Source organism: Monodon monoceros, unplaced genomic scaffold, assembly GCF_005190385.1.
Source record: "Monodon monoceros isolate NGI ecotype Baffin Bay Population unplaced genomic scaffold, NGI_Narwhal_1 Super_Scaffold_12, whole genome shotgun sequence".
Lineage (NCBI taxonomy): Eukaryota > Metazoa > Chordata > Mammalia > Artiodactyla > Monodontidae > Monodon > Monodon monoceros.
The window spans coordinates 36,934,701-37,511,416 of NW_021703768.1; the positions used below are offsets into that span (position 1 = coordinate 36,934,701).

Here is a 576,716-nt window from a genome sequence, read left to right on the forward strand (position 1 = left end):
CCTCTAAGAGTTTGATAGTTTCTGGCCTTACATTTAGGTCTTTAATCCATTTTGAGCTTATTTTTGTGTATGGTGTTAGGGAGTGATCTCATCTCATACTTTTACATGTAGCTGTCCAGTTTTCCCAGCACCACTTATTGAAGAGGCTGTCCTTTCCCCACTGTACATTCCTGCCACCTTTATCAAAGATAAGGTGTCCATATGTGTGTGGGTTTATCTCTGGGCTTTCTATCCTGTTCCATTGATCTATCTTTCTGTTTTTGTGCCAGTACCATACTGTCTTGATTACTGTAGCTTTGTAGTATAGTCCGAAGTCAGGGAGCCTGATTCCTCCAGCTCCTTTTTTCGTTCTCAAGGTCTCTTTGATTAACTGAGATGGCCTCTGTCACAGTATCTCATGCAGTGCTTGGGTTCAAGGAACCCTTAATTTGTATAATAATGGCCCCAAAGCACAAGAGTAGTGATGCTGGCAATTCAGATACACCAAAGAGAAGCCATAGAGTGCTTTATTTAAGTGAAAAGGTGAAAGTTCTCTACTTCATAAGAAGAAAAATTGTGTGCTGATGTTGCTAAGATCTATGGTAAGAATGAATCTTCAATCCCTGAAAGTGCGTAAAAGGAAAAAAGAAATTCGTGCTAGTCTTGCTGTCTCACCTCAAACTGCAAAAGTTATGGCTACAGTGGGTGATAAGTGCTTTTGTTCAGATGCAAAAGGCATTACATCTTTAAAATAAGATATTTTTATTTTGTGTTGAAGTATAGTTGATCTACAATATTGTATTAGTTTCAGGTATCAGCTGTATCAGCAAAGTGATTCAGTTATACACATATAAATATTTTTTCCTGATTCTTCTTTGTTATAGGTTATTATAAGATATTGAATATAGTTCCCTATGCTATAGTGTAAATCTTTGTTGTTTATTTTATATATAGTGCTGTGTATCTGTTAATCCCATACTCCTAGTTCATTCCTCCCCCACTTTCCCCTTTGGTAACCATAAGTTTGTTTTCTATGTCTATGAGTCTGTTTCTGTTTTGTAAATAAGTTCATTTATATTTTCTAGATTCCACATGTAACTGATATCATATTATAGTCGTCTTTCTGGTGGACTTACTTCACTTAGTATGATAATTTCTAGGTTCATCCATGTTGCTGCAAATGGCAATATTTCATTCTTTTTATGGCTGAGTAATATTCTGTGGTATATATATACCACATATTTTTCCTTTCATCTGTTGATGGACACTTAGGTTGCTTCCGTGTCTTGGCTAACACAATAATATATTTTGAGAGAGAGGCAGATTACATTCACATAACTTTTCTTACAGTGATTTGTTATAATTGTTCTATTATATTATCATTAATCTCTTGCTGTGCTTCATCTATAAATTTAAACTTTATCATAGGTATGTTTGTATAGGAAAAAACACAGTATATACAGGGTATAGATCAAATAGGAAAGAACTGAAATAATTAGTGATATTCAGTCTTCCAAACCACAAGCACAATATATCTGTTTATTTAGGCCTTCTTTAGTTTATCTTGGCAATGTTTTGTGGTTTTTACTGTACAGATTTTGTACATTAAATACTTTGTTAAAATGCATCCCTAAATATGTCATATTTTTAATGCTATTGGCAAAATTTTAAAATTTCAGTTGTTTGCTGCTAATATGTAAAAATAAAATTGACTTTTGGTAGATTGATCTTTTTATACTGTGACCTTGCTAAATTCACGTATTAACTTTAGAATCTTTTCTGTAGGTTCCTTCGGATTTTCTGTTTTAGACGTTGGCAAACTGTAGCCTACAGGTCAAATTCAACCTACTGTCTAATTTTGTTAAGTAAAGTTTTATTGGAACACAGCCATGCCCATTCATTTACATATTGTCTAGAATGTTAGAGTTCTGACTACAATAATGGAATAGAATAGTCACAAAAGAAATCTATGACCTATGGACATACTCATAGGGAATCTATGGATGAGGGTATGTATTCTTAGGGGCTTACTTTTAGAATTTGGTTACCATAGATAGGATTGTGTTTAAATCTACTGTCTTGCTAGTTGCTTTTATTTGTGCCATCTTTGTGTGTGCGTGTCCATGTGTGCACATGCACACTTGTGTGTTTAACAGACTTTATATTTTATAGTAGTTTAAGGTTCACAGAAAAATTGAGCTGAAGGTACAGAGATTTCTCCTTTATCTCCTGCACCCACACATGCATAGTCTCCCCATTATCAACATCCCTTACCAGAGTGGTAGATTCTTATAATTCACGAAGCTCCACTAATACTAATTAGTTACACTAATAATCTGGATAATTATCATCCAGAGTTCATAGTTTTACAGTAGGGTTCATTCTCGGTTTGTTAGGGTTCACTCTGGGTGCTTACTCAAGAATTTGCAGTATGTGACTTTAACTTATCACAGCCTACCTTCAAATAGTATGCTTTATGCAGAACATGAGAACCTAAGAACAGTACATGTCCCGTGAATTTTATGTTAGGTGCTGGATTTCTTTGTATTTCTCTGATATTTTCAGGCTTTGTTGTGGGATGTTACTGGGTTGGTTGGAATCCCTTTTACCTTTTCAAGGCTTATTTTTATTATTTTCCAAAACATATTTGTCTAGAACAGACATTAGTTGAAGTTTAATTTGGTTCCATCCTAAGTCTGGAATTTCTTTTTGTGTGGTTTCTTTTTCTTTTTGCACTTTCATTGAGATATTTTTCTATTGATTTGTCTTCAAATTCACTAATAAAGTTTTCTGTTGTTTCTAGTTTGGTGTTAAGACTATATAATGCTTTCTTAAGTTCAGATAATATATTTTGTAATTCCAGAATGTCCATTTTACTTTTTTATAGATTTAAATCCACTATTGAAAATCTGTATTCTCTTATCCGTTTTGTCCATCTCTCAAATACATTAATCATAGTTATTTTACGTTCTTCATCTGTTAACTACTTTCTGATTCTGATTCTATTTTATCTGTCAATTATTAGACTTAAAAAATTCTTAACATTTAGTAATTTTTGATTGTATAACTAACATTGTGTGTATGTTCAAGATGCTCAGAGTTATGTTCTAAAAAATGTTACATTTTGTTGTAGCAGGGAGTAAAATTGCTTGTGGATCACCTTTATTTTGCCAAGGTAGTTTTCAGCTTTGCAAGGGCAAGTCTGTTTCAGTTTTGCTCATGGCCCTTGTACCTAGGGGGAGATTTTTACTCCACATCCTAGAAGGTGGCATATCTGGAATCTCAGTTGAATGCTCCAGTCTCTAACTCTTGTACCTGAGCTCCATGGCCTTGGAAATCTTTGCTCTGATTGCCAGCATCCCAGTGACTATCTTGCTTGGGTTTCCAAAGCTTTTCCATCCATAAGTGCATCTTAGAGGGTAACTAAGGGCCAGAGGGGAAATTTTACACACATTATTAGGGCTCCTTCTCTTTAGTTTTTTCTCTCCAGAACTCAGCCACTCCATTCCAGTTTTCTTGGCTGCCCTGAACTCTGTTTCTTCTGTCCAACAAGACTGTTGTCTTTACTTAGGCTCTATTTCCCTCAGCTGTGGTTTGGAAAATGCCCCAAGGAAGAAATCTGGGGTTTATGTAACGTTTATTTTGTTTGCCTCTTTTCTCTCAAGGACCATAGCCCTGCAGTGGCTGCTGTCCAGTGCCTGCAAACAGTTGTTATATATGTTTTGTCTAGATTTTATACTTGTTTATAGCAAGAAGTTAAGTCCAATAATAGCTACTCCATTATGGATGAAACTAGATCATGACCATGTTATTTCTTTTTATTTCTCTTTGTACCATCTCTTGCTTTTAAGATACCTTTGTTCTACCATTTCAATGATCAAGACCTAATCAGGCCTTTATTTTCCCTTCAGTCATTCTTTGACTAGCTGCAAATGCTTTCTCCAAGTTTAGCTTCTGAGGCTACACTTTTTGTATGTAAGAAGTGTAAAAGGGATCACCTAACAAAGAACCTCTGTTTCATGGAAAAAGCTTGTGTTCTAGACTTGTGAGAATAGCCAGCTTTGATTTTTACTATTTCCTGCTACTTCTCCTTGTTAATCTACTGGCTTCTATTGGCTATGTTGAAGTCACTGGCTTCCTGGTTCCTACTTGAATTCCTAGCTTGCCAGATCTTATGTTATTAAACAGCAACTGAATCTTGTACAGAAACTGCCTCATCTTAGACTCCCACCTCTTCTGTCACCCTGTAGTGACCTCTGCTCTAATGTTAAGCAGAAAATGAATACAGTTGGCGCTCCATATCTCTGGGTTCTGCATCTGCAGATTCACCAACTGAGAATCGAAAATGTTTTAAAAAATTTCTAGAAAATTCCAAAAAGTAAAACTTGAAATTGCTACACACCAACAACTATTTACATAGCATTTACATTGTAGTAGGTATTATAAGTAATCTGGAGATGATTTGAAGCATGTATGGAAGGAAATGTGTAGCTTATATGCAAATACTACACCCTGTCATATAAGCGACTTGAGCATCCTCAGATTTTGGTATATAAGGGCCATCCTGGAACTAATAACCTGTGGATACCAAGGGACAACCGTATTAGGTTGGAATTCATGTTGTAAATTGTACTCTTATCAGGTTATATATTTTTAAAAACAATATTTGCTTAGGCAATTTGGGCTATTAGAACAAAAATACCATAGATTGGGTGGCTTAAACAACAAACATTTATTGTCTCATAGTTCTAGTGGCTGGGAAGTCCAAGATCCATACCGGCAGATTCAGTGTCTGGTGAGAGCTCTCTGGCTGTTTTGCAGACAACCATCTGTCATGTGTTTGCAGACAACCATCTGTCATGTGTCCTTACATGACAGATGTTTTTTCACTTGTGTCCCTTCTTACAAGGGCACTAATCCTCTTCATGAAGGCTCCATCCTCATGACCGAATCACTTCCTGAAGGCCCCACCCCCAAATACCATCACATTAGGGATTAGGGCTTCAACAACTGAATTTTGAACCTTCAGTTCAGAGCTATATTTAAAAGATATAAAAAAGTAATCTTTTTTTGCCTTGGTCATGGGTCTAGAATTCTACTTTTCTATTAACAAAGTGTGGGGTGGGAGTGAGATCCAAGAGGGAGGAGATATGGGGATATATGTATACATATAGCTGATTCACTTTGTTATACAGCAGAAGCTAACACACCTTTGTAAAGCAATTATACTTCAATAAAGATGTTAAAAAAAACCCAAAAAACCCCAAAAGAACAGCAAAAAACCAACAAAAAACCCCAAATTGTGTAGATGAGTATTGAAAAATCATCTAAACTACTTGATGCTATGTAATTGCTAATATTTAGAAGAATATATGAAGATATAAATAGGAAAATAAATTTTTGTCTAATAGTGGATAGATGAGGGAAAATTATGGCTATTTACTATGTCATAGGAGAAATAAAACTAACAGGATGCATTCTAATTCAGCTACAACTATCTTAAAGGACAGATTATTTAGTCATAAAGCCTGTGTCTATGTAATTTTTCTATTTCATTAAATCACCCTAAATAAATATAAATATGGGAAAATATGGGAAAGTTTCCAAATACAAAGGATGACAAGATTTGGGGGAAAGAGGAGCCATTCAAGAATGATGGTTCAAGGATATTTTTGGAATGTTTGATTCAAAACAACTTTCAACTTGTTTATTTTGTCTTTAGGTATTTTTCCACTAGTGCATTATAGAAAATGATTCAAACAAAATTTAGATTGTGGTTCTTCTATCAACTTAAACAAATGTTTTTGAGTCACTTAACTTCTGTCACTTTGTTGGACACTTTTGACAAAGTTACAGAGAGAAATTTTGATTTCTCAAAACCCTTCTGAAATACAATATGGCTAAATTTTTACACTAAGTAAGAACAGTATTTTTCCTCACTTTTTTTGATTTTGGACATACATAATTAGAGTTTAGGTGTATGTTTAAAGACCCTGCCCTAACCAGAATTGAATGCTATTTTCTCTCCTCTCTGTTGTAATTTTTTTGTATACTATGAAACAATAATTACATTTGTGAACTACAGTTCCAAATGTCCCAGTAGTGTGTTCCTTGCATTTTGTTTTACATTAGAATAAAAAATAAATCCCTTTAATTTGGAATATACATTCTTAGCATAATTAGATTGAGGTTCAGTTGAGCAGTTGTCTCTTTTTGTAAAAGCATTAAAAATTGTTAATTAAAATTTCTCCCACTTAGAATTTTGCCTACCACCATATTCCTTCTATGTATGATTTATCAAATTTTAAAGAAGGACTAGAAATATTTGGTTTCAGAAGATGTAATAATTTGCTATAGCAAAGTACCACAAACTTGGTGGCTTAAAAAGAGAAATTTTATTAGTTCTGTGGGCGGGAAGTCTGAGATCAAGGTGTCAGCAGAGTTGGTTCCTTTTGAGGGCTGTCAGAGGATATGTTTCATGCTTCTTTCCTAGTTTCTGGTGGTTTTCTGGCAATCGTTGGCATTCCTTGGCATTTAGAAGCATCCCCCAATATATGACATCTGTCACATTGGTTCACAGTCACTTTAATAACCTCATTTTAACTTGATTACCTCAGTAAAGACCCTACTTCCCAGTAACCTCACATTTTGAGGTACTGAGGTTTAGGGCTGTTGTATACAAATTTTTGTGGAACATAATTCAACCCATACCAGAAGGAATTTTAGAATATAGTTAATAACAGTATAGGCTTTGCTGAACAGTTTTCATTTTTTTCTTGTTCAGATATCAGGATACCATTTTGTGAATAGAGAGAACTCTGTAATGCTCTGTTCTTGAAAGACATATTGCTTCATCTAAAAGTTTAAGTACGTGAGGGCAGGGATGACACCTGTTTTCTTCTGTGCTCTATTTCTAAGACCTGACAAAGTCATAGTAAGTGCTTAATAAAAATTTGCTTAGTAACTAATTTTTTAAATACACGAAGAGGTATAGGGATGGAGGAACTGTTATAAAATGTGAACTACCACAGAATGATTTAAAAAATGGATTGTTCTGTGGCATAATTAAAATTACCTTACTCCAGAAATTCTATCGACCAATTTTCATTGTCCAAAGTTTGACTTTTTAATTTTTTAAAGAGAGAAATTATAACTATTCAGTAAAGCACTAAGTACATTGTGGAATATTTGTATGTAGACTTCAATGAGAAAAAAAAGATAAAGGAAACTGCCCTACAAATACTCATACAGGCATGTATACACAGAACTAGCCTACTCTCCCTCCCTCTCTCTTCTCTGTCTTCCTCCCTCTCTCTCCCTCCTCCCCCTCTCCCTCCCTCCCTTTCTCTCTCTCTCTGTCTCTCTCTCAGGTTGCCAGAAATCTTACTCACTGAATCTGTTTTGGTGTATGGACCAATTCAAATGTCCTGTGCTCCTCTAGTTGGAATACTCTTTTCAGAAGGCTGTCCATCTACCACCAGTCTGCTCTGCACTTTGATCTTCTTGTCTGTGCTTCTAGCTTGGGAGAAGGGAAGGATTTATGAGGGATCTCCTATCTGGCTCTCTGTCATTGCAGCCACCATGGTTTAAGTAGTAGCAGTGACCAGAGGAAGCTATGCCAGAGTTAGGAGTCTGACAAGCACACAGAGGTCTAAATTAATAGGCACATGTGCCATGAGGCAGGGCTAGGAGGCCTGAACCCTAATTTGACATATGGCAGCTGTTGCACTTGCTTGCACATGTGTACATACACACTGCCTCTGTGTAAAGCCTAGACTGTGTCTGCAAACTGGACTTTTAAAAATTAACAGCAACCTCATATCTATCTATGAGAGAAATGAGTCTTTAGTTTTGGTTTGTTTTAAGGAAAAAAACCCTGACTTCAGTGAACCATTGGCAGAGAAAGATGATGCCATGAATGTGTGAATGAAGATAGGATGGTCTTCAATTGACATGCTGTTAAAGATGCATCAGCCTTGACCTATTGGGCTGTTTGTGAACAATCTAGAAATTTCTGGGTTGTAACTATGTTTAACTCTGTGATTCATGGGAAAGCCAGATGGGAATCTAGTAACTCTTGAAGACAATGGGTAGTTCTTCTGTTTCATTTTATAGTAGTGGGCTCTATAGTAACCTACAAGTTGTTTTGTCTGTGAGATCCAAGCAACATAGAGCAAAAAGATGGATACAGATACTCAAAAGCTTAATACTAAACAATGCTTACGGTCCTAATGTTTATGGGAAGCTCAAAAGGAAGGAAAGAAAATCTTAAATTTTTTTTAAAGATTGGCATCCAGGGTATAGGGGTATGAGTAGAGAAGTCTTTTTAAAGGACAGCACAGTTTTAGACTCTGTGCTTAAATTTTCATGGCAGACTGGTTGAAAATGTAGCACTGCTCTTCATTTAACTATGGATATTTGACATTTTAAAGGACTGGGTGACAGAAGATTATTTTTTATGTAAAAATTGCCTCATTAAATGTGAACACTTTGCTAAGTGGCTTATCATGAAATTTGCCAAATCTCTGAAAAAGCAACAGTTCAAAATGAGGTTGAGAGAGACTAATTCTGACCAGGATGTCCTATTTTGTTGGTTCGGCTGCTTTGATTAAAACCTTCTGTGAGGCGATGGCCCTTGCGTGATAGGCCCAGATGCAAATTAAGACGAAGACAGTTTGTTGACCTAATAAACAAAAAGCACAACAGCTCGGTAACTATAAACAGATATGGTTACTTCACTGCTTAGTTGAAACTGCACACACACACCCCTGCCCCCACCACCAACCAAGGAAAAAAAAAACCTATTTCAGCAGTGGTTTCTTTTGGGCATATGTGAATCCCTTCATGGAAAGTTACAAAACCCCAGGCAATCCCACCTGTGAATGATTGTAGTATTTAACCCTGAGGTTAGTTCCTATAATGCTCATTTCATGAAAAGCCTCCCCCACCCCCATTTTTAGTGGTTAGTTTGCATAAAGCAAGCTCAAGACTGTAAGCCTGAAAAACCACAATTTTCCCAAACAGGCAGGATTTCCAGTGAAATAGTGTGAAAGCGACAGGGTTAACAGGTTAAACTCATTATTCAGACAAGCTGAAAGTCTCTGAGTATGATGGTATAGGCCACGATAACCTTGGAGTCCTCTGAATGAGTTTTTGCACGTGACACATAATTGTATATGTGATTAGCATAGTCATTAATCTTTTTCTGGTATGCATATTCTACATTTATGTTTTAAAGCCCCCAATACCACCTTTGTCTCTGCATGAGACAATTTAAGTGAATTGCTGGTATGAGGACACTGTGGCATTCTCGGGGTCACAAGCTTGGCAATTTACTCAAGAAAAGTTGAACACAGTGTTTTTTTCATTACCCTGTTTTTTTAAAACCATAGTTTTATACAAAACTGTTTAATCTGTCTTCTGGCGGTATAATATTTACACCAGAAAGGTTGTAACGTTAAATGATTGACTTTTCTAGCAACTTAAACACCTGGTTAGCATAAACCTTTTAATAGTGATGCCACTCCCTTAACTCCTTTGTTACCAGAACTTCTGAAAATCCCTTTGCTAAAGAGTTGGAGAGTGACTGGCCATATAAACCCCAAATATTGCATAGCCATGAGAATTAAGCAATACTGTTCATATTAGTACGTGAGACTTTATAAGGAAGAAAATCAAGTTGTTTCTGGGCTTCAGGTTATTAATCTCATTGTCAAATAGTATGTTTAGCTTATGACTTCGTTTTCCTGTTTCTGAATCCCATATCCTAGTGCATTAATGATTTACATTCTTGGATGGAAGAAAATAGCTTTTCCTATTATCAAAAAAAAAAAGAAAATCCAAAATAGTAAATATGGAAATGCAAGGAACAGGTAACACATTGAAAAATCTTGCCTAGGGAAATAGTTACTCACATTTTTACCTTGTGTGTAATGAATGCAAATGTATAAAGAGTAGGTTGGAGTATGAATGTATTTTTTGTGTAGTCTGTATATAATGTTAATAAAATGCAATCAGTAGCTGTTTTAGTATCTTAATGATGCTTATGTGCTCTATTGTAGAAATCACTTTTGGTTATAAAAGTTAAAAGGAATGAATGTTAATTGCATTCTGATAAAGGAGTTTAATGTTATGATTTTAAGCAGAATTACACTATGCAAGTGTATATAAAATATATATTGGCATAAATACTATCCAAGTATATATAAAACTGATAGACTATGCTATCATAGCATCCATAGTTTGATACATTTGTTCATCCATTCATTCATCTATTATACAAACGTTTAATGAGTATCTGTTTTGTTTCCAGCACAGTCTGGGTTCTAGAGATGCCAGATACCTATCAAAGAGAGGTGGTCCAATATACAACACAGAGAGCCTATTTGAAACTATGTAAGCCAACAACCCCAATCAAATGACCAAGAGAATCACCTCTTTTTGATTGATTCCCAATGCATATCTTAACGCTGACATAATTCCTAAGCGAAAACTTTCTCACACTTTTAGTTGCTGTATGTATTTTGTAAAAGATTTTAGTTGATTTAAAACAACATATATTCAGAGCTTTCTCTATGCCAAGTATCATGGTGAGTGTTACAATTCTTGGCCACAGGCTAAATTGAATATATCTTGTTAAAATCAACTTTCTTGGTCAGAAATATGCTGTTCTTTAAGTTTGCAGTTCTTGAAATAATTTGCTTGGTTAGACATTTGCAGTGTAATGAGGGCCATGAACATGTAAACAAATAGTTACAGTGTGATGTGAAAAGAGCTGTGACTGCTCTGTGAGCTTATGCCTGAAGGATATGGTAACCAGCTCTGTCTGAGGCTATTAAGGAAGACTTTAAACAGAAGGTGATTTTTGACCTGGGCTTTGAAAGCTGAGTGGAGGGCATGCGAGGCCAGAAGGGTTGGCAAGTACCAAGGCCCAAAGGCATGAAAGTAAGCAGCCAGTTTGGGCAGTTGTGGGTAGTTTGGTGTGATCTTGGTGGAGGTGATATCCAAGAGAAGCGGGTGGGCAGCTATACTATTTCCCCCTGATAGTTAAGGGGCTGTCTCCTCAACCCACACTGTAATTCAGTTTTTCCGAGTGCACCCAGTGCTATAAAGGGCCAGTAATGGTTAGATGGTACTCTCAGCTTCTAAATCAATGGAACTTTTGTCATGCTCCCTGTTCCCTGTTGGAAGTACTATTCTTTAAAGTATCAACACTTTTTTTCATACTTGTAACTCTTTAAAGAGATGAAAAAACATAAAAAATTACAAATTTGTCATCTGATTGTTGAGAAGCATCACTCTCACTTCTATCTCTTGGTTTCCAGAGTCAAACAAGCTTGTTATGAGAGAATAATATTGGTGATTGGTCCAGATCATCTGTCTTATCCTACAGGGCCATATTCCAGCCTTGCAAGGCCTTGTTTTCAGGCTGAAACCATAACCGAATCTTGTCCACCTGATTATTAAGAACTTTCTCTTCAAGGATTTTTTTTGGTGGGGGGGGGATATTCACCTAGCACACATTTTTATGCTTATTCTAAGAAATCCACCCACATAACACTTTCTCAAACCTTCTTGTCAATAGTCTTCCAATGTTGTTTCTTTCATATCCTTGACTATTTTTTTAAACCTTTAGCTCCCAGCCAGAAATCCATGTAGACATGCTCTTCAAATTGTGTTGCTCTAAGTTCTGCCTTTCTTGGAGCCAGTTTTCAGTGGCACTGTATCTCCACAGCAAGCCACTTTCAGCATCACAGATGCCTGGAAACTAGGTTTGAGAGTGTCCTCAGTTGATTGGTTATATGGGTCACCCTTTGAGGCTTTAAATGTGAGCTGAATAATTGTGTTGCAGCGTTGGGCATATGGAGGGTATCAATGACCTGCTCCTAAAACCTACATCTAGCTGATTTAGTACATCTATTTGATGAAAGAATGTTCTTGTACGTACCTGATTTTATGCTTAGGTTGTTCAGAAAAGACTGCTAGTTGTCTTCCCAGATTCATTCTCTCCCTTTTCCGTATTATCAGTGTGTATCTGGGCACAAGGCTCCTTTTAAGTAGTGAATATATTTCTTAGTTTCCTTTGCCACTAATACAGCTGTGTGTCTAGGTTCTTGCTAATGGAATGTGAGTGAAAGTAATGTTTTATTTCACTTGCTTAAAAAGAAGTTGTTTGTCTTGGACTTTCTTTGCCACTTTTCATAGGCTGGCATGTGGGTATGTTGTTGAGCCAATTTTTGATGTAAATATGAGTATTTATACTTTGAGATAATAGAGAAACAAGATAGAACCTTCTAGAACAGAGCTACCTCTTGGATGTGGATCACTTCTAGGTGCCTCTGGACACCACTGGATAATTAAATGTAAGAGAAAATAAGCCACTTAATGTTAGGTTTCTTTGTTATAGCAGCTTGTACTGTACTGCACTGGATACATCCAACTTATTTTTGGCAGCTCTAATCCCCTGATCACTTAGTGTCTCATAGTAAGGCATTTGTATCCATCAGGGCCGAATGGTAAGTCAGAAGATGTTCTCAAAGGGAGACTACACAGTTGCTGAAATAATCACATTCTGAAGATGGCATGACTTTGCTCTAAAACCTTTAGAGACGTTGCTTCAGCTCAGGGTTTGCCACAGGCAGCAGTCACATCTGATCTTCATCACACTGTAAGCACCGTTGGATAAGGCATCTGGGTTCTTTGTTGCAAGCCAGAAAAACTAGCACTGGCTAAGTTAAGTAGAAAATGAATGTATTTGAAAGATACTGGGTGAATCATGCAGAATTAAAGGGAAAATAAGGCTTGGAAAATGGGTAGGTGAGGCAGCAGATATCAAAACTGATATAGCTGTAGGAACACACTGGTTACAATGCCACTGTTTTCACTTCTGTTGCTGGACACTATTGGACATTTGATACTGTCACTGGCACTGAAGGCCACCACAGTGAGTCATCTTAAAAACTGTCCCAGCATCTTGGGTATCTGCCCATATCCTTTATTTCCTGGGTTTGCTCAGATTGACCTCTGCCTGCTGGTATCTGCATCTTTTTGCCTAAGAGCTTTCTTTGAATCTACAAAGGTTGTTCAATTTGCAAGTGGCAGGCTGAAAGCACTAGTGAGTTAATATCCCTCAGCCCTCAAGCAAAGACTGATGAGAACCGGTGTACACACAAGCTTCCTCTCTTTTCAGGTTGAATTACTCTAATGTTTATTTTATACCACTTGCCCAAGGAAATTGGCTCTGGTCACCATACAGTGGTAGCTGGCTTGATAATGCCCCATCACTGACTGCCTCTCCTTCCTTTGTTTCACCTCCCCTCTCTCCTACTGGTGTTCTTAAATTTTCCAAACAAACTATTGGCTCTTGAATCCTTGTCTCAGAGCCTGCTTCTGGTGGAACCCAACCTAAGATAGCACCACTCACTCAAAATTCAAATCCAAGGTAAGAATTTTTTACTAGCTGAACTCAAGCCAGATTTGGGAGGTGGGGCAGAATCAGATATGTATCAGATATAGGAGTTTCTGATACTTTTTGGCTTCCATAGAATAAGGTGGGTCCTTGTCTTATCCTATGACTCATAAAATGGAGAAATCTTCAAAATTTGGAAGGGACATTTGATATTGGGGATCAGAACCACTAGCTGTTTCAAACCTTACTACTTCTGGAATATTGCGGTATGCTTCTAATTTGTTTACCTTTTTTCTTAAAGTAGAAGGAAGAGAGAAAGGGAAGGTTGAATTATGGAGAAAGGAGCCCCCAAATTAGATAACTAGCCACAACACCCAGTGCCAGCCCTTTGGCCAAACAACACCTTACCACACAATTATTTCAATTCAGTCACCTTAACTGAGAACAAGAAAGCCATTCCTTTGATCAGTTAATTTCCAAATATTGGACTACTAACATTTTTGTAATCTGATCAGAACAGCAAATTTCACAGATTGAGACAAATATGGCAAGTTTTTGAGAAAGTTGCTTAGAATTTTATGTGCCAAACAAGTCTTAGGAAATGCAGCATTGGAATAAACACGGTTGACCCTTGAACAACAGGAATTTGAACTGCACAGGTCCACTTATACATGTATTTTTTTCAATAGTGAATACCATAGTACTATACAATCTGAGGTTGGTTGGGCCAGCAGATGTGGAAGGCCCGCGGATTTTCAACTGTATGAAGGATTGGCCCCCCCAACCCCTGAATTGTTCAAGGGTAAACTGTAGGTAAAATCTCCTCAAATTAATTTTAATGTTAGAACAAGCCTAATATTTCTCGTACATTTATCTATTTTTTTCTTCCATCATTTTTATTTGATTTAAGGCAATATCTACATGGTATGAGTGTGTACAACTCTACTGCCAGGGAAGGGCAGGGGAAAGGCAACTGCCAGGGAAGGGTGACACCTTCTGACTGCCACATTATTTCCTCATCATGGTCATAACAAATGTTCTATTCTCAATTCATGCCTTTCTTTGTCTTCTTTGTGGGGCAGTGGTAGGAAAGCTGCTCTAGCAAACTCCTTAAGCTAAATCTAGATTAAGATGGATGACTAGTTGGTATTACAGGAAGCAGTCTTCACCAATCCTTGTTATTTGGAATCTGCCCTAAGAAAATTGTTTGTGGGAGGTCTCAATGTGTGGGAGCTTCTAGCACCTCAAAAAATCACTTCCAGAACTTTATTTAGGCACCATCTTTCACCTGGTATTTATCTAAAACTGTTCCCTTCAGGAAAAGCAAGTCATTAAGAAGAAGATGGGAGTGGGAGGCACATACAGAGAACCATATGTGGGATGCATGTGTTTGGCATTCCTTTTGAACAAGGAGGAGCCAGAAACTCTAGCAAGCCTTACTTGTTTTTGATAGTTCTGTGTCTAAAAAGTCATTAATTTATTCATTCATTCACTTTTATTTATTATAGAATGCCTGCCATGGCTTAGTCACTGTGTTAATTACTAAAAATACAAATAACAACAATAATCATCAGGTCATCCAGTTTTTCTCACATGAAACATCCACAGTGAGAGACAATAGTTCTTAAAGGTAATGTTATTATGTTTACATAATACTATGTAAATGTTATTCTTAACATTCACATAATAGAATGATCTTATTTTACATTTTTCAAACACTATTTCAACACTTTCCATGTTGACTAATAAATCATATAAATTTGAGGTGAGGAAAAAGAAATTAGAATTCTTTTCTCTCATTCTTCCACAACCTCCATCAACCCTAAAACCAATATCTTCTAATCTTTGTTTGCTTCACAATAGTAAGAAGAGAAACAAAGGCAGGCAAGATGAAAGGGGAAGCAGAAGAGTCTTCCAAGAGGAATTTTCACGTGATGAGAGCAAGAACAAAAATACATTTGCCAAAGAAGATTAGCAATAGCACTCTCATTTCTATTTGGCCTCCAGTGAAGGAAGGCCATACTTAACATTACATAATTTTGGTAAATCTTTTGTGTTAGCTTAATAGGATTCAGTCTTTAATGAATGCTGCTCAAAATCTTGTAGAGATCTCTTTTCCCTCTGGCTTTCCTAAATATTGAACCCATTGCAAATGCCAGAGTTAATGCATGATTGCTGTTAGAGATTGAGGAACACATCCAAGTCTTCTCCAGTTGATTGAAAGAAGTAGATGGCTTCCACCTATGTGTTTTGAGGATAACTATACTCTTTGGTTAGTGATAATTCCTCTTCCTACTTGTTTTAATTTCTCATTTTGAAATAGTGAACCTCAGGTTGGCCTTGTAGAACTCATAGTGGAACAGAGTACACATAAATATTTACTTTTGTGCTATGCTATGGGCTCAGTGTTGGTGAGATTTTGGCAAGGTAGCTCTTGCTTATGAAGCCAATGAAAGACTTATGGAACATGTGCAAGAGCAAAGTCACGGGCTGAGTTCACTTTTGTCTTTCATATGAAATTTCCCTTTGGACTCTGAGAAGCTCAGGAAACTTGGGTTTATGGAGTTGGGTTACTGTGTGGAACTCAATTCCTCCTTGGAGTTTGTAGAAAAATTAAAAATTTGCCTCTGTGTAGAGAAAGCCATGTACCAAAATAAATCCATTTGGAAGCTTGATGCTACGTAGTTCCCTTTGGTTGCAAAAGATTTAAATCTGTGGCACCCTATTGTTTGTTCTCCTGTTTGGCATATCTTTTCCCTATTATGCCTGGTTTCTTAGATACATAATAACATGAGATAAAAATGATCCCTCCCAATCTGATTTTAATGAATAGAAAGGCACCTGCTTTGCATGTGTTTGTGTGGTGGTAAGGGGTGGGTATAAATTCTTTACTATGACTGTGGTCTCCAGTTACATCACATTTAACAAATAAAAACAATCTGCATCCTTGGCTCCTCCTGTTGGTTGGCTGAGCAGATTCAATGGTGTTACACATTCAAAATTAACTGATCACAGTAAGTTGTTATAAATTTTTAAAATTGAGTGATGGGGAGAAGTTTTGGAAAAGAGTTTTGAACTTGAACTAAGGCTTGATTATTCTTGAAAGTTTTTACTTCCTACTCCAGACAGTTGTATATTTTGATAAGATTTGAAAATGACCTTGATTTCTTTGGGTAAAATACAATATAATTTTAACATCATTTTCTATTTTGCAATTGTTCTGTGAATTTTTGTGAATTCTTTTGTCTTTATTTTGAAAAAAGTTGAAGTGAAAGGGTAAACCTCTGGTTAAAGGATACATGATTAATACCAACTCAGATGTTCTAAGATAACAAATCTTGATTCTTTCCCCTACAAGTTACTTTGAATCACTTAATTTATTGATGTTGATGGTATATATTTTATATTTTTAAAGGGAAGGTTGAAAATGCTCTATTTATAAATATGTCTCCAAGTGAACCAAGTCTGGGGAAATTTACTTTTAAAATCTTGGACATGTGTATCTGACCTAAACTCAGCTAATTTCTATTTCTTATTGAATGTTATATTTAGGGTTGTTAGTGGTATTTGTTTGAATTTATAATCTAATAAAGGATCGGTTTTACCTTCCCTAAGTAATTCAACTTATCTCTGTCTTTATGTGCTTCATGTCACCAGCAGCTGAGTTTTCACAAACGCAGATAGATATTTTAAATCGTGTGATTTACCAATTTTGAAAAAAAGGAAAATATTTCTCATAAATCCTATAATAGTCATGAACTCAGATCTAAATGATGAGTTAATCATTTATGTATTACTGTTTATCAATATCATTCATTTTATAAATAAATATATTTGATAGAAATTCATGTAGGGCTAAGTTTTGTGGATTACACAAACACAGGTCTATATTTAAGAGTCCAGGCAGGAATATAATTGGGTGGATCTGAAACAGGATAATTGTGTGTCTACTTCCTTTTACTTGTTTTAAAATTAGCTTATATTAAGTTGTATAAAAGCCTACCATCTAAGTTGGAAAATAGGATGTATGATATAAAAATAGTTGTGGTTTGTTTTTCCAAACATATAGCATGATGATGAAATTTTAGTTTAATATGAATATGATTTTTTTTTTTTAGATAGATTTCTAGAGTTAACTTCTTTGGTTTAAAGGAAAGTATATTATCAGGGAAATATGTGGAAATGACTGTAGATTCAGCTGCATATATTAAGATATGTGCTAGGATCAGAGCAAATTGCTTTTCATAGTATTTGTCTTACTGTCTCAATAACCTAGTGAAGATGATAGCCCTGTTCTACAAATAATAAAACTGAGGCATGGTGAGGTCAGATCTCTCAAATGTTTTCCACTTCTCCATAGAAGCAAGTAGAGTGGTTGGAGGTAGGAAAAGCCAAGTAGTGTTAAAAGGACCAGTACTTGATCAAAAAGATAAACACTAAGAGGTAATAGAAAGCTGATAACCCTCCATTAGGGTTTCAATTAGTCTCAGTGAGAACTACCCATTCTCACTTCTGGTTGATTTTGGGACTCTTTGAAGAATCAGTAACTGTTTTGGATTCTCTTGATCCAGAGAAGCCTTCCAGAGTTCCTGGCCATAATCCCTGAAGTCCTTTTCTTGTTCTGGCCTAGAACACTGGACTAGGGATCTGCATCCCAGAGTGGGGAGGTCAAAGTCGTATTTCAAGTAGTGTTTGTGGATATATGACCTGCTGAGTGGGGACGTGTGAACCCAGATATCCAGGGCAGGTATCTAAATGGCTTGGAAACTTTTATGTGCTTTTTTGACACAGCTTTTCCTCCCCATGCATGTGCGTACAGTGTCAGGCCCTTGCTTGCTTCTCTATCCTTCCAATTTACTGTTTGTTGGTTTCTCTTTGGGAAGTTGAATTTACTTGAATTCTAAGGAAAACCAACAATAATTTCCTGGCTGCTGTTGCCTGATAAATACTGTCGTTTTTGAGCTTTCACTTCACTGCATATTTCTGGGACAGTCTGCAAAAAGGACTCCTTTCTATGTTGCCATATATATATCTTTTAAATTAATTTTTGGCTGCGTTGGGTCTTCATTGCTGCTCGCGGGCTTTCTCTAGTTGCAGTGAGCAGGGGCTACTCTTTGTTGCAGTGTGTGGGCTTCTCACTGTGGTGGCTTCTCTTGTTGTGGAGCATGGGCTCTGGGCGGGCGGGCTCAGTAGTTGTGGCTCGCGGGCTCCAGAGCACAGGCTCAGTAGTTGTGGTGCACGGGTTTAGATGCTCTGCGGCATATGGGATCTTCCTGGACCAGGGCTAGAACCCGTGTCCCCTGCATTGGCAGGTGGATTCTTAACCACTGTGCCACCAGGGAAGTCCTAAGTTGCCATATTAAGAGAACTGCCTACATTCTGTTGCCATAAGGAAAGAATCACCAGAATGGGTTAGGCGAAACTTCCTTCAAAATAAACGCAATGTTGATACTTTAAAAGATCCAATGGGGCTTCAACAATATACATAGCTTCAGTGAATTTTATACAAGGCAACGATTTCTGACTTTTATTATTGGTTCCTCTTTGCTGTGTCGTCACTGTGCCAGATAAGAGGAGATGTGAACTCATCACACAAAATTCAACCAGAATTCCTGACAGTGTAATGTGTATTTTTGTTTTTAACATATATGGCTTTTATGTGTAATCTGTATTACATGATCACTGAGAGGGAAAGCCCCATATATGGGGAAAAAAAGTGCCATGTTTATCCTAGAAAAGGGAAGATAAGAAACTGTAATTCACTGAAATACTTATTAGGAAGCTGAGTACTGTGTGAAATGCTTACACAGATTTTTCTCTTTAAATCTTTATTTAAAAACCATAAACACATATTTACTATCTCCATTTTATAGATTAAAAAAATAAAACCTACAGAGGTTAAATATCTTTTCAAATCCCAATTTACATAGTGAATGAATAAATGTACCAGAAAATGAACCTAATTCTCTTTGTGGAAAAATTCATGATTTTCCCACTAAATTATACTACTGCTTTCTTATATCATTTATTCAAGAATACATATTCACTCTATGCCAGACACTATGCGGAATTGTAAGGATAGAGAAATGTTCAGTATATATTTTTGAATGATAGATGACAATTAAAAATTAATATAAACTATTATGACTGAAGGGAGGAGAGATCTTTTCTCATATAATAATACTCTGTCCAAATATAAGAATTTTACTATGCATTAAAACTTAATTGATAGTAATGATTTGTGATGGATCGCAAACGCTTCTCGCTGCACTCTTGTGGGCTAAGAGTATTTGATGTAGACTGCAATATAAGTAAGGATCTAGTTCATGTTAGAGATATTCATTTTCCAGACTATAATTATTTAAAATTAGAACTTCTGGGAGAGTTATATTCAAACTTGCTGCAAACAGGTTTGCATTCTGGTTAGGCAGAGAAACCCCATTCTTAATGGAGAGAGGGGGTGGGAAGTAGAACTCTAGGTGCTAGCTCCACACCAGTGGTTCTCATCTTTGAGCATGTCTCAGAATCTTACAGAGGGGTTGTTAAGACACAGATTTCTGGGCCCAACTCCTGAGATTTCTGATTCAATAAGTCTAGAGTGGGGCCTGAGAATTTACATTTCTAACAAGCTCCTGGGTGATACTGATGCCACTGCCCTGAGGACATACTTTGAGAACTACTGCTGTACATGAAAATATTTTCTTATTTTTTTCATACACAATGGGCCAAAAAAAAAAAAAGGAATATTTGATATATTCCATGGGTCAGCTTATTCTGGAAACCATCAATTATTGCCTTGGCCTCACCTAAGAGAGCTGGTGATCTGTCAGCATAGGAATGAGGAGCTAGAGGACGCACAAGATGAATATCGATTATCTGTACAAAATTATTTTTAACTTAATTAGTTGAATTTTTAAATTTAATTTAGAGTTTGTTCATTTATGTGTTGACTAAAATAAAAGTAAACTGTAGAGGTCCTTGTTACATGAGAAAATGTAGAGAGTTAAATAAAAGTTATCCCTGTATTTTTTCATCACTTCTGAGTGATAGCTGATTGCATTAAAAATACTTTGAAGAAAGCAGGTGTCTTTGGGGTGATTTGGCGTGCATCTGTTGTGCAAAGGACATCTCATTTATCTTAAACAAAAGTGAACTCCAGAAAGAGAGAGACCTCTTCGTGTTGTAGAGGAGCAAATTGTGTTTTCTTGTACCTGGCATTTAATCCAACCATCAAGCCCAATGGGCGTGGGTTTCTCTAACTTGAGTGAAGTGATAACTAAACATTTCATCTTCAGACTTGAGTGTTTTGGTGTAACATAAAATGCACTCAGCCGAGACTCTAATCTATAGCATTCTGTTTTTTTTCCCCTTGATTTATGTTTAGTACTTCGTTAGAAGGTTCCCTTTTCATCTGATTCCACATGGATGCAATGTTTCCTGTCTCACAGCCAAAGTCAACCTTTTAAGGCCTACAGGGGTGTTGCAGGCATATAAATTAACAAAGCGGAGAGAAGGCTGGAATCCAGGACCACCTGGATTGCCAGCAGCAGCTCTAGAACCACACAGGTTGGTCAGGGCCCAGAAGGTCAAATGAGGAGTACAAGGAGAAGAGCCTACAAAACCCGAGAGCAGCAAAGCTTGTGGAAGTAGCATTCCTTTAATGAAAGGCAAAAGGAGACTCAGAGTAATCAGTGTAGGTTAAACAGACCTGGAATATATTAGTCATGGATCTTTAAAAACAAAAAAATAAAAAAACGGGGTGATTACACTACTTGGAAAAGATATTTCTGCAACTTCTAAAGCTTGGCGGCCTTAGGAGGTAAAGGGGCTAGTTCTTAAGACCAGAAATTTTATGCAAGTTTTTCTAAAAATTGTTACCTGTGCTAAGTGAGACTGGGATATTAAAACAGTGTTACGGGAGAGAGAGCCATGTATGAATCGGATTCAATCAAGTGGCCCTCTGGGTTTCTGTAATCATTTTCCTCTTATCGTTATGAAAGTTTATTGATAAAAAGCTAAATTATAAAAACCCTTCTGGCTTTTTGATTATGCTTATTAGATCTTTCCAACATATCCAAAATTTCCAATGTGTGCTATGTATACTAGTTTGTAAACAAAGTCTGTTATTGTTGATATAGAATGAGACGGCAGATGCGTTCGATAAACAATTTTAACACTTTTGAGAAAAGAACTTTCTGCAACAATAAAAATTACAGCAACCAAAGCACAAAATTTTTGGATTCAATGGAAGTTGTGTGTAATTCATAAATTGTTTTGAGTCTACGTAATTTCCCCTAAAGAGTCACTTAATATTAAAAGAGAGATAATGCCTTCTCCTAATTTGTGTCACCACCCCTTCCCTACCCCAATCAAGAATCTTGGGATCAAAAAAGGAAAAAAAGAAAACTGGAATGTTTACTAAAATACAGCCCAAGAATTTGTAGGGTTTTACCAAAGGCAATGAAACTGTCAGCATGGTTCCTTATAAGTTTATTATGTATCTATGCACTGGCATGTGTTGTACCTTTGTTGGAAAAAGTTCTCTAATATTCACTTTCAGGGTTCATTTGCTGTAAACAAATGACCAAATGAAAAGTCAAAGTTTCATTAGCTGAACTGGACTTCTTGTTGGTCATCAGGTGTCAAGACTTTGCTCTTGACACCTTTAAGACTTTGCTCCCTCAACTGGTCATACAATTAGTGTTTTAAAAATTTCCAGACCATATGTATTTGTTTTTTCATTTCCTCAAAGTCTCAAACTCCTTTTTAAGATGTCAGAATTTATGCTTAAGAATAAAGGATGTAACAGAATATAAGTGATTTTATTTTTTGAGCACTGCCAGGCTTAATCTACATTCCCTGCTCTGAGTTTCACTTTCTCTACCAGTCCAGTAGTCACTGAGGGAGTTGATATTTTCCCCAGAGATAACAGTTATAATGACAGTGGTCTTTAAACTCTGAATATTTATTAGTTTAAATATATCTTACTCTAGGCAAAAGTGGCAAGTAGGGGCTGTTCTTCCAGCAATCTTTTCTCCCCTCAGATATATTTATACTACTTTATCACCAACTATTCCTTTTTTGTCTTCTAGGCTCATTACCTGGGTTTGATCTCCCTGGCCTAATACACTTAATAGACCAGGTCTTAGTTTTCATTTGGCCAAGTCTGTTGGCTTCATGCTGTTCTCTTCCCCTGTGTTGTTCCTTCTTGGCCTAGCCCTTCTCCTGGAACATGTGGGTGTCTAGGGTGCCATTCTCTTTTATTAATGTGCTACAGAGAGAAGGCTGGAGGATAGACACACTCTTAGTGTGTTCTTTGTAAAATATAAACTCTAGGAGAATAGGCTCCATAATATTAAAAAAAATCACTTTCAGTGGAGAGAGAGCAAAGTATAACATGTTGTAGTTGTCCAAAAATATTAAATAAAATATCCTACTTGCTTGAGATAATGCAACTTACCTTTATATCTAATTCAGATGGCTGTTTCAGTCTATTCAGACAGGATGGGGAGTGCCATGGAAGTGGCTTTCAGGTGGGATGAGGAGTATATCAGACCGCCTAGCATCTTTTCCAAAGTATTTTAACTGTAGCCTGCTGATGATACCTAGAAATTATGCTGAGTTAGTGACTTTTTTTGGATTAAGGCACCCAATTCCTGTTCTTAGGAAGTCAAAAACTATGCTATGTTAACAAACACTAGAATCAAAGCAAAAGAGAACATATGAGATGCTGTAGGTACGGGTAGTAGAGGGATCTCATCTAAGGGTCACGAAGGCCTCCTGGTGAAGACATGTCCAGACTGAGACCTGAAACATGAGCAGAAATTAACCAAGGGACTCAAAGAAACCCCATACTGGTGAATCATAGAGGTCAAGGGGGCATGCAGTTTGAGATGAAGCTGAAGAGTCCAAGAGACACCAGGCAACATGGGATCTTAAAAGCCTTGTGCAGGAGTCTATTTATCCTAAGGGAAATGGGGGAACAATTAAACTTCCAGCAGGGCTGTGGCATGATTAGACTTGCCTTTTTAAAAGCTATAGAATAGAGACAAGCAATACATTGGTGCTGGCAGTCCTAAACACTTTAATGCCAGTTAACAATTCTCTTCTATTAATATATACGTTGAATTACTAAGAGGTAGCAACTACTGGGCATTGAGTGAAACTTACCTGAATGGTTGACTATGGGCTGACAGGGAACATCACAAGATATAAGATACATGGAAAGGAGAAGACATAGAGTGATGTATTTGGAAGGAAAGAAAGAAGACCAAAGAAGATGCTTTCACATGCATGTGAAAATTTATTTCTCACATTCCATTTTGCAAAAAAGAAAACTGAAATTCAGAGCAGTTGAGAGGTTAATTTGCCCAAGAGCATACAGCAAGTGGCAGAGTTGGAATTTTATTTTTTATTATTTTTTTAACATCTTTGTTGGAGTATAATTGCTTTACAATGGTGTGTTAGTTTCTGCTTTATAACAAAGTGAATCAGTTATACATATATATATATCCCCATATCTCTTGCGTCTCCCACCCTCCCTATCCTACCCCTCCAGGTGGTCACAAAGTACCGAGCTGATCTCCCTGTGCTATGCGGCTGCTTCCCACTAGCTATCTGTTTTACATTTGGTAGTGTGTATATGTCCATGCTATAGAGTTGGAATTTTAACTCAGATTCCCCTATTGTATGTTCAACTCTCTTTCCAATAGAAAAAAATCTTCTAACAGAGCATCTTGTTCTTAAGGAAGGAAATATGTTAAAGTGAGTGGAGGTATACTTTAGTACGTCCTAAAGTATGATAGATGATAGAATTTACTTTTTATCATAATTCTGCCAATGACTAATCCTCGGGGAATGACAGGTATCCAAAATCAAATGCCTCCATCCTAATGGGAAATCATGATATTCTCCAGTGGTTAGATGTTTGTATGATTTTCAAGCTAGGAAATACTTAACATTTCAGTGTTTTCCCCTTCCAGGGATCTTCCTATATAATACTAATGTACACTGTCAGTTGCTGAAACACATCCAAATTTTCTTTCTGTATTCAGCAAGGCTTTGTTTCTGAATTTATTTAAAAACTTGATTAGTCATTCATTATTTTGTTACTCATTTCACAAATATTTATTGAGTCTAATAAGTTCCAGGCACTGTTCAAAGTGCTGGAAAGTAGGAGTGAACAAAAAGAAAATTTTCTTTGCTCTCATTTGTCTAGTGAATATATATGTGATATATATATATATGTGTGTGTGTGTGTGTTTCTAACACGTCTTTGCCAAACAATAGCAACTTTCAAATTGATTCAGACTTTCCACTTTTAAATTTCAAGGGTCTGCGTCCACCCTCCATTATTTGTCTCCAACTCCAGTTCTAGAATGTTGAGATTGGTAAACGAGTATATGCTATCAATGCATTTGGAATTGTAAATATTTTGATTCTTCCTTCATAGACTTTATTATTCCAAAGAGAAAAGTGAAGCGCTTTTTATTGATCAAGCACGCTATGGCCCTCTACACATATTTACCCTCTTGCTCTTCTTTGTGCAGTATTGTTCCCATACCCTTATTCTTTTTAAGCAACATTGGAGATATTTTCCTGTCCTATTTTGTCTTTTTTATATGTGTTACTGACTCTGCATTTGTGGCATCGGTGATAAGGAATTCAAGCCAAATCTTGGAATTTGATGAAACATCTACTTTCTATACCTCCTGAGTTCATTTTCAGGGAGCTAATATAATAATCTCAAATACCTGTGATTTAGATCAGAGGTTAATTATTCTTAAAGTATACTTATTATAACCAAGATACTTTTAGTTAACCAAGATTGTGCTAGCTTGTAATGGTTTCAACCATTCTCTCACACCTAATTATCCACAGTGTGACATTTACCTCATTGTTATCAATTAGTCCATCAAACACCTATATTACATCCAGAAAAGAATGTTCAGATGTTGAGATAATGTTGAATTGACATATTTTATAGTACCTGACTCCAGCTACCTGAACAATTTATTTTGGGGGGATCGGATTATGGTTTTTTATAGAAATAGGAGGCAACAAACAGAAATGATCCCTTGCCTTGCATTCATCGGTCAGTCACGTTTGTGATACAGTGGTTTCTTCAAGTGCTAGTAAGCAAGGAGGGGATCACACAGATAACTAATGACTAGATTTCAGGCTGTAGGGAAAGTTCTAGATTGCTTGCTCCCATCGCTTCCATTGGTTGCCGATTGCTGCATTGATTGACATAACAAATGGGCAGGGAAGTCAGAAAGATTACCAGAGAATATTTTGGAAGAATGATACTTCCTTGCTTTCTACTTTTGCAGAAAAATTGTGCTAATATTTTGTTGGACTGGGAATTGAGGACATATTCCTGATTACAGATTAAGAAAGGAAGTATCATCCAAGGCATTTAGAATGGCACCTATGTGGAAAGCAGAGCTTACAGACCCCTATATGGTGACCTGAGTTGCATATGATAATCTTGGCGAGTCTGCATCACGGTTTTATATAAGGGTAAGAAAACGTGTTTTATTTTTTTTTCTTATTTCATTTCCCAAATGGAGCATTATCAACATTTTTATTTTTGATTTGCCTGTAGCAACACATTGGCCAGGTATCCCTGAGGAATGCATGTCCTTGTACCAAGGTCTTTTTCCTGATATTAGAGAGTTCAATACATTTTACATGGAGTTGAGATTTTTTATTCCAGGGACACATTGTTTTAAATATATAGTTACAGAAGTTTATCTGCTTGTTTTCTAAAGATTTATGAAGTTTCCTAAAATTAATTTACAGAGTTCCCCTTCTATATACCGGGGGAAGGAGGAAGGGAAAGAATGAACATAACATTTTAAGAATGGAAACTTTCAGAGATGATCAAGGTTTATTCCCATGAAGACTGACAATTGAACCTTTCATTAAGACTTGAGAGAGGGAGTGGTGGCATTTAAAGCAAATTCAGCTTCCATGCCACTCTCTGGTAGCAAAATCCATAAGATCTCATGTAGAATACTGTGGCTGAATTGATGCCACAGGGTGGGTGGCAGGGTGGGTCCTTTCTACTTCCACCACTGTTAATGAGCCTGGATCTCAGAGACAACGCTGCTAGGAAGGGCAGAGCACTTTTGTGGTCTAGCACCTGTTCAGAGATGGGAAAGATCCTATGGCCGAGGCAGCTGTCCCAGAAGTAGGATCCCCAGGAAAACTTCTAGGGGACTACATCTAACTGATAAGCTTGGATTGTCTACATTTACTAGTATGGTCAATGGCCAGTGAAAAGGTTGCCGAGGGGACTGAAGCTTGGTCAATGAAAGTCTCTTTGAGGAGATTACTTAGGGTTTGTTTTCATAGAAGTGGGCAGTAAAAATTCGCTAAAACCCTGTTGACATAGTAAGGATATTTGTGTGATTCTTTACCTAGTGTTTACATATTTAAACTATCCTCTTCAGTTTTGGAATTAGCTGAGGTCAGTGCTCTTAGGTTTTTTTTTGTTTTTTTTTTTTAATATTTTAAGTAGGGAAATCTAGCAAATCTTATTACTGTCACATTGTATATACCTCTGTTCATTAAAATTTTCATGAATATTTCCATGTAGTTATATTTATGGAATGTTGCCAGTTGCATATTCCCCTTTTTTGGCACTCACAGAAACATTTGAATTAGGGGACAAGGGTTCAAGGCAAAACAACTCCGCTGAGAATTGAATTATCATAAAAGCTATAGTATACTTATGTTAAACCTAAGTGCGACACTGCAGAAATACTGAGACTTCCTGGGTAAGGACAGACTGAAAAACAATTCATCCCCTGGCAATTGCTGATCCTGTATATCTTTTTCCACATAGACAGGAGAATCCTGGAGTTTCCCTTGTTTCTATATTTAGCTTGTTAGTTTACCCAGGACTCAGGAACAGGTGGTGAGTCTTGGAAAAGGTCAAGAAATCTCTCAGTCTCATCTTGGTTGAGTTGGTCTCTCTCCTTTATGCCACTGTTGTTCCTCCTTTTCTTGTAGCTAGATCTGGCTTATCTCTTGGAAACCATACATAGTTCATACAGTGGCCATGGCTTGATTAGCCTACTCTTAATAGGCTAATTTTGAAGCACAAAATCCTCTTCTATGGGATAGGAATTTTAATTACTAGAATGTCATTGTGGTCTTTATTATTATTGTTTTATTTTGTGTATGTAACCTAAAATAAGTGAAGTAATCATTCTGATATGGTTGCCTCAAACTCCAAGAAAGTTGTATTTTCTTTAAGAGGGATGGGCAAACTGGAGTGGGCACAGAGGATACCAGCGAAGATGGGCAGAGAACATGGCATCTTCTTTTGAGAACAGTTGAGGGAACAGGATGCAACTAGATGTTCACTTGCATTTATAAATGGTTTTCATGGAGAGATGCAACAAAAAGGTGACAAAGTGTGATTTGAATGCACATACAGAAGATATTTCTATTGGTTTGAATTGTTGAAGAATGGAAAAGATTGTCTTGAGAGAATGGCCTTAAATGAGTGGACACCTTCATTCATGCACATGCTGGGAAGCTGGCTGACCACTTGGCCAGATGCTACCAGTGAAATCGGTACATCCATTTGAGGTGGGGGGGGGGACTAGATAACATCAAAGGTCCTTTGCAACTCTGAGATTGTATGGGATGATGATTCTGATGCTAGTAACTGAAACAAGGTATTAAGGGACCTGAAATATTTATTTTGTGAATGCTTAAAAGGTGCTCAGATGAACAGAACATCTAAGGCATTCATGAGTACCTGTCTGGAGCAAAATATTAGACAAACGGATCTTAAGGTTTCCTTGAAGAATATGATTGTGTCCTCTACTTAAAGGTGATTCTTTGGGTCAATATTTGTAAAATAAAAAGTTAGTCTTCAGACAGTACTTTTCACTCATGGTCATGAACAGCTTTCTTTTTGTCTAATGATGCTAGCTCATTCCTGTAGAGTTATGAGTCTTGCATTGCAGTCAACAGGATCACGAAATAAGCTCTTCCATATTTAGAAACTTCACACTACAGATTCACCTGTTCCTTCTTACCTAAACTACAGTAGTCCTATGGCTTGCAGTTGTGGTCTCTATTGCTAATTCATTCCTAAGAGAGATTGGTTGCCCATATATGTTTAATAGCCCTCATGATCATTCTGTACTCTATGTTGACTTCTAAGAATTATACAGTTCTCTCCAATTAAAAAAAATTTTTTTTCTGGTAGCCATTCAAGCTAACTGTATTTTCTTAATTTCCAGATAAATTAAATATAATAAGTTCTTTTCATTTTTTGTAGGCATCTATATATTTTTAGGTAATTGGTATCTCCTTGCATTCTTTGTGAAACAAGATGCATTCTCCTTATGGTGTCCCAATGGAAAAATTAAAGCCAAATATTTAGGCAGTTAAAATACTCCCTCTAGTTTAGTTGTGACATTAAAAAATGCACATATATGAAAAAAATAAAAGTGCCTTGTAGTAAAATGAATTCTCCATCTCTGTGCAAACGGCACTAGAGGAAACAACCCGACACAATCTATTTTCTTTGCTTACTGGTTTGTGAGCAGTCACAGTACCTTTGGAGAATTTCTTTTTTCTCTTTTCTCTTGATGTTTTACACTGTAACCATTTTTAATTTGCTAGATGTAGATCACATTTTGCATGGTTTTCAGTGGTCTTTTCAACCATTGGGAAGACTTCCTCAGTGATTATACATTTTATTCAATTGTTTGCTTGATTATGTCTTCCTCTCCATTCTTCACGGGGAATTCCTATTAAATGGATGATGTTTAGACTTAGAGATCGCTGTAATCTCTCTCATATTTTCTATCTCTTGCTCTTTTAATGATATATTCTGGGAAAATCTATGTATGTGTAATAAGTTCATATATGTGTATTAATGCTTAGAAATGAGAGAGGGAATCACAGCAATATGTTAGCAATAATTTGGAGTTAATGGGAATGAAGAGGGACTTCAAATTTTACTCTATATTATTTTATTTGAAATTGAAAAATAATGCATTTATGAATTGTCTGTAACAAAAATTAGAAATATTTTAAAATATATACAAAAGAAACTAAGGAAAAAAGTCAAACCTACTGATTTTGTTGTTAAGATTATTTCTGATCTTATGTTTTTTTACTTAATATGACCATTTGTGAAAAAGGTGCCTTAAAGTCTAATACAATGTATCTCTAATGTACTTGCTTTAAATAATTTAATGATATTTTGTTTGGATATATGTTTATAACGTATTTTCTTGGTATATTACATGCCCAGTGCTTAAAATGGTGTCTAGTATATATTAGGTGTCAATATATTTTTTACTGAATGTATGAGTAAATGGGTGAGATATCCAGAAATTTTCTATTTCTAAATCTTAAAATACATTGGGTTTCTTTTGTATTCTCTTTTATTTGGAGATTTGTTTAGAAGATTTTGACCTGAGGTAAAAATATGGGCCTAGGTACTCTGAAGGGTGTGGGTTCAACTGTTCCATAGTCCCTTCGTTAACAACTTTGCCAGCTCAAAACTTTGTAGCCTAATCTTACTCCTAGTTCTCATTGCCACTGATCTTGGCATCTTGGTCTGCTCATATGAGAATACTCATATTTGCCTGTCTTCAGCTTTTCCATCAATCTTGTTTCATCTGCTTTATATTTTCCAAAAATTTCTCCATATTCTTGACTGTTGGTGGCATCCTTCTTGAGTGAACTCTATCAGTTGACTTGAATCAGAAATCCTGTTGAATCCTTTTGATCTGTACATTTAGGTTTTCCTTCACGTTAGGTGATGCTTTTTTCTATTATCTTTGAATATTTTCTTCTATATGTTCTATTCAAGAAGAAAACTATCTGCATATTTCAACTCCACTGAGTATTTTCCATATAGATTATTTATTCTCACTTTATTTTTTTGCTCTTTTCTCTGCAATTTGAGTTTTTTCTCAAGTCTTTGGCACTGAATCTGACACCCATTCACTTTTCTCTTGTATTTTTTCTGCTATTTTGTAAAGGTTTAAAATTTTGCTCTTGCTTTACTCTTTCACTTAAATCTTTAATTATTACATTTTAGTTTGTATTATGTTATTTCTCACCTCTTATCTAGTTTTAAGAGTACAGTGCTGTTGTGATCTAAAATTTTCTTCTCTTTCTGGGGGCAAAGATACTTCAATGTATGACCAGATCTAACTTTTGCATGCTATCTGCCTTTCTTTGTTTGATTGTAGATTTTTGTTTTTGCATGTCCTATAGTTTTTTGGGGGTTTTTTCTGCTTTGTTATGAGGAAAGCCTTTATGGGCTTGCTACTTTCCCCAGAATCATGTACTGACTTTTCATTGGCTCCCTAGACTATTCCTGTGGGTTAGGGCCAACTTTGTGGATATATGACCAGTGCCATAGTCTCATGTTCAGGAGAGTCTAAGATTTAATTCTCTACAGTTGTCATTTTGAAATTCTTAATAATTTTATGTTTAATTTTGTGTTTTGTATGTGAGTAATGAACACAGTGGAAAATGAAGCATGCATGAAACTTCAGCTCAGAGGTCTGGGCCTCCCAATGTTGGTCACCTGCTCCTTCACTCCTTGGCACTCATTCTCCACTTTCCTCACTTTTTCTTCACCTTTGTTCAGTAAACACTGCTGCCTGTTGCCTTTAGTGGGTGCCTGGGCAAGAGCATGAGGGAGGTGAGGGTCAGGCTATGGTCAGGTGGTATACAACATGTGGTCTCTGGGCATGGAAGTGCCTGACCCTTCTCAGTATGGCAGTCCCACATTTGGGGAGCCACTGAGCAGGGGTCCTCTTGACCAACTCCAATCTAGATAACTAGTACATCCTCACGTGGAGGTTGCAGTTCCTCAAGATTACTACCATGTGATGGGTTAGGTTGGTAGGCCTTTGTGATGTGGAGATTGACTTGTCCACAATAGCCTGGGGCACAGCATGTTGGTTGGAAAGCTGGCAGAGGGAGAAATTCAGCAGTAAATTCATGAGGAGTCATGGGTCTGTGTCCCCTCTGGTGCTGTGAGAGTCTGAGCTAGCTAAGATACGATCCTTGTACTCCAGGAAGCATGATATTAAATAGCAAATAAAAAAACCATGATACAGTTTGAGAGAACACAAAAGAAGAAATATTTTACATTTTAGTACCTTTAACGGAGCTTTCTTTCTGGATTTTTGAACACAGCCCCCATTTTTATTTTGTACTGGGCTTTGCAATTTATGTACCTAGCTCTTCAGATCCCTTCTTTTAGAACCTATACCCTAGAGGGCTGGTGGTATAGGTTAAATTTATCATTGTGGTCATTCATCTGCCTAATTTGTGCGGATAACAGGAGTAACTCCAGGGATCTTTGTTTCTGTACAACTGATTCTTTTTGACTGTTGAAGCCACAGTAGTGTGGACAAACTCCACTTCGTAAATTCACGGAATTTTACTAAGCAATGACTTAAGGAGACAGCGATGCCTTCATTAAAGATTTGTGATTGCTCTTTTTTGGTGTGAGTTTGTCATGATAATATAAACTCCAGTTAGGAAAAGCCCACCACTATCCTGTTTTGAGTGGTGAGAAAAAGTACTTTTTTTCTTGAAGCTACTTTTGATACTGTTAGTATCAAACGTGTCCATAGGTCTAAGTAGACAGTTTTCTGCCCCATCCATCTTTTCACTGCCCTCCAGACCACACATTTTCAGATTAGGGGTAGCTTTTCTGTCCTGTAGGAGGAGCCAAAACAGCTCATCAGAAGTTGGGTCAAAGAAATTCAGGGAATTTTGACTCCTAGCTTTCTCTTCCAAATATGCTTTGTGGTTCTGCTGTTATTCACCCAGTCTCTCATCCTTTCTTTCTCTTCTAATTGAGGGAAGTTAATGAACTTTGATACATTTCCCTTCACATATTTTCAATAGCACATTACTCTTGAGAACGTAAATTTGATCAACGTTGAGCCTAGATATGGAAAAAAAAATCACTCCAAGGTTAAAATATGTGGGTGTCATAATTCATTATCCCTTGTGATGTAGTTTTTACTTTTTCTTTCTCAAAATTTTGTTTTGGATTTTCAGTTTCTGTTAGGCAGGTGTTATAAGCCTTAGTTTGTTGCTGTCTTTCCTAGTAGGTTCTAGCTTTCTCAAGTTATGTAACTTTATAAACATTAAGCTAAATGGCTGTGTAACATTCCGATATACCTTAGTATATTTAAGTAATTTATAGTTAGACAATAGTTTGTGGATAATTTGCCATTCCAATTAATGTTGTAATAAACATCTTTGAAAAAAATATATATGTTTATTGCATTCCAGATTATTTTTCAGAATTGGTCCCCAAATAGGAAATATGCTCATTTATGAAGCCCTTGGTATGTATTTCAAATTGGCTTACTAGAACGGTTAATACCAATTTAGATTTCTATACGCAATCTAAAGTTTGCCTGTCCGATTAGCTTTGGATATTATCACTTAATTGATGAAAAATGGTATCCTGTTTTGATTTGTGTTTCTTTGACTACTAGTGAGATAGGAAGTTTGTTCAAACACTTCTCAGCCCTCTGTATTTCCTTTTTCAGGCTCTTATTTGAAATGAAAAAAAATATCTTCAGAGTATAATTGATTTTAGAAAACAGATTGTTAGTGATTTCCATTACAAGTCTTTTATTTGGGTTAAGTTGCACAAACGGAACAAAAGTATCTTAATAAGGATGTCTTTCATGGTTGTCTGCAACAGTTACAGCTTACTAATTCTGTTGGGGGCAAATGGCTGAGACTAGCCAGCTGCCTAAGAGAGAGATTTAACCAAAGATAGACAAGAGAGTGTGTGCAGCTTCATTTGTAACTTCATCCACTCCTGCTACTGTCCTAGAGGTTTTCAGAAATTGTTTAAGGGTTTATATTTCCCTGGAGGGGAGGAATTTACTTTTCATCAAAGGTTCATTTAGTAATTCATATTTCCTTTATGATCTACATACAATGTCAGAGCTTTTACTCAGTGTATCCTTTTTAAGATGGAAATTTAATTAGGTGTGCATTTGTGATTAGATGTTTAAATGACTTAGGAATGGGTATTACCACATGCACCTGATATTTAATCAAAAGTATAAAAGAAGTAGAATTTAGAAACAGTAGTCTTAGTGCTAGCTAAGACTGAACATTACTTATTTTCAGTTGAGCAAAGAAAATTATACTACTTATACTATGCTGTTATTTGCCCTGGTGATTTAATCCTAAAAATATTTTACAAAAAAATATAAATAGAAGCATATGTTAAGTGTGGGCAATTGGAACCATGTCACATCCTCTAAATAACCATGCATTGATGAATAATAAATCTTTTATGTTTATAATCTCTAAAAATGTAATTATATTTTGCTTAAACCAAGAAACAACTCTTTTGGCAATAAAATTTCTCTTTATTGAATCAAATGAGTTCATGTGCATAAAAGTGTGTTAAAAGCTATAAATTGCTAGACAAATGTTAGTTGTCACCATTACAAATGTTTAATAAGAATTTCCAAAGAGGGAATGAGTGTGACTCAGCAAAACAATTCCTGGGAGGAGTAGATTCAGAAGCTGGAGGGATCCTCTTGATATAGGATTTTAAGTACCATACTAGATTAGGGAAAAGAGAGTTTTTCATGGTGAATAATTACAAAACCTTGTTAAAAGGTTGAGCTAATAAATGACAAAAACTTTATGCAAACAAAAAAATCATTTTATGGGCTTCCCTGGTGGCGCAGTGGTTGAGAGTCCGCCTGCCGATGCAGGGGACACGGGTTCGTGCCCCGGTCCGGGAAGATCCCACATGCCGCGGAGCGGCTGGGCCCGTGAGCCATGGCCGCTGAGCCTGCGCGTCTGGAGCCTGTGCTCAGCAACGGGAGAGGCCACAACAGTGAGAGGCCCGCGTACTGCAAAAAAAAAAAAAAAAAAAAAATCATTTTATGCTTGTGTGCTCCTTTATTAAACAAATAATTATTGAGCCTTTCTGTGTTGGACACTGTCCTAGGTAATAAGAAGAAAGATTTCTGCCATTGTTGTACTTGCATTCTGGTGAGGACAGAACATGAACAATAAACATGATTAATAAGTCAGTTGTAATGCAAATTAGAAAGTAAATGCTATGGACAGAATTGAAATTAGAAAAGCTAGAGAGGATTCCGAGCCTATGTGGGGGAAGGGGAGACATTTTCAGTATTAAATAGGCCTTGTTGAGAAGGTAAGTTTTGAGCAAAGACTCAAGAGGTGAGTTAGTAAGAGTCATCTGAGTCAAGAATATTGTAAGCAGAAGGAATAGCTAGAGAGAAGCCTACTGTGGGAGCACGTTAGAAACAGCCTATAATGAAGTGATCAGAGAACAGTGGAGAAGCAGGTAATTCAGAGAGCCAATGGAGAAGGGGAACAAATCACATAGGGTCTTATCAGCTACCACAACGACTTTGGATTTTATTCTGAGTGAGATTGGGTACCAGTGCAGAGTTTTGAGCAGAGGTGTGACTTGAGCTGAGTTGCATTCTAGCTTCTGTGTTGAGATTACACTGTAGGGGATAAGGTTGAAAATCCAGGCAATAAATGATAGAGGCTTGGATCGTGGTGAATGTGGTAAATAGTGGCCAGATTCTGAATATGTTCTGTAGAACCAACAAGACTTGCCAGCTTGTAGCATAGGATGGGTGAGGAGTGTTTTCAGGTTGCTAGACAGTTCTTTGGAACCTATGCTGCTAATTTGTTCTTGGTGTTGAGGCCTCCTGGCATCCTCTTCGGTTTGATGAGTCTTTGTGCCTGGTCATCCTCAGTTTCAAAGACTCATTACTTGTCTGCTTGGTACCGATGCACCTTCCTTCCGTACTGCTTTCCAGATTTCGGATGTCCAGATCCATTATTTGAATCCTTACATAGATCCAGCCCTCCATCATGCCCGTTATTTGCCCTGATTCCTGTTCATCTTTCAGCCATTTTGGCCCGAGATCCTTATCCTGGAATCTGTTATTAGCTGCTACCTATGGTACAAGTGCTAACTATAGTTGCAATTATTACTAATTTATCAATTAAGCCACAATGAAGGGTTATTCAGGCTTTTTAAAAAAAGGGAATTTAGATTTTATGAATCCCTAGCCAAACAAGAACCTATGTTGGCATCGCTTTAAACTGAATAAATCGTCCTTGCAGAATATATATATTCAAGAAGGTTTTCAATATTTATGACATCTTTTCTCTGATACAGGACTAAAATGTCCGCTTGGCTATGGAAATGATAATGAGTTAAAAACCTTAAATCAAAAGCATTTTGAAATTCAATTGTTGTAACTTAGTGGATAATTGAGATATATAACAGTTACAAGTGAAATAAAATTAATAAGCTATTTATGAAAAATAGCTTTTGTGTAACAATGTCTTGTTACCATGAGGCAGAAGTTTTGGGTTTGCTCCATTCACACAGTTTACTGGTACAGTCTCATCTGAACTCCATTTGACCTCATCTTACTTGAAATGGACTGTATAGGAAAGAAGCAAAATACTTGCAAATAAACATCTCCTAAAATGCATTTTAACCTTGGATCTGGAAATCTATAAAAGAATACTTTTTTTCAGTACATTGATAACATGGAGAGAATTCCTTACAGCTGAAAATTATGGTATTTAAAGGTTTCAAGATGTCTTTCCAGGTTTTGAGTTGGCAGTGAGCCAGTGACTGTATGGCTATATTTTAAAAGCCCATCTTGCCTCCATTTCTCTGGGTTTTCTAATTTTTCACAGCTTCCTCCCAGAAAATATTTAATACTTTCTTTAAAGTTGGTTCACTTTTCTATTTCTCTAGATTTAAACTTTCCCTCAAAAAAAAATCTTCAAGAAATACATAAAAGGTATAACAAAATCCCTGCAAATCCTAGAGAACCTGACCATCCTTAAATGTATAAGCACAGTGTTTCGGCTTACTTCCTTATAAAACTTAAATAAATGTTTACGTAAGAATCTTAGTGTGGTATCATTATTTTCAGATCAACTTCTAAACTGGTTTGTAACAAATATATTTTTTTTGTGTGTGTGGCTTGCTAAGCAATCTTAGTGGTTTAAAGCGTCTGAGTTACATGTAATTTAAATACTTTTGAATTCTCCTTCCATAAACCATTGATTGACCACATAATGGGGGACTTCCAAACCCCATTCTTTTGGCCAGTGCTCCATATCCTATCGTATGAACTGAAATGTGGCATATCCTCTCCAGTAGAGGATTTCACTGGGTAACCACAGGAAAGACTCAATGTAAAACTTTGAGAATTTTATCAAGGATTTGTAACATTTCACAAAATTGCTCTTTTCATTGTTTGAATAATGCTCTTCCAGAATCGCTGATTTTTTTAAATTTTACTGTCAGCCCTTGGAAAAGAAAAAAAAAATACTTGATTTTTTGTTTCTTAGACTGCCCACGAATTTTAATGACTGTGGAAGAACTTGCCTCCTATGATCATTGGCAAATGAAATCTGTTTTAGAGGATATGTGTATGAACCTACCTGCGGACCATTTATATGAAAGTTAATAAAGTCTATTAACTGGCCTTATGGCCTTAAACAAACAGAATCAAAAGCTACTGAAGAAGATTTAAAAATGAGGAGAAGTGGAATAGTAAGAAGCACCAATACTATCAGGTGCTTTGGAAATAGAGATCATCCTAATATACAGGAAAATTTAGATACAAAATAAAGAGAACGTAAATCCAAGAAACCTAGTACTTGTGTGTTGTGTTGGATTTAGTTTATATTTACAGATAGTTATCACACTCCTATCACACTCATTATGTTAACGACCTAAGGGCTGGACTTGATGTCTTCTTGTTGTCACATGATTTCTTCCTTTGCTTATGAAAGCCCTCTCTCCTCATATATGCTAATTCATGCCCTCTTTTAATTTCGGCTTAAGTTTTTCATTTTGACAAAATCTCCGCAGGCTATTAACTTCTGTAACAGCACATGCTTTTTTAATGTGGCATAGCTCTGCATTTGTTGACCTATCCTCTTTAGTTATTGCATGTTTGTATAATTTAGCTGGTAGATCAAGTTCACTGGGGGCAGAAAGTATTTTTTTCTATTCCTTTTATATAACCCAGTTAAATAACCTCCCCATAGTAGGAATATTCACCTGTGGTGTTTTGTTAGATAATTCAACCAGGCATATTATTTCTCAGTGGAATACTGTTGGCACTTTGGATATGATAGATCTTTGTTTTGTGGGACTTTGACCCCTGTACTGCTATACTGCAAGATTTGTAACATCCTTGGCTTTAATACTCAATGCCAGTAATCCCTGAAGTCATTTGACAACGCATGATGCCACCTAGGGAGTTGTTACTGCCCCAGTAGAGATTCAGTTCCTTCTAATATATTTAGAACAGTTTGGAATTGTTTATTGATTGCTTTATTTGTCCATGTGCCACGCTAAAATGAAAATTCAAGAGCACCAGTACTGGTTCTTTCTCGGTCATCCATTGTATCCCCAGTGTTTAGCGCACTGCCTGGCACATTGTAAGGTGCTCAATAATTTATAGAATAAATGTGTGCCCAAGCCATGCCATACCTATGAATCTTTGTAAACTATTTTTTTTGGCAGCAGATAATTGTAGCAACAATTTAATAAATAGTCTGTTGATAGGCTAAGTTAAAACAGCATCCCCTAGTTCCGAATAGAGATTAGTTTACGTATTGACAGAATGTGGCTTTCATTAAATTTTACCACTAAACTTACTAGGAAAACTTGGAAAAGTCAGGTTCTTTTTATACCTGGTTTCCCTTCCTATGTAATAAGATAATTAGTAACACTTGCCTTTTACTTGTGATAGTGACTCTTAGGCCAACAGTAATAACTTTTGTCAAGACACCAGAAAGGGAAGCATTGTGTATGTAATAAAGAAAATCTTAGATAGTCAGTACCATTTAACAATGTTCAGTTTTGCCATCTTTTGCTTTTGGAACAATGGAGACATCCATGTCATCTTCAATGGTTCAACCGAGTTGAGTTCCCAGCTAGTTAAGGCCGGAGCTTACAGAGGAAAGATTATAAGCAGAATGTCTTAGGATCACCAACCAAGTATAGTTGATGGTTATCAATCTTGCACATGTTATAGTTGGCCCTGATTTTTTTCTTTGTAATCAGTTTCTCCAATACCTAGAATCTATGCTGAGGAGTTAAATCAACATTATCCTTTGTCTTTACCACTTCTGTCACTTTGAAGCATAAGAAAGTTTTGTCCTATGGGTACTTTTCAAAGATTTATTCAAATATAAATCTTTCTTTTGATATTTTTCTGAAGCAGGACTCAAAAACTTGCCCAAGGTCAGAATTCATTCAAGATGCTTTGGTCTCTTTTCAAGCATTAGTTTAATTTCCACCAGTTGTGCAGATTCTAGGAGTAGTAGCTGTTTGAGTTTCCTGGTGGCTTGGCAGTGTTATTTTCAGTGTTTTATTGGGCATACTATTTTGCTGAAGGCTTAACAGGCTCATTTTCAGATTCTTAATCAAGAACAAGTTTAATGATTGAAGGTAAATATCTCCCAGATTAGAGGGCTTTAAAAAATTTATCAACATTCCAAAATTTAACAAAAGGCTCTCTGATAATCTAATTAAAATCCTACTTTTTTTTTTTTCTAACATCTTTGTTGGAGTATAATTGCTTTAAATGGTGTGTTAGTTTCTGCTGGATAACAAAGTGAATCAGCTATACATATACATATATCCCCATAGCCCCTGCCTCTTGCGTCTCCCTCCCACCCTCCCTATCCCACCTTTCTAGGTGGTCACAAAGCACCGAGCTAATCTCCCTGTGCTATGCGGCTACTTCCCACTAGCTAGCTATTTTACAATTGGTAGTGTATATATGTCCATGCCACTCTCTCATTTCATCCCAGCTTACCCTTCCCCCTCCCCGTGTCCTCAGGTCCATTCTCTATGTCTGTATCTTTATTCCTATCCTGCCCATAGGTTCTTCAGAACCTTTTTTTTTTTTTTAGATTCCATATATATGTGTTAGCATACGGTATTTGTTTTCCTCTTTCTGATTTACTTCACTCTGTATGACAGACTCTAGGTCCATCCACCTCACTACAAATAACTCAGTTTTGTTTCTTTTTACGGCTGAATAATATTCCATTGTATATATGTGCCACATCTTCTTTATCCATTCATCTGTCGATGGACACTTAGGTTGCTTCCATGTCCTGGCTATTGTAAGTAGAGCTGCAATGAACATTGTGGTACATGCCTCTTTTTGAATTATGGTTTTCTCAGGGTATATGCCCAGTAGTGGGATTACTGGGTCATATGGTAGTTCTATTTTTAGTTTTTTAAGGAACCTTCATACTGTTCTCCACAGTGGCTGTATCAATTTACATTCCCACCAACAGTGCAAGAGGGTTCCCTTTTCTCCACACCCTCTCCAGCATTTATTGTTTGTAGATTTTTTTGATGGCCATTCAGACTGGTGTGAGGTGATATACCTCCTTGTAGTTTTGATTTGCATTTCTCTAGTGATTAGTGATGTTGAGCAGCCTTTCATGTGTTTGTTGGCAGTCTGTATATCTTCTTTGGAGAAGTGTCTATTTAGATCTTCTGCCCATTTTTGGATTGGGTTGTTTGTTTTTTTGATATTGAGCTGCATGATAAAATCCTACTTTTGATGCCAGACTATTTCAAGCCAGATACTTGTTCAGCCTCTTGTATCAAACCATTATCCATTTAAGCTGTTTCTGACACTTCAGAAACAGAAGTTGGCCTGTGTTAATAATATTCATGTTGTTCCCTGGAGGAGGATGATCTACAATGATCAGGTCTGCCTTCTTATTGACATTTTTTTTTAACATCTTTATTGGAGTATAATTGCTTTACAACGGTGTGTCAGTTTCTGCTTTATAACAAAGTGAATCAGCTATACATATACATATATCCCCATATCTCCTTGCTCTTGCGTCTTCTTCCCACCCTCCCTATTCCACCCCTCTAGGTGTTCACAAAGCACCGAGCTGATCTCCCTGTGCTATGTGGCTGCTTCCCACTAGCTATCTATTTTATATTTGGTAGTGTCTATATATCCATGCCACTCTCTCACTTCATCCCAGCTTACCCTTCCCCCTCTCCCTCCCCGTGTCCTCAAGTCCATTCTTTATGTCTGTGTCTTTATTCCTATCCTGCCCCTAGGTTCTTCAAAACAATTTTTTTTTTACATTCCATATATATGTGTTAGCATATGGTATTTGTTTTTCTCTTTCTAACTTACTTCACTCTGTATGACAGACTCTAGGTCCATCCACCTCACTACAAATAACTCAATTTCATTTCTTTTTATGGCTGAGTAATATTCCATTGTATGTATGTGCCACATCTTCTTTATCCATTCATCTGTTGATGGACACTTAAGTTGCTTGCATGTCCTGACTATTGTAAATAGAGCTGCAATGAACATTGTGGTACATGACTCTTTTTGAATTATGGTTTTCTCAGGGTATATGCCCAGTAGTGGGATTGCTGGGTCCTATGGTAGTTCTATTTTTAGTTTTTTAAGGAACCTTCATACTGTTCTCCATAGTGGCTGTATCCATTTACGTTCCCAACAGTGCAAGAAGGTTCCCTTTTCTCCACTCCCTCTCCCGCATTTATTGTTTGTAGTTTTTTTGATGATGGCCATTCTGACCTGTGTGAGGTGATACCTCATTGTAGTTTTGATTTGCATTTCTCTAATGATTAGTGATGTTGAGCATTCTTTCAGATGTTTGTTGGCAATCTGTATATCTTCTTTGGAGAAATGTCTGTTTAGGTCTTCTGCCTATTTTTTGATTGGATTGTTTGTTTTTTTGATATTGAGTTGCATGAGCTGCTTATAAATTTTGGAAGGTAATCCTTTGTCAGTTGTTTCATTTGCGAATATTTTCTCCCATTCTGAGGGTTGTCTTTTCATCTTGTTATTGGTTTCCTTTGCTGTGCAAAACCTTTAAGTTGCATTAGGTCCCATTTGTTTATTTTTGTTCTTATTTCCATTTCTCTAGGCGGTGGGTCAAGAAGGACCTTGCTGTGATTTATGTCATAGAGTGTTCTACCTATGTTTTTCTCTAAGAGTTTTATAGTGTCTGGCCTTAAATTTAGCTCTTTAATCCATTTTGAGTTTATTCTTGTGTATGAAGTTAAGAAGTGTTCTAATTTCATTCTTTTACATGTAGCTGTCCAGTTTTCCCAGCACCACTTATTGAAGAGGCTGTCTTTTCTCCATTGTATATTCTTGCCTCCTTTATCAAAAATAAGGTGACCACAGGTGTGTGGGTTTATCTCTGGGCTTTCTATCCTGTTCCATTGATCTATATTTCTGTTTTTGTGCCAGTGCCATACTGTCTTGATTACTGTAGCTTTGTAGTATAGTCTGAAGTCTGGGAAGCCTGGGAAGCCTGATTCCTCCAGCTCCTTTTTTCTTTCTCAAGATTGTTTTGGCTATTCGGGGTCTTTTGTGTTTCCATACAAATTGTGAATTTTTTTATTCTAGTTCTGTGAAAAATGCCATTGGTAGTTTGATAGTGATTGCATTGAATATGTAGATTGTTTTGGGTAGTAGAGTCATTTTCACAATGTTGATTCTTCTAATCCAAGAACATCATATATACCTCTCTATCTGTTTGTATCATCTTTAATTTCTTTCATCAGTGTCTTATAGTTTTCTGCATATAGGTCTTTTGTCTCCTTAGGTAGGTTTATTCCTAGGTATTTTATTCTTTTTGTTGCAGTCGTTAATGGGAGTGTTTCCTTGATATTCACATTTTTCATCATTAGTGTATAGGAATGCAAGAGATTTCTGTGCATTAATTTGTTATCCTGCTACTTTACCAAATTCATTGATTAGCTCTAGTAGTTTGCTGGTAGCATCTTTAGGATTCTGTATGTATAGTATCATGTCATCTGCAAACAGTGACAGGTTCACTTCTTCTTTTCTGATTTGGATTGCTTTTGTTTCTTTTTTTTCTCTGATTGCTGTGGCTAAAACTTCCAAAACTGTGTTGAATAAAAGTGGTGAGCGTAGACAACCTTGTCTTGTTCCTGATCTTAGAGGAAATGGTTTCAGTTTTTAATCATTGAGAATGATGTTGGCTGTGGGTTTGTCATATATGGCCTTTATTATGTTAAGGTAAGTTCCCTCTATTCTTATTGATTTTTAAAGGGAGATTATATTAGTTTTTTCTAGTCATTAAGGGGCTATTTCTGTCATTCTGAAGTAGAGAGTCCATTGGTTGTGTAATATACCTCTGTGTGCAGAAGAGACAAAATCGTTTTCATCAGCAAATCAGAATCAGCTACTTTACATCATAGTAAAAGGCCTTTCAGTTTCTGTTAGATTTGCACCTAAAATGATAATTAAGTTTAGGAACCCATATTGTAAAGGAATTTGGTTTAGCTTAGAACTATGGAATTTTAATGGATAATTAAACACATACAAAAAACCACATACTGTTCATGGGAGTTTTTATATAAGCTGGGGGGCAAAATCATTTTTTCTTAGTTCTGAAAATAATTTGGACTTCTTAAATGAGCCTTGTTTACCCAAATGTGTACCTTAACCTGTTAGTAACTAACTGTTGTTTCACAACTGACCTAAATATTGAATTCTAACAATGAGATTTTTATGACATCAACCAACCAGACAGATCTCAGTGATGGTTAAATGCAGACTCCAGAAGTACAATTTGTTAGGCAATCCATGTTATTTATTTTCATTTCTATTGCTCCCCAGAAAGTTTTGTTAGTGTTTTCTTGCCCTTCATACTTTTCCAGGGAACTTGGTGGCAGCATTGAAAGTGAGTTAGGATGTGAGACAGGCAGCATAAGTCGTGGCAGGAGTTTTGGACCTTGTCTGTGTAGATTTATGTGCTTCCAATTATCAATGTGTGGGAGTTTTGTCAAAAAACCTGGGCTTGTGGTTCCTTTTGTTCTTCAGTGTCTGTTGTGGTTTAACTTTTAAATGGGATGCAAATGCGACTTATAGTGCATGGCATGATGCAATTAGAGAAGATTGGACTTTACAAGGCAATGCAGACTTGAGCAGGGAAGGACTGCGCGTGAGTAACATGTTCTTGTGGGTGACGAAGGAACAATCCAGCACGGCTTATGGTGAGACTGGAGAGTAAACACGTGAAAGTTTGCTCTGTATAAAGAAGGTGGCATCCTTCCCTGTGGTCTGGGGGAGCAGAACTAATGCCATCTCTTAAACATTTTAAAAGAGCTGTTAAGTAGCATATCCATGCTGTTAAGAAAAAACATATCCAATAACAATTTTTCCCATTGGGCAGAACCGTATGCCCTGAGTCTTATCAGAGACCTAAAGAAGTTCATTTATCAACATTCCAGATAGCCACATGATTGCAGTATTTGTGCTAGCACTTTTTGATGTCATGTTCCCAAGGACTTTTAAAGTTCTGAGCAAAAGTCCATGTTGTATGATTAACAAATTTTGCAGGCGGAGCATCCTTAAAGAACAGATTCCAATAAATTCAAGTTTGCCAATTCAGAGTTCCTACGGTTACTTAATGACATGAAATCAAATTATTGAAGTATAATTCATTCAGTCATCCATCAAAACTATCTTGAACACTTTCCATAATCCAGAAAATAAGTACACATCAATGGCAAAAAATGAAAACAATTAGCATATTTTTAATTTATAAAGTGGCATGGACCTGAAAAGAACTGGGTTTTAGTCTTTGCTCTTACACTCTTGTAAGCCTTGTTTTGACAATGCAGATATGTTGTAACTTCCAGTATTTGAACACACATTCAGCACATTTTAAATAGCTGTTTATTTGAACAGTTTTTAAAGATATGTTTAGGGTAGCAATTTTTAAACTGTAAAGTGAGGAAATTGGATTAGTATTGGCTATTGGGGAAATAGTTGGGTTTCACATCCCACTACTGCCACTTAATCTTTGTGGGAGTCTTGAAAATTTTCTCTAATTTTCTTTGCCCATCTTCAAAGTAGCACTACTTTGCAGGGCTGTTGTACTGATGTTAATGCATGGGAACTGCTTAGAAAAGTGACTGCCACAAAGATGAACCTTACGCCGTTGCTCCTCCCCACTGCTAAGTTAGTCTGGTACTGGATCCCCAGTGACTAAATGCTGCAGTTCCCAACATTCGAAGTCTGGATCTGGAGATTCTAAGAATATTCAAACTGAGAGAGGGCCTTGATCATTTCTCAGGAATGAGAAGGGAGCATTTAATTTTTGGTTCATTGTTAGTCTAAGGACATGGGTCCTGCTCCATTGGATTCAGCATGCAGCAAGCCAGCACCTATCTGGAGGCTTTCTGTCATTTGGAAACAGCTGGAGCAGACCTAAGGGAAGAGAGAACAAGAATAAGGGAATTGAGGAACAGCAGGGGAAAAACAATTTTCAGAAAAGCACAAAATCTAACATAGGCAAATCATTTTTGTAGGCACCAAGCACTAAAGGGTCAAGATATCTGACAGTTGTCCAGGGAGAAGTGAGGCGAGACTGGAACAAATCACTCTGCCATAGTGGCAGGGATGGAGACCATGAGAGTGTGGTGGAGAGGGCATGTCCCTGAGTGAGGAAGAGGAAGTGCCAAAAGAAAACTTCACCTATTTTCACACTTTGTCTCTGGTCCAATCCTTCCTAGAGATTTTTCTCAGTTCTGTTGTTTTTTTCCTTTCCCTTGTTTGGAGAAATGAGGCAGGGGAGGGACAGCTTTAGTGAGCCGATTCTCTGAGGCAAAGAAGGGGCCAGGTTGGGGACTCGGCTGGGTTTTAGGTTACCTGTGCTAGCACCTGTGCTTAGTTCATTGGGCACCCCAGAGATGGATTGGCAGGCAGAGGAGTTGAATGCAAGTGTTACCTGTCCATCTGGCTTCTGCCTCTGAGTCTGCTACTTTACCTTGGTGCAAAAGGCAGCCATTTATCCAACTTCATTAAAATTCTCTCATACCAAGTCCTGGTTGGTTTCAGGAGACTTTCACTAAAGTTTCATATTTGAGGGTAGGAGTGTGGGGTGCATTGTTGAGGTGAGCAGTGTGCATATTTGGGGGGTAGTTCACAAGAAGATATCACAGAGAATTACATGTGATCTCATTGTGTTAGTGAGGGCTCTCCAGGGAAAAGAACCAAGAGGATGTAGATACATGTATAAAAGGAGATTTAGGATGAGGAATTGGTTCATGCAGTTACGGAGGCTGAGAAGTATTATGATCAGCCCTCTGGAAACTGGAAAGCTGGTGGGATACTTCAGTCTGAGTCTGAAGGTCTGAGAACCAGGGGAGTCAATGATGTAAATCCTAATCCAAGGACAAGTGAAATGAGGTGAGATGTCCTAGCTCAATCCATGATGCAGGGAAAGGAACAAATTATTCCTTCCTCTACCTTTCATTCTATTCTGGCCCTCAATGGATTGGATGATGCCCAACCACACTGGGGAGGGCAGTCAACCAAGAGCACTGTTCCAAATGCTAATTTCATCCAGAAACACCTAGAGACAATGTTTAATCTGGGCACATGTGGCTCACTTAAGTTGATGTATAAAATGAATCATACTCATCTTAATTGGTTTTTTTTCATGTATTTTTCTCCTCTCTCACTTAGAATGTACATTAAACTCCTAGTATTATTGCACAGTCATTTACCCACCATCTTTTGATATTTTATTGAATTATATCTACCAAGTAAATACTGAATTTATTGGTTAGTTATTGAATTGTTTCTACCATATAAATATTTAGTTCTTGAAAAAGTATTTTTTTAATATCTTTATTGGAGTATAATTGCTTTTACAATGTTGTGTTAGTTTCTGCTGTACAACAAAGTGAATCAGCTATACGTATACATATATCCCCATATCCCCTCCCTCTTAAGCCTCCCTTCCATACTCTTTGTCCCACCCCTTTAGGTCTTCACAAAGCATCGAGCTGAACTTGTGCTGTACAGCAGCTTCCCACTAGCCATCGATTTTACATTTGGGAGTGTATCTATGTCAGTGCTACTCTCTCATTTCATCCCAGCTTCCCCTTCCCACCCTGCCGCCTCCATGTCCTCAAGTCCATTCTCTACATATGCATCTTTATTCCTGCCTTGCCTCTAGGTTCATCAGTACCGTTCTTTTAGATTCCATATATGTGTGTTAGCATACAGTATTTGTTTTTCTCTTTCTGACTTACTTCACGCTGTATGACAGACTCTAGGTCCATCCACCTCACTACAAATAACTCAATTTCATTTCTTTTTATGGCTGAGTAATATTCCATTGTATATATGTGCCACATCTTCTTTATCCATTCATCTGTCGATGGACACTTAGGTTGCTTCCTTATCCTGGCAATTGTAAATAGTGCTGCAGTGAACATTGTGGTACATGACTCTTTTTGAATTATGGTTTTCTCCGGGTATATGCCCAGTAGTGGGATTGCTGGGTGGCAGGGTAGTTCTATTTTTAGGTTTTTAAGGAACCTCCATTCTGTTCTCCACAGTGGCTGTATCAATTTACATTCCCACCAACAGTGCAGAAGGGTTCCTTTTTTTTTTTCCACACCCTCTCCAGCATTTATTGTTAGTAGATTTTTTTTTTTTTAGATGTTGGGGGTAGGAGTTTATTAATTTATTTTATTTATTTTTGCTGTGTTGGTTCTTCGTTTCTGTGCGAGGGCTTTCTCTAGTTGTGGCAAGCAGGGGCCACTCTTCATCGCGGTGCGCGGGCCTCTCACTGTCACGGCCTCTCTTCTTGCGGAGCACAGGCTCCAGACGCGCAGGCTCAGTAGTTGTGGCTCACAGGCCTAGTGGCTCCGCGGCATGTGGGATCCTCCCAGACCAGGGCTCGAACCCGTGTCCCCTGCATTAGCAGGCAGATTCTCAACCACTGCGCCACCAGGGAAGCCCTGTAGATTTTTTGATGATGGCCATTCTCACAGGTGTGAGGTGATACCTCATTGTGGATTTGATTTGCATTTCTCTAATGATTAGTGATACTGAGCACCTTTTCATGTGTTTCTTGGCCATCTGTATGTCTTCTTTGGAGAAATGTCTATTTAGGTCCTCTACCCACTTTCGGATTGGGTTGTTTGTGGGGTTTTTTGATATTGAGCTGCATGAGCTGCTTGTATATTTTGGAGATTAATCCTTTGTTAGTTGTTTCGTTTGCAAATATTTTCTCCCATTCTGAGGGTTATCTTTTCGTCTTGTTTATGGTTTCCTTTGCTGGCTAAAGTTCTTTTAAGTAAAAAATTTTCTAGCCACTTACCTTTGCAAAAAGATGGTATATCTTTTAACATACATATCACACAGAACATATTTCAGATTAGTGACTCTTTGGCCGTAATCATAAGTTAAGTTCAACTCCTATAAAATCTACGCTGAGTATAGGATGAATGATAAAAATGATGTAATAGTTGATTTCCTGTTGGTGTTTTCTTAAATATTCTGTAATTAAATGCTAGTATAAAATGATAGAAATGTTAGTTTGTTTAAAAAGAAGATAATAAGTTAGTCTTTTACTGGCTATTACAATAAGATTTTATTTATTGGGGTAACATCGGTTTATAACTTTATACAAGTTTCGTGTGTACAACATCATAATTTGACTTCTGTATATACTACTAAAAGTCTAGTTTCCATTTGTTACCATACAGTTGACCTCTTTTACCCATTTTGCCTTCCCCCTTCCTTCCCTCCTTCCCCTCTGATAACCATTGATGTTTTCTGTATCTGTGTGTTTTTGCTCGTTTCTTCATTTACTTCTTTTATATTCCACATGTGTGTGAAATCATACGATATTTGTTTTTCTCTGTCTGACTTGTTTCGCTTAGCATAGTACCCTTAAAATCCATCCATGTTGTAGCAAATGGCAATATTTCATCTTATGGCTGAGTAATATTCCATTGTTTGTGTGTATATGTGTATACTACGTCTTTATCCATTCATCCATCAGTGGCCACTGAGGTTATTTCCATATCTTGGCTATTGTAAATAATGCTGTAATCAATATGGGGATGCTTTTCGAATTAGTGTTGTGTTCTTTGGATACCCAGAGGTGGAATAGCTGGATCATTTGAAAGTTCCATTCTTAATTTCTTGAGGCGTCTTCACATTGTTTTCCATAGTGGCTCCACTAATTTACATTCCCACCAAGCATGTACAGGTGTTCCCTTTTCTCCACATCCTCTTTCACAATTGTTATTTCTTATCTTTTTTGATAAGAGCAATTCTAACAGGTGTGAGGTGATAGCTCATCATGGTTTTGATTTGTATTTCCACGATGATTAGTGATGTTGAGCACCTTTTCATGTACCTGTTAGTCATCTGTAAGTCTTTGGAAAATTATCTATTCAGCTCCTCTGACCATTTTTAATCAGGTTTTTTTGTTGTTGTATGAATTCTTTATATATTTTGGATATTAACCCCTTATTGGATATGATTTGCAAATATCTTCTCCCATCCAGTAGGTTGTCTTTTTGTTTTGAGTTTCATTTGATGTGCAGAAGAGTTTTAGTTTGACATAGTTCCAATTTGTTTATTTTGTATGTGGCTATCCAGTTTTCCCAATGCCATTTACCGAAGGGACTTTTCATTCTGCATTATATTGTTCTTGGCTTTTTTGTTGTAAATTAGTTTTCCATATATGTGTGGGTTTACTTCTGGACTCTCAATTCTGTTCTACTGCTATATGTATGTTTTCTGCCAATACCATGCTATTTTCGTTACTACAGCTGTGTACTGTAATTCAAAATCAGAGATTGTGATACCTCCAGCTTTGTTTTTCTCAGGATTGTTTTGGCTATTTGGCGTCTTTTGTGGTTCCATATAAATTTTAGCATTTTTGTTCTATTTCTGTGAAAAATATTGTTGGGACTTTGGTACAAGATTGCAATGAATCTGTAGATTGCTTTAGGTAATGTGGATATTTTAAAAATATTAATTCTTCCAATCCATGAACACAGAATATCTTTCCATTTCTTTGTTTCTTTAATTTCTTTCAACAGTGTCTTACAGTTTTTAGTGTACATGTTTTTCACTTCCTTTGTTAGATTTATTTCCAGGTATTCTTTTTGTTGCAGTTGTAAATGGGATCATTTTTCTTAGTTTCTCTTTCTGATAGGTCATTGTTAGTGTATAGAAACACAACAGATTTTTGCATATTTATTTTGTACCCTGCAACTTTACTGTATATATTAGTTCCAGTAGTTTTTTGGTGGAGTCTTTAGAGTTCTTTCTATTTAAAATCATGTTATCTGCAAGAATGGACAGTTTTTCTTCCTTTTCAATTTGAATGCTTTTTCTTTTTCTTACCTAATTTCTCTGGCTAGGACTTCAATGCTATGTTTAATAAGAGTGGTGAGAGTGCGCATCCTTATTTTGTTCCTCATCTTAGAGGGATAGCTTTCAGTTTTTCACCATTGAGTATGATGTTAGCTGAGGGTTTTTTCATATATGGTCTCTTTTTATGTTCAAGTATGTCCCTTCTGTACCCATTTTTTTGAGAGTTCTTATCATAAATGGACGTTGAATACTGTCAAATGCTTTGTCCGCATTTATTGAGATGGTCATATAATTTTTATCCTTTGTTAATGCGGTATATCACGTTGATTTATGGTTGTTGAACCATCTTTGCATCCTTGGAATGAATCTCGGTTGATCATGGTGTATAATCCTTTTAAAGTATTGTTGAATTCAGTTTGCTGATATTTTGTTGAGGATTTTTGCATTTATGTTCATCAGAGATACTGGCCTATAATTCCTTTTTTTGTTGTTGTTGTTTTGTCCTTGCCTGGTTTTGGTATTAGGATAAATGATGGCATTATAAAATGAGTTCAGAAGAGTTCCCTTATCTTCATTTTTTAGGAAGAATTTGAGAATAGGTATTAATTCTTCTTTGAATATTTGGTAGAACTTACCAGTGAAGCTGTCTGATCCTGGACTGTTGTTTTTTTGACAGGTTTCCATTAATGTTTCAATCTTCTTACTAGTGATCAGTCTATTCAGATTTTCTGTCTTGGAAGGTTGTATGATTCTAAGAATTTATCCATTTCTTCTAGATTGTCCAATTTGTTGGTGTATAGCTATTAATAGTCTCTTATAGTCCTTTGCATTTCTGTTATATCTTACTTCTCCTCTTTCTTTTTTTTTTTTTTTTTTTTTTTTTTGTGGTACGCGGGCCTCTCACTGCTGTGGCCTCTCCCGCTGCGGAGCACAGGCTCTGGATGTGCAGGCCCAGCGGCCATGGCTTACGGGCCCAGTCGCTCTGTGGCATGTGGGATCTTCCCGGACCAGGGCAAGAACCCGCGTCCCCTGCATCGGCAGGTGGACTGTCAACCACTGCGCCACCAGGGAAGCCCACCTCTTTCATTTTTGATTGTTTTATTTGAGTCTTCTCTCTCTTTTTCTTAGTCTAGGTAAAGGCTTGTCAATTTTGTTAAAATTTTCAAAGAACCAGTTCTTAGTTTTACTTATCTTTTCTATTGTCTTTTTAGGCTCTTTCATTTATTTCTGCTCTGATTTTTATTATTTCCTTCCTTCCTTCTGACTTTGGGTTTTATTCTTCTTTTTCTTGTTCCTTTAGTTGGAAAGTTAGATTGAGGTTTTTCTTGTTTCTTGAGTAGGCCTGTGGAGCTATAAACTTCACTCTTGGTACTGCTTTTGCTGCATTCCGTAGGTTTTAGTATGTCATATTTTCATTTTCTTTTGTCTTCAGGTATTTTTGGAGTTCTCCTTTGATTGCTTTTTACCCAGTAGTTGTTCAGTAGCATGTTATTTAGTCTTCACATGTCTGTAATTTTTCCAGCTTTCTTGTAGTTGGTTTCTAGTTTTATACCCTTGTGGTTAGAAAAGATGCTTGATATGATTTCAGTCTTAAATTTGAGACTTGTTTTGTGTCCCAAAATATGGTCTATCCTTGAGAATGTTCCACGTACACTTGAGGAATATGTATTCTACTGCTTTTGGATGGAATGTTCTGTAGATATCTATTGAGACTATCTGATCTAATGTTTCATTTAAGGCTCATTTTTGTTGTTGACTTTCTGTCTGATCTATCCATTGATATAAGTGGGGTGTTAAAATCCTCTGCTATTATTGTCTTGCTGATGATTTCTCACTTTAGGTCTGTTAAAAAGTCCTTTATATATTTTGGTGTTCCCATGTTAGGTGCATATATATTAATAAATGCTATGTTGTCTTATTGATGGATTGTTCCCCTTATCATTAAATAATGCCCATCTTTGTCTCTTGTTACCTTTTTGGGGGGTTGAAATCTGTTTTGTCTAATAAGTATGGCTACACCCAATTTCTTTTGCTGCCATTTGCCTGGAGTATCATCTTACATCCCTTCACTTTGAGCCTGTGTTTTCTTTAGAGCTGAGATGAATCTCCTGGTGACAGCGTATAGTTGGGTCTTGTTTTTAATCCATCAAGCCACTCTGTCTTTTGACTGGTGAAATCAATACACTTACATTTAGGGTGACTATTGATGTTTGAAGACTTAGTGCTGCCATTTTATATTTTGTTTTCTGGTCGCTATATCATTTCTTTTTCCTCGTGTTTCTCTCTACCATTTTAGTTTTGTGGTTTTCTATGATTTTTTTTTCTCAGTTTCCTCTTTTGTGTTGCTTTAGATTTTTGTTTTGTTATCATTATGGGCTTTGTATGAAATGTCTCATAGATAAAATAGTCCTTTTTCTGCTGATAGCATCTTTTCTTCATTTGCTTTACAGGTTCTCTTCTTTTCCCCTTCCTCCCTCTATGTTTTTTTTGTCACCTTGTCTGTTTTTATGTTGTGAGTTTGTTACCGAATTAAAGTAGCTATAGTTATTCATAATGCTCCCCCCCATTTAAGTTATAATTGTTTGACAATCTATTCTGATATGGAGTTGGAATTTTCTGATTCTGTGTACTTATCGCCCTAGTCAAAGTTTTGTGTACTTTTGTTTTTTCATTTCAGGTAGAAGGGCTCCTTTGAACATTTCTTGTAAGGCAGGTCTAGTTGTGGTAATCTCCTTCAGCTTTGGTTTTCTGAGAAAGCCTTTACTTCTCCTTTATATCTAATGGATAACTTTGCTGGGTATGCTTGGCTGACAGTTTTTATCTTTCAATATTATGAGTATGTCATTCACTCTCTCCTGGCCTATCAAGTTGATGCTGAGAAATCTGCTGATAGCCTAGTGGGGGTACCTTTGTAGGTTACTCTCTTTTTTCCCTAGCTGCCTTTAAAATTCTTTATCACTAAGTTTTGACAGTTTTAAAATAATGGGTCTTGGAGAAGGGTATTTTGCTTTGGGAGTTTTTCCTTTCCTGTAGATTCTTTCTTCTTTTTCACTTCAAGAAGCTCCTTTAACATTTCTTTTAGGGTAGGTTTATTATTGATGAACTCCTTCAGTTTTTGCTTGTCTGAGAAGTGCTTTTATCTCCTTCAATTCTAAGTGAATATCTTGCTGTGTAGAGCATCCTAGGTTTCAGGTTTTTTCCTTTCAACACTTTAAATATATCATGCGACTCTCTTCTGGCCTGCAAAGTTTCTAAAGAAAAGATAGCTTTTGGGGGTTCCCTTTTTTCTTTTGTTTTTGTTTTTTGTTTTTTTTGTTTTTGCAGTACGCGGGCCTCTCACTGCCGCAGCCCCCCGCCCCACCCTGCCGCGGAGCAGACGCACAGGGCCAGCGGCCATGGCCCACAGGCCCAGCCGCTCCGCGGCATGTGGGATCCTCCCGGACCGGGGCACGAACCCGCGTCCCCCGCACCCGCAGGTGGACTCCCAACCACTGCGCCACCAGGGAAGCCCTAGGGGGTTCCCTTTTATATGACTTTTTCTCTGGTTGCCTTTAGAATTCTCTTTATTTTTTTAACATTTGCTATTTTAATTAAATGCCTTGGGTTCATCTTGTTTGGGACCATCTGGGCTTCCTGTAGCCGGATATCTGTTTCCTACTTCAGACTTGGAGAGTTTTCAGCCACAATTTAATAAAATACATTTTTGATGCTCTTCTTTCTCTTCTCCTTCTCGGACCCTATCTGACGTAAATGTTGATATGCTTAATGTTATTCCAGATATGTCTAAAAGAAGAACTCACTTTGGATTAGAACAAATCTCAAATACTGAAGTCAAAAACCATTCTTGTAAACAAGGACAATTTAATTAAATTGAGATCCAATTATATGCTATCTACAGGAGAAACCCTTTAGATTCAAAGATACAAACAGATTAAAAGTAAAAGGAAGGGAAAAAGATTTATGCAAACTGCAACCATAAGAAGAGTGCACTGGCTACCTTAATATCAGACAAAATAGGCTTTAGTGTTAAAAATGTTCTAAAGTTGTGGTGGCAGTTCTACACATCTTGAATATACTAAAAAACATTGTACAGTTTACAAATGTATGGATTGTATTTTTACTAGTCGCATATGATCCCTTTAAATGCATTAGGATTATATTGAAAATATTCACCCAAAGCAAAATAATTTAAATATCACCATGAGGCTATAAAAATGGCAACTGTCATCCACAGTCTAACATTTTTATATTCATCAAAACAACCCTATTATTTTACTCTTCTTTCTTCAGGTGAAGAAACTAAGTGATTTTCCGGAGATCAGTTGATAATGAGAGACTTAGGACTAGCATCTTAGAATTTGGACTTGGTTTATTTATATACTTAATTTTGACTTGACTGTCTACTATATGTAAAAAAACTCTGCTTGGAATTGAGGATTCAGTGGAAAATAAAAACAGAAATGGATCCTGTCTTCTTGCGTATTACAGTCCAGTGGGAATAAGGACAGTATTCTAATAACCACAACTGTGGTGAGTGTTATAAAGAGTGGACTGGCAGGGCTATGATAGAGCGAAAGTAATTTGACAGCAGAGGGAAGTCATAGAAGGCTTTCTTGTGACAATGGCAAGTGAGCTGAGTTCTGATGGAAGACCAGGCACAGGTAGGGAGGGGTGGAGAGAGTATCTCATGGAGTAGCAGAGCAGCAGGTCTGTGGTTGGAGAGAGCAGAGTACACTTGACAAATAAAAAAGAGGCTTGTTTTGCTGGCCCATTGAGCTACCCAATAACTCAGAATGTAAGATTGTTTTTAAAATGCAAAATTTGGTTTCCTTGGATATGAACTTGTTATTATAATTTGTTATTCCTTTGTAAGTATTGCTTTTGGGTTTAAAGCTTTTGAAATAAATAATACTTGAATGATATCATATCTTCTTTGAAATCCCACAGATTTAGTGTGGAATAGTTTTTATGAAAATCTTAGACAACATTTCCATTTGTTATGGGAGATTACTATATTATATAAAAAGCATCAATGCAAAATCAGATATCCCAATTGTGAGAAAATTCTAGAGTTAGGCATTTTTATACTGCAAAATGGAGCAACCCAAATTTTCATTCAATCTTTGATGTTCTTACCAGCATCTTATTTTAATATACATTTTCTTTATCTTTAGCTAGCAAATGTAAAGCAGCTAAAGTATGTTAAAGACTCAGTGGTGCATATCTGATTGAATAACCAATAAACAAAATACAGTGTTTCATTTTCCCTGAAACTGCAGGCCTTATTTTTTGCAAAGACAGATCATGAAGGCAAAAAATAGGTCTATCCTGAGAATTTGATAGTTTAATTTCTTTTTCCTGAATTTCTCTACTATGCTGTATGTTCCTGTCACTTTCTCTACCAAAAGTAGGGTGAGTCTAATGAACAAATTGTGAAAGGACCTCTTCTGCGTATTCTATCAATATGGAACTGATTTGAAATGAGGGAAAATATAGAAAGTTTGTAAATGGATTACCTTATGTAGTCCATAAGCAGAAGAAACTAGACCTTTGTCTTTTGACATCTAACATGTAGACCAAGGTAGAAATATCCATGGCAGCATTGATCTATAGACCTATTTGTTGAGTCCATGACATGATTTGGAATTTTTAAAATTAGTTTGTCAACATTTCAAACTTAGGTGTTACTTATATAAAAGGTTTGTCTTCTCATAAAAATATCAGACAATTGGGTAGCACTGGGTCCACAATAATAAATTGGAATGGCAATTGTGCCTTTTAAAAAGCAGTGAACTCTCTAGTTTGTCACCATCTCCATCTGGCCTTCTTCATTTATTTACATCACTTGCTAAGCACCTTTAGGCATTTGATTATTTTAGCACCTGTATTACTGTTCTTTGTGTGCAAGAAAGTAGAACTGAACATGTTAGGAACTCTTAAGAGGATGATATTTTTACTCAACTTGCAAGCTAGCAAATTAGGCTTGCTGCAGTTTTACAAATGCTGGCAGAAGACATGAGACTCTTGGGTCAAAGACAAAGGACTTTATTAATAGCAGTAGCTAGAGTATCAGCATTTTCTTTTACCAATTCTGTGAACCCAAATTCCTACAGGGTGATTTGTGTATGATATTGAATAAAATCTGACCTACATACAGATTCTGTTTTCATGCATTCCAGATCAGGAACAAATCTTCATGGCTGAAAGAAATTTTAGAATTTTGAGTGGTTAGAATGTTGAGGACTAATTGAATGTAGATTTGTTATTAGATTAGTATTTTATTAGGTATATATATCTATGTGAAATTTATATGTATATTTTTATCAAATTAAGGTGATTTTAAATTTTGAGATAATTTTAGATTAATGGAAGAATTTCAAAAGTAATAGAGTTTCTGAAACTTTTCACCCAGCTTCCCCTTATGTTAACATCTTATATAATCACAAGACTCTATCAAAGATAAGAAATTAACCATGGTATGATATTATTAGATAAACTACAAAATTTATTCAGATTTCACCAGATATTTCATTTATTTTTGTTTTTCTGGTTCAGGATCCAGCCCAGTATCTCATATTGCAAATAGTTATCATGTTTCCCTAGTCTCCTCCAATGTATAAGAGTTTCTCAGTCTTTCTTTGTATTTTATGGTCTTGACCCTTGTGAAGAGGATTGGTCACTATATTATAGAACATCTTTTCTTTTTTTCCTCCCCCCCCCTCCCTCCCTTTCTTCCTTCTCTTTTTCTGCTTTTGGTATCAGGGTGATACTGGCCTTGTAGAATAAGTTTGGACTTATTTGGATTTCTTCCTCTGCAGTTTTTTGGAATAGTTTGAGAAAAAGTATTTAAATAAGTCATCACATAAATATAAATGAGAGGAAGAAACCCCTTGTGATCCAATGACAGATGCTGAAAATGCATTTAATAATCTTTAAGTTAACTAAATTCATTTAATTCCTGATTAAAACTCTTATTAACCTGGAAATAAACTGTTGATGAAACCCTAGATTCTCAACATTACATATTTTACTCAATAGTTACTTGCAGATGAATTAATGTTAGTTACAAGTTATTAAATATAAAAATTTAAATCACAAAAGTACCAGAAATATGTAGTGAGATATTTGTATAATTTGGGAAACATGATGTCAAAAGTAGTAACAAAAAAGTTTAAATGATTTTGACTATATGACAATTTAATTCTTTACCACCAAATATAAAGAAACAAAATACAGGTATTATCAAAGTAAGTTAACCACTGCACTGAAAAAAAATGCTTGCAACATATATGGTAAGAATATCCATTAACAAAAAATGATTTCTTACAAACTAATGAACAAAAGATGAATTCAACAGCTGACTAGTAGAAATTTGTGAAAACACATTTAACAGGAATGTAAAAGTGTCCAAATAAGTATGGAAATATGTTCAAATTAATAGAATTAATCTTCAAATTAGAGCCACATTTTTGTCCATCAGGGCATATGAGAAAACATTCATTTCAATGTGTAGATTTAGTAACAGTGTAGGGAAGCCACTTTCACGCACTGAAGTGGGAATGTTATTTTGTCTGACATTGAGTATATTTTGACAACTATCAAAACCTCTGAAACAACCTAACAAGTTCATTTCTAATTTTCCCCCCAAGCAAACAATTGTACAAGTTTACCAAATTATATAAACAAATACCTTTATTGTAATGTCTTATTTATAATAACAAAAAGGGTGTGTGTATTGCTCTGTGAAACCACTTAAATACATATAGTATGAAGATTAGTAAAATAAACTATGTAAAATACCAGGTAACCATTAAACTATTTATTGATAGAAAGATACACAAGAAGTTAAGTGAAAATATCAGCTTATATCACTATATGCATATGTATGTGTGTATATATATATATGTATATATATATATAAACTCTTCTCTAAATTTAAACGTCAAAATGTTGGCAGTAGTTTTCTCTGATGGTAGCATTATGAAAACTTTTGCATTTATTTTGTTGTTTTAAAGTTATTTAAAACAATAGTTTATTTTTTAAAGTTAATTTTCTTAAATTTTAGTGGTATGGTTGATTTACAATGTTGTGTTAGTTTCAGGTGTGCAGTAAAGTGAACGTTATACATATGCAAATATCCACCCTTTTTTTTTTTAAGATTCTTTTCCCATGTAGGCCATTACAGAGTATTGAGTAGAGTTCCTTGTGCTATACAGCAGGTTATTATTAGTTATTTATTTATATATAGTAGTGTGTATATGTCAGTCCCAGTCTCCCAATTTATCCCTCCCTCCCCCCAATCCCCTCATAACCGTAAGTTTGTTTTCTACATCCATCACTCTACTTCTGTTTTGTAAATAAGTTCATTTGTATCCCCTCCTTTTTTAGATTCCACATATAAGTGATATCATGTGATATTTGTCTTTCTGTGTCTAACTTACTTCACTCAGGATGACAATCTCTAGGTCCATCCATGTTGCTGCAAATGGCATTATTTTGTTCTTTTTTATGGCTGGGTAATATTCCATTGTATATATGTACTACATCTTCTTTGTCTAGTTCTCTGTTGATGGACATTTAGGTTGTTTCCATGAACTGGCTATTGTAAATAGTGCTGCAATGAACGTTGGGGTGCATGTATCTTTTTTTGAATTGTGGTTTTCTCTGGATATATGCCCAGGGGTGGGATTTCTGGGTCATATGGTAGTTCTACTTTTAGTTTTTTAAGGAACCTCCATACTGTTCTCCATAGTGGCCATACCAGTTTACACTCCCACCAACAGTGTAGGAAGGTTCCCTTTTCTCCACAGCCTCTCCAGCATTTATTGTTTGTAGATTTTTGGTGGTGGCCATTCTGACCAGTGTGAGGTGATACCTTATTGTAGTTTTGATTTGCATTTCTCTAATAATTAATGATGTTGAGAATCTTTTCATGTGCTTTTTGGCCATCTGTGTGTCTTCTTTGGAGAAATGTCTATTTAGATCTCTCCCCAAGTTTTGATTGGGTTGTTTTTTTTGTTTTTGTTTTTTGATATTAAACTGCATGAGTGTTTGTATATTCTAGAGATTAATCCCTTGTTGGTTGCTTCATTTGCAAATATTTTCTTCCATTCTGAGGGTTGTCTTTTTGTTTTGCTTATGGTTTCCTTTGCTGTACAAAAGCTTTTATTTATTTATTTATTTGCAGTATGCAGGCCTCTCACTGTTGTGGCCTCTCCCGTTGCGGAGCACAGGCTCTGGACACACAGGCTCAGCAGCCATGGCTCACGGGCCCAGCTGCTCCGCAGCATGTGGGATCTTCCCAGACCGGGGCACGAACCTGTGTCCCCTGCATCGGCAGGCGGACTCTCAACCACTGTGCCACCAGGGAAGCCCTACAAAAGCTTTTAAGTTTAATTAGTTACCATTTGGTTTTTTTTTTTGTTTTTATTTTCATTACTCTAGGAGGTGGATAAAAAAGCTCTTGCTGCGATTTATGTCAAAGAGTGTTCTGCCTATGTTTTTCTCTAAGAGTTTTATAGTGTCTGGCCTTACATTTATGTCTTTAATCCACTTTGAGTTTATTTTTGTGTATGGTGTTAGGGAATGTTCTAATTTCATTCTTTTACATGTAGCTGTCCAGTTTTCCCAGCACCACTTACTGACGAGACTGTCTCTTTTCTGTTGTATATTCTTGCCTACTTTGTCATAGATTAGGTTACCATAGGTGTGTGGGTTTATCTCTGGACTTTCTATCCTGTACCCGTGATCTATATTTCTGTTTTTGTGCCAGTGCCATACTGTCTTGATTACTTTAGCTTTGTAGTATAGTCTGAAGTCAGGGAGCATGATTCCTCCAGGTCCATTCTTCTTTCTCAAGATTGGTTTGGCTATTCAGGGTCTTTTGTGCTTCCATACAAATTGTAAAATTTTTTTTTTCTAATTCTGTGAAAAATGCTATTGGTAATTTGATAGGGATTACATTGATTCTGTAGATTGCTTTGGGTAGTATAGTCATTTTCACAATGTTGATTCTTCCAATCTAAGAACATGGTATATCTCTCCATCTGTTTGTGTCATCTTTGATTTCTTTCATCAGTATCTTATAGTTTTCTGGGTACAGGTGTGTTGCCTCCTTACGTAGGTTTATTCCTAGGTATTTTATTCTTTTTGTTGTGATGGTAAATGGGATTGTTTCCTTAATTTCTCTTTCTGATCTTTTGTTGTTTGTCTCCATTTTAAATAATTTTTACTATAGGCATAATTTTATCATACAATAAAATAACAATATTTAAAAATAATTTTAGTTTCTATCAGCAGTTGACTAAGCCTTCTAGCATGAGAACAATTTTTACACTATTGTTATTTTTATTGTAATGGATATGTTTACAGTTGATCTCATTATTTGCTGTGGTCACATTTTATAAAAAGTGTTTGCAAACACTGAATGAATACTCAATCATTGCTCCTAGGAGAAATATGGGAGTAAGTTCTTGTGAGCTTCTGCTCGCAACATTTTCATCAAATAATCAATACATATCATTGTTTTATGTATGTTTCTATATAAAAATACTAATTTTTTAAAAAACATCTTTATTGGAGTATAATTGCTTTACAATGGTATGTTAGTTTCTGCTTTATAACAAAGTGAGTCAGCTATACGTATACATATATCTCCATATCTCCTCCCTCTTGCGTCTACCTCCCACCCTCCCTATCCCAACTTTGTACTAGGTGGTCACAAAGTACAAAGCTGATCTCCCTGTGCTATGTGGTTGCTTCCCATTAGCTATCTATTTTACATTTGGTAGTGTATATATGTCCATGCCACTCTCTCACTTCACCCCAGCTTACCTTTCCCCCTCCCCGTGTCCTCAAGTCCATTCTCTACATCTGCGTCTTTATTCCTGTCCTGTCCCTAATTTAATATATATTGTTGTTTCATTAACATTGAACTCCCTGGCTATAGGACTATAACTCATGTCTTTATGAAGGTTATTTAACACACTTATTTTCTCTGTAAGGCATATAAGAGCCTTCTTGTGCTTAGGAGCACCAGACGACACTTCAGCACATGCTTGGAAGGCATTTTAAGAAGCAGTATCAGGGTGTTTTGAGCAATGCTGCAGCTGGGAGACCTGACGCTGACACCAAGACGCTTGAATTAGCTTTAGCAGAAGATAAATGGAGGAACCACAGAACATTAAGGATGATTCGGGAAGACCCAAGACCATGGAGAACTTGCCTTCTCCCTACACTATTTTCCAAGGAGAGTTGCTATGGTGACAGACTATGGAGACTTTATCAAAATCCCAGGCTGTCGGGAGCAAGGTCTGGTCCATGGAGCTCACATGTCATCCTGTCACGTGGATAAGCCCTCTGAGAGAGTAGACGTTGGAGACAAAGTGTGGGTGAAGCTTATTGGCTGAGAGATGAAAAATGATAGCATAAACGTATTCCTCTCCATGAAAGTTGTCAACCAAGGGACTGGGAAGGACCTTGACCCCAACAGTGTTATCACTGAGCAAGAAGAGAGGTGGCCTTCCAGGATTACACTGGGCAGAAGATCACCCTTGAGGCTGTCCTGAACACTACCTGCAAGAAGTGTGGCTGTAAAGGCCACTTTGCAAAGGATTATTTCATGCAACCAGGTGGGACCAAGTACTCTCTGATACCTGAGGAGGAAGAGGAGAAGGAAGAGGCAAAGTTAGCACAGTTTGAAAAGCCTGACCCCATGAGAAATTCTTCTAGAAAAAGAAAGAAAAGCAAAAAAAGAAACATATAGACAGAAAGTTATCTGACTGACAGCTCAGACTCTGAGAATGATACAGGCAAGAAGGCAAGGCATGCGTCAAAAGACAGCAAGGCAGCAAAGAAGAAGAAAAAGAAGAAGTACAGTGAGGGAGAGTGGAAAGAGTAGAGGGGTTGGTTGAGAGAAGGAACCAGGAGCCTTGTGCCTTGAAGCCCTGGCTCCTGGAAAGACTCAGTCGTGAGAATATGGCCTCCCACCCCATTGACTTCTCTCCCATGAGAGATGGCTTCCCTTCGTGCCACAGGCAGGTTTCAGAGATAGATATCAAAAGCATCTGCCTGAACGAGTTGTTTCCTTATCACTCCTCATCCCTTTGCAGGTGACCCCTGCAGCTCACCCTTTCGTTCATCCAACTTCCTTCATTCAGCAGGAGTCCTATTACCCTCTCTAGCTGCCACTGCCAGAGCCAGATTCCAATACAGGAGTCCAAGCTAGAGCCACAGGTACTGTTTTGGAGGTGAATCTGGCTGTAGTTGCAGAACAGAGTGATTAGCCCTTCCCTGTTGGCCTGCCCAGATGTTAGGGCTGATTGGTGGGTGATCTCTGCTACATCCAACACAGGGGCAGAGGGAGACCGGCAGTAGGAGGGAGAGCATGGGAAGAAGTGGTGCTCACTTTTTCCATTCCCCCTAACATGATTCTACTATGTTAGAAGTGACAGCCAGAAAACATTGATTGCAGTGACTGAGCTTGTGTGTGACGTTCCTCCAGACCACTGAACCAGACAGCTCAAGCCAAGATCATTGCTTTGTTTTCTTTTTACTATAGTGTTAGTCAGTTGGTTCCATTTTAGGTCTCTGCTTAAATTTCTGGCACCAAAAAAAAAAAAAAAAAAAAAAAAAAAAAAGTAATATCACCAACAAAAAGGACAAAAATGCAAAGAAGTTGTACTAAATAGACAATGAAAGAGATATTTGTTTACATTGCACCTAAAACGAGAAGGCAGAGTATTGTCTTGTTGACCTCAGCTGAGAATGTGATGTAGGATGCCTCAAATTTTTCACAGCTCTGTGTATGTCTACAAAGTACTACAAAAGCATCACAGATATTGTTGTTGGGGTTTATAAGTACATTTTAGTGAGTAGGTGAATGTACAGATATGGGATCCCCAAATAATGAGAATAAACTATACTATGAAAACTCCATGATACATCCTGTTATTCAGATTTTTCTGGGGGCCTCAACAGCTAAGCAAATTATAATCAGTGCAGTTGTTATCATATTAGTCTTACTTGTTCTAAGAGTCATAATAAGCTATCTTGTTTTTGGTATCCTTCTACTGCCCCAGTTACTTTCCTAGTATTCATCGTCTCTATCCTGTTACTATCATCAGCTCTATAGAGAATCTTATAATTTCTGGAAAAAAAATTCAAGTCTTTGCGATTGAAGCCTGGAAATTATACTAAGCTACACATGCGTACAATTGGAAGACAGTGTTAAGAATGCTTTTGAACCTCGTTTAAATTCTGAAGTAACACAGATTTTCCTTCCGCTGCCCACAGCCTTCAGGATGGGGAAAAGACAAAACAGTCCTTAAAGAAATTTGCTTTGAATGAGTTCCTGCTTTAGTAAGGTTTTTAGACATGTTTTTTGAATAAAGCAATGTATATTTGCAAAAGCCTCTAAAGTTAGTTATCCAAGAAAAGTTCCACGTAACACAAAGGGAATAGAACTAGGATGTACTTAAAACAGTTCATCTTCCTAAGGTGGCTCTCAGTTATAATTCCATATTGTGATATATGAAATGGAAATATTTTATTTGGTGAGAATCCATTCTTCTTTGAGGTTAATTATGAGAAGACCCCCAAATATCTTCTTTTCAAAATAATTTTTATTGTTCAATGACTGCACTTAAGTGTAAATTAATTTGAAATACATCCTGCTTCAAGAACCATCAGATTTACTTGGCACATTTTGATCTAGTTTTGTGCCTCTCCATCATTTCTGCATCACAGCATTGAAATATGATCAGGTGTTTGTCTTGAGTTTTTCCATTCTCCTATTCTTTCTCATACATTTGGAGTCATTTTTAGATGTTAGGGTATACTCCAGAAAATGAAAGCTATTTTTACTACAAAATAGATGAATAGACAAACAAACAGCCCTTGCAGAAAATGATATATGTATTATTTATTACACTTAGAATGCCTCCAGGATGAATGTATGTGATTAGCAGAAAAATGTGAAATCCAGTCTTTGCCCTTTATGAAATCACTTTTGGATTTGCTTTAAAAATGTTCTTTATTCTTTAGTCATTAACCATGAATGCCTTAGGAATGAGAAGGTCCTGTTATTCCTTGGACTGAAAGGGCTCTGGGAGATGAGTGATAAATTATGTAGACTACCCAGGACAGTCAATTTTTGAAATGTACTAAAAAATGCCCTTGAGGAATGAATAAATTTGTGTCTTGTCTTCAGAACTCGGTGTACTTTTGTATTGGTTTCATATAGCTTTGGGAGGTGGGCAAGCTATCCCTTTTCCAATCTGTAGAAGACATTAGTATCTGATAAATGAGAAGAATAATCAGCATCTTATATAGTCATTCAGGACACTCAAACCTATTATTACTATTGGAAATTAAACGGCTAACCTAAAAAAAAGGAGTTTTATTTAATGGTATTGTAACTTTTTTAAGCCTACAGGAATGCTTTTATTTAGAACATTGGTTGTTTGTTCCTTCTTGAGTGCTTGCTCAGATGAGTTGAAAAGGTTTTCCAAAGGACTGGGAACAGATCTTAATATCAGCTTCCAAGTCTTTTCTCGAATCTCTTAACAGGGTTACATACAAAGAATTAGGTATCCCTGGATCTCATTCATAGCCTTGCTTTACCAGCATTTGGGACGGGATCATATGAGATGCTGTCAACACTAGCATGACCAATATATCATTGTGTAATAGGCTTATGACCTTGGTAAGCTTTTCTTGGCAGCCCAACATTTTGAAATATCTGCCAGATTTCAGGTCTGCTGATGCTGCCAAATGTTTTCATTAGGTCACCGTAGAACTCTGGTGCTGTTCTTTGTATTAAGAAGCAGAACTCACATTTGGAGTTATATACAGAAAGTTAGAGCTGGAAGTAGCCTTAGAAATTACCTAGTCTGGTCCTCATATTACTGATGAGGAAGCAGAGGTCCAGAGGAAGTGACTTGCCCAAGATCACAAAACATGTTAGTGGCAAAGCCAGCACTTAATAATCTGTTCCCTTGGGCTTCAGTTCCCTCTTATTAATGTCTGTTCCGCTGTGTAAATGTTGTTCAAGTTTGCCGAATAGATGGAAGCAAAAGTGGTGAGCAGGTGGAAATAGGCCAAGTAGTGAGGTGTAACTATTCATTATTCTCATTTAGATCATGGATTTAAAATCTTTTTTTTTGTTTTAGTATTTTTTTTTTACAAGCCCAGGTTTACTTAAATTTCACTCTTCAGTAGTTTTTTCTGATTTTGTTGTTGGTGAGGGACAATGTAAATACAAAAATGCACAGATCTTAAGTATATATCTGAAATTTGTATAAATATATACATCCATGCATTCGTCAGCCAAATCAAGATATGAAACATACCCATCACCACAGAAGGTTTCCTGTGGCTCTTTGCAGTCGATCCACATCCTTTACCCCCACCAGAGGCCATCACTATTCTGAGAGAAATCATTGCTTGTTTCTAGAATTCACATAAATGAACTCATACAGTATGTACTCTTTTGTTGCTGTTTTTGCTTGACAAAATACTTGGAAATTCTTCAAGTAGCAGTTGTATCAGTAGTTTTTTCCTTTTATTTTCTCCATAATATCCTTTTGTGTAAATTATACCACCATTTGTTTATCCATTCTCCTGCTGATAAACATCTGTGTTGTTTTCATTTTGGGCTTATTATGAATAAAGTTGCTGTGAATATTTTTGTATAAGGCTTATTACTGACATATACATTTTGGTCTTGGGAATATACCTAGGAGTGGAATTGCTGAGTCATAAAATAGGTGATGCTTAACTTCCTTAGACACTGCCACACAGTTTTCCAAAGTGGTTGTACCTTTTTAAACTCCCACCAACAATATATGAATGCTTCCATTGCTCCACATTTTTGCCCCAACTTGATATTGTTAGTCTTAATTTTGGACCTTCTGGTTGGTATGTAGTGAGATCTCACTGTGGTTTTGATTTGCATTTCCCTCATGACTAATGATGTTGGGTACCTTTTTATATGCTGATTGACCATTTATTCATTTAGGTTTTTCTGTGAATGTCTATTCAAGGTTTTGCCCATTTTGAAAAATTGGGTTTGCCTTTTTTTTTTTTCCCTACTTACAGAAGGGTGAGATTTACTGAGTGTGGGTTTGTCTTTTTGTTATTAATTTATAAGAGCTCTTTGACAAGTGTATCCATTATAAATATTTTCATCAGTGTCTAGCTTACCATTTCATTTTATTAATGATAATTTTTGATGAATAGTTTTAAGCTTGGATAAAATGAAATGTATCCTTTTTTCTTTTATGGTTACTATTACTTGTGTTCTAATGTATTTTTCTCTAAGATTTTTTATCTCCTATGTTTTTGAAATAAATTTTACAATACTAGCTCTTACATTAAATGCTTGACTCACTATCTGAATAGAATTCAATATTGCCACTTTCTTCTGAGCCCATGACCAGCAGAGAGAACAAAATGAAAAATTTCAGGTACAACTTCATGAATGTATAATGCATTGTAATATATTTGTTCTCTGATATATTGTATATATATCTATGCAGAAAGTCCTCTTTTCCTTACACTTCTTTCAAGTAACTAAGTAACCAGTGAGAAAGGCCTATTATCCTCAGAGGTATGATTTGCTCCTCCCCATATCATATAATGAAAGTGGCAGTCCTTATTCCTGAAGTTCTTAGAGGTCTATAATTTGATATTAAAGCTCATGTGGCCTTTCCCCTGTTCATTTCAAACTTATATTTGAATATGCTACTCTAGCTCATTTATGAAGTCTAATGGCTAGTATTTATTTTTGATAGCCGTACGTGATGTTTCTCATTCCACATTTGCAAATGTGAATTTAATCTATTATAATTAGGCAAATTTTCCCACTCTGTATTCAGGAGGGCACAGCAGCAAGAATGGCCTTGTGCTACTGCACAGTTTATCATCACTTCCATCTCTTTTCTGATGTCATCTAACACCTTTCTATTGACTTTATAAAGTGCAAATCAAATTGCACTATTATTTTCTGTGTTCATAATCGAACAACCAAATCTATTCCACTTGGATTACTCTCAAGTCTATGTATGAACTCACTGTGCCCAGACTACATTCTTAGACCTGCCGTCTAAGCACAATAAGTATCCCATGATGCATTCTTCCAAACAAGAAGCAAGCAAACCAATTACTCTTCCTTCTTACATTCCAGAGCCTCTCAACAGGGTGATCTTATTGTAACATCTATAACACATCTTTCTCGACTGACATATGCCTTTAGATATGCCTTAGATTTCATTGAAGTCTTTTAAAAGAAGACATGTATGGCTCCAGTCAACCTTTCCCTTTAATTTCTACTCAGCTCACTGTATATTGACAGTCATTAATAACATAATTTTCAAATGATGAAAATAAATGCCCATTATATACAACTTAGAATATAAAAAAGGAAATTTAAAATAAACATAATCCCACCCACCATTTGGAGACACCCACTTTGACTGTTTGATTGCAATTTCTTTAAATCTTTATTCTATAGGGTATTTACATTTACCTGAGAAAATTAGGAATTGGGTAAAATGAGAAAGAATTCCAGAATGAGGAAATAGAATAAAGCATACAAGAAGAAAAACTTAGGATGTAAATAAAACAATGCCTTTTCAAATTTACTTGGAAATTAGAATGTATAAATGAAAGCAGTAGGTGAGAAATTTTGCCATGTTGTTTGAGGACAGACTAAAGAGGGGTTTGAACAGCAAACAAGTCACTTCAGCCTCTACATGTTAGGGTTTAGGGAACAAAGCCAGTGGAGGGGATCAGCTGGAAGAAGATGAGATAGTCATAGAATGGATTGAAGACGTGCAGAGACTAGGGTCAACGAGACAGGAAACAGAACAATTTCAGTTTCCAAGCATAGACGTAATAAGGATTTTTGGAATGGGAGAATGATGGAGGAGGAAAGATACAAGAGTTATTTCAGTTTACTGTTAGGGGAAGGAAATGACGCCAAGTATTTGAATGTGGTTGTCCAGGTAGCAGAAAAAGGAAGTTAGGGAAAAAGAACGTTTAGGGGGAGAATATTTAGTTTAGAAATGTGCTAGAGGAAGTGTTTGGGCTTGGTAGATGTGGCTGCAGTTCCAGTTCATCACTTAAGAGCTGTATGACATCGAGTGCATTGTATAAGCTCACCAAGTCTTTCTAAATTCACTAATCATATGTTAGAATGATGTTAATAGTACTTGTCTCAAAGAATTGTTCTGAGGATTATGATTTAGAATATATAAAAGTACTTAGTACTTTTGGGTATGAGGTGCAGTGGAATATTAGATAGTTGAGTAGATAGTTTTCTCTGTATTATTGGCATTTTACAAGAGGTCAGAACTGGGGTACAGGCAGTTCAATGAGCTGTTATTGTCCTATGCTTACATTATTTCACTCTGTTGGGCATTGAATTTTTCCCAGCTTTAGCTATTGCAGATAAATTAAAGTGAATATCTTTGTATACATAGTATCTTCCTTCTCTTAATTTAACTTCTCATTTTCCTCAGTACTTACTAGAGGGGAAAAAACCCAAATGGCAGAGTATCTGGTCAAATTTATGGGGTTTCATTTCCTGAAAAAATAACATTTGATTTTCTTACACATTCCAGAATTGTGCGTAGGCTCTCACTATACTAGTTAGATGAAAAACTGAAATCCTAAATGTTCATCTTCCAACTTTTTCCAGCCTGTGGTTTGTCTTTGGATCAGCAGTAATTGCTGGGACAGCTATAATGGCTTCATTAATTTTTGTTTGTGTTCTGTGTTCTTTATGCAGTGATGGAAGAAATGCATCTCCTGTGTCAAAATCTAAATGTGCTTGTCTGAACTGAACAACTGCATTTGATATAAACATTCCTGATCGAAAAAGCAAAATGCACTAATGCATTTCTGCATAATCATCAGGGCAACAAAACTGACATTTAGCTGCAACCATTATACCGGTTTCAAAATCAGGAATATTTAAATTTATTTTTTAAGCTGCATTGTCAACAATTTTTGTATTATCAGATGCCAAAAATTTGCATTTTTCAATACTACATACATATTCACAACTGACAGCTAATCCAAAGAAACAGTTAATTGTGCTTTATTAAATTGTAATTTCTAAAGGATAGTTAACATCTTAGAGATACTTTTTGAAGAATTTGTTCAGTCACTGTTGTATATGTATTTCACATTACCTCTGCTTTCAATCTTATGTCCCATATTCTGGCTTTAAGACAAAATTTCTAGTTTATGTCTTCGCAGTTAAATCTGTCAGTGTTCTGACATATATAAAATGCTTCATGAAGGTTGGTGGCATCTTTAGGCTAGGCCATGCCAGTCTACTCTATATTGTTCCACTTTAATAAATGTGCTGCCAAAGCCTGCTGAGTTGATTTTTAAAACATTTCGATGGCATGAGCCAAATTTCCTCCTTCTAACTTTCTGTATCTTGTGCTCTGCATGGAGTGGGTTTCAGTTGAGGATGATAATGATGATAGTGGTGAATAATGTTACATTTATTAAAGTAGTATTTTATAAAGCACTCTATGAAAGTACTTTATTAACCTTATCTCCATAAGAACCTTATGAGGTTAGTACTATCATCTCTGCATTAGAGTTGAGAAAACAGAATTAAAGGAGTTAAAGAGCTTCCTCAACATCACCTATTCAGTAAGTGGTAGAGCTCAGACTAGAGCAAGCTCTCTGGTTCCAAACCCCTCTGAATAAACAACTCACTTTATTGTTTATCATAATATACTATATTCTACATATACTCAATTAACTGAATAGACCATAAATATTCATGTATCATAAACATAAACATCATAAATATACATACTATATGTATCATAAATATATTAACAGAAAACTAAGTTGTCCTCCAACAATCTACAAAAGATTAAAGCTTCCTATAGAGTTCTGTTGCTTCTAGCAAACATTTTCATGCTCAAAGGCTAAGCGATAACATAACTTTGAGGACTTTTATAACATTCATTGTCAATTTCTCAGTCCATTATAATTGCTTTATATTTGAACAGTGGGTTAATTAAACACACACATATACGTATACATGCCTCACAATGTCTTTTAACCTTGTCTTTGTAAAATTGAGTACATTTTAATTTGAAATTACAATTAACCCTTGAACAACATGGGTTTGAATTGCATGGGTTCACATATACATGGATTTTTTCAGTAAGTACCTACTACTGTGCTACACAGTCTGCACTTGGTTGAATCCACGGATGCACAGTCATGAATATGGAGGGCTGACTGTAAAGTTATTGGCAGATTTTCAGCTGTTGGGTGGATGGGCACACCTAATCCCTGCATTATTCAAGGATCAACTGTACATATTGTCCAGAATTTTATTAAAATATACAATAGTTACCAAAAATGTGATATTGTTAAAAAATGAGTATTTGGTGTTATTTTCTCAGTGTTTATCTATTGTTTATTTTCAGACCTTACAGTAAAACTCTGTTCAAAATATATCCCTTGGGAACCTTCTAATTGCCTTATTATGTACTCCTTAAACTTAGAGCTTTCCTCTAGGTCTGTTAATATTTTCATTATTCACAGCCTTACAAAATTTTAACTAGGACGTAACTGCTTTGCATATGGCCTAATCATTACAGTGTTCCCACCATAGACTATGGGAATTTAGGATCTGTTAAAGAGTTATTGAAAGAGCCCCTCCTGTTAGAGTATTTACGACCCCAGCAGGTTAAACTATGTCCCATTTCTGAGACATCGAAGAAGATTATAGAAATTAATTTTGTTGTAAATCTATGATAGTTTGCAGATGTACTCTTCAATATCTATTTTCTGAATTGAAAGACATGTTACTTAGTTATTTTTAAAGATTAACCTTAAGATTAGCAATTAGATATCAAAATTATTCCATAAGTGTACTTAAAACATATCATACCTATACATCAGGATTTGACTGTACTCACTTTTAAAGTCAACAAACACTGCCTCTTGGACATATATACACTACCAAATGTAAAATAGGTAGCTAGTGGGAAGCAGCCGCATAGCACAGGGAGATCAGCTTGGTGCTTTGTGACCACCTAGAGGGGTGGGATAGGGAGGGTGGGAGGGAGGGAGACACAAGAGGGAAGAGATATGGGGACATATGTATATGTATAACTGATTCACTTTGTTATAAAGCAGAAACTAACACACCGTTGTAAAGCAATTATATTCCAATAAAGATGTTAAAAAACAAAAAACAAAAAACACTGCCTCAATAGACTAACCCAATTTATATCAGTTTGGGTAAAAATTATGTATTTACATTTGGCAAATTTCTCTAAAATTATTCTGCTGCATAAGTCATATGTTTATATGGATTTCAGCAGATTTTTATTTAAAGTATTTAATATTCCCCAACTCAAAGAGAAAACCCCAAGCCCATTAATATTTTTCAATGTAACTTTTGGGTCTTTTGTTTGATCTCTTTTTTGTATCATTGGAATGAATTGTATCAAGTGTTTCTCTCCAGTCATCTTAGATTTATATAAAAAGGTGCTAGAAGACTTAAATTACAAATTGCAAATCTTTTCATGAACAATTCTTAGTTTTGTGGAGGTGGGTATATAATGGTAGTCTGAAAATTTTGGAGTAAGTTTTAGCTACTTCCCTACCACTCCCTCCCTGGTTTAATTAAAGTAAGTTTTAGGCAAAAATCTGCAACATATACAGAAATTTATTAAGCTCACAGTTATTAGTAAGCAAGCAAAAAATAGTTTATACACCTTATTCCACAAGCTTGATGAAATCCTTGATTTCTGTCCTTTTTGGAGCTCTGCCTACCATCTTGCATGACAGATTATTTGAGGGAGACACAACTGAGTTCTGGCACTGAGAGCAAAAGTGCCCTGATACTGGGATGCTGAGAATAAAAGTTTAAAGGTGATGGCTTTATCTATAAATAATGCACTAACCATATTTCACATTGGAACAAAGATTAACAAAATTTCATTTTTGTAAAAATATAATCAAATTTAAAACTTCATGTAGAATTTGGAGAAAGGAATTTTGAACACATAACCCCAGTAATTTTCTTTAATTCCTCCTAATCCAAGCTTTTGTGATGTCTGTAAATTACACGTAAATGTCTCACCATAGTGTGGTGATATATATATATATATATATATGAGTCTATACATAAATATATATTAAATACTATATATAAACTAGTTTAAACTTTAAGCATGAGGCTAAACTTAGAAGAGAGAGGTCAGTGCTATATCACGTGGTATAGTGAGGCCTTGTGAGCAGGAAAAGCAAATCTATGGTAATAGGTGTTTATTCCATGATCATGAACCACCAAATGTCATCAAGTGGTAGGACACTTCTAGGAATAGTGCCATACCAAGGGTTCACATTGGTCTCTGTTGCTGGCAAGTTAGATCAACCTTGGTAAGTGGGAGTCATAGTCACTGGGCACATGCATAGCCTTCATCTCTACCACTGAAGAGCTGGTTCATGTGCTCATTGTATTGGCGCTGGGTGGTTGTAGACAAAGGTTGACCAACGTCAAATGGTCAAGACATTTTGTCTACTAGTATGCAGAGTGTATAGTGCCTCTTCCATGGTGAGTAGTTTCTGGTTGGCATTAATGTATAATACAAAGATCTTTTCACTTTGTGCCCATTTTTCAGATGTCGGTCCACATGCCTCTACGCCAGACCTTCTTACCTCTAATCTTCCAGGCTTTTTGCTTCTAGGTTCCTGACTTGCTGGCCAGGTCACTTGCTGCTGCCCACATGCTTATGTTTATTCTAACCCTACACAGTCTGATAGGGTAGCCACTAGTCCATATATCTAATTGCTATTGAGCTCTTGAAATGTGACTGTCCAAATTGAGATGTACTGTAAAAACAGAATACAGACCAGATGGAGAAAAGTTATTATGAAAATAAAGCATCTCACTAATTTAAAAATATTGATTATATGTTAAACGATAACATTTTAGATACATTGGGTTAAAGAAATATTTTTTACATGTGGGTATAGAAAATTGAAAACTACATTTGTGGCTCACATTAAATTTTTATTGGACAGCACTGTTTTATGCATTTAAAGGAGATGACCCAAATCTCTGCATATTAGGATTTTTCCCTAGCCACTGTCTTTCTTTCCCTGGTGGTGCATTGGTTAAGAATCTGCCTGCCAATGCAGAGGACACGGGTTTGAGCTCTCTTCTGGAAAGATCCCACATGCCGCGAAGCAACTAAGCCCGTGCGCCACAACTACTGATCCTGCACTCTAGAGCCTGCGAGTCACAACTACTGAGCCCGCATGCCACAACTGCTGAAGCCCACATGCCTAGAGCCCGTGCTCTGCTACAAGAGAAGCCACCGCAATGAGAAGCCTACGCACCGCAACAAAGAGTGGCCCCCACTCACCGCAACTAGAGAAAGCCCACGCACAGCCATGAAGACCCAACACAGCCAAAAATAAATAAATAAAAATTAAAAAACAAAAAAACCCACTCCCGAGTGGGACTGTGATGCAGATTCTAATAATTTCTGGTCTTCACCTACTTATCAGACATATCCACCCATAATCCAAGTTCAGTTTTCCTCATGCTCCTTAGGGTGATTTCATAGTAGTCCCCCTTAATCTATCACTGTGAACTGAGACAAAGGCGTTGATGCAACTGAGATGGGTGACATGGGGTCTGGACTACCCTACTCTTGCAGGGTCCTGCTCATGCTTGGTCCTGGATGTACCATTTCTGTATTATGATGGAATATTCTTGGCCTGCCTGACTTTATGACTTGGTCCATAGGACAGTTCCAGGTGCATGGTCACTTCTGTCCAAGTGTTCTAGCATTCCATCATTACCAGCATCCAGTAGCATGCCAGAGGCTATTTCTCTAATAGTGTGTAACTCTCCACTGCAGATGTCACGGACCTCCTCCAAAACCCCAGGAGCTTGCTTTGTCATTCTCTCACTGGGGCTTGCCATAAAATCCACACTAAATTTTTTTTCCATCACTGCTGCCTCCAGCACCACAGTGTCTGCTGGATAGTATTGGTCCAAGTGGCAGTGCTGCTTTCATTGTAGTCAGACTTTGTGCAGAGCTCTTTCCTGCTACAGACCCCACTCAAAGCTAGTGGTCCTCTATGACACCCATATATGGGCTAGAGCAATATTTCTAAGTGTGGATGGTGCTGCCTCCAGGTCTTGTGCTTCCTTCTTCATGGTAGGGAATGGAAGATGAAGCAATTTTTTCTTTTACTTTGGAGGGGATATCATGGCATCCTTAAACAGTGGAGCCCTAAAATATATTGAAATTACAGAGGCCTAAATCTCCACAAAATTTGTCCCTACTATCTGGAATATGTGTATCTCATTAAGGCCTCCGACATGCTAACAACCTCACTGATATAATGGATCAGTATAATCTGTGGGATTGACATGCTGATGGATATCTGTCTATAGGCTCCATATCTCCTTGGATAAAATTATGACAGAGGACAATATAGGCCAAACTGTAAATAAATAGTCTTGTTAATTACCTACATATGGAAACGATTTCTAATCCCCTTTCTTGATTTAGACAGAAAGAATGCATTCCTGATATCAGTGGCCACATACCATGTGCTGGGACCATATTAATTTGCCCTAGCAACAATATCATGTCTGCTTGGCAGCTGCAATCAGAACTAACTTCTACTTGGTTGAGCTTGCAGTAGCACAAAATCATTCTCCAGGACCTATCTTGTTTCTGCAGGGTCCAGACTGGTGAATTAAACGTGAATATTAAATGACTATTACTCTGCATCCTTTAGATGTTTAAAGGTGGCATAAATCTTCACCATCTTCCCAGGTTGTGATACTGCTTTTGATTTACTCTTTAAGCTCAAGTATGTACATGGGCACTTTCAAAAACTTCTACTTGGCCGTATGCATAGCAATGACTCTCATCCCATAAGCTCAGGACCCAGTGCATTTTTTTTTTTTAAGAAGATGTTGGGGGTATGAGTTTATTAATTAATTTATTTTTGCTGTGTTGGGTCTTCATTTCTGGGTGAGGGCTTTCTCTAGTTGTGGCAAATGGGGGCCACTCTTCATCGCAGTGCACGGGCCTTTCACTATCGCGGCCTCTCTTGTTGCGGAGCACAGGCTCCAGACGCGCAGGCTCAGTAGTTGTGGCTCACGGGCCTAGTGGCTCCGCGGCATGTGGGATCCTCCCAGACCAGGGCTCGAACCCGTGTCCCCTGCATTAGCAGGCAGATTCTCAACCACTGCGCCACCAGGGAAGCCCCCCAGTGCATTCTTGTACATCAATCTCAACTATGTATTTGGGGTTTGGAGAAATACCCCTGGGTGGGTCTGTGAACCCCTGTAGACCCACTGAATATCAGACTTTGGCCAGGATCCTATGTATTTCCTAGCTCTCCAAAGCCCCCACTCTACCAAATGCAAAATAGTGATATTTTGGGTCTCAAGATATCAATGTCACCTTGGACCCTGTGCCAAATGTCTTTAAATGTCAGGGTATTACCTTTTCCAGTGTACAATCGCACAAATAAATGGCTCTAGGTCCCCTTGAAGAACTGGAAAAATCCATTAGTGTTTACTTGCCATGGTGTTCTATGACCCTTTCCCTTGGGGACCTGGGGATTGGATCTTTTATCAACGAATCCTGGGTTTGAAAACTAAGGCCCAGAAATGGGGTAAGGAATTAAGAACTTTTATTGGGGCAACTGCTCATTGGCTCTTGGGTTCTTTGGATTATATATACTTAGTTCCTTTAATTATCCATCTAGTTAATTATCCATCTAGTTTGCCCCTAGAATGCTGTATTCTATTAACTCTATTATTCTCCACAGGTGAGGCCCTCTTGGCTGCCACTCAGAGTTGTTTGTCCTTACCATAATTACAACACACTGGCGGCTGGTAGTTAAGCCACTTTACTTGACTGCTGTTGCTTTGGGGTGCTGGTTGCTTCATGGCTATCAGTGATCCCAGTTCTGTGAAAGCCTTCCCTACCATTAGCCCTGGCCTACAGAGAAGAGCCATCACTCAGTTTCTTAGTGATACTGGTGCCTTTCTCACCAGTGCATTCATGTGGCCTTGGTGAATGGTGTGACCTCAGATTTATGGTTCCTCCTGTGGAATGTAATTCTCTGGTGAGTCTTTGGCTTAAGAAACATGTCCACTCTAGCATGCTAACGTCCTTGATTCTTTTAAACCTGTCTACTGCCTGCCACAGTAATTCTAGCATTTCAACTTTTTCAGCATGGGCCATTGCTTTTTTCAGACTAGGAGACATCCTAGCAGAACATTTGTACCATCCCCTGAGGTTCTTACTTATGGTGTTAAATCTTAATTGAGGAAACTACCACCATACCAATAAAATGTTCCTTATATGGTCTAATGTTCTGGCCCCCTTAATTTGGCAGGTCACGAAAAACAATTCTCTGGCTTTCATAGTTAATTCTCAATTGTCTGTTTATTCCTCTCAGCTTTTCAAGATCAAGCCTTTAACTTAGTAACAATCATCTTAGTATTCTTGGATTTATCATTTCTTCCATGTATTTCTAACTCCTTCATTTCAGCAACTTGCCACTGAATTCCCCTCCATAGGCAGGTCAACAACAATTGGATGCATGCAAGGGGTCGACAGCATAATTTACTCTTGGGGCTGGAGTTCTCATTATTAAGCAGATACTGAGTGAACTAGTCCGCAAATTCCATTTTACCACCTGCTTTTCTGGATTACCTCTGGTGCGAACTGTCGCAGTTCTGAGTTCTCCTGGAAGCAGACTCTGAGATGGAGTTAGAAATGGAAAAAGTTCCATTAAAATGCAAACTTAAATGATATTTAAAAATAACTTTGGCCAGTTTTGGTTGTTTTACTAGGGAGAGGGTCAAAAGAGCTCCTCACACCATCATTATCAAAGTGGATCTTCCCTAGAATTTATTTGCTGTAATCCCTTTACAAGTACAGCTTATATTTTCCATCTTTCATTGTTCATATATGGTTTATAGTTTTAAAAAAAAGTGAGAATGAGAAAAAATATTTATCTTTGAACTCAAAAGTTAATGTTCTATATTGACTAAATATCATAACTTAGTATTTGCTGTATGGTACAAATAATTTATCACTTTTAAAATGTGAAAATGTTGAAAGTATTGCATGACTTGGTCCAAAACTTTTCCTTTTAGTATAGTGGACATGCCTTTGGTGTTGAAAGGCATCAGACAAATAATTGTTTTTCTAGATATTTTCTAAGTTGAGTAAGACTAGTTCTGACCTATATTTCAAAATAAACATTATTTTGCTTTTGACAAAATCCAATTACCACCTTATTTTCTGAAGAGTTATTCCATGAATTATTAAATATGGTAATAAATATGGTAAAGCTTTCAGATATCTAAGAGAATTTTGTTATTTAATATTTTTCTTGCATAATTCATTTTTAATTTTTACCGGAAACAGAAAGTTTTGGAAAATAGCAGTAAGAAAATGCCAGTTTTCCTGAAACCGACCCTAGCCCTAAGCATTTACATACATAAAAGTGCCACAGTTTATGAAAATAGAAAATTCAGTCAATTTGCTTGGATTTCATCAAAACACTTTCTCCCCATTGAAGCATTTGAATGTTAAAGACACTAATTTTCACTTAAAATGTATTCAATGTACTTTGACTGCAGCTCACTGGAAAGCCAAAATTTAAACCATATGTTAATGAATAGGAATACAGATCACAGAAAGGATATTGCTCGTAAACCAAAATTCAGTGGCTGTTCTTACTCCTCCTTTGTTTGCTAAATAGGTCTCCTGACTCCAAATATGTTGTAATTACTTAATATATTTTGCCAGATGAAATGATCCAAATGAAAAATATTATGTTTTGAAGATGAAGTGATGATGGTAGTCCTGTAATCCTCGTTTCAGAGTTGCTTTGATTGTGTCTTGTCGGCAAATCTTATTTCTTTTAAAAGTAAGAACTACAGAATTACATAATTCTAATTAGCAATGTGAACTGATCAGTTACTGGTCATACAACTTCGAACAAGTTACTTAAATTCTCTGAGCTTCAGTTTCCTCATCTATAAAATTGTGAAAATTCTATGTATTTGGCACAATTAAATGTAAGAAACTATATGAAACCTGGCACAATATCTGGCAATTTGTATGAACTCAAAGTTCATGTCTTCTCTCCTTCCAGTTAAGCATGGCAAAATAATCTTGTTTAAAATATAATTCGTTTTTTTCACATTAAAACTTCAATAGTTTAGCAGTTGAATTAATTTTGGCAGATGCAGTTATTTGTGTATGTGTGTGTTTCTGATTTAATAGCATAATGTGTTATGTTTTTCTAGAGGGTTATGACAGGTAAGTGAACAAGAAAATCATATGAATGTGTACATTCTGTAAATAAAGGAAGAGTTAGAAAAATATTTGGAGCAGTTGGCATCACTGGCATCTGTTGAGATGGAGACTTTCCTTCAGTTTTAATTTCTTCAACAGATATTAATTGCATACCTAGTGCATAATAAGTCAAAGACCCAGTGGTGAAGAAACCAAACATGGTCCTTGCTCTAATGGAATTTACTGTAATAGTGAGAGAGATATTAACCAAATACTCAAGAAATTAAATATAAAATTGCAATTGTGAGAAGCACCATTAATGACAGATGACTGGTGCCTTGAGTGCATACAATAGAAGGTTTTGACATAGGAAGGTGAGGAAAGCGAGGAGCTGATAAATGACAACTCAATAGGACCTATTTACATAAATAGAGGTGGAAATGGAATCCTAATAGAACAACACGCATCAAGTCCTCAATGTGAGAGTCCATGCAACACATACATGAGACCTAAAATATACTAGTGTGGCCAAAGTATAGAGAGGAAGGAAAAGATGATGAAACTTTAGAAATAGTCATCCTCCTAGACTATGCTAAGAATGTTTATCCTTATTATAAGTGCAATAGGAAACAATTAAAATAATTGAAGCAAGGGAGCGGGTCAAGCATAAAGTAGATGACAATCAAATTACCATATTCTACAGATCACTCTGGATTGGTAAGAGTAGATTTATGTAAACCACTCAGCTGTCTCTCAGCAGAGCAGGAGTGGAGGTGTCAGGGAAGATGAACTAGGTAGATGGCAATGGAGGGAGTGGATGGAATAGAGAAAGTGATGGCAAGGAGAGAGATTTAGAAGATAAAATCATCAGGCCTTTGGGATACGTAGGGTGAGAAAAAGGAATCAAGGATCACTTTAGGTTTTTGAATGGGATAACATTTCATTTAATGTAGAATTTGTCATCTTTAAGGCTAATATGATATCTTGAATCATGACTTACTCTGTGGAGAAATTAATCATTGTTAGATCATGAGATTTCTGTATTAGTGACACATTTGATTTTTTTTTGGATAAGTATATTAGTATATTTTTCATTCTAAATTACTCATTTCTAGTTCAGTCAGTATTAACCTGTTTAAATTTGGTAGTATTAGATAATTACTAAAGCTATTTTCTTATATTCTGTGAAATTACGGCTGTTTGGAAATGTGCTCAGCAAAACGGAAAGTTGTTTACCTGCACTATGTTCATTAAAAAATTAAACATAATTTAAAAAGCAAAATTGTCATTGATGGCATCTCCTTCTCTGCCTTAATCCTAGAAAATTCACCTTTCTAAAAAAAGGTGCATCTATTGCAAAGAAGTTCATATTTCTATGTATGGTGGTAATTTTATGATTTTGAGAGATTTTTCAGAACCCAGTCCAAGAGCATTTGCAATGGTCTCTGTTAAGTCGGTACTATTAGAAGAAAACCTAGAAGGTGGTCTGGTAATGGAATTAAGCAGCAGCATATGCTCCTCTGGAAAGAAAACACTGATAGGAAGAGTTAAAACTTTAATGCAAAGATCTGATTATTGCAAATTCAGCTAATCAGAATGGCTAAGGAATTGGATATCTTGATACTGGCATTTTTTGATTAATTGAGGAAAAAATGTTTTTTTAACTGTTTGATGCTGTACATTTTAATAAGATATAAAAATCTGTTTTTTGTCTTAACAGAGCACAATGACCTTGGATTGAAATTTCCTTGATCCTACAGGATCCAGGGTCATTTCTATAAACTTCAGTTATCATTGCATATTTTGATATTATTGTGGATGTCATAAAGACTTGATTCAAACCTACATTGACTTCAGGATATACACTGAAAGTTATGTTAAAAAAAATAAAAAACACAGACATAAGCTTGTTTTCTTGTCTCTCTGATTTAAATGGGGAAAGCAAAAAATGTGGCTAATTGAAGATTCTGTTAAGTGAGATTTTTTCTTATTTTCCCAGCTTTATTGAGATATAATGGACATATAACATTGTGTAAGTTTAAGGTGTACAACGTGATGATTTGATACATGTAGATGTGCTGTATGCCTAATATTGGAAATAAGAACTCTCAATACAGAGCTCCAGAAATTCCAATAACTAAAACATTTCTAATCATGTACGAGTGATTATTCGTTATGTGAATAGCATCAGAAATGTTGATTCCATACTTTCATTCTTAGATTGGGATTGATCTATATGGTATAGTAATAATTTATTCAGTGAGCACAAGTTCAGGGCCCGCTTCTAAGAACAGTGAAAATTTGTGTTTTTTTTTTAAATTGACGCTACACCCAGCTTAGCTACTTCAAATCTAGTCAAATCACATTTTAAAAAAAAAGAAAAAAGATTTCTATTTTGAATGTCTGTTCCCACAGTCCTTTAAAATTAAAAGGAATCTCCCATGTCTGCTGTAACATATGGGTAGTCCTTCCATATTGTTTTAACAATGGCTCACAGGCAGTAATAGTTTTATCTTTTAGATATCTTCAGATAGCTATTTGACATCAAAGGCTTACTTTTTCATAGATATGAATGAATTTGAAATTTCTTAGCTGCATATTCAACAAATATTTATTGGATGCCTGTTATATACCAAACATTGTTCTAGGTTAGTTGTGATCTATCATGATTAAATATATTCTAATGTTAAATATTTATTTAGTATAATATGTTATTGATATATATATTTAGTAAATAATATAATATTTAATATCTGGTATTTCTTTATATTTATACATATCCAGTATAAATAATATGTTAAATATATATAAATGAAATGTAGATTTAAATCTATATATATGGTACATAGATACATTTCTGTAGCAGTAGGAAATTGGACTTTTGGCTGTTCAACTCAGGACTCATGAATTCCCTTGGCATTGTAAACTATTTTGTTCTTATCCTCTCAAATAAAATCATGTCAACATTTGAGGTACAGACTGAAGAATTTGGGAGGTGGGGGATAGTAAAGAGAAGGAGAAGATTATAAGAATTAGGGCTATAAATTCTGGGGAAAACTATTTCTGTTTCAGGGGATTTTTAGCCTCAAGGTTCAATGTATGAAATAACTCAAGGCAAGTTTCCTTTACATAGTACATGGGGGTTTAAAGGTAATTATGGATAATTCTATCAAATATGAACCAAGTATTTCAGTACTTGGACATACTGCCGCTCTTGCAATATGCTACAGGATTAATAGGGCTAAATTCTAAGTGAATTTAGAACACCTGCCTGTAAAACATTAGTAGTTGCTCTAGAATTAATTACAAATTAGCCTATGAATTTTTCACATATTATTACATTTTGTTTCCCTTGTACCAGCAATACATCTCATATTCAATTATTCTAAAAGAGTAAGTAGTTTTCTTTAACTAAAATACTATTGGTAGCCCATTTATACTATTTCATTCTTTAAGGAAATCTGATTTTTTCACAGGCAATTTATGTTCAGAAAATAGATAAACAATAAGAAAACAGAAAACTTGTATTGCTGGAGGCCAATGTTTTGTTTGCAGAAGTTCCTTTAATGTATGTAAGTGTTGGAATCATTTAAAATATTGTGTCACATGTATATACTATTTAATAACTTATTGAACATTTACTTCATTATTCTTTAAGATTAAATATATTAACTTCCTTTAACATTAACATGAAATTTTCTAAATTCACAATTTCTTCTAGAGTTTTAAAAGATATTAGCCTTCAAAATTCACAGAATTTTAAAATACATTCTACCCATATGCAACTAAGAAATTGCCAAACCAATATGTATATTTTTAACCATGTGGTGAGAAAGCGTTGCCTTTGGCTGAAACTATTCTTGCCAGTTTTGAGGCCACAGAGTAAAGCTTTATGCTTACTAGCTGATAAAAATCAATTGAATTCAGGAGACTTAACAGGCCCTAAGCAATCCCTGGTGTTCCAGATCCACACCATAAAGATTATGAGGGCTACTACTTCTCCATGGTTTTACCATGTGTCATCTTAAGCAAGATGAAGAATTTGGTTCTTGTTTTCTTGTGGTTGTAAGAAACTATATGATGAGTTTCTTCCAACATAGTTAATATTTGGGTGCTGTGATGGCTCCCCAAGGTGAATGATTATAGGTAGCCTTGCCTGAGTCTCTTATACTGTCCTAGCCTGTGTGTTTTTCTCTCCCATCCCATGTGGCTATTCATCATGAATAGAATAAAGTCAGCACTAATTGTTTTGTTTGTGATGGTGAATTCTACCAAACCTTCGTTCTTTCTCTTCTGCCACATCTTTCTCACCATTGCACAAACTATACACACTATGTTTATCCATTCAGACAGGCTATATAGATTACTCTGTAATAACAAACACCCATATCTCACAGCTTTAAACAATAAAAGTTATTCTTGCTCATGTTATGTGTCCATCATGGATTGACTGGAGATGCTAATCCGTGTTATTCTCACTCGGATCCTAGACCGAGAGAGTAAATCTCTGGAAACTGGCCAGTTGGTGTGACACAGCAAAGCAAGAGCATGGTGAATCATGTACTAGTTCATATATACACCCGGACTGCCATTTGTCACATTTCATTTGCTGAGGTAAATCATATGGCCACACACAACTGTAAGGAAGCAGATAATTGCAATCCTCCATGTTTCTGGAAGGAGAGACATAAGTATTTGGTGAACAGCACTAAAGACTACCTCAGTCCCCCTTCACCCTCCCAACACCCTGCATGAAGGGATATAAATGTATGAAAGATTTGAAACTTAAAAATATCCTATGGTTTTACTCTATATGATAAGAAAGACAAAGAATAATACACTGAAATAGCCATTTGTCTTTTTAATCAATAAAATAGCAATATCAGTTTCTCAAGTCATTCCAAGTATTCCATTATTTGGATGATATTCTGGAAGCTTTTGGAACTAAAAGGTAGATTATATTTACAATTAATTTGAGGGATTAGCATACAATAACTTTTGGAGAGAAAATATGTGATATTTGGACCTGGATGACCCTCAGCATGGAATGGGATAAACTGGTCTTGAAGCTGTGTCTTAATGTACTCCCTTCATGGAGCTTTCCTTCAATAGTGTAACCTGTGGTTCTGTTGCTCTGGAGAAAGGCTTCCATCTCTGAAGAATCAGTAATAGCTACACAAATAACCTTGACTCTGAGAAGGAAATTTTCCTGAATACTATGTGAAACGGATAATTACAAGTACTTTTAGCATTTCTTTTGCTTAATGCTTTCTAATCAGCCCCATGGGAAGTAGATTTTGTTATGAGCTTTCCATTTGGTCCTTATTACGATAGACCACTCTGCATCATTTAACACTCTTGGCCACTCCCACTGTCTTGAATCGTTGTCCCCTCATGGGTTCCATGATATTGTTCTTTCCTGTCTTGCTAGACACTCTTAATCAAATTCTTTCATTTGCTTGTCTTCCTGTCCCCGCCCCATCGGTGTTAACATTTCACCCACTTTCCGTTGCTTCCCTTTACTTCCAAAATCTCCAAATCTTTCCCCCCCCTTCAACTGCCCCATGGCAGTGGCTTTACTTCAGACATTCACGTTGCTCCCTGAGACTATAACTCACTTGCCTCCTAAGTTTCTCTGCTTTGAATCTCTGTCCATCTTGCTGTCACTTTCCAGGGAGATCTTGTATAGGACAAGTGCAAACTACTAGTGTAATTATGAAAGTTGTTCTAAAAGTGACCCACTTTTACCTCCTAGTTTAACTTTCTGCTGTACTCATCAAAGCCAAGTCTGCAATTATATAAATGTGTATCAGGTTCTTTCAAGGCTCCAAAGAATCAGCACGGAGCAGTGGAAAGGCACAGATCTTGGGGATCAGGTACATTTAGATTCAAATCCTGTATTTGACAATTATGAGCTACTTGACCTTGAACAAGCTACCTAAACTCTCTGAACATCTGTTTTATCCTCTATTCAATGAGAATGGTAGTCATGGTTCACATAATTATTTTGAGTATTAGGCTGGATATATGTAAAGTACTTATCACAGTAATTGGAGCATAGTAGAGTTTTCATAAGTGGTAGTTATCATCATTGTCATTGTATTTCATATCCATATAAACAATGTTGCTTAGACATGACATTTCTAACCTTATTTACCAGGCAAATTCATATTCATACTTTAGAATTACACAGTTCTCAATGCCTACTCTCTTCAACTTGCCCTTCTTGAAAAATTACCTTGTTCCTTAGTACTTTACTCACTGACACAATATGAATGGCTCTTGTATAGGTTATACTATTGACTGGATCAAGGGTGGGCTAAAATACAAACCAATCCATCTTCAGATTGGCTAGTGATTATGAAGTGGACTTGTGTGAAGGGTTCTGTCCAGTACTCTGGTGGCTTCTAGGATCTGGACTAGAAAATATGGATAGGATTGACTGTCAGTAGTAAGTGGTCAATCTATAGTAAAAGAACTGAGAGTATGGAGATGGCCATGAAGCAGAAATACAAAGCAAAGTCCTCAGGCTACGAATCCCTTGGAAAAGGACAGAGAAGGTAGTTGGCACATGGGCCTTTTTTGGTTCCAGGTGACTTTCTAGTTATCTTTGTAGTTAATGTGCTCTGTACCAAAAAAAAAAAAAAAAAAAATCAGGCTCAAAACAATACTGAACCTCTGCTCCTTGCAAACAACTTGAAGATATGCCTCCTATGTTACCTTTCAGAGTGTTCTTCTGACTCTTCCTAGGAGTAGCTTCTTTGGGGTCCCAGAATACTTTGCATGTATATCCCTTATAGAACATATTCTAATAATCTCTGTTATTCGTCCCAACATAATGAGAATTTCCGTCTTTCTTCATAGTTCTAGCACATGGTCTATTCTCTGACATACAGCAGATGATGAACGAGTACTGATTTATGAGGAATGAATGAATGAATGGATGAATGCTTGCGTTTCCTATGGAACTCAGAAAAGCACTGTCACAAGTTAAGTGACTTAAAAATAGTGCACCTATCTTTTTAAATTGAATACTTCTGTTCAGAATAAATGGCATTAGTTCACCTTGTTCAGGTTAAGAGAGAGAGCAGAAAAGTACATCCACAAAGCTTTTCTTTACCTTCCTTTCTAACCTGAAATCAACATGGGCATTATGTAATGCACTCCTGCTACATTCTGTAAAAGTGGAGAATTGTGAACTGCGCTGAAGCAAGAGCAAGACTTTGGTTAAGTGAATTATATAATTAAATTCTGCATCCTAACACTCCATGAATTTATAGGGTCTATTGTGTAATTAGTTTACAAAAGAAAGAGCATTGGAGTTATTTATGACAGATGTTCACCTAACTTAAAACAGGAAGAGTATATTTACTTCTATGTAGTTATTACAATATAATTAAAACCATAAAACCACCTTATCTGAATTTCAGAGCCCAAGCATATTTTTTCTTTTTTTGGTCTTATTGACGACATTACTCTTTACTGATCATGCAAAGATCATAGGAGAGGACCACAGGTTGGCCACTGTCGGCTTGCCAGATATTTTAGTAAGGTTTTATTTTTTCTTTTGCTCCACTTTTCAGTGGATGATGAGATAGATCTCTGAAAAGTTGTATGTATGTTGGCAGAAACACATGTAGAATATGGCTGATGACAAAAATCATTTTTGTGCCTATGTTCTGGGAGTGGTTGAGAAGGAGAAAGCACATGTTCAATCAGCATGTGCTAAAAGAAGACCTGAGTTTTATGTATGGGTAGTTAGTGTGTAAACCACTGCTATCATCTTCCAGACAGTGAAGAAGCAGGCATATAACTGTCGTCTGATCTTCAGATTGCCTGTATATGATTTTATACACACTTTAAAAATGTGGATGTGGGAGAATTCACAGTGTGACTTTACCTTGTACCCTGCTGGATAGAGATGGTCTTAGGCTGCCCACACTCCATGGTAAATCTGCTGGAGGGAAAGTTCTTGCAGGAAATAGTAGTTGGATTTTCAAAAAAAACATGAACTATCTCTTTATTCAAGGCCTGGGGAAATATGCCCAGATGTCAAATGTCTACTTCAATCAATTCAGCTCATTCCACCCATAATCATTTGCTTGTTATAGGAGATTTCCCACTCCTCCATAATGGCTCACTTGGATCAGGGCAGTATTATTCAGGGATTTGACAACATGTGCAAACTCTTTTTGAATTAATTTTCAAAGTCTTTTGTGACTGGTGTCAATTTGGCAACAGTGTTCTTTCATATTCATAGGCTCAAGGTCTAGGGTTTGGGGGTGGTTAATTTTAAGAATTTCCTCTTCAACAACTCCCTTTTGCCTTCCAGAAGACAGACGTACTGCGAGCATCAGAATATTAGAGTTAAAATAAGGAGGGAGACATAGAGTTCGAGGTTATAAGGTTGACTTTTTGACTCTGAAAAGAATTTTTAATAGTAACATAGTTTGAGAGTAAGGCTGAAGCTTAGAATCTGCCTCATTCAAGGTCTCCAAATGGTCACAGAAAGAAACTTTTCACCTGTAAGTGTGGCACTTATTATAGAATGTATCATTTATACTCCAAAAATCACTTTACAACTGTATTATACAAAAAAGATAAATTAGTTTAAATGGAAACAATATTGGCTAAGGTTTTAAAATTTCTTCTAAAAATAATTTATGTATAAAAACTGAACTACAGAAGACAAAAAACATTTCACAACCTAATTTTGCTCACTGTTGCCCTGAACACATCATGAAACATCCTCAAGTCTGCAGCACTGGTTGGGCACATATATAAGAAAGCTAAAGAAAACAACCCTTTCTAAAAAGACTGTGGTTGTAACTAGTGGCCTTGTGAAACTGTGTCACCCAGTGTCCCTACGAGTCTTGCCTTTTTTAGTGGAGCCTATAACTAACTTTAAAACTTGTCAGAATAGAAAGAATGGCCAGCAAGATGGTACATCAGGTAGTGTATCTTTTCCACATTGGCATTTCATTTTATTGACCAGTTCATTTCAGGTACTTTCAGAGAGATCACTTATTTTATGTTGTGATCAGTAAATAACTCTTAAGACCTTCTCCTGTTTTTAAAAAAATGTAATATTTAGGATGAAAAGACTTACACATTTTGTTATGTACCGTATCAAACTAGTATCCAGACATATTTGTGGGCATTTGCGATCCAAGTTTGGGCTCTAAAATTTCACTTCTGTTCTAAATGCATCTTTAACAAACTGATTCATTTAGTACAATTTGTAATTTTCTGTGTTAACAATTATTAAATCCTATCAATTTCACAGTGAAAGGAAGTTATTTCTCAGGTTCCTATTATCAAAGGAAAAAGTAACCATTTTCAATGACAGTTAACCTTATTTGCAGCATTATTATAAATTCCTTTACTCTCAGGTTTTTGTAACGTATTTTGGCTAACTGCTTTGTGTTTTCCAAGGCAAATGAGAATTTGGTTAGAAGAACTTCCATTAGCATATGATAGTTCTTTAATTTAAAAGACAGACTTTAAAAAATTTAATTGGGGTAATAGCCATAGGGATACCATTTTGCTATTATGTTGGTGTTGCCTAAGCAAACATGCACAGTTGTTTGCTGGCAAAATGTTGTCTGTAATCATGTAGATTTTACTGTAATGTCTTATTAGTTTTTCACTTTCTTTGATGTAATAAGATTCAGGGCCAAACATAGCTCTATAAAATTAAGTTTTATTGTCTTCATGTTTGTTAGGTCAAAATTCCTTTCCTGGGAGGGAGGGAGATGCAAGAGGGAGGAGATATGGGGATATGAGTATATGTATAACTGATTCACTTTGTTATAAAGCAGAAACTAATACACCATTGTAAAGCAATTATACTCCAATAAAGATGTTAAAAAAAAGTGGATGTATATATATGTATAAATGATTCACTTTGCTGTACACCTGAAACGAACACAACACTAAATCAATTATACTCCAATAAAAATTTAAAAATTCCTTAACATTGCTTAAATACAATTAGGTTTTTGAGGTTTAAATTCCTTTCTTTAATAGGAATGGTAATGGAGTTTATGTTTTTCCAAATAAAAGATATAGCAGTGGTGATGATCCACACTTAAAACCATCCAAATTAATTACAGATTTTGCTAATAACTCCTAATTTCTTTAACAGTAAACCTATATTTTAATTGAAACTCTGAAGTTTACAGATAAAATATTTGTCATATGAAATACATGTGAAGGGCTCTGGTTTCTAAACATTGATATTGCTAGACTGGTTATAGATGAAAAGCCTAGTTTCTATTTCTGATCTTTCTTACTGGTTTGGTTTCCCTGATTTCTCACTGTCATCATATTTCTATAGGATATTTAATCTATAGTGAACATACTGAAGACAGATTTGGGTCAGTGGCAATCTTGATTTCTAGGAAAGGCTTGTTTGTATTAAGAAATGGTGTGCTTACATGCTAAGGTCACACAGCTTAAAAAAATATTTTAAAAAGTATTTACTTAATTAAATGTTTTTTATGCTCTTACAATGGGCTAGGCACTGCCTAGGTGATAGGGATACATGGATAAATTTTTTAAAGTTTTCTGACTTTAAGGAAGGCACAGTGTGACACAGACATGTAAAACACAAATTGCAATACCCAAGCATGAAGGGATGCAATAGATACATAAATTTGCCTTTTTTTGTGGTAAAACTGATTGGATATTGATAATATTATGTGAGCCAGCCAAATACAAAATAATGAAACAACACAGAAGAAGGCGAGAGAAAGTAGCATGAGGAAATTGATGAAGTTTCAGAGAGAATGTATTATTATTATGATTATTTTTTAACATCTTTATTGGAGTATAATTGCTTTACAATGGTGTGTTAGTTTCTGCTTTATAACAAAGTGAATCAGCTATATATATACATATATCCCCATATCTCCTCCCTCTTGCGTCTCCTTCCCATCCTCCCTATCCCACCCCTCTAGGTGATCACAAAGCACCGAGCTGATATCCCTGTGCTATGCGGCTGCTTCCCACTAGCTATCTATTTTACATTTGGTAGTATATATAAGTCCATGCCACTCTCTCAGTTCGTCCCAGCTTACCCTTCCCCCTCCCCATGTCCTCAAGTCCATTCTCTACGTCTGTGTCTTTATTCCTGTCCTGTTCCTAGGTTCTTCAGAACCTTTTTTTTTTTTTAGATTCCATATATATGTGTTAGCATATGGTATTTGTTTTTCTCTTTCTGACTTACTTCACTCTGTATGACAGACTCTAGGTCCACCCACCTCACTACAAATAACTCAGTTTCGTTTCCTTTTATGGCTGAGTAATATTCCGTTGTATATATGTGCCACATCTTTATCCATTCATCTGCTGATGGACACTTAGGTGGCTTCCATGTCCTGGCTATTGTAAATAGAGCTGCAATGAACATTTTGGTACATGACTCTTTTTGAATTATGGTTTTCTTGGGGTATATGCCCAGTAGTGCGATTGCTGGGTCGTATGGTAGTTCTATTTTTAGTTTTCTAAGGAACCTTCATACTGTTCTCCATAGTGGCTGTACCAATTTACGTTCCCACCAACAGTGCAAGAGGGGTCCCTTTTCTCCACACCCGCTTCGGCATTTATTGTTTGTAGATTTTTTGATGATGGCCATTCTGACTGGTGTGAGGTGATACCTCATTGTAGTTTTGATTTGCATTCTTCTAATGATTAGTAACGTTGAGCATCCTTTCATGTGTTTGTTGGCAATCTGTATATCTCCTTTGGAGAAATGCCTCTTTAGGTCTTCTGCCCACTTTTGGATTGGGCTGTTTGGTTTTTTAATATTGAGCTGCAAGAGCTGCTTGGGAATTTTGGAGATTAATCCTTTGTCAGTTGCTTCATTTGCAAATATTTTCTCCCATTCTGAGGGTTGTCTTTTGGTCTTGTTTATGTTTTCCTTTGCTGTGCAAAAGCTTTTAAGTTTCATTAGGTCCCATTTGTTTATTTTTGTTTTTATTTCCATTTCTCTAGGAGGTGGGTCAAAAAGGGTCTTGCTGTGATTTATGTCATAGAATGTTCTGCCTATGTTTTCCTCTTACAGTTCGATAGTGTCTGGCCTTACATTTAGGTCTTTAATCCATTTTGAGTTTATTTTTGTGTATGGTGTTAGGGAGTGTTCTAATTTCATGCTTTTACATGTAGCTGTCCAGTTTTCCCAGCACCACTTACTGAAGAGGCTGTCTTTTCTCCATTGTATATTCTTGCCTCCTTTATCAAAAATAAGGTGACCATATGTGCATGCGTTTATCTCTGGCCTTTCTATCCTGTTCCATTGATCTATATTTCTGTTTTTGTGCCAGTACCATATTATCTTGATTACTGTAGCTTTGTAGTGTAGTCTGAAGTCCAGGAGCCTGATTCCTCCAGCTCCGTTTTTCTTCCTCAAGATTGCTTTGGCTATTCGGGGTCTTTTGTGTTTCCATACAAATTGTGAAATTTTTTGTTCTAGTTTTGTGAAAAATGCCATTAGTAGTTTGATAGGGATTGCATTGAATCTGTAGATTGCTTTGGGTAGTAGAGTCATTTTCACACTGTTTATTCTTCCAATCCAAGATCATGGTATATCTTTCCATCTGTTTGCATCTTCTTTAATTTCTTTCATCAGTGTCTTATAGTTTTCTGCATACAGGTCTTTTGTCTCCTTAGGCAGGTTTATACCTAGGTATTTTATTCTTTTTGTTGCAGTGGTAAATGGGAGTGTTTCCTTGATTTCTCTTTCAGATTTTTCATCATTAGTGTATAGGAATGCAAGAGATTTCTGTGCATTAATTTTGTATCCTGGTACTTTACCAAATTCATTGATTAGCTCTAGTAGTTTTCTGGTAGCATCTTTGGGATTCTCTGTGTATAGTATCATGTCATCTGCAAACAGTGACAGCTTTACTTGTTTTCTGATTTGGATTCCTTTTATTTCTTTTTCTTCTCTGATTGATCTGGCTGAAACTTCCAAAACTATGTTGAATAATAGTGGTAAGAGTGGACATCCTTGTCTTGTTCCTGAGAGAATGTATTATTCAAGCAGTTATCTGTGTGACACTTTTTCCGCTGTTCTCAACTAAGATTAGTCTGTTCTTATAGAGGTACCACTTTACTCTATTTATGTTTTAAACCTGCTAAAGAAAATTCATCAAATCTCTTTTTAAAATAAGAGATTCATGGTTAGTCTTGTTTAATATTCTTTCAGAAGAATTTTAGAGTTATTTTGTCAAGTTCAGCCTCTTCCCATTCCCTGAATATTGAGATTTTGTTTAGAATAGACTGTTATAATTTTGTTTATTTAAAGAAGTCACCTCTTTTATTCAGTGCTCCATTTAGGAACACTGCATATTTCCCTTCTTAAAAGTTTTGTAGAATTTTTTTGTTTCTCTCACTAAGTAGGCCTATTTCTAACTTTTATACACTTGGTTTCCCATAGCCCGTTTGGTCCTGTTCAAAACGTCTATAAGACATTTGGTCCAAAAGACATGTGGTCCACACCAAAAGGTCCTTGAAATTTGGTTCTTTCTAAGATGTCCATGAGCATATTTTGTCCATGCCAAATGGTTTTAGACAGGACCAAATATCAAGGACCTTATGGTGTGGGCCAAATGTCTTCATGGATGTTCTGGGCAGGACCAAATGGTCCTGCAAATATCAAGGACCTTTTGGTGTGGACGAATTGTCTTAGGGACCAAATTTCTTATGGTTGTTTTGTATAGGACCAAATATCAAGGACCTTTTGGTATGGACCAAATGTATGCTAACCGTTTTGTTTAAAGTATAAAATGAGTCCTTTCCCATATATTATCTGTTGTCATTGCTGATAAATATACTTGCATTTTTTTCAAGGTATTTATGTTACATTCAGCCATTTTGTTGAGTTTCTTACTGATTGTAATAGATTTTGAGCAGATTTTCCTTGCCTTTCTAGGATACAAATACATTAATTTCAGATAATGATAAACATTTATCCTTTATTTTAATATTTACACCTCATGTGTGTCTAGTGTTTTATTACATTGGCCATATATCCCAGACCAATAGTAAATAAATTATTTCTTAAAAATTTTTTCAAGGATCTGGCATTAGGGAGTTTGTTATGTTATCTGGAAAGGGTCTAGAATACAGATATTCTGTTTCTAATTAAATATGATTTGATTAAACTGAAACTGAGGATACGTTCTTTCCATATCTCATGTGAATATGTGATTATTTCTTATTTATTAGGCTATGAGCTGAGGGAGTACCAACAGATGAGGGCCAATAATTTTTTTATATAAAAACGTTGACTTAACTTAAGAATTTTTTTAAAATAAAAGATTTACTTATATGACTCAGTATGGATAATAAAAACATTTTGCATCTACACATCTTTTCCAAATTTAAAGGAGCTTTCCTACACACAGCCTTACTTAATTGCCAGAACAATTCTGACGAATAGGAAGAATGTTATGTTTATTACATAGATGAAAACTCAAGTTCAGGGAGGTTAGCGATGGAAAAAGACTGTATAACTTATTTGGACATTTCAGTTCCAATTTAATTATTCCATCACGTGGCTGAAGTCATGTGGCCACAGGTGATAGCCCTTGGAAAAATTGCAGTCTTTCTTTTATCAATCCTTTATCAATTTTCCTTCTATACATTTTGTTAAGTAAACTTAATGTTTGAAATAGGTTACAGATCTTTAAGGCATACGTATATGAAGTATATTTAGTTGTCAAACGCTTATCGAGCCCTTAAATTTTGCCATGTCCTAGAGGCATAGAGAAGCCTTAGACTTCTAATGGCCTTAGAACTCATAGTCTAATGAAGAAGTCAAACATGTAAAGAAATGATTATAGTAAAATTAGGTAAGTGGAAAAAGGAATTTGGGAAAGACTATACCTAGAGACTCAGAAAGACTTCAGAGAGGAGTTGATCTTTAACACAGTCTTGAAGGAGCAATAAGAAGTTTCCATATGGAGAAAAAAGGGAGAGGCACATTATTGAAATGTGAAATAGAATGTGAGTCAGTGTGGAGAAATGGCTATAGACCAGGGAGAGCTATTGTCAATTATGGAAGGATTCAAATTCTTCAGGCCTTTTATATATAGTTAATAAGCTTGAATTTTATCCTGATACTGATAGCAAGTCAAGAAAGTTTTTGAATAAGGAAAACACAGGATCTCTTTTGCGTGTATGAAAGATAACCATGGTATGAGTTACATATTGGGTGGGTGAGAGTGATGTGGAGAGAAGACAGAGCTCTTAGGAGATTGCTGCAATAAACCCTAAGCAGAGACAATGAGATTTTGAACATATAGTAGGGAAAGCATATTTAGACTACATTTGTAATGTAAAATTGTGATTTATGGATACAGAAGAGAATGAAGGTTATGCTGATGTTTCCAGCCATTGGGTAGGTGGTTTTGTCCTTAACTGAACTACGAAAAAGGTGAATTCTTGGTGTTAGCAGAGCCAGGAAATAAACAAAGAGTAAGTGATTTGTAGCAAAAAAATAAGGTCTTCATTCTGTGACAGAGTTTGAAGAGAAGCTTAATAGAGAGTTGGAAATATGTTTAGAATTCAGTAAACCTGGGCTGGGGATACAGAAACTATAATAATGGTGAGCAAATACATGGAAAGCGAACCAAGCGTGGAATCCTTGCTAACACAGATAGCAAAAAGGAAAATGAAGAATGAAGAGCAAAAACAAGGTACTGAGAAAGAATGGATTAAGAAATAGGAAGGAAAAAGGAGAGTGTGGAGTCATTGTAACCACAGGAGGAGAGAGTTTCAAGAAGGGAGACATTTGGTATAATTCAACATTTATTTCTGGTAAAAAATGTCTTAGCAAACTTGGAAGTAAAGATTAGAATGAAGCTTTTGTAACGTAATAATGATATCTGTATCAAACCAAGAGTGACCAAAATTCATGCTCAAGAAAATATTTGAGTTAATCCTCTAAATCATTAATCATAGGAAGGTGCCTCATGTGCTGAATTATCTAAAAACAACTTGGCAGCTACCCCAACTCCCTTCTGAGGTCGCTTTTGCACATTGTCAAGTCAGGAACTACAAATCCCTGAACACCTTTTCCACATGGGTCTGCATTAGAAAATGCAAATGGGAAGCACTCAGGTGAGATTTGGAGGGTAGAAAGTAAGGAAAGACTATTTTTCCCTGGAGGAAATTGCAATCACAGACATATAAAAAGAAAAAAAAGTCAATAAATGTTTTTGGATGAAAAGACAATATCATAAAGACATAAAATCTTCAGAATAGAACTTATGTAAAAAAATTTCTTAGGTATATTTGGGGGTGAGGGAAAGATAATTTTATAAAGTGAAGCTAATGTGGAAAAATAAATTGGTAAAAGTAGTCAACAAAGAATAAGAAAAATGAGAGAAAACTCGCTGTATGAGATGACAAAGAATACTTAGAGAATTACTTATTGTTTTACAACAGGGTAGTATTTATCAAAAAATGGAATATAATAAAGTGCTCTCAAACAGACTCAGATATACTTAATGGATTATAATGTTAAAATGGTGGAATTCCAAATTAGTGGAGAAGGGATAATTATCCTCTAGATAGTGTTGGGGTAGTTTGGACACTAAATAAAATTAGGTGAAATCTTTCCTTCAGAGCATATACCAAAATAATTGGACATGAATTTAAGACTGAATATAAAACACAAAACAATAAAATGATGGGAAGATAATCTAAATTCTTAAAAATATTGGAGGTAGAAGGCCCTTCTAGGCATAAAAGCAAAAAATAACAGCTATTGTTTATTTAGCAATTTTTTTGTTCCAAACATTGTGTCAAGTTATCCACACGTAAAACTTATTTAATCCTCACAAGAATCCTACAGAATAATAGTAGTAGTTGTAATATTAGTACTGTAAACAAAATGAAACTTTACATGACAACCACTGGATAATTTGTAATATATGTGGAAAATGGATAATATCTTTAATAAATAAACAGCACTTTCAAGTTAGTGAGAAGTAAATGAACTCATCATTAGGAAAATGGGCAAAGAATATAAACCGACAATTCTAAAAAGTAGAAATTCAAGTGACCAGTGATCACACAGAAACCTGTTCAATTGCACATGGTAGAACCTGTTTTGGTTGTCTTCATTCCTTTCATTGAACTCTCCTAAGAGTTCCCTCCCAAATGCCCTTGCAGCAGTGTTTGAACAATGTATAGTCAACTGGACTAGTGATGGGTGGGTATCTATCTAAACTGATCAAGGTCCTTCATCCACTAATTTACATTTAGGATATTTAGAAGTGCTTACCTAAAACTTTCAAAATAGTTTCAGAATAGAGCTTAAATAAATAATCAGTGTTATACATTAGAATATGTTTAAAATGGAAGTAATGGAAAATTACCTTAAATGTTTAAAAATAGGTCATTTGTTAAAAAAATTATGGTATATGATTATGATATAATAGAATTCTATGGAGTCTTTAAAACCCCTATTTTGGAATAGGGACCAAAACTCCAATGCCTCTGTGGATCAGGCAGGATATATATATGAATGGAATAATTTTAGTACAAGCATATATGCATATATTCAGTGAGCTGTGGAGACCATGGTCAGCTAGAATGTTCATGTCCTTATCTAGAGGGCAAGTGACTATTCAGTTCCAGCTGTTTTTGCCTACCAAGGATGCAGACTGACTATTGCCTGATCTTTTGGTTTTCCAAGAAATGAAAATTTCTTAATTTTAAATGTGAAAATTTCTAAATTTAAATTATTAGCTCAATTTAAAAATAAGAGATTTTTGGCAAACAAATCCAAATGGTATGCTAAATTCATCAGAGGTCAATAGTTTGCAATTTCTGTTTAGAAAAATGTTCACTTCCCTAGTTGTGTGTTCATTATGCTTACTATTTGTTCTTAAGTTTGAGAAATCTGGTTAAAATAGGTATCATGAGGGAGTTCTCCTAAAATCAGAAATAAGGCCAGCATGTCTGTTCACTCTACTGTTCTGAAGATTCTAGAAAAGTAATATCCAAAACTAAAGCAATAAGTAAAGAGAAACATAAATAAGCAATAAATATTGAGAGTATTCTTAGTTTTTACAGATGTTGTAACCCAGCAATTCCAGTTTTAAGAGTTATTCTTGAGGATATAGTGGGTAATTTGCAAAAAAGTGTGTTAATTCAGCTATATTTAACTAGAAAAAGTAGAAACAATCTAAGTATATAACCATGATTCGTGGGTTGAACAAATTTGGCACGTTCCTACATGAGATTTGCTACATTAAAATATAGATGTGTGTGCATATATTTCAAAAGGAATAAATATAACATTTTAAAGTAAAATTCTTTAAAAATAGAATACACATTGAGCTTTTAAATTGCTTTTCTCTAGTGGTGGGATTTGATTTTTCTGATTTATTTCTTACAGTGAGCACATATTCTCCGTATAGTCAAACACTAACACTTTACATTTTATTTTTAAATCACAAGTTTTATTAATTTAATAGAATATAGATTTAACGAAATAGATTTGATTTTACTGAAGAATGAGTCTCCCACCTATTTAGTAAGCCAAAATAAATCAAACCACTAAGAAATTTTTTGAGGAAAGGGGTGCTCAATAGTGTCAAATAACCCAGAGAAGTCAGGAAAGATAACTACTGAGGAGTGTTTGTAGGATTTGGTCATTAGCAGGTCATTCATTATGACCCTTACAACTCTGCATTAAAAAGGGGGGATTTGTTTCGTTTATAAAATCAAAGAGATGTCATTTTGCCCTTGTCCAAAGAAACTTGTTCAGTTTTCATGTTGCTTGACAACGTGAAGAAAAGGTGCTGGGAATTGTTTATGTCGGTTAGCCTAAATTATATGTAAGAAGCATCTAATCAAACTTTGAAAGCATTTATTATATACAGTCATTTTATGGGAAATATTGTCCGTAAATTAGTAATAATGATCACAAAGCATGTTAAAATTAAATATCTTAAAATGCTAATGCATTCCTTCATGTATTCATTCAACAAATATTAAATAGCTGCTATGTTCCAGGTGTTGTGGATATTATGTACTCCTGCAGCCTATATTCTAGTAGGGGAAAGACAGACAATAAACAAAAGGGTAAAACATATAGTCAGGCTAATGGTGATAGTGCTCTCAGGAAAAATAAATCCTAGGAGGGCAAGCTGTTCAGGGATGGGGCTGGGGTTGAACTGTTAAACAGGGCAGTCCTGGTCTATCACACTGAAAAGGGGCCTTTGTACAAAGCCTTCACAGAAGTAAGGGAATGAGTTATTCCGAATCTGCAGGAAGAGCGATACTGGAGAACAGCAAGGGCCGACCTTTGTGAAGATTCTAGTTTTCCTCTTGATGCCACAGGAAGTCACTGGAGGATTTTAAGCAGAATAGTAGTTGACACCTCTGACTAAGGTTTGAAAAGGCTCACTCATACTGCCCTGTTAAGAACAGAGTTTACAGAAGCATGCAGGTCACCTTTCCTTGCCCCTCCATATCCATTCTCTGCCCTTCTCTGCCCTGTGTCCCTAGGGCTGCCTTGTCTTCTGCTTCCAAATGTATGTGTGCAGAGGGAGGTGTTTGCAGTAGATCTGTGAGAGGGTGAGAGAGGTTTGGGTATTTTTCTCTTCGGCTGCCCTCCCTGCCAAGTAATGGTTTTTGGTAGTATCTATTTTAGCCACTGCTCATGTGATTTAAAATATTAAGTAGCTATCATAGGTTTGTAAAGATTTAATGATTTTAGTGTTCGGTTATATGTAGGTCCAGTATCTCTTGGTATTATTTGTAATCAAAATTTTAAGTGCACTTTTTAAAAGCTGCCCCTCAATCCATTTCTTCTTTTATAAAGCTGCGTGCCAGTGGCCATGGGACAGGTTCTACTTCTGCTGAAGTTTCTTTGGTTAGATACCTTCTTGATCATACCCTTAATGGTAGCAGAGGAAAGCCAGTCCGCTGCCCTTGCCATTTTGGGAGGTCTGCACAGCAGTACGCCGTGGCGCTCCACCCACGTTTTTACCCATAAGAAAAATATACACAAATAATAAGAAACAGCTGCTGCTTTCCTACACTGGGGCAGTGACAAATTTAACCCATAACTCCTGCTCATGGACCTCGTGTTCCACACTAAAACTCGGGAAAAAACTGTGTTGGTGGGTCCAGTTGAGTATGTTCATTTCCCTTTTTACTATAGGGGAAAAGCAGTATTTTCCCTCTTTGGGCAAATTTCTCTTGCGGCTTGAATTTACTGGTGGCCTTTAAAAAAGACCAGTTCCACAGTTAACATTTCTTCTCCCCATCTGGGCTCAGTTATCATCCAGGTTCATTTTTTTTTTTTTTTTTTTTTTCAAATTGGTTTTCTCATTCTTGGTCTGCGGCTGACTTCCCTTTGGGAGGCTGGCGATACCGCCCAGTAACTGGAATGAGTGCCTGATTAAAGATTGCAGCTAATGACGTTTGGGATGGACATGATGTTGTTATGCTTTCATGTCTCTTTTTTTTCTTCTAATAGTTTCTTATTAGTTAAAACCTTAACTAATGCATGTGAGTTTCTTGGAAATGTTAAAACATTTCTTTTTATCTACTATACTTTAATGCCAGATTGTGTGTAGCCTAGTGACCCAGAAAAGCCATTTACTGATATATTGTGTGTAATTTAGCCAAACTGGTTTGATTACATTGCTGGGTATGATTTAGGCCCATGGAAGAGTCAACCAGCAATCTGATTGAAGCCACACTCTGCCTTGTCATCCAAAGATCAGAACAGAAGCCTTAATTAGCCTGGTTGATTAAGCAAAAGTCTAGTTTTTTTTTTGGTTATCTGGAAGACTGTATATCACAGGAGTCAATATGGACTTGAACATTGTTTTTTTTTAAAAAAAGAATAACAATCACAGGGACATAGCTACATCTTCTTTTCTATTTTTTAAATTAGCTTTATAATGACACAGCATACATTTTTGACCCAGTGGTAGAGACTGCTCCTAAATTATTTTGGAGGTCAAAATGAATCTTAATTCCTTTGAGTCATGTTCTATTCACTCCTAGCTACTTTAGGCACCCATTTTGGAAGAGGGTTTCTAATTTTTATCCTTGGCTGGGGCATTGGAAGGCATCTTTCAGAGATTAAAAAGGGGACTTGAATAAATTGGAGTTCATGTTATTGATATCTTTGGGAGAAAATCTTTTCTACTAACATCTATTTGCCAAAGAGTTGAAATGATAGTCTAGATTATGAAAATGTCTTTTAACAAAATAATTAGAGAAATGCTATTCATTTTACAGTTGGAAGACATGGAATAGAGAAACTTTCAGAGGAATTACTCTACTGTATACCACTTCTTCCTCCTACGCTTACTGGATTGGCTTTATCTCCTTGGGCTCCTTAGGAGTAACCTCTGCCAGCTCAGTACTAACAACTCTTTTTAAACTTTCCTGTTCATATCTTTATTGGAGACATTGCTGAAGTGTGATCTTTTTCTTCACTGCTTATTAAGAAAATAACCAGATTATTTTTCACACAATGTGGAATAGGAGAAATTGTACTGTTACCTTTTAGTTGGTCCTTTATGCTGATGTCTTAATTCTAACTAAAGTCTTTATTTTTGTTAAAAGAAGAATCTTTTCTATTTGCAGGGACTTACTGAGCTTCTTTACTTGGACTTTTTGTTTGATTTGGTTTGTTTTTTGATTAGAAGAGAGAATAAGAAGAGGGGAAATATGATCATCTCTGTGTTAACTTTTTCCTGACAATGTCCATGTTTTGATAGATGAACCCCAGAATACTCTAAAAGATAACATATCTGGTTTGTGCTCTCACAGAAAGGAAAAAAAAAGAAGGAAATGTCAGATGTGTTAGAATATATTCTACAAATTTTGTGGGTATTATCTTTAATGTCATGTTATTAAATTATTAGGATGTATTGGGATGTAGTACAAATAGCCCTGGACTTGAAATCCAGAAGACCTGTGTTGTGGTCCTAGTTTTGCTACGCATAACCTAGGCTAATCATCTTGCCTCTTTGCAAATTAAAATGACAGCAGAAAAGATGAGTTACTCTCCCAAAGAGATTACTAAAATCTACCCTGGTTTATTGCAGACTTGAACTTGACTGAATCTAGCAACTCTTACCTTATTTAATCCGGGAACCACACCAAATAACATCCTATAGAACAAGAGCTCTTCACAAAGCTATTTAGAAAATACTACAATAGATGGTCACTCTGTTTATCTTTAACATTTATTATTCCATGATTTTCTATAACAGCTAAAGTCAGAAACTATATTGTTTCAGCTTAGGTGTCTTCACTGATTATAGATCTTTTCTAAATGGATGTAGGAAAAGGGATTTTAGGAATGGAACTTTGGCTAGCAAAGATGGGAAGAGTTGGTATCCTTCCATTTATCTAGCTCTGTGTCCTGAATCTTAAAGATGTTAAATAATATTACTGCCCATTAGAGAATTGCTTTCAAATGAGAGGAATTAAAACTTACCATTACCTGGTTTAAACAACCACTGGTTGGTCTTCTTATGGAAGAAGAGAACAAAGAAGTTTTAACTTATCTTAGAAGTCTTCTTGAATGTTATTCTAGCACATTTTTTATATTTAACTAAACCCCAAAACTACCAAAATGTTTTAGGGGTCTCTGTGCTTCTTTCTTAGCATTTGCTTACTCTGGGAACATAGATTTTATAGGATGGCTTTTCTTTTTGATCCATGTTAAAGCAATCATGAAAAGTGAGCCATCATAAAAACTGTTTTTTCAAAGCAGATAATGTGACTGGTCTCATAAAGGTGAGTGGGTGGAGGAAGGAGCTAAATAATACTGACCATAATTCAGTTAGCTTTGTAATCAAGACTAAATGGAGATCAAAAAGGAGGAAATGGGGATTTAGTCTTCACACAAATAAAATGTTTCAAAAGCAAGAGACAACTGAATGAAATTGAATAGGCTACAGAGAAAGTGTAAGGAAATGATAGGAGTGGAGACAGATGGAAGAAGGAATAATTCTAAGAAATAAATTACTTAGGGGGATGTACTTGCTGTTTAAGTGGAACTTTAGAAAAATTCAAGTATTAATGCGTGTAGTAGCACCCAAGAAGTTTAGTAAGAGAATAAAAAGGTTAAAAAAAGAAAACAACTGAGAACTTGTGAATGTCCTTTTTCTCTACTTTTTACCCCTTCTCCTATAGTCCCTATCCCTAACTATTGAACAATTCTAAGTTCAGTTTGTAGTACTTGCATTTCATTGGGTCTAAATGAATAATTAGACAGCTTAGTCAACTATGATTTTCTGAATATAATTTTCAGTACTATTCAATTTCACAGATAAATTAGTTATGTAAATATGTCAATGCTTCACCATCAGTTTTAAATTTTCTTTTTATTTTTTTGCCTCTGGCAAAAATTTCAAACAATTCTTAAGGAAGTATAATGAAAGAGTCTCCCCCAACAGTACTGTAGCCCCCATTGTATTTTTGTTTCTCCCAACAGTAGAATTGAAAGAATTTTACATTGAACACTTATGTACTTAAAACATAGTCTACAATTAACATTTTACTATACTTTTTTTTTTGTGGTACGCGGGCCTCTCACTGTTGCGGCCTCTCCCGTTGCGGATTACAGGCTCCGGACGCGCAGGCCCAGCGGCCATGGCTCACGGGCCCAGCCGCTCCGCAGCATGTGGGATCCTTCCGGACTGGGGCACGAACCCGTGTCCCTTGAATCAGCAGGCGGACTCCCAACCACTGTGCCACCAGGGAAGCCCTCCTTTTTTTTTTTTAAGCATCTTTATTGGAGTATAATTGCTTTACAATGGTGTGTTAGTTTCTGCTTTATAACAAAGTGAATCAGCCCTGCGTATACATACATCCCCATATCTCCTCCCTCTTGCGTCTCCCTTCCATCCTCCCTATCCCACCCCTCTAGGTGGACACAAAGCACCGAGCTGATATCCCTGTGCTATGCGGCTGCTTCCCACTAGCTAGCTATTTTACATTTGGTAGTGTATATATGTCCATGCCACTCTCTCACTTCGTCCCAGCTTACCCTTTCCCCTCCCCGTGTCCTCAAGTCCATTCTCTATGTCTGCATGTTTATTCCTGTCCTGCCCCTAGGTTCTTCATGACCATTATTTTTCTTTTTAGATTCCATATATATGGGTCAGCGTACAATATTTGCTTTTCTCTTTCTGACTTACTCTGTATGGCTGACTCTAGGTCCATCCACCTCACTACAAATAACTCAATTTCATTTCTTTTTATGGCTGAGTAATATTCCATTGTATATATGTGCCACATCTTTTTTTTTAACATCTTTATTGGAGTATAATTGCTTTACAATGGTGTGTTAGTTTCTGTTTTATAACAAAGTGAATCAGCTATACATATACATATATCCCTATATCTCTTCCCTCTTGCATTTCCCTCCCACCCTCTCTATCCCACTCCTCTAGGTGGTCACAAAGCACTGAGCTGATATCCCTGTGCTATGAGGCTGTTTCCCCCTAGCTATCTATTTTACATTTTGTAGCATATTTAAGTCCATGCCACTCTCTCAGTTCGTCCCAGCTTACCCTTCCCCCTTCCCGTGTCCTCAAGTCCATTCTCTACGTCTGCGTCTTTATTCCTGTCCTGCCCCTAGGTTCTTCAGAACCTTTTATTTTTTTTTAAGATTCCATATATATGTGTTAGCATATGGTATTTGTTTTTCTCTTTCTAACTTACTTCACTCTGTATGACAGACCCTAGGTCCATGCACCTCACTACAAATAGCTCAATTTCGTTTCTTTTTATGGCTGAGTAATATTCCATTGTATATATGTGCCACATCTTCTTTATCCATTCATCTGTTGACAGACACTTAGGTTGCTTCCATGTCCTGGCTATTGTAAATAGAGCTGCAATGAACATTGTGGTACAATGACTCTTTTTGAATTATGGTTTTCTCAGGGTATATGCCCAGTAGTGGGATTGCTGGGTCGTATGGTAGTTCTATTTTTAGGTTTTTAAGGAACCTCCATACTGTTCTCCATTTTACTATACTTTCTGAAGCACTTATATATCCATCTCTCCTATTAATCTAACTTAATTTGGATGCATTTCAAAGTAAATTTCAGATATATTTCCTCTTAAATATTTCAGCATACTTAACTAATTTTGATACTCACTAGTATCAGATTATTAGCATTGTACTTGACTACTTTTTACCTTTGATGAATAATTTATATACAGTGAAATACAGTTATTAATGTATATGTGCTGGATTTTGACAAATGCATGTACATATGTAATACAAATTCATTTCCAGCTGCAGAACATTATCATCAGCCAGAAAGTGTCTTCATGATGCTTTCCAGTCTTACTTGCTTCATAGAGGCAAACGCTGACCCTCCTTTTGTCATTATAGTTTTGTCATTCTAGAATTTCATGTAAATGGAATCACACAGAATGTTGTCATTTATGTTTGGCTTTTCTTTTCCTTCTGTCAGCATAATATATTTAATTTGAGCCATGTCTGGTACATCACTTGTTTCCTTTTACTGATCTGAGTGCTTGGTATATTACAGTTCATTTATCCATTTACTTACTGGTGAACACTTAGCATTTTCATGTTTTTAGTCATCATCAATAAAGCTTCTATATTTTAATATTTTGGGGGACTTACGTTTTCACTTCTCTTGGATAAATACCTAGGACTGTTATTGTTAGGTCATAGAGTGTCTATATGTTTAGTTTTGTAAGAAATTGTCATAGCTTTTCCAAAATGGTTGTACATTTTACAGTGGCACCAAAAATATACATGAGAATTCCAGGTGCTCTGATGACAACATCTGATGTTACATCCTTTAGCTTTAGTCTTTCTGGTAAGTGTATAGTGGTATTTTGATTTTAATTGACATTTTCCTAATAACTAATGATTTTGAGCAGTTTTTCATGGACTTCTTTGCCACTCTTTCATGTTATTTTGGGTTATTTATTATTGAGTTGGAAGAGTTATTTATGCTGTATATCAGTGTTTTGTCAGATATATGTTTTGCAAGTATGTTCTCCCACTCCATGGCTTACCCATTTATTTCCTTAACAGTATCTTTTGATGAGTAGTGATTTTTGAACATGATAAAATCAAATTTCTTGTTTTTTAAAATGATTATTATTTTCTGTGACCTGTCTAGGAAACTTGTGGACCAAGCCCTTCTCACAAAGAGAGTCTCTTATGTTTCTTTCTAAAAGCTTTATGGTTTTAGCTTTTATGTTTAGGTCTAGGATCCACATTAAATTAATCTTTGCGTGGGGTGAGGTGGGGCACCCATTATATTTAACATGTTCCTATTGACTTAGGCTCATAATTTATTATCTTATACTCTATTGTGTGGTAAAATTCTCGTTGTCTACTGTTTCTTCCTCAGTGCTATAATGTGTTTTCTCCAACAGTAAATATCTCCTTTCAATTTATGGGTTGTGACCTCCTGTGATTTGGGAGATCAGATGGTCATGCTTGGGATAATTATTTATTCATCCCACAAACATTTATTGAGTATACACACTGCAATGTATTGTGACAATTGCTATAAATAGGAAAAGGAATAAGACCCTGTGCTTGCCTCGAGAGGAAAATGTTTAGTGAGGACACATATAAGTAAATAGGCAATTGTAATAGAGCAATCTCTATTTAAAGATGATAAGGCATGCAAAGAACTGAGGGCACAGACAAAGAACACCTAATGCAGAGTTTAGAATCAGGAGATTTCCTATAATAGGTGATTTCAGTGCTTTGACAAGAAGAATAAGTAAGAAGATTTAAGTGGGCAACAAGGGGTTATCAAGACTCCTGCCCTCAAAACCTTATTGATGAGTAAGCAAAATGAGATAAATGTACATATCTACAGTAGAGACAAAGATATAAACTTTTGAGAATTTGAGATTTCAGGATGGAAAAAAATATCTCCCACAGTACACAGGTGTGTATATGGAGGACTTTATGGGGGAGGTAGCATTTGAGCTGGGTCATGGTGTTGTTTTAGAGATTAAATGAATTAATAAATACACAGTGCTTAGGATGGAACCTGACATGTTGTAAGTGTTGGTAATAATCATGTGTTATTATTATTGAAATATATATGTAGGACTTGAATATTTACACTGAGGAAAAACATTTTAAATGTTTTCCCATGACAAATATTTTAAACTGTTCATAAGGTTTATGGAGTGAACACTGAGCTTGGAATTCAAGAAATATTTAGGAATTGGAAAATAATTCATTTTGACTAGAAGAGACTAGGTTTCAGTAATGTTAGAAAGGTAGAATGGGTACAACAAACGGAGAGCTTTGGAAAGCAGGGTGAGCATTTGGATTTTACTTTAGTCATGATGGGAGCCATTGTGGATTACTTGTCTTTTTTTTTTTTTTTTTGGTTCACAGAGGGAAGAGCAAAAAACTACATACATCCTTGTGTAGAATTTAGACTTAGGGAATGGTAGGAGCCAGAGAAACAGAGATATAAGAAGATACAAGAAGAACCAGGATGATTACTGTCCAGAAGGGATTGTTGGCCAACAATCCTGATACCACTGAGTGATTGAGAAAGATGAAAACTAAAAAAAAAAAAAAAAAAAAATTAGATTAGCAGTTTGCCTATATTTTAATGACTGCTGAAAGAGCAGTTTAAGCAGAGTGATGGAGGTTGGGATCAGATTTCAAGGGATTAACAGTGGTTTAGGAGTGGAAACTAAACACTGCAAGTATAGTTTATTTGGAAAAAGTTAGATGGTAAAAATAAAAGTAAAGAGGGAGATGTGATAATAGCTTGAAAGAGTAGCAGAACTGAGCTTAGAATGTTAAGGCATGACAGTATTTGTAGATTGAGTCAGGAGAGAGAGAAGAGAGAAAGAGTGAGTGCCCATGAGTGAGATTGTATTGAAAATAGAGGAAGGACTTTTTTTTCTGGGAAAAATGTCCAGAGGAGAAAGGAAGAAAAGAGAACAGAGGCATAAGTGTAAGCATTGCCATTGGAGAGACATTTTATTCTCTGACAGGAAGAAGGAAGAAAACACAGTAAATGAAGACAAGATAATGATTAAAAAAAATGTGAAAGGGAAGAGATTTGAAGATATTCATATAGACAGCTTATCAGAAAGTGGGAGGCAAGTCCATCCAGAGGGCAAAAATATACACATAGAATTTAGAGCTGAGGAGATGGAAATTGCTTTGAAATGAATCCTGTGGTAAATGTTTTAGGGAAGTTTATTAGTTTTCTATTGCTGTGTAACAGTTACCACAAATGAGGAAGAGGGCTCTCAGCAGAAACCAGATCAGCCTGTACTTTGACCTTGGATTTCCCAGCCTTCAGAACTGAGAAAATAGGTTTCTGTTGTTTAAGCCACCTAGTCTTTGTTTTGGTAACCCAAACAGACTAATAGAATGGGAGTCTGATTTCTCACTATGGGAGAAGTGGGTCATAAATATGAAAAGGAAAAAAAAACCTGGAATTAATCCTATGTTGTTAGACTGGGAATTGGAAATATTGGTATGAACTCATGTTTTTACTGTATCTATATATCTATATCTATATAATAGGTGAAGAGAAACAGATGTAAATTTATATGGACATTTTTACATATATCCCTTAGTTATGTCTACTGAGAAGTGAAATCCCAACAGTAATGTGCATACCTAGCACACAGATCTTAGTTTCTAAATATAATTCTCAACTATAAGGAACTAGGGCTTCTTGGAGAGCACCTGGTTTCAGGGCTGGAGCAAGCAAAGTACAAGATGAGCATAGAAAATCTTATTGGGTTGGCCAAAAGTTTTTTTTTTTCTTACATCTTTATTGGAGTATAATTGCTTTACAATGGTCTGTTAGTTTCTGCTTTATAACAAAGTGAATCAGTTATACATATACATATGTTCCCATATCTCTTCCCTCTTGCGTCTCCCTCCCTCCCAGCCCTCCTTATCCCACCCCTCTAAGTGGTCACAAAGCACCGAGCTGATCTCCCTGTGCTGTGCAGCTGCTTCCCACTAGCTATCTACCTTACATTTGGTAGTGTATATATGTCCATGCCTCTCTCTCGCTTTGTCAATGCTCATGCTTCCGCCTCCCCATATCCTCAAGTCCGTTCTCTAGTAGGTCTGTGTCTTTATTCCTGTCTTACCCCTAGGTTCTTCATGACATTTTTTTTTCTTAAATTCCATATATATGTGTTAGCATACGGTATTTGTTTTTCTCTTTCTGACTTACTTCACTCTGTATGACAGACTCTAGGTCTATCCACCTCATTACAAATAGCTCAATTTCGTTTCCTTTTATGCCTGAGTAATAATCCATTGTATATATGTGCCACATCTTCTTTATCCATTCATCTGATGATGGGCACTTAGGTTGTTTCCATCTCCGAGCTATTGTAAATACAGCTGCAATGAACATTTTGGTACATGACTCTTTTTGAATTTTGGTTTTCTCAGGGTATATGCCCAGTAGTGGGATTGCTGGGTCATATGGTAGTTCTATTTGTAGTTTTTTAAGGAACCTCCATACTCTTCTCCATAGTGGCTGTACCAATTCATATTCCCACCAGCAGTGCAAGAGTGTTCCCTTTTCTCCACACCCTCTCCAGCATTTATTGTTTGTAGATTTTTTGATGATGGCCATTCTGACTGGTGTGAGATGATATCTCATTGTAGTTTTGATTTGCATTTCTCTAATTATTAATGATTTTGAGCATTCTTTCATGTGTTTGTTGGCAGTCTGTATATCTTCTTTGGAGAAATGTCTATTTAGGTCTTCTGCCCATTTTTGGATTGGGTTGTTTGTTTTTTTGATGTTGAGCTGCATGAGCTGCTTGTAAATTTTGGAGATTAATCCTTTGTCAGTTGCTTCATTTGCAAATATTTTCTCCCATTCTGAGGGTTGTCTTTTGGTCTTGTTTATGGTTTCCTTTGCTGTGCAAAAGCTTTTAAGTTTCATTAGGTCCCATTTGTTTATTTTTGTTTTTATTTCCATTTCTCTAGGAGGTGGGTCAAAAAGGATCTTGCTGTGATTTATGTCATAGAGTGTTCTACCTATATTTTCCTCTAAGAGTTTGATAGTTTCTGGACTTACATTTAGGTCTTTAATCCATTTTGAGCTTATTTTTGTGTATGGTGTTAGGGAGTGATCTAATCTCATACTTTTACATGCACCTGTCCAGTTTTCCCAGCACCACTTATTGAAGAGGCTGTCCTTTCTCCACTGTACATTCCTGCCTCCTTTATCAAAGACAAGGTGACCATATGTGCGTGGGTTTATCTCTGGGCTTTCTATCCTGTTCCATTGATCTATCTTTCTGTTTTTGTGCCAATACCATACTGTCTTGATTACTGTAGCTTTGTAGTATAATCTGAAGTCAGGAAGCCTGATTCCTCCAGCTCTGTTTTTCGTTCTCAAGATTGCTTTGGCTCTTCGGGATCTTTTGTGTTTCCATACAAATTGTGAAATTTTTTGTTCTAGTTCTGTGAAAAATGCCAGTGATAGTTTAATAGGGATTGCATTGAATCTGTAGATTGCTTTGGGTAGTAGAGTCATTTTCACAATGTTGATTCTTCCAATCCAAGAACATGGTATATCTCTCCATTCCTTCAGTTTTTAAAGTAAAAATAAAAGACACGTTTTTCATTTTCACCAAGAACTTTATTGAAGAATGTATTCAACATTTTGTTCCCCTACTTTCTACCATTTTTTAGGCAGCTTCATAGTTCCATCTTCCCAAAATTTTTTATCTTTTTGAGCAAAGAACTGTTGTAGGTGCCTTTTACAGTCTTCCAGGGAATTGAAATTTTTTTCCATTAAGAGAATTTTGTAAAGGTCAAAATAAATGGAAATCTGAAGGTGCAATGTCTGGCAAATACAGCTGATGAATCAGAACTTCCCAGCCAAGATGTAATAGTTTTTGCCTGGTCATCAAAGAAACATGAAGTCTTGCATTATCCTGATGGAAGATTATGCATTTTCTGTTGACTAATTCCAGACGCTTTTCTTCAAGTGCTGCTTGCAGTTGATCTAAATGGGAGCAGTACTTGTTGGAATTAATCATTTGGTTTTCCGGAAAAAGCTCATAATAGGGGACTCCCTTCCAGTCCCACCATATACACAACATCATCTACTTTGGATGAAGACTGGCTTTTGGTGCCGTTGGTGGCGGTTCATTTCGCTCGTGCCATATCTCTTCCATTCTATATTATTGTACAGTATCCACTTTTCATCGCCTGTTACAATTTGTTTTAAAAACATAAGGTTTTCGTTACGTTTAACTAGAGAATCACATGCGGAAATACGGTCAAGAGGGTTTTTTTTGCTTAACTTATGTGGAACCCAAACACCAAAGTGATTAACATAACCAAGCTGGTGCAAATGATTTTCAGTGCTTGATTTGGATATTTTGAGCATGTCGGCTGTCTCCCACGTGGTATAATGTTGATTGTTTTCAATTAATGTCTCGATTTGATCACTGTCAACTTCACCTGGTCTACCCAACCCTGGCACCATCCAGCGAGAAATCTCCAGCACGAAACTTTGCAAACCACTTTTGACACGTTTGATCAGTCACAGCACCTTCTCCATACACTGTACACATCTTTTTGTGTGTTTCAATTGCGTTTTTACCTTTCCTGAAATAATAAAGCATACTATGCCGATAATGTTGCTTTTTTCTTCCATCTTCAATATCAAAATGGCTACACAAAAATTCACCAGCTTTGATGTGTTTTTTTTTAAATGCATGCTGATATGACAACTATCACAATACAATCTAACAAAATTGTTTCTAATGAAGTTAAAGACAACTAAGTGCTACTGGAGCCATCTTACAGAAAAAAACAAAAGAACTTTTTGTCCAACCCAGTATTATTCTAGAAAATGAGGAAGTGCTCAGAAATTGATATAGACAGAAGCAGCTTGAAGAGGCCCCATTAGCCAAATATTGGAATGATTTGAGCATCAAAATAATGAAAGTAATGGATTATGATCCATTGAATAAAATAGAAAGCCATTTGTTCATATGGATATAAGCAAATGCATAACTAAATGGAGAGAAGAGGAAGCTGTTTGTTACAGTCGAATGCAAACTAATATATGTAGATGGAATGATAGAATTACAAATCTTTTGGTAACCATCATACTAATAATTCAGTCACAAAACATCAATGGATGCTAAAACTAGTGAGTGAAAAGTTGAAGAGGAATGTAATATTGACCTAGTCTCAAAGATTTGTTAATTACAGAGGGGAAAAAAAATTTTAGAGTGGAGAAACTTGGAACTTTATCCAGTGATAAAAGTTAACACCACAAGTAATAGGACAAATTGAAATTGTGTACCATATGGTAGAATATAAGAATACAGTGCCACTTCTGTGATTTTCCTGCCCAAAATGTGTAACCTGAATCTAATTAGTAGGAAACATCAAACACCTAACTTTAGGGACATTCTACAAAATAATTGGTTTTAATTTTTGAAAGTATCAAGTTCATGAGTGTTTAAGAGAGTCTGAGGAACTATTTCAGATTAAAAGAGAAAGACATTGCAAATGTAATTGTGGCCCTGGGTTGTATAATTTTGCTACAAAGAACATTACTGGGATAGCTGCTAAGATCTTAATGGGGTATGTGGATTGTATAATAGCAATGTATCAATGCTAATTTCCTGATTTTAATGGTTGTATTGTGTTCATATAGGCAAATGCTCTGTTTGTAGGAATTGCACAGAAAGTATTCTGGGGTTGTGCAGAATGATGTCTCCAACTGATGCTCAAATCATTCAGAAAAAAAATTAATCCACTGTAGCTACAAATTTTCTGTTAAAATTTTTAAATATTTCAAAAAATAAAAAACCCACTCCAGGCATATGCTGTTTACAGGAGACATGCTTAAAACGTAATGAATGAATGCATGTAGTGGGATAGAGAAAATTTTACAGGGAAACTGCTAATAAAAAATCTGATATAGTTATATTTGTTATATAAAATAGACTTGGGGGAAAATCTTATTAGGGATAATGTAGACCATAATGTAGTGGTAAAAAGCAACATTCACAAGGAATGCATAATAATTCTGAAGGTATAGATGCCTAACAACATAACTATCAAGTACAAGTTAATTGTATTACAATGAGAAACTTATACTTCCCCACTTATAGTGAATTTTTTAACACACACTTCTCAGTGCTTGATAGATAAAAAGACAATTAGTAAAGATATAGAAGATTTGAACTACACAATTAGCTAATTTTAAATAATAGATATTTACAGAAGTCTGAACTTTCAAATTAGAGGATATACATTATTTCATGGAAACTTTACAAAAATTGACCCTTTTAGGCTGCAAAATGGGCTCAAACACAAAAATATTATAAAAAGTCATGTTTTCTACCAATGCTATATATAAAATGGAATCAGTAACCGGACCAATAATATATAATATCCAGTAAGCACAGTTGTAAACAGTTCATCTTTCAGTGGATACTTAGAAGGGAACAATATCAAAACTTACAGGATGCAAGTAAAAGTGCTTACAGAGTGATTCATAGCCTCAAAAAGCACTTGTTAAGAAGAAAACATTTCAAAATTTAATAGCTGTTCTTGAATTTAAGAACTAAGAGAAAAATCTGAGTCAGCCCAAATATATCAAAATAAGAAAACTATAGACAGTTTTAGTGAAATGAAAAGTACCAAAATAATAGAATAATCAAGAGATAGTGCTTTACATATATTGATAAATTATACTTGCTATAGCAAGAATGATGAAGGAAAAAAAAAACCCTAAATAAGCATTGTTAAGAGTGAAAAGGGGAAACTTCCACAGACACAGAGAGACTGAACAAATAATAAGTGAATTCTGTTGAAAACCTTAGTGAAAATTTTACTAAAATGGAAAATTTTCTAGACAAGTATAATTTAACAAATACAATTTACCTATAAGACCATTAGAGTGATCAAAGCAGTAGTTTTAAAATCTGTCATCAAAAAATATCACACCCAGGGAGTTTTAACACAAAGTGATTTAGACATATACAGGTCAGATGGTTCCCAACTCCATTCTGGAAACTGGAAAAGCAGGGGATGCTCCCTACCTCATTTTATGTGGCTATATTGGAAGCTTCCTCAGGAGACACTCCTCCATATCTCTCTTTCTGAGTATCTCTTTCGCCCTCCTTCTCCACCTTTCTGTTAATTTCTAATCCATCTCATATGACCATGAATTCCCATTTTAAAATGACCTTGCAATTTACATTTCAATTCAGCAATATTTTTGAGTAACTTACTATGTCCCAGGCCCTGTTAGAGTGTTTCCCTTATTTAAAAAAATCCTTTATAAAATATGTTAGTTTAAGAAAAGATTTGCTTTGAGCATTTTTGAAAGATAATGAACAATTATTATGTTCCTTTTTTATTCTCATATGCATTATAATGATCCATCTTCCCACCTGCATAAGACCAGGAGTTCCTTTAGTGAAGATCCTATGTCTTATTTATTTTTATATCTCCAGGATTCAGAATAATTCCTGGCACATAAAATAATAAAACCAGTGTGTTGTTGTGAAGCACTTTAATACGGAATATTTTTTGTGAGCAAGCTTCCTTCAGTACACTACAAAGTAATGAATGCTTATAAGTTGACTTCCAAAATGTACCTGATTTACTTATAGGACTTTTGGCTCTAGGAAGATCACTTATTTTCAAAAGTGAATCTCCTATTCTAGGAAAGGAGATTTGATATAAAATGAGAAAAACTACCATCGTTTACCTTGTTTTGAGAAATAGGTGAGAACAGAATAAAGGCCAAGGAAAAAGAAATATATTGGACATTCACTTTAATATCTAGAAAGAATGGAATGTTTATAGAATGAGTCTGGCAATACCCCTAGGAAAGTATGAAGTAGTAGAAAGAGGGCAAAAGCAGTTCATATGACATGAATTAAACCCTCGGGCCTCATGTGAAGCTGGGTGTAATTCTCATCAGTAACATAGGAATGAAATGGCTGCCCATCCTGCAAAGAGGCTTGGATGAGAAAAACTATATGAGACCATTTTGTAAAGTACATAATGGTATCAAATATAAGATTTAAGACCATTGCAGTAAAAGATAATCCACTTTGTGGAGCCTCTCTGAACACCCATCAGGAGCACAGCATCACTGGGTTAGAGTTTCTCATTATGTGTTGCTTACATCTCTCCCTGCTACAGTGTTAATTCTCCAAGCATAGGGCCATGCCTTATAACTTTGTATCTCCAGTGCCCAGTGTAATATCTGGGATATAGCAATTGTTCCATATATATTTGCTGATTGCTTTATCAAAAGGTTGTTGGTAACCCGTGTTCTTTACTGTGAGGTGATTGAAGAACATTCATGATAAGTCATTTTTATAGATAGACTTGGGCATACTTTTAGTATTGGGACATGCTTTTGATATTTGGTATTATTACAGACATTTTGACTGTTTTAATAAATTAACAACATTTCAGAGAACTGTAAGAGGAGGAAGAGAAATAACAGTTACAGGTTAGTGACATTTGTGAAAGAACCATAAAGTTATTGCAAAGAATCCCTACATTTTTCTACCTTCAGAACCTGATTTTTTATTTTAACTTTGACTTTATTCCTCCTAAAAATGATGTGGAGCATTCTTCTTTTTAATTAAACTTTTTATTTGGGGAAAATTTTATATTTACAGAAAAGTTGCAAAGATAATACAGAGGGCTTTCATGTATCTTTCACTCTATATCACACTTCCCTTAATGTTACCATGTGACATAACCCATTTATTTTTTATCTTTCTTTTTTTAAAACTTTTATTGGAGTATAGATGATTTGCAATGCTGTGTTAGTTTCAGGTGTACGGCTAAGTGAATCAGTTATACGTATATATATATCCACTTTTTTTTAGATTCTTTTCCCATATAGGCCATTACAGGGTAATGAATAGAGTCCCCTGTGCTACCATGACCATTTATTTTTCATTTAAAATGGAGTAGAATGTAATTTGAGCAACTGTTTGGTGGGACTGTCTGAAGAATTATGTGATACTCATTGGAGATTATAGGAGAGAACATTTTAGTTGCAGTGCCAGAATTAGGAATCACTGAGTCAGTCACAGATAATTACAGTCATGTAGAAACAACTGAACTTAGAACTTTGGCTCTGTAGAAAAATAACATAAGTCTGAACGTTACCTCTGTAGATACGTTAATTGATTTGAAGTATTCTTATAAAAATGGACACAAAAGACATTACTCTCTGGAAAAAATGAATTTGCATAATTCTATTCATTGTAGATTAGGAAAGGGTTGAAACAATTCTATATACATAAAATTAAAGAAGATCATGATTAAAATAAAAATGTTGAAATATATGGCCATATTATAGGAAACTCTATAAGTTCACATAGTGGCAAATTGTAAGAGTATTCACTTTATTTCAGCTGAGTATATGTAAATTTATACTTACATTATGGCAAAGTTAATTTCCTTGAAATATAATTGTTTGGATTTATTGTAAACTTAACTATTACTTGGGGTTCTTTGCAATGAGTAATGGAAAAACAATAAATTATCCAAGCAAGAATTAGTACTTATAAGTAGTCTTTCATAGTATGTAAAGACAGTAAAATATGTTTGATATGGAATAAATACATAAGGCTATGTAAACAGGTTTTTGCTGGGTTTTTTTTAACCTTTTAATATATGCCATATATATATATTTCCCTTTGCTACATTCTTGCTGTATTATACAAGGCATAGTATTACCTGTGAACCTAATACTCAAATATTTTAGGTTAGGCTGCTTCTGGAGTCAAGACATAATTTAATGAAGAAGACTTGGTGAACACATTCAAGTTCCATGACACTTTTCTCTTCCTTCTGGTACACTTAAAAAATATAAAGATGTCAATTAATTCACTCATTGAACTAAAGTTATCAAGTGAATGTGAGTATGTCACAGGCCTGAGTGCAGCATCAGTGGAGTTTTGTGCCAAGATATCCATCTTCTACTCTAGGGAGTGCCGCTGCTTGCCCTGGATTCACTGTATGATCTTGAGCAAGTCACCTCATATTTTTGAACCTCAGTCAACCCATTTGGAGAATTAGGTAAAAGCTGAGCCTTAGTGAGAAACAGATGCTACATCTGAGATGAGTTTTCTTATGTAAACAAGTAATTCCAAAGTTTAATTCCAAAGAAAGTCGCTGTGTGGATGACCATGATACATCTGAGGTAGACAATTAGGCTAAGGCTTGTGGAATAAATATGTTTTTGGATAGAAATGATAGCATTGTAATATTACATCTGGGTTCTTAAAATTATTTTTATCTAATTTTTATTCCATCCTACTCTGTTTTTAGACATATACTGTTGTGATTTTTCATAAAAGTTATTTAATGCTTTTGGAGCTTTTCTTATATAGTAAATTATACTTCGAACAGGTCAATTAAGTTGTCAAGGTAGGGGGAAATATAACTCAAAATAGTCCAGTTATTACCTAGTGAAAGTCAATGAAAGTTAAGACCTCTTCTTTTGGGATAAAACTTAACAATCAAGGGATTTAAAGACATGTGGTTTTAAAGACAACAGTTTGCATTTTGGTTTAGTTCCCAGTAGATTACTTGTCACTTTGGTAAATTCTTACATTCTAAAACACTTTGCTGAAAAAGAGATAGATAATTTAATAAATTGAAAAGAATTCCTCAAAGGAAAGAAAAACTCTCTTGAGAAATGCCAGTCTAAATTTCTCTCCTCTACAACTGCTATTTCTGCTGATTGAAATAGCTACGAACATCAAAGTAAGATCTGTGGTTCCAAAAACTCTCCAAGCTTGCCATAACTCTAAACTTATATTTCCTGTGTTGACTTCAGGTATTGCTATCATCGGTGCACATTTCAAAGCTTCAGGTTAAATGTGTTGTGGTTTCCCGTTGCATAACTTTTTGTATTTTGAAGTGGGAATAAGTAACGTGTGAATCAGCAAGCTCATGGACACTGTTGGAACTCCGTCGGCTAGTTTATGATTCTCTGGTTTGTTTTTTGGCAGGTGGTGTTCTTGCCTTTGACATTAGCTAGGGGAGCAGTAGCTTGGCCTTTAAGTGGAAAACAATCCAGGAATTTCAGAAGAGGGGAGCTAAGCAACAAGAGGCCTGGAGCTATTATCTTCTGAAGAGACATGAAAAGCACTCCTGCCCCTGTGATTTTCTCTGTTGCCTGCACAGAACTGTTTTGACTTCAGTGTGAGAAGAACATATCTGTGGTAGAATTTGACACTGGGTTTCTTTAGTAACTAAGTTAAGTCCAATTGAATGAGATGCAAAATAATTGTTGGCTAGAATATAATCACCCATGGAAGACCAAGAATGTGATGGGCATAAATCTAAAAAAATGGGGGGGCAGATGGGGAAAACCTAAGTTTAGATTTAATATCTAGAGAAAATATCTAGCAGAAACATCCAGTTCACTAAATATCTTGGGAAGAAGGCTAGATGACAGTAGCAAAAAGTCTATTATTATTATTATTTATTTATTTTTTTTGGCGGTACGCGGGCCTCTCACTGTTGGGTCCTCCCGTTGCGGAGCACAGGCTCCAGACGCGCAGGCTCAGCTGCCATGGTTCACAGGCCCAGCTGCTCCGCGGCATGTAGGATCTTCCCGGACTGGGGCACGAACCCCTGTCCCCTGCATTGGCAGGCGGACTCTCAACCACTGTGCCACCAGGGAAGCCCCAGGTCTATTATTTTGATATTAAAATGTTTTGAATGAGCTCTTATCATGAATAATCTTATTACTGGTCTCCTTTGGAAAAGTTGAATTACAAATATTTTCCATTCTAAACTTCTTATATGAGTGGTGTGACATCTAGATTCAAAAAGTAATAATTCTTTATCCATCATGTTCTTCATATTTGTAATATAGTATATTCTTCATATATAATATGTATATATTCATACATGTAATTCTTCACATATATGTTTATATATAATACCTGCAAATGCATATCTTTCCAAGCATTTGCCAAAGAATATTATTTTGATGTGTACAAAAGAAGAGTAGCTTTTGTTCCATAAAAGACAAATTTCTTTTTCTAGGAATTGGAACTCTGACTTCCTCACATTCTGGAGCTGGAAGTGAGATTGATGAACATAAAGTAGGACACACATGTGGGAGCTCTTATGAACTGGAGCTATATGGGAATAATTAGTTCTATTATTCATCTGGCACAAATTTCAGATTCTACCACTGTTTTGTGTCTTGTAGCATGTTTAAAGAATAAGGGTGTTATAACAGTAAGAAAAGTTGGGGAGCATGAATTGATGTGCTAGCCTTGGATCTGAAAGTTGATAAGAGGTGAATCAATGGTATTGAATATCCATTATTCAATCTCAGTGAATAAAATTGCTCTTCTGAAGCCACCTTCAGTGGGATTGATTTTTATAATTGATCAGGACGAAAGGTCCAAAGGGTCCAAAATGTTTGCTGAAGGTATGATTCACAAAGATTGATCATGCATAAAGTTTTACAGAAAATAAACCTTCAGACAATGTTTTTTCAGCTGCCTCCTACTTTAAGATACTCTGAAAAGAACAAAACAACAATCTAAATTTCTACCAGAATCTTTGGCAGACTCTTAAGATAGTTTCATATAAGATTTTGAAACATTCTGCCTCAGTTACATATCCATTTTTGAGGAAAATTTTTCTGCCTACACACAGCTCTGAAGCCAGTATTTGGTATGTATGTTATTTATGCTCTGATGTTCAGAGTGTATACAAAACTGAGTTATAAACTAGAATACATTTTAATTTGAGAAAATGCCAGTCACAAAGTTGTTGTTGATTTTAAAATCATCAATGAGTTTAATCTGTTAAATGTGACTGAAAAATTCTTTTTCTTTTTGTTGTGGTGTACAATTCCCAAAAAGCTTTGTATTTTCAAGTTTTAATATTTTTAACATTGATTTTTCATATTTAGAGATTTTTCTCTGAAGAAAAGAGATCTTTGATTAGCATCTAATTCAACAATTTGTAAGGCAGGGAATTTCAAGAGAAAACATATGGAATAATCTCTAGGTCAGATTATTCTAGACAGAGAAAGACAAATATCATATGATATTGCTTACATGTGGAATCTAAAAACAGGGTACAAATGAACTTAGCTACAAAACAGAAATAGAGTTACAGATGTAGAAGACAAACTTATGGTTACCAGGGGGTAAAGGGGGGTGGAGGGATAAATTGGGAGATTAGGATTGACATATACACACTACTATATATAAAATAGATAACTAATAAGGACCTACTGTATAGCACAGGGAACTCTACTCAGTACTCCATAATGGCCTATATGAGAAAAGAATCTAAAAAAAAAGTGGATATATGTATATGTATAGCTGATTCACTTTGCTGTACACCTGAAACTAACTCAACATTGTAAATAAACTATACTCCAATAAAAATAAAAATAAAAAAAAATACAGGAGGAGAAGCCAAGTGAATTCTCCTTTAAGAAAAATGGAATCTTTTTTTTTTAAACATCTTTATTGGAGTATAATTGCTTTACAATGGTGTGTTAGTTTCCACTTTATAACAAAGTGAATCAGCTATACATATACGAATATCCCCATATCTCTTCCCTCTTGCATCTCCCTCCCTCCCACCCTCCCTATCCCACTCCTCTAGGTGGTCACAAAGCACCAAGCTGATCTCCCTGTGCTATGCGGCTGCTTCCCACTAGCTATCTATTTGACATTTCGTAGTGTATATATGTCCATGCCACTCTCTCACTTCATCCCAGCTTACCCTTCCCCCTCTCCGTGTCCTCAAGTCCATTCTCTAGTAAGTCTGCGTCTTTATTCCCGTCCTGCCCCTAGGTTCTTCAGAACCACTTTTTTTTTTTTAGATTCCATATATATGTGTTAGCATACGATATTTGTTAGAAAAATGGAATCTTTTAAAATCAATGCCTTACTCTCACTTTTCTTCTTTCCCAATATTAATAGTGATCATCTCTGTGCTTTCTGGAGATAAAAAAAAGTAGGAAAAGTGTTTTCTTTGATTAATAACTGTTCCACCTTGGGGCTTCCCTGGTGGTGCAGTGGTTGAGGGTCCGCTTGCCAATGCAGGGGACACAGGTTCGATCCCTGGTCTGGGAGGATCCCACATGCCGCAGAGCAACTAAGCCCATGCGCCACAACTATTGAGCCTGTGCTCTACAGCCCGTGCACCACAACTACTGAGCCAGCAAGCTGCAACTACTGAAGCTCGTGCACCTAGAGCCTGTGCTCCGCAACAAGAGAAGCCACCACAATGAGAAGTGGGCCCCCCGACCCCGCTCGCCGTAGCTAGAGGGAGCCCGCGCACAGCAACGAAGACCCAACACAACCAAAAATAAATAAATTTAAAAAAAGAAAAACTGTTCTACCTTGGCACTAAATTGAGATGGATTCTTTTACTTCCCTTCAGTGACTCAGTGAGTACTTCCTGTGCCTTTGAGGGAGGCTAGGAGCATGAGGTGATTGACAATTTAACTGGTTTGGATAATTTCATGATTCTTTCTATTTCCTTTCTACCTTTTTCACACAACTTTTACGGAACATCAATTACGGAAAAAGGATTAGGTTGTTCTATATCACTGTACCTACTCAGCAATCCTGAGGATGTCAGCACTTTTCTTCTTTATCCTCTTTGTGAAGGACATCAGTTGTATTTGTACAGAATCTAGCCACTTCCTTTTGGTAACACCTCTCACTTTCATTTGAGGGATCACCTTTCTCCCATCCTTAGTCCGTGTGGTTTAGGTGGGATTAGTTTCTTCACTTGAAGCCAAAGGTGGCTACATGACCCAGATTTGCTCATAAGAACATTCTATTCCTCTGACCACAATGATATCCAAATCAGGTTAGGACTCCTGTGGGAGGCACTGATTTTTTTAAAAAAGTTCCTTCAGTCAGATTTGCTGAGCTGTTAGGAAGATGCGCTTGCAAAAGGAAAAATTACCAGACAATGAGGGCAACCCACAGGAAAGTAGAGCTACATGTAGAGGGACATTTGCTGATAATATCATTTGAATACTTGTATCCCACTCTGCCTGAAGATAACTAGTGCTGGACTTTTTAGTTGTAAACAGTTCCCTTCAATCATTTTATTTATCTTAATTCACTTTGAATTGAGCTGCTGTCATTAGGAGCAAAATAATTCTTCTCCGCATTACATTCCAAAAGCACTAGTGTTTAGTGTCATATAAACAAAATACCAATATAATGCTTATCTGTGATGTAGTTCAAAACTTTCTAAAATCTGTAATGTGTGGGTGCTGGAGAGTGTCATCTTCATGATCAATCTCTCCATTTTGTTTTGAATTTAAAATATAGATTATTACAGAATCATAGAATTTTCAAGCTTGGGAAAACTTCAGAGTTGTTTCATCTAACCCTTTCATATTATATGGCAGCCTGCTGCTACTTAGAAAGTATTGGAGTGTAATGAGAGGCTATACAGCGGAACAGGAAGAGTATATATCCAATGCACACCCACTTTGTTACTTGTTAGCAGGGTAGTCTTGAACAAGTTACTTAAACTCTTGTAAGTTTCTTTAGCTATTGTTCTGAAGATGTCTGGCTCATAATTGATATTGAATGTGATATCATTGGTTTTGTTCTTTTAGAAATGTGAAATTTTAACATTTAATGTTACTGTTTAATGCTTACTATTACCACTACTATTTTAACAGTACTACTAATATTATTATTAATAATGTTTTTGATGAAAATGTTACTATTATTGCCCAGGAGCATAGCTAGCTATTAACACCCTTGCTTTGAACACAAGGCATAAAACATGTCAACTTGGGCTTTCTCTATATTCTGCTACTTTAACTAGAAGAGGAGGAACATACATAAATCTGAATCTATTTATTTATTTATTAAATGGCAAGATAAACTAAACCTAAAATAATCGCTATCTATAGATGTGGGAGAAAAGTGTGGAGGGACAGAAATATAAGCTATACTTCTCTGAATACATCTTTAAAAAATTTTTTTATTTTATATTAGAGCATAGTTGATTTACAATGTTGTGTTAGTTTCAAGTGTACAGCAAAGTGACTTAGTTATACATATACATATATCCATTCTTTTTCAGATTCTTCTCCCATATAGGTTATTACAGAATATTGAGTTCCCTGTGCTATACAATAGGTCCTTGTTGATCATCTATTTTATATATAGTAATGTGTATGTGTTAATCCCAAACTCCTAATTTATCCCCCTGCAACCTTTCCCCTTTGGTAACCATAAGTTTGTTTTCGAAGTCTGTGAGTCTGTTTCTGTTTTGTAAATAAGTTCATTTCTATCATGTTTTTAGATTCCACATATAAGTGATATCATATGATATTTGTTTTTCTCTGTCTGACTTACTTCACTTAGTACGATAATCTCTAGGTCCATCCGTGTTGCTGCATATGGCATTATTTCATTTTTTTTTACGGTTGAGTAATATTCTGTCGTATATATATGCCACATCTTCTTTATCCATTTATCTGTTGATGGACATTTAGGTTGCTTCCGTGTCTTGGCTATTCTAAATAGTGCTGCTATGAACATTGGGGTGCATCTATCTTTTCGATTTATGTTTTTCTCCTGAATACATCATGTTTCATAGATTTCTTGGAACCATGTAAATATTACATTATTATCAAACAAAATTAAATGAAAATTAATTCTTGCAAATTGAAAGCATAATAAAATTAATGAACTTTACTCTGTATCAAGTTGGGCATAACTGCATAGAGTGGAACTTCTTCATGGGTCTTAAAAGCATATAATTTGATTGCACATATCTAGTATAATGTGAACAAAAAGAATTGCAAAATACTTTTTTCAGGAATCACATTGTGTTATTTGTAGAAATTATGCCTCACCACAAAATGTTTAGTAACAAACAAATACAAGACAAAGTAATATTTATTTATCTCACAAGTCTGCAGAGTTGAGCTTATATGTTCTGGCCTTATGAATATGTAATCACTTTTCAGTTGGATAGATGGTTCTGCTATCCTTGGTGAGCTCAAGGTGAGGGTTAGCTGGCTGTTGACTAATCTAGAATAGCTTGGCAGAGGCAGATAACAGAGTCGATGTGGGTCCATTGGCCCCTGGTAGCTCCTGCAGGCTAGCCCAGGCATGTTCTTGAGGCATCACAGAAGTGCAAGGAGGAAAGCAGACACATACAAGATTTTTTTCTAGCCTCTTTTTGTTTCATGGTTGCTGAAATTCTCTTGGCCACTGAAAATCATTAGGTGGGTCCAGAGTAAGAATGAAAAAAGTTTAAACAGCAAAATGTGTAGATATAAGAGGTTGGTGACGAATTGGGGCTATCAGTGACAGCCATCTACTGTAGTATTGTTCTGAGATTGTTGTGTATGTGATCTAGAATAAAATAAAGGAGTTATTATGTTGATGTTTATGGAATCTAGGGGTTTTAGCATGTGAGAAAGAAGAAATAGCTATAATAACAAAGAGATTAATTAAAACTCTATTATCTTTTTTTTTTTTTTTTTTTTTGTGCGGTATGCTGGCCTCTCACTGGTGCGGCCTCTCCCGTTGCGGAGCACAGGCTCCAGATGCGCAGGCTCAGCGGCCATGGCTCACGGGCCCAGCTGCTCCGCGGCATGTGGGATCCTCCCGGACCGGGGCACAAACCCGCGTCCCCTGCATCGGCAGACGTACTCTCAACCACTGCGCCACCAGGGAAGCCCTAAAACTCTAGTATCTTGAGTTTGAATTAAAAGTATCACTATAAAGTTGTATTTTAGCTTGAAAACAAATATGAAACTTAGCTCCACCAACTGAAAAAAATCTAGAAAGAATGACCAACTCTGTAGCAATAAGCAATACTATCATCCATACTCTGGTCTCTAAATAACATTTCCCAGTAAAATAAAACAGGATTCCTTGGATAGATGGCTGATTTCCAGGAAATGTATAAGTTAAGCCTGGAGCATCTTGTTATGTCAAACAGCAAGAAAGTTATCAAAGACTACTAAGCTCACGTCAGAAGGAGACCATTTGAAGATGTGTCCTGGTCAAAGCTGGAAATATTTGAGGCTGAATAATAATGATTCCAAACATCGAATATGCTTAAATCCATAAGCTCACATTAATACCGAAATATATTTCAGTCTTCAATTTAATATCATGCCAGGAAACCAATTCATTATTTTAAAAACTGGTAAATAAAATGAGGGAACTAACTAGTTAATGAGGAAAAGTTTCCAGAATATTTTGAAGCAATAAATGAAGAAAGGAACATCAAATTACAGTATCAACGTTTTGTAACCTCTAATGAAATGATGTCTAGGGAATGAACATCGGTGGCTGCTAACGCAAAGAGTGACAAACAGAAATTATGTGCCACCTGATAGAAGTACAAAACAAAACCCATTAAGTATTCTTGACCAACCCCCCCCCCCCAGATCAAACCTAAATGTGATCAAGACTCTAGACTTGGGACTTCCCTGGTGGCGCAGTGGTTAAGACTCCATGCTCCCAATGAAGGGGGCTGGGGTTCAATCCCTGGTGGGGGAACTAGATCCTGCATGCCACAGCTAAAGATCCTGCACGCCGCAGTGAAGATCCTGTGTGCTGCAACTAAGAGCTGGTGCAGCCAAATAAATAAATAAATATTAAAAAAAAAAAAAAAAGACTCTAGACTTAACTGCCAATATATAGGAAATAAAAGGACAGAGAAGAATATGAGAAAGCACCACAGAAGTGCAATCAGTAAAATCTACCCTGGAGATACTACAGGACCAAGAAGGTGTTTTCTTCAATAAATACATTAGAAGGAAAACAGAAGCAAAAGAAAGAAAGAACATCTAAGTTAAAGAGATTTAAGAGACATATCCACCAGTTAAACTCTATGGACCTTATTGAGAACCAGATTTGAATAACCTATAAAAAATTATGAGAAAATCAGAAATTTGAACACCTATGAGATACTTGCTGATTTGAAGGGATTATTGTCAATTTTTTAAAGTGGAGTAATTGTATCATGGTTATTTTTTTTTAAGACCTTATGTTTTAGAGATGCATACTGTATAGAATGATATGTCAAAGAATTTCCTTCAAAATAATCCAGCGTTGGGGGAATGATACAGGATGTGGTTTGAACATGATTGGCTGTGAGATGACAACTGTTGAATTTGTGCAATGGATACGTAGGGGTTCATTATACTATTTTTTCATTCTTGTTATACATTTAAATTTTTCCTTATGAAAATATTTTTTAAAACCTATTCCAGGGGCTTCCCTGGTGGCGCAGTGGTTGAGAGTCCGCCTGCCGATGCAGGGGACACGGGTTCGTGCCCCGGCTGGGAGCTGAGCCATGGCCACTGAGGAGCGGCTGGGCCCGTGAGCCATGGCCACTGAGCCTGCGCGTCCCGAGCCTGTGCTCCGCAACGGGAGAGGCCACAACAGTGAGAGGCCCGCGTACCGCAAAAACAAAACAAAACGAAACAAAACAATTCCATTATAATATCTCCCAAAGGTGTAGGAATCTGCAACAGTTAAAAATGGTCTGCTCATGATTGAGAGTTTGAGCTGTGCATCAGACTGCCTAGGCTTGAATTCTGTTTCCCTCACTTACCTGAGAGACCTTGCACAAGTTCTCTAAACTTTCAGTGCCTCAATTGACTTATCTGTAAAATGAGTGTTAATGTGTACCTAATAGGGTTGTTATAGGGATTATGAATTAAAATATGTAAAATGATTAGCATCGTGTGAGGCACATATTAACCACTCAGCACTTTTTTTAATTGATATATTATCATAAACATGTGCATGTGAATACACTGATAAAGGGCTGAAGGATTTACTCTAAACTTGGAGCACCAGTTACCTCGGAAGGAAGGAGTAGGAGTAGAGAGAGAAGAAAGAGAAGACTTATCCTTTTAATTCTATGTACTTAGTCACAATAATGAAAATTTTGTAGAACTACATGCAGTAATTTTAAGGCTGCTAAGTATCCTCATTATAAAAATTTTCCTAAATAATTACAGTTAAACTTTTTAGTTGGGCACCTTGCCTGGTACCCAGAAACTTTTCAAAACTCTGCAATGAATAACACATTGTGCTCACCTTCAAGCCTAAAATTTAATAGAAGAATAAGATAAGTACAAAACATAACTTAAGCGCAGGCTAGAATGTGAAGTATATCTTAAAACAATTTACAAACACAGCAACATCAGGATTTAGAATGTGGTGGGGGACCAAACTCTACTTTAAATAAAAACCAATGCAGTTTATGCAGAAAGCTTATTGTGCTATAACAGTATTAAGATAGAGAAACAACTGGGGTGTAAGAGAGCATGAGAAATAATAGGAATTCACTTCATGAGTAATAGGGTGGATTGGCATCACCTTATTTTCAATACACAAATCACCACTCTCTTAGTATGAATTTATTTGAGTAAAAATTAATGTTGGCTTGTCTTGGATCTCACTAAGGGAAACTAGTACTATATAGGTTCTGTGGAGAGGGTGCCCTGGCATGAGCCCCGATACCAATACTGCAGGGGATTTCACTACATTTATACTACTCACCACAGCTTACTGATGGGGAGTGAAGTTTTCTGAACCGACTGTAGCTGTTGGTATTATCACATTTAAATTAAAAACAACAAGGGTCTATTTCCACCAGTACAAATTCCAGCTTGTAGAACTGGGCAAATGTATAAATTTTTGCCTGCTGTATGCCCAGCAGGGAAATGACATAACCCTTGGTTCCTGGTCCTGCCCAGTGCCTCTGGGGAGGCTCATTAATCCTTTGGAGACTGATTCAGCATCTTAAAACGTAGTCATAATAATAGTTCCTACCTCGTTGGGACTGATGTGCAGGTTACAGAATAAAATCTGTGTGAAGAGTTAAACCTAGTGGAAAGCATACATGAAGTGTTTAATAATTGTCGGCAATAGTGTTTAATGCCTGACTCTGCTCACTGGAATAGGAGTCCCTTGAGGACAGGGATAGTTTCACATATACTGCCATGTCTACTGTACCCAGCTCCATGAGGATTTGAATTGAGTACTTATTTCCATATACTGTTCTAAAGAGTACCGTTGCCCCAAGAACTCATACACTCACTTACGGAGGAATCTACACGCAGAAACTCCATTTACTCCAGGAAGAACTGGGCCCTGGGAATTATGTTGTTTCCTCTTCCTGCATTAAAACATTGTAGGATTCAGCTGAAAAAAACACATTCCTCTCTTCACTGGAGACTTTGCTGAAAGGGTTTCTGCTGCATTTATCTGGGAGATTGAAAGTAAGGGAAATCTAACATATATCAAGGAACTATTTTCCCGGAAGGGTAATAAGGTAAAGTAAAAGAATCATGTTAAATATATGCTTGTCTTTCTCATAAAAAGCTTTGTCTTGGAGGAATATTCTGAAGGGAACAGACCACTCTGAGAAGGTCAGCCTGGGGTTTATCCATTTCCTAAGCAACTATCTCATTTTAGATAAAAGTCAGGGGTTTTCCTTAGAAATATAAAGTGTCAGGCATTAACAGGGTTTTTATTATTTATTTTCTAAGCTTCATTATGGTTGACGATGTCTCACTTTTTCCATTATAAACCCCTTCTTCTTGAGGGGCTGTAACTCCTCCAATAAAAGGAATGGCTTCAGGCAAACACTGGAAGCATTTGCTCTCAGCTTAGGAGGACCTTTGTTTTTCCAGGTCTTGAATATAAAAATCCATTAAAATTTTTTTAAATTATAGGAGTGTTAAAGTGAAAAAAAGAACCCAGGGATTACTGCTTTCATATGTCTCTTTACTACCTGAACTCAGAATTTTTGTTTTTTTAAACAGCAATTTTGCAGGCTCCTCTGATTATATTAACAGCCCCTCCTTTATTATCTGAGATAATTCAGTAATGCCCATCTGTTTCCTGTCCACTGGCTTCCTCAGAGATGCTTGCTGGAGACAGTTTGGTGATTAATTTGTACTGTCATTTCTCTTTCCCTGATAGATGATCCAATGTTTCCCAGAAGAAAGCACTCCATTCAGTATGTGTTCTGCTTCCTTCAGTGAAACATCACAGTGAGCTGCCAACCTGAGGGCAGTGAGCTGATAGCAGGCTATGTCCCCCTGAAGATGGCTGCACGCTGAAACACCTTTAACATGTCTCTCTGGTGTTGCTTCCAGAAAAGTGCTGATCTGGAGATTGTCATGGACTGCTGGATTGTGGGCCAAAGACAAGTGCAGGGTAAAGATGAGGTCCTAGGGATGCATTTCAGAGAGTCACTAGAAACCCAAGGTCTACTCATGGCACAAGTGAGAGACTCTGGTTATGCCCCAGTATGGTGGTCCTAGGTCCTAGGATGTGGCTGGGGATGACCTCTGTAGCTGAGTTATGCCTAAGGGACCCCAGCATCTTTAATACTTTTTCTTCCCCCTTTGCTCTCCAGTCCAGTACTATCTCATCATGAATATTTTAAAAATAAGATTTCAGGTAGTTCATTCCTCTGGAATATATACACAGGCAGTAATACATTAAATTCCTCTAGCTACTTCTGTTTAAAACGTAGCTGAAAAGAGAGGATATCTCCTTTAGAATGTGCTGCAGTTTTCTGGAAAGATCACTTTTAGGAGTAGATTAGAGGCAGAATATAAAGCAGTGTCAATAAATACAGTGTTGTGAAAACTGTTTTTTCATATAGAAAAACAAAGTAGATTCCTATGTCACACCATATAAAGGAAGCTGTAGGTAGATTAAAGATCTATTTTTTTTAACTTTTAATTAGAACCAAATACAGGAGAGGATTTCTTATAGAAGATACAAAACTCCCAAACCATAATGTAAAAATAGTCAAATTTGACTATACCCAAAAGAACAAATTCTAAACAACCATAGACCTAATAAACCAAGTTATTTTAAATACATATAGCCAGCAAAATATTATTGCTTACGATATATAACTACGTCCTACAAATCAACATAAAAAACAACTGAAAAATATGAAAAGGATATAATAGGCAATCCATAGAACAACCAATAAACTTAGAAACTAATGTACTACACAAATAATCAGAGAATGTATATAAAAATAAAAGAGAGATACCATTCTACAACTATTAGATTGTCGAAAATTGAAATTCTTATATTACCAAATGTCACTTAGGATGTGGAGAAATGAAAACTTTCATATGCTACTAATTGGCCAAAAACCACTTGGAGAGATGTTAACATATTTAGTAAGCTGAAAATGTGCATATCCTTTAAAATGCACAAATTTCCCTTCTGAACATATGCTCTTGAGAAACTCTTGCACCTGTGTATAAGGAAATGTGCACGTGACTGTTTATTGAACAGTGCTTGTAGTGGTGAACAACTGGGATCAACCTAACTGTTCATTATATTTAAAAAATTTACTCAGGTTGATATTTAGTTTATTTCTTGTAACTATTGTAGAGTATTCCACAGTATGCCTATACCTCAGTTAATTAATTCTTTTTCCAGTTAATTTATCCAGTGGAGAAGGAGGAAGGAGAATAGAATCAAGATCCTAGGAACCACCATTGTTTCTTAAAAATAAAATATTTGAGAAAAGTATGCTATAATATTAAGATCTGATAGAACTGGATAATGGGGATGTGGGAGGAAAGACTTCATAAAGGCTTTCCATTCCTAAAATCGTAGTCATCCAGTATTATTCAAAATGTACCTTCTTCTCAGAAGTCTGTCTAACCCATTTAACTATGACTCTGGCTAGACTTGTATCCCTTAAAACTTTCCATCTATATATCAATTTGCAAGTACTATATCAATTGGGACTTGGTGATTTGTTTATTTCTAAGTCTTTTATTCAAAGAATAACAGAGCAAGAAAGACCTACTCTTTACTGTTGTTATAATAATGAGACTGAGACCTAGAATATATTTATGCATGTGTGCTTGGTCACCAAACTAGATAGCTTTTTTCAAAATAGGGAAATTGCTATTTTAAAATATATTGTAGGTTTGCCATGCTTTTCACAAAGTGCTGTGCACATCAAGCAGCAAAGTGGTTGACTAGACAACTAGAGGACCAATGCTGAGAGACAAAGTCTTGGGTGGTGGGCGTGCAGAGTGCAGAAGGCTAGAATAGGAAAAGTCCTAGTCAGGAGCGATGTCATAGGATTGGGAAAGGGGGCTAGACATATGAAGAAAGAAGAGTCATGAAATGCAACTGTGAACTGAGGCTTAAGGTATTTTAGGAGAATCAGATGGGGGAACATGTAAAGGAGACTTTTTTAAACATTAGTCAGGTCTGCATTTTCTGCCTTTCATTCAACCCTGGATTAACCATTCAGCAAAGTAAGGAGGTGTAGCAAGGAAAGGTGAGTACTACACGTTTCTCTCCACCCCAGCTATCTTTTCTTTAGCTGTTTCACTGCCTTCCTTGACTTTAGTCCAATTTTGGGGGGTTATTCCCATGTTTTGCTTTAATCTGTATTATTAAACATTTTCTTTGTCATGATGAGTGACTTAAGTTTAAAAGTTTGGTTTGAAGCTGTTGTCAGATATCACAGTTTTTTCCATCTCATAGCTTGAGACTTTCACTTATATCCAATATAAACATAGCTGGTGAGTCTGGCTAGCATTCAACTCACCAGCTGATTTGTGTAAATGATCTTTAAGCTCTTTATTTTGAGCAGTGGAAGGACTGAGAGGGCACCATTGTTGGACTAGGCTGAGGGCATCAGTTGGTCTTAATCCAGCCTTTCATTTATTAATTCATCTCATTTGTCTTGAAAACTACCGTGTACCAGGCAACTGTTCTGGCATTGGAAATGCATGTTGAAAAAGACTCATCCTGCTGCCTTTCAAGTTTATAATAGCCTATGGGCCAGGCTGATAAGTAAAGAGGCAATCACAACACAATATATTCAATATTGCTATAGATTGCTTAGTCAGCACTCTCAGTCATAAATCAGACTGTGCGGTAGTGACACTGATCCAAATGTCTTCTTTCTACCAGACAGGGTTGATGTTACAGAAAACCAGAAAGTGAAACTTTTTTTAAAAATTTATTAAATTTATTTATTTTTGGCTGCATTGGGTCCTCGTTGCTGTGTGCAGGCCTTCTCTAGTTGCGGCGAGTGGGAACTACTCTTGGTTGCAGTGCACAGACTTCTTATTGAGGTGGCTTCTCTTGTTGCAGAGCATGGGCTCTAGGTGTGCGGGCTTCAATAGTTGTGGCATGTGGGCTCAGCAGTTGTGGCTCGTGGGCTCTAGAGCGCAGGCTCAGGAGTTGTGGCACATGGGCTTAGCTGCTCCGCGGCATATGGGATCTTCCCGGACCAGGGCTCGAACCCGTGTCCCCTGCATTGGCAGGCAGATTCTGAACCACTGCACCACCAGGGAAACCCCCAGAATGTGTAACTTAAGAAATTTTTTTTTTTTTGAGGAAAAACAAAGCCTACAATACACACTAAGCCACAATTATTTACAAACATATACAATTCAACTCTTCTATTTGGAGCAGCAATTCTCAAACCATAATTGTCTAATTCTATCCTCTGTCATGTATGCATCCTCCTTGCAACCAAAGGTAATTATGTCTAAGTACATGAACCTAAAATTTGCATTAGGAATGCCTAAAAGCACTCTGGAAGTGCTGAAACCACAGTACAAGAAGGAATGAGCACAATACCAGTGTGGGTTTTTGGGCATAAACACTAAGATCAGAATAGTAACATGAATCAGTAGCTGTAGCCAAGATCTGTTATAATTTGCTACAGTTGATGGAAGTCCATTACTCCTTATTCAATCTTACTGTTTAAAAGAATAGTTCAGAATTTCCTTCAAAGCTAGGTTTAGGTTATGGGGGAGAAGACAAGGTATATTTTGGGGGTTCCTGGGAAATCAACACCATTTTTATATTTAAATATAAACCCTTCATCCAAATACACAAAGCCTAGGGATGTAATAAAAGGTCAGTCTCACATTTTAAATCATCCCCAAATATTTTTCATTTACTATGAAAAGTCAAGATAGTATGATCCTTACAGAGTGAGGAGTGGAGCTCAGAGATGTTCCATGGCTTGGCCAAGACTACACAGCTGTTTAGTGATAGAGTAAGGAATGAGCCTTAAGATGTTTTTCAGATGAGCCTGAAGAAGACCATGTCAGTTGCCTCCTTAGGTAGGTTTATTCCTAGTTATCTTATTTTATTTTATTTTTTGCAGTGGTAAATGGGCTTGTTTCCTTAATTTCTCTTTCTGATCTTTTGTTGTTAGTGTACAGGAATGCAAGAGATTTCTGTGTATTAATTTTGTATCCTGCGACTTTACTAAATTCATTTATTAGCTTTAGCAGTTTTCTGGTGGCATCTTTAGGATTTTCTAGGTATAGTATCATGTCATCTGCAAACAGTGACAGTTTTACTTCTTTTTTGCCTGTTTGGATTCCTTTTATTTCTTTTTCTCCTCTGATTGCCATGGCTAGGACTTCCAAAACTATGTTGAATAATAGTGACAAGACTGGGCACTCTTGTCTTCTTGATTTTAGAGGAAATGCTTTTGGTTTTTCACCATTGAGAATAATGTTTGCTGTGGGTTTGTCATATATAGCCTTTATTATGTTGAGGTAGGTTCCCTCTATGCCCACTTTCTAGAGAGTTTTTATCATAAATGGGTGTTGGATTTGGTCAGAAGTTTTTTCTGCATTTATTGAGATGATCATATGGTTTTTATTTTTCAATTTGTTAATATGGTGTATCACATTGTTTGATTTGCATATATTGAAGAATCCTTGCCTCCCTGGGATAAATCCCAGTTGATCGTGGTGTTTGGTCCTTTTAAGGAAGCAAAAGACGTGTACGAAGAAAACTATAAGATACTGATGAAAGACATCAAAGATGACACAGACAGATGGAGAGATATACCATGTCCTTGGATTGGAAGAATCAATATTGTGAAAATGACTGTACTACCCAAAGCAATCTACAGATTCAATACCAATCAAATTACGAATGGCATTTTCACAGGACTAGAACAAAAATTTTACAATTTGTATGGAAACACAAAAGACCTCAAATAGCAAAAGCAGTCTTGAGAAAAAAAAAAAGGAGCTGGAGGAATCAGGGTCCCTGACTTGAGACTATACTACAGGGTTACAGTAATTAAGACAGTATGGTACAGGCACAAAAACAGAAATATAGATCAATGGAACAGGATGGAAAGCCTGGAGATAAACCCACGCACGTATGGTCACCTAATCTATGACAAAGGAGGCCAGAATATATAATGGAGCAAAGACAGCCTCTTCAAGTGGTGCTGGGAAAACTGGACAGCTACATATAAAAGAATGAAATTAGAACACTCCCTAACGCCATACAAAAAATAAACTCAAAATGGATTAAAGACATAAATGTAAGGCCAGACACCATAAAACTCTTAGAGGAAAACATAGGCAGAACACTCTTTGACATAAATCACACCAAGATCTTTTTTAACCCACGTCCTAGAGTAATGAGAATAAAAACAAAAATAAACCAATGTGACCTAATGAAACTTAAAAGCTTCTGCACAGCAAAGGAAACCATAAACAAGACGAAAAGACAACCCTCAGAATGGGAGAAAATATTTGCAAACGAAGCAACTGACAAAGGATTAATCTCCAAGATACACAAACAGCACATGCAGCTCAAAATCAAAAAAAGCAAACAATCCAATCCAAAAATGGGCAGAAGAGCTAAATAGACATTTCTCCAAAGAAGATATACAGATTGTCAACAAACACATGAAAGGATGCTCAGCATCACTAATCATTAGAGAAATGCAAATCAAAACTGCAATGAGGTATCACCTGACACCGGTCAGAATGAGCATCATCAAAAAATCAACAAACAAAAAATGCTGGAGAGGGTGTGGAGAAAAGGGAACCCTCTTGCACTGTTGGTGGGAATGTAAATTGATACAGCCACTATAGAGAACAGTATGGAGTTCCTTAAAAAGTAAGAACTACCATATGACCCAGCAATTCCACTATGGGCATATACCCAGAGAAAACCATAATTCAAAAAGAGTCGTGTACCACAATGATCATTGCAGCTCTATTTACAATAGCCAGGACATGGAAACAACCTAAATGCCCATCGACAGATGAATGGATAAAGAAGATGTGGTATATATATACAATGGAATATTACTCAGCCATAAAAAGGAACAAAATTGGGTCATTTGTAGAGACATGGATGGACCTAGAGACTATCATACAGAGTGAAGTAAGTCAGAAAGAGGAAAACAAATATCATATATTAAAGCATACATGTGGAATCTAAAAATATTGGTATAGAGGATCTTATTTGCAAAGCAGAATTAGGGACACAGACGTAGAGAACAAACATATGGTTACCAACGGGTAAGGGAGTGTGGGGTGAATTGGGAGACTGGGGTTGACACATATACACTATTGATACTATGTTTGAAATAGGTAGCTAATGAGAACCTACTGTATAGCACAGGGAACTATACTTAATGCTCTGTGTGATCTAATGGGAAGAAATCCAGAAAAGAGGGGATATATGTATATGTATAGCTGATTCAGTTTGCTGTACAGTAGAAACTAACACAACATTGTAAAGCAACTATACTCCAATAAAATTAAAAAAAAAGAAAAAGACCATGTCAGGAAATCTAAGGCCAAGAGGCACATCGTCTCTGGGCTGTTCATACCTTAGTATCAGCCAGAGACCAGTCATGAAAATAAGACCAACAGCAAGAAATTTGATGTAGAAAATGTAATACGGAAAATTATCTACAAGCAAGAAGAGCAACTCAGGAAATTTGAGACAACTCCAAGGTAGGCAACTTCAGGAATCCACCATTACTCACAGGGCTGGAGGGGATTTGGAAGGAGAGCTGAGGCCATGTGATAGGAATGAGAACTTCGCAGGAGGGGCCCTTTCATGGGGCCCTGAAAACAGGACTACTGAAGATGCTCCTGCGAGACAGAGTTGGGGGAATACCTTGGATTCTCCCTCCAGTAGCCTAAAAGATGAGCTCAGTGGGAAGCCAATTTGCAGGAAGGTCTAGGAAACATAATGCGTGTCTATCCCCCTTGGAAAACAGAGCAGTGCGTGAAGAGGATGAGGAATGGGTCTGAGGAAAATGATCAGCATGCCTTTTTCAATGGGATATCTATGTTTTTAAAATGTGTGTTTTGCATCTTAGGGATGTTTTATTTGAAGAAGGGATTCTATATTCAAGAAAGAGTTTAAAATTCACTACCTTTGACCAACTCACTTTTAAGAGAACACTCTACATCTTTAGCATTTCTACATACAAAGTACTTTTGGTTGTGTTCCCTCTTAGAACACTGAAAATTGTTTCTATTTTAACATGAAGAAACTGAAGCTTAGCTTACAGTAATTAAGAGACTTCACCCATAAGTCATGGCCAAAAGTCTCAACAGCTATGACCAGAAATATGAGTCTTGGACTTCAAATTTGGGTGCCATCATTCCCAAATTTTGTGCCAAGGCATTGCGGGGTGCTGTAGAAGATGTATAGGGACATAACTAAATATTTTAAAATGTCAAGGGAAATACAGTAATCTATTTTGGACCCTACATGAATTAACAGCTTGAACATTAGATTGCTATGTTCCATTGGTTCATGTCATATTTTTGTGAAGCTAGGTTTTATGTGATAAAACGCAAGGACCATGTAAAAATCATTTCAGAACACAAAATGAAGGTTGCAGTGTCCCACTGATTCTAAGGTTTGAGAAGTTGTGCTGTGCTCAGCCGTCACTGAATTGTTGGGGTATAAGTACTTAAAAATTGTTTGGACCTAACTGCTTAATAAATAGAACTATTAATGTTTCTTTTGGTTAGGCTGTGCTGTGAAAAACTTACAGACATTAAGAATAGTGTAAACTGAGAACTGATTTCTGCTCTAGGGACATTATCTCATAAGGACCCGAAAGCAATAACATGAAGATATTGAGATTGTGGTTGGGGGGTTTTGGGGTGAGAAGAACCTTGGGCTGTTATTCTAGAATCCTACACCCTGTGGCCACCACGTTTGTTTGCTTTAATCTGAGGAGTAAACATGGGCTACAGTTGAGTTTAGTGATTTGAAAGCCAAGGTCATCCTTACAAAGAAAACTGCATCTTTAGACTGCTCTTAACCTGCCCCTCAGAGTGTAAAACCTGGAAGATCACTTGCTGGATTATCAAAGTTCCAAAGACCACATGCAAGACCAGCGTGGCACATCATCCCTCACGCCTTCTATCAGTTCCTGCTCTTATCTCAACCTGTCTTTGCCATGTGCTCACTTGGGAAGCTTAATTGTGGCAGTAAGGTTGCCAAAGCTTTGTCATTCAGATGTTAGTTTTTTTTCCTCTTCCAAAATGTAATTCTTGAAACAATTTTTATTTCTTGAACACTTCCTCCTTATCTCTGTAAAGACCTCTAAAATGTGCCTTATAATGAAGATTACACCTGACAATAAATTCTCCAAGAAGCGTAGACATCTTAAAAGATCAAAGAAAATGGGGATTGAAATTTGTAAGTGATGTTATTTTAAACAAAAATGAGTGAAACTGACATCTTGTGACATTATAGAGTGCTATGATATTTTGTACTTTGGGAACTAGAGAAACAAAAGATCAAAAGATGGGAGGGAGAAATCAGAAAGAAATAAAGTTCAATATCCTATAAACGTATTAAACAGTTCTCTTGCTTATTAGGATGGAACTAGAGTCAGTATAAAGCAACGAAAAGACTCACTTTAAATTTTAAAAATGTACATTACAGGTGCTGTGACTTCTTAGTGTGCAAAAGTTCTAAGCCATGGTTATGAATCAAAGTCACACGTGGAACTTTACAAAAAATGCCGATGTCAGGGCTCTGTGTCAGACCTGCTAAATCCTCTGGGCTAGGGCTCTTGAATCCCTGACTGATTGATTGATTCAGTGATTGACAGCAGTTTATTAGTCACCTGTACTCACAGCCCAGAGGAAGACACCACATACCAGGCACTGCCAGTGAGGAGTTGCACTCGGGAACAGTGTACAAGCAGGAGCTGTGGGAGGCAGGCTGTGTCGGATCCAAAGGGTGGAAGGCTCATTTCCCACAGGAGGATATTACTGGCTTGTTTGAATAATTCTGTGGGCTGGCAGGGAACTGAAGCCTGAGTGAATCCCTGTTTTAAAAAAAAAAATACAATTGATATGCAGCCATTTAATTAAGAGATTATTGAATTAGATGCACTCTGGTTTAGAACTACAGACTAGCAGCATCGCTATCGCCTGGGAACTTACTAGAAGTGCACAGTATTAGGACCCACTCTGGACCTACTACATCAGAATCTAGAGTTCAAGATTCCCAGTGATTTGTAAATATTAAAGTTCCTAAAGCTCTGGTCTATGGGAGACAAATATCGGACTGGGATCAGGGGACTTGTATACCATGGCTCTGTCACATACCAGCTTATATAAATCATTTATCCTCTGTGAGTCTATTTCTCCAGCTAAAGGAACAGATATACCTACCCGACTTACACCAGGACTGTTGTAAGGCTATGAAATGGAATATGGAAAATATGTGGAAGTACTTCAAAAGATTAAAAGTGCACTGTTTATATCAACTGGTGCTCTCATGTGGTCAGTAGAACCACAGGTTTATAGAGCTACTTGGCTCTTCAGTTTATTCCACCTCTATATTTTGAGCCACATCCTTGATTACTACATGGTTAAGCCCCACTCACATTTTTTTCAGCTGCCTGCTAAAACTGCCCAAGGGTAGCGTTAACTTTTTTCTCATTTTTTTTTTTTTTTTTGCTGTATTCGGGCCTCTCACTGTTGTGGCCTCTCCCGTTGCGGAGCACAGGCTCCGGACACGCAGGCTCAGCGGCCATGGCTCACGGGCCCAGCCGCTCCGCGGCACGTGGGATCTTCCCAGACCGGGGCACAAACCCGTGTCCCCTGCATCGGCAGGCGGACTCCCAACCACTGCACCACCAGGGAAGCCCTCTCATAATTTTTAAGTCATAGGAAAGTAAGAAATACAAGTAAAAAGATAGCTCAGTAGAATCTGTAGAGTGCCTGGTAATATGCTATATTCATTCATGTAACTTCATATCTGGGACTTTGCAAATTCAGGATCTCAGTAAAGCCACCTTGGCATTATGAATCCTATAGTCTCTCTTGTCATGGATAATTAACGTTTGATTCGTGGTTTCTTGATTCATGGGTCATCTTGTGATAAGCTGCTCTGTGCCATTAGGTGAATTTGGTAATGGAGCTCTGTCATTGCGTCTATGTGAATAAAAACTAGAAGAGTGTGATTTTCAAAACTTGCCTGGGCTCTCTTCTCCAACCCCTTTTATTCCATTTGTGATGCCTGATGCTCCTTGGGGGCCAAACTTTACCCCCAGCTCCTTCTCTACCTGCCAACTGCCTCCTACACCCCAACCTCCTCCTACCCATGCCCCCAACACATACCTGAAAGATGTCCTTCTAGATGAGGCTGAGCACTACCTAAATACAAGCCAGGATTTACCTCTAACTCCATTCCTCAGTTCTGACTCTCTAGCCAGCTATAACCCCAAGACTTTCTTATGCCTCAGCTCTGCCTGTGTGTGGATGAGAGTATCTCTCTTCATGTACTTGCTGTGCTGCAGTATATTTCTCAGTAGCTGCTGTGCTGGATGTAAACGCCAATGAAATTCTTTTTGCCTCTTCCCCTACACTCTTGTTGTTTTTTATTTTTTTCATTTTCCCCACCTGAAGTTTTATAGTATGTTCATGGTCCCATGTAACTTCAGCTTATCCAAGTTGCTGTTTCTCCTCACTTTCAGCTCATTCCCTTCTAAGTCTTTTTTCATTCTACTGGGCTCAATTACCATTTTTGCACTTAGATTCACTGTGCTTCCCTTCAGTTTGATGTCTATGTCTAATTTAAGGCTATGTGCTGCCTTCTGGCCTTTGTCACAAAGGGCAGACCATAGGCTAATAAAGTATTTGACCTCACCATTCATATGTTTCTCACTCTCATATCTTGGGCGCTGGGAGTCACTATTTAATTTCATCAAGGGACACAGTCATTCTGGCAGTAAACATCCTTCAGTGTAACCAGAAAGTCAGTCCTGGGAGAATAAAACCAATCATGATATTTCCTTTGAAGATTTCTTGTCAAAAAAGAAGTAGGACCAATGAGTCAGTTATCTAAGAGGACTGAGAAACTGCAAAAATGCTTTTTGTTTATACCTCCTTATGGTCTCTATTACACATAGGGTACACATACGGCATTTCTAGCAGAGGTTTCGTTTATATATGTACAAACTCAGATTGTGGTTTACAAATCTTACTTTTAGTTGTCTAGCCACAGCACTGTCAGCTTACAATTCAAATGGTAACAACTGATTGTTTCTATCATTTGAATTTAATTTCTGTTTTGCAAAATGTCATGAGGTTCCTCTTATACATGCTATTCTGTGTCTTCTTAGTGTTTAGAGGGGGATTATAGTGTTTAGAGGAATTAAGAAATCCAAGCAGCAATTATGATAAGTTTCAATTATTGAAAGATTTAAGAGAAATGAAATTAAGATAAAAGAATAAAAGGCAGGTACATGTCCTAGAATTCCACATGGTTTTGGTCACTTGCATTTGGGCTTTATTTAAAGAATGAGTAGTTTTTGTGTAGTATTCCCAGAAACATTTAAATACTAAAAATGTGCCAACTAGTCATGATGTGAAATTTTTACTGTTTGTGACCTTGCAGTCCAACTTTCATGTGTATGGAAATTCTTTCTTGTGTGTTTTTTTAATTTCTTTGCTGGACTAGACTGTTGTAGCTCATCTCAATAATCTTTGTCTCCTGTATTCACACTCTGGTATAGTCCCCTCCCATGTTAAATAGAGGTAATTTTTGTAAGCTATAGAATATTGTGGAAATGATGGAATGTAACTTCTGAAGCTAAGTGATAAAAGACATCGGGGCTTCCTTTTGCTTTCTTATATGACTTGCTTTGGGGAAAGCCAGCTGCCATGTCATAAGTACGCTCAAGAAGCCCTATGGAAAAACCCATGTGTCAAAAACCTGAGGCTTTCTGCCAGTAACCAGTGAGGAACTGAGACCTCTTGCCAGTAGGCAAAGGAGTGAGCCATCTTGGAACGCTAGCTCCAGCTGAGTGTTCAGGTGACCGCAGCCCTGGCTGACTTATTACCTGTAGTCTCACGGGAGAACCTGAGCCAGAATCACTTAGTGAAGCCACCTCTAAATTTCTAACCCACAGAAGTGTAAGAAAATAAGTATCTGTTGTTTTAAGCAGCCAAGTTTTAAAGTAATTTGTTAGATTGCAATATATAACTAATGTGTAAATATTCTGTCATCAATGGAAAGATCTCAGATCTGAATATTAAACAAATACAATGCCCAAATCAACCTGCTAAAGAAATTAGAATTACTCACATCGAGTTTATTTATATTTTTATGTATCTCAAATAAAATAAATATTCCTTCATTTTATATTTGAAGTTACTGTAAGTTAAAAAATAGAGTGACAATGCTACAACATTGAATAGGGAAGAAATTTTCAAATCATAAATACAGAGACTTATTTGAAGGCTTTAACAATAGAAATAGTTATTCTATCTCTAAATAACTAGAAATTAATAATCTCTTAAGGTTGGCAATTTTTGAGATCTATTAAAGAAACTATAGTAACATAATTAAGTGCCACTTGCCAATATTTTCCAGTTGTGTGTAAAGTTAACTGAACATATAAAGCATATTTTCTCCTGCTGTTGACTTTTTATTGTCTTGAGCCTGTAGTAAATGTAAGTCTGCTATGCTTAAGGGTATCATTTTGTGCAGGAAACCACAATAAGGTCTGGGAATAATTGCCACAAAAACTAAGATTAAAAGATAAAGTTAGCAAAAATCTTTTGACATTTCTATCAAAGTCTGTTCTCTAGAAGAAAAATTCTAATTATTTCTTAAATGATAAAATCAATGTTAGAGGAAATGCTATACATTTCATTTTGTTGTATAGTCAAGCAACTTTTCTACTTCTGTATCTGTTCTTTAGGTAGAAAAAAATTAAATAGAGTATTAAATATTTTTTCAGCTAAACTATTTAATTTTAAAATTAAGTAGCCACAAATACCATATGCTAATACATATATATATGGAATCTAAAAAAACGGTACTGATGAACCTGGTGGCAGGGCAGGAATAAAGACGCAGATGAAGAGAATGGACTTGAGGACACAGCGGGGGAAGAGGAAGCTGGGACCAAGTGAGAGAGTGGCATGGACATATATACACTACCAAATGTAAAATCGATAGCTAGTGGGAAGCAGCCGCATAGCACAGGGAGCTCAGCTTGGTGCTTTGTGACCACCTGGAGGGGTGGGATAGGGAGGGTGGGAGGGAGGCTTAAGAGGGAGGAGATATGGGGATATATGTATACCTATAGCTGATTCACTTTGTTATACAGCAGAAACTAACACAACATTGTAAAGCAGTTATACTACAGTTAAGATGTAAGAAAACCAAAAACAAACAAAAAAACCCCCCAAAACAAAATACACACACACACACAAAATGAAGTAGCCATATCTATGACAGAAAACATTTAAAATGTTTGGTTTTCTTAAGTTTTAAATATTTCTACATGTCCCCCAGCCCTCTCATGAAATCAGTCTCCCTGAATAACCTTATTTCATTCTTCTTGATGACATTATCGGAAGTAACAAAACTCTGGACCAAATGGTCTGTTGTTATTATGGGAAGATTCTGATAGTTCCTTGGAGTGCCACATAGTGGCTATAAAAGCAGTTTTGGAATGTTTTTCATGGTCCTAGACCTCTCTAAATTGAGGTCCATGGGGGTCAAGAGATAGCATATAAAGTCCAAGAGTCCTATATCCTTTTGCATTTTATTTTGGAGTGCTGAAGTTGTGAGGATTTTTGTAATGTACCTGAAAGGGGCCTGTAATCATCAATTTTAACTCAGCTGTGCTGGAGATCTTTGAGGAATTATGCCATGCTCTTTGCTCCATCTGTATCTTGAGTCCAGTGTTACCCCCCAGTCAAAGCTGAGAAAGTACTCTTCCCACACTCTTGTGCAGAACTTGCACCACTCATCCTACAAGACCTATCTTGGAATAGTGCGCAAAAAGGTTGTCGACACTTTCATCTGGAGGGCTTACTAGAGAGATCCCAGAGAAGCAAGACCCAAGGACGAGCTTCTGTGGCTAGTTCCTTGTCAGAAAACCTATCCTGAATGTGGCAAAACATGTTAATGTGAGAGAAATAAGAATGAAGAGAGTCTTATTTCACAATAAAAACAAGGCATCATTCTTTCTCCCCAAATATTTATTGGCCATGTTACAGATGTGCAGGTCATGCCACATGCAGGGAAGAAATTTTAAGACTTACTTTAAGGAGATGTTTCAACTCTCTGAGCTAATACAGACAGTAATGGTAAATAAGAATGCAGAATATTAAGGCATTTTTTGTTTGTTTTTTTCCAGAGGAGCCCTCAGCCTTTACTGTGAAATTATTACTAGACAGATATTATGCTGTTCATATGCAAAGTCAATGACAAAGCTCCAAATCATTGGGAGGCTTTGATCCGTGTAGTTTTAATTTCAACATATGAATTCATAGTTATCGGAATAGGACTGAAATTAAATGATGTCTTTTTCAACATCTTGAAAATTCACTTTTCTTTTTCTGACTTTGCACAGAACAACATTAATGTTGAATAGAGAAACAGCAAACAGTAACTTCAGCTGCTTGAAATTCAAAGCTGTCTTTTCCACAGACACATAAAATTAGTTGAGAGTAGCCAACATTCTGGCCTGTACTGCAGTCTGGGTGTGCTCTGTTGGCTTCTGTTACTACATCCCGTCTGCAAACCGGGTGCACAAAACATCACAAAGAAGTCTGGTTGCTGGTAGTTAATGGAAGTTATGTGGTGAATGAAATTCAAAGCAGTAGCAATATATTTTGCTAGAGAGGGTTAGAAAAGTTTTCGTGAAGCTAGCAAAATGGCAGCAAATGACAGCTTCTAATCTCAGTGAACGAGGATATTCTGATACTAATTAAAATTCAATGTTTAATCATCAACACTTGCTTAAACAAGAGGGGAGGGAAAAAAGATTTTTACGTGGCGGATAATATGTTCCCTATAAAGCAAATAAGGCAAAGCTACTTATTTTGATGAACTGTGAAAAATAATGGCTCACTAAATATTGTACTGTGCTTAAGGGCTAAATTTAAGGCTATGTCACATTTCCCCTCTCAAAAATGTGTACCCCCTGGATAAGCTTAACTCATGATTGGTGCTGGAATCTAGACTTTATCTTCTCCCATATTTGACATTATTTTTTATGGGTACAGTCATGATTTGAATGATGTTTAATGATGGAGTTGTAACTGCTTACTCGGAAAAAATGGAAAGAAGCATTGGGAGTAATAGATTATAGATAATATGATTTATGCTGAATAACCATGAGTATATCATTTTTTCTTTCATAAAAAGGTAAATATGCTATAAATTAATGAGAATTTTGGAGGATTTATAAAGCATATGTTTATACAGGCTTTCTAAAGCCTTTTTTTATAATAGATGTGTCAAAGAAAATAGAGGGATAATGATCCCATTAATGCAAGGAAGTTATCCTATTTGCATCCAAAGTCAAATTGCTAAGCAGGAAATAAAAGCCAAAGCAAGGCAAAACAAAAGCAATAAGAAAACTTTCATACCTATTAGAAAACTAATGTGGAGGCAAATTTATAGCTGTTTAGAGAAGAATCATTTAATCAGTTAACAAGCTCTTATCAGTAACTACTAGGTCTTCAACACTGAACCAGACTAGGCTACTATGCTTTGTAACAGAATCATCTGGGCAGTTTGTAATTGTGGATGGTGGTAGGTCACCATAATCTTGTTGCTAACCCAGTTTGAGGTTCATTGTTCTGGGGGAGTTATCCTAAAGCAGACACCTGAGTCTTTCTGCAGAGGGGAAGGAGATTACTATATAGTATAGGAGACTGGATATTTGTACAAAAAAAAGAGAAAAGAAAACCAACAAGTAATTGATGACAACTTGTAGTTTTCCTCTAACTATAAATGTTATCTCCAATTTTTTGCATTGGAGCAGTAAGTGGATGTTTAAATTTAGTCAATCAGTAAGAAATGTTATATCACTTACCTAGACCAGTGATGTTTACTTTTTTCTTGGTGGTAGGCCCCTTTTGAATCTGATGGATATTTTAAACTTTTGCAAAAGTAACATATTTTAATTTATCGTATTATATAATTAAAAAATTAATCAAACTATACACCTTCAAATTATGATACATATAACCAAAATAATAGAAATACCTACTTGTACACACGTCTTCTTAGTGAAAGTGGAGGAATAGTTCTTTGGTTTCATTGATGGATGATAATTGAAACCAAAAATATGGATGAAATCATCATTGGGAAGTATTTAGAACAAGAAGAGGGAGGAAGAAAAGGAACACTGAAAGACACAATTAGGAAGGAATGGAGGAATAGGAGCCCATGAAGGCAAGTAAGAAGCAATAGCCAAAGAGAAAGGAGAGATGCCAGAAGAGTATTATGAGAGTGATGGAAGGGCATATTGTTGAGGACAGAGTGAACAATATTGCTAAGTGCTGTTGAGGTCAGGTAAGATAAAGAAGGCAACCATGTAGTTTAAGAGGAACAGGAGTGAAGTCCTCAGGACTTGAGGTAATGGCTCTATGAGACTACAGCTTGTGATTTCCTTATATGGATTTTGAAGTTCTCTTGGATAATAACAGGGCTTAGTCTGGAATAGGTGACTGATCCAGGAGCTCTTTGTCCCATGTGAGTGAGATTCTGAGTGGTGGAAGATTGGTTCTGATATTCAGGTTCAAGGCCTGAGGTGCCACAACCATGGTCTCAGATTTAAGGACGCTCATCATTTAAAAAATGCTGCTAAAAAATATGTTATGGAAAATAAGAATAAATATTTAGAGTCATGTTATCTGTTATCAGGTGATCTTGAGTAGTGATATCATTTAGAAATGTTTTAAGACCTAAAAATCTAAGGAAGTGGCTGTTAATACTTGCTGCACATACAATCACTTGGGGTAGTCAAAACCAAATTCCTGGCAACAACTCAGTCCAGCTGAACTTTTAAAAGCCTCTTCTGGTTTCAGCCCTGACACATAAATAGGTTGGAATTCATTATTCCTGAACTTACAATCAGAAAAAATCTGAATGAACTAAAGGTCAGTGACTTTTGTTGAAAGTATCAGAAGAATGAAGTCAAAGAGAAAATCACCTTGCCCAAATGTGGAGAAAGAGTTAGTCAAACAGAGTGAACTAAACAATATACATGTAGGCATATACTATTCAAAATGCAGAAAACCAAAAGAAAAGAGAACATCTTGAGAGAAGTCAGAGGGAATAAAACACCTTAAATATAGATTGGCAGGATAAGAATTACAGCAGACTTTTTATCAGAAACCATGCCAGCCAGAAGAAAGTGGGATGAAATATTTAAAGTGTTAAAAGAAAAAAACTCATCAACCTAGAATTCTACAACCAGCAAAATTATCCTTCAAAGAGACCCTCAAGATGGTGGAAGAGTAAGACGTGGAGATCATCTTCCTCCCTACAAATACATCAGAAATACATCTACATGTAGAACAACTCCTACAGAACACCTTCTGAATGCTGGCAAAAGACCTCAGACTTCCAAAAGGCAAGAAACTCCCCACGTATCTGGGTAGAGCAAAATTAAAAAAAGAAAAAAGAAAAAACAGAGACAAAAGAATAGGGATAGGACCTGCACCACTGGGAGGGAGATGTGAAGAAGGGGCTAGGAAGCCCCTTCACATGGAGACAAGGGGTGGCAGGGGAGAAGCTTTGGAGCGATGGAGGAGAGTGCAGTGACAGGGGTGCAGAGGTCAAAGTGGAGAGATTCCCGCACAGAGGATCAGTGCCGACCAGCACTCACCAGCCTGAGAGGCTTCTCTGCTCTCCTGCTGGTGCACACTGGGGCTGGGAGCTGAGGCTCAGGCTTCGGAGGTCAGATCCCAGGGAGAGGACTGGGGTTGGCTGTGTGAACACAGCCTGAAGGGGGCTAGTGCAACATGGCTAGATGGGAGGCAGTCCAGGAAAAAGTCTGGACCTGCCTAAGAGGCAAGAGACCATTGTTTTGGGGTGCATGAGGAGAGGGGATTCAGAGCACCGCCTAAACAAGCTCCAGGGATGGGTGTGAGCTGCGGCAGTCAGCACGGACACCAGAGACAGGCATGAGACGCTAAGGCTGCTGCTGCAACCACCAAGAAGCCTGTGTGCAAGCACAGGTCACTATCTACACATCCCCTCCCGAGAGCCTGTGCAGCCCGCCACTGCCAGGGTCCCATGAGCCAGGGACAACTTCCCTGGGAGAACACACAGCGTGCTTCAGACTGGTGCAATGTCACGCTGGCCACTGCCACCACAGGCTTGCCCCGCATTCCGTATCCCTCCTTCCCCTGCCCTGAGTGAGCCAGAGCCCTAATTAGCTCCTCCTTTAACCCCGTCCTGTCTGAGCGAAGAACAGACGCCCTCAGGCGACCTACACACAGAGGCGGGGCCAAATCCAAAGCTGAACCCCAGGAGCTGTGTGGACAAAGAAGAGAAAGGGAAATCTCTCCTAGCAGCCTCAGGAGAAGCAGATTAAATCTCCACAATCAACATGATGTACCCTGCATCTGTGGAATACCTGGATAGACAGTGAATCATCCAAAAATTGAGATGTTGGACTTTGGGAGTAATGATATATATATATATATTTTTCCTTTTTCTCTTTTTGTGAGTGTGTATGTGTATGCTTTTTGTGATTTTTTCTGTATAGATTTGCTTTTACCATTTGTCCTAGGGTCTGTCTGTCCATTTTTTTGTTTTGTTTTGTTTTTTTAGTATAGTTCTTAGAACTTGTTATCATTGGTGGATTTGCTTTTTGGCTTGGTTGCTCTCTTTCTTTTTTTTTCTTCTTTTCTATTTTTTTTATTACTTTTTACTTGTTTTTGTATTTTTAATATTTTTTTATTTCAATAACTTTATTTTATTTTATTTTTTTTCTCTTTCTTTCTTTTTTCTCACTTTTCTTCTGAGCCGTGTGGCTTGCAGGGTGTTGGTGCGCCAGTCAGGTGTCAGGCCTGTGCCTCTGAGGTGGGAGAGCTGAGTTCAGGACACTGGTCCACCAGAGACCTCCCAGCTCCACATAATATCAGATGGTGAAAGCTCTCCCAGAGATGTCCATCTCAATGCTAAGACCCAGCTCCATTCAATGACCAGCAAGTTACAGTGCTGGACACCCTATGCCAAACAACTAGCAAGACAAGAAAACAACCACATTCATTAGCAGAGAGGCTGTCTAAAATCATAATAAGGTCACAGACACCCCAAAAACACCACCGGACACAGTCCTGCCACCAGAAAGACAAGAGCCAGCCTCATCCATCAGAACACAGGCACCAGTCCCTTCCACCAGGAAGCCTACACAACCCACTGAACCAACTTTAGCCACTGGGGCAGACACCAAAAACAATGGGAGCTATGAACCTTCAGCCTGTGAAAAGGAGATCCCAAACACAGTAAGTTAAGCAAAATGAGGAGACAGAGAAACACACAGCAGATGAAGGAACAAGGTAAAAACCCACCAGACCAAATAAATGAGGAAGAAATAAGCAGTATACCTGAAAAAGAATTCAGAGTAATAATAGTAAAGATGATCCAAAACCTTGGAAATAGAATAGAGAAAATACAAGAAGTGTTTAACAAGGACCTAGAAGAACTAAAGAGCAAACAAACACTGATAAACAACACAATAAGTGAAATTAAAAATTCTCTAGAAGGAATCAATAGCAGAATAACTAAGGCAGAAGAATGGATAAGTGACCTGGAAGATAAAATAGTGGAAATAACTACTGCAGAGCAGAATAAAAAAAAAGAATGAAAAGAATTGAGGACAGTCTCAAGAGACCTGTGGGACAACATTAAGCACACCAACATTTAAATTATAGGGGTCCCAGAATAAGAGAAAAAGAAAGGGTCTGAGAAAATATTTGAAGAGACTAAAGTTGAAAACTTCCCTAATATGGGAAAGGAAATAGTTACTCAAGTCCAGGAATCACAGAGAGTCCCATACAGGATAAATCCAAGGAGAAACCTGCCAAGACACATATTAATCAAACTATCAAAAATTAAATACAAAGAAAACAATACTAAAAGCAACAAGGGAAAAACAACAAATAGCATACAAGGGAACTCCCATAAGGTTAACAGCTAATCGATCAAGAGAAACGCTGCAAGCCAGAAGGGAGAGGTAGGACATATTTAAAGTGATGAAAGGGAAGAAACTACAACCAAGATTACTCTACCCAGCAAGGGTCTCATTCATACTTGATGGAGAAATTAAATCCTATACAGACAAGCAAAAGCTAAGAGAATTCAGCACCACCAAGCCAGCTTTGCAACAAATGCTAAAGGAACTTCTCTAGGCAGGAAACACAAGAGAAGGAAAAGACCTACAATAACAAACCCCAAACAATTAAGAAAATGGTAATAGGAACATACATATCGATAATTACCTTAAATGTAAATGGATTAAATGCTCCAACCAAAAGACATAGACTGTCTGAATCGATACAAAAGCAAGACCCATATATATGCTGTCTACAGGAGACCCACTTGAGACCTAGGGAGACATACAGACTGAAAGGGAGGGGATGGAAAAAGATATTCCATGCAAATGGAAATCAAAGGAAAGCTGGAGTAGCAATTCTCATATCAGACAAAATAGACATTAAAATAAAGACTGTTACAAGAGGCAAAGAAGGACACTACAAAATGATCAAGGGATCGATCTAAGAAGAAGATATAACAATTGTAAATATTTATGCACCCAACATAGGAGCAGCTCAATACATAAGGCAAATGCTGACAGCCATAAAAGCAGAAATCAACAGTAACACAATCATAGTAGTGGACTTTAACACCCCACTTTCACCAATGGACAGATCATCCAAAATGAAAATAAATAAGGAAACACAAGCTTTAAATGATACATTAAACAAGATGGACTTAATTGATATTTATAGGACATTCCATCCAAAAGCAACAGAATACACATTTTTTTCAAGTGGTCATGGAACATTCTCCAGGATAGATCATATCTTGGGTCACAAATCAAGCCTTGGTAAATTTAAGAAAATTGAAATTGTATCAAGTATCTTTTCTGACCACAGTGCTATGAGACTAGATGTCAATTGCAGGAAAAGATCTGTAAAACATATAAGCACATGGAAACTAAACAATACACTACTAAATAACCAAGAGATCACTGAAGAAATCAAAAAATACCTAGAAACAAATGACAATAAAACGCGACGATTCAAAACCTATGTGGTGCAGCAAAAGCGGTTCTAAGAGGGAAGTTTGTAGCAATACAATCCTACCTCAAGAAACAAGAAACATCTCAAATAAACAAACTGACCTTACACCTGAAGCAGTTAGAGAAAGAACAAAAAAACCCCCAAAGTTAGCAGAAGGAAAGAAATCATAAAGATCAGAACAGAAAGAATGAAATAGAAATAAAGAAAACAATTGCAAAGATCAATAAAACTAAAAGCTGGTTCTTTGAGGAGATAAACGAAATTGATAAACCATTAGCCAGACTCACGAAGGAAAAGCGGGAGAGGGCTCAAATCAATAAAATTAAAAATGAAAAAGCAGAAGTGACAACTGACAATGCAGAAATACAAAGGATCATGAGAGATGACTACAAGCAACTACATGCCAATAAAATGGACAAACTGGAGGAAATGGACAAATTCTTAGAATAGCACAAGCTTCCTAGACTGAACCAGGAAGAAATAGAAAATATAAAGACCGATCACAAGCACTGAAATTGAGACTGTGATTAAAAATCTTCCAACAAACAAAAGCCCAAGGTCAGATGGATTCACAGGCAAATTCTATCAAACATTTAGAGAAGAGCTAACACCTATCCTTCTCAAACTCTTCCAAAATACAGCACAGGGAGGAATACTCCCAAACTCATTCTATGAGGCCACCATCACCGTGATACCAAAACCAGACAAAGATGTCACAAAGAAAGAAAACTACAAGCCAGTATCACTGATTAACATAGATGCAAAAATCCTCAACGAAATACTAGCAAAGAGAATCTGACAGCACATTAAAAGGATCATACACCATGATCAAGTGGGTTTATCCGAGGAATGCAAGGATTCTTCAGTATATGCAAATCAATCAGTGTGATACACCATATTAACAAATTGAAGGATAAAAACCATATGATCATCTCAATAGATGCAGAAAAACTTTCAACAAAGTTCAACACTCATTTATGAAAAAAGCCCTCCAGAAAGTAGGCATAGAGGGAACTTACCTCAACATAATAAAGGCCATATATGACAAACCCACAGCCAACATCGTCCTCAATGGTGAAAAACTGAAACCATGTCCACTAAGATCAGGAACAAGACAAGGTTGTCCACTCTCACCACTATTATTCAACATAGTTTTGGAAGTTTTGGAAGCAATCAGAGAAGAAAAAGAAATAAAAGGAATATAAACTGGAAAAGAAGAAGTAAAGCTGTCACTGTTTGCAGATGACATGAAACTATACCTAGAGAATCCTAAAGACTCTACCAGAAAATTACTAGAGCTAATTAATGAATTTGGTAAAGTAGCAGGATACAAAATTAATGAACAGAAATCTCTTGCATTCCTATGCATTAAAAATGAAAAATCTGAAAGAGAAATTAAGGAAATACTCCCATTTACCATTGCAACAAAAAGAATAAAATACTTAGGAATAAACCTACCTAAGGAGAGAAAAGACCTGTACACAGAAAATTATAAGACACTGATGAAAGAAATTAAAGATGATACAAACAGATGGAGAGATATACCATGTTCTTGGATTGGAAGAATCAACATTGTGAAAATGACTCTACTACTCAAAGCAATCTACAAATTCAATGCAATCCCTATCAAACTAGCAATGCAATTTTTCACAGAACCAGAACAAAAAATTTCACAATTTATATGGAAACACAAAAGACCCCGAACAGCCAAAGAAATCTTGAGAAAGAAAAACAGAGCTGGAGGAATCAGGCTCCCAGAATTCAGACTATACTACAAAGCTACACTAACTGAGACAATATGGTACTGTCACAAAAACAGAAATATAGATCAGTGGAACAGGATAGAAAGCCCAGAGATAAACCCACGCACATATGGTCACCTTATTTTTGATAAAGGAGGCAAAATATACAATGGAGAAAAGACAGCCTCTTCAGTAAGTGGTGCTGGGAAAACAGGACATCTACATGTGAAAAAATGAAATTAGAACACTCCCTAACACCGTACACAAAAATAAACTCAAAATGGATTAAAGATCTAAATGTAAGACCAGGCACTATCAAACTCTTAAAGGAAAACATAGGCAGAACACTCTATGACATAAATCACAGCCAGATCCTTTTTGACCCACCTCTTAGAGAAATGGAAATGAACCCAAAAATAAACAAATGGGACCTAATGAAACTTAAAAGCTTTTGAACAGCAAAGGAGACCATAAACAAGGCGAAAAGACAATCCTCAGAATGGGAGAAAATATTTGCAACTGAAGCAACTGACAAAGGATTAATCTCCAAAATTTACAAGCAGCTCATGCAGCTCAATATCAAAAAACATCAAATAATCCAAAAATGGACAGAAGACCTAAATAGACATTTCTCCAAAGAAGATATACAGATTTGCAACAAACACATGAAAGAATGCTCAACATCACTAATCATTAGAGAAATGCAAATCAAAACTACAGTGAGGTATCACCTCACATAAGTCAGAATGGCCATCATCAAAAAAATCTACAAACAATAAATGCTGGAGAGGGTGTGGAGGAAAGGGAACCCTCTTCCACTGTTGATGGGAACGTAAATTGGTACAGCCACTATGGAGAACAGTATGGAGGTTCTTTAAGAAACTAAAAATAGAACTATCATGTGACCCAGCAGTCCCACTATGGGCATATACCCTGAGAAAACCATAATTCCAAAAGAGTCATGGGGGCTTCCCTGGTGGCGCAGTGGTTGAGATTCTGCCTGCCGATGCAGGGGACACGCGTTCGTGCCCCGGTCTGGGAAGATACCACATGCCGTGGAGCGGGTAGGCCCGTGAGCCATGGCTGCTGAGCCTGCGTATCCGGAGCCTGTGCTCCGCAATCGGAGAGGCCACAACAGTGAGAAGGCCCGCGTACCGCAAAGAGAAAAAAAAAAAAAAAAGAGTCATATACCACAATGTTCATTGCAGCTCTATTTACAATAGCCAGGACATGGAAGCATCCTAAGTGTCCATGGACAGATGAATGGATAAAGAAGATGTGGCACATATATACAGTGGAATATTACTCAGCCATAAAATAAATGAAATTGAGTTACATGTAGTGAGGTGGATGGACCTAGAGTGTGTCATATAGAGTGAAGTAAGAGAAAAACAAATACTGTATGCTAACACATATATATGGAATTTAAAAAGAAAACAAAGTGGTTCTGAAGAACCTAGGGGCAGGACAAGAATAAAGATGCAGATGTAGAGAATGGACTTAAGGACACAGGGAACGGGCAGTGTAAGCTGGATGAAGTGAGAGAGTGGCATGGACTTATATGTACTACCAAATGTAAAAGAGATAGCTAGTGGGAAGCAGCCGCATAGCACAGGGAGATTAGCTCGGTGCTTTGTGACCACCTAGAGGGGTGGGATAGGGATGGTGGGAGGGAGACGCAAGAGCGAGGAGATACGGGGATATATGTATATGTATAGCTGATTCACTTTGTTATAAAGCAGAAACTAACACCATTGTAAAGCAATTATACTCCAATAAAGATGTTAAAAATTTTTTTAAATTTTATACTATTGTGTATAAAATAAATAAAATATGCTACAAGAATGTACTATAGAACACATGGAATATAACCAATATTTTATAATAATTATAAATGGAATATAACCTTTACAAATTGTGAATCACTATTTTATACACCTGTAACTTACATAATAGTGTGTATCAAATATACCTCAAAAAAACTAATGTGTGTATATATTTGTGTGACTATATATTACGTTCTTAAATTAATATGAATATATAATATAAAAAATATTATCCTTCAGTAGTGAGGGAAAAATGAAAGCCCCTTCAGTGTCTCAAATTCACAGCCAAGTTTGAGAACAAGTGGTTTAGGTAAAATTTGCTTAGATGGCAAGAATGTATGGAAGGATTCTTATAAAAAGGCTTAGTCAACAATGTTTAACTTAAATTTGTCCACAGTCCTCTCTACTGCTGACAACTAAAGAAGATTCTGGCCTTGTGAACTCAGTTTTTTCCCTTCCCCTCCCTTTTAGGAGCTACCTACATAGCAGAAAGAGAAAGAGAAGGTAGAAAAGAAGGCTGATCAAGACTTAGAGAATTTCTCTTTACTTTTTTCTTTCTCTCACATTTGTTTCCTTCCTTCCTTCCTCTTTCCCCCCCTCCCTCCTTCCCTCTCTACCTCCTTCTTTCTTTCCTCCTTTTGTTCTTTCTTTCCTTCCTTCCTTCCTTCTTTCTTTCTTTCTTTCTTTCTTTCTTTCTTTTCTTTCTCTCTCTCTCCTTTCTTTCTTTCTTTCTTTTTTTCTCTCTCTCTCTCCCTCCCTCCCTCCCTCCCTGCCTCCCTCCCTTCCTTCCTTCCTTCCTCCCTCCTTTTCTTCCTTCCTTCCTTTCTTTCTTTCTTAGAAGCTAGCATGAAAGTAGTAGCTGTATATGAGGAAAACTTATGGGCAAGAACAGGAGTTTTCAAATAAGTGTTGCTGTGAAGTACAGTAAGTCCCCTACATACGAACCTTCAAGTTGCAGACTTTCAAAGGTGCTAACGTGTTCATGTGTCCAGTCACATAAGTTAGTTCTGTTTTAGGAGGCGCTGTTAGTTTTTGAGGCACAAGACCCGAATATAGAATGGTACACGAAGGTTGGAGCAGCACGTGTTCAGAATGCAATCCAGTGCTACCATGTCATCTACGATGAGAAAAAAAGAGCTACTACCCAGACATCACTGGATCATTTTTTCAAGAGGGTAGATAGAATTGAATACAATAAGGAACCAGAACCTGTGCCATCAACGTCAGGAAGGAGTGAAATTGCAGCTTGTCCTCTGTCTCCTACTGCTGATGATCCTTCAGCTCTACCATCTCCCACCTCCTCTCCTTCCTCCAGTCAGTAACTGTTCTTGCCTGTTCACTCGATGCCAGCCCCTGTATGCCAGCTGTTGTACTACTGTACTTTTCACAGTAGCGTACTGTAAGATTAAAAATGTTTTCTTTATTTTTGTGTTTGTTTTTTATGTATTATTTGTGTGAAAAGTATTATAAACCTATTACAGTGCAGTACTATATAGGTGATTGGGTTCGTTGGGTACCTAGGCTAACTTTGTTGGGCTTACGAACAAATTGGACTTATGAACATGCTCTTGGAATGGAACTCATTTGTATGAAGGGGACTTACTGTATATCCACTTAATGGTGTTCAAATGATTTAAGACGTAAGTTGAGTTACCTTTTACTTATTGCTCTGTGTTCTATCTCTGCTGTAACACTGGACCAGTGGGTTATGGCTCAGTAATTTTATAGTAAAGATATATCTCACAGTAATTCTCACAAGATTTTTCCTAGTTTGTTGAAACCACCACATGCTCATGAAGATTGCCATAATCATGCAGTTGATATGGATGAAAGTTTTGAGTGTGAATTGTGATAGGTTCAGGGCTGCCTCTCCTTAGTTTGGCAAGGCCATGGCAAAAACATCTCTTGGAAGGGGCTGCTTCACACCACTTAACATATCATCTGCTTCATACTTATTGCCATAATAATTTGACCACAGGAATGTCAATAGATTGTTCAAAGTATTTCTAGAAAATTGAACAGTTTTGAAAAAATATTTATCTCATAAGACGGATTATATTGTCATTTTATCTGCATCTAGTTGTTGTACAAGTTTATCTAAAAGCTAAAAATGTGCCTTGAACTTCAAAGGGTCAAAAATAGAAGAATTTCAGCAACTAGTCAAGCATTGTTTCTTTTCTTTCCCTCATTTGTTTGTTTTGATTTTACTTATTTAATGGATGGCTTGTAGTATTATGGAATGCATTGGCCTTGTTTACCCTCAGAGTTTTAGACTTATGTGGTCTTCTCTTCGCTTCTCTTTTGTGGGAGGGGTTGGAGAGACAAAAAGACTGAGCTCATTCCTGGTGATAAAGCTTCTTTTTTGACTTTTTCATTGCTTTAACCATAGAAACAGAAGCCCTAAACAGGAAGCCGAAGCTTTAAGCTAGAGCAGGCTGAGGAGTTGGGTCTCTTAGCAGGAGTGGTACAGTGCTGGAGTGAATCATATTGTCGTCATTGAGCCCTTAATCCAGATGGAAATTCTTTTTCTCATCACTCAGTGTAAGGGGTTGGAGGAATCTGGGAAATTTGGTCATTTGCTCATTTCCTCTGCATAGGATTAAATCATGTTATTGAGATAACAAGTAAACCTTCTAAAAGTGCATAGACACACGTACATACATAACCTTATTTAATCTTTAAAATTATATATTTGATATAAACCAAAGAATATATATGTAAAGTAGGTTAATTATGTAGCATAATAAAAAGTACTCAGGTATGAAATCAAAGTCAATGAAGGCTCATGTATTCCTCTCCTATCACAATCCCTTACTCTTCCTGCAACCACTATCCTGAATATTATCACTACCTTGCTATAAAAAGTAGTTTTTCTACCCTGTATGAATCCCTAAGCCAGTTGAGCTTTATAAAAAACAGTGTTATCATATATTGTCTTCTAGGGCGTGTTTATTCTATCAATATTGTATTTCTACAATTTATTTGTGGCTTTGTGTGTAGCTATAAAGTCATTCTATGTTGTTCTACCGAGTGAGTATAGCATAATTTATTCATTTACCTGTGGATGCTGAAGGGCATTTCAGTTTCTGTTGTTTTGCAATTATAAATAATATTGCTTCTCTGAATATTCCTGTACATATTTTCTGGAATATATATATGTATTCTGGTGCTCATGTGCAAACATTTCTCTGGGAGTGAAATCACTGTTTTAAGACATAAAAAGTTCCACTTTACAAGGTAGTGCCTAATTATTTTCCCAAAATGCCATAACAAATTTGCTTTCCCATGGATAGTATGTATGAGTTCCTATTGATCCATCCTCATTGCACTCTAGTACTGGATAATATTCGACTTCTTAGTTCTTGCCAATGTAGTGGATATAAAATGGTGTCTCATAGTCTTATTTTAAATTTATGTGATTATTACTGAGAATGTACATTTTCTTTTTTTGTATATTTACATTTATATTCACTATTGTGGGGAATGTCTGTTTTATTTTTGATGATTTTCTTATTGGCCATTTTATCTTATCATTTTATAGTCTTTTATATATTATGGCTGTACTGTTTCTTTGTTAGTTTTGTGCTGCAAGTAACATGTCTCAATTTTACCTGTATCTTTTTTTTACTTTATGTCTTTTGACTAACAGAAATTCTTAATTTCAATGTTATCTTATTAATCGACCTACTTTCTTTGTTAGAATTTTTTTCCTTGTATCTAATTTAATGCATTCTTTCCTACTCAAGGTCATGGGTATTCTATGGTTTCTTTAAATTTTAAAGTTTTCCTTTCATATTAGTTTTTAACCCATTAGAAATTAATTTTTATAAATAGCACAAGTAAGAAATAAATTTTGGCTTTCCCATATGGTCTTATCATCAGTGGTCGTAGAACTTATATTTTTAAGGGTTCAACATTTCCTCAGGGAGTTATAATCCATTTCTGTCATTTGTCTCATATTCCCATATCCTTATATGTAGGAGTTTGTTTCTCTCCTCTCTATTTATGCTAGTCAATTTGTCTATCCTATGCCAATACCACACTGACTTAATTATTACAGTTTTGCAATAAACATTGATATTTCATGGGGTTCAACATATATTTTTATCCTTCTTTAGCAATGCTTTGATTATTCTTTTTTTGTGCACATAAACTTAGAATCAACTTGTCAAATTCCTTGTAAAGTCCTATTACAATTTAGACAAATAACTCCAAAAGTCAGTTTAAGACATTGAGGATTCTTACCCCAAAAGCTGGTTGTCACATAGCATTTCTGATATAGATGGTATTGGTTTATATGAAATTGTTGACTTCAAATTATGTTCAGTGGAGTGGAATTGATTTAGATATTAGAAGCCTATACCAAGGCTTCCCTGGTGGTGCAGTGGTTGAGAGTCCACCTGCCGATGCAGGGGACATGGGTTCGTACCCCGGTCCGGGAAGATCCCACATGCCGCAGACCGGCTAGGCCCGTGAGCCATGGCCGCGGAGCCTGCGCGTCCGGAGCCTGTGCTCCGCAACGGGAGAGGCCACAAAAGTGAGAGGCCCGCATACCGCAAAACAAACAAACAAACAAACAAAAAACCTATACCAAACATTCAAGGAAGAAATAATGTCAATTCTACACAAGCTCTTCCAGAACACAGAAGAGGAGCGTGAACACTTCTTGATTCATTTTATGAAGTCAGAATTACTTTTTTAACAAAACCAAAGACCCTATAAGAAAAGAAGACCATAGACTGATATTTCTCATGAACATAGATGCAAAAATCCTCAACAACATATCAAATTAAATTCAACAACTTAAAAAAATATTATGACACCAAGATTGAGTGGGATTTATCCTGGGAATGCAAGGTTAGTTCAACATTCAAAATCATTGTTATCAATATATCAGTTTATTAAAGAAGAAAGTGCATATAATTGTGTTTATACAGAAGAAGTATTTGACAAAATTTAACATCCATTTGTGTTAAAACCCTTGATAAAATAGGAATAATTTATTGGTTTCAACCCAGTAGAGAATCAACCAAGAAAATAGGGCTAACATAATACTAATTGTGAAGGACTGAATTCTTTCCCTTTAAGATTGGGAAAGAGGAAAGTATGCTTACTCTCACTATCACTCTAAGGTTGAAATTCACATTTTGTTCTCTGTTTCACATATATAAATCTTGTTTCCATTCATTCTCTTCCCAACAAGACTAATAGTTCCATGAAAATAGAAAATTGTCATATACTTCTTCCATAGCATTAATACTTGCTAGGAACATGTGTAAAAGCAGAACAAAAACGAAAACTAGTAGCTGGGATAACACAGTAGGTTCTAAATTTGCTGTTCTCAGTCCCATCACTCTATCTTTGTGTCACCTGGATAGATCAAGTTCAGGAAGTAGAAATGGGTTATTTAGGCATATTCTTAAATAGGAGTGGTTGGAGAAACTCTTAAGAGAGAAATGGTTAAAAATCAGACAAAATTAATTAGTGTCAAGTCCACAGTAGGTGTTCAATTGATAGTTCTCCCAAAATAGTGGGTTGTCTTAATTATTGGTCATAGGTGGACTGTATTCACCTCATAGCACAATGTGAGAGAGGTTACAAGAAAGATGGCATTTTAAAATTCTAACTAGTGAATGGAATTGATCCAGTGAAATTCCAAAACCTAAAGTGTCCTAATTATTCTACAAGCTACAAGCTATTGAATTTAGCTATATAGCTAAATTCTTTTTTCTCTGGGATCCATAGGTCCAAGTTATGATGGAGTGACTCACAGCTGAGAGATTTTCGAATTCATTTTACAGGCTACTCATCTATGGTAATAATGTTATCCAATACAAAAACAAAACCAAAAACACAAAATTATTTGCTAATCACCTAAGTTACTTGGTAACTTGAAATAATAAAATTCATGAAATTCTTGACAGAATTAAAACATGGAAGCATAATTTTAAAAATCTTACAAATCCAAGAAATATTTAAAAGTAATTAAGTTACTTCAATGGAAATTATAATATTATATAACACACAGATTAGGTTTTGTTCAACCAATAAGATTTGCTTCCTTATGTGTATATGTATGTGTAAATTGTGTGTAAATTGCTATAATTTACACATACAAGGAATATCAAATGAAGTAATGAAACACTTTCTGTAACAAGATGTATTGGTATAATATGTAAAAGTACAAAGAATATTGTTCCTTCTTCAATAACTATCCCTATTTTCAGATATGAAATAAAATCAATAACTAATTCCATATCTAGCTTTAACTGGTAATGTTCAATAATTTTGGTTGAAATACAAAATATTCAAAATTTTGAAAAAAAGGCATTTCTTATAGGATGCTAGACTCAGACTAAAAAGATTGCTTCGTTAGATTAAATATAATGAAGATATTAAATGGGTTAATATTTTGAAAAGAGTATATAAGGATAGTCAGTTTGAAGAAACACATCAGCACCTCACATTAAGTACTCAGGGCAAGAGAGAGCTGTATCTTTTGTCTCTGTTTCCTTTCAACGCCCCTTTACTCATGGGATAATACACTGTTTCCAAAATAAGTTATTCACCATGGAAGAAACTCTAGAGGTTAAGGGTGAACCTTGGTGTTCCTGGAACAGGATTGAAACCCTAGTTTTGACTCTTTGCATAGAATGGCTAGTGTCTGCAAGGCAACCCCAATAATTACTTGAAGTAACAGGAAACGTCCTCTCCAAGAGTAAGCAGGTGGTGAAGTACCAAGAGGTTTCCCAGCCCACCTCATGGTCTAGGGGAAGAATTTGAATTTGGGGAGTAGGAGGATGGAAGTGAAACACATTTCTGCTTCTGGTGTACAGAAATGATGCTTCCTTTATGTCTAGAAAAATGTTTAGAGAATAAGGTTGAAATAGTATATACAAACAACACTTTCAAATTGCATATTTCTAACATTAAATTCTGTAGATGCAGATGTGTAATAGTGCCTAACTGTATTTTGAGGGGGAAGCAAATGAAAACCAAAACAAATGGCTCACCAAGTAAATTGCTTTGGTTTCATAAGGGCAGACTTATTTGTATGTAAGGAATGATATGGTCATATCTGGATAAGTAAAAATATTTAAACTGGTGCTAGCATTTCTACTGACTCAATTCTTATATTTTTTTCGGGAAATTACTATTTATTTTCACTACTTTCATTGAAATGGTGAGTTAAACACATTTTCTTCTTTATTTAAACCAATTATATTAAATATGGTGAAAAAAACACAAATGGGATTTATTCAAATAGTGAATATATATTTATGAAAACAGTCTTCTAGACTATATATATAAAATTTGTAGTGGTAAGAATATAACTGTTCCCAAATGTTAAAGTTGTAAAGAACAAACAAAAGATTCTGATGACTACACCATTAATTTTATTTAAAAATATGTCTTTAATAATAAAAATATCTAGTGGCTTCTTGGACTCTGTGGATGTTAAAACATCTGAAGATTATTTTTAAAATATAAATTCAAAATAACAGCGTCCTACATAATTTTTATGTGAACGAAGAGTATTGAGGAAAGGTGACAAACTAGAATATGATTGTATGAAAAATGGAAGGAGGAAGTGATTGCAAGGATCTACCACAGTGGTTTAATGTCAATATTTAAAAAATAATTTTTTGTTATGTAGTGTCTAAATGGACCCAGAACCTGAAAGATGGGCTGGGGTGGAGGAATTAATAACAGAAAGTACTGCATATTTAAAGACCTGGAGGTTCATGGCACCTTCAGAAACCTGAAATAAGTTCACTACGGCTAGAACCTATGTTGGATTTAACAGAACATCAGGGGTGATTCCATGTGGATATAGAGCAGGATATTATGACTGATCTATATTCATGATTTATAAACATGTGATCTGTAACTACACATTTCTTAAATAATTAGTAAATCAAATCTTACATTGCCTATCAAAGTTTAAGAAATTTAAGGGCAAGGTAATGTTATCTGGGCATTTCTATAGTTAGAAGCAAATATTCTTATAGAGCCAGTATAAATGATAAGGAAAAATCAGAGTTAAATAAGAAACATACCATTCTACTTTGTTTCTACTGAATCAGCTACAACCCTAAAAGATACATAGCAACATTCTCCAAACATTAGTTTGGTTTTCAAAATTCTTGGCTCCCTAGGAAAAATAGATCTTGCTATATAACACTATTCACGATTTGATAGAATTCACTTAATGCTGTTTGATTCTTCATTTATTCACTAATTTAAGAAATAGTTGTTGAGGACAGACCTTATGCCAAGTATGACCTATAGACATATAAAGTGCTCTTTATTAATAATCATGGAAATTATTTTCCATGATTATTAATAAATGGTAACAATGAGATACCATGTCACAGGACCAGGTTACTAAAAATATTTTTTAAAGTTCTCAAAGTTCAAAGTGTTGGTGAGGATGTGTTGTGATGGGAACACTCTGGGAGTATAACTATTACCATACTGTGAAAAACCATTTAGATAGTAAATGTTCATACCCCAGCCATTCTGCTCTTAGGTGTGTGTATACTAGAAGATGTGTTTACAGGAGCAAAAGACAGAAACAAGGAAGCAAACAAAACCAAATCCTTTACTACTGGAATAAATAAATAGTGATACCTTCATAAAACTATGCAACAATGGATATGAATTAACTGCAGCCAATTTATCAACATGGATGAGTTTCAAACCCCAATTTGGGAAAAAAAGTAACAAAGTACATACAATTTGGTTCCTTTCATAGAGAGTTCAAAAGTAAGCTTAACTAAACAATAAGTTGCTCGGGCATACATCCATATGTGGTAAAACTATTGTGAAAAATGAGGGCTTGATTATCCCAACATTCCCTTCCGTTGGTATCTTGCTCCTCCTTCCTTTGATGGCACTATTTATTCTTTTTGCCTCTCCTCTTTCTTCTCCTCTAATATTCACCTGTTCAGAGCTTACCTGTTTGTAATATTCTTTCACCACGATCCTCTTCCAGAATTTACCCAGACTTTTCTGTAATATGTCTTTATTAAATTATTTGTCACATGATACCTTTTATAAGTTTATCTTCTTGTCTATGATTTCTTTTTTATATTGCTACCATCTCAAAGACAAAGGTCATAAGGCCTTAATTTTTACAGCCTCACAGCCTTTAGCAAAGAATTGAGAATAAATACAAATTCTCACACATTTTTTATTGAATTATATTTTGACTAAAAGTCACTTTACTATAAAACCCTTAAAGAAAGCCTCATAATGAAGTTATAGGAAGAAAGAACTCTTTGATGTGTATCTTCAAATTTTAAAATATAAAGAGGAGGATTGTTTTAGAGGCAAAGGTATGAAAATTAAAATAGTGAAAATGGAATTTAGGAAAAGGATTCACAGTGTGTGTGTGTCTATGCACACGGGCACAACTTGTTAGAGTTAAGCACAGAAATTTGAAATTTTATAAGTAATAAATATATATGTTTCAACATAAAATCATGTGACAATAGAAATATCTCCAAGCTTCTATTTTCAAATTATTCTTACCACATAAGATATATATTTACTTAAAAAGCTTTACTTTTCAAGCTCATTGATAAAACCTTACTTTGAAGAGATTTTTTTAAAAAATTTTTTCAGAAACTACATGCTAGTTTACCATGTCAGATTGGATTGCACTGTCATTGTTTTTAACCTTGTAAGGAAGCTAAATCTTGTTCAAGAGTAGAAGTGCAAGTTCTATTTTCTAGTTGTTTGTGATTCTATTAGTAATGTTATCTTTATTCTGAAATTTTTATAGAAATCTTTTAAAACCATTTGTCCATCTTGTTAGAGTTAGTTTAATTAAAACTAGATAATATAACCTGTAATTCTAATTAATTGGCCACATGTAAATTCCACACTATGCTAATATTTTAAAAGCAAATACATCACTGTCCACCTTCTTTCTCTGAGGGCACCTCACCTTGTAAGTGCTCATGACCATTGCACAAAGGGCCTATGGGAAGTCAACAGGGTCTGTGTATGTTTGGTATTAGCAAAGCTTTGTTTCCGTTTTACTTTTTCATTTAAAAGATATAATATATGACACACAGATCATTTTGTGGCTTGTATGCCCACTTTCTAGAGCCTATGAATTATTCTAGTGATTGTCAATGGAGGGTAGGGAGATGAAAAATCACTAAAGAAACTTTTTCACAATCAACATGCACATACTACTTCTCCACTACCCCTGGTGAGGATCGTGATATTAGATTCTAATGGCCTTTTACCCATATATAAAGAAAAAGAAAATTCCATAAATGTAAAGACAACTGGCTGTCCAGAATTGAAGGTTATAAACAACAGTAATTCCCCCAGAAGAGTATTCTTTTTTTGTGTTTCTTCAATTCTGTTTTTTTCTTCTCCCACTTCTTAAATCATAGGCTTTCAAAAAAAATTATGTGTAGGCTATAATTCCAATACATGAGAAGAAATATCCATATGAAAAGAGTTGGGAGAAATAATACCAGAAAAGTGAAAGTGCTAGGTCATAGAATTATGAATTTCATTTTTTATGAACTTTTTGTTATTACTTTAAAGCCAGGCTGCCAAGGTCTGATCCCCTCCATCACTTAATTTCTCAGGGCCTCTGTTTCACTATCTCTAAAACAAATGTGTTGAACTAGTTGATCTTTAAAGTATTCCAATGTTAACATTATGTAAGTTGTATGTGTCTGAAAAATTTAGGGGGCAAACTACTTTTTCACTTGAAGCAAATACTGGTGAAAAAAAAAAAAAAACCTTTTAGGTGTTCTTCTCAGAGTTCAAATGATTGTGTTTATTGAGCATTTTCCATAATCCAGAATCTGTGCTAGGAGCTTTACATGCATTGTTTCCAATCTTTATAGCAATATTCAAGAAAAAAATTACAATCCCTCTTTTATAATAATTCATAGCTGACACTGAATTCAGCTAATAAATGACTGAGCTGGGATTTGAATGTACGTATGGCAGACTCTAATGTTCGTATTCTCTCTACTACATTGAGATTGTTGAGGCTAGTTCTTTAATAGACCTGTGAAATAGATTATGAAAACCTATGTATTCTCTTACTTTATCTTGGGTGTGTGTGTTGTTGGGGGGGGGCAATAATGAGAAGAGGCAAAAAATGATAATGATTTTCATCATTGTACAGTATACTCCTATATTACTGAAAGGAATGGAAGATCGTTCTTTCTCAAACTTGGCCACTAAGTTTGGTTTTAGGCTGCCCTGCATAACAAGTAACATGAAAAATATTTTCTACAGGTGTTTTTTATTTTCCTGTATCTTTGTAAACTATTGTGTATGTGTGTGTACACTATCATATATATTTATTCTTGAATGTAATTCCACATAGGTGGCAACAAGTCTGTTGCATATTTCATGCTCATTTAAAAAGAAATCTTACAAGATTTCCATGTATTGTGGAAAGATCGACATCTGTCCCCTATTTAATTAGGTCCATCCTGGTTATGTTAAATGTGTTCTAGCTCCTGTTAAGAAAATTCTCTAAACATACATGGAAAAGAACCTTGTTAAAAATGAATTGTCAGCAAGAAACAGGAGAGATTTAAACAAAGAAACTCCAAGGAAAGCTTAACAGAGAAACATCTCAAACCTGAATGCTTAGACTGAATAAAATAATAGCCCTTCCCCTTCACCTCTCATGGCTAATCCACACCAAAATGCAAATGTAACTTGAAACCAATTGTTTTGGAGGCTTCAGAAGTTTGGTTAATTTTTCCTTCCTGTTACTTTTCACTTTGAAACACCTTTTGGCTTCTGGGATCTGACTGGAGCCAGGAGGGGAAATGCCAAAATTCTATGGGGAAGGCTTGTTCTTAGGGTAATTTAGACCTAACTTGAGGAAGTCAACTTTTGCTATAAATTTTATGTTAAAAAACTCTGAAATTTCCAGTGGGTTGAACAAATGCAAAAATTGCAGATAATAAAAGAAAATTTAGATAATAATGCAAAAGTAAGGAATTATCAGACACTTCATGGGGGTGAGGGGTAGAGTTTAAGCTTTAGATCTTGAAGCTTGGACTCTCCCCTTTGTTTTACCATTAATTCAGTTATTGTTTTCAAACTTTTCCTCTAAATTTCCCTACCTTAAATATATGCAGCAGTAAGATCTCTTCATGCCCAATCATTAGGGATATACAAGCCTTCTAAGGGTGTGCAAATACTTTTTTTTCATTCACTCAGCAAATATTTGCTTGCCATCTATGTGCCAGGAGCTAGTCTAAGTTCTGGGTATATAACAGTGGAAAAAAAAGAATCTGACCTGTGTACCTTAAATTCCAGTGGGGATTAAACAAATAAATATATGTTAGATTGTATTAAGTGCCATGCAGAAAAATGAATCTATGTACAAAAATATTTTATATACAGTGGTTGGGAAAGGCCTTTCTGAAAAGTGACCTTTAAGCAGAGACCTGATGGAAATGAGTGAGTGAGTCATGTAGATACCCTAGGGGAAGCGTCCCACAAAGTAGGACTAGAAAGTCTGAAAGTCCTATGTGTTTATGGGTTTGAGAAGCTGTGAAAACAATGTGCTGGGGAGGAGTGAACATGGAGGAGAATGGTAAATGACATGTTCAGGGTATGAGCAGGAAAGAGATACTCAACTTTGAGTCTAGAGTACATGCTTATACAGAAAAGAAACAGTAACCAGCACAGTCACTGAAATTGATGCTGTTCTCCTGTGACTTAGATGCACAATAGAAAGCGCTCTGCTACTTGAGTTTAGAATTTCGGTCTTCCCTTCACCAAATTTGTCAGGACAATTGGCAGGAATGTAATTTAAAAAGAGGAAACCTAAATATACAAGAAGAGGTAGAAAGCTTGTTTAAACAAGAGGAGGAGACAATTGGAAAAAATTAATTCCCCCCTAATTAAGCTATGAATTTTCAACAATTGAATCAAAATCCCAAAATGATGCTTCCAATCCCTCTTTTTCTTCTCTTCCCTTCCCTAACCTCCCTCCCTTGCCCTTCCTCACTTTCTATTTCCTCCCCTTCCAAAAGGTTACATGCTGTATGATTGCATTATATAGCATTCTTGAAATGACAGAATTATAGAAATAAAGAACAGATCAGTGGTTGCCAGTTGTTAAGGAAGGGGTGTAGGTGAGAAAAAGTGGGCGTGGCTATAAAAGGGCAAGATGAGGGATGTATATGGCAATAAAAATGTTCTCTCCTATTGACTCTTTTAATTCCAGTATCCTGGTTGTGATATTTGTCCTATAGTTTTACAAGATACTACTATTTGGGAAAATTAGGTAAAGGGACACAGGATCTGTGTGTATTATTTTTTTTACAACAGCATGTGAATCTACAAGTATCTGAAAATACAAGTTTACAAATTTAAAATAATGAGCATCGTGATGCTGGAGGACAACCGACGCTCTTCCCATAGCATCTTTCTGTTAAGGCTGTTCTGACACCAAATCTTCTATGGCGTGTTTACCCCTTGGTGCAGTAAAGCAACATTATCCATAATTTAAATTCACTGGTACTCTCTTAGGCAAGCAAGTTGTGATGTACCCAGCTCAGAGCAGGAAAATCACTCAGAAGAGCCAAAATAGTTTCCAGAGGAGCAAGATAATCTGAAAGTTCGTATAGAATAGAAAAGGGCCACAAGGTACCTTGGAACATTTTTGATGAAGAAGTTAAATAGATCTCTCTTTTCCCCTGTTTGCCAAGAGACCAGCAGAACATGAGATTTTCCATTTCACCAACTCTTCTTCAATACTTAGTGCTATCAGAATTTCAAATTTTTCCTGATTTGATGGGTGTGAAGTGGTCTCTTTTTGTTTTATTTTCTAGAAAATTTTAGGAGTTCTTGATATATTCTGCATACTAATCCTTCTCAATATTATGTGCTGCACATGCTTCTCAATCTGAAAAGTTGAGATTATGTGAAATAGTTTCTATACTATAGATTTTATCTTGTTTAAAATTTTGTTAAAACTTGCCTGAAACTATCTGGCATTATAAACCTTTAATTATTACAACTGTGTGTTGCAGCTGTAGGAATAGACAAAAATTTTAACAGAGAAAACTAATCAAGAAATATACCCACACATTGAGTTTGATTTATGATTAAAATGGCTGTATGTCCCAGTTTGCATGGGACTATTCCTGGGACTTATGCCTGTTGTCCAAGCACAATTATTAATAATGCACTTTTCAGTTTCAAACACCTTTTGGTTTAGATGGAAAATATATACAGTCATCCTATATATATGAGAGGGGTGGACCTAGAAGTAAATAGAGATATCATTGGCTATCCATATTGAAGAGAATAAAATTTTAACCCTATTCAACACTAACAAAAATACATTCCATATGAATTGAAAATATAAATATGAAAGAAATCTTCATAACTTTTAGAAATAATTATAAGAGAAAAGCTTTATAACATTAAGATGGGGAAGAATTTCTTTAAAGTGACATGAAATTACAAACCACATTAAAAAGAATTATCTTTTGGAGAAACTTTGGAGAGCAACTTGACAATGTGTGCAGAAATTCAAAGATGCTCAAACCCATCTCTAGATACACAATGAAGAGACCTTTTGACCTTGTACACCAAGGGATGTGTATGAGACATTTACTGCGTCAGTGGTCATAAAAATTTAGAAACAACCTGTATGTGCAACAGTTTGAGGATGGATAAATAAACTGTGGTATTTTCATAAAATGGAATGCCATGTGGCAATTAAAACAAATGTACCAAGTAAAAATTTGCACAGAATTGTATAGGAGGAGTATCTTTTCCTTTCCTCTCCTAATTGACTCGGTCACTTGTTTTCTACATCTGCATCCCAAGGTTGCTGAAGACAAATGTGCACATCTCATCAAAGATTATTTTTGTGAAAGTGAGAAAAGAGGGACATTGTATACTTTTATATTTTAAGATTTATTAGCAAACTCAGAATTTAAAATAAAACCTGTGTATAGCATGTTGTATTTTAGCCACCCAGTTATATCTTAGATATAACAAAGAACAAGATCTTCAAAAAAATTCAAGGGTGTATATTAGAACTTAAAACACTTCCAAAATTTTTAGCCTATCCTATGTTAAGCTCATTAAGTAATATAAAAATATAGTAGTTCATATAATATTTTAGAGGCTCCATAAAAGAAACATTGTACATATAAGGTGATTTAAATATGTACTAAGTTTTCTTGGATCAAACTGTTAGTTGTACCCCGTGACTACGTGTAAGGCTTGTTTTAATCTAAGTTTATTTTTACATCAAAAGTCTTGTAATCTCTGTATCTATTTCTTTCTTTTGGTTATTGAAATATTTCCTCTAATCCATTAAATGAATAAATCCATTAAAATAATATTTACCCTTGTCTCATGGAGGGTTGAGTGTTTCCACTGGGCTTGAGGAGTGTCTCTATTTTTCACCTTTGGTTTCACTACTGGCCACTGTAACTTTACCTCTGTGTTAAAACTGGCTAAAGGAATTTCTGTCCTGAAGCAAATCATTTGCTTCCTGAAATTGGCAATTTGTTGTTGAGGAACCAATCCAAGGAACTCCAAGGTCTGGGCCATAAATAGTATCTAAGGTGAAGGGGAATGGTGGTCTTGTTCTTTGTCAGCTCTAATTTTGCTTCTTCATCTTTGAGCAGAAGATCTGTCTCATATGTCCCCTTATTCCTCCTTTTGCCTCTTTACATGCCTCACAGATGATAGAGTACTTAATGGCAGGGCGTTGGGGCAGGTATGATGGCAATGAGGTTTTTAGTAGAATAATTAAGCACCTCTTCCCTTCTACTTCATATTTCAATGAGAATTGGGTTATATTGCTGATACTGAGTTGTCCTATTTGAGACCTATTTGAATAATTTATTTAAACATGTCTTTCATAGAAATACCATACTTTGCATTTTATTCTGTATTTCTTCAGAGGCATTCAGGGTGTGCTCATCAGAATATAAACTGACAGATACCAACATGCTAAATAACAGTGTGGAGTGCCCTTTGACTTGTGAGAAGCGCTCTACCTCATTTCTTTGACTGGCTTTTGCTGTGTGGTAATTGTCAGGGAAACATCTGGTTACTGTCACATATTTTAGTATCCGATCTCACTGCATGACATTTTGTTCTGTGACATTTAGTTCCCACTTGGGACTTGGAACTGGAAACCTAAAATTAAGTTTCATTTCCAACATAATAATAGGGAATTGTCCTGGTTAATGATGTTTGAGGTTCCCAGTAATGGAATTTCAACATAGCACATTGGAAAAAATAATAGTAAATTTTTATCCGTGATTTTCTTTACAAAAATACAAATACTTAGGTCCCAGAAACTGTTTGGAGGGGCTACTCTGGAACTTTTCTTAGTCTTGAGAATATTATCCTTTGCTTTTTAGACTCATGATAAATAGAAACAAACTCTCTTAATGTGAAGTTCATATACCTACGTATCTCTCATTTACCCTTTACATGGACATTTTTTATCCCTGTAAGGAAACATTTAGGAATATTCAATTTGAAATGTTTGAGTATACTTTTCTAACTTAAGTTTTCCACAACAGAATTGTGTCTGTCAGGCATTCTCTCTGCTGGTTCTTTCATAAAATAAAAAGGAAAGGTTTTAGACAAATTTCCATTTTGCCCCTGCTTGATTTTGGCCATTAGCTTAGTGCCCATGTGCCTCTAGTTCATATCCTGGACTAGATGGGAAACCCATCCTTTCCTATGCTGTTGGGTCAAGCTAGTCCTAACAACTGCTGCTTCCCTCATCAATTTTTTCCTAGGAAGTGTTGTGTGTCCTTAGGTTTCTCCATTGGACTTATTAAACTCACATGTTATTTAAGTTAAAACTGATGCAACCATCATTCAGAAGAAGGGGTACCTGGTTTGTTACAGTTTTGTTGAATAGTTTGCACCTTAAAAACAAACAAACTGCACTTATAGGATGTTTTAGATGTAGTTCCAGAGGAAACAGACTCTGTGATGGAGATTTGCATGTAGGAAGTTTATTGGAGAGTGCTCTTGGGACATCTTTGAGGGGTGAAGGAAGCAGGGTTAGGCAGAGTAAAAAAAGTTGATCTGGGATGAAGTCTCAATAAATGTTTCAGCTGGTCCCACAGGGCTGACCCCCATTGAATTATTGGTAATTGAGCAAGAGGACAAGTGTTTTATACGTGACAGTGAGCTGTCATTGGATGTGGCTGCCATAGAGGAGGGGCATGCAACTTACTTTCAGCATCTGGGGAATGAGTGCCCAGGTCCTGAGAAAGGGTATCTGGGCAGTGCACCACCTGATAACTAGGCAGGATTCTAAAAGCTGAATTGTTGTCTTGGAAACAAAGATGATAGGCATATTTCCCCCTCATTTCCCAATTTATTTACAAACATATAAAGAATTTAGCAGGAGGTAGGTGGCTGCACAGTGCAGAATACGCAAGATATTTTTATCTGTTTTTTTTTTTTTGTGTGTGCGCTCCCTGTTCCCTGTGTGTTTAATAGCTATCACTTTCACTTTCTATGAAAATGAGGCTTTGTTGGGGGGAAAAAAGCTGAAATATTGCTAAACCATTGCTATATTAAGACATATATAACTTTTCTAGAAACTATCATGCTTATAGTGTGTACCCTTAGTTTCAAGTGAATATTTTAAAACATCAGTCCCTCTTGGTTCTTAAACCAAACTTCCCACAGACAATGTCATCTCCATAACTGAAGTAAGAAAGCTATGTCCATTTGTAAGTTATCTTGGCCTCCTTTGTTCTGATGCCTCAGAAAGCCCATCTTTCCAGGGGAGAAAATTGCAGTTCAAAACCAAAGTACCTCCTCATGAGCTTGCCTAGGACCCAGTAATCCACAGTGCTGAGAGAAGCATGATTTTAACATACATTGATGGTGTAGTCAATGGTCAGAAAAATGTTCCCTGGGAAGAAAGAAATAATACACAAACTGAGCCTGAAATCTGTGTAATGAAGTAATCTCTTGAGTGAATGTGGAGATTTTGAAAGTGACTCAGACATGATTTTAACACATTAGGAAACTTTTTATAAATATTTACCATCGACCAGCAAAAGGGCAGAAAATCAACATGTACTGAGTACTTACTGCTTGCCAGTCATTATACAAGACTGTTAGCTAATATAGTAACATTCAATCCTTACTACTGTCCCAAGTGTTATGAATTATTATCCAAGCTTTTTGTTCATTCATTTTTATCTTAAAAGAGGTAACTTTTCTATGTTTACACTGCTAGAAAGTGGCAGAGCCAGGATTGAAAAATAGTCTCTCTGATTGAAAAGTACATGCCATTCCTCCCAAAAGAGTATCTATAAAGAGAAATGCGTCATTTAAAATAAAACACCTTCATTATCCTTAGAATTACATTTCTGGAAAGAATTGAAAAAAACTGGGTTGTAAATGGTGTGGATCTGATTTTAAAAATTAATTTTTATTTTTTATTTTGGTAGAGTGCCCATATAATAGAGAGAAGAGTAATTTTGGAATCAGGAGGTCTGCATTCACTTCCTGGCAGTAAGCTCTGGGAAAGAAAATGAACTTCAACTTTATCACTTACAAAATTAGGGTGTAAAAGTAGGATGTAAAAGTAGAATTTCAACTAATTTACTGCATTTCATACTGGAGACAAATCTGAACAAATCAGAACCATGTTGTGTCCCAGAACCAATCTGTGATATTTTGAATGTCAGGTACTCCTGTGGTTACATGAAACATTGGTTTAGCATTGGGTTATCCCAGAGTGATTTTATCTCTGTAGCAGACATCTATTTTGTTGAAGGCCTGTTAGCTTTTTGCTTGTTTATTGTACAAAAGAAGATGGAAGTTCAGATGGTAAAGAAAGGAGGATAAAACACTGAACACTGTAGAAATCCTGCATATTATTGGCTTCTCCAGTAAATGATCAGAGAAGGAGAAATAAATGAGGAAAGAAGGGTTGGCAAATGTGACTATAGTTACAAAATGTCCTTGTAGTTTTTTGGTACATAACACAAGCATTCCATTGTTTTATACAACATTGGTTCTGGATGGATTTACTAAAATTTTTGGAGAGGGCACCCATTTTACCCACCCATCTTGTAGTTGCACACAGTAGGATGACAGGAACCTATTCAATCATGTATTTGAATTCAAAAGTTGACTGTGCAGTTCTCCTGGGAAGATTAAGATTTAAAAAATGGAAGCTAGGGTTATAAATTAGTGTGTGTCCAGGCAACTACCTCTGGTGTAAACTGCTATATATGGGATGAAATGGAAAGTCACTTGGATCAAAACATGCTTGGAAGGAGGTAGGATCTGGGTAAGAGAACAGCTGATTTCTAAGGTAAAGAATATTATTAATAAAAATATAGTCTCCTAATGTTCTACTCTGAAGTGAGCAATATTTATTTTTATATATAAATTTTGATATATTAGCCAATTCTATTTAATAGTCATGTCTTCTTTATAGTCTAATTCCAAATATCTTTGAAATAAATATAATTATTTAGATGTTAACTCATAAAATTGTTATAAATTACCAGGAATTAATGGAGGTTACCATAAATAGGTTTATATTTGTATGTACTAGTTTGATTTTGTTTTTTGTTGTTTCTCTAGTTAACAGAGAAGGTCAACATTTAAAATTATAAGAACTCCCAATAGAATATCTATTCATCACTAAGTTTTCTGGTCTACATAGAACTCATCTAAATTGCATATTGAGACTTAAGTCAGATGTATTTATTTGATTTCTGTCATATTTGGGGTCATTGAGAAAACTATAAAATAAATTTTTGTAGAAAAGTGTGACATGATTCTGGGTATATTACAAACATCTATGGGTTTATTAAGTAAAGATTTATTAAGCAAAACTGTATATTGGATTTTGTGGTGACATGGCTTAGGAATTTGTTGAGATTGATTGATATGAAGGTTAGTGTCAAACAATTCTGTTGTATTGACAAGAAAGTCTTATGGTTCCAGATGTGCCAGAGCACCTCCTAAACTTGAGTTCTAAAAGTCTTAAGTTACAGACTCTATTAGTTTTCTCGGGCTACCGTAACAAAGTACCACCATCTGGTTGTATTAAGCAACAGAATTTCATTGTCTCACTGTGCTGAACGTTAGAAGTCTGAAATCAAGATACTGGCAGAGTTGATTCGTTCTGAGCACTATGAGGGAGAATAGCTTCTAGTGACTTGCTGGCAATCATTGGTGTTTCTTGGCTTGTGGACTCATCACCCCAATCTCTGCTTTCATGTTCATATGGTGTTCTCCCTGTGTGCATGACTGTGTTCAAGTTTCCTGTTTTTATTAGGACATTGGTCATATTGGGTTAGATGTTCACCCTAGTCTAGTTTGACCTCATCTCAACTAATCACATCTGCAAGGACCCTATTTCCTAATAAGGCCACATTCTAAGATACTGGGACGTCAAACCTTACTAGGGCCTATGTTTAAATTTTGTTTTAATTTTTTCCCAGTAGTAGGAATGAATAACTTAAATGATTCGGAACCATTAATTTTATCACTAGGGAATATTCATAAGCATGGAGAAAATATAACTTAAAAAAACCCATAGGAGTGTGCAACAATAATTTCAGGTACTCAATATTGTCTCCAACAATCTCTACTAATATTACTGTGGAGTCTATACTCATTTGATACAGCTGAAGTAGGTATTCGTTTAAATAAAGCCTATATTTTTCTTGTGACTCTAATAAGGAAATAGATTTGACATAGCTATTTAATGTCACCTGGAGTCAAAAATTAGAAAGAAAGATAAATTCTTGCAGTTGAAATATGGTGATTTGACTATTTCTTAGGAGATCTTGGAGGATGGAATGCAGAACTTTCCTAGGGTAAGATGAGGAGGAAGGATTGCAGATACTGACTTTAAAATACCAGTACTTTTTAAAAATTTATTTAGTTTATTTATTATTTTTGGCTGTGTTGGGTCTTCGTTGTTTTCTCTGGTTGCGGCGAGCGAGTGCTACTCCTTGCTGCAGTGTGCGGGCCTCTCATTGCGGTGGCCTCTCTTGCTGCAGAGCACGGGCTCCAGGCGTGCAGGCTTCAGTAGTTGTGGCTCGCGGGCTCTGGAGCTCAGGCTCAGTAGCTGTGGCACACGGGCCTGGTTGCTCTGCGGCATGTGGGATATTCCCGGACCAGGGCTTGAACCCATGTCCCCTGCACTGGCAGGCGGATTCCTAACCACTGCGCCACCAGGGAAGTCCCCAAAATACTAGTATTCAAAAAAAAAATACTACTTAGTTTCATTTGTTTCCTACATGAGGGTAAGCTTTCATTGTAAAATGAATTTTACATCCAATTTTCAATTTATCAGGAAAACAAGTAAGATGTTGTTTGTAGCTTTACTTATTTGCAATACCATGTCGGTGTTTCTCTTTCATTTTTCTCAGTTGGAAAGCTCCCTAATAAACAGATATTTTTAATATCATTTTTGTAGATATTGGCTTAAATATTATTGTTTAGCATATTGATAGTGTCATGGAAAAAATGGCAATTGAAAAGTCTGGTGTTTAAATACCAGATGTTAAAATATTTTTAATGTTGAATTGATAACCCTTAACCCAAATGCCTCCTGTAACCATAAGAAGTAGTCTTTTTTTGATTTATAATACCTCACGAAACACCGATTTTAATTTACTTCTCCTTGAAAGACCTCTCTGAGAATATTTGTATTGTCAGCAGCTTAAATTGACCACAGAAATTATCACTAAATAATTTCAAAAATCGTGAGATTATTTAGGCATTTAAGATGTGTAGAAAGTAATTAAAACCAAACTTTAGGAGGGTTAAGGCCGTACCATAGTTGGTTATTCTGCAACTGGGGTCACTGCCTAAGTTGTACGAAGGCCTATGCTCAATTTACAGTTGTCATGAGGAACATGGGATGTCTTGATTCTTCATTTGCTGTTCTCATCTTTAGAGGATGCAGTTGCCTATATTAAAACATGAACATAGGCTCTTTTGTGGAGGATAATAAAAACATGTAAGGTAATACATGCCACATGCATAGATGGTTGGCATATGGCTTTTCTCTTTGAGTATGGAATTGTTGCCCTTAGCTGCTATCATGGAACAGCCAAATGGAAATGTTCATTATTAGTCACTTAGGAATGAGACCAGTTCCTTTGATCTCATTAGTTTGATCACGATTATTCCATTTTAACATGGTGTTTTGTAAAGGTGTTTTCAGTGGGTTATTCACTTGCAAGGGCATTTTGTGTTTTATTATTTTCTAATCAGCTGAAGAAAAGAGGTATTGATGTTATAAAGCTTTTTTTCTCTCATATTGAATATATACAAGACATAGTGAGAGACATAGAGCACATTTTCACTTTTTTATTTTACAATTAAAAAAGAAACAAATGGCATTTGGGTTTCAGATTTTTCTCTTCACGTTGATATATTTGAAACAACTAGTACATACTCTTGGGATAAATGTAAAGAAATACTTATAATGTCATGTTGTGATATAGACTGATATTTAGCATGAGAACCACCTTTTGATTCAGTGCAAACTTGCATTCATCTCAGTGACCAGTTTGCAGAATTATAGTGAGCGTGCCTATATTCAGGGCCCTATTCTTGGCTTTAATACAAAACAAAATGAATACAATCTCTCCCTTTTAAAAAATGCCTTTAAAAATCTTGATCTCCCTGATTTGAAGAAAAAGATGACACTTAATTAGAATTAGCAAAAAATGCAAGATTGTCGGTAGTCTCATTTATATAGATGTAGCTAAGAACTGTTGTTGTTTTTACACCTGCCCCGCACCGCCCTTTCCTTGGTACACTGTTATTCACCAGTTCCAGTGGTGTGGGCTGCCAAAATCCCCACGGTGTAGCTCTGGATCATGTAACTGAAGCTTGGCCAACCATAGTGCCCATATGCCTTGTCCTGCTGTTTCCTCTGAAAGTTGGTATCTTATCCAAACTTGGCCAATAAGAGGCATACCTTGGATGTTTCCGTTTTGGAATCTTGAGAAAAGGAGGTATGGGGTTTTGGGCTTTGGAGTTGGAAAAAATGAATTGGAGGCAAGCGGTAGCCGAGCAGATAAAGCCAATCAGAGGTAAGAGTACCGGAGAGGAAGAGGATTTTAGTTGCTTCATGTCTCAGTTTTGGTGGAACTCAGAATTGCCCTTTTCCTTCCAAGATCTTTCCAAAATAAGCCTCTTTTTTTCTTACAACTTAATTTAAGTTTAAAAAGTCCTGTCTGGTGAAATAGACAAGAATCCTTAATCAACAGGATACTTGTTTGCATGTGAATGTGTTACTTCTAATGCTCTAGATATCTTCTCTTAAATATTTCATGGCTTCCTACAAATATCTTTATTTAAACAAAGTTTGGAACAGCTAAAACATTCCCTGATAAGGCAAAGGTAATTTTTATTTTTGCTGAATAATCATAAAACCTGAATTAAGAAACATCCAAATTATTATAACTGTGCATATTAATGATGATCTATTTAAATAGTGTCCACAACCTTGCTTGGACCCTGGACCCAACTTGCGTTATTAGGTATTTTTTTCTCTCTACTTTTCAAATCAAACTCATTGGCTTACTCTATCCCCTTGAAATCAGATTTTGCAGCCTCCTGGCTTTCCTCCAAAAGTCTTTCATTGTTTCACAAGCCATCCTTGTTTTTAATTCATCCTTCTTTATCCACTGTGCAAACTAGGTGGACCTGAATACTTAGGAAAAATTGAAAGCATTTGGTTGTTATTAGAGTAGGGATAGCTGACTCACACATGTAAAACATTAAAGAAACCTTACAAATGTTTGAGTGATTTTTTTTCTGTTGTTGTTGTTTGGGCCTGTGGGGCATTTAACCACATCCTGCCAAGCACACAACACATGAGCTTCTCTCTTTATTACCAGGTATAGTTTTAGGCTAATAAAACAAACAAGGCCAATATTTTCATTTTCTTTTCCCAGCATTTTTATTGATTCATTTAAATGTAACATACTATACACTGTTCAGCCTTTTGGGAGGTAGGAGGAGGGAGGGAATCTATATCTTTATGAGGAGTCTCCTCGAAATCAACACTCAGATGGACAAACATTTGTGGCTGACGCACCTTGACATTGTAGCCAGGGGTCACACTTCCTACAGAGACAGAACTCCCAAAATCATGATTTTCTTTTTAAACATATGACATTTAGTACTGGAGCTGCTTTTCCTTCAGTAGCACAATCCAGCTGCAAAGAGGACCAGAATTCTATCCCAATACCAAGCAAAGATGCCATTTTTGAATGTGGAGAATCTCATTACTCCTTACCAAATGGTTTCTGTCTTTCTCTCTGTCAATGTGTGTGTTTTGGGGGTGAGTCAGGGGAGAGGTGAAGGAAATGTTTTCTATTTTTGGCTTCTGCAAGCTTTGATACATTTTGCTAGAAGCTGTTTTACTGTTGTGAGTACTATAATGATGACTGTTTACACATAGTCTCTTGGTAATCTAAATGGCTATGTGAAATACGAATCCAGTTTGTGCCCTATTTGCTGTTACCATGGTCATCTAATACTGTATTTGTCTCACCAAACATTTAATTTTGGTTGTGGGTGGTCAATGTTCATGTGTCAGGTGCAATTATTATTTTAAAATAAAACATTAAAGATAATCTAGTTCTCATAGGAATGCATTACATTATAGCGCTCAGACTCAGTTACCAATTAAATTTTAACAGATTCCAGCCACAAAATTAAACATTTTTAGAATCCCATTTGTCAAAAAGCAAGTTGGAAGCCAAGTACCATAAAATGCAACTTTAGCCATAAGGCAAAACACTCTGCCTCAAATGCATTTCCTTTGAAATCCCAACTTTTTAAGGAATGAGAAAAATATGACCTTTTATGGGATTACTTTATGGGAAAGTTTCTTAATAAAGCTAATTCTTAAATAACAGATTAACTGGAAGTGCTGGTTAAGCATTGACACAATTAAGTTATTAGAGAGGATCACAAAACACCAGCCTTTCTAGAGGTTAAACTTTAGTAAAAAGACACATTTAGTGAGTCCTTCCTTTGTACCAAAATACTGTGTCCAAACAATAAAAATAAACAGACCTTTTCAAAACAAGAAATATGAAGGTAAAACTGCAGCATCAATATAATCTTATAGTTATCACTTAAAGTATTTAGAGCAAATAGTATTTTTCTACACTTTAAAAAATCACTACAGACACTGCAAATAAGGCTTATGTATTTATTTAGTGGAATACTATGTGATGATGGCCGGTACGCTCTTATGTACTGTTTTCTATACCTGCTCTAACAAAATGAATTTCAATAAGGTTACATTATGGAACCTTCCAAAGCTCTTTAAGTTTACAGAAAATAAGTTTTATTGGGTTTTGTAAAGACTAGATCATACAGCTTGAACAGCTTGAAGAGGTTGCAGTATATGGTTACACATATACCAGAATATATTTGCTCAGTTTAAGCCCCTTGGAGGGTTGCACTTCATACCAAATTCTTTGATAGTTCCTTTGGGGGAGATTCACTATGTGAGACTTATAAAGTGTTCTTATATATGCAGACAGCCTCTTCATCACTTACCACTGTGATATATGGCCAAAAAATCATTAGTAAATAATGAGGCTAGGCTACTAAAATGTATGTAACAATTAATTTTCCTTCTTTTAATATCTTGGAGACACACTGATGTATTGAAAGAGAAGAATTTGGCCTTCTGGTCTATTTCTTAGGAAAGGAAGCTTTAGGAGTGATGTATGGTTTTAAATGATGGCAAGCATCTCTCACTCAAGCCATGCCATAGCATTGTCATATTTATTGTTGACAGTTCTTATGGCAGAAGTGCAGATTAAGTCAACTGATAGCACATGGGGCACTCACACTCTTTCCTCGATGTTATCTCCTACTCTTGAAGTGTTTGCCAAGTTTTAAAAGCACTTTGTCATGAACATGCATGTGGTGCGCTAAAGAAAAAGGAAAGGTAAATCAGAGGGCAGCCGATGAGGGCACTCTTTAAAACCCCAAAAGATATTTAACATCCTATTAAATAAATAACTTAGAAAGAAATAGGAAGGGGCGAAGGCAGAATGCACAAGCATACCATACTATTTGTTTTGTTAGGACAGTTTTACACTACCATGTTTATATTTTTTAATCCTATCCAATTCTTCCATGATGCCACGCCCAAAGCTCCTTTGGTTGTGCACATGATATGACCCAAGTGCTTTCCAGTAAATGCTTGCGTGTCTTACTGCTCATTGAATCATTAGGCTTGAATGAGCAATGAAAGTCTTTGATATGAGTTCGTATTCCATAAATAACTTTCCCGAAGATCATTCAACAGACTGTTCCTTGTCCTTTAAGTTCTATCTCAGAGGTTAAAAACAAAAACATACACAAAAACTTAACCCCAAAACTCAGCCACAATATTGTTCACTTAGGAATAACTTCCATCCCATCTGATCTGCTTATATCTCAATTACAAAGCAGGACACAGAACTAATTAAGAGAACATCATATGTCAGCAGAGAGTCCAAAAACCTTCAAAGGCTTCCTTTCTTTCAACCAAGCAGATACTTGCAATGTGTCTTTTCCTTTTGAGCTACTATCTTCACGAAGAACACCAACTTTTACCAACTGGTAAAAGAGCCTTTGGTTATCCTGCATCCACAAACATTGCCTTCCTCTAGGAGTGTACCACCATTGGAAGAAAATGAGCTGAGGTGTTTTTCCTTCGTGTTTTCTGTCCTCTCCTGGGAGCTCCTTTTCCATTCAATGCCACATACATTTGCCTCCCATTGTGCTGCCAGTTAAAGGATGCATAGGTATTGTATCCGTTTTCCTCAATCCTCTCCTTCAGTTTACAGTCATTGTTAAATTCTTTCTGCAAGGGAAAAACAAAATCTTTTATTCCTACGGTGATGATACTTGATTCTATTTCACACAAACCATCCAGAGAACTCCAGTTCCTGGGTTTTATTTACTGTTGCCCTTTGTACATAAGTTGTGCACTTAATACAAAACATCAACAACAGAAGAGTAAAACTCATAAAGACAAAACAGATTCTACATTAGAAGGCATGTGATTTATTTTAATCTATCATCATAACCACATATTGGGCCCCTTTTAAAAAGCTGATGTGCATTGAACATGACATGTTTAAGTGCCTAGAATGATTGTTAAGAAGCAAGCATTCCAGTAACAATATTCGTGATGAGCCAATGATAAAGAATGTTGTTATAATCCTATTTTTCAGAGTAATAACTGGGGTTCCACGGGAAAAACAGAATTACAGGGAAAAAGTGGGTTTATCAAGTTTGCAAATGTTATCTACCTATAAATCCACAATAAATACACACACATTGATAAGAAAGCAGATTTTAAAGCAAAACCATGATAGTTCTAGATAACCAAGAGGCCCTGGGAGTGAGGGATGTCCCTCTCTTCCAAATACCAGATTTCTCAATTTTGTAAATTATTTACAATTTTCCGTAACTTGGAATTTTGACCAATTTTACTCTGAGGTTTAGGAATAGTTGAACAGTAGGACATGAGACAACCTTGCTTTGTGAATTTCCATGTCAAAGAAACTATAAATCTGGTGACTAGCACTGCTTATATTGTATAAGCCTGAAGACTTGGGTCCTGGGAAATTCCACTTTACAGACACAGTCCTTTGGCTTTGTTTCAAGTGGCCAAGTTTTTTAAGGGGATCTTTTGTGACAAAGATTGATCACTCATTCATCTTAGAAATCCAGATTCTCACTCTGGAGTTAATAACAAAGAGGAGATACCTCACTAATCTCAAAACTCTGACTTCAGAAATATCCCTTTCCCCTTATACCCAAACTAAAGCAGTTAAAAAGCTAAGGAATTGGGGCTTTTGCTCTTCTGGGTCTATCTTCTCTATGCAAATCAAGGGCATTGTAGGCATCTTTCAGCTGAAACTTCTACTAGGCAGTTCAGTTTTTCTCACCTCCGCACTTTTTGGAAATTTTGACTAAATTCCCAGTTCCTGAATGTGTGTATATTTAAATATCCAGGTTTCTGCAGGCTAGACCCTAATTTTGAACATTATCACAACTGTAATGAGCAGGTATATTTTATGTTAATGTTACCAGTTTAAGCTTTGTTTTCTGGAATTTATCCTCTGTGCTTCTCTTCTATAAAGAATATTTAAATGTAATGTTCAAGTAACGACTTATTTGGTCGAAAGTAAGAAGAAAAGGTAAATTATTTAAGGTAATGATTTTAAAATAAAAATTATGCATTAGAAGAGATTTGAATCCTTAATTTGAGTTTATTTTTTTCCTATTTATTCATCCTAGTCTGTCTAAAACTGTATGGTTTTCAAAGCAGAGAGGGTTTTTTTTTACATGAATAATTGTATTTTTTCAATAAAGAAGGCGTATTTTAGAGAGTATCTATTGTTTACAGCATTTAGGTGAATCATAAATATTAAAGTCTAAAAAAAAATCTAGGCTAGAGCAAGATCTCAAAAGTAGGGTTTTGGTAGTTTAGAAAAAGGGTTTGGATTTCCTCAGAATACCAGGGAAATTTCTTTGGTTTTTAAACCATGCCCTACAAGGGCTTGTCCTCTATACTTCAGTTTTATAATCTATTTACTTAATTCCATCTGTCAGGAGAAAACTCAGTATACAATAGTATACAATAGACACATTGCCCAGAGGGTGAATAATGAAAATCTAAGAGAGATAAGTTTCCCAAAAGGGAATCGAGGAAAATAGTCAAGAGACTAGAATATATAGTGTTAGTTTAATCAACCCCTCTGGGTTTTTGCCTAATTGCTATTTTCAAGAAGGCTATGGAATCAATGGAAATTATCTGAAAAAGAAAAAGATAGGAATTACAAGAGTATTTCACCTGATATACAGAGTATATAGGATGTGTACTCATGAATTTTTTTTTTTTTGGTATACCCTTTAAATGCAAAGTTCCTAGTCCTATCCTGCCCTGAATAGGGCACTGAATTTGAGTAGATTTTTAATTTAATTTTGAACAAGCCATACTTCTTTACTCTTCCTGGTGGTAATGCAAAATTACAGTAACAGTACACTATGGTTAGAGAATGAGCTTCTTTCTGAGACAGGCTGAAAGTGGAATGCATCGGCTATTATGGGCTGAGCTACTTGGAAAGGTAGTTAGGTTAATGAATTGCGCTATTCCATGCTGAAGAAATCATGTGGGACAAGGCAAACCCTGTCCTCTTGAAGTCCACAATCTACTGGGAGAAGACAGTCAACAACAGACACATTATTGAGAGAAATAGCTGATAAATGCCACTGTAGATCATTAAAATGGTATGATGTGATAGAAAGCAAATGAGCATCTACATAAGAAATAGAGAATGAAATAATCCATAGGCCTTAGAGCTCAAGAAGAAGCATAGGCACAGTGTGTGAGCTGTGTTGGGATAGAAGAAAAAAGTGGGGGAATGGAAGGAAAATATTAAATATTTTTATGACAGTTCATTTGAGAGCTATCCATTTTTCCTTGATGTCACCTTTTTAAAGAAATATACTTTATCAATTAAAAATTATTTCAATCTTTTATTGCAGTTAAAACTTCTATATTTTCTCTCTCAATCTAAATTTTTATTAGGTTTTACTTTAAAGCATTGGTTTTGACTAGGCATCAGTATCTCTTCAAAGAACATGTGCCTGGACCTCTTACTCAGTAATTCTTATATAAGAATTAGGAGGGAAGGGACCTCGGCATGTTTATTGAAAAGAAACAAAAAATGTCTCCAGAGTGGTTATGCTGCGAACTCCCAAATGGAAGCACTTTTTAAAATGGTCCATTACTCTTCTAGGCTCATTAGTAGAGCTACCTATAATGGAAAAATTTAATTAAAAATTTTCTGACCACTTCACCCAAAAAGCATTTATCCTAGTCAAAGAGGCTCACCCAAGGTATGCCTGACTCCCCAATTATAAGTGGATCTGATATGAATGAAATACAAGGCTGTTGTATGTCCAGACCAATGATGGAATCAATTTCCAGTGACTCTCACATTGTGGGTACCATACCAAGAGCATTAGGGAAACCTGGGACCTTGTTAGAAATGCAAAGTCTTACAGATTTAACTGAATCAGAAAATCTGGGAGTGTGTTTTAACAAATCCACTGAGTGATTCTGACACTTACTTAAGTTTGAAAGCTGCTGGCCCGAGGCAGGCACTGCAATCATCCTTATACTAATCAACACAATAGGTTTATTTACACATTTTAAAGTGATATTCCCTGATACTTGCTATGGAACACAGGGATGTATGTACTCAAAGCGCTGGCTGGGTACCAGCTCCGTAACTGAATTAATCATTATTGTTTAGGTAAATAAAATTCTGGAGTTGATTGAACAGCACAGAAAATGTTGAATTTACTGATGTGTCTCCCCATTTCAGATTTTAACGGAATACAAAACGCCCATGCCCTCGTTTTATCTTCAGCTATAACACGTACACACAGAGTATGTGGTTTTCTACTCAATCCAAGATCTTTGTTTTCAATGATTCTTCCCCAAGTTGTCTGCAGCAACCATGACAATCTGACCAGATGCTTCCGTGAGAGTCTGACTGGTTAGCTCAGAGCATTCAGAATATTAGCATTCAGAGCACTGACTGATGAATGCCAGCAACAGTCTGCATGGTAGACTAATGGGTGAACAACAGAGGAGATTACAGAGTTGGAAGAGCTGCCTTGCCAGCCCTTGAAACGCTGGTGACCAGCCCTCTGTGGTTCTATTTACTAGCAATAGAATGATAACAAAACTACTTAATGTCTGGGGGAAACATCGCAAAACTGTGGTAATAATTTACTGAAGTGGATTTTTCAAATAAAAGTAGAATACTTACTGAGCCATAGAGTTTCCCCTTCTTGTTCATGGCTAAATAATAGTTGCTGTTAATGGCTTTGACGGCAACAACTCCAATTTCCACTGAAGTTATCTCCAAGATACCTAAAATATACAATTCAAAAAGGCTAAACTTAAAGAGTCACATAAATTTAGTTGAAAGAAAGAAAAATCAGAAGAAATTATGGTTTATTTTTTGATGCCTCCAAAATCAAAAACTAAAATAATTGGGGGAAAAAACCCCCAACCTTTTCCACTGTGCCTAAAAACACAGCAACAATATGGAAAAAAATAGTAAGTCTTTAAATGAATTCCCTTGCATTTTACTCTGCGCATATAGGGGAAAATATTGTTTTAATTAAAATGCTTCCTTTGCTAACTCTGCATTTTCAGCCCCATAAATATTGGAACAGCTCTGCTCATCTTAGCCTAGGTTTCACAAAAACTTATCAGAGCACACATCTGTACTATGGTATTAAATTAAACCTATAGCATATGTCAATAATATGTCAGATTTACTTCAACCTGTAAAAACAGTGGTAAACTGTTGCTTCTTTGTAGGACTTTTAGATAAACTAAATCTCTTGGCTACATTTAACTGATAAATTTATTTTTGGCAAATGTGTTGACATTCTGAAATACTGGGAGACTAATCCCAATATACACATTGTCTTTAAAATAGCAGAATCACTACTCTGGGTTGGGAGAAAATCCATTAGTATTTTTTGAAGTTTTAGTTTCTTGTTTCCTAGAAAGAATGAAAAACTAAGGGAATTAGGAACTGATAGACAAGAGATCTTTTCCCCTAATAGACAAGTTTTGGTTGGTGCATCTAAAGATAATTTTCTCTGAAAAGTTAGTAGGTGAACTATCTACTTAAAATGCCCACCTAGTTTAGGTTAAGGAGACCTCAGGTCCTAAACCTACTTCTTAGTTTTAAACCCTTGGGAAAGCTTTCTCAGGGCAGAGAAGTAGCACTGTGATTCGCAAAGTACTGAATCCAGACTGAATTTGAATCCTGGCTTTGCATTTAGTAGTGAATGACCACAGGAGAAGTCACCGAACTGCTTATGTCTCAATTTCATTTGCAAAATGAGCAGCATATTAGTATCTCCCTTCTAGTTTTGTGATGATTAAATGAGATAGTACATATAAAATAATTAGAAATTGCCTAGAGCTTACTGCCTCCTTAATTATTATGAGAGGAAAGTTTTCCTCCAACAGTTATAGAGTTTGAAGCTTCTTCTTCAACAAGCTGTGTAAATCCTGAACAGAACATACAAATTCCCACTGGCTTAGCCCATAAAATCTGAAAGCCAGTATATGCTATCATTTATCCTGTACTTACTATCATAAAAAACACCATCCTAAATGTGGTCCACAAATTATGTTTATACTCTTCCTAGAGGGAAAGAGTGTCTTGTTCTTAAGACATGGACACCTTCTTTCCTTTCTTCACAGGTTAACAAGCCACGTCATGGTCAATAGAAATGCTTTCGTGCCCCCAAAGCAAAGCTGACATCACTAGAGAGACTTGTGCCATAGAACGTTCTGTTCTTATATTCTACAGGAAGCCTGTGACCTAACACAGCATACCTCCTCATTAATAGATTGAAACAGATCTCATTTGGCAAGCTTAAACAAGGAAAGATTGTGAAGAGTGAGGGAGACAGTATCTGTATTTTTTTGTTTTGTTTTATTGGAGTATAGTTGATTTACAATGTTGTGTTAGTTTCAGGTGTACAGCAAAGTGATTCAATTATATGTATGTCTGTGTGTCTGTGTCTTTGTATATGTTCTTTTTCAGATTCTTTTCAGTTATATGTTATTACAAGATATTGAATCAGTATCTGTATTTTAAACATCCCTTTTCCTTATACTGGTAGTTGCCCTCAAGGTACAAACACATACACACATTTATTTGCGCATTTTAAAAAGTGCTTTCTTGTACTTTATTTCTTTAATTCTCCTAACAGTCATCTAAGGAGGTATGATTATTCTCAATTACAGATGAAAAAATGGATGATACTGAGGTTTTGTAACTCACAAGGTGATAAAGTGACATAGATCTATAATGAGTGACCCATCACCTAAGCCTCTCACTTTCAGACTATTTTGCTCTCCATCTCTGACTATTTTGCCTCTCCATCATATCTCCCGCTTCTTTCCCATTTACACAAGGGAATTCTGCTAGAAAACCAACTGACGTAATGACTCATTGAGGTAATAGTCTTTAGCGAACTAATATGCTTTTCCTCCCAAGGATCTGGCAGGCCACAGAGGATGATGCCTGAGTCTCAGAGAAGGAAATCTAATATACTTTATTTATGTCACAAGCAGAAGATATAGAACAAGGTAGTGATAAGAACCTGGGGCAAAATATTTAGACTGCTATTTGCTTTGCCTGCCAAAAAGGCAAGTAAGTACTATCAGTAAATTATAAGGTGTTCCCTATGTATGCTTTTGTAACTGGAAATTGTTAGAATGAAAAAGGTTGATTTCAGCAAAGAATTAAAGATTTTTGAATGTGAACAAGAAGTAGTGGGATTAAGCTATAGTAACAGACTGAGTTGGCAGAGGCAAAAATGTTCTGGTGTAATAAATATTACCGAATCTTTGATTATTTCTGAGAGTGTACTGGACATGGTAGATCATATTTATGCTCAGAAACCCTTGGGTTTCTTTCTGCTTTGCTCAAAATAGGAACACAATATTCAAAGAATTCATCAATCAATTAACCATTTTTCTTACTCTGCAATCAGTTAAAGCTAGCTTGAAAAGGTTCAGTATGCTTCAAAATAGAAAGAGGAAGACCTGGATGATTTAAGTCCTTTTGAGTCCTGAAGGTGAACTTTTGGATACACCATATGTCATTAAGTCATAATTGATAATCTCGTGGGTAATGGACAATGACATGTCTTTATTGTAAATATCTGTGAATGTGTGACTTTCTAAGGAACTCAAGTCTAAAGGACTTGCCTATTTTTTCATGAAGACTCTCTCCCATATTCTCTGTTCTTTGGTGAGGATGATCAAGTTTGCCTATAAAAGCATTTTTGGAAAGTATGTTTGTTGTTGGATTAATAACTTATAGTTCTATGGGTGTATAATTTGATGCAAAATTGAATGCCAACTGAAGGAAAGCCTGCCAGGGGAAAGTGAGGAACAAGGCAGGAAGTTGTTAGAAGGCTGGGGAGTTGTCAGTCTCAAGTTATCAGCCATCTTCTACAGACTCTAAGGATTTTGGCAAATACGAAATATTTTATCTAAAAATATATAACTTTTAAAAGAACATATTAGAAAAAGCCAATTTTTAAAGCAAATTCCTTTAATAATAGCAATATATTAACTTTATTTTGAACTGTATTTGAAATCTTAAATAATAAAGTTTGATAATCAATAAAACAAAACTGATTGTGACAAAAATCAGCTCCCGTTAATTGGCAAGTTCTACCGAATGAGGCAGCATCACCATAGTAATTGGGAGGATTTTGCAAATTGATGAACTCCAAATGGAAATAACGTAGACATCACAATTTTCATGTAAATCAGTTATTCTTTTAACTTTAGGGCAAGAGTTATGTTTTGATGAACCACTGAGTTGTCAGTCTGAGGACGGAGCCATTCAAAAGCATTTTTCTCAGTTTATGCCTCTCATCCTTCTCCAGAAGAGAAGCATCTGAACTGTTTTCTCTCCAGCAATTACATTTGACCAAGACTACTCTTTTTGGGCTATGATAATAAACAAGCTATTGGCCTAGATAGTAACTTTCTCCTTAAATGCCTTTTCATGGATATAACAGGAGAAAGAAAGTAAAAGTCATTTAAGAAAATGGATATATACAGGGGGGAAGTTAGATGTAAAAAATAAATGCAAAATCCCATTCTGCTCTCCTAGATAAGCAGAACATGAATATATAAATAAATCCTGGAGATTATTTGAGTAAATTAATTCTGCTAGCATGTACCTAGCACCAATGTGCAGGGCTTGTGTTAGCTCTCACGATGGAGGATGAAAAAACAAACGAGACACCATCTTTACCTTCAAGGAGTTTTAAAACTGGGTAGGATAAAGACAGGAATAATTTAAGTAATTACAGCACAGAAAAATATATTAAGTGCTCTATTAGAAATAAAATATGTTGTCATGGCTTTAAGTAGTAAAGATGTCATCCTGAAGAAGCTGGTTGGCATTTGAGGTGAACCTTTCAGGGGGTAGGATTTTAATAGGTGGGAATTGAAAAGTCGAGGGGAACATTTTAGGTAGAGAAAAGTGAAAGAGTAATGAAAGGCATGGAGGAGGGGAAAGAGCTCAGTGTGTGCCTGAGCCACCGTTGGCTCTCCCCACCGATTGCACTTTGTGGGGGACACTCAGTAAAAGTAAGGGTTCTGCTTCATTGAGTAGCAGTGATGCTCTCCCGGGTGAGGAATGTACTTTTTTTTTTTTAATTTTTAAATTTTATTTATTTGGCTGCATTGGGTCTTCGTTGCTGTGCACGGGCTTTCTCTAGTTGTGGTGAGCGGGGGCTACTCTTTGTTGTGGTGCGCGGGCTTCTTATTGCGGTGGCTTCTCTTGTTGCGGAGCGTGGAGTCCAGGCACACGGGCTTCAGTAGTTGTGGCTCGTGGGCTCTAGAGCTCAGGCTCAATAGTTGTGGCGCACGGGCTTAGTTGATCCGTGGCATGTGGGATCTTCCTGGAGCAGGGCTGGAACCCGTGTCCCCTGCATTGGCAGGCAGATCCTTAACCACTGTGCCACGAGGGAAGTCCTGAGGAATATGCTTTTCAAAAAATTTATTGTGAAACTTGGAAGCAGCTCAATAAACGTCAGAGCCTTATGAATTCAGAATCAGTCACATCTTACTTTTGTCTAAACATTTTAATTCAAAATAGATATTAATGCTATATATAGTTTGTTAGTTTTAGTCAATGTGCTGAAACATATCATGACTAGTATAAGATGATACACAAATCCTATCCTCTCTAAGTCTCTTTCTTCCCCATGAATTGTTCAGTGGCCTGAATCGTTCTATTATATACTAATATAGAAAGACCTATGGAGTGCCTTGGCTTGTTGTCATATTTACACCGTATACCTCCGAGATTATGTGACCATACCCAATAGTGAGGGGCTAAATGGCTCGAAATATGGTATTCAGTTTAGAATCACTGTGGGTCTATCTCATTAATTGTGTATCTTTCTCAAAGAACTGTAGTAATCATAGTGGTCTTTTTAAGAAAATTATTAGAACAGTGCATAGTTCATAATATGTGCTCAATATGCATTTACTGAATGAACAAATGGATCATAAGTGGTCAGTCCAATGACTGGCTGAGGAAAGAAAAACTGGGTGTTCATTAAATAATTTTTTTTTCTTTTGACAGTAATCATCTTTGTAAAATCTTGAGATTAATTAGTAATTCCACATCCAAATTAAAGTTAGAGGAAATGCCAAAATGTGTGCTTCAAACGAAAGTTGGTGAATTATAAAATATAAATGCTTATTATTCCTTTTAGGTAAATTATAACAAAGGCAATGATAAGGATTGTTTTACCTATTTAAATACTTTTCTACAAAGTACTATTCTATTCTCAAAGTACTATACTATTCTAGCAAACACTTGATTTTTAGATTTCAAAAGTATTTTAGAGAAGCATACTTTTTAGTCCACACAAAGGGATTCACTTCCATATAGACTAATTTTCTAGGTAGCTAAAGTTTTTCAGCTCTCAGACTTTATTTATTAAAAAAATAATAACTTGGCTCCTAAATCTTCAAGTTCACTCATTTCCTTGTTCATATATGGAGATTACTAGTTACAAGTTTGTTTTTCTTGATGACATTAGCACTGATGGCTTTCTCTGCTGTGAAAGTACATTGCTCTCATGAGCTTCTACATTAAACTGCCAAATTAATATGTGATCTTGTTAAAATTGAATGAAAAATATGAGCAAGGTTTGGAGATTTTCTTTTCTGAGTACAGGACATGAGGCTTTATGCAGAAACCTTAGTATTTCTTTTTGATAGGGTCTCAGTTATATTCTGGAGTGTGGATATCTACACAAGTGTAATGTTAAAATTCTGGGGTAATCATAAAATATATAGCTTTAAGTCTAGAACAAACTGCATTTGTTTCATCATAGACATAAAATTAGATATTTTTATGTCTATGATGAAACACATGTAATTTTTCTTATGTAGTAAAAATTATAACAGCGAATTCGCAAATAATGGGGCATAATTTTGCTTTATAAACACTAGTGTTGAAAGAATTATACAGAAATTATTTCAGCTGGTAGTTCATTTACACCCTTGAATTTGTTGACAACTTGATTCCATTCATGGTTCTTGAGCATAAAATGCTACTTTACACCTAGAAAGTGCGACAGATTCTAGGTCTGCATGATCATGTCCAGAAAAAATACACAGAGGTTTTCAATAGCTAAATAATTGTCATCATATTAATTAGAAATATTTCAAATAATGTTTTCACCTCTCTTTAATGTGAAACAGAGCTAAATTCAGTGAAGCCTCAACACATTATGCGAACTGTTGAACTCCCGCACAGCACAAAGGACTTTCCTGAACACTGTGCTAAGAGACTCAGTCAAACTTTACCCTGGCTTCCAGCCTCACTAGGATGTGTCCCTAAAGGTGACTCTAGCCACCATGCTTAAGAAAACACAACGCTGCCAAACTGAATTTTTCCAGCCCCCCTTGCCAAACTATTTTCAGTAATTCTCCATTCCACTCCCTTCTGTAATGTTCCATTTCCACTAGCCTCTTTTTTGTGCCCCCTTTATCGCTTCCCCATAATCCCTTTTTATTCCCTCTCTGTTCTCCCTTAAAAACTTCAGTCACCTTTGTCTTAGTTGGAGTTGAGCTCAATTAATACTCTAGTCTCTCTCCCTTACTGCAGTAGTCTAAATAAAATCTGTCTTGTAACCTTTAACAAGCATCTGGTGCTGGATTTTTTTGTTTGTTGGTTGGTTTGACAGTTACGTGAGATTAAAAAAAAATCTCACAAGGATTATAGAGTAGAAAACTGTCACCAAAGTCAGGAGTATCATGTGCAAGCAAAATAGTTCACAACTGGTAAGTGAAGAAAAGTATGGCTTTTTGAAAACTGGGAGAGGAAAACACCTAGCTGAAAGGTAACAGAACTATGTTAGTACCTCTTAGCTTAAGGGTCCACATGCTTTACACTTGTTTGGGATTGCATATTTGCTTGGAGACCCTAGCTTAACTGTATTGAAAGAATGTCAAAATGTACCTGAGTAATTGCTGTGTATTGAGAGTAACTGGAACAACAGCAACATTTGTGATATTAATTTTAATTTTGTATCAGCTACTTATTTTCCCATCTCATTTCTCTCCATCTACACCCCCTTCTCCCTCTCCATCCTATCCTATCTCTGTCTCTGTCTCTCTTACACACACACACACACACACACACACAAACAAGCACGGTAGGCAGCTAATAACCACACACACAAACACACACACATTTTTTAAAGGAAATAGCAAAGTCACATTTCATGTGATGAAATTAATAGAGGAGGCACTTAGGTGTAAATGACAGAGAAATTAGTGGAAGCTCTAAAAAGCAGAAGAACTTGGCTTAATAGCTCTCTTTCTTAACTAGCTGTGTGACCTTGGATAAGTCAAGACTCAGAGTCTTGGTTTCCTCATTTGCAAGTTGGGGCTAACTGCCTACAGCTCATAGGATTGCGTAGAGTCTCAGACAGTGGATATTGAATAGATATTTACTGTCCGCTGAGTCAGAATGGTGTCAAGTTAACCAGTCTTCTACACCAGTGGTTCTAAAACTTGATCATGCACCAGAATCATTTGGAAGGCTTGTTTAAACAGATTGCTTGGATTTTTGACTTGGTAGACCTGGGGTAGGGCCAGAGAATTTAAATTTCTAGCAATTTCCTAGGCAGTGCTGATTCTGCTGGTCCAAGGACCACACAGTGTTTTATACACTACATTCAGAGACAGAGCAGGCCTTTGATATAAAAAAGCATTGACAGAAACATGTGCAGAGAAGCAAACCACAAACGGGAATAGATGCAAATAATGGTAGCAACTTAACATCAAAGTAAAATTGTTAAAGAATGTGGAAAGAAGTACTGGGTTTTTCTTTTGCTTGTTTTTGATAGGTGTGGGATTCAACATCTGCATAACTGAGATAATGTGGATTTGGAATTCGTGTACAAGTGTAGTACATTGTTGTCTATAGTCAGTTTTTTGAAGACTTGCAATAAGATTATTATCAGAATCTTTATTTTCTTCTCCTCAGTAAGAGTGTGGACATGCTGGTGGAAATGTAAGTGCCTTCATCTACCCCTAAAGAAGTATTTTATAGGCATTCTCATAGGGCTAATTGTGTTGACACTCTAAGAATTAAATGACTGTATGGCTCCCTTAAAATTATGCCAATGGCCAAGAAATTGCTACAGATCTATAGGGATTCACTTGATCTCCCACCCTCTAGAATAATCTCACTACCTTTAAAGGGAAGATACCAGAGTGGGCTAATCATTGATCTACATCTGGTCCACCTTGTACTACTATTATAGACTCTGGCTGCCTTTTCAGCATAATGCAATAGAGCTATTTAGTTTTTCTATCAGCCACAGTTCTTTCAGATATCCCTGACATTCATTTAGAATTGTAGACAGAAACAGGACCTACATTAGCAGATAATCTTTACCATCCCTATATAAGGAGATATATCTTTGCCAATTTGCTACAGTACAGAATGACCTTTTACATTCTCACCTGGTACTTCAAGTCATAGTATAAGCTCAGTGACTAGCCTGGTCTTATTGATGAATATGGTGGCAAATTCTAAAGCATTTCTCAATTTAAGGCTATATTTTAATTGACCAGAACTGTAATTTAACCATTGTCATTGACCTAACAGTAAAAGTGTCAGAAGCAACACCATCTAGAGACTTTATTCCCTAGTTATAAATAAATTTTAAAGTGTGTTAGAGATTCATCTCATTATTGTATTTTTTTTTTTTTTTGCGGTACGCGGGCCTCTCACTGTTGTGGCCTCTCCCGTTGCGGAGCACAGTCCCCTGCATCGGCAGGCGGACTCTCAACCACTGCACCACCAGGGAAGCCCTCACTATTGTATTTTTATTACAAATGAAATGTGACTCTGAGGTCTTCCACGATGATCATTAGTCAATAAATATTTGCAGATGGCCATCTAATGTGGCTCTTCATGACACTGTACTAGATCAATAGATTTAGTAAACGTAATATTTTCTAAGTTTTTTTCCTCACTAGCAGAGTTTTTTTGGTTGTTCATTTAACTTTATTGCACTGTGTCAGGACATAGACAATTACTAATATTGTAACAGTGCTGTGTTTTCAGACATTACTTTTGTGTTCTCAGGGTAGATTCACAATGAGACGTAAATGACATGTTTCTAAGAATAAGAATTTATTTGAAATTCTTGAGAATTTTCCATAGTAAGTACTGATGTAACTTTAATTTGAAAAATGAGAAAAACTTGTAAGCCTAATTTTGCATGAAATAAAGACCTAGAAAAGCTTGTGTGCCTCTGGAGATAGGAACCCTCGCCCTACTTCCAACTAACAGTAATCCTGGAAAAAGAACACTGGAAATACTTACATGTTTGAAACATTTGCTGTGACCCAAGATAATTGACATTGGATCCCATTGTACAGTGGAATAAATGGTGGGAAATAGCATAAAACAAAAAGAGAGGCTGAAGATATATATACTCAGAAATCCCCAGCACAATGCATTTGAATGGTAGGTAATAAGGCCATAATAAGGCAGAAAGTAAATACGGAAAGTATTTCTTCTTGAAAGGTAAAGTTATTTTTCTGTCAGAAAATATATTTATATATAAAGTTATAAAGCTATTTTTCCCCCCATTTCCTTTAGTAAGCAAATTCTTCAAAAAATTCTAAAATGTTAGAATTCCTGATTTCTTGCCTGGGCATCCAGCCACACCCCGCTTTGGCCCTACTCTTATTATGTCTCCAGTATTTAACATTTGGGGAAAAAGCCTGAGGGAATCCTTATGTGGTTTATGTCTCCTCACTGAGCATTGGAGGGAAGGAAATTTTCTTTTTTTCTTTCTTTCTGCTATTCTGTGTAGAAAGGTTGGTCTAAATATCAACCATGTGAAAATAAGGGACCATCACTGCAATCTTATTGCTGCTGGAAAAATCTACAGACAATGCAAAATAATACTAGAGATGTGTTATGTACTAGAAAAAGCCAAACAACTCTCTAAATTAGATCTATCAAGATAAGGAGGCTTTGGTAAGCATATCAATTGTGATATTCCTGTTCCCCACCCCCCAAAATGAGTCATCATAGATTATTTTGAGAAATATTCTTGGTTCAAACAAAACTTCTGATCAGTCTAATTTAAAGCACAGATTTTAAAGCCTCAAAATCAACTAAAATTACCAAATAAGAAAACTTCGTGTCATTTATTTTAGTGAGAAAAGTTCAGGTCATTTAAGACTTAAGAAAAAGCTAGGTCTTACAAATTGTAGAGTCAGAGAAGAGCTTGATGAAATCTAGAGATTGTCTGGTTTATCTCTTTCCCTTCTGTAATAGATGACACCAGGGGACCTAGGGATATCCAGGGACTTATCCAAGCACCTCTAAAAGATTACTTAGAGCCTGAAATAAATAGTTAGTACATGTTCTTTCTACTACAACATGAGCCTCCTATAAACATTTAAAAACTGTTGGCAGCCAGGCAAAAGTTTTCTATCTACTTAATGTTTTATAGCCTAATTTATCTTGCTCATTATACAGAAACAATTCATTCTAGTTGAGCTTGACCACTGTATATTTTATTTATAAAGGAAGAAAAAATTTAAAAGCCAACATAAAGGGTTAGAGGAATTATATCATGACATATTTTGCTAAATGATCACCAAGTCAATATATTTACTCTAAAGTTATTCTTATAAAATGTCTATCACATTTACTAAAGTTTTAATGAATTTCTTGAATACAACTAAATGTAATATAGAATATCTTTTCTCCTCAGTTTAACAAAAAGCATAAGATGGGTCAGTAGAGCACATCTTTTTTTTTTTTTTTTGGAATTTTTGAATTTTATTTTATTTTTTATACAGCAGGTTCTTATTAGTTATCTATTTTATACATATTAATGTATATATGTCAGTCGTCCCAATCTCCCAATTCATCCCACAGTAGAGCACATCTTGATGTCGGACTTCTAGTAAGAAGAAGTCTTACTTGATGCATTGAAGTGTTCACAATGTTAGCTAAGCATGAACAGCCCTGAGTAGTTTAAAATACTTAATGTAGAACATATATTAGAGTTCAAACTCAAGGTTCACTTTGAACATGTATTTTGTGAATTTATAAAGCTTTTAGCACAATGTGGAATGGTGTATAATTAGTTTCTTTACTTTTTCAAAGATTCTTCCCATAGTTACTTGGGTAGTGGATAATTATAATACTAAGATATATAAACACGACTATTTAGTAAGTGTATTTTTATTTGATTATGCAAAAAGATAACTTATTTATATATACTTGTTAAATTGAAACATTTATTCATTTGCCATATATAGAATTATATATTGCAATAAGGAATCCTGACTTCTGCTGAAAAGGGGAAGTTTAATCAAGATACTCAGGGAACGTCATAGCTCTCTGGACGTTGACCAAAAGGATGCCCTTTTTTGGTCAAACACCAAGGTAGAAGTGATTTTGTCTCCAAAGTTCATGAAAATGCCCTGTCATTTGCCACACAACTGGCAAAGAAAACAGATCTCTTAGGTTGGAGATAGAAGACAGCGTCACACATTCATTTCTAGTCACTGGTAAAGCACACAGTCAGGATTTTGCCGAGTACACAGGAGGGAATACTTTCTTAGAAATGAATATAAGGGGTTTTCCTGGTACTTAAAAAGAGTATTTTGAGACAGCATAAAATTAAAATTAAAACTTAGTGTAGGGCTTCCCTGGTGGCGCAGTGGTTGAGAGTCCGCCTGCCGATGCAGGGGACGCGGGTTCGTGACCCGGTCCGGGAGGGTCCCACATGCCGCGGAGTGGCTGGGCTCGTGGGCCATGGCCGCTGAGCCTGCGCGTCCGGAGACTGTGCTCCGCGACGGGAGAGGCCACAGCAGTGAGAGGCCCGCGTATCGAAAAAAAAAAAATCAATGCTTAAATTGGTTTAAAATAGTATACTTTTGAGAAAGAACACACACCCTTTAAGAAGAAACACAATCTATTTGACCCAAGTTTGAAAGTGAAAACTGATGGGTAAGAGAACGTTATATGTAGGTGCTGGTTCCAAATAATCAACAGGACCATATAGGAGAGCTTTAAAAGCTGCCGAGAGGCAAATAAGTAGAGTAATATATAATGTGTGTGTGTATAATATATATGTATTTCAGACAAGTGTTATTTCATACTCATCTTGATGCAAGTCTTAGTAAACTGTTATGAATAAAACATGCTGAACATTCAGCATTTGAGAGTAGAAAATAGATTATAACTACTGTGTACTTGAGTTCTCATGCATATAAGACATGCTTTCTGGTATCCAGATTACAGGGGAAAAAACAGAGAGAGGAAACCAAAAACTAAAAGTTAACAGAGAAGAACCACAGAATTAAAATTATTCTACCAACTTGATTTTGTATATCTTGCATTAAAATACATATCCAAACCATGCTAACTGCAAATGGCTCACTGCATTCAATTAAATTTTATTCAAAATTGTTAAAATCTTAAAAAATTTGGAAAAAGTATTCAAAGAAAAGTTATCTTAAACTTCTTTGTAGTATACTTCAGTTCAGCTGGATAAAACTCCATGTATTATATTTTGAAGAACTGTTTCCACTTACGTTTATTTGTCAAAATCTGAAAGCATTTCCCCCCAAAAGAAAAACTCTCAATATTATTTAATTCATATACTCAATTGCAAGAAAGTATTTGAATTGATTTGCTCAATTCTGACTTGCTTGTTTTGTCAAATAATTATAAATTCAACTGAAATAAAATAACTAATTTATAAAATTTATGGTGAGTAAAATTTTAGTGCATGGATATAAGGTAGAGAAAAACAGAAGCTGAAAAGGACAATACAAATTTGAAAATAATTTGTCGAATTGTCATCAGATTGGCAAAACACATTTAAGTAAAGTGGTTGGTTGGTTTTTTAGCAAGTCAGGTTAATAAATTACTGGAAACATCTATAAAGAAGAATGAGCAACATTCAACAGTTTCATACCATTCAATTTCTATTGTAAATGTTTCTTCTCCCACTAATTCTAGTAGGTCAGAAAAAAATTGTGATTGTAATACAATTGGATTTAGTACAAACGTTGAAATATTTCAGTGTATCAGTGTATATTATTCTTGGTTAAAATTCAAAGTAAACCTTTTTTATTTGTTTTCATATAAGAATCTTTACAAATAGATGTCAAATATAGTGTCATAATTTAAGAAGGGTATATATTTGATGCCTCCATATTTTACCAAAACAGACTCAGAAATTCAAGACCCATGAGACGACATACATTTCATAGTTACTGTTATTAAATAGATAGATGAATAGAAACATGTACATCTATCTTACATAAGCAAACCGGTGAGAAAAACAATTTTTTAAATTTCAAAAAACTAAAATAAAAATAGACATGCTCTTAAAAATCTTGAAAAGTTTGATTAAACTATGGCAGAACATGGAAATGGAACTCGGTTAGAACTCTCTTAAGAAATTTTTACTTATGGATTAGTTACAGCTGTCATGTAGCTGAACTTATTTCTTTATGCATTTTGATACAAGGACTAAGCATATTTTTATGTCAAGGAGAAGTTCAGTATGCAAATGAGAACTATAGTGAAGAAAGAGGAGAGTGCCTTTGGCTGGAGGTAGGAAGAGCCTCAAGTTGCCGTTAGTTTATTGAAAGCATGACTCTTCTATTTCTCCAAATGGGCCACATCTGTGCTGTCAGCGCCTAGCCCATAGCAGGTACCAAACATATAATCATGGAACAAATTAGTAATTTATCTGAAGGAACTCATGTGCAAAGTACCAGTTTCAACTTATTTTCCTCTGGAAAGAGGAAAGGAAAGCTCTTCTCCATTGGCAGGTATTTGAGTGTGCCAGCTATACCCAGAGTACTCAGTGGGGTAAAATCAAAAGCCAGTTCATCTTCACCTTCCATGGCAGGAATATAGAGGAACATACCACCCTCTGCACCCCCCATCCTGTCCCAATTTGTCTTCTAACCTCAGCATGGGCTCTATCCTGAGACTGATTCCTCGCATTATTTTATGGATGTACATTCAACTCAGAGTAAAGCACAGGTACCTTAAAGGACTGATTATCAAATGCAACCCTATGAAAATCACATTGACAAATATTTGGTGCTTTCTGTGTATGAAAGCCAGCTACTGAGCATAGAAAGAACCACTGTGACATGTGTGTTATAGGAAGAGAAAGAATAAAATGGAGTCCCAAGCCTAAATTTTTCTGCTCAGTCTTTTCCTACTAAATTCTACTCGCTTCAACCACAGCAAAAGCCAAGAACCACTCTGTTCCCTTTCCTTTCATAGGTGTACAATCATGGCAACCTGTTTTAAAAGGTTAAAAAAAGAAGTCTCCTAGCCACAAAGTCCAGTATCTCAGTCCACAACCTGGATGGTTTTTTGCCTCAGAAACTTAGTCAAGGATGTTAAGGTAATGAGGTCTGCTGCAAATGTCCAAATATAAACAATTGCTTGCTGACTCTAAAACCCTGAGTGTTTTCATTTTGAGTGCTTAACAGCTTTCTGACGTGGTGGGAGATCCTATCTTTATTCTTCTAGCCAACAAAAAGCCTTCTCATCCCTCTTTGCCTTCTCAGTCAACACTTTAAGTCTGGAGAGTTTGACAAAGTCTTTATGTTGAAAGTTAAAAGCTACTGAGGAGAGTACAACCATTTCACGCCCTTCCTCTTTCATCGTCATCAGCTCCTCTTTTTATTGTTTCTCTAACATGCCAGTTGACAAAAACAGCCGCTAATAATTATGTTTGCAGTACTAGGCTATGTGATCTAATTGCACAGACTTGTGCCACATGTCTTGTCCAGTTACACAAACTTGATTTCCAGAAAGACAGCTTCAGAGACACTTTCTTAGCTCTCTTCCCACTCACAAACTTCAAGGGATGTGCACACTATACTGTTAAACGGCTGTACTTGAAAACTGTTGTTTTTTTTCTTTCACCTTCATTCAACCCCTCCAAAAAGACTGACGTTTCTGTAGAGTGAGCAGCGTACTACTCTTTGGAACCTGATAGTTTTCTTTTTTAATTGCCCTTGCTAGCTGACTACTTTGTAAGGTAATCACGTGAAAAGTCAGATATTTTTGACCTTTAAATTGAAGCAAAATATCAACACACTGACTTTTTTGTTGACAAGATTTTCTGGCAAACTTATTACAGGCAGAAAAAATATATAATCAGTTACTTGCTTTGCAAGATACTTTTTCAGATTCTTTACATTTCCCTTATTCCTTACTATAACCTGAAAATCTCACTATGTTAATACATAATTTTAAAAATCTAAGGAAAAAGCCATATAAGGAAAATTATTTCAAGTAGATTTCTACCCAGAATAACTTGACCTAATTGAAGAACTGATATTATTGATGAAGATTTTGCTCTTACTGTTGGCAAATAAGTGCACCAGACTGATTTCTTATGACTTGGACCAAGTCTAGTTTTCATTGTTTGTTGAAGCAGATCTTTTCCTAATTGGCTGACATATTTTGATCCTAGGCTTTTAGCTTGACATCACTGTCTTCTACTTCGACACCACTGATCTAAGCCAGCACCCATTCCACATGATAATCCAAATGAAAAATGTCACAAAATGAGCATGTACCCAATATCAGAAACATTTGCTTTGACATTTATGGCTCAGACCTTCTAAGTAGTTCTGGCATGGTCTAAACTAGACCATCTAGTTTCCAACACAAAACAGCTGGTTTAGGTGGCAAAATCTTGTCAAGTTAAAGCACCCAACCCTTAAGAATGAATAATTGGCAAGATCTTGTTCCAATTCATCTTTCGTCTCTACCGAATCTGGACAAATGACTGTAAATTTGCGCCAAATTCCTCTTCCTAAAATGGGCAGCCTGGCTTCCCACGGAGACATAGCGTTTCAGAGCATTAGTGTCCCCAGGGTATCTGTCAGTACAAAGCTGGTCTAGGATAAGCCACATTAATAGCAGTTTCCTCTTGTCATTCTTAAGCTGTCTTTTTATATTTATGAGCCCATCCATATGAGTTAAATGTTTCACATTTTTTTTTGCTACTTCAATATTTATCTGATACTTTTTCAAAAACTAAGTTTTTTCATCCTTTACTAAATAGCATTTCAACATTTCCCAAAGTATTGGATTTTCAAAAGAAAGTTGGCTAAAAGAGCATTATAAACAAGGTGCAAGGAGACACTGGTAGTTGATACTTCTCTTTCTCAACATATGGCTTATGTTACAACTGAGCAGGTTCCCAGCTTTTATCTCTGGGAGCTGTGAAGTTGACTGCTTATAAGGTCTCATTGTCTAATTAATCCTCACTTAAAATTCACCTAAGTAAGTCTAACATGGATAGGAAGTTGGTTTCTGTTACTTGTTCCACCTTTCACCCTACCACACATCTGGGAAATATTCAGTTTAAGATCAGGTCCAAGCCTTTTGGCATTAACTACCTCAAAACATTAAGATATCACCAGCAATTTGCCTCTGCATCAGAAAATTAAAAGCATATTTGAGATATAAACATGAGTATGCCACTAATATTACTGGCAATAATTGAGAGCTGTTCTTTTACTATAATGGGAAAAAAGAATGTTCTCAGATAAAATAGGTAAATTAAGTCCCAATGGTAATATTAACCTCCTAAAATAACTGCATATACACTTTTATATGAATGCTAAAAAATAGTTTTTTAAATGCTACTGTTTTCCTTTATTGTTGTTGTACTGTTAATGGTAGAGAAAACACATACCCTATACAAATAGTATATAATTGGTGTATCCCTTAGGAAAATCAAAATTACAATTTAAGTTGTTTAAATTATAGATTATGGATTACTAGCTCAGTTGATCAGACATCATCATTCTTTTGCTAAGATTATTTCCTTTTTAGTTTAAAATGGGAAAATCAAAACCTACTTAGACCTTTTACTTTAGACTCTGCTCCAATCTTAGCAGCTGTGTTTTGCATTTATATTCTTGATAATTAAAGTGAGCTTGTGGGTAACTCATTATAAACAATTTTGATGTAAAATTATGACAGTTGATTAGGACATCATTTATACACTGCAGCTAAAGGTAAGAGGAGAGATGGGTAAATCAGGACTCTGAAAAATTTATTCAGGAGCTAGATTTAAATTTCTTTGTGAAGCAAGAAATTGAGCAAGATTAGATATTCCTTCAGGGAGATCAGCTCCATGCTTTGTGACCACCTAGAGGGGTGGGATAGGGAGGGTAGGAGGGAGATGCAAGAGGGAGGAGATATGGAGATATATGTATATGTATAGCTGATTCACTTTGTTATAAAGCAGAAATTAACACACCATTGTGAAGCAATTATACTCCAATAAAGATGTTAAAAAAAAAAAGATACTCCTTAAATAATGTATGCTCTTATTTTTGGAGCATTTTTGTTGCTGGGGTCACTCCACCAAAACTTTGCTTCACATTTTTTATCCTGGAACTTTGCTCAAAAACTGGAACTCTGTCTAAGAAACTGCTTGTATTATATCCATCAACATTCAAATGCTTATGCCTAACTAATTTTATGTGATTTTAGTTTTTATTAAATAATTGCTTTGACAAGTTAGAGAAAGAGAAAAGGCAGAGGAAATTGAAAATGTGGCTCTTTGTGCCTTTAATTGGAGATTCAGAAATTCTTCTCATGCGATTTCCATGTTTGGCTCAATGTTTTCTAAAAATGCATTGATATTTAAAGCATTCTTTAAAAGGTCATTTTGAAGACATGTGAGCAAGTTGTACTGAGGGTGTTGTATGTGCAATTAGGGTTCCTTTTTCTGTAAAGCCTTTCCAGATTCTTAGATGAATAAGGATCCACCAGCTCAGTTTTCATTGCCTTCTGTATCTTTTGGTCTGACATAACGTTGATCCCATTTTGCATGCAAAAAACATATGGGGATTGAGAATTAAAAGCAGTTACCAGCCAAGCTATTATAACAGACATAACTAAAGACCACCAAGAGCAGAAATCATGCTAGCATCATGCTGAAAGGAATATGAAACAGTACCATGAATATTATGATTGCTTAATACTTAATGATTGGTTGATATTTACATGTGGAGACTTATGGGACTGGAGCTAGAGACATCTATGCTGTGTTTTGTTTGTTTGTTTTCTTGATGTGGGCCATTTTTAAAGTCTTTATTGAATATGTTACAATATTGCTTCTGTTTTACGTTTCGACCCTTTTGGCCCTGAGGCATGTGGGAGCCTAGCTCCCCGACCAGGGATCGAACCCACACCCCCTGCATTGGAAGGTGAAATCTTAACCACTGGACTGCCAGGGATGTCCCTATGCTGTGTTCTGACAGTAATACAACTGAGTATAAATAAGTGAAGGAAAGAAAAAGACAAACGCCTCCGTTGCTATCTCCTCCCTCTAAGGAAACAGCTAACAATATTAAACCCATCATCTGTGTAAAGCACAAGTATGAACTCCATTTTACCATGAATACTACAGAGATTTGTTTAGCATCTTGTTAAAATCTTTTTACTCTTGGTAGGGAGTCTGTTGGTAGTAGTTCCAGCTTTGGCTTGGCAAACTGTGAGCTGTATGAATTTGAAAGGGGCAGTTAACCTCTCAGAGTCTCCTTCCTCATCTGTAAAATAAGGAGGTTGCCCCAGAGGTGATTATCAAAGCCTTTTCCAGCTTTACAATTCTATAATCTATGAACAAGAGCCAACATTACAATTTAGGATTTGGCACCTGATTTTATACTATGCTAGTGCCATGGAACTGCTTATTTCATTAATCTCACATGTTGAATTTCTCTATATAACCTGGTTTGACTTTGTTGTTTTTCCTTTAAAGGAACTAAGCATACTATCCCTTTGGCAACTGTGGGTAGTTATAAGAATTTTTAATCATACTTGGGAAATACATGCAGTGCCTAGTGGCGCACATGTCCTACTGCCCTCTAGTGGGTGAAACCATATCTTCCCTAGATTACCTACAAGACTGGCTAAGATAGAGCTGCTCAAGCTTTATTCAAATCACCTGAGGTGGGGTCCCAGTTTCTGCAACTCCCAAGTAATTTCACTGCTGCGGGTCCTAGGACTACACTTTGAGTAGCAAGAATTTAAGTGATTAGTGTTCTTTGGCACATACTTGGTTGAAGTAAGGAAGGAAGCATATTCAGCATGGGCTAAGAAGTATGTTTCTAGCTAGTAGAAGAGGAAGGAGGAGGAGAAAAAGGAGGAGGAAAGAGAAAGGCAGGAGGAGAAGAAGAAAAGAGGAGGAGGAAATCAATCCACCAGACTGAAAGGGCTCCTGTGGCAAAGCCACGTTCCTCTTCATCACTAGCCATCTCTAGGAAGTTTCTAAGTCTTAACACGACAGTATATGTGTTTGGACTTACATAGTCTCCTTCTAATATTTTATTATATTTTAGTTAATTAACAGATAGGCCTGCAAAAAAATTAGAACTAGTTGAACCTGTCAGGATTTTACAACTCTATAATTATGTAAAAACACACATTAAAGCCAGTCTAGATAGAAAATATTCACCATATTTGTGTAACTTATTACATAAGTAGGCTGTATTGATGGAACAATGAGTACATACGGCCAGATGCACTGAACTCTTGCATAGTGGGATTTCTTTCCAGAAAGCAGTGGTCTAAGTTTAGCAGCAAAAAACTATCTATGTTCATAGCACTATCCTAGGTGCTCAGGGTATAGAGCTGAACAAGGAGGACAACAGTGGTCATGAGTTCATTTCACAGAAGGGAAGAGAGAAAATGAACATATAACTGTGATAAAAGTTAAAACTTGGGCTTCCCTGGTGGCGCAGTGGTTGAGAGTCCGCCTGCCGATGCAGGGGACACGGGTTCGTGCCCCGGTCCGGGAAGGTCCCACATGCCGCGGAGCGGCTGCGCCCGTGAGCCATGGCTGCTGAGCCTGCGCGTCCGGAGCCTGTGCTCCGCAACGGGAGAGGCCACAACAGTGAGAGGCCCGCGTACCACAAAAAAAAAAAAAAAGTTAAAACTTATAGCTCCAGCTTATAGGTATCCCTATGTACTTGACCCTGTGCTTAGAACACTGTGGTCATTAACATTGATGGCTGCATTATACGTCCCATTATATACATAAGGAAGCTAAAATTGAAAGAGCTCAGCGTTAAGGTCCAAACGCTTATATGACATCAAATGTGCAGGCTCTTAAGCACTAAATGATGTTGCATTTCATTGGTTTTCAAAATGTTAACTAACAAACTCCCTCTGTGTGATTTGATTTCCATATTCTCAACAGCTGCCTCTTTAGTCTGTTAGCAATGGAAGGAGATAATGCTGAGGCTGCCAGTTTGAATAATAAAAGACGTGTGTTGGATCCCACTATCTCTGTGTTTGTATTCTATGTGTTGGGCATGTTATTGTAGGAAGAGGGAGGAGCTGGCAGGAGGAGGGAAGGCAGAGCCTGACACTCTCATCTGTATTTTAGATCTGGTCTCCCACTCCATCAGAGCTTTCCTTCTCTTACACCAAGTCTTCTGGGCCTCGCTTTTTTTTTTTCAGAAACAAATGGTCACCTGGTGCAAAGGTGATTCTCATCTCTCTTGCTCCTACAACTAGGAAGGGCAACACTTCCGTTCAATAATGGTAAATGTTACTTCCAATTTTTCTTACCAGTATTCCGCTTTCAGTAAACCTCAGTTGCTTGAAACTTTGTGATGCCCTAAATCATTTTTCTGAATGAGCATATAAATGCCTTATCACTTTAGTCTTTGCATCTTCTCACATTTTACCTTATTATCCCTGCATTCTAGAGGGAGAATCTAATTGAAAAATACTGCTTCCACTGGCCCTTTCCTCAAGTGTGTTTGGAATATTTCTAGGCCACCTCTACAAAAATTTCTTGAAACCCAGAAAGAACGTAAGTTTTCTCCCAATTCACTAAAAAGGAATGCCTGTCACTGCCTCACCCCAACTACGAAGGGGAATATGGCCACTTCATACAAGAAGAACTGAATTCAGAAATGCTTTAGAAGCTTATCAATACACATGTTATTAGAGGGCATATTAAAGAATGTCAATAATTTGGATTAGGCAGAATGACAGAATGGTTAAATGAGTTACTTGACTTTATACAACTGGTGGTTAGCCCAGCTGAAATTCCAATGCAAGTTTTTTCAATCCCAGCCAAATGTTCTTTCCACTAGCTCTAGAAAAAAGGTACTCTGCAAGGTCGTTACCATCTGAGGTGGTAATGCCTGGCAAACAGGAGTGCTGATGCCTGGTATTGCTTAGTTGGTTGGAAAATAAAGATACTGGTCATAAACAAACCCAGGGAAAGCTCAGTGGAAATTGATCATAAATGCTGGGGAGTAAATCATAAGTGGCCATGAGAAAAATCCCCATAACAAGACCTTTTCTTTCTCTCTCCTAATCATTCTCACTTGCACATTCCCCCTGTTAATGCTGTAAGATTTTTAATAATATAATATTGTATTTGGTTTAATTTAATCCCTTCTACATAGTGCCAGACTCAGAATTTAACTTCAACGTAAAGAATGGTGAATAATAGCATGGGGATAAGTTAAAAATCTAAATAGCTTGTATTTTTCTAACCATAAGTTATAGGAACTTATGCCTACAGGTGGGAATATGTAGATCACAACATGACAAGGATATTCGTAACAATGGTCACTCACCAGGAGACACTAATGCATCTTAATGATGAGAGGAAATGGCCTACTCCACTTTCTCTTAAGCAAGTGCTATTTGATTGGAAAAATCTCCAGATTTCTTTTTTGTATCAAGAAATTTTGATAGTTTTGATAATTGAAAAGCTTCCATTTTGGCTGTATCTCCAATCCTGTTCATATCTAGTGTTGTACTTAGTACATATCTTAGCATATAATAAAAACTCTCTTTTTATATTAAGGACACTTCATCAAAATAAAAGAAAATTTAAACGTAAGTCTTCTTGAGAATTCTACTGGGAAGAAAAATTTAGATTTTATGATTCCAAAGCTATAGGCCACATACAACTAAATTTATTCAGTGATTTACATCTTGAACATCCTTAATGGAGATCAATGAAGTTCTATTTAGGTCACTATTTTCATTCATTTTGTAATACAAGCTAATCATAGAAAACAAGTCCTCTATACAAATTCACATAGTAGTTAAGTTATATGCTTAGACTTTTCTTGTATGTTTAGCTTTAATTTACTGTTTTCTTCCCTATTGACTATACATATCAGTAGAGTACAAGTTGTGAAAATGGAAAAAAATATTCTGTAAACTGTAGAGAATATTCTATATTACATATGCATACCCATTTTAAGAACTCATATAACTATTCATATTCTTGAATATTAAAAGCATCAGAATATAATTAATAAATGTTAATAATGATAATGACTTCAACACCAAAGGTGACCCTCAAACATCCTTAGAACCTATATTCTTCATTACCTGATTCAAACTGAGAAAAAGGTCTACTTTTAATGAGATAAAATACCACCATTACTACCACTACTATTGTAAAACAATTTCTCCAATCCTAAAAATGGCTCTAGGAACCAGTGGTTACACTTGTGAAAGTTATTAAATATTCTAAAACAGGTAAACCCATGCTGTATTAATAATTCCAATTTATTTTGCCAAAAAGCATACCTCTGACACTGAAATATGATAAAGATAGTACAAAGAAAGCTACCATTGAATCCTAAATAAGCTACTAATTAGTCGATTTCAATAGCACAATATAGGAAGATGGCTTTATGATCAAGTGAGATTTATCCAGCAATTCAAATATAGTTTGATATTAGGTAAACTACACCCATTGACAGAACTAGTATTTAACATTAACCAAGAAGTTCAGGTCAATGCAATACAGCAAAATTAGACAAAGATTAGAAGAATATGTATCGAAAAGAGTAAGCAACACTGTTATTACCTTTGAGTGATAGGATTAGCTAACTTAAATGGCAAAATAGTCTACTGGAAAACTTAATAGTTCTTTACTTTGGATCATTATAGGCTATTTAAAATTAATAGCTTTTTTAAAATACGCCAACCAGTATTAGAAAAGAAAATGAAAATAATCCCCTTGTAAAATCATGAGAAAAAAAGCAAAAAATAATCATAAGAGAAATATGCAGCACTTATAAGAAGAAATATAAAATTTTGAGAGATATAGAAGAAAGATGAGTATAAAGAGATAAAATATTGTAAACATTTCAGTTTTTCATTTATTATGTACTTAATACAATTTCAATCACAATTTCAACATTTTAATTTGGCAAAGTGGTCTTATACTTCATTGGGAAAAATAAATAGTTAAAAATAGTCAAATTTTCCTTTAAAATATGTAATTTTGAGAACATTTTACTCTCAGGTAATAAAATATATTTTATAGATACAATAATTTAATCAATGTGAGAAAAGTACAGTGAGATTGATGGATGGAATAAATGGCTCAGACACTAATTATCCTATGTATAAAAATTTCCTCCAAGCAGAGGATGAGTGGACTTCCATTCAGAAACTTGACATGACCTTTTGACACTCTTCTATTTGCTCAAGAAGATGTCAGTTCTATCCTAACTCTTCAAATTGTTAATCCTTGTTCTGCCCTCAGCTGGCTGCATTCATTAGTGGCCCCCCCCCCCGAGGTTGAATATTCTTGAATTTATGCCTACTCAATATCTTTCAAAAGCTTGTATAAGAGTATCAGTAATTATGAGGGATATGCAATACATTCTTAGGAATATTTTTAAAACTATACTTGAATTAAGCTCATCAGAAAACTAAAGCCATGGGCTTGAAAATAGCAGGTTAATACAATGGAATTTTTAGTGTTGTTCTGTTTGTTATAAAGATATAGTAAAAAATATATTTCACCATAGTATATAGTGTTCTTCTTTATGGTTTCACTGGGCAGAAAATTTGTGATTTTTTTAAAATTTGTGATTTTTAAGAGCATTAGTTTTTTATATCTGTGAATTCTGAATCCCATAACACACTAAAGTTGCCTTTTCTCCCTAACTTTTTGAAAACCTAAGGGGCACTATTTATGGCCTATTCTTTGCATAGGTATAACATTTGAAGGCAGAAAATTTGTGTTAACTCATTCTTGACTCTATCTACAATTTCAATTATTATTTTTTCTTTGCTTCATTTTACTTATTTTACCTTTGTTTTATCCTTTATACATTTTCTTAAGTAATTTGGAACTAGACACAGTGTAAATAAATGATAAATAATAACAGTATGTCAACTATAGTTTACAATTAACATAGCATAAAAATTAGAAATAGAGTCATTATAGAGTGCTGGATAATTACCTATTTGGGCAAAAAGGGGAGTTATTGGATCCTTTTCTCAAATCAATAATAAACTCCTAGTTAATGAAAACATTACCTATGAAAAACAATACCATAATATGATCAGAAGTAAAAATATAGGGAAGTAGTCTAATCTCAGGGTATGAAAAACATAAAACACATTGACAAACTCTCAAAGTGAAAATTATGGATTTGAATATTTAAAAAGTTAATGATTCTGTACATCAAAATACATAATAAAAAGAAAAGATTTTAAAAAAGAGAATATTCTCTACCACAAATTTGACAAGGGAACTAACCTAAGTCTTTAAGAGCTCACAAAAATTGATAAAAAAAAGATAAACTAAAACTCAAGAGAAAATTGAGCAAATAACATAAATATATAATTCAAAAGAAGAAAAATACAGGTTTTAAGCATATAAAATATTTAGTCCTCTAGTTAGTAAAATAAATCCAGATTAAAACAAGGTAAAATATTTTGCTTATCAAATTAGCTAAGATGAAAAAAATATAGCCAGTGTTGGAATTGGTTTGGTGAATTGCCGATAGGCCTGTAAACTGGAACTTTTTTTTTTTTTTGCGGTACGCGGGCCTCTCACTGTTGTGGCCTCTCCCGTTGTGGAGCACAGGCTCCGGACGCGCAGGCTCAGCAGCCATGGCTCACGGGCGCAGCCGCTCCGCGGCATGTGGGACCTTCCCGGACCGGGGCACGAGCCCGTGTCCACTGCATCGGCAGGTGGACTCTCAACCACTGCGCCACCAGGGAAGCCCTGGAACATTTTTAAAGCAATTAAGCACTTGCTAGAATAGCCTTCAAACTGTTATGCCCTTAACCAAATAATTTCAGTTTTAGAAATCTATGCTGAAGAAATGGTTACAATTGCCAAAACCAAATTTATGCATTAAAAGTACATTGAAATTATTACATAATACTGACAAACAGAAAACAATCTAAATGTCCAACTAAAAGTGTTAGATAAATCATTCTTCTAACTTATGATTACATATTTTATTTCCACTAGCAATCATAGAAAATGTTAGAAATAACATTATTTAATGATTTGAGGAATTGCTGATAATGTAAGCTTTAAACATGGTACTGTATGATCACGATTCCATAAAAACGACAATTCGACATATATAGTTATATATCAGAAAGGAGAAAGATAATCTAAAATAACAGTGATTATTTCTGAGTGTTGGCTTTATTGGTGATTTTTATTTTTCTTTATAATCTTCTGTATTTTCTACAACCAGTGTTTAGAACCTTTTTCCCAAGCATAGAATTGACTTTCGGAAAAGATGACTTAACAAAGTTAAGCGATACTAAAAGAAACAGAAATTATGAAGTTCCATGTAGACCTCACAGAGTCCCTGCAGTGACAGGAGCTCCTGTCTGCCATTTAGAGGAGATAAATGCTATATCTCCATAGGAAGATGGGGCACAGATAATTCAGATTGACAAAAGCATCTGTCCAGCATACTTAGCTTCCTAAGGCTTTGATGTGTTTAAAAGATCAGCAAAGCTTTCCCTTTGCCTTCCCTCACTACAGCACAAGTTCAAAGAAACATTTATTATGAAGAGGCTGCATTGTAACAGAAGCTTCTCTCTAGCTTTGAATTACAATGTAAAGTTTATCTATAACTTTATATCAGAAATGCCCCAACAGCTGAGTTAAAGTACTCTACTAATTTTCATTAGTGGTTTGTGATTTATATGTTCTGTTTCAAGTATCAAAGACAAATAATAGAGACATTTTATTGTTCTTCAGTGAGGAATGCAAGAAGATAACATAGAGAATTAATGTAGAAAAGCAAGCTATATTTAGGTTGAGATTGTCTAACCATCTACTTAATAATAAATTTAAAGCATGTTAAGAATGTCAATTAGAATTTGGATAGCTGTTCACGTAAAGCCAAATCAATGGATCTAATTTTCTGTTCTTTTAGGGCCAAGTATATTTAATTTTAAAAAGCCCCTTTCTGTTTACTATTTTCTTTTCTAAAAGTGACCAAAGAGAACAATGAATATGATTTAAATATGGTATTTTTGAAAATTCCCAAAATATCTAAAGTCTCAAAACAGAGATTACAATCCAAGCACAAAGAACATTTAAAAAATCTGATTATTTTTATTTGAAGCCTGTATATCTAAGGTTCTAAATGTCATAAAGTGATGGTCAGAATAGATAAATCATTTTAGAATTCAGTAATCCAAGTAAATGTAGATTAACCCACCCCTCAAATATGTTACACATAATTTAAGTAGGGTTTAACTTTTAAATGTACAAATGATTCTGCCCTTAAAATATATTAAAGAAATGTGAGGTTGGGGAAAATAGAAAAACAAAACACAGAATAAAAATTTAGTATAAAGCCTTCTATTATGGAAATTATCTTTTTTTTATACAAATGGCTTGTGCTCTGCTCTAGCAAGAGAATTTTCCATGTCGTGTATTTGCAAATTATCTAAAATGCAGTGATAACCTCCTATCAACACTCTATATGTGAAACTGTAACCTATTCGGCCCATGCTGAGAAATTCCACTTATTTCTTCCTTTTTCACTTTTGAAATTCTTTGAAAGGTGTCCTCTTATCTGAAAGGTCTCCTCTGGCCATTTGACCCCTATCTTTAATATCTTGCTTTCTGCTCTTTGTTCTTCAGCGCCTCACTTTCTCACTTTTGACTGCATTCTCCCCCTCTTACAGACTCCTTATTATTTTGAACAAAGGACACCACTTCAAGCCATCTGCCCCCATTCTTTTTACTCTCCTATCAACACCCACATTTTGCCTCTGAAGACTCAGGTCTCCACTCTTACACACCTCTTTAAAATAAGGTACAACCTTGCTCATTTCCCTTAACTTTACAGGTCTTTCTCTACTATTTGGTTAAGAGGACAGAAAATGTAAGAAACCAGAATTCATGGGAGACTGGGAGTGAGAGATTTTAGAATGCAGTCATATCTTTGCCCCACTCACCAACTGCTGGTCTTGCCAAAGTGACCATGAAATTTTCCACTTCACACACATCTACCACTTTGGACAGTTAAGGAGGAGTGGCAATAAAGATGAGAAGGATATATTAAAAATGACATGAGCAGTTGAGACCAAAAGAGTAGGTGCAGGGAGAAAGCAGAACTATGCATCAACACAGAACTGGAAGGTGAAATGAGAGTGGCCCAAAGACCAGGAATGACATGCCTTAGATTTGCCTCTTTTCCAATTTCCTCAAGGATTGCCTGAGAGTTATCAACTTGAGTGAGAGTCATTAACCTTTGAAATCTACCCTCTACCCATACAGTTCTCATCTTTTAGGTTTTTGGTAATCCCCTTTAACTCTTTAAAAAACACACCCCACTGACATAATATTAAAATATTATGAAACAGTAAAATATTGAAAGTTTAAGAACATGGCATATACAGGCATTAAGACAAGGAGTGTTAACCCCAGGACACAGTTAAATGTTTGTTTCTTTATTATGATGGCTATAGGTATTATCTTTTGTCAAAGAGATAGTTTTTCTTTTGGTTATTCCAACAATAGTAATATATAGATTGCTAGCCTGTAGTGTTCACTTTATGACTGGAGAGTGTTACCAAACATGAAATTCATTTGGGCTCCAATGGAATAGGTGTCCTATTTCTAGGATTTTGGATCTACCACCTTGAATAAATTCAGAAATACAGAAAAGAAAATAGGATTTTTATGTATTCTCCCTTACCCAAAAAGGAAAAAAAAAGGCATGGAAGTCAAAGGTAGAATCAGCCCAGGAAGAAGAAAATGCACTTCTCTATATATATCCTAGAAGTTAACATGAGAACCATCCAAATGGGTTTATACGATGATCTGAAATATATCGTCTATGTAATACGAGAAAAATTTATTCTAATCAGTTCTTCCTTTGTTCTTATTTTTCAGCATCTCTGGGGTCTGTCTGATCTATAAGGTTCCAGAGTAAAAGTTTGCACATGAGTTCTAGGTGAAATAAATGGCAGTAAATGTTTGTTAATATAATAACTATTATAATATAATGTTTTATAATGGAATTTACTTTTTTCCTATTTATATTATACAGATTCATTGAACATGTGTTCTTGGAAATTTAATATATGTAACAAATACTGGGCTAGATAAAAATTGGTTGGATTTAGCTTTTAAGGAATTTTTAGAAAGAAGAATTAAAAAAAATAGAACTACATCACTCAATTCTACTTCATTAGGTTATGGATCTGATTTACTGAATAAGTGAAAGACCAACAACATAGTCCATTATTTTACATATCCAGGTAGGTATATGAGTTATAGATAGATAGTCTCAGCTACTCATCATTAGAAAACAATGACACAGCGTTTATCAGAGTTTACAAGTAAGTGACTTATTTTAAAACTCAAGACACTGGACGAAACAATGAAAGTCCTATAATGTCCACATTATAGACCACCCCCACTATAAGGGAGTCATCTTGGAAGGGATTTTACACCATTATTTGAAGACCTAAATCAACTAGGGAACCGTTAGTGTTGCTCAGTACAGTCAGCATCATGGTGGATCGGTTCCAGGAACTGTTGTAGATACTGGAATCTGTGGATGATCAAGTCCCATAGATGGCCCTGACAGTTGGCTGGAGCTGACTGTCCTGCTATCATAGGACCCAAATGTAAGAACAGAAACATGTGAATATGAGCTGTAGTGACTGGGGTGAAATCATGGGACAGTGGATTGAGCACAGAATTTAAAACCAGATAGACCTGTCTGCCTTCTATTATTATTTTGGGTGATATTAAACAACCCTACTTCATAAGGTTTATATAAGAGAATAAATTTTTTAATGCATGGAAAGTGTTCAACAAATAATAGATATTCTTATTTCTATATTCTAACTGATCCAGCAGGCTTTGCAAAAATACCTTTGATGATGACGAAGGCAGAGCTGGGAAGGCAGCATTGTCTAACATAAGCTTTAAAAACTAGGCATGTATTCCTTAATAACCCCATTATACCTTTAATATTTGTGAATTTAATCCTATTTGGAAGTTAGTGAACTTATGCTTTCAGTGGATACCACCTCTTGTTAGCTATTCCGTAGTTAACTGTCTCCTCTATAAAGTTATATTATTTTAGTCTTAAATTTGATATTCATAAGCATCACAGACAAATCAATGACCACTTGTGAAGTACCACATATATATTATTTACTACAGGATACAAGGAAGTGGAAGTCACACTCTAGCATCTAGATCTTACTTTTAATTAAGCCACTCAAATTCACTGAACCCTGTATTAGGCACATTCTATCAAGGGGCAAAAGAATGTTTGAAAAGTTAATAACTATTAGATACAGATGTCCATATATAATATATATATGATGCCAAGTAAATTGCATAAAGAAGAACTTCAACAGGAGTTCAAGAGAACAAGGATTTTGGATTAGGAAGGTTATGGAAGGTTTTATGGGAAAAACAGAATCCATTATTCAGAGTATTTACTGACTGTCAGCTTTAGGTCAAGCACTCTAGTAAAACACAGGCAGAAGGAGGGAGGCAAGGGACCCTTACGGTAAAGGAAATGAAAATATGATGAAATTCTTTATAACCTCACCCATGTTAAAGTTCATCTACATTTTAAACAAATCAATTACATACTTTGAGATATTTCAAGAATTTTAGGTTGGGGAATGTTTCTCCTTAGAGGAGTTCAGTGATGTCTGCAGACTGAATGACATCACTTTTTACTCTCCAAGAGTAAAAATGCTGCTGCGTGCAGACAGATCAAGGCAAGGCTATGACCAAGGAATCACAGAGGTGGAAAGATATAAATCCAGACATAGGACCAAGAGGACAAGCTAAGTTGGATGGTCAGAAATCTGGACAGAGAGCAAAGGGACATCTAAAGAGAACAATGAGAGAGGTGAGCATGACAGCACAGAACAAGTATCAGCTCTGAGGCTGAGGCAAGCTGCTTTCTCAGCCTAAGTACTTCAATGCATTCCATTGTCATAGTCCAGTTTTGAGGCTTAACCAGACTTCATCCCTGCATGGTGATAAATTCAGGTAGATAATGACACCATGTCCAATTAAAGACTAACCATTAGCAGAATAGCATTTGGAAAAATTGTACTTCACACTAGGTTTGCTATAAAACAAAAGGATATATGATTTGAAAATTTTTTAAATAGTGAATGAATGGTTTTTGTTTCCTAAATTTAAAACACCGTAAAAATGACAGATTTAAGCTGAGTGATATCTTGGGTAAAAGTTCATTTTTTTCTTTTTAACAAAATTAGGGTTTTATAGTTTTGTTTTGTTTTTTAAGCAACTCCCTGATTGATTTCTTCCTGGGACAAATATTTTGTATTTCAATACTTAGGATCGAGAGATTACAAATTTTCTTTTAAGATGACTTTCTTTGAAACATTTGCTAATAATAACAGTAAGTTTCAGCATTGTTCTAATTTTATGGTATGTGCTGGGTCAGTGGTTTTTAGGGGTCAGTAGAGGAAAGAAGTGTTTGGACTTTCAAAGGATTTCATTTGAAAAATAACTTTTTGAATTTGGATAAAAGCACTCATATATTCCTAGTAACACTCCGGATTCAGGCTACAGTAGTATATACAATTATTTGTTGGCTTCTTTTCATATTGTATATAGACCTTCCTCCAATCTGTGTGCCTAAAGGATCTCAGTTATTATGATCAATGGTCCCCTTGCTCATTGTCTGTAACCTGAATAAGCATCATATCTAATGAGTATATACTATTTCTCAATAATTGTGGAAATTTTGTAGTGATACAATTGATTTTAAAGCATTTTGTAGTGATGAAATTTATTTTAAAGCATACCTACTAGCCTTCCATCATTAGGTACTTATAAGATTTCATATGGGAGTCTAAAAATATATTAACCTTAAACAGAGTCTGCAAATGTTAAAAGGTTGTGAATTACAGTATATTATTTGATTATAGAAAAATATTAAATGATAGAATGAGAAAATTTGATTTGAGAATACTTTGGGGAAAAATAAGCAAAGTTAAACTGAACTAAGATTATAGTGCCTGAGAATATCCGATTTCAACCAGATTTTTTTAGTCTTCTGTTTATAAGAATATTAATACATTAAAATTTTGCATTATCAAAAAGTTTTGCATTATCTTTGAACATCTGTTCATCTTAGCTCAAGCAAATGACCATTACCATCATCAATGTCTGTCCCAGTACAGGGTCATTCTCTACAGTTTGTCTGGGTATTGCTAATCTTCAAACATTCCTTTGACCTCAAGCTTTTCTCCAATTTTTCTCCATTTTTTTCTCCCCTTCTCAGCAAAGCGTAAGTTGTCTACATATACCCATTTTTCACTTTTCATTCTCTTCCTCAGCTCAGTGAAACTGGGCTTCATCTTGGCACGCTTTCATCAGGCACCAACAAATTCCATGCTGCTAAGTTCCGGTGGTCTCTTCTAGTCTTACCCCAACTCCCATGGCATTTGAAATCACTGTTCTTCCACACTTCTAGAAACAATTTTCACACTTGCCTTCTGAGATTTCGCTCTTTGGATTTTTCTCCTATCTCTTTGGTACTCTTTCTAAGTCATTCTTCTATCTTCTCCCCTTGCTCTACTGAATATGGAGATAATTGGGTTGACTTTGGACTCAGACCCAGCCAGGTATTCTATGCTGTCTCCACAAGTGTCTCTCAGTTTCATGACTTTAAATTCCGTACATATGATGATGATGCCCAAACATACATCTCCAGCCCTGACTTCTTTTCTACGCTCATAAACCTCTACTTGCCAGCTGCTCTTAAATTTTAATACTGATCTTAATATCTCCAAAATTAAACAACTGATTTTTCCTCCCAAAGCTGTTCCTTGCCCCCGCAGATTTCTTCATCTCAGTACAAAGCAGTATCATTCATTCTTTCTCTCATCTCTTCACCTCCCACCCCCATTTACTGTCAAACACAAAGATTTGTTTGTTCTGCCTCCAAATTGTGTCTGGACCCTACTACTTCTCTACAGTGCTGTTGTTAGTGCAATCCAAAGCACTAACATTTTTTTCTACCACCATAATGTTTTCATTTTCCCTCCAACTATCTCTTGTCCACAAATAAAGTGATTATAAAAAAGAACAAAACGTAAATCCCATGATGTCATTCATATATATTAATTCATTCACTGGCTTCCTATTAAGTTAGAATAATTGTCAGACTCCCTAGTATGGGCCACGGGAACCACAATCTACTTTTTAAACTTCACCCAGCATTCTCTCCTTCACACACCATTCTCCAGCCCCTCTGGCTTTCTCTCTCTTTCTTGAAAATATTGATTTCATTCTTCAGGACTCTTGCACTTGTGTCCTCTGCCTGAGCTTTATTTCCCCTGATTTTGACATGGCTGACTCTATCCCATCATTCGGGTTTCAGTACAAGTATCATTTCCTCATAGATAAATACATTTATATAAAGAATCTATCTTAAAGTAGCTCCATCCTGAATTTCTGCAGTGAAAGAAATGTTTGATAATCTGTGTTGTCCAATATGTAATTATTGAGCCCTTAACATGGGGCTAGTGATAATCAGAAACTGAATAATTTAATTTTCATTAATTAAATTAATCTAAATTAAAATAGCTACTTGTGGTTAGCAGCCACCATATTGATTAGTGCAGTTCTAGCACAGCACTTCATTCTATTTTTTAAAAATATAATTTAAAATCATAGTATTATTTTAAAATTTGTTGATATACTTTTGAAAAAACATTTTTCTTCTCTACAGTATAAGTTTCATAGAACAGGAACCTTTTTTTCTGTTTGTTTCTATGTACTCAGAACCCAGAAGAGGGCCCTGCACATAGTAGGTACTCAATAAATATTTGCAGAAAAAATAGATAAATGAAAGAATGGATGAACCCATCCCCTCTGTTTCTGGCTGAAGTCAGGCCTGTGTTGTAGTATCTTTAGTTCAGACTATTGATAATAGTTTCCTCCCTGGATGACCTCATCCTACTTCTGCCTCACTCAAATCTCTCCTTCATGTCACTAAGTGATGATTTTGAGTTACTTCTGTGATCAAGTGACACACTCCTGCTTAAAACACTTTGGTGTAGGTCACTATCATGAGCATCCCTTAATGATATGGTGACTTCTGCATAGATGGCTTGCCCCACCTCTCATCTTACACTCAAGCAATACTGAGGTACTAGCAGTTTTCACACATCTTAGGCTGGTGGGAACAACCCTTCCTCTTCATGTTTGGCAAATCCTCACGTATCCTTCAAAAACCCAAAGAAATGTTTTGTATGATGATTCACCCACGGCAAATCTTCCTTCTCTTGCTGAGAATAGCCCCTTTGTGTGTATGTGTACATTTAATACCTTATTCATACTTTGATGGCTACATGAATATATTGTACTTGGTTTCAGGGACTTTGGTTTACTTTTATAACCTTAGCACAGAGCAAAATTCTAGCTGTAGCACTTAGTAAGTGCTCCATTGATAGTTGTTAATTAAATTCAGCTCATGTCCTTATAGCAGGGTTCCATTGTACTGATGGATGGGACTCAGTGGGTCTGGCTCAAGGCTTTTATTTTTCCTACAGAAAAGTAATTATTTTCTTCCATTTTTACTACATAGAACAATTGTTTTTAGTGTCTGAGTAATATGATTTTTATTTATGTTGGGGCCATATTATATTTTTATTGAATTTAGAAGGTAAATATAGGAGCCTTCCATACAACCATTCTACAATATGTCATTTTTCTTAAGACTGTCAGATTTTGGTGTAAAATGTGTATAGATCCCGTCAAAGTGAAAATATTTTACAACTATGAGGATAGTTAGAAGATCTCAAGGATTCTACTTGCCTTCTAGCTGTACCATGGATGAGGTGGTTAGTAAGGCATAGCTAGTCTTGCAACATTTCTTTAAGGAAATGTGAGAACTATTCCAAAGAGTTGTGCATTTAAAGGTGGGCCAGAAGTGAGCTATTAATTTTCTTATATGAAACCACTGATGATAGCAGGATGAAATATTCTATAAGTATTAAACAAAGCTAATGCTAATAAAATGTACTAATGGAATAATCCTACCACAACAGGAGCAGAACTAGAGACAGAAAAAAGGACACTGTTGTATTCTAGCCGGGCAGCTAACAAAACACTACAGACCAGATGGCATATAAACAGCAGAAATTTGTTGCTCACAGTTCTGGAAGCTGGATATCTGAGATCAGGGTGCTAGTGTGGTCAGATGAGGGCCCTCTTTCCAGGTCACAAACTTCTCATGTCCTAACAGCGCACGAGGAGCTAGGGAGTTTCTTAGGATCTCTTCTATAAGAGCACTAATCACGTTTATGAGGGTGCCACCCTCATGACCCAATCACCTCCCAAAGACCCCACCTACTAATACCATCACCTTAGGGGCTTAGGATTTCAACATATGAATTTTGAGGAGATACATTCAGACCATAGCAAGCACTTAACATGGGATCTGTACTTCATAATAATTCTGACACTAACTATGCATATTTGTTTTTGCCCTATCCTCTAAATTGTAAAGAAAATTCAGCACAAATTTCTCTCACTCCTGTCCCAGATAAGGCGGAACCTGTCATCCTTCCTGTTATCTCTGGAGGTTATTAGGAGTAGGTTGCAGATTTAGTAAATAAAAATACAGAATGCTTAATTAAATTTGAATTTCAGATAAACAATGAATGACGTTTTTTAGTGTAAACATATCCCATGTAATATTTAAGACACATTACCTATGGCTCTAAATTCTTGTCTGCACTAAACTCTCAATCTTATGTGCCCGCTAAAAGTTCAACCACACTTTCCATGAATCTTCTCTTCTTTATGCTCACACTGCCTGTGTGAGCTGTTTCACACTGTGAAACAGGGCTTCTTTTCTGTAATGTTCCTCTAACTCATTCAAGGCATTTGTGTATATAGTGGGCTTCACTTAACATTTACATTTGAAACTAGGGAGAGGATACAGGTCATAGCGGTTTAAATAATTTAAGATTAAATAAAAGATGTGTTTATTTTCTAGCATACTTTAATCACACTCCCTACCCCCTTCCTACTTTTCACTATGACCAGTTGCTCACTACCCACTTGTCTCCATAGTCCTTTGTCTCCTATTTTGTTTCACCTCCTCTTTAATTTCTTCAACGTTCTCTCCTGTCTTGCTACTCAGCCCAGTAGCGATTTCTAAGTTCACATGCAATGCAATTTTGCCATCTTATCTTCTTCACCATCACTTTATAGATCACGTCTTCATGGCCTTAATTTTTTAACAAATAGCAGTTCTTCCCTAAGAGATATCATACACACACACGCACACACACGCACGCATGCAACTTTGGCAAAAATCACTTTATTTCCCTTGCTGGAATGTAGTCTCTTTATTTTGAAATCAAATTAGACTTGGCCTAGGTGTATATGTCATACCAGTTTGACTCATACTAGGTTTTGAAAATAGTTTAATATTCTAATTTTACTCTGGTTAAATATCTTGAGAAAAAACTGAAAAGCTGTTTGGGAATATGTGTTGGTGACTTTAAAAATTTGAATACTCTTTGACCTAAAAAGTTGGCTTCTACGAAATCATTTGAAGACAGTGAAGCTGTGGCTAAGAGCATCGTGTTTTGAATCATACGGACAATCCTTGTTTTGTCATCTACTAGCTATGGAAAATCTAAGTCATGTTTAGAGAGATTGGGATAACAAGAATATTAAACTAATAAGATTATTTTGAATATTTTAACTATTGACATATATATTTCCTAAATATATATCTAATAAATATATATTATATGTAAATGGGTAAACTATGATATAGATATGTCAGGATCTTATAGCAGTCTTAAACTAATATTTATGAATATTTTTAATAATATGAAAAAGTGTCCAAGAAGAAACAAAGTTATAACCAGGATAAAATATAGTATGTACAGTATGATATCCACTAGGAATAGCTGCATAATATAGAATTATATAATCATAGACACAGAGAAAGGAATGAAAGGAAATTGACCAAAATAAAACAGCAGTCACCTCTGGGTAGTGAAATTATGAGGAATTATTATTTTAATACCTCCTTATATATTTCTAACAATGGACATGCAATAATAATAGCAATAAGAAAATCATATATGTGTATATATAAACACAAGCATAACACATTCATATGTAACATGAGTATATATAATATATATGCTCTTAAATTTTATATAAGAAATATATTCAGTTTAAAATCATCAATAATAATTTTTGAAAGATTATTTTTATTCTATCCATGGTTCATTACTTGAAAAAAGATCAGTGTCTATGTTTAGCAAATAGCTTATTAAATAACTATAGTAATTCTTGGTTTTGATTCATGTTTTAGATGGCAGTGCAGTTATATACATATATTTTTTTAGGAGAATGTTTTTAGTAGCTTACATGTTGAGAAAACTTGTTTATATTTGCATCATTAGGTAGCTTAGAAAATAATGCTAAATGAACACTGTTATATGAATTACATTGCCCCTAAGAATTTCAAAAGTACTCAAGTAAATATTGAAATTAATATTGAAAATCAACCTTCTCAGGTCAGATTGCTTACTCTGGTTGTTAAATTAATAAAAAATAAGCTAATTCAATTTAGCCCATGTTGAAATTTGAATTCTCTTGGATTTTAAGTACTCCTATTCTCTCTATCTTGAGAGAAGATAATCCATGATATGAGTTTCTTATTTGCTGACTCCAAATACACTAACCAGCTGCACAAGGCATGCTTTAAAGACATGACAGTGTCTATGGACATCCTTACATAAAAGGCGGGCTTAAATTGTCATCCAATGATAGACAGGTTAGACAGAGAGACAGGAGATGGATAACAGATAAAATGAGTTAGGGATTCGTTCTTACATTTGTAATGCTTAGAGGCTATGCTCAATGAAAGATAGTCTCTGATTTATTCCGTTTGATATCATCTAACTTGTTTTTAAAGTTAAGTGGTTTTCCAAATGTTTAAAAACAAAAATCTTTGAAGAATTGAGAACTATAATTAAAATTTGAATTAGAGAATCACAAATACCCTGTGCACTTAATTAAACAGATATACATGCTACAATGTGTGCTTCCCTTGTGAAAACCAGAAGTATGTAATTTACAGGCCAGCTCATCACTGGAATCTCATCTTCTCGAGGAAAGATGGCTTCCAGGTTACCACTGGCTAAATTTCTATACCATTTCTATTGATATTTTGCTACTACCAATAGTTTGGTATTTTGCAGATACTAGACTGAATCGTGTAAATTTCCATTTTTATACATAAGATTTGGAGGAATGTAGTCAATAATACATGATTCAACCTAACAATCTGTGCCAAAAGATGCACAATGGGTGTATTCCTTTCTTCAAATTAAAACACACACACCATTCACACATATACATAATCTAGAGTTAAATATTTATTGATTTATGTCTTTTTTTTTTCTTTAAGGTGTGAATTTTCCAACAACTAGGATACTGTGTTTTAATATTAATTCAGTGGTAAAAATTTAGAAGCTAGTGGATATTTGTAGGATCGATCAATTATTTTATTACTGATTCCATCTCAGGCTAAGGAGGGCCAAAACTTATAGTCCATGTAAGAAGAGCACATTTGGGGTACGCTGACATGTGGGAGGGTAACTGTCATTCAGCTCTGGACACAACATTGGGCTTGATGAACAAAAAGAACACCATGCTACTGACCCACTTAGCAGGTGAGGGCTTTGGCTTTTAGGAGCTTTTCTGAAGTTTCTGATGCACAAGTGCAGGATGTGTTGGAATCTACTGTCAGAACTCAAGGGTTCAGTAAAAGAACTACTTGTACACAATGCAGAACCTGCCACAGAGGAAACTCATGCCTGACACTCCATGCCCCCACGCAGCAACAATGCAGAGGTGGCATGGCCCTTACCTGGGCCAGGGTACAAGCCAGGCTCTTCGGTTTTGGAAACAAAGTATCAACTGTAGGAACTCTACCTGACTCCTACCAAGCTCCTATGAGAACTTTGACTGAGATAACTGAGTTTTGAAATCGGTAGTCTGAAATCCAAGAGTATCTGTCGAGGTATTCTAAGACCCATCCCTGCATTAATTCAGATCACCAGGAGCATATGATTTGGACATTACCCAGGAAAGCTCTAGGTTCTGTAATTATGGGAACCTAGGCCAGTTGATCCCTCTGTGACTACTTTTCCTCATCCGTAAAATAGGGATGTTAATAGTATCTAACACAAGAATTTTTCTCAGGTTCGAATGAGTTAATGTACAGTATGTGCTCAATAAATGCTTGCATAAGTTGTTTTGTTACTATTAAAAATAAATTCTCAGACTTCTTACTTAGACTTGTTACAAGAATGGATATGAGAAACTTTCTTAGCAAAAATGTCTTGGAGTTAAAAAAAATTTCCCTTAATATGACATAGTGCCACGTGTAGGTAGAATGAAACCACATAACCTCAGTGTTTTCATTTTTCTCATGGAGATAATACTAACTCACCTCATAGAGATCTTGTGACGATTATAAATTAGATTATGTGGATAAAGTATCTAGAACAGTGTCTGGTCAATAGTCTTTTCGTTAACATTAGTTTCCATATCTGTAATCCATCCTCCCTCTTCAGAATCCACAAAAGAATCCAGTGCCAAGAAATATTTTTATTGTCCAGATAACCTCTCTGTTATTGTTGTTGTGGTAGTGGTTGTTTGTTTTTGCTCTGTTCGTTTTACTTTGGCTTTTTGTTGAGAACTATATGCTTTGTTCTGTGTTTTCTTTTTTCTTTACATTTTAATAAGTTTAGAGCTAAATGTTATGCTCAGTAGCAAGCCCAAACATAGTTTCTATTAAAACTATTGCAACTAAAGCCCTTATTATATAATTCCTATATATTCTTATTTCCTTATTTTAATGGTTTTGTTTACATTTGTATTTTATTTTAAATTGCCTCAAATCCTTTGGTAATTAGGTAGAAATAATAAAAGAAATCCTGAGGGTACTTTTCAAATATCATAATGAGAGCTTCTCAGATACCTTCTAAATTGGAAGACTCTGTTCGTAAAATTGGATGTATCTGGAAAATTTTTCTTTGGCAGAAGAAGCTGTGGGGTAAGGAATTTGTGGAGGCTCTACAATCTCATCCTATTAGCTTTAGGATTAAGTGAACTGTCTTCTAAGTCATCATTGGGGGAGGAAACTCAGTAATTTATCATGAAGGAAAAGGCTCTTATTTTCCTTGCTAGAATGCAGCTGAGCTTGAAAGGGTACTTGTAGTTTATCCAGCTAGCTCATATGTTGCCATTTCTAAAATGAAATGAAATTGTAACAAATGCACTTATTCCATAAATAATTTGAGGATTTTTCCCTCTATCTTTGACTCTCATACTAGAGCAGTACAGCTAAGTAATAAAATAAAGAATAAAATAAGATGGTGAATAACAAGCTATAACTCTCTGGGATTCTTAGTTTAGGTGGATTAGAGTATGTTGGATCTACATTATTTATTAAATGTTAGAAAGTTCCCTTTCCTTAGGGGAATACAAAAAAAAAGAAAGAAAGAAACAGACTGCTTAACAAAGAACATACAAGATTCTTAAATTGCATCTCTAGCAACATTTAAATCTTTTCAAGTAAAACTCGTAATGGGTGACATGTTAAAATGTCTGTGTTCTCAGTTCTTACATGTTTTTGTCTAGCATGCATATTACCTTAATATTGTAATGAATGGCATTTCTCAGAATGGCTGAGGAGGGTACACTTTTAATTAGAAGTGCTTATTAAATATAAATTTAATATAATCTGTACTATATTATATTTAATATATCTTCCTTGACCCCAACTACCTCATGCTAAAGGGCAATTACATTGACTTTTATAAGTCAAATAATTCATTTGCTCTTAAGTCTAATTGTATCTGAAGACCTTAAGAGCCCTCGAATTTTGTTCATTGTCCTTGCAGAGCTGTAAACATCACCTAATGGGTGGATGTATCTAAACTTTTCATTCCTTTCAGAAGGTATCCAAGTAGACCCCAGTCTTCATATAATATTAAAATCTCTAACAGTGGTAGTATGTTTGGTTATAGCACCAGGTTGTGTATGGGAATCTGTTGCATTAGAAAAGTTATATGCAGCTGGTGTTTTTATACTAAATCTGTGATGGATAAAACCCAGGGCTACTGGTTTGGCTACTGCCTGCCCTGAGTCACACTATCTCCTCTCCAAAACACATGTAACACATTAACAATCTGATAATTAGTGCACATTCCTGCCTGCTCCTTAAAACCTCACTCCCAGATGCAGCTTTGGTCGGATCTTGTTTTTATTAGCTTTCATGATTCACTACTGTTGTAATACTAGTTCCCTTTTCCATTCATTAGGCTTTCTATCTGGCTAGGCAGTGTTGATGTAAACTCAGGTCTTAAAAAGGCAATGACTTCATCTTCTTTGCACGTACCCAGTCTCCAAATTATGTGTCCATATAGTGTGGAACTATGGTCTCAATGGCATGAAAAGGAAAATAGGACTTACAAGAACATTTATTTCACTTGTATTTAGAGTTGGAAAAATGGTGTAGGGAAGGAGACAGTTGATTCAAGAAGAACAGCCATTGTCTCCTGGACTCTTCAGCATGTGTAAAGCCTCATCCTAGCAAAACACTCTCATGTATGTGGCCCCAACCTAATATTACAAATGATCTTCTATGGGGACATTTATAGAAAAGTGAGAGTATATTCGCTTTCTACATGGGATAATAATGTATTTGTTGTAGACATAATAAAAGATTGAACAGAGAGAGAAAACAACGTACAAGGATCTGACATGAACAGAATCAAGTAGAACAGGAAACTTGCTGAGGACTCAAAAGTGTGGGATATTCTGGTATATATTTACAATCTACATTAAAATGGTACCATTTACTAAGAAAGAGAGAACTAACAAGCATCTCAGATTCCTGAGCTCAAAACAAATAATGACTTATTAGGTATTAGTGCACAAAGGTATCATAAAAACAAGGAGAGTGCAATGGCCCATATTTTTCTGCAATACTTTAGCAACACTAAAATGATAACAGTATGTACAACATAGCATAGAAGAGAAAACTTCTTATATATGACTCCGTGTGGCTATTGTGAGATTAGGGTGTGTTTATATTTAAGGCATCATGATTCTGTTTTCCTAATCTGAATTTTATAAGTAGGATAAATTGAGATAAATTATCTTAAGTGGTACTTTGGGCCAAATATGCAAAGCGCATCACTGCTTTTCCCAAAAGGCTTGAACCACTAATGCTTTAACAAGGAAATGCTGATCATACAACTCTCAGTGTCAGAAAAGGGTGGGAGGTGAAGCTGTTACAATCTCCCTTAGGAAATCAATGATTGGAATCTAAGGATTTAATTTCATCTCCATTCCCTAACTTTTACCAACTTCTTTCTGACTCAGAGTCCATAGGTCAGCCAACAGGGACAATAAAGAATATTTTTTGCCAACTTCATTTTAACAAATTTGAGAATCAAAATCAATTAGATAGATGAGCATCAGCGATTCAGTTGAGATTGGCTAACTTCTCCCACTGAAAAGGAGTGCTTCTCATGGGCAACATCTAGGTAAGAGATCTCACCGTCTATTATCAATAAAAAGTTGAGTATGTTTCAGTTTACTGAAAAATCAACTCTCTTTGTCCCCTTTGGGGGAGAGAATTAGACCCAAATTCAACTCAGATTTAAGTCTAAAGTAATTTTATTAGCTGATCTACCAAACACTTTATTACACTATGCATTCAGTGTTGTAAACATGATTTTTGGCAATCTCTTACTTTAGCTCAAGAACTGAGTTGGAAAACACTGGACAACATTTGGATAATGACAATCTCATCTTGTCTTCTTTGGAGAGTAATAATGTAAACAAAATGAGATCTTCACTGGCAGCCAAATGCAGTGGAGCTTGTGTCTGTTCCTTTTCTAATATCAATGTCTCAGGGATATTTTCGGAGCATGTTTCTGGAGACAGAAATGTTCCATGTCTTTATTCAGTAAGGGGATCTTATATGGCATTATCAACTGTTTCTCAGTCAGACTCTTCTAGTGAAAAGAATTTCTCAAGAAAATCATTAATATATCTGCTATTTTTAAAAGCAGTTCTAAAGTTCTCTGATACTTTAATGGAGGGAGTGTCCATGAAAAGGTGTCCAGGATGGTTTTAGTTGTTAGGAAGGGCAAGAGAGCCTTATCAAACTGATGCAATATTACTCAACTGCTACTCTGAAGAAGCAAGAATGAGGTGAGAGAGAAAAGAATTACACACTTCAGACTAACCGGGTGACCTTATAACCCTTTCCCTGCAATATACTTTGCTTTCAAAAATCTAATGTTTCACTTCTTCCTGCTCCAACTGCCAAAACTTTTAGAAAAAGGATTGTTACAAAGAAAAAAATGTATGTGCGTGTAGGTGAGGGATGGCATTTAGATCACTAACACTTATCTGTAATTTCCTAAGATTTTATGAAAAAACAAACATTCTGATGCAATTTGGAAACATGATGAGTTATTTTGGCTGGACAACAACAAATCTCTTGAGTTGGAGTAATTGGATGTTAGACCTGAAAGGGGCCATAGACATAATCTACTTCAACCTCCTCATTTTACAGCTGAGGAAACCTGAACCTCAAAAGACCAAGTAATTGCATAGTCACACAGCTCGCCAGTGCTGGGACAGGGCAAAAACTTGTACATCTTGTCATCTGTGTGTGTTTCTTTTCTCACTAGTTTACAGATGTAAAAATTGATCTATATGTGAATTCTAAAAGTGAACTTGATATCAGAGAAGTGGATGAAATTAAAAATTTCCAGTTGCAATTTTGTTTAAAGCGTACCAGGTAACACAGATCAAGTCATTTAACCGTCTAACAGCCCTATGAGAGAGATACTATTAGTATCCTATTTTACTGAAAGATAACATGCACCTGAGGTTCAGTAACGTGCCTGAGGTCACATACCTCATTAAGGTGAAGCCAGGATTCAAAATCAACATCAAATCCAGTGTCCTTGCTCTTAATCTTATGGTATTTCACCTCTCTTTATAAGGTGCTTAAGTAGCTTAATGACAAAGATGCCAATTGGGGGCAAAATTCTCCTGCTTTCTCAACATCTTGGGGAATATAGGTTTCTGTTTATAGCTAAGTACAGTCTCTTTTTCCTCACAAGCTACCCAATTTTTTTTTTTTTCTGCCATGGAGGTTCCTAGGAAGACCTGTAGGAATTATATATTTCCCTCTATTGCCTTCAGAACTTATCATACCCACCAAATTATAAGATAATGAAACAAAGGCCATGTGAGGAAAAGTGGAACTGGTGTACCCCAGAGGCTGAGTGACTTCAAAAACAGGAGGCTTGATGGAAGACAGTTGTATTTCCAGGTCAAATTAGACTATTGGGTCCCCAGGTTTTTTTTGTTTTTTTGTTTTTTTACCCTTCCTTTGTTTAAGAACTGAAAGAGTGTTACAGATAAGAGGATTGTGACTCATTGAGAATTAGGAGGCTTCTACATGCAGAAATTCCAATAGATAAGGCAGAACATACTCAAGGGAGAAGATCTTTAACTTATGCTTGTTGGCTAACTTCTTTATAAAACTCCTGCAGGTAAGGAAGGCTCTTACACTACACTATGTACTTTCAAGTTTTGGGTCAATACTGGAACTCTTTCCCTGTGGTGCATTGAACTGCTGTCCTGGGGCACATAATCTTAAATTAACAACTGTTCCTTGAGATAGAGAATTTATATTCAAGGTTTTGATCCTCTTGGCTCTTCATTATTTGGCTTAATAAAGCATACATTAAGCAAACAGAAAGGCTATTTGAGTCAGAAGCTCTGAAAAACAAAAGGACATTATAGAACACAGACAGCTAGCTGCTTTCTTGCTCTGCTAATAAAGGACTCCCTCCAGATTGTTTATTTAGTGAGCACAGAGTGTCAACTGATGTGAATTGTCCTGGAAACTTTCAGATGTAATTAACCTCAGTAGCCTCATAATGCAGTTTCACCTATAATCCACAGCCCAGTCTGTACCCCAGAAGAATCTCACAGCTAACTCACCCCAGGATTGCAACATTTCATGAAGAATTTGTGATTAAAGCCAGACATATAGACAGTAAGAAACCATGTGGTGCATATTATCTCCACACATCAATTTTAATGGTACATGCTCTACCCATGACAACACTAAAAGTTAGTACATTGTATCTTAAATTGATGTATCTATTTTTAAAGCCATGAAAAATGGAAATTATATAATGAATAGATTTAGCTCCCCAAAATAGAAAATTTCAGAATGATATTCTCTAAGAACAACTCTGTTTTTGCATACATTTGTCTTTCGTGTGATGCAATACACACAACCCCAAACGTCCAAACCTCAGTGTGCACAAAGGCTCAAGCCTTTCACCAGTTGATTATATGCAGTCTTATTATACCCCAATGAGAGCCTCCTACTAAGATTTGAAATCTTGTAAAGGTCGGGGGCTGGGGGCAGGGTACCATCTTACACTGCTTTTGAACCATCCACAGTACCTTGCAGAGTGCTTATATCTAGTTTATGTGCTAGTAGTCTTGAGATTTTTCTCCCTGCTATTAGGTATGCTCTGAACCTGCACATTTTTACATAAAGGATCTTGCGAGGAAAAATTATATTGAAATGCATTGGCAAGATAGTATTAAAAATCAGATGCATATTCAAAGACAATGACATATGATATTCTGGATCTCCTAGGGAAAATAATCCTTAATTATTCTACGTGGCATTCTGCAGCTTTCCAAGGAAATCACAAAACCTTCCACATTACCTGGGAGAGGGGAATTCCATAGTAGATAAGCCTCTTTTGGGGCACTCCTGCAGACTGAATCAAAGCGAGGGTGTTGTTCATTGGACTTTCCAGTAGAGACCTATCCAACAGCACATGTAATCATTTGCATATGGCAGATACTCTTTAATGGTTGGTTACTTTGCCCCTTGGTTCCCAAGGTAGCTTGTGCTGGCTAAGTAATGGTGGTCTAATTTGACTAGACTGGAAAACCTAACTCCATCTTGAAAATTTGTGATCTATGTTTAAACCTGTGGTTGTTTAGAAAGTGCCACATTCCTGGACTGAACCCCCTTCTTGGGATACCTGTACTCTTTTAGGAACCCTAAGAGTTTCCCCTTTCAAATCATCCCAATCCTCACAGTCCAGAAAACCACAAAAAGGCTTTGCACTGACAAGTGTTCATTTGATGCTTTGGCTCATAGTGACATATAAAACTTCATGGGATGATGTTTGTCAAGACACATTTGGAGAATTTTGAAGTCCAAATGTTACAATTCATTGTTCCACTATAAAATGGCATTATCTTAATCACATAAGGATCATCTTTAAAACAGATTCCATTTAATTGTTTAAAATACTCCATCAAGAAGTTTTGAAGGGTAAACCATTTAGTGTGTTGATTGAACTTTCCTACTTAACCTTACATTTGAGTTTCTCTAATGGCTCTTGATATGCCCGTTTCGCTTTTCCTGCCAATCTCCCACACTCTCTTCCCTGTGGCAACCATTCATTCTCCTACAAGCGTCTGTCCTTGAACCCTGAGCATACTGGCCACATTTCTCATTTAGGCCATGGCCACCACCTTGTGTTCCTTGCCATCTCAGACACTTGCCTAGATTGCATATTTCCTTCAAAGAGCATCTCTCAAGTGTCTGCCTCTATGGCTTCTTCATGCCTGCCTCTCTATTGATTTTATATACTATTCCTTTTGTACTCAGTAATTAGGAATTTTTATAGGTACTTATTACATGACCAACTTCAATCTTATAAACTAGATTGAAGACTCAAGCTTGGGGGCTGGAATATTATGCCTGTTTATGTTATGCCTGCAATCATTAAAAGTAGCAAGACACCTCTAGCAACTTTATCACCAATTGACTGATTGTCAAAGAATATTAAGCGTATGACTTTCTCTAGAAAATATACTGTCTTAATGATATTTCAAGATTTGGGTCTTCTAAGGAGGCCTGGTGCTGATGAAAACGTAGGTGAATTCCTAATTTTTGTCTAGTTTAAACTTCCAACTTTTTCTGAATAAATGTCCTCCTAGTTATCTCAGTGGCCCAATATAGAACACAAACCCAAGTGCCCCAAAATATCTATATTAAAAGGTATTCTATGGGCTTACAAGCAATAATAAAAATTTTAAATGGAAAGACTTGCCTTGCAGAGGCAACTCTGTGTCAAGATTATTCTTCAGTGTTGAAATCTTGACTGGAATGATGACAATCAGAGTTTGCTAGTTCAGCTAAAAACAGCTTCTGCTGTCCCACAGAAGCTCTATGGGCCTTCTTAGCTTGTAGTTTATTGCTTTCTGAGTTCAAAATTTTTTTTAATTTGGAGAAATAACAGCTGAGATTTTTCAGACACTCACAAGAGACTTCTATTTTAATACTGAGGCATTTGAAGGCCACTCAAGGGGTCCACCCAACCCTATCCTCCCCAGAGGCAGTGTCATAGATTTGAGAATCTGACAGTCTCCAAGAACTACTGGGTGCATGGAGATGACCCACAGTGTTAATGAGGAGAGTGAAGCTTGGTGCATCACTCTGAAAACCCAATGAAGAGTAAGAGTTCCACTCCAGATGACTGTTCATCAAATAAGAATTTGGAAGGGGTCAAAGCATCTGGAATTATCTCTCCAGATAATAGCTCTGTTTAGGAGCTGAGCCAGGGAGGAGAGAGAAGTCTGTCTTGCACAGTCTGGCAAGACTTAGAAATGTTGGGCTTCTACAGATTCTTTGTGCCTTACAAACTCATTATTATGTAGCACTTAATAAATCTGCATTTGATATTTTCTGTAAGTTTACTTGAAAATTTTCACCGATTTTGGTTTGTCTGCTCAGCAGTTTTGTAATTCCCATTTCCGAAGCACCTAGATACTATTTCTCATTCCCTTTCATCTGCATTTGCAAAAAGTGTCTCAAGTATACCTACACACAAAGCCACCTCCTACCACTCTCTCAGTTGCTCCCTTTACCAGAAAGGTGATCTGTATTTATTTTGTCCAAACAAATCCTATGCTTTTATACCTTCTGCTTCCATTTCTTTTAGGTCCCTTGAGAAGACTATAACCTCTAAAAAATCTTACTAAATCAGATAACACACACAGCAGAAGGACAGTATTCCATAGTGGTTGGGGTCATGCAGATGCGGCTTGACATCGTGGCCCTGCTCCTCACTGTCCTCATCAGCTTTCACAAGTGATCCTTTAATTCTTCTGAAAAAATGGGAAAATATCAACTGTTCCATGTTTTTTTGTTTGTTTGTTTGTTTGTTTTTGCGGTACGCGGGCCTCTCACTGTTGTGGCCTCTCCCGTTGTGGGGCACAGACTCCGGACGCGCAGGCTCAGCGGCCATGGCTCACGGGCCCAGCCGCTCCGCGGCACGTGGGATCTTCCCGGACCGGGGCACGAACCCGTGTCCCCTGCATCGGCAGGCGGACTCTCAACCACTGCGCCACCAGGGAAGCCCTGTTCCATGTATTTTTGATAGAATTAACCTAGACATATGTAGAGTTCCTGTAACCCAGCATACAGCATAGCAGCTATTCTTATATTTCCTCATATTTGATAACACTAATATTATTCACAGTAACCGATCCTGTAAACATTTTGTCATATCCTCTGTCCTACATAGAGATATCAGAGTATCAATGGATGCTATGTGCTAGAAGATAAATATTGATAATAAGTAAGGAATTTAAAATTTTCCTAAATATGACGAATTATTTCAATCCTATCTGCCCTTATATGTGCTATTCTCCCTCTATTTACAATGCCTCTAATATCTTGAAGATATTCTATATATGCTTTATCCTCTGCTGAAGAGATTCTCCCTGGAGAAACTTGAATTGACATTACTCATTTCTGAGTGTTCCCGCCCAAAACGCTCTGAGGCAAAGTTAACTCTTCCCTCTTTTTGTGCCTCCACTGCACTGTTCTTTTGCACTAACAGTATTATACGATTATGTGTTTATGTGTCTATTCCTGGTTCTAGACTGTGAGTTCCATGTGGGAGACAGCAGTGACTAATTTTGTTGTCCCCAAAATATTTCACAGGACTTGGAATTTAATAGGTAGTCAATAAATGTTTGTTGAATAAAGAATGTACTCCTGAATAAGTGTGCTCTGTGACTTTTCCAATTGTTCATGACAATATCAATTTTCCTGGACTTCATTTTGGGGAAAAACAACAGATGAATGTAATTTACCTAAAAATTACATGTTATAAAAAAACATGTAATTTTGTTTCACTTGCCTCAGATCTCTAAATGCCCATAACTTAATGCACTATTAATACAGTTTTAACTTGCAATACAAAAGATAATGGCTCTTCAAGTGAAAACTTGCATTAAAATAACTGGTGTATCTCAGTTAAACATAATTCTCATTTAATAGCTAATTGTGAATGTCATCAGGACACTTAGATAAGTAGAAGTAATGAAATGGGTATTTAACCTTTCATAAGGATGTAAATTATTACTTACAGTAAACCAGCAAGACTTAGCCATTAGGCATTTTTGAAATCAATAGCAAGTTAAAAAATATAGATTGGAAGCTTTTAAAGACATCTCAAATAAAGCTTGACCACTCTAAATTTTCTGTGAGAACCTTGGACCAAGCACATTTCACAGAGCTTGGACTTTCACACCAATGATCTTATACACCCAAGGAGCACCAAAAATAGATGTTTGTTGAAAAGTGAAAAATGAACATAAAGGGTTTGTGACTTTCCAATGAGGTTATTGACAATATCTTTCCAATGAGGTTATTGACAGTATCTTTCTTCATTGATTAATGAGACCCTCTTTACAATATAAAGGAAGTAATTTTTGGCAACCTGGTATTCGTTCTTTGTAATCAGAAAACTTATTATTAACTTAGAAGGTAGAGTGTCACTGACTACATATTCACTTGAAATCACTCATAATTTATATACATTGTGGTCTATGGGAAATCTTAATTATTCTTTTTGCTTTCATTAGCTATTTTCTAGGTCACCCCAGATAAATTTTCCTTCATAGTTTGTCTCTTCAGCTCTTTCATATGCCCCCACTTACACAAGTAAGATAGCCCTGGATCACATAGTAATGAGGCAACAAATTATCAACTGGTAATAAACACAACTTCTTTATATTTGAATTGAGTTGTAGAATTCACTCTACATGTCAGAAACTGATAGCTTCAGAGAGTACTGCAAAAAGGAAAGAACACTTCAGGGCTCAAATCTTGGCTATAGACTGAGACCTTGGCTTTGGAGCCTAAGAGACTTCCAAACTCATCTGAGTTACATCTTTTTCTTTTGTAGTTTAAGAAAACAAAAAAAAAACTTTTTGAAGAAAAAAAAGTTTACTGTGACTCTTTCTAAAGTACAGATGGAAAATTAGGATGGGAGGCTAAAAACTTTAGAAGTATTAAGGGAAGATACTAGATTATATCCTCTGTGAGTGGACAGGCACTCATTATTAAAAGATGACAACGCAACAATCCTATGAATATTAATAGAAAGATACACATCTTATATTGGGGGAACTTCATGATATCTAACAGTAATTGAATACAGTTATTCTCCAGATAAGATCAGATTGTCAGTCTCCTAGCCCACGGACTATGATGATGACAATTTCTGGTTGTCACAAGTGGGAGAGGACTATTACTAGCATCCAACGGGAAGAGGTAGTGGATATATTGCTAAACATCCTACAACTCATCGGGCAGCCTTGCACAGCAAAGAATTATCCAACCCAAAATGTCAGAAGTGCTGTGGCTAGGAAACCCTATTCCAGGAGAAATATAATAGTACAGTGGAAAGATTATTAATTAGTAACCAAAGGAAGAGAATTCTAGATTAAGTGCAATATGATTAGTTTTTTCACATATGTAATGAAGATATTACCACCTACCCTGCCTAATTCAAAGAGCTATTGTGAAAACCAAATAAGATCATATATATGAAAGAGTCCTGTAAAACAAGTAAAGTATCTGAGTGAATTCAGCCACAATATAACTCCTTTTGATTCAAGGAAATCAAGATAGAAATGTGGCAAAATAATCTTTGTGGATGGTTTTCTATGGATGGTTTTTACATTGAAAATGGAAAGTTGCAGGATACAAAACCAACATACAAAAATAAGTTGCATTTCTATACACTATCAACCAACTATCTGAAAAAGAAATAAAATGATCCCATTAACAATAGTATCAAAAACAATAAAATGCTTAAGAATAAATTTAGCCAAGGAGATGATAGACCTGTACACCGACAATGATAAAACATTAATGAAAGAATTGAAGACACAAATAAATGGAAAATGTAAAGATTTTAAGTAGGTCATTATAAAGATATTAAGTAGGTTACTCAGTTATCTCTCGTGCTCACTGAGAAACCAAGACATAATGAGCTAAAATTAGAGAACCAGAGCTTTAAGATAAAATTTTAATATACATCCAGATATTATATCCAAACACTAGAATTGGCTATTAATGAGTGTCGTAGATTCTCCGATTATGATGATTATTGTCAAATACCAGTATGGGCGTGATATGTCTAAAATGACATAGAGTGGGTTCTATGGAGGGAGAGTGGAGGTGATGTAAATGGCCTCTGAAAGCTTCTTCCATACCTCCAACCTCCACTCAGACTTTATACCCCAAGATTAGCTGTCAGCAGGCTCGAGCAGATTGTCCTGTAGGATTCCAGACATCGCCACATTAAGGAGCTCTTCAATCAATTGCCTCCTTTTTGCCTCTTCATGTTCCTTTCCTGGTGGTCAATCCAGTTCTCAAATAATTGCCCAAAAGAAAAAGCTTTCTTCTTGTTATTGTCTTCCTTTCTTCATAAATCATGATTCTGTAATGTTATTTTAAAAATACATTTGGAAGGAAACTCAAAACCTTCTTTTTGCACCTCCCCCTTCTTGCTCCATGAAATTCCCACTCCTCTGAGCCATGACTAACATGTACAGCATGCTTGCAATGAAAATTGTTTTTTCCCCCTAAATGTCCTAACTCCAGATTTTTATTCTTATGACTCTAAGCCTTGATTAAGACATATGTTAAAAGTAAAACTCTGTTTCATCTTAGGAAGTTTTCATCCCATTCCTAGGTTCCTTCTTTTGTCACTAGGTACTTGATAGGAAGGTCTAACCTTACTAAACGTTGCAGATAATTTCAGCATTGAGAACCACAAACAGATAATACTATTAAAGCGGAAAAATACACAAGGTTAGAAGAGGGAAATTAACTACAGATATAATTAGCCAAAAATGTGTGGGTTGTGTGTATCTGGGCAATAAGAGAGAACATTTGACTGTCCCTCCAAAGTACAGAAATAAATGAGAAATGTTAAAAATAATATAGCTTGGGCATAATTGCCCACAGTTGGACAATTTCTGGATGCACAGAATCAATATAAAGTCTTTCCCTCCCTCCTATTACTATTATAGCAATCATCTTTGATTTGATCCTTTTGAAAACTGCTCTTTTATCACTCCGACCATATTTCTAGATTTTAACCAATCTACCGTAAAAGTTCACTCTCACACCTCTGTAACAATTGTTTCCTATTTTGTACTACTTTATTTTTTTCCTCCCTCCCCCTAATGGAAGCCAATTAGGATAATGAGGGCAAAAGGTTATATATACATCTGGTTCCCCCATTTAACATCTTGGTTTATCTTTTATGCTTTGTTGAGAACAATAGAGAGAAGTGGGCAGAAACACCTCCTTGTACATATTTTCAATGCCCCCCCCCCAAGAAAAGGATTCTACATTTTGTACATATGTGACATCTGAAATAACTCAGACGTGGCAACATTAAGGAAATCATTGCTTCTTAGTTTCATGTTTAATTGTCAGAGCCAGGAAAGAAGGAGGTGAAGAAAGAAGGCAGGACTTGCATGGGCTGACACTCTTTGAGGGACCGAGCTGGAGCAGGCATGGCTTTCGTTATATTTAAGTGAATTAGTCTGTTTCCTTTAAACAGGAGAGATTAACAAGCCACCAAGGGCCTGCTGTGGGATTTTGACACTTTTAGTGGCTTGTGACATATGATTTGTGAATATAAATTCACCTTCAAAAGCAGAAAGCAAATCTACCATTAGCATGAGGTATGTCAGGAGCTGATTTTCAGCTAGTTTGGTTGAAATTCATTAGGATAAGATGAGAAAATAAATATTTTATTTGATTCAATATTTGGATCGTTTTTAAGTTCTCTGAGCTTGAAAAATGGCTACATGTAGATGTAGGAGTTTAATATGGATGACTTTCTTTGATAAGGAGAATACTTCAAGTCTTGAACTTGGAAACTATTGAGACGTTAAGTAAAAGGGAAAAGATCAGCAATTCCAAGTAAACTTGTCTTAATATTTTGCTTTCTTAGTGAAAGAGTATGTCTTTGGGCAGTTTGGCATCCAGACAACTATTTCCCTAACTGCAAGAAAACAGAATAAATATTTTCTTTTCATATGTGATTAGATTAAAAGTATCATCTTTGATATTAAATGAATGATATAAAGAGTTTTAAGCTGAAAGAATTGATAGAAAAATGAACTCATACTATAAAATTTATTTTTGAAACATTTCCAGTTTGTCATTCTTTAAAAAGGTAACTACTGGAAAGGTTTATATATTTTTTGATCTGTTTCTTATTTTAGTCATTGTGAAGACAAAAGTGATCGGGGCCAGATTTTTTCAGCTGCAGGTACAAATCTGTAGATGGCAAGAAGAGATATTCTTTGGTCTTTGTGTAGACAAAGTTGAGTCAAGAAGCATAGAATACTATATAAGGCTCCTCCAGCTATAAAACTTAATTTGCTGATGTACCACAATGCCGTTTGCCTCTGCTTCACTAAAGGATTTCACATTGGACTAGTTACAGGTTGTGTCTTATTGAAGGGTGCAGTATTATGGTGTTTAAGTATATGCGCACTAGAGCAGCTCTACTACGGTTCAAATCCTAATTCCACCACTTATTAAGTATAATACTTCAGTGAAGTTACTCAGTCTCTTAGTGGCTTCAGATTTTCCCATCTGTAAACTGGGATGACACTAGTATCCATAACCTAGGGCTGCTTGAAGATTAAATGAGTACACGTGTGAAGTATTTAAGACTAGCTATTCAGTATCATTAGCTGTTATTATTACTTTATCTCATTCTAAAAACTGCTGAAGCAATGTCTAAAACCATGGAGCTTGATATCAGTAGTTGAGAGTATTCACCCAGTTTGCGTCAGTCATTCAATGCTGACTAATAAAATCCCTGTTACCTTAAAAACAAAACAAAACAAAACAAAAACCCCTTTACCTGTTTATTCAATGGATTCTGCTGATGTCCAAAGTGATTTTTTTTAAAAAAGCACAATGTCGCATGAAGAACCCATATGTTAATTAAAACTGAACTACCTCACAACATTTTCCATGATCAACATAGAAAAACAAAAAATGTTTATGTAGTCAGTCTAAGAGATTTTAGAATATTACTGAATGCTTCATTTACTTTTAATGTAAAATAAGAATGAAGTTAATAATAAATTTATTCCAAGTTCTAATTTTTCTTTCTAGTATCTGGCTCTGCTCCATCAAAATATTTCACTGTTACTAGTTGAAAACATTGTTAGTTCCATTAAAGTGTTAGTCACTGAATAAGGACATGGGACGGTAAGAAGGTCTAGAACAAGGAGCTTTTATTCTATAATCATTGTCACCAGAAAAGAAAATAATATGGCAATTGGTGGTGAATAAAATCAGCAGTGTTCAATTTCAGATTCTTTAATAGTGGAAATAATTTGATGCCTTCTTTGGAGCACAGAACATTAGGGCAAAAACGCCTTGGGCCAATTGCTTCATATAGCACGACAGGATATAACAAATAATTTCAAACCCCAGGAAGTCTTTTTGGATTGTGAAAAGCCCAACCACACTAGTTTAGGTTGCTCAGTACAATAATCATCTCAGACTAATAAATTATGGCCGGTGTCAGTGGTTACACACTGCTAAGCTCAGCTGAACATATGCTGATTAATCTTATTAAATGATTTTGAAGCCTTCAGTACAAAGAAAAAATATATAAAAAGAAAAAAAAATACACAGAGGAAAAAAAAGATGCCTCCAAGGGTGTGCTAAGTGTTTTCAATTTTATTAACATTTCCAGATCCATATTCCCTGTGACTTAGCAGTAGACATTCCATTTACATTCCATATGGACTGTAAATCTGGTCCAAGGTGTCCTTTGTAAGTATAAAGAAATGTCACTGATACGTGGAGGAAACCTATAGTTTGCATACTCTGGAACATCCAAGGTGGACATAGTCACAGCTTTTACTGTAGTGCCAGTCTCAGTCATATGAAGAGAGGGTCATACACAGGAACTGAAACAAAGGTACTTTCCACAGCTGAAAGAAAAAATTCCTCACGATAAAGAGAAATTCCTCCCAAGAACGCATAAGACATTAAGGAGCTGTGTAAGTTTGAAAGATCATTCCCGAGGAAACTATAGAATCTCACCAGTATTCCTTTTTCACTTTTTCAGCTTTGGAAGCTGTACTACAAACTCAAGTGATTACTTTGAAGGCTAGGTTTCTGCCAACATGCTTAGGATTAGAGGCGCTTATGAACAAATTCCTGTGGCTTAAGAAAAAAAACAAGTGAGAAGGATCCCTGAATCTCTAAAAGTTTTTTTACGTAATTATCATTTGGTGTAGCACCCCCAGCTCTTCCTCATATATAGTAGTGGCAGAGTATACTGACATGGTGAGAACACAGCCAGTTTTAGACAGGTACCATCTCTTCTTGCCCATCACCCCAGATGTAGCATACACACAACTCATACACTTACTGTAGTGAGCTGAAAACTGACTAATCTCAGATTTATCAGAAAATCTTCCACCAACCAAGGGGTATTTAACTTTAGCATATGTCTTAACTTTAAAAATTACTTTCTCTTTACAGAATATACTGTCGCTTTCTTCTTTCGCAGAATATGTGCAAAAATGGAATATGTCCATGAAATTCATTCTGCCAAATTTTTCAGATTGTCCCAAACTCAAAACACCTTTGGCCTTTCATTCCTCACCACTACACTTAACTTAGTGTCACCCTTGATTTTATTGTTTCTTAGAGGTTCATTGGCATTAAGAATTGCTTGGGGTGTTTAAATAAGTTCAAATTCCTGTGTGTCCCCTCTTATCCGTCTCCTCTTCCCTTGTGCAGTACTTCTGGAATAGGACTCCTAATGTGTTTTTTTTTTTTTTGCGGTACGCGGGCCTCTCGCCGCTGTGGCCTCTCCCGTTGCGGAGCACAGGCTCCGGACGCACAGGCTCAGTGGCCATGGCTCACGGGCCCAGCCGCTCCGCGGCACGTGGGATCTTCCCGGACCGGGGCACGAACCCGTGTCCCCTGCATCGGCAGGCGGACTCTCAACCACTGCGCCACCAGGGAAGCCCCTAATGTGCATTTTGAGCAAGCACCTGGTTCGTTCTCATCATGTGGTCCATAGGCCCAACTTTGAAAACTACCTAGCATTACCTATTATTATTAGCTATTTCAAATCTGGCCTCTCATTTTGCTTCAAATCTCTTTTCTAATGACTTATTAAAAGGAATCTTATTTTAATTAAGAGAAATGGGTAGGGGACTTCCCTGGTGGTCCAGTGGTAAAGAATCTGCCTTACAATGCAGGGGCTGTGGGTTCGATCCCTGGTCAGGGAACTAAGATCCCACATGCAACGGGGCAACTAAGCCCGTGCGCCACAACTACTGAGCCCAAGTGCCTCAACAAGAGAGCCTGCGTGCCGCAAACTACAGAGCCCATGCCCCCTGGAGCCTGCACGCAACAACTAGAGAGGGAAAACCCACACGCCACAACTAGAGAGAAGCCCGTGTGCCACAACGAAACATCCCGCGTGCCGCAATGAAAGATCCCACATGCCTCAATGAAGATCCATGTGCCTCAACTAAGACCCGACGCAGCCAAAAAATTAAATAAATAAATAGATAGATAGATAGATCTTTAAAGAAAAAAAAAAGAGAAATGGGTAGGGGCTGGATCTCAAACCATAACTCACAACTGTCTCTCTGTCCATTCTACTGCTAAGAAAGTTTCAGAAGCCTGCTGTAGATCTGTATGTACCTATATTATTTGCCAGGTTTCAGAGACTATAAGTACCACCAGGGGTGGTAGGATTGATCCTCCCCGTTAGCATGCTCACTGTGCTCGAGAAAGTCCTGGATCAGATCTTATACCCAGTTTTCATGTACCAGGGCCCTATTCCTAATTGCACTCACCTTTCGCATTTCACCACCATTACTTCTCTTCTCAAAATTACTATAACGCCAGCACTCAGTTAACAATGAGTGTTAAGGATAAAAAGGAGTACGCTCCATACCACTCTAAATTAGGAGGTGCCACTGTCAGCCTCAGCTTAGAAAAAGCCCCATTACCCTAAGACATGACAATAAAACATTTATCTATTGTCTACCACTTCATAGCTTCTATTACTGTGAGAGAAATTAATTTTCTGGAAGAGGAAATGCCAGTTTTAGAATCCTGCTTTTCCAGGCCTTACCTTAAAATTTCAAGATACAAAAACAGTCATGATAATAAACTTTAGGAGAGTTATACTAGTATGGAAACATTTTGAGATGTGAGAGGCTTAAACATGGGATGTTGCATGAATTCTACCCATAGTGAAAGAGGATAGGTGATGCAGGGTATTGTTTCCATGAGAGCGCAAGTATAGTAACTTCAACATATTTAAACATGAAATATTTCAGAAAGTACCACTTGCTTACATTTTAATTATACTAATTATCCATTTATAAAATAGATCTTTTATCATCCTTAACTGTAAGTTGGAAAGGTTCCCATGGTTTAGCATGCATCTTCAGGACAGTGGCTCTTGGACAAGTGAAGAGGAAGAGAACAAATATTCTTTAACCCAGATTGAATTTACAACCCAATGGAAAAACAGACCACCTTTATAGCTAGGTTCTATGTCAAACAATCAGAGCTCTTCCTTTGGTCTTGTAGTGCCCAGCAGTCAAAGTACTAGGTGCAAATAAACTATATTTTTAGAACAATGTTTTACAGATATATAGTCATTTAAACTTGTCATCAATTTAGATTCAACTAAAATATGGGGTTCCATTATGAGCCTAGTACTTTTCTAGATATTTTTAGATAAATTATTTTAATCTTCATTGGTCAGATGAAGAATCAGAAGCTCTGAGACCTATCTCAGTCACACAAATAGTAAGTGGTGGATAAAGTGTTAGAACTTAAATCTATTTGATTTAAGAAATTAAGAAAGCACTAAGAAAGCTTAGTGCTTTCTATTATAAGATACTGTTTTTGTCAAATCACCATTAATTTGGGCCACATAAATCTGTCATAGGTTACTGTATTATTTTCCTAGGGCTGCTGTAACAAATTAACACAAAGTTGGTGGCTTAAAACAACAGAAAGGTATTCTCTCACAGTTCTGGGAGCCAGAAATCCATTATCAGTTTCATCGGGCTGAAATCAAGATGTTGGTGGAGTCATATTCCCTCTGAAGGCTCTCTCAGAGAGAAACTCTTCCTTGCCTCTTCAAGGAAGGCACATTTCTTGAGGCACATTTCTTGGTTCTTGGCCTTTCCTCTATGTTCACAGGCAACGGTATAGTATCTTCAGATCTCTCTCTGCTTCCATCATCAAATCACCCTCTACCTTCTGTATGTCAAATCTCCCTTTGCTTCTATCTTATGAAGACATTTGTGATGGTATTTAGGGTTCACTTGGATAATCCAGGATAATCTCAACCTCTTCATCTCAAGATTTTTAATCTAATCATATCTGCAAAACTTTACTACATAAGATAACATTCACACATTTCAGTGATTAGGACCTGATATCTTTGTTTTTGTTTGTTTGTTTTTTAAATTTTTATTTTATATTAGAGTATAGTTGATTAACAATGTGTTAGTTTCAGGTGTACAACAAAGTGATTCAGTTATACATTTTCATGTATCTATTCTTTTTCAGATTCTTTTCCCAATTAGGTAGTTACACAATACTGAGCAGAGTTCCCTGTGCTATACAGTAGATCCTTGTTGGTTATCCATTTTAAATATAGCAGTGTGTACATGTCAGTCCCAAACTCCCTAACTATCCCTCCCCTACCAACACCCTTCCCCCTGGTAACCATAAATTTGTTCTCTAAGTCTGTGAGTCTGTTTCTGTTTTATAAATAAGTTCATTTGTATCATTTTTTTGTTTTTTAGATTCTGCATATAAGTGATATCATACGATATTTCTCTTTCTCTGTCTGACTTACTTCACTCAGTATGACAGTCTCTAGAGGACCTGATATCTTTGAATGGTCATTATTCAGCATACTACAGTCCACCTTCTGGACCGCCAAAATTTATATCCGTTCCATACATAAAGTATGTTCACTCCACCCCAACATCCCCCCAAATTTCCACACATCATAGTATGAATTTCAGTCCAAAATCTCATTTAAATATCATGAGCTCAAAAATCCCAAGTCTCATCACCTAACCTAAATTAAGTATGGGTGAAACTCTAGGTATGATCCATATTGGGGCAAAAGTCCTCTATATCTCTGGATCTGTAAAACTTGAAAATAAAGTATCTATTCCCAAAATACAACAGTGGGAAAGGCATAGTACTAGTGTTACAGACATTCCCATTACAAAAAAGGGAAAGGGAAAAATGAAGGAAGAAAAGGGTCACCAGTCCCAACTAATTTCAAAAGCCAGCAGGACAAATTCCATTAGGTTTCAAGACTTGGGATTAGTCCTTTGTGGCTGGAGGGTCCTGCTTCTGTGTCTGTGGTTCTGCCTTCTCTGCCCAAGGATCTGCCCTCACCATGACCCTTCCTTTACTTGAAAGCTAGTATGTGTTTGCAGCTGAATGGTTTTGTCAGCCTGTTTCCTGCTTGTAGAATTTGGGGAGTCTGACAGTTTTCCTTCATTTTGTCCTATCTCAGTTTCTTTCAGTCCAAGCAGGCAGTGCTTCTGCTGATATAACGTTCTCAAAAACTTTGTGGGTCTCCTGTGTATATCACAGGCATTCATGTCAGTAGACAAAATGGTGCTCCCCAGATCTTTGATAATTTCTATTGCTTGCTTCTGTTGAGATGGCTGAGGGAACCCGTCAGTCACAAGCACTAGCATAAGCTGTTCAGTCACACCATTGTCCTTTTCTTTAGAGCATACTTTCCGAATAATGAATCTTTTAATTTAGCATCTTTTGCAGTCTGGATAAGTTGAGAAGTTCCCAGTCAAGTGTTGGTTCCATTTTACTTAACAGTTCTTTCTTCACTTTATCTCTTTCCTCTCATGTTTTACTGTAAGCAGCAAGAAGAAACCAGACTGCACCTTCAACACTTTCCTTAGAAACTTCCTCATTTAAATTTCCAAGTTCACCACTTACTGCTTTCCACACAATTATAAGACACAGTTCACCTAAGTATCTGCCACTGTATAACATGAATTTCCTTTCCTCCAGTTTCTAATAACGTGCTCCCTATTTCCCCTATCTCTCACCAGCAGCATTTTTAATATTTCTATTTCTACCAACATTCTCTTTATGAAGATACAGGTATTCTCTAAGGTGACACAGGCTTTCTCTACTGTGCTCTTCACTTCCTTCTGAGCCCACCAAAGGGTCTTTAATATCTATATTTCTCCCAAAAGTACATTTAAGGCAATCTAGGCTTTTTCTATCATGTGCTTCAAAATACTTCCAGCCCATACTCATTACCTAGTTCCAAAGTCATTTCCACAGTTTTAGGTATATGCTATAGCAGCACCCCACTCTGAGGTATCAAAACCTGTGCTGGTTTCCTGTGTCTGCTGTAACAAATTATCACAAATTTGGTGTCTTAAAACAATAGAAATTTATTCCTTCACAGTTCTGGAGGCTGGAAGCCTAATATTAGTTTCACTGGGCCCAATTCAAGGTATCAGTAGGGCCAAGCTCTCTCCATGGGCTCTAGGGAGAAAAATCTGGTTTCCTCCTCTTCCAGCTTCTATAGCCACATTCCTTGGCTCTTGTCTCCTTCGTCTTCACAGCCAGAGCTTTGCATCTTTATGTCTCTCTTTGTCTGCTTCCATCATCAAACTGCCTTCTGCTATCTAATCACCCTGTGTGTCTAATCTCCGTCTCTCTTTTATAATAAGAACAAGTGATAGCATTTAGGACTGACCTTGATAATGCAGGATGATTTCCTCATCTCAAGATCCTTAACTTTATTACATCTGCAAAAATTTTATCATATAAATGTCACATTCACATACTCTGGGGATTAGGACCTGATATCTTTGGGTGACTGTTTTTCAGCATACTATAGTTATTATCTCCTAAAATAGGTATGCTCCTAGAATCCAGTCCTTAACCTTGGAAACAATGAACAAAAATATTTTAATAATTGTATTTGGTTTAATATGCTCATTTCATAGATTAAGTTTCTGAGGCCAAGATAAAGTAAATGATGTGCCTGATTGCACAGCAAATGTTTTGACACAACCAAGCCATGAACCATATCTCTTTACTCCCACTCTTTTGCAGTATGTTCTTCTCTAAATGAATCACCAAGAATTGCTCATTTCTTAATTGTCACCAAATTACTCCAGAACCCAAATACAACTCTGAAGCTATAAATAACTATCCCACAGTCAGCATCAATTTTAAAAGAGAGTAAATTCATCATGTATCTCTACTGAACAGTCAGTAGTAACCTGAGGCAAACAGGAGAAATATGGGAAACAACCCATTTCAAAGATTACACAAACTTTCATTCGGAAGTTTGTATGAATGCAAGTATTTAGCATTTAGTTAAGTAATGAGGCCTGATTTATCTTCTAAGTTCTCAGAATTGTAGAACTTAGAACTCAATGGAATTTTAAAAGATAATTTACTTCAACCGCATTTTTCAGGTGGGTAATATGTTAATCACACTTTCCAGACCAGGTGACGAGACCAAAGAAAGTCTTAAGTGTCTTGGCTCAAGGACACGTGGTTAAAAAGAGAAATTTATTAAATAAACATATAGAGAGGACCCATTCTATTCCAGACAGCATATTAAGGGCTGGCAGGCAAAGGTCAGTGTGATGCATACAGTGTTCACCCTCAACAAGCTTTCTGTGTATGAGGAAACTAGGTGGGTAAATTAATCAAGTGTGAGATTGTGTTAGAATACTAGATACTGAGTGTTGGGTTCTGTGGAGACAGTAGAGTGGTCAGTAAGGTTTCCTAGAGATGACATCTAACTGGGACCTGAAAGAAAGGGGACAAGGGGCAGGAACATCACTCCAGCCAGACCTAGGAGTGTGTGCAAAGGCTGCATGTGAAGGAACAAGGTATGTTTGGGAGCTAAAATCAACTCAGTATGTCTGTGATGGGGAGTATAGTAAGAAAGGAGATGGGGGTGAGGACTTTACATGACATGCAAAGAGATGAAGTCATTATTTTGAAGGTACTGGGAAGAAACTGAAGTATTTCATAGAGAACTGGCTTGTGTAGATTTGTGCCTTACACAAATCAGAATGGCTAAGACTAGGGTGATTCTGTAATGCGGTACTTTGAGAGTGAATGGGCTGCTACTGATAACATGCCAGAACAAGAGGCACATCTGAGACTGCTCCAGGCAAACCAGGATGGAAGGTCACCCTAGCCAAGGCTGTCCTAGGTTTGAATTCTGCCTCACTTATGGTAACTATATAACTTCAGTCTGGGCACCATAACTTTTAGACTCAGTCTTCTCATCTAAAGATAGTATGGGGGTAACAGTGACTCTTTTACCCATTTCACAGAATTTTTCTGCGATCCAACTGATGAAAACATTAGAATTCTTTATAAACTATAAAATAAAGTAAGGTGGTATATGATATCGCTTTTCTGTTTAATTTTTTATTATCTTATGACTTAGGGGTCTTTTCAGAAAATGGGATAATTCAAAACAACACAGTAGTCACAGCATAAAACAGTAATAAGAGCTAACATTTTTGAGCTCTTAAAATGTGACAGGCCCTATATTGAGAAATTTACATTTATAGTCTCATTTGTAAATTTACAAACTCATCCTTCTAACAGTGATCAGGTAGGTGATATTATTATCCTCACTTAACAGTTGCACAGATCAAGTCCCTGGGAGTCCTTTGTCCAAGGCCACACAACTATGCAGTTTTAGAACCCAGATTCGACATCAAGAAGTTTGTCTGCAAAGCTCACGGTCTTAATAGTGGATGCAGTTGCATATATGCTGTCAGCAGCCTGCTCCGTTAAAAGACTTAAGTATACTCTTTCACAAGAAAAAGAGCTGTAATCGATTTTTTTTCCCCTAATCACCTAAACGAAGTAAATCTGGGACAATTTAGAATGGCAATGACAAGAAAAAATATACAGGTGGAGCAAGTAATATTGATGCCTCAGTAGTTCCCTTTGGGAATCTGCTGTGAAGTTGTAAAACCCCTTCCCAGTGATATGTGTAAGTTAAGAACTTCTGCAGGAGGAGCTATTTTAAAATTTTAAGTAGTGATCATTTAGCAAATCAGGAATGCTAAAGATGAAGCCATTTGGTATAGATCACAGGAACTACTTTTTCATGTCCCTAGTATGAAAGTAGTTCTGGGTTTTTTTGTCAGATCAAGCTACAGTTTTAATATTTTTAGGTTATGTCAATTATACTATAATTTATACCCTTTTCAAATATCTCTCTGCCTTCTCTTTTTTCTTTACTTCAAAAAGTAAAGCAAATATAAAATAGAGAAGGCCGATTTTAAATGCAAACTATATAAGTGTAATATTTTAGCAGAGAACTTAAGTCCTCAAATCTAAGTATATTTACATACTTCCCTCTCACATGATGGCACATTCTAGTGTATTTTGCTTTGTATTTCATAAGATACCCACCAATTTGTAAATTCTGCTCCACCCCAGTGGCCTGCCTGTTGTTTCCTGAAAACTTCATGTAAGGTTCTGTGCCTTCTTTTAGAATATTCTTACTCCTTTCTTCTTATCTAATTCTATCTGGAGTCCCTTATCCTCAGTGTGATACTCCCCTTGTCATTCATCCCTCCCTCAGTTACAGGTTGCTGTTTACTTAAATTCCATCCTGCTTCTTTGGAATTTAGTATAAACTGCCTTATATTACCTTCCAGCCACCTGGGAAGATCTGTCTCTATCTCTAGATTGCAAACCCTTTGAGGGTATGGGCCAAAAAGTTCACAGTCATGGGATGAGAAACAAGTTTAACTATAGAATATCCTGAAAGCTGAGCATCTGTGATAATCCTGGTTCAAAACCATATCATAACTTGAAATATAAGATATACTTTGAAATATTTAAAAATTGAGTCACTTTTATTTTTTCCTTTAATGCAGTAATCTGTCTTCTTCTAGTCTTCATGGTTACCTGTTTTGTCCTTATTTTGTCATTGTTGTTTTTCTTTCTTTTGTTCTTTTTTATTGTTCTGTCCTTGAACACATTTGTTACCTTCTATTCTTTATTTTTAGTTCTTCACTCTCTCCTCATCTTCAATTTTCAAATGTCTGCTACTAGTCTCTTAATGAACCTCTATGCTTCCCCCAAACTTCAGAACATTATGGATACTACAATTCCAAACCTTAAATTTTTTCAGGTGTTCTAATATTTCTGTTTTAAAAAAATGCCAAGTGCATTCCTCATTCCTTCTTTTTTCTAACAGTTTTAGTTTCCACTTCATCAAGTAATCTGCTGCTTGCTTTCCTGATACTTTCCCTTGAAAAAAGAGAAGCATCACATTTACTTTTCCCTTATATAATACCCATTTGATGAGGGCACCGTTAAGCTACTACAAACGCTAACTTCAACTTCTCCAAACTTCTCACCAAACCCCAGGCTCAGTGTGCCTTTTCTGTACTTCTTGGAGGAGGCACCAAACTCTCCCCATGCTGTTCCCTTCCTCCTACCTCCCATCTTCAGAAGGCTTCTCTAGCCTAGAATAGTTCCCAACTGTTTTCTGTTAGAGTACCCTGCTTGTTTTCCATACAGTTACCCCAATTTTTCATCACATATCTCTTTATTTGTCTGTTTTTTTTGATATTGTCTGTAGAGTGAAGCTCTGAGAGAGCAAAACCAGCATCTTTGTTCAGCATGTATTTAAGTGTCAGACAGTATCTGACACAAAGCAGGCACTTAATATATTTCTGTTGAATGAATAAATGATCTCATTTATCTCTACCATGTAGAAAAGAGATAGGTATTGTTAATATCCTTGTTTTACTGATGACAACTTGCCCAAGTGATACACTATTGTCTGGCAGTTTGGAGCCTCAAATGCACCCACTTCTGTGTCTACAAAGCTTACTTTTGATCCAGGCCCATAATTGTAATCACTTTTAATCAAAGCCCACCCTTTTAACCCCTCTACCCTTCTGCCTCTTTAGCAGGAACTCAGATTTAGCCTTCCTTACTCTGATACCGTGGCTGCGATTACTTCTGTGGGATTCCTTTTAGATCACAGGTTCTCATTTCAGTTAATTTAACATCCAGTTGAATGCCAGGGATTGGGTTATATTTCCCTCACACCTTTCTTGTCATGTCAGCCCTTTTGCAGCGCTACTCATTAGCTTGATCTCCTTCCTGAGAGTTCAAAACCCTTGTCTTCATCACTCCAGCAAAGCATCTCCTCCTCCTTTCACAGTCTATGTCTAAATGCTCTATGGCCTTTTCTGCTTTTCCTCTGGCTTCTAACATTCTAATTATATGTTCTTTACCATCTCTCTTGCTTCAGCTTTAAAGCATTTATGTAGTTTCATTCGCCAGCTTTTTATACCATAATCTGATTAATATCCCTAGCACTTTTTCTCTTCATCTTTGTGGAATCACATCCTTCTATAGAGACATTCCAAAAAATGCCCTAGAAATCTGGCTTACTACCTTGCTAATTACTGTTATTAATAACATTGTAAATATATCTCACTTCAGATCATAAATAATATAAAAATTAGCGTCATGTTTCCTCATGTTGCAGAATGTTAATTTTTTTTAATAATTCTATCAATAAATCAAAGCTATCACTATAGATAGATGGAAATCCATCTGTCTATATCTGTATCGATCTATCTATATAATTTGAAACAAACTGTAAAAAGAAGCTCAGCTTTTAATTATTATTACAGTAACAAACCAATCTAACATACGTAAATAGTCAGATTCTGCATATAATAAAAATAAATCTAATTCAGCAATCAGTGCCAAAAGGTTCTTTCTTGAGAGAAGTATGTGAATACACATATGCTATGAATTTAAATTTTAACTCCTGTCAGTGTCTCAATGTTTTCTAATAAAGCTATGTGCATTTCTATATTTGGTCAGCCTGAAATACACATGCATGTACGTTTTACATTTTTCCCCTTTGATAACCAGTATTAAAATGAGAACATTCGTTTCATTTTAAAGAGCTACAGTTGGCAGGGGTGTACAGAGAAGCTTTATAATCTAAGTGAGGTTCTGGAAGTTGGAAATATTAAAGACCTCCAAATTAGTGTTCATCTTTTTGAAGTAAACGATGACTTCAAAAAGAAGCAAAATAATTATTTGATTTCCTAAATCATCTTCACTTTCTTTCTCTTATAGGAGTCCAGACAAATGCAAAAAGGTCAGAAAATTGACAAAGTAATTAGTAAGTGTTGCATACACTGAAACAACTTTTAGAAGAAAGGTGAAATGAATGTGTAGGGAGAGTTACTGGGAACAGAATATTTAACCTGAAGGGAAAATGCAGATTGATGGTTTAGTAACTAGACAATCAGTATCCATTCTCAGAAGATGCTTATTCGTGGTTTGCCCACTTCACGAAAGGCAAAACTTTAAGAAATTGGCCTGAGTGCTGGGATAATGGGACTTCACTGGAGATTCAAAATGAGAAGAGGCACCTGGTGGAGTATGTTGAATTTGCATTGCTGAAGACTTTTTTGCATAGAATATAAACTACACGTTTTGGTTGTTGATGTGCCCAAGTGATACATACAAAAACAGCTAGGCTACTGGTTCTAAATGTAACATGGGATGCTAAGGAATGATAATGGATGACTTTCTCTTGCTTAAGTGGTATGTAAGGGGTTTAGACATGAGGGAAAAGGAAAAAAAAAAAAAAAGAAAAGAAAAGGAGGAGAAAATAATGAAGTGGTGAAGGGGTGATAAAATATCAGGGATTCACAATGCCTCAGACGGCTGCTATTTCAGACGTATAACTGCCTCAAGATAGAACTATTAGAAAGCAGCTGACGGGTCTTGAATTGTAGATTCTATGAATATGTCAAGTTATCCTCAAACAGGGGCAGTGCCTCAGAAAAGGTTAAGGATGAACTAACACATATGTTTATCAGTAAAACATGTTAACGTAAGGTCCTTGAAAGAAAAGAATAATGATGATAGGAAATAATAATTATTATGGAAAAATGCCTGTTTAAAAGAATTCTTAATTTTGCAGTTAGGATTAATTAGAATTATTAAAGTTAATAATATTTTTAAAGTTCTTAATTTTGCTCTTTAGAATTAAGTTCCAGTTAACCCCCACTATTCATAATTAAGTTATCATTGTAGTGAAATTATTAGGCTATATTTAGTTGACAGTTACGTGAAGTTGGGGATATATTGACTTAATATTTTACCTCATCTGTTATGGTTAATTAAATGATTCATTAATATCTTAATGTCATTGCTCATTGTAGGAAGCATGCCAAACATTTGAAACTTCCTCATTAATGATAACACACATACTGACAGATTAGATATAGGTAAAGGTAGACAGGTTTAGGCTGAAGAATTATTAGGTGAAGTATAAAATGAGGCAATACTTTACTGCCAGCACCATGAATCTATCAAATGGTAATTGGATGCACGTGTTAGCAGCAGTAAAAAGTCACTGTCCAGTTGTCCACCTTACATGGGAATCTACTCTGAGTGTCACCTTTGATTTATTGTTCCAATTAGGACATAGCGTTCAAAGAAAGAATACAACTGACCTGATTTAAAAGCAAGGAAATCTTTAAGGTCATTATTTTGTGGGTGACCCAGCTCCCTTTTAGATATCTTGAAATTTTCTATTTGTGCAAAATCTGTACTAAATAAATACTTGGTTTTAAACTAATTCTGTAAAACATTGACACATTTTATTCATTAATTCGGTACCAGAGTGTCACTGGTGGCTTCCCAAGGTGCAGGTATATTTTCTTACACTAATTTTAAAGGCACGTTTCTAGGTTATCACTTGTTATACCGACTGACCAGCACAGGTAGAGGTAACAGGCACTGAAAGAACAAGTCCCAATTATGAAAAGTAAATATTTTTAATCTGCAAAGCCAAGCAACAAACACAATTTGTCAAATGGCAAAGGTAAATGATCTTAAAACATTGCAATATATCAATACATGAAAAATTAAGATACTTCTGCATAAAAAGCTTGAGACAAAATGACTTTCATTACTCTGCTAGATTGTAATAAAACTGTATTAAAATTAACATAAATCTTATGCCCAATTTTACTGGAAAATTAACGGAGAACTTTAATTTCTGGGAGGGAAATGCTAATGTTTTACTTACACTAAGCAAACATCAACTATTAATGCTGACAAATGTTGGAACAGTAATACTAAAAACGTCATCTGAATTACTCTTCATTGCAAAGTTCACAGAATTAATGTTAAGATAGATTAAAATCACTTTGAACTAATACGCATGTATTATTCTTCCTTCTGAAGCATAATAAAGAAATATCATTTGTACTGCAATTTTGGATAAGTGTACAGACATTTAAGGCTTAGGAAAGATGGAGATATTCATAGGCAGCTCATAAATGTGAGGAACATTAGCTCCATTTCAAATGAGCCATCAACTTTTTTCCAACATTTTGGCTTGTGGAAAGTCAGACGTTTGGATAATAAATGGGGTTTGCCTCTGAACATTAAGGTAATTGTGTAGGAATTTAAAGTGCTCATTCAGGTTCTACCAGAAGTTCATTAAAAAATGAACTGGAGTAAGGCTTTTCGCTCTAAACTGGGTAGTAAAATTGTAGAGGAAAAATGCATGCAGTGGAGTTTCCTTCATTGTATAAGGCACAATTCTTCTTCTTTTAAGCTCTGTGCTTAAACATCATTTTGAAAACACCTGTTTTTAAAGAATGGTGCATGCCTTTCGGTAATAGATTACTAAAATACTCAAGACCTAGAGATTGGTGTCTCTGAATTCTCATACTCCAGTATTGGCATGTGATTTCTGCCAACTGTTTTCTTGAGTTTCTTGTAGTAGATGGTTATAAATCAGGTTTATAAAGAGGAAACTCTCTGTAATTGTGCATTTTTAATGGATTTATGATAAATCCATCAAAGTGGAGGGTCCATATGGTAGGAATGCAGTAAAGGTAACAGGACAGTGTCATGTAAACATTAAATAGTGCCTTCCACCTTCATAAATCCTCGATCCTCATGATTAAATGCTGCCAGTTATAAATTATGCAACCAAACTCTAGAAACAACCACAACTTAAATAAGACACCAGTGGAAGCCATAAGTTGTATATAGGTTTTTCTTCCCAGAAAACTGTTGTATATTTATTAGGAGATAATATTCAAGTCCTTATTTTCCTCAAAAATTATTTTCTTATTTCACTTCCTAAAATAAGCTCTAGTCCTGATTAAAAAGTAATAATGTAAACCTTATTTACAAGACAATAATCAGTCATTTCTATGTGGTGAAATACCTTTTTGATTTGCAGAGTCATTTTAAAGCTTCAAGACTCTAAGATTTGCTCCTTTTAGAGTCATACATCAGAAGTTTCTTCAGCAGCCCAATTTCACACTTGTACTTACAATCAAATTGTTTTATTACATGTGGGAACAATTAAACATTTGGCCCTCAGCTGTAAACAATTACTATATACAATGATATTCATGGATTTTTCTTAGTCATGTATTCCTAATGCCTTCCGTGAGACAGATGTATGTGTACATTGTGTGTCCATGAGCAGTCATATTCTCAAATGTAATATCAAAAGAGAGATTTCACCCAGAGAATGCACTAACATTGTCTGATAACATGCAGACACCTGCAATAATAACTTTAACATACTCTGTTCCACTGTCATTTTACTGCTCTTCCAATTTCCTTCTGATGAACAGTTGGTGTGCACAGCAAAAAGCAATTAAGGATCTGGATAATTTGGTTTTTAGAGTTTTGTGGTGTCTACTTCTGATATATCGACAGCAATGTTGTCAGTAGTAGCGAGGTAGAAGAAATAAGTAATGATAAAACCAAATCGACTTGGGCTTTAATCTGGCTCTGTCAATTTCTAGTTGAATGACCTTGGGTAATTTACTTTTTTTCAGGGTTAGTTTTCATATTTGAAAAATGTGGATAGTCCTATCTAAATCACAGAACTGTTATGAGTGTTAAATGAGATATATACTTAAAGAAATAGGGCACATACTGCATACTCAGTGCACACTGATTTCTCTAATGTCTCACATACTCCTTTCCTGAAAAGACTCATAAGCACTGTGGCTTTCCATTTTGAGAATATCTATCCTTGGCTCTCTCAAGTTTAGGGATACATTTTCTTTTCACTAGACTCCCCTTTTCTATAAGTGACCATCAGGGGAGTAGCCCACAGCTGTTTTACTCACATCCAGAAATAAGTCCACCGGTTCCAGTTGCACGGGTACCTAACAGCTGTATCCAGCCTTTCTAGTAGGCCAGAACTGGAGACGAGTGGTAATGTTTCAAGGGCAAAGCTCTAGATGTAAAGAATGATATAACAAACCTAAATGAGCCCGAGCATATCTAGTGACAGATACGCCACAGCTATTCTAAATTATTCAAGCTTTCTCAGACTTATAGCAGGAGAAACATAATTCATCACTGCTCCCTTTATTCTACTCTCATATAATGGCAAAGGAGCAAACAAAAAATACCCCACCCCTAAAAATTTATAATAATCACTCAAGATGGAGAAGAGTTTCTCTAGCACATGTAATATTTTTAGAACCATCCAATTTCTGGGAACCAACTTTGGAGGTAGAAGTTAAAAATGATTTTTCAGTGCTCATGGGTGATTTCCTTACTTCTCTTTTGTTAGCATTTTGCTGGCAAAAAGCCAGTAAAACAGTTGTTTAATTACCCAGGACCATCACAAACATGTAACCTCTTAGATAAGCTATTACTGTATTTTAGCAGCAGTAATACTAGGGTCAAAAGTAACAAAGAAAATTAAGCTTCAAATAAGCAAACCTTAAAAGAACAGCTTTGTGTATTGAGAATAATTAATAACTTGTTTAGGAAAATGTTACTGAAATGTGGTTTTTGGACAAGGAACTGACACTCTTCAGAGGTTAGATACCCTAATATTTAACAGGCTACCATTTGGTGGGCTGGCTGGCTGGTTACCCTGTAGGCATAGCAAAAGTTTGTTCTCATGTAATTATGCAACATTTAGACAATATCTTAATGATACCATGTAGTTCAGCTGAATCAGTCCAGCTGGAAACTGTAGCAGCATTCTGATTACCCAGCCACATGTGAAATGAAAGCTGTTTCAACCTCTACTATTCACTTGCTATGTCTTGATACAGATGTTCTTGGAAAACCTAACTTATTTATGGTTTGACATTATTTAACATAGCAAGCTCCACCCCCTTTCATTTTCAACCATTGATTAGGATTGCATTACTATATGATATTATAATTTTAACAGGGACTATTAGTTATCATTTATCACATGGAAGACGTATTAGTATATTTTAAACAGGATGAAAATTTCCCACACTTGTTTTTACACGATAAAAATCATATACTTTTCTCTTTGCAGATAATTCTTACTGTAAAAAGATATTTTAATGTGTACACTGGAAACCATTTACTAAATGGTTAATCACACAATGATCATTATTTTAGAAAACAGTAATTTAAGTTGCATAAATAAACTACTATAGATTGCTCCTTACATCACATCATAAAGACACTTAAAATACAGCAATAGCAAAGTCAAGTTAGTGTAAAAAAATTTTTGCTCAAGGTTAACACTCTGAAATTTTATTATATTTCTTTGAGTTATTTCCATGAACTAAAAATACAAAGAATTTCAGTCCCTGTGAATTTTTTTTTTTTATCTCCCAGCTCACTCTTCAGTAAGTGTTTGGGCCACTTCCCCATCGTCCTACCTGGATGATATCACAACTCTTTTGTTTTAGAAGTGAATAAAAGTATTAAAATTTTAAATTAATAACCATAACATCTATACATCATATCTAATAAATTCAGGTAACAAATTACTTCGGAGCAAAAAAAAAAATGACATTATTTCAGCCACTTCTTATGAATAAGAATGGAAAAAATATAGGTAATGGACTATAGGTACATCTCTGGTAGTAAACATCAAATGGAATACTTTAAAACACACAAATCTTTTTTATTACTTGTAAACATATTGTTAATTTTAGTAAATGGAAATAGCAGCTGAGGAGGAACAGAAGTTAATGTTGAAGGTACGTGAGTCCCCAAGTAAGAAAAATGTCTTATTTCTTGTAAATCTTTATTTTAAAAAGATAATGCTAAGTTCTTGTTAACTGTCTTTCCCATTAATACCAGATACTTTCTGGGCTAAGGAATCATGAAGTATATGACTCATGTATTTAAGTTAGCTAGCAAATATATGCTTGGAATTCCCAAACAACTGACACAAAAAAATCCTTTGAAAAGGTGACTTGGAACCACCATTGAGATAATGCTAAATGGTCATTAAAGATGTTTAAATGTTATTGTCTACTGTCTTCAGTGTGCCATTACATAGCCTCAGGGATCCTTTCAAATTGCAATCAATAGAGGATGAATAAGTCTCACCACTTGAAAGTAAGCAGGAAAGGAAGCCAACAGAGTAATCTGGCTTTGCTGGACTGATTCAGGAAGAGACACAATGTTCACTCCTCCTCTTCTAGTTCTCCCTCCCCCTACCCAACCCACATCCCTGCAAGAAAGAAAGAAGAGAAAGAACTAAAGAAGGAAAGAGGGAGGGAGAAAGGAAAAAGGCAAGAAATCCAAGCATGGGGCATAATTTGTACTGAGGTGAAAACCTCATCCTATGGGATAAACCAACACCATGGAAACAGACTTATGACTTTTACTTTGAAAATAAAAGAATGACAATGAAATTTGTGTGAGGTCTGTGTGACTCCAGTCCCAGATGTTTACAGTGCTGTAGTACTATGGCTCTGCAATATGAGAGGTTTGAGAAGAAACGAGTACAACAGGACACCACAAAGCAGCGCATATGCTATTGACAATGCAGACATGAGCATCATGTTACCAAGAGAGAAGGCAGGCAGAAGACAAATAGCAGCGGTGGTGCCTGAAAAGCTAACTTCATGGACTGCAATCACTCAAACCAACATGAGGGACCAAAAAAAAAAAAAAAAAAAAAATCAAAACCAGAAAAATGCTTTTGCTCCTATCTAGAGGGGTGGTAGGGTAAAGGGATGGGGGTGGGGGAGAGTGAAATTGACTTTTCTTTCTTAAATAAAGTTCCCATAAAGTCCCTATAATTGACAGCGGATAATTATTTTCAGCTTGAGGAAACTGTTCTGAAACTCTTAATAAGATTGCCAGCCAAAAGAACAAAATGTGTTTACTTGAGCCATTTCCAGAAGGAGGGAAAGGAGACCTTGGGGTGATGGGGAAGGGCGATGGAGACAGAGAGGGGCATCTATGCACTGCAACAACTCTTGGACGCCCTGCGTGGTCCCGCGAGTGACAAGCCAGAGACGGGGCGGGCAGGGTGGCAAAGAGCCTGGGTGGGGGGTGGGAGGGAGCGCGCTACGGGGAGGGGGTTAGGCGGCGCAATGTATACACCGGGGGGGGGGGTGATTTAGTGTGAAAGTATTCCACTTAATCATTTTACAGGAGTTGGGGACGTAAATATTTAGCTGGCCACATCTGGAACAGATTCCCCCCCCCCCTCCGTGGGGTGGGGTGGATAATTGGAAGGAGGGGAGCGCGCATTTGTTACTTACTGTACGGGCAGTTCTCCTTCTTGGTACCGCTGACCTTCCCGTTCTCAATCTTGAGAAAGTACTTGGTGAAAGAGAAGAGCTTTCTCCAGCGGACATCTCCTTGGAGGTGATTGTAGCTCCGCACATGCCTCCCCGCACTGGAAGGAGAGGAGAAGGACGAGGAAGAAGAGGAGTTGGTGGCCTCTGGTGACACCATGCCCTGACCAAGGGCTTGGCAGGTGACAGGGACGGAAGACACTAAGAACAGCAACAAGAAGCAGCAGCAGCAGCCGGGCAGGTGGGGAAAGGCTGAGGCACAATGTGTCAGTATCCATTTCCACATTGTACTGAAACTCTCGGCACTGGAAATTGTCTCATCAGAAGGAACATACTGGAACGGTAAGACCTGGTGCGAGGCAAGGAGACAGCTGGAGGTGGCGGCCGCTGGTTAGCTCCCTCTGGGCTCGGATCTGGCCAGAAGTGAAAGCACCAACATCCATAACTCCTCGGAAGGGCCGGCTGCCTCTTCTCGCTCCTTTCTCGGATCCGCTGCCGCGCGCCCCTCGGTCTCCCGGTGAATGTGGACGTGGGTGGCCGCAGTAGCAGGAGCTGGTGGTGGCCGTCGTGGTGTGGGTAACCCTCGATCTTCGCTCCCCCGGGAGTTACTTTGTTCTCTTCTTCACTCCTTTCTTCACCATGTTAGATGCAGAAAAAGGTCTGAAAAACAGATGACAGCACGGTGAACAAAACCCAAAGGGTCTGGGGTGGGAGGCTGGGGGAGGTATCTGCGCCCTTCTGCGGTTGGCACCTTCTGGTCCCTCTCTGCACAGCCCCAGCTTGCTGGCCAGTTCTAAAAGTGAGTCCCTTTGAGTTGTCAGAACTGGAGTCAGCTGCCCGGTCGCCGTTGTTCTCTTCCCCCTCTTGCTTTCTCTTTTTGGTGGTGCCTGTTGATTTGAAGCCTCCAGAAAGTCACTTCTTGTTTGGAGGGGATGACGGTTGGTGTTTTGTTTGGCCCTATTTCCCTCCCCCCACCGCCCCCCTTCCTTTGGAAAGCCCGCTTGTAAACAGGTTGAAGCCTGGAGTCTAAATGTCAGTGATTCTAAGCCAGAGGTGGGCTCTGCCTCTGCTGGCCAAACCTCATTTGCAGGGGTGGAGAAACGGGGGGCGGGCGGGGGGAAAGGGGGTCAAACGGCGGTGGGACATCTGAAACCCTCGGCTGCTGGGAACTCCGAGGAGAGGGAGGGGAGGGGGCAGGGAGTGGGGAGAGCAGGGGAGCGAGGAGAAGGGAGCGCGATGCCTCTGCCTGGAGCTCGGGGGCTGCGGGTCCTTTCCTCGCCACCCGGGCCGCCGCAGCCTGCAGGCTCCGCCAGCGCCTCCAGCTTGGGCTAATTGCTGCGAAAGCGTCCTTGTGCTCGCAGCGCTGGTCACCGGAGCGAGCAGTATCCTCACGCTTTCCGAATTTTGCTGTCTTCCAGTCTGAACCAATCCCCTCTGGGGAGCCCCTTTCTCACTTGTTTTCCAGTATAGGATTTTTAATTTATTTTTTCCTTTTGGCAGTGAAGTACTTGAGAGCCACCTGGAGCCTGGGGTTTGGCTGACTTTTTTTTCCCCCCTCGCTCGCAGAAGCAAGGGAGGGCTGAGGGAGAAAACAGAAGATGCTGAGGATAAACCCTCCAAGGCAGTAGATTATAAACTGGTGGGAGCGAGCAAAGAAAAGGAAGACATAATTAGCTTCCTTTCCTCCTCTTCTGCCAGCTTCCAAGGAGGTCTCTGCTTTAATGAATCACTGATTTCTCGCTTCCTTTGCTGAAGTAAAAAGTTCACACTTTGGCCCTCTCTGACTTTTAAGCTCAGGGAGATTTATCACCACCCCTAAAAGTCGCCTCTCTCGGCGCAAATGAAATCAGGGACCGAAATGACCGATTTCTGATAGCTAACAAGGGTCGTTTACAGAATAATGCGTGCACTTCAAAGCGAACTCACTTTATTGAGATTGCGAAGATTTAACCATACGATTTTGCCGAATATTCTGCTGTTTCCTAGGCAATTTCCTTTGCCATCAAGAGGTATTTTCTTTCTCCTGTCTTCAAATTTTAATGTTTAAAGGGCTCTATTTTATAAAATAACTGTACCACCCGTCTCCCTCTCTTTTTCACATTCACCACCCTGAAACTCCTTCATTGCTAATAAACTGGCTCATGTCTCAGGTACAGACAGAATCAAGTCCCTGGCTAGGCAGCCTTTGCCAAGGATTAAGAGGCACAAAGAAGGAGATACTGTGATAATCCGTTCCAATCTGAGTAAGAATTCCTAGAGAGTCTCTTTAAGAATTACTCTAAACTAGGGACAGCCTGACTGGAAGAAGTGACTGAAGATGTATTGGTATAAAGTATTTATGTTCTGTAAGGCAGTTGGACCTGTGTGTTATGTTGAAGCATGTGAAATTGCCAATATTTTATGGGTTTTGACCTTCAGAAGTGGCAGTTTCATATGGTTCAACCTAATTTTTAGGCAGCTATCCTAAGAGGGTGAATCACTTCAAGGTGAACTTGGGAGTTTGACCTCTGCAACTGTAATTCGGAGGGAACTAATCAGGCGAGCTTGTGTATATACTACAAACCAGAGTCCCTGCAATGTGCATTTGGTCTCAGTCTTCATTGAACAGGAGAAAAGACAAAGAAATTTAAAAATCTACCTTTGGAAATGGGCTTTAGGAATATTGCCTAATTATGTTGTTTGGTGACTTGAAAAATGACTTTACACCGTGCTCTTATAGTTTCCTGTGCATTCAGAGCCTTTGAAACAGAACACTTTAATACTAGAATCAGGATTTTAACTGCATTATTTATAAACCATTGCAATGCTTATTCAGAAGACTTTGACAATGTGGTAAACACAGTAGATTTTTATATTCAATGTAATTAGCTCTGATTTCTGTAGCTATTAATTGGAGAGTTAAGAAAATAAAGAGCATATGTCAAACAAGTCTGGTTCTTTCATTAAAGCATGGATATTTAAAAATAAACTCACAGTGCTAATTTCAATTTTCTAGTTCATTGTTTTATACCTGAGCTGAAAAATGCCTAAAAAAGAGTGTAGTGTTTCTAAGGAAATAGTTTCAGCCCAGTTGTTCAGCAGAATCCAAATGTTTGAATTGACAAGTAATTAAACCTACATATTTTTTTGAAAATAAAAATATGTTTGATGAAACTGTACAATAAAAATCCTGCCATGAAAAGTTACAAAACACATGAAGTTATTATTTTGAGGTTTCTCTGCACTGGGCACCAACAGTATTGGTGCCAGCTTGAGATCCTTTCAATTCTTTTAACTCACAATAGACAACGCCCCACCCCAAACCTCGAAAGTAGTCTCTCTGTCTCTCTCTGTCTCTGTCTCTCTCTCTCACACATACACACTCTCGTCTCTCTTTCACACACACACACATCTACCAACTTTCTTCTCCAGTAGAAGAAGCTGTTCAGACATTTAAGTTAGAGGTTTTGTGTTTTTATTCTGTCCTAAATGGGAAAAATACATCTTTAAAACTTCCATATTAAAATCTGCTTGCAGCAGGTGCAGTGTTTAAAAGTTCTAGAGCCCTTTCGCCTCTCTTCTGTACAGCGTGATGACAGGAAGGGCATTTACAAAACAGCCCAAAGGAAAAGCTGACATAGCTTTTTAGATTATATCTCATTCTTCTTTCTCTTTTCTGTACAGCCTTTCTTTTATAGCACAGTTGAATCCCTAAATACTCCACTGCTTTGCATTGTTAGGTCACCTCTTAGGTTAGCCCGAGAAAGCCTGAGAAAAGTTCCACAGGAAAGATGCACTATTTAACGGAATTCAATCTCTCCCAATAGATTTGAATCACTAACATAAATGTATGAATGTAGATTATATCTCTGTAATGAGGCCTGAATCATTCTCAGTTACTTCAAAGGACTGAAATTCTACCTTTCTTTTTTAGCAGCAATAATCAGGTCTTAATGGATTCCTTTATTAATTGTTTCTCTGCAACGATTGAAAAGGACAGTACAAGCTTCAGATTAGAATGGTACCTACTAATTCTAAAAGGCAGTTTTTCTCTTCTTTCCAGCCTCTGGAAGGCATGCTTTATTTCTATGCCCTAAACATATCCAGTAATGTTAGGCTAAATCTTTACTGGGGGAAATAGATGTGGCCTTTTGTTAAACACGATGTCTTGAGAAATTATTGAGGCTTTTAAAAGCAAGACTATGGCAGCAGCCATTGAAGAATCCTAAAACGTGGTTATTTGACCTCAGAGAAGCAGTTTGTGTATTTGCTTCCAGATCCTTCAGTAGCTATTCTGTTGAAGCAGTTGGATTCTTTATGTTGCCTGGCACTATCTGTGGTTCACTTACAAGATGTGTGTTCTATTATGTGCGATGTTATTGGCAGTGTCGGTAAGCTGCTTTAAATAATACTAAGTCAGGTCAAAAGTCAGCCAGGCTGTTCTACAAAGTAGACATGTGCAGGCCTCATTTTTGAAGTGTGCAGTGCAGCCTTTATGAGTATGTACTCCAGCTCGTTTTTTCTTTGGGATACGGAAGATGCCAGTTTTAAGGCTTTGTTGGGGCTTGTGATCTTACCAGGATGCAACTAGAGATGATGCTAATAGTCATAATATCTGGGGGAAAATAAAATAGTGATATCTTACTGGTTTTTAACTAGGGGTTTCAAATGAAAGGAAAAGAGGTCTTACCTCATGGAGAGTAGTGTAATACTGCAGAGCCAATGGGACTCTTAGCAATAATTGAATCTAACTCATTCATTTCATAGGTGAATGAACAACTGATGCCCAAGTCACTCAGTGGTAGAACAGAGTTTGGAACTCAGGTACTAGGTTATGGGCTATTGGCTTAATTTTTTGGTAACACCTGTCTTGTCTATTTTCTCTTTTCCCCTCTCTGCTCCTCTTCTCCTTATCATTGACCACTCATCACTCTAATGTCTGAGATGCCAGCGGGGAAATGATAAAAAGGGTTAGGAGGCTTTACTTATGGAAAACCAATATTTCTTTGTTACAGTAGATTAGCCAGAGAAAAGTAATAAAATAATTTAGTGTTGAATTATTAAGTACCAGTTGACTAGCCAAATAAATATTGAGATTTATTTGGCAAAGGGGGCTATTTTATCAAATCCTGTGAAATGAACACAATTGGAAAGCAATGTATATACATATTTCCAGAATATTCAAGGATTTTTAAAAATATATAATCTAATTTATAAGTTATCCTCCAGAAAATTTATGGCAACTTCTAGAAAAGTAGATTTATAATTTGATTCTGTTTTCTGTATTCTACTATTAAGTTTCCATAAAGCAGTATGATATTTCAGAGCATAGGTATTGGATTAAACAATTTTTTACAAAGTTTGAAACTAATGTAAATTTCCTATTCCCTAGCTCTCAGACAGATTTAATGATCTCTTATTGAGAAGGAGAAATGGCTAAGATGGTGAAAAGGAATTTTTGAAGGAAAAAATATTCTATATAAGGATGTTTAAATCATATAATAAATCACCAAAAATTCCTGGAAACTGAACTCTGCATCTTGGCACCAAACACAACAAACATATTTCCACAAAGCTGCTGTTTGTCTCCTTCCAGCTGATGGTAAACAGAACCTTCCCTTGACAAAGCTGTGAAGTCTCTGAAGAGTTCTGTTTGTTTTCTGTGTTCTCAGCTGTCCCTTTGTCGAAATGTGCCTCCTTTCGCTTCAAGCTCTCTAGGTTTCTTAGTCCTGTATCCTAGATCAAAATTTTAAACATTTTGATCTCAGTCATTTATGTTTGTGAATTAATTGGCGGGTCGTAGTGTTTTCTTTAAAGTTGCAATGCTTTATAACAACAGACATTTGTAGTATCTTCATTTCTCCATCCATTCACTAATTGGTTTTTATTCAACTAATGTTTATTGATACCTATTGTGTGCTAGCTGGACATTGTACATTTTGCAGGATTTTACAATAAATGAGAGCAATTTACCTTTCAAAGAGCATGAATGAATGAATGAATGAACAAATGAATGATTTTAGGCACTTTATTATTGATGGACAAAACAGGGTTATCTTAGGACTCAGACAGCAAATGGAGAGATTGAGAAGAAAAAGAAGAGCCCCTGAAATTTCTTTCTGGTTGTTCTACTCCTTACAGGAAGAGCTGAAGGAAACCCTGAACTCTATTCTCAGCTTCATGAAGGAGCAAGACTCGATCTTTGACGGCTTTATGGCCCTGGCACAACCCCTACAGTTTCTCCTGCACTCTGGGGATTTGGGCTACGTCCTTTCTGCTAACTGAACCTGACTCGGTTTCTTTTCCTTCTGTTCTCAGACTCCTGGATGCACATTTTGTGTTTTCTAGCTCATTATGTTAATTATTTCCCGCTAAGAGTTCCCTAATCTATCTGCTGCCGTGTGCTTCCCATTAAAACATACACATCATCAAATATAATTTGACCTAACATCCGTTCTCCCTATTTGACAAATTTTTCTCTGATAAATAGACTTTGACAAAGATTTATTATCAATGAATTAGTATTCATAGAATATTACAAATTAGTATTAACAGAAATATTATTGTTTTGGAGGAATGCAATATGCACAGTGCTGGTTTTTCTTGGGTTGGTCCCCAGACCGATTTTCTGCCCTTTTCTGCTCAGCTCTGTTCTGACATCTGTGCATCACTAGTGTCCCTTGGATGGATGGATGGATGACTTGCAGTTGGTTTTGGCAGTGGGAGAATGGGATCTTCAGAAGATTAGAGAACTTCTGGGTATTTCTTCCTCTCCTCCTCTTTGTTTCAGTATCACTTTTCTAGGAGTGGCTGTGTCCCTCCAGATCCTCTCCTCCAGGGCTCCAGCTACCACTGGAGTTCCTACAATATTTCCTCCCCTCAGCCCTGAAGTGCAAGGAGTGGTAACAGTTCCTCTCTATTGCTAATCTGTGTCATCCTTTGCTCTTTCCTTTCACATACATACACCTCTACAACTAGTAATTTTGTTCAAGTCTCTTCACATGAAGCAATGAGGGTAAATTTTGTGTCCTAGTCAGGACACCAACTACGGTATATATATTCTGATAACCAGCGTATAATAAAATACATTTTGTATATATGCAAAACTCCACAGGGGAGTGTAATTTAATACAAAGTACCTTGGGGAGCATCTAGTGCTTGCTTGACGTGCTATATTCCTTGAGCTGTACGAAAGATAGCGACACATGTCATTTGCCCTCAAGAAGTGTAGAATCTAGTATTAAGTTTTGATTGATTATCGTGGAAGTTTTTTGATTTGGCGAATGATTTTGAAGTACAAAATTAAAGAGTAGAACATTTTGGTTACCAAATGTGCAATAGAACACTTTTACATAAATAAATTTAGAAAAGGAATTCAGTAAAGTAGAAGTTGTGTTCATAAAAAGGATATGTATTTGTGGAAAGCTATAAAAAGCTCTATATTAAAATTAGCTTTCTTCTTTTTAGTTTGGTATGAAAATTTAACTGTTTCCTAATTTAAATCTTTACTAATCTTTAAAAATCATGAATTTTTTGTGAGTAAATTTGTTGTACTAACTGACCTTTGCTTATAGTTTAGTAAAGAAAGGAAGGAGGGGAATTAACAGTATTATTTTCTGGCCTACTTTGTTTTTATATAAAAACAAATCTTTAAGAACAGAGATGTAGGCAGGCTTGAAATATACAGTTGGGCATAAAAGCTGGTTATGGTACCAAAACTCCCCAAATTAAATACATATACAGATAATTTTGTGAGCTGACCACCTTTCAGACAATTCCACAAATTTGACAGAAGTATAATTTGTTATAGAAATCAATATAGCCTAGAATATATGGAGCGCAGATCAAGGATTTCACTTTTATCCTCTCACTTTATCACCCTGAACAATGATAAAGCTTTATAGCTGGAAAAGACTTTTAACTTCCTTAGTTCTTTATAGGTGAAAAAAGAAGAAGAGAAAAGGCCTGGGAAGATGAAGCAAGCTGTTCAGGATGACAGTGATGAGCCAGTACGTATGCACTAAAATAGCAAATTGCAAGAATTTCAGCTTTCACATACTTAATGGATGTAATCTCCTTGCAAGAACAACAGTGGCCCCTGCTGAGGCTGTGGGACAGGGAGGGAGAAAAGGAACATTTCAGAATCTCCAGGGCATTTAGCATGCTGTTTGGAGAATTCTCAGGGTTTATTCCAATGCGTGCCTTTAGAAGAGCAAGTCCCTGTGGTTAACATATGAAGTTACCCCCGAATTAGGAAAGCGTCTACATAAATCCTAGCTAAGGGGTAAACAGATTGCTCTTGGAATAATAGTTCAAAATATGTCATTTTAAAATTAATCAAGAATCTATAAGGGCTTCTTCTTGTCTCTGCCATTCTGGCTTTTATGTTCCTATTTCAGTTATCAGTGGAGGTTTGGATAATTTTGTTTGATATATTTAAATTTTATGGGCAGAGAGAAAAAGGACTTAGAAATATTTCTTTGGCTAACTTGTGAGAAAGAAATATTATTTTGTCTTTAACCAAAATTATACTCATTTGTGCATGGATTAGGGTATGCTCTTCCTACTTTATAGCATTACATTTTCTGGATTTATGTATTTATCTCGTATTGGTTTTACCTATATTTGCCATGGTTAAAAAATAGGAAAATATATATGAGAAATATTTTAATCTCATATTTTCTGCAATTAGAAACTTAATTGTGGAAAATCACCTTACCCATTCCCTCATTCCTATCATTACACACACACACACACACACACACACACACACACACACACACACACCTTTAAGCACTTCTTGTTAGCTATCTAGTTTTGTTTTGAATTATTGAAAAATAAAGCCTGTCAGATCATTTAGAATTGATTGAAAAATAATTTTTTTAACTCCAAAGCTTGAATTAGGAAGATGGCCAAAAATTACAGTGGCTCATTTTCATTATTTTCTCTTTTATTCCAGTTTTATTGAGAAATAATTGACACGCATCTCTGTATAAATTTAAGATATACAGCATGATGATTTGATCTACATATATTGTGAAATGATTACCACAACAGGTTTAGTTAACATCCATCATATCATATAGATAAAACAAAAAGAAAAGAAAAAGAAAAAAAAATTTCTCCTTGGGATGAGAACTCTTAGGATCTACTCTCTTATCAACTTCCCTGTATATTATACAGTGTTAGCTATAGTCATCATGTTGGGCATTACATCCCTACTACTTATTTATTTTGTAACCCTTTTGACCACCTTCCTCCAAATACATAAACAACTTTTGCACTAGTTCAATATTTACCTATAACAGATTTTTGTTATTTATACAAATTAGTACTGGATGCTCTCTGTTTTAGAGGTCAACTTCTAGACTGACAGAAATAAAACTAGCAAAAGAATTACTTAGTGGAACAGAGAAAGTAGTCTATTGTAATTGGAAGGCAACTATGAACATTTGGTTTATCAAAGAAAGTTAAATGTTACAGTAATAGAAACTGTAGACAAACTGTGAGTTCTTTGTCATCAATGAATAAGATAGCAGAGGAAGTAGAAAGGAGTATTGACCTTAGAAGTACACGTTGAAGTCCAGGGAGGTGGAGTAACCTGCCCAAATGGCAGGATTCCCACACAATCCTGTGAATAGAAAAACACTGGGTACACAGATTGAGTACTTTGAACCTCAGAAATGCCAGTTAGCAAAGTTTGGGGGTATCTGTTGGGAAGATCCAGTGGGTAACAGCAGTGGAACTTTGTAATGATGTCTTTTTGTAGTTTTCTTTTTTAGATACCTCATTTTATTATTTCTTCCAGAAAGTTCAGGGTTCTGAATGTAGGCTCAAATGAAAGCATGTCCTCTGCTTCTTTATTCCTTTTCTAAATGCAGACATTTGTTCTGCACAACTGCTTCTTCTGCTTCATTATTGATATTGCAGCAGTAACGGTAAAGAGAGCCTTTTCCTGTAACTTGGGGGATGGGCTTTATGTGTTAAGTTGCCCTTCTCCTTTTATCCCTTGGGGGCAGAGACCTGACTTCTGAGCTAATTTTGTGCCAAGATAAAAAATAATTTGTTTATCTTGCTTAGGAATTGAAGGCTGATGGCTGCACATAGATTCTACATAATTAGTGGAGAAAAAAAATTTCAAACTATTTGAGGACATTCCCAGTGAGCAACTGGAACTTCCTTTGGTGAGGATTCTTAACACAAGACCCCAATCTCATTTTTTCAGAGAACAAAGGGGGCCATGGGGGTAAAAAATCCCTATTTACTCACTGCTTAAGAATTAGAATTTAGGTAACAAACTGCTGTCATTTTCAACTTTGCTTTTGTATTTTGAGTTTGTCAGATGAATTTTTGTTAATGTACTTTTAAATTAAGTAAAACTTTAAATTAGAACAAAGATGGAACACCTAAGGACAGGATCTCCCATTATCAAAATGCAAAATAAAATTGACTGTGATGTTAAAAAAATTTATAACTAAGCAAAGCCAGTGGGAAAAAGTGACTAGTTTATCTTTTGGTAAATAAGCAAGGGAAATGAAATACAGACAGCAAGAAAGCCACATATTTGGTAAAGACAGAAACCTCAGATTTCTTTTTAATAAAGCAATTTTCAGATTTAGCAACATAAAGTATAATTAGTTTTGGTACGTAAGAACATTTTATTGATAAACACTACCCTTTTAGGCCTACTGAAAATACACAAGGCTATATCCACATGACAGCAGATAGATGTTTTAGGAAGAAATTAATTGCTGTATAAAGTTTTGGGAGCCAGTTTCATTTACATCATTTTTTGTCTTGAGGATATTTGCTTCTGTCACTTGGAAGGAATCCATTTTTTCCTGTTTGAATTGTCTTTATCACTAAGTAGATTTTCCAAAGCTATTCTGCTGAGTGACTATTAGGGAAAATTGGAAATCTGTGCCTGACATTATGTTGGTAGGTGGAGAAAGAAAAAGCTCTGTACCCTCTAACTTCCATCAGGAAAGAGCAGAATCTGGAAGTAAATTACTATTAAGAAGGGATGAAGGGAAGGTGAAATATTTTGTCACACAGGCTGTTCCCTCCTAGGGCCCAGTGGTGGGGGATGGAGAGAGCCCAGCCACTCTGCTGGCATGCAGATGGAGGGGGTTCTGATCCAGATCCCTGCCTTTCATCAAAGCAGCTGTAAGACCAAGAGCCTGAGCCTTGGCACTTTCCTCTTTTGGTGGAGAGAAGTAGACGAGGCACTGTTCTCAATTCTAAAGGTGTGTAAGGTTCAGTGGAGGAGGCTGGAAGCTTAGGTAGGAGCATGACAGGAGGGAGTGGTTGCTCCTTTGGTGCACATTTTTTAAAAGCAAAACCACTTTAAGAACCCTAACATAAGTCATCACTCTTCTCTTGTAATGTTTTACTTTCAGCACTGTTGTATGGATATTATCGAAGTTAGTAATAGTAACATGCTTTTGTTTAAAAGGGAGAAAATCTTTTATAAAATGAGAAAGTAATGTGTTTGAAACTGGGCGATACATGGAAACTCAAATCAGTCTTTGCCTCAGCAGATGTTGTGTGTGCTACACGCTGTTGAATATTATTTTGGGTTTATTTTCTGACAGAGGTGTATTTCTTGGAACTGTCTCTTATAGGAAAATATGGAGTTTCTCAGCCTTCACTTTCTATACTTTCACATTGCTGGAGACTGCCCAAGTCTGTCCAGATGCAAGTTAGATGAAGAATGGCAAATGCTTGTTAATCTGTGTTTTAATTATCTCTTCTAATAGTATCTTCTACAGTTGTTCATGTGGGGGGAAAGAATAACTCAGAATATTTGTCAGGCTTTTGTATATTATTATATTTATAAGTGTAATCATTACAATTATTACATTTGCAGGTGAATAGGAAAAGAGGGAAGGGCACTAGCCCTGGAAATTAGGAAATCTAGATTATAGTTCTAACACTAATAATTTTGAGGCCTAGCACTAATATTTAGGTAAAAGAGTAGATACCCTTTGGCTCTAAAATTATCTAACATGTGAGACCCAGAATAATGAAGGATGTATTTTACCAGTACTGCATATGGCACTAGTAGGAACAAATAGCATTTAACATTGAGAGTCTGATCTTGTCACTTGAATTATTTGTGGAATCATGGAATGATAGAACTGAATGCCCATTTACTATCATACTCTATTTTCATTTTTCTCCTTACAGTTGCACAGGAGGCAACTATGGTCCAGAAAGGAAAAATTACTTGCCCAAGATTATCCAGCTAATTAGTGACAGAACCTGTAGAAGCTGCGTGCTGCAACTTTCCAATATTCTTTTCTCTTATACCCATCTTTTGAAGCAAATGTAATGTAAAATTTTTGTTTTTAGAAAGATAAGTAATAGAGTGAGAAATGTAGTGAGTAAATGCAAATGTAGATAAAGGGGAACTCTGACTAAATGGATTTTTTTAAAAAATCTTATACAAGTTACTATAAAAAAGACTTTGGCATAAATCTAGTTACTTAGGATGGGAAGGGGTTGGAAGTCAAGTCCATGGCACTTGATTAAAGATAAGAAATCAAGAGTAACCATAGGTGACCCTGATGGCATAAGACAAATCTGTTTGATTACTTATTTATAATTATATTTTAGAGTCCTCAATGATACTGAAATAATCTACAGTTAAACGTTCTCAGCCAATAGAAATTAATTGAAAACAAATTATCAAAACACTACATGAACGAGCAGAAAAATGATGAACTCTATTTTTTTTAATTTTGTTTTATTTTTTAACATCTTTATTGGAGTATAATTGCTTTACAATGGTGTGTTAGTTTCTGCTTCATAACAAAGTGAACCAGTTATACATATACATAGGTTCCTATATCTCTTCCCTCTTGCGTCTCCCTCCCTGCCACCCTCCCTATCCCACCCCTCTAGGAGGTCACAAAGCACCAAGCTGATCTCCCTGTGCTATGCGGCTGCTTCCCACTAGCTATCTATTTTACGTTTGGTAGTGTATATATGTCCATGCCACTCTCTTGCTTTGTCACACCTTCCCCTTCCCCCTCCCCATATCTTGAAGTCCATTGTCTAGTAGGTCTGTGTCTTTATTCCCGTCTTACCCCTAGTTTCTTCATGGCCTGTTTTTTTTTTTCTTAGATTCCATATATATGTGTTAGCATATGATATTTGTTTTTCTCTTTCTGACTTACTTCACTCTGTATGACAGACTCTAGGTCCACCCACCTCACTACAAATAACTCAGTTTCGTTTCCTTTTATGGCTGAGTAATATTCCATTGTATATATGTGCCACATCTTTATCCATTCATCTGCTGATGGACACTTAGGTTGCTTCCATCTCCGGGCTATTGTAAATAGAGCTGCAATGAACATTTTGGTACATGACTCTTTTTGAATTATCGTTTTCTCAGGGTATATGCCCAGTAGTGGGATTGCTGGGTCGTATGGTAGTTCTATTTGTAGTTTTTTAAGGAACCTCCATACTGTTCTCCATAGTGGCTGTATCAATTTACATTCCCACCAGCAGTGCAAGAGTGTTCCCTTTTCTCCATATTCTCTGCAGCATTTGTTGTTTCTAGATTTTTTAATGATGGCCATTCTGACCGGTGTGAGATGATATCTCATTGTAGTTTTGATTTGCATTTCTCTAATGATTTTGAGCATTCTTTCATGTGTTTGTTGGCAATCTGTATATCTTCTTTGGAGAAATTATTTAGGTCTTCTGCCCATTTTTGGATTGGATTGTTTGTTTTTTTGATATTGAGCTGCATGAGCTGCTTGTAAATTTTGGAGATTAATCCTTTGTCAGTTGCTTCATTTGCAAATATATTCTCCCATTCTGAGGCTTGTCTTTTGGTCTTGTTCATGGTTTCCTTTGCTGTGCAAAAGCTTTTAAGTTTCATTAGGTCCCATTTTCTTATTTTTGTTTTTATTTCCATTTCTCTAGGAGGTGGGTCAAAAAGGATGTTTCTGTGATTGATGTCATAGAGTGTTCTGCCTATGTTTTCCTCTAAGAGTTTGATAGTTTCTGGCCTTACATTTAGGACTTTAATTCATTTTGAGCTTATTTTTGTGTATGGTCTTAGGGAGTGTTCTAATCTCATACTTTTACATGTACCTGTCAAGTTTTCCCAGCACCACTTATTGAAGAGGCTGTCCTTTCTCCACTGTACATTCCTGCCTCCTTTATCAAAGATAAGATGACCATATATGCATGGGTTTATCTCTGGGCTTTCTATCCTGTTCCGTTGATCTATGTTTCTGTTTTAGTGCCAGTACCATACTGTCTTGATTACTGTAGCTTTGTAGTACAGTCTGAAGTCAGGGAGCCTGATTCCTCCAGCTCCGTTTTTCATTCACAAGATTGCTTTGGCTATTCGGGGTCTTTTGTGTTGCCATACAAATTGTGAAATTTTTTGTTCTAGTTCTGTGAAAAATGCCAGTGGTACATTGATAGGGATTGCATTGAATCTGTAGATTGCTTTGGGTAGTAGAGTCATTTTCACAATGTTGATTCTTCCAATCCAAGAACATGGTATATCTCTCCATCTATTTGTATCATTTTAAATTTCTTTCATCAGTGTCTTATAATTTTCTGCATACAGGTCTTTTGTCTCCTTAGGTAGGTTTATTACTGGATATTTTGTTCTTTTTGTTACAATGGTAAGTGGGAGTGTTTTCTTAATTTCACTTTCAAATTTTTATCATTAGTGTATAGGAATGCAAGAGATTTGTGTGCATTAATTTTGTATTCTGCTACTTTACCAAATTCATTGATTAGCTCTAGTAGTTTTCTGGTAACATCTTTACAATTCTCTGTGTATAGTATCATGTCATCTGAAAACAGTGACAGCTTTACTTCTTCTTTTCCGACTTGGATTCCTTTTATTTCTTTTTCTTCTCTGATTGCTGTGGCTAAAACTTCCAAAACTATGTTGAATAAGAGTGGTGAGAGTGGGCAACCTTGTCTTGTTGCTGTCTTCGTGGAAATGCTTTCAGTTTTTCACCATTGAGGACGATGTTGGCTGTAGGTTTGTCATATATGACCTTTATTATGTTGAGGAAAGTTCACTCTGTGCCTACTTTCTGCAGGGTTTTTATCATAAATGGGTGTTGAATTTTGTCGAAAGCTTTCTCTGCATCTATTGAGATGATCATATGGTTTTTCTCCTTCAATTTGTTAATATGGTGTATCACGTTGATTGATTTGCATATATTGAAGAATCCTCGCATTCCTGGAATAAACCCCACTTGATCATGGTGTATGATCCTTTTAATCTGCTGTTGGATTCTGTTTGCTGGTATTTTGTTAAGGATTTTTGCATCTGTGTTCATCAGTGATATTGGCCTGTAGTTTTCTTTCTTTGTGACATCCTTGTCTGGTTTTGGTATCAGGGTGATGGTGGCCTCGTAGAATGAGTTTGGGAGTGTTCCTCCCTCTGCTATATTTTGGAAGAGTTTGAGAAGGATAGGTGTTAGCTCTTCTCTAAATGTTTGATTGAATTCGTCTGTGAAGCCATCTGATCCTGGGCTTTTGTTTGTTGGAAGATTTTTAATCACAGTCTGAATTTCAGTGTTTGTGATTGGTCTGTTCTTATTTTATATTTCTTCCTGGTTCAGTCTTGGCAGGTTGTGCATTTCTAAGAATTTGTCCATTTCTTCTATGTTGTCCATTTTATTGGCATAGCGTTGCTTGTAGTAATCTCTCCTGATCTTTTGTATTTCTGCAGTGTCAGTAGTTACTTCTCCTTTTTCATTTCTAATTCTATTGATTTGAGTCTTCTCCCTTTTTTTCTTGATGAGTCTGGCTAATGGTTTATCAATTTTGTTTATCTTCTCAAAGAACCAGCTTCTAGTTTTATTGATCTTTCCTATCGTTTCCTTCATTTCTTCTTCATGTATTTCTGATCTGATCTTTATGATTTCTTTCCTTCTGCTCACCTTGGGGTTTTTTTGTTCTACTTTCTCTAATTGCTTTAGGTGCAAGGTTAGATTGTTTATTTGAGATGTTTCCTGTTTCTTAAGGTAGGATTGTATTGCTGTAAACTTCCCTCTTAGAACTGCTTTTGCTGCGTCCCATAGGTTTTGATGAACTCTTTCATCAGGTGATTTCTAGGAATTTACCCCAAGAAAATAATCCTTGACCTTCCCTGTCATCTGTGGAAAGATGACTTAAGTTTTAATACCTATCTCACTATTGCACTAACTGGACTTCAACCTTGCATATTTTGGTCCTGTCTCCTCTAGGATACTTCTTTAAACACAGAAGTTTTCTTTTATCATCACTTTGTGGTTTTTGTTTTTAATATGATTTTGTTTTGCTTTATTTATTTTGGGAAAACTTAGAGTTTTAATAAAATCTTAGTCTAATGATTTTCTCAGTATGATTCTATACTACTCTGGGTACTTTCCCCTTAGAATGCTCTCCTTATTTCTTATATATCCATGCTTAGGGGGTTCATACATTGAATTCTTAATCAACGCTAATCTCACTTCCATTTAAGTGGTTCTTCCATTATCTGGAAATAAAACTGATTTTCACTTTATGAATTTCCCAATCCCATTTTCATAAAATTATCTAGTAATTAATTTTAACAGTGCCACATTGCACAATTCTGGGGTCCATCATTCCTGTGTTAGTCTATGTGAAAAATGTCTCCTGGTATTTTGCAATGCATTCGCAATGCTGAGATTTATGTAGCAGACACTACTGGCTGCCAATCCAAGAACTATTGCCAGCCTTTCTCTTTGTGACATTGTTGCTAATTTATTTGGTAAATCCACCCTCCTCTTCAGGGCCATATAACTCACTATATACTATTGTTTTTGTTGGTGATTGGTTTTAGGATGGGCATGTGACATAGTTCTGGAATAAGGGAAGACTTCTGGCAACGTTACTGATAAATAAAGAGATGCCTTTTTTCATATGCCAGCCATTGTCTTATGTAGATGAGGTCTCTGGAACAATGGCAATTTGTGTCTATGAAGGAAGGTGTAGACTACAGTAAGCAGCCATCTGCAGTGACTGAAACTCTGATGAAACCACAGGCTTTCTAGTCTGAAACACCAAAATACAGAGTGATGACTTTAACCATTGGAAAGTGAAGGTCAGCTCTGGAAAGTGAAGAATCAGAATATTGTAGTCCCAAGTTTTCCTGACAAGCTCTGCCTAATTATATGGCTAACCACTGAAACATGCATGTGTGGAACAGACCCTAGCTAAAGATAAAATAACTGAGCTGAGATCTGAGCTACTGAAGAATTTGTACTTTGAATCCAATCAAATTAATTAGCCAGAGAAATATAATAGAATCCACATCATATCATTTCCAGTGTCCAGTATATAACCCCAAATCACTCAACATATGAAAAATCGGAAAATATGACCCTTTCTCAAGAGAAAGGACAATTAGCAGATACCAATACCAAGATAACCCAAATGTTGAAATTAGCATAGAAAGACTTTAAGGAGTTACTCAATGAGGCAAATTAAGGTAAAGAAAAATATGCTCACAATGACTAAAAAGGTAAGAAATCAAATCATAGAGATAAAAACATTCAAAAGGAAAAACAAATAGAAATTCTGGAGCTGAAAATACAACATCCTCAATAAAAATGTCACTTAATAATATAATGGATATTTCAAGGAAAATAATCAGTGAGACTCAACTGGGTGAAGGCAATTATCTAAAGAATATAGAGAAAAAGATTTTTAAAACATAAAAGAGACTCTGGGGCTTATAGAATAATATTATTAGTTCTAATATATGTGTAATTGGTACCCCTAAGGAGAGAAAGGAGAAAATATGGCAGGAAGAAGGAGGAGGCAGAAGAGGAGGAGGGAGAAATAGTGGCTGAAATTGTGAAAGACAAAAATTTATAGATTCACAGCAGCTCAGTGACTTAATATGAACAATATCCCTAGATCTCTTAAGTAGATTGAATTATTATAGAAAATTTTATCATGGAATAAACTGCAGGCCCAGAGGGTTTCACTGATAAATTCTAAGAAACATTAATGAAGAAATAACCCAATATTACACTAAACATTTCATGAAAAAGAGGAAAAGTTTCTCCGAAATTATGATGAGACTAGTAGAAAGGCTGACTAAGGCACTGCAAGGGAAAAAAAAGAAGAAAGAAACCAATGAACAATATCCCTTGTGACTATAGATGAAGTATATATGCTAATAACGAAGTATTAGCATAACAAAACATTAACATAAAAAGCACATTAAATCTTGACTAAGCAGTTTATCTTAGGAATACCCATTTTAACATTTAAAATCTATTTTATTAACTATATTAACAAATTACTATATTAACAAAATAAAAATTATTTCAATAAATGCAGAGAAAACATTAGAGAAAATTCATCACCAATTTATGATAAACATTCCCAGCAAACTAGGAATAAAAGGGGATTTCCTTAATCTGATAGAGGATACATGTAAAAATATACAGCTAATATCATACACATTGCCAAAATATTGAACATTTTCTCCCAAATATTGGAAACAAGGCAAAAATACCCACAGTCACCCTTTGTATTCAACATTGGTTGGAAGTCCTAGTCATTGGAATAAGACAAAGAATAAAAATTTTAAGATGTAAGGATCAGATAGGAAGAAATAAAATTGCCTTTAATTCACAGATGATATGATTATTTGTATAGAATATTCTAAGGAATATACAAAAAATACCAGATATAATAGTTAAATTTGAGAGTGATGCAGGATACAAGCCTGATAGGGAAAAAAACACAGACAACAGAAAAAAACAACCTATTGTACTTTTACATACTAGCAGTAAACAGTTGGAAAATAAAATATTAAAAAACTGCATTTGCAATCATGTCACAATACACATAATACTTAAGGATGAATTAAACAGTAAATGTATGAGATCTCTGCACTGAAAACAACAAAACATTGTTGACAGAAATTAAGAAGACCTACATAAAGAGATACCCCATGTTCATGAATTGGAAGACCCAGTATTTTTAAGATGTTAATTCTCCCAAAATTGATGTATAGATTCAATGCAATCCCAACCATAATCTTAGCATATTTATTTGTAAAATCTACAAATGATTCTGAAATATATATGGCAATGCAAAACAATTTAAAATACTTAAGGCACTCTTCAAGAAGAACAAAATTGGATGATTTAAAGCCTTACTATAATTCTGCATATCAAGACAGCATGGGACAGAGAAAAAGACTGATAATGGAACAGAATAGAAATCTCAGAAATAGACCCATATTTGTATGGTGATTTGATTTTCAGCAAAGTGACTTAAGCAATCCAGTGGTAAAGGAAAATATTTTCAACAAATAATGTAATAACTGGGTATCCAGATTAAAAATAAAAAGAAACTTAGTTGAGATTGAGGGTTTGGAAAACAGTGTGTAAGCTGTTTAGGAGTTACCGCTTCATCCTAAAAACAAGTAAAAAGCTGAACAAACTGGAAAATCAACAATTCTTCTTAGATCTGTTAGAGATTCCGAGGTCACAGTCCAAACCACTACCCCAAATATTGAAGAGACAGACAGGTAGATTGAGAGTCACAATTTATGGAAGCAGAAATCCATCAGCAGAAATCTCCACAGGAACAAGTGCCAGGGTAGAACAATGTAAACAGTAGTTGGCAAATTGCTGGATGATCAGTGTGTATGACTTTGAGAGTTAAAAACTCCATGGGGACCCAGTCATAGGAGTGCTCCCACACTTCTGGAAGGAGTTTTACTTCCAGAAGCTCTACCAGATCCTCAGAGTAAATTTTGGAGAAAAATTGCTTCTGCAAGGGGAGGAAAAAGGAACCATTTTGAAATATGCCAGAGCATTCTGGTCTTCTTAATGAGGACTTCTCAGGAAAAACTATTTTATCAGAGCCTAACCTTCTGCGTTTTATCAGAACCTAATCTACCCAGGGGAAAGGAAATATCCAACTCTGGCCAGCTCTAGCCTTCCAGGTAGGAGAAGGGAAATACCCAAATCAATTTTCCTCTAGCCATTCTGTCCCACCTAAGGTCAGGGGGATGTAGAATTTAGAAGTAATGATGAAGCTCACAGTATAGCAGATAGATTCACCAAAAGACTGAGACATAATCATAGAACTATAGAATGCTTCTTCTCCCCTCCACACACAGAGGGAACTTCCAAATTTTGATAAAGAACAATTACCAAAAACCTATAGCTAACATCATTCTTAATGATGAGAAACTTGAAGTTTTCCCATTAAGATCAGGAACAAGGGAAGAATGTCCCCTATTACCTCCTGCTTTTCAACATTGTACTATCAGTCCTAGCTAGTATAATAAGACAAATAAAATAAAATACATACAGTTTAGGAAGGAAGAAATAAAACTGTCTTTGTTTGCAGATGACAATTGTCTATGTAGAAAATCTGAAGAAAAAAAAAATCAATGACAACAAAAAAACACCTCATGGAGATTATAAACATTTATAGCAAGGTTGCAGGATGAAAGATTAATATACAAAAGTCAATTGCTTTCCTATATATGAGTAATGAACAAGTGAAATTTGAAATTAAAAGTACATTTATATAAGCATCCCCCAAATAAAATACTTAGCTATAAGTCTAACAAAATATGTACAACATCTATGTGAGGAAATCTACAAAATGATGGTGAATGAAATCAAAGAAAAACTTAATAAATGGAGAAATATTCCATGTTCATGGATAGAAAGACTCAACATTGTCAAGATGGCAGTTTCCCCCACTTGATCTACACATTCCAGGCAATTTCATTCAAAATCTGAGCAAGCTATTTTTTGGATACTAACAAGTAGTTGTAAAGTTTATATTTATCTAAAGAGGCAAAAGACCCAGAAGAGCCAACACAATATTGAAGGATAAAACAAAGTTGGAGGACTGACACTACCTGACTTCAAGAATTTTTATAAAGCTACCAGTAATCAAGACAGTGTAGTATTGGTGAGTGAATAGATAATATATGAGTGGAACAACCCAGAAATAGACCCACATAAAATAAATATAGTCAACTAATCTTTGACAAATAAGCAAAGACAGTAAAATGGAGCAAAGATAGTCTTTTTAACAAATAGTGCTGGAATAGCTGGACAGCCACATGCAAAAATGTTAATCTAGATATAGACCTCACACCTTCCCCCAAATTAACTCAAAATGAATCATAGACCTAAACGTAAAACACAAAACTATAAAACTCCTAGAAGATAACATAGGAGGAAACTTAGATGACCTTGGGTATCGCAATGACTTTTTAGAAACAACACCAAAGGCATGATCCATGATAATAAACTATAGATAAGCTGGACTTCATGAAAATTATAAACTTCTGCTCTGCAAAAGACAATGTCAAGAGAATGAGTAGGTAAGTACAGACTTCGCAAAAATATTTGCAAAAGACATATGATTAAGTACTGTTATACAAAATATACAAAGAACTCTTAAAACTCAACAATAAGAACATGAACAATCTGTTTTAAAAATGGGCAAAAGACTCTGACACCTCACCAAAGAAGATATAACAGAGAGCAAGTAAAATATAAAGAGTTGTTCAATATCATATTTTACTAGTAAATTGCAAATTAAAATCCAGAATGCTAACAATACCAAATGCTGATGAGGATGTGAAGCAATAGGAACCCTCATTCATTGCTGATAGGCACGCAAAATGAGACAGCTGCTTTGGGAGACAGTTTGGCAGTTTCTAACAAAACTGACCATATTCTTAACATATAATCCAGCAGTCACGCTCCTTAGTATTTACTCAAATCAGTTGAAAACTCATGTCCACACAAAAACCTGCTCATGGATGTTTATGGCAGCTTTGTTCATAACTACCAAAACTTTGGAGCAACCAAGATATACTTCAGTAGTAAGTGGATAAATATACTGTGGTACATCTAGACAGTGGAATATTATTCATCACTAAAAAGAAATGATCTAAATCAAGCCATGAAAAAACATGGAAGAACCTTAAATGCATATTACTAAGTGAAAGAAGCCAATCCAAAATGGCTACATACTGTATGATTCCAACTATATGACACCTTGGAAAAGGCAAAACTATGGAGACAGTAAAAAAATTAGTGGTAACCAGGCTTTAGGGGGAGGGAGAGATGAATAGGCAGAACACAGAGGGTATTTATGGTAGTACTGTACAATACTGTAATGGTGGGCATATGTCATACATTTGTCAGACGCCATAGAATGTACAACACCAAGAGGGAACCCTAATGTTAGCTGTGAAGTGTGGGTGATAATAATGTGTCAATGTAGATTCATGGATTGTAATAAAAGTACTCTGGTGCAAGATATTGATAGTAGGAGGAAGTTAAGCATATGTGGGGATAGGTTGTAAAATGGAATTATTGAGAAATGCAGACTCATGCATTCAGTCTTTTGACCCCTCACTCAGTCACCAAAAATGGGCCTTGGTCCTGGAATTCTTCCTTACCAACCGGTAAAGGGCCCACACAGCCCGTGCAGGGCTTATAGCTTTGTGTGGAACTATCTTTCCCTTTCAGGAGCAATGAGCGTTCCTTTATTCTGCTTAAGCGTAGGAGTCAGTTGCCCTCAGGTATTCCCCCCAACTTTCAGTATTTCATATTCCACAGGGATGGGTCAGGGTTTCTTCCACCAAGGCTAGGGAAGGATGTGAGCAAGCAAATTGTTCTACCAGGAGAGACCTGTTGGCTATGGGATACCCACACCAAATATTGAAACTGATCTTGCTCTGTCTCTTCTCTATTTAAATAAAGTATCATTCTATCCAGTGCTTGGCTGTATTGTGTTTCCCTTGGCGACTCTGATACAAAGATGCAATGGGCAGAAGTGTTTGTAGTCTTGCCCTGTGATTGGTAATTGGTGGTACAGAGTACTTTGACCAACAGTAACTGTCTGTACTTTCTCCTCAATTTTGCTGTGAACCTAAAACTGCTGTGAACCTAAAAATAAAATGTATTACTTTAAAAAAGCAGCTTAATCTTTACCTCACCCTACACACAATAATTAATTGAAGATGGATTATTGACCTAAATGCAAAAGCTTAAATCATCAAACTTTTAGAAACAATATATAAGAATTTTCTCATTATGTGTGTATAAGCAAAAGGCAAAAGTTTCTAAGGTTAAAGAAAGCAGTAACTATAAAATTGACACATTATACTTTATCAAAAGTTAAAAATTATGCTTATTGAAATACACAATTAAGGAAATGAATAGTCAAACCACAGATGGGGAGAAAATATACACAAACGTATGTCTGACAAAGAAGTGGTGTCTAGGATATACAAAGAAAATCTGTAACTCAATAAGCAGAAAAGGAAACAGCACAATTAAAAATCAGCAAAATATTCTAATAGACATTTTACCAAACAAGATATATGAAAGGACAGTAAGCACATGAAAAGGTGTTCAACATCGCCAGGCATCAGTAAGATAAAAATTAAACCTGATTTCTGAAATTTACTGTGAAATGTATCAAAAACAGGATAGCTGATTGGCTGGGTGGAATGAGGAAAGAGATGGAGACACGTGATAAAGCAAGTAAAGTAAAATATTAATGGTCAAATGTAGGTGATGAGTACTGAATGTTTACTGCAAAATTCTTGCCACTTTGTTGTATGTTAAAATTTTTCATAATGAAACCTTGGAAAATATAAGGACAAAAAAATGCAATGATAAGAATTGAACATAAAAAATCATTTTCATTCAATTATAAGATATCCAAAGTGATCTGGAATATGTAAATTATACATTTTATTTAAATGTGATAAATGCTATAAAAGAATAAAGCAGGAAAGAATACAGGGATTGGGATGTGAAAGGTGATTAACAATTTTAAATAGGGTTGTTATAGAGTTCATTCTGAACACTTGATCTGTCTTAAGTTAAAAAGAATTACTCTTGCTATGTGTTGAGAATAGATTGTAAGGTAACAAAGGTAAAATAGACCATTTTGGCAGATAGGGCCATGATCTGGAAAAATAAATAATAGCTTGCACCAAAAGTTGTAATATTAAAGGTAGTGAGTGAGAAGTGGTTATATCCTGTATACATATTAAACTATAATCAACCTGATTTGCTGATTTATTGTATGTGTAGCATGAAAGAAAGAGAATAGTCAAGGATGACGCTAAGTTTTTTGTCTTGAGCAAATGCAAAAGTTGAGGAGAGGGAGAAAGAGCGGAACATTGCTAGAGTAACAATGTCCTTGAGTAGGACATGAGATTCAGTGCATGAACAGAGAGATCAGATTTAGAGAGGAGAATGAATACATCATTTATAATGGGAGGGAGGACATGGTATATGATACAGATCCTGGCCAGTTGTAAATCTTAAATCTCTTTGAAGCAGTTTGTGAAGGTTCACCTCTGATTGCTTCTATTTTCTCAGTAAAATGGGAGGAAAGGTCACCAACTGAATTTCTTTTTAACTTTTAATATTAGAAATCAGCATATGGGCTCCGCTGGTGGCGCAGTGGTTAAGAATCTGCCTGCCAATGCAGGGGACACAGGTTCGAGCCCTGGTCCGGGAAGATCCCACATGCTGTGGAGTAACTAAGCCCGTGCACCACAACTACTGAGCCTCTGCTGTAGAGCCCATGAGCCACAACTACTGAAGCCTGCGTGCCTAGAGCCCGTGCTCTGCAACTAGAGAAGCCACTGCAATGAGAAGACCGCAAATTGCAACGAAGAGTAGCCCCAGCTCACCGCAACTAGAGAAAGCCTGCGCACAGCAACGAAGACCCAACGCAGCCAAAAATAAATAAAATAAATAAATTTATAATTTAAAAAACCCACCAGTGACACTAAAAGAACTCAAAACCTCCACACTGTTTAAAAAGAAAGAAAAATCGACATACTCTTTGACCCAGAAATCCCACTTTTAGGTATCTATTTACAGAAATAAAACACTGGCCTATAACGACACATGTACAAAATATTTTAGTGTAGTATTATTTATAGAAACATCTTTAATGCTAATCATTCATAGAAAAATAATTTGATACATTCTGGGTTATCCATGTTACTGAATATTTTCTCTTGGTCTGGTGCGATTCAAGGGTATGAAAGGCAGCTTTCTCGCCCTGGAACAGGATTACTCAGGTATAGCCTATAGGGGCAGGGTCTTTGCTGAAATTGCATTCCTTTTTTTTTTTTTTTTGCGGTACGTGGGCCTCTCACTGTTGTGGCCTCTCCCGTTGCGGAGCACAGGCTCTGGACGCGCAGGCTCAGTGGCCATGGCTCACGGGTCCAGCCGCTCCGCGGCATGTAGGATCTTCCCAAACCGGGCACAAACCCGTGTCCTCTGCATCGGCAGGCAGACTCTCAACCACTGCGCCACCAGGGAAGCCCTGAAACTGCCTTCTTGCTTGGCTTTTCTCCTCCATGTCCTGCTTCTCCCACTCCCTTACTGGTTTTCCTGGGAGTACTTTCTTCATAAATCACTTGAACATGTACTCTTGTAGCTGTGTCTATTTCAAGGAAATTTGATCTAAGAAAGATATACTCAAAAAATATGCTTTTAAATTCTCACCCTGTCATAATCAAATCTTCACTCTTTAGCCTTCTGTCTTGATAGCCAACAACTAATTAAACTGTTCCAAAAGGGGCTTGATGACTTCGGGTTCTTTGAAGTTTCTCAGGTTTTATATAAATTTGCTTTTAATAATTGATTGTTGTCCAGCAGTGACTTCAGTGTTTAAAATTCAAAGCTCTATTTGAAAATGGAGGCAATAAAGCATATGTTTAGGAAGAGCCAAGTCTATCAGCTTTTTTTAAATGAAGTTACATTTGTTACCACTTATTTCACATTCCTAGAAATCTTCTCTGGTAGAATTAATTTCTATACTAGATAATTTTTAAAGCCAATTTGCTTGCTGTCTGCTATGTCCTAGGTCCTTTAAATATGCTGGCTTGTCCACCTTATACCCCACCTAGAACAAGGATAGCCAAAGGCATTAATCCTGGTCATTACCTCCCAGTTCCTAGTTCTGTCCTGTTGTCTCCTGGTGTAGCCTTGCCTGGATTCTTGGCTGTCTTAGCTTTGACTATCAGGCTTTTTTGGTTTGACAGCACATTTGGACACATTTCTGCAAATTGACCCTTGGCATCTCCTCTTGGAACACAAGTGGTATTTGGACTCTGGTGCCGTGCACCACAGATGCAAGCAAAGGCACTTCTACCTTCTGAGGCGGCCCCTCAAACTACAGCCAGCTGGGCCAGGCCTGTCTACGCTGTCCTTCAAGAGGAGGATTGGAGAGTTGCTGCTTGTTGACTTTCCCAAATGTTATTGCTTAACCAGTGTTCTGGAGACTGAGTTTCATGAACCTTGGACTGTGGCCTATGGTTATAATTCTAAAATATATTATCCTTATTTTCGGCCTTATTTTTAGTTGTTTGTTTCCTGAATCTTGAAAACACCTAGAATCTATTTACATTTGTTCTAATCTTACTTCTGATCTTGATTTTAAGAGAAAATCTAATATCTAAGATCTATAAAGCCCCCAAGTGTTATTTTTGAGTTCTAAGATGTACTTTTAAATTTTTAGTGAAAAAGGCTTTGTAATCAATTCTCTGAAGATTACCGAGAAGACAATAGTTAGCACCTACCATAAGGTAGTTTGCAGTCTATATAAAGAATATTATATCTGGTTTATAAAGTGACAAGTCATTTTCTTTTTCTGAGCCTCAGAGCTATACATATTTGATGAATAAGTGATTTCTTCTCAGTCTTTGTTCAAATTTTACCTCTCACCTAGAATTCTTTCTTCAGCCCCTATGCCTACATAAGTTCCAGTTAATATTCAGGTTCATCTCAAATTTCTAGCAAAGATTCCAGAAAAGTTGGAGTTGAGGTATAAGGTAGAACTGGCAGGTATTTTTTAGCAACACGATTATCAGAACACATGTATTTGCTCCAGGTGATTTTTTTTTTTTTTGACGGTTGAGAAGTTTCCTTGGGGGGTGGAAAACTGTACTTTATCCAAAATGTTAAACATATAGGTATAATTAATGGTTCAATAGAAAGCTCCAAAAGCCAAGGTACACGGAGAACCTTGAACCCTTGCAAAAGTTTTTAGATTCAGCAGCATGCACTGAAGAGCAGAATGGAATGGCAGTTCTCAGTTTGGTGTGGTGCTCAGTCCCAAAACCAGTCCCAATCTAACTACCCTAGAAGCATGTGTAGAGCCTGAGGACATGAAGGGCTGCTTGTGTGGATTGGAAGAGCTATTCCACCACCTTCTGAAACACTATGAGCTGTGGCAGGCATAGTCAATTATCCTTCAAAATTTCATGAGTTGTTACTGGAAAGTGACATCTAGCATAACGTTTCCCAGCTCTCCATGTCTTTAGGTATTAGCATGTGACTGAGTTCTATCCCACTGCATATGATAGGAAGTGATAGTGCTACCTCCAGGCCTGGCTCATAAAACTTCCTGTGGTGCTCCTCTGTGTTCTGTTCTCTTTCCTGCCACCTATAATGAGCTTCCCAGGAAACTCTGCAAGCCACGTGCTGAAGGTGGCAGAGCCTTCATCAGTCCGGGTCCCTGAAAGACTGTATGGGAGATGGATGCCCTGCCAAGCTGTTGTCCCACCTAGTACTGTCACATGATCAGAAAACACACTTCTATTGTTTTGAGCCTTTTACAATGTTGAATCTACTTGGTATAATTGTGAGTTTACTCTTACTAGTACAAATGCCCAACCCATCCTGCTGTGGAACCCCATCTCTTCCAATTGACCTTAATATAGTGGGATGGAACTGCAAAGGCTGTTGACATATTGCAGTACTGTTAGGGTTGAGAGCGTTAATGTTGGAAATGAAAAGGTAAGGATATGCACCTTTCTGAGATTAGAGGTTTATGTGAGATAATCAGCAGTGATGGTGAATGTAGAGCTTGGAGTAGCAGTGGACAGTGGGGAGTCACAGTTCAAACTGATGTTGGAGCGTACAGAAGACCCTTCTTATTGCCATAGCAGTGGACAGGGTCAAAGCATTTGAGTTCCTGAATGAGCAGATGGGATGTTGGAAATAGCAATATCCAAGCACTAATATTAACGTGACCTAAGATCTGTCATAGCTTGGTATCATGCTATCCTATAATCAGGCACAAAGCAGGCATTCAACAAGTGCTTGAATCAAAAGATGAATGAGTGCTGTGTTGATGACAACTGAAGACATATACTGAGAGTTTTCTAGTTACATAGACCTGCACTCTGCAACAGAATCTATGCTCTTAGCAAAACCTAGGCATTCAGATCATTCTATTATTTATAGACGTAGTAACATGTCAGAACCTAACTACTCATTCATTCACTTAGGTGTTTAAAAATATTCAATGAACCTTTGTTCTGTGTACGACATGGTGCTAGGCACTGGTGGTACAAGGAGGATTGGCATAGTCAAGATCTCTGTCTCTGCCTGGGGGGAGCTTATTTGCTAGTAGGGAAAATAGCATAAAAATTATTAAGTGAGATGATAAATGTTGACATTGGTATTATGAGGGAAACAAAAATGACTCTTTAATAGAGAATATCAGGAAATGTGAAAATGAGAAGGTATCAGACATGAGAAGAATGTTCTAGACAACAGCAAGCACAAAACCACTGTGACCAGAAAAAGTTTGGAATGTCCAAGGAACTTGGAAAAGGCTGGTGTGGGTGGAACATGGTATATAAATGCTGGTCAATATAAAATGTTGCTGGGACCAGATCAGTAAAGACCGTTAAGTCATAGTGAGGATATTGAGTTTTATTCTAAAGAAAATGAAAGTTTTAAGCAGAGCAGTGAAATGATCTGAGAGTAAAGTAAGCAGTTAGGGGTCTATTGCCAAAAATAAAACAAGAAATGATGGTGACCTGAAATGGTAGTAGTAGAGATGCTGAGAAGTGGATGAACTTGAGGAATGTGTTAGAGGTAGACTCAGTAGGATTTATCATGCTGGTTAAAGGAAAGGGGGAAGTCTAGGATTCCTCTGAATTTCCTGCATTGTAGCTGGGTGGACAGATGGTTGGGGATGGATCAAGTGTAGGACAGAAAATCAAGTTGTCTTTGACATGTATTTTCCGAATTGTCTCCCCGCAGAACACAATGATGTTATCATCACACCTGTGCTGTCTTTACAGAGAAGGTTTAGCCTTATGATAGCCTGAATCTATTAACTCCATTTAAGTTTGTTCACGCATTTAACTCAAGAGGAAAGATAGATGCAATACACACACACACACACACACACACACACACACACACACACACACACCATTGATTCTGTTCCCCTTGAGAAACTTTACTACTATACATAGCTACAGGTGAGGTGGCTGTCTGTATCTCCAACCTCAGCTAACTATCTAACAAATTAATGTGTGACTGCAGATGGTGTAGGGAAAACTCCCACTGGCATTTGAAAAACAGCTCAGTGAATTGGCTGTATCGTAAATACGTAAATTACCAGCCCATTCCTGTAAGAATTAACATCTCAGCAGAAAAACATAAATATTCTCCATGTGATACAATAAAATTTATTTATTAGGTCTCAAATCTATCACTGAGACCAGAGTGTTCTCAACTTTGGCAGACATTAGCATCATCTAGGGAACTTTTAGAAGACACCATTCTCTGATCCCTACCCTAGACGAATTGATCCAGATTTCTGGAGGAGGGGCCTAGGAACATGTAGTTCTGTTTTGCTTTCACTCATGCAGTGACTCTAATGTGCAGCCAGTCTTTAGAACCATGGATTTAGACTAAAAGTTGTGACGTGGTAGTCATTAGGCTTAACCAAGCCTGTTAACCTGTCTTGCTGAGCTAGCTCTGCGTTTTTAAAAAATAATAATTTGAATGCTTTGCAGTATGTATCTATTTTGCAGTTCACCATAGGTCCTGCTCCTCTCTCTACCTCGCACCTGCCGGTTTACAAATTAACATCACCTTCCATGTCTCTGATGGCTTTTGAGTTCACGATCCTCGAACTCAAGACCAAAAATTATATCATTCACAAATAAATGCCTCAGTTGAAGTTTACTAAAATATAAAGGATTGCAAGATAATTTAAAGTAATTGTTTAGCATGCTTACATTAATACCCTAAAGATCCTGGTTTTCTGATGATGATACAGGAGGAGGGGATGAATGTTCTAAAACAGGATTGTGTTGGCTATTAGTTTACTCCCTGTTTATTATATAAGTTAAATCTGGTGGAGTTGTAATAAAGAATGTATCAATTCTATTGTCTAATAAAAATACATTTTTGTTAGGAATGTGTGATTAAAAATCTTTCTTAGTGTTTAAAGAGACTCAGAGGTGACATTGATAAGATGGCTTAACAAAAAAGATGTAAAATCTGGGGTAGTTACGAATCTCACAGCTTTGTCGTTTGACCATTCTTTGCCATTTTGGCAATAAAATCTATCCAAAAACCTGACAAAATTCAAAACTGAATTAATGACAGCTTTTATATGGACTTCCCAGGCGGTCCAGCGGTTAAGACTCCGCCTTCCAGTGCAGAGGGTGTTGGGTTGATCACTGGTCCGGGAACTAAGATCCCACATGCTGTGCGGTGCAGACAAAAAAAAAACAAAAATGATAGCTTTTAGCTGAACATTGTTCACAGAAGTTTTAGTTATATAGCGTTTCCCTAAATCAGGTTGGTACCTGTCATTAACAACATTTACCCATAGTACTGCTTTATATCTATAAAGCAACAAATTATATTATAATGATAGTTAGTAGGGGCTGTAGTTAGTGGTTTGGTCATTATTTTTGATGATATGAAAAGAGTTTCTCAAATTTTAAAAACCTATTTTGACACCAAGTTCAAAATTATCTATTGTATAATGAGTTAAATCCTATTACTTATACTGCATTTTAATTAGTTGGGAAGGGCCACATAAAATGCTCTTTGTTTAGAAAAACTTAAGACTTTGGTGGGCTCAGTGTAGCTGACCCCAGTCAATGGCCAGAGCTTTGGTTTAATTTTCTAATGGTATCAAATAAAAGTCGAGGCTATAGTTCTTAATATCAGTTCTTTTCCTAGATCTAATGTTGGCAAAATAATCTGTTGCATTTCATTTCAAACTAAAAGCATGTGGGGGATTCCTGGACAATTCATTTTATGCAGTTGCTCGTTTATCCATATAGAATGAATCTTTGAAATTCTGAATCATTTTCTTTAGTCTCTTCATTCAATTAATAGCTATTTGCTTTGGTAATCAGTGCCTCCCTTCCATGCTTAAATATCTCGTGAGCATTATCATCAAGTTCTGGAGCTTTAATATTGTCTTGGCCCTGACAGCTATAATAATCTTTTCAAAACAAAGGAAATAAATAATTCATAAACTGGAAAATAGGACCCTGGATAATTGAGTTCATAACATATTTGAATAGATATTAGGAATCAACAGACCACATTCTGTTTTAAAGTCTCATTATGGTACACAGATATTAATGTACACTGTTATGACTCAGAGACCAAGTCACAGTTATTTAAACTTAGAAGTATAACCTTTCCAAGAAAGGATATTTTCCCCCTACTAAGATTCTTCTGAGTTTGGCTCTAAAACTAATTGGGAATTTATCTGTTTAATCATGATGCATATTGATTAACAAACTCTCTGAATTTTTATTAAGATTCAAATGGATAATTGAAGCATCATGATATGGTATCTTCTGTCTAGCATTATTTAAAATGTATGCAATATGTTTGGGATTAAGAAAAAGATTCTAAAGTACAGTTATATATTCTATTTTCCTTTAAATTGCAAATTATTTTAAAAGTATATAAATAAAAACTGATCATTAAAATTCAAATGAATACATCTTTTCATCACGTTGCAAATTATTACTAATAATTAGCTCAAAAAACTTTATTTACATAATGTGACTGTACATTGGTTGTCCTTTTTCATCAAGCAGAATACTTATTCCAAAAAAAAAAAGGCATTTGAAGAGCAAAGAACTCTAATATCATTCATGTAGAGGATATTTAATAGGTATGACAAGCAACTTTCCAATGTCACCATCCTTTGCCAGAAACCAAGAGTTTCCAAGAACGAGGTGCTCCCAATTATAAGATGATATGCTAAGATATAAAGGAATAAAGCTGGTAATGACTCTTTCTCATTTCTAGATTTTGGCTTTACTTTTTATTATATTATTATTATTATCTTTATTATTTCCATCTCTAAATTATAATAATAATACTAACTTGTTTAATTATTTCTCAATTAGGATGAAATGGGAAGAATCTCAAGGCTGATGATCAGAGTGTCTTATAAAATTTATATAAAAGATATATTGTCTGTATTCAACTCATACGAATTTTCATTCACTTTTCTGGGAATCCGACAGAACATCTGTATTTTTTTTATTTATTTTTTTAAATTTTTTTATTTTTTGCGGTACGCGGGCCTCTCACTGCTGTGGCCTCTCCCATTGTGGAGCACAGGCTCCGGACGCACAGACTCAGCAGCCATGGCTCACGGGCCCAGCCGCTCCGCGGCATGTGGGATCTTCCCGGACCGGGGCACGAACCCGTGTCCTTTGCATTGGCAGGCGGACTCTCAACCACTGCGCCACCAGGGAAGTCCCATCTGTATTTTTTAAATCTTTCACAGCCAAGGTCGAGAGCCGTTGGATTAGATTATCTAGAGTATGGACAATGAAAAAGAGGGAAGATACAGTTACATAAAAAATGAAAATTTTATTAGCTGAAAAATACTTTTAAAAGTTGATTACATATGTTTACATATTCAAGAGATAATACTATGAGAAACAAATTAAAGGGTGAGTGAAGTAAGCCAAGGTGGCCAGTTGAGGGTCGCTCACTACCCCTGGATTCCAGGAAGCAGCAAGGAGGAAATTGAACATTGGTTTCTGGCAGATTTGGAACATGATCTCATTAGAAATGTGAAATGTGTATTTCTATGGCAAGAAAGCCCAACAAAAATAGTCTTATATCTTTAACCGTTACGCAAGACTATTCAGGAGGGTGATTTTGGCAGTATGTTGGGAGAGAGATTTTAGAACTGTATACAACAACGTCAGATTAATGCTGCTAAGCAGAGTTTTATGCTAATTACATTTATTAACATAACTCTGTTCTAAGAGAACTTGAGAAATATTGCATATATAGAAAGAATATTAACTAGCTTAGTATACTAGATATTTTAAGCCATAACATACACTAAACATTTAATCTGGGTCTGTTATTCTGGATCTATTCAAGCAGTTGACGATAGGGAGTTCTAATATAAATGTTAAACAGCCAATGTTGTATAAAACATGCTATTCTGTGTTAAACAGATCTGGACTGTTTAACAGATCCAGAATGAATGGATCATTCTCCATTTTCAATCGATATAGTCTGATTAAAAGCAGCTGAGACAGCGATCTCACCATAGTCTTTTAGAATAAAAGGGAAAAATTGGAGGGATGAGGCAGCACAGTCAAACAGAGTTAAACTATTATAATCAACATTCTGGAGAGGATTTTGAAGAAGCAGGTTGGGCGGGGGAATAAACAATCAAACACAGAGAGGAGATATGGCTTTTCAAGGAAACTTCTTAGGCTAGGCTCTTCCAGAAGGGATGATGTTTCTTTAAAAACCAGAGTAGTCTATCCAGCACAAGACCAGGCTTCTCACAAGAGGAGTGACCAGAAGGACAAAAAGCTCACTGGAAAAAGACGCAGCTATAAAAAATGCTGCTGCTAATGATGATGATGATGATGGAGGATAACATTTATTTTGTGCTAGGCACTATTCCAAGCTCTTTACCTATATTAACTCATTGAACCTTCATAACAGCACTATGGCATTAGGCACATTATTATCCCCGTTTTACAGAAAAAAAAACCTGAGACATTATTTCATTATTTTATTCATTAAATGAATATTAAGAATGTATCAGCGAGGGCTTCCCTGGTGGCGCAGTGGTTGAGAGTCCGCCTGCCGATGCAGGGGACACGGGTTCGTGCCCCGGTCCTGGAAGATCCCACATGCCGCGGAGTGGCTGGGCCCGTGAGCCATGGCCGCTGGGCCTGCGCGTCCGGAGCCTGTGCTCCGCAACGGGAGAGGCCGCAACAGTGAGAGGCCCGCGTATCGCAAAAAAACAAAACAAAACAAAAACAACAATGTATGAGGGAACAGAAAAACATTCTGATGAGAAGTTAACTAAAAAAGATAGAAAAGATGGTGACACTCCTATTTACATTTCATTTTGTCCTAAAATTTGATTCATTCAATGAATAATTGAGTAGCTAATGTATACCAGAATCCAATCACGCAAGAGGTACACGACTCAGATATGGTTCCTAAAATTCCTGGAATTTATGATATTTTTAGGAAGACATGTAATTTCACAAGTAATTAATATTTGTTCACTTTTTTCATTGCTAAATTGAGCCTCAAAAAATCAGGAAGAGTCGCCAGCCTAGGAGATCAGGGGTTTGCTTAATATTTAGAAAATTGTCAGGTGTATGGCTCTTAGTGTCAGTGAATTAAAGAATTCTGTTTGATGTTTTGACACTGTGAATTGATTTTTTAAAATTATTTTTAAAATTTTTATTTATTATTTATATTTGGTTGCATTGGGCCTTTGTTGCTGAGCGCGGGCTTTCTCTAGTTGCGGCGAACGGGGGCACTCCTCGTTGCGGTGCATGGGCCTCTCACTGCGATGGCTTCTCCCGTTGTGCAGAACGGGCTCCAGGCACGTGGGCTTCAGCAATGGTGGCATGTGGGCTCAGCAGTTATAGCTCGCGGACTCTAGAGCGCAGGCTCAGTAGTTGTGGCGCACAGGCCCTGTTGCTCCGCAGCATGTGGGATCCTCCTGGACCAGGGCTCAAACCCGTGTCCACTGCATTGGCAGGTGGATTCCCAACCACTGCGCCACCAGGGAAGCCCTCATATTTACTTTTAATGTAATAATTTGTTAAGACTCCATATGAAACCCAAGTGTAATGCCATGCTTGCAGCCAATAGCAACAACTCATCCCTAATGGCCTCGAAGTAGAGAAGGACAAAGTATAGAAAACACTTAAAAGCTGTTTTAGGGCTTATCCCGAAACACACACACATATGCACATGATAGGATTGGTCATAACATCTTTGAGTCTAGCAAGATTTTAAAAAAACAAACTTTTATTTGTGCTTTTTTTTTTTTAATTTCTTAACATCTTTAGAGTATAACTGCTTTACAATGGTGTGTCATTTTCTGCTTTATAACAAAGTGAATCAGTTATACCTATACATATGTCCCCATATCTCTTCCCTCTTGCATCTCCCTCCCTCCCACCCTCCCTATCCCACCCCTCTAGGCGGTCACGAACCACCGAGCTGATCTCCCTGTGCTGTGCGGCTGCTTCCCACTAGCTATCTGTTTTACGTTTGGTAGTGTATATATGTCCATGCCACTCTCTCACTTTGTCGCAGCTTACACTTACCCCTCCCCGTATCCACAAATCCATTCTCTAGTAGGTCTGCATCTTTATTCCCATCTTGCCCCTAGGTTCTTCTGACCATTTTCTTTTTTTTTTTTTTAAATTCCATATATATGTGTTAGCATACAGTATTTGTTTTTCTCTTTCTGACTTCCTTCACTCTGTAGGACAGTCTCTAGATCCATCCACCTCACTATGAAAAACTCAGTTTCATTCCTTTTTATGGCTGAGTAATATTCTATCGTATATATGTGCCACATCTTCTTTATCCATTCATCTGGTGATGGACACTTAGGTTGCTTCCATCTCCTGGCTATTGTAAATAGAGCTGCAATGAACATTGTGGTACATGACTCTTTTTGAATTATGGTTTTCTCAGGGTATATGCTCAGTAGTGGGATTGCCGGGTCATATGGTAGTTCTATTTTTAGGTTTTTAAGGAACCTCCATACTGTTCTCCATAGTGGCTGTACCAATTTACATTGCCACCAACAGTGCAAGAGGGTTCCCTTTTCTACACACTCTCTCCAGCATTTATTGTTTGTAGATTTCTTGACGATGGTTATTCTGACGAGTGTGAGATGATATCGCATTGTAATTTTGATTTGCATTTCTCTAATGATTAATGATGTTGAGCATTCTTTCATGTGTTTGTTGGCAATCTGTATATCTTCTTTGGAGAAATGTCTATTTAGGTCTTCGGCCCATTTTTGGATTGGGTTGTTTGTTTTTTTGATATTGAACTGCATGAGTTGTTTGTATGTTTTGGAAATTAAACATTGGTCAGTTGCTTCATTTACAAATATTTTCTCCCATTCTAAGGCTTGTCTTTTCATCTTGTTTATGGTTTCCTTTGCTGTACAAAAGCTTTTAAGTTTCATTAGGTCCCATTTGTTTATTTTTATTTCCATTTTTCTAGGAGGTGGTTCAAAAAGGATCTTGCTGTGATTTATGTTATAGAGTGTTCTGCCTGTGTTTTCGTCTAAGAGGTTGATGGTGTCTGGCCTTACATTTATGTCTTTAATCCATTTTGAGTTTATTTTTGTGTATGGTGCTAGGGAGTGTTCTAATTTCATTGTTTTAAATGTAGCTGCCCAGTATTCCCAGCACCACTTATTGAAGAGACTGTCTTTTCTCCATTGTATATTCTTGCCTCCTTTATCAAAAATAAGATGACCATATGTGTGTGGGTTTATCTCTGGGCTTTCTATCCTGTTCCATTGATCTATATTTCTGTTTTTGTGCCAGTAACATACTCTCTTGATTACTGCATCTTTGTAGTATAGCCTGAAGTCTGGGAGCCTGACTTCTCCAGCTCCGTTTTTCTTTCTCAAGATTGCTTTGGCTATTTGGGGTCTTTTGTGTTTCCATACAAATTGTGAAATTTTTTTGTTATAGTTCTGTGAAAAATGCCAGTGGTAGTTTGATAGGGATTGCATTGAATCTGTAGATTGCTTTGGGTAGTAGAGTCATTTTCACAATGTTGATTCTTCCAATCCAAGGACATGGTATATCTCTCCATCTGTTTGTATCATCTTTAATTTCTTTCATCAGTGTCTTATAATTTTCTGCATACAGGTCTTTTGTCTCCTTAGGTAGGTTTATTCCTAGATATTTAATTCTTTTTGTTGCAATGGTAAATGGGAGTGTTTTCTTGAACTCACTTTCAGATATTTCATCATTAGTGTATAGGAATGCAAGAGATTTCTGTGCATTAATTTTGTATCCTGCTACTTTGCCAAATTCATTGATTAGCTCTAGTAGTTTTCTGGTAGCATCTTTACAATTCTCTATGTATAGTATCATGTCATCTGAAAACAGTGACAGCTTTACTTCTTCTTTTCCGACTTGGATTCCTTTTATTTCTTTTTCTTCTCTGATAGCTGTGACTAACACTTCCAAAACTATGTTGAATAATGGTGGTGAGAGTGGGCAACCTGGTCTTGTTCCTGATCTTAGTGGAAATGGTTTCAGTTTTTCACCATTGAGGACAATGTTGGCTGTGGCTTTGTCATATATGTCCTTTATTATATTGAGGAAAGTTCCCTCTATGTAAACTTTCTGCAGGGTTTTTATCATAAATGGGTGTGGAATTTTGTTGAAAGCTTTCTCTGCATCGATTGAGACGATCATATGGTTTTTCTCCTTCAGTTTGTTAATATGGTGTATCACATTGATTGATTTGCATATATTGAAGAATCCTTGCATTCCTGGGATAAACCCCAATTGATCATGGTCTATGATCCTTTAATGTGCTGTTGGATTCTGTTTGCTAGTATTTTGTTAAGGATTTTTGCATCTATGTTCATCAGTGATATCGGCCTGTAATTTTCTTCCTTTGTGACATCTTTGTCTGGTTTTGGTATCACGGTGATGGTGGCCTTGTAGAATGAGTTTGGGAGTGTTCCTCCCTCTGCTATATTTTGGAAGAGTTTGAGAAGGATAGGTGTTAGCTCTTCTCTAAATGTTTGATAGAATTCACCTGTGAAGCCATCTGGTCCTGGGCTTTTGTTTGTTGGAAGATTTTTAATCACAGTTTCAATTTCAGTGCTTGTGATTGGTCTGTTCATATTTTCCATTTCTTCCTGGTTTAGTCTCAGAAGGTTGTGCATTTCTAAGAATTTGTCCACTTCTTCCAGGTTGTCTATTTTATTGGCATAGAGTTGCTTGTAGTAATCTCTCCTGATCTTTTGTATTTCTGCAGTGTCAGTTGTTACTTCTCTGTTTTCATTTCTAACTCTATTGAGTCTTCTCCCTTTTTTTCATGATAAGTCTGGCTAATGGTTTATCAATTTTGTTTATCTTCTCAAAGAACCATATTTTAGTTTTATTGATTTTTGCTATTGTTTCCTTCATTTCTTTTTCATTTATTTCTGATCTGATGTTTATTATTTCTTTCCTTCTGCTAAAATTGGGTTTTTTTTGTTCTTATTTCTCTCATTGCTTTAGGTTTAAGTTTAGGTTGTTTATTTGAGATGTTTCTTGTTTCTTACGGTAGGCTTGTACAGCTATAAACTTCCCTCTTAGAACTGCTTTTGCTGCATCTGTAGGTTTTGGGTCGTCGTGTTTTCATTGTCACTTTTTTCTAGGTATTTTTTGATTTCCTCTTTGATTTCTTCAGTGATCTCTTGGTTATTAAGTAGTGTGTTGTTTTGCCTCCATGTGTTTGTATTTCTTACAGATATTTTCCTGTAATTGATATCTAGTCTCATAGAGTTGTGGTCGGAAAAGATACTTGATATGATTTCAATTTTCTTAAATTTACCAAGGCTTGATTTGTGACCCAAGATATGATCTCTCCTGGAGAATGTTCCATGAGCACTTGAGAAAAATGTGTTTTCTGTTGCTTTTGGATGGAATGTCCTATAAATATCAATTAAGTCCATCTTGTTTAATGTATCATTTAAAGCTTGTGTTTCTTTATTTATTTTCATTTTGGATGATCTGTCCATTGGTGAAAGTGGGGTGTTGAAGTCCCCTACAATGATTGTGTTACTGTCCATTGCCCGTTTTATGGCTGTTAGTATTTGCCTTATGTATTGAGGTGCTCCTATGTTGGGTGCATAAATATTTCAATTGTTATATCTTCTTCTTGGGTTGATCCCTTGATCATTATGTAGTGCCCTTCTTTTCTCTTGTAATAGTCTGTTTTAAAGTCTATTTTGTCTGATATGAGACTTGCTACTCCAGCTTTCTTTTGATTTCCATTTGCATGGAATATCTTTTTCCATTCCCTCACTTTCAGTCTGTATGTGTCCCTAGGTCTGAAGTGGGTCTCTTGTAGACAGCAAATATATAGGTCTTGTTTTTGTATCCATTCACCCAGTCTGTGCTTTTTGGTGGGAGCATTTAATCCATTTTCATTTAAGGTAATTATCAATATGTATGTTCCTATTACCATTTTTTTAATTGTTATGGGTTTGTTATTGTAGGTCTTTTCCTTCTCTTGTGTTTCCTGCCTAGAGAAGTTCCTTTAGCATTTGTTGTAAAGCTGGTTTGGTGGTGCTGAATTCTCTCAGCTTTTGCTTGTCTGTACAGCTTTTAATTTCTCCATCAAATCTGAATGAGATCCTTGCTGGGTAGAGTAATCTTGGTTGTAGGTTTTTCTCTTTCTGCACTTTAAAAATGTCCTGCCACTCCCTTCTGGCTTGCAGAGTTTGTGCTGAAAGATCAGCTGTTAACCTTATGAGGATTCCCTTATGTGTTACTTGTTGTTTTTCCTTTGCTGCTTTTAATATTTGTTCTTTGTATTTAATTTTTGATAGTTTGATTAATATGTGTCTTGGTGTATTTCTCCTTGGATTTAGCCTGTATGGGACTCTCTGTGCTTCCTGGACTTGATTAACTATTTCCTTTCCCATACTAGGGAAGTTCTCAACTATAATCTCTTCAAATATTTTCTCAGTCCCTTTCTTTTTCTCTTCTTCTTCTGGAACCCCTATAATTCGAATGTTGGTGTTTTTAACATTGTCCCAGAGGTCGCTGAGACTATTCTCAATTCTTTTCATTCTTTTTTCTTTATTATGCTTTGCAGTTGTTATTTCCACTATTTTATCTTCCAGGTCACTCATCCATTCTTCTGCCTCAGTTATTCTGCTGTTGATCCCTTCTAGAGAATTTTTAATTTCATTTATTGTGTTGTTCATCTCTGTTTGTTTGCTCTTTAGTTCTTCTAGGTTCTTGTGAAACGTTTCTTGTATTTTCTCCATTCTGTTTCCAAGATTTTGGATCATCTTTACTATAATTATTCTTCTTTTTCAGGTAGACTGCCTATTTCCTCTTCATTTGTTAGGTCTGGTGGGGTTTTGCCTTGCTCCTTCATCTGCTGTGTGTTTCTCTGTCTTCTCATTTTGCTTAACTTACTGTGTTTGGGGTCTCCTTTTCCCAGACTGCAAGTTCATAGTTTCTGTTGTTTTTGGTGTCTGTCCCCATTGGCTAAGGTTGGTTCAATGGGTTGTGTAGGCTTCCTGGTGGAGGGGACTGGTGCCTGTATTCTGGTGGATGAGGCTGGATCTTTTCTTTCTGGTGGGCAGGTCCACGTCTGATGGTGTGTTTTGGGGTGTCTGTGGCCTTATTATGATTTTAGGCAGCCTCTATGCTAATGGATGGGGTTGTGTTCCTGTCTTGCTATTTGTTTGGCATAGGGTTTCCTGCACTGTGGTTTGCTGGTCGTTGAGTGGAGGTGGGTCTTGGCGTTGAGATGGAGATCTCTGGGAGATTTTCGCCACTTGATATTATGTGGAGCTGGGAGGTCTCTTGTGGGCCAGTGTCGTGAACTTGGCTCTCCCACCTCAGCGGCATAGCCCTGACACCTGGCTGGAGCACCAACAGCCTGTCCTCCACATGGCTCAGAATAAAAGGGAGAAAAAAAAGGAAGAATGAAAGAAGAAGATAAAATAAAATAAAGTAAAACAAAATAAAGTTATTAAAAAATATTTATTAGGAAAAAAAATTTTTTTAAACAACAACAAAAAAACGGACAGATAGAACCCTAGGACAAATTGTAAATGCAAAGCTATACACACAAAATCACACACAGAAGCATACACATACACACTCACAAAAAGAGAAAAAGGGGAAGAAATATATACATTGTTGCTCCCAAAGTCCATGTCCTCAATTTGGGGTGATTCATTGTCTATTCAGATATTCCGCAGATGCAGGGTTCATCAGGTTGACTGTGGAGATTTAATCCGCTGCTCCTGAGGCTGCTGGGATAGATTTCCCTTTCTCTACTTTGTTCGCACAGCTCCCGGGTTTCAGCTTCAGATTTGGCCCTGCCTCTGCGTGTAGGTCGCCTGAGGGCGTCTGTTCTTTGCTCTGACAGGGCGGGGTTAAAGGAGCAGCTGATTCCGGGACTCTGGCTCACTCAGGCCGGGGAGGAGGGAGGGGTACGGATGCGGGGCGAGCCTGCGGCAGCTGAGGCCAGCATGACATTGCACCAGCCTGAGGCGCACCGTGCGTTCTCCCAGAGAAGCTGTCCCTGGATCTCGGGACCCTGGCAGTGGCGGGCTGCACAGGTTCCGGGAGGGTCGGTGTGGAGAGTGACCTGTGCTTGCACACAGGCTTCTTGGTGGCGGCAGCAGTATCCTTAGTGCCTCATGCCCGTCTCACGTCCGCGCTGATAGCCGCGGCTCGCGCCCGTCTCTGGAGCTCCTTTAAACAGCGCTCTTAATCCCCTCTCCTCGCGCGCCAGATAACAAAGAGGCAAGAAAAAGTCTCTTGTCTCTTCGGCAGCTCTAGACTTTTCCCGGACTCCCTCCCGGCTAGCCGTGGTGCACTAGCCCCTTCAGGCTGTGTTCACTCCACCAACCCCAGTCCTCTCCCTGCGATCCGACCGAAGCCCGAGCCTCAGCTCCCAGCCCCACCCGCCCCGGCAGGTGAGCAGACAAGCCTCTCGGGCTGGTGAGTGCCGGTCGGTCGGCACTGATCCTCTGTGAGGGAATCTCACCGCTTTGTCCTCCGCACCCTGTTGCTGTGCTCTCCTCGGCGGCTCCGAAGTTTCCCCCCTCCGCCACCCGCAGTCTCTGCCCGCAAAGGGGCTTCTAGCGTGTGGAAACCTTTCCTCCTTCACAGCTCCCTCCCACTGGTGCAGGTCCCGTCCCTATCCTTTTGTCTCTGTTTATTCTTTTTTCTTTTGCCCTACACAAGTACGTGGGGAGTTTCTTGCCTTTGGGGAGGTCTGAGGTCTTCTGCCATCGTTCAGTAGGTGTTCTGTTGGAGTTGTTCCATGTGTAGATGTATTTCTGACGTATTTGTGGGGAGGAAGGTAATCTCCGTGTCTTACTCTTCCACCATCTTGAAGCTCATCCCAAACTGTGCTTTTAAAGAGACTTTGCCTTTATCCCTTTTTGATTAAAGTTTTATTTTATTTTTTAAACATATATATTGTGGTTTCTTTATATGTAGTAATATAGTCTTGGAAAAAGTTTATTTCGTCCTTTATCATAGGTAAATATTGATGATTTCACATACTCTTGCCATTAGTTTTTTTTTCTAAATGTAGAGTTGCCAGATATAACACAGGTTGGTTGGTTACATTTGAATTTCAGATAAATTATGATTTATTTTTATTATTATAAGATTTTTAATTTGTTAAATCTGGCAAACTTAAATTGGCTTTCATAATCTATCTTTCCACTATCACTTGTCAATTCATTCTTTTTTATTCATGTATTTAACTAATATTTATTGAATATCAATTACATATCAAGTACTCCAAGCACGTGGGGATATATCAGTGAAAACAATAGAGATTTTGCTCTCATGAGGCATATATTCTTATGAAAGGAAAGATAAAAGAGAAGATTCATAATACTGAACCTTTTGAGAAATTAGAGGATAAGGATAATTTCTAAAACATTCTTATCTTTCCCACAGTGAGCAAAATATCTTCTAATTACAAAACTTACTTGGAATATACAGTTTATTGCTCACTTAAGATTTGTTAATTATTTTATCCCTAATAAACTTGGAATATCTAATGTTTTATCAATCAACCCATTAATCAGTATTTTATTTTATTCTTCATATAATCGATGCCTGAAAAAGTAGAATAAACTCTTCTATAAACCAATTAGGTTTTATGTGAAGGAAATTTCTCTTCTTCGCCCAGTGTTGTTATTACTGTTCAATATGGTTTAAGTGGGATGACAGCTCTTGAGATATTCAAGCACAGCCTTTTTGATGCCCTGGTGGAAGAGTCATAGAAGCGATCAGATGGGCAAGTGTCCTGAATGGCCCATGAATCTCTTTTGTAGGAAAAAACATATTTGCACAGCATTCCCCTGAACCCAATGCCAAAAAACCTCATCAGGGTGGTATAAAATTTACGTGTTCATTCTAGGTTAAGTCCACATTTTCTAGTTGCTTGTTCTAATCTTTCAATTAATTCCCACATTAAAATTGAACATAAAAAAAAACCTGAATAAAACAAAACTGAAAATTAAATAGTACTCCATCATGAATCATTTTAAGTAATTCTCACATTTTTGTGCCATAGGTATTACTGTTATCTCCATTTTACAGAGGTGAAAGCTGAGATTTTAGAAGTTAAGTAGTTTTCCTAAATTCAGAAACTGAATGTAGGAGGTCTGAACCCACAGTTGCTGGCTATCAATCACCAGGAGCTATCATCTCTCCTAGTGAGGGTCTTTGTACCACAAGCTTGTATTTTTCCAAATGATTTTCCCAAAAAGCTTAAATATCACATATATGTAGGCAAATAGATAGAGAGATAAATTGATTTACTGATATAGGACCATTGAACTGAAGCCTAGCATACATTTATTTCAGATGAAAATTTGGGACATATGGTGCAAAATTGGCAAGTACATTCTCAGATTTATATAGTCTATACTCATTAAACTTTACATTTTAGAATGCTCTGTGCAGACACACATATGCAAATAAACTCATGTCTGGGAATAGCATAGAAAAAGTCACCGAGAAGCCCCAGACATTATATATTCAAGATGATGTGACTTTACTCCACATGGTTTTCGCTACTTCTTCTTTCTCAAGTACTCTACTTTATACTCTTACTTGTGAGCACACCCCTACTCGTTCTGGAAAATACTTCCTTTTTGTAAGTGAGAGAACTTCTTTAAAAAAACAGCTCTAGAGGAGGAATTTGGCAAGCTGGGTTCTAGCTCAGGATCTGCAGTTAATTAATTCTGTGTCTACCTAGGGTCAAATTTCTTCATTTTTCTGGGCCTCAGTTCCTCGGCTGTAAAATGAAGGGGATAGAATTCAAGCACCATATGAAACAGCTAGCCTAGCCCTCCCGGCCATTCAGTGACTCAATCTCATGTTTAACATCCCTACCAGTATGTTCTCTAAATCCAGCTTAAATACCTCTAGAGACATCATCCCATTCTACTTACTCAGTATGAGAAAGTTTTTCTTGTTCTTGTTTTTTAATTTGAACCTAAATCTTTCTCTTTGTCGTTTCCAATTTTGGTTCCATTTTTGTTCTCTTGAGTGTCCTAGATCAAGGGTACTCATTTTCTTATTTTTGAAGACAGCTATACTGCCTCATGTACCCATCACCCTTCTCAAATATCAGTTCCAGCCTAGCAGCTTGAGATTTTAATTTTCCTTAAGAAATGATTTTGAATCTTTTGCTCTCTTGATCATTTGTCTCTGGACTGGGCTACTTATCAGTGGTGCTCTTAAAATGCAGCACCCAAAATGAATCATAGTAATAATTATAATAGTAAACAATAGCTAATACTTAGTACTTATGTGCTAGCCACTGTTTTTAAATATACGTATATATATTATCTCATTTAATTATGCAGCAGTACTATCATTGTTCACATGGAATCTGAGAACGAGAGAGGTTAAACAACTTGCCCAAGTATATGATGTAGCTGGTAATGTAATGAATCCAAATAATCTGGGCAGCAGAGTCCATGCTCTTAATTACTGGGATAAGCTATGTTTTCTAAAACTTATACTTGATATATAGTTTGTGCAATACTCGATTGACTAGGACTTAACATCTCTCTTATTCTAGACATTATATTTCGATGAGTACAATTTACAATTGAATCAAATGTGTATGTTCTATGTGTTCAGACTCCAATTTTGAAACCTCTATTAAATATCTACTATATATCATGTACTATGCAGAACATAAGGATTTTAAGGATAAAAATAAGCCATTCTCTGTCAGGTTGGAAAATAGATATGCGAATAAGAAACTAAAATATAATGTTAAATACAGCTAAGTTGTTAAGTAAAGTAAGAAGTTTATTCTAAGGTTAATGAGAATACAAAGAATATAACCAACTCTAAGAAAATGGGAAATTACTTCTAAGAAGTTGCATTTGGATAAGTTCTTTAAGGATGAATAGGAGTCCATTGAGTAAAGATGAAAAGTATTGGAAAAAATACTTTGTCTTTATTAATTATTGTTTTAAAAATGTCTTAAATCCAGCCAAGGATTAGCATTATGTCTTTTAGACAATGTTTCATGGAAACTGCTATTAAAACAAGTAGCACAAGTTTTAGTGATTTAGGGTCTTCTAGATCTTTTATGTTCATCATGGTTTCGCAAAGATTCTGTTCAGCAATTTCTAATTAATATGAAATATAATCTGTTGAAACAGAAACTCTTGACCTCATTTAGTGAAATTGTGTGCTGTAATGCAGTAGTCCCACCACTAACTAGCTTCTTGTCCATTGTACCAATTTTAATTCTTTACTTTCTAGAGTGTAGATCATGGTTAGAAGCAAGCTGAAAACTGAGGAGTTTGGTATCCTTTCTATAATGTGTTGACAAGTTAATCTTTTTATAGAGAGCCTATTTCATTGTGTTCTTCTTATTGTAAAAATATCTCTAAAAATTAATTTTATAGGAATGATATACTGTGTCTAAAATACGAGTTGTGAACAGACACATAGTATGACTAGGCTACTCTTTTCCTCTTACAATGGATATCTTCAAAATCTTCATTCCATTGGTTATTTAGATTGGGGGTATATTAAAGTGTACTTAGAGATTATTAAAAATCTCGGGTTTGCCAGGGTTAAGGAAGGGTATGGGGTATAGAGGAATGTGTGACTATAAAAGAACAATATGAAGATCTTTATGGTGATTAGTGTGGTTATAAAATATTTTCAAATAAGGTCATATTCTGATATTCTAGGTGGATATGAATTTTGGGGGAACATTATTCAGCCCTTTATTCCTAGTCTGCTTCTTTTCTTGCCATGATTCTTCCTGTGGTTGCTCTCCAGTCCTTAAAATAATTGCTTTTATATTGTTTACATATTTTTATTATTGTTTTTGGATGAGTGGTTAAGTCTAATACAAGCTACCTTTCTATGAACAGAACTGGACTTTCCACTCCAGTTTTTCTTTTTGCAAAGAAAAAAGAAAAGGGGCACCTGATAGTTGCTGCTATCTATCAGCTACATTCCCCAGAGCAGGTCGCACAATGCAATATATATGATAAAGTCTCAAATAGAGTAGGTGCATCTATCCATTACTAAATTAAAATATTGTATTGCAAAAAAAATTAATTTTAGGTGGTTTTAGAAACCTCAGTAAATTCTAGGATTCATCAGCTTACCAATATTATTTTTTCAGGCCTAGACCTCTCTTCTTATTCCTTAGTTATTTTTCTTTCTTTGATTTTCTGTGTATGTTATTTTTTGAAATTGAGGCTTGTGGCTATATAGAAATCCCCTTCAGGATTATTGAGATTATAGAGTCAGAATTTCATTCTTAAAAACTACATTTTATACCATTGATTTTGAATTTGTGCCATCTTCTTTTCGGGCCCTGATCCAGGAAATCTTACCAATATTTCTGCTGCCTCTGACATTGGCCTTCCTGAAATCCGTGTTACATGTCTGACATCCTGCCATGTTTCCTTTACTCATTTGAAGTTATTCTATGGCCTTTCTATTCAAAGTGAGGTACATGGACCAGCATCATTAGCATCATGGTGGGGATTGTTAGAAATGCAGACTCTCAGGCCTCCATACTAGGCCAGCTGAATCACAATGGACATGTTAAAAAGACCTTCCGGTGCCTCCTAAGTACATGGAATTAGAACAGCACTGCTTTCAGATGACAGGGCGAGATAACTTTTTCCAAAGGTCTTCGCATTTCCACCCCTCTAACCAAGTCTTCCTTAAGAATGATGGACTTCTGGTAGAAAAAAATTTACTTCAAGGCAAATAAAGAATTTTTCGGATCATTTCCTTTTAGCTGAATATTAACCATAAGAGTAGACTAATATTCATAGAGGGATTACTATATACATGGTAGAAATCTTTAAATTTAAAGATTTATTTAACCTTCCTGTTATCACAGTGGTGTATTTATCATTATTATAATTCCCATTTTACAGATGAGAAATTTGAGGCCAATGTAGAGATTAACTTCTTACCCAACATCACAGAGCCCTGTAGAGCCAGGTTGCAAATCAAGCCTATTTGATTCTAAAATTTATGCTTCACATGATGATGTCAAAATGCCTTTTCTCATAATGGAATGAGACTTTTAACAGATTTCAGGGAAGCTGAAAATTCCCCACACAATTTTATTTGTCTTCTTTTTCAGGCCCATGCTCTCTGAGTCTTTTAAGCTGCTGCCTCTGCCGCCAGTTAATATTCCTGCCCACACCCACCTCTCATGCACCAAACATCCCCTGTGACAGTAATACAAACACTGTCTTGCTCTCTATTGTTTTAATTGTGAATTGCTTATCACAAACTTTTCCATAATATACTAGCTCACCCTTAATCCTTCCAGCTTCTGACTGCTCCTCTTTTCTGTCTTGTCTTGATCTTTAAATCTGCCATTCAATACTGTTTTCCTTTCAACTAAGATCCAGTTTTTCTTCCAGTTACAAGGCCTTTAACTTCTTAGGTAAACACTGTTCCTGATATGACTAGCCCTGGACCCCTACCTTGGGGCCATCCCTGGGCACAATTCCAGGGTCCAAGCTCACTCTAGTTCTGAGAGTAGGACCAAAACCTTCTTTCAATAAAGGCTGTAGAACACTCTCTCTAACATTTTACCTTGTTCTCTCTCTTCTTTTACCTTCACTGAGATGTTTTCTTTCATGTTTTCAAAGGCAGAATTAAAGAGTTCCACACAAGCTTACATCTTCATATGTGGAGTTCATCTACATCTTCTTCTTCCAAGGCTTTACTAGAACAAAGTACAACTTTGTTACAATCATGTTTTAAATCTTAGTGGTTTACTATCTTGAATTATACTCCAAATATTGTTGATGCTCTGGGCTTTGAATAGCCAGTAGAATTCCTGACCCTCTTTTTAGTCATTTTAATTATGAATTCTTTTTTCTGTACCAATGGCATAGCTTGTTCTTTTGTCATGGCTGATGTCCTTCATTATATCTAGTTTTATAGTTTTATTTGACAACATTCTCCAATCCCTTAGACTTTGATTTTAAAGTTACTGTAAACCTGGCAGATGATTCTGTGCAATATATTCCATAGCCAGGTGTTCATCAATCTGGAAGAATAATCCCTGGTGCAGCAACCAGATCCTGTCTGTACCTCTATTTATTTAGCTAACCATTATTTTTCCAATCTTCTTTCTAGCTACAAAATCCCCAACTCTTCTAAAATGGGAACATAGATGAGACCTTCCTATCAACAAATCCTTTAGTTTTCTGCTTAGAGCTCTAACCCCTAGAACTATTTCATAAATTTCTTCTGTTAATTTCATTTATCCCTATTCAACATTGTAAGTAAGTGATGGTGAGTCAGAGGATTTATTCATTTATTTATTCTACTTCAAACTACAGTTATTGAGTGATCATTGTTCCAGGTACAGTGCTAGGCCAGTAAATTGGTATGTCCCAGTGGACTCTGCATGGAGATGATGGTATTCATTTCAGGAAGCAAGAACAACTACTGATTATCTATGTAAGTTATACAAATTGCTATCTCCATTCTCCTGTTTCTTCCTTGTAGATCCAGTAACTAAGTTCTTCGAACTCTAGAAGACCCTTTTGTCATTTCAAAGAAGTAAGGCATATTGCTTTCTTTCCAGAAATTATACATCTCTTCCCAAAGGATCCCTCCAGTGGATCAAATTTCCTTCTCCTTCTCTTCTTCCTTTGAGTAAAATTCTTCCATTGTATTTGATCTAGTTTAATTCCCCTCTGCCTTCTCAAAACCTCTTCCCTTTCCATTTCATGCTTAGGCTGCTTCTTTATGTTATCCAGGAAGTCATTTTTCTTTCAGTATAGCAAAGGATGAAAATTCATTAATTTTTAAATTTCATTAATTTAATTACCTTACAGCTACCAATATAATTTTTTATTTCTTCTAGAAAGAAGCCTAGTAGAGTCTTTATATCAATTTCCCCTCTCCCCCACTCCTAGGAAAGCTATATGAGCAAACAAATAGGATGTGGAGTTCTTTTAGTTGGTCTTTTTATGTGCCTTCACATTTTCTGAACTTCCTGTGTGATTTTGATCAGTACCTACCACTAGTATGACAGCTTTTAAACTGTCAAATGTTAAATACAGTCAACAGAGGCAGTTAATTAACTTTTTAAAAAAATACTAATTTTTCCTCCTGTTTTATTTCTCCTAGTTTGCTGGTACCTGTTGCATGAGCTCCTTTGACTCCTAAAATTCCTTCCACTCTTAAGTGTTAATTTTTCACGTATGGTGGCTGTTTACGAACCACTTAAGCCACTGTGTGGTTGAAAATTACATATTCTCAATTGAGGACTGATACTTTAAAGAGAATTTTACATAGTATAGAAGGTACCATGGGGGCATGTTAAAATGAACAAATGTGTAATTACTGGGACCAGTTTTACTGTAATATTTTGTTTCAAAAGAGGAAAATAATTCCCTATAAAACCTGAAATAAGATTGCCAATGCATTAAATAAACTGAAAATTTTTATATGCATTTCTAGTGGGAAGTTAATTCTTCTTTCTTTATATGGCCTTTGTAACATGTAAGCTGTGCATTCCTTTAAATTATATACTATGCCCACAACCTGATGATAGAGGCCCAAGGTGTCTGCATCAGATTAGATGTACCTTGTGCTGGTCATAAATGGTAACCAACTTTGGCAGGACACATTTAATTCAGGAAGCTTTATGTCCATAATCCCCATCACACAGCTCTGTTTTGCATATGAAAGGAAGTGGACATTACAAAATACCTACATTTAAATAAAATTAAGAATGTAACACAACTTAAGTTGGCAAAAGAATTTTTTATTTTTTTTCATCAGTTGTAGTTTCAAAAAACTGGACTGAATTTCGAGGTCTCTGAATCTTTTGTGACTTAATTTAAAATCTTTTATTTATTTTAAATGAAGTAGATTTCTTATGATGTGAAAGGAGTAGTTGAGGATGGAAAATTCTGAAGTACATAAGCGTTATGGTTTTCATAGAATTGGAAGTGCTTTAAAATCGACCTAACAGGGACTTAACATGTTTGATTGGTACAGTTGGAAGCGTGTTTCATTTAGTCAGAAACTGCCATTCTAAAAAGTGCAATAGTTCAGAAAATGTGTTTACTGCTTTGCAAAAGAATTCTACCCTTAGTTACTAGCATGCAAACAAGTCCAGGATCAAATTGTCTTATCTCCTGGTCAAAGTGTGTCCCCAGCTCTCTTATTGGTTTTGACATGACTTAGAGTGCTGTACAGTTAACAGTACTCTTTCCCACTTGAGAAAACTAAGTCCTGAATAGGTTAATTTTCTAGCTCACAGATATGTAAAAAGGATATTGAAGGATGTGTGTGTGTATGTCTGGTTTTTAGCTAAATTCCCAAAGTTATGAATAATAGGCATTAAGAATCTCCATATTCTAAGGACTTTCAAGGAGATGCCAGACACCACCTCCAGAGCTAAAGAAGAGGTGACCAACTGGGTCCTTCAACTCTTATCCTCAAGATGACTCTCAGGCTATATGAACAGAAGACTGGAGCTTATTGAAGAATAGGTTTATGTATTTCATGAGTTTTCTGCCTAGTGTGGAGTCTGGAAGCATTTCACCTTCTCTTTAAGGAAAGGACAGGGGCTGCTCTCCTGCTCACAAAACAAAGGATTCAAAAAAATGCCAAATAGTAAAACAAGAGTTTCCTAAACAAGGGAACACTGGCATTTCATTGGATGTTTGCTGAGCATCAGAAACTTTTAGGCCTATTTCTTGGTACACCGAGTAGATCATGATAAGAAAGTGCTTTGGAGAAACTGACATCTTGAGTTCAGGGGCAGAATGAGCATATATTCTAGTTCCTGCTTATTCCTGATTAATTTTAACTGTGTGAGTCAGGTTAAAGCAGCTACCAATAATAAGGTGAGAAGAGATCGTAGCAGAAAGAAACCATGCCTTCCTATTATTTGGCATGAAAATAATATATGAATCCAGGGCCAAGTAGATGTTGTGAACAGATATCAGGTATTAAGTAGATGTAGTGAAAGGTAGTCATTTTGGAGCCAACTTGAAAATACTTCATGCAAGAGCATGACATGACAAAGTGAAGTTGCTGCAATCAATAGTTGAAGGCTATGGAGTGTGTTTTCTGGAACTAACAATGAAAGAGGTCAGGGTGTAAGGGGTCATGGTGGAAGGTTGTTTTATTTGTGCTCCTGCCTCGGAAAAGGGTCATATTTCTTGCCCTATAGACTCCATGCTTCTACATTGACTCGCTTTGCTAAAGGAATGTCAGCAGAAGTGACGTGTAATACTTCTCAGTTAAAACCTTAAGGGTCATCTTGTGTTTCTTCTGTAATGGCAGCAGCAGGTCGCAGATAAGGGCTGCTTCTTCTTTCCAAATCCCCGAGTCCCAGAATAAAGAAGCTGGGAGAAAAGATGATGCTAGCAAACAGAGGACATGTAATGTAAATTAGTTATAAGCTTTTGTTATTGTAAGCCACTAAGATATGAGCCTGTTCGTTGCCACTGCACAACCTAGCAAAATATGACAAATATAGTCACCCAGAAAGGGCATCAGTGGGAGAATAGTATGAATGTTTTCTATGCAGGCTTCTAAAGAAACCATATGGGTATCCCACAAAAGAGCATGAATTTGGGTGCCAGCCCATTGGAGTCATCTGTGGCTACCTGTCAAGAAGGTATATACATAAGACTTTTGTTCTTTTTCCTCCAATATTCTTTTTCTTCCCCAGAATACCAGTGAAAAATGGGATATCTAGAGGCAGGCGAGTGAGTCGGAAAAATATAACAAAAGATCTAGAAAGAGTAAAAGAGCAAAAGATCATCTTCTCTCCTCTGCAGTATGGTTCAAGCCTGAACTTGCAAGGCAGATAGAGACTTTTATTTGGAGACTAGATGAGAATTGACATTTAAAGTGGGCTAGACTAGGTTTTATAATAGAAAAATGAGTCCTAGTGACCAAAATGAGACTCTTCATATCACATAAAAACCTAGGAAGCCAAAAGGTCTCAACCAAAATCTCATTAATCAATGCAGAATGAAGATCTAGGCAGAGGTTGGAAAAAATTGTACTGAGTGTACCCGACAGGGTGTAGATTGTTCAATATGCTTGTTATAACTTATGTAATTTGTTGGTGACAGAGTTGGGACCAGAATCCAGAAATCCTAACTCCAACCACAATACTATTTTGAAAATTTATTTCTTGAAGGAGATTGTCTATGGGAATTACATTAATCAAATAACAAAAGGCAAACTCAGCTTTGAGCGATGAATCATTTGGCAGGACATAGTGTGAAGCACTATAGTGAGCAAAATTTTAACACATCTTTCTGCCAGTGATTGCACACTTTGGCTCCCTAGAGTAATAATGCATATGTATTATATTATGATTATATTAAATTTCTTTCTAAGGAAAAAATATTATTACCTATGTCTAGAATTGTGTCTATTTGCTGTTATACTTCTATTTGCTAAAGCAAATATTTGCTAAACAAGTATTAAGTGCAATGCTGTATTGGATAATCTGTCTCTCTTTCTCCTTCCATTTGACGATATTGCTGCTACAGCAATGCACTTCTAGCCAAGAACATTGTGTGATTATTGAATTTCATTTTAAACTTCAAGTATTGCCCACTGCTGTGAGGTACAGTTTGGTATTAGGATCTAAACCAGAGGTCTGAGTTGGAAAGACATTTGATAGGGTAAAACCATTTTACTTTATTCCCCTGCCTAATGATTTTCTGCATTGAATGTTAAAAAATTTATGAATCCTGGCCAATAGGACTTTAAAAATATGTTTATAACATGTTCTTTCTCTAGCTTGTAAATAATTATCAACTTAAAAAAATTATCTGACTAAAACAAAATAATAATTTTAACCTTTTAACTATAAAGTAGAATAACTAAAAATGGATGCATGGAGTATCTAGGCACCCTGATGAGAAAGAGAAAGCGTTGCTTAATGTGTAGAGAAAGGGTTGAAGAATGTCTGGACTCATTTCTCTATTCAAAATATTGGTTTAGTTTCCGCTGTGCCAGATGAATATGTCAAAACCTCTTCTCTTAAAGAATTCAATCTGTAGGGGATGAATGGGTGGGCAGGGAGACTCAATGAAGGTAGAAAAATGTCCTGGTAAGCACCACAAAAAAGGAGGTGGCAGGAGAACAGAGGATGGAAACCTAACTCTGCCTTGAAATATTTCACAGAGAATGCCATACACATGTCATAATGGATAGGTTGAAATTACCCAGTGAATGATGGTGGAAAAGCATCAGGCAGAAGACCACCAAACACAAAAATATACTAGCATGTCACAATGAGAGAAATGAATTGTAGTAAACAGGAGAGCAGTGAGAAACAAAAGTGAAGGAGTAAATAACCAAAAGCATGTTAGGTCTTATATATTATGCTCTTTGTGTTTGATACCATAGACAATGGGTAAAGATCTAGAGTGTAGAAATATTATATGATTGCTGTATTAGTTTGTTAGAGCTGCTCTATCAAAGTACTACACACTGGGTTGTGGATTAAGCAATGGGAATTTATTGTCTTACAGTTCTGGGGGCTAGAAATCTGAGATCAAGGTCTTACAGTTCTGGGGGCTAGAAATCTGAGATCAAGGTGTTGGCAGGGCTGGTTCCTTCTGACAGCTATGAGGAAGAATCTATTCCATGCCTTCCCCTAGTTTCTGATGGTTTGCTAATAATTTTTGGCATTCCTTGGCTGTAGATATGTCACCCCGACCGCTACAAGTTCACATAATGTTCTCCCTGTGGACATATGTCTAAGTCCAAATTTCCCCTTTTTATAAGAACACCAGTCATAATGCATAGTGGCCCACCCTACTCCAGTATGACCTCATCTTAAGTAATTACATCTGCAATGACTGTATTTCCAAATAAATTCACAATTTGAAGTACTGGGGGTTAGAACGTCAATATATGATTTTGGAGGAAACACAATTTAAACCATAACAATAATATTATATTAAACATTTTCAAAAGATTATCCTGGTGGCGTTATTGCAGCTGGCATTTTGGGAACAAGATAGGTATCAGGGAGATCAGTGAGGAACCTCTTGTCATAATCCAAGAAAGAAACAATATTGGCTTGAACTAAGGTGGTAACCACAGAGAGTGGAACAGGTTTTAGAAATATTCAAGAGTTAGCATTGACAGAATGCAGAGACTAATTTTATATAGGATTTATAGCATAAAAGAAAGCTGGAATGATTGAGTTTCCTGGACTTACAAATTGAACAAACTGTAGAATTATTAATAGGTGAAGGAATGTTGTAGAAGAAGGTTTGAGCAAAGATCATGAGCTTAGTTTTAAGGTGCCTATGGGACATCCAGGTGGACGTGTTAAGTGGACAATAAGATATATGAGTCAAAAGCTCGGGTTAGAGATTATACATTTGGAAATCAGGATAATCAAGATGGTAACTGACACTGTGAGGAGGTAAGAGAAAAGAATCAAAGAAACGGTAATATTTAAGCATGGTTTCAGGAAAAGAAACCCATAATGACTCAGTATAAGTACCATAGAGGTAGCAGAAGAATCAGAAAAGAATAATATTCTAGAAACCAAGAAAGGATAGTGTTAATAGAAAGGGAAACTTGTAGTAATGTTAACTGTAGCAGAGTTCCAGCAACTGAAAATAATCCATTGGTGAGGTTAGCATGGGCAATTTCAATGAAGTATGGTGAAGATACAACACATGTGCCTTTAACCTACTTTAACTCAGTTATATGCCCTCATTATTATCAATAATAATAACAACAATTACTATTATTATTATTTAAATACAGTAGGCAATTCTGCCTGACATCCCACTCAGTGAGAATATGTATAAACGTCCAGGAATAAACATCAGGAGATATATAACTTTGCTGATCTCCCAATCAGTTTGGGTTTTATATGGTTCTGTAAACTGAGAACCTTGTCATGCTATATAATTCCAGGGTTATGAGTTATTTTCATTTTTGTTAAATTCCTTTGGCCCTTGGCCTTCAGCCGCAAGTAACCTACTTAACAGCTAAAACAAAACAAAACTACCAATTCTTTCAATATTGGGAGAAAAACAGGATGAGATGGATTTATGGAGACAGCAGAACAGTCTTCAATGTGGTGATCTCATAACAGGTTTGCAGAAAATTTGCCTCTGAGATTTTTACCTTGTGTGATGATTTTAGAACTTAATCTCTCTATATAACTCCATTTTACTTACAAATGGTGATGTTTACTAATTGATAGTGTCAGAGGAGGTACAACCAATCAACCTCTGACACTGAGAGCAAAAAAATGGGAATAAAATAGATGGAAAATGTGAAAATGAAGTGAAACAAATAGAATAATTGGTTTATATAAATCAATTGAGTTGGTTGCTTGACTCAATAAAATAACCTAGCCTTTCAACTATTTCTGATAATGCTATTTATGGAAGGAAAGTGTTGTCATCCCCAGTAGCACTCATTTTTTAGGAAACTTAGAAGGGTTTCATATTATGGCAGAATCATGTTTATAGTATCCAATGTTCAATTTCAGCACCCTAACACCAAAAACACCTTTTTCCACACCTTTCCAGAGTCTTGGAATCTGAAGACAAAGATAAGAACTGAAAATTAGTTTCTTTGTTTTATTTTAAAATCATTTAAGAATTAATCACTCTGGAATAGTTTAATCTCACAGGTAAGAACATGGACTAGCTGACCTCAGAGGAATTTTTTTCACTTTCATGATTCTATGAGGTGTTAGAATTTTCCAAGAAGGATAAATAATGGTGACTTCTGAATATTCATGAATAGAATCTATTGTGTTGCAGAAAGGGTACTTTAACTTAATTTCCTTAGAAGAGAAATTGAATGGTGGTTGGTACACAGGAGCAAAAAATAGAGGTCAAATTATGAATTTTGTGCTTGATATGAAATAAGGAATGAAGAATGAGAATGGATAGCTAATTCTGAATATAGAAAGGTGTTATAAGTGTGTTTCTGTGGGGATAATTGGGTCAAATATATTAACAATAAGAGTAGCAAGGGGAAATAATTTGTTGATGACAAACTATTTAGCCTAACAAGGAGGAAAGGAAAAATATCCCAGAGGAAAATAAAAAAGAATAATTGATAATACAATAGCAGTTAAATTCAACACAGACCAGTACCATGGAAAGGTAATTACAAAAAGAAAATCAGATAGTTTATATATGCTGGTAGTTTCTTAATGTTCTGTAACCTTCCTGCATAAACATTTATCACCTTTTGTGGTCACAATGAAAGCAGCTACTCTTTAAAGTAGACTCATTGGAGAAATAGATGAAATATATATTTATAAAGTAAGTGAGATAAAGAAGCTATAGTGGGATTTAATAATATGCTGATGAACTATTTGTGGAGATACCGAGATACTTAGATTAGTTCATACCATGATGCTCCAGAAATTTTGTTTCTATAGAACAACAGGAGAAGGTAAAGGAATCCTAAGAATGGGTAGGCATCTCTACAGAAAATGCCCGTTTCCAATCCTCAAGATTTCAAAATTTAAGGAGAATTTCACAAACGTGTCTCAACAGATCTTGAGAATGACAGTGGGAAAAAGGAGGGGGCACAGCAGAAGAAATTATCTTCACGATATAAAGAATTTAGAGAAGCTTCCCTAACTCTGGGATTAGAAGGCTCATTTTATTCAGAGTTGGCATCTAAATAACAATAGGTTTTGCTGATTGAAATTTTGAAGTGTGGAAAGACGCTCACACAATTTTTTTCTCATTATTTTAGTTTTCAAGTCTCAAAACCAAACTACTATAACTCAAAACCAGCTTAAATTTTCAAATGAACATTTGCTACCAATTAGTTCATAATGAGTATTTGTCTGAAATGTTTAATGACCATAAGAAAGCTTTTAAAATTGAAAAACTTTTATGTTTAGGACTTATGTTACTCCGCCTGACCTATTAGTGCACCAAGTTTGATCACCTGAAGAGTTCATAAGGTTTTAAATGTGAGGCCTTGTCTCTCCAACAGGATGACAGAGCTCCTGCCTCTGTTTCACATCTTGCATAGGAAATCTTTTAAACAAAGGGTGGATCTTAATTGCTTGTTTTGTGCTTAAACCTCACACTAATCCCATTGCCATCAATAGAAAGTCTGTGTGTGGAATTTGTGGGCTGCCCATTCACAGAGCTATTGAGAAAAGGAAATGCCCCTTTATTTCATCATTAAGGCCAGTTTTCTTAACTTTTTTTTTTTTGGTCTAATTAGTACTTCAAAGAATCCCTCCTGACTTTATTGGGAATGCTTCTAAAGTTTCACTATTAAATGCAATGTTTACTCTAAGTGTTTCTGTTCTTAGTTGATTAAGACTGTTTTTTGTTTTTTACTCACAAATGAGTAATTTTATTGAATGCTATATGGCAAACATTTACAAGGTCATAGGATTTTTCCATCTTAAACCATTCAATGAAGATCTTAGAATAACGGATTTTCTCATTTAGACTTGTGGGGGAGGGGAATATCCACCCCTCCCCCCCTTCTCTTAGTTCTTTTGGCTGGTCAAATAATTAAAATGACGTAAGACAGATTAACAGGAGAATATCAAATTTATTACATACGTATGGGGAATGCATGTAAGTTTGAATTCCAAAGACAGTAAGGCAAGATGAGGTAGCTACGTCATTTGGGACTAAGGATAAGGAGGTAGTGGTCTGGAACTTCAAAAGGAAGTAAAATAATTTACAGGAAGACTGAAAGAATTAATGTTTGTTAAATGAATGTTTGCTGGGCCATCTAGAGACAATGGGACACAGAGAGAACTTTGATTAAAAGGACCTTGCTAGGTTCCTTCCTATCTACCACACCTAGTTCATACTTTACGACAGTTATCTATGGTGATAGCTCCTTCCTGGAACAGGCCTTCTATCTTAAGGTTTGTTTTAAGCAGTTAGGGGGAAGTTCAAAGGTTCTTCCTGAGTCTTTTGGGTCTTGCTTGTTTTCAGCTTGAAATAATCTGCATGCCAGAGTGGTACATCTCTCAGAGTGGCCTTCCTTAAACCCCGGCAGAATCATCCTTGCATTATTTGGAAAACCCACTTGGTCATGATGTTTTTTTACGGACATTTCTGAATTTGATTTGATAATATTTTATTTAGGATTTTTGCGCTTAAGGAAAACTGACATTTAATTCTGCTCTGAATATTGAGTTTGTTCTAGTCTTAAAAATAAATTGAATAGCCTTTCCTATTTTTTCATCTAAGAATTCAAAATTATTGGCATAACATTGCTTGTAGAACTTCCTTATATTTTTAAATTATGGCCTTATCTGTAGTTATGTTCTTTTTCCTTTGTAATATTTATTTGCTCTTATCCTTTTTTCCTCTAATCAATTTTTCCAAAAATACATTTTATTAATCTTTTCAAAGATTAAGCATAAAAAATGATCTCTAATGTTACTTTACTTTCTACTTCACTAATTTCAATTCTGTTAGTTTCTTACTATTTTTACTGAATTTACTCAGTTTTCCTTTTTAGCTTCTTGAATTTAATGTTGGTTCATTATTTTTCCATTTTCCCCTAACGTATTTATTGAAGGCTATAAATTTCCTTTTAAATAATAGTTTAGATGAGTTTTAATCTGTACCATTTCCAGTATTTTATATCTCTAGATATTTAAAACATAAATACATTTTAATCCATAACTCAATTAGAATTTTTAAGAGTAATATAGTAAAAAATTTTCTTTTGCTATCTTTCATAGATTAATATATGATCTACATTATATTATCTCTGGATTTTGCTAAAACTTCCTTCTTATGCTGGCATTTCAGCAATTTAAATAAATATTCAATTCTTGAAAATAATGTGTATTCTTTATTTTTTAAGACACAAAATTCCCTCATACAACTATTTGATTGATAGATGAATATATTATTCAATTCTTTTTTGTACTTATTTTATGCTTTTTGATGTATCACTTTTTAAGAAAGATTTAGTGAGACTCTTTTTCGAATTGTTCTTGTAATGCTATTAATTCTTTTTTTTTTTTTTTGTGGTACACGGACCTCTCACTGTTGTGGCCTCTCCTGTTGCGGAGCACAGGCTCAGGACGCGCAGGCCCAGCAGTCATGGCTCACGGGCCTAGCCGCTCTGTGGCATGTGGGATCTTCCCGGACCGGGGCACGAACCCGTGTCCCCTGCATCGGCAGGCAGACTCTCAACCACTGCGCCACCAGGGAAGCCCATAATGCTGTTAATTTTATTTGAAGTATTTCAATATCACATTTTTAGGTGCATAAAATTACACAATGAATATATCTTCTTAGTGGTTTGTCCCATTTATCATTATGTTATATCCTTAATCCCCACTGATGCTTTTTATTCAAAAGTCTGTTTTTCCCCAGTATTTATGCTAATAAAAGCATTCTCTTTTGATTAAAAGATACCCACTTTTTCTTTGATAGCTGCTTGCTTGGTCTGCCAGCATTTCGTGGGGGCTGTCAGTGAGGAAGGAAGGAAGGAAGGAAGGATGAGATAGGGCAGTTCCTTCTTAGTTGGGTGGCTTTGTGCTCTCTGCATCTGGCAGATGGTTAAAGCTGATACTCTTGTGGGGTCTGAGATTCTGGATCTTTCACCTGTAACTGTCAAGCTTCAGGCAGAGCATTCTGTTCCCCACATTTAGGGATCCTCCTACAGCCTTTATTTGCAGGTGGTCTGCACCACACAGCTCATGCTACTGATCCCCCTCATTCTTCCTCTCTCAAGGCAGTTTTCTAGGATAGTATTTAAAATGGCCCTAGCCCTGCTCTCTGTCCATGTGGTCCATAACTGGTCCAAGAGAAATAGCCATAAAACCTAGACCTATACAGACCCTTGGGAGGGTGGTCCAGTCCTGGGGCAGCAGCACATTCCTGCCTCCAGGACCACTGTTAGTTAGTCTTAATTGCAACTTGGCAATGTCTCAAGCAGGAGTCATGCCTCAGTCCCTGGGAAAAGAAGCACTCTTGGTGTCCTGTTGAAGCCAAACCCTTCTAGATGGAAGGGGGTAATCATTCATCATTTCACCACCCTCCTACTACATGCACACATACACTCTTAGGAAGGAGGAACTGGGAATCTCAGCACTACTTTCCCAAGGAAATCTTCCTCAGATGCTCCTCCTTGCCCACACACCCATCTTCTATTTTTATAAGTACTGATATATTTAGACTTACTTTGATCATTTTATTTTAATCTATTTATTGACTGCTTTTTCTTTCTCTGAGTGTGTTGGATTAATGGAGTTTTCTTCATTTCTTCTTCTGGTTTCAAAGTTATATATACTATTACATTCATTTTAATGGCCTTCCCAAAATATTTAAAATATCTAAATGCACACAACTTTACTATTTTTCAGAAAAGTCTAAAGATGATCAGTTCCTTAACAAGTATAAGAACCTGAGTGCTTTAATCTCCCTCCAAACCTGCCATCTTTTCCATTGTATTATCATTATTGCACCTTGCTTTTAAATCCTAAAAATATAGTTATTTATGTAATTCAATACTTATTTTGTTTAATTTAACAACAAATATTTACAATACCTCACAGCACTTCTTGGTTCTGGTGATGCCCTCACCCAGTCCCATTTATCTTTTTATTTGACTAATTCCGTTGTTCATTATTGTTTCTTGTTATTCCCTTTCTGGGGGGTTTAATTTCTTTTTTTTTCTTTTTGTTGAAATACATCCTTTACTAGTTATTTCAGCAAGGGTCTTTACCAGTAAACTTTTAAAGTCTTTTATACCTTACAATGTCTTTTTTTAACCCTATTCTTGAATGGGAAATATATATGTATGTGTGTATATATATATGTATATATACATATATATAGTAATTGAATTGTAAAATACATACTAAATAGTTTAAAGGATCAACTTAAGTACATCTGAATAGATAGTCAGTTTGAAGGTAAAACTGAGGTTATCACCCAGAATACAGTTTATTAAGGAAAACTTAAAACACGTTCCATATAGGATTAGCTCCTGTGTATTGCTAATAAAATTTTACAGAAGCTGAGAAGACTGAGAATGAACAGAGAGACAATGGCAAAGTATTTTCCGGGCTTGATGTATCTATGAGTAAATTTCTTTATATTACCCTACTGGATTTTGTGTGCCCTTTTTTTTTTTTTTTTTTTTTTTTTTTGCCGCACCACATGGCTTGTGGGATCTTAGTTCCCCCCACCAGGGATTGAAGGGATTGAACCCAGGCCGTCGGCAGTGATAGAGAGGAGTCCTGACCAGGGAATTCCCTGTGTGCCTTTTCTAGATAAGGGAGCACATCTTTCTTAAATCCTGGACATTTCATATTTTTTCCCAGTCGACCTTTTTCTTTTTTTTAATGATATCCTGTTCTTGTTTTATGGATTCTATTCCATCCTTTGCCTTCTTGCTTGTTCTCAATTATAGCAAACTCTTTCCTATCCCAGACAGGAAGGGTTTTAGTAGCTCAGGACCAGTTTTTATGTTATATTCTCAGTCTGTTGTTTCTGTATCATATATATGGTATGTATTTGGGCTACACATCTGTGTGTCACTCAGATTTGGGGACCTGGTTTCTCCTGGGGGACACTATCCCTGCTCATAGCTTACTGTTGTGGGGAGGGGAGTACTCAGTTCTGGGCTAAATTACTGTGTGATGCAGTATTTCTGGTTCCTGTTAATGGCACAGCAGCTCTCTGCTTCTCAGTGTTATTCAGAAGACCTGTTCCAACTCCCTGCCCTGCACAATGATTGTGGCCTAGATCTTTATAAGATTTTACTAACCATCCCAGGTCCCAAGCCTCAAATATAATGCAATTACCAACTTGCTACAGATTTGAAATTTCTCTTCATTTCTGACACCTAAAATTTGCTCTTTTCTGTTTAAAAGTTCAGCTTTATTAAAAATAATTTTGCTGCATTTTGGCTAGCTATTGTATATGCTTGGAACCGTTGGTGCGTTTCACATTTTCAGTCTTCCATATGATCTACAGTTCTGATAACTTAGCACCTGGTAATATTTTTATGTCCCCATCCTAGTAGTAGCCATTACTTATGTCTTCATGGATCTTTAAAACTTCCTTGACATGCCTTTGTACTTTCTTCTGTATCCTGGCCCATTCCATTTCTTAGAATGTTTTCTCTGTGCTGTCCACTTTTCTGCAAAGCACCATCATTTAGGGTCCACCTAGATCCATCCACGTGCGTTACATTTTCTCCTACCTTCTAACTCAAAGTGATCTTTTATTTTTTTCATGAAATTCCTGTGGCATTTAATTATCTAAAGGCATCATTCTGCACTTAATATCAGGCATTTATTTTCTTTTCATGCATGCATAGCCAACTTTATCATTTAGTGTGTGATCTCTTTAAGAGAGGGAGTATGGATTTTAATTTCTTAATTTCTCTTTCAGCTTCAAGCTCTGTGCAATATACAGCTTTGTTTAGTAGGTTCTCAATAATTATTAGATTGAATAATTGGCTCTCTCACTGTGTTTAAAGTCCAGAGCATATAGCAGATTGTCATTAAACATGTAGATTAATATTTAATCAAGTAAATAATCAGCTCCTCTTCTCTGCCATCTTGGTGTAGTAAAGAATGTGGCTTGGAGTTAATATACCTGGGTTAAAAATCTACTTCTGTTACCTTCAACATAATGATTCTGGGCAGTTCAATTAACTTTAAAGAGTATCTTTTCCCTTATTATTAACTGGGAATAATAATACATACCTTACAGTGTTGTTATGAGAATGAATGAGATAATGTACGTGCAAACATTTTTTTAAATTAACACAGTAGACAATGTTAGTTGCTATCTGAAAACTTTAAATAACTAAGGGGTGATAAAAATCTTATAAAGAAGGATGCAGTATTTTGGGTAAGGAGGGAGATTGAAGGGGGGAAAGATGCAATTTCAAAGGAAAGAAACACAAAGGAATAAAAATATAAATAAAAAATTAAAAGAGAAGAATTCTTGGATTGAAAAACTGTAGAGTAGGAAACATATGGACTCTTAGGACAAATATTGACAGGCTAGAATGGAAAAGTTATAATAGAAAAGAATGGCATACTTTAAAAGACCGTTTGACATGTTGTAAGTGATTGAGATCCACAAAACTAGTAAGAAATAGTATCTTAAGTCTATTTGAAAACTATTCTCTTGCCTCAGAATTAAATTAATTGCCCAAAAGTCATCCATCTTTTATATATCAGTTGTTGTTTTTATTAATTCTCCAAAATAATTTTGGAGGTAAGGGTGTTAGTTAATGTAGCCTGAAATATAATAAGCAAAATTACTCATATTGCCCTGACTCGTGTTTCCTTTCATATTTTAACTTTAAAAATCTTATTCAAATACACTTCAATCTTACTATTATCTCCATAGAAAACATAGAGTTATTCCTTACAATACAATTGCATTTTTTTGTGCTTAATGTCTATTTGTAAATAATCAAATCAGCCATGAAAGTATTTTTTTCTCTGTTTTAATATAACTACTGAAAATTAATGCTTCAATAATTATCTAAAAAAATATATGTTAAGCACAGCACCATGACATATTAGAGATGGAAATGAATCCCAGACTTGTCTATGTAAACAAGTCAGTAATAACTGTTTTAAAAGACACTGATTACAATAGACACTGATGCTAGAGGAATTCAGAGCAAGAATATCTTTTATCATTGCAACCAATGTTAGAACATGTTAATTTTATCCTAAACTATTTAATTCATAGACTGCTTTTTAGGGTCCATGAGAGAGCCAACAACTACTAGAAAAATACCGAGGTATGATAGGCCTTTCAATGTAGTGATTTAAAAATCTGGCTTTCAAATAGTAATATGAGGATAGTAGATAAGAGCGTGGCTATGTAGCACAAGTCCATATTGGCTAGGTTGAAATTCTGCACGGGTTCAAATCCTGCTATCACTCCTTATTACCTGTATAACCTTGGGAAAATTACTCAAGCTCTCTGTGTATTCATTTTCTCATCTGTAAAATGAGGAAACTGAGAGTAACTACCTTACAGGTTTATTATGGGAATTAAATGTGTTCCTGTGTATAAAGTGCTTAGAAGAATGCCCAACACATAGTAAATGCCCAAAATAATTAGTTGTGATTATTATTGTAAACTCAGTTCTTCTACTTCTACCATTGTATAAATTATTTAATACCTCTGAGCTTTAGTTTTCTCATTTGTAAATGAGATAAGTACCTCATGAAAATATTAAGTGTGATAATACACATAAAATGTTACAGAATAATGCCTGGCTTAATAAACGTTAGCGAATAAACATTGAGACCTGTATGCTTATCATAATATTAATCATAATCTAACTGGGTTCTTGGTAATCTAAAGCTATTCTTAAATCACTTAAATATGTTTACTGCATCCCAAATATTTTAAATCCTGAACTTCAAGAATAACCTTAGATGCACTAGCTTAGAAATCAGGAAATCTAACTTCTAGTTTTGATTTTTCTATTCTTTTTGTGAACTTGAACACTTTTTTTTTTTTTTTTAACTTTCTGGACCTTGGCATCATTTATAAAGTGAAGGAGTGGGTACCTACTTATGTTTTATTTTATAATGAGAAAGTAAGGGACTGTAGTAGATGATGTCTCCTTAGTGTACTGGGGTGGTTTTCAGAATGCATTTCTGTCTTTGATAGCATGTACTATTAATACAATATTAGTGACATCATGAGTTGAGAGTTTTTGTTAGCCTGAAATTGCTTCTTTGGAAAAGAGATTAAATTTTCAAAAGAAATTTTGGAATCTTGCCTTCCCGCCTCAACCACAAGGATTATATGCTCCTGTAAGTCTTCATGGCAAAAAAAAAAAATTGTGTTTGATTCAAGCCAATTATTTGGAAAATAGGTTAATAGGTTTCAGGGGACCTTTTGTAAATACTATTTTACGTTCACAAAAGTATGATAAGCAAGAAAATAAAATAAATAGACTATCAATGGCATTTTAAGTTTTAAAATAATAATAATGGATGCTGCAATTCCATTTTTAAAGCCTTTATTTATCTACTGAGATACCCTATCTGTTGAATAATTGTTATCACTTTTTCCTTTCATTCTTTGAACATAGTTTCTTTTAATTATTTGAACATATTTATAATAATTGTGTTGAAGTCTTTATCTGCTAAATTCAACATCTGGGCCCGCTAAGTCAATGTCTATTGACTGCTTTTATTTCTGAGTCACACTTTCCCATTACCTTATATGTTTTTTAAAAATATTTTTGTTGAAAACTGAACATTTAAAATAATATAGTAACTATTGATCCTGACCTTTGTCTCTGAATTTTTGTTGTTGCAGAATTTGTGTCCGCTCTGGTATATGACTGTTGATGTGTCTGGTCAATTTTTTATTCTTATTTTTCTTTTTAGCTTGGCTTCCTAAGGCTCACCCTTGTGTCTGCATAGCCTAGTGTTTTGGGTTAAGCTTGTGTTCAAATGCTTCAATTCCATAAGTCTTCTACCCTCTACTAATATAACTGTGTGTGGTTGAAGAGCACATTCAATGTTCAGCAAGTTCTGAAGTCTGCTTTGGCTTTTTCTTTCTGCAGGGCTACTCTGGCTTTCTCTGCATACGTACATAGTTTTCTGGTCAGCCAAGTCTTATCTAGTACATCTATGGCTCTCTCACATACACGAACTGATCTCTGATTAAACTTTTGGCTGATCCAGTATTGATCCCTAACTAGATTTCAACTTTAGACTGGCAAAGCTACACCTTTTCCCTTTTTGTTTTCTGTGGGATTCACCCTCTTGCCCCCCACTCACACTCCCACCCCAATCCCTTGCCTATCCCCTCCTGAATCCTTCTGCTGGTGTCCATGGACAGACTCTCTCTGGTAAAACTGCCAGTTTTGCAGACTGAGCTGAGCTGGATCAGGAGCGGGGCATGGGGAGGGTGGGAGTGGGGTGGGAGGTGAGGGAGGGGGAGGGGTGATGGCAGTGTCTCAGGCAAGAAGGATTCAGACTTCTGCTCTTCTTAGCCAAAGCTCTAGCAGGTTTGTTTGCCACCCTCTTCATGCCATAGCCTGAAGGCCCTCTCCTAAGTCTTACAATAGCTGGAATATTTTTATAATAATAAAAATATTCTTATAAATAAAAATTAGAAAGAATGGGACATTCATCTAGTTTTCTACCTCAGAGTATATCCTGAATCCTGCCTTACAACTAGATTCTAAATCTTAAGGCCTTTTTCTTCTGAGTTTTTCAGCATTTTTTTCAGAAATGCCAGGAAAATGTGGTTCCCTGAATTTCTTTGTTTTGGAGCCAACCAACAACGCTTGCTACCTTTTTTTTTACTGTACAAAGTGAAGATAAAAGCATCCACCTCAGAGAAGACTGTACAGGTTCAGTAGATATTTTTTGTTAGAGATTTCTGGAATGACTGTTGGAACTAAAGGGAAACACTAGCTTCATTCTTAAGAAGATGACAAAAGAATACAACCAATTTTGGGGGTGGAGTCACTTGTGAAGGACATGAAAAAACATTAGAAATTGGACCAAACAGTTGTCAGAGATCCCTGAAAAACATTAGGGTTTTTGAAGGACTTTTAATTTTTGAGATTTAAGTGACCTACCTTGATTTTTTTTTTTTTTTACATCTTTATTGGCGTAGAATTGCTTTACATTGGTGTGTTAGTTTCTGCTGTATAACAAAGTGAATCAGCTATATGTATACATATATCCCCCAATCCCCTCCTTCCTCTGGAGCAAAACAGTAACACGCATGTGGGTGGTTGCTCTTTATAATGAGAAAGTAAGGTAAGCCAGCCACTCCTTTCAGAAAAACATCCTGTTTTGGTTTTCAGTTGCTTCAGCCAGTGAGCAAAGCTCAAGTGGGTAAATTTGTTTCTGAAGGGCATTTAATTTGAAAGTTCATTCTCATTTACTTTGGAAAACATACACATGTACACATGTTTTCTTTTTCTAAGCACAGTGATCAGGGAAGGAAGAGAGCCAGCAGATGGTAAAACTCTCTCAGTGTGGACTTAGCCACTTCAGGATGATAGACCTTAAATATTGGCATTTTTCAGCTCTGACAAGGAGAAATAGTTAGCTCTCACATGGGGCAGGGCTGACAGGTGGAAATAGTCCAAACATCATTAAGTGATTTTCTGAAGAGAGACAACTGTCTGTTGAGTAGATGCACCATCAAAATGATTTGATTCTTCAGCAATATCTTACTCAGTTCAATTTAGGGAGAAGGCATCTGGATTTGTAAAATGTCTGAGAAGTCTTCATAAAGCTTTACAGTTAGTGCTTGTTTATTTTATTTTTATGTTCTCAGTGTAGGACCTATTAGCTAACTCTTCACAACCATAGATTAGAAATGCTTTAGGGAATAGATAAGATGAACTTGTAAGCAGTTGTGTATACATATATATTTTTTGGCCGCACAGCTTGTAGGATCTTAGTTCCCAGACCAGGGATTGAACCCAAGCCCTCAACAGTGAAAGTGCAGAGTCCTAAAAACTGGACTGCCAGGGAATTCCCTGTATATTTTCTTACGTTAATGTGTTTGTAGTTTTAAAAAGAGTTGGCTCTTTTAAAAGCTGGGGAATCTTTTGCGATATTGTTTATGGTGTTAATTTAATTTGCTTTTTTTTTTTTTCAATCAGAGATTATATGTAACCCAAGTTGAATTGATTTTTGGAACATTTTAGAATTGCCAGGGATCTTTCAGAACATCCCAACATATCTCTTCCTTAAGGCATTCCTGGCAGATAGTGGTCCAGTCTGCATATAAAGGTTTTTCTCAAGAGGAGGTTCATCCTACTTGGAGACCATCAGCTTTATTTTTGACACATCTATACTCAAGTTATGTCACTGTCATCCTATAATAATTGGAGTAAAGAAATTGTACCAAGTATAGAGGGATTTGGTCAGATCCACAATCACATCTGTCAAATACTTATCAGGGATAAAGTATGCATTTTGCTTTTATCAAGCTCTGGGTTAACTCCTCTGTTCTCTAGAGTGTCTGGCAGGCTGAATTATATTAAGGTTAGGAGGACAAGATGCAAAATCACTATCTTTGCTTTGTGACACTTTTTTTTTAATCTTTTATCTCAAAATGGTGATAGTAGTAATGCTTCCTTTGAGACTAAAGATTTATATAATAGTAATACTGACAACATGCACTGCTGATTATTTATTAGGCATTGTTAAAGCTCTGTTTAAACACATTTAATCTTCAAAGTACTTTAATCACTTTATTTAAACCTCACATCTGTCTTAACAGTTGGGTATTGTTATTACCCATTTTAGGGAAAAGGAAAGTCAAGTATGGAGAGGTCTTGTCATTTGTCAACATCATGCAACCAGAAAGCCAGTTTCAGGACATAGAACTAGGCAGCCTCCCTCCAGGACCCATGCTTTCAAATACTTCTGGAATCATCATCACAAAGCTTGCTTTTTTTTTTTTTTTTAGCTTATTTTGTGCTTATGGTCATATATTTTTTTTTAAAAAAAAACCCTTTTTACTTTCATGCTTTTAGTTTTTCTTCTCTCTTTCTTCCTTCCTTTATTTTAAAATAAATGATGCTTATCTAGGTAGACATTCCTATCACTGAATAAAAATAAAGTGCAGTAGTATATTGGAACAAAAACAAACAAATGAAAAAAACAAAATGAATTAGCAAAACAATATTTTCCAGCCCCATTGTGGTATGTAGAATGCCAGTTGTCAATAGAAACTTTCAGTGTTTGCATTATCATAATAATTACTTAAATTATTGTTTATATTATTTAACATATTTATCATAATTTTTCATTGTTCTGGCTTCATTGCAGAAGATGTACAATGTAACAGGCTTCCAAGATAATTTTCTTACACATTTAAGTAAATAAAGTTTTTAAGCATTTTCAAATGAAAATCTTTCCAAAATATACTATAAAATCTCCTCTATTTAAAAAAAAATAAAACTGCACCTCAGGTCACAAATCAAGCCTCAGAAAATTTAAGAAAATTGAAATTGTATCAAGGCATCTTTTCTGACCACAACACTATGAGATTAGAAATCAAATACAGGAAAAAACTGGAAAACACACAAACACACGGAGGCTAAACAATATGATACTAAATAAGCAGGAGGTCACTGAAGAAATCAAAGAAGAAATTAAAAAATACATAGAAACAAATGACAACAAAAACACAATGACCCAAAACCTATGGGATGCAGCAAAAGCAGTTCTAAGAGGGAAGTTTAGAGCAATTCAATTGCACCTCAAGAAACAAGAAAAGTCTCAAATAAACAATCTAACCTTACACCTAAAGCAACTAGAGGGAGAAGAACAGCAACAACAACAAAAAAACCCCAAAGTTAGTAGAAGGAGCAGAAATAAGTGAAATAGAAACAAAGAAAGTAATAGCAAAGATCAATAAAACTAAAAGTTGGCCCTTTGAGAAGATAAACAAAACTGACAAAACTTTAGACAGATTCATCAAGAAAAAAAGGGAGAGGACTCAAATCAATACAATTAGAAATGAAAAAGGAGAAATTACAACTGACACCACACAAATACAAAGGATCATAAGAGACTACTACAGCAGCTACATGCCAATAAAATGGACAACCTGGAAGAAATGGACAAATTCTTAGAAAGGTACAACTTTCCAAGACTGAACCAGGAAGAATTAGAAAATATAAACAGACCAATCAGAAGTAATGAAATTGAAACTGTAATTAAAAATCTTCCAACAAACAAAAGTCCAGGACCAGGTGGCTTCACAAGCGAATTCTATCAAACATTTAGAAAAGAGCTAACACCTATTCTTCTGAAAAATTGCAGAGGGAGGAATACTCCCAAACTCATTCTACGAGGCCACCATCACCCTGATACCAAAACCAGACAAAGATAACGCAAAAAAAGAAAACTACAGACCAATATCACTGATGAACATAGACGCAAAAATCCTCAACAAAATACTAGCAAACAGAATTGAGCAACACATTAAAAGAATCGTACATCATGATCAAATGGGATTTATCCCAGGGAGGTAAGGATTCTTCAATATATGCAAATCAATCAGTGTTATACACCATATTCACAAATTAAAGAATAAAAACCATATGATCATCTCAATAGATGCAGAAAAACCTTTTGACAAAATGCAACAGCCATTTATAATAAAAACTCTCCAGAAAGTGGGCATGGAGGGAACCTATCTCAATATAATAAAGGCCATATATGACAGACCACAGCAAACATTATTCTCAATGGTGAAAAATTGAAACCATTTCCTCTAAGATCAGGAACAAGACAAGGATGTCCACTCTCACCAGTATTATTCAAACATAGTTTTGGAAGTCCCAGCCATGACAAGCAGAGAAGAAAAAGAAATAAAAGAAATCCAAATTGACAAAGAAGAAGGAACACTGTCACTGTTTGCAGATGACATGATACTATACATAGAAAATCCTAAAGATGTCACCAGAAAACTACTAGAGCAAATCAATGAATTTAGTAAAAGTTGTAGGATACAAAATTAATGCACAGAAATCTCTTGCATTCCTATACACTAACAACGAAAGATCAGAAAGAGAAATTGAGGAAATAATCCCATTTACCATTGCAACAAAAAGAATAAAATACCTAGGAGTAAACCTACATAATGAAGCAAAGGACCTGTACTCAGAAAACTATAAGACCCTGATGAAAGAAATCAAAGATTACACAAATGGATGGAGAGATATACCATGTTCTTGGATTTGAAGAATCAATATTGTGAAAGTGACTCTACTACCCAAAGCAATCTACAGATTCAATGCAATCCCTATCAAATTACCAATGGCATTTTTCACAGAATTAGAACAAAAAATTTGTACAGAAACACAAAAGACCCTGAATAGCCAAAGCAATCTGAGAAAGAAAAGTGGAGCTAGAGGAATCAGGCTCCCCAACTTCAGACTATACTACAAAGCTAGAGTAACCAAGACAGTATGGTACTGGCACAAAAACAGAAATATAGATTAATGGTACAGGATTGAAAACCCAGAGATAAACCCATGCCCCTATGAGCATCTAATCTGTGACAAAGGAGGCAAGAGTATACAATGGAGAAAAGATAGCCTCTTCAATAAGTGGTGCTGGGAAAACTGGACAGCTATCTGTAAAAGAATGAAATTAGAACACTCCCTAATACCATACACAAAAATAAACTCAAAATGGATTAAAGACATAAATGTAAGGCCAGACACCATCAAACTCTTAGAGGAAAACACAGGCAGAACACTGTATGACATAAATCACAGCAAGATCCTTTTTGAACCACCTCCTAGAGAAATGGAAATAAAAACAAAAATAAGAAAATGGGACCTAATGAAACTTAAAAGCTTTTGCATAGCAAAGGAAACCATAAACAAGATGAAAAGAAAACCCTCATTATGGGAGAAAATATTTGCAAACAAACTAACTGGCAAAGGATTAATATCCAAAATATAGAAGCAGCTCATGCAGCTCAATATTAAAAAAACAAACAACCCAATCAAAAAATGGGTGGAAGACCTAAATAGACATTTCTCCAAAGAAGACATACAGATGGCCAAGAAGCACATGAAAAGATGCTCAACATCACTAATTATTAGAGAAATGCAAGTCAAAACTATAATGAGGTATCACTTCACACCAGTCAGAATGGCCATCATCACAATATCTACAAAGAATAAATGCTGGAGAGGGTGTGGAGAAATGGGAACTCTCTTGCATTGTTGGTGGGAATGTAAATTGATACAGCCACTATGGAGAACAGTATGGAGGTTCCTTAAAAAACTAAAAATAGAATTACCATATGACCCAGCAATCCCACTATTGGGCATATACCCTGAGAAAAGTATAATTCAAAAAGACACATATACCCCAATGTTCATTGCAGCACTATGTACAATAGTCAGGACATGGAAACAACCGAAATGTCCATTGACAGATGAATGGATAAAGAAGATGTGGCACATATATACAATGGAATATTACTCAGCCATAAAAAGGCACAAAATTGGGTCATTTGTAGAGATGTGGATGGACCTAGAGTCTGTCATACAGAGTGAAGTAAGTCAGAAAGAGAAAAACAAATATTGTATATTAATGCATATGTGTGGAATCTAGAAAAATAGTACAGATGAATCAATTTGCAGAGTAGGAATAGAGATGCAGATGTAGAGAATGGACGTGTGGGCATGGTGGCGGGGAGGAGGGTGGGATGAATTGAGAGATTAGGTTTGACATAAATACACTACTATGTGTAAAATGGATAGCTAGTGGGGACCTGCTGTATAGCACAGGGAGCTCAGCTCAGTGCTCTGTGATGACCTGGATGGGTGGGATGGGGTGGGGGGTGGGAAGGAGGATCAAGAGGGAAGGGATATATGTATACATATAGCTGATTCACTTCATTGTACAGCAGAAACTAACACAATATTGTAAAGCAATTATACTCCAATTAAAAAAAAATACTGACTAAAACTAGATCTTTTCCTGGTAATTCAAGTTCTTCAATATTAACAACAACCATGCAGTGAGGTTTTCAAGATTCATTGGTAAGTGTTCACTAAAGAACCCAATGTTTCTGTACTTATTTTTAAATTTTTCTTTATGTTTTCAGTAAATATTTACTAACTCCGTGATGCATGGCAGTTATTATCCTAAGCACAACAGAGATGCAAGGGATACAAGCTAATGAAGAAATATTTGTGTGCATGTTTTTTAAAATTCTTTCAGCAGAATATTGCAAGATTTCCATTTTTTTCTGTTATACAAAGTTCATGAGTGAAAGAGTGTTCTGCATGCCTTTTCTATGGCATTGAGCAAGTCACATGACCTCTTCGGATCTTAGTTTCTTCATCTATAAAGGGTATGTGATGGACCCAATCAATGTCTCCCCAAATTGACTTTTAGACCAAGGTGAGAACAATATCCAGGGTTTCTGCTTTCTTTCTTTTCATTCATTAGCAAATGGTTTGGACTTAGCTTATTTGTTTCTGTCATACACAGTGACAAACACATGATACAGGCCTAGAAAACATTATGCCTTTATATATTGTTGAGATATGGGAATATTAGTTAAAAAGGTAATTTTTAGCTTCTTTGAAGTTGAAGAACTAAAGTGCACACATGCATACATACAATAAAATCTCTAAATGTAGCAAAATTGTTAATAGAAGCCAGCACATATACATGAGAAAATATATATAAAAATCTGACAATTAAGAAAACTTTACATTGGCAACAGCATAATTTATTTTTTTCCTTTAGATATTTATTCAAAACATCCCTATTAAGCTTACTAAAGTTATTATTGCTATTGATATTCTGTTTCTTACATATTGTTTACACAAAAGTTTATTTCAAGAATTTGTTCCTGTTTTTTATTTTCTTTCTGAAACGTGTAGGCCCGTTTTTCTTACTAAATGCATGGCATATCTTTGTATTTATGTTAACACTTCCTCTGGGAACACCTAAAATTCTTTTGAAGCTTTTTTTATATCTTCACAGTATCCCTGAAGGGCATTGTCATGATATATCCTATCTTGGGAAAATAAACCAAATAGAATTTAAATGATAGTTATGATTACTGGTGACCCTGATGAGAAACATGATCATGTTTTTCCTTTAGGACCCAATGCAGGATGAGATTTTGTGAAGCAGTGATTATCCTATTTTATTTAGTTTCATTCTTGTCTGAGATACTTGAATTTTTCTTATTCAAAGAACTGATACACTAAGAACAAAACTTTGGAAGATGTCTCAAATGTTGGTGATTACTGAGAAATTTTTGAGATAAGCCCCAACTGGAAGATTGGTTGATATCAATGATTTTGATATTTGTTAACTGGCTTGGAACAGGACGAAGTGGTGACCTTAAAGATACAACTCTTATTTTCAGAAAAAAATTTATTCTAATCTTGTTGTAATATAAGATGAGGACTATGGGAAAAAAATCAGAATGGATCAAATAACTTTTTCTTTGAGCTGTTAGCTCACATCTGATTTTGAAAGTCTAGTGTTTCAGAGTATCCTTATGCCTCCATTTTTAGAGTTAGAGATGGATGCCAGATGGACACCATCTGTATCTATCATTAGTGGACTAATGTTTCTCTACAGTGGGCCAAAAATATGGGAAATAAGAAAGATAAAACAAAAATGTTCAAAATAATATACCCTCAATGGACTGTTTTTCACTATTTAGGACCAAAGTAATATATGTAGCTTAAAAGTTGAATTAGATGCTAAACTGTCTAGTACTGTGAAACACAACTGGCAAACATTTCAAAAAAATAAAATAGAACTCATCAGAGAATATAAATTGATGCCATCTTTATTATGGAACTCAAAATCAATCTTTTGAAAAAATATAATGAAGGTTGTAAATAAAATATGCATAATTTTATTCTGAGATGTATGGTAAAAAATATTTTTGGTGTTAAGACTATATCTGTAAGAGCATCCAACAATGGGAAAGGAGAACCAGAAAACTTCCTTAGAGCTCTTTTCCCTGAAATGATTTTTATGTGACTTCTTTGCTTCTAAAAAAGATAAAGATAGGGGCTTCCCTGGTGGCGCAGTGGTTGAGAGTCCACCTGCCGATGCAGGGGACACGGGTTCGTGCCCCAGTCCGGGAAGATCCCACATGCCGTGGAGTGGCTAGTCCCATGAGCCATGGCCACTGAGCCTGCGCGTCTGGAGCCTGTGCTCCACAACGGGAGAGGCCACAACAGTGAGAGGCCCGCCTACTGCAAAAAAAAAAAAAAGATAAAGATAACTAAAATGACTTTCTCCAAACAAAAATCTATTTACAGAATAGAAAACATATACTATACAAATACATTTAAATTGAGTTTTCAAAAAACGATGATTGACGAAAAGTAAAATGTTTTCAAAATTTGTAGACACCCACCTGATGCCTACATATCTTCAGCAGTAGTCCAGTCAAATGGTCGTCTATGCTATGTTTGAATACCTTCACTGGTACAAGTTCAGAAACTCACATTTGCATTGAAGACTTCTAACTTTTAAAAAAATTTTCCATAAAATATTAGTTATGGCTTCTACACATTCATCCTTGCTTGGCCCTAATGAGTACAATAATAATAAAAATAATAAACATGTTTAAAGTACCTTATACATTTCAAAATACTTTCATACATTTTCCTTTGATATCATGTGATCCATATCAGTATCCACAGGCAGTATCATGGTTAGTAACTCAAGCCCTAGAGTAAGCAGACCTGGATTTAAAGTTTCAATCCATAACTTTGTGACCTTGGGCAAATTATTAGATATGCCAAACCTCGTTTCTTCATCTATAAAATAGAAATAAAAATAGAACAAATCTCTAAAGTATAATTACATAATTTTGACACAGTACAATGCCTAGGAATGCCTAGTATATAGGTAATGTTCAGTTAGAGTCAATTATTTTTTTTAAATTAATTAATTAATTTATTTTTGGCTGTGTTGGGTCTTCGTTGATGCACGAGGGCTTTCTCTAGTTGCGGCAAGTGAGGGCTACTCTTTATTGTGGTGCACGGGTTTCTCATTGTGGTGGCTTCTCTTGTTGCCAAGCACTGGCTCCAGGTGCACGGGCTTCAGTAGTTGTGGCACATGGGCTTCAGTAGTTGTGACACATGGGCTTCAGTAGTTGTGACACATGGGCTTAGTTGCTCCAAGGCATGTGGGATCTCCCTGGACCAGGGCTTGAACCCATAACTCCTGTGTTGGCAGGTGGATTCTTAACCACTGCACCACCAGGGAAGCCCCAGCATCAATTATTTTATTTCATTAAATTATTATCATTATTATTAATTCTTAGAATCTCATCCAGTTTCACTTCTGTAAACTAGACATGCCCAATTCTTCATATGGTATAATTTTAATTCTTATAATCTTGATTGTACTTCTCTGATTTGACTTTGCTTTATCTGTATTATTCTTTTTGTGAGGCATATGAAATAACCCTCTCAAATTTTTAATATATTCCTTAATGTAAGCCAAGAATACATTTGATTATTAAGAAATTATATCACATTTTGTCTAATTGTTTGCTCTCAAGACTTCAAGCTCCTTGAGCACTGGGTCAAAACTTATTCTACACTTTACCTCAAAATCTAGCTATAGGTAGGCTGATACTTGATAGGTGTTTGATATAGATTAGATTATATCCCTTTTTTTAAGTTGACATTTGTCTTTTAATTACTCATTATGGTCACTAAGATTCTCCTGTTTTGTAACAACATCATTATTCAAGTAACTTGCAATAGAGTTGGCAGTGAAATCTTACTGAATATAACTAGAAATTTCCCTCTCACCTGATGTAGGTCATTTCATTAATTATGTAATATCACAAGATACTCAGCTACTGTCCTCAAGCCTACTTCATTCCATTTTGAAACTTTTTCAACTGTCATTTGAATGCTTCACTGAGGGAAAAGTGAAAAAGCATGAAGTTGGAAAGTTAAGTGGAATGAAATAAAACTTTTTTTAAATTAAAAAGTCAAACTTTTTAACTTTATCCCATAGACAATGGGGGAAGTCCTTTAAAATTTTAAGCCTGAAAATGACTTGAAAAATAATATTGTTTAGAAAATTTTTTTTTAGAAATACAGTTCTATTGGTAATGTGGAACATGTATCAGAAAATAACAAGACTGCAGGCTCACAAAATATTTAGTAGATTTAAAATAGTAGTTCAGAAAAGCGTACACGTGAACTGGAACTAAGCAGTAATATCTCTGTTTTCTTTCTAATTATCCATTAAAATATCCTGTAAGAAATATGTTTAGAGTTCAATGATATAATAAATAATATAAAAAGATGAATATCTATGCAAAGTATCAGTAAACTTAAAATATGGAATACAAAGTATCTAGCACAAATAGTAAGCTTACGGTGAAAGTTTATTGAATAAATGAAGTTTGGAAACTCATGAGGATTATAATTTTTTTTTAATTTATGAGATAGTGAAACTATATCACTTAAGGCTTGTATCAAAAAGAACTGAATTACCAGTAATCATCGGTTTTCCTTAAGAATTGCTTTGGTTTCTTATTTGCTTTAAGTTTCTTATTTTTCCTTAAAAATTAAGTGTTTGGATGAATTCTTTATCAGATAGTTAATTACCTTTTTTACAATCATCAAAATGTGTAGTATTACTCAAATTGAATAATTCCAAGATTGAGTTAATTAATTAAAAAACTGTAATAGGGAATTCTCTGGCAGTCCAGTGGTTAAGTTGCCACACTCTCACTATGGAGGGCCCAGATTCAATTCCTGGTTGGGGAACTAAGATCCCACAAGCTGTATGGTGTGACACACAAACAAACAAACAGACAAACACCACCACCAAAAAAACTGTAGTAGATCTCTTAACTTAGTAATATCATTTATGAACATGTAGTGTTTATTGATGAGAGCATCATATAAAAAGACAAGCATATCAAACTAGAAAAGTGTATAATTTATACATATAGTCAATATTGATACAGATGATTATACCATAATTTTAAACATTGCCTAATTTATCTGAGCAATATTTTTTATAATGTTAGTGGTTCTCTGAAGCAAACTAATAAAAAGGAAACCTTAATGAACTGTTGGCTTGAATTGTTTCAGCTCTGTAAGATAATGACGTTGAATCTTAAACGTGAGAAAAGTGGAGAAGAGTTAAAGGAGACATAAAAAAAGAGGTTAAAAGTTAAGAAAATGGTAACTGTGAGAAAGGTGTATCAGTTAGTGCCACTTAACAAACTCCAAAACTCCATGACATAAAATGGCAACCATTTTTTTAACTCCTGTATTTGTAAGTCAGCTGAGGTTGAGCTGATCTGGTCTGGGGTTAGTGAGGCTTGATTGCAAGTTCATGCCTCTTCTGTGTATTTCTCATCCTTTTTGGATTGGCTGCCTAGCTTAGGTATGTTCTCATGATGACACCAGAAGCTTAGCATGTAAAAGAGAATTGTCACTTCTACCCACGTTCCATTGGCCAAAGCAAGTCATATGACTGAGCTCAAAGTCATAAAGTATGGAAAATACTGTGCCTTTAGTGGGAGCAGCTGCAAAGTTGCATGCCAAAGTGTGTCAATTAGGGAGGTCAGAAATATTGGGGCCAATAATTCATCTACCATTAAATGTTAACTGGGAGTCTGATTATAAAGCTTGGGGAAGAAAGTGTCATGGGCAACCGAGTTCAAATTCAGCTAACCCTTAATCCTAGACAAATTTCTTAAAAATTTACTGAGAATTAGGTAAATTGACCAAGTCATATTTGATTATGTAGGTTACCATGGCAGACTTACATCCTTGAACTTTCTTGTTGTTAGATGAAAGGTATCTAAACTTTCCAAAATTTTATCCAAGCAGAGGACTCATCTGGAAATGAGTATCTTATCTTTATATCTTATCATCAGGGGAGTAGGAAGAGGGAGAATAAGAGTAGTAGGCAAGTAGAACTTTACAAAGTTAAATACATCAGCTTTTAAGGATCTTATTTCCAATTACAAGTGCTTGTCCTCAGGCCTGTCCTTTATAAGGGCCCAGAAAAAAAATCTCATATTTCAAATAACTGCCAGTTATTAAGGTAAAATGCATTCTCCTGCTGTTTATGGTCTATTCATGTAACTACCATCACAGAAGGGCAGAACTGGGATCAAGGATTCTTCTCATATTCTGGAATATCTGCTGGTGGTGCCTCTTCCTCCCATTCTCAAGGCCCCAAAACTTGTACTGGTCAATCATTCTGTCTAAATGTGGAGCCCAGAAAAAAATCACCCATAGTCTCCAAAATTGCTTATTTTGGCCACTGAAAATCAGAATTGTGGATATGTGTAATAAACCAGAACTAATCTGGCTTGCAAATAAAGGGTTTTTATTGATATATCACATGCTTGAACATCTGGAGGAGAAAACAAAGGCAACCACAGAGGCAAAAGAAGTTAAGCTTCTATACTATCATCCAAGGCAGAATTATTTTTCCTTTCATGATGCTTCAGTGCTTATTTTTACTTGGAAGTTGAGAATTGAAAACTTCTTTCTATATGTAACTTCACCAAGATTCTTTCTAATTATCCATTACTCATATTTTGAGTAAAGATAAAAAGAAGGAAGAGTAATAGTTGTAGTAACAGTAGTAGTTCTTACCTGAGACTAGCTTAGGCTTGGATTACGCACTTGAGGTGCATTTCATTTTTCTGACATCTAAACCTGTATTTTAGGGGAAAAATTAAAATTAGGGATAAACATTATTCATGGTATCGAATGTTTTCTTGTGTTAAACTGGACTCTATAGTTTGGAGGAGATTGATTGCATTTTAACTTGTTAATAGATAAGAATAGATTGCAATAGATTGATTGCATTTTAACTTGTTAATAGATAAGAATATTACATAGAAAGATGTGTTAGAATAGCCTCACTTTATCCATCAGTGACAAATACTCCTGTATTTATTATAGCAGTGCTACTTACTCAATTTCATTAGGTCAGGAACTATTTGTTTACATATCAGTAGTGGGTGACTGACTTCCCTAGTCAAGCTTAAATGGAGCTGAGATGCTGTACTTAAAGACCCAGCCCCATTCAGTTCTTGAGATAAATCTAACCAGAGAAGAAAGGAATAGTAATAAAATAATAATAGTAATAACAACACATTTTGTTTATTATGTGACAGGAACTGTGCTGAGTGCTTTTCATTCATTCAGTCTTCATCATCATCCTGGGTTAGGCCTGGACATTATGCCCATTGTCCATTTTACAGATGAGAAGATTGGATCTCAGATAAATGATCTAATTTGCTCAACATCACATAGCTAACAGGTGGTGAGGCACTGAGCCTTCAGAATCATGCTCCCAACCATTACACTATCCTGCCTCCTAGAAGATAAGAGTCTTAGATTAGTTTTGCTAGAGTATAGGTTGTCTTCAGATATACTATTGCTCAGTGCATACAGCTGGATCCCCACTTTAGTTTCATGGTAGGTGTTTACAGTTCCTTTTTAGTTCTAAACCTCAAACTAATATTTGAGATCTGAAAAGCTACCTATTCCAGACTAACTGTCCATTTGCCTTGGAGTCCCACTCTGAGTAGACGTTGCATTCCTGAGCACTGGCCTGAAAGGAGCTCAAGTTAGCCTCCTCTTCTCATATGCCACTCCCATAGGAGCAAGCTCTACAGTCTGGCCTGTGTCCCATGGTTTCTTCCCTTTTCTAAGATAACCATTTAAGTTTCATAACATCTCACAACTGAGTCCATCTGAATTGTGAAAGAAATGTATCTGCCTTGAGTCATGTACTTTCTTAATATAGCTTATCATCAGTAAGAAGCATCTTAACAGAGATGATTGGAATAACTGTCCTCAGTTCTATCCTGAATTGAATCTTTGACATCTTTCTTACCATGATAATATATCCCAAAGTTCTAAAATCATTACCCAAAACACTAGCAGGTCCTGATCATTTCTTAGGTGTCACAAGTTGTTACCCATAATTAGATACTGAAGGTTGTGAACAACTTGCTTTTTATCTTATAAATTAGGACATAGTCAATATTTCAGTACACTAACATTATTTTTATTCATTTGAATTCCAATATGTTTTCTTAAATTGGAGGAAAAAATGATGGTGTGACAGCTAGCAAACCAGAAATTATATCTCACTGTTGCCTTCTTTATTGTATCTTCTGAAGAACACTGTCATTCATATTATATGGTATATTATCTCTAGGTTAGGTATGCATTTCTATCAGTTGATCATGTCTGCTTATTTTCCCTTGGAAAATGGATCAAGGAGATAGTGTATTAGCTGATACACTAAATTGGAAATTTAGTAAATTTCCAATTTAGAAATTGATAAATTTCCCAACATTTTGCAAAGTAGTTGACCAACTTTTCTTTGTGATGCTAGATGGCACTACTAGTCAAGACTTTGTTTTGTTTAAGAAAGCTGACTTTCTTATTCTAAAACTTGTAAATAGGCATACAAAATAAAATTTCAATGAGTAAATATTATGATATTGAAATTTGATGAGTAAATATTATGATAAAATTTCAGAGTAAAATTTCCCTTTAAAGTTAAAAGTGTTTCAAATGAAGGAAATCACAAAGTCACACATAAAAGAAAATAAGAGGAAAAGAGCAATAGAATAAACATTTTGGGTTTCATAATTCAATCTAAAAATTAAGGTGCATTTATTTGATTGGCAGTTGACAAAAAAACCCTCAATGTCCAGGAAGCAGTTATTAGTCTGTAGAATTCAATGCTCTTAGACACAATGCTAGTATTGCTAGTATTTTAACAACACTGAAATTATTTCTTAAAAGAGTGTTGTCAAGTACCCTTTCTCCTAAATCCTTTAGTCGGTAATAAAAGCTGCAACTTTCTCTTATTTTATTGAGATTTCCCTGTATGAAAGAATTACCATGTTTTCAGGTAACTTATATTGTTAGATATTTCTGTATATGAGTATGATTTTTGGTAAATGGTGATAGGTTTACAACCAAGGACAATGAAAAATCTGTGCTAAAGAAATGTAGGACCCTGAAGTTTTTCCTATGCCACATAAAGATTTGTGTCTTGAATACATTCATCCAGTGTTATTGTCTGTTCCTTCTCTATGTTTAGTTAGTATCAAATACCAGTCTTTTGTTTATTGTATAGTAAGCTTACAAAGAAAAGGCAAATTCTCAGCCATTTATGCAGACATTTGAATACCACGTCTGAATGTTTGGATCATCCAAACGGAACCTACGGCATTCTGACCATTAGCTGGGTGACTAGTTACGGGCTGAGGGCCTCACCTGAGTAACTCGAGAATCCCTTCAATCTGGCTCTTTGATTTGGCTTTCACAGGCCAGTACTTTTTATTTCTTCTCATCTGTCTGCTATCATGTTAACAAGACAAGGCAAATCTCTGCAGCTCATTGACAACGTAATAAGATGAGATTAGAATTTCACCAGCGAAAGAATGGCTTCTTTTAGGGCTTTAGGCTTGAGGCTAATGTTTGTATGTGCCTTGGTGATCAAAAAAGAAAAAAAAAAGCAAGCCAAACAAACAAACAAGTAAAACCATAATAGCTGCCTACAAGGACTTCTTAGTCAAATCTGCTGAGCCTGATTGAAACACAGATAAGTTCCAAACCAAAACGATGCAGCATCTTTCATGTCACTGACATAATACTGTCAGGAAGCTTACCCCAATGTTGTTTTTGTACCGCTAATAACTGTTATCCCATTTACATTTTGTTAATATGAATCCTGGTTCAAGGAGAGTCAATTGATGCTGAAAGCTACTGGAGAACGGCTACTTCATTTAAGGCGTTTAGAAAAAATAGGTGGAATGTGTGATATTGTATTAAATACTGAAGATTTTGGCAACTTCTAAAGGCATTTTGAACTAACATAAATAAAACTTTCCAAAACATTGGGAGGGAGACAGTGTTGTTTATTGTGCAAGAACAATCAAGCACACTTAATGGAATATTGTGACAAAGAGCCACAAATTAATATCTAATCTCAATATATGCAAGGCTTTTGTCTTCCTAAGGCTGACCAAAAAGACTAAAACAAATTGTCTTGTGTTTATATTTTCAAGCCACATTTTCCACATACAATTAAGTTATTTAAAACTCTGCAATGGAAGTACTTGTCTTTAATAATAAGGTCTGGGTTTATTTGATTAAAATGTGATTTAGCATGGTTACACGTCTAACATTTTAATTAAGGAAATTGCATTTGCTTTTTTGATATTTGTCTATACTCTAACCAGTTGTTTTATCAGTTACACATGACATATAAACACATTTTGCAAATTAGTTCACTGGTTATTCCATATCCTGTGAAATTTAGATAGTGGAAAGATATATAGAATATGTAAATAATATGTGTGTATTAGCTTGCATGCAATAGAAAGTTAGGTAAATAAAAGTACTTTAGGGCTTCCCTGTTGACGCCTGCCAATGCAGGGGACACGGGTTCGAGCCCTGGTCCAGGAAGATCCCACATTCCGTAGAGCGTGTGCCACTACTGAGCCTGCACTCTAGAGCCCTTGAGCCACAACTACTGAGCCTGTGTGCCACAACTACTGAAGCCTGCACGCCTAGAGCCCCTGTTTCACAACAGGGGAAGCCACCGCAATGAGAAGCCCACCACTGCAACTAAGAGTAACCCCCACTCGCTGCAACTAGAGAAAGCCTGCCTGTAGGAACAAAGACCCAACGCAGCCATAAACAAACAAACAAACAAACAAATAAATAAATAAAACTAATATGCTCTATTCATTATTAATCAGGGCAACTCAAGAACTTAAATAGCCCTGGCCATTTTAGCAAGATTAAAGATGTTTTTAAAAGAGCAGCAGTCCTGTAACAAATCCTGTTTCTCAGCTCTACTAATTGCTTTCTTTGCATTAAAATCCTTGCTAGTGCTGAAAGGTAAAAGCAAGCTAGGAAGCTGCAAGACTGAGAAACCCAAACAACTCTTTAAAAAATTTTCTTTTCCAGTCCTGTGCCTTGAGAATTTGCCATCTGGATTGCATACCGTATTCAGTGATTTAGCTCTAGACGTTTTTAAACAATAGCCCTGTAGCATTTCAGCATGTTATCTCGTGATAAAATAAATGTTCTGTGCATCAAATTATGCTAGTATATATTTAACACTCCCCATGTGACCAACGGACAGTGAGGACAAGTACTTACCAATTTGGTTTTGATATATCAAAATTTTGATAATGTATTATGCATGTATTATCTGCTCTGCATTCATTGATATTTAGGGGAAAATATTTCAGAGATAAATACGTCTAATTTTGTATTGCTTTGGGCTTTCTCAAGGTTAATTAGTATCCAAGTGACTAAAATATTTTATTCCTCTTTAATACTTTCATCCCAGGGTGATATTTGCCTGAGGTTGCACTGTTTTTGATTAACTGTATGTGATAATGAAAACCATGAGAATGGCCTCGTGTAGGAGTTCCTTTTTTTCTGATGTTACATATAAAACTGCGGAAGTCTTCCGATATTTAACACTAAACTTTTGTCCCTTTCTGCACCTAGACCTCAAACTAATTATGAAAGTGTGAGGAATGATTTTGTCTAAAGTCATTACTGTTTTCTAAGGTGTGCCTAAGTGAAGAGTTCAACTATTTTTATTGGGGGGAAAAAACCACGTACTAATGAGGGCTCGAAGCAATTTTTGTGCTCTCCAAGGACAGACAGGGAGTCAGATCGGCAACTGTACATAGAAGATAGAGACACATGGACTGACGCCTTTTCTATTGTGATAAAGAGTGTATTTTGAGCTAATCTGCAATGACTACTGGTATTTCCTCCATGACCTGAATTGAAAATAGAAAAACAACCAACTAGATAAAATTGTCAAAGTTTTTCGAGGAGAAACCTAAAAATGTAATAATTTTTTTCTTCCAGCAACTATACAGGTTGTGAAAAAAGGAAATTCCCTTCTCTTTTATCTTACTCCTGTTTTGGTGAGCACATTTTGGTGCTGCTTTTTATTAAATGAAATATGTAATGGGCTCAGTGTGCATTGTTAATCTACAGACATAATTACAATGAGAAATGGACTTATTTAGAGACAACTATAATCTCTCCACCTTTCAGTTTACTCTTTACCAAGTTATGTCTGAATCCAAAAGGGAAAGATAATTCATAAACCAAGTTGTACCATTATTACACTTTCAAGAAGTCAACACTTTATACTACACCTTTGCTTCTACTCAATTTTCTTCACCATTAACTGAAACAATTAAAAAATTTAATTGAGATATAATTGACATAGAACATTATGCTATTAGTTTTAGGTGTACAATATAACAATGATTCGATATCTGTATATATGTATTATGAAATGATTACCACAAGAAGCCTAGTTAACATCCATCACCACAGAGTTACAAAAAAGCAATTTTAATTGATGAAAATATTTATATCCAATGGGCTTGGGTTAATAACCTATGTGTTGTTTGATGTTTTTCAGGTTGTAAGAATAAATTCAATTTGCCTCAGTAAATGGAGGGTTTGTTGGAAAGTTAGCAAGGGAAGATGGAGAAAAATGTCTCAAATGTCTCAATGAGGTATCACAAACATCTTTCTGTGCCATTTAGTTAAAAAAATTAGGTTTCATAGCTTAGGAGCAGGTCTAATGACTCAGTGGCAATTCTAGTAGCTATTGCACAAGCACTGTGTCAATTTTCCATCTTTATTCATTCTGTTCACTCTATTGCCAACTAACTGATATGTCTCTCTTTTTCTCTCTGTCTTTTATAAATGGGAAAAAAGAGGTTCCAGTTGGTCTGGCTAGTCACCTCCAGAGTAGGTACACATCGGTCAGAGTCTACCTCACAGCCTCCTTGCAGGATGATTGCTTTATTTCCCATGTCCATTCCAATTAGCTCTCATCCAGGCAGGCCACACATGGTAAATTAAAAAAAAAGAAAAGCAATTCAAGTATAACAAACACATAAGACTGGGGTTATGAACATGGCAGTGAGTCTGAGACTTCTCACAAGACTGCTATACAACTAGCAGATAATTTGTGTGGCCTGGCCGTGCATTTGTATCCAGAGAAAAGAAATGCTTGTTTTATATTATTAAAAATTTACTATTTGAGTAGCTCAAAGTACATAAGTTTATTAACTGATAACTTTAAAAAAGAGCTATTTGAAAGAGAAATGATATGTAATAAATGAGAGTATATAAGAAATGCTAAACTGGTTTCATATTGAAAGGCAATTGAAATAGTCAGCCGCCTCTTCTCATCAGCTGAGTGCTGTTAAGTACTTATTCATTAATTGCTAAGAGCTTCTAATGAATATTGACATAGGCCTGCATGGTTAGATCTTTTAATTTCCTTAAAGAAATACATTTAAAAGAAATTGAATCATGATTGAAGGAGCTAATTCTAGCAATTAAGTGGTTATTTAATGGACTATTTCCTACATAGCACAACAAATGGAACATTTTTCAAAGGGAAGAAAAGTCATGAAAATGCTTGCAGGCACAAAAGAATAATAAATTTTTAAACTACAAAGCTAATAAACTAGATAAACTGGTGTCATGCTAAGGAAACCCATCCTGGTTCATTAAAGTGTAACATCTGAAACCACTAAGCGATCTGTCCCTTTCCACTATCGCAGTACAAAGGTGCTAAATTACAGGCATCAGATTAACTCCTCATACATTTAGGTTAAGCTTTGCTTGAAATGCTACCATACATGTTCAAAAAAAGAGTGTTTTTTTTAACAGTGTTTATGAAAACTCTGATTTTATGTATAGGTATATATGTATGCATATAAACTTATATACAGATTTTCTCTTTTTTTAATTGAAATAGAGTTGATTTATGCTATATTGTGTTAGTTTCAGGTATACAGTAAAGTGATTCAGATATATATATAGATAGATTCTTTTCCATTATAGATTATTACAAGATATTGAATATAGTTCCATAGAGTTTCTTTTAATAAGGCTATCCTAAGAGAGAAATCAGACCTACTAGCCTTTGACAAATAAAAGTTGCACTTACTGAAATCATTCATGAAACCAGGATTCAGTAGATGTATTACTGCTAATACTTTTGTTAGTGATACTGAAAACTCTTAATTCTTAGAGATCAAATTGACTAGTTTATCTTTGGCTTCTTCTATGTAAGAACACATTGTAAGAATTAGTTTTTTGAGACATCTGCCTTCAGTTTAGTACTGATATTAAAAAAATTGAAATACTCAAAACAATACTTTAGTACATATTCAATTTTTCCATAATATCAATCATATGATTAATAAATGGCTGATTCTATTTTATACACATAGCATAGGTAATTTAATCTTATTATTATAAAAACATTATACTTTAGAATAGTCTGGTTAAAGAGTCTGAGCTTTTGTTGCATTGTTGAATTTAAATGTTACTTTAAAGCTGTACTGGATGTGTCATTTTACATGAATTGATTACTTTATATTTTAATCTTTGGACCATAAGCATATAAAATGAAGAAGCTACACAGATAGTATAGTATACAATGTTATTAACATAGTATACAATGTTAATCTGGGGAATACTCTCTTTAAAGAATACTTATTGTTTAAAAAAAATCTTTGAAAATAATGACAAAGAGAAGAAATGTGCTTTTCTATTTATTGGAATTATTTTTTTCTACAAATATAGTTCTCTGAGCTGTTTTGACTTGCTATACAGCATTGCCCAATAGAATTTTTTGCAGTGATGGAAATGCTTCATGTCTACATGGCCCTAAACATTAGCTACTAGCCACATGTGGCTTTGGGGCACTTCAAATAGGACTAGTTCAACTGAGGAACTGAATTTTTCATTTCTTTATTTTAATTAATTTAAATTTGAATGATATGTGGCTAGTGGCTACCCTATTGGGCATTATAGTATAAAGTGTTTGCTTAATGAAATGCATAATGTCCTTAGCATTTACTTTGATTATCACCAGGAAAAGCGAGATTCTAAGTTATTTTCCAAATCAAAGAAACCTTTGGAAATCAAAAAATTAAGTGTGAGGAAACAGTTGTGTCTAGGTAATGTAAGAGACTCTTCAACCAACTATTTTGGCCATTTTGTGTCTTTTTGTCTCAAAGACAAAATTGTAAGTCCTGAAGAAGAAAATGATATCTGTAATTCCCATGGTGTTTCTCTAAGGTATTGCCATGTGCACTTTAATTTGCTCTTTGAATATGTGAGCAATGCCTTTGGAAACAAATAAATATGCAAAATAGGTTATTATGAGCTGACTGTGTAACTTGAAATCTGATACCCAGAGGAAGATTATTCAGTGACTCATGCACTTCTAAACAACAAACTATGTTTTGAAAAAGAAGAAACAAAACAGAAATCTACTTATATCTGTATAAAATCATGTGAAATTAAAGTAGGTGTTTCTAAGTGTTATGACTTTAATCTGGTGTGTTAATTCACTAACTTCAGAATAATAATTCAGTGTCATTACTTTACAGCCAGTTTTCAAATTGCTATATTAATGCTAACTCCTATACTTGATTGCCTCTCTTTTTTTTTTTCCTCTCTTTTCTTTCCAGAATGCTTATTTTGTGTGCAGGCCCTTATTAGCCTTTCTATCTGAATACATTATTGCTCCCTGGTTTCCAGTTAAGGCTCCTAGCTTCTGTGTTTCTAATCAGGGCCTCCATTAAACAGTCACAGAGGTTATTGTTTGGTTATGTTTGTAGTTAGTAGCTCTTAGCTTTATCTACTTGGTGGTGGTTTACAAATTCCTGCTAATGCTAAATTAAAACAGTAATTTCTGGTGGCTTCTACTCTTATTTTCCCTTTCTCCTGCCCCTGTTGCAAATCAGAGATGGAAGAGGAGGGGAAGACACTGCTAGATGTAAAGCTTTACCATATTCACGCTGTAAGACGGTGGATAAGGAAGATCACAGTTGTTTGGCCTGGGATCTGGATCTTATTAATGTCACCAGGCTTCCCCAATACTCAGTGGCAGAAATCTGGATTCTCCCTGCTGTTAACAGGCCTTAACATGAACTGAAGTTCACTAAACTTTCTGTAACTAAATAAACTCAGGGCTGCTGAAACCTTCCTCCTTCCTGTAATAGACTAGCGAAGAGGATAGTGTTGGTATCACAACACCATGCAGTTGCCTGATATCCCCAAACTGACATGTGCTAAAACATATCATTTGGGCTGCCCCTTCTTTCAGCCATAATCTGCCTTCCTAAATTTGGAGTTTAAAATGTGCGGCTTTTAAAGCACTGGAAGAGAATGTGCAGGAATATATTTTCTGCATTGCGCTCTCTCTTGCAGTCTGAAATAGAGCAAATTTCTGCTTCTGCAATATAGCTGATACCCCATATATTCCAAGGACAAATAAATCAGAAGAAAAAGATAGAAGGAATGTTAAATATTACATACAAGGAATGAACTTTTAGTTATTCTCTCATAAAGCATTTAGAGTATTAATAAAAATACAGTTGACCCTTAAATATCCTGGGAGTTAGGGTTCCGACCCTCCAGGCTGTGGAAATCCCTGTACAATTTATAGTCCACCCTCAGTCTCCATGATTACTCCGTATCTGAGGTTCTGCATCCTCAGATTCAACCAATGCAAATTGTGTAGTACTGCAGTATTTACTATTATATTTATACATTTTATTTACTTTATGTTTATTTATTTATTTTTCTTATTTTTCTTTTTTTTTTTTGCGGTACGCGGGTCTCTCACTGTTGTGGCCTATCCCATTGCGGAGCACAGGCTCCAGACGCGCAAGCTCAGCGGCCATAGCTCACGGGCCTAGCCACTCTGTGGCACGTGGGATCTTCCCGGACCGGGGCACAAACCTGTGTCCCCTGCAACGGCAGGCGAACTCACAACCACTGCGCCACCAGGGAAGCCCAATATATTTATATTTATATTACATTTATAGCCCAGAGCTGAAATAGCATCCAAACTGGGTTTGTATACACACACACACACACACACATACACACACACACACACACACACCTACACACACACATACACACACACACACACACACACACACATACACACACAATGGAATGCAATATATTATGATCTCAAGCAGTACTTATGGGAAATGAGCAATTTGAATCAATCCTTTTAAGTGAGAAACTAGAACAAAGTGTAGGCAGAGAAAAATTATTAAATGCTCTGTTGGTTACTGAAATTCCATTGCCATAGCAGATTTGGGGCCTTAGAGAATTATTGTTCATACTGTTTTAGTGTGTTACTGCAACTGATAACAATTACTTAAAGAAAAAATCTGCCTTGCTATTTGCCAATTTGGCCCTAATCCAGTCTTGTGAAAATGTTGGCTCTACAAAAACATAAGTTTAGGGAAGAAGGGTCAATCTATCTTTCTCCATTTTTAAATGATCCTTGATAAAAAAAGAGTTGGCTCCCTAAATTCATAAAAATGTAAAAGAGGATAAAGTACCTCATGTTCCTGGAGCATCAAATTGGGAGAGGCCAGCAGCCGTGTAGCTGATAAGGTCTTGGTGCTCCAACCAGGTGTCAGGCCTGTGCCTCTGAGGTGAGAGAGCTGAGTTCAGGACACTGGTTCACCAGAGACTTCCCGGCTCCATGTAATATCAAACGGCAAAAGCTCTCCCAGTGATCTCCATCTCAATGCTAAGACCCAGCTCCACTCAACAACCAGCAAGCTACAGTGCTGGACACCCTATGCCAAATAACTACAAAGACAGGAACACAAACTCACCCATTAGCATAGAGGCTGCCTAAAATCATAATCAGGTCACAGACACCCCAAAACACACCACCGGATGCGGTCCTGCCCACCAGAAAGACAAGATCCAGCCTCATCCACCAGAACACAGGCACCAGTCCCCTCCACCAAGAAGCCTACACAACCCACTGAACCGACCTTAGCCACTGGGGGCAGACACCAAAAACTACAGGAACTATGAACCTGCAGCCAGCAAAAAGGAGACCTCAAACAGAGTAAGTTAAGCAAAATGAGAAGATGGAGGAACACACAGCAGATGAAGGAGCAAGGTAAAAACCCACCAGACCAAACAAATGAAGAAGAAATAAGCAGTCTACCTGAAAAAGAATTCAGAATAATGATAATAAAGATGATCCAAAATCTTGGAAATAGAATGGAGAAAATACAAGAAACGTTTAACAAGGACCTAGAAGAACTAAAGAGCAAACAAACAATGATGGACAACACAATAAATGAAATTAAAAATTCTCTAGAAGGGGTCAATAGTAGAATAACTGAGGCAGAAGAACTAATAAGTGACCTGGAAGATAAAATAGTGGAAATAATTACTGTAGAGCAGAATAAAGAAAAAAGAATGAAAGGAATTGAGGACAGTCTCAGGTACATCTGGGACAACATTAATCACACCAACATTCGAATTATAGGGGTCCCAGAAGAAGAAGAGAAAAAGAAAGGGACTGAGAAAATATTTGAAGAGATTATAGTTGAAAACTTCCCTAATATGGGAAGGGAAATAGTCAATCAAGTCCAGGAAGCACAGAGAGTCCCATACAGGCCAAATCCAAGGAGAAACATACCAAGACACATATTAATCAAACTATCAAAAATTAAATGCAAAGAAAAAATATTAAAAGCAGCAAGGGAAAAACAACAAATAGCACACAAGGGAATCTCCATAAGGTTAACAGCTGATCTTTCAGCAGAAACTCTGCAAGCCAAAAGGGAATGGTAGGATATAAGGGAAAAACCTACAACCAACATTACTCTACCCAGCAAGGATCTCATTCAGATTCAACAGAGAAATTAAAACTTTTACAGACAAGCAAAAGTTAAGAGAACTCAGCACCACCAAACCAGGCCTACAACAAATGCTGAAGGAACCTTCCTAGGCAAGTAACACAAGAGAAGGAAATGACCTACGATAATAAACCCAAAACAATTAAGAAAATGGTAATAGGAACATACGTATCGATAATTACCTTAAATGTAAATGGATTAAATGCTCCCACCAAAAAACACAGACTGGCTGAATGGATACAAAAACAAGACCCATATATATGCTGTCTACAAGAGACCCACTTCAGACCTAGGGACACATACAGACTGAAAGGGAGGGGATGGAAAAAGATATTCCATGCAGATGGAAATCAAAAGAAAGCTGGAGTAGCAATTCTCATATCAGACAAAATAGACTTTAAAATAAAGACTATTACAAGACACAAAGAAGGACACTACATAATGATCAAGGGATCAATCTAAGAAGAAGATATAACATGTGTAAATATTTATGCACCCAACATAGAAGCACCACAATACATAAGGCAAATGCTAACAGCCATAAAAGGGGAAATCAACAGTACCACATTCATAGTAGGGGACTTTAACACCCCACTTTGACCAATGGACAGATCATCCAAAATGAAAATAAATAAAGAAACACAAGCTTTAAATGATACATTAAACAAGATGGACTTAATTGATATTTATAGGACATTACATCCAAAAACAACAGAATACACTTCTCAAGTGCTCATGGAACATTCTCTAGGATAGATCATATCTTGGGTCACAAGTCAAGCCTTGGTTAATTTAAGAAAATTGAAATCGTATCAAGTATCTTTTCCGACCACAATGTTATGGGACTAGATATCAATTACAGGAAAAAATCTGTAAAAAATACAAACACATGGAGGCTAAACAACACACTACTTAATAATGAAGAGATCACTGAGGAAATCAAGAGGAAATCAAAAAATACCAAGAAAAAAATGACAATGAAAACACCATGGCTCAAAACCTATGGAATGCATCAAAAGCAGTTCTAAGAGGGAAGTTTATAACAATACAGTCCTACCTCAAGAAGCAAGAAATATCGCAAATAAACAACCTAAACTTACACCTAAAGCAATTAGAGAAAGAAGAACAAAAAAACCCCAAAGTTAGCAGAAGCAAAGAAATAATAAACATCAGATCAGAAATAAATGAAAAAGAAATGCAGGAAACAATAGCACAGATCAATAAAACTAAAAGCTGGTTCCTTGAGAAGATAAACAAAATTGATAAACCATTAGCCAGACTCATCAAAAAAAAAAACAAAGGGAGAAGACTCAATAGAATTAGAAATAAAAAAGGAGAAGTAACAACCGACACTGAAGAAATACAAAGGATCATGAGAGGTTACTACAAGCAACTATATACCAATAAAATGGACAAACTAGAGAAATGGACAAATTCTTAGAAAAGCACAGCCTGCCAATACTGAACCAGGAAGAAATAAAAAGTAAGAACCATCCAATCACAAGTACTGAAATTGAAACTGTGATTAAAAATCTTCCAACAAAAAAAAGCCCAGGACTAGATGGCTTCACAGGAGAATTCTATCAAACATTTAGAGAAGAGCTAACACCTATCCTTCTCAAACTCTTCCAAAATACAGCACAGGGAGGAATACTCCCAAACTCATTCTACGAGGACACCATCACCCTGATACCAAAACCAGACAAAGATGTCACAAAGAAAGAAAACTACAAGCCAGTATCATTGATGAATATAGATGCAAAAATCTTCAACAAAATCCTAGCAAACAGAATCCAACAGCACAGTAAAAGGAAGGTGATCATACACCATGATCATGTGGGGTTTGTCCCAGGAATGCAAGGATTTTTCAATATGTGCAAATCAATAAATGTGATACACCATATTAACAAACTGAAGGAGAAAAGCCATATGATCATCTCAATAGATGCAGCAAAAGCTTTTGACAAAATTTAACACCTATTTATGATAAAAACCCTCCAGAAAGTAGGCATAGAGGTAACTTGCCTCAACATAATAAAGGCCATATATGACAAACCCACAGCCAACATCGTCCTCAATGGTGAAAAACTGAAACCATTTCCTCCAAGATCAGGAACAAGACAAGGTTGCCCACTCTCACCACTCTTATTCAACATAGTTTTGGAAGTTTTAGCCACAGCGATCAGAGAAGAAGAAGAAATAAAAGCAATCCAAATTGGAAAAGAAGTAGAGCTGTCACTGTTTGCAGATGACATGATACTATACATAGAAAATCCTAAAGATGCTACCAGAAAACTACTAGAGCTAATCAATGAATTTGGTAAAGTAGCAGGATACAAAATTAATGCACAGAAATCTCTTGCATTCCTATACACTAATGATGAAAAATCTGAAAGTGAAATTAAGAAAACACTCCCATTTACCATTGCAACAAAAAGAATAAAATATCTAGGAATAAACCTACCTAAGGAGACAAAAGACCTGTATGCAGAAAATTATAAGACACTGATGAAAGAAATTAAGAATGATACAAACAGATGGAGAGATATACAATGTTCTTGGATAGGAAGAATCAACATTGTGAAAATGACTCTACTACCCAAAGCAATCTACAGATTCAATGCAATCCTTATCAAAGTACCACTGGAATTTGTCACAGAACTAGAACAAAAATATTTCACAATTTGTATAGAAACACAAAAGACCCTGAATAGCCAAAGCAATCTTTTTTTTTTTTTTTTTTTTTTGCCGTACACGGGCCTCTCACTATTGTGGCCTCTCCCATTGTGGAGCACAGGCTCCGGACATGCAGGATCAGCGGCCATGGCTCATGGGCCTAGCTGCTCCACGGCATGTGGGATCTGGACCGGGGCACGAACCCATGTCCTCTGCATCAGCAGGTGGACTCTCAACCACTGCGCCACCAGGGAAGCCCAACCAAAGCAATCTTGAGAAAGAAAAATGGAGCTGGAGGAGTCAGGCTCCCAGACTTCAGGCTATACTACAAAGATGCAGTAATCAAGAGAGTATGTTACTGGCACAAAAACAGAAATATAGATCAATGGAACAGGATAGAAAGCCCAGAGATTAACCCACGCACATATGGTCACCTTATTTTTAATAAAGGAGGCAAGAATATACAATGGAGAAAAGATAGCCTCTTCAATAAGTGGTGCTGGGTATACTGGGCAGCTACATGTAAAAGAATGAAATTAGAACACTCCCTAGCACCATACACAAAGATAAACTCAAAATGGATTAAAGACTGAAATGTAAGGCCAGACACTACAAAACTCTTAGAGGAAAACATAGGCAGAACACTCTATGACATAAATCACAGCAAGATCCTTTTTGACCCACCTCCTAGAGAAATGGAAATAAAAACAAAAATAAACAAATGGAACCTAATGAATCTTAAAAGCCTTTGCATAGTAAAGGAAACCATAAGCAAGACAAAAAGACAACCCTCAGAATGGGAGAAAATATTTGCAAATGAAGCAACTGACAAAGGATTAATTTCCAAAATTTACAAGCAGCTCATGCAGCTCAACATCAAAAAAACAAACAACCCAATCCAAAAATGGGCATAAGACCTAAATAGACATTTCTCCAAAGAAGATATACAGATTGCCAACAAACACATGAAAGGATGCTCAACATCACTAATCATTAGAGAATTGCAAATCAAAACTACAATGAGGTATCACCTCACACCAGTCAGAATGGCCATCATCAAAAAATCTACAAACGATAAATGCTGGAGAGAGTGTGGAGAAAAGGGAACCCTCTTGCACTGTTGGTGGCAATGTAAATTGATACAGCCACTATGGAGAGCAGTATGGATGTTCCTTAAAAAACTAAAAGTAGAACTACCATATGATCCAGCAATCCCACTACTGGGCATATATGCTGAGAAAACAATATCTCAGAAAGAGACATGTACCACAATGTTTATTGCAGCTCTATTTACAGTAGCCAGGACATGAAAGCAACCTAAGTGTCCATCAACAGATGAATGGATAAAGAAAATATGGCACGTATATACAATGGAATATTACTCATCCATAAAAAGAAACGAAATTGAGTATTTGTAGTGAGGTGGATGGATCTAGAGACTGTCATATAGAGTGAGGTAGGTCAGAAAGAGGAAAACAAATACCATATACTAACACATATATATGGGATCTTAAAAAAAAAAGGCTCTGTAGAAGCTATGGGCAGGACACGAATAAAGACACAGAAGTAGAGAATGGACTTGAGAACACGGGGAGGGGGAAGGGTAAGCTGGGACAAAGTGAGAGAGTGGCATGGACATATATACACTACCAAATGTAAAATAGATAGCTAGTGGGAAGCAGCCGCATATCACAGGGAGATCAGCTCGATGCTTTGTGACCTCCTAGAGGGGTGGGATAGGGAGGGTGGGAGGGAGATGCAAGAGGGAGAAGATATGGGGATATATGAATATGTATAGCTGTTTCACTTTGTTATAAAGCAGAAACTAACACACCATTGTAAAGCAATTGTACTCCAATAAAGACGTTAAAAAAAACCAAACCCTATTTGATGGCAAGCATCACTTCCTGTTATCAAAACAAAACAATCCTGATTTCTTTCACTCAGTTTAGGTAAGCCCATTATATAAAATAAATCATTTTAACATTTTAAGGTACAGTTCAGTGAATTTAAGTACATTCACTTTGTTGTGTAGTCATCATCACCATCCATCCCCAGAACTTATTTTATCTTCCCAACTGGAACACTGTACTGATTAAACACTAACTTCCCATGCAGCCCTCCCTCCAGCCCCTGGCAAGCACCATTCTTCTTTCTGTTTCTATGAATTTGACTTCTCTAAGTACCTGGTATAAGTGGAATTGTACAGTTTTTGTCTTTTTGTGAATGGATATTTCACTTAGCATAGTATCTTTCTTTTTTTTTTTTGGCTGTGCTGTGAGGCACGTGGGATCTCAGTTCCCTGACTGGGGATCCCGCACTCCCTGCAGTGGACGCACAGAGTCTTAACCACTGGACCACCAGGGAATTCCCTAGCATAGTATCTTTAAGGTTCATCCATATTGTAGCATGTGTCAGAATTTCCTTCCTTTTTAAAGGATAAATAATATTCCATTGGAGGTCTATACCACATTCTGTTTTTCCATTCATTAGTTGATGGACACTTGTGTTGCTTGCATCTTTTGGCTAATGTTCAATGATGCTGCTATGAAATGGGTGTACACATACCTGTTCACATTCTTGTTTTCAATTCTTTTACATATATACCCAAATGTGGAATTGCTGGATCTTATGATAATTCTATTCTTAAATTTTTTCAGGAATTGCCATGCTGTTTTCTGTAGCAGCTGCACCATTTTGCATTCCACTAGCAATCCACAAATATTCCAGTTTCTTCACAGCTTCATCAATATTTGTTAATTTTATTGTAGCCATCCTAATGGAAGTGGTATCTTCTTATGGTTTTGATTTATATTTTCCTAATTATTAGTGATGTTGAGTATCTTTTCACATTTATTGGCCATTTGTATATCTTTTTATGAAGAAATGTATATTCAAGTCCTTTGTCCATTTTTAAATTGGGTTACTTGTTTCTTCTTGTTGAGTTGTAGGAGTTTATATATTCTGGACATTAACCCCTCATCAGGTATATGATTTTCAAATATATTCTCCCATTCCATGGGTTGCCTTTTCACTCTGTCAGTAGTGTTCTTTAATACACAAAGATTTTTTTTTAATTTTAATGAAGTCAAATTTATCAATTTTTTTCTTTTGTTGCCCATGCTTTTGGTGTCATATCCAAGAAATCATTGCCATATCCGAAGCCATTAAGTTTTCCCCTTGTTTTCTTCTAAGAGTTTGTATAGTTTTAGTTCTTGGCTTTAAGTCTTTGATACATTTTGAGTTAATTTTTGTATATGGTATAAGGTAAGTGTCCAACTATTTTCTTTCACCTATGGATATCCAGTTTTCCCAACATCATTTTTTGAAAAGATTGTCCTTTACCCATTGGTTTGTAGTTTGAAGTGCACAAATTACGCTTGAGGTATACAAAGTGTACCTACCTGGTTAAGTTTACTGCTAAGTATTAATACTTTATTCTTTTTGATGCTATTGTAAATTGAATTGTTTTCTTAATTTTTATGTTGTTCATTGTTAGTGTATAGAAATGCGGATGATTTTTGTGTGTGGATTTTGTATGCTGCAACTTTGCTGAATTCATTTTAGTTCTAATGGTATTTTTGCATGTGGAATTTTGAGAGTTTTCTACATATCACTGGAACAGTGAAAATTTCTCTTCTTCCTTTTCAATTTGGATGCCTTTTACTTGTTTTTCTTGACTAATTGCTAGGACTTCTAATACTATGTTGAATGGAAATGACAGAAGTGGGTATCCTTGCCTTGATCATGATCTTAGAGGAAAAGCTTTTAGTCTTTCACCGCTGACTGTAGTGTTAGCCGAAACCTTTAGTTATTTTTAAATATTATTATTTCATGGCTCAATTTCCTTCAAATATGAGATCATGCTGTGGTATTTTCGTTTCCATTAAGACATTCTTCTGTTCAAAAAGTGACTTGTTAGAATGTATTCTCTCTCTTGGTTAGTAGATATCTAACAAGATATGGTATGAGTGCATCCGACTGTGTGCACTTCATTGCTATTCCTCTTGTTGTTGTCTTGTTGTTGATATTCCCTATACTACCTTCCCAAGCTAAATTCATCCCCAGATACCCTTGGTTTACCAACATTCCCTCCTCTTGGGCTCAAATGGGAATCTCATTTTCCTCCTTTGGATTATTTCACTCTGTTATTTGGCCACACTTCAGACCTAAATACTCAGTTTATATGGCATTAATTTGTTCCCATTGGTAGGCAGTAAAAGTAACTTAGCACCTAGGTTCTCTCTCTTCAGTTAGATTAAGTTTTGTTTGTGTGGTGAATCCAGTACTTTGCAAGCAGTAGGTTCCAATAAATGTTGACTGAAGGCTGGCTGAGGCCTGCGAAGTAATTTCATTATCACAGCAATCACATCACAACAGTCACCAACAAATGCTGCTACTTAAGACAGTAGCATTTCACAGCTGCTAATAAGTCCTGTGAGAAAGTACAGCTGTTGACTATCATTGAGGATAACAAAAACATTCTGGTAAGAGCCGGAGGCAGGAAAAAGAACAAGTGCACGGAAAAGAAAATATAGATCTGCTTGTAATTTTAGAAGTATTTTAAAGAAGATATAACTGTATAGCACGCTATTATTTTTTTTAAAAAGTAGCAATTGCAACCAAATTGAATTAAAATATAAAAACTGAATTTTACTTATTTTAATGTCTGAAATGATCTCTCATATATTTATTTTATAAATCTAAGTTATAAAAATGTCATAAAATGATTTAAGCTAGAACTGAAAAAAAAAAGAATTTAAGTGGAACTGAAGTTACATTTTACCTAAGGCTCTAGGACAACCTCAACATATTTTCTAAAAGAAGTCAAAGTTTTTTCAAGTCACCACTGAAAATTAACTCACAGTGGTATATAAAAACTATAGTCTGGATTTCCTTTTGATAATATAGTAACTGATATAATGAATATTTAATTTCTTTAAAAAATAAACTAGCACCTACTTTCAGCCAATTCATTCTAATTTAAAGAAAATCAAGAATCAGTAGCTGTAAAACAATGGCAATTACTTTCTGACGTTATTATTGATTTCAGTAAAAACTCCAAACCACATGTTTCTAAGGAAAATAAAAGAAAAAACAGTCTGGAAATAATAGGCAGGGAGAAATCTAGGTGACCTGAACATTTTTTTCTTCTAGTTTTATTAAGATATAATTGACATATAAAGCAGAAACTAACACACCATTGTAAAGCAATTATACCCCAATAAAGATGTTAAAAAAAAAAAAAGATATAATTGACATACAGTACTGTATAAGTTTAAGGTGTACAGCATAATGATTTGACTTACATCATGAAATGACTATCACAATGTTTAGTGAACATCCGTCATCTTATATAGATACAAAGTTAAAGGAATAGAAAACAATTTTTTCCTTGTGATGAGAACTCAAGATTTACTCTCTTAACAACTTTCACATAAAATATACAGAAGTGTTAATTATATTTATCATGTTGTACATCATATCCCTAGTACCTATTTATCTTAAACCTGGGAGTTCGTACCTTTTGGATGCCTTCATCCAATTCACCCTCCCCCCATCCCCCGTCTCTGGTAAAGACGAATCTGATCACTTTTTCTATGGGTTTGTTTGTTTGTTTTTGAAGTATAATCACATAACATAGTGATTTGGTATTTCTATATATTTCAAAATGATTACCACAGTAAGTGTAGTTACACTATTTCACCATACAAAGATATTACATAGTTATTGACTATATTCCCCATACTGTACTATGCATACTTATGACTCGTTTATTTTGCACCTGGAGACTTGTACCTCTTAATCCCCATTCACCTATTTCTCCCATTCCCTTACATCCCTCTGCTCTACCAACTACTGGTTTGTTTTCTATATCTATGAGTCTGTTACTGTTTTGTTATGTTTATTTGTTCCTTTTGTTGTTTAGATTCCACATATAATTGAAATCATACAGTATTTGTCTTTTTATGTCTAATTTCACTTAGCATAATGTCCTCTAGGTCCATCCATGTTGTTGCAAATCGTAAGATTTCATTCATTTTGATGGCTGAGTAGTATTCTATCATTTATACAACATCTTTATTCATTCATTTATTAATGGGCACTTAGGTTGCTTCCATATCTTGTCTATTGTAAATAATGCTTCAATGAACATACATATTTTTGAATTAGTGTTTTTATTCTCTTCAAATAAATACCCAGGAGTGGAGTTGCTGGATCATACAGTAGTTATATTTTTTTTGCGGCATGTGGGCCTCTCACTGTTGTGGCCTCTCCCGTTGGGGAGCACAGGCTCCGGACGCGCAGGCTAAGCAGCCATGGCTCACGGGTCTAGCTGCTCCGTGGCATGTGGGATCTTCCCGGACCGGGTCACGAACCCGCGTCCCCTGCATCAGCAGGAGGACTCTCAACCACTGTGCCACCAGGGAAGCCCAGTAGTTATATTTTTAATTTTTTGAGGAATCTCTGTACTGTTTTCCTTAGTAGATACACCACTTTACATTTTCAGCAATAGTGCAGTTGGTTTCCTTTTCTCCACATTTTCGCCAGCACTTGTTTTCTGTTATCATTTTGATAATAGCCATTCTGACAGGTATGAATTTATATCTCATTGTGGTCTTGATTTTCATTTCCCTGATAAGTAGTGATGTTGAGGATGTTTTCATGTGCCTGTAGGCCATCTGTGTGTCTCTGCCCATTTTTTAATTGGGTTGTTTGCTTTTTGGATGTTGAGTTGTATGAGTTCTTTGTATATTTGGGATATTAACCCCTTGTCAGATATATTCTTTGAAAATATCTTCTCCCATTCAGTAGATGGCCATTTTGTTTTGTTGATTTCCTTCACTGTGCAGAAACTTTTTAGTTTGATGTAGTCCCATTTGTTTAGTTTTTCTTTTGTTTCCCTTGCCTGAGGAGACATATCCAAAAAAATAATTTCTAAGACCGATGTCAAAGAGCTTACTGAACATTTTAATTTACAGTGCATTGTTCTAAAGCAATGGTTTTTAATGTATTTATAGAAATATTTGAGAATGTGTTTGATAATATGTTAAGCTGTAGGACATTTAAAGAGCTTTTTATGTAGCTAAAAAGAGAAATTTGGAAATGTAAGCCCTTTTTATAGTAACATATATCATGGATTTCAGCATTCTTAGTATTTTTTAAATGGAGCTACGTTATTAACTTTGCCTACATTTAGAAAGGATATGCTCCATGTCAAATAGGTTGGGGAAAGAGGAATGGAATTTGATGCCTATTAATAGATGGCCATATAAGGGAATATTCCTTAGAGAAGGGGAAGTCATTCATTCAGCCACATTTCACAGAAAATTCCAAAATGGCCCCAATATTTTTTTCATTATGTCCAGAAAGGAACCAAATAAACAAAGTTGAACTTCATGAGTTGTCACAAAGGTGGAATTCATCTCAACGCTTGTGGTGCCTGGAAAGAGGATATTTGTGAAATGTGATTAAATTATTCACAGCCTAAAATTGGTCACTTACATGATGATCCTCAGAGCATCCTGTACACAAGCAAATGCTTTATTAAGATTTAGCAATTTTAGTCAGTGAGCATTTCAGTCATTTAGAGGCAATTTTTCTGTTTTCTGTTCACTTTCTAAGAATAAATATGGCATGTAAATGACCACAGGGAGTTTTATTTTTCTGTGTTAGTTTCTTGGGACACTATCTTTTTGGTCTTTATTTTTAAAAAGGGTGAAAACCAAGGCATCATCTGATTATGAGAGGAACATTGGGCTTTGATTTGTGCTCCACCATGTTCCTGTAGGGGTTTCCTTGGACAAGTCACTTAAACTTTCCTGCCTCAGATTTCCTGCATAAAAAACAAAGATAAAACCATTTGCTCCACTTTTTGAAAGCAAAAAATGAGATCACTCTGTAATACCATAAATTAGCATGTAATTACATAGCTTCTTTTTTAAATTTCAAAGATATTGTTTCAGGGTAGAATGGTATATGAACAACAATAATTGCAATTTACACATTTATTATGTATTAGATACCCTACTAAGCACATGATACTAACCACATGAATTGGGGCTATTATCTCTGTTTTTTAGAGGCATAACTGGGACATAAAAGGCTGAGGAATGTGCTCATAAATGCCTCCTATTACACTATTATGACAATTCTTAATGCTAAATGTACTGTGTGGCCTCATTTTTGGATAAGATAGAAAATATCTGAAACTTGGCTGAACCAGACAGGGGCCATAACATTTACTTGTCTTGGTTAAGCGAGGGTTTTACTGTGTCACATAAGTGGTAAATCAGAAATGTACAGCTTTTGTCTTCCATAGATATCGTCACAGCAGGCTGTGACAGCCTAATATTCCAGCTCTATTCTTGTCTGTTCATTAATTATCTGCTGTATCTAGGTTTTTTTCCTTCTCCCAAGAATACATGTATGAACAACTACGTAATGGCTTAATACCAGATCTGAATGTTTCATTCTGCTGCTAGTGTGCTTTTTCATAGTTCATTGTGGTTCTCCTCTTGCTGTTGAATCTTTTACAGGACAGCTCTGGACTGCCATTGGATGTTTTGGAAGTTCCATGGAACTTTCTAGATATTTGGGAAAAATATATAAATATCCCTACAGTGCACCTGAGGTATATCCTCTAGAGGAAAGAGAATGGGAACTGCTATCTTGATCCTGGCTTTGCAGGCTGTTCAGCTGCTTATTACTCCAATTTGATTTTAAAGAGATACCTGAGTACATTCCCTCTAAATGTCCACTCGTTTTTTTCTCACTAGGATGTCTGTCCTAAATTTCTAACTGATTTTAGTGAGCTATTCTAAATGACAATAGAAAGCAACATTTTCCTTCAAAACCTAGATTAAGACCAGCTAATCTTTTCACTAGTCCACACAGGTAGCCCATCTAAATTTCAAGTACTTAGAAAAACTCTGAGGGTTCTCATCTACCTACTCAGAGAAGGGATTAGAGGGGAGGATATGAGGGAAGCAAGCTGCCTTTTACTAATTTTTTTTCTGCAAATCTTCCCCTGATCAGTCATCTCCCAGCCTGACCCAGGTGTTCTCTTGAGGGGTCCTCCCCAATGACACCTGTCCTCCCCGTGGAGACTGGAGCAAATGGAGGCTTTTTTCAGGGTTTTGGGGTTGCAAATGCCAAATTCTGCAAGATGGTAGCATGCATGCATGGGTATAAGTACATCTGAAAGCACTGAATGAGTTTGGTGGAGACCTTAGTGATTGAGGTCAAGTTTAAAGGAAGCGGCAGCAACTATTCAGTCCCAGGAGATTTGTGGTAAGGAAATGCAGGCTCAGTTATAGAAAATCTGCAGGATTTTTCAGGAGAAACCAGAAATGCAGATTTTTTTTTTTTAATTATGAAATCCTCCACTTTTTAAGAACTGTTTCATGTGTTATGTAAACAAAAAGATGTGGCTAAAGAAAATAAGTCTAAGCCCTTAATTTGCCCAGTGGGCTCCAAACTTGTGGCCTCTGCAATAAGAAGTAACAATTATTATGTCTGATGACAGGTCAAGCACAGTGCTCAGTGGTTTACATAACTTATCTTAAAAAATTTCTTTTCTGTTTGTGTGTATGTGTGTATCCATGCATCCATGCATCCATGCATGTAAGATGTTACTATATATTTCCCTGAAAACTCTTCTCTTGGCTTAGGCAATGATTCTTATTTTTCAATTTGAGCAATTTGCAATGACCTGGTTTAATTCTTACCTGCTCCACACAGACTTCTGTAACAGTGATCTCCTATTTCTGAATTGATTTACATATGTTTTCATGTAAATTTTCATATGTTTCATAGTGATACATTTATATCACTAAGTTGTAATTTAGCAAATACTATTTTATGGAATCTCTTATAACAACTACTTTATCATTCAGCTTTTCTTGAATCTTATGTCTTGTTTCCCAAGATAGATTATAAGCTTTTTTAGGAAAAGGAATAGATAGACTTTTTTCTTTGTCTCTTCTAGTGACTAATAATTAATTGAAATATGTACAGGATAGACTTATTAAACATTTGGATGAGTATGTTCAAAGTCAATAACTCTATGCCAAAATATAACTAGATATTTAATTTCTTAGTTAAAATGTAAAAACTATGTTGGGTGCTTGTTAGGCACTGTGTTAAGTGCTTAAAAATCTTATTAGTTGAGTATTATTGGCTCTATTTTATAGAAGCAAAAAAACAAAAAACAAAAACCCAAAACCTTGAGGTTTTACAAAGCAAATATTTTGTCCTAGTCACATACATTATAAGTTGCAGAGCTGGTATGTATTTTAATATTAAAAGCACTCATAATAGGCATCAACATGGGTGTGAAATATGTAATCAAAAAATAAAAGTGCTCCGAACCAGGAGAGTAATCATCCACAACTCAGCAAAGAGTAGCATGAAAAGAATTTAAATACATGTGTTGCAAGTTTCTGTCTCAGGGAACTGTAGATACTAATAAATATTTCTTATTCAGAGAACTGACACCAACACTATAGCTATTCTCAACTTTTTAAATAATAAAATGCTCTGTCTTCTCCAACTATCTATCATGGAAAGATTAATACATTCCATCAAAAGCTAACGGCTTGAGTCATAAAAAATAGAATGTTGGAATTAGAAGGGATTTTAGAAACTGTCTAACCTATTCATTAGCAAATGAGGAATATAGACCCAGGAAGGGATGTACGCACTTGTATCCTACCTAGAAAATAGTAAAACATAGAAAATAGTAAAACCAGTGCTGTTTTCTTCATAGAAAATAAATTTTTAAAATTTCAATAACCTATATAAGAGTGCTTGGATCTCATCTACTGATTGACAAATGCAAAGAGAACAAATGCAAATGAATTGTCAACAGCTAATTCCTTATCCTGATTGATAGCAGTTGTCCTCGATATTGATCTGAGCCAGCTGGATGGAAGAAGTTACTGTAGATGAAGCTTGTAGCAGATAATCAAATAATGCAGAAACTGTCTAGGTCCTAGTCTCTAATAAATATAACTTAGCTCTTCAAGACCAGGAATTCCATCTTGCCTGTTTTGACTTTCCAGGAAATAGCTGAATGCATAATACTTGTAGCTGAAAGGAATGGTAGATGCTTTCCTTCTGCTTCTGCTCCAATTAATGTTTAATGATTGCTTTCTGTGTGTTAGACATTGTGCCTTGAGCTTTTGCCTATATTAATCTCACTTAATCCTCACCAAAAACAAACAGAGAGAAGGGGAGAGGGGCAAGATAGTAGTAGGGGATTAAGAGATACAAACTACTATGTATAAAATAAATAAACAACAAGGATGTATGTCCAGCACAGGGAAATATAGCCATTATTCTGTAATAACTGTAAATGGAATATAATCTATAAAAATGTTGAATCATTATGCTGTATACATGAAACTAATATCGCAAAGCAACTATACTTCAATTAAAAAAAAAAAAGCTTGTGAGATAAGTATCATCCCCATTTTACAAATAAGGACACAAGTTTAGAAGTGGTAATTCTCCCAAAACCTATAATTAGTAAAACTGATTCTAAAACACTTGATTCCAAGTCTAGAACTCTTTAAGCCATACTTCTCTTTCTCTCACACTGTCTCTTAAAAACATTTGTATCTGAAGCTGTCTGAGCAAACATCATACCATTTATCAGACTATTGAGTATTCATTACAGTGTAAGCAGTGTTCTGAACGTCTCAGCTGGAGCTGACTTGATGATGATAACAAGACTAAGAGCTGATTTTTGAACAGACACCCTAGACCTAAGCATCTAAACAAGTATTACCCCTCACTCGGAGGTGGTACTGTTCAGTCAGGGAAGAGCCATAGAGTTTTTAAGACAGCAACAAGATAAAACATTGTTTTTTCCTTATGAAAAGCCATAGATATTTATAAAGCCCCATCCTAGGAGGACCAAGATACATAATATAACAAAAAACACTCAGGTCAATGTCTAAGGAATTATATAATGCTGAAAGGATAAAATGGTATTCTTGTCTTGACCCTGAACTCCTGGACAGCAGGGACCGAGTTTCCTTTATCACTATAAAACCAGGTAAATGACAGATGTTCAACATGTTGGTGGCTGAATCTGAAACTAATTGTAAAAATGGTAAAGATAATAATATAAGTTTCTATGTCCTCTCTTCCTGTTCTACAGGCTAAGCGGGTAAAGGTATAACCGGGTAAAAGTGTATCAGATGGACAAAGGTTAAAAAAAATTTAGTCTTGGCTTTTTATCAAATTTAATGATTTAATGATTTATTGATTTAATGATTTAATGATTATTATGAAAATATTCTTGGTAGAAACAAACAAACTTAATTACAGTTTTATTTAAGAGTAACAGAAAGGTGCATAGAAAAAAAAAATGCCTTCTCATCTTCAGTAACCAGTATTTCTAAGACTTTGCAGAAAGCAGTTTGATATTCATTAAAGTATATGGTTAATCTAGCTGTTCTGTCATTTACATTCCTGTGTTTGCTGTGATTACATTCCTGTGTTTGCAGTTAGTGTCATCTTTAAATCACCTAGATATTTAAATAAAATTTAAAAAGATGACTTCATTAGTTAGCTGTAGAGATCTACATAGCGTACTGTGCAGGCCTGACTTTTGAGAGCAGATATAAAAAGCAGCACAAACTGGGTTAATTTAAACTCAAACAAAAGGTCAGCTGGCAAAAAAGTAAAGACCTCTCTGACCTCTTGTTCAAATCCTGGAAGCTATAAATCCCACTAAACTACTTAGGGCTTTATTAAGCAAGGCCAACAAAAGATAATCAACATTGTAATTATTGTTCAATTATAGGCGGAATAATAAGCCTGGTTTTTATTTGTCAAAGCAACAGGCCTTATGTCATTTGTAAAACCATTTTAATGAATAGTAGAAAGCTGTAGGTTACATAGCAATTAAAGAAAAATCATAAAACCAAACACTTAAAATTGGTTCAAACCTTGACAGTATCCGTTAAGCCTTTTGAAAGTCAAGGTTACAAGGGTAACTAAAATGCAAAATTTAAGGACAAAATCTATTCAGGTTTCACAATCTCCAGTGTCTCATTTTTATCAAAAAGTTCAGCCAAAGAGGGAAGGAAAATTGAAAAACCTGTAGGACTCCAAACCGCAAGTTAAGTGACCTTGGTTTTTCCTTGTCAAGTGTCTCAAAAACAAGAAGCAGGATGTTCTGTAAACCAAAAGTTGAAAATCTGGGTAACACTTTATGGTGTATTTTATAAGTACTTAAAACAAAAAAACAATTAATAAATGACTGGAAGAAAATTTTGTTCTTAATTATTTTAAGATGTATTTGTGTTTCATTGCTCATGCAACACATAATGCAATGTGTTTTATAAGGCCCTTAAAACTGATTATTAAATAATTTTAAAGCACTAATTTTCTTGAAAGCCTGCTAAGTTATTACCTCTAAATCATTGAGTGGAAATAATTTTGAAAATAAATTTTTATTGAATTCTTACATATAATATTTTGTAAGTATTGATAGTATGTGTTTCTTTTGTAAATAAAAATTATAGAGAAGTCTGTAGTTAACAATTTCCTTTTCTAAATATATTTCTGTTATTGATTAAGAAGTTAAAAATGGAAAAATAGAATGACACCTTTTGAAAACAATTGAATCTTTCTTGAAATATAAACTGCTTATTTTTCTGTCAGAATATATGTTTTAAATTTCAAAAATCTGTGTTTTTAGATTTGCATTATAATTGAACAGCTTTTAAGTGAGCAATCCCCAAGGTTATAGAAACCTTGTATAATCAACCTATTGGAGAAACTTCATAAACACAAAGCAAAACTTCAAACCCTTCAGTACATTCCTACAACCTAAATTGAAGAGAAAAAGCATGTCATGATAAAGTGAGAATAGTGTCCTCTGGTCTCTGGGATTTGGGTTGGTTTTGTGTTGGTTGAGAGAAAGAGGAAGCTTTCTGTGGCAAATATGGAACCCACTGAAACCTCTTGGTTTTGGCATTTCAACCAGGACTCAAACCTCTGGCAAAACATAACATTCTGTTTCTAAGAAAAGAGGTTTACAAAGCTCAGAAAACCTTGGGAATCAAATGGTTCTTACAAAACAACATTTTGATAATTTAAGTGTAAATGAATCAGAAACATATGGATTAAATTTCTATTAAAATACACATGGGTTGAAAAATTAACAGTGAAAGTGCTTGGCAAGATGAGTTTTTAGTTTTACTGAATCCAAAAGTTTTGAAAATGCCTGCTAAGGTGATAACTTAGCAGGCTTTCAAGAAAATTAGTGCTTTAAAATTTTTTAATAATCAGTTTTAAGGGCCTTGCAAAACACATTGCATTATGTGTTGCATGAACAATGAAGCACAAATACATCTTAAAATAATTAAGAACAAAATTTCAAGTTGACAAACCCAAGGCACAGATGGATTCTTCAGCGTTTCATTGGTAGTACCAACCAACTCTGACCTCAGATACTGTGGATATCTACCCCATTCAAAAGGTGAGTCAGATACTGCCTCAGTCTCTTCTGGCTGCTATAACAAAATACCATAGACTGGGTGGTTCATAAACAGCAAACATTTATTTCTCACAGTTCCAAAGGCTAGAACATCCAAGATCCAAGTGTCAGAAGATTCGGTGTCTGGTGAAGGCCTGCTTCCTGGTTTATAGACAGCCATTTTCTTGCTGTGTCCTCACATGACAGAAGGCGCAAGGAAGCCCTCTGGGGTCTCTTTTACAAGGGCACTAATACCGTTCATGACAGCTCCACCCATGACTTAATCACCCCCAAAGGCCCCACAGCCAAATGCCATCTCATTGGGCGGTAGGATTTAACATATGAACGGAGGGTACACCAACAACTCAGGCATAATAGTTTTAATTATACATTAAGTTATAGAATGTTCTACTTATTTCTAAATCTTAAAATCATTGTATAATCATTCCAGAAAAATAGAAAGAGCTTCCAGGAATTCAAAACCATGTCTAATATCTTCCTACTTATGCAAAACTCAGAAATCCTGGTTATGACAAATGCAAATGTTTTCTAAAGTGTGGAATATAGGTCAGCTGTGTCAGAAATACCTAGGTTTTTATTTAAAATGTAGACTCCTGGTTCTTTTTTCAGATCCACCCTATCAAAGGCTTTGGAGGCAGGGCTGGGCATCTCCATATTATACAAGCTCTGATTTATATGCCCTCCAAATGTTGAGAATCACATCAGTAATACATGAGGCAGGTACTCCTAGGTCTCATGAAGGAAGGGTACCATCATTTTCTGAGTGGCTAACTTGAGTGTCACATTGGTTTGATTTCTATACTGAAAGACCCCCATGGGCAGGAACTGTCGACTCACACTCACCATTGCACGCTCAACACAGTGCCAGTCATAAGGTAGAAAAAAACACACGTGTCCTAATAAATTCAATGAACCAAAACGTATAATTTTTTCTTTAAAACTTTTGCACGCAAGAATATACTTTGAGGGCTTCCCTAGTGGCACAGTGGTTAAGAATTGCCTGCCAATACAGGGGACATTGGTTTGAGCCCTGGTCTGGGAAGATCCCACATGCTGTGGAGCAACTAAGCCCGTGTGCCACAACTACTGAACCTGCGCTCTAGAGCCCGCAAACCACAACTACTGAACCCACGTGCCACAACTACTGAAGCCCACGTGCCTAGAGCCCATGAGCAATGAGAAGCTCGTGCACCACAAGGAAGAGTAGCCCCCGCTCACTGCAACTAGAGAAAGCACGTGTACAGCAACAAAGACCCAATGCAGCCAAAAATAAATAAATAAAATAAAATAATTTAAAGAAAGAAAGAATATACTGTGAGATAATTCTGAAGGGTCATGATAGTTATTAAATACTCCTCTATTCAACATTTTATTTTCTATTTTTACTATTGGATCTTAAAATGTAAATGCAAGAATGTGTAGGTAGCTTTGTTTATATACCAGAATTACAGAGAAATGGCTTAAAACATATTGTAGCTTTTCTCTGAGTAATATCAATCCACCTAAATTGATCCTCCTCTGCTAAATCTCATGAATAATTCTGTCAAGGGAGTAAATGTTAAATCCAGGATACAGTATCTTTACAAAGTTACTTGCTTAATGACTCTCTGTCTGTATCTGGTATCGCAGGAACAAGCAGAAAGTTTATCCCTGTAAGGTGATACTATGAAAGAAAAATAAGTGATGAATCACAACCAGTTAAAATATTTATGCCAAAAGGTACAAAGAAATGTAATGACAGGCAAGAAAATATTTTAATACCTGTGATTATTAAAAGCATTATTTTTAGGTACAATAGTTGCATATATGTTTTTCTCTGTTTATAAAATGAGTCACGTTTATTAATATTTGGGGGAAAAAAACCCAATGTATGAATAAGAAATCCTCTCACAACCCAGAATCAATACAAATGCTAACAATCTGATAACTATCCCCCCATCACACTACCTTGATGTACAAATACATCAAATGTATTTGTATGTCTGTTCACACACACAGATACACACACACACACATTTTAATTTATTTTAATTTTATATTGGACTATAGTTTATTTACAATGTTGTGTTAGTTTCAGGTGTACAACAAGGTGATTCAGTTATACATATACATCTGTCTATTCTTTTTCAAATTCATTTCCCATTTAGATTATTACAGAATATTGAGCAGAGTTCCCTGTGCTATACATTAGGTCCTTGTTGGTTATCTACTTTAGTGTGTATACGACCATCCCAAACTCCCAATTTATCCCTCCCCCTCACCTTTCCCCTTTGGTAACCATAAGTTTGTTTTCTATGTTTGTGAGTCTGTTCCTGTTTTGTAAAGAAGTTCATTTGTATCATTTTTTTTAGATTCCGCATATAAGAGATATCATATGATATTTGTCTTTCTCTGACTTACTTCACTTAGTATGATGATCTCCAGGTCCACCCATGTTGCTGCAAATGGCATTATTTCATTCTTTTTAATGGCTGAGTAATATTCCATCTTTCTTTATCCATTCCTCTCCTCTGTCAATGGACATTTAGGTTGCTTCCATGTCTTGGTCACAGATTTGTAAAATATCCTAAAATATGGACTTATAATTACAAATGTATTTTAAAATTAATCCAACAGTGATATTTTCCTGCATTCATAAGTATTCCTTATTTTAATGATTACACAATAGCTCATCTAAGTTATTTAACTGTTCCCGGTTTTTGATACATCTAAGTCTCTTGGCAGTTTTACTATTTTAAATATATTCTCTGTTCACTGTTAAAGTGCATTTTAAGGCACATCCTTGATGATCCTAAGATGAACTAAATTTAGAATTGGTAACAATAGTGACTTAAAGCACTTTCTATAGGTCTGACCCTGAGCTTGTAAACATCAGATCATTTATCTCTCACAAGATAGATGTGAGGTAGGTATTAACTTCCAATTTTACATTCTCAGGGTCAAAAAGCTAGTAAGAGGTAAAGTCAGAATAAGAACACAGAACTGGTTTTTTTCCCAAAGCCTGTGTTCTTCATCTTGATAAAATTAATGTGTTAAAGAATGTGCAAAATATTTTTAGGTCAGTACCAAATTGCTCTGCAGAAAGGTGCAGCCAGTTTTTATATTCTATATATGTATCAACAGTGATAATTTGACACAAAAAATAGAAACATAAAATTTTTTTTAACTTCTGTTTTTTCTCATTAATGAAGCTAAATCTTTTTCATGTGTTTATTTCCATTTACATTTCTGTGAAAACTGTTCTTTGCCCATTTTCTTACAGTTCTTTTGCAATAGATTTGTGAAAAAATCACTTAAATTCTTTTTCCCATTTTAATTTTTATATGTTATTTTTCATTTACAGAAGAATTGCATTTTTATGAAACAAAGGAATATTGATTTCCTCTATGCTATTGGTGATATTATGTGTAGCAAGCAGTTCCCTTGTCATATGCACATAAAGTTGTATTTCTATTTTGTTTGCAGTTTTCACATTTAATTTTCTAATTCATCTTGAATTTGTTTTGATATCTAAATACCATTTGTTAAATATTAATTTATTCCTCATTATTTTGGATTAATCCATATATTTTATGAGTTTTCTATGTGAAAAAATATATAACCTGCAAATAAAGAGAGTTTATTTCCTTCCTTCTAAGTTTTATGGTTTTAATTTCTTTTCCTTTTCAGATTGCACTTGCTAAGACCTCCTCCTATACGATGTACAATTGAAGAAATAGTAGTGAGTATTTTCATCTTATTCCTCAGTTTAATGCTTCTTATTGGGGAGTACTTCTAACAGCAGCAGTCTTCTAATTCTCAATTTATTTGTTTATTCTTTTAATAAATATTTATTGAACACCAATTATTTGCTAGCCTCTATTTTAGGTGCTTGGGATACAACTGTGAACAAAATTCCTAGTCTTGAGGAACTCATTGGACAATTATTATAGATTATCTTTTTTAGGTTAAGGACATTCCCTTGTATTGTCAGTTTACTAATTTTTTTTTCATGAATGTGTTGCATTTTGTCAAGTGTTCTTTTCTTTTTTCTGTTCTGATTTTATTGAGATGACTTTTTTCCCCCAATCAGTTAAGGAAGTGATCAACATTTATAGATTTTTCTAATATTAAACCTTCCTTGCATTTCGAGGATAAACACAACTTGATTACAATATATTGCTTTATTACACCCAATTTTTTTTTTTTTTTTTTGCGTTACGCGGGCCTCTCACTATTTTGGCCTCTCCCATTGCGGGGCACAGGCTCCGGACGCACAGGCTCAGCGGCCATGGCTCACGGGCCCAGCCGCTCCGTGGCATGTGGGATCTTCCCGGACCAGGGCACGAACCCGTGTCCCCTGCATCAGCAGGCGGACTCTCAACCACTGCGCCACCAGGGAAGCCCTACACACAATTTTTTGGATAATAGTATGTTGATGAGATTTATTCATGAGTGAAATGGATCCATAATTTTCTTTTCATATTTTAGTTTAGATTCTAATTTTGTTATCAGAATTATATTGACTTTATATAATTGAATAGAGATGATTCCTTCTTATTTTATTTTCCATAGACAGTTATGTTAGATTAGAATAATCTGTTTTTGAAAGTTTGCTAGCACTCAATTGTAAAACCATCTGGAAATGATGTTTGCTCTGTAAGCAGACTTATAATTATGTTTGTGAGTCTGTTATAATTATACCTATATACTTTTATAGGTATAGGACTACTCAGGGTTTCTATTTTTTTTTTAAATCAGTTTTATCCACTTCTTATGTTTTCAAATCTATTGTTATAGCCTATTAATTTTCAGGAGTTTAATTTATTTTCAAATATACGTATTTGAAGCCACATGATTTTCTTGAAACACTTATCTTTAGGACATCTCATAATTTTCATATGCAGGTTTTTATTACTATTTAGTTCTAATATTTTGAAATGTCTATATAATTTCTTCTTTGAACTGTAGGTATATAGAAGAGTGTTTATCAGCCTCATTGAATTGTGACTAGAAAAAAGTATCTGTAGGCTACCTCCATTAAAATTTTTTGAAACTTTCTTTAATGTCTATTGTGAAATAAATTTTTATAACTCTTCTATATATGCTTGAGATTAATGTATATTTTATAGTTGTTAGATGTAGAACTTTCTATATGACCAGCAGATCATTTTAAAATTTATTATTCAAATATTCTATATCTTTGTTGACTTTATCCATTTGACACATAAATGACTAGGAAAAGTTTTTTTAACCCAGCACTATGAAGATGAATGTATTTGTTTTTCATTATAATTCTATCAATTTTGTTTCATATTTGGATGATATATTATTATGTGGACCCATTTAAAATTATTTTATCTTCCTGGTGATTGGTTCTTTACTTATATGGAAAGAACCTCCTCTCTACTCCTAATAATGCTTTTTAATACTTTACCTGATAATAATAGTGTATAGTAAAGAATTTGGCTGTGGTCAAGGAGAAGTCTGGCCTTTGTCACCAGCTCCAGTAAGGAAACCTCTAAAACCTTGGAATTTCCCTAATAGTAACAGTGTCTTTGTTGTTAATGAGGGCCCCTTGAGCAGTACTTCATAGTTTATGCTTATGAGGTGAGTTATGGTGGGTCCCTTGGGCCATGTGGTATTAGCTGGATCTGAGGAGTGGGGCAGGGGTGACAAGATTAATTCAGGCACTTGTGAATTCAATCAACTAATCATGCCTAGGTAATGAAGCCTCAGTAAAAACTCTGGACACTGAAGATGAGGTGAACTTGGGTTGGCAATACTCCATGTGTATTGTCACACAGGAATACTGCAGGCTAACATGCCCTGATGACAATGAAAGCTTTACATTTGGAACTTGCCCAAATTCTGTCCTATGACTGGTTATGATATATCCTTTCCCTGTAATAAACCATACATGTGAGCATGAAAGCTCTCAGTGAATCATATGAGTTCTTCTAGCAAATTATGGAAACTGAGGGTGGTTTTGGGAACCCTCAAACTTGCAGTGTTTAGAAATCTTGGGCAGACTTCATACTCCAGAGGACTGTATCCTCAAATCTTGTTGTTTGGCTAACTCTGGGTAAATAGCTATACCAACTTTATTTATTTTCAGTGCCTTAAAAGTACTCTGTGCTTTGCCTATTCATCCCTTGTCCCCTTCAATTCCTGGCAACCACTGGTATTTTTACTGTCTCTATAGTTTTGCCTTTTACAGAATATCATATACTTGAAATCATACCATATGTAGCCTTTTCAGATTAACATCTTTTGCTTAGTAATATGCATTTAAGGTTCCTCCATGTCTTTTCATAGCTTGATAGCCCATTTCATTTTAGTGTTGAATAATATTACATTGGCTGGGGGTACCACAGCCATTATTTATCCATTCACCTTGGAAGGACAATTAGGTTGCTCTCAAGTTTTGGCAGTTATAAATGAAGCTGGTAAAAACATCTGTGTGCAAGTTTTTCTGTGGACATAATTTTTCAGCTCCTTTGGGTAAGTACCAAAGAGTGTGACTGCTGGATCATATGGTAAGAGTAGGTTTAGTTTTGTAAGAAACCACCAAACTCTCATCCAGAGTGGCTGTACTGTTTTTGCATTTTCACCAGCAGTGAATGAGAGTTCCTGTACTCCACATATTTGTCAGCACTTGGTGTTGTCAGTGTCCTGGATTTTGGCCATTTGCATAGGTGTGTAGTGGTATATCTTCTTTGGTGAGGTATCTGTTAAGGTTTGGGACCTATTTTTTAATCAGGTTGTCTTTTTTCTTATTGTTGCATGTCAAGGGTTCTTTGCACATTTTGGATAATAATGTCTTTTGCAAATATTTTCTCAAAGTCTGTACTTGTCTTCTAATTCTTTGGACATTGTCTTTCACAAAGCAGAAGTTTTTAAGTCTTAATTAAGTCCAACTTTCAGTTATTCTTTTATGGATTTTGCCTTGGTGTTGTGTTTAAAAGGGCATCATCCTACCCATGGTCATCTAGGTTTCCTCCTAAGCTATCCTCTAGGAGTTTTATAGTTTTGTGTTTCACATTTAGATCTATGATTTATTTTGAGCTAATTTTTATGAAGGTTGTAAGGTCTAGATTTATTTATTTTTTTTGCATGTGGATATTCAGTTGTTCCAGCACCATTTGTTGAACAGACTGTCTTTAGTCCATTGTATTGCCTTTGCTCCCTTGTCAATGATCAGTTGATGATATTTATAGGGTGTATTTCTGGGCTCTCTTTTGTGCCATTTATCTATTTGTTTATTCTTCACAAATACCATACTGTCTTGATTACTGCAGCTTTATAGGTTTTTTAGTGTCAGTCCTCCCACTTTGTTTTTCCCCTTCAATATTGTGTGGGCTCTTCTGGGTCTTTTGCCTCTCAATATAAATATTAGAATCAGTTTGTTGATGTCCATAAAATAACTTGCTGGGATATTGACTGGGATTGTATTGAATTGAATCTATAGACCAGATTGAGAAGAACTGACATCTTTACAATATTGAGTCTTTCTACCCATGAACATGGAATATTGTTCCATTTATTTAGTTCTTCTTTGATTTTGTTCATCAGTTTTGTAGTTTTCCTCATACCTATTACTTATTTTGTTAGATTTATAGCTAAGTATTTTATTTTTGTGATGCTAATATAAATGATACTGCATTTTCAATTTCAAATTCTACTTGCTCATATAGAAAAGTGATTGACTTTTGTATATTAACCTTGTATCCTGCAAACTTGCTCTAATTGCTTATTAGTTCCAGGAGGTTTTCTGTTAATTCCTTCAAACTTTTTTCATAGATGATCATGTCATTTACCAACAAAGACATTCTTATTTCTTCTTTCCTAATATGTATACTTTTTTTCCTTTTCTTGTATGATTGCAATAGCTAGGACTCTCCTACACTTTCAAAGGGTAATCCAGGATACTGGATATAGAATTCTAGCTTTTTTCCCCCCAACAGTTTAACTATTTCACTCCATTCTCTTCTTGCTTGTTTGCATGGTTTCTAACCAGAAGTCTGCCATGATTCTTATCTTTATTCCTCTATAGAAACGAATCTCCCCCTCCCTGGCTTCTTTCAAGATTTTCATTTTCTCTTAGTGTTTTTGCAGTTTGAATATGATTTACACCTATACCTAAGGGTGTAGATTTTTGTTATTTATCCTGCTTAGTATTATCTGAGCATCTCAAATCTGTGATTTGGTATTTGTCATAAATTTGGAAATTTCTAAGCCATTATTATTTTAAATATTTCTTTGCTCTATTTTCTCTTTCTGGTATTCCAGTTATGTATGTAATACACCTTTTTAAAAGATCCCACAGTTCTTAGATGTTTTGTCATTGTGGGTTTTTTTTTTTTCTCTTTTCATTTGTGTTAGTTTCCTAGGGCTGCTGTAACAAATTATCACAAACTTGGTGGCTTAAATCAACAGAACTTTATTTGCTCAGAGCTATGGGGTCCAGAATTACAGTGTCACCAGGGCTGCATTCTTTCTGAAGTCTCTAGGGAAGAACCTTCACTTGCCTCTTTTAGCTTCTGGGGGGTGATTGCAATTTTTGCTGTATTTTAGCTTATAGGTACATTATTCTAATCTCTGCTTCCATTTTCACATCCCTTTCTCCCCCATCTCTGTGTCTTAAATCTGTTGCCTTTTTCTTATAAGGAAAAGATTTAGGGCCCACTCTAAATCCAGGATGATCTCATCTTATTATCCTTGATTCCATCTGCAAAGACCTTTTTACCACATAAGGTGACATTCACAAGTTCTAGAAGTTAGGGCTTAAACCTCTCTTTTGGGGCAATGACCTTCAACTCACTACTACATTTCATTTTGGGAGGTTTCTATTGACCTATCGCCAAGCTCACTGATCTTTTTTTGGCTGTGTGTGTTTTTTTTAATACAATTTTTAATTCCTGTGTTTTTATATGTTAACTTTTAATTGCTTCCTTAATTTTTAAAAATATGTAATATATATTATATCCATATTCTGTAACTCTCACTTTCAACATCTGTGTAGCTTGGGTGTTGTATTAGTTTTTTGGGGCTGCCATTACAAAATACCATAGACTAGGTGATTTAAACAACAAAAATTAGTTTTCTGACAATTCTAGAGTCAAGAAGTCTGAGATCAGGCTGCCAGCACAACTGAGTTCTGGTGAGAACTCTCTTCCTGGCTTGTAGAAGGCCACTTTCTCACTGTGATCTCACATGGCACAGAAAGAGCACTGGTGTCTCTTTCTTTCCTTTAAGAGACTGGTGTCTCTTCCTTTTCTTATGGGCACTAATTCCATCATGAGGGCCCCACCCTCATGATCTCATCTGAATCTAATCACTTTCCAGAGGTCTCACCTTCAAATACCATTACACTGGGGGGTGGGTAGGGCTTCAAATATGAGTTTTGAGAGGACACAATTCAGTTCACAGCAGGTGTCTAAATAACTTGCATTTATTTCTGTCCTTTCTTACTCACAGTAGCTGCTTTGGGAGTATGCTGATAGGAACACTCCTTACCCAGGATCACTTCAGTGCTCCTCAAGGCAAGATCAGCTTTTCCACCTTCCTGTCATTCTTAAGTTCACTCTCCCCACAACAGGGGAGAATCTGGACATAGAACACCTCCAACTCCTGGCTGCCTACTGCTCCAAGTAGGCTTCCTGCTGCTCTGGTTCCTTGGACTTCAACCCCTTGCTCACATCCAGGCTGCCAGCCTCTGAAGCCCTGGATTGAGCTCCTCCAGCCTATTTTGGTGTTATCATTCAAAAAAAATTATGGGGCTTCCCTGGTGGCGCAGTGGTTGGGAGTCCGCCTGCCGATGCAAGGGATACGGGTTCGTGCCCTGGTCCGGGAGGATCCCACATGCCGCGGAGCGGCTGGGCCTGTGAGCCATGGCTGCTGAGCCTGCGCATCCGGAGGCTTGGGCTCCGCAATGGGAGAGGCCACAACAGTGAGAGGCCCACGTATCGCAAAAAAAAAAAAAAAAAAAAAATTATGGAGTTACTTAAAATATATATGCTAAATTATCACTTGTGTGTTCATTATATTTATAAAAGTAATCTGGATGATCCAGACTCTGGATCATTACATTAATTCTACATCACTCATTTCTTATATAATGGTAAATTGAAATAGAAGAATTCAAAATAGTAAATTATTCTTTCATAACCTTTATTTTACAAAGCTACTGTTGCAGGGGGATATGAATAAACTATCAGGTAATTCTGACCATATAATAGAGGAAATTAGGTTTCAGTAGGAAAGGTAGTTTTACACTGCCTTTCAGGCCTACAGTGCAGCCAAGGAATTACATGGCTCTGACTTTTTTTTAACTAAACAACATTTTCCCTCTCTGAAATATAAGCATATCATGTTTAGTCTGAAATGAGCTTAGAAATTTGTTCATGATTTGGCACACATGGCTAAAGGGAGAGAATCCAAAGTTATATAGGAAATACAGACATGATACAATGGTTAATTTACAGCTTACTTTCAGTGCCTTTTCTCTTTAATGACCTGAAATTAAACAGGAACTTTTGGTGTTTTTGTATCATTTTATTTACTTATATGGATGTTTATTTTTTTACCTGTACCTTATTTTTTTCCCTTATATTGGATTTTATTTATTGATGTATAGTTGATTTAAAATATTGTGATAGTTTCAGGTGTACAGGAAAGTGATTCAGTTATATATATTCTTTTTTCAGATTTGTTTCCATAATAGGTTATTACAAGATACTGAGTATAGTTTCCTGTGCTATATAGTAGGTCCTTACCTGTACGTTCTTTATGCTTATAATAAGATTTTAAAAACAGGTGGGAAATACTTATAGCATAATAGTAATTGAATAAAAAGGAGTATAAAATTGTAAAACTAGTAAGTTCTAACACATTTTTCATTTAATTTTCCCCAATATGTTATTTTGAAAAAACATTGGAGATATATAAGAATTGAAAGAGTAATACAATAAACGCTAGTATGCATTTCACCTAAATTCAATAATTGTTAACATTCTGTCACATTTAATTCATCTATCTCTCCTCTGCCCCCCACACACATTTATTAATGTGGAATCACTTGAAAGAAGTAGCAGACATCATGACATTTCACTCCTAAAGAGTTTAATATGCATCTTCTAAAAGTAAGGACGTTCTCCTAAGAAAAGAAATAATTTCCTAATAAAATATTCAGTTTATATTGGGTATTTAAATAATCAGAGACAATGAGGAGGGGAGGAAGGGGGAAGGGAAGGGGAGAGGGGGGAAAGGGAGAGGAGGACAGGAGGGAAAAGAAATGTCAATGGCCTATTAGAAAGGATTCATGGGAGAATTCCCTGGTGGCGCAGTGGTTGAGATTCCGCCAGCCGATGCAGGGGACGCGGGTTCGTGCCCCGGTCCAGGAAGATCCCACATGCCGTGGAGTGGCTGGGCCTGTGAGCCATGGCTGCTGAGCCTGCGCGTCTGTAGCCTGTGCACCGCAATGGGAGAGGCCACAACAGTGAGAGGCTCACGTAATGCAAAAAAAAAAAAAAAAAAGGATTCTTGGACAGTAGCAATTTATCCTTTGCAGTGTTTGTATACCTCCTGTTGTTTTTGGCCATAACAAGCCTACTTCTCCACTGGTAAATTCAGTTTCTAGAGGCAGAAAAGTATGCTATGCTTATGTGGAAAGCAGCTGACTGGGTGAGGAGGATTAGTGAAAAGGAGAATTCGAGAGTGACTCTCAGACTTCTGCCTTTGTAAACTGGAACTAACTCATACTGAAATGATTAGTTCTTTTAATAGGAGTCATGACTATGAAAAATGAGATTTTTTATTTTAATAAATTCAATGGAAATGATTAATATAAATGAGTTTTGATTTCTCTACTGTTTCAAATCTCTTCAATGTGGAAAGATTTTCCTTTTCTGGAGATAAACTTGAGTTTTGAAAACAGTTGGAACTTGTGAACTAACCCTGGTGACTAAGAACTCTGAAATAAAAATACCAATTTGGCAATGTCAAAAATATTTTCACTGAAAATACCCAAAATATCGGAATGGATAAGGAGCCAATTATTGTGCCATAGTTCACACCTATTTATGAGTATCATATGCTGACGATACATAAATTTTATTGATTTACTGTTAGTTTAATAACCACATAAACACATTCTATTTCATTATAATTATTGAAAATCTATAATAGCTTTTTTTAGTCGTTTTGTAATTGAGAGCTAAATAGATTACTTTTCTTTCCTCAATCTCTCTCTCTGCTACCCTTTCTCTTTCTGCCAGCTTTATCTCTTTCATCGTGCCATTCTTGGTTACAAACTTTTTATGCTTGACACAGCCATTGGTTTAAGATCAAGAGCCAGCACTCAGGGTCCTGTGGAATCCAGTCCTGTTGTACCAATCTAACATATTTTTATATTTTCCCTTCCATCAGTCTAGCCAGTGTCCCTCACTTTTCCATTCTGAACATCATAGTTATTAATTTACTGATCACACATTTATGAAATGCCTATTATACATTCGGCACTGCACTAAAATCTGGAAATACAAAGATGAATAAGACATCTTTCTTCACCTCAAGGAGCTCACATCATAGTGAAGTTGCCAGGTAATAAACAATAATTTAACACACTGTGAGAAGTACAAGTGCATTCTGGCGATCAGACAAGTTTATGACAGATCGTGCTTCCATCAATTATTGTTTGCTATGTTAGTTTTCCTTCCAGTCTAAAACAAAAGAAAAGAGTAAAAGTTCAATGCACTTTACAGCATATATAACCCAATCCCCTCATTTTTCAAATGAACAAAACTAAGTCTCAGAGCAGACACACGCTTAGTGAACAGGATTAGAATTCAACTTCTCAACACATAGCCCTGTGCCTGTTCAAGATATTAAACTAGATTAACTGGCAACTGATGAGAGGCTAACACAAGGAATATTAGACAGACACCTGAAATATCATAGCTTGGTTTTCCCTCAAAATGAGATCCTGTGACAAGGACTTGAATGCAGGTAGCTTTTTGAGGAGGTTCTCAGAGGAGGTGTAAGAATGTATAAGCAGAGGAGCCCCAAAAGGGTGTGATTATGAGTGAGTTACCACCGTGAGCACCTGAGACTCGATCTACTGAGAATCCTCCAAATCACTGTGTAGAATATGCCTGAGAATTACACTAACGAAGGACAGGGAAGTTGGGGTATTTACCAGTGACTCACGTCCCTCATTATTTTGGAGGTTGCTCTTGGGACCGTTGAATCCCCAGTACTCCTCAGCTGTGGGCAGTGTGCACAACTTCTTAGGGAGCAAGAGAAAAGTCTCAGGCAGTGAAGCAGAGAGATTCCCCATCAGCAGTTATAGAAAATGCCCACCTTAGCTTCAAGTGAGTGCAGAGGTAAACCAGGCATATGGAGCAGGGCATCAGTGACATCTGCTACATAGATGGATAAAGATTTTTTGAGGACTGAAATAGAGGTTAATGTCACTTTCTTAATAATTCTGCCAGTGCCAGATCAACCATGGTCACCCATATCATTTCTCAGGTCAACACTGGCTGTTATTCTTGTTCTGGATAATTACTGCAGTGTCAGGGTTTTGCTCTATCCATCAAAGAGAGATATTCAGTGCACACTGCAGAACAAAATGGGAAAGAGTTATAGTAATTCTCCTTAGCCAACATTTTTTCACATAGAGAGTCTTTCTTTATATTTCTCTATATTTTCCATAATTTGTTTTAAAAAGTATGTACCTTGGACTCTGACTAATATAGAAACAGTAATATTTTTCAAATTAAATTCTCATGTTCATTTTGCTCTAGTATCTTTGAAAGGACAAACTGAGGATGTTGCTTACAGGGTTAAATAATCTATAAGAATTCAGTTACTAACTGTTCAGGTAACTGTTTAAGCATTCAGAAATAAATCTAAATATCTTTTGTCTGGAAGTTGTCCCCAAAGAGTTTATTTATTTGTGGATACAATTTGAGTTAGAAGTCCTGGGAGAACTGTTTGTTTTTTGTTTGCCTAGCTTTGTTGTTGTTGTTATGGGGTTTTTTTTGTTTGTTTGTTATTAGAGTATATTTTTATACTTCTAACGTGTGGTTTGGGTGGATTCCATGACATTAGAAAGCATGTGCACTTTTTTTTCCTTTTTGGTAAAAAGTTAACCAGAGTATTTGAAACATTGGGAACATGATTTGTGTTTAAGATTTCTTTAGAAATTTGGATTGATTCTTGTACTGTGTTAATATATAATGGTCTCTGATCTACCCTGCATTTCATTTTCTTTGCTATGTGTTAAAAGAATACGAAGGATTTTCGTGATGACTTTCCAAACCTATCTGATTCATTGAGGTTTGAAAAGAACTCAAGTAAAGCAAAAAAAAAAAAAAAAAAAGAAAAAAAATTGTAGCCAATTCTTCATCTGGCTCTTGCTGTCCTGTGCATGACTGTGTATAAACCACAAGGAGTGAAACTTCTGAGGCTTCAGTTTCTGCATCTATTAAACATAAAAATTTAGCAATAGATGATCTCATAGATCATTTTATTCTTCACAATTCTGTGACTTTTTATAGGTGTTGGAGACTTTTGCCATTTCATATGTTTCTAGCAATGCTTATCAGCTAGTTTCCTCAAAGTGATCAGGGCAGATCCAGTTCAATATAATGAGCAAGCTATCTTTAGACACTCTTTATTTTTTATTATTTTATTTTATTTTTTTGCATCTTTATTGGAGTGTAATTGTTTTACAATGGTGTGTTAGTTTCTGCTTTATAACAAAGTGAATCAGTTATACATACTCTGGTCATTTCCATTGTAGAGAGTCAACCTTAGCCATCTAAATTTTACGACCAATTAATCTCATGATAACACAAAGGGATTAGGGATTGGTTCCTGCCTCTAGCTAACACCCCACAACCTGTGGTCTTCTACGGGATGGGAATGGAGAGAAAAAAACAGTGAAGGGAAGACAGGGTAGGCATTGCAAGAAACCATGTTCCCGGTATCCTCCTGGCCCAGGAAACTGAGTCAAGGAAACAGAGGCCATTATCATACTGGAGTCACTGACCATGACCTAGAAGTCTCAGCCACCACAAGAATCAGAATCTTCCCGGTGGGTATATAAATCCAATCAGACACTGGCCACCAGGTGGCACCAAACTGCAGCTATGATACAGGTGAATTTGAATCATTTAGTTTTTAGGAGGAAGCAGTCCTCCTGGGTCATTTCACAAAACTTGCAATAATTGGACATTGGAATGCTAATGACCTTACTTTTTTTTTTAACATTTCTATAATCCCATTATTGATAACTCCTCCTCACTGCCTACAGGTAAAGTTGAAAACCTTTATCTTTGTCTAAAACAAAGTCTGCCTTATTTTTCATTATCACCTCTCCCTCTTTCCCCTGAACTCTTATACAGTACAGTTTAGTCACATGGGAACAGCAACCGTTTACTAAATTTCCATTTCCTCATGCCTTTGAAAATACCACTCTTCTTTGTGAGTTGCCTTTCCCACCACACTTCTTGTGCTCTAGATCTAATTAAAAGCTTTTGCTCTAGAAAAGGTCAAGCTTCTAAGATGTCCTCTTCTGTGAAGTCTCTTAGATTACGCCCATCCTTACAAAAGGCAGGGTTATTAATCCCTACTTCTCTGGTCTTCCAAAGAGCTTTGTTCATATTTGTTACTATCATTTCTCACATTAAAATATCATTATTGGTATTTGTCAGTTTGCCACTTAGAATGTGAACAATTCAAGTATAGAAACAAACCAAACTTTTCATCTTTGTGTCAACAGCATCTAGCACTACATTTATCACATACTATACCTTTAATAATTGTATCTTGAATAACTAAAGCAGTATTTGAATAAAATATATGTATATCTAAATTTGTAAGTTGGATTAAGTTTAAACACATATGAGCAGCTAAGTATATAAAAGAAGCAAGTGGAGCTCTTCCTGTAAAGCAAACAATCCTTTTCTAATGTAGATGAGCACTGGATCCTTGTTTTTTTAGTCCTTTTGCTGCTGTCTTGGAGCAAATATTCACGAGTATTATATCGTGTTATGCTATTAATGGCCTGAAAATATTTATATGTATTGCACTTCCCAGAGTTACTTGGTTTACAGGACAGAGTAAATTTACTTGATGGGCAAAATTCCTTTCACTGTGGTCTTCTCAGAAGAGAGACTGACATACCATGTATTCCCTAATTCTGACTTTCTTACTGCAACTCTTAGCTACAGTGATGATCATTGAATGGTCATTGGCATATGTCTTTTTACTGATGCCTAAAATACTCCTGCTGCGTTCAAAATCAGAAGGTAGTTTATTTCAAGAATTGGAAAGGATCTTAGTCCGTATGTCTTATTCTCACAGCTGAGGGAACTATGACATAGGAAAGTCAGATGGATTCCCACACAGCTTATTAAAGAGAGAATTGCAGCAGGAAACCCATGTACTTCCACCCTGTTGCTTTCCTTTGACCCACAGAGTTAATAGGTCATCGTGATTTACTTAGTTTATGACTTGGATAAACAAACAAGTCTGCAATGCACAGTGACAGAAGAAAAGCCTACGAATGGCAACTTAGTTACAAACCATAGGCTAAACTCCTTCTTATAACATCCTTTCTCCAGAATCAAATCTCAATACTCCAGGCTACTCCAATGTTTTGGTTTTTAATCACCTCTCTGGTTCTGAGAAGCACTTTTAGATACTCTAGAATTCTTTATACTTTTGATCTAGTCGGGGTCTTATTTTGGCAGTTAAAGGACTTGGAGTGTCCCACAAAGGACTGTTTGCTTTCTTATCTAATCTTTAGTGCATCTAGCAGCAAAACAGACCATTTCATGGTATCATTCTGTCAGCAGAAGGTTGTTTAAGGATACACAACTCCTGTCACTTTTATTGTGTGGTCAAGTAAATAATCTGAGGCATTTCCAGCTCCTGACTACGTCATGTATTTGTAATTTTCTTTTTGCAGCCCCAGTTTGCTTCCCTTCTTTGGGGCCAGGTTCCAACTCAGAAGATCCAGCAAATGTTTTCTGAATAGGTGTGGTGTTCCAGTGTTTAGGCAACACAGATTAAGAAGCCTCGAAAAAGCAATTTGATGTTGTTTTCTGAATTCTACCTCCTGAGTTGTGAAATATTTGGAACAGCAGTTCACTTGGCCCAAACTTTTCACCTGTTTCCTCTGTTTTCATCTCCTCAGTGAATTGTAAAACCAGTTTTAAAGAACAGGATCCTATTTCCATGTTGGATCCTCTTTCAATCACACGTGAGGTGTTTGGATGAAGCTTAATACCCTATGGGCCTGTCTGCCCTGTATGAACGCTGAAGTACCCATGAGGCTCTGTAATACGTATCAGGGCTGATACCAATTTTGGAACCTAGATAAACCCTGGGGGTAATCTAAGACTGTGAGTTGCTTCTTGGCAGGTCAGGCCACCTGCTAACAAACCAGAAATATGCAGGTAGTTTGCAATCCCTAGTCAGAAAGAAAATAAAGTTGATGATGTCAGAAGCTTCATAAATTACAGCACAATCTCAGGAAAGGGGGAATTAAAGGGGTAGAAAGTAGACAACTGCAGGAACACCTGAATGTAATAACAAACTGGAGTGTTTTCAATTGGCAGAAAACTTGGATGTGGAAAAAGAACAATTCTGTTTGTCTCTGGCCAATGAATAAATGATACTCTCTGGTGCCACTAATCGGTCTGATCCTGACCTTGCCTAAGTGCAAGTTATGCCCTTTGATGACTGCAGTTGTGTCTCTCGAGTCTTCTTTTCCTACTTCTAGAGTGATTCCTGGATACAGATCCTTGGCAGATGACAGTTTAGTGTTAGGGCTTTTTCAGTCAGTGGTAAAGTGAGAAATCCAGTAAGGTTTTCATAACATTAAATTTATTCAATTTAGACTGTCCATTGTTTTGAGAAATTGATTTTTCTACTTTCACTTACTATTAGAATGTCCACTCCTTTATGAAATGATGGAGAAAGTAGAGAGTAGATAGTACATTTTTAATTTAAATGTCTCTGTTGGCAAAATTACAAGTTGGCAAACCTGAGTGATTCTTCACAGTTTAATGGTTCTTTAAAAAAAAAAAAGAGCCAAGGAATTGTTAAAGTTCATTTTAGCAGATTCAGTTCAATTAGCAGATTTCTTCGTTGACCAAAGAGTTTGGATACTGTGGTTTCTTCTGCAGCAGATTTGGTTTGATCTAATGGCCTCCAAGAAAGGGAAGGTGGGTGTCGGAAGGAAGGCAACACTGGGTTATATCTCATCTAGATGACTAACAAGATCATCGCCATTCCTGTAGGACTATTTCTCTCTCCTTGGATGTCTGCACAGCTAAAATTAACTATATTACAAACTACACTCACAGATCCCCCAGGTCCGGGCTTCATGCGTACTTTCCTATCACATTTATGAGTACCGGGGCCAGCGCTGGCCTGACCTTCCCCTGCTAGGCGACACAGATGAAGAAGGCTACAGTAGGCTGAGGTTCGCTCCTCTTTTTCCACCTTCATCTTCTCCCTACTTCTTCTTTTCTCCTCTGATGCTCTTCCCGCTGCCCCCACCCCCGCCCCCCAGCCATTTTCTCTCTTTATGTTCAGAGCTCCAGTCTTGTATCTGCTGATCAAAATCCTCTATTGTGAAAGTGCCAAAGAGATCTGTCTTGGGCGCCCCACCATGGACAAGTCCACTCCTGAATCCATGCCTCATTAGACTCTCTGTCATGTGTTTTATCCTTGAAAGCCTGAAACCAAGTTTCCCTGTGATAGATAATAAAATGAAGCTAATCTGTGGCTGATTATGACCTAATATGAAAAACTGTTGGGAGTCTTCACTTCCAAACAGATAACAGTGCTTTAACCTGAAGGACTGATGGTAAGAGTACAATATTGCTGTGATGGGATTAAATGTACCCTGACTGCATGCCTGCTTTATATAAACGTAAGTATATATGCTATTCTTATGGTGTCTGAGGTTAGTAATATTGGACATTAAAAAACAAACAAAAAACTCTTCTTTCCCTTTTTTTCTCCTCCATCAATAATCCCTGCTAATTATCTTCTATTGACATCTTTCTCCATACTGCTCACGTTAATTCTCAGCTGAACCGCTCTGATGGGTTTCTGACTGTCTCCTTGTTTCGGGCTTAGCATCTACCCCTTCCTTATGCTTCACTCTCCTGGTCCACAATTAACTATCCCTCAATACAGCTATCAGAGCAATTTTTCTAAAATATAATCCTTCAGTTTCCCAGCTTGAAAGCCTCCAGTAATTCTCTTTGGCCTATCCTCTTATTCCCACTGGTCTCATGGTCAGTGAGAACTCCCAAAGGACTCAGGCCATTTAATAATATCCTGCTCTCCCAAATGGGATTCCCTCTTCCTGGAACAATCTTATCTCCAGCATCTACTCATCTTGGAAGACAGTTCAAGGGTCACCCTCTACTGTTTTATATGTACACCTTTTACATTCTACTGAATGCAGCACTCTGCATTATAATTATTGATTCATCTGCCTCCCTAACTAGATAGTGATTGCCTTGAGCCTTGGATCTCTGGTTATTTCCCTTGATATTCCCAATGCCTAACTCAATCCCTAGTGTTTGAGAAGTTGCTGGAAAAGTATGTGTCCAAAGTATGCAAGATTGTTCCCCTAGGAATAGAAGTTTCCCAACATGGTTTTCCTTTAAGTAAAGGCTCTTTTGGTTCTATTAGGGCTCTGTATTATGTGCTATCTGTAATAAAATCAAGAGATACTAGATACTAGGTGCTGGAGAGAATTTAGAGGGAATGCACCCTTCCTTTCTTATTTATATGTGAGGCCCAGAGCACTCACATGCCTCTCTTCTTACCTCCTGCTTCATCTTCCAGGCTTGTGTTTCCAACATACTCTGGTCCCTCACCTTCAAGTTCCCCAAGTTAGGAGGTGGTGGAGATGGAAATTAACAACCGATGCTGGACAAAGTATGTTCCTTTTCCCTTTCCCCCCATATAGAATACAGGAAGCAAGAGAATAGATGCTATAGGGTTATAAAAACAGTAAAACCTACATTAGAACTTATAAAACACTGGAGGTTGAGACCTGGTTTCCAATTCCAACTATGTCACTATTTATAGCAAGCATAAATGGAAATGCTACAAAGATGAATCCAATGGCGAGGAGTGTTAGAAGACATTTAAAGAAGAGGAAGGGGCCTTAAGATCAAGTACTAAGCTACTGACATACTAACATTAAAGATGGGGAATTCTGAATACTTCCCAAAGATTATTGGGCAAAAATCTAAATGTCCTTGTTCCAAGTCCAATGACCTTTAATATTCTATTATGCAATCGTTGATAAACAAATAATATATAAGGAAGATATAAGATGCAGTTCTGAAGACATAAAAAACTGTTTAAAAGCACTAAGTGGGAGAAGGTGGGAAAAGCACTGTCCTTTATCAAATGACAAGAAAAGCACTTAAAAAATGACAGTGACAGGAAGGTGCTTTTTATTTCATTCTTCTCTCACAAATGTCAACCATGATCTAATTATGTGAGCAAGAAAAGATATGATGGGAGGCAGAGAGCCTCACTAAAGTGGGAACAGATAAAAATGACTGACTCAGATTGGATGAGTTAAATCCATAGATCTTGATAGCTTCCACCCTAAAGAACTTAAGAAATTGGCCACAGTCATTGCTGAGTCACAAGCAATTATCTTCAAGAACTCACAGAGAGCTTAAAGTGGCCCCAAACTGGAATATATCATATCAGTTCTTTCAGAAGAGGATTATGGACCACCCTGGACATTGCTGATTTACCAGAGAGGGGAAAGAGATTAACTCGAAATGTTGGTTTTTCAATGCCTAGAAGATAATAGGGTTGGAATCAATTGAACTTGTGGGAATGGAATCATAAAATTGGGGGCTAGGCATGATTTTTGGGATCACGTAATATGCTGTCTGTATTTATAGAGGAGTAAACTGAGCTTTAGAGAAGTTAAATCAGAAATCCTTAAGAGTTCATTTCCTAATTTAAGAACAGTGTGGCAAGTCTGGGAAGCTGAGGTGATGGATAAATGCAATATTTATTGGCTTTTTATCTCCTCTAAATGATTTTCTTCTTTTGAGATCATGAGTTCTTTTATACAACAGGAAAGGAGGCCATACATGGAAATTCTGGCTCCACACAAATACGAGAAAGAAGCTTTCAGCTACAATTTGTAAAATAAGCAAGATCTTGATACCTAGAGGTTATGCTTCAAGTTACACTTCAGAGAGAGAAAAATACTTCCTTAGTTCAGTAAGTTACTGCTACCTTTTCACTTTCCCTTTGTAACACAAACTTCTTAAAACTTGAACTCTAAGTGAGCTGGGTCACTGAGCAAGAGGACTAGTTCTACAAAATCAGAGAACTTACTTGAAGTGAACATTGAGTATAAAAATATGGCTTTACCAAATATTCCTTCCAGATTCTGAACAGGTCTTGTCAAAGTAGAGGAACTTTAAGTAAGTAAAAGAATGGCACTGGATTCCTTTCCTTTATCTTTTAGGTCATTTATTTGAACTCCTATCAGGCTTTGGAGCCCCTTCCCCCAAGGTTTTCTGAAGTATTTGTTGAAAATCATTGGTAGGGTCATGCTTGAGAGGGAGGGAAATAAACTGCAGATAAAGTCTGTCATCACACGTACCAGCTGCCACTCTGAAGATACAGTCATCCCTCAGTATTCGGGGAGGGGGAGAGAAGGAGTGGTTCCACGATACTAAAATCCACGGATGCTCAAGTCATTTAGATAAAATGGTAGAGTACGGTTCACGCTCCACATCTGCAGATTCTGCATCCGGGTATTTAACTAATCTATATATTAGAGTGATTAACCAAGTCTTTCCTCTACGGGCAGCACTTCTTTGTGCTTTTTGTCTCTCCAAACTGCCTTCCCTGATCATAATTTTATTGTCCTGTATTTTACTTCCTTAGGGCCTTTTGAGCGACAGGTCTTTTGTATAATAGATGAATTCTGGCTAATAAGTTAATTTATATTTATATTCAATTATGTTTAATATGTTGTTGGTAAGTTCTCTCTTTAAACACATTTATTTGGAGAATACTTTAAAGATATCCTCCATTTCTGGTAGAACTCACCTTCTGTTGCCAGCTGAGGGAGGAGAGTGATAAATTACTATGGGAGAAAGAGAAGAAATCGGGCAACCCAAGAGGTTATGAAATGTGAACACAGAGGTAGTTTAAGTCATGAGAGAGGCTGCTTGAAGAAAAAAAAAAAAAAGAATACCTACTAACACCCTTGCTAGCATCTGCAATAGGCAGATTTGTAGGAAACAGCATTTGAGTCTAACTTCTCTCATCTGACTCTGCACTTCCATTTTTGCTTAGATATTTTCAGGGACCTGAAGGTTCAAAGATAGTCATTCTGTTTTCTGAGAGCACTAAAGCTTAATAGTCCATAGAACAAAATTGTATTGTGCCCAAAATAGTTCTACCCATATTTTTTTAACCTATGGCCCCTACTTCTATCTTCCAGGTCAGTGTAGAACAATTCCCACACCTTTTGCATGTAACATCTATTCAAATAGATTTGTGTATAACTTCCATATCCCCTCAGATATGCTTGCTAGAGGTTTCAAAAATATTTGATAATTTTTAGCCTGGAAAGTTTTCCTGTATTCTGAAACGCCTACTTGCTAATGCTCTGTTAGCAGCTATAGTCTGATAAAAGTAAATATTGTACAGAATTGCAAAGACTTTAAATTTTCTGTTAATGTCATATGAGTGTAAGAAGCTAACTTCAGAAGCTTTCTGGTTAGAGATATTGGTTCTCTGACTCAATATGTGGAAGTCTTCACTTACATACACCTGCTTAGATAGATTGTGGGAAGACCACAGACAAGTGATTAAACTCGAAATGTTTCAGGCAAAGCACGCTATTTCTTCTTACTGTAAAAAATAAAGAACATTTCTGAGTCATTGCAGCCTCGGAATGTAATGCCAAACAAATGAGAACCAGACCACAAACAGTGAGGCCAAGTACATCATTACCGAGTGACTAATGTGAACAACTTACATAAACTGTGGCTGAAGCTGAGTTTTTAGCAGATGACCATAACCTTTCGATTGCATCAAGAACAGTTAAAAGCTCTTTAATCTGCATGTCGTCCTTCAGGAAAGAAAAACTCATCAATCCTATTCATAATCTCTGAGACCTGTAATTTTTCATTAAGATTTAACTCTACCTTTCTCTGATTCTTCTTCTCCTAGAGAGCATCAGAGGCTACTAAAGAGAATTAGCTGGGGTCCAAATATGTTGCTTATATTGATAACAGGGGAAGGATGCTACAGGTTAATACAATCTTCTTCCTTCCTTTAACGTACTGTGGAATGGCCTCTTTCAAAAATTTAGCTAATGGAATAGTTCATGTATTTCTTTTGAATACCTGTGTCGTATATTGAGTTCCCAATCCTTTAGAAAGTGGATTTTCTTTTGTATCAGGATCATTTCTTCTTAATCATTATGAACCACTGTCTGCCCACGATCCCATTTCGCTGAGGTTTATTTTCTTTAAACACACAAATGAAAGGCAACACAAATTTTCACCAGGGACTCTCTTTAAAATGGAAGCAAAGAACAATGTAACTCCTTCTGGGAAGGAAAAGTTTCTCCTTCTTGTTTTACTCCCTAAATAAAAACATTAATTTTTAGACATATGTTCAAAACACTTAGTTCAGGTATCACTAATAACTATCTCATAGCTGAACCAATGTTAATATTTTGGATACTTTCTCTTTGTTCACATTTGAATGATAGTCTAATTGGTTCCTGTGTACTTGGGAAGAATATAAGAAAAAAAAAGGAAGCAAACAAGATGTTGAGTTTTCCTGAAGGGTATTGATATTCCCTAAACTTAAATGTTGATCCAAAGTCTCTATCTCTCTCTCTCTTTTATTCCACTTTCTGTACTGTTGTTGCAGAATCTCAGCCCTTACCACAGACCAACTAAATCAAAAGCTTCATTTTAGTAAAAGCCCTAGGTTATCCATATGGACATAAAATGTATCAAAAATTACTCACTGAATGTCTAAAATTATGATTAACATCAAATATTCTCACCTGAAAACTCCTATTGCCCTATTCCATCTACCTCTTCCTCTTGTTTTTCCCTCAAACATCCTCAGTATTAACTTTCTTCTATGCTCAACTCTTGGGAAAAACTCTATGTAATTTCAGTATCCATGCATAGAATCCTTTTAATATCCTGGCTCTTCAAACATCTTAACCTTGCCTCTTCCAAACTTCTTCTCCTCCTGTCTTAGCATTTGGTCCCATTGTCTTAAAACCTGAAACCCTACCACTAATGAAAATTGCTAATTCACCATAACTTTAGTTTTGATTATCCTACTCATAGGTTACCATCCATTCCCTTTCAATTTCACTCCCTCTGGTGCTCAACCTTTAATGTATTTCTGATCCCACTGGGATCTACAGTGTATTTGACTTTCCCACTTTATCTTTTTCATTACTCTCACCACATCCTGGTGTCCCTTCTTTCCTGTCCTAAATCCCATGGCCCATCTATAATCACTCCTTTGAATCTATCTTCTATATCCTTGCACTTTGTCTAGCTATCTTATACTCATCTTCCAAAAGCTCATCACTGGCTAAATTAAACTCTTCATTTAATCCTTTTAAGGCTTAGCCCAGCTCAACTGGCTGAAGAAAAACAAAAAATCATGCTAATGGTCTTACTTTAATTAAGGACCATTAATTTCAAGTAGGATCTTAGGGCTGCCTGACAATTCTGTGTTATTCTCTCCTTTTAGACAATTACTCTTCTCTCTTTCTCTACTCAAATCTCCAATGTCTCCAGCACATCCTCTCTTCAACGATCATGTCTTCCCTCCTTCTCACTCTCAGTTGATGACCTTACTGTCTATTTCACAGATAAAGTATAGAGGTAATAAGAAAAGATCTCTCCTCCATACACATAAATCCATATACCTACATCTGGCTGCCTTTTTGCCTATCAGGAAGTACAAACTGTACTTATTTCTAGTAAGTCCAACCTCTTTATTTGGGCACTAGATGGCATTTTTCTGATAAAGACTTAGTTCTGGAAATTCTCCTCTCTCACACATGATCAGATTTTCTCTCTGTATTGGATTCATCAATATACAATATAGTGTAATTTCTCCTGTTGAGAAATTTCTTCCATTTCACTCTTGAGGCTCATACCTTGAAATCTATTGTCCTGTTTTTCTCTTTCCTTTTATAGGAAAACGCCTTGAAGGAGTTTTCTCTATATTTGCCTCTAATTTCTTTCCTCCTCTTTATTAAGTCCACTCCAATAAGGCTTTTGCCTCTATCTCTCCACTAAAACTTTTTTCCTCAAAGCCACCAATTATCTTGGTGTTTCTAACTACAATGGTCAATGGTTAGTGCCTATTTTGCTTGATCTACCGGTAGGATTTGACCCAACTGACAATTTGATCTCTTTCTTGAAACAATTTCTTTACTTGGTTTTCTGGATATTACACGCTCTTGGTTTTCTTATAATTGGCTGTTCATTCTCAGTCTGCTCTACTGGTGTCTCATCGTTTCCCTGAATTCTAAATATTGGTGTATCCCAGGGCTCAGTCCTTGATCCATTCTTTATCTGTGCTGTCTTGGTGATATCATTCATTCCTGATTTTCTATCTCCAGCCTTGGACCCTTTCCTGATCTCTCTTTCGCCTACTTGGTATCTTCCGCTGGATGCTGAATAGGCACTTCATACATTAACACGCCCAAAACTGAATTCTCAATCTTCATCCCCAAACCTACTTCCACCTACAGTCTTCCACATCTCATTAGATGACAATTGCATTTGTCCAGTTGCTCAAGCCAAAGACTAAGTCATTCTTGGCTTCTCCATTAGCAAATCCTGTCAGCGCTACCATCAGTATTTATCTTAAATCTGACCACTTTTTCACGATTACCTCCTACATCCAAGCCTCCACCATTTCTCACTTGTAATATTGCAAAAGCTTCCTGATGGGGTTGCTTATCTGCCCTTGTCAACCCACCCTCCAGTCTCTAATGTGACAGCCACAGTGATTCCTTTTTTGTTTTCTTTTTTAAAGAAGGCATTGGGTCTTTTTTTTTTTTTTTTAAATTTTATTTATTTATTTTTGGCTGCATTGGGTCTTCGTTGCTGAGTGTGAGCTTTCTCTAGTTGCGGCTAGCAGGGGCTACTCTTCGTTGTGGTGCGAGGGCTTCTCATTGTGGTGGCTTCTCTTATTGCGGAGCATGGACTCTAGGCACCTGGGCTTCAGTAGTTGTGGCACGTGAGCTCAGTAGCTGTGGCTTGCAGGCTCTAGAGCACAGGCTCTGTAGTTGTGGCACACGGGCTTAGTTGCTCCGCAGCATGTGGGATCTTCCTGGACCAGGGCTCGAACCCGTGTCCCCTGCATTGGCAAGTGGATTCTTAACCACTATGCCACCAGGGAAGCCCCACAGTGATTCTTTAAAATCATGTCAGAGACTATCTCGCCTCTCTTCAAAACCCTCCAACATGTCTATTACACTCAGAAAAAAGCCAAACTCATGTCAATGGCCCTAGTGATCTACATCTTGACAATTTCCACCTCATTTCTCTGGCTCCTTCTCTTTTTCATTCTAATCTAGTCACAGATGTTTCTGCCTCAGGGCCTTTGCTCCTGCTATTTCTTCCACCTGAGATATTTTTCTCTCAAGTTCCTCCAACTTTTTGGAAGCCCCTATTTACTCTGCCTAATTTCTCACATTGTATTTATCACACTGACATATATGTCTGTATCCATATCTCTGTCTATGTCCGTATCAGTATCTATTCTTATTTCATTTGTTTAAGATCTCTCTCCATTGACAGAATTCAACCTCCACAAGGGTAATGATTTGAGGCAATTTTGTTCACTTCTGTATCATCAGTGCCTTGTTCAGTGCCAGACACATATTTGTGCTCAATATATATTTTCCAGCTGACTGAGTGAATACATGAATTTTCTATTAGCCCACTTATAAGGTGCTAGAATTGCTTGTGGCCCAGACTTTCTGAGTTATCCTAAGTTTTCCACCTAATCATAGACATATATAATTTGAAACTTTGTAAATTATCTAATTCAATACCCTCTCCACTGATGGAATTTAGAGGTCGATTTTGTTTGACTGGACTCTGAGCACACACGTTTAATGGGTGCTCACTGACGACTGTCCTCCTCTGTATACACCCCACCTCGATGAGCCACAGGGAGCCCTGCTTTCATCCAAACTCCAGGGCCAATTACATATTATTGTGGTGGAAAAAGTCTCTGTTATTAATATCTTTATGGATTTTTACAAGAACTTAGTAAAGTGCTGTACACCCTATGGTTACTTAATAAATAGTTGGGAAGTGACTGACTACAGTAATTGAATCCATCTGAACTTAATTATTTTATCTTGATCATTGTTTCTCCAGCTTGACAACAAGGCAAGGCTGTTGCAATTTGTTTTTGGTTGTTATATACATGCATAGTGCCCCCTGGAGATCCCAAATATATGTTAATTGATGACAAAGTGAATAGTGCTCTTGCTGGCATCTGTTATGGATTTTCAAAGAAATATCCTTGGTATATTATCACAGAATTTATTAAACTTAGAAACATTTCCAAAGCATATGTTTATAGTTTCATATTTTGAACTGTTCCAAGAATGAATTCCCCTCACTGGTGTTCTAGCCTCCTGCCTGTCTCCCCTCCAGTCCATCCTTATATCCTTGTTGAGTTACTTTCCTGAGTCACAGCTCCAATCAAGCCATTTTCCTGCTGGAACAGTGTTGATGGCTCCCTACTGAATGCCAAATAATGTCCAAATTCATCAACATATATGCAAAGTGATGAGCCTGGTAGCTATTCCATTGCTAAGTCCAATATCGCCCAAACTTTGATTTGTGAAACACTTGAGTCACATGGGATTTTAACAGTTATTCTGTGAAAAAATGGTTAGAAGCCAAATAAGTTTGGAGAATTCTGGGTTAACATGACTTCAGGACTTCTCATAGCTTTTAAAATTCTCAACATGAATCTCTGAAAGAGAGATTCTTTTGACTATACAACTATATTTTTTTTCAAGAGAAACTGCTATATTCTGCAAGGTTCTAGTCTTTTCCTATAACACAGTTTGGGAGATGCTAAACATAACTTAACTCTCAGCTTATTATCATGCAATTCAAGATTCTGTTCATCACCTAACTGGCTGGCCCCAATTCCTGGTACTCCCCACAACTTTTTAGTATTTCTAAAAGTCTCACCATAGAATGGTACTTTACCCCTCTGTCTGAAATGCCTTACTGACAATCATCTGGCTTACTTCTACTCACCCTTTAAGCATTTGGCCAGGGGTGAGCTTATCATGGAAGCCTTTCCTGAAACCAATATGTATCATAATACCTCTTATCAGAGATCTTACCACATTATATTGACATTATCTCTTTAGATGTTTATTTCCTCCACTGCCTGCAGTCCACTTGGAACAGGAATTGTGTTTTATTCATCTCCACACACTTATTGCCTAATACAGAATCTGGAAAGTGGCAGGCACTTGATAATTATTTGTTGAACTAAACTAAAGTGAGCAGTTTAGTTTATGATTTATGAACTAAATCATAAACTAAATATATGATTTACATATTTGGAAAAGAGGACTATGGCAACTATTTGTAATTATATTTTACATACACAAAGATATTCTGCAGTTTAGATGGTAATAAATGTCTGTAAAAATGGAGGGAGTCAGGATAAATGAAATCATTGCTGACAAATGTCATCCTGTGTAAGGTAGGTACACTGCATTTCAGTATCTACTACACTCCTTGCCTGTTCTGATATGCATTGTGGGCATTGATAAAAGAGCATTAAAAGTTACTGGAAAATGTTTTGAAATGTTTTAGAAACCATGTCTGTGGACTAAGGCTGCTAATAAGTTTAGAAGGTAGTGATTTCACTAGTTCTTTTGCAGTGTGTCCTGAGATGATTTGGCAAAACGCAGTAGGGAAAGAGATAGTGTTAGCTACAGAGGCTACTCTTTTATTGTTTCTTGGATCTTGGTTGAAGCTGTTAATGCAGAGCATGGATGTAGAAGACCCCCAAGTGGCAATCTTTTCTCCCTATTAGCCCATGGTGGATTGATTCCCAATATGTATACCCAAAATAAGGGTACCAGCTGTGTGCTAAGAATGTTCCTCCTACCCTAAGAAGGTATCATGATCTCATATCAGAAAACCAAAAAGTAATTGCTTAACTTTATGACAGTTGATTTTGATTGTTATATTCCTGAAACATATTAGTTTCCATAATGTTTTCTAAATAATCCTGTGTTTAGTGATGTGGGAGATTCAAAGATGGGTTAAATAATATCTGCCCTCGGGTTTCCCTGGTGGCGCAGTGGTTGAGAGTCCGCCTGCCGATGCAGGGCACACGGGTTCGTGTTCCGGTCCGGGAAGATCCCACATGCCGTGGAGCGGCTGGGCCCGTGAGCCATGGCCGCTGAGCCTGCGCGTCCGGAGCCTGTGCTCCGCAACGGGAGAGGCCACAGCAGTGAGAGGCCCGTGTACCGCAAAACAAACAAACAAACAAACAAAATAATATCTGCCCTCAAAGAACTTACAATGTAATGGGGGAAATAGGGTAAAACCTCAAATAACTGCAAAGCAATGCAGCATAAGATACCTGCATTTTGAATGATACAAAATGCTTAAGAATTCAGTGCCTGGGAATTGCTTCCATATGGGCTTCTCAGGGAAATCTTTGTGGAAGAAGGGACTTTGTACCTGACTGTGGTTCAAGCTGGTTACAGAAATTTGAAGACTGAGAAGGGAATTCAAGGCTGAAGTAGAGAATAGACACAGGCATAGAGATGGTAAATGATGAAACATGTCTAGGAAGCGTCCTGTAGTCTAGTTCATTTGAAATATATTTTCAGTAGGCATAGTGGAAAATCAGACTGGAAAATGCACTGAATTAACATTGATTAAATGTTAGACTAAGTTCGTGATTTTTTTTTTTTAAAGGAACTGTGAAGCCATTAAATGTGTAAGGGGAGAAAATTTTATTATCTGAACAGCAGTTACCAAAGTTTATTTTAAGCAAGAACTGTCATTGGAAAAAATATCATGGCTTCTGAAAAAGAATGACAGAATAAACATATGCTAAAATTCTACCACCCGCGGCAAGCATAAGAATGCTGAACGCGGGTGCTGTGAGAAATGGGAGAGCAGCTAGCATATGTTAAGTAGTAAAACAGTGAAAAATTCTCCACACTTATTTAAGGAAAAAAAAAATAGGAACACTGATTCTTTTTAAAGAAATATATTCAGATAATCTTTTATATAAGAGTGACAATTAGTATTTTTAGAAATAGATTGGTAAAGTATGGTAAATTCCATAAATGTTAGGAAAAGTAAAATAAATGTTTATCAGTACCTTTAAAACTAACAGTAAAACATTAGTGTGAAGAGTTGCATTAATATGCATTTTTGCAAATCTTTAATGTCTTGGTTAATAGAGGACAGCTGAATTCTCACATCTGTGTCTACATTCAATTTGTTGCCATATCACTTGCCATGTAATCTCTGGAACTCTCCACTGTTACCTGTGAGACATTGAGGATGAAATACAAAGAACATCTTAGTATTATTAAGAAAATAGTTTTGCTCTTGCAGAACCTCTGAAAGAGTCTCAGTGATTCTCAGAGATCCCAGGATCACACTTTGATGTGTTAACTTTGAGAGAGCTGGAGGGCAATATTATTAGGCAAAATCAAATTTAATGAGAAAAACATTAAAAAGGACAAAGTGGGAGAACTTTTGTGCATAAATGAAGTAATCCACCAAGAAGATGTAATCATTACAGATCTTCATGGACCTAACATCAGAACCTGGAAATATATCAAGCATAATTTAACAGAGTCACAGAGAATTAATTAGAACTTCATAATCACTCCAGGACATTACACTCTCACAGAATCAGCAGACAAGAAACAATTAATGACATAAATGGTTTAGTGATATAATTGGTAATTCTGCGCTAATAGATACACATAGATATTGCAGGACTGAAACAGAGCAGACATTGTTTAAAAACAGACATGAAAAATATTTTATGCTTATACATTTGAAAACCTAGATGAAATTGACAATTTTCTAGAAACATGTACTTTACTAAATTGATCAACATGCTTAAAAAAATACAAAACTTGATGGTATAGTAGGCAATAAAGGGAATCTCAACAAATTCAAAATACTAACATTTTATAGATTACATTTTCTGAACATGATGCTTTATAATTAAACACTAACAACCATGAAATAGTGACAAAATTTCCCATGTATTTGAAACTCTGAAAACAGACTTCTCAGTAATGCATGGTTTAAATGGAAAATCATTAGAACAATTATGTGATTTTCATACACTTTAGAATAAAATTATAACTTTAAGTTTATTTCTTAGAAGACAAGAAACACTGATGGTAATAAGTAAGATAAACAATCAGCTATGAAGTTGGTGGGACTGAAAGAAAAATGATTAAATAGAAAGAAGAAAATAAGGAGGATAAATATTAGAATTTAATGAACTTGAAAAAAACCTAACAAATAAAAAAGCAAATGTTAAAACCAAAATTCCCTGTTTCCCCTTTTTTCCCTTAAACAATGAGAGAGAAAACTCTGGCAAGATTGAAGAGAGAGGAGAGAGGGGAGAGAGAGAGAGAAAAGAGAGAGAGAGGGAGGGAGAAAACAAATAACATTAAGAATAAAATGAATTGCATAGGCAAGGTAATGCAGAAATTAAGAAAAAAGAATGTTATGAACAAATCTATGTTTATACATGTGAAAAACAAGATGAAATCAACAATTTTTTGAAACATGTAAATTATCAAAATTGATAAACATACTTAAAAAAAATCCTGAATGGACAAAGCACCAGATAAGAATTGAATCAGTAGCTAAAAATCTTTTGATTTTTTTGGCTTGCCAAGACCAAATGGTGTTACATCTAAGTTTTGGTAAAATTTCAGGAATGGAATTTCTCTACTATATGCAACTTGTTTTCTACATACGAAAAGAAAAGAGAGCTACAAAAGTTAACTAAGCAGGACAATGTAACCTTGATATCCAAATCAGACAACAAAATTATTGGCCAGTTTCATTTAACATAAATCCTAACTAAAATGTGAAATTAAATCCAACCATATGTTAACACACACATAGACTCATACACACACATACAGCATTACCTAGCAGACTATCTCCTAGGAGTTCATGGATGATTCAGTATTATAAAAAAATCTACCAGTATAATTCACTACGTTCAGAGTTGGTTGGAGAAAACCAGATGATCATAATAGACCAAGACTTTGGAAATTCAATAATTACTTATTGTAAAAATGCTTAACAAGAGCTATAAGGGAACTACTTTAGTATTATAAAAGGTAGCAACAAATAACCTGCAGTAAAAGCCACACTTTCTGGTAAAATTCTAGAAGCATTTCTATTAAAGTCAGGAAGAAGATAATATTACACCTTTGTTGGAACCACATCAATAATAATATAAAGTAGAGAAAAAAAGGTGAAGACTATGAAAGAAATAGGTAAAACTGATACCATTTTAGATAACTTTATCTACATAGAGACTGTAAGATACTGAATGATTGAAATCAGAAATTATAAGAGAATTTCGAAAAGTGACCAGCTACAAAATCACCATAAAAATAATAGCACATCTATGTAGACATAACTAGTGCTCACTGCTTTTCCTTTCCTTCCCAGTTAACACGGAGAACTATATTTCCCCGGCTTTTTTAAACAGAGGCATGTGACTAGATCTTTCAGGTGTTATTTCCCCAAAAATGCTTCTCAGAAGTAGAACTTGTTTTAGTTTTGAAAGACAAGTGCCACACTGTACTCAATATCCCTACTCTGCCTTGGAAATAAAGGCCATCTTACATACCTGGCTCATCCCTTCAGGAACTGCAAGGAACTCTCTGGGAAGGCTCTTCAGCTCAAAACAAAAGAAATTTTGTAGGACTTTTGTAAGTCCTACCAGGCAATGTCTAGACATATTTAATCCCAGTAGTGGATATGGTTTAAATTCCATCTGGTAAACATAGTACTGACCCATTTCAACATTTCCACCTAAATAGAGTTAAAGATTCTAAATTCAAGGAAGAAATCAATAGTTAAACTGGGTGTTCCCCCTAAGAACCTGTCCAGTAAAAGTACTTATAAATTTGAATTAAAAAATCTATTGTGAGGTCCGGCATTCTGCATATACCCTTAAATGACAAACACATGTTTCCCTTTGATGGCTATAAAGGGCCACAGCACAGTGTAAACCATAACCAAAAGTTTAAAATCTCAGCATTATTAAAGTTCAGAATATTTATAATATTTGGTGTGTCATATGTTTTGTTTCTCTCCTAATTCTATTTCTAATTTTAGTTTGCTTTCTTTCTATATCCTCTAGCTTTTCAAGATGTTTGGTTGTACAAGTTAGTTGCGATTCCTTATAGGAGCAAAGGCAAAGTTAAATTTTATTTTCTTAATCACTGTGGAAAAGAAGACTACTGGTTTTAAAAGATGCTTACTATGGCTATATTTGAGCCATTTGTGATGAGACCATTAGTCAGTGTATAGGCAGAATGCTATAGATGTCCCTCCAAGATTCCTGTCCCCTGGTGATTCAGTCAAAATCTATGTTCTGCTGTGAAAGAGACTTTGTGGATGTGATTAAGTTTACCAATGAACTGACTTTAAAGTAGAGAGATTATCTCTAATTATCTGGGTGGGCCCAGTGTCTCATAGGAGCCCTTAAAAGCAGAAGAGGAAGGCAGTCAATGAAATGGGCAAAAGTGGAATTCAGAGAGATTCCAGGGCTTCTCTGGTGGCACAGTGGTTGAGAGTCCGCCTGCCGATGCAGGGGACACGGGTACGTGCCCCGGTCCGGGAAGATCCCACATGCCACGGAGCGGCTGGCCCTGTGAACCATGGCCGCTGAGCCTGCGCGTCCGGAGCCTGTGCTCCGCAACGGGAGAGGCCACACCAGTGAGAGGCCCGCGTACCGCAAAACAAAACAAAACAAAAAAACAAAACAAAACAAAAAGAGATTCCAAGCATGAGAAGGACTTGATGAACTGTTGCTGTCTGAGATGGAAGGACCCAGGTGCAAGAACTGAAGAGAAGCTTCTAGGAGTTGAGGGTGGCCCCCAGCTAACAGCCAGCAAAGAAATGGGACCTCAGTCCTACAACTGCAAGGAACTCGATTCTTCCAATGACCTGAATGAGGCTGAAAGCAGATTCTTCTCAGAGCCTCTCACTAAGAGGCTAATGAGCTGACAACTTGGTGATGTCCTCGTGGGATCCAGAGCAGAGAAATTAGTGAAGCCATTCCAGACTTCTGACCTACTGAACCATGAGATAATTGATGCGTGTTGTATAAGCCCCTACTTTTGTGGTAATTTGTTGCAGCAGCAATAAGAAACTAAAACCACCATCATGGTATCACATTGAGGCAGAGTGTGGGAAAAGTTCATAGGTCAATGTGATGTCATTTCAGGAGAGGTTATAATAAACTTTTACTGAATAAAACTATAAGTGAGCATGTAGTTAATTTAATAAATATCATTTGACTAAGTACATAAGTATAGCTCAATTTTGAGTATCAATTTGATAAATGGAACCCCAGATACAAAAAAGAAAATTTGGAGTATCTTTTTGTAGGTTTATTTATGTAAAATATCTATCCAGTTTAAGAGTCACCTTGGAGTCCCTATACCACTGGATACCCTTAAAACATTTAATATGACGCCTTTTTCAAAATTTAAATTTGCTCACAGCTTTTTTGAAACATATCTATTGAATATAATTTGCCAGGTTATAAAGTAGCTAGTTCCAATATTTCATTATTTTTCAAAGTACTTGACTTTTGAATATAAGTTGCTTATTAGTACCAGTTCCAGAAATTAAATTATAAAGGAGGAAGAAAGCAAATATACTAATTTTACTGATTGCTGAATGCTGTAAAAATATATCTTGAATTATTGGTTGAAATAAAATTCAAATATCTATGCTTTTATTTTATCTAAAGGAGAAAGTTTTTGCTTTACCTACATTTCTGAAAAGTACAAACTAGTTATGAATTGATTGTATAAACAGCTTAAAGACCCTACATGAATCTATTCTGATAAAAATACAAATAAGGGGAGGTTGTTTGCCCATATAGCTTAGTGATTACTTCAGTTAGGTAAAGTCCACGTGACCGAAGCAAATGCTTGTGTCACTAATAATTATATGGTGGACTCTTTCAATTGTGCTGGACTACCCTGGGGAGTAATTGGCATAGTTGTTTGTTGGCCTGTAGGGTAACCTGCGCTTTCTGACTTTTCTCCATTTCCTGTAACTCTAAAGGAAATATGACCTGACGTGCTTGGAAACTGTCTACTGACTATGACCTTGTAAAATGCGAATTTGCTGGGCCTGCTTTGAAGAAGTGGCCTGACTCTGAGCAGATCCCCCTGATTTAAAAAAGAAAGCTAATTAAGCACTAAGAAAAGTCCCATTCTTTTGAGATTGAAAGCATTCCATTTGTTCACATTCAAATGGTCTGAAAGACTTTATACTTAAAAAAAAAAGTCTCCTTGAAAACTAATAAAGGATTTGCATTTATTTGGGTTACTATTAGAAGAAATAAATTTAAATTCTATTTTCTTAGTACATGCTCAAATTGTAGGGTAATCTACTCTATCTAGGATAGCTATCTTGACATCAATTACTTTCTTAGTAAAGGCATCAGGTTTTCTCATTTGAAATAAAATGTGAATGAATCATTGATTAAATTAAGATGTGTAGCTTTGTTTTGCTTTGCATATTAAAACATTACTTTGAAAATAGGTAAAACTCTCTGCCTGAAGTCTTGGAGGTAGAGGAGATTTTAAGAAATTGTTAGAAAGCGGATCAACAACAAATAGTTTTTTAATGTTAATAAGGTCTTCTATTTCCTTCTGTTTTTCTTCAAAGGAACTTAACATATCACCGGAAGTATCTTATTAAAATGTCCCTATGAGAATTGTAAAGGAAAAAGACATTTACCTCATTTTAAAGCTAGAGAGACTTAAATATAGAGAAGTTTCTGTTATATAAAATATATATTAGGTATTGTTTTGGCCCACTGTCAGGACAGAAACTCTTTGTCCAATTGTAAATTTTAGGCTGTTTCTCCATGAGATGACCTAATGAAATCTGATCAAAGATTCCCATTTGACCAGTCAGCCTGCCCTTCCTTTACAGCTCTCTGTTTACTTCCAATTAAAACTGGTGTCAAGCTCTCCCTGGCTGATGACACAGATATTTCGGCACTTAATCTTCTTGCCTGAAATGGATGAGGATGAAGTTTCTATTCTGTCCTTCTTGGCCATTTTCCTTGATCAGCAATGGACCCTGGTTCTAATTACCTGGAGGGCCTCCATCTTTATCCACATCAGAGATTCGGTACCTGGAGAGACAAATAGAAGAAGGCTTCTTTCTTTTTTATTTGATTCATTTTTTTGCCTTTCTATAAAAGTTTTACTGCTCTCACTCCCCCCCGCCCCAAATTTTATTGAAAAATAATTGACATACATCACTGTGTAAGTAGAAGGCATACAGCAAGATAGTTTGATTTACATATATTGTGAAATGACTACCGTAGTAAGTTCAGCTAACATCCATCTTCTCTTATAGATACAATAAAAAGAAAAGAAAGCAGAAAAAAGGAAAAAAATTCTCCTTGCGATGAGAACTCTTAGGATTTACTCTCAACAATTTTCCTGTATATCATACAGCAGCGTTAGCTATAGTCATCAGGTTGTACATTACATCCCTAGTACTTATTTATCCTATGGATTTAGCTATGGACTGAGGCTGAAATAAGAGTCACTTGGAAAAGTGACTTCTTGAAGTTTTGGGGACAGAAACCTAACTGCTTGTAGTTATGAAGAGGCACACCCAGAATACAGACTGGTGATGGATTAGATCAAGGTAGCAAGTATCATAGACTATGGAAATTTGCTGTAGAACATTAAGGCCCTGTGTAAATTATCATCAGAGAAGGTAGGGGCTACTACAGCCAATTACAAAAGAGCCATACTGTTAGCTGGTCAAGCACACACATGGAATCCTGAAGAAGGGTTAGTCCTTCCTTCTCTTCACATTCAAGTGACATAGTCCAACTGATACAGAGACTCCTACTTAGTACAAGTTAATGAGAAACTTATTCATACTATACATCTTCCTCCAGAACCACATCAGGGCATGAGGCTTAGCCTTACTTTCTCCACAGGCAGCACATTGCCACCCTTGTATGGCAAAAAGCATTGCTTCTCCTGGAACTTCTCCCCTTCAACCTCCCCACAGTTGCTATGGTTCAGCCTTTTTTCATTCAGCCTCCAGTGCATGCATTCTCTGCTCTGTATGAAGGCAAATGCTGAAGTAAGGAAGTGGGAGATGGGAGAAGGTGAGTCTAAAGGGAAGGATTCAGATTCTGAACAGTGAAGAGGGGAAGAAGAAGCCTTTGGGATAGTCTAACCTCAGACAGAGTACCTAAACACAATCTGATCTTCAATCCTGAGAAAATTAACATCGGGCTCAACCTGATTGCAAAACAAAAACCAAGTCTGTGGAGCACCTTTCCTTGATTTACATTAAATAACAAAAGGCATTGGGATTGTATATGGAAGAATAGTCATATAGGCAGTAAGAGAGAAAAGGACAATAGTGCCACCATATTTGCAGGTGGTTTGTATAATTTATATTGCTTATATTACATATTAATATAAATATTTTGAAGTAGGTCATATATTCATAGCATACTCTTTACTCTCTGAATCTCTAAGAGCTAAGTGATATACCTGTTTGATGAAAAAAACAAAGTAAAAAGAAGAACTGGGACTTCTGTATTAGTCTGCTAGGGTTGTCACAACAAAATGGATTTTTATTTTTATTTTATCACACTTCTGGGAACTGGAAGTGCAAGATCAAGGTGTCTGAAGGTTTGGTTTCTCCTGAACCCTCTCTCCTTGGCTTGCAGATGGCCTCTTCCTTGCTGTGTCCTCAGGTGGCTTTTCCTCTGTGTGCTGCATCCCTTGGGTCTCTCCCTCTTCTTATAGGGACACAAGTCATATTGGATTATGTCCCACTCATATGACTTCATTTAACCTTAACTACCTCCTTAAAAACCTTATACCTAAATATGGTCACATTGGGGGTTAAGGCTTCAACATATGAATTTTGGGGGACACAATTTAGTCCAAAGGAACCCCTCACTCCCTACACTGCCAGATTACCTGTATCTGTGAAGCTAGGACTCTGATTTATACCTGTACCTCATTTCCTAAGTCTTGCCATCTAATATCTGTAAAAGGAATCCTCTGATTCCTACTGTTGACAATAGCAACCACAACTGGAGACAAATTCTACATGATCACTGGTTAACCTGAAAGAGGATTCTGCAGCCTTTGATAGTAGCTGACATGGGCCACACTGTGATGATGCAATATTTCCATTCATGAAATTTGTAAGCCTCTAAAAGAAACAATTAGTACCTAAATTCATATAAGGCACATTTGGACAGTCAAAATGTCAAAAGGGATCTTTTTATTGGAATTTTTCTCTCATTCTGTGGGAAGGTATCATAGAGGAGAAGTTCTTTTGGGCAGATGTGACTATTAACAAGAGAATACTATTATAGTATCATCATGTCTCACTACAAAGGACATCACTTTCAGAGATTAAGAAAAAAAATCTATCTGGATGTAATCAGAATAGGTTAAGATGGAAATCAATAGAAAGCCATATTTTATCTTTCAGAAGTTGCTGAAAACTGAGATTTGTGCTAGGCCACCATATTGAAGAGTAAGCTGATTGGTTAAATCGTAACTTTGCTTTATTAGTATTGCTTCACATAGATAAAGCCTTGAAGTACATGTGGTTAAAAAGTACTGAATGACATTACCCATTTGTAAATGGTAAAATGAATATGGTTCTGTAAAGAGAGGTAAGATCCAGAGGAATGTTAAAGTTGTGTCTTATGATGGGGTGTTTAAGTTGAGATAGATACTGAATTGAAGGAACAGCAGAAATAGAATTCAGAACAATTCTCCTGCTTAAACTATGCTCTAGAAATAGGGAAAGAAATATTTTTAACAAACTACAGAAAATGTTTTCTAGGGGCTGTTGTGAGTGTTACCATCATGGTGCTTATTGCTTAACATTTTTAAGGCTTGGTTGTGATTAATCCCAGGAGACACTTGACTGCTTTATATATCATTCAAGTTGTATTAACCTATTATTAAGTCTTTATTAACTTTTAACTGTTATAGTTTTATTAACAATATTAATAACCTTTCTGTGATCTCTGCCAGTTTTATCACCCTCATTTTGGAAGAGGAAGGAAGAGGGGAAGGTATTTATTAATGACAGTTCAAGTTCTGCAGTGCCTGTGTCTTTTTTGGAAATCTCCCACATCTTTCCTGAGATTCTGACCTAGATTTTAAAAACAAATAAAATAAAAGCCAGTCAAAACATTTATCTGTCAAGAGGGCACAGGCAATGCTCCGTCAGATGGGGCACCGAACAGCTAGACTGGATGCCAGCTCTAAGCAACCAGTGTGGCCAAGCTAAAGCTTGCTGGCTGAATACCAGCTTGGCAAATGGCACTTCATTTTGTTTCACTGTTTTACACTCTTCCAAACAAATGAAATAGAAATTAATGTCAGATTCTGCCCTTATATGCCTTTTGATAGAAATTGGGGTTAGGGGAAAGCTTTCGTTAATTTCAGTAAAAATCGCCTCTGTCTTCACATAACAGAGGGTAGAATTTGGCATCAAGAGGCCTGACTCCCTATTTATGCGTTATCAGCAGCTGTCTGCTACCAATCTTGATGAATATTTGACATAGCAATACTCGTAAACAAGACATCCGTCCAACATGCAAAATGCTTTTGCTTCACAAATTTCAAAAGCAAGTTGAATAAGAAAATGTAAAAGAAATTAAAGTAATGGATAGCAAAGCAGTTTATATTTGAAGCAGAGAATATTTTAAAATTCTTATAATATTAAGAGCTGTGCCAGCTCTTAATAATAGAAACACACACACAAGCTAAAGGATGTCTTCTTTTTTAAGTTCTGGTCATCAAATATAGTCTCATGTTTGATTGAGAAGGATACTAATATCCTTCCAAATATTCAAAAAATAAATGAAAGAAAATCTTTTAAAAAAACTTCTGTATTGCAAAATATATTGCTATTAAATATATCCACATTCATATCCACGTCCACCTCTACATCTACAAGCACAGCTACATTTATACCTCCATCAGCTACATCTATCTATCTATATGTTGTGGCCTCTCCCGTTGCGGAGCGCAGGCTCCGGACGCACAGGCTCAGCGGCCATGGCTCACGGGCCTAGCCGCTCCGCGGCACGTGGGATCTTCCCGGACCGGGGCACGAACCCGCGTCCCCTGCATCGGCAGGCGGACTCTCAACCACTACGCCACCAGGGAAGCCCATATCTGTATATATTTTTAAATAAAGTTATTTATTTTTGGCTGCGCTGGGTCTTCGTTGCTGTGCGCGGGCTTTCTCTAGTTGTGGCGAGCAGGGGCTACTCTTCGTTGTGCTGCGCGGGCTTCTCATTGCGTTGGCTTCTCTTGTTGCGGAGCACGGGCTCTAGGCACGGGGGCTTCAGTAGCTGTGGCATGTGGGCTCAGCAGTTGTGGCTTGCAGGCTCTAGAGTGCAGGCTCAGTAGTTGTGGCGCACGGGCTTAGTTGTTCTGCGGCATGTGGGATCTTCCCAGACCAGAGCTCGAACCCATGTGCCCCGCATTGGCAGGCGGATTCTCAACCACTGCGCCACCAGGGAAGTCACTACATCTATCTAGATATTAAAAGGTAAGGTTTATTGAGTCAACTCAATGAATGGAAATGGGTTTGTGAAATCTTATCCCTGCTTTACCCTAAACCCACTAAAAGGCTCAACTCATTTTTCTTTCATCTTCAACCAAGAGAAAGAAACACCCAGAGACAGATAAAATTGTGATAAGTACTGCTTTTATTTGCACGGTACATCTTAGAAAGTAAGTCAGGTCGTGTCACTTCCCTGATCACCTCCTCTAAGGGCTTCTCATCTCATTCAGAGTAAGAAACATATCCTATAGCCACATCCTTAAGGCCCTGTGTGATCTGTCCCTCCACCCTGTTGAGTCTCACCTCAACTACTACTCTTCCCCCTGGACCACTCGCCTGATCCAGCCATGCTGGCCTCCTTGCTGTTCCTGGAACAAGGTCTGCATGCTCCCACCTTATGTCTTGGCCTCTGCTCTTCCTTTGGCCTGAAGAACTTCTGCTCTGTGTGGCTGTTCCCTCTGGTCTCTCAAGTCTTTATTCCAGTGCCAACTCTCAGAGGAGCCTCTCTGGGCTACCTTTTCAAAATTTATATCATTCCTCTTATTCCTCTTTCCTGCTTCGTTTTTCTCCTTAGAGCTTATCACTAATATCCAAAGCATTTTACTTATTATTTTCTGATTCCCCCAGCATAATGTAAAAGATTTTTTGAGGGCTTCATGAGAACAATACTGCAGTGTTTTCTTCACTGATGTTTTCTTTGTGTCTAGAATAGTACCTATGTCATGTAAGTGATAATAGGGAATCAAAGATTCTGTGTTTCCTATAACGTATCCCCTGCTGTGCTACTAGGGTAAGAAAATATCCATGATGTTTTTATTTCAAATTTTGATAACTTATTCATCAATGATTTTTTACATTCATTTTGATTTAAAAAATATTGTATCAAAGTATTATTTATATTGATTACTGAGTTTTTTGGTGTCCCTTCAGTTTTGTGTCTGAAGGAAGAGCCTTATTTGTCTCTTTCCTATAACCATAGTCCTGACCCTTGAAGAAAAGAGTCTCCTTGGTCTAGTACTGGGTTTGGCAGAGAACCAGTCTTCTTTACTGAGGGTCACCTAAGCTCCTTCAAAATACTAATCTGTGCTCTGACCAGTGCAGAAGGGGAGAGCGTAACATTTCCCGAGCTTGCTTTAATTTGGAAGCCTCCACCACAGAGCAGTTTGTGAACATGGGACACCTTGGTCTTTAAAAGCTATTGTCTCTAGTTTTTCTCAGACTCTAGGTCTTTGATAGCCTTTGTAAGAAAATTAAAGACTAGTTTTGAAAAAAGAGTTGAAGAAAAAAGCTAAAGAATAATAAATACGGTAAAATGTACAAGTGACACAAGTTTATTAATGAGAGTTGTGAAACATAATTTGTATTATTTCTTCAATATATGTACACAGGAATAGCTGACGTGAGCCTCTACAAGCCTGGAGAGGCTTCACCTCAATTCTTTACACATCAGAACCACAGCTCCAAATTCTTTCAATCCCCTTTCAACCTGCTCTGATCCAGAAATTACTTTGATAGCCACAGGAGAAGGAGTCCTTTGTATTCAAATGTAAACAAACAATATACATTTGAAAAACAATTCAAGTTTACAAGAGAATGATAATAAACAGAGATAAAATATACATTTGCAGGAGATTAGATATACATTGGAAACCAAGAGGTGTCAAAGTAAACAAGGTAATGTATACTTCCATAAGGATGTTCAGATACAGATCTGAAACAAAAGAGCGTTAGAGCATGTGTTCAGAAGAAAAAAGGGAACTTTGCACTGAGGGAGTAAATTATTGGTTGAGGTTTTAACTTTTGGAATACTTAACCTAAATTTCCCTTGATTAGGGAAGGACTGATTTTGATTTTCCCCATCATTGCTCCCTTAGTGGAGAGACAAATCATTAGGTTATCATCACACTGTAAGAGACACTGAGGGAGGGGTCAAGGTAATAGAACCTTCCTCCTCGGCAGCAGGAAACTACAGCTGTAAGCAAGGTGAAGACTTATGAGTCCTAGTCAGTATTACTCCCGATTTCCCGGACCATACCAGTGGTCTTGAGGTTATTTGCTCTGCATCTTCCCAGTTCTTGCAGGCTTCTTTTTGGTCTTCACTCATTCCTGGATGCTACAGATTAGCCTCCTTTTATTCTCCTTCTAGTTAGTGACAGCACTTGCCTTCTTGCAAGGAAAGCCTCCAGACATGGAGAGGATATCCACAGCGCAACTAAGCATGGGAATAGCCATTGCCTATGATTAGTCAATAAAGTCAGTTTGCAGCAGGTTGAGGGACCCCAACCTCTCAATTGTATTTGAACTTGTTTCTCTGTGTTACAAGAAGCAGAAGTAGGTAGGGCACATCATGAGAAGTAGTTCTATCGGAAAACCCAGGAACGAACCCAGTATTTTTAAGTTCTACGTAAACTTTTTTTTCTGAATACAGTGTTTGGATTAGGATGGGGAGAATAAAATTGAAGCCATGGGATGCTAGTCTGGGTATACCCAAAGTTCATTAAAATTTAGGCTGGTGACAGCAGGACAGATATTTACAAATCTGTCATTGAAGAGTCTAGTGGTTGGCTTGATGAAGAGTTAGACAGAGGCAGCTTAATAAGAGATAGAAAATCTTTTGTTAATGGTAAGTATATAGTTAAATAGAAAATGTTTAGGGTTATTTAGCTTATTAACACTTCTAGCACTTGTATTAGTTTCCTATTTCTGCCATAATAAATCACCATAAATTAGTGGCTTAAAACAGCACCCATTTATTATTTTATTGTGCTATAGGTTAGATGGTTTCTCTGCTTCAGATCTCACATGGCAAAAGTCAAAGCTGTGTACCATTCTGGTGGCTCTAGGTCCCTGTTTCCTTGTGGACTGTCAGCTGAGGGCCATTCCCAGCTTTGAGAGTCCACCCATCTTCCTTGGCTTGTGGCCTCCTTCACCTTCAAAGGCAGCAATGGCAGGGCAAGTCCTCCTGTCTCATTCCTCCTGCCTCTCCTGTTACATTACTTTGACTTCAGATGGGGAAGGCCCCTTGACTTGGATTTCAGAAAGTAAAAGAAAACAACCTCATAAAAATTAATTGATTAAAGTTATTTGGAAAATCTGAGCATTTGTATGCTAATCATTAGACATGCATCCTAGGGAGTTATATATCATTAAATCCTAACTAACGGGAAGACTAGAATTCTGGAAGTGATTTTAAATATTCTAGAAAAGCCTGTAAAGTTTTAGATTATTGGCAATAGAAACAAAGTATAGCTCCTCAAATTAGAAAAACCTACATTCTAAATAGCCTCTGTCCTTGAAGTCTCCCCTAGGATTATAGCCATGAACTATAAACCTTCTAACGCTAGTCTCTGTTTCAAATAACGTTTTATGCCACCACCAAACTAATTTTTTCAAATCAGATTCAATCCTCTCTCTTCCCTGCTTATAATTCTTCAATGGATATCTTTTGGATACAAAACAAACTCCTAAGCAACATGTATAGATTTTTCATGATCTGTATATGTAGACTCATATCCCAGGGCTCTCTAATATACAACCTAAACCCTAATTGCACCAAGCTTCTTGTCATTCATGAAGTATGTCATGCTTACTCATAACTCGTGCCTTTACATATGTCACTTCTTGTTTGAATAGACATGAATAAGGAAGTCTACCATTTCTTCTATTGTTTCAATATTCAACAAACCTACTGTGTGTCTACTTGGTGCCAGACACTGAGAATACAGATCAAAAACACACTTGTCCTTAAAAAAAGCATAAAGACAAGTCAACAGACAATAGAGTGTGAATAGGGTCTGTGGTAGGAAGTTTAACAGTCCCGCTAAAGATGTCCACATGTTTCCTTGACTGGAAAAAGGGACTTTGCAGATATAATTAAATTAAGCGTCTTGAGATGGGAAGATTATCCTTAGTTATGCAGGTAGGAATCAAGCTACTCACTTGGGTGCTTAAAAGTGGAGAACCTATCCTGGCTGTGGTCAGAGAAAGAAATGTGGTGACGGAAGCAGGATCAGAGAGATGCTATGTTGCTAACTTTGAAGATGGTGGAAAGGGACAAAAACAAAGCCAAGGCATGTGGGTGGCCTGGCCTCTACGAGCTGGAAAAGGCAAGGAAATGGATTCTCCTTCAGAGCTTATAGAACAGAATGCATCCTACGGACACCTTGATTTTATCCCGGTGAGGCCATTTTTGAACTTCTGATTTACACAGCTGTAAGGTAATAAATTTGTGTTGTTTTAAACCACTAATTTTGTGATAGTTTGTTATAACAGCAATGGAAAACTAACACAAGGTTTGTAATAAAGTTTATATTTGTTGTATTTCATTGATTCCAAGATGGACTTTGACCCCCTTCCCCAAGCTGAAGAGCTGTGAAATTGAGTAATGTCTTATAATTGCTGTAATCCAGGAAACATTCATGACATGGTTGAAATGATCATTGCCTACTTATCAGAATTGCAGAATGGGTGACAGTGGCTTGGAAGAGAGTCCTGAAAACAACATTGGACTATATTTTCAAAAATTGCTTTATTACCAATGCTCTTGATGGAACAGAGGACACTACTGTGTGAAAAAATACAGTTGTTGATGACTCCGAGTAGAAAAGTGATTCTGAAAATTGAACTTGAATGTGAAAGATGTATGACAAAAAGCTTAGCCGGTTTATTTTACTTATATTTCTATGTATATGCACTAGAGTTATATATTACAAAACATATACCTAAATAGGTCTGGATGAGCCCTTTCACCAGTATTAAATTAAAATTCTAAGTGATAAATCATTGTATAGTAGTTTAATTCGCAATGTTAGTTCCCATATTTGATAATTGGTGATATCTATAAAACTAATTATTTTGTTATGGGTTGATTGTACCTCCCGCCCCCCCCTTATATGTTGAAGTCGTAACCCCTAGTATCACAAAGTGACCTTATTTGGAAATAGGTTCACTGCAGATGTAATTAGTTAAGATGAGATCAGACTGGAGTGGGTAGGCACTTAATCCAATATGAGTGGTGTCCTTTTAAAAAGAGGAAATTTGGACCCAGAGAAAGACACACAAACAGGGAGAATGCCCTCCCTACCCCTCTGTCCCTTCCAGAGGAGGGAGTGATTTACTTGACTGATGAGTTTAAGAGAAGGAACTGACAGAGCGTCTTAGGCCCTTTCTCTCGTCATATCTGCCTACTTGCAGAGCACAGTGTTCCCATTTACTCCTGGCCAAGTAGTGGGCTTCTCAGATAGGCTCTGTCCCTGTGTCAGCTCAGTGCCCCCTGTGTTGTGTGAATACATCTAATTAAGAAGTAAAATATTAAAAAGCCCACCTGACCCGCAGGTCTGAATCATATTCTCTTATACCTTTTATTAACTAAAAGGGTGAATTTTTTGTTGTTGTTGTGGTACACGGGCCTCTCACTGTTGTGGCCTCTCCCCTTGCGGAGCACAGGCTCCGGACGTGCAGGCTCAGCGGCCATGGCTCACGGGCCTAGCCACTCCGCGGCATGTGGGATCTTTCCGGACCGGGACACGAACCCATGTCCCTTGCATCGGCAGGCGGACTCTCAACCACTGCGCCATCAGGGAAGCCCTAAAAGGGTGATATTTTGACCTCTGTCTGCTTGACTTCTGGGTTTGCCAGTTGGTTTCAACAGGCAAGGAAAAGGGAGTGCCATTTATGACCTTACTGATCATCAATAGAGGCTCTCAAGCACAGTGTATGGAAGAGAGATATAAATCCACTGATAGAATATAATGAATAGAGAAATAAAAAGGCAAGGCATAAATGAGGGCAGAGGTAACTCATCTAGGAAAAGTAAGGAAAGGTTTTTCAGAGGATGTGAAATTTGACACTAGAATGATGACTAGTAATTCTTCAGACAGAGAAAAGGGTAAGGGCAATCTAGGATGAAGGAATAAAACATGAAAAGTCAGAGCACACAGGACACACATACAGAGCCAGGTATCTTTAGAGAACATAGGAAAATGTATTGTGACTGAACTGAAGCTCAGATAAGATAGGATTGGTTTGGGGCAGGATGAAACAGGAAAGGGCACAAGGAACTATGAAGCATTTTAAAATAAGAAACAACGAATTATGTTTATATCGTAGATAGAAAATTCTGGCAGTAATGGGGCTATAGTACAGGAGACAAGGACGGGAAGCTGGTCTGGGAGTTGTTGTAGGGCACTTGCTGACGACAATTTGCTTTAAAGTAGTGACAGTGGGTGATAACAGGAGATGACATATCAGGTGCTCAGGATTATTTGTTCGGCATCACTCCTTTTGAACAAATGAACAGAAAAAACAGAGTGAGGTAAACTTTTAATGGAATGATCTTTTAAAACTTTTACTTGTAAAAAAATTCACCTATAAATGTCTATGGGTTCAAGATTACTAGAGTTTAGCTAGAGGTAGTATATATATGGCCAGGTAGCAGAACAGACATAGTACTCTTGTTCTGGTAGCTACAATGAAACAAAAATTAAAAAAAAAAAATTATCTGGGATGAAACTGAGCTTCATAGTTGGAGAGAATTTTCCTCAAGAAAAAAAAATTTGTGTCTTCCTAAATGTGCCACTTGAAAATGGTAGATAGTGGTGGGAGGTCAGAGGGTTAGATGGAAGGAGAGCTCTTTAGATGACTAAGAAAGTTATCCTGATTTGAGATGTGCTTGGGGATAGCAATCCCTACACATCAACAAAAAGAAAGGAAGAAGAAAAACTTCTCAAGTAACATGAAGCGTACAGAGCATCATGACGGAAGTTAAAACCAAAGACTGAACAGAGTTGGCTATAAGCAGGTAATTCAGAACAAATGGGAGAAAAGTTAATTGTTTAAATCTCTGCTGGAAGAGAGCAGGCATTAGGGAAGTGGGAGGCTGGGACTATTGTTGGCAATCCAAGGGAAAAGGAAATTAAAATGGAGAAAGGAGAGTACAGGGAGAGGAAATTCAAATTCACACCACAGCTTGTTCATGTTTTATTGGGTAAAACTTTAAAGCTGGAAAAGTGGATGTCACATTGCCAAGTCTAAAAATCATTTATGTGCCTTTTAGAATCTACCGACTCCAGGCCAAAATAAAAGTGAATCTTTTTTTACCTTCTTTCTGGGACTATCAGCCACTTGGACATGTTGGCTTTTTAGTCACCTTGTAACTGATATTAGTACTTTAAGAGAGGCAGTGCTATTTGCTGGATGGCAATATTACTATTATTTTTAGGATAATGATGTGGCATTCATCCAATGGTCCTGACAGGTTGATGTTTTTGTTGATCATCCTTCTTTGCCTTTTCAATTAATTTTTTTTCTTTCTTTTACATGCAATTTCTCCAGGGTTGTAATTTAATAAATTTGAATCTTTCCCATTCACAGGAATTACTTAATCATGTAAAGGCTATTCCCCAAAGTTAACATTTTAGTTATCTTTCAATGCCTGTGACTGTTTTACCATTAAACATTTCATCCATGAGTCAGTAAATTTTTCAGAAAAAAATCTCCTTTACTTACATATGATTTCAATTGTTTCAATTAATATACCTGGGGAAAATAAATGTGTAGGACTTTATACTCATTTTATAATTTATAATGGAAATTACTTTAGTGTGCTGTAACTACTTCCAAATACTCATTATATGAATATCACAATATTATCCCATATCTTGGTATTTTAGAGGAATGATAGTGCCCTTGGATGAGATGTTATTATAATCATTAGAAGATTCTCTAAAAGATGCAGAGTTAATTTTAGCAAATCCTTTTTTAATGATAATAAAACAAATTCTAGTACATAACATGTACATTAAATTTCTTCTCCATTTTTTGTGAAAGAGTCTGTCCCTTCCTTACAGTATACTAAATTAGAAACCAGTCTATACTTACGGAGACTTCAGAATTAGAAAAAAAAAATGACTTTTAGATTATGGCCCTGCTTTTCTCAAGAGGAGATTCTGTAACACTTTATTCCTGAGAAATGCTCCTTTAAAAACATTTCATGGTTAAATAAGCTTGGGAATCACTGAATATGACCATACTTGGAGACCTGCAAAGTTCATTTGTATATTAAAGCCTATAAAGCTCTTATAGGTTCTTTTATAAAGTTGCATTTAACTTCTTTTAATCCAGTGTTTCTAAAACCTACTGGACCACTGACAAAATTTCTCAAGGCTCCAGCACAAACATCTTGTACTACACAAATTGGGAAAAACCAATCCAGTCCCATAATAATATAATTAAGGAAACCTAATATGAGCCTCAGGACGGTCAAGCAACTAGCTCAATGTGGTGCCACTAGTTAATGCCAGGATCTAGAATAATTTATACATTTCCTAATTAACAATGACTTGTGGCCCAGGGGCCTGGATGCCTGAAGAGATGAAGAATGTAGGCAATTTTATGATAGCCTATATCTTATGACTTACTTTACTCCATATGACAGACTCTAGGTCCATCCACATCTCTACAAATGACCCAATTTTGTTCCTTTCTATGACTGAGTAATATTGCACTGTATATATGTACCACATCTTTACGATGTGGTACACTTCATTATATTGTTATGAGGTTCAATCCAGACACGTGTAAACCATTTTATAAAATCTACAACATTATGCAATTAAAACAGCATTCATTCTAGTGTCTGGTCTTACATTTAGGTCTTTAATCCATTTTGAGTTTATTTTTGTGTTATGGTGTGAGGAAGTGCTCTAATTTCATTCTTTTATGTGTAGCTTTCCAGTTTTCCCAGCACCACTTATTGAAGAGACTGTATTTTCTCCATTGTATATTCTTGCCTCCTTTGTCATAGATTAGGTGTCCATAGGTGCATGGGTTTATCTCTGGGCTTTCTATCCTGTTCCATTCATCTATATTTCTGTTTTTGTGCCAGTGCCATATTGTCTTTTTTTTATATAGATTTAAAAATAATTAATTAATTATTTTTTGGCTGTGTTGGGTCTTCATTGCTGCATTCAGGCTTTCTCTAGTTGCAGTGAGCGGGGGCTACTCTTCGTTGTGGTGCATGGGCTTCTCACTGCAGTGGCTTGTCTTTGTTGTGGAGCATGGGTTCTAGGCGTGCAGGCTTCAGTAGTTGTGGCATGTGGGCTCTAGAGCACAGACTCAGTATTTGTGGTGCGTGGGCTTAGTTGCTCCACGGCATGTGGGATCTTCCCCGGACCAGGGCTTGAATCCGGGTCCCCTGCATTGGCAGGTGGATTCTTAACCACTGCGTCACCTGGGAAGCCCCATACTGTCTTGATTACTGTAGCTTTGTAGTACAGTCTGAAGTCAAGGAGCCTGATTCCTCCAGCTCCGTTTATCTTTCTAAAGATTGTTTTGGCTATTCGGGGTCTTTTGTGTTTTAACACAAATTGTAAAATTCTTTGTTCTAATTCTGTGAAAAATGCCATTGGTAATTTGATAGGGATTGCATTGAATCTGTAGATTGCTTTGGGCAGTAGAGTCATTTTCACAATATTGATTCTTCCAATCCAAGAACATGGTATATCTCTCCATCTGTTTGTGTCATCTTTGATTTCTTTCATCAGTGTCTTATAGTTTTCTGAGTGCAAGTCTTTTACCTCCTTAGGTAGGTTTATTCCTAGGTATTTTATACTTTTTGTTGCAATGGTAAATGGGATTATTTCCTTAATTTCTCTTTCTGATCTTTCATTGTTAATGTATGGGAATGCAAGAGATTTCTGTGCCTTAATTTTGTATCCTGCAACTTAACTCTTAGAGGAAAACATAGGAAGAACACACTTTGACATAAATCACAGCAACATCTTTCTTGACCCACCTCCTAGAGTAATGAAAATAAAAACAAAAATAAACAAATGGGAACTAATGAAGCTTAAAAGCTTTTGCACAGCAAAGAAAACCATAAATGAGATGAAAAGACAACCCTCCGAATGGGAGAAAATATTTACAAATGAAGCAACTGACAAGGGATTAATCTCCAAAATATACAAACAGCTCTTGCAGCTCAATAACAAAAAAACAAACAATCCAATCAAAAAGTAGGCTGAAGACCTAAATAGACATTTCTCCAAAGAAGATATACAGATGGCCAACAAACAGTTGAAAAGATGCTCAACAGCACTAATGATTAGAGAAATGCAGATCAAAACTACAATGAGGTATCATCTCACACTGGTCAGAATGGCCATCATCAAAAAAATCTACAAACCAATGCTGGAGAGGTTGTGGAGAAAAGGGAACCCTCTTGCACTGTTGGTGGGAATGCAAATTGATACAACCACTATGGAAAACAGTATGGAGTTTCCTTAAAAAACTAAATAGAATTACCATATGACCCAGCATTCCCACTACTGGGCATATACCTTGAGAAAAGTATAATCCAAAAAGACACATGCAACCCAATGTTCATTGCAACACTATTTACAATTGCCAGGACATGGAAGCAACCGAAATGTCCATCGACAGATGAACGGATAAAGAAGATGTGGTACATATATACAATGGAATATTACTCAGCCATAAACAGTAACGAAATTGGATTATTTGTAGTGAGGTGGATGGACCTAGAGTCTGTCATACAGAGTGAAGTAAGTCATAAAGAGAAAAACAAATATCATATATTAACACATATGTGTGGAATCTAGAAAAATGGCACAGATAAACCTATTTGCAGGGCAGGGATAGAGACACAGATGTAGAGAGCAGATGTGTGGATATGGCAGGGGGTGGGGTGGGATGAATTGGGAGATTGGGATTGGCATATGTGCACTGTCATCTGTAAAACAGATAGCTAGTGGGAACCTGCTGTATAGCACAAGGAGCTCAGCTTGGTGCTCTGTGGTGACCTAGATGGATGGGATGGGGGAGGTGGGAGGGAGATCTAAGAAGGAGTGTATATATGTATACATATAGCTGATTCACTTCATTGTACAGCAGAAACTAACACAACATTGTAAAGCAACTATAGCTCTATTTTAAAAAAACCCACCAGCATTCATTCTAAAAAAAAAAAATTACCAATGACTAACAGTGAATGTTACTATTAGTACAGAGACATTATGATTCTTCCTTTTTCTAAAAAGAGCTTTATAATTTTCTTTTAAAACTTCTGGGACTTCACTGGTGGCACAGTGGTTAAGAGTCCGCCTGCCAATTCAGGGGACACAGGTTTGAGCCCTGGTCTAGGAAGATCCCACATGTCGCGGAGCATCTAAGCCCATGCACCACAACTACTGAACCTGTGCTCTAGAGCCCACGAGCCACAACTGCTGAGCCTGCGTGCCACAACTACAGAAGCCCGTGTGCCTACAGCCCATGCTCCGCAACAAGAGAAGCCACCACAATGAGAAGCCTGAGCACCACAACGAAGAGTAGCCCCCGCTCACTGCAACTAGAGAAAGCCCACGCATAGCAACAAAGATAGAACACAGCCAAAAACAAATAAATTTTAAGAATAAATAAAAATATTAAAAAAAAAACTTCTGATACCTAATAAGGTGATATATCACACATTCCTCCTGTCTCTTTTCCCATATCATAAATGATATAACAACATAGCTAAGTGACAAAGGAAGAATTTACATCTAAGCCCTCATTCTGACCAAATTGAAAATGTTCCCTTCTCTCATCCACATACCACACTTGCTTTAGTTCAAACGATACAGACTCCCATAACTCCCATTCTCTCCCCTTCATCCATCTCCCCTCACACATCTTTCAGGAACAATTCTTTGGCTTTGGCTCCAGGGTTTCTTGATGGGCTACAGGGCACCCATAGACACACAGTGATGCTCTAGCTAATTGTTCTGGATGTCACTGTATGATTATATTCTTTTTCAACTACTTTCCCTGAGAAGATTGTTCCTTGGTCTTCTTCTTCCTCATGCTGTGTGACTTTGGGCTCTGGTCAACATAACCATTGATCCTTTGCAATGAATTCATCATATGAAAGGAATAATTGATACAGAGCCTGGATACCAGAGTTTCATCATGGAGTGGACGCTGATTGTTTACGTATCAGCATCTATTCCATTGATCTCTGGCAGCCACGCTCATCTGGATGGGGCTTCATCCCCAGGTCCAGTGGATAACATATAATCGAATTCCTTCATGTTACAAGTCACCAAGTCTCAATTCCTGGACTTTTATTTTGAGGAAATGGAAGGGAGTGCTCTCTTTCCTGCAAGCCATAAGTCTGAAAGCATATTGAGCTGAAAGAGCTACAGTCATTTTTTTTAACGATGAGGGAAGAATCTGAGAAAATAAGAAGCCAACATAGCATAACGTGGATCCAAGAGATGGAGGGAGAGAAACAGGGTCCTCTGATATAGTCTGATCAAGTGGTACTAGGAACTAGTTACCTTCAAATTTTCAATTACAGGAGCCAATAAATTTTTTTTCCCTTTAGGATGTTTGGGTGAGTTTTGTACAATTTGCAATTGAAAGTTTTCATTGAAACATACCACTTACTCTACTGTCACATATCTTTATGTCTATATGGTCTTCAGCTGCTCTTAGGTTGCATCACCTTCAAAATAAAGGGGATAGCCTACTGCCTAGATGATTTCTAGTTACCTTACAGCTGTAATTTTCCATTACCCCTCAGTGGCTAGAAGCAGAATTAATGGCTTTTGACTTTCAAATCTGGGCTCAGACATTGTAACCGATGATCCCAAGTTGGGTCCCAACAAAAGTCCTCCTGCCCGTGTCATTAGAGCTGAAATGTTTTATTCTTTGATCAAGGATGGAGAGATGGGAGCTCATGCTTTAGACCAAGCCAGTACTGGTCCATGGCCTGTTAGGAACCAGGCTGCACAGCAGGAGACAAGCGACAGGCGAACGAGCGAAGCTTCATCTGTATTTATAGCCACTCCCTATCACTCGCGTTACTGCCTGAGCTCCGCCTCCTGTCAGATCAGCGGTGGCCTTAAATACTATGAACTGCGCATGTGTGGGATCTAGGCTGTGCGCCCCTTATGAGAATCTAGTGCCTGATGATCTGAGGTGGAGCTGAGGCAGCAGCTGCAAATACAGATTATCATTAGCAGAGAGGTTTGACTGCACACAGACCATAATAAATTAATTGCTTGTAGACTCATATCAAAACCCTATCGGTGAGTGGCAAGTGACAGTTAAGCTGCATCCGGTGGCAGGCTTTATAGTGGCAAGTGAGTTGATGTACTTCAGTTGCACAGCTGCATCTGGTGGCAGGCTTTAAGTCAGAATCCGACGCTTGTTTTAGTCCGCGTGTGGCCCGCCCATTATTTTATTTACCCCTTCCATCCACGCCGCTTTCCCGCACTGCACACTTGTCTCAGTCACAGTTTTGGTAAGCCCACAAGCTAACCCTAGCCAAAATGAGTAAAAAACACACGTTGCTGAAGAACTTCTTTGAAAAGGGGGAAAGATCCAATGATGAGACAGCAGAAGACTCTAAGACTGCCAACAAAAAGAAAGCTGCATTTGAAAGAAAATACCAAGAGTCCTACTTAAATTACAGGTTCATTGCCACAGGTGACTGACATTCTCCAAGCCCGCTTTGTATAATATGTGGTAGCCGGCTATCCGGCGAAGCCATGAAACCTTCAAAACTGCTTCGCCACATGGAGACCAAGCACCCTGCATTAAAAGACAAGCCTTTGGAGTTTTCCAAAAGAAGAAAACGTGAACATGAAGAACAGAAGCAGTTACTGAAGGCCACCAGTTCATCAAATATGTCTGCGCTGAGAGCCACATTCTTAGTGGCTAACCGCATTGATAAAGCTAAGAAGCCCTTTACTACTGGTGAAGAGTTGATCCTGCCTGCTGCTATGGACATTGGTTGTGAAGTTTTAGGAGAGGCTGCAGTTCAAAAGGTGCCATGTGTTCCTCTTCTGGCTAGCACCATAACTAGACCAGTTGATGAAATAGCAGAGGATATTGAGGCACAATTGTTAGAGAGGATTAATGAGTCATTGTGGTACGCGATCCAGGCTGACCAGTCTACTGATGTTGACAACAAGGCAACAATGCTTGTATTTGTGTAATCTACTTTTCAGGAGGATGTGCATGAGGATATGTTATGTGCACTTTTGTTGCCAACACCACAGCTGCAGAACTATTCAAGTCTTTGAATGATTATGTATCAGGAAAACTGAATTGGTCATTTTGTGTCTGTATATGCATGGACGGAGCTGCTGCCATGACTTCACGGCCTTCTGGTTTCACTACTCGGGTCAAAGAGGTCGCTTCTGAATGTGAGTCTATGCACTGTGTCATCCATAGAGAAATGCTGGCTAGCCGAAAAGTGTCACCTGAACTTAACAACATTTTGCAGGATGTGATTAAAATTATCAACCACATAAAAGTATATGCCCTTAACTCATGTCTGTTCATGCAGCTCTGTGAGGAGAAGGACGCAGAGCACACACGCCTTCTCTTATACACAGAAGTGAGATGGCTTTCTAGAGGTAGATCACTGGCCAGAGTTTCTGAGTTACGAGAGCGGCTCCAGAGATTTCTTTTAGAAAAACAGTCACCCCTGGCAGCATATTTCAGTGACACAGAATGGGTTGCAAAACTTGCTTACTTGTGTGGCACATTCAACCTGCTCAACAAACTCAATCTGTCACTTCAGGGGAGAATGATAACTGTGTTCAAGTCGGCAGATAAAGTGGCTGCATTCAAAGCCAAACTGGAATTACGGGGGCGATGAGTGAACATTGAGATTTTTGACATGTTTCAAACATTAGCAGAGATTTTGAGAGACTGAGCCAGGGCCTTCTTTCTCCCAGCTGGTGCATGATCATCTATCCCAGCTTTCAAAAGAGCTTGAGCACTACTTCCCAACCGCAAAAGACTCCCGAACTGGGAAGGATTGGATCCTCGACCCATTTGTGAATAAGCCAGGTGAATCAACTTTGTCCGTGCTAGAACAGGATCAGCTGCTTGAGATCGCAAATGACGGTGGCCTTAAAATTATGCTTGAGACAACTTCAAATCTCCATACGTTCTGGATTAAAGTCAAGGGGGAATATCCTGAGATTGCCACAGAAGCACTGAAAAGCCTGCTTGCATTTCCAGCATCCTATCTTTGTGAAGCAGGGTTTTCTGCAGTGACCGCAACCAAAACGAGATCACGGAGGAGACTGGACATACGGGACACACTTTGGGTGTCACTGTCTCCCATCACCCCAGGTGGGACCACCTAGTTGCAGGAAAACAAGCTCAGGGCTCCCACTGATTCTGCACTATGGTGAGTTGTATAAGTATTTCATTATATATTACAATGTAATAATAATAGAAATAAAGTGCACAATAAATGTAATGTGCTTGAAGCATCCCGAAGCCACCACCCTCCCCTGCCCCGGTCCATGGAAAAATTGTCTTCCACGAAACCGGCCCCTGGTACCAAAAAGGTTGGGAACTGCAGCTGTACAGCACACACTCTCCCCGACAGACTGTGGGTGGGGCTGCTTTGTAGGGCTCTGAACAGCAGAAGTGGGCGAGGTTCTCTCCAGGCTGGCACAGCTGTGCCTCTTTCGCTCCAGGTTGCAGTAGGCGTGCAGCCTCTCTAAACATGGCCCACCGCTGCCATCTTGAATTGCGGAGTCGTGCATGGCGCTTCTGCACATGGTCACCGTCCCTGAGCTGAAGGGTCCAGTGCAGCCATTTCACACTAGGAACTCCACTCTGGTCTGAGGTGCCGGGCACAAGGCCTCTGGCCGCAGTACCCTGTGAACAAGAGAACCCAAAGTAAGCACAAAAGGTTAAAAAAAAACAAAACAAAACGGTTAGAGGGGCTTCCCTGGTGGCGCAGTGGTTGAGAGTCCGCCTACCGATGCAGGGGACACGGGTTCGTGCCCCGGTCTGGGAAGATCCCACATGCCGCGGAGCGGCTGGGCCCGTGAGCCATGGCCGCTGAGCCTGCGCGTCCGGAGCCTTGAGCTCCGCAATGGGAGAGGCCACAGCAGTGAGAGGCCCGCGTACAGCAAAAAAAAAAAGGTTAGACTTTATTCTATTTTTATTTCCTGGGAGTTTTTAATGGGCTTGACCGGTAACCAAATGTATTCCGTAAAAATCCTTTTTGTTGTCCTAAGAGGTATGGAGGACTTTTACTTGACAATGTTTCCACAGTTCTATTCATTGACACTCAGGTCAAAGAACTAGGATTAATAAATTTTAATTTCTGTATCAGAAAACAATTTAGTTTTTTATGAACACACGATTTTAGGGTTGCTTAGCCAGATCTCAGTCCTGTACGAAACTTGAGAAAATAAGAAGCCAAGAAAATTAGTTCTTTTTAATAATGTTTGGTGTATATTCTGATTTTCAGACACCATTTGATTCACTTAAAGTAAACATATCCACGTTTTAACATCCACCCTGACAGCAGAAACAAAACACAATTAGGCAAAACAATAAATTCTTGGCAAGTAAGATGATTCCCTCCCTCTCTCCCTCCATTCTTTCCTTCCTTCCATTTCATTTAGGGTTGTAAGCACTTTGCAAGTTATCAAAGAAACAACAGTGCAAAACAATTAAAGATACTTCAATGGAAACTTGCAGTCTAGTGACGGAAACAGACATAAATAACCTAATGAATGATTATTACACATAATATGTTCTTTGAAGGAAATGTGCAGGATGCTATGCAAGTGTGAAACAGGGGCAATGCACATGGTGGAGAAAAAAGACTGCCCTAAAAGAGTGCTGTTTGAGCTAAGATCCAGAGCAAAATTTGCAAGTAAATGGTGAAGGGGATACAGGTGCTAATGTAGTAGGCAGAGACAGGTAGGAGCATGGTACGCTTAAAGGATTAACACAGAACAGTCCAATGTGGTTGGAGTATAGACAGGAAGAGAAAGAGGACAAAGCTGACGCTAGAGAGAGTCAGGGGCCATGGGTCACACAGGACTGTGCAGGCTACGTTCGAGCTTTAGGTCTTTATTCTAAGGGCAATGAGAAGACATTAAAGTTGGAGACCAGCAGGGCCACAATCAAACTGGCATTATAAATGACCACTGTGTGGTGTAAGAATGACTTCAGAGAATGTACTGAAAGTGGAATGTATTGAGATCAATGAGAACCTTCCAGCAGTAGTTCAGGATGGAGGTAATGGGGGTTTGTACCTGGGGACTGTAGGGTGGGTGGGAAGGGAATTAATTAAGCTATGCTGAGGAGGTAAATGAAGAGATTTTCTTGAGGTTTTATACCTCATTTACCCTTGAACCCTAAAAATCTAACCTAATGCCTAATTTCAAACAATGACAATAAATGATTATTGAATTAAATTTAGCAATGACGCATGCACTATTTAAGGGCAGCTGACTCAAGAGATAATTATTTAAATGAATATCGACATATTCAACCCAATCATTCTCCTTCCTTTAGGAAATTTTAGTATAGGCCCAGTAAAACATAGAACTGAGTCATTACCATTTGAAAACAGCCAATGTGGCTCATTTAGACCCAAATCCCTACAGTCAGACTATGTGGACAGTCACTGGCTGTGGTTTTCAGTTTAAGTACTCAGAGTTCCTTGCTTAGATGATGACTCTTCTGGAAGCTATTCTAAATTCATTTACTTTAAACATAAGGAAACATTTCCAGGAAATGACAGTCTTTTTGGCAGGAATTTTTATCACCAGAAACTCTGACATTTTACAGAATGCAACAAATAAGTAGTGTAAATATTGCATACTCAAAGGGAATTTCAATTTTAATTAAAGCCCACCCTCCATTTTAAAACAAATCTTGTTAAAAAATATCTCCTCCCCTTAAGACGGTTGTAATTTTAGGGTAATATCCTCCAACAAAAGGCATTTATCTGTGATCCAGTGTAAATGTAACATCTTAAATGCAAAAGTACAGCAAAATTCAATGAGCTGAAAATTATCTGAAACATTTAGTGAATAGATTTATTATATTTTTTTTTCTCTGCTATTTATTGAAAAGGAGTCTCTTTTCTGATATTCATGGGGTTTATTTTTAACAATGGACAATATTTAACAGAAAGTTATATTAAGGTGTTAAATTTACTCTAAAGGTGAAATACCAAGCCACACATGCATATCTCAGGAAGACTAAGAATTCCAGGTCACCATTAGTTTATAAACCCTTTCCTCTCACTACAATCATTGGTGCATCCTTTCTTTTCCAGGATGTTATGTAAAACTTAGTCATAAAATATACTGATTTTCATTGATTCCCAAATACATACTGAATGTACCCTTATTCGGTTAAAAAGCTTCCCCAAGGCTATGTATTTGCACACTGGATATCCAAGAAAACCCCCCTGATCCATCCTCAAAGACCTATTATTTCTGCTGTTGTAGGCTCTGTTTTCTAGATGGAAGGCATGTCACCTCTTCCCATTTCACTTCCCAAGGATCTACATTTCACAATGCACGCTGGGTTTGTTAATTTTTGAGTCAACTTGGCTGCTGTAAGAGATGCCCAGATAGCTGGTAAAACAAATCTGGCTATGTCTGTGAGGGCGTTTCTGGAAGAGATTAGCATGTGACTGAGTTGACCAAGTAAGGGACTAGAATCATCCAATCCACTGAGGGACCTAAAGAAGCCAAAAGGGGGAGGAAGGGGGAATTCTCTCTCTTTCCTTGAGCTGGGCTGTCCATTTTCTCCTGCCTTCAGACATAGGAGCTCCTGCTTTCTCGGGCCTTTGGACTCCAGGGCTTACAGCAGCAGCCCTGCTTTCTCAGGCCTTCAGTCTCGCACTGGGCTTGCATGGTTTTGGGGCCTTTGGACGCAGATGAAATTATACCATCAGCTTTCCTGGGTCTCCAGTTTGCAGGGGCAGCTGTGGGACTTCTCAGCCTCCATAATCATGTGAGCCAATTCTCATAATAAATCTTCTCATATATCTATATACATCCTATTTGTTCGATTTCTCTGGAGAACCTGACTAATACCCCTTAGCCTCAACTGTGAGTGGCTGAAGGTAATATCATCAAGGCAGCCCATTTGGATGTCATTTCATGCAGTTTAAGATGTAATGCCAGTTCCTGCCAAGCCCCACCTTGTTTCCTCTTATCCTCTCTTTTTTTTTTTCTTTCCTCTTATCCTCTTTGACGCCTCATAGTTCTCCAACTTTGCCAGCTGGCAAGGTTGTTTGCATTCTCTTCTCTCAACATTTTCCCCCAATGTATCTATAGGATTTATCAATGTCAGTAACTCCCAAAATGCATGGCACTTTTTTCTTTTGATATAGTTTATTCCTAAAACTTGATACATATTCTAATTGAATCTCCTCATTTCTTTTATTTTAATAAGGAAATTTAGACACAAAAATGTAGATGACTCACTCAAGGTCACAAAATAAATTAGTCGCAGGACCAGGACTGCAACACATATTTCTATGTTCTGTAAAAGTTTACTCTCTGCGTAGATAAATGAGGAAAGATTTTAAAGGCATAGTGTTAAGGAAAAAAGTAAAGAAACAGATTGATACACATAATATAACACTTACATAAAGTAAAAGTTCAGGCATTAATGTGGCAATACACATTAAATGTTAGGATATTTTCCTTCATGGTGAAGGAAAGGGAATGGGAATAGAACATGGGGAAAAAGTATAATAAATAAGTAAAAACATGAGAGATTTTGCATGGATCAAATATGATAATGAGCCATGAAGTGAGTATAATTTTTTATTGATTCCTTCCTTGGATTGGTTTTTTATTGCCAAGAATAGAGCTGTCTTTCTGTCACTTGTAACCCATGCAATCTGACAAAACATAACTTGTTTCTAAAACTTTTACACAAGTTAGAAAATCAGTTGGCCATCTGAACCAAATGAAGCATGCAGACCTCAACTTGGCAGCACGGGAAAAGGAAAGAAGGGTGCCAAGGAGTATGGAGAGAAAGGGAAATACTACCATCATTTATAGCAGAAAATCATAATATTTTTGCCAGTTGGTGTAGTCATGACAAATGAACACAAAATCTAATTGTGGCTTAGAATTGTATCTCCCTTAAAATATCATACCACGGACCAATGTAGTCAAAAGTAAGTTGTGTGTGTTTTGCCAAAAGAAAAAAATATTATTAATTTAATCAAAGGCAAAAAGGTTAATTACATTTGAAGATATACTTCTGAAGAGCCTTTAAACTGTTTTATATTTTGTTCAGCATACGACAAATTTCTTTACTTCTTATTTGGAAAACAAAGAAATAAATATGAGAAATATATGTTTAAATAACTGACAAAAATAAATAGATAAATAGATTAAAAGACTTTAAGTAGCATTGATTTTTTTTTTACCAAAAGGACTTACATTCATTTCCCACACTCAGTGTTTAAAAGTATGCATTTAAAAGATACTTTATTAATAATGTACCTCAATAATACTATTTCTACTATACAGTTGATGAAATCAACAGAGAAGACGATTGACATATCTGAGGTTACACAGAGAATAGAGCTGCAAGTCTCAAAAGTAGTTCCAAAATATCACCTAGATGTCTATGATATGATAGGAAATTAGTTCCCTATTGAAAAGAAAAGAAATTTCTAGCTCCTCTCAGATATTTCATGGTCAGTTAATCCTTTCCGTGTGCTTTAAGATAATTTATAAATCATATGATTGAAATTATAGATGCCATATCAAAAGACTCACTATTACAGAGTTTTCAAAATAGTTCTCTCTCTCTCTCTCTCTCTCTCTCTCTCTCTCTCTCTCTCTCTCGCTTTTCAAACACATTTCCACCACTGAGCCCGTTATCTCTACTCAAAAGAACACTTTTCCCTGGAAAATGCTGCCTCTAAATTTTAAACTATTCTTGTTTACTTTTAAATTAACCAGATAAGCTAGCATTTAAAATCTGCTTCCAGAAAGATAAAACACTCCAATCTTCCAAGACATCTCCTTAAATATGTGTATTTTATGACGTTTAGTAAATTTCTGGCACCAGCAAATGTCCTTTGGACAAAGAAACATCTGAGACAAAAATTTTATTTATCACTGTTGGTTGAAATACAGGAAGAAAAAAAAAAACACACAAGTTTCAATGGCAACAAAGACAAAAATGCTGGAGGTTCCATTTTGCCATAGAAACCAGCCCTATACTGTAAGTTACATTTAATTAAGAGCCCTTTATGTCATCATGTGTGCATGTTGTTTCTTTTACTTATGGTAGTTCCCTTGAGGCCCCTGAGAACTTTTAGGTTCCCTTCAGGCCTAACGTGCTTTATTTTTTTTTGAAGTAGGATTGTACCAAATCCTCTAGCCGACTCACATATTCCCTAATCACCCTGTTACGTATTATTAAAATTTTCATATATTATATGATATTGTAATATGAAACAGGAAAGAGGCCAAAGGATATTTTTGTTAGAGAATGTGGAGACTTAGGCATGTTTTTATATTCCAAAATGCTATTTATTTGTTTAGAGATTATTATCTTTAAAGGTTTGTAGGGCAAATCTGTGGAATTCCATTGGATTTTCTATTTAAATCCACTAGTTTGAATTTGAAAAATGGTACATAAGAACATTCTCCTTAGTCTATTTTTTATATTCAGTAACCTAGGGCAAATCACTTAGCACCTCTAAACCTCAGTTAAGTTACCTCATTTGCCAACCGAGGCAAATCTCCCTCATGGGCATATGAGAAAATTGTGATGCTGATATGCTAATAATGGAAGTATTTTACACACACACACACACACACACACACACACACACACAAAACCAGATGATTTCAAGAATATATGATTCAATAAGAACCTTTCTTGTTAAGCTATGAGGGGTTGATTACCTCACCTTTATGTGGAATTATTCTATAGTATTTTATGAAAGCGTGTTTTCAATTGTGTCTGACATAATAAATCAAAACTGCTCACTAAAATGTGAAGTAAATAAATGTCACCTTGAGCTTTGTACAACTCTGATCCGAAACCCATAAACTAGTTAGAATTTATGAATACTATAATTTTGTCTTATACTGGATTTCCATTCCTAAATAAAATGTAATCTCCATAGAATTATTAAAAGTCATATGGATTTGTGCTGTTTCTGCCTTTACGGTGGAGAAACAAAGATATGTTTGGCAACAAGTCTTAGTTCACATAATTTATTACAAATTAAACTCAGGTTTCTTTTATTACCTGGGCAAATTCCAAATAGTTTACTCTTCACTTTTGTTCAGCCATCAAAATGATTAACTTGAGAAACAGAGTGGGCTGTTCTGGAACAATTCTGGAACTACCTCTTTACATTAAGCAGACCCAGCAAAAGGTCCAGGAAAACCTAGTTGAGATGCCACAGGTAATGCTCATAAGTAAACCTGATTGTAGGAATTCTCAGTGACAACCAAGTTGGAGGGGAGCAAAAAACGAATCATAAAGAAGTGGCCACTGTGCTCTTTTTGTTATATGTTATGCTCTTCTCTTGCTTAGACATTTTTTTGTGGTAGGCTATTTAAGCACACACAGTTTTTACTGAAGCTATTCTGTCACCCTACATATGGAGAGAAAAGGGGAAGGGGTACAGCTGGCACCATGTCTGCTTTTCAGATTGTGGAAGAGGTCCTCTCCTTGCTGCAGGGCCTTTGTACCCCCTCATTGGTCTGTTTGTAATAACCCTGTGCCCACACTTTTCACTTTGCTAAGTAGTCAACATAATAAAACGTTCAGGTTTCTGTTTGAATGTCATGTCTTCAGGTAAGCTTTCCCTAACTCTACAGTAAAAACTACATCCTTCCAGTCAGACAGTCTCAGTGTGCCCATCTCTATTGTTTCAGAGCAACTGCATCTTTATTTAATATCTAGTTCCTCGACTATACTTTGAAATGTGCAAGGACACATCTTCTCCTATTGTAATTGTTTTATATCCAGCATGTCATGCAACACCTGGATTATAGTGTTTAATCAATATTTGTTGAATAAATAAATAAACTGAAAATAATAATATAGTATGATATAATACAATAAATAATATAATATAATATATTTAATGATCAAAGAGGTTAAAACTGCCATAAGAGGATCAAGGAGGGAGAGTTTTAAAGAGTAATATTAAGAGGTCAGGATTGTTTTTTCATCATTTGAGATTAGAGTAGCTATTGATTCTATATTTCACTTATAGTGATTTCAGGTCCATGAACTGAATTTCTGTTTTCCTCTCATTTGTTTTTATCTCATTTTTAATATCTTGAAAACTTCCATAGCAATGTACTTTCCTTTGCCCCAAATATGTGTAACAGAGCACTAAGACCAAATTATTTTTTTTCTTTAGGCTTGCTAAAGCTACTATTTGATAGCACAGTCCAGATAGTACTGAATCAGTTTTTCTTAGGATTTCTTCAGTCTGTCTGGAAGATAGCTCATCCGGTTCCAAATGTAAGGCTATTCTTAACCTTTAAAAATCTTAAATCCTAAAACCTAAAATCTAAACCTAAAAGTCTAAATCTTAAAATCTTCAGTCCTTAAACTTAAAATCTAAACCTAAAACCTTAAAAATCAGGGCTGACTATAAGAGGTGACATGGTGAAAGCATGTAAAGGACGTAAAATGAAACTAGGACCTACAGGAGTGTGGAGGTTCACATCTCAGGGAGCTCAGCCCAGAAGGGCCCGCTTGGACTATGTGCCCACCAGGCCTATTAGTCCTGACTGCGATTAGAGATAAAGGCAGATTTCTGAAAAGGAAGGACAGTCATTTGACTTCCAGGTGTGCAGAAGTGGAAGATGTCATTAGATTCAATGTAAAAAAATGGTACAGGGCTTCCCTGGTGGCACAGCGGTTGAGAGTCCGCCTGCTGATGCAGGGGACACGGGTTCGTGCCCCGGTCTGGGAAGATCCCACATGCCGTGGAGCGGCTGGGCCCGTGAGCCATAGCCACTGAGCCTGCGCGTCCGGAGCCTGTGCTCCGCAACGGGAGAGGCCACAACAGTGAGAGGCCCGCGTACAAAAAAAAAAAAAAGGTACAGTCAGGGCTCTCTGGCCAATCACAATAATAGTGATAATAATAATTTTAGTGTGTCTTATTTGTTAAGCTCTTACTATATGCCATGTACCATGCTACATGCTTTACATATATCATTATTTTTCATCTTTGCAACAACTCAATTTCTTTAGTGAGGAGCTGAGAGTAGAGGCTTGGGCGACATGCTTGGGTCACACCACTGTGTTAGCAGAGCTGGTCACTGAAACCAGGCATTCTGACTCTAGAGCCATGCTCTTAGCTTGCTTAACCACTGTATGATACATGTTGATTTTTCCTGTTTCTAAAGACACTTGGGGTTTCCACATCACATCTCTAATTTGTAATCCTGTTAATGCCAAATGCTGTCCATTTAGATCCATGGACTTTTTATTGGCAGCTATAGCTTCCTACAGCCGTGATACACACATGAGTGGCCCTGAGCGTGATAAATACACTGTTTTGTGTTGTGAAGTTGGACGGAGGCAGACGGGATACAGGGTTACTTGTGCCAGAGGTTGTCAGGTAGTGATGAAAAGAACACTTTGGTCAAGGGAGCCTGGTACTCCATACAGCAGGACTAAGATAAAGGATGATGCTTGTTAATCTGAAGCTAGTCTGTAATATGTTCTCCCAAACAATTAAATTACGCTCAATCTCTAATATCTTCCAATGATAGTTAGAATTTTAGTGTGGAAGCCCTTTAGTTTCAAAGATAAATTGATTTAAAGTTGAAGGCAGCAAAATTATTAATCACTTACAACTACGATTTCCTTGGTTGAGTAAAATTTTGTTCCTTGGGAAATTTGACTTATGTTCACCTCTAATATGAAGAACAGGATGTATAGTTTATTAAAATAAATTTTCATAATGAATAGCAATCAGTCTTCAAAAGTCTTCGGAAGTAAGGCACAAACACATCACAAGGTTGGGGTTTATGATGTCACTTTTTATATTGATCCAAGTCAGCCTCACTGGCTCACAGCTCCTTTTCAGAACTTCAGAGAATGCCTTCTCTTTCTTCTCCATGATGGCAACATTCTTAGTTCTCACCCCTAAGTCTTTCCTTGTGTTACTTAATCAAGCAGAACATTTTGAGTTATTTTGACTCTATTCTCTCTTACCCCACCCTCAGACCACATTTTATTCTACCTCTCAAATTTTTTGAACCGATCCTTTCTTTTTCATCCCTGTCATCACTATATAATTTCATCATCTTTTTTTTTTTGCCTGAATTATTGGAAGTGTTTCCTAATTCATTTTCCTGTCTCCTCTTATATCCCTCAACTCAACCCTCAAACTTCCTGTCAGAATGATTTTCCTAAAGGGCAAATTATTTCATATCACTTCCTTTTTCAAAACCCGGCAATGACAATTGCCTTTAGGAAGCACAACCTCCTTCGTATTGCATGTAAGATCCCCGATGATCTGGCCTCTGCCTACCATCTCTCTTCTCCTCTCTGAGAAGTTTATGTTCTGCGGAATTTTGAGGGTCTTGAAAGTGCAGGGCCCTCTCTCACTTCAATGCCTTTTACATTGTTCTTCCCTTTGCTTGGAATGTGCTTCCTCACTTTGTCCTAAAAAATTCCTCTTCCTTCTTCAGAGGCTCAGAGGTCTCTCTACATCCATAAAGCCAAGCCATCTCATTTTTGTTCCCCTTGGAGACAGTCATTCTCTCCCTTTTCTTTGTTTGCAAATACTGAACGCATAACATGGTATTTAAATGGTGTCATAAAGATCTTTTTCTATGTACGGTACTTGACATGACATGGCATGAAATTCTCATTTTCATTGGATGTTCTTTAAGAGTGCATGCTCCAGAAAGAGACTGTGTCAGCTCAAATCCTGCTCTGCCATTTACTACCCCTTTGATCCTAGACGATGTGCTTTATCTCTCCGTACCTCCATTTCCTGACCTAAAAATGGGGATATTAATAATAATGTATTATACTTCAGGCTCCAGATTATTAAATGAGATAATGCATATAAAGAGCATAAAACAGTACTTGGCACTTACTGAGTGCTCAGTAATTTATTACTTATTAGCTACTTTATTATTGTTATAATTTTCATTTTAAAATGTAATCCTAATAACTGGCCAGAGATATTAATAATAATAATAAATACTATGATTATTGTTGCTAGCACTATTATATAGTCTGCCAGAATCTGAAAGAGAAGTAGGCTAAAAGGACCCTTCATGGTACATGAAAATCTGAAAAAGACATTTATGAATAATAAATAATTAATAATAATAATTAGCATTAATATTATATAAGATTAATATACTGTATAATAATATAATGAACCATAGATCATAAAGTTAAATATTTTTCATTCATTATCACATAGCACTAATTGTCATATTCATATTAAACTTACATGTATTCTCACTCCGCATATCAAGATACAGCTATTCACCTATATATAAACAGCAGGAGGAAGAATGAGAGACTTAAAGGGTCAAAATAGGTCAAAGATGGTAAAAATAAAGTCTTGGATAATTGAGTATTATTACTTTTTTTAATAGACTGCTGTCTCTTCAGTGTCTATCTCTGGAAAGCCAGAACATTTGTTATAATGTATGTATAGTCATTTAAAAATGATTTTCTCTGTTTCCAGAGAACAGTTTGAAGCAATCATTTGCTTATGGCTCATGACTGACCAAGAATGATGACTCATATGCAGAGTGCTGGCCATTTTCTTCTTTATTTTGATACAACAGGGAGATTGCAACTCTGTAAAACAGTTAACTCTTGTAATCATTTAAAAATACATTTTTATCTCATCTGCTCTGATTGCTAAAGTACCTATGTAAATTTTGTTAAAACTCATATAAAGTCAAAAAACATAGTTACTGCCAAACCGACAAAACACCAAGAAGCTGATCAGTTTTGTGAAAGTTTTTCAAAATTATTAATCTATAAAAGCAAGTGGCAATTTACAGGTCTTGGATAGTCCGTTGCTATGCAAGCTAGAGTCTAACATGTCAGTGGGACCAATGTGCTAAGATATGGTATATGGACAGACTCTACTGCTGTTACTTTGTGGTTGTATTGATGATACTTCAATGCGTGGGACTGTTGTCTGTCTCTAGAAGCATTTTTGTCCCTGGTATACATGCATGCTGTGGTTTTGCACTGTACAGGTAATAGTGTCCCTTAAAACTTTAGTTTAAAATAACTGGGGAAGTCTTCATGTTAGAAAGAAATGGAGAGCTGCATTTTCCCCAAACTAATAGTGATCAGCTAAATTATAACCATAAAATTTTATAATTTGACATTTTTCAAAAGTAAAATTAATGAATTAGAATTAAAGATTCACATAGATTAAAAAAAAATCTTCCATTGGGGTTAACCATTCGTTACATTAATAAGAGTAATTTTAGTGGCACGGTAGAGGTGGAATTCAATTACAAGTGAGTTGAAGAAGAAAGAATGGGCAATAACTAAATGAAGGTGAATGTCAAGATTTTTGCTACAACCTTGACTGTGAATAGAAGAATGATTTAAGGAGGTGCCTTAAGAGGCATGTATGAAGTGAGACAAACTCAGGAGAGGAGGAAGAGAAGTATAATGATAGCCTTAGACAGCAGGGTCACCTCTCTCTCAGATCAGAGGAAAAAAGGTAAAAATTGTAAGGTTAAACGTGTATGTTGTGGTGAAACTATGAGGAGGGGAAATTGAGTGCATTAATGCCTGAAGACCACTCTTTTTCTAAGCAGAAAATGCTAAAAGTGAAGGTGATCTGAGTAGGACAGGTACTTAGGGGAGGCTCTGTGTTTCTGCCCCTTCAATTCCCTGATCTATCAACTTCATATATCTCTTAGTATTTCTACTTACTTGTTGTACCTGCATTTACATATGTGATAGCTGTTGGTATGGTGTACTTTATTCTGTTTCATTTTCCCCAAATTGTTTTACTAATTTTTAATTTTTAATTTTATTACTGGATCTATAAAGAAATAAAAAAGAAGTAAAATGAAAACATAATCTCAGTTATATCTAGTTTATCTGAGATAGTTAAAGAATACCTTTCCCTATGAATATATTTTCCATATAACTGAAACATAACCCAAACTAGAAAATTAGAACTAGAAAAATAGAAAATAATCATTTTTGATGGGAAACTTTTTAAAGTGTTTGATAACATTAGCCTCATGTGTCAGTAATCTGGGGAATATACTTTCCTATCTGAGTTCTTTCACTTTTTCCCTAGTTTCCCAATAAAAGGTGCTGTCAAATGCTAGGTGTGTAGCCATGTTAGGACTTGTACAAAGCTGACATATGAAAGTAACAAGATAGAAACACCATATCTGGTTTATAAATACAATTAAACCATCTATTTATAGTAAATGTCAATATATAGCTAGTAAATGGCTCTAGTATGAAATATACATATGGCAAAATGTATGTTCCCCAAACCTTACAAATCACTGTTATTTGCATTAGAGTATCTTTATATAGCATAAGAGAGTAGTGCTCTTAGATATCTGCTCACTGGCTACCTGCCAAAGCTCTCCCTGTCATCTTTCCAAAAAGATTCCTGATAGAACTTAGAAGAGTGGTTTTTAAAAGTTAATGTGCTTAAGAATCATTTGAAAATCTTGTTAACAATTAGGATGGATGGGTCTTGCTCCAGAAGTTCCACTATCAGAAAACTGCTCTTGTTAGCAAATTCTCCTGGTAATTTGGCTACATGTAGTCCTTGGAACACACATCTAGATGGCTAATATTTTCTATTTATCTCTATCAACTTAGCTGGAAGCAGGCTATATTCCTTGTAATTTTCATCAGTAGCCAAAGATTTTTTTAAGATAATTGATAATCTTCCTCACAGACAACTTTGAAATTACCTTCTGTTAAGACCTAGTCCCTGCCCCAGGGCTGCTCTGTTATGCAACATTAAGCATTCTATACTTATTTGTATTATTTATTCATACACACACTATAATATCTTATGCATAGCATTTGTGCAATTGTCTCTATATGATACAAAAATCACATTTAATTCAAGTTGATTAAAACTTTGTTCTACATGTCCTTATCTTTTTAAACAAAATAAACTCACCATAAATTAAATGATTCCTAATAGCACCCATTGTTACACTGTTAGGCAATACAATTTTTGTCTTCTTTTACATTTTTCTGTGCCATTCCCTATGGGTGTCTTGCCCATAGTAGGTACTCAGTAAATATTTGTGGAATAATCAAGTTAATTGTATGGTAAATAAGAATCCAAAGGCTATGATTTAGGGCCTAGAATTAAAGTATAGGTCTTCAGTGCAGATTGATGACATTCCTTTAGCAATGATAAAACTATGTTTTAGTTTCCCAGTTTCAGAAAGTTAAGGCTGATGGAAAACTAATTATTTAAAGTGTTGTAGTTCTATTTTTTGTTATTAAAAATAAATTCTCCATGTTCACACATTTTTATATAAATACTTTATGAATCAATTACCTTCCAGTTCTTTGTTTAAAAATGAAAATTACTTATTTGTAATCTATTATTTGAGTAGGTAAACAAACAGAGCATGGTTTTTTTTTTTTTTTTTTTTTTTTTTTTTTTTTTGTGGTATGCGGGCCTCTCACCGTTGTGGCCTCTCCCGTTGCGGAGCACAGGCTCCGGACGCGCAGGCCCAGCGGCCATGCAGAGCATGTTTTTAAAATATAGCCTTTTTGTATAAAGATATGTAAAAACAGACCTTTATATCTTCTTAGTAATTTCTTATCATGTTGTGGAAAATAGCCTATCATTACTGCATAATATAATAATTTTTCTTTTTGTGAAAAGCACTTTTTAATCCTGCAACTTGTATGATAAAATATCACTTGTATTTACTAATTTAGGGTTCTAGAATATATCTTAAATTTATATATTACCTGTTACAAAAACTGACATTTAGATTACACTTTAGATGTTATCTTTAACACGCTACCTTAATTGAGGTCATCAGCATTCCTACGTGATGAACTTGATATTACAATATGAATATTTTATGCTGTAATTTGAAATTCTCTGAGCCATCAATTCATAGGAATTTGTTTATATGCATTAATGTGGGTCAGTGATCTGTGTCTCTCCCTGGCTATTTGTTTATTGGAAGAGAAGAAGGACGATGGAAGATAAATAACTTTTTTTTTCCACATTTGTTTCCTCACAAAGATTTAGTCATAAATTCAACTGTAAAGCAATTCAGTCAGTTCCCTAAATCAGAAATGAATGGTTGCTTTTGGTATAAAGTTATACTCTGCTAATTTAATGACTTGCTCATATATGCTGCTCATTTCTTGTATAGGAATAAAATCAAGTTGGAAAAAGGAAATAAAATTTCACAATATTGACTATAGTACATGTTGCTTCTTTTTGAAGCCCATAGTCTTCTTTAGCACATTCTAATTAATTTTAGAGGTAGAAATAATTGATAAATTTCTTATTCAATTCAAATGAATAGTCATTGAGATTAATACTGAAGTCTCTGCATCTCTTGATATGCTTTAGGTAAGCATAAACCTTATGATTTCTCTTTTTTGTTGAGTGGGTACACAGAAGCTGCTATAATTATGTAGAACCACACCCTTCATATAAAACACACATTCTACAGTCCTTAAACAGAGGTTGTTTAAAGCACATAGCACAAATTTGATTTAGACAAGGTAAGGCATTCTTGAGTTATCCAATAGTTTGGGACGACCATGATAAAAACCTGAACTAGATTTCTGCACCTAAAATCTGCCTCTGCCTGTCCTTTGCTATTACCACAGGGGATTAGGGATGGGTGAACCCAGCCGTGTTTTGGGTTCATCAAACATCTTGAACTGCTTTTCCAATGTTCTGGGTTAGGCAAAACCCAAAATGTGTTTTGCCAAGCACATTTTCTCTTAATTCTTAAACCCAGGAGTATTTTAAGGTAAATTTAATCCATATGCTTCTGATTCATTTACACTAAACTCATCAAAATGTTCTATCTTAAGAGCTATCTAATGTGCAAGAAGCTTTTTGAATATTTTATAAGCCTTTTAAAGTCAAATTCATTGGACTTTTACATTCAGATGGGCCAAGAGCAAGTGAACTCAGACCCCAAAACAATCAAGTTTGGTTGCAAAGTCTAAAACATCAAGGTTTGTGATGGTCCTAAACTTGGCTGTGCATAGCTCAATCCCTGGTAAGAATATATATTAACATTATTTTTGTACAATGTAGACTGTGTAACACAATGAATAGTGAATAAAATGCAAAATAAGGCATGGAAATATAAAGAAGCCAAGTGACAAATAATTCAAAGCAGACTGAATGTCTGTTCTTTAGCAAGAACCATGCACGAGCTAACATAATGGAGGATGACACTGCATCTGTTTTCATTTTTCTTTCTTTTGGGAAGACTTTCTTCTTTTCGTACTGTATTTGGACTTTTCTACAGTTCTCTTCCATTCCTATCTTTTGGACAGTCACAGAACTTACAGCTAGCATTGTAGCACTAACATTAAATAAAAGAAAATTATGTTTAATTATGTTTAATATCATAAAAAAGGGTTCGTTTTTGTCATGAAAAAGGTAAAATTGGATTACTAACTTTATTTCTTAAGATATTATAAATTTTAGGTTTGCAAAATAACGAACAGGTTGAGATTCATTATGAATTTCACAAATCAAATTCACTATCAATGCCCCAACTCTTGTAAATTTAGGCTGGATAATACTTACTAAAATTTGTAATAAATAAGAATCCCATTTGATTATATATAGGTAAATTCATTTTGATCTCTTTTGATTATTTCTATATGATTTAGAAGACCAGACTATATTTAAGATTTGTACATAATGGTAGTTAGGGGCTTAGCTATGTACATAAGAAAACTAAGCAGTAAAGTAGAATAAGAGAAAGTAGAATAAAAAATTGGCATGGAGAAATAATTTATTACATGCTAAAAAGCTAAAATCTTGTTCCTACTTTTCAGTTATGAACATTTCTAAAAACTAGACCCAGACATTGAGTAAAGTTAGATAAAAATCAATAATAATTTTAGCATAATCTTTGCACATAAGAAAAGTTTGTTTTTCCTACTGTTGTTGTGGTCTCAAAAAGCATTTTAGTGGCTTTCCAAATATCTCTTGTAATAAGACACAAATGATAATAAATATCTTTATAATCAGTATCTCAAGCATCCTATATTCCCTTTCAGCACTTTCTCAGAAATGTTGAGGAGTGACATAAATGAACACATCAATGGAGAGTAGGAGGTAGGAACAAGTATATTGCAGTGAGATTGAAATTCTTTACTAAAATGACACACTTGAACATTTTTTTCCCTTTCTCTATATACCATATTTTTGTTTAATAACGCCATACTCAGATAATAGTTTTTAAGAGTTAGGGCTTTGGCAGTAGTATATTTTAGTGTTCAACCCTCACCAGCTGGTTAACTTTGAAAATTTTTAAATCATTTTTTAACCTCAATTTTCTCCTCTGTAGAATGAGGACAAAAAGCAGGATTCTTAAAATTATTGTAAATGACAATATACATGAAAAGCTTAATATCAAATGAACTTAAGACCATGTGATAAGTGCCAAATAAATAGTACCTGTAAGATGGCCAATCTACTTTTTTTTTTTTTTTAACTCTCAGGGATGGATTATCTACTACCAAAAAAGGTAATGCCTATTCCAATTATGCAAGACTTCTTGCTGTGTCAGCTTGGCTAAGTTACAGTCCCCCTTTATTCAACCAAAAACTAACCTAGACGTTTCTATGAAGGTATTTTCTAGATGTGATTAAGATCCATAATCAGTTAGTTGCATTTAGGTAAGAGAAATTATCCTACATAACCTGAGTGGGTCTGATTCAATCAGTTGAAATGCCTGAAGAGCAGAGCTGATGCTTCCCTGATGAAAAAGAAATTCTGCCTATGGACAGTAGTATTTGACCCTGACCAAGACTTCCAGCCTGCCTTTCCCGATAGCCTGCCCCGTGGATTTTGGAGGTGCCCAGCCAGTCCCCACAACTGCATAAGCCAATTCCTTGCAACAAATCTCTTAAAACAGATCTCCTGTTTCTGCTTCTCTGCTTGAAAGCTGGATGTTGCATGAATTTATTCAGCAAACACTTACTAAGGGTTTTCTATGTCTCAAATCAAGTATTATTCTAGAAACCAAGGACTCTGTACAGAACAAATTAGATATTTCCCCTGTCATCACTGAACCAACAGAGGATATTTCCTGAGATAAATTATATATAAATAAATATTTAAATTAAAATAATAAAAAGTGCTTTGAAGTAGAAGAGATAGAACATTATTTTAATATTAGCCTTTTTAGTTTCCATATGGAACCATTTAAAATTTTTTCTAGTGAATTTAAATCATACTTATATCTTAATTCAGCGATTGTTTTGTTTCTGTGAATCTAGGGTTTCTATTATTTAAATGCAAATGTAGATTTTCTTCTAAGTGGAAAAAGTGTAAAAATTTAAGCTTTCTGAGTTTAATGTATTCAGTGAACAAACATTGATACATTGATTGAGTGCTTCTAGGTATATGAAATTGAGGTGAACAAGGCAGGGAAGGGCCATTTTACCTGCATTAGGATCTAATGTGTTACCCAAGTGATTGTCATTGTCATTCTTTTTTATTGTATTGTCGTGTAGCTAATATGATGTGCTCATTCATGTGACTACAACATAAAAAAACTAATACTTTCAGTGGGAAATACTTAATCATTAAGTGTCTTTATCAGAATAATTAGAAGATCCTTTAACAAGTAAAAAGAATTTTCATCATTAAGCGTTGAAAATAAGGATGAAAATTTTGAGATTTGGTATGTGTTTCTTATTTAAATCTTGAAGGAATAAACAAACACATCATCAGTAAGCAAATTTGAAGGGGATCCAACCCTTCAAATAGAAAGTGTTACAAATAATTTTTCTATTAAAAACATTATTTTCAATTTCTTCTACATTATTCCAATATCACAGGCAAGTTAGCCTTTAAATCATGTGTGCTTAAATTCACAAAAGTTTATTACAGTTTCTCATTTATAATTTCACAAAATTTTCCAGAAATTAGCAATTTGATTGGAAAAAAATGAAATGTTTTCCCTTTTCTTTGATTGTCTGTGAACATACAGCTCCTGCCCCCGTGAGCAATCAAGAGGACCATTTTACATGCCTGCTTAAATTTCAAAGTGCCAAGCCCTTTAGTGGCCGAGCCCTAGCCTGGAATTTGATCAGATATTAATCAGACTTAAAAAATAAGAGCTGGGGACTTCCCTGGTGGCGCAGTGGTTGAGAGTCCGCCTGCCGATGCAGGGGACACGGGTTCGTGCCCCGGTCCGGGAAGATCCCACATGCCGCAGAGCGGCTGGGTCCGTGAGCCATGGCCGCTGAGCCTGCGCGTCCGGAGCCTGTGCTCCGCGACGGGAGAGGCCACAACAGTGAGAGGCCCGCGTACCGCAAAAAAAAAAAAAAAAATTATAACTTTTCGTAAACATGTTTTTCAATTACCCTGAACAGAAAGGAAATGTAATATGGAAATGTCCAATTTCTCAGACTTTAGTAATTTCGAAGGTTAAAACAGTTGCTATATTGTGAATGTCAACAGCTTTCTAGGAAGAATATTAAAGGAACAAATTTTCTACATTAAAAGAACAAATCTTTTCGAGGATTATTCACGTATAATGAAACAATTTAACTATCATAGAAATTGGAGCCAATACAATTGGTAATTGATGTCATTAAACTACTGCTTATTGCAGATTTTACTCATAATTGTCATGAATGGGCTGTTGGTGTACCAAGAAATCTTAAAGTTGTTTTTACTTTTACAACTAGTTTTATATTACAGCCATTCAAATATTTATAAAAATTCAAACATTTGTAATTATATATTATAAATTATGAATTAATCTTATCCCTCATATAGACATTCTTAGCTCTTCCTTACTCCACTCTACCCTACAATTAGCTCATTTTCTATTTAAGTCATGATGGAACCTATTGCTTTATTGTGTGAACCCTCTGAGCCAAAACACTCTTCTCTAATTAGCCTAGTTTCATAGTCTTTTGAAAATGCAAGTACCCACAAATTAATAATGCAGAACTCCTTAGTAATTCTCATGAAAAGGATTTTATGTAAAATTAAGGAAATATAAAAAAGACCAAAGCTCCCAAAGCACCTCACTTAAATGCTATGTAGTTTGCAAAGAGCAATTAAAGTGATTCTACACGTTACTTTCCTTCAGTTTTTCTTCTTTGTAAACATGTCCGAGTAAAACAAATGTTTACACACAACCAAGCAATAGATCAATATGGAGTGAAGTAAGGAAGAAAATATTGAAGGAAAATCTGTAAGCAGTTAGAAGACATGGAATTTTGAACCTTAAGCACCATGGTCCATAATGAACAAATCATGCCAGACCATGATGATAGGCCTGTTTGATAGAGTTGCAAAACTAATTGGATGAAGAGGATGGAACTGATGTCATGTATTTGGGCTTCAGTGAAGCATTTGAAACAGTGGATCATGAACTTTTAGTTGCAAATTAATTATAATTGTTTTGGATGAGAACAGAGTCACATGGATTGGGAACTGGCTGAAAGATCATAAAAATAATAAATGGCAATGAATCCAGCTGAGGATAACTGCAGCAGGTTTTCATAATGGTCAAAGTTTTGTAAATCTCTATTTATTTGTTGCTTAAGACTATTTTTCCTCAATAATTTCGAAGTAGAAGTGTTTTCAGAGGTACCCAATATAGTACCCAAAGAAAACAATCAGATCAAAATATGAGTTCATATGAATCAATATCTAATTTAGAATTTATGTTTGACTTAGGTTGACTTTTGAAAATGTTATATAAAAAAGTAGGAGTGCATAATATTCAGGCAATAACTAGTATCAATAGAACAGAATATTTTAAATATTTTACATGTTATTAACTATGTCTTACCCCCTTAGTAAAGTAAGTTCAGTAGCATCTCTATTAGAAATGTATCAAAGAAAAAAACTAATCTTTTAATTTTTATAAATAATGCCTGTGATTTCTCTATACTTGTTTAAATTAAATGGATTTTTATAGTAATAGGAGAACAGCATAACATATTTAAAACATAATATACACAATGCAGATTATTTTTTAGTTTTTTTTAAAAATTCACAATACAACTTTTTAAAACTGCTAGGAGACTATCAGAAAATAACACTGAAAGTTAGATTCTTTTATGAAAGAAGAAGGAAATTATATATATATATATATATTTTTAACACCCAAATCGCTTTTATTGGAGGGAGATGGGGGGAACAGGAGTGGGGGAAGGTTCTTCAACTACACAGCTTGTTGATTGGCACTGCTTCCTGAGTCCTGCGGCTTCATCACACAGAGCAGGCAGCTCAGGTGGGCTGGAGAAAGGCTCAATGCACAGGGCTTCAAATGCTTCATCTGCCCGGAAGGCTAGCTCCACAGTGGCTGCGGCCTGAGGCCTTGCTCTCCGGCTGTTGAAGCTACACTCACCCAATGTCCTCCCGTCGTCCAGAAGTTGGTCGTCCTTGTACAGCTGCTACTCTTCCAGCAGCCACTTGAGCTCGATCACGTTGCTCTGCTCCTTGACATCCGTGAAGATGGTGGTCTTGTGGCAACAGATCATGAGGAACACCTCCATGGCAGTGGAAGCCTCTCCCCGAGATTTATAGTGAAATACGACAGAACAGCTTTTCCGAATTGTGGGCTACGAGATAATTTTAGAAGTTATGCAATAAAGTTTTAAATTGTATGCATTTGCCTATATTAGGGGAAAAAGGGATTAAATGACATAAATATTACTTAAAATATATTTGAATTCAAACAAGTACGTTATCTCAAGAAAAATATTCAGGGCTTCCCTGGTGGCGCAGTGGTTGAGAGTCCGCCTGCCGATGCATGGGACACGGGTTCAGGCCCTGGTCTGGGAAGATCCCACATGCCGTGGAGCAGCTAGGCCCGTGAGCCATAGCCGCTGAGCCTGCTCGTCCGGAGCCTGTGCTCTGCAGCGGGAGAGGCCACAACAGTGAGAGGCCCACGTACCGCAAAAAAAAAAAAAAAAAAAGAGGAAAAATATTCAGTGAAAGATTGTACAGTAGTATAAAATATGCCAAAATTCAGGTAATTGGTACACAGAAGACTAATGTTTGGGAAATGTTGCATTTAAAAAGCCAATATTGTCTTACCCATTGAACCAAAGATAGGTTTAATTACATGAAAGGGTAATGTACTGAGACCAATACTGGCAAGATTCTCAAGGAAAAATAAGATTAAAATGTTAAACAAATAAACAAAAATAAGTTTCATAACATTCTATATAATCCCGAAATTTCCCACCTCCAGCAGACAGCTCATTTAATTAAACAATATTCCATTAAATTTTTACCATCACAGCAAATGAACCTGAAGATTTTCCTAAGATTTAACCTAATGAAGTGATAAATTCTGACTTTTTTACCCTTCCAATTTTTAAACATCAATAGAATGAAATAAAAGCGCATTAAACTTAGAATAGAAAAAAATTATTGTCACCATGAGGTTTACTTTAAATGAAAAGAGTACATTTGCTGCCTGTAACTGAACACTTAGTTGAATGGAAATTACTGCTCTAAGATTATATCACCACTTATTTTTATTTATAAAACCTAGAAAGATAGAGGCACAAGAGAGCTAGAGTAAAATACACACATTGAGGAAAAGGCAGATTTTAAAATATTTTACCCAAGCAGAAGCAACGGAAACTTTTGGTGTGCACAACAGCCTCCCAAGGTTAAAGGTGGGATTTACATCACTGGTTGTACTTAAAATTCACCCTGAAGAGCACTGAGGCCAACATTTAAGAGAATTCTCACAGGAGAGATTAGATGACCTGTCACGGCTTTCCATTTCATATTTACATGATTTTGTTGTCCTAATAATTATTCTTTTGGAAAACAACTTGCTGGCAACTTAAGGTTTTAGTTTTATCGTTGGGAGTTGTCTGGCTGTGTTCAGCTAGAGTTGAGCTGTCATGTCTAAAATGGCGAAGTTAGGAAAAGGTACACCATGGATCCCAGCCTTTCCTTGAGCATTTCTGCTTACAGAGGCAGTGTTAATAATTCTCAGCTTTTGGGAGGCTTCCGGGAAGATGGCGGAAGAGTAAGATGTGGAGATCACCTTCCTCTCCACAGATACACCAGAAATACATCTACACATGGAACAACTCCTACAGAACACCTACTGAACGCTGGCAGGAGACCTCAGACCTCCCGAAAGGCAAGAAACTCCCCACGTACCTGGGTAGGGCAAAAGAAAAAAGAATAAACAGAGACAAAAGGATAGGGACGGGACCTGCACCAGTGGGAAGGAGCTGTGAAGGAGGAAGGGTTTCCACACACTAGGAAGCCCCTTTGCTGGCGGAGACTGTGGGTGGCGGAGGGGGGAAGCTTTGGAGCTGCCGAGGAGAGCACAGCAACAGGGTGTGGAGAGCAAAGCGGAGAGATTCCCGCACAGAGGATCAGGGGCAACCAGCACTCACCAGCTCCAGAGGCTTGTCTGCTCACCCGCCGGGGCGGGTGGGGCTGGGAGCTGAGGCTGGGGCTTCGGTCGGATCCCAGGGAGAGGACTGGGGCTGGCTGCGTGAACACAGCCTGCAGGGGATCAGTGCACCATGGCTAGCCGGGAGGGAGTCCGGGGAAAAGTCTGGACCTGCCGAAGAGGCAAGAGACTTTTTCTTCCCTCTTTGTTTCCTGGTGCGCGAGGCGAGGGTATTAAGAGCGCTGCTTAAAGGAGCTCGAGGCGGGCGCGAGCCGCCGCTAAAAGCGCGGACCCCAGAGACAGGCATGAGACGCTAAGGCTGCTGCTGTCGCCACCATGAAGCCTGTGTGCGAGCACAGGTCACTATCCACACCCCCCTTCTGGGGAGCCCGTACAGCCCGCCACTGCCAGGGTCCCGGGATCCAGGGACAACAACCTCGGGAGAACGCACGGTGCGCCTCAGGCTGGTGCAACGTCACGCTGGCCTCTGCCGCCGCAGGCTCACCCCGCACTCCGTGCCCCTCCGTCCCCCAGGCCTGAGTGAGCCAGAGCCCCCGAATCAGCGGCTCCTTTAACCACGTCCTGTCTGAGCGAAGAACAGAGGCCCTCTGGCGACCTACACGCAGAGGCGGGGCCAAATCCAAAGCTGAGCCCCTGGGAACTGTGAGAACAAAGAAGAGAAAGGGAAATCTCTCCCAGCAGCCTCAGAAGCAGCGGATTAAAGCTCCACAATCAACTTGATGTACCTGCATCTGTGGAATACATGAATAGACAACGAATCATCCCAAATTAAGGAGGTGGACTTTGAGAGCAAGATGTATGATTTTTTCCCCTTTTCCTCTTTTTGTGAGTGTGTATGTGTATGCTTCTGTGTGAGATTTTGTCTGTATAGCTTTGCTTCCACCATTTGTCCTAGGGTTCTAGCCGTCCGTTTTTTTTTTTTTTTTTTCTCTTAATAATAATTTTTTTATTTTAATAACTTTATTATATTTTATCTTACTTTATTTTATTTTACTTTATCTTCTTTCTTTCTTTTTTTCCTTCCTTCCCTCCTTCCTACCTCCCTCCCTCCCTTCTTTCTTTCTTTCTTTCTACTTCAACTAATTCTTTCTTTTACTTTTTCCTCCCTTTTATTCTGAGCTGTGTAGATGAAAGGCTCTTGTTGCTGCAGCCAGGAGTCAGTGCTGTGCCTCCGAGGGGGGAGAGCCAACTTCAGGACACTGGTCCACAAGAGACCTCCCAGCTCCACATAATATCAAACGGCGAATATCTCCCAGAGATCTCCATCTCAAAACCAGCACCCAGCTTCACTCAACGACCAGCAAGCTACACTGCTGGACATCCTATGCCAAAGAACTAGCAAGACAGGAACACAACCCCACACATTAACAGAGAGGCTGCCTAGAATCATAATAAGTCCACAGACACGCCAAAACACACCATCAGACGTGGACCTACCCACCAGAAAGACAAGATCCAGCCTCATCCACCAGAACACAGGCACCAGTCCCCTCCACCAGGAAGCCTACACAACCCACTGAACCAACCTTAGCCACTGGGGACAGACATCAAAAACAACGGGAACTACGAACCTGCAGCCTGCAAAAAGGAGACCCCAAACACAGTAAGATAAACAAAATGAGAAGACAGAAAAACACACAGCAGATGAAGGAGCAAGATAAAAACCCACCAGACCTAACAAATGAAGAGGAAATAGGCAGTCTACATGAAAAAGAATTCAGAATAATGATAGTAAAGATGATCCAAAATCTTGGAAATAGAATAGACAAAATGCAAGAAACATTTAACAAGGACCTAGAAGAACTAAAGATGAAACAAACAATGATGAACAATGCAATAAATGAAATTAAAAATACTGTAGATGGAATCAATAGCAGAATAACTGAGGCATAAGAACGGATAAGTGACCTGGAAGATAAAAGAGTGAAAATAACTACTGCAGAGCAGAATAAAGAAAAAAGAATGAAAAGAACTGAGGACAGTCTCAGAGACCTCTGGGACAACATTAAACGCACCAATATTCGAATTATAGGGGTTCCAGAAGAAGAAGAGAAAAAGAAAGGGACTGAGAAAATATTTGAAGAGATTATAGTTGAAAACTGCCCTAATATGGGAAAGGAAATATTTAATCAAGTCCAGGAAGCACAGAGAGTCCCATACAGGATAAGTCCAAGAAGAAATATGCCAAGACACATATTAATCAAATTGTCAAAAATTAAATACAAAGAAAGCATATTAAAAGCAGCAAGGGAAAAACAACAAATAACACACAAGGGAATCCCCATAAGGTTAACAGCTGATCTTTCAGCAGAAACTCTGCAAGCCAGAAGGGACTGACAGGACATATTTAAAGTGGTGAAGGAGAAAAAGCTGCAACCAAGATTACTCTATGCAGCAAGGATCTCATTCAGATTTGATGGAGAAATTAAAACCTCTACAGACAAGCAAAAGCTAGGAGAGTTCAGCACCACCAAACCAGCTTTACAACAAATGCTAAAGGAACTACTCTAGGCAAGAAACACAAGAGAAGGAAAAGACCTACAATAACGAACCCAAAACAATTAGGAAAATGGGAATAGGAACATACATATCGATAATTACCTTAAATGTAAATGGACTAAATGCTCCCACCAAAAGAAACAGATTGGCTGAATAGATACAAAAACAAGACCCATATATTTGCTGTCTACAAGAGACCCACTTGAGACCTAGAGACACATACAGACTGAAAGAGAGGGGAGGGAAAAAGATATTTCATGCAAATGGAAACCAAAAGAAAGCTGGAGTAGCAATTCTCATATCAGACAAAATAGACTTTAAACTAAAAAATACTAGAAGAGACAAAGAAGGACACTACATAATGATCAAGGGATCAATTCAAGAAGAAGATATAACAATTGTAAATATTTATGCACCCAACATAGGAGCACCTCAATACATAAGGCAAATACTAACAGCCATAAAAGGGGAAATAGACAGTAACACATTCATAGTAGGGGACTTTAACACCCCACTTTTACCAATGGACAGATCATCCAAAATGAAAATAAATAAGAAAACACAAGCTTTAAATGATACATTAAACAAGAAGGACTTAATTGATATTTATAGGACATTCCATCCAAAAACAACAGAATACACATTTTTCTCAAGTGCTCATGGAACATTCTCCAGGATAGATCATATCTTGGGTCACAAATCAAGCCTTGGTAAATTTAAGAAAATTGAAATTGTATCAAGTATATTTTCTGACCACAATGCTATGAGACTAGATATCAATTACAGGAAAAGATCTGTAAAAAATACAAACACATGGAGGCTAAACAATACACTACTTAATAACGAAGTGATCACTAAGAAATCAAAGAGGAAATCAAAAAATACCTAGAGACAAATGACAATGGAGACACGACGACCCAAAATCTATGGGATGCAGCAAAAGCAGTTCTAAGAGGGAAGTTTATAGCAATACAATCCTATCTTAGGAAACAGGAAACATCTCGAATAAATAACCTAACCTTGCACCTAAAACAATTAGAGAAAGAAGAACAAAAAGACCTCAAAGTTAGCAGAAGGAAAGAAATTATAAAAATCAGATCAGAAATAAATGAAAAAGAAATGAAGGAAACAATAGCAAAGATCAATAAAACTAAAATATGGTTCTTTGAGAAGATAAACAAAATTGATAAACCATTAGCCAGACTCATCAAGAAAAAAAGGGAGAAGACTCAAATCAATAGAATTAGAAATGAAAAAGGAGGAGTAACAACTGACACTGCAGAAATACAAAAGATCATGAGAGATTACTACAAGCAACTCTATGCCAATAACATGGACAATCTGGAAGAAATGGACAAATTCTTAGAAATGCACAACCTGCCAAGACTGAATCAGGAAGAAATAGAAAATATGAACAGACCAATCACAAGCACTGAAATTGAAACTGTGATTAAAAATCTTCCAACAAACAAAAGCCCAGGATCAGATGGCTTCACAGACGAATTCAATCAAACATTTAGAGAAGAGCTAACACCTATCCTTCTCAAACTCTTTCAAAATATAGCAGAGGGAGGAACACTCCCAAACTCATTCTACGAGGCCACCATCACCCTGATACCAAAACCAGACAAGGATGTCACAAAGAAAGAAAACTACAGGCCAATATCACTGATGAACATAGATGCAAAAATCCTCAACAAAATACTAGCAAACAGAATCCAACAGCACATTAAAAGGATCGTACACCATGATCAAGTGGGTTTTATTCCAGGAATGCAAGGATTCTTCAATATACGCAAATCAATCAATGTGATACACCATATTAACAAATTGAAGGAGAAAAAACATATGATCATCTCAATAGATGCAGAGAAAGCTTTTGACAAAACTCAACACCCATTTATGATAAAAACCCTGTAGAAAGTCGGCATAGAGGGAACTTTCCTCAACATAATAAAGGCCATATATGACAAACCCACAGCAAACATCGTCCTCAATGGTGAAAAACTGAAACCATTTCCACTAAGATCAGGAACAAGACAAGGTTGCCCACTCTCACCACTCTTAATCAACATAGTTTTGGAAGTTTTAGCCACAGCAATCAGAGAAGAACAGAAAATAAAAGGAATCCAAATTGGAAAAGGAGAAGTAAAGCTGTCACTGTTTGCAGATGACATGATACTATACATAGAGAATTGTAAAGATGCTACCAGAAAACTACTAGAGCTAATCAATGAATTTGATAAAGTAGCAGGATACAAAATTAATGCACAGAAATCTCTGGCATTCCTATACACTAATGATGAAAAATGTGAAAGTGAAATCAAGAAAACACTCCCATTTACCATTGCAAGAAAAAGAATAAAATATCTAGGAATAAACCTACCTAAGGAGACAAAAGACCTGTATGCAGAAAATTATAAGACACTGATGAAAGAAATTAAAGATGATACAAACAGATGGAGAGATATACCATGTTCTTGGATTGGAAGAATCAACATTGTGAAAATGACTCTACTACCCAAAGCAATCTACAGATTCAATGCAATCCCTATCAAACTACCACTGGCATTTTTCACAGAAATAGAACAAAAAATTTCACAATTTGTATGGAAACGCAAGAGACCCCGAATAGCCAAAGCAATCTTGAGAACGAAAAACGGAGCTGGAGGAATCAGGTTCCCTTACTTCAGACTATACTACAAAGCTACAGTAATCAAGACAGTATGGTAGTGGCACAAAAACAGAAATATAGATTAATGGAACAGGATAGAAAGCCCAGAGATAAACCCATGCACATATGGACACCTTATCTTTGATAAAGGAGGCAGGAGTGTACAGTGGAGAAAGGACAGCCTCTTCAATAAGTGGTGCTGGGAAAATTTGACAGGTACATGTAAAAGTATGAGATTAGATCACTCCCTAACACCATACACAAAAATAAGCTCAAAGTGGACCAAAGACCTAAATGTAAGGCCAGAAACTATCAAACTTAGAGGAAAACATAGGCATAACACTCTATGACATAAATCACAGCAAGATCCGTTTTCACCCACCTCCTAGAGAAATGGAAATAAAAACAAAAATAAACAAATGGGACCTACTGAATCTTCAAAGCTTTTGCACAGCAAAGGAAAACATAAACAAGACCAAAAGACAACCCTCAGAATGGGAGAAAAAATTTGCAAATGAAGCAACTGACAAAGGATTAATCTCCTAAATTTATAAGCAGCTCATGCAGCTCAATAACAAAAAACAAACAACCCAATCCAAAAATGGGCAGAAGACCTAAATAGACATTTCTCCAAAGAAGATATACAGACTGCCAACAAACACATGAAAGAATGTTCAACATCATTAATCATTAGAGAAATGCAAATCAAAACTACAATGGGATATCATCTCACACCAGTCAGAATGGCCATCATCAAAAAATCTAGAGACAATAAATGCTGGAGAGGGTGTGGAGAAAAGGGAACCCTATTGCACTGTTGGTGGGAATGTAAATTGATACAGCCACTGTGGAGAACAGTATGGAGGTTCCTTAGAAAACTACAAATAGTACTACCATATGACCCAGCAATCCCACTACTGGGCATATACCCTGAGAAAACCATAATTTAAAGAGTCATGTACCAAAATGTTCATTGCAGCTCTATTTACAATAGCCCGGAGATGGAAACAACCTAAGTGTCCGTCGTTGGATGAATGGATAAAGAACACGTGGCACATATATACAATGGAATATTACTCCGCCATAAAAAGAAACGAAATTGAGCTATTTGTAATGAGGTGGATAGACCTAGAGTCTGTCATACAGAGTGAAGTAGGTCAGAAAGAGAAAGACAAATACCGTATGCTAACACATATATATGGAATTTAAGAAAAAAATATATCATGAAGAACCTAGGGGTAAGACAGGAATAAACACGCAGATCTACTAGAGAATGGACTTGAGGATATGGGGAGGGGGAAGGGTAAGCTGTGACAAAGTGAGAGAGAGGCATGGACATATATACACTCCCAAACATAAGGTAGATATGTAGTGGGAAGCAGCCGCATAGCACAGGGAGATTGGCTCAGTGCTTTGTGACTGCCTGGAGGGGTGGGATAGGGAGGGTGGGAGGGAGGGAGACGCAAGAGAGCAGAAATATGGGAACATATGTATATGTATAACTGATTCACTTTGTTATAAAGCAGAAACTAACACACCATTGTAAAGCAATTATACTCCAATAAAGATGTAAATAATAATAATAATTCTCAGCTTTTGGAAATGAAGAATAAGCACTACATTTTACCTTACAGATGGAATAATAATAATGACATTAACTCTATCTACAAACATCTCCTACTTCACCATAATTCTTGGTTTGAATAACGTCATGACCCTTGTGTTATCATATTTTTGCTTGAAACATTAGCATTTACTTATTGATTCATTAATTCTTCCATTTAGGAAATATTTCCAGTGTCTACTCTGGTAGTTGTGCTGGATATTGAAAACATCGTAATAAAAAATACACATCCTTGATGCCACCAGAGGGCATAATCAGGCAAATGAGTAATTATAATAAAAGTATTAAGTGCTCTGATTAGAAAGTAACAGATATTTTGGGACTATATTGTGGGACACCCAGCTCAGCCATCATGTTGATCGCAGAGGTGATGATAAAAAGTATCTCAGAGCAAATAATATATATGTATGATGTGTGTGTATATATATATATATACATATAGCATATATGAACATATACATAATACACATATATGCTATGTGTATATATGCTATGCTATATATACCTCTCCAAGGTAAGAGAGTATGAAATATTTAAGGAGACAAAAGATGTTTAATATGCTACAGAGTAGAGTTTGAGAGGAAGATGATAAAAGATGAGGCTAGAAGGACTCCAAATGTTGCCTACTCTACAACTCCAGGGGCGCCATTCACGTGGACTGCGTCACCCAGGTGAAAGAAGTAGTGATTTTAGTTAGGCTAGAAACAGTGAGGATGGCAAGAAGTAAAATGAGCCAAGAAATATTTAGGAGGCAAATTAAACAAGCCTTAATGATTGGATACGGAGAACTAAGAAAAGGAGAGAAGATATTTTGCTTTATCAATTGAGGTGTAGATGGTACTGCCTTTAACTAAGATGAGAAACATTGAAGGAAAAATCGATGTCAGGTTAAAAAGCTTTCTTAAGGTGGTTTGAACTTGTTGACCTTGAGGTATGCCTGGGAACTCTAAATGGGTATTTATTGCAGGCAGTTGGATATGCAGATTTGCAATTCAGAAGAGGAATCTAGATTAGATACATGTTTTGAATAGATGATAATCGAAACCATAGGAATTAGAAAAAATTGAGAGGAAGATTAGTCTCTTTTGTGATTTTGGATAGGATTATAGCTATATAATTCTAGATTTATAATAATTATTGAAGGATATTTACAGGAGTAGATTTTATAATTTACTTTGATAATCCACATTTTAGCTTAACATCCATGCGATTTATTGACTCAATTTTCCAAAATAGTATAGAAATACAGACACTACAAATAAGCAGAGGGAACCAGCCCGTTTTTGTTGTATATATTTATAGTTTCTGCAATGGATATGTAATTACTTTTATAATCAGAGACAAGTAGATGCTATTGAATGTCTTTCTAAATTATTTAGGGGAATAGATAATAATTGGCTCATTTCTGATAGCTGAAACACTCTTTGTTTTTAAGAAATTAAATGAAAACATGAGTAAAAATATGGAAATCCTTAATTTATTTAATAAAAGTATTGGTATGGCCCTTAAACACTTAGTTGGACAGCTGAAAATATTGATATGGGTTTCTCTTCTTCTTTATCAGCTTACCCTATTGTGGAGATAAGAATGAATAATAAAGTACCACACTACTGAGAGAAGGAAGAAAAGCAAAGAAGTCATAATTATGAAGGAGGCTATTTATATTCCGGGTAAGTGACAATTATTTGCCTATAATTAATGTTCTTTTTGGTACCTTACAAAAATGTGAAGTAAGAATGACTGTAGTAGATACATTTTTCTTTATAACATAGATTGCTATGAACAATATAACACAGTCCTGTGTATTGTTCTCAATTTGAAGATGATTTATTTTTGATCACTGGCATGTGGTTGTGTATATAGAAATCCAAAACAAGTGAAGCAATCAGTCCATCAATTGGTTATTTTGTTTACATGAAATCAAAAGAGTTAGCTTGACTGTTTCCCCCCTCCTTGGATGTTTGGGCATTAAATATGTAACCCAGATGTCAGCTGGGGCCACCTTGTCTTCCTTGAGACCTAGATAAGATTGCCTTGAATCTTGATACCCACCTTGTGGAAGGAGGAAACACTTTTCAAATGTCAGTGAAATCCAGGTAGCTTGAGTTCTTAATGGTTACTCTTCCTCCAGCCTGTGTCTAGGTTTCTATGTTTCCTGTCTCTTTTATCCACCATATCATTCCAGATTTACACTCTGAACTATTTTTTTTTCCACAAAACAAAAATGTAACCCATGCAAATGAAACATTCGTGAGTGTAGAGAACTTTTTGGAAGATTGGGACAAGGGGATTAAGAGGGCAAAGCATTTACACTGCTGTAAGAAGAATGACTCTACATTTAGTGTAAGGCTACCCTGATCCCCTCAGTTATCTTTCTTGATGGAAACTTCCATCAGTCCTTCAGCCCCTCTGGAAGTGTGCTCTGGAATAAATTTGCGAATTTATCTATACATCCCAAGATTTAAGTAATAGTATTGTTTATAATAGCAAACATTGGAAACAAAGTTTCTCATATAAGAGCCTAATTAAATCGATTAGGATAATCCATACAGTGTGACATTGAGCAGTCATTTAAAAATAATGAAAATATGTACACCCTTGAATGGAAGAGTTTCCAAGTGATATTATGAAGTAAAAAACATCAGGGTGCAAAATGATGTCTGTGGCATGTTTCTATTTTTGGCAGTAAATAAATATATTTTGAACTGGAAGAATACACCAAAATTATAATAGCATTTCCTTTTAGGGGGAGGTACTGTGTTAGTGGGAACGACTATTCCTTTCATTTTTGTACTTCAGTACTGTTTAATTAAATTCAATTTAAAGAAGGTATGTTAAATTAATTAATAGTGGATTGATTTAAATAAATCCTTTTATTATCTCATTTAGAATAGCTGAGTCACTCCTATATGGTTATGAGAAAAAGAGCTGCTATTAAAATAAAATCCAAAGTTCTTTACACCCTAAGTCTGGACACCCTGGCCTTCCTGGTGCCTCGCCAACTTGCCGCATCTGTTCCCAAACCAGATCCCTTGCACTTGTTCTTCCCTCTGCTTCCAGTTCTCTTTATCTGCTGCATCACCTCATTTGGGTCTTGATTCAAATGTCACCTCTTCAAAGATGCCTTCTGTGGCCAACCTATCCATCCTAAGTCCCCTAACCTACCTAGTTATTCTCTGCCTTGTCCTATTTGCTTCATGGCACTTACCACTCCCTGAAATTAAGCATATATGTGTGTCTCTGTGTGTGTCTCCCCCAGTAGAACATTAACTTTATGAGATCAATGGCTTTATCTGTTTTGTTTGTTGCTATAACTTCAATGCCTGATAGTAAGCACTTAATGAATGCATGAGTGAATGAATGAAGGAATGAATAAGTTAAGGGGTCCACATGTGCCCCCTGGGTCTTATCTTCTATAATCCAGGAGTTTATCAAGAATAGTTTCTTTCCTAAGAGGGACTCATGTGTCAACTCTTAAATATTACACTTAGTTTTGAGTATTTATCAATTTATACCATGTAATTTGACAGGATTCAAGAATTGGAGCAAGTTTTGATAAACTTGCTAGAATAAATATAAGCATAATTCTAAAAAGTTGAACCATCACTAGGTGCTGTACATATGCATTATTTTAGTTAATCCTCCCAATAATCAGATGAGATGGCCCCTATTATGATATTTATCATATTATAGCTGATTTCAGATTCTCAGAGGACTCATATTCTCACAAATCACTACAGATTTCCTTGATTGAACAGGGCATGTTTTATGAATTTTTCCCATTGCAGGAAAGAAAATGACAAGATCTACTAAATTTTTGAGCAGAATAGTAAGATATGGTCAATTGAATTATAGATGCATGCTCAGTGGTAATGGTTCTGTTTTTCTCAACACATCTACATACATTTCATAGAATTATCAAAATAAACCAATTTCAGTGTGTTGAAATTCCATTGATGGTGATTACCAGTGTTTGAGAATAGTTTATAGCCGTGGAACAGATGGAAAAAACATTTTTAAGGAACACTTATGGAGCTGAATGCTCCAGGTAAGACTACTAGCCTCTCCGTCTTTCCCCAGCCAACGACACTGCTAGTCTCACCACTTTAACTGCAGCCAGAAACAAAATTCAATAAATAATGCATAATTAGAATCAAATAGCCACCTTGCCCTCAGAATAAACTGCATTATGTCTTTCATTCCTTTTCTCCCTCAGTTACCCCCAGAAATCCAAGCCTCCAAGGCCTTCTACCATCATGCAGAGTCTTAGCTTTCTGTATTCTCTAACCTGACCAAATTAGATCATCCCAGGCATCGGTGTCTCTATTTGTATTGACGTAGATCTTCCTTCTTAGAGCATGACTGTCTTTTGCCTCAGTCATGCTAGAAACCAATACTATTCTCTTAAACGTGAGTTCCACCCTATTCTCATCCAACCATTGCTGAGAATAATCAAGATAGAATGTACCAAGCAAAGAATGGGGAAGGTGAGTCCATTATGAGAGGTCTGCTAAGGGGAGAAGAGAGTTTATTGCAGAGAATAGTGGAAATATAGAATTAGATACAGTAGGCCTGTATTAAAAACCAATTTCCTTTAAGTAGTTTGGACTGTATTTTCAAGCTAACTTTTTAAGCAGGGGTGTCTGGTTTATGGTCACCCTTGTAACAGTGTGGAGGATGGGACAGAGCCTAGGTTTTACAACTGTTCAGTGGAACCAGAGAGTTCATTGGAGGTACTAAGCACAATCTTCAAGCATTTAATCCACATGCAATTAAAAAAAATTAATTTAACATTTAAAAACTGTAATTAATATGCCAACCAGTGCTATAAATAGTTACCTTCACCACTCCAAGCTAGAAACAAGGTTAAGAGCAGAAAGGTTAAAAGCATCTTGCTGTAATAAAACCAGGTTGGTTTTATTCATACCTCTGTTATGAATTTTCAGCACATGGGGTTGACTGTAGTTTACCTGAAATGAGCCATCATTGAGTGGGGAATCACCAAACTGCCTTATCACCTAGACTACTGGACCTGTTAGAGTCTTGCCCAGCTTGTGGGGAGGCCTGTGTTGGTCACACTACGCCACTTCCTTCCTGTGACAGTGGCAGTCACTAAGCACCTTGATGGGTCCCAGGGAAAGACATGAGCACATGCATGCTTCACGGAGCACACCCAGTGCTCCTGGACCTGTCTGCTACCACTCTGATAGTAAAATGGGAAATGTTTTTCTTACCAAAAAATGCATGTAATAAATTTTGAATATTGGAGACTTCAAGGTATGAAGAGGTGCTTTTGGATTAACTCATTTGTTGTGTGTTGAGCTGAGAACAAAGCTCCTCTGACTGCTTTTGAGCATTTATTTAAAGTACTTATAAAAATATATTTGATCAGGGATTCCTTGCTCTATACTGATTTTGAACTCTGTTTTTGTTGTGGGTATTTATTCATGTGTTTGACCCATACAGCCCTGTGAGAATATTCGAGTCAGACTATTATTTCTAGACCCAAGCTTTGCAATAACACACCTGACAAGGTGCAGGCACAGCAGCTGGGTGTAGGCCCTCAGCATCTTTAATCACAGTTACACTGTAACAAGTGGATACATAATGCCTAAAATGGAGATAAAATAATACTGTAGTTCCTTTTGCATTTAGGTTAAGTTTAGACTTTTTTTTACATTTGACTATTTTATATTTAACTATTTTATATTTGACAATGTTACTGTACATTTTCAGTGGTTTCTTTTTTTGGTCTAACTTTTGTCAACAGTTCTTTTGTAGGAGAGGTAAAATAATTACCTTTGAAACCAGTAGACTTTTGGTTATAAATAGAAAATTTTAAATAGCATTTGATGATGGCTGTGATGAGAATGATTAGGCTGAATAAAATATGATAAAGTATAGCATAAACTAATTTCACAACTAGTGGTAAATACCTTGAAAACAGAATAGCACAAAATGGTGAGAGGTCCTTTTTTCTTTAATGCCCTAGGTGTGACGTGAATCACACTTCACACTACTTTAGATCTGGGCAACAGGGACCTCTACTGTGGGTCCCATGCTTTAGAGGGTCCTATTTTTTTCCTCCTATGGCTGCATCCCTCTCCACGGAGCAAATGAGTCTGTGGAATCAAAGAGATAAGTTCAACTGAAGCCCACAACTCTCTTTCAGACTGTCCTTTAGATATCCTGCTTCCCAGAATTCCCTGCCCTCAAGCACACTACCGGGTAACATAAGAACAACTGGCCCCCAGTCTGCAGTCTGCCTCCTTCTCCTTCCATCACTGCCTCATTCCACACCCTGGGGGGCTTTGCGTGGATGTGTGTGGTCACCTTGGCTGCATGCCAAAGCTCCACAGACATCCAATAGCGACCCCTGGGCCACCCCTCAGTCCTAGGGATGTACACACCAGCAGTATAGAACTACTTCAGGAAGGATGGATCCAGGTAAGATCCTCATGGAAGCAGAGTTGTGGGGCGGGGTTGGAAAGAAAAGGAAGCTGAAGCATAGAAGCCTAATGAGGTCCCTCCCATAATTCTTTCTGTCTAGGAAATATGCCCCATGTAACTCTCTGCCAGCAGCTACCTGCTAATTTGTCACGATTTGCCCAGAGAAGACCGGACAATCACCTGATTGTGGGAGCACTCTCATACCTTTTCTCTTTACTCTTAACTAAACACACATTGTCTTGTTAGCAAGTGTCTCAGAGAGCTAACAGCCTGTAACACCCCATGTAAAGGGAACTTTTTAGTGCCTCACTCCACTGAGTAATTACAAACATCAATTCCAAACTTTACAAATTAATGTGATAAGCAAAAAAAAAAAAAAAAAAAAAAAAAACCCAAATAAACAAACAACAACAATAATAAAATAATTTTGTATCTATTTCCCTATTTTTCTCACTTGTTTCCTCAAAAGCAAGGTCTTGATATTCAAAAACTGGAGTACGCATAAAACCCACAAGGTGTGATTTTAGCTATAAAACAAGACAACTGCAGAAGACAAGAGACTTTCTGGAGAAAAATATATTCAAGTCTAAATATTTCATACCATCTGTAAATGGAAGTCACACTAGTGGTTATCTTGAGGCCAGGAGTATAGATTGGGAGGGGGCATAAGGAAAACTTCTGGAATTCTGGGATGTCCCATATCTCCTCCTGGGCAGTAGTTAGACACGTGATTACTTATGTTAAAATTATCAAACTGTACGCTATGATTGGTATACTTGACATACTTTACTATGTTATACCTTAATTAACTTTATAGTACTTAAATTTTGTTCTGTTACACCTTAATTGAATTAAACATGCTTTACTATGTTAAAAAAAAAACAAAACAAAACTGGGGCATGGAAGAAAATCAAACTTACCGTCTCCTGGAAGATCTCTGGTGCACACCAAAGTCATTAAGTAGTAGCTCTCTCCTCCCTCCAGATGCACTGAATGAGGGGTGAGCCCTCCTGCCGACCTTAGTATGGCTACTGGCTTTGTTCACTAATGAAATATTACTGCCAGAATTCTATTTATTGGAACATTACCGGTTTTTAAAAAACTTTTAGAGTAGTATACATAGCATTCAGTGTTTGCACATCAAATTGTTTTTCTCTTTTCCCTTTAAATCAGAAAAGAGTTTGTGACATATTGAACAAAGGGACTGCTCTGAAGTTTTTTTTAAAAAGAAAGAAACATTGTTGCTATGTCCTCACACCTCCCAATTAGATGGCCATTGACTATGTACAAATATTTCCCATTTTGGCAGGCCCTAGTGCTGAATCAAATGGCAAATCCTGAGTATTCCACCTTCTCTTTGATAAGAAGTAAAACCATTTGTAGTTTAACTGAGGGGACTGCCTTTTATCTTGCACTTTGGCTATGTCTATGTACAGGATGTGAAGTTGACAATTGAAATAGTGTCTTGATAATATGACTTTAAAACCCACTTTGTCGGACTGTATCAGATAATTGACCAGAGGTGGCTAAAGAGAAAGTTGAGCAAGCCAAATAATCGATTTTCTCAATTTTTAGATAGCCTCTGTGAGGTAAAATATAAATCATATATATTTTTATTCTTATAAATGGGATTATTAAGTTCCTTCCTAAATGAGTGTATTTTTCCTGACTTAGTAAGCGAGGTTTTATCTGAGGCAAAACAGCATGGAGAGTGTTTACTTACCAGATGGGGAGAATAAGGCAGCTGGGATTCCATCCCTGACTTGACGTGAATGGTGTGCGCTGTGCCCTTTCCTTTGGTACCTCAGCAGCTACTAAATCCTGCTGTGCTTCCTATTGCTGGCTGACAAGAAACAGAAGCCTCTTCCCACAAGTGACTGGTGGCAGATGGATCAAGCCAGTGAAACACTACGCCCCAGACTTTCATCTGTCCAGCTGAACTGGGTCATTACAAAGTGTGCTTTCACGCATATGTTCCTCTTATGGCTGAAATTTATGTGTAGTGTGGGCAATAGTTAGTTTAATTTAGCAAGTTTATTTTAAACATTGACTACATGCCTGGCAGTGTGCTGCTTACTTTCCAAAGGTTAAAAAAGACATGGACGCAACATATTAGCTTGGTGTGTTTCATTTTTAAAGGGAGTAATAAATGTAAATTTAGGCAGAAATGTCATTGAAATAAATCCAGATCACTTGGTTCTCAATTTTCCTGTAGATTAACAAACTCTTTTAGGGGTAATTAGTGAGCAGAACAGTTGGAAAGAGAAAGAAACAGGATAAACATAAAAAGCTATTTGGGGAAAGGGAGTAAGACATTTCAAAGTCTTAAAAATTTTGAGTATACATATTGAAATTTAAGTAATGTATATTATTATTTACTTTTTGGTTTTAGATATAGAATTACAGAGGGGGGTGTCTCTTATTTAGTTCTGAGTTTATATCTGTGTACCTCTTTCTCTATCCATCCAGTATTCATCCATCCATCTGGTTCCTTATTTTGTATTCAGAGTTTTTTTTGAAGAAAACTGAGTTTCTGAACCATTTATCATATAATCCATAATTAAATTTTTTCATCTAAACCTGTGACTGAGGAAAACAACTTTGAATCAAGTGTATTGTTTAGGATTTCCAGTCTAAGAAAGCCAGCTAGTGGGCCATACTTCCTCAAAGGGAGGCTGGCAAAAATATCTGAAAATCCAAAGGAAGATCTTATTCTGAGCTTTTATGAGCCCACAAAGTCCTTCCTCTATTAAAAAGCTTGCTGACTTTTGCGTGTGTGTGTCATTTTTTTTTCTTCTTAAGTACTTTGGGAGACATAAACTGGAAAACATTATCTGGTTTCAGACATGCACCATAGCTCAAGGCAGGAGGAAAAAGTGAGAGAAGGTTTGCAGAGTTGTTCTCTAGAGGCAAGTGTCCGGGAATGTCTTGCTGCACCTAACCCAGAATCAGCTAAGAGTATTTATTTGAGAAAATCCAACAAGTAGATACATTTGGTGGAGAAATTGAATAAAACCCAACTTATGTTTGCTGTTTTACAGACCATTAGCTATTCAAGTTCCCAGCAATAAAACAGTCTGTCCTCAGTTTTGACGATTCCATGAGTCTAAAGACTCATAAGACTACTTTATCTGAGATTTAATACAAAATATATGTCAATTACATTTATTTGAAGATAGGCATTCACTTTAATTAACTTGTAAAATATGCCTCTTTAAAAACCCAACACATCAACACATTTTTTTCAAACCAGAATGAACACAGGTAGGCACATTTTGGTGTAATTGTACATATTCTTTCCAAGTTAGTGCTTTGAAAAAGTGATGAAACGCTTGCTTATTGAAAGAAGAGTCAAGCAGGAATGCCATACTGATCTGAATATGACATATGAAAGGTGACCTAAGCAAGAGTTACTCTTTTATTAAATAATTCACTGCTTTAAAACATCTTAACAGTCATAGATTCTTAAGGTTTTTGTGGCAAGTGACATGGACCTGATGAATTTTATTGCAATTTGAGACACCTGACTCCAATTCCTTGGGAATATTATTTGAGTTTTTTGAATCTACAGATTTTACCTAGGAATTTGGACTCAGTTGGTGTGGCAGAGGCTGGGAATCTATATTTTTATAAGGGCCACAGGTATGTCTGGGAATCCTGCCAATCAAACCTTTGCCAGGATGTATATGTGATTTGTGACTAGTTTGTGAACTGAAACATGATTGATTTATTGTACAGTCCCAGTTTCCTAATGGTTTTGACTCCATTGCATTCAAGTGTTAGTGTCTGTTTAAAAAATACTGTCTAAAAATAATTCCCATCTTCCCTATACTTTCTACCTCTAGAAACATTTTTATCTTTTTGAGTCATTGCAAATGTCGCCACCTCCAGGTGACCTTCCATGATCGTCATAGCTGAAAATAACACTTTCCTACACTGACAAGAATTGGTCTTCAACAGAAGTGATTTCTCTAATAAGCTTTTTGGTGTGGTATGTGTGCCTATTTGGGGAACATGTCTTTCAAATTATTGTGGACTCTACTATAAGGATTTTCTTAAAGACATCACCGCATAGTGTCATAATGAGGATCAGAACACATGTTTTTTTCCATAAGAATACTTGTATTTTTCTGCAGGCAGTGTGGCAGAACAATTAGGATCAGGGATTTTGAAACCAGACTGCATATATTAATATCCCAACATAATTACTTACACACCATGTGACCTGGGGCAAGTTGCTTAATCTCTTTTGCCTCAGTTTCTTCATCTGTAAATTGAGGATAAGTGTAATGCCTACCTAATAAGGTTATTATGAGGATTAAATGAGTTGATATATGCATAATGCTTAGAATAACACCTGGCATTTAAAATTACTATATTAGATATTTGCTATTAATATTATTTGCCATAAGTGGTTTGTTTTTATATTATGAATTCTGAGACTCTGTTCATCACTTTTCTCTCTTCATATTGACTGAACGTAGATTTAGAGCCAAGTTTGTAACCTGATCGTAACAAGGAAGGAAACATTTTTAGCCTTGTCCTTTTGTCTCTTCTAGTTCATTTCTTATCTCCCATTTAGTTTATGCAATCTTGTATAATTTTATGAATTCATGGATGTTACTTGATATTCTTTCTGGAAAAGGGTAGAGTATATAAAAATAAATAAGTACATATTTCTTCTTTATCCTGTTAATTAAGCTGCACAAAAATATGAAGAAATTAAGGAATAACCTCATTCCAGGACAAAGCAAAATATAGAAAGTTAGCATTAAAACACAAGAGTTTGAGGGGGGGAAATATGTGTTAAAAAGAACAAGGAGGGTCACTGGTGGTAGTAGACAATTTTCTTCCCAATTTGCTTTGCTCTTAATATATAGTTTATTGTAGCTATCCAGTGTGAACTTCCATATCATTTTCAGTGGGCAGATGCTCCTTTTGTGACAGGAGATGAAATTTTGGAGTCACTGAATGAAATTACAGTAAAACTAACCTGACAATTTGTAAACCCAATGCCATAATATTCAAAAAGCCTCCAGACATGGGCAACACAGCTATTCATAAGGGTCTGCTTTTTTTTAAATTCCTTAAGTGGCTTTTTAAAACTGCTGTCTTATGTTGAATATTTTAACCATAAGAATAACAAAAACAATCCTCTCTACCCCCTTTATAAATAACACTGGATGACTAGGGATGGATTTCTATCCTTGAAATCTCTCAGAGGCTCAGAATGTTTTTTGCAAACCACAAGAGCATTACTTCTCCAAAAGAGCATTATGTCTGTGGCTGTAATGTCATCTGGACTTCTTGATTTATTTATAGCATAATTAACCAGCCATTTCAGTTCACTAACTCACGTATTTTTCTCAGCTTAGGTCATGTGTCCTGTCAAATCAAGACTTCTCTTTAATTCTCAGTAATGTCCTGATGCTGGAATACTGTAAATTCCAGATTAGGAAAAGGTCTTTTGACTCCATGACTCATGTCTTCAATTTTCATTGGACACAGCTATTCACCCGAAGACTTACACTAAGTGAGACTTGGTCACAACATGTTTTGGGTTGAGAGAGTAAAGCTATCAGAGACGGCAAAGATCTACTGATTGAGCACTAGAACGCCTTCCAAATTATAGCAAGTCCCACTTGAAGGGGAATTCTGTGCCTGGAACCCAGGCAATGAAATGTGAGCATCACATACGAATTTAATTGTTTAGGATTGTGCCAATCCTAAATGTTCTGACCATTAGCAAGTAAAGAAGCCAAATAAATCTGTCATTTTAAAATGTGTTGCTATTATACAGTGATTATAGCTAATAGAAGTAATTCCAGAATTTTCATTCTGGTACACAAATATGTGGGATTAGAAAATTGTACATAATAAGCTACATATTAAAACGAAAGCATAACTACTCAGTAAAATTATTATGCTAAGGTAAAAATGACCATTGGAAAAAATCCTAACAATATTCTTGGATATTCATGGTAGGCATTCAGATAATTACTGTGTGGAACAAAAAAGAATCTGGAAATATTTTAAGAAATTCACTAAATATCAAAATCTTGGTTACATTTATTTCCTCTCTTATTTTTCATAAGCATTTTACAAATGCTTTGATTTTAGGTCAGAACTTATAAATGTTCCATTTAGAGTTTGGTAGAGAATTCTTGATCTACAAATGTTTGTGGTCTCATGAAATATCTTGCTTTGCATGTAGACTTCTATCCTCAGCCCTGTCTTTTGCTGAGTAAGACAAACATATGTTTGTATGTAGAATCTTGCTTTTGGAGTTTACCCTCCGAGAACAATTTTATCAAAGAGTATAATTTGGAAAAGAATATTGGAAATACTTTTGATCATTCTTAATTTCAGAAATTTCATTTAACTTCCACCACCTTTTTCCCAACCAGCTGACTGAAATGAAGACAAACTTTACTTCTGATGATAGCAATTGTCTGTACTTTTAATGACTTCTCCTTTATGGCCTTTATTTTAAGTAAATAAAATATTTTATATTTTTTAAGAAGGAGAGTGAGGAGGGTGACACAGTGCATAAAATATGTATTTCAAATGACACATGTATATCTTTTAAAAAGTAATTTATATCTTCAAATGCAAATAATCTTTCTGATCTAAAATCTTAAGTTAATAGTAAAAATAGTCAAATCTCTTTGTTTATGAAATATGAAACATTAATATTTCACTGAAACATAGTTTTTAATGAAATAAATATATGAGTATCAATGTTGATTGACATTTTATATACTTACTGATATTTACGGAAATATATTTAAACAAAGGACTTAAACATACTCTGCAATTTCAAAAGGCAAAATTATTTGTAGCCCAAAGTCACTTATATAAATTACATTGACAAGTAGGCATCAACTTTATAGATAGACTATCATTCTTAGAGGAATGCCATGTGAAAAATTATGATTATAGTAATAGAAAAAAAAAAGAGTACATTCTGGTCAGAAACCCAATGCCTGTCCTTAGAGTTAAAGGATTCTACTTTTGATTACAACTTCTGAGCATTCTCCAACCTGAGCAGTTTATACTCCTGGGATAAATTCATGGTCTTTATGGCACTGGATCTGTTTCATAGTCCACTTGTTGACTGTTAAACGTTTATCTTATGATGGGAATAAGATCTTATTATTCTTCCTATGACTTTTCCATCTTAATGGTATCTTGCATCTTTTCTTAAATTTGGGGACATAAGAAGGACCCCATTAATATACAACTCTGTAAGTCTCTCTGGCTAATTATATCTGTCATTTAGCATTTCTATCCTAAAATGGTGAGAAAATCCACAAGGAAGCAGAATCAGCCTTTTATTTGGCTAAATGTATTCACAGCATCAGCACCAATAAATATCCATTGAAATCTAGAACTGGATTGAATCTACCATTGTAAATTCTAGACATGCCTTGGGTAAGCATCTTAATCTTTCTAAGCTTCAGTTTCCCCATCTTGCTAGTGGGCATAATACTGACTTCATATATTGCTGGTAGTAGTAAATAAGATAAAAATTCCTAACAAGGGCTTCCCTGGTGGCGCAGTGGTTGGGAGTCCGCCTGCCGATGCGGGGGACACGGGTTCGTGCCCCGGTCCAGGAAGATCCCACATGCCGCGGAGCGGCTGGTCCCGTGAGCCGTGGCCGCTGAGCCTGCGCGTCCGGAGCCTGTGCTCCGCGATGGGAGAGGCCGCGGCGGTGAGACGCCCGCGTACCGCAAAAAAAAAAAAAAAAAAAAAAAATCCCTAACAATAAGACCTGGTGAGTAGAAATAGTCAGATTTTCTCTTCTGATTCTATTTATACTTTCTGTCTTCCTCCCTCCACAGCCAGACAGATACATGACCTTTACAGCTATTATTACTTTTTGTGCTTGATATTATGCTATAGTTTACTATTCTCTGCTCTATGTGTATATATTTTCTTTATTTCTGAGAAACAAAATTTGAAGGCAGAGGCTATATTTCCTTGTGTTCTACCATGTAGTAGTAACAGACGGTTGGATACATGGTAAATGTTGAACATACCTGCTTACCAATTTGTTGACATAGGCCAAGAATTATTCAAAATTAATACTTTTGACATATAAATGTTCTTAGATGTATTCTCATTTCCATGAGAATCATATCTCTAATAACTATTTATGGTATAGAGGATGAAAGTTGTGGGTAGAAAGGAAGAAATAAATAATTATTTGCTAAAATGAAACACGTGCCTAGCTGTACTAGTAAATATCTTCTAAGCACAAGTTAAAAATACTGCCATTTCCAGTAACATGTCCTCATCTGAGTAGCTAAATCTATTATACAGAGTTTGAGAAGCTGCCGGGGATGGTGGAATGAAATTCTCACTAGAGAGTTATCTAACAGGGAATATCTAGAGAAGATTTAAATTTTTATAATTAACTGAAACAATTACATTAGTTGTACAAAATTTCTCTTGGTTTTACAGTACAGGGCTTCAAAGAATGATACTTCTAATCCATATACTAAAGCATGCAGTTTATAGCTTGAAGATTGTACACAAGTGGAAAATTATGATTTCCAATTGCATTAGGAGGAATCACCCATTTCATAGTAGTATTTACCACATTCTTGGCAAGCTATCTGCCTAATAACTGAAAGGCCTATTGTAAATAGCCTGTAAGTTATTTTCAAATAGGAAATCATTTAAATATCATTTCATTTACTTACCAAAAATTTTTATTTTCTTCTCTCCACAGCCTAGAAATATAGTGTATATGTGAAAGTAGTTTCCATTAACAAAGACAGAAAAGGCAAATTTATAATACAATTCATACTAGCAATACAAAAATTCACAGAAGACCACCTTCTTTGTAAATTGACTTTATGTCTGCCAATAATACTATTAAAAGTTAATGTAAACTCTAGGATGGGATGTTAGACTTGCCTATGACAGATTAGCAGAAGGATTCTGGAACATTTCAAGGGTAAAAGAAAATAGGACTTGACAGATTAAAGAGTCCTGAGCTGTGCTCACCTTCCTCAAATTGCCCTTTATCAGATGGATTAATGCAGTCTTACCATTGGAAAAGACAGGCTGCTACCTATGACAGTAACCAAAGAGCTTACTGAATGTGGCCTGGCATTAATAGGGGAAGAACTGGAAATGTTTATTTCCCCTGTCACTATACTGAAAGAAATAGACAGCTGTTGGCCAGTGGCTTATCTTAAAATAGCTTCATTAACACAAAGAAGCAAGTTAGAAAATAACAACATAGGGACCTGAAAGTCTAAATGCCGAAAACTGAGACATCTGGCCAAAGAGCATATTTACTGGGTAAATGTGAGTTAATTTGGAATTTTGTCTTGTTTTTAAGAAGGGGCATATTAGGGCAGATTCATTTCTGATTAAGTAAAACTTAAAAAATGCTTCTGGATTTTTATTTTTTAAATGTATTGATTAGAACATTTTAAACAGTTTTTTTTACCTTAACTTTATTAAAGTATAAAGTTCATAAAACAAAATGCATCTATATTAAGTGTACAGCTCCATGAGTTTTGAAAATTAAATGCCTATATAAACACCACCCCATATATACACATGTCCATCATCCCAAAAAGTTCCCTTATTCCTCTTTGCCCTCAATCCTACTCCCTTATCCCTGACCCCAGGTAAACACTGATCTGCTTTATTATGGCATAGATTAAATTTACCTCTTCTAGATTTCATATAAATGAAATCATCTAGTATGTTCTCTTTTGTGTTTGGTTTCTTTTACTCAGTATAATGTTTTTGAGTTTTGTACACGTTGTGTTCCATTTGTATCAATTAAAGATTAATATAAGTTAACTATCAATTAAAGTATTAATTTCATTGTATGGCAGTTGCACAACTTGCTTACAGATTTACTTGTTGATGGACATTTGTGTTTCTTCCAGTTACACACTATTATGAATAAAGCTGCTAGGGGTATACACATCTTCTTATGAGCATATGTTTTCATTTGTTAGGGTAAATGCCTAGGAGAAGAATTGCTGGATCACATGATAAATAAATTTTTGACTACACAGAAACTACTAGGTTGTTTTCCAGAGTGGTTACACCACTTTACATTCCCAACAGTCATGCATAGAAGTTTAAATTTCTCCACATCCTCACTAACACTTTGGTATTTCTAGTCTTTATAATTTTAGTCATTCCAGTAGCTGTACAAAGGTAACTCATTGTGGTTTAATTCACATATCCCTTGTGAATAATAATATTGGGTATGTTTTTCATTTTCTTTATTTGTATATCTTCTTTGGTGCAGTGTCTATTCAAATATTTTGCCCTTTTTACTGGGTTATTTGTATTATTATGTAGTTGGAAATTCTTTACACATTGCAAAATACATGTATTGTGAAGAATTTATTTCAACCCACGGCTTATCTTTCCATTTTGTAATGGTGTTTTCAATGAGCAGATTTTTATATTGTAATAAAGTTTAATTTATCCATTTTTACTAATCAGTGCATTTAGTGTCCTATTAAAAAATATTTGCCTACTCCAAAGTCACAAAGATTTTTCTGCTATTTTTGCTTTTAGGAGTTCTACAGTTTTAGCTCCTACATTTAAATATATGCTAGATATCAAGTTAACTTTAGTATGTGCTGTGATGTAGCGTTCAGTTTCATTATTTGGGGGCTATGGATATCCAATTGCTTTAGTATCATTTGTTGAAAAGACTACATTTTAAACTTAGAATTACTATAGAACCATTGCCAAAAATCTATTGAATATGTACATGTATGCTTATGCTGCTTCTACACTGTCTTGATTATTGTAACATTATGGTATATCTTTAAATAAAATAGTAAAATGTCTCTAAATTTGTCCATTTAAAAAAATTGTTTTGGCTATTCTGGGCCTTTTGCATTTCCATATAAATCTTAAAATTGTCTCTCAGTTTCTACAAAACAACCTGATGCTATTTTGATGGTTATGTATCGAATTTAGGGAGAACTGAAGGTTTAAAAATCTTGAGTCATCCAACACATGACTATGGTATTCCATTTATTCCTTAATTTAAAATATCAATTGTAATAAGATATTTATACATAGGATGTTCTACATATATAATTATAATGTCTATGAATAAAGGCCATTTTATTTCTTTAATTCCAATCTATTTCTCTATTTTCTATTTATTTCTATCTATTTATCTATCGATCTATATATTATCTATCCTTCCATCTATATTTTAATATCTTTTTTCTCACCTTATTGCTCTGGTCAGGACCTCTACTATAGTGTTGAATAGTGATGGTGAAGATAGACAAGCCTTGCCTTGTTCCTAATCTTGAGAGAATTGTTAATTCTTTCATCAGTTGCATATTAGATGCATGTTGAGAAAATTTGCTGTTATTCCTAGCTTGCTGAGAGTTTTTATTATGAATGAATGTTGAATTTTGTCAAATGATTTTGTATTAAATTCTTTGACAAAATGATTATATTAAAATGCATATATTAAAATGACCACATTCTCTTTGGTTATTTTGCTAATGTAGTACATTATTTTGATTGATTTTTGATAACAAACCATCATTGCATTTCTGGGATAAATTCCATTTTGCTCTTTTTATATAATGTTGGAGTCAGTTTGCTAATATTTTGTTAGGAACTTTCATGATTATGTTCATAAGGGGTCTCTGTAATTTTCTTCCTTTGTTATGTCTCTGTTGGATTTGATTTTAGTACAATGTTGGCTTCATAAAATGAATATGGAAACATTTCAGCTTGCTTTACATTCTCAAAGGCATTGTGTAAAATTGGTATTTTTTACATTAAAATTTTGGTAGAATCGTCTATAAAGCCATCAGAGTCTGGAATTTTCTTTGAGGGGAGATTTTTACCTACAAATTTTATTCTTTTAATAGATCTAAGTCTATTTTTTTGTATGTTATATTCTTTTGTCAGTTTATAAATTAGTGTCTTAGGGAATTTTTTCATGTCAACTTGAATTTATTGGCACCAAGTTGTTTATTACATTACCTTATTATCTTTTAAATATATCTAGGATATGTGGTGAAAATCTTCTTTTATACCTAATATTGGTAATTTGAGTTTATTTCTTATTTTCTTTATCATTCTAGCCAAAGATTTAAAACTCTTATTGATTTTTCAAAGACTCAGCTTCTGGTTTTATCGATTTTCTTTTTTATTTGTTCATTTGTAAATTTCCACTCTGACATTTTCTTTATTTTTACTCACTTTGGATTTAATTTTTTTCTTCAGCTTTTTAAGTTTAAAGCTCAGAAAACTGATTTTCCTTATTTTTCTTTTTTAATATATGTATTTAAATCTATAAAATTTACTGTAAATACCACTTTAGCTACACCCCCTGAATTTGGATAACTATCTTTTCCCCATTACAATATTTTTAAATTTTTTTTTGGTTTTATTTATTTATTTATTTATTTAGGGCTGTGTTGGGTCTTCGTGGCTGTGTTGGGTCTTCGTTGCTGCATGTGGGCTTTCTCTAGTTGCGTGAGCGGGGGTTACTCTTCATTGCGGTGTGTGGGCTTCTCATTGAGGTGCCTTCTCTTGTAGTGGAGCACGAGCTCTAGGCGTGCAGGCTTCAGTAGTTGTGGCACGTGGGCTCAGTAGTTGTGGCTTGCAGGCTCCAGAGTGCAGGCTCAGTAATTGTGGCATGGGGGCTTAGTTACTCTGTGGCATGTGGGATCTTCCCAGACCAGGGCTCGAACCCATGTCCCCTGCACTGGCAGGCAGATTCTTAACCACTGTACCACTAGGGAAGTCCTCCCCATTACAATTTAATTAAAAATACTTTCTAATTCTTTTGTGATTTTTTTTGATCTATAGATTATTCTGCAGTGCATTGCTTAATTTCAAAATATTATAGGGTTTTCTGATTTTTTAATTGATTTCTGAACAGATTCATATAGTCAGAAAATATAGTCTATATTATTTCAATTATTAAATTCATTGCTACTTGTTTTATATTTTACTGTTTAGTCTATATTGTTGAATATGCCACGTGCTCTTGAAAAGAGTGTATTTTTCAACATCAGTGTGTAAATCTCAGTTTGGCCAATTTATTAGTAGTGTTGTTCAATTTTCTTACTAATTTTTGTGTTTCCTTATTTTCTTACTTCCTGAGAGAGGACTGTTGAAATATTCCACCATAATTGTGGATGTGTCTATTTCTCCTTTCAATTATTTTATCTTTAGAAATTCCACTGTGTTTTTAAGAAATATCTTCCATTTATCTCTTCATTATGTTCAAGTTTTCCTTCAAATGCTTAGACACATGTAAAATAGGTTTTTGAAAGTTCTTGTCTGTTAATTTCATTATTTCTGATATTTATGAATCAGTTTCTATTGACTGAGATTTCTACTGCCTATAGGAAACATTCTCCTATTTTTACACATGTGTAGTCATATTTTATGAGATTCTAACATTATGACTGCTATATTGTTGAGTCTCTGGATTTTATTGTTTTACTTTAAAGAGCATTGAAGTTTGTTCTGATGGGCAATTAAGTTAATTACAGTTCAGCTTGAACTTTTTGAAGCTTGCTTTTAAACTTTGTTAGGGACAGGGGCATCTGGATAGCCTTTACTCTAAAGCTAGTTTAGCTCTACCACTAAAGCAAGACCCTTCCAGCGTTACTATTATGTACCCTGCATGTTTAACAAGTTTGTTTCATTTTGGCTAGTCAGAACTCAACTTGTCTCCTAACCCAGTGTTAAGTTACTGAAATTGTTTAGCCTACAGCTTGCAGGTAGTTATTCTTTGTCTAGCAGTTATATTTTGCCTGGCCTTATGGAGTTTCACCCTACACAAACACAGCTTAATACTCAGCCAAAAACTCAAAGGAGCTATGCAGATTTCTAGAACTCTCTCTGCAGAGCACTTTCCTATCTGGTCTTCTGCACTACAAACCTTTACTGCCTTAGTATTGCTTAACTCTGATTTCTGTCTCTTTAATCAGGGAGACTAGCTTGCTTGGGGACTCCCTACTTTTCACAGTCCAGAAAGCCTCCACGGGCAGAAATCTGAGCTAGTTCCTGGGCTCACTGGGTTTGTACCCCTTCTCTCAAGGATTACAGCCCTGTATGGCCTGTTGTAGAACGCCTGAAAGCAGTTGTTTCATATACTTTGTGTAGTTTTCTAGTTGTTTGCTATTGGAGAGCAAGTCCAGTACCAGTTACTCCATTATATCCCAAAATAGAAATCTACAGGTAAACATTTAGCAGTAAGTTTCAAAGAAGAATGGAAAAATATATACTGTGATTTTATTTTTTAAAAGTTCAAAACCTAAGTCAAAACTAAATTATATTATTAAAAGATTCATGTGTAGATGGTAAAATTTAAAGAAATCAGTAAGATGAAAATAATGATCACTTGAAGGGAAAGAATGGAATTGTGGTCAGAAAAGGGCACACAGTGGAGCTGGGGGCTAGAAATGTTCTATATCTTAATGTGGGTGGAGATTACATGAGTGTTCACTTTATATGTATTCTTTGAACTGTGCATACAGGCTTTATGCAGCACTCTATATGTATGGCATGTCTCACAATTTAAAAATATTTTATGTGCGTATACATATATGCCTATAATGTTTAAACCACTAGAAGAGGAGCCTGTCTTTAACTTTGTTTCCTGCTCTTGAGTGGTGACATCAGGAAGGGAATAGCTGGTCTTTACTGTCCCTGAAGAATCGTGTGATGCCAATTTTGATGCAGAGGTAACACAGAACTTAATAAACTCCCTGGAGTTCAGAGGCATTTGCTTTTTTCCCCCAGTATTGCAATCAGTATTATCCATGAAATGGTCTCCCTTGGAAAAAAGACATGCTCTGTAAGGGAAGTAATAGAAAAGTTTGGGTAAACATTGTAACACCCTTAATTTTCAGCATTTCATAATTTCCCAGCAGAATATCAGACCATGTGTCTTCTCTTAGCCCTGAGGAGCCTACAGCTTTTGTGTCTGTACTCACTAATGGATATCACTTTGTCTTATATGTATCATTTTGTTTGGTATCCAACCTCTCCTGTTATGAGGCAAATCTGAGAGCCCAAAGAGGGGTTGCTTGAGAGCCCAAGTCACTGTCAATTGAACTGGATTAAAAAAAATGTGAAATATCATAATTGCCTAAGAAAGAGCCTCTTATAATGTAGAAAATGTCCTTTATTTAGTATTCAAAGCTTTTATGGTTAATTAACATCCATGTATAAAAAGACCCTTTTGGCTTTCTGGGAAATGTTTATATTTTGTTTTATTTTCCCCAGAATATTTAGTCCATTTCAGTTATCAGGTAAAGAATTCTGATTCTCAGCCATGAAAAAAGATAATATTCTGTTTTTTACTCCGATAATGGTGATGTAGAGTTTTTGAAGTTATTCGTGCCAATAGGCAGTCCCAAGTGCTCAATGGAACAACTGCTCAGTTTGGGGCTCTGGGTATGCTGAGGCCAGATGCTTTAACTGACCCATAGAGTAGCTGCAGAACAACAACAACATGAGTTCCAATACGTTAATTAGAGAGAAGCATTAGGCATGAGAGATTGTTTTGGATTTATTTGTTTTGAAGGTTTACATGAATCAACCCAATATAACGTGGCCTCTCCAGTATTAAGTTCATAGTCAAGGGATAGGAATATAAGGGAAAATGCTGCAATTAACCCATGATATTTGCCTCATTGATTCTCCACCCATTTTGTGTCTCATAATAATGGAAAGGAAAGAACACAGCCCCTTCTAATGTGAGAATGGCGTGTCTTGTCCCCATTGCACAATGCTTACTGCTTAAGGATACTACTGAGTTATTGGATTGTCCAAATTTTTATTAAGAAAATAGTGATAAATATAGGAGGGCTAGATATTTCAGATGAGTGCTTGAACCGAAACCCTGACATATTTCTTGTGAAATTGCTCAGTGTGAAGTTGTATGGCTTTGTTTTAGACATCTCTGAATGAAATCCCATTAATAAGTTCAAGGAGTCAAATCACATACTTCATCTCCATTCTTAACGTGGACCCTACACTTGTTATGTAACAGTTGAAATATATTTAACTCTGACTTTAAGAAGCCTGGGGCTGAATATATTCATTTAGTATTAACTATCTTTGTGATTTTGAGCAGTTTCATTTTTCTAGCTCTTTGGGGCCTGAATTTTACAAAAGTGAATAGTATTTGCCTGAAGGCAACTCTAGGATCTTTTGTGATATCAATTACTGAGAACTGCTTTTAATAATAACTGTCATTTGTTGAGGGATTAAGTCATGCTTATGTTCTAAGAACTGTGCTAAACAGTGTGCAACTCTGTGAAGTTGAATGCTATCCAAAGGAAAATGGTTGAGGTTAAACTATAACCAAAAGGTACAAAAAGTAAATGCCTAAGATAAAGAAAGGTTATATCTAGACTGAAAACAAAATACTAGAAATAAGATTCACATTAGAAAATACAAGGACTATAAGAGGCACTATGAAAATTTGAATCATATGGGTCTGAATGCAGAGGAAAAGAAGAATAGGATAAAAACCATGAAAATGAAGATAATAGGTATGGCAAACAGAATTATAAATGATCTTAAAGACGAACTACAAAAATTGGAAGAGAATTAGTGATCAAAGTGCTCATTAGTATTAACACCTTCCTAACTTTAAAAAGTACTTTAAGTATGAAGACTGAAAGGAGTTGCTTCTTTCATAAAAGAGATGGTGAATATAGAACCCATGTAAACAGATATTTGAGACTTTTTTCATTTCAAGAACAGGTAAACATTCTATAAGTACCCGGAAAAAATGGTTGTATACAAACAAGCAAAATTCAGGTTAAGATTCAGACTATTTTGTAATATTAAAAGCCAGAAGCTAATGAAACAAAAATCTATGAAGTTTTGAAACAAAATTTGTAACCCAAGAGTTTTACCCTTCAGCTAATTATAATTTGTGATGAAAAATTTTCTTGATTGTGTAAAGATTCCAAAACTACACTATCCAGAGTATGGGTATGTTCAATAGAAAGTTATTTTTACTTAGGGTAATACTACTTGGATTTTAAAACTCAATAGACCAAAACTGACAAAGCTATTAAAATTTACCAGTGCTTTATCTGTGTAGAGTATAATGTTTGCTGCATCGAACAAAATGAGCGCTTGATTAAATGTTAAATATTGTTCTATAAACTCTTAGCTACAATTTTAACTGTCTGAAAAATGACCCTTCAACAGAGCTATTCACTCAACAAATATTTATCCACCTCTCATTACAGAGGTTTACAGTGAAGGAGGAGAAGCAAACCAGTAAACAGACAATTACATTCTAGTGACTGGTGTTATGATAGAGGAAACAAGTGAGTGTTACGAAAACACAGTGAGGTACCTCCTAACTACCTCCAGAGGTATAAGGCGTCACAAAAGAAATAACACCCAAGCTTAAACTTCAAGTTTATGGAGGAGTAAGTGAACCAAAGTAATCCCGATCAAGGGTAGTCATTACAAAAGCCAACAGGAGGGAGTTGTGTTGCTAGAACATAGAGTGTGAATGGAGGAGTGGTAACAGTTATTGAAGGCGAGTGCTCTCTGGCCTCATGCTCAGTGGTCACCATCTTAAAATACTTAATAATTTTGTCTCTGAGTTTGTGTCTTATAATTGAATTCTGATAGGACAGTAGAATATGTGCCAATGACTTAGAGTAACATACTGTTTTGATTATAGCTTTATAGTATAGTTTAAAATCAGGGAGCATGCTACCTCCAGCTTTGTTCTTATTTCTTAAGGTTATTTTGGTTATTTGGGGTCTTTTGTGTTTCCATACAAATTTTAGAGTTATTTATTCTAGTTCTGTGAAAAATGCCATTGGTATTTTGATAAGGATTGCATTGAATCTGTAGATTGCCTTGGATAATATGATCATTTCAACAATATTAATTCTACCAATCCATGAGCACAGTATATCTTTCCATTTTTTAGTGTCACCTTCAATCTCTTCCATCAGTGTCTTATAGTTTTCCAAGTACAGGCCTTTTACCTCCTTAGCTAAATTTATTCCTAAGTATTTTATTCTTTTTGATTCAATTGTAAATGGGATTGTTTTCTGAATTTCTCTTTCTGATAGTTCATTGTAAGTGTGTAAAAACACAACAGAGCCTTTCAGCCATAGTGCATGACTCGGCTCAGTCCAGTTCAAGATGCTGACAAACTTCAGGGCTGGTGCTTGAAAGAATCTTTTCAAGGAGATAAGGTTTATTTGAACATGTGATGATTGAGAGGTTTTTGCTTTCTTTGTCCCTTTCATGGTGGTAGCAGGGGTGAACTTTTAAAAAGGTACCAAATATCTCTAAGAACATATATCTGCCCCATAGAGAATTTCTACAGAATTGAATTCCCTTATTTAAAATAGTTTTTCTTCCAACCAGCCCCAGCCTGAAGCTTGACACAGTAACTAGACTAGCTATTCTACAGCTATCTTAAGACAACTTTGTCTGCTGCTTTAATGTACAAAGATTATTTTTAAATCCCATTCTTTTGACAATTCTAAACATTGTATGTTTCAAAGTATCCTTTTAAAAACTTGGATTTTTGTGTTTACAATTTTTTCTATAATAGATCATTTTGATGATTAAATTTGACCCCTTTGACAGAAAACAGATGAGTGGATTCCTAAGAATTGAGAGGAGTTCATTGCATAGGTGTTTAGGGGTGGGGTGGTTTGAGGAACTGTTCTACACTTTGATTATTGTGGTGATTGCATTTGTCATATTTCAAAGTGAATTTTATTGAATGTAAATTCAACTTCAATAAACATGACTTTAAAAATTTAATAAAAAGAGACAAAAAAACACAACAGATTTCTGTAAAGTAGTTTTGTATCCTGCAAATTTACTGAATTCGTTGGTGAGTTTTCATAGGTTTTTGGTTGTATCTTTAGGATTTTCTATATATAGTACTATATCATCTGCAAATAGTGATATTTTACTTCTTCTTTTCCAATTTGGATTGTTTTATTTATTTTTCTTGTCTGATTGCTGTAGCTAGGACTTCCAAACCATGTTGAATAAAAGTGGTGAGATTGGGTATCCTTGTTTTGTTCCTGATCTTAGAGCAAATGCTTCCAGTTTTTCACCATTGAGCACAATGTTAGCTATGGGCTTGTCATATATGACCTTTATTATGTTGAGGTATGTTTCCTCTATACCCAATTTGTGGATATTTTAAATCGTAAATAGATGTTGAATTTTGTCAAAAACCACAATGAGATATCATCTCATACCTGTCAGAATGGCTATTATCAAAAAGACAACAAATAAGTATTGGCAAGGATGTGGAAAAAGGGAAACCTCATGCACCATTGGTGGGAACATAAATTTGTGCAGCCACTATGGAATATAGCATGGAGATTCCTCAAAAATAAAAAATAGAACTACCATACAATTCAGCAGTTTCACTCCTGGGTGGTTATCTGAAGAAAATGAAAAGACCAATTCAAAAATATATATACACCTTTATGTTCATTGTAGCATTATTTTTTTTTCCTTTGGACAATCTTTATTTATTTATTTTTTGAGGTAAAGAAACCTTATTTTATTTTATTGGAGTGTAGTTGATTTACAGTGTTGTGTTAGTTTCAGGTGTGCAGCAAAGTGATTCAGTTATACATATACAGATATTCATTCTTTTTTTATATTCTTTTCTCATATAGATTATCACAGAATATTAATTTTTAAAATTAATTAATTTATTTTTAGCTGCATTGGGTCTTTGTTGCTGCATGCAGGCTTTCTCTAGTTGAGATGAGTGGTGGCTACTCTTCACTGTGGTGCACAGGCTTCTCATTGCGGTAGCTTCTCTTGTTGCAGAGCACGGGCTCTAGGCCTGTGGGCTTCAGTAGTTATGGCACACGGGCTCAGTAGTTGTGACTCACGGGCTCCAGAGTGCAGGTTCAGTAGCTGTGGCACACAGGCTTAGCTGCTCCACAGCACATGGGATCCTCCTGGACCAGGGATGGAACCCATATCCCCTGCATTGGCAAGCGATTCCTAACCACTGCACCACTAAGGAAGTCCCTATCACAGAATATTGAGTAGAGTTCCCTGTGCTATACAGTAGGTCCTTGTTGGTTATCTATCTTATATATAGTAGTGTATGTATGTTCATCCCAAGCTCCTGATTTATTCCTTCCTCCCTCCCCACATTTCCCTTCTGGTAACCATAAGTTTGTTTTCAATATCTGTAACTCTGTTTCTGTTTTGTGAATAAGTTCATTTGTATCATTTTTTAATTAGATTCTACATATGAGTGATATCATATGATATTTGTCTTTCTCTGTCTGACTTCATGTAGTGTGATAATCTCTAGGTCCATCCATATTGCTGCAAATGACATTATTTCATTCTTTTTTATGGCTGAATAATATTCCATTGTGTATATGTACTACATCTTGTTTATCCATTCATCTGTCAATGGACATTTAGGTTGCTTCCATGTCTTGGCTATTGTAAATAGTGCTGCAATGAACATTGGGGTGCATGTATTTTATCATTTTCTCTGGATATATGCCCAGAAGTGGGATTGCTGGATCACATGGTAGTTTTATTTTTAGTTTTTTAAGGAACCTTCATTGTGTTCTCCATAGTGGTTGTACCAAGTTACATTCCCACCAACAGTGCAAGAGGGTTCCCTTTCCTGCACACCCTCTCCAGCATTTACTGTTTGTAGGTTTTGTGATAATGGCCATTCTGATGGGTGTGTGGTGATACCTCATTGAAGCTTTGATTTGCATTTCCTTAATAATTGGTGATGTTGAGCATCTTTTCATTTGCTTTTTGTCCATCCGTATGTTTTCTTTGCAGAAATGTCTATTTATATCTGTCCATTTCTTCTTGAATTTTATTTTAATTATTTTATGTAGAGCAGGTTCTTATTAGTTATCTATTTTATACACATTAGTTTATATATGTCAATCCCAAACAACCAATTCTTCCCACCACCACCATCCACCCCCCCGCTTTCCCCCTTGGTGTCCATATATTTGTTCTCTACATTTGTGTCTTTATTTCTGCCTTGCAAACCAGTTCATTTGTACCATTTTTCTAGATTCCACATATATGCCTTAGTATATGATATTTGTTTTTCTCTTTCTGACTCACTTCACTCTGTATGAGAGTCTCTAGGTCAATCCACATCTCTATAAATGACCCAATTTCGTTCCTTTTTATGGCCAAGTAATATTCCATTGTATATATGTATCACATCTTCTTTATCCATTCATCTATCCATGGGCATTTAGGTTGCTTCCATGACCCATCTATTATAAATAGTGCTGCAATGAACATTGGGGTGCATGTGTCTTTTTGGATTATGGTTTTCTCTGGGTATATGCCCAGTAGTGGGATTGCTGGGTCATATGGTAATTCTATTTTTAGTTTTTTAGGGAACGTCTATACTGTTCTCCATAGTGGCTGTATCAATTTACATTCCCACCAACAGTGCAAGAAGGTTCCCTTTTCTCCACACCCTCTCCAGCACTTGCTGTTTGTAGATTTTCTGATGATGCCCATTCTAACTGGTGTGAGGTGATACCTCATTGTAGTTTTGATTTGCATTTCTCTAATAATTAGTGATGTTGAGCAGCTTTTCATGTGCCTATTGGCCATCTGTATGTCTTCTTTGGAGAAATGTCTATTTAGGTCTTCTGCCCATTTTTTGATTGGGTTGTTTGTTTTTTTAATATTGAGCTGCATGAGCTGTTAATATATTTTGGAGATTAATCCTTTGTCCATTGATTAATTTGCAAATATTTTCTCCCATTCAGAGGGTTGTCTTTTCATCTTATTCATAGTTTCCTTTGCTGTGAAAAATCTTTTAAGTTTCATTGGGTCCCATTTGTTCATTTTTGTTTTTATTTCCATTACTCTAGGAGGTGGATCAAAAAAGATCTTGCTGTGATTTATTTCAAAGAGTGTTTTTCCTATGTTTTCCTCTAAGTGTTTTATAGTGTCTGGTCTTACATTTAGGTGTTTAATCCATTTTGAGTTTATTTTTGTGTATGGTGTTAGGGAGTGTTCTAATTTCATCCTTTTACATGTAGCTGTCCAGTTTTCCCAGAACCACTTATTGAAGTGACTGTCTTTTCTCCATTGTATATCCTTGCCTCCTTTGTCATAGATTAGTTGACCATAGGTGTGTGGGTTTATCTCTGGGCTTTCTATCCAGTTCCATTGATCTATATTTCTGTTTTTATTGTCTTGATTACTGTAGCTTTACAGTATAGGCTGAAGTCAGGGAGTCTGATTCCTCCAACTCCGTTTTTTCCCTCAAGATTGCTTTGGCTATTCAGGGTCCTTTGTGTCTCCATACAAATTTTAAGAATTTTTGTTCTACTTCTGTGAAAAATGCCATTGGTAATTTGATAAGGATTGCATTCAATCTGTAGATAGCTTTGGGTAGTATAGTCATTTTGACAATATTGATTCTTCCAATCCAAGAACATGGTATATCTCTCCATCTGTTTGTGTCATCTTTGATTTCTTTCATCAGTGTCCTATAATTTTCTGAGTACAGGTCTTTTACCTCCTGAGGTAGGCTTATTCCTAAGTATTTTATTCTTTTTGTTGCAATGGTGAATGGGATTGTTTCCTTAATTTCTATTTCTGATCTTTCATTGTTAATGTATAGGAATGCATTAATTTTGTACCCTGCAACTTTACCAAATTCATTGATTAGTTCTAGTTGTTTTCTCGTGGCATCTTTGGGATTCTTTATGTATAGTATCATGTCATCTACAAACAGTGACAGTTTAACTTCTATTCCAATTTTTATTCCTTTTATTTCTTTTTCTTCTCTGATTGCCATGGCTAGGACTTCCAAAATTATGTTGAATAATAGTAGTGAGAGTGGACATCCTTGTCTTGTTCCTATCTTAGAGGAAATGCTTTCAGTTTTTCACCATTGAGAAGGATGTTTGCTGTGGGTTTGTCGTATATGGCCTTTATTATGTTGAAGTAGGTTCCTGCTATGCCCACTTTCTAGAGAGTTTTTACCATAAATGGGTGTTGAATTTTGTCAAAAGCTTTTTCTGCATCTATTGAGATGATCATATGGTTTTTATTTTTCAATTTGTTAATATGGTGTATCACATTGATTGATTTGCATATATTGAAGAATCCTTGCATCCCTGGGGTAAATCCCACTTGCTCATGGGGTCTGATCCTTTTAAGTAATGTGTTACTGGATTCTGTTGCTAGTATTTTGTTGAGGATTTTTACATTTATAGTCATCAGTGTTATTAGTCTGTAATTTTCTTTTTTTTATAGTATCTTTGTCTGGTTTTGGTTTCAGGGTGATGGTGGCCTCATAGGATGAGTCTGGGAGTGTTCCTTCATCTGCAAGTTTTTGGAAGACTTTGAGAAGGATGGGTGTTAGCTCTTCTCTAAATGTTTGATAGAATTCACCTGTGAAGCCATCTGATCCTGGACTTTTGCTTGTTGGAAGATTTTTAATCCCAGTTTCAATTTCATTACTTCTGATTTGTCTCTTCGTATTTTCTAGTTCTTCCTGGTTCAGTCTTGGAAGCTTATACCTTTCCAAGAATTTGTCCATTTCTTCCAGGTTGTCCATATTATTTGCATAAAGTTGCTTGTAGTAGTCTCGTAGGATGCTTTGTATTTCTGCGGTGTCTTCTGCGGTAACTTCTCCCTTTTCATTTCTCATTTTATTGATTTGAGTCCTCTCCCTCTTTTTCTTGATAAGTCTGGCTAAAGGTTTATCAATTTTGTTTATCTTCTCAAAGAACCAGCTTTTAGTTTTATTGATCTTTGCTGTTGTTTTCTTTGTTTCTATTTCATTTATTTCTGCTCTGATCTTTATGATGTCTTTCCTTCTACTAACTTTGGGTTTTGTTTGTTCTTTCTCTAGTTCCTTTAGGTGTAAGGTTACATTGTTTATTTGAGATTTTTCTTGTTTTTTGAGATAGGATTTTATTACTTCCCTCTTAGAACTGCTTTTGTTGCATCCCATAGGTTTTGGATTGTCGTGTTTTCATTGTCATTTGTCTCTAGGTATTTTTTGATTTCCTCAGTGATCTCTTGGTTATTTAGTAACATATTTTTTAGCCTCCATGTAGTTATGATTTTTATGGTTTTTCTCCTGTGATTGATGTCTAACCTCATAGCATTGTGGTGAGAAAAGATGCTTGATATGATTTCAATTTTCTTAAATTTACTGAGGCTTTATTTGTGACCCAGGATGTGATGTATCCTGGAGACTGTTCTGTGTGCACTTGAGAAGATAGTGTAATCTGCTGTTTTTGGATGGAATGTCCTATAAATATCAATTAAATCTATCTGGTCTATTGTATCATTTAAAGCTTGTGTTTACTTATTAATTTTCTGTCTGGATGATCTGTCCATTGGTGTAAGTGAGGTGTTAAAATCCCCCACAATCATTGTGTTACTGTTGATTTCCTTTCTATAGCTGTTAGCATTTGCCTTATGTATCGAGGTACTCCTATATCGGGTGCATATATAATTGTTATATCTTCTTCTTTGATAGATCCCTTGATCATTATGTAGTGTCTTTCCTTGTCTCTTGTAACGTTCTTTATTTTAAAGTCTATTTTATCTGAGATGAGTATTGCTACTTCAGCTTTCTTTTGATTTCCATTTGCATGGAATATCTTTTTCCATCCCCTCACTTTCAGTCTATATGTGTCCCTAGGTCTGAAGTGAGTCTCTTGTAGACAGCATATAGATGCGTCTTGTTTTTGTATCCATTCAGCAAGCCTGTGTCTTTTGGTTGGAGCATTTAATCCATTAACATTTAAGGTAATTATCAATATGTACATTCCTATTACCATTTTCTTAATTGTTTTGGGTTTGTTTTTGTAGGTCCTTTTCTTCTCTTGTGTTTTGCACTTAGAGAAGATACTTTAGCATTTGTTGTAGAGCTGGTTTGGTGGTGCTGAATTCTCTTAGCTTTTGCTTGTCTGTAAAGTTTTTGATTTCTCCATCGAACCTGAATGAGATCCTTTCTGGGTAGAGTAATCTTGGTTGTAGGTCCTTCCCTTTCATCACTTTAAATATATTTTGTCACTCCCTTCTGGATTGTAGAGTTTCTGCTGAGAAAGCTGTTAACCTTATTGGAGTTCCCTTGTATTTTATTTGTCGTTTTTCCATTGTTGCTTTAATAATTTTTCTTTGTCTTTAATTTTTGTCAGTTTGATTAGTATGTGTCTTGGTGTGTTTCTCCTTGGGTTTATCCTGCCTGGGACTCTCTGCACTTCCTGGACTTGGATTGCTATTTCCTTTCACATGTTAGGGAAGTTTTCGACTCTAATCTTTTCAAATGTTTTCTCGGGTCCCTTCTCTCTCTCTTCTCCTTCTGGGACCCCTATAATGCAAATGTTGGTGTGTTTAATGTTGTCCCAGAGGTCTCTTAGGCTGTCTTCATTTCTTTTCATTCTTTTTTCTTTATTCTGTTCCATGGCCGTGAATTCCACCATTCTGTATTCCAGGTCACTTATCCATTCTTCTGCCTCAGTTATTCTGCTATTGATTCCTTCTAGTGTATTTTTCATTTCAGTTATTGTATTATTCATCTCTGTTTGTTTGTTCTTTAATTCTTCTAGGTCTTTGTTAAACATTTCTTGTATCTTCTTGACCTTTGCCTCCATTCTTTTTCCAAGGTCCTGGATCATCTTCACTATCATAATTCTGAATTCTTTTTCTGGAAGGTTGCCTATCTTCACTTCATTTAATTGTTTTTACGGGGTTTTATCTTGTTCCTTCATGTGGTACATAGTCCTCTGCCTTTTCATTTTGTCTATCTTTCTGTGAATGTGGTTTAGTTCCACAGGCTGCAGGATTGTAGTTCTCTTTGCTTCTGCTGTCTGCCCTCTGGTGGATGAGACTATCTAAGAGGCTTGTACAAGCCTCCTAATGGGAGGGACTGGTGGTGGGTAGAGCTGGGTGTTGCTCTGGTGGGCAGAGCTCAGTAAAACTTTAATCTGCTTGTCTCTGATGGGTGGGGCTCAGTTCCCTCCCTGTTGGTTGTTTGGCCTTAGGAGACCCAACACTGAAGCCTACCCCGGCTCTTTGGTGGGGCTAATGGCAGACTCTGGGAGGGCTCACACCAATGAGTACTTCCCAGAACTTCTGCTGCCAGTGTCCTTGTCCCTGTGGTGAGCCACAACCACCCGCTACCTCTGCAGGAGACCCTCCAACACTAGCAGGTAGGTCTGGGTCAGTCTCCTATGGGGTCACTGATCCTTCTCCCTTTGTCCTTATGTGCACACTACTTTTTGTGTGCCCTCCAAGAGTGGAGTCTCTGTTTCCCCCAGTCCTGTCAAAGTCCTGCAGTCAAATCCCACTAGCCTTCAAAGTCTGATTCTCTGGGAATTCCTCCTCCTGTTGCCAGACCCCCAGGTTGGGAAGCCTGACATGGGGCTCAGAACCTTCACTCCAGTGGGTGGACTTCTGTGGTATAAGTGTTCTCCAGTTTGTGAGGCACCCACCCAGCAGTTATGGAATTTGATCTTATTGTGATTGCACCCCTGCTACCATCTCATTGCGGTTTCTCCTTCATCTTTGGACGTGGGTTATCTTTTTTGGTGAGTTCCAGCGTCTTCCTGTCAATGATTGTTCAGCAGTTAGTTGTGATTCTGGTGCTCTCGCAAGAGGAATTGAGAGCACGCCCTTCTACTCCACCATCTTGAAACAATCGCTCATTGTAGCATTATTTACAGTAGCCAAGAATTAAAAACAACCTAAGTGTCCATCAACAGATGAATGAGTAAAGAAGATGTGGTGTTTATATATACAATGGAATATTACTCAGCCATTAAAAGAGTGAAATGTAGACAATTTTGGCAACATGAATGGACCTAGAGGGTATTCTGCTTAGTGAAATAAGTCAGACAGAGAAAGAAAAATGCCATGTGATTTCACTTATATGTGGAATCTAAAACAAAACAATGAGCAAACATGACAAAACAGAAACAGTCATAGAGTCATAGAGAGTAAAGAGTGGGTGCCAGAGGGGAGAGGAGTGGGGGATGGGAGAAATAGGTGAATGGGGAATAAGAGATACAAACTTACAGTTATAAAAGAAATGTCACAGGGATGCAATGTACAGCATAGGGAATATAGTCAATAATATTGTAATAACTTTGTATGATGACAGATGGCAACTAGACTCATAGTGGTGATCATTTTGTAATGTCTAAAACTATCAAATCACTATGTTTTACACCTGAAACTAATTTAATATTGTAAGTCAGCAATACTTCAAATAAATAAATAGGAACATTGGACACATATACACCCCTTCACACCCTGCCCCAATCCACAGTAGTTCCATAAACCACTTCCCAGCCTTGCACAGAGTGTACAGTTGTCTCTTTGCTGTTATATCACCTTTTTATCCAAGTATTACAGTATTATCACAGACATAAATATTCAGATTCCTTCCAGCTGCTCCCACCACTCCCACTAAAGGAAAAATCTTTGGGTAATGTTTATTTTGGTTACATGCATATTTTTCTGTCTCACCCACTAAATGTGGATGGCTTGAGGACAAAGAACTACAAACAAACACAGAAGCAAATATTTTCTGGACACTCACAGAGCGCAATATACTCCTTCTTCTTTAAAGATAAAACAAACAAACATACAAGTGCATATTTTCTGGATACCCTCAATCTAGCAATGACTGATTTTCTTATATACCTATTTATGTACCACTGTTCTTGACAGCTTTTACCAAATGTTTATGTAAATTGACTTGAGGGCAAGGATCAACCTTCTATGTAGACTAATTGTTCTCAAATGGAGTGAGTTTGCCCCAAGGAGATATTTGGAAATGTCTAGAGATAGTTTTGATTGTCACAACTCGGGATGCTACTGGCATCTGGTGGGTAGAGCCTAGGGATGTTTTTAAGATCCTGTAATGCACAGGACAGCCTCTCACAACAAAGAATTATCTGTACAAAATTTTAATTGTATTGAGATTGAGAAACCCTAGAATAGAACAAAGATCCTTACTCCAGGGTTAGTGGACCCCTAGGGGGGCTAAAAAAAAAGACTATAAGAAGTAATCTAGTAATTTTCAGAGATTGTACACAAAATGGTGTGTGTTTTCATGTTCACTTGTATTCTAGGGAAAGGAGGTTCTTAGCTTTCCGTAAACTCTAAAAGAGGTTAAGAACCAATGATATGGATAATGTTGATACTCTCTATCTCCTAGCCTTTGCATGGAGCCTCAATACCTTTTGGTGAAAGTTAGCAGTTTTCCATTTACTTGTTTGAGAAAACAGTGTGTGTGTACACACACACACACACACACACACACAATTTTTAACTTATTGGTATAACCTGTGATCCCAGGAGGATGGAGCCTTGGCCACTAGGAAGAGGAAAGAAGCTGTACAAAGAATAGACTGTAATAAGGACAATATAAGCTGATGGAACCATCAAGAAGGAGTGCTTTAAAGGTAGGTGTTATAGGTTGAATTGCATCTCCTCAAAATTCATGTGTTGAAGTTTTAACAGCAGTCCCTCAGAATGTGATCTTATTTGGAAGTAGAGTCTTTGTAGATGTAATTAGTTAAGCTGAGGTCATAGTGGAGCAGGGTGGACCCCTATCTAATATCACAGGTGTCTTTACAAAAAGGAGAAATTTGAACTGAGACACACACACAAGGAGAACACGTGTGAAAATGAAAGCAGAGATCAGGGTGATACACAAGACAAGACAAGGAACCACAAGTATTGCCAGCAAACCACCAGAAGCTTTGGAGAAGCATGAAGCAGATTCTTCCTTACAGTCCTCAGAAGGAAATGACTATGCTGACACCTTGATCTCGTTCTTCTAGTCTTCAGAATTACGAGAAAATAAGTTTCTGTTGTTTAAGCCACGCAGTTTGAAGAACTTTGTTAAGACAGCTCTAATGAACACTGGAGGGGTTATTTTTTCTCATTTGCATAGGAATAGACATACTGTCCCATATTCTCACTTTGATGTTGCCCTCCTAGATTATGTGATAAAAATAACAACAATAATATAATATAGCTGTCATATGTACTGAGAATTTATGTGACATTTATCATGTGTCCCCTTTACTGCATTATATTATTTACTCTTCACATTTTACTAAAATGTTAGGTTTTGCTATTTTCTCACTTATGCACATAAGAACAGAGGGGCTTGTTGGGTAAGTAACCTTCCCCCCACAAAGCCAGCCAATAGTAGTGTGAGGATTGGAAACCAGGCAGCTGGTACAGAGCTCTGCTCTCTTGTGGCCTGTTGGTGATCAGGTTGCTGGGAGGAGACGAGCACAGGACTACACTATATTCCATCCTTGCCTCACATCCTAAGCTTGGGCCTATTTGGCTGGTTTTGCTGGCATGAAGCCCCAGCTTTTTACCTTCCCCTGTCGCAAACCTATTAACCACCACAGCCTTCAGATGCATCCTGCTCTTGTATCTCATTTACCTATCACTTCTCAGATCTCATGCTTCTGCTTTCCCAGCTATGCCGAGGTTGTTTAGAAAACCAAAATATTCCAAAATTATTTTTTAGACCATGTTAGTGTGCCACTTATTCACAGAAAAAAGATAAAGTCCAAAATTCCTGATGTAATATTTTAGATAAATATTTTATTTACATTTTGAGAGAAAAAAACTACCATTTAAAAATATCTACCCAATTCTAAAGAAATCTTTACTATCTTGTAATTAAATTTAGGGCTTAAATATTTTAAAATGTTAGAATCATTAATTTTTCATATACTACTAAAAACATCTTGTTAAGAAGAAAGCAAATATGAAGGTGTTTGATGGCTCTTTAGTGGCACCCTAAAATGCCACTAAAGAGTGGGGATTTTCACCTCTAGGGTAAAGCATCAATGCAGAAATTATCCAAACTTGTGAAAATCAAAAGTGCAAAGTATTTGAGATATGTTTTGTAAAATATGATCTAATTTCATTACCCATTATCTCAAATAATTATATATGTATATTCAATTAGAGGAATTTTACTAAAGTAAGAGGTTAAATAACTGACTTGATTAATACTATATATGCAATTAATAATGTATGAGTGTGTGTGTGTACTAACTACTCAGTCTAGTACAAATTGCAAAAAGGTAAAAAGAGGCAGAATGTGCTGTTTTCTTTTTTTTTATATATAAGAAAGAAACCTCTTTATTATAAAGAGGTTAATACTAAGAGAAGACATGAGTTAGTGCAACTATGTATATGTCTTCATTCTCAACTAGTTTTATAATTCGATTCACTCAACTTGTCAATATAATCAAATGATGAGCTAGGCAAAAGTCAAAAGTCTTGATAGACTTGACATATGAGAATTTACTTTATGGTGTGGTATCTCCTGTCTCCAGATATCTTTCCTCTTTCCCAACATACATACATGCACACACACACCCTTTGCTATGGCCACAATGAACACTTCAGTACATTTTAAAATATGTCATCTTTTCTTCAGGCATCTGTAAGTTTGCAAGCACTGGGTCAGCCTTTCCTTGTATTTCCAGAGCTCCTTTTCATGTTTTAAGACCCAGTTCCAATGCCACCACCTACATGGTTTGATGATGGTTTCTGTTTGCTGCTGATTCAAACGAAGAGACATTCTCACTCGATATTGAAATAGACAAAAGAGAGATTTCTGACCAGAGAAATGTTATTTTCTTGAGACTTCACTTGAATCAACCATTTGTCATAAAATCCTTTTCTTCCTTCAAGCTACAGCCTCAATGAAATTAGTTTCTACCTATGTCCCTAGCCACAAATGGGAAGATGTACCATTCATTGAGATAGAATGTCTGACTTAATATCAGATGAGTAAAAAGATATCTGCATTAGAGTGAAAAATGAGGCTATGCTCTGAGTAGAACATTTGATGAAATCATGGATTACTGACTGTGCAATTCTTCCAGTACCATCAGTTGCTGTTCACAGCTTTAAATTTCCTGAGAGGAATCAATAGTCTTGGGAGGACGTCAGTGATGAAATTGTAGAGATACCCAATTCCAAGCCTACATAACTAACATGGTATCAGTGTATTTAATCACCTCTTGGGGTGACTTAATAAAAGGGTAGTGATGAGAATATCATTTCTTAACTAAAATTTTTGAGGAGAAAAGTGTATTATAGGTGGTTTCATTTGGAAAATGAAAACAAATAAAGATAAAAATATAAATCAGAGTCTAAACTCTGACTAAATTAAAAAATCTCCTCCATCCTACGAAAGAAGGGGAAGGATTTAATATTTTTCATAAAAGGTGACATGTAGAAGAAAATATTTTTTAATGCTAATTTGCTTCCACCTGAAATGCTTGATTCACCCTTGTATAATCCTGCAATATGTAATATAAAATGGATGAAGCCTAAGAGCTTGGGATATCCAGAACCGCAGGAGGTAACAATAAGCAGTCTTTTTGGCATGATGGACTCCCTTTGGTAGATTTCTGTCCATCTTCTAAGAGTCTTTCAGAACTAACAGCATCATATCTCACTTCTTGGTTTTCCCTGTGGCAGCACAAGAAACCCAAGCTCTGCAGGGTGTGCATTAGTCTAATGCTGCCATCGTCATCCTCTGATTTGACACACCCTCCAACCCTCCTCTCACTCCCAGACCCTTTTCCTGTGCTCCCTGAAATACTCCATCTGTGATTAACATAGCCTCTTATATCCTCGTTCTCTTCTAAACTGTTATTTCTTCTTTTTTGCCTTGACTAAACGCAGATTAAGCTACTTCCCCTGAGGACCTCTCAAGTGGAGATTATTTATTCTGTTTCCTTCTCACCTACCCCAGAACTGGGTATTGTGTTAGCTGACCACTTGCTACGCATTGCTGCTTGAAACCATTCCATTTCCTTTGCTCTTCCTTCCAAACCCCAGTTCTTTCAACCTTCAGTTCATCCAACTCTCTCTCTCATATTACGGTTCTCTAGACCTCCATGGTCACTCTCTGTCATTCACTGAAGGCTCGAGTAGAGAACTCCTCTCTACCTCCAGCGCTGCTATTTTCCTGATGACTTTAGTATCCAAGGAAGTGATACCTGCAACACTAGTCAATCATTTCCTTACCTGCCTTGAATGCTACAATCTTTAATCCTGGTAGCCAAAGCTACTCACTCTTAAAGCCATGCTCTGGATCAGAGTTATCAGCAGTAACTGTACCACATTTGAAATCCTGATTTCAGATATTTCCCAATCTGATCCAATTTTCTGCCTTCTTTATCCTTGTGAATATTATGGAATAAAATGATATAAGTGGGTTGACTCATTTTATTTTAAATTACCACTTGCAAATTTAAAAGCGTACTTTAAAATACTACTTTCCTTAGTACAGTAAATCCCCTACATATGAACGAGTTCCGTTCTGAGAGTATGTTCGAAAGTCCAATTTGTTTGTAAGTCCAACAAAGTTAGCCTAGGTACCCAACTAACACACTTGGCTATATAGTACTGTACTGTAATAGTTTTATAATACTTTTCACACAAATAATAAATAAAAAACAAACAAACACAAACACAAAATATAAAGACAAACACACAAACACAAAATATAACAAAAAATAAAACATTTTTAGTCTTACAGTACATTACCTTGAAAAGCACAGTACTATACAGTACAACAGCTGGCATACAGGGGCTGGTATCGAGTGAACAGGCAAGAAGAGTTACTGGCTGGAGGAGAGAGAGGAAGTGGGAGATGGTAGAGCTGAAGGATCATCAACAATAGGAGATGGAGGGCAAGCTGCCATTTCACTCACGCCTGATGTTGATGGTACAGGTTCTGGCTCCTTGCTGGAACCAGATGCACATTCGCATCTTTGAAAGTTCGCAACTTGAAGGTTCATATGTAGGGGACTTACTGTAAATCTCCTCTTCCTTTCCAAAGAAACAACTTTATACCTTCTCCTTTCTTTTTCAAACCCCTTCCAGCTCTCCTCACTACACAAACATATATACATACCCAACTAACAATCTCCATACTCCTACACTGCCTTGAAAAGCCAGAAATGATCATGTATTTTAAATTAGTTCAACAAATTTTATCAGAGGAAAACTGTCTTATTTTTGCAACACCAAATTTACCTGCTTGAAGGTAAATTCTCCTGTTCCTAGTCAGCAGAGGAAATACCCTTGCTCCTGTCAAATAAAATCCCCTCCACTGGTGCTAAGGATCTCATCCCCTCTTGCCTGCTCAAGGATTTTGCCTCTGTAATCATCTCTTATATTTTCTGCCTCATCAATATTGCTTTTCTTTCTATTGGATTATTCCTGTCAGTATTTAAAACTTTTAGTATGCTCTATCCTAAAAAAAATAAGCCTCCCTTTCATGCCATTTTCCCCTCTAGCTAATGCCCATTACTCTGCTTAGCTTCAGAGCAAAGTCTCTTAAATAAATAACATACACTTGTAATAGCACATTCTCATCTCCCATTCAGATTCTGACCCATTTTAATTTCACTTTCATCTCCATCATCACTGAAAGTTCCCTTCTTGGGTTTACCAAAATCATCCCATTACTAATTCCTATAGACACATCTCAATCTTCAACTCCCGTGATTCCTCAGTATTGTTACACAGTTAAGTACTTAAAGTCAGTTCTTTAGAATACTCTCCTTTCTTGTCATCCTTAATACCATGGAGTCCTCCTTTTTTTTTTGCTTTTATATCCCAGGCTTCGCCTTTACATCTCCTGTGCAATTTTTCTTACTCCGCTTATATTTACTTCAACTTTAACTTTCCATGTTGGAGTTCTTCAACTTTCTTTCCTGAGTTCTGTTCCTTTCTCATCTATACTTTCTCCCTAGGTGATATCATCCAGCCTCTTCACTTTAAACATAATCAAATACTGATGATTTTCCTGTTTTATGTTGATATTGCTAGGCCAGATCATTCACTGAACTCCGTATTTGTATATACATCTGTCTGTTTGATGGATGACTCAAAAGTTATCATGTCCAAAAATGTACTAACCTACAAAATCTGTTTCTCATCCAGTCGCCCTCATCTCAGTTAAAGCCATCACCATCTATTCAAGCAAGCAAGCCAGAAAGTTGAGTCCTCCTTTTCTCTCACCATCCTTCATCAAATCCATTACTTTTTCATCAGGTTCTTTTGTACCTACATCCAAAATGTATCTCAGATACCTGAATTTTTCTCCACTTATTTCTACAGCCACCATTCTAGTTCAAGCCACTATTATCTCTGACCTGGACAACTGGTATGCATATCTTCATGCTTATATACATGACTTTTTCCCTCCCAATTTGTTTTCTACACAGGAGACAGAATGTTCTATCAAAATAGAAAGCCAGACCATATTAATCTATTGTTTAAAAGAGTTATGACTTTCACTTAGTTGGAATAAAATTTCCTATTGTGATCATTTGGCTTCTGTCTGCCATTTGTGTGTGTTATTTCATAAATTTCACTCACTCTGCTGCTGCCACACTCCTTTTCTTAATATCCTTAGTTGTGTAGACATAGCATCGTTGTGTAGACATAGCATAATTTAACCTCTGCTTTCAGTTTCCTGAATGACGTTCCTATTTTATGTTTGGATTTGGCCTAAGTATTCCTGTAGGATATAATCTACATGGGCATGATTTGCCATATAAGTTCACTTCTACTGCCTAATTATGGGCTGGCTATCATTTTGATGTCTCTAAACATAGATATCAGACTCATGTAATCTATAGTGATCTGTGAACTGCCTGGCTGGGCCTCTCTCTCTGGCCTGCTTTTGCTGGGAATTGGATTTAATCATTACAGACAAGAGTGAAATCTCATTAATTAACGATAAAGGTGGGTATACGTTAAACTTAAATGATTTGCTTAGGTAAAGGTACATGAGAGACTTTTAATTTAGAGTTAGTCTTTGTTACAAATAAGGTACTGTATAACAAATCTACAAACCCTAGTCAATAATCTTTTGCAGGATGCCTGAAACTGAGGCTCTGGGGAAAGGTGAAAATTTTGTTTTATCCTAACTTTGAATACTCTATTGATTTTAGTCTCAAGACTTCTAAGACCTTGAATATGTACTAGAAAAAAATGTTTAGAAATTCACTATTGATAATTTTCATGTACATTTAACCGTTGCTAGTTTTATATATAGAAACTCAACTTGTGTAATATATCCAAGTGCTTTGGGGAATAATCTAAAGCCTGGGATCACCTGCAAAAGCTGAGTTTGGCTTTTTTCCTTTGCGAGACACAATATAATCTAAGCAGGTTCTTATGTAGAGAGCTCTAGAGAGTAAGAGAATGTGACTATTTAAGGAAAATCATACATCCAACTCTATGAGATATGGTAAGTCTGGCATTTCTTCTACTGAGACAATTAAGTAATAATCTTTGGAAGATATTTCACTATTCTATGGAAAACAGTAGAGTCTATTGAAAAAGCTAGAGTTGGCTAATCCAACAAGAACTCCTAAGCTTCCTTTTTGGTAGCACCAAGGAAATCTGGGAAATTCTCTGTTAGGTACAGAGAAGGGCAATTGGTGGAAAATACATGGCCCCTTCAGTAGGCATTATCAGTGTCTGAAAATCATATGCAACCTGGGCAGATAGCCCATCAATGTCATGTGAGCTCGTGGGGGAAGAAAAGGGGAAGAGTGACAGTACCATCATTATGAGAAATCAACATTCGCCAGAGAAATTGCTAACAGGAGGAGGGCAGTATAGTTAGCAACAGATTTTTGACTGATATTCACAAAAACCTGTGAACCTTAAAGTTAAGTCATAGGTCTGTTCCCTTTTTGACATTAGATAGCCCTGTTTGTTCATTATTCTTACCAGTTTCCTTTTGACATCTTGTCCCTTGGATTCTTGTAAATGGAGAAGCAACAGACTATTGGTTGTTGGATATTTTTTTTCTTCTTTTTTTAGCTTTTTAAATGGAGCTCAAATGCCTAAATCCTTCCATTTCAGGAGTTCCTCTCCTAGATAAGGTTTACCTAGATGTATAAACGAGTTCCAAATTAGCCCAGGTAGGGAATTGAAGTAAGTTGAGTTAATGAAGTTTAACTTTTGGAACTGTTTTTAGAAAGTTACATTGCAATTCACTGTCATTCATAAAAAAGAAAAAATAAAACCTTTAAAATGTCTGTTTGAAATGAAAGACTATCGGAGAGTTGTTAAAAATAAAATAAGCTACAAAAAGGGTCAGTTTATGTTAAATTTAGAGTATTTCAAGTTTCCAGGGAAACAGAACATATAGAAATTAAAAGCAGATGTTCTTAAATTGATGCTTTGGAAAAGCCCCACAAGGCTTAATCCTGTGCTGGGTAATGTTGCTTACCCCCAAAACTTCATTTGCCCATTTTTTTGCAGTGTGAATTTTGACAACTACACTGTTCCCAGAGCAAACATAGATATTATTACAATGTCCTAATGCCTTGGTTATTACTCTCACAGTGTTGAACAAATTACCCACCACTGCCTCACTGCCAAGTCAAAGTAGCATAACTGTTCTTTCTTCCACACAAAAAAAATCCTGACAAATTTAATAGCTGGCAACTTAACATGTAAACCTGTAGCCCAATTTACTACTAGTTTCGCATTGGCTAAGGTAAATTGAAAAATAAAATCTAATAATTTTGCCCCTAGTTATTTCCCGTTACTTTAAAATTATTTCAGCAAAAAGGATGGAAAACAGAGTTGGGTCAATAAATTCCTTGGATTTCAAATTCTATAGTAAATTTTGAATGATAGAGATGATAACTAATCAATTCTAATGCTTTCTTGAGACTATTGAGCTTCATTTTCTACAGTGCCTGAGTTGCTCCCTGGTGATACAGTCATAGAGCCCTGTCAGTTCCATCCTGTTGCAGAGATACTATTTCACATATAACAAACATTTTAAAACCCTTAATGTTAGTGTTCAAAGACTTTCCTGTAGGAAGCCTCACTGGTGTATGGCTGCAAGGTCAAGACAAGCAGTTTTCTCAGTATTTGTCTATGTGAAATCTGTCCTGGGCTCTGCCAGTGCCTATTTGTGGCACCGCCTCCTGGACCACAGGAGATTATCCTGAAGCCTGAGGCCAGTGCAGCATCTCTGTTTCTTACAGCCTAGCAGATGGGCAGCTGGCCGGCTGTTGTGAGTTTTAGTCACCATATTTTCTGCATTACTTGAGGGAATGTTTCACAGACATGCAGATTGATAGTGAGCATGTTTGTTCATATACTATAGACCAGCATTTCCCAGCCTTGACACTATTGACATTTTGGACTCAATAATTCTTTGTTGTGGGGAGGTATCCTCTGCATTGTAGAATGTTCACCAGCACCCCTGATCTCAATCTACTAGATGCCAGTAGCATCCCTTACCCCCCATCTCAGTTGTGACAATCAGAAACGTTTCCAGATATTTCTAAGTGTCTCCTGGGGGTAAAACCATCCCCACCTTAGAAGCACTGCTGTAAGCAAAGGGTAAATGAAAGGGGCTTTGCAGAAGAGAAGTGTTGTTTAGGAGAAATATCTGGTGGCACTGGAGGGGGAGGGAATATGAACCAAGGAAGAGACTTGGAAAGAGAAGAGGTCATATTATAGAGAGACACAGTTACCACTTGGGAAATTGTGAGTTGTCTTTGGTTTTATTTCAGGAAATGTTTATTAAGTTGGTGTTATGTGCTAAGCACAGTGTTTATTGCTGTAGATATTTAGACCAGTGATGCATTTAAATTGCTTGCAGTCTGGTAGAGGAATTAGAAAAGGAAACAATTACAGTCACATATGAAGTGCAGTAAGGGAACTTAACCCAGTTGATTCAAAGAGGAAGGGAGAGAAGCCAACAAGAAAGGCTTTCCAGAAGATTGACCTCTGTGTTGAAGGTCAAAGAAGAGTTAATCACATTTGGAAGGATGTGGGAAAGTTATTGTTCTTATAGGAACAACAGGTGCCGTGTACTTATCTGAAACAGCAAGTGCAGACATGTGTAGTGGGTGTTTCTGTGTTTCTGAGTGTGTGTGTGAATGTGTACATGGGCACGGGCACACATGAGGGAGAAAGCAAGAGACTGACAGATAAAGACAGAAAGGAAGGGCAAAAATGTGACGTTGGTACATTTAGAAAAATGTAAGTAGTTCTACCTTGCTAGAGCAAAGAGGTTTAATGGGAGAGCAATAAAGAGACAAAGCTAGAGAAGAGGTCAGGGGGAAAATGATGATGGACCTTGAAAAAAATATTATAGTTTAGGTTTTATCTGCAAGGACATAGGAAGGATTGTGAGCTGAAGGGTGATGTTTTAGAAAGGTAATTCTAGGAGTAGTGAAGAGAAGATATTGGAGTTGAGGATAGGCCAGAGGTAGACAACTTGAAGGCTGTTGTAGCTTTCCACACAGGTAACAAAGAGAATTTAAGAAGTGGGAAAAAAGGGCTTCCCTGGTGGCGCAGTGGTTGAGAGTCCGCCTGACGATGCAGGGGACACGGGTTCGTGCCCCGGTCCGGGAAAATCCCACATGCCGCGGAGCGGCTGGGCCCGTGAGCCATGGCTGCTGAGCCTGCGCGTCCGGAGCCTGTGCTCCGCAACGGGAGAGGCCACAACAGTGAGAGGCCCGCGTACCGGAAAAAAAAAAAAAAAAAAAAAAGGAAGTGGGAAAAAAAGTAAAGGAGTAGTGGAGGATATTGCAACAATTTCCCCACCCTCCCAAATCTCAACCAAGGTTTAAGTGACAAGAAAGAAGAGGGGTATGTGTATTAGATAGCTGAGCATACGCAGAATACAGAGAAAAGAGCGATAAGGAATGAAGAAGAAAAACTCCTGGAATGATCGTAGGTCTCCTGCTTAAGTGATTAGTTGTGTGGTAGACTCATTTATCAAGTGAGAAAAAAGGAAGAAAAGAAATACAACCATGTGTATTGGGAACGATGATAAATTCAGTACCGGACATACTAAGCTTAAATTGCCTAAGGGATATTTAAGTGGAAATGTGAAATGAGTGGTAGGATACATGGTTGGGGAATTCAGCAAAGGGATCTTGGCTGGAGATCTGTAAATCGTTTGGAAATAAATGATCATTGAAACCAGGGTTATAAAGAATATTACCTTGGAAAAATGAGTGCCAACAGAGCAAAGATAGAAGGACATCATCCAACTAGGAAGTATAACAGCCAAGAATTGAATCAAGATTTGTGGATCCTAGTCTGGGGTCTGAACCACTGTACAGTTGGCCGACTCTAACTCTCAACACCTATCTGCAACTCATTCTTAGAAATTTACAACTCAAGCATCATGCTTGTGGGGCCTTTCCTCCATTCCTCTAATAGTAGTCCTCAGGGCACCACTGTCGCCTGTATATACCTTTATCATAGAACTCAACATGGTGAATTGCATTTTGTTTTACACTGGATATTGCTACGTATGGAGGGAAGAGACCTTATCACAATCAGCTTGTATTTCCTGCACATGACAGAATGATTGCCTATTCTAGGTGCTCAATAACATTTTGCTGAAAGAAATGTAAAGGGTCTACAACAGATTATGCGTTGAACCAAGTGGAATACATTTTTAATAACTCATTCTGTTTGCCATGACTTAAAATTTTTACTAGTCTTAAAATATTTTATACTCATGCTATTTTAAAGTTATATACCAAGCCACCAACTTACTGTTCACCCCATATTCTCATCTTTCAGTTTAATGTTGCTAGCACTTCTCCCACTGGAACCAAACTACAAAGTTCAGTAGAGAGACAACTTTGAAAAACAGCAATAGTAGCAAATAGGTTGCCTCATTGGATTTCCTCATCTTTTACAAACGAAATTCTAAAAGATGGCAAAATAAATAACATCCAATTCCTTTTACAGTTAACGTCCATAACAAGGTCATTGTCTTTTAATTTAGAATTATGTGTAATAGTAATTCAATCTACTGTTTGTTGGTGATATGTATTTTATTGTGAAAATTTGAAAAGGTAGGCCAATATGCTCACATAACAAAAAACATAAAAGCATAGACTTTTCACTCATTTTAGGAGTATTATCCAAATCACTATAGATCCTATTTCTTCAATAAGAAATAGAAATAGATATGTGTGAGTGTGCATCTGCTTGTGTGTTTATCGAAGTTCAATATGGATTATAGCTGGAAATAATGTCTTAAAAATAGCCTGCTTATTCTTCCCTTCTCTGGGCACTGATCTTATAATTCGTATGATATGAAAATGTTAATGTAAGTGGCCTTTACAATAATACCAGGAAGCCTATATAAGTAAGTACCCTGAGAACTAGCAAATCCTTTACCAGTATGTCATTTTCTCTGTGAGATTTCCTCCTATTATATGAGTTGAGTTGCTCCAGAAGATGATTAAACTTAGTACAATACTAAGGTGCTAAGGTGAAAAAGCTCTTATGACAAAGATAAAGGAAGAAGGCACACACCTTAATCATGGTTTAAGGAGATGAAATTTCTGAGCTTACCAGTGGTAGATAGTTCAAGACTCATTTGTAGAATGTGGTCTTGGAACCATTAACCTCTATATCTAAACAAAGGGAGGAGGGAAAAGAGCAAGTAAGGTGAAATGTCTGGCACTCCTCTGTTCCTGTAAGATGAGTTTTCAGTGAGATTTACTACATGATTATAACTACTACTCGTAATCATATTCTAAAAGCAGACACACAGTACATACAGAATATAAACTGCCTATAGACTACTAGAGTAGAAAGTGGTATCACATTTTCTCAATGTGCTGAAATGGCAGCAAACAAAATCACAACTGGATGGAGCACGATGGCTGTGCGTCGTGTGGGAAGGTAACGCGATGCGTCTATAGTCAGCTGAGCATGTGCTTCGAATTGTTTTTCTAGTTGTGGTGAAAGATTTGAACTGATTCATCTGCATTTTCTCACCCAGTCTGCTTTGTGACCAAGGGCGCATATTTTCGGGGCAGCTGGCTGAGGCTAGTGGTAAAGTCTGTGGCCATGGAACAGAGGAATTCAAATTGCCCAGACCCATAACATTGGCTTCATAGTACTGTGCTCCAACCAACCGGCCTAACTAGCAGCAGCTGAGCTACTCTGTGTTGCACACATTTTGAGAGCATCCCATAGTGGCCCATCAGATACCAACTGGGCACAGACGAATTCTTGTTTACTTGCATTGAGGCCAAAAAAAGCTGCACATAGTGGTTTGGCTTTTCATAAACATCCAGCAGAAGTGTCTGTCATTTCCCATGTTTATGGCTAAATGAGGCTCAAGTCATCAGGCCTCACTCTGACATGAGGTTTTTATCAGCGGAAAAATGGAAGCAGATGATTCCGTCATCTTTTAAAGTAGTGACATGGGGTGATGCTGACATCATGTGAAATCTGTGTTGCAACCACTCTACTACCCGCTGACTATTTCTTTTAAAAAAATTAATGCCTTTAGAGTTTCACATTAGCTTTTCTAAAGGGCTGATTCTAAAATATTCAGTTGGGGACCGTTCCTCTTATAAAGTGCTCTACCTCGCTTTCTCAAAAATTTTATCCTCGTGCTTCTCATAAAACGGGTTGAGGGCTTCCCTGGTGGTGCAGTGGTTGAGAATCTGCCTGCTAATGCAGGGGACACGGGTTTGAGCCCTGGTCTGGGAAGATCCCACATGCCACGGAGCAACTGGGCCCGTGAGCCATAGCTACTGAGCCTGTGTGTCTGGAGCCTGTGCTCCGCGACAAGAGAGGCCGCGACAGTGAGCGGCCCGCGCCCCGCGATGAAGAGTGGCCCCCGCTCACCGCAGCTGGAGAAAGCCCGCGCGCAGCAACAAAGACCCAACACAGTCAAATATAAATAAAGAAATAAATAAAATGTAAAAATAACACTTTCTTTTAAAAAAGAAAAAAAAGGTTGAAGGCGAAAACACGGACCAAACTGCCTTAAAACAGAGATTCTGGGCTTCCCTGGTGGCGCAGTGGTTGAGAGTCCGCCTGCCAATGCAGGGGACACGGGTTCGTGCCCTGGTCCGGGAGGATCCCACATGCCGCGGAGCGGCTGGGCCGGTGAGCCATGGCCGCTGAGCCTGCGCGTCCGGAGCCTGTGCTCCGCAACGGGAGAGGCCACAACAGTGATAGGCCCGCATACCACAAAAAAAAAACAAAAAAAACAAAATAAACCCCCAAAAAACAGAGATTCTCAGCCTTGGATAGACATTGGAATCTTCCGGGCACTTTAATAATCATTAATGCCTGTTCCAAGTGGTTTTGGGTCTGCATCTGGGGAGTCCAAAAACTCCCCAGATGACTCTAAATTTCAGTCCTGTTGTAGACTGCTGCTTTAAAATTTAGGGGCAAGAGGAATGAACTGCACTATTACACAGTCTTTTGCATTTGGCAGAGCGTTTTCTCAATTCCCATGAGTTTAACTAATTAACATCTTTTCCATGTGTATATTCCACATGAAATTGTATCCATCATAGAATCTATCCTGGATTTCTCTAAACATTTGTCTTTTTTCCTTGGCGAAAAAGCCCAGTGTTCACTAAATAAATGCAAACTCCTATGAAATTTGTTAGGCCATCATTTTAGGCCTATGACTCAATTGAGATCCAAATATTATAAGCATGATTCTAGATGTTGTATTTAGAATAATAGATTATCAATGGCTTCCTGCTACTTGTGTTTTAAAGGAAGTTAGTGAACTGAATTTTCCAGGTAAAACTTTATACTCAATTGTCAGCATTATCCACTAGGCAGGTTGGTAGTTATGGCTTCTCTTTTTCTGTTTCAGGAAGGTAGGAAGGTTTATACAACACTTTTAAGAGATCTGCTAATTTTTATAGAAAAAAGAATAGGAGTCATTAAAATGTCATCTTGATACCTTAAGGATGGCATTCTTGAGTAATGATGATGTCATTGAGTAATGGTAATGTCTCAGAATGCATGAGAATTCAGTGTTCTTGTTCTTGTCTTTTAGATTAATAAACTGGGAGTTAGAAAGATTAAATAATTTGGGTGGATTACGCAGCAATTTATAGCCAAGATAGGTTTAAATTCCATGTCTGCCTGACTCCAAAACTAAATCCTGAAATCAAATTACTAAGATAGTGATCAGTGTAGGATAGTGACTTGTCTTCTAGTGACAAAGTAGATTATTCAGAATATAAATTGTAAGGAGGCTTTGGTCCACTTTCCTTGTTTTCTCTTTAATGGGGAAGATGAATTTGATTGCTGGGAAGGAATAGAAATGTTCAGTTAATAAATAACGCTTGACAATGCTTTCTGTATTTTAGTTCCTGTATAATTCATCAAAATCTGAAATTGAGATTATACCAGTAAATGTTTACTCAAATAGCAAGAGATTAAAATATTTGACCATGTCTCATTAGCATAAACACCTAAACAGAAGGCACAGCAGTAGCAATAATAGCTAACATTTGCAAGGTTATTTCCAATTTACAGGGTGCTTTTGCAACAGGTACTTTTGTAATTCACTGAGTATTGTTTTCAAAAGCACAAAAACATGAGAAAAGACACTTGAAATTCAATTGTGTCATTTTTCATTTTATAATATTTACCTTACGAAGTACTACTTTTGAAATTTCACTTAAGAGGTGTTTGAAAATTCAAAATTTTAAAAGGGCAGGCAGGTGGAAGTCTCCCTCAAACCCAGACCCTCCGTATCAGAGTTTCAAGGACTTGCCTGTTATGTCACAAGCAGCAGGTAAAGGAGCAAGGAATTGAAACCTGGTTTTCTCATCCGGAATTCCATATTCTTTTACTGTATTATATCTAGACTCTGCCATTTTGTAACAGGGTAAACTTCAGCTAGCTATTGAAATTCTGTATGCCTTAGTAATCACATCTGTAAAACTGGGGAATTTACTAGCACTTTCTGCATAGGACTCTTATTAGAATCAAATGGGGTTAATACACTTTAATGCTTAGAACAGTGCCTGACTGGTCAGTAGATGAGCGTGCAGTCGATGTTTGTTCCATTATTGCATCATATGTCTCCAGTGATTTCTGCACTTCATAGAAGGCAAATACTATACCATGATTAGAACCAGCTGAATCTGTAGATCATATATTCTATGAACTTGTATGGTATCTTCAAATATTTAGGTCTTTCAAATTTGGCCACAAACTGTCAATATAGGTCTGTCATTGGTGATTTCATAATTCACTGAGGTTACTGGGACACTCCACTCCTAAATTATATACACTTTTGTAATGGGATGTAATAGTAGGTATAATTACATCCCACAAACAAATCACTTGTAGATAAACTAGGCAAAAATCTGAGGATGTCTGAGTTCTTATTCTGTTCTGTCTTGGATGATCTTTTCTTTTTTTTCTCTTTTTTTTGGTTAATTATTTTATTGAAGTAGAGTTGATTTACAGTGCTGTGCCAACCTCTGCTGTACAGCAAAGTGACTCAGTTATACACAGATAGACATTCTTCTTTTAAGATTCTTTTCCATTATGGTTTATCACAGGATACCGAATAGAGTTCCCTGTGCTATACAGTAGGACCTTGTTGTTTATCCATGCTATATATAATAGTTTACATCTGCTAATCCCACACTCCCAGTCCTTCCCTCCCCCACCTACCTCCCCCTTGGTAACCACAAGTCTGTTCTCTATGTCTGTGAGTCTGTTTCTGTTTTGCAGATAGGTTCACTTGTGCCATATTTTAGATTCCACATATTCGCTTTGTTGTGCAACAGAAACTAACAGTACTGTGAAACAATTATACTGCAATAAAGATCTATTAAAAGAAAAAGGTACACACACCCTTATGTTCATAGCAGCACTATTCACAGTAGCCAAGTCATGGAAACAACCTAAATATCCATTGACAGATGAATGGATAAAGAAGATGTGGTACATATATACTATGGAATACTACTCAGCCATAAAAAAGAAGGAAATGATGCCATTTGCAGCAACATGGATGCAACTAGAGATTATCATAGTAAGTGAAGTAAGTCAGAAAGACAAAGACAAATGTCTTGGATGATCTTTTTTAAACAAAATCAGTAGGTCACAAATTAAATAAGCATTATAAGTCTCAGGTTATCAGTGGTAGAAGTTACCTTGTATCACAAAATGGCCACATCATTTGACACATTTAGCAGCTTCTGCACAATAGAATCCCATGGAGTTTGACTCCTATGTTACACACTCAAATAAATGTTCAAGTGTGGACATGTTTATTTACTCCAGGAAATTAGGATCCATTAAATTCTTAGGGTCCTCACTCATCATGAGAAAAAAAGTTCTGAAGAGTCTTATTTGGCAAGTTCAGTGGACATTACTGAAAACATCAAACTATTAAAAATATTCGATTTCCAATTAAAAGAAGTTACAATCTCTTACCTTTTGACATTTCCAGTTTTCCATGATCTCTCCACAAGTTTTCCGGTTAACAGACAGTTATTTAGCAATCTATTTTGCAATTCTCTAAGTACCTTAAGAGCTTGACCTCACTTAAAGGGTAGATGATTATCAACAGAACTCCTAAAACTGTAATGCTCTCTTACCAATGTTTGTTTTATGTTTCTCAGCATGTAGAAAATTGTACTCAAGAGGAAATTGAAGCAATCAAAAAGAGAACCAATATACCTTCTTTCTATTATTCTTTATCCCTAGGCTATCCAAATATATCCAAGAACCCTGGGAGTAGTTATGTGCTTTGCCTCCATAATTCCTGTCCTAGGGATTTGCCCTACAAAGAGTCCACACAAGAAAAATGCTTGACAGAGGACAATGCAGTTTATATTATACATAATAAAATGTAAGAAAATAAAAAATACGAGACAGAAATTAATGAAATTGCCTGTTAATAAGGAAATGTTTAAGTAAATTGTGGAACATTAACTGGATGCAGTTCTAGTCCTGGTTACATCATAACCACTTAAACTGCTATGAATGCATTTTAAAATTCCAGTAAAATCCATGTATCATGAAATCACTACACCACAAATATTGACTTTCTAGCCTTAAGGCTATTGCTTGCAGTGTTGCCTAGGCCACTTGTTTCTGCAAAGGTGCTTGATGAAACCCCCAGGTGTCAAGGAGAGGGCTATTGTCTTATTCATTTATGTGTCCTCATTGCATGGCAGAACAGAACTAAATAAACTGAATGGAAATGGGAGATCCCTGTGGATTTGGAGAAGAGTGTCCAGTGTATCCCATAGTGTTTTGCCCTTGGGGAAGCAGGGAGGGGGGACTGCTGCTGTCACAGTAATTGCTTTTGTGGTTGGAGGGGGACTCTCACTGACCTCCCCCCCCCCCCCCCCCCCCCCCCCCCCCCCCCCCCCAGAACATCCTCCCTCACAGCTGTCTGCAAGGTTAGGAAACATGCCTTTTTCAGTAAATAATATGTGCCTTCCACGTGGACACCGTGTAATGAATATGGAGAAAACCTGAGGCTATACCCCATGTTTTTTGTCTTACTTATCCATTGTCTTGCCTGGATTGTATACGTAGTGGTTTGAATCAAGCCCTTGTTGTTTAACACGAAAGCAGCCAGGCATCAAATGAGCTTCTGCTTCTCACTATAGTCTCCAAAATCATCCTGGCTTTTCTTCAACTCTCTGCACCGTGTATGAGACTTCAACCCATTCCTAGGTCAGATTCTCCTAAACACACTTTCGAGTCAACAAGGGAATTTTGTTTGAATCCAGGCTACAGGACATGAAATAAGTGTTCCTGAAAGAACGTTCTCTTCCTTCTTGTCTTGGTTCAATTCATCCTGCACTTTAACTCCTGTCTCTGGTTCCAGAATTTGGCACTGCCTCTCACAATGTTAAGCATCTGGGCTTTTAGGCTTTTCAGAATGCTGTATACTTTAGGAAGGTCAGCACTTTGTAACAATTTTCCAAAGAAAACAGTCTTTGTTGCCATAACCTTCTTGTATAACCAAGTTCACAGAGCCTGGAAGCATTTTGTAATTGTATTGAAACAGCAAAAACTGCCCTGGGGGACCACCCAAGGGACAGGGATAAATTGGTTGCCTCCATTAAGTGATCTTTAAGCATCAAATTTTAGTAGAAATGTTGGGGAGTAAGCGATCACTTAAAAAAGAGGTTGCCTGAGGTCTGAGAGTGCAAGTTGGCCTATATTTAATAACTGCAAGGTCATTGCATGAAATCAGTAAGAGGAAGCAGAGAGAAGTGGGTATCTTATTTCCATGCCGTCCGTGCTCTGATGGTTTGTGATGTCAGCAGACCTTCAAAATGGAACGGTTGCCTTTAAAATATCATATCATCTCGTTAACGAGAAAAGAGATCAAAGAATTTACTCCAATATCCAGTCATGACACTGTAATTTAAAAATGCTTTGCAATGATTCCCATCCGAGGACCTCAAATTCTTTTTCTTAATTAATTTCATTCATAGAAACTGCTCTAAGGGCCAGAGATTTTTATGGCTCTTTTGCAGAGAAGTCAGGTCACATGCAAGGAATTCTCGATTAGGCACGCTAATACTGGAGGAGATCAGGAGTGAAGATTATCCCAAATAGTGGATAATCCAGAAATCCTCTCTGTTGACCTTTGGAAGCTATGGCATTATCTGTTGTCGTTTTTGCTGCTGCTGCTGCTGGGGTTTTTGTTTGTTTGTTTGCTTCCTATTGGTTGTTTTTTGTTGCCAGAAGACACTGAGTAGCACACGAACAGAAAGGACCTCAATGCCAACCTGACCAAGTGCCAGTCGAGAAGGTGGCTCGTCAACATCCTGAATGGCAACAGAAGGGGGCCCTGATATAAGGCATGCAGTAGACTGAAGGGAAACAGATACATAGAAACCTCAAGTTTGTGTTGCCAGAGAGAAAAACAATTCTTCCCATGGCTTCTTTACTAGAGTAATAACCCGGTTATTAATTTATCTTTGGTAAAATGAAAAGGAAATAGAGTTGAAATGAATATGAACTTGCATTGCAAATTTGAAATGCTGAATTTAAACAAATCTCCTCTAATTATAAAGTATATAGAATTAGACATTTTTTGGCCAGGAAAAACCTTATTGACCTTTATCATTCAGGGAATTATTTTTGCTGATGTTTTTAAGTGGAATCAGAAGCTAGTTAGTTGGGAATAGAGCATGAAGTGAGAGAGTTAAAATATATACTTGGGGGGCTTCCCTGGTGGCGCAGTGGTTGAGAGTCCGCCTGCCGATGCAGGGGACACGGGTTCGTGCCCCGGTCCGGGAAGATCCCACATGCCGTGGAGCGGCTGGGCCCGTGAGTCATGGCCGCTGAGCCTGCGTGTCCAGAGCCTGTGCTCCGCAACGGGAGAGGCCACAATAGTGAGAGGCCCACGTACCCCCCCAAAAAAAATATATATATATATATGTATATATATATATATATATATACACTTGGTGTTTGGTTCAAAATATCCCAAAGCTTCCCAGATATTCATTGCACGCTGTCAGCCTTCACAGGAATCATCTTTATCTTGGTCATGTAGGTCCCAAACATAGTTCATCTCTATATTACTCTTCCTAAAATGGAGGCACCAACAAATGTACACTGAGTCTCTTTCACACTGAAATAACTGTCAAAATGGGGACCAAAACAAAAACCTTCATTCATTCATCCATTCAGCTATCCATTTGTTTATTTACCTTCTGTATAGAAAATACTGTTAGATGAAGGATACTGATTGTGTGTACAACACAGATTATCTCTGAGCATACAATCTACCTGGTAATACAGGGTATTTATATAAGAAGCAACTAAACCTTTTGGTATGGGAAGTTCAAATGACTTGTAAATTCTGCATATCAGTGTGAGGAGTATTTTTGTGTGTGTGTGAAATCTTCTACATGCTACCTGTGAGGTATCTATTTATGCGAGCTCCTTTCATCCTCACAACCCTCTGGATTAGAGTTATCAGCCACATCCCCCAAGTGCAAAACCTGATGCTCATTGAAGAGCTGACAGACTACGATTACAGCCCAGGACTCCAGGGTTTCAGTAAGACATTCCAGATCTGGCCTCCAGGAAACAAAAAGTAGGGAGAGGAAGAAAGGAGACATGGATGGAAATGTAAAAAGAACTTGCCTCAGTGGAGGTGGAGGGGAAGGTATAGGTTTTATATGGAGCTAAACACTAAGAAAGAGAAATCCTCAATCACAACATTATAAGGGAAAATAAGCAACTAAAACTGTATAGAAATGAAATTGCACATGAAGAGTGAATGCTACCATATCTTCCTCTAGGCTCATAACCTTGCATCTCTCTGAGTCTGTTTCTTCATCCACTGGACAGACTACCTCATAGATGATTAAAAAGTTCATATTATATATTCCATACTAAAATGTTTTAAAACTGGCACAGTAAATTGAATGTCAGATAAATCGGCAAGTGCTTTTATTGAACATATTTTGTTAGCCATACCTAAATTCGCTAACCCAGATAGCTCTAAATTAGGATCAGCCACGATTATTTTATGATGTCGCTATGGATATGACACTAAGAAATGTTAGTTCATCAATTACAGCATGGAAATGGCCTTTGCTAAATCCATTGGTTCATATTATGTGATGCAGCTGGTAAAGAGATATAGTTGCATATTCCTATGTTGTATCATAAGCCTAGGTCCAAAAACCTCTACTATTCCATAGGCAATGGATTGGTACCTCTTGAATTCAACTGTTTAATAAATGAAGATGGAAGAGGTAAGCTGTATATTGCTCTGTCAGTGTTAGATAAAGAAATAGGAAATTTCATTTTAAAAATACCAACAAGAGTTACAAAATTATTCCATTGCTTTTCTAGGTTTAGTGATCTTATATGAAACTTTGCATCAAATTGCAATTACAGTTGTAAAAATGTTAAGAATTTTCTTCATGTGTTTAACCTTTGCTAGCCACCCTCTACATGATGCAACATCAAAGGAATTCCTTTGGGAAAAAGTAGATAATCAGGTTTGTTAGAGAAGGACTTTCATATGTCATCACCATTACTTACCGAACTATAGTGAAGTATCATTTTGCAAGCAAGGAAGGATCAAAAAAGATATGACAGAAATCCTCTTTAGCCACATTCTTAAAACTGATCCAAACAATGTTCGATTTTTATCTTCCATGACAAATCAGGTGTCAAGGTGAGTTTGGGTACCACTTCCATTGAATGAACTTCTCAATTAGATGACAACCAAACGATATGTTCAAGCTGCTGTAATTTAACAATATAGAAATAAAGGCCTTTAATCTCTTGTATTTTCCTCTACAATCCTCCATTTATTTCAGTATTGGAGAAAGGAGGAACCTTGTCACAAACCCTTTTGAGAACAAAGCATTAGCTTTTTATTAGAGACTGGGAGTTCAGCTTATTTATACATGCCTCAGTGTCAGGTAAACCAATGTCTAATTTTTTTTCTCTTTCATTCCTGTAAAACTTTGATGCTTACAATAGAATGTCATCATCAAACACAAAGATTTCCACAGGTGCCAAACTGGTTGGAATAGAACTTGATCTCTGCTAGGTGAGGACGCTTATTGTAGAAGGTCATGTCTTTTGTCTTTTCAGACTGGATGGTGATTATCTTACAACTGTTAAATATATAGCATCTACAAATACACACTTCATTCTGACTTAACTGCAAATATGCAGATAATTTCCACTTCTATATATGAATAACCTGGTTTTTATTTTTTGTCGTTTTCAAAGCACTGCCAACTGTTTTATCTCTTTCAATTATCACAACAGTTCTATGGTGTAGTTAGGTATATGTCTCAAAACAAAACAAAAACAAAAAGAAGAAACAGATCTGCAAGCTTTAGAGACTTTCTGTAAATCTTATGTGCAGTAAATGTGGTAACATAAGAAAGAGATTTCATAAAGTCTGGAAATTTGTTTAGAATATTTAGAGCCACCTGTAGTCTACCACTTTCTTGAATAACAATGAAAATATTTATTATAAGGATCAACAGCTATAGAAATGGAAAGGATTGGAATATGGCTTAGTTTTATTGATTACTTATATCCTATCTTTTAGTGACCATTTCAGTGTACATGTTTATTTTTTAGTGGTTATCACTATTGAGATATAGATCACAGAGAGGATCTAATTTTCATATATCTTTCTAGCAATTTTTAATATCAGAAGGCCACTAGGATTCCTGTTTATTTGTTAGACTTCATGCAGACATAATGAAATAGAATCTCAACAAATGCATAAATGCTAGTCAGGTCCCAGAGACACTGGGAATAAGTCTCATGAACATAAATAAAATGAGAGTCATGAAAGCTATTCTAAAAAAATGGGTAGGTACAACTGGGGTGGGGAAAGCAAAATGATGTCCAGGGATAGCAAGGAAGTTACCAGGAGGTAAAAGATGGTCAGAGGTACTGACTCCTTCTTACTTAACAAGAAAAAAAACATTTTTTCATATATGTCAATGGGTGGTTTCCATCAAATTCTCCCTTCCCTGTTCCTGGAGGGACTTCTCATAGTTACTCAAAGCTGGGAATGAGGTCCATCCATGTCACTGCAAATGGCATTATTTCATTCTTTTTGATGGCTGAGTAGTATTCCATTGTATATATGTACCACATCTTCTTTATCCATTCCTCCATCGATGGACGTTTAGGTTGCTTCCATGTCCTGGCTATTGTAAATAGTGCTGCAATGAACATTGAGGTGCATGTATCTTTTTGAACTATGGTTTTCTCCAGATATATGTCCAGGAGTGGGATTGCCTGATCGTATGGTAGCTCTCTTTTCAGTTTTTTTACCTAGAGATTGTCATGCTGAGTGAAGTAAGTCAGACAGAAAGACAAGTATCACATGATATCGTTTATATGTGGAATCTAAAAAAAATGGTACAAATGAACTTATTTACAAAACAGAAAAAGAGTCACAGATATAGAGAACAAACTTATGGTTACCAAGGGGGAAAGGTGGGAGGGAGAGTGATAAATTGGGAGGTTGGGATTGACATATGCACACTACTATATATAAAATGGATAACTATTAAGAACCTACTGTATAGCACAGGGAACTCTACTCAATACTCTGTAATGACCTATATGGGAATAGAATCTAAAAAAGAATGGATATATGTATATGTATAACTGATTCACTTTGCTGTACAGCAGAAACTAACACAACAGTGTAACTCAACTATACTCCAATAAAAATTAATTAAAAAAAAAACAAACTGGAAATGAGGCATTGTCAGGATCTAGCTCTATTTTGTACTCATGAAGGGTAGAACATTCCAAAGAGCTATAGCTACTTAAATGCATGACCAACTGAGAGGTAACATCATGGAGTTGGGAGTGGGGAGGAAAAAAGATAAGGATTATACTACGGGTAGCAGGAGAACTCAGAGAACAATAGAAGGTGTAAAATGGGATATTGGGGGAGAAAAAGTGATCAAAGATGTGTTATTAAAAGTAACAGCTCCTTGAAGGCAATACCTGTACTAAGATCTAGAAAAAAAGAAACTTCTGGGAAGCTTGAAGACCCCATGATTATCATAAAATATAGTCTTGCTCAATGTCTGTATTGAGCACGCGGGCCTCTCACTGTTGCGGCCTCTCCCATTGCGGAGCACAGGTTCCGGACTCGCAGGCTCAGCGGCCATGGCTCATGGGCCTAGCCCCTCAGTGGCATGTGAGATCTTCCTGGACCGGGGCATGAACCCGTGTCCCCTGCATCGGCAGGCGGACTCTCAACCACTGCGCCACCAGGGAAGCCCTCAATGTCTGTATTACTGATTGAAGAAATAAATGCTAAAAATTGTTGTTATATGTCATTTGGTTGAGACCAAAATGTCATGTAAAAAATCTAGGATTCCTTGCTAAAGCAATATGTAACTCTTACCTATGCTTAACTCACTTAGAAGTTCATACAGAGTGTTTAAGAACATGGATTGAAGAAATGTAGGTATGAGCTGAGCTCTGGATCTGAGCTCTGCCACTTATTATTTCAGGGATAATAGGTAAATTATTTAAATTCATTTGATCTCAGATTTCTCATTTGTTAATTGAGATAGTAATATGTATGTTCCTCACAGGGTTGTTACACAGGTTCTGTTACATAATGTAGGTATACCTGTTAGCGCGGTGTTCAGTACTAGACTGAACTCAGTGTATGGTGGAACCAGATAATGCAAATGAAAAAGGAAAAATGTTAATGTCACAAAATGACTGGACTTTTAGCAGCATTTCACACAAGTGACCAATGTGTTCTTTTCCCTTTGAAATTATTTCTTCTCTTCACATAATGCTGTGGCTCTCTTCCTGTTTTCTTTCCTGCAGGAAGCATCCAAAGTGATCTTATAAAAATGCAAAACACAGCATGCTGCTCTCCAGAATAAGCCTCTCCCTTACCTCCCCATTGCATTTGTAATATATTCAGACCCCTTCCTGCAAACCCTTTCTATCTGTTTCCTTTCTATCTTTCCTTCTACTTTCTCAAGATAGGTTTCTTCCCATTCATTCCTCAAGCACATTAAGAATGTTCTTATTTTAGGGTATTTGCTATAGCCATTTCCTCTGCTGGGATGCTTTTCCAGCAAGCAACTTAAGCTTGATTAAATTTTGCCCTATCAATTTTACCTCTGTGCAGGACTTCTCTGTCTCTGAATTGTTAACGTTTGGTCTGGCTAAATTTTTGTGGTGGGGGCAGGAATCCTGTGATTTATAGGATATTCAGGAGTATCCCTGGACTCTGTCTATTAGATGCCAGTAGAACACCTCTCCACTCCCCCAAGTAGTAAAGAGAAAAATGTTTCCAGACATGACCAAATATCCCCTAGTGGGCAAAATCACACACCACCCACCCCAAACACACCACTGAAATCACTGGCTTCAGGTCACTTTCTCAGAGAAGCCTTTCCTCATTCCTCAGCCAAAGGTAGCCCCTGAATCACTATCTATCCCCCTTTACCTTTATCTATAGATAAAGGTAGATAGATATCTTTATCTATCATAAAGCACATTAACCACTTAATCTTTTCTTGCTAAATGATTTATTTGATTATTGTCTATTCCCCCCATCCCCGGCCACCAATACAGTATAAGTGACTTGAGAGCAGAAGCCATGACTGCCTTATGTATAATAAAGATGTGATGAATACATACGTACATAAATACGTACATGTTAGTTTAACAAATGGATAGATGAAGAATGTGTGCAGTGTCCAAACTGCAGTTTAGTTTTATAAACCCTGCCTCTAAACATGATTTTATGTTAGTAATCTAAAGATTAAATCTTATATTACACTAATTTAACAAATATTAATTGAGTGCTTCCTATGCACCAGACATTATCCTGGCTGCTTGGCAATGCAGTGGTCAACAGGACAGAAGAGACCTACGTTAATTCTAAAGTCATTTGACAGGTATTTTAAGGTTGCAGAGTGGAGGGACACAAAGAATATTACTGGTAAAGTAGATTTGTTGCAAGCATCATGTGGGAGGATTGTACATCCTCTCTTTAGTCCTTAATTGTATATTTCTTCTGAATCCCAGTCTTCCAAGACTGAGACTTTTTTCCCAACACTTTCCATAATTAATCCAAAAGAAGAATTGGATTTGCCTTTCCTAATCCATTAGGAATAGCTTTATCTATGCTTGTATATATATATATATATATATATATATATATATGTCTGTACATATGTGCATCTAAAAATGGAAATGATTGGAATAAGTCCTGAAACATAGCTAAATAATATAAACATAATTTTGTTATGTATGTACTTTATATAAGTAGGATCTTATTCTAAACATTGTCTATAATTTGCTTTTGTTGAATCCCAATATATGTTGGAGAGTTTCTTTCCATATTAGTTTATATAAATCTACATTGCTCTTTCAAAGTATTTAATAGAAATTCATATTATGGATACTTTAAATATGTTTAATTATTGTGTATTCATTTAGTTTATTTATAGTTTTCATTATTACAGGCCTATAATTTTTCTTGTGTAAGTATATCTGGAAGTAGAATTATTAAATTGAAGATAGGCATTTACATTTTAATGTAATTCCAAACACTCTTCTAAAAAGTTGATGAATTTATATCTGTACTGATTTAATGGTTGTGTGTGTATATTAATATCACCTATTAATCTGTATATATTATAAACAGGTTCCAAATACATTCTCCCTGTTATTATTTTTTAAGATTCTGAGTGTGATTATTTTCCTATAGAGAAGTTTTATTTTCTTTTAAAATGTAGGTAAACATCTTAGTCTTTTTCTTTGAGATATTTGTGTTTTATGTTTTGCTAATTAATTAAGTAGGCCTTCACTAATCCAAGTTAAATTTTCCTTATAATTATTGTTTCTATAGTTTTTTTTTTTTCTTTTTTTTTTTTTTGCGGTACGCAGGCCTTTCACTGTTGCGGCCTCTCCCCTTGCGGAGCACAGGCTCCAGACGCGTAGGCTCAGCGGCCATGGCTCACGGGCCCAGCTGCTCCGCGGCATGTGGGATCTTCCCGGACCGGGGCACGAACCTGTGTCCCCTGCACTGGCAGGCGGACTCTCAACCACTGCACCACCAGGGAAGCCCTGTTTCTATAGTTTTTAAAAAATGTGTAACTAGTTAATCCTCTAGAATTTGTTTCTTGTATATGGTATTAAGTAAGGATTTAACTTTTTTTTCCAAACAGATAGTCAGTTATTAAAATATCATTCATAGGATGGCATTAAATCACGTATTTAATATATACAAAATTATCAAAATTATGTATGTCTATATTTTCAGAAGTCTTATGTTTAATTGATCTTATTAATTCTGTTCCAATTCCATACCATTTTGTTAATATAGTTTTACAGTAGGTTTGGACATTTGGTAAAATTTTCCTCTCACCCAACTCCCAGTAACATTTATTCTATTCTAGATGAATTTTAGAATCAGTTTATCAAGTTTTATTTTAAAAAAAATTGTCAGCATTGTATTTCTTTTATAATCAAAAGTACAATGATGACAAAACTATTAAAAAATAAAATATATAATAATGTTTAATACTGGCAAAGTTCTATTAAACCTCATACTCTGAGACAATACTTTTGGCAATTTGTACTTATAGTCACATGTACAAAGCCTTCTAAAATTAATTTTGTACTTAAAAATTTTGCATATATGTTTTAATTCAGTAACCCTCAGTATGTTTCTTTAGGAATAACATTTTAAAAAGGAAGTGGTCATATGGATTTTATTATAATATGGAAAAGACTTGGAAAGAACTTTAATGTCCAATGGCAGAAAAAGGATACTATGATACATTAACTAACTTTTCCTTAAAGAGAAATTTGCTAAATCAGTTGGGTTGCAGGCTATATGGTCTGTGTAGCAAATATTCAACTGTTCTGTTGTGTCACAAAAGCAGCTATAGACAATATAGAAACAAATGGATATGGCTGTGTTCCAATAAAACATTATTTACAAAATGGCTGATTGGCCTATAGGCTGCAGTTTAAGTCCTGTTATAGAACCGTAATAGTGCATATAAACATAATAGCAGTAGCCTGGAGAGTATCTTGTGCTAGAAGATAAATAAGAAAAGGCAGAGTAAAAATATACCCACACTGTGATTGTAATTATGAGTAAATTGTAGGTGCGGAGAAGAACTTGTGAGGAACTAATAAAAATATAAAACTTTTCAGTTATAAGGCAATTAGATTTGTGGATTGTTTTCTTTTGTTTTAATTATTTATTTGCTCTTTGTGCCGAACAATATTGTTCAACTTAAAAAAATCAATATTTCGTTCTGTAACATTTCTTTCAGTGTCCTTAATCTTTTCTTATTTATTTCTTGTCTGCATTCTGCATTAAGCCATTCCATATGTGACCTGACTTTCAATTATTTAAGCCCTACACTTAATGGCCTATCTCACACTATATCTCTTATTCTCTTTTTCCTCCCGTCTGCTTATACTATTTTTTTTTTTTTTTTTTTTTTTGCGGTACGCGGGCCTCTCACTGCTGTGGCCTCTCCCGTTGCGGAGCACAGGCTCCGGACGCGCAGGCTCAGTGGCCATGGCTCACGGGCCTAGCCGCTCCGCGGAATATGGGATATTCCCAGACCGGGGCACGAACCCGTATCCTCTGCATTGGCAGGCGAACTCTCAACCACTGCGCCACCAGGGAAGCCCTGCTTATATTATTAATCAATTAACAACTCCGGCCCTTCACTTCTGAAAAGAATGATAAAAGTAAGAAAAATCTCAAATACTTTGATATTTGCTAGAAATTTTCAAAAGTTAAGATTCTTCCAAGTAATTTTTCTGATATCCCTGAAAGCATTAAAATATATTTAGTTCTAAATCATTATAGAACTCTCTTCAGATAATGAAAAAAAGTACAAAATATGTTCAGTTGTAAAAGGGAAAAACTCATATCATGATAGGAATTCTCATTATAAACATGAATAATTCGGGAAACTAGAAACATGTGCATAATTATATATAGCCTACATTAGCAAAACTTTAACAAACTTAAACCTAATCTGCAAAGAATAGATTGTTTGATTACTCTGTGTCTTTAATAGGCCTGAGCTATCACTTGGGGAAAATGCTAAAAGTGCTAATGTTATGTTTTAAAGTGAACTACTGGCAACCTCTCTGCATCAAATAAATCTAAACTGAACATTATATCGATGGACTTTAACCACCAATAGATAGTATAAACTGTCTGAAAATGATTAAAAGTCCAGTGGAATGGACAGTGAAATCATTAATCAAGCTACTTGTTTGGAATACTGAATGTTCATAAATGTATAATTGACACTTTTGCAATGTGTATTTGCTATAATTCTTCATTGTAGACGTGATCTAACATGAGCACATAAACCTTTCATGAATATCAGTACATTTTTTATAAATAAAATAGTTTACATCTCTGGTGCTTTGTATCAGTCTGTATTTCATTACGTTTTGTGCGAGGATGTGAGTAGCACAACCTAAAAGGCCTGGATACCTAACTGTTGTGCCATGAAGCCCTTAGAAGGAATTGCCAAAGATCTTCAGGAAACACTTAAAGTGGCAGCAGCAACTGAAATAGGAATAAAATTGTGAGGGCCATCTGTTGGAAAAATCAAAACATCTGGATAAATGTAGGCCATAAGGCTCCTGAGATTGGCAAAACTATTCTATAATGAACAGGTACCGGATTTAGAGGGGATGATTTCATTTGACTGGGAATAAGAAACTAATATGGGACATATGTTAGCCATACTTCATGTCATTGCTTCACATCTTAAGTGCAGAACACTTGGGATTACAGTCTCCAAACTCCGTAGTAGGTCTGCACATTGTGAAAGTAGCAATTCATAGACTTACTTCCCTGGGGGAAATCCTGAACATTTTCATATAGTGAATAGTTATCTTTTGTGGGGGGACATAAATGTTTTCTATAAATAATTGTTTTTGATTTCTTCTTTTTCTTATAAATGCTTTCTCTGCTTTTAGAATCATAATCCAGGCTCTGATAGTCAAAGAAGCATTCACACATTTAAGGTTAAATATCTCAACTCTCGTGTGTCACTTAAAAAATATGTCTGTCCTTGGAGGTATTATAATAGAGAAAAAAGGAGACTATACCATTTAAATTTGAGGATAAAAAACATTCCACTAATTTAAGAATATCAATTTCTAGGGAACTAAGCAGTCTTCAAAATGTTTTATACAACTTAAAATTATTTGTATCCTTTACTTTCTATTCATATTGATTGCTTTCTTTGAAAATATATTTATATTTTTTTAAAAAAGAAGTTTGCTTGCCTATTTCCAGGTGGTCATAGAGGAGTGATTGCAGATGGAAAGCGGATGCCTCTGGTTTATGAAAGAGTTGCTAGAGAGGATTTTCTGAATGGCAAAGCTTACTGTCTACAACAAACACCCTCTTCTTAGGATGTTAGACCAAGATCACATCTGAATTATCTCCCTGCATAATCCTAAGTAAAGTCTCAGGACTGAAGGTCTTTTGGCCTTGTTTCGAGTGCATTGGTCACTGCTACTTGCCTTTGGTATCTCCTGCCCTCCCAAAACAAACAGGCCTCTCACTTTTTCCATGCTTCATTCAGTCTCAGAAACATAGATGGCAAGTAGTTACAAAGAAATCAGAAAATGTTACCTTGTTATTGAGAATTGCTTGAGCTCAAACCAAAATAACACAGATGGACAGCCAAAGAGAAAGAAGCAAGCTGGTGGAATGCTCAGTGACAGTCTTGGGCACATCCTCCCTGAGTCTTTCAAAGAATGGTCACCCCACTTGGCTGACCCAGAACAGTTTTTCCCCAGGCTGCAGGTGCTGCAGAAAACCATGGATCCACTGGAATGTGCCATTCTGGTATTTGAAATAATTTTTAAAAAGTGATAAGGACCACCTTTCAAGGATTGTTCCCCAGTCTCTCATCCTTCACAATCACCTCAAAACACAATTTTAATCACAAAAATCGGAAGAAATACATACCATACCAGAGCATAACTTAGTCCCTAACATATTTTCTGTCTCTTTCCCTGTAAAAATCTGTATTGCAAAAGATAAAGAACAAGAAAAAAATACATTTTATAAGTGCTAACTTATGAGTGGAATATTAAAATCCATATATACAAAACCTTAATGAATCATCACAATCTGAAGAAAACTAAATGACTAGAATTTAAATTATGACAGGATATTTAGAAAAAGCTGTATTGCTATAGTAGTTTCAAGGATGTTCCTTTTAAAATAAATTTTATTATGCAGTTAAGATCCTTAAGGTTCTTGATTGGGTGAGTAATTTTTCAAAGCATGACAGATAAATGGGTATTTTTAAAGTGCATAAATGTCTTCAAAATTATAGTTACAACTTACAACTTATAAAGTAGTGAATCGTACCAACATTATTGCAAACTTTAATGACTATTATGTTTACATGTATTTTGAAAATACTTTAATGTCTTCTTAAGAGTGTTTTGTGTTTGGTTGTTTGTTCATTTGTTTAATTTTTGGCTGTGCTGGGTCTTTGTTGCAGCACACGGGCTTCTCTAGTTAAGAGTGTTTTAAGTTTTGTCCTGCACATCATTGAATTTTACCTCTAAGATGCATTTGACTGTATGAAAACTTTATCTCAAACAAAGTAACTAAAGGCATGATTTTTTTTTTTTTTTTTTTTTTGCGGTATGGGGGCCTCTCACTGTTGTGGCCTCTCCCGTTGGGGAGCACAGGCTCCAGATGCGCAGGCTCAGCGGCCATGGCTCACAGGCCCAGCCGGTCTGCGGCATGTGGGATCTTCCCGGACCGGGGCACGAACCCGTGTCCCCTGCATCGGCAGGTGGACTCTCAACCACTGCGCCACCAGGGAAGCCCTACAGGCATGATTTTTAAGAACAAGTCCTAAGATGTGTGAAAGTAACATGTGTTAAAAAGACATATACAATATTGATCAAGGTGGAATCTGAAATGGGTTAAATTAATACATATCTCAGAAATCTGGGATCCTCTGAAACCAGAACAAAGGTTGTGCAACCAGAGCAACTTCAGAGAGTGATCCTAACCTCCTACATGATGATGAATGTGGCAAATGGACAGTTAACCACTGATATTCCCAGGATTTCTGCAATCTACATACAGTATTTGATATATATGATGATAATACCTATTACTACAACTGTACTATAGAGCTTGTCAGGGAAACATGTGGTGAACAGTTCAGGGGAGTAAATCTTACCAGGTGTAACACATACAAACAAAGTAGAAGGTTTATAAGAAACATGCTCTAAAATTTAGTGTTTCTTAAATTTGAATGTGCATACAAATCATCTGGAGATCTTATTAAAACATAAACTTTGATTCAGGAATACTGGGGGTGCCTAAGAATCTGCCTCTCCACAAATTCCAGGAGATGCTTTATGTTTCTGGTTTGAAGACCAAACCTAGAGTAGCAAAAGTTGACACTTCTCATGCCTGATGCAGCACAAAATTACCATATTTGATGACTGGGGATAAAGTAAAATAAAAAATGATAAGCCTTTAAACTGGCATGTTTTGATGTCGAGGAACATTATAAGGTCCCTACTTTGTACATGGTACTGTAATAACCTCTCTATATGTATTATCTCATTTAATATTCCCACACCCTATGGATGAGAAGCTAGTATTAACATTACCTTTTTATTAGAAAACCATGCTTTAGGGTTTCCCTGGTGGCGCAGTGGTTGAGAGTCCGCCTGCCGATGCAGGGGACACGGTTTCGTGCCCGGTCCGGGAAGATCCCACATGCCGCGGAGCGGCTAGGCCTGTGAGCCATGGCCGCTGAGCCTGTGCGTCCGGAGCCTGTGCTCCGCAACGGGAGAGGCCACAGCAGTGAGAGGCCCGCGTACCGCAAAAAAAGAAAGAAAGAAAACCATGCTTTAGAGCTGTAGAATTAGTATAAAAACTGGTATTCAAATACAGGTGTTTTCCAATTCTAAGCCATACTTGTATACTTATTTAATGGTATTATTTCAAAAAGAAACCTAGAGATATGATGGAGAAGGCAAAGTGAGAATATACTTAGAATTTATATTGATGTTATTTTGGGTCACCCAAATGCAATAAAGCCAAGTAATTCACAGAGTTCATTAAAGTAGAAATGACCATTTTATAGGGTTTATTTTGTCATACGCATTGTTCATTCCTTCTTGATTTAGTATAATGCATGTATCTATTTTAAAGATTATATCATTATTGGATATTTGCAGATGGCAAAAGGAGATAGTATTTCAGGTAAAGATGATTTCATGTGCAAAGCAGTGGAACTGTAACAGCATGTTGTAATTGGGAAAATATAGTTTGGGTTGCTGGAACATTCAGTCTGAGGAAACAGCATCTGGAAAGAGGCCAGAGAGCAAGACATGGGCCAGATCACGAATGATCATTCAGTGGAGTGTTGGCTTTATGACACAGGTAGAATGTCCCTGAAGGAGAAATCAAATGCAAATCTGTTATTTTTAGAAAGGAGTCTGTTGGAAAAGAGGAGGAAGGATTGAAAGGGGAAGAGACACTAAGCAACCAGTTTGGGAGTTTTTCATAGTCAAGGCAAGAGAAAAGGCTTAGTTTTAAGGTGGTTCCCATAGAAGGAATGATTTAAGAAATATTTAAGAGGTGATATTATTATTAGAATGTTGTGAACAAATGAGTTGAGAGAAGTGATAGAATTGACTTAGATTATAATTTGAAAATTTGTTTAAAAATTAGTTCCATTACCAGAATTGAAGTATTCTTTTAAAGTATTTTTTTGGACATGTGGACCTCGAAATTCCAGTAAAATATACAGGTCTTTTTTTATTGCCTACAGATACAACGTAGCATAGGAAAGGCAAAGGTTTACCTTGAGGGCCAACTTCAGTGCACTGACAGATGCTCAAAGTGCTGTGCTGACATGCTGCTACATCTAAGTTCATCAGAAAATAGATTCCTGTAGCTGTTTTGGTTATCTATTGATTATTTTTAACCTTCCAGGGAATAAAATATAAGATATTCAGGTATAGTCAAGACTGAAGTAAATGCAAAATCCTCAACTCAAATAGATAAAAAAAGAACCAAATAAAAGAAGTAAAGGAGAAATCTTTCCTAGGTGTCAGAACAGAAAAATAAGCTATATTTATATAATTGTCAGGAACTTATCTTTTTTGTGTGAACTAATCTTAGATATTTAATGATTATTTCTCTGTAATGTAGTTTTTATTAGATTTTTGATATATACTATAAAAATATTTATTTGTAGTTTATTCTAGCCATTTTCTCACAACTACAAAAACTTTATGAACAATAGTTGAAAGGGAAAGATGTAAAGAAAAATCATGGAAAAAATAAATTCCTTTGAAGACACTTTAGTAATAATGTGAAAATATTATATATACCCTTTACATAAAAATTCAATTCTTAGAATTGTAACTGGGAAAATAGTGATAGACATAGTATGTAAATTTAGCTACACTGAATTTACTGTAGGAAAGCTTAATTTTAAAACTTTTGATTGAAGTAATACATGCAGACATATGAATTTTTAACCAATTGGCTCTTAGAATATTTCTTTTTTTTGTTTGTTTTTTTTAGAATATTTCTTTAAAAAGTCTTTGCCCATACTTCTTCTAAGGACCATTGCTGTTTTTTATTTCAATAGGTATCTTTATTCCTCTAAATAAATTGTTTCTATTACTATCTATAATTTTAGATATTATCAATTTATTCTTTGCTATGAATGATTAAGATGTAGCTTGATTAAACTAAAATAACTCTCTTTTCTTTTCCTCCCAATAAAGCTACATAGCTAGTTTTGGTTCTTCAGTTAGTTATATTTGTATGTTTGTAAATTTAAAGGATGAAATTTAACACCTATATCTTTTTTTTAGACAGTGATAAGCAGAAATTTTTTATGCTTTCTAAGTTCATGATATAAGTATCCCACGATTGCTTCTATGTAACATTTTATTGGAATACTTAATGAATCCAACAAGATAAAAAACAGAAATTAATTATAAATATTTTTAAACTGCATCATTTGCATATAACTATCTATGTGCACCCAAGTGAATATAACAAGGTCATTAATAATTAAAAGAGAGGTAAGAAGGGAAAATATGAGAGACTAAAGCAAAAGAAACATTTGTAGTAATAATGGCTAAAAACTTTTCCAAGCTTAGTGACAGACACCAAACTACAGATCCAGGAAGTTCAGAGAATAGGAAACAAGGGAAATACCAAGAAATCTACACCTTTCAACTGCAGAAAACCAAAGACAAAGTGAAAATATTGAAAGATACCAGAGAGAACCTTACCTATAGAGGAACAAAGATAAGAATTACAATGGGCTTCTCATCAGAAATTATTGCAAGCAAGAAGAGAATGGAGTGAAATATTTCAATTGTTGGAAAGAAAAAAACAAAACAAACAAACATTCATTTAAAATTCTGTATTCAGTGAAGTTATCCATCAAAAGTGAAGAAGAAATACTTTCTCAAACAAAAACCAAAGGAATTCATCACCACCAGCAGAAATAACCTGCAAGAAATCTTAAAGGAAATTCTTCAGACATAATGAAAATGGTATAGGTCAGAAAGGCAGATCTATGTAAAGAAAAGAAGAACATCAGAAAATGAATGAATAAAAGTAAAATAAAATATTTTTCTTATTCTTAATCTAAAAGACAACACTGTTTAAAATAGAAATATTAACAATGTTTTGGATGATTATAGCATATGGATAAATGAAATAAATGCCAGCAATATTCTAAGAAATGGGAGGAAGGACTTAGGAATATTCTGTTATAAATACCAGCATTACATGTGAAATGGAATAGTCTTCTTTGAAGGTGGATTTAGATTAGATAAATATATAAATTTCAAAATGTAGTGCAACCATTCAATTTTTTTAAGAGGTATAATTGATTGGCTAAGAAAGATGAAAAAATGAAAGCATATAAAATGTCAATTAAAACCACAAAAGGTAGAAAAAGAGAGGAAATATAGAAAAAAAGAAAAAGTACAACAGATTGAAAAAAGTCATATTCACCAAGATACCAAATTCTGAGCTATAAAACATACTACCAAATATAAAGGACTAGGAATCATATGAAGTATGTTCTTAGACCACAAGTTTAAGTTTCAAGTTTAAAAGTACTAGTTCAGATGGTTTCACTGGAGGGTTCACTGGTGAATTGAAGAAATGATACCAATTCTCCATAATCTCTTCTAGAAAATAGAAGTACAACAAACACTTTCTAACTTATTCTATGAGACCAGCATTACCCTAATACAAAAACCAGATAAAAATATTGCAAAAATCTTCAGCAAAATGTTAATAAATTGGATCCAACAAATAGCAATGAAAGAACAATCAATATAATTTGCCATTATGGAAGAGAATCAAAGGACAGGATATGAAAGACCTACTTGGTGAGCAGGAAAGTATGTCTGGGACAGCATAGCCAGTCACTGGAATAGCTGATCACAGATTAATTGAGGGAATGAACTCTCAAAATGCTAAGGAATGGAAGGCTAAAGGAAGGACTGGGGAGAAAATGACATAAGATTACCCATGGAATTCCTTGTTTTTTGTTATTATATAGTTTTTGAAATGAATCATCCAGACAGAAATGGCCTGTAAATGGAAAATATTAACCAGGGAAAAAAGTTACCAAAGGGTGGATCCCTGTTTCAGATCACTGAATGACACCAACGATCAAAATGACTTTTTAAAAGATATTTGAAGAGGGTGCAGGACATAGAAAAGACAGAAAAGGATATGCCATAACTGTACTCCCTCACGATGTATTAGGATAGTAAAGAGGCCTATCCAATGGGGCAACCCCCAGTTCTTTTATTAAAACCTAGTCATGTGATGACTCCGCCACTGAGGTAGAAGCATTGGTTGTTCGAATACAAATACCCCTGAACACAGTTCAAGTATTGAAGGGTAGTCTCCATTTATAATGGTGGCCTGCAAACAATATTTAATTAGAAAACGGACCTCTTTTCATTGCCCAGGCAACACAGAAGTTGGTCCCCTAGCAAGGAATAAGGTAGCTATTCTATGATCCTTGGAGCAGCTGGACTATAGATCCCTGGAAGAGTTTAACAAAGGCATATTTCACCAGGCCAGTGTTTTGCCCCCCATGACAGGCTGGCTGGATGTTTGCCTGTAGCTAATTATGCTAAGCATGCTCTGAATAAAACTGTTCCTTACAGATTCCATGTGCTCTCAGCAGTCTGATGAGAAGCTAGGAGTTCATTGTAAGGAAGGAGGGAGAGGCCTGGACCACACAATTGCGGTCAGGACCCTGAGTCTAGATATATCTTACCACATCTATTTTTCACCTCTACTATGAGTCTCAGGGGGCTGGGAAGTCTGGATCTCACCCTGAGCCTAGGGATGAGGGACACATGCCCCAAATCACTGCTGCCTCCTCATTCATTGTTGGTGGCCACCTCACTGGAGCTGGACCCCTTCTCTGCACTTTGAAAAAAATATTGCACTTCCAAGTTCACATACTGTGTTTTAAGACCTTGTGCTGGCTGTCCTCATCCTGATACAGGTGGAGAGAAGTTCACTCAACCATCATGAGATGAAGGGGTCCTTCCAGGTAATAGCTCTGTATATGAGTTAGACAGTATTAATTATATAATATAATTTATTATATATTATTATTATATAATTATAATTCCAAAACAATGAGAAACCCCTCATTTAATAGAAAGGGGACATTTAAAATCATCAGAGACAGGGATAGGTGCATATTTATTGTCTTGAACTTATCCCCCACTGATCTGAATTATTTTCTACATCTCCCTCAAGCAGTGGCTTCCTCAGCTAATCTGTCATGATTCTGGCCAGTACCGACAAGGACGGAGCTGTTAGTCATTCAATTTGTGTAAGTCAAGATCCCCTGAGAAGCAGACACCAAGAAAGGAGTAGACATACAAGAGAATTACTGGAAGGGAACACATAGGAAGGATAAAGTGGAAGAAGCAAGAGTAGACAGGGAAAGACTTTGTACAGCAGTGCAGGCCTGTGAAAGGAAAGGACGAAGGAAGTTTTGGTAGGTAGAGCCCAGACTGCAACACCTTTGTAATACATTTTCTAGTGAATTTTCAAACTGGGCAATGGGGAGTCTTTGAGCCAAAGTTGCCCATTTGAGGATTCCCTTGACTCGCAGAAACAAGCTTGTGTTAGCATCATTGTTGTGCTTAGTCACTGATAGGGATTGATTGGGAGTTAGCCAGAGGAATGTGGTAGGTCCCAAGGGTTGGCAGCTGGGACTGTAAATCAACTATTGTCTCTGTAGCAGATCCAAGTGACGTGTTCCCATGGCTGCCATATACATATATACCTGTGAGTGTCTTTAAAATGTGATAAACCTTACTTTTCAAATTCGTGGAGAAAGAACGACCTAGTCAGTATATGGCACTGAGAAATGCTGGCCAGCATGTACACTTTCTGATAGGAGCAACTTGTCATACTTTTGAATGGGTTCCCATTACCTAGAACTATGCCTAGCATTTCATAGTTGCTCAAAACAGTTTTCTTAGTTATATTGCATAGTCTATCTTTTAAAAAAAAGATCCCTACTTCATACCTTTTAGTAAAATTAATCTCAGATATTCAAAGATTTGATCATGAAAGTTATAAAAGTATTGGAAAAAGTGTAAGAAAATGTATTTATAAATTTAGGGTAGGAATAATTTTAATTAGACAAAAAAACAAAAAATAAGAGAAAGTTGATACACTTGGTTATGTATAAATTTAAAGTTTCTTTCTAAAGTTTCTTTCTAAATTAAAAGATAAGCAACAAACTAATATATTACAGATGAAGGATTAATATGCAAATGTATTTGAATACCTACATATCACTAAGAGATAGAGAAAACTGACAGTGATCATAAAAGAAATGCCCAATAAACATGAGTGATGTTTGAGAGCTGGTAATCTGGGAAACGCATTAAGATAACATACATCTTAATCTATTAGATTTACAAAAACATAAATAGTTTAATAAGGTTACAGATTGGTGAAAGCATGGTTAACAGATGCCAGCAGGACTGTATTTTGAACAGCCATATTTGACAGTATATTTTGACCATTTTGGTATATAATATAAAGAAAATATTTTGCATATTCTATGTACCAGCAATTCAACTTCTAGTTTCCGATTCTAGAGAAATACTCTCACATATACAAGAAAAATTCTTTTACAAGGATCTTCATTGTATAGGTATTATCACTTTTAACAGTGAAAGATTTGAAGCAAATTGAAAGTCTGTGGAAAAAGGAAGGACTAAAGAAATTATTGCATATCCATAGTATGGAGGAAATTGCAGTTATTAAACAAATGAGGTATACATTTAGATCTTTCTGATATTCTTGAGAAAAAAAGGAAAATTGTAAAACAACCAAAAATGTAATGTTATGTTTTAAAGATACAATTATGATAACAAGTATTGGTGAGGATGAAGAGAAATTGGAACCCTCATTCACTGCTGGTGGGAATGTAAAATGGAACGTCTACTTTTGAAAACAGTCTGGCATTCCCTCAAAAGATTAAATATAGAGTTACCATTATGACCCAGCGATTCTGCTCCTAGGTATTTAGGCTAGAGAAAAGGAGACATATGTCCACATAAAAACTTGTACACAAATGCTTACAGCAGTATTATAAGTAATAGCCAAAAAGTAGAAACAATTAAATGTCTACCAACTGATGAATGAATAAATAAAATGTATATTCATACAATGGAATACTGTTCAGTTATAAAATGAAATAAAGTGCTGATGTGTGCTACAACATGGATTGACCTTGAAAATTATGCTAAATGAAAGAAGCCAATCACAAAGGATCACATATGGTTTCATTTATATGAGATATTCAGAATAGGCAAATCTATAAAGATAGATTAGTGGTTGCCTAGTGCTGAGGGGGATGTTTGTGGCTTGGGGATTGGGAATGTAACAGCTAGTGGGAGCAGCATTTCTTTTTGGAGCAATGTTCTAGTGTTGGTTATGGTGATATACACAAAACTCAGTGAACATACTAAAAATTATTGAATTGTGCACTGTAAATGAGTGAATTGTATGACATGTGAATTATATCTCAATAAAATTGTTAGAAGTATAATTATAAAACAAAGTTACTTATTTTCTATAAGGGCGTATATATGCACCTAAATTAATTGGAAAAGCTCGCACACCAAGTTGATAACTATATATCTGAGGAAGAACACAGGGGACTACAACTGAAAATTATATTCTCAAAATGGATTTTAGCTTTATCTTTAATGTTTTCAATTTTTTTCAGGTAGCATGTATTTGTGTGCTACTAGTGTAAGCGATAATTAATTCTCCAAATTTATTTTCCTAATAGAGTGTTCCTCTACATCAGACTTATCAAAGACTTCTATAAAGAGAGGTTCAGGTTTCACCACCCCTCTTCTCACTCAATGTCTCACCACCAAATCTTGAAAAAATAAAAAACTGGGTATGTCTAGAGTGTATCCTTGCCAAACGTAAAGTGGAAGTCCTGAGAAGTGCCCTAAAGTGCCGCCAAATATGTCACCCTTCCACTGAGCAGCAACTTGATCTTCAAATAATGTAAGGTCACAGCCCACAGATAATGTGTCACACTCACACTCACTCTTACTCAGCTGGGGATTCTATTAGGAGTGCTCTTCTACTTTATGAGAGAGCTAAAAGTTGCTTCCACAGCATCCCCACCAAAACCCTATAACATTTGGCGATGGAATCTCTATTCTTATGTTGAATTTGCAAGAATTAAACAAAAACATCTATTTGAACTCATGTTGATGTATAAAAGATATGCTACTCAAGATTTTTTGAGGTATGCCTAAAAAATCTGAAGCATTAAATAAAAGAACTTTATGAGAAACCTGGAAGAACATAAACTACCTAGCTACAGGTACAAAGTAAAAATTTTCTTCTATAAAGCCACAAAAGAAGTTTCAGTTTGATGAATAAATTAAGATTATACTGAGCATTTTTTTCCATAGTTTGTAGAACACCCAGAGCAGTACTTCAAATATTTTCCTTCTCCTTTAAGTACAGTAGAATTTAATTCGTAACATCTTGAATTTCCAACTTAAAATCACCTTTAATTAAAGAATTTCAATCAGCCATAGAAAAAAAGAGTGCTATATTTTCTAACCATAAGTGATTATGTATTCATCAAAGCTATATGTGTATTTAAATAGAAAAGTCTAAAAAAATAATAAAGCAGGATTCTGCAGACCAGAAAGCAATTCGTCTCAGGTGTTTCCTGTTAATAAATTAGACTAAACTAAGGGCCAGACTTGTGAAATAATTTCCATTAATTAAAAAATCAAGGGTTTAATGTTTATTCTCTTTTCCCAAAGATGAACTTGAAAGCTATGTTCTTAACTAAACAAGAGAACATAATTACATTTATACTTAAAGCTTTGAGGTACCATTTTATTTTTCCAAATGACCAGGTGTGATATTGAAATAACGTGAATGACTGGGAAATCTGAGAAACCAGTTTTCAATCAACAATTAATGATTGACCATCTGTTTTGTATAAGTTAATCTAGGAGCCAGGGTCTGACACATCACTTATTAACCATATCTCCTGCTTCCAGGGATTCCCGATCTAAACTATATGAAACAACATGTTTCAGTGATATCTTGTAGGATATACCCTTTACATCATATTAAATTTTGAACGACAACAGAGAAGATCATATTTACAGAGTACTACTGTAATTAGAAAGTTGGACTTGAGCTGGAACTTGGAAGATAGATGGCAGATGCAGAGGTGAAGAAGATGAAGGAGGATGCCAGGCAAGGCAACCATCAAAGCAATGACATAGAGTTAAGAATGAGAGTGGTCTGCTCACTGGAGGAAACAAAGGAGTCTTTCCTGATAGAAAAGAAATGTGTATACAAGACAATAAAGAGAAGAAGCTAGGACAGGTTGGGTAGAATAAGGAAGCCTTAAACCCAGGTCAAACCTACTTTGATAAGAAATAGGGAGCTATTGCAGGTTTCTGAGTAGAAGAGAAACCTTATCAGAGTGGTAGGTCAAAAATCAGGCTGGCACTGATTTTTCAAGAGGGAATTCCTCTAAATAATTCTAGTGCAGAAATGTATCTAGATGGAAGTAAAATTGGATTAAAAATTCCAATAAAACATGGACGTGCTTTGATTACTTACTAATTACATATGTCAAAGAAAGGTATGAATTAGGCAACTTATCTTCAGTCCCAGGTAAGAACCGATGGAGGGACATAAAGTGAAGAAGATCATAGGTTCACCTTTGAACATGTTGAGTTTGCAGAGAACCCATCTTAAAATATCAGAAGGTAATAGAGAGAGCCAAAGACTAGATGAGAAAATTCTGGGAATGCAGATTTGAAAGTCATCAACATAGCTGAGAAACAAATACATATAAGAGGACCAAGTTCCCCAAACTGAAACTTGGACGTCTCAGTGGTTAAAGAGAAGCCAGAAAAGGAAACAAAGAAGGATTAATCAAGGAAGCAGGAAGCAAAGTAGGACATTATTTCACAGAAGCAGGTGAAGTAAGGCAGTTCAAGAAGGGTGGAGTCACCAATTTCAGAGGATATAGAATCATCAAAGAGATTGAGAACAACAACAAAAAAAGGCCTCTGGGATTTGCACACACACACACACATATTATTGGTGACCCAGAAAGAATACATAGGGTGAAGTTTTTAAAATTACGTACTAAAAAAACCCAAAACTTAATTTACACTAACATTTAAAATTGTTTCTGTTTCTCCCTAATACAGAAAAAGCTTGTTTATCCAACATTTGCATTATTATTGAATGTCTTAACACATCTGCAGTACTGTAAAACTGCATTTATAATAATAGTCCTAAGATACTTAAAGGTGATTTTATATCATCCCAAAAGGTCAATGGAATATAGTACTAGACACAATTACCCCTTTACCAGGTTATCCATGCAGATGATACAAAAGGCTACCTGATGAAATTAGAAATTCCACATCATATATCTTCAAGCTCACTCATAGTCAAAAGTAAGTATCAAAAATCTGCAAATGTCAAAATCAACTATATGTTTCAGTTTCAGTGTATTTCACTGTATTGTTATTCAGTTTGTCAAATAAGCACTCTACATTAAAGAGGCTATTTGTTTCACTAAAACTCAGTATGCTGAAGGGTTAATTGTGCTTGGCAAGAGGTGGAGAATAAGTCAGAAATCTATGACTGTTAATTACAGAATGGCTTTCACTGCCTGTACTTTTTTTCTACTGCTCCTAACAAAGCTAAATTGCTTTATCGCCAATATCACAGTAATATCATTATAGTTAGAAATGAAATTAATAATGTTCCTGTGAAATGGCTTTCTCTTGACCATAGTAATAATGTTTTATATTTTTTTAAGCAAGAAAATGTCGTCCTGTGACAAAAAAGTATTGTCTTGGGAGCAAATCTAGCTTCTCTCACTAGCTTCTCCATACCACCTCAGCTGTTTCTTAAGTGCTTAAATCTAATTTTCCTGTCTTTCAAATAAAAATAATGATTCTAGTCATATTTACCTCATAAGGTTTCTATGAGAAAAAATGAGAAATTACTGTAAAAATCTTTAACACATCAAAAGGAATTAGCCCTTAGAGATTCAATCAACCCTTTCCACGATAAAAATAATTATTGCTTAAAAATATTAACACGTGGGCTTCCCTGGTGGCGCAGTGGCTGGGAGTCCGCCTGCCGATGCAGGGACACGGGTTCGTGCCCCGGTCGGGGAGGATCCCACATGCCGCGGAGTGGCTGGGCCCGTGAGCCATGGCCACTGAGCCTGCGCTTCCGGAGCCTGTGCTCCGCAACGGGAGAGGCCACAGCAATGGGAGGTCCGCGTACCACAAAAAAAAAAAAAAAAAAAAAATTAATACGTGATTCATATGTAGCTTTGTGAAAACAGTTCTGCTGCCAATCTTCACGCAGTGGAAGACTTAGACTGATTAATTATTAAAAGTATAATATAGGTTTGATTTTTTTTTTTTAGCAGAAAATACATGGTCATAACATTCTAATTCCCTCTTGTCAAGAGGATTGTTGCATCTAGAAGTCTGAAAGAAAATGTGCCTTAAACCCTGTCTTTACTTCTTTTTTCCCTTGTTTTGGGCTTGATCACCTTGTATCATGTCTCTCCCCTGAATTCCCTTTCTTTCCGTAACTGCATTAGCATGTGTATATTAGCTGTCAGAGTAGAGTAAGGCCCAAAGCCACAAGCAGCCTGGCCAGCTCAAGGGGACCATGGCAGGGCCTCATTACAAGGTTTTTATTGTTGGAGGGAGCAACTACTTGCAATCACATTTTCAGATTCCCTGCAACCAAAGGGTTTGTTTGTGTTTTTATGTATTCCGGGCAGCCTCCTTATTATAGGAAGCATTACTCGTCAGTGCATATGGCCCATTAACATTTGACCGCTGTCCATAGGGCAAAGCTGCATCCTCCCAAAGACCAGGCAAGAGGTTATACAAAGTCGGAAGGAGTTCTAGGGTCAATAGATCCTCCTAACTGATTTAATTAGGTACTTATTAACCATTATGAATAAAAGTCTCATTCTGATCAACATTTACTCAACAATTTGGCTGAGTCAGTCTGGCTTTTGCATCGAGCCATACTGCTATTTTTCTTGACACCAGATTATTCTCCCCCTAACCCTGTCTTTAAAAAAATAACCCTGAGATATTTCAGAGAACTGCTTCCTAATTATCCTCATTCTTCCTGGCTATTCTCCCCATAGAAATCCTTCAAAATATTCAAACTGTTATCACTAACTACATTCATTGCATGCATCTAAATGTATTTTTATACATCATATTATGCTTTGCTTACACCCTAAATCAGGTCAACAGATTTCTTAAAATGTTTGACATCTAATAACTCCTCATTCTTTTTTTTAATCTATGTTTCACTCTTTCCAAGAAGTTATTAGAGATAGTAATTGCTGAAATCCACAGTACCTAAACAGAAACTTCAGAAGGTCCCTCTGCTGTGTTGTTTTAATTTTCAAAGCTTGGAAGCATCTAAAGTATTTTATCATTGCCACATCTCTGAACTTTCTATCAATTTATTTCAAGGAAATATTATTTAAAAATTTAAAAACATAATTGCTTAACAATCATTTAATCTTCTGTTAGCCTATTGTTTATAATTTATATCAGATTTTGATTAGTAATGTATTTAAATAAATTTGGAAATAAGCTATTTTTTTTCTCATATAGGAGAGGGTGGGGAGTTACTGTTTAGTTATTATTTTGGTTTAAATATCCTTGTATTTGTGTTTATTGTGTAACAAATTACCACAAAACTGTACCTATCTATCATCTCAGATGATAAGATGGTAAGATGAAAGTATGACCATAGCCCAACTGTGCTCTCTGCTTGAGAGGTCTTAGAAAACTGAAATCAATGGGTGGGCTATGTTCTCACTTGGAGTCTTGACTAGGGAAGTGCCTTTCCAAGCTCATTCAAGTTGTTGACAAAGTTCAGCTTCTTGTGGTTGTAGGACTGAGGTTCCTGTTTTCTTTCTGGCTGTTAGCCAGGGATTGTTCTCATCTCCTACAGGCCACCTTCATGTACAAGATGCACAAAAGGGAAAACTGCTTCTTCATGGCCAAGGAAAGCAGTTTCTTGGTCTGCAGCTGTTACTCTGAGTCTTTTTTTTTTTTTAACATCTTTATTGGAGCATAATTGCTTTACAATGGTGTGTTAGTTTCTGCTTCATAACAAAGTGAATCAGCTATACATATACATATATCCCCATATCTCTTCCCTCTTGCATCTCCCTCCCTCCCACCCTCCCTATCCCACCCCTCTAGGTGGTGAGAAAGCACCGAGCGGATCAGCCATAAAAAGAAATGAAATTGAGTTATTTACAGTAAGGTGGATGGACCTAGAGTCTGTTATACAGAGTGAAGTAAGTCAGAAAGAGAAAAACAAATACCGTATGCTAACACATATATATGGAATCAAAAAAAAAAAAAATGGTCATGAAGAACCTAGGGGCAGGATGGGAATAAAGACACAGAACTGCTAGAGAATGGAATTGAGGACATGGGGAGGGGGAAGGGTAAGCTGGGACAAAGTGAGAGAGTGGCATGGACATATATATATTACCAAATAGTACTGAGTCCTTTAAAAAGAGCTTGCTTGAGACTCACCCAGAATTATCTTCCTTTTGATCATATTAACATCACCTGTTTACAGACTTAATTATATCTGCAAATCTTTTCACCTTTGCCTGCCAAGTTTCATAACCTAATCACAGGAGTGATATCCATCATATTCACATACCCTGCCCACATTTAAGTGGAAGAGATTAAACTGAAAGTGACCGTAGGCAGTAATTGTAGGGCCTTCACAGCATTCTGCCTGATACAACCCTAATCAAAAAGATCTTAATTAAGACAACAATGACATTTTTGTTGATGTTACTGTTGTTCTTTTATTGGAGTATACTTGACAATTACCTCAACTGTCTAGGGCATTGTAGAGGACTATAACCTGAAACTTTTTCTGACAAAATTTAATAGTCCTGATTGTAAACTAAGACATTCCTAAAGATTGCCTGATTGCTCTAAACATTCTAAATGATATCCTGGGATGAAGCCAGACTTGCAGGGAGTTGAGATGCATGCAACATTTTTTGGTCCCTCAAAGACTAGAATTTACTAATCTTGGCTTTCCTATTATCCCTCAGCCTATGCTTAAACTTAGAATAAACATCTCTAATAATCTCATCATCATATTTACAATATGGTTGATGCTCACTATACAGCATGGCCTCATTTTTATGCAAGAAGTTTCCCTCAGCTTTTAACAGAAGGATTAATTATATGTCTTCAGGAAAATTAGTTTTGATTTTGTGGATGTTGATGCATATAACTGATCAAGATTGCAGTTTTATCTTGGCTACTATAAAGCATACAATCAAATGTATAACATAACCCTAGGACATACACAAGAAATTTTGGGTACAATCTTTATCCTAATTTTAATTTAATTTTCTTGCCTGTGTTTTCTTTTTCACATTAAACTTCTTCACTTAATTTTTTTAATCTTGTGATTCCACAGGTATATTTATAAATTGCCTTAAATCTTTTCTGAAATAAATCAGTTAATATATATTGATCACTGTCAAGGGAGCAGTTTTAAGTACTCTAGTAGGAACCTAAAACACACTCTTTTATTTTTCCTTCCTCTCAAAAAGGAGACTAGCTAATGGGCTCACAAAATAATTAAGAATGCACATAAAAAAGGATTAAAAATGTGTTAAAAGAAATATAGAAATGAGCATATATAGTAATTATAACATACAAAATTTTAACATTTTATTGTATAAATGTTCCTTTTTATATAAACCAAATAATATCAGGCCTTACCTGTGCTTCAAATTAAATCATACTAATATTAAATCATGTTAATTCCCCAAACCACAAGTTTCTCATCTTGTGCCCATCTGCTCATGTAATGCTTTAATTCCATTGAAAATATATACTCCAGCTGTTTTGAGGAGTTCCCCCAAAAATGTCTCACCCTCGATCCAGACTCTCAGCCAAGGTCACTGTGTGACATGTGTCTTTATGTCCTTCTACTTCTGATCTGGCCCCTAGTCCTCAACATCTGCTGCTCCTTTTGATAGGGCCACACAGGAGGATTATACTTATCTATGATCCTCCATCCTACACCCTTGCCCCCCATCTTTCCCTAGACCACTGACCCAGCAAAAATACTCATCCCTCTTCTCTAAAAAAAAATCTCGTATCTCATCATCATCATCTTTATTATTGAGTGTACACAAAGTACTAGGCACAGAGTGCAGTGATTTACAGGGACTATTTCACTAAATGTCACAAATATTACTATCTTCATTATCTTTAGGGGACATTGAATGCACAGGGAGATTAAGACACTTGCCCATGTTCATTCACCTAATAAGTGGAGAAGCTGAAACTCAAGCCTAGGTAGTCAGATCCTCATTCTTTAACTGATATACTATACGAATTCCTGATGTAAGTTAATAGATGCAAACAGAGGAGATGTAGTCAACTCTGAATCCCACCTCAGTATGTTGCTATGTCCAATTATATTCACATCTCTGATCAGTGATAACCCCATAAACCCTACTCTTGCCTTTTTTATAGGAAAATAAAATGAGATTCAGAAAAACAAAATGACTTTTGTAAGATTTCACAATTAATACCTGGTAAAGGTAGGACTTATAATTCTATTGGATCAGCACCTTGAAGTCACATACTCACCTATACACCTCTAGCATCTGGGAAAGTGCTTAGTATGCAGAATGCCTTCAACAAATGTTGGTTGGATGAATGAATGAATGAGTGAATAATGAATAAAATCAAGAAAACTTGATTATTAATTCAATCCGTCTTTTCTTTATACCACAGATGTCCCATGATGACAGTAGTCCTGAAGGAAAGATGCATTCCTGGTAAGTACTATTTATCCAGAAAGTGTGTGATTAGTGTTTTAAAATCAAAGATCATAGTTTAAAGAGTGAAAAATAAAGGAATTTTATATGGGTGCAATGGTATGTGATGGGGTAATAGAGAAACACATGTACCTGTACGTAAGTGATGTTAAACATGTTTGCTTGGCTAAAGTCTAATCTGAGTTAACTTACTAAGAATTAACTGTTTAAGTGATGAAGGACCAGTTGATAGAAGCACAGCTTTTTTTTCTAGTTCTGTTTTTAAGCTTTAGCAAGTGTCAGGAAAATTTGAAAACAATATTACTTTTATTGAGTGCTTCTACAAAATATGTGCAGAAAATGTTATGAAGCCAAACAAAAAACAATGAGGTGTTAAAACTTGTAATAAACTGCAGATCTTTTATTAGGGAGTCATTGTACCTTTCTAAGCAGGGAAGACACATGATTTAAAAACATAAAAAATAAAAGCCAGGGCTTCCCTGGTGGCGCAGTGGTTAAGAATCCTCCTGCTAATGCAGGGGACAGAGGTTCAAGCCTGGTCTGGGAAGACCCCACATGCCGTGGAGCAACTGAAGCCCGTGCGCCACAACTACTGGAGCCGGCACTCCTAGAGCCTGTGCCCCGCAACAAGAGAAGCCACCGCAATGAGAAGCCCGCGCACTACAATGAAGAGTAGACCCGCTCTCCGCAACTAGAGAAAGCCCACGCGCAGCAACAAAGACCCAACGCAGCCAAAAATAAATAAAAATAAAATAAATAAAAGCTAAATCTCTGCTTTACGTGTCTTGAGAAGGGTTCAGATTTTATTCAGGGGAATTAGCACTTTACTATTATTGATTTCACCTTATAAGACTAATGGTTCATAATTTTATGAGAAATCCTTAGAGTGGCTTAAACTTTATAGTTTGAAATCTATTGGCCCATTAATGTTTTCAGCAGTCCTAGTTTTTCCAGGGTTATTTTCCCACCTAATGTGCATAGTAGTAGGTATTATAAGCCAACTTTTTTTTCCAGAGTATTCTCAGTATTTTAATAACATATTAAGTGATCAGTCAGTCTAAGTCATAAGCAAAGGAAACCAACTCTGGACATATTTGGCAGAAAATGATTTATGCTAAAAGAATTGGATAGTTCACAGAGTTTGCAAGATGACCAAAGAGAGGCCACACAGCCAGGAAAAACTCCAAGATAATGTTGCAGAACATATCAGTCTGGGCGGCGGTTGGCCACAGATCTCCTCTGCTGTTCCCATCATAGATAGAAGTCAACCCTACCCCAAAAAGGGACATACACGCTTGCCCCTGAAGAATGATGCTTGATTGCTTTGCCTATGGAGATGGGGCAGAATTTCTATCATCATATCTATCCTCATCTTCAGAATGAATTTTGTTATATTCCTCTTTGGGGGTGTAATTAACTTTATATTCCAATCTACGGCATCTTTGGCAGAGGCTGGAGAATTAGACCCCCATTAGGGGGTCTCCACTGAAGGTCCCTTATCAGGATTTGCTGATGGCTCCATATAGCATCCCACAGACATTTCATGAATCACTGGTTTCACTGGAGCCACATGGCAAGGGTCTTCTTTGGCCCCCACTTAAAGCTGTAAAACTTTTGGGTCTTACAATAAACAGATTTGTTTGTTGCCTCTAAATCCAGGAAGGCTCACCAAATACTATATCCCTACTTAGTGGGAGGGAACGCAGAGTTCAGCTATTGCTCTGCCATTTTGTAGGGAGTACATACCTCCACATGTTATAATCCGTGGGTCTCTGGAAACTTCACCAAGGTGTCAGGATAACACATTTTCATGAATTTATCTACTATCTTCTAGCAAAGCACCAACAAACATCTACTCCCCTGGTACTAACAGTGTGATTTTGTCAAAGTAGTGGGCCAAGATGATATTCAGCGGGATGGTCAGAAGATTAAATTCCCTGCAAATTAAATTGTGGTCTATAACTGGAGATAGCACATGTCTTTTGCAAGACATTGAAGATGTACTTCTGTCCATGACAGGTAAAAATTACATATATATGTATAAAACTTCCAGATTATACTAGTTGCTCGGTTTGTATTGATAGGACCCAAGAAAGAAACCACATCTGGAACTGCAGTCGCAATCAGAATTACTGCTTAAACTAAAGAAAATTTAAGTGCTATTTTTGGTATCAGTCAAAGAGGAAAGTCCAATGTGGACACAACAAAAATCATCACCTCTTAATCTTTTAAGTCTTTGATAGCAGGATCGATTTCTACTGTTCTCTCTGAGCTGCAGTATTGTTTTTGTTTTACTATTTTGGTATGGGATGGGGAGGTTCTGGGGTTTCCCTTTAGCATTTTCTATCATGTTAATCTTTACTCTATGAGTAAAGGTGGGAATTCTGTCAGTTGTTTAGAATATTAATTCCATTTGGAAACTAGGGAATAAAATGTAGGGGCTTCACTGAGCCTAACATAAGATGGACTTGGGTCTTGACTCCCATAAACCCCTTTATGACAGGCACAGTGATATTCTGGCTTTATTCCAGGACCTACCTTGAACCAAGTGCCCAAGAACTCCTGAAAGTTATGGATAATTATCTTTTCCAAAGATGCAGTTATTCTAATAAATAGACACAATTCTCTTTGGGAAAACATTAAGAGGTAGAGTCAGAGTATGTACTTCTGATATAACAGATTCCAAACAAAATTATCTATCCCTCCCTTGGTTGAAGGGTCATGAGATATTTGTACTGACCCAGCTCTAAAAATCGGGTGAGGAAATGTTATAAATTGTGGTGGCTTAAGTAAGGCCTCTACTCATGAGGTCTAGGGTTTATGCAGTTCTGTGTTCATATCAAGGACCCTATGATCAACATGTCACCACAAAATGCCTTATGGAACACACCATTCTGATCCGTTTGCTCATATTACTGCTGTTTATAGTCACTATGACCTGATTAGTCCAACCGTGATGCACCATTTCTTACCTTCTGACATCCTGGGATCCAGTATCACACTGAAGTCAGGGAGCCCTTGACTGCAGTATCTTGCACAAGCATTACTTTTCTCCAGAGTGCAACCCCCTGCAGTACCTTTTAGAGATGTGGGGACTCCATTCCCTAGAATATTTCTCAAAAACTTGGAGTAGTGAATGTTTACTGGGCCCTTCAGAGAGCATAGTCAGGCAGCGGTTGAGCCGTTCAGTGTGTTCAACCTTCTTTAACATTTGCTAATCCGTGAGCCTTTAGATTCTTTTCATCTACATTATGCCAAAGAATTTGAGTTCAGTGTAAAGTTAACCAAACTGAAAAAAAAAAAAAAAACCCACACTCAACTGCTCAAGCTGGCACAGTGAACCAAGAATCAGCTTGGTAACTGAGTGTGTATTGATTGATTTAACCCATTCTAAAATTATTCCTCTCCCTCTTAGATCTAGAATTTTCCATTCTTGCAATTTTCTCCACATCTATATCCATATAAATCATACAAATTATCAATATCTTATAAGCTTTCTATGCCAAGGGTGTGTGTGTGTGTGTGTGTGTGTGTGTGTGTGTGTGTGATTTCCCTACCCAAATATTCTTGACTCTGATTCTGGTTATAGGTCTGGGGACTACGTGAGGAGTCACGAGAACCTGGTATGATCCTTCCGTCCTCCAATAAGACCTAAGGACAAGGAGGAGGACCCAATTCCAGTGTTTTCCTCCTATAAATTCCCATTCCAGTTTTCAGAATCCCAGTTTTCCCCAAGGTCAAAGACCTAGTGAATTCAATTAGTATGATAATCTGGCAACCTGAACAATCAAACTTTAAGTTTGGTTTTGGCAGTTGCAGCCCTGAGGACTGTAGACAAAAGATAATATTTTAGTATGCTTGTATAAAAACCCTGGTATTTGGACTGAAATCAAGATTTTGAGACTTTTGTCAATCATTTTCTTTTCTTTAAGCCATGCATGTGATTAGAAGCAACTCTTCCCTTTCCTCACCCCCGATAGGCCTTGCACTCTTCAGGGCCATCATACTCTCTTATGTCAGCATCCACTTTGTCCCCCAAAGTTTCACCTAGTCTGAGGTCACTCATTAGAAGTCAGGTTGTAAGAAACATACAAACTCTATATAATTAAGCAAGATGTAAGTTAATAAAAATATATTCAATAATTGTATTAGGACATGTCATGGCAGGTTATATTGTTGTCAAAAAATATGTAACTTCCAGAAGCTTAGTTGCTTATATAGAGAAAAATATGTGTTACTTTCTCATGCTACATGTCTAAAGCGGGTTGGTCAATGACTTTGTTCACCACATCTACTCAAAGAATTGGACCAATGGAGTCATTTTTTTAAAAAAGTTTTTACCTCTTTTTTAAAAAAATTAATTAATTAATTAATTTATGGCTGAGTTGGGTCTTCGCTTCTGTGCGAGGGCCCTCTCCAGTTGTGGCAAGCGGGGGCCACTCTTCATCACGGTGCGCGGGCCTCCCACCGTCGCGGCCTCTCCCATTGCGGAACACAGGCTCCAGACGCGCAGGCTCAGTAATTGTGGCTCATGGGCCCAGTTGCTCCGCGGCACGTGGGATTCTCCCAGACCAGGGCTCGAACACGTGTCCTCTGCATCGGCAGGCAGACTCCCAACCACTGTGCCACCAGGGAAACCCTGGAGTCATTTTTGACATGTGCTTTCAAAATCACTGAAGCAGTGGGAAGAAAATATGGCAAATTGCACGTTGGCTTGAAAACTCCTGTCATATCACTTCTGGTCAAACTATTTTGGCCAAAACACATATTATGGCTGCACATACTTCAAAGCAAGTGGGACAGAGCAATTCTACTGTGTGCTCAGAAGAGAAGAGCGAAAATGTTTGTGAACATTTCTACTGTTCACTGCAGAACTCAGAGGATTTTCAGCAGGGCGGGAGACTTAGGCTTTTATTCTAAGCAGCCTGAAACAGTTAAAAGCCCCATTATTTACCAAGGATGAACGTACATTGACACATCATAATCATCCAAACTCCATAGTTTACCTTAAGGTTCATTTCTTGGTGTTGTACATTCTATGCATTTTGACAAATGTATAATAACATATACCCATTAATTTAATATCATAGGGAGTATTTTCACTGCCCTAAAAATCCTTCGTGCTCTGCCTATTCATCTCTCTCTTTTTCCTCACCCTTGCCAACCCCTGATCTTTTTATCGTCTCCATAGTTTTGCCTTTTCCAGAATGTAATATAGTTGAAATCACACAGTATGTAACCTTTTCAGATTGGCATCTTTTACTTAGTAATATGCATCTAAATTTCATCCATATCTTTTCATGGCTTGATAGCTCATTTCTTTTTTGCACTAAATAACATTCCATTGTCTGGATGTACCACTCACTGAAAGACTTCTTAGTTGCTTCCATGTTTGGGCAATTATGAATAAAGTTGCTGTAAATATCTGTGTGCAGGTTTTTTGTGTAGACATGTTTTCAGCTCCTTTGGGTAAATAACAAAGAGTGTGATTGCTGGATCATATGGTACGAGTAGGTTTAGTTTTGTAAGAAACCTCCAAACTGTGTTCCAAAGTGGCTGTATTATTTTGCATTCCTACCAGCAACGAACGAGAGCTCGTGTTGCTCCAAATTTTTGCCAGCATTTGGTTTTGCCAGTGTTCTGAATTTTGGCCATTGTAATAGGTGCATAAATGCATATATATATATACATATATATTTTTCACACTCTTTTATGGTCAGTTAATTATCTCGCTCAGAAAATCTTATATATGTGTGTGTATACGTATATATGTATATGAAAATTCGCTGGTTTATGAGAACCCATTAAGACGTCAAAACTCTATCTCAATTCAAATAGTAGTTTTGTACAATATTACATGCCCTCTAGTTTACTACATGCTACAAAAAGAAAGTAAGGGAGATTGTAAAAGAAATATCTAATATAGGGTGCTCAGAAAAATAAATGTAAGCCCAAAAAGTTAAATGACACTTCTTAGGGACATCAAGAGTTGAGATGAGAGTTAAAGGAGGGAGTGGTAGAACTTTATTCTTCTATTAAGAACATTAAATTCACAAAATAAACTCATAAGAGAAATACAAGTATATCTAATACCATTATCCTAATAAGGATTACAAGAAAAAATTCAAGTTTATGTCAGTGCTAATGTTGAGTCTTTCAATTAACCTTCTCCAAAATACCTAATTATGACTAACTTAAGTGGTCTTAAGTCTTGTGGCTAATTTTTAGCTACAGTTGAATAGAAACTGAGCCTCTGATATACATAAATAGAACAAGCCCAGGGAGAATTTGGCAACATGCTCTTTGCATCGATAACGAGTTGATTGATTAGGCTAAAAATGACAAATATTTATAAAGCAAATTTTAAGTAGAAAATGTTTAGTTTGAAAATTCTTTTAAACATTGTATCATTAGAATATGAAAGACAATTACTATCCTGTCACTGGAGAACTTTTTATTTAATTTTAAACTAAAAATGCTTAAGAAAAATAAAACATTTGATTCATTAGCTACAGGATCTAGAGTCTGATATTGTATGAGGGGTGTGTTCATACCAATTTTGATATCCACCATTATCATGACTTACACTCTTCATAGATACTTGTCAACTCATTTCAAAATGCCTTCAAATGGAGAGAGGGAATTACAATGCCTAGCCAATCCTGCTTAGCAATCTTCAGATATGCCTTTACATACATGGACTCTAAAGGAGAAATACATTTTAAGCGCAGCTGGGTTGTGACGAACATATCGTGGCATGACTCTGAAAGTATAAACTCTGGAACTGAGTCTCAAAATTCTTTTTACTGTGGTTTGCATAAACAATCCACATCCACATCATTGAAAACCTTTGCTTCAAATATGCTAATGAAAGATTAACACATGGAATTGGGATGTATGAGAAATTATCTAATGCATGCCCTTACAATAAATTTTTGACTAATATAATTCCCCAGAGTAATACACTATAGTAGTACAGTCATGACTCAATGAAATACCTCACTATAACACATATTATTCAGTATAGTTTGATACTCAAGCACCGTGTTTAAAAATCTTTCTATCTGCAGAAGTTTCCATATTCGTTTACTTAGGCAGCCATATTCTAATCTACAGTACTGAGTTTTTATTTCTACTTCAATATAAGATAAAAGATTCAGCTGTGTCCAGAAACAGGATTTTAAAAAGTGACAATTCTCTAGCCTTCATCTCAAGAAGAAAACAAAAATAGCCCAAAATATGACAACATGTCCTGCAGGGTTATTAATGAAGTTTTGTCTGGAAGCCAATTGAGGTGATAGAGTATAGTCATGTGGACAAAAAACTAGTAATTTTTTTAAACAAGGAAGACTAGTTAAGAAATAACTAGTCGTGTCTCTCTTAGTACAGTTAATAGATGAGTTAGCGTAACTAAGAAAAACAGTATATCCAAGTTTAAAAAAATGTTCTCACTCTTTTAAATTAAGCCATTCTAATGAAGTAGACCAGACGATATAGTAAAGGAACCATAGTTAGGAATAGATGGAAAGATTACTCTTGTTGAGCAACTTACTAGGCATCAATATCCAAAAATATCAACTCTACTCAAGAAAATCTCAGAGTTTCTTTTTTCCAGAGGTACAGTAAGATCATTTGAAATTTTGTACTTTCTTCTATGCTAAATTAAGTTTGTTTTTTTCATGTCAGGACTGACTATGTACCATAACATAAGTAATCATTTCCATAGATTCCTAGGTGATGCACATCTGGCCCATATTTGCTGATGATGATCATGTTTATATGTTACCTCCAGACTGGACCTGGCATATGCCTGTGTAGTGATTTTGGCTATTCTGATGGCTGCTACCACCAAATGGAATATATGCTGTTTCAGATCAATGGTTAAGACATCTGAAAGTATCAGATGAATGATAATCTGGTCCAATCTGTGATGCTTAGAAATATTCATTAATAACATTTCTTTGAGTCTATATTTAGAAACAGTATACATGGTATTTTCCATGAATACTAATCCTTAAATATCTAAGGTGGTTTAACCTAATAGAATGATTGAAAGGACTTTCTTGCACTTGCTGGTAGATGTTTATTTGGCTGTATTGAAGGGACCAATAGATTCCTCCAAATACTCTGAAACATTATTAGCCTAAAAGATAGATAACTGACCCTCAAGAGGGGGGAGAAGAGCCACCTTATTTCCCTGACAATTGTATCCAAATGTAATGTTCTCCCTTGTTATGTAAAATGATTTCCTAGGACCCAAAGCATATCAGATAACAGAACGTAATTTTTATTACGTTTAATATAAAGTATGAGAATTACCGGCATAAAGTAATGAAAATTACTTCCCAACTAGTGAAATATTGACTTTAAAAATTGTCTTAGAGATAAGAAGTAGGATTTTCAAAATTATTGTGCATTCATTGTATGGAAAGTGATATAATATCCTAATGCCACACATTTTTCAGTCTTTAATTTATGTAAAAATCATTTTATGAGCCATAAATTTTCAAACAGAACTGAAGTAATTTTGCAGAAAATTTTAAGCTGTTTAAAATGAAAATTACTATAAGCTCACTTGCAAAGGCAACAAGTACTGGCAAAAAATAGTAAAGAAAAATGTCCAAAACAAAACAAAGACAAAATTGAATAAGTGACAAAAAGAGCATAAAGTATAAATTCCAATAACAAAACCTGAAGATATTGGAAAGAAATGAAAAGGAGGCTTAGAATTAAAACTTAAAAGAAAGAAGGCTGGCAAAATAAGGTTACAATTCATGGGACACAAACCCCACAAATAGTTAAAAGAAGAAAATTGTGATGAATATAAGTAAAAATTACCCCATTTAACTAACATTTATAACATTATTACTCTTATGTATCTGATGTTGATTTTGACAAAAAGAAAATCACAGATTTGACAAAGGAGCAATGGGCACATATTGATACGTTTAAAGTCTCTAAGATTTCTTCCATTGCTTTATATGTCTTACTGCAAATTAGGAAATAATCTGCTTAGTAAAACTTTTAAAGTATTTTTATATTATGCACAAATTCTCTTAAACATTTTATAGAAAAGAGTTCAGGTAGTTTCCACAAAACACATTCTCTCTGACAGCTCCAAATGGCCACACATTACCCAGGGGTGGTTAACGCCCCTTTGTGCTTATTGAACTTGTTCCTATAAACTCTTCAATCCCTCCAACCCAATTAATGGGACGAAATGCCTAAATAAACAAGAAAGGGAAGACCTTTAAAAGTTCTACTACACCTAATAAAAGGACTTCATTTTGAATGTTTGCAGCTTCGAGTTGACACTTTACTATGACTGACAGTATAGACATCCCCCCTCCATTTCTGTGCCCCCAGTAATGACACCCACCTCATCAAGCTTTGAGAGTTTTCATACATTGGCAGTTAAAGTCATTTGGCCTTTGGCCTTCTGCCTTCAGGGGTTAGAGGCATTTTTTTAAGAGGAAAGATTAAATTAACAGTAGCTAGACCAAAGAATAACTAAAAGAAATAAAAAGCAAAAAGATAAAGGAATGAGGAAGCACATTAGATGGTAAAATGAGAAAGTCATTAAGCAAATGAAACCTTAGATTGAATAATTGGCAAAGTTTCCTGGAACAAAAGACCTCTTAACTCTGAAGTACTGTTGTTCTGTGACCAGAGTGACTGAGCTGCCCTTGGGTCGGGCAACACTAGATTGGCAGCCTGCGGCAAGCCTTGCTGGACTAACAATCCAAGTCAGACCAAGGAAATTCCTTTAATGCTTAACATCTAGCTGTGTTTGTGGGAACATGAAATCAGTATTATTTCTTTCTCACTCTCAAAAAGTGCAAAATACTCTGGGTAACTGTACCAACAATCACTCTTCATAGTCCGCTGGGTAGAAATTTTTGTTATACGTTTCAGACTCATCTAGATCAAAGCATCTATAGGGCAGGAGTCTTCCGGTCCTTAATGCCTGTTATGGTGTCTGACACAGTGAATGTGAATGATGCATGAATATGTCTGGTAAGTTACCCTAAAAATTATGCTAGGTCAAATTATTCTGAAGTAATCACTAGATATTTTATAATTTCTGATTCTAGATCCTTCTGATTTCATTGCCCATGTTTCTGAAAGAATGATTCAGAGGGAATTGTGATCATTCATAAATGTTTATTGCTTATTAGATACCAGAGTTTCACTGTATCTCACCATCCATAATGTTTTCCTTGTCGTGCAAAATTTAATAAGATACAGAGATGTTTGTTTTCATCTCCAAGCCCATTGTGATGCCACTTTTCAAGTTCTGTGTTGAACACCAAAGTGCCTTAATAAATGAGTCCAGATGGAGTGTGTATGTGAGACGGGTTAGGTAAGTGCGTGAGATGTAGACCACAAATATCTTTATACACAATCACTTCATAAGACGCCACATGGCCTGGAGTAATTTTCCGTAGCAGAATCTAAATAACATTGTTCATTTGCTAATGGTCTAAATATCATAATTAGGAGATGTTGCTGCTATAGAACTCTAATTACTGATAAAAAGGAACTTTCATCATGACCCTCTCCCATTTAAAGAAAATGATCATTATACCTAACTCTAGCCTTTCAACCCCTTGATCATTCCAATAAAGCATTTTGGAACATGCCAAACACATTGCCTGGTTTACAATTGCTGTTCTAACTGGGAACTAATGATTTATGTCTTTTTCAAATGTCATACATTTGGAATCATTACCAGGTGAGAATAAAAATAGCAAAAAGTGGATGTCTCGGAAACCATGAGACACATGCTTACTAAGGTTATAACTAGCCACTGTACCACTTCTCTCTTTCACTTCATCTCGTGCCAGACACATTGCAAAGCAAGCCAAAAGTAAGTTTAATCTAGTCAAGTTCAATTGCAGCAGTATGGTTTCATGTACCTTAGCATTCATCAGACCCATTGGATCTCCCTGCAAACACACATATCTGTACATCTCTACATAACACCAAGCCTGGGCTAGCTTTATGATGTGAGCTGCATACATGATGTGATATGGAGAGTCTCTCTGTTTAAAAAAATATATCCCTGATTGTCTATTACAATTACCAAAAGTCCATTACCAGAATTTTGTTATAGACTCTGATGTGTCCCCAGTGAAAACTCAAATATCCTTAAAAGGAAAAGCATGGTAACCTATATTAGCTAAAATCTTGCTTGCCTTGAGAACAAGGTGTGAGCAAGCCTTCTGGTTACAGTAGAAATAGGATCTTGGAACCATGAATGGTCATTCACTCCTTCACTTAGAAAATAAGCATTGACTGGGCACCTATTTTATTCTAAGCAATGATATAATTTAGGGCATAGAGATGCATGTGTATGATGTCTGTGTTCAAAGAGCTTAGAGTTCACTGGAGGTGACAGGCAAGACATAAGGCAATCAAAGTAGGGAAAGTACAATGATAGAAAAAGGGAACTATGGAAGCATGTGGGAGGGGAACCTAAACTGGGCTGGGTTGAGAGGAGACAGCGTGGAAGCTTGCTTGAGGAGACCATATATAAGCTAAACTCTAAAGGTGTCACCCTTCAATAGGGCCTTACAAAGTTAACTATGTTTTCATATTATATTAATGAAAAAATAGGGCACTTACCTTCCTTGACTCATAGTCAGTCAAGAATAATTTTTGTGACTTCTTGGCTATAACAGTAGTTTTAGTATTAGAATTGCAACATACCCCATGAACCGAATATTAAGCAGCAGACTTGTACCACTTTCTCACTTGGTCTCTCTGGAAACTGAGCAAATACCTTGTCCTTTTTGTATCTTAGTTGCCTCATATGTGAAATGTGCAGTTGGCATCCCCAATCCTAATTTGTTTAGGGCATCTTCCCTGCCCAGGTTGAGGCTGGGGTTGGTAATGTGTCCAAGGTTCTGAGACAACAGACAGGATCCCCTCCTTCCCACCTTCAAAAGAATAAGTAAAAGGTATGTGCGTGTTCCTGAACAAATTTTGCTTATGTCACCATTTTGTACAGTAACAAATCTCTGACCTTAGAAAGTAGCTCTTTATATTTACCATCACATTTAAAGTTTTTCTCTAGAAACTTATTTTTCTTAGAACATTACCTAAGGAAAAAGGAAAAAATACATTAAACGCTATATTTGATTTTTGTAACAGAACACAATTTAGTTAAAATCATGAAATAGAATGTAGTTACCAAGCTTCTTTAAATTTTTTTCAGCAGGCTTTCATTAATTTAGGAAATTTTTTAATCTTTTGTTGAAGTATAGTTTTATTGAAGTATTATTGATGTTATTGATATACAATATTACATAAGTTATAGGTGTACAACATAGTGAGTCACAATTTTTAAAGGTTATACTCCATTTATAGTTATTATAAAATATTGGCTATATTCCCTGTGTTGTAAAATATATCCTTGTGCTTATTTTGTACATAATAGTTTTGTACCTCTTGCTCCCCTACCCCTATGTTTCCCCTCACCCCTTCCCTCTTCCCACTAGTTGGTAACCACTAGTTTGTTCTCTATATCTGTCAGTCTGGTTCTTTTTTTTTTTTAACGTCTTTATTGGAGTATAATTGTTTTACAATGGTATGTCAGTTTCTGCTTTATAACAAAGTGAATCAGTTATACATATACATATGTTCCCATATCACTTCCCTCTTGCGTCTCCCTCCCTCCCACCCTCCCTATCCCGCCCATCTAGGTGGTCACAAAGCACCAAGCTGATCTCCCTGTGCTATGCGGCTGCTTCCCACTAGCTATCTACCTTACGTTTGGTAGTGTATATATGTCCATGCCACTCTCTCGCTTTGTCACAGCTCACCCTTCCCCCTCCCCATATCCTCAAGTCCATTCTCTAGTAGGTCTGTGTCTTTATTCCTGTCTTACCCCTAGGTTCTTCATGACATTTTTTTTTTTCTTAGATTCCATATATATGTGTTAGCATACGGTATTTGTTTTTCTCTTTCTGACTTACTTCACTCTGTATGACAGACTCTAGGTCAATCCACCTGATTACAAATAGCGCAATTTCGTTTCTTTTTATGGCTGAGTAATATTCTATTGTATATATGTGCCACATCTTCTTTATCCATTCATCCGATGATGGACACTTAGGTTGTTTCCATCTCCTGGCTATTGTAAATAGAGCTGCAATGAACATTTTGGTACATGACTCTCTTTTTTCTTTTTTTTCTTGCAATATGTGGGCCTCTCACTGTTGTGGCCTCTTCAGTTGCACAGCACAGGCTCCAGACACACAGGACCAGCAGCCATGGCCCACGGACCCAGCTGCTCCGTGGCATGTGGGATCCTCCCGGACCGGGGCACGAACCCATGTCCCCTGCATCGGCAGGCGGACTCTCAACCACTGCGCCACCAGGGAATCCCCATGACTCTCTTTGAATCATGGTTTTCTCAGGGTATATGCCCAGTAGTGGGATTGCTGGGTTATATGGTAGTACTATTTGCAGTTTTTTAAGGAACCTCCATACTCTTCTCCATAGTGGCTGTACCAATTCACATTCCCACCAGCAGTGCAAGAGTCTTTCCTTTTCTCCACACCCTCTCCGGCATTTATCGTTTCTAGATTTTTTGATGATGGCTATTCTGACTGGTGTGAGATGATATCTCATTGTAGTTTTGATTTGCATTTCTATAATGATTAGTGATGTTGAGCATTCTTTCATGTGTTTGTTGGCAATCTGTATATCTTCTTTGGAGAAATGTCTATTTAGGTCTTCTGCCCATTTTTGGTTTGGGTTGTTTGTTTTTTTGTTATTGAGCTGCATGAGCTGCTTATAAATTTTGGAGATTAATCCTTTGACAGTTGCTTCATTTGCAAATTTTTTCTCCCATTCTGAGGGTTGTCTTTTCATCTCGTTTATGGTTTCCTTTGCTGTGCAAAAGCTTTGAAGTTTCATTAGGTCCCATATGTTTATTTTTGTTTTTATTTCCATTTCTCTAGGAGGTGGGTCAAAAAGGATCTTGCTGTGATTTATGTCATAGAGTGTTCTGCCTATGTTTCCCTCTAAGAGCTTGATAGTTTCTGGCCTTACATTTAAGTCTTTAATCCATTTTGAGCTTATTTTTGTGTATGGTGTTAGGGAGTGTTCTAATCTCATACTTCTACATGTACCTGTCCAGTTTTCCCAGCACCACTTATTGAAGAGGCTGTCCTTTCTCCACTGTACATTCCTGCTTCCTTTATCAAAGATAAGTTGACCATATGTGCGTGTGGTAATCTCTGGACTTTCTATCCTGTTCCATTGATCTATCATTCTGATTTGGATTCCTTTTATTTCCTTTTCTTCTCTGATTGCTGTGGCTCAAACTTCCAAAACTATGTTGAAAAAGAGTAGTGAGAGTGGGCAACCTTGTCTTGTTCCTGCTCTTAGTGGGAATGGTTTCAATTTTTCACCATTGAGGACAATGTTGGCTGTGGGTTTGTCATATATGGCCTTTATTATGTTGGGGAACGTTCCCTCTATGCCTACTTTCTGCAGGGTTTTTATCATAAATGGGTGTTGAATTTTGTTGAAAGCTTTCTCTGCATCTATTGAGATGATCATATGGTTTTTCTCCTTCAATTTGTTAATATGGTGTATCACGTTGATTGATTTGCGTATATTGAAGAATCCTTGCATTCCTGGAATAAACCCCACTTGATCATGGTGTATGATCCTTTTAATGTGCTGTTGGATTCTGTTCGCTAGTATTTTGTTGTGGATTTTTGCATCTATGTTCATCAGTGATATTGACCTGTAGTTTTCTTTCTTTGTGACATCTTTGTCTGGTTTTGGTATCAGGGTGATGGTGGCCTTGTAGAATGAGTTTGGGAGTGTTCCTCCCTCTGCTATATTTTGAAAGAGTTTGAGAAGGATAGGTGTTAGCTCTTCTCTAAATGTTTGATTGAATTCACCTGTGAAGCCATCTGGTCCTGGGCTTTTGTTTGTTGGAAGATTTTTAATCACAGTTTCAATTTCAATGCTTGTGATTGGTCTGTTCATATTTTCTCTTTCTTCCTGATTCAGTCTTGGCAGGTTGTGCATTTCTAAGAATTTGTCCATCTCTTCCAGGTTGTCCATTTTTTCCAGGTTGTCCATTTTATTGACATAGAGTTGCTTGTACTGATCTCTCATGATCTTTTGTATTTCTGCAGTGTCTGTTGTTACTTCTCCTTTTTCATTTCTAATTCTATTGATTTGAGTCTACTCCCTTTCTTTCTTGATGTGTCTGTCTAATGGTTTATCAATTTTGTTTATCTTCTCAAAGAACTAGCTCTTAGTTTTATTGATCTTTGCTATCGTTTCCTTCATTTCTTTTTCATTTATTTCTGTTCTGATTTTTATGATTTCTTTCCTTCTGCTAACTTTGGGGTTTTTTGTTCTTCTTTCTCTAAATTGCTTTAGGTGCAAGGTTCAGGTTGTTTATTCGAGATGTTTCCTGTTGCTTAAGATAGGATTGTATTGCTATAAACCTCCCTCTTAGAACTGCTTTTCCTACATCCCATAGGTTTTGAGCCGTTGTGTCTCCATTGTCATTTGTTTCTAGGTATTTTTTGATTTCCTCTTTGAGTTCTTCAGTGATCACTTCATTATTAAGTAGTGTATTGTTTAGCCTCCATGTATTTGTATTTTTTACAGATCTTTTCCTGTAATTGATATCTAGTCTCATAGTGTTGTGGTCGGAAAAGATACTTGATACAATTTCAATTTTCTTAAATTTACCAAGGCTTGATTTGTGACCCAAGATATGATCTATCCTGGAGAATGTTCCATGACCACTTGAAAAAAATGTGTATTCTGTTGTTTTTGGATGGAATGTCCTATAAATATCAATTAAGTCCATCTTGTTTAATGTATATTTAAGGCTTGTGTTTCCCTATTTATTTTCATTTTGGATGATCTGTCCATTGGTGAAAGTGGGGTGTTAAAGTCCCCTACTATGAATGTGTTACTGTCGATTTCTCCGTTTATGGCTGTTTGTATTTACCCTATGTATTGATGTGCTCCTATGTTGGGTGCATAAATATTTACAATTGTTATATCTTCTTAGATTGATCCCTTGATCATTTTGTAGTGTCCTTCTTTACCTCTTGTAACAGTCTTTATTTTAAAGTCTATTTTGTCTGTTATGAGAATTGCTACTCCAGCTTTCCTTTGATTTCCATTTGCATGGAATATCTTTTTCCATCCCCTCCTTTTCAGTCTGTATGTGTCCCTAGGTCTGAAGTGGGTCTGTTGTAGACAGCATATATATGGGTCTTGTTTTTGTATCCATTCAGCCCATCTGTGTCTTTTGGTGGGAGCCTTTAATCCATTTACATTTAAGGTAATTATCTATATGTATATACCTATTCCCATTTTCTTAATTGTTTTGGGTTTGTTATTGTAGGTCTTTTCCTTCTCTTGTGTTTCTTGCCTAGAGAAGATCCTTTAGCATTTGTTGTAAAGCTGGTTTGGTGGTGCTGAACTCTCTCAGCTTTTGCTTCTCTGTAAAGGTTTTAATTTCTCCATCAAATCTGAATGAGATCCTTGCTGGGTAGAGTAATCTTGGTTGTAGGTTTTTCTCCTTCATCACTTTAAATATGTCTTGCCACTCCCTTCTGGCTTGCAGAGTTTCTGCTGAAAGATCAGCTGTTAACCTTATGGGGATTCCCTTGTGTGTTATTTGTTGTTTTTCCCTTGCTGCTTTTAATATATTATCTTTGTATTTAATTTTTGATAGTTTGACGAATATGTGTTTTGGCATGTTTCTCCTTGGATTTATCCTGTATGGGACCCTCTGTGCTTCCTGGACTTGAATAACTATTTCCTTTCCCTTATTAGGGCAGTTTTCAAGTATAATCTCTTCAAATATTTTCTCCATCCCTTTCTTTTTCTCTTCTTCTTCTGGGACCCCTATAATTCGAATGTTGGTGTGTTTAATGTTGTTCCAGCGGTCTCTGAGACAGTCCTCAGTTCTTTTCATTCTTTTTTCTCTGCTCTGCAGTAGTTATTTTCACTATTTTATCTTCCAGCTCATTTATCCATTCTTCTGCCTCAGTTATTCTGCTATTGATCCCTTCTAGAGTATTTTTAATTTCATTTATTGTGTTGTTCATTGTTGCTTGTTTCCTCTTTAGTTCTTCTAGGTCCTTGTTAAATATTTCTTGCATTTTCTGTCTTCTATTTCCAAGATTTTGGATCATCTTTACTATCATTATTCTGAATTCTTTTTCAGGTAGACTGCCTATTTCTTCTTCATTTGTTAGGTCAGGTGGGTTTTTTTTTGTTGTTTTCTGTTTTTTGTTTTTTTGCGGTACACAGGCCTCTCATTGTTGTGGCCTCTCCCGTTGCGGAGCACAGGCTCTGGATGCACAGCCTCAGTGGCCATGGCTCACAGGCTCAGCTGCTCCGCGGCATGTGGGATCTTCCCAGTCTGGGGCACGAACCCGTGTCCCCTGCATCGGCAGGCGGACTCTCAATCACTGTGCCACCAGGGAAGCCCAGGTCTCCTGGGTTTTTATCTTGCTCCTTCATCTGCTGTGTGTTTTTCTGTCTTCTCATTTTGCTTATCTTACTTTATTTGGGGTGTCCTTTCTGCAGGCTGCAGGTTCTTAGTTTCCGTTGTTTTTGCTGTCTGCCCCCAGTGGCTAAGTTTGGTTCAGTGGGGTGTGTAGGCTTCCTGGTGGAGGGGACTAATGCCTATGTTCTGGTGGGTGAGGCTGAATCTTGTCTTTCTGGTGGGCAGGTCCACATCTGGTGGTGTGATTTGGGGTGTCTGTGGCCTTATTATGAGTTTAGGCAGCCTCTCTGCTAATGGATGGTGTTGTGTTCCTGTCTTGCTAGTTGGTTGGCATAGGGTGTCCAGTACTGTAGCTTGCTGGTCGGTGAGTGAAGCTGGGTCTTGGTGTTGAGATGGAGATCTCTGGGAGATATTTGCTGTTTGATATTGCGTGGAGCTGGGAGGTCTCTTGTGGACCAGTGTCCTGAAGTTGGCTCTTCTGCGTCAGAGGCACAGCACTGACTCCTGGCTGTAGCACCAAGAGCCTTTCATCCACAGGGTGTAATGTTGCCTGTGACACCATCAAAACCAATGTGAATCATGTGCTCAAAATCTGAAGGAAGAGAAATCTCTGGCTGTTCCTTCTCCTGCCTTTTTCTTTTTTTATTTTCCTTTTTGCTGCTTCGTCTAGCTTCACTTGCTCATTGGGTATACCATGTGCAGAAGCCCTGCACCAAGCCCTTCAGACCAGAGCTCCTAGTGGGAAACGGCTGGTCCCAACACTGCAGCTCCACAGCACCATGAGCAGAAGCTCAGGCAAGACACCGCATTCAAGATGGCAGTGATGGGCCTGGTTGTTTTTTTTTATATTCACTAGTTGTGTTTTTTAGATTCCACATATAAGTTATGTCGTATAGTATTTGTCTTTCTCTGTCTGATTTATTTCACTTAACATAATACCCTCCAAGTCTATCCATGTTGCTGCAAATGGCAAAATTCCATTCTTTTTTATTGCTGAGTAGTATTCCATTGTATATATACAACATCTCCTTTATCCATTCATCTGTTGATGGACACATAGGTTGCTTCCATATCTTGGCAATTGTAAATAATGCTGCTATGAACATTCCACAGTGGCTGCACCTATTTACATTCTCACCAACAGTGTACGAGTATTCCCTTTTCTCCACATCCTCACCAACATTTGTTATTTGTGTTCTTTTTGATGATACTTAGGTGATAGGTGTAGGCAAAGGCAGATTTCCTATAAGTTAGTTAAGAAGGGCAAATTAAAATTATAACAGCCATAGTATTCTTCATCAATTGTTCTTTTTTAAAGCATAATATATATTTCATACCAATATAAAAATATTTGTTATTTAATAATTACAATGATCACAAAATCATGAGCAACACAATTTGTGAACTAGTTTTCCAGATCACTGAATTTGGAAATAATGTTCCTACAAAGAACTTTTTTTCATCATTAACTGTCACCTCACAATGCCTAATTCTATTCTGACTCTGGGAGAAAGGAATAAGACTTAGAATTAATGGTAGTAAGCTTGAATGAATTTTGTTATGGAGCTGTGGGGAAAGAGTCTGGGTGGTTGTCTAGGTTGCTTTCCCCCAGGTTTAGATTTCTGAAGCAATCTAAAATCTTTCAATAGAGGAAGAGCTAAGTAAATGATATATATATATATACATAAAATGAAACATTACTCAGTTCTCAAAAAATGAGGTAGGTATATGTGTACAGCTAACAGAAAGCTATCTAAAAGTAAGTGTAAAATTATTTTTAAAAGGTCCCAAACATTGGTTAGAATATGTGCCTAATTATATAAATTTTTAAAGATTTAATTAGGAAATGTAATTGCGTGTGTGCATGTGTGTGTGTGTGTGTGTGCACTTCTGAGGGATATAACTGAACATCAGGATGGGAGGGAGGCTAACTTTATATTCTATCCATATTTTATGGTTTGACTACTAAAATCATAAAATAATTTTGATAGTTTGATGATTTTATCAAATACATAAATTATTTTTAATAATTAAAATTGTATAATTGTATTACAGTTAATATTGTATAATAATTATGTTGGAAATTAAGAAAATACTGATATATTTCATAATTTGGGGAACAAAAGTAAGGCAATTTTTTTCAAAGTATGTTTTATAGAAACAGTCTTGGAGATGCTGTTAAAACAATGACAAAAACAGTCATAACGAAACTACAACAGAAAAGTGTTCTTTAGTCAAAATAATCAGAACCACCTTGAACTCTACCTCAGACAGCAATAATGAGTATTCACATATGCAAGCCTCTTAAAAATCTTGCAAACAAGAAATTTTACTGGTTTTAACCAAGCGTTTCCTTTTTTTTCTTTTTGTATTACCAATCTCCTCAGATATAATCATATTTTGAAATAAAATGCAATATTTTAATATATGGTACTCAGGAAAAAAACATATGTGAGCAGAGAGAATAAACTCAAAAAACTTTGTGACTGTTTGCTTTATTTTTGTATTTTTAAAATTTTTTTACCAGTCTAAATATATATATATATTTTTTGAATTTTTGAATTTTATTTATATTTTTATACAGCAGGTTCTTATTAGTTATCCATTATATATATATTAGTGTATGCATGTCAACCCCAATCTCCCAATTCATCCCACCACCACCACCCCACCACTTTCCCCCTTTGGTGTCCATATGTTTGTTCTCTACATCTGTGTCTCAATTTCTGCCCTGCAAACCGGTTTAACCAAGCATTTTCCAAACACATTTATTCAGGTAATTTTTTTGTGTTTCACTTATCACCTATTAATATCTCACAAAACATACTTGTAGCATCCTTTTAGAACTGTACCAGAAACAATGTGATCACTTTAGCTGTTTGAGAATGGGACTGAAACAGTTGATCCAGACTCACTTGGCTGCCAGCTGGAGAAATTCCAGGAGGCTGGCATCTTGGCCACACTCCTGGGTGCCATGGTCCTTCCCTCTGTCTCTGGGAAGTTACGTAATACTGAGAGGCATGCTGCCCTCATTTAGAGGGCATGCACACTGCTGCTGGGATTTGTCTGAGATCCATGAGAAAGAGAGCAGCTCCAGAACTTTATTTTCTTTGGTACTGAGCCAAAGCCAAGAAACTCTTGGCAGAGAAGACTTTTTTTCTCAGAAACTGGGCAAAATTCATATTTGAACACTTCAAGTGGCAGAATCCTGTTGATTCCTTTACAGAGGGGCTACCCCTGGACTTGTTCTTGGTGGCATTGTTTGCTTATGCAGGTGCTATTAGAACTGGAGAGTCACCGTATCACTGGCCTGGGTTGTTCCTGCTCCAGCGTTTGGGAGAGAAATGCAGTTGGCACACAGGGAGAACTTGGAGGATGAAAATGTCTTCCACATAGTTGCTAGAAGGGTAAGGGTTTGCCAATTCTTTTCGTTTGGCTGCTTCATTTTGGGAGCAAAAAACACTTGCGTATTTTCTAATGATAATCTAATAAAACTAGAAATCACCAATAAAAGGTAAAGTATTAGAAATTAAGATACACTCAGGAATAATCACTGAATCAAAGAGAAACTGAAAATAAAACTTACCTATGAGACATACAAAAGCTGGACTTATGAGAGAAGTTATAACCTAAATGCCTAAATTATTGTGGAATTATGGGAAGTAAATTTGAACAGTAAATACATAAATGCCTGCATAAAAGGCAGGTGTGGTTTTTTTATTGTTGTTCTATGAGGTTTTCCCTCATAAGTGAATCATTGTATATTTGAGTTCTTATAAAACCTCTCAAATAGTCTATCAGCCTCTCAGTAGTTTTGAAAATCAATGATCTATTTGAGGAAGACATATTAGCCTTAAATGACAGCCCTCAGTGCTAGTTTGGGATGATTATAATAAAGTTTACCTGACAGAATTTGTTAAAGAAGGTAGTAAGGAAATTGAAGGTGGATTTAGTGATTATCCCTGAGTAAATGATTTTATAATTATATGTTTGGGATTTTATGAGAAACATGGATCTTAAAAATTATTTGGAATAAAAATATATGGTCACAGTTTAGAGATTATGCAAATTCATTTTGGAATAGATTGGAACGAATGAGAAAAACTGTCTTATGTCATGCAAATAAGATTGAAGTGTGTTAGGAAATTCATCTGTGATTTCAAAAAATGCTGCATCTTAAACAACTTAGATGATGTGAAGGTTATGTGCATTAGAAACAAGTACTCAATGATTCACAAAGTGGAACCAGTGGCAAAAATTACAATAATTTCGAAGATGCATTTAACAAGTTTGAATAAAATTGTTTCAAAAATGTGAGAGAAGAGTTTCCCCCACTACACGTAAGAAGCTTGGAAATTGCTACTGCATCTTAATAACAAGTAAAAAGCTGAGCAAACTGGAAAATCAACAACTTACTTAGATCTGTAAGGGTAGTGAGTTCACAAGGTAAACCGTGGTGCCCCAAATTGCAGAGGCAGACAGGTAAGCACAGAAAATCACAGCAGCAACCCCCATGGGTACCAGGGCTGGGGCAGGGAACCTGAACTGATGATTGATAATCACTGAACTGCTGTAACAGGATTAAGATTATTTGGTGAAAAATAAATCAAGGAATTAAATATAAATTTTCATAGGTATAAGACACTGATAACACCAAGTAGGAGCAAGCAGTTATATAAAATATCCAAGTGGAAATACTGAGAATGAAAAATAAAATTGTTTAAATAAAGAGCTCATCAGAGAAGATGAATAGCCAAATAATGAATTAGTGGGTTCGAATTTCAGATTGAATAACTGCCAGAAAACACCAAAATTAATAAAGAATTGAAAACAGTAAGTGCTAAAAAATTAAAGTGTCAATAACTTTATAATAGAATTTCTGAAAAATAAGTATAAACAGAGAATATAGATTATTTAAATATAATCACCAAGAATTTCTTAAGTAAGGATATCTGAGAAATTAAAGGATGGTTCAATATTGGGTAATTTTTAATGTTATTCATTATTTTCATGGGTCAAAAGGAAAATAATCTTTCAACTGATTTAGAGAAAGCAATAGAAATATTTTACCATTTATTTATTATTTGAAACACTTATAAAACTAGAAATAAAAACTTAACTTAGTAAAAGCCATATACACAAATCTCTATAATACTTAATGAATAAACTTGATAAAATCAAAAGCAGTATTCAGTCAAGGATGTTCAGTATCATTACTATTATTTAACACTATCCATAAGAAAATAAAAAAAGAGAGATGTAAGAATTAAAAGGGAAGAAATAAAACTATTATTGTTTGTAGATTATATAAACATCCACATAGAAAACTTCACAAAATCAACAGATACTCAAAACTTACTCAACTAATAATATAACAGTTTTACAAAACAACAGAACTATATTATCTATTAAGAAGTCTTAAAATGCATAAGATCTATATAGATAAAAAGTTTAAAAACTGTCTTGAAGAACATCATAAAAAGAGTTAAAATAAATAAATATACCCCTTTCACTGATGGACTGACTTAACACTATCGATTCACAATCTTGTAAACTTACAAGTTATTGGTAGCTATAATATCCATAGAGCTCCAGGAAATCATATAGAAAACTATTTTAAAAATAGCAAAATTAGTACAATCAAACTGATTATAAAACTAATGTAATAAAAAAATACTATTACAGGAATGGACAAGTAAGTAGTCAAACAGAATAGAGAAACCTGAAACCAGTAATGGGATACAGATAAGTCATATATATATATATATATATATATATATATATATATATATATATATAGTGTTTGGTTTGGCACAATTGGCATTCATTTAATTCTAAGAAAAATGATGGTTTATGTAAAAAAATGGCATTAACACAATTCATTAACTATTTGGGGGGTAAAACTAGATTACATCATGTATAAAAATAAATTCCAGGTTTCTAGTAATGGTGAAATGTCATTTATACCAAGCCTTCCACTGAAAAAAAGAAACGAGAATAGCTAGACAAATAATAATTATAATCTGTTTAAAAACATTAAAAAATACCAAAAAAGAATACTAGAGAATGCAGCATTCCAAGAAAAAAACAAAAAAGCAATTGAAGGTACTCAATATTTTCCCTCTGTCCCCTAAATACTTCTCATTCCTGCTTCTTACTTAAGGAGAAAGACCTGTATGTACATTAATAGTTCTCTTGTGCTCTGAGAGAAGTTGACAGGTGTAAAATGCATATTGTAGAAAGGACGTTTTTAAAAGGAATGATAAATAAACCCGAGAAAAAATAAAAGTAAAATAATAAAAATTAATAGGAGAAATTCATAAAATAGCAAAAGCTATTTTAAACTAAAGAGAGTCAAGAAAACCAAGTTATTTTTCTTTGGAAAAACTTGTAAATTTCTTGCAGAATTAATATAGAAAAAAAAGAGAGAAGGCACAAATAACAATACCAAGATTGAAAAAACAATTACTATATGTACATATTATTCATAGTATACGTATTATGCTACAGATATTTAATAGTTCATAAGAGAATCTTATAAAAATTTTTGCCAATAAATTTGCAAATGTAGATGATCTAGAAAGATACAACACATCAAAACTAAAATAAGAATAGAAAATGTTAATATTCTTTTATCCAATACAGATATTGAATCTGTAAATAAAACCTTGTCTGTAGAAAACTACAGGTTCTGGTAGATTCAATGGGGTATTCTAACAAGTGTTTAAGGAAGAAGAAAGCCAGTTTTACACAAACTTTTTTAGACATGAAAGTTAACATAACACTTAAGGCATCAGGTATTGTTAAAACTTATTAAGAACACTAAAGCTATTACCAAAAAGAAATATATATATATATATTATATATATACATATATATATTATATATATATATAGTTTTTTCTCTTTCGTGAAGAGAAAGGCAAAAAATCTTCATGAAAACATTAGTAAATTAAATCTAGTATTATATAAAAATGATAATTTATCTCAACACAGTTGAAAGTATCCCAGGAATAAAGGCCTAACTTAACACTTGAAAATTACTAAGTACTATTCATTACATTAATAGACTAAAATAAATATAACATATGTTCCTCTCTACCAATTTAGAAAATGCATTTGACATGATTTGGCATTTCATATATGATTAAAAACAAAACCACTTTGTAAACTAGAAATAGAAAGGCACTTACTTAATAAAGTAATAAAAAGGTATAACTTTTTAACTATTAAAAGGTATTGATAAAGTCTATAGCAAAAATCATACATGATGGCAGAACTGGAGGAATCAGACTCCCTGACTTCAGACTATACTACAAAGCTACAGTAATCAAGACAATATGGTACAGGCACAAAAACAGAAATATAGATCAATGGAACAGGATAGAAAGCCCAGAGATAAACCCATGCACCTATGGTCAACTAATCTATGACAAAGGAGGCAAGGATATACAATGGAGAAAAGACAGTCTCTTCAATAAGTGGTGCTGGGAAAACTGGACTGTTACATGTAAGTGTATGAAATTAGAACACTCCCTAACACCATTCACAAAAATAAACTCAAAATGGATTAAATACCTAAATGTAAGACCAGACACTATAAAACTCTTAGAGGAAAACATAGGAAAAACACTCTTTGAAATAAATCACAGCAAGATCTTTTTTGACCCACCTCCTAGAGTAATGGAAATAAAAACAAAAATGAACAAATGGGACCCAATGAAACTTAAAACTTTTGCACAGCAAAGGAAACTATAAACAGGACCAAAAGACAACCCTCCGAATAGGAGAAAATATTTGCAAACAAATCAATGGACAAAGGATTAATCTCCAAAATATATAAACAGCTCATGCAGCTCAATATTAAAGAAACAAACAACCCAATCAAAAAATGGGCAGAAGACCTAAATAGACATTTCTCCAGAGAAGACATACAGATGGTCAATAGGCACATGAAAAGCTGCTCAACATCACTAATTATTAGAGAAATGCAAATCAAAACTACAATGAGGTATCACCTCACACCAGTTAGAGTGGGTATCATCAGAAAATCTACAAACAGCAAATGCTGGAGTGGGTGTGGAGAAAAGGGAACCCTCTTGCACTGTTGGTGGGAATGTAAATTGATACAGCCACTATGGAGAACAGTATGGAGGTTCCTTAAAAAACTAAAAATAGCATAACCGTATGACACAGCAATCCCACTACTGGGCATATACTCAGAGAGAGCCCAATTCAAAAAGACACATGAACCTCAATGTTCATAGCAGCACTATTTACAATAGCCAGGTCATGGAAGCAACCTAAATGCCCATGGACAGATGAATGGATTAAGAAGATGTGGTACATATATACAATGGACTATTACTCAGACATAAAAAGGAATGAAATTGGGTCATTTGTAGAGATGTGAGTGGACCTAGAGACTGTCATACAGAGTGAAGTAAGTCAGAAAGAAAACCAAATATCATACATTAACGCATATATGTGGAATCTAGAAAAATGGTACAGATGAACTGGTTTGCAAGGCAGAAATAGAGACACAGATGTAGAGAACAAACGTATTGACACTAAGGGGGAAAGCGGGGTGGTGGGGTGGTGGTGGGATGAACTGGGAGATTGGGATTGACATATATACACTAACATGTATAAAATAGATAACTAATAAGAACCTGCTGTGTAAAAAATAAATAAAACGCAAAAAAAAATCATACATGATGGAATATTGAAAAGTTTCCCTTTTATATGTAGAATGGGCTTAGATAGTTCAAAAAAAGCAGGGAAAAATAAGATACATGGCTTGGAAAGGAAGAAATAAAACTGTTATTATTAGTTATAAAAATCCCTGTGAAGTCCAGAAATGAATTGGATTAAAATGTGAGTTTAGTTGCATTGCTGGAACAGTGTCAGTATTAAAATATCAATTATATTTCTATATGCCAGAAACAAATAGCAATAAAAATTCTAAAGCTATATTTTACTGTAGCAAAAAAAACAAATCAATTACATAGAAATTGAGAGAAATTAAAGAAATAAATCATTGTACTGTCCTTCTGGATAGTGTCATATTTCCAAATTGACTTTTTTAATGCAATTTCACTAAAGTTTGAGAAATTTTTGGCATTGCGTGGAAACTGAGAAACTAATTTTATTTAAAATGTATATGGTCATGAAAAGTACTCATAATAGCAAAGACAATATTAAGGAGCAAAAGAAGGAATATTAATTCTACCAGTTATTTAGACTAATAGGTAAATGGCTACAGTTATTAAAACAGTGAGGTATTAACACAGGATTGACAAATAGACGCAAAGAGATTCAAAACAGACCCACCCCAAGGGGCTGCCCTACCATGTAGGGAGAACAAGATGGTCTTTCAATAAATAGGCAATTTGGACAACTGCATGGGAGAAAAAAACAAAGCTTTACTCTCATCTCTTACCATATGTACTATTAACTCCAGATAGTTTGAAGATCTAAATGTGAAATGCAAGACAATAACATTTTTGGGAAATAATATAAGAGCCATCAGTGGAGTAGAGGAAGAATTCTTAAACATGACACACAAAAATACTAACCATAACTGAAAAGCATGATATATTGGACAATATTAAAACTGAGTTACTTAATTTGCATCAAATGGCACTTTTAGAATAATAAAAAGGCAACAGAGTGGAAAAAGAGGATATTTTTGACATGTAACCAATCAAGACCTCATATCTAACATGTACCACAATGTTCACTGCAGCACTATTTACAATAACCAGGACATGGAAACAACCTAAATGTCCATTGACAGACAAATGGATAAAGAAGATGTGGCACATATATACAATGGAATGTTACTCAGCCATAAAAAGGAACAAAGCTGAGTTATTTGTAGTGAGGTGGATGGACCTATAGTCTGTCATACAGAGTGAAGTAAGTCAGAAAGATAAAAACAAATACCGTATGCTAACACATATATATGGAATCTAGAAAAATGGTACTGATGAACCTAGTGGTAGGGCAGGAATAAAGATGCAGACGTTGAGAACGGACTTGAGGACACAGCAGGGGTAGGGGAGGCTGGAACGCAGTGAGAGAGTAGCATTGACATGCATACAGTACCAAATGTAAAATGGATGGCTGGTGGGAAGCTGCTGATAGCGTGGGGAGATCAGCTCCGTGCTTTGTGACCACCTAGAGGGGTGGGATAGAGAGGGTGGGAGGGAGGCTCAAGATAGAGAGGAATGGTGATATGTGTGTGCATGCAGCTGATTCACTTTGTTATATGGCAGAAACTAACATGACATTGTGAAGCAATTATACTCCAATAAAGATGTATAAAAAATAAAACTAAACAAAAAAGACCTCATATGTAAATATTTAAAGAATGTTTACAATTCAATAAAAAACAAACCAATAGAACAATGTACAATTGGCTTCAAAATAGAGAAGAGAACCAATAACCGATAAACTTATGAAAAAGTGCTTGCAATCTTAAGGAATCCAAGAAATACATATTAAATTCAAAATAAGATATTACTACATGTCCTTCAGAATGCCTAAAATTGAAAGACAAACAATACCAAGTACTGACTATCATAGATAATGATACTAATTCATAAAAGAGATATTCCAAAAGGTCAGAAAAGCATAAAATATTTCTCAGCTTTACTGATTGGAAGATACAAATTGAATGATCCAAGTGTAAATTATAAGATCATTTTGGATATTATCACACACACATGATGGAATAACCATACTATAGAAATAGTGTAGCTATGAAAACAAATGTGTTAATACATCAACTATATTGACCTGAAATGTTGCTAGGGACACCTAGTCCAATTAAAAAGAAAATTGCAGAGTTATGGTTTTGGTTTAAAAAATGTTCAAGTGCAACAGGAACAAAAAAATCAAAATGCATATACATATAAATATTCATAAGTATTTATGAGCAGGGGAAAATATGTGGATGAAAACACATCAGGCTGTTAGCATGTTTCCTAGGGCAACGGATGTAGAGATTTCAGAGAAGGAAGAAATAGTTAACCTTTTCTTTATATGTCTTGTATTATTTCCCAAATTAATATAAGTATGTAGTACTTCTGTATTTTTAAAACAATGTAATAAAGATAAATAAAAATAAAACATAGAACAATAAAAATTAAGATGACTAAAAAATTTAAGCTGAACAAAACAGCTACAATGTTCATGTTCTGGCAAATCATCTTATGACCAAAAAATTCACTGAGAACCAAAATTTCACTTAGAATTAAACTCTCAAGAAGCAGACTTTTTCTAGATTCTATGGCGGATATGATAAAAAGCAAGGATGCCTTGGGATAGTTTTCTTTGTTTGTTTTTTGTGAATCACTGGGGCCTTTATACATGACTAAAGTAGACATTTGGAACTGATAGATTTCGTTTTCTAGAAAAAACATGGTATATTTTGAAGAACTCTTCATAGTTGTTGAGTCTTTTTGATGATGGTTTTATTCTATTTGGAATGCTCAGTGCTGTGTCTCCTTCACATTTTTATAGTTTATTTTTATTTATTTATTATTATTATTATTTTTTGCGGTACGCGGGGCTCTCACTGTTGTGGCCTTTCCAGTTGCGGAGCACATGCTCCGGACGAGCAGGCTCAGCGGTCATGGCTCACGGGCCCAGCCCCTCCGCAGCATGTGGGATCCTCCTGGACCGGGGCACGAACCCGTGTCCCTTGCATCGGCAGGCGGACTCTCAACCACTGCGCCACCAGGGAAGCCCTATAGTTATTTTTTAATAAACATCTTTAAGCACTTTCTTAATCTTTCTCAATTCTTGCTGGCCTGACCAGAAAGATAGCACTATTTTTGAAAGTGTGAAATTAAGCACTTGCTTAAGGAGCTGCATTTTGATGATCATTTCTTTTTCTTACATCAAAACAGTGCTGGCCTGAGGAATCACATGAATGCTTTTGTCTTTCAATTTAAATAAAAGTAACCACTACAAATAGCATCAATGGCATTTTCTCAGTTTTGAAAAAGGTGTACTATGCACGTTATTTATACCTACTTAATGTAGCAAGACAGTAAACCGTAAATTAGATCCATATTATCGCTGGGTTTTTAAATATTTGTTTAGTCTTTGGACCACTAAAAGACATGCATACAGACCTAGGGTGATGTTCAATTTCTTCATATGGCCAACTATATGTAAAAGAAATTTCTAGGAAACAATATGAATTTGCATTTCTTGGATGACATTTAATAAACTACTTTTTAACATATGTATGTTAAGAGTTAGTAACTGTTATATGTTTCAGTGCTTTAACTCATCTAAACATGTGTTTCAGAAAGTGGTCTGCATAATAACTTAATTGATATTCAGCAAATGAAGTATCCTTAGCTTTGTTTTCTTTCTGCTTGATTTTCATTAGTACTATTATTATTGTTATTATTATTAACTCAAAGTTTGATGGCAAGAAGCAACTTTTCATTGGTTGAAATATTTATTAACAGTGGAGAAGTTACCTTAAAAATGTTATTTTACTTACAGTTTGCTCTCTTTTCTTAGAGTTAGTTAACAATCTTCAGAACTGTTAATATGTTTGACTTTTCCTTAGAGAATTGATTTTAATAATCCATTGTCATTAATAGATTTTAAATAAATATACATATATATTTCCTTGCTTCAAATTATTGACAGATTTGGACTCAACAATCAAACTCATTTGCAAAAGTGTTATTTAGGTTAATAATTCACATTATGGTAACAAAATAAAGCCAAAACTATACAGTAACTGTACAGTAAAAAAGCTCCTTGACATAGGTCCTGGCAGTGATTTTTCAGATTTGACACCAAAAGCAAAAGCAACAGAAGCCAAAATTAAGAAGTGGCACTACATCAAACTAAAAAGCTTCTGCACAGCAAAAGAAACTATGAACAAAACAAAAAGGGAACCTGCCAAATGGGAGAAAATATTTGCAAATCATATATCTTCTGATAAGGGATTAATAGCCAAAATATAGAAACATAACAGAAGAGTGGATCCCAGGCTGGGGCGGGTTGGGAAATAGGGAGAATTTGCTAAAAGGGTACAAACTTTCAGTTATAAGACAGATAAGGTCTGAGGATCTAATGTAAAACATGACTATAGCTGATAACACTGTATTATGTAATTGTAATTTGCTAAGTGGGTAGAACTTAACTGTTCTCACACTAAAAAGTTAAGAAAGACAAAACAAAAAAACCCTCAAAGCTTCAAAAATTTTTTTTAAAAATTCACAAACATTCCATTGGCCTCACTGTTATTTTTCAATGTTTTTCTCTTATGTCTTTCTACTATTATATCTATTTGTAACATATATTTTGGTAGATGTTATTTTCCCCTATATGGATAAATTTTAGCTCTTTTTTTTTTTAACATCTTTATTGGGGTATAATTGCTTTACAATGGTGTGTTAGTTTCTGCTTTGTAACAAAGTGAATCAGTTATACATATACATATGTTCCCATATCACTTCCCTCTTGCGTCTCCCTCCCTCCCACCCTCCCTATCCCACCCCTCCAGGCGGTCACAAAGCACCGAGCTGATATCCCTGGGCTATGCGGCTGCTTCCCACTAGCTATCTACCTTACGTTTGGTAGTGTATATATGTCCATGCCTCTCTCTCGCTTTGTCACAGCTCACCCTTCCCCCTCCCCATATCCTCAAGTCCATTCTCCAGTAGGTCTGTGTCTTTATTCCTGTCTTACCCCTAGGTTCTTCATGACATTTTTTTTTCTTAAATTCCATATATATGTGTTAGCATACGGTATTTGTCTTTCTCTTTCTGACTTACTTCACTCTGTATGACAGACTCTAGGTCTATCCACCTCATTACAAATAGCTCAATTTCGTTTCTTTTTATGGCTGAGTAATATTCCATTGTATATATGTGCCACGTCTTCTTTATCCATTCATCTGATGATGGGCACTTAGGTTGTCTCCATCTCCGGGCTATCGTAGATCTTTTTTATATTCAAATGCTGTGTTAATGATTTTTACCTTAAATTTTATGTTCATCAAACTGTTAACTGACATTTTTCCTCACAGGCTTTTCAGGATTGAAAATGCAGTTCTGTCTTCTGACTTTTTATTCGGTTCATTAGTGAACAGTGATGTTACATGGGTTATCATGGCTCAGGAATTTAAGAGGGAGCGTGAAGCTTGGGAGTGTATTTAAGAAGTTTCTGCGGTGTGGATCTGTGCCTGTAGTGTCTTAGGAAAGCTTGCCCTGAGCGTTCACCTCTCGGGGATTGCGCCACAGAACCCACTGGCAATTTGCATGTGCTCAAAAATTTATATTTATATACTATATATCAAGTCGAAATGCTACAGTAAGCCTTTAGAGGGTAGCTTTTAAAAGTTTCTACAAAAAATCCATGGATTAAACATAATGCCAATAATGCAAGCACATGCAAGCAAAAACTGGCAGAGCTGACCTTATCCGACTTTGAAAAAGGCTTAACTAAGAATATTAAAATTATCTGAGGAAATCAGACAAAAAATTGAAATCATTAAGAAAACTATTTGTATGTGGATTTATAACAAAAGTCATTGACAATGAACTTTTCCTTAAGTATAAATTGCACTTTGAGATGTTAACTATTAATAGAAGTGTATATAAAACCTTTATGAATAGAAATACATATATTGAGAATGCATGACTTAAAATTTTTATTGATGTGCTATATAAATGCAAACAGTTGGAAACTAGGTCATAATGAACTGTGACTCCTGGTTTACTATTCACTTTCCTTCCTCGGACCTTGAGCTCTCTAATGCCAAGAACTTCCCAGCCTGTTAACAATATCCGCAACATAGAAATTTATCAAAATTTTTTGCAGATAATTTAATATTTTAGGTAATTCAAAGGATAAATAGACTTAGATCTTGCCATCAGGGAACTTATGGTTTGTTGATAACTAATTATTATGACTAATGAAGATGTTTTATCCAATGCATATAATACTATCCCCTACAGAAAAGTTTGTCATCAGTAAGGACTTAAAGTTGATCACTTCCCAGCATCCACTTTATGAAAATCAAACTATAGTCCTGCTGAACCAAAACTAATTTCTCACATATGCTTTTGTATTTTAATCTTATTTCTAGTTCCATGGATTCTAGTTCCATCTTTTGCTCACCTCTCTCTAATTCATTATAGGTTGTCTGCAGTTGTGGTCTGCTCATCTTGCATGCTCTAGGCAGTCTCTCTTCAACATACCTGAACTGCCCCCTGCCCAAATATAGCATCACAATGAAGTATCAAAGCAGCAATGAAATGGATCAAAGGTGACAGGCTGTATATTCTGGAATACAGACTTTTCTGCAAAAAATTGCCATTAAAAAAAAAGAAACAAAGAGAAAACATAAAAACAAAGAAAGACCCCACCATCTTTGTTCATTGGTAGTATAAGTTCAATTAAATGTGTTATACAACAGCATACAAAATTATTTTTTTCCCTTGTGATGAGAATTCTTAGGATCTACTCTCTTAGAAACTTTCAAATATACCATACAGCATTGTTAACTATAGTCATCATGTTGTACATTATATCCCTAGTACTTATTTATCTTATTTTAAAAATCAGGTATCTGGAAATATAAAGGGAAACTAGGTCACATCAATGTAGGACTTTAGATTCTAAGATGTAATATTTTAAAGCATGCTGACCTCATATTCCAAAGAACATGAAAGAGACATTTAAAGAAAAAAGAAATAAAAATGTCAAATCCCTACATAAAGGGAAAAATGATATGTATCTAAACAGCAAGTTAAATGAAAACTCAGAAATATGCTATTTGTTTACCTCATGCCTTTTTTAATCCAAAAGGGATTATGAAATCAGATGAATAAAGAAATTTATACTGTTCCATGGAAATATATATATTGTAGATGTTTTAACTACATGACAACAAAAGTTTAAAGGGTTAGGCAGGTCATGATCAGATAATATATTACTAGAATATTCATCTTAAAGACAAAGACATCATTTTTCATGGAGCTGATCTTCTGATTTTTGTTGACTGAAGAATTCTCTTGGTTCTCCAAATCATTTCTGTTCTTCTTCTTTTTTTTTTTTTTTTTTTTTTTGCGGTAAGCGGGCCTCTCACTGTTGTGGCCTCTCCCGTTGGGGAGCACAGGCTCCGGATGCGCAGGCTCAGCAGCCATGGCTCACGGGCCCAGCCGCTCCGCGGCATGTGGGATCTTCCCGGACCAGGGCACGAACCCGTGTCCCCTGCATCGGCAGGCGGACTCTCAACCACTGCGCCACCAGGGAAGCCCCATTTCTGTTATTCTTTTAGCTTCCAACAATAGCAGCTAACTTATTATGCTTCACTTGAATAGTGAGATAATTACATTTTGGAATAATATTTAACTGCTTTGTTTTAAGATCCATTGTGAAGTCATTTCCAGTCATTTCAAAAGCACAAACACTTGCTTACTTGTAAACGGTTTCCTTCCTTCGCCAAGGACACCAGGCATGTCAAAACTCTTGTTTCTTCCTATCTCTGATGCCAAAAAGATTAAGAAGGATAAGAATTAATACAATTTAGCATGACTAGAGGGATATTCATCCTCTGAATTTGTTTAGTTTCACTAGATTAAATTTACAATAATGCAGTAAGCATAAGAGTTTCATATCTTAACACAATAATTCTTAGTTACATCACAGTCAATAGTCTTGCTTCAGCTCTTCATATAACTATCTCATGTATAATCTTATCTCTGTTTTTTAAACATATTTTCTGGCAACCCAGACCTCACTAAGGGTCTTGTCTAAATAAATATATTCTCTATTTAGTGCATATCATGGGGAAATTGTCTTTAATGACAAAAGATCATAGACTGTACACAAAAACATTAATAAATACATCATCATAATAATAATATAATACTCATACCCCAGAAAGACAAACTCACCTGATTCAAGGACTGTACATGGACTGTGGTATTACAAAATAATCATTACCACTCCATGTAATTCTGGGGCAAGTACATTTAGCAATTGTCTCAGTACAAAAGCTGGAAATGTAACAAGTTGAGAGATGGAATAGAGGTCACCAAAACCAGAGGAATGAACAGATCCCAGAAATGTGTGCAGAATCCAAGTCCAAGAAGCTTGGAAAGGGATGTTCACTAAAGCAAATGGGTAAGCAGCAGATGTAGAAATTGAACTGAGGTGCCAAAAATTCAGGAAATCAGAAGATGGGAGTAATTGCAAGCGGGTCCAGAGGGAAAAGAGGTTTCTAGTGTAAAATGGCATATGGTTTGCAGCCCATGATCCAGCTGGTCTCAACTGTGCCCAAAAATATCCGTGAAGGCAGAGGAAAATCACAAGTCAGAACACTGTAAATCAGAATTGATAATAAAACCATTACCAGTATCTATAAAGAATGTTCATTAACAGAGCTAAGAAAATTGTATTAAAAATTGTAATAGGTATTCCAACCTTATTTGCCCAATTAAAAGTAGATAAAATGTTCCCTCTTTGCTATTTTTCCTGATTCAGAAATAAATCTTCATCGACCTGGAAACTAGGGAGCTATCTATTATATGCGTACCACATTTTGAGATTCTTCTTCCCTCTCCATAACCCAATGACTATTACTACCATGACTCTCTCTCTTTGTATGTCTATTTGGAGACTATAAAAAATAGAAAGAAAGGGCTTCCCTGGTGGCGCAGTGGTTGAGAGTCCGCCTGCCGATGCAGGGGACACGGGTTCATGCCCCGGTCCGGGAAAATCCCACATGCCGCGGGGCGGCTGGGCCCGTGAGCCATGGCCGCTGAGCCTGCGCATCTCGGAGCCTGTGCTCCGCAACGGGAGAGGCCACAACAGTGAGAGGCCCGCGTACCGCAAAATAAATAAATAAATAAATAGAAAACAACTAGTCAGGAGCGTGTGTGTGTGTGTGTGTGTGTGTGTGTGTGTGTATGTGTTTGTGTTGGGGAGAGGTTGTCTAGTGAGGTTGTACAACATCCTAGAAGGTATAATCTTTACAAACAAAGTATTATATAAAAAATATTAATGAGAAAGAACTCAGAACAGTGAATACTGTTAAGTTTTGAAAGCATCATTTATTCAGAGTGCTGCAAAATTTGGCATTGAAGTACAGGCAATCCTATCTCAGATCAGCAACACCTCACTGGCACTTAGTCGATAGCTATTGGGCTAAGAATTATGTGCATCAACCTGCTTTCTGCTTGTAGTCCTGGGAAAGAATTCTGCCAGTGTGCAAGTGTATAGAGAAGCAATGCCAGTCCAATCAGTGGAATTTGGGACATCCAAGAGAAGATGGTAAAAAGTATATATTTTTTCAGCCTAGCATTCACTGGGGTTACTTATGTCACATCAATGAGAAACAGTCCCATATAAATGTTCGTAACTATTGGCAACATTCTAACTCCCTAACACTGAGGATGAAATATTCCATGCCTGGAATCCTGCACCACTCTCACTAGGCTACTGACAGTGACCTGAGGATGTAAATAAGTCAGGAGTTTCACATTATTATTTTAAAATGTCTGATGGCCACAATAGGTAATAGCTAATTCATTCTTTTCATCTTTACTTGAAGTAATGGCGAATGTCAGGGTGAGATTTTGGAAGCAGAGTGGACATGCATAAGCATAAGCATAAGGTCTGCTTGCCTTGTCCATGAATAACATCATTGATCTCACTGTGTGGTTTTTAAGCGGGTTGTGAAAGCAATTTTAACATAGGAATTTCAAAATTGAGCTGTTAACAGCGGCCTCAACGAATTAAGGGTTAACTTTAGTGATTCATATTCATGACAACACACATCTGAATGTATATGCTTTAGTATGTTTGCTAAAACGCCAGACACACTTAAAATTCTTCTTAGTATTTCATAGCCATTCCTTGAAAAAAGCTTTTGCAACACAGACACTGCTCTGCATCAGCTCACCTTTTTTCTGGTCCCTCAAGACTTTCTGCCCAGATAACTTCTTGCTGCTCAGCTCTATTGATTTGGGTCTGAGCACCGAGCCTTGGTGCTCAAATCCAGTTGCCCAGTCTCCTTGTTGACCTTGCCCTACAGTATCTGCCACACTTTGTCTCTTAGTGGAACTTTTGGATGAGACTTTGGACCCATATATTAGCTTATTTTCCTATTTTATCAACTGTACTCCCCCCTATGCCCACCTGCTCTGTGGCTGCTCAAGCCCTGGCATGATCCTTTTCACCCTCAATTCAAATGAGGATGTTGCTTGAATTTACAAATTTAGTTGGGATGTTATGTAGGCAAAGCCACAAAGACAAAACAAATTGATAAAAATCATACCCTTTGCAGTTTTAATTTTGTGTCCATTGCTTGATTTCCACAGGGAGAAATCTGATGTCAGTGGGAACCGAGGCCAGAAAGTGAAGACAGCACTGAGCTTTCTTTTGGGACAGAGAAAAAATGTAAACAGATGTAATTAAAGCATTGCAAAATCTGTTAGATGTGTGAGCAGACGCTGGGTTATAAGAGTAATTATTATCAGGTTCTCCTATTGCCTGAAATATTCAAAGCTAATTTATTTGGGAGTACTTAAGATGGTTTTAAGAAAACTTTCTACTGCTGTATATTCTGGGAAATGTTGGGCATTTCTTCACTGCATATTGAGAAGATTTTCAATGGCCGTGTTGCTGCCTACGTCTGAGTTTAAGTTCTCACACTTTAAATCTTCACAACTGGAGAAGTTTAGGTTTAGAAAACCTGTTTATTAACTGCTTTCCAACCAACTTCATTGCACATTGTCTATCACTCTCTTTGTGGCTTTTATCTTTCCCCAACAATGTACATGGCTCAGGTAAAGAGTAGATATGAAAACATATAAGTAGGCTCTGGAACTTTCTTGATTCTTCAAATTATCTTAAAAGAAAATTACTAGGCCTAAGTTCACACTGAGTTTCAGAGCTTGTGTACGGTTAATTTACTGTTCTATCTGTCTTGCTGCTGAACTGATGTTTTTGTTTGTTTAATGTGAGTGGTCTTTCTAATCCCATTAAGTGGAAACAAAGTTTACAAATGTAAATCCATTTTACTTTGATTTAGTACTTTTGCAAGACCAGGCTTCACAAATCAAGGCATGAACTTTGACAGCAGGAGTAGTTTCAAAAGGTGTTTTTCCCCCACCTTTGAGAGAAGAGGACTAAGACCTTTTCTAAGGGATTCCTTTTTTTCTCTTCTAAAGATAAACACTGGGAGTGTGGGAGGTTGAGAGGATCAGGGACCTGGCAGACACTTTTTGTCCAGAACTAACTGGTGAACCTAAAAGCCTGAGGTCCTGCAGGTGGAATACAATCGTGGGATTACTCCTGCTGTTGTTCTATTGTTAAATCAATCCCCATTCTTTGAAGGGAAAAATTAGCTGAGAATCTCTGTGAGGCCCTGAGGATGAAATTTTGGACTATGAGTCAGAAGACCTGGGCAAGCCATAATCACTTTGACCCTCACTTCTCACAGGCACCAAATAATAGCAATGATGGCTACCATTTACTGAACAATTAGAATGTGTTAGCTCCTTTTCATTTCTATTTCTAGTTTCCACAGTAGCCCACACCAGTTTCTGAAAGAATTAATTTAGTGAAATGTACATGAAAACTCCTGCCACACTATCTAATGTTCTTGTGAAAAATCAAATGGAAAAATTTATATAGAAACCATCTGAAAATTGAAGTTATTATTCCCACTGGAAAGGACTCTTGGCTACCTCTCTTGATATCAATTTCATAGCTATTTTTTCATAATTCAGTTACTGTCAGAGGAAAAAGAAATTGTATAAAGATTGTAAGTCTTGATAAGCAATAAGTCAAACTAAGAACCTATAGATATCTATATTTTCCCCTGAGTAATAACTTGGAAAAAGTCAGTGTAATACTTTGATGGATATTATTAACAGGAAATTATGGAATTAAGATACTTAAAGTCTAGTGAGAAAAATTTTACATTTGTTTCTGAGACTCAATAAATACATCACTATTTATAAAAATGAAAACAAAAATAATCTAATTGACATGATCATTAAAGAGTAACACTCAATGAGTGGGTGATAAATTGTTTTCTAAAGGTATGTTTATGCTCTTGTTCAAGAAAAGTTTATGCACCAAAATTATAGTGCTTCTTTTTATATATACCTTGAAAGTAATGATAATTTGGCACAGTGTTTAAACAATGTAAAAAATTATCATACACACACATACACATGAGAAAAAGAAAGAAGAAAGAGAAAGCAGAGATAAACTTTTGTCCTCAAACCTGGACATGCAGGAAATATTTTTATTAAAATTTTCTACAACTTCATTTCTGACCCTGAGACTCCATTTTATATCTACCTATATGTATCTAAAAAATTCAATTGTCATCATTCTTGGGTGTCTCCCCTATTTCGACAGGTTTTTTTCCAGAGTGAAGACCTTGGGGGACATTTACTGGCATTCTGTCATCTATTCCCTTGTTTGCAAAACCACTTCAGGTCTGTTACTTCTATGCCAGGCTTAAGAGAGGGAATGTTTTCTGACTTGCCCATGCACTCATTTTCCTTTCATATCTGAAATCTTGTTGCTTTCCTGGTGAGGCCAGAAAACACCATCCTTCTTTCTTTCCTCCTCCACAAGTTCACGGGATCTCTATTCTTGAGGGACGTTTTCCTATTCTTTATGGACACTCTCATCCATATATTTCTCCAAAACACATTGTCTTAATCTGCAGATCTTCCTTTATATGCTTTAAATTCACTTAGGACATAGATTTTCACAAAACAAAAGCCAGAAATATTCACAGTTTATTTCTGCTTTCTGTTCCTGCTACCATCCCTTAAGTTGTTCAAAACTTGACACTCTCCTTAAATTGAGGAAGGGAGAGAGAGAAAATGATAATGTAGTATAGTATGTATTATTTTAATATAGTATGTATAATTTAGTATCTCTGTGGTAGGTTGACATAATAGTCCCCAAATATATCCCATTCCTGTTCCCCAGAATCTGTGAATGTTACCTTATACAGGAAAAAGCATTTTGCAGATGTGATTAAGTTAAGGCTCTTGAGTTTGGGGAATGTTTGTTACACAGCAGTGCATAACCAAGATACAAGTTAATATCTAAAAAGGTAGATACTGCTGTAAGAGTAACCTAAATCATGGGCAGTGGCTTTGGGACTGGTCAGTAAGGACACTGTTGGTGGGGGCTTAAAGTGCAGGGAGAAGAGTGCTATTGCAAGCTGGAGGGATTTGTGTTATATATTTGGTGGAGCAATTGGTGAGACTGTCACTAGCTATAAGCTGGAAGATGTGAAAAAGACCTAATAAATCTGTGGTCTGGATAAGGTGATTTTCAGGCAGAATGTTAAAAGTATAATGTACATTTTTAAGCTATCTTTGATAAAGTATTTCAAAAGAGAGATGTACTAAGTAAGGAAGGAAATGTTCAACTTTTGAGCAGAATTTAGAAGAATTATTTACACAACAGGATTTACTGGGTTGGAAAATAAAACTGTTTTTCACTCTTAGAATTTCCAGTTGGCAAAAGGTTTTCAAAGTTGGGAAAGGCCTCAGTGCAAATATCAAGTACAGAGTGCTGACAGTAAAATGTGACTTCAGGGTAATAATCAAGTCAAGTCAAGCTATAAGATCCCTTTTTGAGGCTTGAGGAATATTTACGATGGTGCTTCATAGTCCTCTCAGCTATACAAAAGACATATAAGAATCTTAAGATTATGCCTCTTATAGTCTCTATGTCAAACAAAAGGGCTCTTAAGACTTAAGGAAAAAAGAATAGATACATGAATATGTATAACTGAATCACTTTGCTGTACACCTGAAACTAACCCAGCATTGTTAATCAACTATACTCCAATATAAAATAAACATTAAAAAAAAGACTTAAGGGAATCATTCTATAGCACTCAGGGTAGACAGAGTCTTTTTCTAAGAGATTTATTAGCATGGCTTTTGTCTAATGGACTGGATTATAATTTGATAATCTGGAAACCCATGAAGCTTTTAAAGGAATTATATCAGTTTGGACTGAAAGAGACAGAGACATTCAAAGAAAAAGAAAAAAATCTCTGAGCTCTTTTTCTTTTCTATAGGTCAGAAATATTGGCTGAGAAAACTATTCACGTGCTAACACTGGCCTTTCTCATTGAAAATGAAGGATGTCTCAGAAGGCAGAGCCAGTACCCCAGAGGGTGGAACAAATAGCTGCAGAAAACCACTCCCAGAGAGCAGAACTTGGTCCTAATGAACATAATTCCTTTGTTTCCAGAACAATGAAAAGGGCTGGATTTCAGAATTTCTATGGATCAGTGACTGCTATGTGCCTCTCATCACCTCAGCCCTCATTTTTGAGTAAGATATTCTACTGTGGTTCATTTGTCCCTGTCTCACCCTCAATATAGAATATGGGTGATAGATAGATTTAGTTCACAGGTCTTCATTAAGGGAGAGCTGCACCCCAAAAGTCTCATACATTACTGGAACCTGATTTCAGTTATGAGATTCTCGACACTAAGCCTTGAGCATAATGCCATTAAGGAATGAGGCTTTAGAGGTCTTACAGGAGAGGGAAGTTAAGTATATTTCACAAGTGGGAAAGACATGAACATCACTGGAAACCAGAGGGTGAACTGTGATAGACTATTACCTTTTTTTAATTGAGACATAACTAACATATAACATTATATTAGTTTCAGGTGTACAACATAATGATTTGATATTTGTATGTATCGTGAAATGATCACCACAATAAGTGTGGTTAACATTCATCACCACACATAGTTATAATTTTTTTCTTGTGATGAACACTTTTAAGATTTACTTTCTTAGCAAGTTTCAAATATACAATACAGTATTATTAACTATAGTCACCATGCTGTACATTATACCCCCCCCCAGGACTTATTTATTTTATAACTGGAAGTATGTACCTTTTGACCATCTTTACCCATTTCCCCCACCCTCCACTCCTGCCTTTGGCAACCACTAACCTGTTCTCTGTATCTATGAGTTAGTTCAGTTTTTTTGTTCATTGGTTTGTTTTAGA

At 36.3% G+C, this 576,716-nt stretch overlaps 1 protein-coding gene, 1 long non-coding RNA gene and 2 pseudogenes across 2 annotated transcripts; 2 read left to right on the top strand and 2 right to left on the bottom strand.

Annotated features, from left to right (window-relative positions):
• Positions 1–60,855: 60,855 nt before the first annotated feature.
• Positions 60,856–61,638, top strand: LOC114893337 (annotated as a pseudogene).
• A 114,338-nt stretch (positions 61,639–175,976) lies between these two features.
• FGF10 (fibroblast growth factor 10) lies at positions 175,977–258,352 on the bottom strand. The gene is made up of 3 exons (XM_029219055.1): positions 256,677–258,352; positions 182,903–183,006; positions 175,977–178,911 (listed from the first exon to the last, which is right to left on the bottom strand). The coding sequence occupies exons 1-3, from the start codon at positions 256,996–256,998 to the stop codon at positions 178,714–178,716; spliced, it is 624 nt and encodes a 207-aa protein (XP_029074888.1). The 5' UTR covers positions 256,999–258,352; the 3' UTR covers positions 175,977–178,713.
• On the top strand, positions 256,906–453,446 carry LOC114893338. Its single transcript, XR_003792864.1, has 4 exons — positions 256,906–257,054; positions 264,632–264,700; positions 369,235–369,286; positions 453,347–453,446. It is a non-coding gene; the product is annotated as an uncharacterized LOC114893338 (long non-coding RNA).
• Positions 442,757–443,090, bottom strand: LOC114893336 (annotated as a pseudogene).
• Positions 453,447–576,716: the final 123,270 nt, after the last annotated feature.

What these genes read in the sequence shown, in the direction of transcription:
- FGF10 (XM_029219055.1), bottom strand. Translation starts at nt 256,998, where the DNA reads ATGTGGAAATGGATACTGACACATTGTGCCTCAGCCTTTCCCCACCTG. An exon ending in GAAGGAGAACTGCCCGTACA is followed by an intron (nt 183,007 to 256,676) that starts GTAAGTAACAAA and finishes TGTATATTTTAG; the next exon opens with GTATCTTGGAGATAACTTCA. An exon ending in AGGGGAAACTCTATGGCTCA is followed by an intron (nt 178,912 to 182,902) that starts GTAAGTATTCTA and finishes TTTCCCTTGCAG; the next exon opens with AAAGAATTTAACAATGACTG.